Source organism: Ochotona curzoniae, unplaced genomic scaffold, assembly GCF_017591425.1.
Source record: "Ochotona curzoniae isolate NIBS_2020 unplaced genomic scaffold, NIBS_Ocur_1.0 scaffold_4506, whole genome shotgun sequence".
Lineage (NCBI taxonomy): Eukaryota > Metazoa > Chordata > Mammalia > Lagomorpha > Ochotonidae > Ochotona > Ochotona curzoniae.
In genome coordinates this window covers 16,600,451-17,080,000 of record NW_024467119.1, presented here as the reverse complement: position 1 = coordinate 17,080,000, position 479,550 = coordinate 16,600,451, and the positions used below count along the sequence as shown (strand labels likewise).

Genomic DNA, 479,550 nt, shown 5'->3' with positions numbered 1-479,550 from the left:
TACATGAGCCATGATTGTATATCAGTGCTACACAGAGCTATAGCTTAGCACTTTGGAGATACAGAGCAATGCTTATGTTAGCTACTGTAACTCAGAAAGGTCTTGAATCCATGTGAGTTTTCTCAAAAGCAGAGAGGACATTCGAGGCAAACAGAAGAAGGAGCATGAAAGACACCTTCATTGCCCAATTTTTTTCAGCCAGCCTGACTTTAAAGCACATTATCCTCATTAACTGTTGGGCCCCGTGTCAAATCTCTGAGAGCTATTTCTGTGTCTAGTAAATGTGGTTGATTAGATCTCGATGCTAATAAGAACCTTGTGTTAATTTGATGACTTGCCAGTAGACCGTGTACCGAGAAACTGGGTGCGGGGGTGCCATGGGGAGAGCACTGGGCTGCTTTAATCCTAGTGAATGATGCCATTCAGACAGGTATTCCCTGGGATTTATTCAGCCCTTAGGCCTGGGAATGTATTCTCCACAATCCTCGCAGCCAGGTTTTGAGTGGCAAATGTGAGGAAAGAAATTGTCCCCACTGCTCCTCCCCCCGACCGTGACACACAGCTTATGGACACAAATTCTTTCATCCACCACTAGTTAATGTGCACATTCAATGCTCAGGATGAAAACAAGCTAGTCAACATGAAGCAACTCAACTTTTAAAGTGGATGCAAACCCTGAGGATGATGCTAATCAGTATCTACCAAAAAAAAAAAAAAAACACTAAACCCGCTTCAGTTATCTTTAATCTATAACCTTTCAGCCAACACCTGCTAGATACCAGGGGTGTGAATTTTGCCCTCCAGAGCCTGAAATCCAGGAATGTGCCCAAATTGCAATAGGGAGGCAGACAGTGAGTTATGAGTGCTGACACACTGTGTATGAGTCTACTTGGGTAGTGGCTGTCCTGGAAAATAGACTGCTTCTTGAAAAACTCTGCAGAACTACAAATGGCTCAGAACGGCTGAAATAAATGGTGGGTGTCAAGGAGGAGCAGACAATAAAGCTGAAAATATAGAAAGAAATGGGGTTGCAAAAGATCTCTGAAGTACTAAATGAAAGAGCTTGAACTTTATCCTTGAAATCTGTAGGGAGTTATTGGAGGATTTTAAGTTAAGGAAAGGCATGATTAAAAAGATCAATATCACCATAGCGAGGCGAACAGACTGAAGAGAGGCCACACCAGGGGCAGGAGAGGAAGTTAGGAGATTTGCAAGATATCTACAGTTATTGACTGAGTTCAAAATATAACAGTCATGCAAATAAAGAAGAAGAAAAGAGTTTCAAAGAAGGCAAGCCACAAAATCTTCACAATACAATGAGTTACTCAGGATGCCGGCCCAACTTTAGCTTCAAATATCCTTACTATGTGTCAAGGAAAGTCTTGGGGGAGTCCTAGCTAATCTAGAGCAGTTTTCACTGGGGTAGCAAGGTGAAAAAATGTTCAGAAAAAAATTTCTTATTGGTGGTAGGCCATGAAGTCTAGTAAGTACAATAGAAGCTTCTGGAAGATTGGTCCAGCTGATGGATGGAGCAAGTCAAGAGAGAAACGATATTTTGGAACAAGGCATTTGTGTAGAGACAGGTTCTCTGAAAATCTTGAACAGAAATGTAATATGACCAATGTCTGATGTTTGCAGGAAGTATTAAGAGTTTCCCACTTCAGTGCATTCTGTAAGTTCTGCTTGCACAGGGTTCTAGTCTCCGTCCCTGGCTGATGTCATCGTTTTCAGCTTTCACATTCAACCTCCAGCCCCACCCCAGCTCCCCATGCACTCTCCACTTCTCAGCCCACACCCCATCCAAAGTATCAGACACAGCAGCGTGAGTCTTGCATCAGAAAGAAAAAATCCAATCAGATCTGTAAAGTGGGCTGAGGTGTTGGTGCTGTTCATTTTTCCTTTCTTTTTCTGAAAGCAAGGATTCTAGAATGTTGACCAACCAAGTCCAAAAGGCCTTTAATAATCTACATGTATTTTATACTAGCCTTTGGTTAAGCAGGAAATACATCTAAATACTAAATGAGTTCCCAAGAAGTTACTAAGCAGGTGAATGTTGGCTGCCATTTCCAAGGGAATTTTCTAATAAACCTAGCTACTTTTCTCCCCAGATATCATGCTAACATCTCTTTTATGTATCCTGGATTTAAGAAAAAAAACTAAATTATTTGAAATTCAGAGAAAATATAAAATAACCTCATAATGCTAATATTTTCTTTGCCAAGTATTGATGGACTCTTTCCAAGGACAGTGAAAGTTCTACTGAAGCTATGCCCAAACTTTCTGATTTCTAACAGTGCTTGAATGAGACCTTGGTTTGTATTTGCAGAAGTCTAGTTACCTCTGCCTCACTTCAAGTGACTGAATTATTAGTAGAGAACAACTCTCCTGTTTGCTGGAACTATTCCATAGCTGGTGTGACTTTTGTAAATGGATAATCTTACGTCCATGGTAACTTAAGTGTTATCAGGGAAGATCAAAGTCTCTTTGCTTTCCATTGTTAATGATATCCAGGGGAAGAGTCAGGTGCAGGAGGGCTGGGGATGTGGAGGAGAGGGGATTGAAGAGGTTGGGAAGAGAGCTTTTGGAGGGATTCAGAACAGGTGATAAATCACAGATATTTGTTTCTGTTGCTTTGTTTTAGGCAAGCACATATGTTGTATGGTCTATTTTAAATATAACTTTCAAAACATTCTGTTAAAGCCCAATTCTCAAAACTCTGTTCCTTTGCACTTACATATTCCAAATTATGAACTCTTGACCACTCTCCCTCATTTATCACATCATTGCACACCTTCTCCTCCCCCTTTCAGCCCTCCAGATTTACTTCCTTATCTTTAGTTCCTTTACCTCCACCCCTCCTTAGCAAGACACTACTCCACCGTAAGCAGCACTCCCTCATTCACTCCATCCTCCCCTCTGGAAAGTTCACCCTTATCTAACAGACTTTCGGTGATTTCGTAGGAACTTTATTTATCAAACTTTTTTCTATTTTTCATATTTTATTAATTAAAAATTGTACAGGACTTTATGCTTGGTAAATACTTCCAGTGAAAGAATCTCAACTGAATTTGAACTGTGGTAATGCAACAAGGTGGAGAAATCCACCATGGGGAGAGGGTTCAGGGAGGGGCGGGAGGAATCCCAGTGCCTATAACACTGTGTCACATAATGCAATGCAATTAATAATGGAAAAAATTATAGTACATAAGTGTATAATACAAATTACCATCTTTACCATTTTAATTGTATGACTACTGACATTCACATTGTTATATAATCAGTCAACTACCCATGTACAGGTCTTTTTCATTACCTCAAAGAAAAAATTTTACATATTATGCAGTAACTATTTTTTCCCCTCCAGTGCTTAGGAAAATCCATTCTGGTTTGCTTATAAATTTCTCTATTTTATGCAAGCCCAAAATACAATACCTGCCTCCTCTGTATCTGGCTTGTTTTACTCTGCTCTGTATTTTCTTTTGTGTTTTAGTCAGCTTAGACTCCCTGGTACATCATGTCAGTATGTCTTGCCAATGTGCTGACTGCTCTTGCTCTCTTTCAGTTTGTCTTCATAACTACAGCACAACAAAATCTGGATGCTATCCGCCCTCGCCACACCAGCACAGCAGTCTCCATTCAAGACACACCGAGGCAGGTTGACAGCAACATAAATTAGTGATTTTCCAGCTCAAAAAGACACAACTCCACCCAAACGCACCATCTTTCTTTCTTAAGCTGGCCCTTGGCAATCATTTGGAAAGACCTTTATGTTTTTCTCATCACCTTCACTATCATTGCTCAAAAGATAATTTCCTACCCTATTTTAAAGAGAATATCGACGACAGAACAACTGAATTCCCAGTTGTTCTGCTACCCAGTTTCAAACCCACAAGCCTATCTGCATCTGTATCTATGCTTATTTGATGGTGTTTGTCTCCAGCACTGGTCTATCCCCTATAGCCACAGATCCTGACTCCCCAACTTCCTAAGATACTCCACTCTGTGTGACTGCCCTTGAATACTGCAGAGGAGGGGCAGGGGCAGGCATTTGTAACAGCCCTTGTGGTTCCAGGGTCCCACACTGGCATGCTTAGGCTTCAGTCCCAGTTCCACTTAGGAGTCCAACTTCTAGCTAATGTGCACCCTAGAGTCAGAGGAAGATAACTCTTGTGGCTGGGTTCTTGACACCCAAATAGGTGACTTGGATAGAGGTCTTTTTTTTTTTAACAAATAAGGCAATTAAATCAAATGTTTTGAAAATGGGGCTTCCATTGAAACATGCTCCTGGGTGTTGCATCCTAAATGCGACAATGGCTCTCTGCTTATACGACACAGACATCCTGAAGTGTTAAACTCTTTCTTTTTGCAGTTAAATCATTTATAAATATTATCAGAGCTTGTCTTCATATCTTCATTTCTCAATCATGCTCATTCTTCAGTTATTTTTCTGGTTTCTTTAAGCCATCCACCAAAACAGCAACACCAATATTTTCCAATTCAGTGCACATTTTCAGACTTCATAATTCTAGACCATCTGGTTGCGTTTGACATCGGTTATCATCATCAATGCTAGAAAAACTTCCATTACTTTGCAAACAATTTTTCTACTGATTCTCCTCCCCCTCTGGTTTCTCCTACTCAGTGACCTTTGCAAGTTCTTCAAAATGACAATATATGACAATTCTTCCCCCCCTTTTTTCTTACTGTAACTCTATGTGGCTTCAGTTACTGCCCATGTCCTGATAATTCAGTGCAATATTACCAACCCAGACCTGCCCTTGGGTTCCAGATCGTCTATTCAACATCCCAATGTCAGCATCTACCGTAATGCCTCCTAGCTGCTTTATGAAGCATAACATTTCTGAACAAAGTTCCTCACTTCCAGAAAAATGGGACCAACCTTGATTCAGCCGCATATAGTGAAAGACATTTCCATAACATCTCCTTCCCAGTCAAATCATGATCCTTTCCTGCTATACTGACTTCTGGTAGAGAGCTTGAAGCCCTAACTTTCTACTATCTCCACTGCCTCCACTCTAGAACAACTGGGGCCATCTCTATCCTGGTCCAGTGCAATCCCAACCTAGCCTGTCTCACAGGAGCTTTCTCCGTATGTCTTTTTATCACTGGCAAGCTACTTCACAAGCATGGAATGAAGGAATATGTTCTCTCAACCTCTCACAACACCCTACCTCTCCCTAAGACGGCCCATTCCTTCACACCCTTCTTTCACCATGACTTGGATTTTGTCAGCCACTATGTGTCATTCCAGTCTCAGCTTCAATCACTTTCCTAAATAGTCTTCTTTATTATCTCTTAGGTGCTTAAGAACTATGGGTGTTTCTACAACTAAACACATGAGATGACTGATAACTCTCCTGGAATGAGAGCAGGAACCATGGTTTATTTTGCCAATCATTACATTTACAACAACGAATCCAACACTGCCAGGCTTTTAGTAAAAATGCGTTGAGATACAGACTCAAATCAGTATTAGACAATAGTAAAACTACAAAGTCATATAGAGGGAATCAACAGTAATCCTGACAACCTCTTAACAGGAGGTCATATGCACAGAGCAGTGTGGGGGAACCCCAGAGTGGATAATCCATATCTTTCAATAATGTTGTAAATTTTTGTTGATGTTATGTTGTGGCTTTCAATTGATCGACCAGCTCTACTTTCAGACCAAAGATGGTCTCCCCAAGAAATCATTGAATTTATCTGGACAATAAGATGCTGGACTCTATGCTTGGAATATGTATGCAAAGAAAGAATTTTGACTGAATTTGAACTATAATACTGCAACAAGGTGGAGGAATCCACCATGGGGGGGGGGGGTAGGGTATGAAAGGGGTTGGGGGAATCCCAGATCCTATGAAACTGTCTCACATAATGCAACGTAATTAATTTTTAAAAAGTATTAAAACAAAAAAAAATGTGTGAGGTATATGATGGAAAGGTTTAATAATTAAATTTTGCTTCATGACAATGGAGAATTTCATAATGGAGTGTAACAATGAGTATTTATTCTTACATTTGCAGAAGTGTGGAATGATTCTAATTTGAGTTATCTAGTCTCCGCTGGGTAGCTCTTCTTTAAGACATAATTCATACGTGTATCTATTTGTTTTGTATTTTGTGTGAAAGGTTGCTTTATATCAGGGAAAGCGTCTTTTTGGGATTGGCCTATTTCACTGAGCATAATGGATATACTCATTGACGAACTGTATACTGTTTCTTCTCTTTTCTCATTACTCCGTGATAACAGCCTTGGAGTTTCTTGCTTTTATTTACTAAAAAAACATAACAGATTCTTATGAATTGTAAGTGATCCCATGTGCCATATAACACTAGGAAATTGCTTCTTCTAACTTTGATTTGGTTGCTATTCTCCAACTTAACTCTATCCTCCCATCTAGTAATTACTGTTATAAGTTCATATCAGAGATTCTTAATCATGGAATTAAAGGAACTCATAGCTAAGTGTGAATAATTTATACTCTACTTCTGTTTACTTTTTAATAGTCTGAGCCAGGTATATCTCTTCTGATAACCAAGTCACATTCTCAAAAAATTCTATTGGTCATTTCCTCTCATACTATATCCTAGATTTATCTGTTCAAGCTCAAACATAAAGCCTGAATGTGTAGCATTATTCCGTAAGTCCCTTCTTTATTATGTATAGTCTATGCTCCAAAAATTGAGCAATTTTCTAGCCACTTTTTCATTTAAATGAAAACCTTTCTCACTTGGATAACTCTTTTTACTTCCTACCCTTAAATTATATTGCCTTGCTCACAAGGCAGCTGAGCTCGCAGAGCCTGCTAGTCTCAATCTGCTTTTCCTCTCCTTTGAAGGAAAAAGCAATACCAAAATATGGAACAAACAGAAGCAAGAAAATGCAGATATGACAGCAATCTTCGAATTATTTTAAATGAAAAGATATCTTCAATGATAATTTGATGTCAAATATTGATGATCCCGGGATGGTGGTTGGCACAGTGCTCAGGGAGCTGCCTGGGACAATCACACACTATCGCAGGGTGCCTGGGTTTGAGTCCCAGCTTCACTGCTGCTTCTGGAAAACTGCAGATGCCTATGAACACAGCAGGTGATGGCCCAAGTGGATGGCTTCTTATCCCCATGTAGGAGAGACCTGCACTGAATTTTGGGCTTCTGAATTCATCTTAGCCCAACTTTGGCTGTTGCAGTAAATTAGGGAGTGAACCAGCAAACATAATATTCCTCTTCGTGTTTCTGTCTGCTGTCTCTCTTTCAATCTTTCCCACCTTTCATAAGTAAGTAAACTTAAATCAATCCTTTAGATTAAATGGATAAAATTATGATTAGGATTTAAAACGCCAAAATTATATTCAAGGAAATATTAACCCCACAGTTGGCAATAAACAAAACTTCAGACTCAGACTTTTTCAGCTAACTGAAAAAAAAAACACTCAAGGAATCAGTAAATCTCTATTATCTTACATGTTCCATAATTTTCTAGAGTTTTGATTATTTATTTTCTTTGTTCATGTACACTTTCAAGGTGAATTTATAGAAAGAGAGGAAAGACAAGAAAGAGAGATATAATTATCCATTCATTGGTTTTACTCCCCAAACACCCCAACATCCAGGGCTGCAACAAGGCAGAGCCAGGAGGCAGTCTCTCACGTGAGCGGCAGGAACTCGAGTCCTCAGCCCATCAGCTGCTGTCTCTTCAGATATGTTAGGAGGGCACTTCTCAGAAGCACAAGGGAGACAGAATTATAGAACTGCATCTCCAACGTTCAGAAAAAAAAAATTGTAAGAAATAAGACACCGTGGCTTGCTGTTTTGTAATTCCCTGAGTATAGTATTCTCTGAAGCCATATTCACCTGCTATTAGTCTACCACAGTTGCCATAAGAGAACACTGCAATTCATTCATTAACACACTGCCACATCTACTCAAAAGTAATTTCAAAAAACTGAAATCCTCCAGTTGAGCAATAAAGACCAATTCCTTACACCTACTTAAGGAAATGTCTGTAACAGTTCTCCTCTAAGCCACATAAATTTTTCTTCTTTTCTCAATTGCATAAAATACTGTTATTTACCACATGGAAAAAAATAAATCCATCTTCACAGTGAATTTACACTTGTTTCTGCTTCTCTTCAAACTATAGAAACTTTTCTCAGGAGTTACATGGGTTCATCCTATCTCCAATTCTCCATTTTTTCTTGAATTCATTTGGTCAGGCTTTTGCAATTATAACTTAAATCATCTCTGTAAAGATTCAGCATGCTGTTATATCCAAGAGTCAAGTTTTATTTTTAATTTTAGTTGATCTAACTACAGCACATGACAGGAAAAATTAATTCCTTTTTCTAGAAATAATTTCTTTCTCTTTTTAGCTTCCAGGATCATTGCAATAGCAATAGTAACAAGGTACTTAAGAATTGAATAAATAACCACAGAATGAGCAGTGGGTGGATTCACTGTGGGAAAAATGTTGTGGCCTCTGGGATCACTAACGGCGCGACTTTGACATTCAATAATCCTCACGAGATGATCTGAGTATTTATTCAACCTCAGTGTACGAAGTAATGGTAAGTACCTGGTATTTACCAGAGCATTGGTAAATGTCAGTCCATCCCTTGGGTGATGGATTGACAAGCAGCTACCTGAGACAGACTGCAGCCCTCTATAGTTCTTCCTTAAGGGGATTCACCTCTTCTTTCACCAATAGGCCAGCTCTGGAGAATCAGTAAAACGATTTCTTTTTCTATCATAACAGTTGACTTCAACCTTCTGTTTGCAAATTCTTAATATTATTTGGTTGTGTAATATAAACAATATCCTCAAGACCGTCCATCTCTCTTGTTCCTGAAAGCGAGAACAACCAACCATCACCACAAATTTCTGTAAGTGAAGATCTACCAGCTGCTGTTTAACTGCATGGCTCATTCAAGTAATTATAACCATTCTGCCTCTGGTGGCCAAACATCACTACTGAGTCTCTTTTGTAGGATCCTGTCACCTCCATTGACACTGGGAGTTAGTACCATGGTAGCTACTTACATAGAGCACACAGTCATCACCACGGTTTTCAGAGACATTAATGAACCTCTCCCCTGAGAATTCTCTGTTGCCTCAGTACAGGAAGAGTCAAGGAGACATAGCTCATTTCTGTGATTTTTCTAGCATGGCCACTCCTCTGAGTCTTCTGACCTTGTGCTTAAGTATCTGGTAGGACATACACAGCTTCTCTATTTCATTTACTGAACATTGTCGCTGTGTCTGCACTTTGTTATGCTTATGAATCTATAGTTACACAAAGACAAAATCCAAGCATAACTGTTTGTATGTTATACTTTGAGTAATGAGAAAGTACATCTATAGTAACAAAGTTCATCCTGTTCTATGTTAAATTTGTCCTCATCCCCATCCTACACTATACATGTGCTCTCCCTGTTTCTATTGGCCATGCACTACAGCTTGTCAATTAATAGTCCATTTCTTCTAATAGGATAGGTTGTATTTCCAAACTCATCCCTTTCTAAGTTTTGACCCCAATTATTGTCATGCAGAAAATATTTAAGCAGATTGTGAGGAATGCAAATGCCATCTTTAAGACCTCAATGATGGGATCTCACCTCATCCTGCCAGAATTGCTAAAAATCAAATGACACACAGAAACAAATCTATCTACAAAATGGAGCATTATTCAGCTGTGAAAAGTGTAGATTTAGTGTGAGAGTCATTATTGACATTCTAGGGATACTGATCACTAAGAAAATATTCCAGAAGATTTTCAAGGACAGAAAAATGCACATTTATTTCTGCATGATTTAACCAAGAGCTTAAATCACTCCACAAGCATTTATGGAGTTTATGGGAGTATGTGACAGCTACTCCTCCTTAATCCTGGACTGTAGTGGTACATAAATATTTTTAAATCATTTTTAATCTTTTCTTAATTAGTACATATTGTTCACATATGTGGGATAGTGTATTATAATGTGATACAACTTTTAATGATCAATTCAAATTAATTACTATTTCTAATCCTCATACATTGTTTTCTTTATGCTGGAAGCCTGTATACTTTTCTCTAGTTGTTCAGAATCACATAATAGGTTGTTGAAGACTGTAGTTACCTATTATACAATGGAATGTAAGAACCACTCCCCACCTAAGTGAATTTTGTTATCCAACCTTTTGCTATTCCTCTACCTCCGACATTTCCAAGCCTGTAGTTACCTGTATTTTACCCTGTTTCTGCATGATCAGGACTTTGATCTTTCACCTACGAATGAAAACATTCTATGGCTGAACAATGTCCATTGCTGCTATGCACCACTTTTAATCCATTCATCTATCAATGGACTTTTCAGCTGAGTGTATATTTTGACTTTTGTAAATCATTTGCCAATAAATACACCAGCCAGGTACCATTTAGATACGATTTCATTTCCTTTGCACACATATGCAGTATTAGCGTTGCTAGAGGATGTGGTAGTTTTATTTGCAGCTTTTTTAGGGAACTCCTGACTCCTGTATTGTCTGATAATTCCCATTACTAACACCATTGTACAAGAACAGCCCGCTCTCTGCATCCCAGTATTTATTGTTTGCATTTTCTTTTTTATATAGATTTATTCATTTTTATTGGAAAGGCAGATATACAGAGAGGAGGAAATACAAAGAGGAAAATCTTCCATCCATTGATTTACTCCCCAAGTGGCCACAATGGCCAGAGCTGTGCCAATCTAAAGCCAGAAGTGTGGAGCCTCTTCCAGGTCTCCCATACAGGTACAGGTTCCCAAGGTTTTGGGTCATCCTAGACTATTTTACCAGGCCACAAGCAGGGAGCTGGATGGGAAGTGGGGCTGCCAGGATCAGAACCAGTGCCCATATGGGATCCTGATGAGTCCAAAGTGAGGACTTTAGCTCCTAGGCCACTGTTCTGGGCCCTATTGCTTGCCCTTTTTACTGCATGAAAAATGGTTTAAAAAAATAGTGGCTTTGTCTTTCCTCTCATCTGTTTTTGTTTCAACCACAGCACGTCCTCCTCTTGGTAGCCACTGCTTTGTTTGTGCTTTATCTATCACACTGATAAGTCATACTTTCAGTTCTTTGAGTAAATGTTCCAGTACCTTGATATCACTTGTTCTGAGTTTCTGTTGGTAAGTCTGCTCTTGTCTGCAGCTGATGGGTGCGACAGCTTTGGCACACATCAGCAGAAAGTTGCTCCACTTTAATTTTTCAGTCAGTGTAGTGTGTTAGATGAAACAAGTAAAGTATTTATGGGATTCGCTCCGGTTTCTACTGTTAACTGACGGTCTTCTTCAACGAGTGCACCAACAACATTACTTTTCACATTGTAGATTGTTATAGATAGTCTGTCACTGGCAGCTTTACCTGTAACATGATTTTGCCCTGTTTTTAAATTTTCACTTATTCATTTATATTTATACAGAGTGACTGAGAGAAAAGACACAAACAGACACAAAGCAAGCACCCATTTGATGGTGTAATCCCCGAATGCCTTCAGTGGTTGGGGTTGTTTCAGCCAGTTCTCCCACATCATTCACCCAATTAAACCATCTCCTGCTGCATCCGCGGATACACACTGTCATGAACCAGAGCCAGCACTCAAACCCACACACACTAGTGTTAGACGTGAGCTTCTTAACCAGTATCATATTGCTAAGCCAAAAGCTGAGTCCACCCCCTTTAGTAGTCCTTCATTAAAACGGGTTTCCCAATTATAAACTCTTGGTTCCTTTGGAGCATTATCTCCACAAACTTTCTGTAAAGTGATAATGAATTTACTATCCTCACATTTAAGCATCATCATAAACCTGATATATGTTCTTGCTCCAATCCTGTTTTTTGAATAGGACTTCTTTCCAAACTGGTGTCTAATATCTCTGTGCAGCAAGCCAAATACAGTTCAGACATGTAGCAACATGTAGTTATTAAGAGTTTATTTTGCTGCATAATGGTTTGAAATTCATGTGTAGCAATTTTTTCAGAAAATGCATGTTCCGGGCCCAGCGCGGTGGCGCAAGTGGTTAAAGGTCCTCGCCTTGCACGCCCAGGATCCCATATGGGCGCCGGTTCTAATCCCGGCAGCCCCACTTCCCATCCAGCTCCCTGCCTGTGGCCTGGGAAAGCAGTCGAGGACGGCCCAAAGCTTTGGGAACCTGCACCCGCGTGGGAGACCCGGAAGAGGCTCCTGGCTTCGGATCGGCATAGTATCGGCCCGTTGCACTCACTTGGGGAGTGAATCATTGGACGGAAGATCTTCCTCTCTGTCTCTCCTCTCTGTATATCCGCCTTTCCAATAAAAAAAATAATAAAAATAAATCTTTAAAAAAAAAGAAAATGCATGTTCCATGAACATCTTGAAGAACTCCCTTACAGTGCCTCCCCTTATCCTAGAGGGATGTTTTAAGACCCGCTAGAAGAGACTCAAAACAACGGAGGTATCAAACTCTGTGTATATTGTGCTTTTCCCTATACACATATATCCCAGGTAAATTGTAATACCTTGGGCAGCTAACAAAGAAATGTGCATTTAGCACATAGAACTGGAGTTCAAATATACAAAGCACGTGCTGCAGGCCGAATTGAAGATCTAATGTTGGATGGTGCACACAGAGGAAAGAGAGCATGGCAATCAGGAGGCAAAGAGGGCACATGAGTCTGAATTGGGTTTAATGCCATCCCTCTCATGGAAACTGGAGAGATCATGTCACAGCCCTCTGCCCAAGGCACTTAGCCAATGATCTAAAGGCCCAACCACTTGGACCCCTCCCACCCGCATTGGAGACCTCATCGAGTCTCAGGTTCCTGGCTTTTTCCTGTCCCAGCCCCAGCTCTTACAGCCATCTGGGAATGAACCAGTGGGCAAAATATCTCTTACTGTCTCTGCCTCTCTATAACTCTGAGTTTCATATAAATAAAATAGATCTTTAAAACATGTTGTATGAATGTGGGTCCCCTCTCCCTCTTCCAAACTTCTTATTGCACTATTTGCCTAAAAGTAGCACTTTGTGGCTTCTCTTTGGCACAGCTGAACTGCCACCATCACTGGTCTAGAGTTTGCTGCTGTTGTTAAGCAAAGCAAGGGTTATTTAAACACAACACTATGCCACGGTGATAGCATAGTGTAGACACAGCAAACAAATAGAGCATTCACTTGGGATGTAACAGGAGCCTTTCAGATTATGTTACTTAAAATAGTTTGCAATGTAAGGCATAGAACATTTATTTCTGGTAGACTTAGAGTAACTAAAAGGTGAACATTGAAACTGAGATGAGGCATGATGGAATATATAATCCATTGTATATGTGCAATGTGTATACATTTTTAAAAGTTTTTTGTTACTTTTGAATTTCCCCAAAACCTTAGAATGTAGCTTTTCAGAATCATATCCATTTTAAACCTCCAGTACTAATTCAGCAATAAATACTTACTAATTAATTTTCTGCTCTGAATTTCAATTTCCTTATTTTACATAAAAGGACCACTGTTCATGCCTACAGGATAGCTCAATTGGCTAATGTCAGGATCCCATATGGGTGCCAGTCCTTGTCCCAGCTGCACCAATTCCAGTACAGCTCACTGCTTATAACCTGGGAAAGAAGTGGAGGATGGCCCAAAGCCTTGAGTCCCTGTGCTCATGTGGCAGAGCAGGCTTCTAAATTTAGACTACCTCAGCTCTGGTCAATGTAGTCATTTTGGGAGTGAATCAGTGCTTGGATGATACTTTTCTCTGTTCCTCTCTCTGTAAATCTGGATTTCTGATGAAAGTAAACAAATCTTTTAAAAAGAGCATTGTTCAAGTATTTCCGTAATTTTGCTTGTTATTAAAATTGATTTATACCAATTTCTTCATTATCTGTGCTGTTCTGGAAGATGTATAAATTATTAAACCAGTGATGATGTTTAGATGGACTATCAGTGTTCTTCTTCCTATTAATTATCCTTAAATTTATAACCTAGAGAAAATTTGTGAGAATTAAAGGATTTATATGATTCAGACCATTCACCAAATGTCTTAGAAATAAGTATGTAAATTGTGACTAAAACATCTATTAGTGATTGGAACCAAAGGTTCCCTGGAGTGAAGTTGTGCTGTTAAGTAAATTGCCCCTTTGGGAAGTGTTGCCACTGGGCTGTGCCAAGGTGTACCTGCCTCTGCCATTCATGAGGACGTGAGCTCCTTATGTGAAGTTCTTCCAGCTCAGATGCATCAGGTTCCCAGGGACTGACAATGAAGTTTAAACTTGATCCAGGCTGGCATGAGAGTTCTGTGGCCAAACCTTCCTGAGAGGCACTCAGTAAATATTTCTAGGTAAGAAATGTGTTTGGAGGATCTCTAAGAGAAGAGCGTGATATGTAAGGGACGTGGTGTTTCTCAAACTCACATTTCCACAGAGGGTAACTGCCCTGGTTTTAGACAGTCCCATTGCATCTGGGCCCCAGAGGAGGGTTGGCACTGGCTCCTGCAGGCTCAAAAGTTGATTCTGCGTTTCATTTCCCAGCTCTCCACTTAGGTCACATGGGTAACTTGAAAGTGTCAATGGTGGCAATATTTAAGCTGCAGAAATAAGTGAATTCTAAAAATAGGGATTTCATCCCTGAAGAACTGGCTGTTAAATATTTACTGCTGTATGAGAGGGATCTGGATGGCAGAACAGATATGCCCCAGCCCTCCCCTCCTTGACAAAGAGGTAACAAAAAAATACAGTTGAAGAACTGTATTCTGAGGTGTCTGAGAGAGAGCTCATGACCTCATCAAGGGAGAGGCTGAGACCTGGAACAGCAGTCCTAACAGAAGAATAAAGCACTTGACAACAGACTCCCTGGCTCCCTAGCCAGGATTTGTTATTGTAAAGGAAAGAGTAAGTAGGAGAAACTCAGTGGACCCCCATCGCCAAAGATAACAGCAATTCTGGTTATAGCAGGCTTCCACATCATCACAGGGAAAGGGCCCAGGAAGAGGAGTTACCCAGATATGCACAGTTCCTTTGCTTCCAGTAAGGGACACACAGTGTCCAATATCTAACCTTCAGAGCACATAGAGCCATCTTTGGAACAGAGCCACCAGTAGGCTATCCTGCCCAGGGACCACAGGCATCTCTGTCTCTCACCTCTGGGGCCCCAGAAGCATTTCACGACATAGAGCCATCTTTGGAACATAGCCACCAGTAGGCTATCCTGCCCAGGGACCACAAGCATCTCTGTCTCTCACCTCTGGGGCCCCAGAAGCATTTCACGACCAGTACATGAAAGGCTATCACCTCGCCAACCCAAATGAACCCAGGTGTACTACTGTGACACCAGGCACCAAACCACAATGACCCTACTGCTACTGTTTTGGATCCTACCTCTGCCAGGAGAGGGTATGAGAGTGCATCATTCCTTGGCCCATGCCCTGATACAGCTGCTGTTAGTGGTACTTGCTCCTGTGGGTCCTGGAGAGATGTCCCCCCAGCACCATACCCCCTGTACCACTGTGGATAATGTCAATGGCTGTGTTGCCTACAGAGATCAAGGATGTATCCTTTCTTGTCCAAAGTCTTAATGCTGCCACTGCTACCACAGAAAGCCCCCTCCACCAGGTGTGTTCGCTTATGTGGGAACTAGGGACATATCCAAATGGTGCAGTCCCTTGTGTCACCGCTGCACCTGCTGTGTGCCTTAGATCCACTGGTATCCCTCAGTCCATGAGGGCTGAGTATATGTTTCTCACAACTTTACCTCCTGGCATCACAGCTTCCACTATGGAAGTCTGGCCTGCAGCTGATAAAAAGAAATTACTACTCATTCATTCCAAGTCCTAAGGCCACACACAATGCAGGCTATATTTACTGCAAAATCATAGTACTTCCTCCACCTCCTGCAGTCAGGACCACCAAGACACTGACAGTTGCCATTAGCGTAGATTACAGCTAGAGAACGTGTATAGAGGCAACACTTCTGTGCCCACTCACACATCCAAAGCACCCTTACTGTCCAACATCCTACAAACCCTTTACCCACCAAAAAATGCCCTCCTCTGTGAAAGCTAATCCTTAAAACCAGAAAAGGCAGGTGTGCACAAAATAACACAAAGAAGGAAGGAAAATCAAGGAAACATGCCTCTTCTCAAAAGAACACAGTACCTCTCCAGAAACAGAACCCAAATAAAGGAAAGCCCTAAGGAAATTCAAAGAGATTCAATAGAACTTAGCTGGAAAAGTCAACGAAGTAAATGAAGAATTCATGATCTCAAAGAGGAATTCAACAGATATGACAATGAAATGCCAAACAGAAATTTATTGGCTCTGAAGAAATTAAAAAATGAAATAAAAACTCTAATTCAGAGCTTCAATAGCAGACTAGACCCAGCAGAAATATTTATGAACATAAAAGCAGCCATCCAAAATGACCCAGGATTCTAAGAACATGAAGGAGGAGGAGGAAGTGTGGGGCAAGAAGAGAAAGGAGAAGAAATAACAAAGAAATCCTAAGATACTTAAAAGATAATCACTACTTGCATAAATACTTGAATTACAAGGGTTTTTTTTTTATAGAGAAAAGAAAAAATGCAAAGACCTGTTTTAAAAGAAAATAGTCAAAAACGTACCAAGTCTTGAAGAACACCTAGCATATGAAACCTTAAGAAGGCCCTCTCCAAAGCATAAGTAAAAACCATAAAAAGCCCAAGGGAAGGAGGAAATTATAAAAACAGCAAAAGTGACAAATAGAACACAAAGGATGTCTGTTAAATAGCACAGAAACCTTATAGGCCAAAAAGGATTAGAATATTACATTCAAAGTCTTAAAAAAAATTACCAGCCAAACATATTATACCTAGAAAAGCTGTGAGACATGAGAACTAATATAATCATTTCCCAGCTAAGCAAAGATTGAAGGAATTCATCAACAGTTGAGTAACGTTACAGAAATGTTCCTGTATCTGGAAGCAAAATGGTAGTAGCTATGATCATAACATATGAAAGGAGAAAGTTCATTAGTATAGCAAATGCACAAATAAAAAGAGAAAGTACTCAAAAGAAGTCACTACAAAAAATGGTATGGGCCAGGTCGGGGGGCAGTCTGGACTGGTTCTTGCATTCACAGTTCTTGAACCTCAGCAGGGGAGTCACCAGAGTTCCCCTACCAGGCCCATTCCAAGCCCTGCATCTTGTGTTTTCTGGCAGGTCCTGCAGCCCAACGTGGCATGGCCCACCCACAGCCTCAGCTCTCACAGGCAGGTGTTACAGCCTAGTTCAGTACACCCTGTACTGGCTGTCCAGTGTGCCCATGGGTCCTGAGGCATGACCCAGTCCAGACCTGGCCCATACAAATGCTGACAAGAGCTGCAGACTCGCCTGGCCTGCCCGCTCCCAGCCCCAGCTCTCATGCCCTCAAGTGGGAGCTGTGGCCTAGGAGGGGAGTTTCCTAAGTTTCCCTACCAGGCCTGCTCCCAGTCTAAGATCTCACGCATCCTCGCAGGAGTAGAGGCCCTTTTGGCATGGTCTGCCCTCAATCCCCACCCTTGCAATACGCCAGCAGATGCTCCAAGCCCCAGGTCCTGGGAGTGTCTGGAGGATTCCTGTCAAATGAGTTCTGTGATCTAGATTGACTTGGCCTTTCATTGCCCCCAACTCTGCACAAAAGCCTTCTTGTGCTACAGTCCCACAAAAAGAAGCCCACAAGTCACCTACAGAATCTTCCCCCAGACCTGCTTTTCTCATGTTCTGGTGGGACATGCATGTCCAGCTGCAGTCCAGCCTGACATGGTCTACTCATGGGTGGGTACTGTGGAATAGCCCAGCCAAACACGTCCAGATAGATTTTGTGTGCACCAGTGAGCAGTAGTTGACACTATTTAGCCCAGTTGAGATCTCCCATGTGGGTGGGTGCCTTGGCCCAATCCAGACATGCCCTCCAGGCTTCCCCCTCTAAACCACTCCACCTCAGCTCTGTGACCTACCTGAGTGTGCAGTGGCCTCATCCAGAGAAGACCTCCATAAGTCATTCCTTCCCTGCCAAATATGCCCTCTACTGCTCCCACTTCAGCATACCCCAGATTCTCTTCCCTAGGCTAGCTGCAGCCTTCATGCCTAGGGGCCATGGTGGTGTGTCCTGACCCTGAGTTCCCCACATTCTCCACTTTTTTTCTTTTAAAGAACAAGCAGCTATGCTGTCATATGGGTGTAGTTAACACAAATTTGGCATTAAACAGGCCTAGAATGCCTGCCAGCCATTGGTTGTTTTCTCACAGCAGTGTAACACTTGTATAGGTACAAGGCATCTTAGGCAGTTGCTTAAAGCTGGAGAAATATATAATTTATTTATTTTAAAAAACTAACATAAAATATAAAAATAGCTCACCTCGATATAATGAAAGCTATATATAACAAATCCACACACAATATCATGTAAAGCTGGACAAAATAAAGGTGGTTCTCAAAGATATGGAAGAAAGCAAAATGTTCCCTCTTATCCTTTTTATCCGACATAGCACATCTTAGAGTAATGATGAGGCAAGGCTATCAGAGGATGAAGCCTTTAAAACATGGTAATGATAGTTTTCCAGAATGAATATAGCCCGTGAAGCAAATATGCAATTTGGTATTCAAATTGCAAAATAGGAAATCAGATTATCTAAGTTTACATGTAATATGATCTTTGGTAATAAAAATCCTGAAGTCTTCATGAAAAAAACTCATAGAACTAATAAATGAGATCAAATCATGAAAGTAAACATCAACATAGAATAACTGCTAACATTTTATATATTCACCATGAACTTGAAGAAAACTATCCAAATGCAATTCCATTTACCATTTCCAAAAACAAACAAAAACAAGAACTGGAGGCAAATTTCACCTGGAACATTGAAAAAAACAGCGATAAAATTAAACTATAAGGTACAACACCATAGAAGATATGAAAAAAATGGAAAAGACATCCTATGCTCTGGGATTGGAAGAATTAATATTGCGTAAATGCGCATATTTATTTTATTCAAAGCGATTTATACGTTCAGTTACAATTTCCATCAAAATATCAATAATGTCCTTTGCACGAACAGAAAAAAATCACAAAATCCCTGCAGACTCTCACAAAAGACCAGCGCAGCAATCACCCTGAGCAAGGAGTATGAGGCTGGGACGTCCTAAAACTTGACATGACAACGTGCTACTGTGTGGAGTAACCAACGCTCTGGCACTCCAGAAAGTGAGGCTCCAACTGAACTCTGTGTGACCATGCTAGGAAAGCAGCCACCTGCTCGTGAGAAGAGTTCAAGGCTGCCACCATTTGCATTGCTTTAAGATATTCTGCTCACGAGTCCCCATAAGGAACATAGGCCATACAATGCCACAGAAGGCAGAAGAACAAGTTAATATTCATCTACTCAGATTTTTATTTACATCAGAGACAGTGCATGAAAGTTTGGCCTGATCAACACCATGAATTAAAATTAATGTTCCTACTCACAGTTTTTGTTAAACAACAGAACATACTCACTGCCTAGAACAGAGCCGTCATATACCACCGCAGACTGCTAACCTCATTCATCTTGCTGATAATGCTTTTGCTATCGTCGCTTGAAACGACTTAATGTACCTTCCGAGGTTCTATTTAGAAAGGTTTTTGTGCATGTGTGAAGTATATGAATTTGGATGAAACATTGCTCATATGCTTTCTGACTCTTTTTAGTTACAGAAGAGAAATTTGTTATCTATATTCTCTGGTTGCTAGGAAAAAATGTTTCCTCATTTTGCCAGTACTAGTAGCAACAACAGCTGGTGAGTCTGATTTGCATTTAAATGAACAACTCACAGCAATGTCCTTGGAGTCCCAGGATGTTGCAGGAGTAGCTGGAGATATATACGCAGCCCGTATCACCATCACTCACTCTTGAAGGGCTACTGATACACTCACAACTCTTAAAAAATGTTATCTGAAACCCAATATCTGATCTCCAGACCAAGCTATCTTACATTTCCAAACTTTCAACGGATTAACCCCAGATTGCCCAGTACTGGCCTGAGTCATTCTACGGAACACAGGATTTGCCAAAAAAAATCCTTACTCCCTGATCAAGGCAAAAATAATGCTGCCAAGCAATCAAGAATTCAGAGCTGCAAAAAAGTTTGTACCAGTCTTTTAGTACTCTGCTGACAACAATGAGACCGAAGGAGGGCCAGCGTCATCATGCTGTTGCGGGCATCCCATATCTGAGCGCTGCATTGAGCCCTGGCTGCCTGCTGCTGACCTGGCTCTCTGTTCATGTGCCTGGGAAGAGGCATACGCTCCAAGTTCTTGGGACCGTGCTAGCCATGTGGGAGATCCGGACAGACCGCAGGCTCTTGGTTTCAGCCAGGCCACCATTTAGCGGGTGAACCAGCAGGGGGAAGATACTCTCATTTTCTCTCTCAGCTTTCAAATGTACAAACATAATAATGTGTCTTTAACATGGCACTTCCCTATTTATCAGGGGCGAATATTCTCCCCTCTGTGTAAGGTGAGGATGTGGGCATTTGACACGATTGTAAAGAGGTCAATTGGCATGCCCACACTCCAATTAAAGTCCTACACTCAGGGCCAGCTCCTCTTTGGGTCCCACTTCCTGCAGTTCTACACCCTGGAGGCAGGAGTTAATGGCTCCAGGGTTTGTATCTCCACTTCCACATGTGGAAGGTCTTGGATCAGCTTGAGCCTCCTGGTTTGGAACTGACGCAGCAGCAGCTATTGTGGGTAGCAATGAACCAACAAATGAAAGAGTTTCTCACTCCCCATCTCACCCCTCTCCTCCCTACCCTCATTTCTCACTCTGCTTCCCTCTCTCCCTTTATTTAAAATTTTACTTATTTTTATTGGAAGGTCAGATATACAGAGAGGAGGAGAGACAGAGAGGAAGATCTTCTGTCCATTGATTCATTCCCCAAGTGGCCTGCAAGTGCCAGAGCTGAGCCAATCCAAAGCCTAGAGCCAGGAGCCTCTTCCGGGTTTCCCATGCTGGCACAGGGTCCCAAGGTTTTGGGCAGTCCTCAACTGCTTTCCCAGGCCACAATCAGGGAGCTGGATGGGAAGCGGGGTCGTCGGGACTAGAACAGGTGCTCATATGGAATCCTGCCACATTCAAGGTGAGGACTTTAGCCGCCAGGCCACCGTATCTCACCTTTGTAATTCTGTGTATTTGTATGTATATTTATATATTATGTTTATTTTACATTAAGGATTCATTTTTCTGCTGCTAATATGAATGTAGTATTATTTTTATCATACTTTTTAACATTATGTGAAAAAATTATAGTCATACAGCCAGCTTTTTTCTTTTGAACTATCAATTTTTATTACTCTGCAGTTCAGATTTTATCTTACCAATCTAATCATAACCACTGCCTATGAGCATTCATTTCTGCTTGATGTCCTTTAGTATTGAGGAAAATTGTAGTTTACACTTAATAGCAAGTTTTATTTGTGCTAGCCTGAATCTAAAGAGTTTTCTTCCAGATCAAGTGATGCAGCCAGCATCTTCATTATGAACACCTGTCATTATCAGTGGAATCATCAGCTTCTGTAAGATGACATAATCTTGGCCTTCAAGAAGTCTGAATCCATAGAGGTTAGAGTCGGTTCTGTAGAAGACTGCAGCATTCCTTTTGCACTCTCTGTCTAAGCCATAAATGTCAGGAGAAAAAGACAGCACGTGATTTAAGAAACTGGCAGAAGGGAAGTTTCTTGTCCAGTCTCTAAGAAAGAATATAGTTCATCACATTACTAAGTTCAACAGAAGTGTTTCTGAGAAGGTTTTGCTGTAGTGAACTGTTAAAATATATAGAGCATAGAGCCCAGTGCGATAGCCTGGTTGCTAGAACCTTGTCAGGATCCCCTGTGGGCACCGGTGTGTGTCCTGGCTGCTCTACCTCCATCCAGCTTCATGTTTGTGGCTTAGGAGGGCAGTGGAGGATGGCCCAGAGCCTTGGGACCCCACACCGTGGGAGAGACCTAGAGGAAGTTCCAGGATCCAGGTTTCAGATGGGCTCAGCTACGGCCGCTGTGGCCACTCAGGGAGTGAACCAGCACACAGATCTCTCTCTATCTCCTTCTGTATATATGCCTTTCCAATAAAAATAAAATAAGTCTTTAAAAAAAATACACCGCTTTAAAAGAAAGAAACATGGGGCTTGTATGGTTGTTAGACTAATCCTCTACCTCGCAGTGTCAGCATCTCATATGGGTGCCATTTCCTGTCCTGGTTGCTCCACTTCCAATTCAACTCACTTCTTATGGCCTGGAACAGTGGTAGAGGATGGCTCAAGTCCTTGGGCCCTTGCGTGTGGGAGACAAGGGAAGCTCCTGGCTGCTGGCCTCGGATCAGCTAAGCTCTGGCTGTTGCAGGCATTTGGCAGAGTGAACCCTGCCCTGTCTCTCTCACCTCACTCTTTCTCTCTCTCTCTCGCTCTCTCTTTCTCTCTAAATAGATAGATAAATAGATAGATAGATAGATAGTGTGTGTGTTCTTCTGTTTGTAAATCAGCCTTTCAAATGAAAACAAATAAATCTTTGAAAAAGAGAAAGACGCTTTTCTTTCTTTCACCTGCTTTCATCTCATGTTGAAACCTATCCAGCAAGAAGCTGACTCTACCGATCACTCTAACTTGATCATTGCATGTTGCATGCATCTAAGGGAGATCACATTGTGCAATACAAATACATATAATTATTATGTGACAATTACAATTTTAAATACTTATAAGAAGAAAGTTTCCCCCCAAAGCATGTAAATTTTAGAGCATAACAACGTTTAGCAATAGCAGAGCAGGAATCTGTTCTGCATATAATAACCTACCAGGATGCAATGTTTCCAAAAATCGAAAAACTGAAATTTGACTTCCTAAAGATTAGTGGTCAAATTGAATTTTTCTGATTTTTGAAATTATTTCTGTCACGTGACTAGGGATAATGAAAATTAGAGAAAACCTAAGTAAAATCATCCTCCAAATTATGTTTCACAAAAAAAATGTTCAATACATGGGAAATGTCCCATTGACGTATGTGTGTATATGAATGTAAGGATAGGGAAAGGAAAGTTACATAAATTGAACCTGGAGTTTTATTAAACTTGGATCTATTTTATAGTAAAAAAAAAAAAAAGCAATTTTCTATACAATGAGAGAACACAAGTTGCAGATTTTTCACCATCTTGTAGGTATCAAACAGACTATAACTTGTCATTTACAGCAAACAATGTTCAATTGTCATAGGATTCAATATTAAAACACCATACTATTTATAGAAATATGTGTAACACAGACATATTTTATATAAATGCTTATGATTACTGGGGCTAGTACAATGGCATAACAAGCTAATCCTGTGCCTCTGGCACTGGCATTCTGCATGGACATCAATTCATGTGCCAGCTGCTCCACCTCCTGATCAAGCTTGCTCGCTGATAACCTGGGAATGCAGAAAAGGATGGTCCAAGTCCTTTCTCTTCCTCCTTCTTCCTCTCTCTCTCTCTCCCCTCTCCTAACTCCCTCCTCAAAGCACGATTTTTTAAAAAGTCATTCAAGATATATGGTATGAGTGGAAAAAAATTATTTCCATAATTTCCATTTTACCCTTAGACTCCTGCAGCCTTTGCACACGCACTAAGTATGTCCAAAAGTGGATACTCTCTGCTCTTTGACACGCGTGTCTTCTCCAGTTTCTACCTTGGTAGCTGTCCCTGTGCCTTAGCCATTCTCTCACTTCTGCATGAACTTTAACCACCTTGAACAATGCCCTCCCCCGCCCCCCTGCAACACACACACCAGCTACAGACAAACCATCACTGAACCTGCCTTTTGTTTTCCAAGTACGCTCCATCCTCTCTCAACCTGGGACTACCTTTCTCTCAGATTCTCATATTTCCTCCATGGTGCCCCTGCTGTAAGTTACCCCCTATGTAGCTAGAGTATTTTGTGGGGAAAAGAAAGAACAAGTCACACCGCTGAGTAAAGCATGTAGTCATCTTTTGGGTTTTCTGGTCCTCAAACCTGCATCCCCGTGTTTGTCGCATCCCTAATCACAGAGGCAAAGATAGGGAATCAAGGTGCCTATCAGTGGATGACCAAAAGAAATGTGGTATATATGCGCAATGGAATATTACTCAATGGCTTAAGCAGTAAAAAAAGGAAAGCATAACATTTTCGACAAAGTGGATAAAATTGAGGACCATTATGCAATATGAAATGAGGCAGACATGAAAAGACAAAACTTCAAGTGAAAGTTAATATACATAGTATAAAAGCACAGATGCTATGTAAAATTACAGATGTTGTATCATTTTGGACACATATATATGCACTGTACATATTCAATGTATATATATATATGTGCACACATATAACATATTCACTTGTAATTATTTGCTGAATTATCTATTCCCCAATAGATTATTAATTCCAAGAGGCAAGAAAGTGTCTGTATTTGATCACTACAATGAATAACGCATTTGTGCCTCATGGTACACACTTAAAAATACTTGCCAAGGGTTAGCACAGTGGTAGAGTAAGACAACCCTCTGCCTGCAGCACTGCCATCAAAGGTAAGCTCTAGTTTATATCCCGACTGCTCCACATCCAATCCAGCTCCCTGCTTGTGGCCTGTGAAAGCAACAGAGAATGGTCCAAAGCTTTGGGCCCCTGTACCTGCTAGGGAGACCCAAGCAGGTACTCCTGGCTCCTGGCTTTGAATTAGCTCAGCTCTGGCTGTTATGACCATTTGAGGAATGAGCCAACAGATGGAAGACTTTTTCTTTTCTCTCCTCTCCTCTCTGTAAATCTTTCTTTTAAATAAAAATAAATAAAATATTTGCCAACTGAAAAATTCTTTGATGAAATATTTGTAATATTATGTTGTGGATATTATTGTTGAGACTATGTCTAAAAATTCACATATTTTGAGGGAGACATTCAACTAGACAGTTATAACATAATTTAGTGTTAGCTATGTGCAATTCACCTTTATGAAAAATTTGAGGTTGATATGATTGTGCTATTAACTTCATTTAAGAGAAGAGGAAACAGACTCAAGAGAAGCTACACATGAATCTAAAGTTACATGGATCACCAATGGCAGACTTTGAACAGCCTGGGCTCAAGGATGGAAAAAGGACGCACTGCCTTGAAAGAGCTGGGGAAGGTTTCATGGAGAAGTGACATTTGATCTGAATCATAAAGAATTACTCAGAGGTTTCCACACAGCAAAGACATGCCAAGAAGAAGAAAACATTTGCAGATGTGCAAATAGGCAGAGCACGCTTGTGGTAAATAGCGAGTTTAGAGGAGCTGAAATGTTAAGTTAAACCACAGAGAGTACACAGAAAAGAGGCAAGGTAAGTGGGTTGGCACGTAGGTGGGAAAGGCTTGTGGCCAGTCTAATCAGAACAAAAGAAAACCAATGGCGATTATGTCCTAAACAAAGAAATACTACAGATCAATTTTTCTTCTTAAAATGTCAGGTCTAGGGCCCGGCCCGGTGGCGCAAGTGGTTAAGTCCTCGCCTTGCACGCCCGGGATCCCATATGGGCGCCAGGTTCTAATCCCGGCAGCCCCGCTTCCCTTCCAGCTCCCTGCCTGTGGCCTGGGAAAGCAGTCGAGGACGGCCCAAAGCTTTGGGAACCTGCACCCGCGTGGGAGACCCGGAAGAGGCTCCTGGCTTCGGATCGGCATAGCATCGACCCGTTGCGGCTCACTTGGGGAGTGAATCATCGGACGGAAGACCGTCCTCTCTGTCTCTCCTCTCTGTATATCCGCCTTTCCAATAAAAAATAATAAAAATAAATCTTTAAAAAAAAAAAAAAAAAAATGTCAGGTCTATACAAAAGTGCCAAACTAATTGAAATGCATAAATAGTTAAGATTAAAATTAGGAATTCCTCATTAAAAATACATCAACAGTTATCTTCCCCATCTGTTCCTTTCTGCCTCTGAACTCCTCAGTCCTGGACACCTGTGTGCACTTCACCACATGACAGCCACAGTGAGCCAAAGTCAGGGTGAGAAGAATACATACTCAAAATGGCAACCTAATGCGGCATGGCAGTGTCCTGCAGGATGAGGAGGGCATTTATGTGGGTAAGCAGCCGGGCGAGAGTTTTAGGACCTCATTCTATCCACAATGGAAACACGGTTCAGGGCAGTTTATCAAAACCACAGAGCATATTGAATACCACTGAAGAAGGGTACTTGGCATGGGGTGCCAAGGCCTAAGCAGAATGAGGAGGGGGCTTGTGTAGGAAGGGTGCCCTGAAAACGGGAAGAGAAGCCCAAGTAAGGCAAGGAGGGTGTTTGGACATTGAGGAGATCTAGTGCAGGCCATCAGAGCCCCAGCAAGGTGAGAAAGGATTCTATGTGGGATGGGGGCCCAGTGTATATTACAGCCCAGTCAGAGCAAGGGTACCCCAGTGGGTAGATAGGGAGATGATGAACACAGCCACAGCCTAGAATGAGAATGTCAGCCTTCATGGTATGAGCAAGACACCCCTGAGGGGTAAGTGGCAGGAGCAGTGGTGGGAGTGAGCTACACACACAAAGACCGATCCACAAGCGGGGTTTACAAGGGTATTGTGTGTATGATTTTCACTAAGAGAGGATGGTGTTAAAAATATGGAACACTATGCTACTGAATGAAATTAAAGACATCAGGGTAAACTTGGAGCTTTCAAAATAGAGAATATATGAAGATAAATTCAGAATTTGCGTGTGCACCTGTGTGTAGGCACAGGCACTTGTGGATCTGTATCTCCCGGTTCTGTCTACAGAAAGGGTGTGGGACAAGGGCAAAGGTTACAAGCACACCTACTCCCCAGATGTTGGTATCTAAAGCCCTTTATCCATTAGGAACTAAGGCTCCTTTGAGGGAACGGCTTTCTCTCTGCTATGGCAAAAATGTACAAGATGAACTTAGGACATTTATAGTGTCTGAAATCGAAGGCTTGCTCAAAGCATGATGACAAAGTAAACAAGAGCAGCCAAATCAGGGATGATTTGAAGATCAAAATTAATTCCAAGTAACCAATATGATACTTCAAATAAAACAGAAAATCCTGATTACACCATAATGTAAGTCAATTCATAAGCAAACTCCACAGAAAATTCAAACACATTGCTATAGTTTGAATGTGATTTTTTTTCCTCATAGGTAGAAGTAGAAGTTTTAAGAGGTGAGGGCTATGTCACTGGGGACACACTGATATCTGAGGGGTTAATATAGTTCTAGAGGAACCCTTATTCATTTCAATACAGCAGGTCTTTATAACAAGGTCACCCTATACTCTATACTCTTAACCTCCTCTCCATAGGGCAGTTTCTGTTTCCGCATTTTGATATACTTTCTTGCAGTCAAGTGAGTCCTCACCAGCCTCCATGAGTAGGAAGGCAACTGATTCTGGACTTAGAGCCTTCAAAACTGTAAGCCACATAAACACATCCCATCTCGGGTATTTTAAAAGCCACAGAAAACACACCAAGTTATATGCAACCTAGGCTGGGTAATTTCCTCTGGAGAAAACATTCATCAACTACAAAATGAAAAAAAAATGAACTTAGGGCAAACAACCCTAGTTGGAATTACCTTACTCAAGTTATTAAATTGAATATAGGAAATCAGACAAAATGAAATTTTGTCCCATCCGATAAAAGAGAAAGAAAAGAGAGCAGCCCAACTTTTGAGATATTTATGACAAAAATGCATACCCCAAAAATAACAATAATGAAATATTAGAAAAGTTTAAGTAAAGGGATTGTCAACAAAATGAATGACTGGAAATCTTCAAAAAGTCAAGGTCATGGGTTAAGGAAAGACTGAAGAACTGGTCTAGATATAAAGGGAATCCTGAGATGGCAACTCAATAGGAGTTATGGACTGTACCTTTTGGCCGTCATGTCTGTTCTTTAAATGCAGCCCAAGGATGAAATTGTGATGAGTTATCAGTGTTCATTTTGCAGTTTTGCATGAAAGGTTGAGGCTATACCCTTCTTTATAGGAAATACACATTCAGGAATTCAAGGTAATGAGGTGTAATTTAGCCCCTGATTCAAACCTAATTTCAAGGAAATACAAGTCCTTAGTATACTAGTTTCAGCTATCTTAAAGATAGAATTTTTCTTTTAAGTAAAGAAACAATACCAGCTCCTACACCAGCTCAGTTCTCCAGAACTCAACTTGAACTCAAACGCAGTGCAGACAGCCCTTCACTCTCCAAACCCTGATCAACTCACAGCTTCCCTTAGAGACTCACACATAATTATGTACTTACTCACTTAACACCAATTCTTAAGAATTTCTTCTTGATTCTCAGTCTTTCAAGCAGTCATTGATTATATAACCACTGAAAGCATACCAAAAACCACCAGCAATACATTGTAAAATAAAGAGGTACAGTTGAGGATGTTTATTTTATGGAATCATTTTTTAACCATAAAAGGGGAGGGATATAGTCCCTAAGAAAGGAATTATCACAAGTACTGTTACATTCATTTATACAGAGGATAAAAAGAAGGAAACACAGAGAAAGTTCTTCTGCCCCCTCCCTCAAATTTCCACAACTAGGCCATTCAGAAGGCAGGAGCCAGGAGCTCCGTCTGGGCTCCTTGAAGGAGGCAATGACCCAGCCAAGGGAACCACCATGTGCTAGCTCCCAGGGTGGCCACTAACAGGAAGCTGGCACCCAAAACAGAGCCAGAACTCACACCCAGGCTTTCAGATACAGCACGAAGCCGGTGAGCCAGGTGACTCAGCAAACTTACCTGGTTCAGTTGATGAAAAAAAAATGGGAATTGGGCAGATGGAAGGGAAAATCCCTTAACCTATAGAATTGTATAGAAAAACATATTTTTTAAACATGCCTTTCATCCTTAATTCCCAACAGAAGGGCACATTTCAAGTCATCCTCAGTAAAAACTGCTTTGTTGGCATTATTGTGTTGTCCTGATTAGCATTGCCATGGTCAGTTCTCTGGACCTTCCTTTTTTCTTTCTACCCATTTCCTGGCTCTTTCCAGGACCTGTGGTCAGGTACCAGAAGTTGGGGGCAGACAGCTAGCCAGCCTGCCCAAGACTATCCCTAATATCTGCAGCATTTAGTAGGCTCCACTGCATACACTGCACTGGAGGCAACATGGTCTGGCATGAAGAGGTTTTTCAGCTGGATGTGGACTAAATCTCACGTTCCATCAGACCATGTCCATAGGGGAGAGTGAGAAAAGTCTCTTACTGGGTCTCATTTATGCTAGAAGATCTTGTGGAGAATTAAAGGAGTTTCAACCAATTCTGGACCAGAAGTTCTCAAGAAGTAGGAAAAGAGCAGTGACTGGGAACCCTAACACTTTTAGTTGAGGAAACAAGGAAATTAAGGCAAGCCTAGAGTAGTTATGGTGAAGAAGCAGGAGCTATTTGAGTGAGAGGAGGAGTGGCGCTTGTCATTTTGTGGTCATGCCGTGACCTCATCTGTGGCTTGGTCTCCTCACTGCTTATATTCTGTGGTTAAAGCTGAGTTACGATTGCTATCAGATTCAATTTCTCTGGGAGAGGTGAGTGGCATCTCAGAGAAAGATGGAAGCATAAGCACAGGAACTAATTACTAACAATGTGCCACTGAGACACGGAGCCCAAGTAGTGCTCATAATAATATGCTAACTGGTTGTCAATTCTAAGGACTAATCCAACAGCTTTTATATATGCCAAACAGTTTCCATTCTCAAAGTGACACGGTACACCAACTTCTACTATTATTATTTCCTTCCTGTAGATGAGAAACTTATGGCCAAAGGGATTGAAAGGCCAAACATTACCCAGCAAGGAAATAAGGAAGACAGATTAAATCCTTAACATGACAATGGATTCACATTCAATGGCGAAATGTTTACTAAACTTACCCTCAGGAAAGATTATCTTGACACCAAAGGAATAAAACGGCATCCTCCAAAAAGTATGGTAATATCGCTTCCAAACTTTGGCCATTTAGATCAAGCTTCTTTCCTAACCTCATCAACACATGTTCAAAGGGCACAATCTACTATTATGCTTCATAGTTAAAAGAAGGCCCCTCCTGGGGCAGATACACAGTGATGAAAAAGCTGCTGGGAAGGCCTGTATCTGCCACTGGAACTTCTGGATCTGTATCTTGGTTCCACTTCTCACTCCGGCTCCCTGAGAATACCTGTCCTGGCTGGCATTTAGCGACAGCTCAAGTTCTTGGCTCTTTCATGTGCACGGGAGGCCCACATAGAATTCTACATCCCTGACCTTCGCCTGGTCCACAACTACTGTTTCAGCCCTCTAGAAGATTGAACCAGTGATTGGAAGATAATTCTCTGTCTATGTCCCTTGAATAAATGAAAATAAATTAATCTAAAAACTAAAAAATTATGCCTCCCATGATTTTTATTTAGCCTCAACTCAATCCTTTATCTCCTTTTATTCTTCTTTTTAATTTACCATTTCTATTTTCTCACATATATTCCATGTACTTTTTGTGATTTCTAATTTACATATCTGTCTTAGAAGGATTTTTTTACTTACGCTTTTTAAGAAATTATTGCATCCCAGTCTTGCACTAAAAAGTGCTTATTAATGGTCCTTTCTGAAGGATCTTCAAAGAGCTCTGTTTCTTTGCATTTCAATAATACTTTTTTCTTTTAAAGTTTTTATTAATATAAAGAGAATAGATTTTATGTGTTCCCTAGGTACTGTTCTAAGAAGATAGCCACACTGACCCCATACCCTGCTCCCTCAATACTTCTCCCTTCCTCCTCTCCATCAATTTTAACAAAGACGTAATGTATTCTACTCTGTATTCTCAGGCTTAACTCACCACTATCCATAATGCTGAACAAACATAATGTCCAAGAAGTAGGAAGACCGCTGGAGTATGAACACGTACTAAAAGTGACAATCATATTCCTAAGTGACCATTTCATTGCTGCAAACTTTTTGATTCTATATTAGATACTGCATCTCAGAGATCATCTTAAGAACAACCTACAGCAGGCAATTCAGGAAAAAAAATAAAATATGCATAATTATCTCTTTGTTTTAAACTCCAGATATCTGATTAATTCCCACAGAAAATTTTGTGGATTTATATCAATTTCCTGCAGCCAAACCACAAGTGTAGTTGGCCAGAGTATAGGTCAAACTCAGACATTTGAGGTTTTCACTTATATGGATGAGATAGGCAAAGAGAAACAAGAGACTTGCATCAGAGTTTTATTGCTCATCAGGCATGTAAGTGAGTCCTTTACCAAACCTGAGAAGATTTTAAAGACTAGGAGAGTATTTCCTCATTTTTCAGTATCATTATAATACCAAAAGACATGACATGCTTTGAAGTTAATCTGAATTATTTCAATACCTCTATCACCATCTTATGTACAGACAATGGGCAAAGCGGTAAATCAAGTCCCACTCTGTGGCACTTGTGCTATTCTGTGCTATAAAACACTATAAAACACAGTCACCTTGCCTGACTTTACCAATGTCGTGCCACTGAACATAACCCGGGTGTAAGAGTAGGTCTGAATTAGCACATCAGTGAGCAGCATTATTTCACTATATAGTCATAATTAATGCAATAATCTGAAGAACATCAATGATTATGAAAGACTACAATTTGAATTCTTGTTGCTTTGTGTAATTAACATAATTTATGCAGTGTTATAGCAATATGATTTTTTTAAAGCATCAAATAAATTTATTTTAAAATATCACTCTTTTTTAAAATTTTTTCTTTTTTGTTGGAAAGTCAGATATACAGAGAGGAGGAGAGACAGAGAGGAAGATCTTCTGTTCGATGATTCACTCCCCAAGTGAGCGCAATGGCCGATACTATGCCGATCCAAAGCCAGGATCCAGGAACTTCCTCCAGGTCTCCCACAGGGGTGCAGGGTATGAAGTGGTCTCTGTGCCATGTGGCTTTCTTACACTTATCTACGTTATGAAAGAGACATAAACTCATGCAACCCTTCATCTTTATGACACTTAGTCCCATAAGAAACCTTACTATTGGGCCCGGCTGCATGGCCTAGTGGCTAAAGTCCTCGCCTTGAACGCGCCGGGATTCCATATGGGCGCCAGTTCTATTCCCAGCAGCTCCACTTCCCATCCAGCTCCTTGCTTGTGGCCTGGGAAAGCAGTCGAGGACAGCAAAAAGCCTTGGGACCCTGCACCTCACATAGATTATTTTGAACCCTTAGCACAAGCCAGTGAGCTAGACCCTTTCTAGACCTAGAAGATGTAAGAAAACCAATGGTCTTTGAGTTTATAGTTATCTACTATGATGTATCACTACAGAAATTTTTAACTGACAACAATTGTGTGATTCTTTTTTTTTTTTTTATTGTTGTGAAGAATAAGAAGTTAGCAGGGGGAAATCACAATCCCGGACCTCTGGACATACTATAGAGCAGTGGTTATCAAAACAGCCTGGTACTGGCACAAAGACAGAAAGGAAGATCAATGGAATAGAATAGAAGCACCAAAAGGGAACCCACACAGATACAGCCAATTAATCTTTGACAAAAAGACCAATGACAGTCCAAGCAAGTGGGAAGGCCTCTTTAGTAAATGTTGTTGGGACAACTGGCTGATAGCCTGTAGAAACAAAAAGATAGACCCACATCTATCACCATACATTAAGATCCAATCTACATGGATAAAAGACCTAAACCTACATCCAGAAACCTTCAAACTCTTGCAAGAAAATGTAGGAAATACCCTGCAAGACCTAGGAGTAGGTCCCGACTTTCTAAGAAGGACACCAAAAGCAATAGCAGTTGAGAACAGAATAAACAAATGGGACCTCATCAAACTAAGAAGCTTCTGTACAGCAAGGGAAACAATCAACAAAGTAAAAAGCAACCCACAGAGTGGGAAAAGATCTTTGCACACTATATAGGCGATAGGGGGCTAATTTCCAGGATATACAAAGAACTTCAAAACAACCAATATGATTTAATTTTAAATAGCAGCATATTTAAAACCAACTTACAAAGCTCCTAAACTGGGGCAGCAACTTGCTGCCATTCTCTCACACCTACGAGCTGGCCATGGGGCAGGGCAGCCTGTGGAGGGCCTGAGGATGCGTTAGGCTCAGGGGAAGGCTGGGAGCATAGCTGTGGTGGGCATGTGGGCACCTGGGAGCTCACGTCTAGGCAGGTGAAGCAAACTTGGGGATTTCCTCGTATGCTTGGTCCTGGGCAAGAGAAGGGAGGTAGAGAGCCCCAGATCAGCATGCTGCCCTGGTGTGCTCATGGACCAGGCCTGGAGAGCCTCAATCGGCCTGGATCTTGGGCATGTGGAGGGTAAGGCACCTGCCTAGCACATGTCCCAGGAACTTGGGACTTCAGTGGGTAGGCAGAGGTCTGAATCAGCACACCACCCACTGGGCTTCCAAAGGCTGCATTGGAGAACCCATGTGCTCCTGGGCACAAGGATTGTGGACTGATTAGGGAAAGGAGCAAGGGGATATGGGGTAGGGAGGACCATTGTGGGAATAGGTTGTAGGTGAGGAGTAACTCCTGAGGAATTTCCAATGACAAGGCCACTCGACTGCAAGTAAGCGAGAGGACCGAGACCTGGTGGTTTGGAGGGGAGAGGTTGTAAGTCCTCTGTGGGTCAGATCAATACACCAGCCCCCTGAGAGAGCTGAGCTGGGTTTGTTATCATGGAACATTGCTGACCACTGCATGCTACCCCACATGAAGACTAGGGCTGGGATCTGTCTGGCAGGGCTAGATCCCAAAACCTCAGAGTGAGTGTCAGAACAGGGGATGGGTCATATTAGGCTGGGACATGACATTAACCAGCACACAAGAGAACCAGGTCAAGGAGTAGATTCTGTGGGAAATAGGTGGGTTTAACCCTGTGGAAATACAAGTCCTGGGGGTTAGCTCAACAGTTGGGGTGGTGAGGGGCTGAGCTAGGTGTGACAATGAAACATGCCAACACTCATGGGTACAGGGAATGAGAATAGTCTGGGATGATCCAGGCCACAGTACCCACATGTGCATCCTAAAACAGGGTGTTGGGCAGCTGAGCCGTAGTTATGTTCACTAGCTCATAAAAGGCCAAGCTGGAAGGGTAGGCTATGCTGGGTAAGAGCCTAGCACATGCTGGCATGTGTGAGATCTGGGTCTGGGAGTAGCCTGAACAGGGAAACTTGGGAAACTCCCCCAGTGGGTCATAGATCTCACTGGTGAGCACATGGTCCAGGTCTGAGTGTTGGGCAGGCTGAACAAGATAGCTCCATCTGTTGTCAAATGTATGATTTCATTTTGGAAGGGGGTGGACTGGGCAGGGCTGGGTAAACCTTTGCCCACTGGAAAGTGCAGAAACCAAGATGGAGTACAGGTCATGCTTGGCTAGGCTATCATACCTACCAGTTTGCATGAGCCATGCATGTGGGCAAACTGAGCAGGGCCAGATCGCAGTACCCGCCAGCCAAGTCAGGCCAGGCTAAAACATCCAAAGGAAAAGATCAAGACAGGTAAGGAGCTATGTCAAATTGGGTCAGAGCAACCACTGGCACATGTAAGACCTGTGGTTGGGAACAGGCCTAGTTGGGGAGTTAAGGGGACACCTTGGTTGGGTTGTAGTGCCCACAAGTGAGCACAAGAGCTAGAGTAGGGGCTGCAATCTGATCTGGACATGGCTGCAGTATCCCTTGGTATAAGTGTGGAATAAGTCTGGGATGTGCCATACTGGGCTAGACTCCAGCATCCACTGGTGATTGTGAGAACTAGGATGGGTGTAGGATGGGCTGGGCTAGGTCTCTGCCCCTGTTGAGCTACGTGTGTGCTATGTCTGGGTGGAACAGGCTTGGCTGGGCTGTAGTACCCAACAATAAAAAGCAGAATAGATGACGGCTGACCAGGGAAGGTCATTGTTCTTGCTAGGACAGGAGGTGGACTAAGCAGGGCTGGCCCATGGATCCACCAGTGTGCACAAGATCTGGCATTGGGAGAGATTCTGATGGAGGAGCTTGGGCAATTCTTCTGTCGGGCACAGTCCCTGCAGGTGAGCACAAGAACCAAGACAGGGAGCAGCCCAGACCAGTCCAGGTAATGGTACACACTGACATACATTTGACACAGATCTGGGATGAGCCAGGCTGGGCCAATTCATATCACCCACTGGCAAATCTGTGAACCAGAGTGGTGTGTGGATCATGTCGGTTCAGGCCACAAAACCTGCCAGTTCACATTAGGGCCAGGACAGGGGGATGGCTGGGCTTGGCTAGATTGTAGCCTAGTGTAGCCCAGTGACTGTAGCCCCACCAGTATCAACTGGAACTGAGGGTAGGCCAGGCCAGGCTACCTTACCCACTGGCAAATGCTGAAGTGAGGCAGGCTATGCCAGACTGGGCCACAGTCGGCATGGCATTGGCTGTTGCGCTCACTTGAGGAGTGAATCATCGGATGGAAGATCTTTCTATCTCTCCTCCTCTCTGTATATCTGACTTTGTAATAAAAATAAAATAAATCACAAAAAAAAGCAAACGTCGAAACAATGAATGCATCACTTCCCTCTAGCCCTTGACCTTTCACACCCTAATAAACTATGTAAACATCATAAAAAATGAAATTAAAAAAAACTCCTGAAGTGCATCAGTTGAGTCTTGTGAGTGCACACGTTTCATATCCAGCCTTCCTTTCCATTGTGTGTGGTCTTGGGCAGGAAGAGCCATATTTCAAAAAGGAAACCCAAAGGAACCAGTGGTCTCTCCACTCTGACCAGCCAAAAGATAGACCTGGACACACATTTGGCAATTTGCATGCTCTGCCCTGGTATTCTGAACCTTGACTGAATCAAAAAGGTTGCAAGAAATTGTCAGAGATTGTTCATTCACCATTTAGTCACTGAATGAACAACAGTTGCCACTGACTATATATCCCTTTGACATGTATTTAGGGCTAGTTCTCAAGCATCTGATCCTCATGTGCTCCTTTCTTAAATTACATTTTAGTTAAGCTGGGGCATATTTCTATTCACAAGCCATAACTTTAATAGTATGTGTGTGAGCTTCTTAGGAGCAAGGGTGAGAAGGCCTTGTTGTTTTCTGTCTGGCATTGATGAAGACCAGAGGAATGTTTGCTAAGAATAAAAGAAGTGGTTTTCATCATTAGGGTGATATTCCTGATTATATGAAAGTTCCTAATATAATTTACTAAACTTAAGTTTTGAATTTCAGAAATTGAAACAATTGGTTTGCCCCACATCGGGGACCTGGGATGGGTGGGAGGCTGGGTGGGATTTCTCCTTTTATCTCCCCCTTTATGCCAGATACAGAAAAAAGAATGAGAGAATGTCGAAATAATAGTCTTACCCACTTTCCTGTAGCCCTTGAACCTTTGTGCCCTAATTAGCCATGTACAGATTGTCAAAAATAAAGAAACAAAAAAATATATATAAATAATTGGTTTGGTACAATCCTTTTTCCATAGTACAATATTTGTCTGAATCTGTCAGTAAGATGTTCTTATGTGTCAATGCGAGTTAATGATAATAGCAGAGGTGCTTGATGGTTAGCAAATTTTTGCAATGGGATTAGATGTTTGTCATGCCTCCTCTATGTCCTTCCTACCTATCTTCTACCCCAATTAGTGGTGTGGCAATGGTCTTTACACAAATGTAGCCTGATAACTCTTCCAGCTGCAGAACATTCTTTGGTCCTTCCCTACCATCTTGGCAATAGCTTGTGTTGCACGAACAGTTAAAAATCAGAGGATTGTCAACTTGAGGCAAGTCTTCCCTAATGGAGTCTATAAGGCCGTAGGTCATTCTTCCCTTCTATGATCCTTTCAAGAGAGGATTCTGAGTTGCATTTACATGACCTTGAATCCTGGCAACAACAAGTCTCAGTTACCCACAGTGATGACAAGAGAATTTCTAAGAGGAAGAAAATACTTTAACTACCCCTCCCCAACACAAATCCAAAAAGAATACTCAGCATAAAAGGATCACAGTAGATAGAATCATTATCAATATTTCATTCAGAAAGTTTTCCAAAGCTGTTGAGAGGCTGGGGTACGTTCTTACACCCATGAGTACCTGAGCCGCTGGGGCTTGACACCAACATGGCACTCACTGGGCAATTTTCATAACATGCACTTTCTAGGGAAGAAAAATCATTTCAAAAGAGCTCTTCCATCAAGGTTGAGTGAATTGCTGAAAAATGCTTAGTTTTTTTTTTTTTGAAGAAAAAGATAGACAAAACAATTTGGAGTTGTCTGATAAGAATTGCTGAAATGATGTGACGTGTTCTGTTCAACAAACCTCACCTAGAAAATGTGCTGAAGATACACAGCCCATTATCCATAGTCACAAGAGACACACTGCTTTCCCAAGGGGTTGTTGAGTTACTTTAATCTAATCCAGAATGAAGACAGAAAAGGCCTTTCAGTGATCCACTTACATCCCATTCCCTGGCTTAATTGATGATTTCATAAGAATTTGGGGCCCATTCTTTAAAGGTCATTTGAGAATGTGAATTACTCTGGGCTCCATTGGTTGGAGCCAAATGCAATGTGAAATAAGTACATGCTTTATTCCAGAGCAATAAAGAGACTACTGGCTAGTGATCCTTCAATGCTGGATCCCTTTTGTTAGGTCATCTGTTTTTAAACTCAGTTAGGAGGTTTGCTAAAGTGGGGTACTAGCACTGAGAAAGAAAAAGAGAACCACCAACAAAAGAAGACAAGGGACATTAGACTACAGCTAAATCACCATCTAGGGTGATAGAAGGAAAGAAATATCATTCAGCAAAAACTCCAAAAACTAGATCTCAGGCCAATCTTCAAAGAGCACTTTGAAATACAGATGTATTCCTTCTTACCACAATTCGTGCTTCTCTTTATATGAGGAAAGTGTTTCTTTGCTGCAATTGTTCCTGCTTTTATGCTTTCTTCCTTCATTGTGAAGGAGCATACTCTCTAAACAGTAATTTATTCCCTAGAAAATGGATGGAAATGCAGAGGAATTCAGGACCCAGTATCTAAAGCACTGGACAAAAGTTTGATCCAATATTCCAGAAAGAATATCCATCTCAAATATTTAGATTTTCATCGCAACCAACGAATACTAAACAGAGTCTGGTAATATAAAGAGTTTTTGGAATGAGCACTCTACAACAAAAACCAGGTAGCACAATGCACAAGTAAGGCTTTGACAAGGAAATACTTCATTATTACTAAAATTAAATCCTTAGACTTGACAATAATCAATGCAGAAGAAGAAAATTCCTGAACTGTAATACAGTCTCACTGAGAAGAAATAAATTCCTCAGTACTGGGGCCATCATTTCACATGAGTGACAGCTTACTCATTCACATGATTCACACTGCTGTCAGGGTAGACTGTTCTCTTGGCCTGCCTGTGGATTTGTGCGCATACGTGGTCTAGTGAAACACTGAATTCGGACAAATAGGTTGGCCATTGATGAGCATGTGATTTCTCAAGTTACTTAACCCTTGAAAAGTACTTTCATTTTCTCTATAAAATATAAATATGAATAATCTGTCCAAGGGGTTAATTGTATGGATCACTTGCTCCAAATGAAACATGATAAGTGTACCTAAAGCACATAACAATATTTCATACACTTGATCCATTTCTATCTTTTCCCTAAATCCTTTTGTTCTATTCATAGTTATTCGGGGCATGATGAACAAAGGAACTGTACTAATCAACAGTCACTTAGGAAGGATCAGGCAGCAGCGCATTCCAGCTTCAGGCTGAGCAAAATCCCCAGAGCAAAAGGTTGAGCACTATCTCTTCTCCAAGCACATTCTCCACAAGGGGTAAATTTTCAGCAACTTCCTAAAACTAGTATCACTGGCCTTTTAAAAGCTCATGGAACTTTATATTATAAAAAAAAAAAAAGAAAGAAAATGCATGGACTTCCAAAGATAAATTGTACCCTGATTCCTTGATTTCATTTTCCACACACATTTTATTTTTTTTTCTTTACTATTTTGGCATAAAAAGATGAGAAAAAGCAAGGTATATAAACTGGAGAGAGAGTGCAGCTGAGAGAGTTGTTTAACTGGTGTCTGCCTCCCCCCCTTTCTCTGTGAGGGTAATTCAGTCCTGAAATCAGACCCACACTCAGGCTGACACCCCTAAATGCTATAACCAGAACCTCTCTAAAGGCAACATTACATAAAACGAGTGTGGAAATTCTTGCCCCTCAATCCTTGTTTTTACACAAAAGTTGTAAGATGACCCTTTGTGGAAAAGGATGAGAAAATACACAGGAGAAATATTGACAATGGCTGGCTGTCCTGCTCTGATGCAAGCCTTTCAGTCATGACTTAAACTCTCCAAGTATCCTGTTCAGTAGGACAGTTAGCAGATCTTCTCTGACAATTAAGGGATTTTTGTTGAGAATACTCAAGATTTTTGCAGGGTAAGTCATTCAATAGCAATTGAGGAGTTGCTGGGAGCACAACTAAAATGACAGTTTTGCAGTTAGACAGAGGCCACTGCCTGCAGGAACATGCAGAAAGCATGTTGCTCTATTCCTCAGCAAGCTTGAGCAGCCAAGTTCCCACAATGTTTATAGGAAAATAAAGAGTCTCTAACCACAGACTTACGCATGTCTAGCAACAATTTCGTCAAAGTTCTCAAGCCTTCCTGCACGCTGAGAGAACTGTGAATTTAGAACAGACCTGCACAGCAGAGGGTAGCCTGACCAGCGTCTCAGAAACCAAGAAGTCGGGAGTGGCGAAGTCACTCAGCACTTTTAATAGTTTATCTCCACAAATAAAACAAAAGCTATATTTTATAGGTGATTGTGGAAGTCATTTATTCCGATTCTGTCTAATCATCCTTTTCTTTGAGTCTTTTCATCTCATTCCATCTCCTATACAAGAGGATGAGGTAGAGCTGTTATCTTGAGGTTAAACCTGGATTGCAAGCCCTGCATTTCAGGGCTGGTGTCTCTGTTCACACTCTTCCACCCTCTTACTGCTTCACAGATCTGATGTGACAAGCTCAAAACATAGCATTATTATGTTTATACATTAGGCTAAGATATATAAACTAGATCACCCATGAAAAACATAACAAAGCATAAACCCTTAAACACAAAATTGTCTACAGTTTTGAAAGACGGATAGTAGTTGTAGAAATTTAAAACTAACTAAACTGACCAGTAAGAAAGATTGAACAGAAATACCAAGAAACACTTTAAATCTCATAAGAAATAGCAAAGCTAGCTACACTTGAGCAGAGATTTATATATGCAGCTTTTCTGAAGATGGGGTAAATAATTCTAATTCACAAAGCAGGATATAAAATGTAGGGCTCAACAACTGGCTTGTGTGGATGGCCAGATAGTAAGCAATCTAGGTTTTGTGTGCTATATAGTTTCTGGCTATAGCAGCATCTCCATAGCAGAAACTCTTAACTCTGCTAGCATAAGGTTCATGTTTCTAAGTATTACAGATTCTTGAACCTCACACTATCCTAGCCAACTAGAACCTTTGAAGGTGGACCCAGTAACACGGATTTTGACAGTACTCCTTAGAGTGTATACTCTTTCGTGTATAGTCTTAGTAAAAATTTTATGGAACTTTAGAGGCTAGCATTGTGGCAAAGCAGGTTAAGCCATTGTCTCAGAAGCCAATATCCCATGTGACTAACAATGGGATTCCCAGCTGCTCTACTTTCAATCCAGCTCCCTGCTAATGCTCCTGGGGAAGCAGGGGAGGTTGCTTGGACCCCTGCATTTATATGGAGACCTAGAAGAAGCTCACAGCACCTGGCTTCAGCCTGTCTCTGTAAAAGCTGCATTTCAAATAAAATGAAACAAAATTTTTTGAAGTATATATGTACCCTTAACCTGATCAGGATATTTAAAACAGTTTTCACACATCAAGTGTTGTGATGACATCTGGGAAGGCAGCATTATTTTTTTAATGAAATGGGTTAAAAGATATTTAGAGGTCAGATAAGTACAAGTTACATTGTCTTACAGTTATCAAGCATATTTTCCTAAAACTTTCATATATATATTTATATATATTTAATATATAAATAATATTTCTATAAATATATATAAATGCAACAGATTGTAACTCTACCTTACTCTTGACTTCAGCTGAAAACCCCCCGAAACAGTGCTGAAAAGGTGTACATTCGGTCCCTTCAAGAATTCCCTGAAAGCATCACTTCTCTCTCAGAACGCAAAGTACAGTTATGTGTGGTATTTTCAGGCAAAGATCCAACTGATGTGCATTTTTTGCTTTGCAAATAAGAATGAAGGAAAAGTGGCTTAAATTTGGTAAGGATGGCTGAAATAAGAACATTGACAGGAAGAAAGTGGTGGGAAAAAATAAGAGTCTTTTGTAATGATGGCAATACAGGTGGAAGATGCTTGACCTAGTGCCCTTATGGCAGAAAAATTCACTACTTCTCAAATTTTAGAGTATAGTATGAGAGGGAAATGTTTATTATTAGTATCCATTACAGAGGTACATGGATACACACAAACACACACACACATTTTGTTCTAAACTTATTCAAGTGAAAGAAAGCATTGAATCTCCTTTATCTACCATAGTCTCCATTAATGATTTCCAAACAGTTTATCAACACAGGGGTTGAGATACCAGAGTGGATTAAACACTGTGTTAAGCAATGTATCACAAGCAGAAGCTTCTGGCCCTAACCCAGTGAGATACATGGGATAAAACAATTAATAATAAATTACTCTAGACTATTTTTGTACTTAGATTTCATAGAAAATAAAACTTATGATACTGGAACATAATGCTCACTAAATACTTTAATATATTTACATTTGATTCATGAATCTAAGCGTAATTTTGCACCCAATCCTACTTAGTCAAAATGCATTCTATTATGAAAGGTACTATTTCATACCGAGCATATGCTTCTCTCAGTTCCAGTGTTGGGAACATGAATTTGCATGCATTTTGTAGAAACACGAATCTTTAGACTTGCGGAGCAGACAGTGACTTCAGGGTCTAAGTACTCCAACACATACATACAACATTAGTTTGGGATAAAACCATAATGGCCATGCTTTCCATCTGAGAAGCTACCCATAAAGAGGATGGCTAGTACTAAGCAATTGCTACCTGTGTGCAAATTTTTATTTACCATCAGTGTTTTAAAAGAGTTCTTAGAAGAGTTTAGCCATATTTTTGAACTCTGAAATGTCATGAGGAATTCTATATATCTTGGTGTAGAGATTTGTCTAGAGAGCGAATTTATGCCCTTCAGCAGCATCTCGCAGCATCCACAGCAAATGAAAACACCACCCAATAAGCCTGCACTACTTCAAAGCCCATTCTTTTTTCTTCATTCTATGACTGAAACTCTGAATCTTCTTTACCTGTTTTCAGGTAAGATCACATTTTTCCTTGTGTTGGCACAATTTATTTTTGAAGATTTTGCTTAGGCAATTGCTAGAGCTCCTTTCTCCAAAACACAATCTACCATGCGAATAGAAGCAGAGTGAAGATCCTAGCAGAAATGAACACAGCAAAAGTCAACATCAGCTCAGGGATACTTTGTGCCTACTCTACATAACAAGCAAAAGAACAAAACTTGCTCATTAATGGCATGTAACTTCCATGGTACTAAATGCATACAGGTGTCATCCCAGCTGTTATTAGGAAAACACCTTCACTAAATCACCATTCCCCTCAAACCACAAAAGATAATATTAACTCATTTCCCTAGAGAAATGCTCACCTCCTTCATATAAATGACACAACAAAGAGGCATTTTAAAAATACCTTATAAGCCATGTAAATAAGAAGATGTAGAAAATGGAATTTGTGGTGAGACCTACGTGGTAAATTTCACAAAACTATGATCTCTGAACCTTCATTCCAAAGGTGTTTATCTCAGTTGGAGCTATTCTTTCTCCATGAGGTTAAGACAAGTTCACAATGTGATAGCTGTATATGTGGACTTTATTAAGGAAATCCCAAATCTTCTAGTAGTAACTCAGTTTCTACAAGTAGTAAGTAACCAGAGAACCATTTATTCAAAAAATGTCTTTATCACGTATTTTTAATGAAATATCACTTTTTTTCTGTTGTCTAGGTTTCCTTCAAAACATACAGAGCAAGAGTTAAGAGTTATGCTTTTGTTTGTTTATTTTTAAACCACTGAAATTCATCACTTACTGATATATATATATATATATATATACATACACACATGTGTATATCCCAAATAAGGAATATATTCATTCAATAAGTCATCATTTACTGCCAGCTATGTGTTCAGACACTGCACTTGCACAGTAGTGGCACCTAAACATGCAATCGTAATAAGAATAGGCATGGTCCCTTCACCTTAAATATACAGAATAGGTGGTAAATGAGTAGTCTTATCTTGGACAATATTAAGGGACAGGCATCATGGAACAGCATGTTAAGCCACTACTTGGGACATGCACATTGCATTTAGAAGTACAGGTTTGGGTCCTGGTGGTTTTCTACACTTCCAATAAAACCTCCTATTAATTCATCGTGGAAGCAACATATGCTGGATGTCCCAAGTATTTAGTCTCCTGGCACCCATGAAGGAAATGCAGATGGCTTACATATAGAAAATTTCCATCTCTCTCCTTCCCTCCCTTGCCTCTTGTCATTCTGCTGTTCAAATTTTAAAAAAAATCGTTTAAAAAAAATCACAACTTACCTTAAAAAGTATGAATTGTTTAGCAATTACAGCACCTTTTGCATATTTGTTAAGTATCAGACATTATACTAGAAAGCAGAAAATTTTACTTCACAAAAAACCAAATGAAATGGAATTCTGGGTCCCAAATCACAGATCCCAGTAACAAAAATTCAGTTAGAAATCAAAGTCAGCAGAAGCAACATTCTAGAAGAAATGTTATAAGTTTCCCATTCCGTCATTCCTATCCCCCTTCATACGTTTCCCTCTATTCTCTTTGTGCACAGATATAATTCCTGTGTCTTCACAGCGGGAAGCAACGCTACTAGTAACTTGAGCTCTGTATGTTGAGGTTTTATTGAATTTGTATTAATTTATATATATTGAGAGGCAGACATACAGAAAAGGTTCCAATTCCCTGGCTCATACCTCAAATGTCACGATGTCAAGGGCTAGAACAGACCGAAGTTAAAAACCAGAATCTAAATCTCTCCAATGAATGGCAAAAACCCAGATTCTTGAGACATTACCTGCTATCTGCCAGGGCACACATTAGCAGGAAACTAGACACAGAAGCCAACTCACGATTCGAACCCACACACTCAGATGTGGGTCATGGATAGGCCAAGTGCTGCCTTCAATAACAGGACAGATGCCCATACAACATAGGAAATTTTCATCAGTCCTTCTGACTTCCATAATCATCTTGGACAGGGCCCATGAGTAGCCAATGTTTAGTTGTTCCAGCAGTAGACCACAGATGTTTGGGGGCAGTAGGATCTATTCTGTAAAGGTAATAACCTTGAAATACCAATCTTTCTGATTTTACTTTCTTTTTTTTAAAGATTAATTTTTATTATTTTTTTCATTGGAAAGGCGGATATACAGAGAGGAGAGACAGAGAGGAAGATCTTCCATCCGATGATTCACTCCCCAAGTGAGCACAACGGCCGATGCTATGCTGGTCCGAAGCCAGGAGCCTCTTCCAGGTCTCCCACACAGGTGCAGGGTCCCAAAGCCTTTGGCCGTCCTCAACTGCTTTCCCGGGCCACAGGCAGGGAGCTGGAAGGGAAGTGGGGCTGCCGGGATTAGAACCGGCGCCCATATGGGATCCCGGGCGTGCAAGGCGAGGACCTTAACCACTGCGTCACCGCGCCGGGCCCCTGATTTTACTTTCTTTCAGACACTCCCATTTTCCTTTATTTATCAGAAGAATTCAGAAGCATTACAATTTTTCTGCAAGGAAAAGAAAAATGCATCTATATTCATATGTTGATTGTCCGCATTCATTGGTGTGTTTGCTTGTTGCTAAACTGTTTGGTTGGGAATTTTTCTCAGTGTTTCCTCACTTGTCTCTTGAGACTCAGAATAAAATCCCTGTTGGAAATGGGAGAAGGATATTGTGTAACAAAGATTAAAAATCAAAATGTGAAGTTGTTCATCGTTACCACTATTCCTGGAGAAAAGAGAATTGGGTATTATCTAAGAGGGAGAAAAAGGAATCGTAGATTGACAATCTCACAAAAGGGCAGAGGTCCAAGATCAAAACGATCCTAGTGAGTTTTAGATGAAAGAAAAGAAATAACAGAAAAGCTGTACCAGTAGCTGTCATCACTGCTGGGCAGGGACTGGCCTCCACCAGCAGCTGCATCCACCTCAGTGGCAAATTATGCAGTACGTTACCCTTTGTAGCCTCTTGTGACGTTGGCCACAGCATCAGTCCAGGTCACCCCAAAGTACCCCAAAACAGCAGAGGAAGCTTGACCCACCCAGCACAAGGTAGTATTGGTGTGGAATGGAAAGCCTCCCTAAGTTTTGTGAATGGGCTGCAGAGTAGAACAACTCACCCTCATTTCAGCACACTGATACATTTCAGCAAAGCCAAAGGATGACCTGATAAGGAGGTGCTTTCATGGGTTCCAGGACAAATGAAAAATTAGAGACCCTCTAGAAGGCATAATATTCTCATTTGATACAAGGCAATGGATTCTCATACTTGGGAAAGCTAAATACTTTCACAAGATCATAGCAGGGCTAACCCAGCCAATGCCCTCATCATGATGTGCTAAATTGCCTGGACTCATACAGCAGCTACTTTAAAAACAAAAATTCACAGTACATATTTGTAAAAGTTTTTCGAACCAGAAATGCAATTTTGTCACTGTGCAAAGCAGATCATTATCTGCGGAGGTGTGGAGATGGCTGGTTCTAAGGATACTCTGTACCATATTGAGAAAAGACTTTTTTTAAAGACAAAGCTGCAGTTTTTAGCTCCATCCATTATTGCTTTTAATTAGTACGTTTCAATCTCAGATGTGAATTGGAATTATTTTAGTGAGAATTGTGTGTGTTCATATATACTTAAATATTTACAAAACTATCCACGATATTCTTAAAGCAGCGGAATGTGGGACTTGTGACTGTGACCTTATTGCAGTAACCTGGGGGAGATAGTCACAGGGCAGAACGGGGTGGGAAGAAGCAGAGGTGGAGGCAGAAATATCTGTACCTACAAAACAACATCATGGAAAACAAAACAGCATGTTTATCCATCTGTGCTATGACTTTTAATAAATAAAATACTGGCGTAAAATGAAACATTTGCAAACTTCATCTAATTTTCGACTACTGCAGCAAAAGTTGGGAATTGTTTTTACATACAGCATGCACCCACCTCACTGTGGTTCGAATACATATTTCCAGAGAGGAAAACAAATACCATTCACACCATTCCATAAAAAAGCACTAACCGTATCCCATGGTGTCTCCCTTGGAACAAATTCAACAACAGTCTTTCCATGGGTCCTGTATGGAATGGCAACATCACAGGGTCTGTTTTTGCCAAGGAAAGCATCATGGCCTGCCACATACCACCCACAGTAAATGACAATATTTTGATGAGTACGTGCAAAACGTTTTTAAACACTGGTATGTTACATAAAAGAATTCATTTTGCAAACATTATTTGAACATCAACTGCTTTCAACTTAGTGTAAAAATAAAAATAAGCAAACTTCAATTGTTCTTTCTCAGTGTTGATTTTTCTAAGCTCTATTATAAATTCTTCACAAAATTGCTTATGACAAAGGGTTATGCTACCTACTTGAATTTATTTGTAGTCACTTAATGAATGTTGTCTCCTAATTTGTTTCAAAAAGCTTTTGACAGAGATCCTTCCTTTGTCAAACTGAGATGTAATTTTACTTTTTGAGCAACTATGAAATTAACTATGGAGTAACATATTAAATTAGCAGAGATGGTATTTATTAACTTTCTAGATATCTTACACATATCTCACTTTTATTGTATTGTTTAATTCACATGTCGCCTCCAATAGAAAGCCTTATCCTGCCCCCGACTCAGCATAGGAAGACATCAAGAAACATAGTAGATAATTAGCTTTTTCCACATCACATAACAATTGAATCATATTTTAGGGGATCAAATTTGAGTGTGCCACCAAAACCCTCACACCCAACCACTGGAATATTGATTGCAACGTTATGCATGATGGGACTTGCAGATCTACTTCTCATTTAGTTCAATATATGTCTCTTTTATTTTCTTTTACAGAATATGAACACCAAAGCTCAAATCTTTCAAGAAATGTGTCTACATTTCCAAAGCAGGGAGTTAAGAACCAAGTCAAAGCTTGACCTGCTCTGCAGCACACTCCCTACCGCACCACATGCCTATCATCAGGGCCAAGGTATCTGAATGTGCTCTAAGGTTAGCACCTGAAGGCCTCTAGGGGACAGTGCCAAATGACTGACATGTTCATGTTTACCTATTTTTTTTATGTTGTATTTGTTCAGATTCACAATTCCACTATTTCTGGGCACCAATGTGGAATGAGTACTAAAGTGCACCACAGCTACCTACACATTCTGTAGGGAGGAGATGCCATGGGAAGGATCTGCTCTGTAGGAGAAGTAGAACTTCATTTATGTCGGTCAGTAAAAATAGAATCAGTTGAGGTAATACATTGAGGAGGCATTATGCCGGCCAGCCAGATCTTAGTGAGAGAAATAAAGCAAGGGGGGGGGGGTACAGTCCAGAATCATTTCTATTTCTAAATCACAATAGTTAGATAAAATTTTGTTAAGAGTCTGTCAAAGACACACTGTGCAGTTTCCACTCCCATTAATCTCAGCCTTAATACTAACTCCTTGTTATAAGAGCCTCACATTGAGAAAAGCATACGTACTCACAACAAACCATTGTGACAGACATAAGCGTAGTAGGTATATTCCATCCACCTTGAAGTAACAGATTGGTAGTCTGTAGCGGAGATGTTTACAAACAGTACAGTAAGAATAATACCCTGAACTGAAAGAATATAAGAATATGAGAAATGTAAGAGCCGCCTAGCAGCACTGCACTTAAGGAAAGCAAACAGAACTTCTGAGTCCCACCACCACATACTTCTCAAGTGGAGCCCCATGCTGATAAATCATGTAATACACTATTGGTCCACTCCTAGTCTGTGATGTTTTGATGGAAACCATAGAAATCAGAATTGTCATGTGTGTCTACATAATCGAAATGGTATTCCACGTTCCTTTTAGCAAACTCAATGAAAAACATCAATGAAAAGTTCTCATGTTCCTTGGATGAGCCAATATAATAAAACGCAAAGGCAAAGGGCAATGGAAAGCCAGCAACTGGACCACGTTTAGCATTCCTAGAACCTGAAAGTTATAGTGATTCAAGTAAACCAGACTACAAGTAACCATGCCAACTGCATTTCTCAATAGACATTTTAACAATAAAAATATGTAGAGTAGCAGGACCTCAGATGATGCAGTGGGTAGAGGAGTGGATGCAGTGGGTAGAGGAGTAGATGCAGTGGGTAGAGGAGTGGATGCAGTGGGTAGAGGAGTGGATGCAGTGGGTGTAGGAGTGGATGTAGAAGGTAGAGGAGTGAATGCAGTGGGTGTAGGAGTGGATGCAGTGGGTAGAGGAGTGGATGCAGTGGGTAGAGGAGTGGATGCAGTGGGTAGAGGAGTGGATGCAGTGGGTAGAGGAGTGGATGCAGTGGGTAGAGGAGTAGATGCAGTGGGTAGAGGAGTGGATGCAGTGGGTAGAGGAGTGGATGCAGTGGGTGTAGGAGTGGATGTAGAAGGTAGAGGAGTGAATGCAGTGGGTAGAGGAGTGGATGCAGTGGGTAGAGGAGTGAATGCAGTGGGTGTAGGAGTGGATGCAGTGGGTGTAGGAGTGGATGCAGTGGGTAGAGGAGTGGATGCAGTGGGTAGAGGAGTGGATGCAGTGGGTAGAGGAGTGGATGCAGTGGGTAGAGGAGTGGATGCAGTGGGTAGAGGAGTGGATGCAGTGGGTGTAGGAGTGGATGCAGTGGGTGTAGGAGTGGATGCAGTGGGTAGAGGAGTGGATGCAGTGGGTGTAGGAGTGGATGCAGTGGGTGTAGGAGTGGATGCAGTGGGTAGAGGAGTGGATGCAGTGGGTAGAGGAGTGGATGCAGTGGGTAGAGGAGTGGATGCATTGGGTGTAGGAGTGGATGCAGTGGGTGTAGGAGTGGATGCAGTGGGTGTTGGAGTGGATGCAGTGGGTGTAGGAGTGGATGCAGTGGGTAGAGGAGTGGATGCAGTGGGTGTAGGAGTGGATGCAGTGGGTGTAGGAGTGGATGCAGTGGGTGTAGGAGTGGATGCAGTGGGTGTAGGAGTGGATGCAGTGGGTGTAGGAGTGGATGCAGTGGGTAGAGGAGTGGATGCAGTGGGTAGAGGAGTGGATGCAGTGGGTGTAGGAGTGGATGCAGTGGGTAGAGGAGTGGATGCAGTGGGTAGAGGAGTGGATGCAGTGGGTGTAGGAGTGGATGCAGTGGGTGTAGGAGTGGATGCAGTGGGTAGAGGAGTGGATGCAGTGGGTGTAGGAGTGGATGCAGTGGGTGTAGGAGTGGATGCAGTGGGTAGAGGAGTAGATGCAGTGGGTGTAGGAGTGGATGCAGTGGGTGTAGGAGTGGATGCAGTGGGTAGAGGAGTGGATGCAGTGGGTAGAGGAGTGGATGCAGTGGGTAGAGGAGTGGATGCAGTGGGTAGAGGAGTGAATGCAGTGGGTGTAGGAGTGGATGCAGTGGGTGTAGGAGTGGATGCAGCGGGTAGAGGAGTGGATGCAGTGGGTAGAGGAGTGGATGCAGTGGGTGTAGGAGTGGATGCAGTGGGTGTAGGAGTGGATGCAGTGGGTGTAGGAGTAGATGCAGTGGGTGTAGGAGTGGATGCAGTGGGTAGAGGAGTGGATGCAGTGGGTAGAGGAGTGGATGCAGTGGGTGTAGGAGTGGATGCAGTGGGTGTAGGAGTGGATGCAGTGGGTGTAGGAGTGGATGCAGTGGGTGTAGGAGTGGATGCAGTGGGTAGAGGAGTGGATGCAGTGGGTAGAGGAGTGGATGCAGTGGGTGTAGGAGTGGATGCAGTGGGTGTAGGAGTGGATGCAGTGGGTGTAGGAGTGGATGCAGTGGGTGTAGGAGTGGATGCAGTGGGTGTAGGAGTGGATGCAGTGGGTAGAGGAGTGGATGCAGTGGGTGTAGGAGTGGATGCAGTGGGTGTAGGAGTGGATGCAGTGGGTAGAGGAGTAGATGCAGTGGGTGTAGGAGTGGATGCAGTGGGTGTAGGAGTGGATGCAGTGGGTAGAGGAGTGGATGCAGTGGGTAGAGGAGTGGATGCAGTGGGTAGAGGAGTGGATGCAGTGGGTGCAGGAGTGGATGCAGCGGGTAGAGGAGTGGATGCAGTGGGTAGAGGAGTGAATGCAGTGGGTGTAGGAGTGGATGCAGTGGGTGTAGGAGTGGATGCAGCGGGTAGAGGAGTGGATGCAGTGGGTGTAGGAGTGGATGCAGTGGGTAGAGGAGTGGATGCAGTGGGTGTAGGAGTGGATGCAGTGGGTGTAGGAGTGGATGCAGTGGGTGTAGGAGTGGATGCAGCGGGTAGAGGAGTGGATGAAGTGGGTAGAGGAGTGAATGCAGTGGGTGTTGGAGTGGATGCAGTGGGTGTAGGAGTGGATGCAGTGGGTGTAGGAGTGGATGCAGTGGGTGTAGGAGTGGATACAGTGGGTGTAGGAGTGGATGCAGTGGGTGTAGGAGTGGATGTAGAAGGTAGAGGAGTGGATGCAGTGGGTAGAGGAGTGGATGCAGTGGGTAGAGGAGTGGATGCAGTGGGTGTAGGAGTGGATGCAGCGGGTTGAGGAGTGGAGGATACTGCTGGGGATGATCTCTGTGATATAAGCAAAGAAATAACCTGTAATCATGAAGACAGCAGGCTTGGAAATTGTCCTTGAAATTTTAAAGTCTACAGTTAGATGCCCATGTACCATAACAGACTCAGGATAAGGAATCTGAAACTTGTGATTGCTTTTTGAAACAAGTTACAAAGCCAGGAAGCTCTGCTGGTTCCCACCAAGAGAGAGAAAGTTCTGTCATCTGGAGCTAAGTAGCATCCCTCGCTGCCTCTGGCAGTGGCACAAATTTCCCCCTCTTGATAGGAAGTTCCTCACTGACAAGCAGATCTAAAAGCAGGTGCTAAGCAAATAGCACCATTAAGAAACATTCCATTCTTTTTATTTAAATTAAATTATTTCTGAGATAACAATTGACATTTTGGTCAAAAGGCGATCACTTCAGAAAGGATACAGTTCAAGGTTGGCGGGGAGCACTTCTTTGACTTTGTAGAGCACAACTAGCTTCACATCTCCCAATCCTTGCTTTGTTCATGATTTGTTCTCTGGAAAAATGAGCCACTTCAGTTTGCTGCTGCTTTATTTATGTCCCCCAGCAGACAAAGTGTTGTGGCACTGGCACCGGCCTACAAGGAATTGGTGGGAATGGCATGACTCCATTTGTCTTCAGCAGAATAGGAAGTAAATACAATACGCCTTGGCCTCTTTTACTTCCTATCTCAACAGCTCTGATCAGGAGAACGTTTTGCTCATTTTCCTGGCATCATGATGCTCATGTGACACTTTAAAGAGCGTAGTTTAAATTCCTCTAGGTATTTCCCAATATCTGCTGAGTGTGCTGAGACTAAGGGTCAGTGTGGCCACCTCTGTGTCAGAGAAGGAGCAATGACCTCAAGTAAATGAGAGAACACATGAAATCAAGGTAGCACACAAGCGCCCAAGCACCAGGGCAACACCTTTTCAAACAGGGCCTAGAGAGAGAAATCAAAGCAATCTAGTCAAAATATAACAGAGAACATGAAACCTGCTGAGGCTCCTTGAGCTTCCGATGCCTTTGGAAAAAAGCAGCAGAGCACACCTGCTCATGCGCTCCCCATCAGAGGGAACTCTTCTGGCATCTTTATCTACAACAGTAAGTCTCCACTTGGCAATCTGAGCCTCTGCAGGGTTTGCCGAGAGATCACGTGAACTAATGAACAACTGTCACATTCTAACTTCCACTGTTTGGATTATCCCAGTTTCTGTTCCTATTACTTCACGAAACCTGTGATACTGGGCAATTTATTAAATCTTTCCATATCTAATGACCCTTGCCATGAAAGTGGAAGACAATAATTCCATTTCATGATACTGAGCGGACCCTATGAGTTAGCAATGCATGGCGTACAGCACACACTCCTTGGATTTGATCCTGTTACTTCTCATTGCATCAAACATTGTTTTCCCTTTCTCCTTTCTCTGCTCTCTCTCGGTGTACACGAACACATCCACGTAACAGGAACTTCAGAAAGTTTATTGAAAATGGAACTTAAAATTTGTTTTGCTGCAGAAAAGTTTTTAGATTCATGTGTAGATTTTTGTAACACAGATAATGAACCGTTTGAACATTTGTGATATGCATGAATTTTAAATCGTTTGCAGTAAAAATAAAACTATCTTTTAATTGCATTCTTTCAGGAACTTTGTAAATTGTTTTCATGTTATATATCTTCATGTAACTTTTAAATTGGAGGCTCCACAAAGGAAGAAATTATCTAGAACAAAACCTAACACATATCACGCCCCGAGCAAATTAATTACAGTATGATCATTCTGATGTTATGACAAAGTATTTTCTAGGTAACACTAAGATTGGAACTTACAGCGATCAACCTTAGTATCCAGTGACGAATGTGTGCAGTTAGCTCTGATCATATACTTCCAGACCAGAGACCTTCCATGAACAAAGTGGAAGAAAGAGTAAACTTAAGTACTTGATTGTTCAACAAATAATAATCAAGTTCCTAAAGCGCTTTTCTGGCCTCCATGGCAGTTTTTCTTTTTCAGGAGGATTTAGGCTTCTTTGGGGCACTCCGGTGGATACAGGTAGAAAGGGAGGGGGAAGTGCCAACTTCTGAGATGGTACCACCTCTCAGAAGACTCCTAACACTCAGGCACGGTAAGTTACCTGGCCATATTCCTTACCCTTTCTCCACAGACCATCTACTCTCTGAAATCTCTCCCATGCACACCCCTACCTCTCCCATACACACCCCTACCTCTTGGCCTCTCCCATATGCATCCCTACCTCTTGGCTGTATTGCCTTCGAGTTCAGTCAGTGAACACACACAGAGAACAGCCAGCAAATAAGAGATGAGCCAAGGAGACCAAGTGACTGTAATCAGCCCTAAATAAATGGAGATGCTGAATTGTTCAACAGAAGTTAAAATAATCATCTTCCAGAAGCTCAATGAGGTATAAGCAGGCACAGATCACCATCTCAATGAAATTCAGATATTAATACACAAACAAAATTAAACGTTCCTTCAAGCAAGAGAAACTATAAAAAGAAAACAAATCGAAATTTTGAAGTTGAAGAAAACAACTAAATCCAATAATTCAAGAAGAGCTTCTTAAGATCCTCTTAAGAGGAAAGAATCATCAAACTCCGAGGTTGGCCTTTTAAAAACGTCTAGTTAGAAAATAAAATAGACATATTCATGGCAATAAGGCTGGTTTAAGTGAGTGTTTATAGGAGACTGTCCACAGACTTAGCTGTGCATGCAAGGAGACCGTCCCCGAGTCAGACAAGGGTGCTTTCCACCAACTAAGAGGCAGCATAACCACATACTCCGCATGGTGTCCGCAGTGCTGAATATCATCCTCTAGTCATCTCTGAGTGAGCATTCGATACACCCCAGCGGACATCCACATTCGGCTCCATGGAACAGAACACAGGGAATAGTTTGGATGAAATGTCATTTTATTTTACTCCAAGTAGCCTCACTGACCTAAAATTTCTTAATGAAAAAAGTGTTCTTAATGAAAAAAAGAGGTACAGAATGAACAGAACAAACAAGAAATTTGGCCTTTTTGTGAGCCATCCCTTGGGCAAGTCCATTGCAAATGACAGCAGATAACATTTCACAAGACTCAATTTTCCTCTAACATTTAGCCAGATCTGGGTATCTTTTTTAGACATCTCTGAGTTGGATACTTTTTAAATTTTTGTTTCTCTTATTTCATAAGGAAGGAATCTGAAATGTAATGGATTATATTAAAGCATCTTTGTACAATTTTATTAATTAATGAAATTGACTCATATACTCACTGTTATGGCAGTTGATCAAAATTTAATTTGGCTGAAGAAATCACAACATAGAGCAGAAAAAATATAAAAGAATACTAGAAAATGCTATTTGTTTAAGGATATCACACAATTTAATTTAAAAAAATTTAATGTACTTATTTCAGAAGGACAGAAGAAAAACTAACAGAGAGAAGAGAGCAGTCCCATAAGCTGACTCATTTTTCAAATGCCTGCAACAGCCAGAGCTGGGTCCGGTGAAACCCAGCAAGTGGGAGCTCAGCTCAAGTCTCCAACAAAAATAGCAGAGACCCAATTACTTCAGCCATCACATGCATCCTTCCAGGTTCTTCACTGATGAAAAAAATAATAACATCTGGATGTCAAACTCAAGCATTCCAATATGACCTTCTTTAAGCAGATTTATTTATTTGTAAGAGTAAAAAAACCCTACTTTAATACATGCACAGTTTAAACAGATTTTAAAAGATCAACAATAAGCAATAGACCCAATCTACACTTTAGTCCAAATGAATATAATAGATGTCTATAGAACATTTTTTCCCACAGCTGTAAAATACAAATCCTGCTCATCACTGAATGCGGTATTTTCTAAGAGAGAAAATACAGTGGGCCATAAGTCAAATATTAACGATTTCAAAGTAATTGAAACCACATGATGAAAATGTGGAACCACAATCGAATTAAGCTGAAAATGAAAAGAAATTTTAGAAAATAAGAAAATACTTGCAGATTGAACAATGTGCTCCTGAATGAACAGTGAGTCACAGAGAGGTCAAAAGGGAAATTTAAAATGCCACAAAATGAGTTAAAATGATACACATCATATAGAAATTTATGGAATACAGCTAAAGCAGTATTTAGAGGAAATTTTATAGCAATAAGTACCTACTCTAAAAATTGGGAGATTAAACTCCAACACATGATCTGACAGTGTATCTCAAACATCTAGAAAATCAGCAAGTTAACCTAAAATTAGAAGGAAAATAATAAAAACTAGAGAATAAACAAATAAAAATAAAAATATTATACATAAGAGCAGTGAAATGAGAGCTTTAAAAAGGAAGAACAAAAGCAAAGAAAGTTAATCTAACATTTGCCTAACTAACCAAAATATAAAAAATAAAGGAAAAACAACAGCGAGAAAACTCTCATTAATAAAACCACACAAGGAAAAGGAGTTGTTACAACTGATATCACAGGACCATAAAGCATCATTAGAAATTAATAACACCTTCATAACAGCGAATTAGAAAATCTATTAAAAAATGGATAGATTTTTGGGCACATGTAATTTATCAAAATTCAGGCATGAAGACATAGAAAACATGAATAGACCAATCACCATCACTGAGATTGAATTAGAAATGAAGAGCTTCCAGGCATAGAAAGACCAAGCCCAGATGGCTTCACAGCTGAACTGTGCCAAACTTTTAAGAAAAAAAACTAAAGCCAATGCATCTTAAACTACTTGACATAATTGAAAATAAAGGAACTCTTCCAAACTCATTTCTATGAAATGAGCACTAACAGAATTCCAAAACCAGGGAAAGATACACCACCACAACAAAGAGTTCTAGATCAATATTCATTACGAATATACATGAGAAAATCTTCTACAAAATACCAACAACACATCCAGAAGACCATCCACCCAGCACAAATGGTTTATTTCAGGTGTGAGGGAACAGTTTAACATACAAATATCAATATTATGATATATCACATCAAAAATGAAGGACAAAAAGCATATGATTATCTCAATATACGTGGAGAAAGAACTTCATAAAATTAAACACACTTGAATAGTAAATACATTTTAAAATCGAGCAGAGAAGGAAGAACATATTTAAATGTAATTAAAATCATATATGACGAACCCACATCCAGAATCATCTTTAACGGACAAAAGCTGGAAGCATTTCCACTAAGATCCAGAACCAGAAAATGATTTCCACCTTTGTCATCGTTGTTCAATACGCTTCTGGAAGTTTCAGCCAAAAGCCATTAGGCAAGAGGAAGAAGTCAAATGGATACAAATTGGAAAGTAGTAAGCCAAATTATCCCTGTTTATAAATGGCATTATCTTTTTAGAGAATAAAAAGATTTCAATATCAGCCTATTAGATTTCATTAGAGTACTCAGAAAAGTTGCACGTTGTAACACATACAAAATCAATAGCATTCTTACACATCAACAATACTTGAACTTAGAATTTATAAGATCAGGTCCTTTTGCAAAAATGAATTACAAACAAAATGTAAATACGTTAGGATAAATTTAACCAAGGATGTGAAAGATCTCTATAGTGGGGGCCCAGTGCAGTAGCCCGTGGATAAAGTCCTCAGCTTGAATGCACCAGGATCCCATAAGGGTGCCAGTTCTAATCCCAGCTGCCCTGCTTCCCATCCAAGCTCCCTGTTGGTGGCCTGGGAAAGCAGTCAAGAATGGCCCAAAGCCTTGAGACCCTGAACCTGCATGGGAGATCCAGAAGAGGCTCCTGGCTCCTGGCTTCAAGTCAGCTTAGCTCCGGCTGCTGTGGCCACTTGGGGAGTGGATTAACGGACAGAAGGTCTTCCTCTCTGTCTCTCCTCCTCTCTGTATATCTAACTTTCCAAGAAAAATAAAATAAATCTTTAAAAAATCAAAAGAAAGACCTCTATAGTGGAAGTAACAAAAATGAAGGATATAGAAAAAGACATAAAACTGTACAAAAATCTCCCTCATGTCCATGGATTGTAAAAATGGATATAATCAAAATGTCCATACTACCCAAATTATTTACAGATACAATGTTATCCCAATGAAAATACCAAATGTTTCTTCACAAAACCAAAACAAAATCATAAAATTAATATGCAAGGACAGCACAAAATGTCCTGAATAACAAAAGCAATATTAAATAATAAAAAAACAAAACCAGAAACATCACATTTCCATAGCTTTAGACGTTGTACAGGACTGTTCCGGCCAAAATATTCTATCAGGTTCTGGCAGGCAAATTTGGACATATATAGAAAAAAAATGGAAATATAACAAAATCAACTAGATTCCAAGAAATTAATCAATGCATCTGTAACCCAATAATCTTCTATTAAGGAGCTAAAATCATTTACTTGGAGAAAGGACAGTCTCTTCAACAAATGACTTTGGAAATATTAGACTTATTTGAAACAAGAACTGTATGTTACACCCTGTATAAATAGAAACTCATAGAGTATCAATGCTCTATATTTAAGACCCAAAACTATCAAATTAGTAGACCCTGCAATGACATTGACCTAAGCAAAGACTTGCAGGATAAGATACCAACAAGAGCAAAAACAGACAGGTGGGATATGTCAAGCTGAGAAACTTTCACAAAGGAAACGACACACTCAAGAAAGAGAAGAGGCAACCAACAGAACAGGAGAAATGCAATGTTTGCAAGCTGTCCATCTGATCAAGGATTACTATCTAGAATATATTAGGATATTAGGCACACCAGAAATTCAACAATAAAACAAATAACCCAATTAAGGAATGGGCAAAGGATATGAACAGGCATTTTTCAAATGAAGAAATGCAAATGCTTACAAATACATGAAACAACACTCAGAATCACCAGTGATCAGGGAAAGTAAATGAAACTGAAATGAGCTATCAACAAACCTCAGAATGGCTAGTAAAACAAAAAAAAAAAAAAATCAGAAAGTAACAAATGGGGCCCAGCGCAATGGCCAAGCAGTTAAAGCCCTCACCTTGATAGCATCAGGATCCCATTAGGGCGCCACTTCTAATCCCAGAGGCCAGCTTCCCATCCAGCTCCCTGCTTGTGGCCTGGGAAGTAGTTTAGGACTGCCCAAATCCTTGGGACCCTAAACCTGCATGGGAGACCCGAAGAGGTTCCTGGCTTCAGATAGGCGCAGCACCAGCCATTGTGGCCACTAGGGGAGGGAATCATCAGATGGAAGATCTTCCTCTCTGTTTCTGCTCCTCCTCTCTGTACATCTGACTTTGCAATAAAAATAAATAAATAAGCCTTTAAAAAAAACATAACAAATGCTGGTAAGTTTGTGAAGAAAAGTTGCCCTAACACACAGTTAGTGGGAATGCAAACTGACACAACCAATAGAAAACACAGTGTAAAGATCCCCCAGAAAACTCACACCATAGGAACAGTATGACCTAGCTGTCCCACTCCTAGGAATTCCTCCAAAGGAAATCTGCATATGAAAGACCGACCTGCACTCCACCGTTTATAGAAGCTCAATTCGCAATTTAAAAACTCAACCCAGATGTGTGAAATCTGATGACTGCAAAATAAAACAGGGTCTGTATACACGAAGAATATTATTCAGCTATAAAAATAAGCAATCCTTACATTGTGTAAAAAGTAGGTCCAACTAGAGATAAGTATGCTAAAGGAAATTAGCCAGTCTCCAAAACACAAATGTTTTCCCCTAAAAGTTACCAGCAAAGCTCAATGGGTTCCTTCTCAGCTTGGTATAGAAATAAAAAGCCAGGAATTGGTTGCAGAGATAAGTTTCATTTGTAAAGTGAACAAATGCATGTGAAAAGAGAAGGAAGAGGTAAAATCCAGGAGGGATCCAGGAGATAGGGTGCTTCCTGATTTGGGGAACCCTTGGGTTCTTAGGGCCTTCAGACTCCTCAGGGTGGGAACCTTGCAGAGACCTCCCCACTGGTGGTCTCCCACCAGTTACGAACTGGCTGGGCAACACCTGTGTTACCCACTTGAAGGCATTATTTTGCTAGTCACCTGGTAAGGAACAAATAGGTAACAAAAGGTAAGTTTCCCGACAAACAGTGTGTGCAAACATAGTGCAGTGTAGTAGTGGCCCTGGGAGAATGGGCTCACAAAGCTTGCCCCTGGATCTCACAAGAGGTCAGTGGGCTTGGATGGTCTCAATGGGCATTGCAGTTCATATATTTACACTATTAATTTGCATAGATGAATATCATTTGGTCTATAGCTATAAATATATGGTTCATGATGGGCATTGTGGCATAACAGGCAAAGCTACAGCCTGTGATCCCAGCATCCCATATGGACACTGAACGTCCCAGCTTCTCTACTTCCTATCCAATTGCTTGCTAAAGGCCTGGGAAAGTAGCAGCAAAAGGCTCCCAAGCAGGTTCGGGCTTCTGTATCCACATGAGAGACCTGGAAGAAGCTCCTGATTCCTGGCTTCTGTGTGGCCCATCCTTAGCCACTGTGGCCATTTAGGGAACGAACAAGTGGATAGAAGATATCTCTCCCTAATTCCCAATAACCTGCCTTTCCAACAAATAAATCTTTGAAAAATGCATTGCTTCAGGAATTATTCATGCAAATGACAATATAGTCTTCTTTTCCACATCAAACAAAAAACTGAAAAGAACTGAATACTGAAGACTCTTGAATATTGCTAACGCTTTTCTCTTAACTTGCATGTTGGTTGTAAGCGTGATCGGAAGACTTAACAATCATTTTTCTCTATACTGACTTGTATTTCTTGGCTTTCTGTACTATATTTCAATAAAATATTTTAAAAATAAGTAGAAGACACAATAAAATGGAAATTTATCCTGACTCACAAATTGGAAGAATCAATATCATTAAAATGTTCACAGTGTGAGCAGTGTTGCAGCACAGCCTAGCAGGTAAAGCCACTGCCTGTGATAGGAGCATCCCGCACGTGTTCATGTCACAGCTATTCTCTTCCAAACCAGCTCCCTGCTACTCATTCAGTAAAAGTAGAAGGAGGACCAATTGCTTGGTCGCCTTTCATCCAACTGGGAGATCTGAAAGAAGCTCCTGGCTGCTGATTCATCAGCCATACGGGTAGTGAATCAGCAGAAGCAATCTTTCTTTCTCTCTCCCTCTCTTTAATTCTGACTTTCAAGTAAATCAAGAATTTTTTTGATGTTCATAATTCTTAAGGCAATCTAAAGTTGCCCTAGCAAAGTGCCAGTGGCCATCATTTTTTAAGTAGAAACAAAAATTCTAAAATTCCTTTGGATCCACAAAAGCCCCTGAATTACCAAAGAAATTTTAAGTAAGAAAAAAAGTTGGCGGTATAACAGTCCCTAATGTCAAAATGTATTACAATTTTAGACAAAACAGTGTCATAATAGCAAAAAAAAAGCCATATAAATAATAGAACAGAAAAGAACGTACATATAGTCTACTGATTTTTGACAAGGGTGCCAACATTACACAATGGCAAAAGGACAGTTTGTTCATTTTGCTTGAAAGGTTATAAATCATCATTCAAAAGAATGAAACTAGAGTCTTCTCCCACGCCATATACAAAACTTTCAAGGTGGATAATAGTCTTAAATATAAAATTTGTAACTTCAAAACTCTCCAAAGAATATACGGGGAAAATGCTTCTAGGTATTGGCTTGGACAGTACTTTCTTAAATATGACATCAAAATCACAGGTGAAAAATAAAAAATACAGAAGTGTGATTATATCAAGCTATAAACCTTCTCTTTATCAAAGGAAACAATTACCAAAATGAAAAACGTAACGTGCAAAGGCAGAGATTTAGGGATGAATTAGCTGAAAAGAAATGATCCAACATATGTGAAGAAATTCTGCAATGCTTGACACTAAACAATTGTCTGATTGAGGAAGAGTCAAAGGTGCTACATAGGCATTTCTCAAAAAGAAAAAAAAGCATGTAATTGGCTAACAGATACATTAAAATATGCTCGACACCATTAATCACCATAAAACACATATCAAAACACAGCGAGCTTTTACCTCACACCTGTGAGGATGCTTAAAGGACGTGATTGAGAGGATCCCAAACATGACACCTTGGCCAGCTCCTGCTCCAACCTGCAGCCACCATGGAACACTGAAATTCCTTAGTAAATTAAAAATGGAATGCCCACTTGATCCAACAATCTCACTTCTCAGTATATATACAAAGGCATTTGGGACGCAGGAGCTATCTGCATTCCCATGTTTGTTCCAGCCTTAGTTACGATGGCTAAGTCCTTTGGGCAACCTAAGTGTTTGTTGAGAGATGGATGGACAGAGCAAATGCTGTCTCTACAAAGGAGCCTTAAGAAGAAGATCTCACAAAGTCCCTCTCCCACTCAGCAGTTAGAGAGACACCTGTCCTCAGCAAGCACACACAGGCTGTGATTCTTTGTGCAACCTGGCATCTTCTGCTGGTTAGAACCACATAGGTGGGGAACTCCTTCAATCCCTACCTCGGAAGTCACAAAGAGTGGCCCTCTTCTTGACGAGCCTCCGCCATCGAACTAACCTGCTGTCACATGAGGGCGCTTCAGAAAGCTTGCAGAAAATAGAATTAAAAGGTAAATTTATTCTTATTTTTCAAAGTTTGAGATCCACGAATAATTTTTCAGCATGTGCCTTTAGTAGGACCCTCCGAGCATCCTTATATTTCAAGTATGTCTGAATGCCATTTCCTTTCAAAGGGGTGACCACTCAGTCTAGGTGGCTGACTGTAGCCTTGATACGTAACTGAAGATGACACCTGTGTCTTCTCGGCAAACCCACTTTTGTTTAGACACTTAATACATTTCACTAATTTGTAGGAGATAAATATATTTTTTAAATGATGACTTGTGCCACCATGTTTGTATGTGGAAATTCTTTGGTTACACATGACATGAAAAGAAGTTCTGTGTTAGGGTTCTTGAAACACTTATGCAAAATACTCATTATGAGAATCCAATGCTTGGATTTTTAAAAGGTGCTGGCAACAAAATAAACTCACATGTTAATTCCAATATTCAATAACTCTATAAACTGCCCCCTATAAACAATTACAGAGAAAAATCTTGATTAGTAGTTACATTATTGCTTCGGTAATAGCCAGAAATTATTAAATATAAAAATTAATTATACAAATAATAAGAGCAACTTCAAGAATGATCCTAAGGAAAGATTTTGTAGGGAAGATATAATTTCATACAAGCCTTAATCAAAAGGTAGACTAGAAGAGAAGGAATTGGAGAATGAAAGAGTAACTCCAGGACCTGCACACTGGAGTCACAGTGCTGGCCTGGCTACAGATAATGGTGGATAAACTTGAGTAGAGGAAAACGCTATTAAGCAATGCAGTTTCTGATTATTTTATAAATGTTTGTATTTCAAAGACAATTGCTAATCCTAAAAATGAGTGGAAAACATGGTTTGAGGACATGTTTTAAAGCTGTATAACCCTCAAAATGTAAGATCTAGGCGCGTTTCTACTTTGATCAATCCTAAGATGAATATTCACCCTTGATGAAAGTTTAAATGCAAGTGTCTTCCTGCAATAAAGAAACACCAAATAAAGAGCAAGTAAGTCCAGTAATGGGGGAAAAATATCTGAATCTAACATGGACTTCTTTCTCTTTATTTCTTTCCCTCTAGATGGAAAGATCTGTGAAGACAAGGACAACAGTTGTTTTTAGTCACCGTTTCGTTGTTAAGCACAGACCACAGTTCCTGGCAACAGCAAGAACTCAATCAATAAACTCAGAATCAATTCTCTGTACCTTCCCTTTGCCTTATCAGATTGTGGAATCATTTGCAATCTTTGTCTTGTATACGTTAAAACATCAACTAATTCGAAAGATCTCTAAACTTTGAATATCAAACCAGGTTTCTGTCACCTGTTGAATAATTGGTGTACCTTAGAACCCCAGGGTTAGGATTGGGAAATCACAGCTCTACATGGTTCCCCCAGAGGAGCTTGAAAAGTGCTCTGCAAAACACTTCTATTAACTTCAAAATGAAGGTTTAGTTAACCTTGGGAAAGCGATACAGTGGAACAGATGTGCTTTGGAAAAAACAAAATTTGATCAATATTGGCTAGAGAACAAAAGAGACTTGGACCCAGGCGATTCCCACATTAGTTACTGCGTATCAATCACCGGTGACAGCAGCGACCGCTCTGCTGTGGCGGTGGAAGAGCTATACTGATTTCCGTTAGACATGCTTCCTCTAAAATAGATTAATCCTTAGTCATCAGAATCTCATTTGGGTTCAAGCTTAGCAGGCTAATTTTCAGCCTATGGGAATAAAGTCATGGTAATTTTCCAATCATTTAGTGGAAAAGAAACCAGCAAAGATAAAAGAAACATTACAAAGAGCTGCCACTGGTAAACCTTCCCTTCCTCACTGGCCCATTTATCATCATTGGTGTAGGGTTTATTTTATACAAGGTCTCATTTCCTTAATAATTGAGAGTTCTCAGAGTGTGCTGTTTACTATTTAAGAAAACGCCACTAGAACAAAGCTAATGAAACCTTTGTTTTTCATCACAGTCTAGCTCCGGTTGCTATAGCTCCCCATGACGTGAAACAACGGAATTGGATGAGTACAGAGCATTTGGAAACTGTCATCAGAAAGTAATCTTCCAGGGGAGCTGGGTCCTTAAGGCAGATGCCACTGAGGCTTGCCTTTTATTTCTTACATTCAGGGTATGCTTTCCTTCATAACCAATGTGACACCAATGGACATGTGTGTTCTATATGGACATATGCTTTTCAGGGGCATTTTGCCAGATGCTGAACACAAATCATCAATAGATCCTGGTCCTTGCCTTTGAGATTCTCCAGTACACCAGGGAGACATTGATAAATGCTATAAAAAGGAGGTAAGTGCTAGATGTTATGGAAACCCTGTGCCTGGGGAAATTGGAGACAGCTTCCTGCTCAATCACCCTTCGCTGAGTCTTGAAGCCAAAGGAGTTGATAGGATTATGAACTGCCCTCTTAGAAATGTATGACGAGGAGATGTTTTTGGATTTTCTTTTTAATACATTCGCACTTATTCAAGAGAAGCTCCAATGACAAAACAAATTCCTCGATTCTCCTAAAGATCAGGTCTTACGCTGTCATGGTAGAATCATCAAAAATGAAAATAGAAATTTTACAATTAAATAAACAGCAGATATTTGTTTTCCACTATTTTTTTCACTGTGTGTTTCTGTCACTGACTCTAACTCGGGATCCTATTTACTCATTGTTTCCCCTTGGCCTCCTATAATCTATGGGAGTTTCTCAGTTGCTCCCTGTCTTGCTTCTTGTGACCCCCCACAATAGTGCAAAGTCCTCGGCAGGTAGTCCAACCTTTTACTAACATAAAATACTTGAGATTGGGTAGCTTAGAAATCATATGTTTAAAAGACTTATTTTTATTGGAAAGGTAGATTTACAGAGAGGAGGAGACACAGAAAGAGCCACCCCCTGTGCTGGTTCACTCCCCAGGTGGCCACAAAGGTTGGAGCTGCACCAATCTGAAGCCAGGAGCCTGGAGCTACTTCTGGGTCTCCCACACAGATGCAGGATCCCAAGGCTTTGGGCTATCCTCAATTGCTTTCCCAGGCCACAAACAGGGAGGTAGATGGGAAGTTGAATAGCCTGAACTCAAATCACGACCTATATGGGATCCTGGCACATGTAAGGCAAGGATTTAGTCACTGAGCTGCTGCACTGGGCCCACAAACCACATATTTAGGTTCACAATTCCAGAGACTGGGCAGCCCCCAAGTCAAGGCACCTGCAGGTAAATGTTTGGTGAGCTCTTTCTGGGTTTTACGGATGGCTCTATCTAAATGCATGCTTCTGGTAGAAGGAGCCAATGTACTCCCTCAGACCTCTTCCCAAGCGGCTCTAGCCTCATTCACTGTCTGCTGTCCTGATCCACGCACCTCCTAATCTCTTAGGAGGCCCCACCTCTAAACATCACCATGTTAGAAGTCAGATTTCAATCATATGAACTTGGGAGGACTACAAATAGATTATAGCGAGTAATCTGTAAGACATCTCTCTGTTTGGATTTGTCTGAGGTGTACCCAAGAATAAATTGGGATGAAAGGTTTGGGAGAAGATTGTCACAGAAGGGTCTTTCACATTTCATCAAATCACAGGACCCTTGATTGCCTGACAAGTACAGCGAAGTTATTTGTTCCTGTCTTCCCGAGCACTATCCTTTGGAAATATGTCAATATGTACAGCTTCTACTCATGGAGAAAGGGATTAAGCTCCGCCTCCTGAACAGAAGCACAGCTACACAGATTATTTACAATTGTTTAAAATTTGGATTTGTGGGCCCAGCGCGGTGGCGCAAGTGGTTAAAGGTCCTCGCCTTGCATGCCCGGGATCCCATATGGGCGCTGGTTCTAATCCCGGCAGCCCCGCTTCCCTTCCAGCTCCCTGCCTGTGGCCTGGGAAAGCAGTCGAGGATGGCCCAAAGCTTTGGGAACCTACACCCGCGTGGGAGACCCGGAAGAGGCTCCTGGCTTCGGATCGGCATAGTATCGACCCGTTGCGCTCACTTGGGGAGTGAATCATTGGATGGAAGATCTTCCTCTCTGTCTCTCCTCTCTGTATATCCACCTTTCCAATGAAAAAATAATAAAAATAAATCTTTAAAAAAAAATAAAATTTGGATTTGTACATATTTATTTAAAACTTTGAGTTGGGACCAGCGTTGTGCCACCTGCAATACTTACATGCCATATGAGGAATGCCTGAGTGTCTGCTATTCTACTTCCAATCCAGCTTCCTGCTAATGTAATGTTCCTGGGAAAGCATCTGAGGATGGCGCAAGTTGCTGGATTCCGTCAGCCATTTCAGACACTTGGAGGAAGGTCCAGGCTTCTGCTTTGGCAAAGTCCGGCCCTGGGCATCCATCATGACCACTCAGAGAGTGAACCAGCAACAGACAGATTCTCTCTGTGTGGATACGTCATTGTGTCCCTCAAGTACATTTTAAGATACTTGGAGTTTCTAAGCTACTATTCAATGGTATCTTATTTATCCTGTTGCTCAGGTTATTACAACGTTGGCCAGTAGACACTCCTTTCTGGTTACCTCATGGCTGTTGGGACATGTCCCGTAGTTTCATTACATTTGCTTTTTAGATTTCTTTCAAGCAATCCACCAATTCCTAGCTAAATAACCTTAGATAAGGAATATTGGTACTCTAAAACTCCGGGTTTTGTAGGGTTTTTTTCTTTGCTTTGGTTTTTAAATGTTTAAACATTTTATGATAACTTCCATAGGCTCAGGGAATTTATTCCCTTGTTCTTTGAAACTGTAAAATTTCCCAAGATACCCTGCAACATGTACATGCCACCGCTAGAAGCTGGGATTTACCCAAGGCATCCTGACTGCATCTGTTGAAGAATAATATTTAGAAGCCAGGCTCTCTTCGTACTGACTACAGATTGCTTTAACTGTGTGTTTTTACAGGCTGAGACAAAACATAAGGACAAAAAATGGAAAAGTACGGGGGAAAATGGAAGCTATAGGGCAATTGGCCAATCAAAAAACCGACTTAGCAAACGGAAAACCAAAAACAGTTGTGGGGATAAAGAAACATCCAACTGTTGCCACCGAGAACTTGGGAACTGGAAGTACAAGCCTCCCCTCCAATAGGGGTACAAATGGGCTGAAGAGACAATGGGGCCGAGTCTATGGATGCTAGCTCTCTGCTTCCCCGCCACACCATGCAGACCACACAAGACAGGGAGGTCTCTAATCCAGAGAAATTTGGTCAGAATGCTTCTGGAACTGTAAAGGGTAGGATCCGCTGGAGGTATAATATTTGACTGAAAACAGGAAAATTCAGCAGTGTATCTGAAATACTGGTGCAGTTCGACTGCTTCTTTTCATTTGCCTCTGAGAGCACTGTGCCCTGATTAACAAGTCCTCTCCACAGGAGCTGACCAGACCCAGAGGAAAAACTCACGGGCAGGGCTAGCAGGAGTCCCGAGGGACGCAGCTCAGTCTATGCTCCCGTGAAGACCGCAGCCGACTGCACCGATGCTCACACTGGCAGCAGTCCAGGCTTTCCGAAAAGTCAGTGATTCCGAACCTCCTTGCTTTCCTCCTATAAATGACAAACGCCCTGGCTCTGAAAATTTCTCTATACACACACACAGATTTCCTGAAGAGTATAATTCAGTTTTTAAGTTTAAATACAGCTTTATATTAGGTGCATTATTTGTAACTTGGGTGCTTATATTAATCTATTTGTCTATTTTAATATTGGTAAATATTATTTTGTTTCTAATTTGGATTACTATAAGTAATACTGATATGAGCACTACCATGCTGCAGGTGTCTTGGGATACTGGGCCCAGATGTCTCCTGCATATGGAAGTAGGAGAAGTATTCTCAGAATCATTGATTGGACACAACTGCCATAAAACTCAAAGCAAGTTTTACAAATATTTTGAGGAAGGGATCTGTTTATCTTAAGATATAGGACACGAGACTGATAAACTAAGCATATCTACCGTTGCCTGCAGGCCTTTTAAGTCTTTTTGCAGAAAAGCCTGTTCAGATGTCTGTTCATTTTAAAGGTGTGTTTTTCACTATTGGATAGCATGAGTTTATAAGATGTATAATATTAACCTCCTATGAGAAATGTGGTTTGAAAATAAATACTTTTCCCAACCTGGAACAGGCTCTACTCTTGTTGATTATTTCCTTCGCTGTAGAGTAAGTCATTAGTTTAATGTAGTGCCATTCATCTCATCCTTCTCTATGCCCTGAGTTTTTGACGTGATGCCTAAACAAAATACTTTTCCAAGCAACATCAAGAAGTTTGTGCTCTCTTCTAGAAGTTTTTTTAGTTTCCTACATATTTAGGTATTTTTTCCTACTCCCACCAGTGATTCATATGCATTCTTGATATTTGTAAAATGCATTAACAATGCATGCTTCCACGTGTATTCATGACATTGCTTATTACCCTTTTCTTTCTTTTGAACATTCCTTGGAAGGCAAGCTGACTGGTAGTGAATGCACACAGCTTTCTCCGTGAAAGGGTTTGTGTCTTTTTCATTCGTGATGCACAATTTCACTGGGTATCTTTTCTTAGATAAATTGTTCTACAGCTTTATTTATTTTCATTTGTTGAAGGGAGAAAGGGAAGAAGAGGGAGAGTGCAAGAGAATCTTCCACCTACTATTTACTCCTCAAACCTCAAATGTTGTAATAGCCAGGGCTGGGCCAGGCGGAGTCAGAGCCAGCACCTGCTGTCTGCCCTGGATGTCAGCAGCAAGAGGCTGGTTTGGAAGACAAATAGTCAAAACTCAAATCAGGCATTCCAACAGGAGATGTCTTCAGTGGCGATTTAACCGCTGCACCAAACGCCTTCCGCAAGCTTCCTTTCTCCCAGCACTTTGAATGTAACATTCCTGTCTTTCCTGGACTGCACAATGTCTGATCAGAAGCATACTCATCCTGTATTGGAGATTCCTTTGTATATGACGTGGTACTCTTCTCTTGCTGTTTTCAATATTCCCTGCTTGTCTTTGACTTTTGAGAGTTTCAGAATTTACATCAGAGAAGGTTAAATCTATTCTGAACTTCATTGACCTGGATTTATGAATATTTCAGTAGTACTTTCATTGAATAATCTTTCTTTCCGTCCTTTTCCCTGTCTCTTCCTCCTAAATTCTAGAATGCAAATATTTGTTCACATAATGATGTCCAAATAAGTTTTGCCCAACTTTCATCCATGTGACCAAGTATATTCAAAAGATCCATATTCAGGTCTACAAATGCTTCTTTCAGATAACAATGTCTTGCCGAGTCTCTCAATCTTTAATTGATTTGATTATTTCATACCAAGATTGATTTGGTTCTTCTGTTGAATTTCTAAGAGTTTTTTTTTCCTTGATTTCATTTAATTGTTAAAATCTTTTATTTGTTAGAGAAAGAGAGAGACTTTTACTGTTGTTCACCCCCGCAGTTACTCACAAGTGCCAAGGCTGGACCAGGGGCAGTTAGAACCAGGCACCAGGAGCTCAGTCTGAGTCAGCCATTTGAGTGACAAGGACCTGCTACTTGGGAGATCATGTGACCCCGCAGGATGCATCTAAGCTACAAGCAGGAATTGTGAGCTGAGCCAGGATTCAAAACCAGCCATTCCACCATAGGCTGTGGATGTCCCAAAGGATGTCTTTAAAAAGATTTACCTATTTATTTGTACTGGAAAGTCATATTTCTAGAGAGAAGGAAATACAGAAAGATTCTCCGTCCTCCCTGACTGGAGCTAAGCTGATCCAAATCCAGGAGCCAGAACCTTCTTCCTGGTCTCTCACATGAGCACAGGGTCTGGAGGCTTTGGGCAGTCCTCAACTACTTTCCCAGGTCACAGGTAGGGAGCTGGATGGGAACTGGTGCAGCTGGGACATAAACTGGTTCCCATATGGGATTGCAGTGTATGCAAGGCTAGGATTTAGACTAGGCTACTGCACCAGCCTAGTTTCTACATCCTTTTGCAATTCACTGTTTCCTTAAGTTAGTTCTTATGAATTCCTAGATACTGGAAAAGTTTTCCAAGAAAGGTATGAATGGTTCTGGCTTTGCATGGATGCAGTGGCATGCTTTCCATGCACTTTATCGTTGAGCTGTGTTCAATACTAATGATGGCTGAGCGTGCCTCGGGGGCCTAGGTATCAGGACTCTGTGGCAGTCACAGTGGCAGAGGAGCTTGTTTTGGAAACAGCTTGTTTTCACTGTGAGAAATCTTTACTGAAGTGCACCTCCCATTATTGGGTTTCACGCAACACAGAGCATCCACTGTGTCTAGGCTCAAGCACAAGTGTTCAGAGTGGCTGGGCTCCTTGGGCTTGGCATCTGAAAACTTCACTGCAGGACCTTGACCTCAGGCACAGGCTTCCTCGGCAAGGAATACGTGGATGCATTTCTCCTAGAGCCTGTTACTGCAGGGCACACTGCAGCAGCTTAGACTGCGCAGGCTCCAATGCAGCTCTCCAATCCATAGCCCTGCTATGGCTCCAGGGGAGGAGAACTAGAGGCTCAGCTGTGGGAGCAGCAAATGAACTGCAACTGCGGACCTGAAACAAACAGGGTACAGTGATAGCTGGGGAAAAGGGACCATGGAAGGGGGACTTGGGACCCAGCGTGATGGTAACCCAGGCCCTGGGAGGCCAGGCAGAGCAGCAAGTATCCAAGAGGGACAAGACAGTGCTGGGCCTAGAGGGGTGAGAGCTTTGCAGCTGTGACTGTGTCCCCTGAAGAAGAGGGTACTTCAGCAGCTCAGCCCCCTGGGGCTATGTCCAGGCAGGCAGAGTGTTGTGGCTGGTACACCCCGGAGGGTACTGTGGCATGGCTGAGCCAAGGTTCTGATCTCTTGCAGTGTGAAGAACCACATCAGCACATTTCCAGAAACATGGGACACGGGTCAGCAAGACTCTGGCTCCTTGGAGCTGGGGCACCATGTCAGCACCGGCACTGGGGGAAGGAACAGCATGGGACGACAAAGCCCAGGTTGCAAGATGCAGCCTTAACCAGGGCTTGGACGATGAAGGTGACTTTTGCGGTGTTACTAAGGTCTGAGGTATCCAGGCCAAAATCACCGCCCTGGCCATGGTACTAGGGCGTGACTTGCTGGGTCCCTGTGTACAGGGCGCACCTTCAGCGGAGCTTTAGGTTGGGGAATTCGCAGGTAACTAGCCCAAGCGGGGAATGGCATGGCTCTGTAGTTACTTGGCTCTACCAGGAGGGGGAAGCAGCAGCCCTGTTAAGAGACAGGTCTCTGACAGATGGACTTGGTGCCGTGGTGGCCCCAGCATCTGAGATGAATACAAAGAGTACTTTTTCAAGAAGGAAACACTCCAGCAATGGCTTTGATTTTTCAAATAACACAAAGCGGTAGTGGCCTAGGCACAGAAAGGTGGGCTCAGAACCAACTCCTTCTCTGTGTAGAGCCTACTGTGTGGATTCTCTGAATTCTGGCTCAAAGTCTCAGGAGTCCCCAGTAGCAGGTGTCCGCGGTGATGATCGGGGCTTCTGAGGTTTTCCATGTAACTATTCCACAGGGGTGACAGTTTCCTCCTGGTTCTGAGCAGAGCTTGACAAAAGGATGGGGTGGCAGAGGACAGGTCTTCCCCCGCCACACACACACACACACACACACACACACACACACACACACACACACACACACACCCTTGTGTGGCACCCTGGGGTTTGAAGTTCTATAGAATTTCTGATGCTTCTTTGCTGTTTTCCAGTGTTCTCCTTCAGGCTGCTGATCAAATTTCAGATGTTTGGATCTTTTTTTTCACGATGAAGAACATTGTCTAGCCAGCCACTTTGCTGACACCATGTAAAGACTTCTTAAATGCAACACAGAAAGTGCAAATTCTTAAAAAATTTTTAATTACTTGGCTTCACAATGTAAAATGTTGGCTCTTCTAAAGATACTTTTTAAAAATTGAAATGGCCAGCCTCCAACTTGGGAAAATTTCCTAGCAATTCTTTTCCTGGTATACACCAAAAAGACGACAGTACGAATGACCATCAAAACACATGGACAAGCATGGTCCGTGATATTCACAAACTCTCATAAGAGAACTACTCGACCAAATGCCTACCAGAGAAAACTAATGTTTTCTGAAGCAATAACAGAAAGAATTAGTGGTCCAACCAACAACACGTATTGCTTCTTACCTGTAGAACCAAACAAGTGAGAGGAAAAATGAGAACATACTATACGATGCTATTGGCATGAAGTTTCAGGTACAAAAAAGGCCAGTATTGAGGCTCAGTGGGTTGCTGCTTCTGACCCAGCCCCCTGTGGGCCCACCTGGGAAAGCAGCAGAGGATGGCCCAAGCACTTGGCGCTCTGCTGCTCATTTAGGAGACATGGATGCAGTGTGAGGATCGTGGCTTCTCCCCCACTGTTGTGGTCCTTTGGGGAGTGAACCATTGACTGGGCGATCACTCTATCTCTCCCTCTCTCTGGTACTCTGTCTTTCAAATAAATATATTTTTTAAATGTTACAGGGAAAAAAGTAATGTAAGGCAAGAGATGTGGGACAAATGGTTGCTTCTAGATAAAGCAGCTCTTTTACAGAGAAATAGCCAAGAGCACATTTTGGGGTTTTAGTAAGATTCCAGAATTTTGATCTAAATGATAATTCTGTTCAAATTTCATCGAGAATGTTATTTAAATTTAGCACACCCTGTGCTTCTGTTTTAGAGGCCCATTATGAAAATTAAATAATAAATTAGATATGGCTCTCCTTCATGGGAAATACACACTATTTTCTGTAAAAATCTTTAGCTCAAAAGAAGCAAAATTTCATCAGCAGCTTTTGCCTTTGCAAGGAGTATCCAAAAAGAGCTTCTTGAACCAATCCCATCGAATCCCTGACCCCACAGACTGTGGCTCAGCTACTAATGAGCCAAGACAAGGGAATCTTGTAACAGTTGTTCACAAGATGCAGAAGATGACACTTTTCTTAGCTTTCTACAGAACTGATGAGATTAGAGCGGTGGTAGATTTTATTAGAGTTCCTCCTCTAGCTAGAAGAATCCTCCCTCGTTACCTTTGGGCTCGCCTAATGATCCGCTTTTCACAAGTAAAAAACTAGTGGTGGGGATGTGGCCCACATGCGTGCCAAGCTGTCAGGTGACTGTTCTGGTCTGTGCTGCCTCTGCCACACCACAGGCAAGGTCAGGATAGAGGTGGCCCTAGCCATCTAGCTTTTGGACCAGATGACCTGGCCCAGGGCCACGGAGTGTAGCTTAGGAAATTAACATTTATTGTTCAAATCCACTAAAAATTCAAGGGTGTTTGCAATAGGATAATTTGGCCCAAGCTGACTTATAGAAATTGGCACCTAAAACTGCTGTGTCACCAGAACAAAAACTTAAAAATAAATGATGCTGGCTCAGGGGCTACCCAGTGGTGGTAAGGAAACTGTTAATGGATTCTGGAAAAATGGCAATCTCTATTATGTATTGGCAAAACATCTTACATAACTCTTGCTGCATAACTTGGACAACAATGTATTGAACAAGCTGTGGATTAGGCATAGAGAATGGCCGAGTCACCAACCTGTTTCACTTGCTGTATCTGACAAATCATTACAAGAAAGAAACAAATGTCCTCTTTAAAAAGTTACCTAGCACTCAGAAATCAAGTAGAATAGAATTTAGAAGTGTACTGGTTTATTTTTTCTAAATATAGCAGATAAAACTGAGAGGGCATTTGACTCAGCGAAGGCCAATTAGACTTAGCTCAGTGCAGAGACTAAATCGATACATGGGTATAACATCCTTTACAAATAGATTCTAATCAGCTAAGGTGGAGCTGGCAAAACCCCTTCAGTTTGAAGAAATAGAGTACGGATAAGAAACTCTGGGCATGAATTTGTCCCCCACCTCAAGATTTCTGTAGTTAAGTTTACAGGATGAGCCCTGTACTGACACCAATTGAGAATGAGGCCATAGGCTCAGGGGAAAGGTCGAGATAAAATACATTTTAAGAGCCTTGTACTGAGACTTCTGTCCCAATCGGACAGACATGAGAGAGACTGCTCTGAATTAAGATGGCCCCTGACTGCACTACTCTTCCTCAAGCAGGAAGTGGACTGAGAGAGCAGGTTTAGCCCTGAGGAACACACATCTTCCAGAATCGTCTGTAATTCTGCCCAACAATTATATTGGAGAAGGATTTTTTTTTCCAGAGGATAAAGCCAAAATCCACAGAGCAAACACACTTGAAACTTCTTTTCTGGAAACCCAAGAGGGGTCTGACATGGGAGCAGATGTCACCCTCAGTGCGGGGTCTTGAAGCCAGCATCTAGGATGATGTCAGCATCGCACCGAGCGTCCCTCAGATCTCTTTCAGAGGGGGCTATTTAATGCAGTTGCCCTCTGTGCACTGCCTCCCTGGACTCAGGGCATGTGGAAATGGCTGGATCCTTGCTTCTGTCATAGTTGCTTGCTGAGGCAATGACAGCCATCAGACCTGATCTAGTCAAGAATGTGCTCTCCTCCTGATGTCAGTCTTGAGGAAGGAGAGGAGTATAGCCAGGGTCCAGAAGGGAACACATATTGCTGAATAGAACTCTGGACTTGATGCTGCACTTTACGCAGGTCCATTCCCTTCAGATCTCACCCGTTAGATCTCATGCTTATTCATGTGACTCGCTGTGGACGAGGAAATGTGACCAAAAACTTTAACAGGTACCAGTGGTCCCTTACGGTCTGTTTTCCCTCTGCTATGGATTCAGTTAAATATAGAGGAGGCTTTTCACCTACTCCAGGCTTGGAACAAAGACTGCATGGAACAGCACAGCTTCAGCCAGTCCACAATGGGCTTGCTGCCTAAGTCAGAAACGAACTTTGTTGTGTTAAGCCTACGCATTTTTGAAATCCTTGTCACTCCAACATAATTTTACTTGGGCTAACCAGTTTGTCTTTTCCTCCGTATTGGCAGCTTTGCCAAAATTTCTGACTAGTGGAAGGTGTCCTTGACCACTGTCGGTGTGTGTCTTACATATTCTCTGGCACCTTAGCATATTTCTATTCAAATGGATGCTTTAGCTGCTGACCGGGAATGTGAGTCGGTTATCGTGCTGAGAAGAATCGGTGCAGTGCAGTGCTGAGGGAGTAACACCTGCTTTCTCAGATTTTCAGGACATCACTGTATTAGCATCTTTATGTTGAAAATAGACTTGGGGAAGCCCAAGTTAGCAGGTTTTCCCATTAGCCTGATATATGCGTTCCTGAAGGCTGTGTTCCTAGAGAAGTACACAAGATTTTTTTTAGAGAAACCAATATTGATATAAAAAAAAAAATCACCAACATAGTGCCAGTGCTTGCTTTGGACATAGAAAATCGAGGTTACTTTAATAACATCAGCAACACAAAAGGCCTGGATACCAAAAGAAAAGCCAAGACTGTAGAACAGTTTGTTGAGCATATTGGCTCATTTTTCACTAGGACCTCAGGTATAACAGAGTTTTTAAATCGCAGACTATTTATGCGAAAAAGAAGCTGCAACAAGCACCTTGCAATCTAGAAAAATGGAGTGGGATGAACTAGAGTAGTGAAAAAAAGTCTATTTTACAGAATAATTGAAAGAATTTATAGGAGAATTTATAAGACTTATAAAGTTGATATTTACATTTTCCTAATCATAGTATTAAAATGAATTGCTAGGTGTCTCCATCATGGCCTAATTGAGGTTTGTAGTCCTTTCCAAACTTCCTTTATAAAATTGAATATAACAAGTAATCAACTTTACTTCAGGTAAGTGCTCATGGAACACAGGAACTCATCATTGGAGGGAAAGAAACCACACAGGGCATAAAAACCTCAGATGCCAACAAAACAGAAGGGGAGTTAGCTCTGTAAATCTGCCTTTCTGATAAAACTCTTTTAAAAAAGAAAAAATACATATTTTTTTAAATATGGGCTGGTGCAATGGCTCAACATGTTAACCACCCACTGGCAAGCACCAGCATCCTCTATGGATATTGCTCATGTCCCAGCAGCCCCACGTCCCGTCCATCTCCTGCTAATGGTCTGGGGAAGCAGTGGAAGATGGACCAGGCCTTTGGGACCCTGCACCCATGTGGGAGACCCCAAGAAGCTCCTGGCTTTGTATTGCTTCACTTCTAGCCATTGCATCATTTGGGAAGTGAACCTGCTGATGGAAGATCTTTCTCTTCATCTCTTTCTGTAAAAACTACTTTTCAAAAAAAAAACTTTAAAAATTAAAAAAAGGGGAGTGGGCAGGAGGGAATGTGTACTGGCTGCAATGCTTTCCCTCCTGCAGTTAAGAGAATTGCTAGGAGAAATGTCAATGGCAGAACCCCAAGAGATTCCATCCCCAATGACGCTAGACATGAGCAAACTCAGGGGAACCATCGACAGGCCTCACTTAGAGCTCAGTTGGGGCAGTCGCCTGGAATGCACGGGGCGGCTTTGTCTCAGAGAAGGAACTCGCATGCCTCCTTGCCTACACCTTAAGCACGGCCTGTGGCAGTGTTGTCCTCCACTCCCGTGTGCAGACAGCACTTCCGTGGCTGTTAGATGGTACATCTGTCACTCCACTTTGGCTGGCAATGGAAGCTGTGCACCCCACCAGACTTCAGGTCCAGCCTCTGCCAGTAGGATTTAGCACCCCTGTGGAAACTGAGGGGCACCCCCCAACATTCTTTGTGCTGTTCCCACTGACTATAGGGAGATTAAACTATAGCATCCAACTGGAACTACAAAGTACACTATGAAACTGACACCTGACATTACATCTTTAGGGAAAAAAAAAAGGTTGGGCCCAGTGCGGTAGCCTAGTGGCTGAAGTCCACGCCTTGTAGGAGTCGCATATGGGTGGCAGTTCTTGTCCTGCCTGCTGCACTTTACATTCAGCTTCCTGCTTGGTGGCCTGGGAAAGTGGTAGAGGATGGTCCAAAGTCTTAGGATCCTGTACCTGCTTGGAAGACCTGGAAGAAGCCCCTGGCTCCTGGCGGAGGCAAGCCAAGGCACTGCAGCCATAGGAGACTCAACTGTCAGATGGCAGGTCTGTTTTTCACTTTCCCTCTCTTCAGACTTCAAAGTGAACTTTGGAAAATAAAAAATAAAGGCCACATATGACAAACTCATAAGCAAAATCATGTAGGATGAGGAAAAGCTAAATGCACTTGTCTAAAATATGGAACCAGACCAGATGTCCACTCCCACTGTTCTTTTTTTTTAAAGATTTATTTTATTGTTATTGGAAAGGCGGATATACAGAGAGGAGAGACAGAGAGGAAGGTCTTCTGTCCGATGATTCACTCCCCAAGTGAGCGCAACTGCCGATGCTATGCTGGTCCGAAGCCAAGAGCCTCTTCCGGGTCTCCCACATGGGTACAGGGTCCCAAAGCCTTGGGCTGTCCCGACTGCTTTCCCAGGCCACAGGCAGGGAGCTGGAAGGGAAGCGGGGCCGCTGGGGTTAGAACCGGTGCCCATATGGGATCCTGGGCGTGCAAGGCGAGGACCTTAACCACTGCGCCACCGCGCTGGGACCCACTGTTCTTACTCAATACAAAATTAGCAGTTTTGGTCAGAGCAATTAGGCAAGAGAAACAACTAAAAGGTGCACAAATAAGAAAGGATGAATTCACAATATCCCTGTTATAATTGACACGATTTTATAAATAGAACAACCTACACACTCCACCAAAAGACTGTAAGAATTGGCATTTAAATAACGTGAAACTGCAGAATACAAAACCAACACGCATGAATCAGTAGCATTTTAGAGATAAATAAATTTACTGATAAAGAAATTATAACAGCAAGTCAATTAATAATAGCTGCAAAAATATCTTGGAATAAATTTAAATAAGATCTATATAATGAAAATTGCAAACCAACCATGAAAATTTAAAGATATATAAAATGAAAAGATTTTTTAGGCTCATGGATTAGAAAGATTAATATCATTGAAATTTCCATAATATGTGAAAGAATGGCTATCAAAATACAAGAAATTTTTCATAGAACTAGAATAATCCTAAACTTCATATCAAAATATGAAAGCCAAAACCATCATTAATGAGAAAAGAGTAAGGCTGGAGGCACTGCCATATCCGATTTCAAGATATACAACAGAACTAGAGCAAGCAAAACAGTATTTTATTGGCAAGGAAAACCAATTCATCCCGAGCCAATAGATTATGGAAAAGTATCTCAAAAACCACTTTATCCAATCACTGTGCTTGGATAGCTCTGTGCGCTAAATGGAAACCTGAATTCCAAGCCACTGACCCTCACCTTGTGAAAAATCAACTCTATATAACAGACCAAATCTAAGTCCTGAAACTATGAAACTCCTAGAAGAAAACCCTGAGCAATGTGTCAGCAATGTATTTTTGGAAATAATATTGGAATATATGACCAAAATACAGACAACAAAAGCAAAGCTTGACCAATGGGGTCACATAAACAGAAGAAACTTCTGCTCGGCAAACAATAAAACAGAGACTGGTACCAGCATGCCACTCTATCTGTAGGCCATTCAGTAAACAAGCCAGACACAGGGATACAAACGCCACATGCTCTTTATCACATGTGGAAATTTAAAAACAGAAAGCTCATCTGAACATACAGTGGCAATTACTACACTTAGGAAGCATAGTAGGAAGATGGATGGAGTGAAATCCATCAATGGTACCCACACAGAGTCAGACCAAAGCAGCAACTTCCAGTGTTCCATGGCACAGTGGGTGAGAATGCTTCACAGTTACGCATTGTATAAACTGGGAGAGCAGAGCTACAGGTTCCTAATATAAAGAATAGGAAATGTAAAAGCTAATCATTGAATTTGATCAGTTTACAGGAAAGACTCTACAGTCTTTCCTGTTTCCTATATAAGTACTAGTGTTAAGATACTAAACTTACTTTAAAAAATGTTTAATACGGCTCTAATACAAAGCACGGCATGAGGGTTAAGAGGCTGAACTCTGGGGCACACCTGTCTGGTTAAGGCGTCTGTTGTCAGCTGTGTGAGGTTAGAGGCAGGTGGTCAGGAGTGAAGATCTGAAGTGGAGACCTCCGCGCCGGGGGATTGCAGGTGGGTGGGTGAAGTGCACATCCGTGATGGGACGGGGAGAACTGGGTTGAGACTGAGAGGCGCCAGTGTGATTTTATAGTTGCAGTGGGGCTTCAACTGACTAGGGAGAGAGCTCAGGTCAGGAACAGCCTTTCGAGGTCTGTAGAATTAGGGCTTGGGAGTGTGGATTGCTCCTGAGGGAGGGTGAGTATCGGGTGAGGCCTCGTCCCAGGGAAATGCCTACGGAGGAGGGAACCACCTGTGGCCCATCAGCAGCCAAAAACATCTCCAATCCCAAAATACAGAGAAGTTCACTACTGCTGAGCAGTTACTTTGGCCAGGCCACTTAACCTCTCTGTCCCTCAATTTCTTAATAAAATGGGAATGATCATATCTTTGTCTAGACTGTGATAAAAAGCTAATATTTGTAAAGTGTCTGCAACTTTGTCTCCTATAGGTCAGGCCGTACTCATGCTTATTGAAATCCTCTTGGAGAGCACATTTTCAGGAAATACACTGCAGCCAATGGGGGCATTTTAGAATTAACTGCTCAATCCTTTCTGCAAGGGTAGTTGCTTTGAAAATGCTTCCGAGAGTTGGAAAACAGCTCATTTCAAGTAGTTCAGAATTTCTCTACAACATTTGCTTGGAAACAGACTTTTAGCAACCTTGCACACATACATTTATCCTAGAATAAAAGAGTACTTTGAGACTAGAGGATACTTAGGCAAATTATCATACATTTTGAGTTTCTGAAATATGAATTAAAGGAGTGTCAGTGTTTACAAGTGCTGCATAAAATTCCCTTCCATGCATTCTGTTTCCCCATAACAACTTCCTATGAACAAATCCCACAGTTACCTTTTACGTAGAGAACAGAAACGGCAACTCAGAGATTTCTGCTTGACTTGGCTTCAACGTTCACTGCAAAGCTCCTATGCCTTATGCCCTTCTGATAGGTAAGTCATGCACACAGCTGTTTCAAATATCAAACAGTCTGATTGCTTAAGCATGTGCTCAAAGATGGAGTCCGCTGTTCTCTTTCCCACATAGCAGTACATAGCTCAAAACCAGCCTGTCACATCTTCTTATTGGGAGAGTCAAGCTCCTCTTCTCAGATAAGAAATAAGTAAGATACTGAAGGGTTAAACTTAGGGGTTGGTACTAAAACACACCTGGGATGCTAGAATTCCATATAAGCACCAGTTCAAGTCTGCTTTTTTCTTTTTTTAATTTCCTATCTAGCTCCTTGCTAATAGCCTGGGAAAGCAGTGCAAGGTGGCCCAGGTGCCACAAGAATTCCCGAACAAGCTCCTGATTTGTGACTTCAATTTGGTCCAGCTCTGGACATTGCAGTCATTTGGAAAGAGAACCAGCAGATCTAAGATGTAACTCTGCCTTTCAAATAAAAGCCTTTTTAAAATGCTCAATTTAATGTGTGTTCGTAATGAATATGTCAATTTAATGGCAATATGAGGTCTGTGTTTAAAAACATTCTGTATGAAATTGTTTAGCTATGAAGATACACAACAAAGGCATCAAGAATATACTTTTCTCCTCATTGTAGCATTTAATCTCTCACCTTTAAAGAAATTTATCCTTTAAAAGCAGCTTATGGTAATCATTAATCCACTAATTCAGTTACTTGTAGTTCTACCCAGTCAGCAAGAATGAGCCAGCTGAGTAGTTTAATCAATACTTGAAACTGCACAGCTGCTAATGTGTGCGCCCTGTTGATACACCCTGTTGACAATTCTAGCACTAATACCTTAGCGTTTGAAATATACCGACTCACCGAATGTCAAACTAAACAGTACAAAAGCTAGCATTTCAGTTACCAGAGACTGTTTCCCAAACAGCATAAAGTACAGTGCCACTTGCATTTCCGCATCGATGCTTCTTACTACACCGACTTGATTTGAACAGGTACAGGACAGATTCCTGCAGCTCTGGAGAGAAATCTCAAGCCCAGAAGATGCTCCAGAAGATGCCAATCAAGTTCTGATTATCACGAGTGAGCCAAGAGTGAAAACGTAATGCAGACCTGCCTGGTCAGACCCAGCAGAACCTACCCTTTCCTAACATAAAGGCAAAGCCGAGTGAAGAGAAGGCCCTTCGCCCGTCAGCCAGCTGTCTGGACATGATGGTACAGAGATACCGACCTTGATAACATTTGCCACTGAACAAAAAACAGAAGCTGCCAAACCACAGACCATTAAAAGATGCTGAAAGTCATCCCTTCTTCCAAACCCATCAGTGACAGACACAGCATCCTCACACGGTACGGTTTCTTTCTCATTTCTACTCCTTCACATTCTGTTGCCTTTTATATTGTTGAGGGTAATGTTTTCATTTGATTATCTTTTTTTAAAGATTTATTTTTATCAAAAGGTAGATATACAGAGAGGAGGAGAGACAGAAAAGAAGATCTTCCATCTGCTGATTCATTCCCCAAGCAGCCACAATGGCCAGGGCTGCGCCAATCCAAAGCCAGAAGCCCAGAGCCTTTTCCAGGTCTCCCATGCAGGTGCAGGGTCCCAGGGCTTTGGGCCAGGCTTGGCTGCTTTCCCAGGCCGTAAGCAGGGAGCTGGGTGGGAAGCAGGGGCACTGGGATTAGTACTGATGTCTTTATGAGATCCCGGTGAGTGCAAGGCGAGGACCCTGCTGCTAGGCTACTGAGCCTGATCCCTGTTTTTTTTTTAATGTTCTGTTCTATGCTCTGTCATTTCTGAATGTTCATATCAATAGCACAGATTATTATGAGCATGTTAACATTTTGGTAGGGTCAAGAAATGAGCTATTGTGACACACTCAATATAATTACACCTGATCCACTCAAAGGTCAACATCAACTTGAAATCAAGTCTCTTTCCTAACACTCCATCAATAGCTCAAACTTAAGAGCAATATATTTGGAACATTTACTGGTTACACAGTATTTTGTTTTTCATGTAGTTCATGCTTTCTTTCGTTTTGTTTATGGGAAAATTAGCATATACCTTATTCACATATCCCAAATATCTTCCATAAAAATTACCTATTGAAGGAATGAAATAAATTCTTTCCCTTGAAGTCTAACCTCTATTCCACTTTGAATTGACTTCATAACATTTAGGACATCACTTTTTGGTATTGTCTCTCCAAGATTTTCTATGTTCTTATTTTTTAAAAAAATGAGTTGCAGCATTGAGTTTTCTAAGTTTCCATTTTGTCCATTCAGAGAGTATTTTTCATGTGTCCTTCTAAGACCCTTAGATTCCCCCTTTAATTCTGAACGGGTCTTTGGGTCTCATGTACAATTATTAGTGTGGACTTTACTGTTCAGCAGGATTGAATTAACGGTTTTCTATTACCTGGACTATTTGTCCCAGTTAAATCCCTCATATCAAAGTCCATTCTGAGTAATTCCCTAAGAACATGTAGGTGATGAATCAGTTTAAATGTGTATGTTTTTAAACATCTTTTATTCTGATATACACTGGAATGATAGGCTAGTTGGTTCTAGAATCAAGTGTTTTAAGTAATTTTCTTCCAAAACTGTAAAGCTATTTTACCAATATCTTCTAGCATCCAATTGCATAGTTAAAAAGATTGGTACCACTTTCATTCGGATTTCTGTGTAGACAGCATTTTTCTGGGGAGTTTTTGAAATATTCTCTGGTGTTCTCAGATGTTTATTCTTGATTATTTAAAATTGCATAATGCTGTGTGCATATAACATTTTTGATTAATTTTTGTTGGTGGTGATTTGTACATAGGTATGTCCCTTCATTTCTGAGGAATCTGATACTTTATAACACCTTTCCATTTTCCCTCAGCTCTCCCATGACAATCCGATGAGGAGTTTCTGTACAATCCCCATTCAGTGACATCTGAACAAATGATCTCTCAGTCATTCCCTGTTATAAATAACCACCACAGACTGGGTAGTAAGTCTTACAAGTTTATATGGCACACGGCTCTGGAGACAAGAAGTGCAATGTTGAGGGACCAGATCCAGTGCAGGTCTTCGGGATGATAACAGCAGAATGACAAGGAAGTTTGTACAGGTTGGGCAGAGGAAAAAGAGTCACATTCATTCCTCTCATCAGGTACCTACTCCCCAGTGACTACCCCACTCCTATGAAAACCCACATATTCCTAAGGGCAGAGCTGTCACAGCCTCACCACCTCTCTGTTGCAGGGGATGAATTTCAACACAAAATTCGGAAAAGCAAACGAAACGTTACCACCTAGAAGCTCTGCCGGCATTGTTCGGTCTTGGTGACAGCTCTCCCACTTAGAAATGCCTGCATTCACTTTCTGAATCTCACTTCAGAGACAATGTCTTGCAAATATTTTCTCACATCAAACAACTGATTGCTTTAGAAACTGTTCCTCACCCCTTGGCCTCTTATTTCCACAAGGAATTGTTAACTTTTCAACTGAACCTCCACTCACCACAAACATCTATTGGACTGTTTTGTCGACATGCCTTTCTTTCTCACTTGGGAATCATGTCTTACTTTTAATTCTCCAGGAACAACTCTACTTGATGTTTACAAATTAAATCATAAAAACAGAAAATAGTTTAATAAACGACTTGGTAGTTTCAAATCATCCTTCAGAGCAAGAGTAATATTTCTACATTTTGCACTTTAAACAATTCAACTATTTAATCAAAATTTTTGACAAATATAAATGCATTTTACCTCTAAGACACACTGTAGTAGCCTTGCTTGGATACTAAATAACCCAACTCAAAATTGAATGTACAGTTTATCTTTCTTCCTCTCAGTTTCATCATGTTTATTCTTATTCAGTTTTCATATCAGTAATTTTCAGTTTTTCTCATTTTCTGTGTTCTGAGATGCCCAAGGTGCTCCAGGTTGCTGAGATTTTGAATAAGTAAGCATAAGTATGTTCTAATTCTTACCTTTCTGCAGACCTAAGGTGTCCAGCTGCTGTGCCTAAACTTTGAGATGGATGAGTTGGGAGCTCAATAGTGTTTTGTGCTTAATTTTCCAGTACTAGAGGTGAGGTGCATACAACTCTGCATAATACAAAAATACAAGTTGATCCTAATTTCTTGACTCAGTTGCTGTTACACATGGCAATATTTAATTAATCCTTAGTGGATTTGTTGAAGAATTTCTCAAATTCTCTTGTTGCATGTTATGTCCCAAGTTTGGCTTCTGCTCTGTCTTCCAGTTCAGTGCTAAAGTCAAAACCCCATTCCCGGCTCTCCTTCCCCCACTGTTAGCACCGCAGCACCTGTTCAACCCAGATGCTCAAAACCATGGTCAGTGCTACACTGAAGTTTGATTTTAGTCAATGTCTCTGACTCATTTTTTTTTATTTTTTCTGATTTAAAATTTCATTGGCACCAAAGGTTATTTCTCATCCCTTCTACTCTTTACTGCCACACACACACCACCCCGAAAGACCACCATTTTCTGATTTTTGCTTGAAGCCAAAGTGAAGTTTCTGAGAGAATTTGAAATATCACATGAAAGCTGAGGAAAGCCCAGCAAAAGTATATGGAATCTATCTTCAGTGGAAATCCATCCAGGACCTTGTGAAGTTGGGCGGCTGTTTTAAGTGCTCAGGCTTCGCGGCTGGCTGGCTTTGAGAATTTACTCAGCACAGACATCATCATGGGCGCAAGAAAACAAAATTCTGTTCCACCAGCTTGATCAAAGGAAAGTGACAGCTCTCCCTTCTCAATGTGACAATTCCTATTGCTCTGTATTGGAGAGGTTTTTTTTCCTGTTCTGCACCCTTCTTAGACAGCACTTCATTAACATTTGAACATATGCTTCCATCTGATTTGAGTATTTATTTTCTCTTCTTGCCTAAAGTGATTAAAAGCAATCTGAGATCAGGCACTCTGACTTACATGTCTTTGTACTCCTCCTCATGGTAAAGCGTCAAATAAACAGGCAGACATCCAGAAATGCATAAAGTTACTTTATTTTAAGTATACATTTAATTTTGAAAAATATAAATGCTAAAATATCTCATCTTCTTCATCTCTTAATTCCATAAAAGTCACAATAGAAAGCTTCATAAAACTGTAAAATACTATAATGTTATAGGAATTTTAGGTTTTATATTGGAAAATTATTAGTAATATATTGAAATGTTTTCTGTTCTTATCATTTTGTTCCACCATGTTGATCTACTTCATTTAAAATAAAAAGATGCATCATTTCTCCAAAGTTAATAAAGACTTAAGAGAATAAAAATAAGACTATCTGAAAGTGCGTTTTGATTCTGAAAAGTAATGTATATGAATATGTGCCAGCCACGACAATGGCTAAAAAAAGAGGCCACTCTTTATTCTCTTCACATTGTATGGGTGGGACAAAGTTACTTCTGGCTCTAAAAGTTGCGTTTGGGAACTTTAGCCCTGAGTTGCAATATTTACCTAAGAAACAGAATTCAGGATTTTTGGATGTACCCTTAGAGCACAATGAAATGAGCCAAGAAATAGGATATGTCCAAATTGCTGGTCAAATCACAACCTGACTGATGATTACCTTTTACTAAAGTACTTTTATTTCAGGCTGCAATGAAGACTAATGGAATTATCACTTGAAATCCCCTAACGCTCTTCGGCATGTGTCACTGCAGGGCTCCATTCGAGTCCACTCAGCCCCTTTGTGCCAACGGGCTCTACGCTTATGCTACAAAGAGCGGATGTGAAATATCACAGAAAAGAAATAAGAAATTTCCAGTTCCTGAATCAAGATTATTAAGTGGTATGAGAAGGACTGAAGAAAGCTTTGTCCCACCCCCGAACAATGTCAACCTCCATAATACAACTCAAGGGTTTTGTTTTAAGAGAGTCAGCAGTCAATACATTTCAAGTACTTTAACACAGTTAAAAAAAAAAAAACAACTTGGAAGACAATCATTCTCTGTATTAAACATGGATATACAACTCATTAAATATTTCATCTGTGTGTGTTGTTGCATGTGCATAAAATACACAAACTGAATTACAGCAGGTCATAGTTTTCTCCCCACACACTGAGGAGCTGGGAGAGGTTTTTGTTTCACTACTTGTCTAAGTAGCACTCTCCCCAGCCCCAGCACCACCCCACCCTTCACTGGAAGAAGAGGCAACTGTACTTCTGCCTATGGCACACAATAGTTAAGATTCTGAGTAGCTGTTTCACACAGTAGAGATGAGTGATTTTTTTTTTCAAGGAAAACAGTGTTTCCATGCGATCCCTCAAATGCAAAACCAGAGGCACTTATGATCCTTGGGTAAGGCAAACTCGGCCTGGTCATTTCTCTGCTTCCAACAGTGGCTTTCCTCAACTAAACATTCGTTAGCAACTCTGACTGCATCTTGTCTTTACTTCAAGCAACTTGAGCCTTTTGTCCCTGAATTCACACTTAAACAGTCAAAAATGTACTGTGCTGTTTGTGTCCAGTTTACATAGAATCAAAACCACACCCTGATTCTGCCGAGATTATAAGTTCAGTGAAGTTAGGGATGCGTTGGCTGTCTATGGACCTCAGGTCTGGTTTTCTAGTTTGGGAACTGCTTCAATTTCTCTTAAGGAAGTGATTTTTGAAGAACTCGCTGGATTCCAGAATACTGAAGGCTCTGTGAGGAACTGCTCCTTTGAGCAAGGCTGAGGTACGATGCTGTGTGTGTCATGAGCTCCTCGCATCACAGAGCATGGATGGTGGAGGAGATGAGGCTCCTGAGTCTCCTCAAAGGCAGAGATGCTAAGTTGCTGCACGAACTGTCTGATGGGGCAGTCAAATAAATGATTTGTGATCAGAAAAAAATATGTATAACGTAATCTAGGATTTTATAAAAGTAAACATGTCTTTAGTAAGACCATAGATTAGAATGAATTTATGATGCCTGGCTTTTGAGTGTTGTACAGACACTTCTATAAGTAAATAAAAATGGATGGACTTTTCTTATATGGTTTTATATTAGAATAATAAAAATTAGATAATATAGAATAATCATTTTAATAACTCTAAATAAAAAGATGATGCCAAACATTGGCATGTAAGGTTTTTACACAATAACATCCAATTTTCTATTATTATTTCAATGAGAATATTAGGTCGTTTATGTCTTATTTGTATAAAATAAAAAGTTTCAAAATTGGCAAATACTACAAAATAACTAGTGAGGATAATAAAATTCTCATAATCAACACTTCAAGGAAATAGAATTACTATTTCTATACTATAGGATAGAGGGGGATTTAAATAAGTGCATATTGTAAAACCAAAGTAAGTGGTTTTTTTTTTCTGTTTTTAGCTTGTCAAAAGTCCATTACTGTGAAAATATATCACAATTATATGTGCCCAAAATTAAGGATTCAGCATTTAAAAGGTTATTTTAATATATATTCACAGAATACAAGTAACCTATCAAAATATTACATTTAAATATAGTGGAATTTAATTTATAAAGGGTTATTTTTGATATGGTACTCTGAAATACATTTGCATATATATGTATACTAGCATAGTTCAAATGTCAGTCACAAAGACTACTTGCCTTTGCATCCTAAGAATGTATGTGAGCATCCTGTAACACAGTGAAGCCATGCTGTGTGCAGGGCCAGGTAAAGACCCACACTCATCTGTAGATGTGGGACTCGGCTACTTTATTGGTAGGCTACTATTCTCTTAGATTCTTCTTTGTAAATCTGTTGTATCAATGGTGGTGACTGATCTGCGTAACAAAATAGAATCCATCTCATTTGCATAATGATAAATTTCTTGGACCTCTGATGAAATTTTCATGTGTGGCTTGGATTTATGAAAACTGACACAAGAAGGTCAATAACTCGGCCCTTTGCTTACCATTACTTTTTCTTTCTAACGTTTGCACTTATGCGCCCCAGCACACACAGAGCAAATACACAGACATACCAATATTGCAAGGTGAACAAACATCTAACAATACTGTACAGGACACTGACATGGTAATACACTCAGCATCTGTGCCCAGACACAACAATTACTCCCATTACATAAAACTTTCTCTCTTCTCCCTTATTATCCTTCATAGAACAGTTAATTTTTTTAAAGGGAAAAATGAATTCTTCAAAACATGGTGTTTTAAATCAGATCTTGCCTTCTGGCTTACCCTAGAGATTGTGTGTGTGTCTGTGTGTGTGCGTGTGTGTGTGTGTATGTAAAAATCACATTATATATACAATACAATTTTTACAGAAAGCCTGGCAGCTACAAATAAGAGGTAGAACTACTCAAAACTATGTTTCCTGCTGCAGGAAAAATTCATTTTTCTTTACAGTAATTAAAAAAAAGTTTAAAAAATTGACAAAAAATAAGTTGCAGGTTAGGCCCCATAATTTAAACAACAAAATCTAGGAAGAAAAATATTCTTCAATGTACTCAACAGATAAGTTCATTAAAGGGTTAAAAAAAGTTGCATAGGAAAAAGGAACATTCCAGCACTCGCTACAATGATGGCAATGTTTTCTCTATAGGGAGTAAAGTACCTTTAGTGTTTGTATTCTTTTGATAACTCTAGCATTAAGGGTTGACAAGCAAGAGCAAGTTAGAATAGCAGCACTTTTTCCAGTCATGGAGAGTTCTAGAAGCAAGAAGGGGCTCTGTCTGGTGGTCGAGCTTTGTTCTACCAGGCAGAGACAAGCCAGTAAGCGCAGCTCCAAAGCTAAAGTTGCAAGTTCCTTCAATATTCTGATAAAAGGTGTTAGAAAATCCTTAATACTTTCACCTCTGCTAGGTAGAGGAAAGGGGCAGGGTCTGTGCGTGTGACAGGAAAGTCCTGGGCAGAGGACACATCTGGAAGTCCAAGAACAAAAGGGATTCCTCAGACGCTGTCTTTAAAAAAAGGAACAATGCACGACTGTCTTGATTTTACCTATGCGGAAAAAAAAAAAACCCCAAATGCAGAGAGTGCTATATTATTTGGCCAGCGACCAAAAACCACAAAGAAAACAAAATTAAAAAATAAACAGCTGGGTCAAAGAAAAGAAAATCTAGAATGTTAAAAACACAACTGTCAGTTTTAAGAAAGACAAAAAACAGGTTACAATGTAGTTTCTGTTCCCTTGCTCCTCCAGAAAGAATCATTGTCTTCAGGCTCAAGTTCTATTCTAATTTGAGGCACAGCTTTTACTGGAGTTCTAGGAGGACTAGAGAAAAAGAAAAAGAAAAAAAAAAAAAAGAAGGAAAGCAATATTAAGTAAATCATACTTTCTCTTATATCAAATAGTCATGCTTTCTATATGCCAAATGATCTTTGTTTTCTTTTAATTCTTACCCCTTCTTTGTGTTTAAAAATAAACAATTTTTAAAGGGGATGAAGGCACCCCTAAAGAGAATCAAGAAATTCCAGCAAAACTTTGCTAAAATATTGAACCTGAGCCCCAACGCAGTGCATTTGGATGCACATGCCGGATTCCAGTAGCTCCTGGTTTCACAGTCCACCACACAGGCCCCCCAAGACCTGCCTGAGGTTAAAGATTCCTTGCCCTGCTTTTACCATGGCAAGTCAACCTTGCATTGAAATTGAATTGTATTCAATGAAACCTTGGATTCAATTGAAACCTTAAATTGAAATGAATTGAGGGGGTGGTGCACCTGGTTTCAAGGGTTCCTGAACACAAGATAGATGAGGTCACTTATCTCCATTACAGACAATATCTTAATGTTCAGTCATATCCTGAAGGGTTTCCCTTTCCAGGAACCCTAAGCCCAAAGCAAAAACATAACTGCCACCCACACAGGTAGCCCCTAGACTGACTAGAGCACAATTCACCTTCATCAAAATCCCCCAAAGAATTGCTATATCACCAACCAATCCAAGCAAGACCATTATTAGCACTGTGGACCAACCAGTACTTGGACATGAGCTATACCTGCAACCCTAAGCCAAACTTCATAATCTTTACTTCTTACTCCTAAACGTGGGATCGAAGCCATAGGTGCCCACCTCCTAATTTTGCATTCTACAAGTGTCTGCTTTCATTCACCACGCTGATGTCAGTAATGGGTTCGCTGAGCATCCAACAAGCAGACCCAAGTTGGGGGTTCTATGGAAATTTGTACAGCCAATTTTAGGGCTGTTTTATAGCAATCTCATAGAGTAAATAAAACAGCCAAAAATGTTTCCAAAATGAGAAGAACTAACAAATACACAAATATTTCTAGAAATTCAAGGACAAAAAGAGTAACATAATAAAACAGAGATTTTATCTTTTCAACAATTAAGATGACCTGACGTCTTCTATGAGAGGGAAGGAAACTACAGAGGTATCATCAGACTTTCTGTTGATCTTGGATTTTAACTGACTAGAACTGACAGATTCCTTACTTCTAAGAGCAGATAGGTCTCTTAGAATACTCTCTACCAGTTGAAGGTAGAGCAGGTCTTAGTTATTTTGTAATTTATTCAAGAAAAGCCTTGGGGGGGGGGGGTACAGTGGTGCATCAGGCCAATCATCTACTTGCTAGTACTGGCAGTTCCTGTCCTGGTTGCTCCAAGCCCAATCCACCTCCCTGCTTATGGCCTGGGAAGGCAGTGGAGGACAGCCCAAGTCCTTGGGCCCCTGCACCCATTTGGGAGGCCTGGAAGAAGCTCCTAGCTTCCAGCTTCTGATGAGCTCAGCTCTAACCACTGCAGCCATTTGTGGAAGATGGAAGATACCTCATTCTGTCTCTGCATTATTTTTTTCCCTACAAAATTTTCCTTCCAAATAGAAATAAATAAATCTTTAAAAAGGTAAAAATCATGGGGAAGAAAAAAAAAGAGTTCTGGAAGTAAGCTACCACTACCTACACTTCTGTGGGCCCTTTCACTACAAAACAAGAGCAAATTTTGGCCTCTTTACCTTGGCAAACCCAGTGACTGAAGAAAAGGAATTTTATCAGCATGATGTGTGGCGCTCGAGGAATGTTGATGATCTTTCTCCTGGAGAGGAAAAAAAAAAACACACCTAGGTCTTAAATCCTAAGTGGTAGGGCTTTGGTAAAACATAAAATGAGAATGAAAAACTAGATTGTCCCAGAAATGGATTCACCTCTCACCACTGGGAAGAAGAAAGATGTGTTTAGGTCATGTCCGTAAACACTGCATCAAACGGGGATTCTGGGAAGTCCTCTTAAGCCCAGCTCCTAATCCCTGTGATACCTGCACTTTGGGATGCATGCGGGGGAGCCCTGCTGTCTTGTCAGGGGCCAGGCCAGTGGAGCTGTGCGGAGAAGGCTCCGTGTCTTCGGATTATCTAAGGCTTGCCTTGCCTTGCCTTCCCATCTCAGCGTTCACTTTTTTATCTCATGAGGATAAAAAAAAAAAAACATTTCTGAGGGACTTACACTGCAACTCTACTCTCATCAAGATTGTTCTGTCATAGATTGTAAAGCTTAGCCCTCCAGGCTGGGGCCAGACAAGCAGATCCCGAGCTACAACCCCTACTTCAGAGGTTCAGCACAGCCAAGAACTCACTGTGTAGTCTCATGAGACACCAGGAGCCAGAACCCTGCAGATCAGCTGCCCCTAAACTTCCAAATGTCATGAACTGTGTGAGAAACTATATATAGGCTGCTGTCTTGTGGCCATTTGTTACTCAACAATTGACAATTAATGTGTCTTCTCCCCTTTAATTAATGGTCTTGCATTTCAAAGCTCTGGTATTGCTAACTTCTTAGTGATATTGAAGTGGCATGGTCACATAAAAACAAAAGTTTGCCCCAGATATCTTTGGCTATTAACAGTGCAGCCTATGTGTCCATGCATCCTGGACCTAAAAGAATCCACTGTGAATTTCTCCTACTGTGACTCCAGACTAGAGAGCAGTTGGGAAGTAACTGCTGTAGTCCTGGAAAAGTGAAAGATGTTCACTAATGCCACTAAAGAAGTTTCACCTTCCCAAGCTGCCTGTTAACTCAACTACAAAAGTGAAGATGACACGTCACGAGCCATCACTTGGTTGCCACTAGGCAACTATCCCAGAAAGGTTAAGATAGCCACCACAATTTTCAAACAGCACAAGAAGAATAAAAAATTTAGGAAGAAAATGCACGTATCCTCCACATAAAAGGTTGTGCTGGTATTTGAGGATTACAAATATAATTGAAAATAATAATCACACTAATTTTACAATATTAGCAACTGATTCAATGATCTTTGAGAAACTCCAGATACAATTTCTCATTTGAGCCGATTTGGTCATTGGCTGAAACCTAAGGAAAACAAACAGTAACAGACAGTGATGTAGTACTACAAGCAGCAATTCTAATTGCCAGTGAGGACAAAAAAAAATGGATTTAAAAATGGTTACAAGTTTAGCATTTGAAAGAAAAAGAAAAAAATAGGGTGAGGATTTGGGGAACTGAAAATGCTATCAAAAACTATAAAGGTTACAGTAAAGGGAGGAAGAATCAAGAGTGAAGAATGTAAAACTGAAGTCATAAAATAAGTGTAAATCTTCTCTTAGAAATAAAGGGAGATAAATAGAGAGAAAGTTAATGTAGGTGAGAATTCTCAATATTTTCTCTGTAAGTGCAGATCACAGTCCAGCAGGCATGCGAGGGGTTAGCTCTACTCACTGTCGGAAGGTTTGCTCTCACTTAGGAAAGGCTGCTGTTCCATGATGTCCATTGGAATTTTAATACTTGGAACCTTTTCTGAGTATGGGCAGTCAGACTGTGAAAGAAATGCACAGTAGTTTTCAGATTTTATTTACACAGTCCTTACCTCAAGAACTGATCAAATGTACCCTTTTATCCCTTCAAGTGACATCAAGGAGGAAAGCCCTAGAGAGAATAACTTGCAGCTTAAAAACTTCAAATTCTATACCACCTTTCCCTCCCACATTTGTCTTCCACTCTCACGAGTTAATGAAGCTGCATCAATTGACCCGAGAACCATGCTCTGTAAATATGCTACAAGTTAATTGTGAAGTCTCCCATATTCTGGCTTCCCAATCAGCAAATATTTACAGGTTGTTAGTGAGGCAAACAAGATTACTATAAAACACATTAACTCAAAGAAATTTTCTAAATTATAATATGATCCTAACTATTAACTATATATTGATAGTAGGATGCTGGACTTTCTACCATTGTCTTTACCTATAATGTCACAATACACTCAGACTGCAGGATGATGGGCCGGTGCCTGTTGCTGAAGGAGATATCTAGGGGAAATCAGTAGGGTGTGGGAGGGGGGAAGAAGCAGCGAGGGAACGGGAATCCCTGAGCCTATGCAACTGTAGCATAAAAAACTTAAAAAATGAAAACAAAAATTCTCATTTAGTTTATGGTCTTGGTGCGCCTTCAGGAAAATCATGACAGAGACCTTTATATACCTGTGTGTATGTGTGCATATGTGTGTATATATATACCTGCTCTCAAGGAGCCCTCTACATATTTTTGAAAATAAACCTCCCTCCTTTATGCTAATACTCTATCAAATTCTACTCTAAGATTGAAATGTGCATTTTAATTTGAAAATCAGAGAAAACCCAAAGGAAAGCCTGTGATGGGCGGGCAGGCAGAGGATCACCATGAGGGAACAACGGTAAGAACAGGCACACAGCTGCCCCATTAGCTCAGTGCGTCACAGATCTGCACAGGTTCTCTAACTCCCCTTATCAAAAACCCCATTACACTGAAACTCTGGATCAAAAGGATCCAGTTCATCTCTTAACTGCAAATAGCAAGGAGACGATCTTTTGTTGGAAATACATGTATATATACAGTGAACTAAGTCAAAAATAAAAACCACTATTACACCCAAAGCCTCCTACTTACCTTGAGAATTCCTCTTTGAGAAAAAGAGAGTAACGAGCTACAATATCATTTAGGGATCTAGATAATTCAATACGCTGACAACAAAGAAAACATGATGAAGTGCTACTTGTGCCTACCTTTATGAAAATGTCAAGAACACTAAATCTGCTCTCAAGCACTTTCCATAATATCAACACTCATAACCGGTTAGGCTGGCAGTCAACCCTCATCACAGTCTACCAGGCAAGTTCAGAAACAACCCTATGATGCTGACATATAGGTGAGTCACCACTTTCCCCACTTCTGTTGAGAACAGTGGGGGCTGCGGTGGTCCTGGGGCACACGCCACCTGATGGTTAGGTGACCATCAGCAAACTGACCTAAGTGTGGAGCCCCCCAGTCACAGGCTCACCATATAGAATGCCCTGTACAGATGTGCTCTAAATTGCCTGTTGCGATATACTTCATTATTTATTTGTTTATTTGGATTGGAGGTGGGTGCAGAAGAGGAGACAGAAAAACAAATATTGCTCATTATTGTCAAGAAATCCACTGGAAATACAGAACTGAAAGTGATAAATAGCACATTAGCATTATTGAAACAAGACATCATTTGTTGAAAATTATCTAAAGTCTGAAGGAAGATCTCAGGCAACTATTTGACTCAGCTTTTGCTTCAAAAGCAGCAAACTTAAAACATTCCCCCAAATTAATATTTTATCATTTTTTTCTTAGAAAAGAGCATTTCGCAGTATGACTTTATTCCTTCCTGGCTATGTAATTAATTTTAGGTTAGGTGTCCATGCAAATAAGGTATCTATTTTGAAAACTCAAAGCTAAATTCTACTTCGATGATCTTAATGTATCAGACAACTAACTTTCTTTCTGTGTGGTCCAAATATTTGTCTTGAATTTGAATTTTCATTCATTGCATGAGCACAACAATTCTTAATTCTGCATGCTACTTTCTGCCTCAGTTTAAACACATTCTCTCTCTTTCCGTCATCATTGGAAACAGAAAATCTATACACATGCCCTCCCTGGAGATGGATGATGACAGTTATAAAAGCTCCCTCCGATTCTTTTTCTCCTTAGCTAAATGTGCTTCATAAATTTAGTGTTTTTATATTGCATTGACTTATCTGAAATCTAATTCTGCCTGCTGCCTTCCTTGGCTCTACTATTTCCAAGTTCTACAAAAAGAACACAGTCTGACAGTCTTATCATTGGAAATCAGCAGACAGCTCTGGGTTAGAGCTTTACCACTCAGGGCTGCAGAAACAATATCTAGACAAATTAGCACTGCAAACCTTAAATATAAGGACATAATTTTCATATGTCAATCATAGCTCAATAAATTAGAAAACTTTAAAATGATTCAGCATTTCTCAGTCTAAACCTTCTCATGTGTAAAATGGGAACAGATATGTATATTTTAAAGAGATGCTATGACAATTAAGAATAAAATATGTATAATCAAGTTATCAAGTACAGAGTAGACAAGAAAACTTACACTTCTATTTCAAAATGGGAAGGAGACACACCAAATATTCTGTGGCATTATGACAAATCCAGAGTCAATTTTTACAAGGAAAATTACAGTGGACAGGCTGTTCCTAAGCTACTGGACAAAGTGTCTGTGTCCATGTGTGTGTGTGTGTGTGTGTGTGTGCAGGAGTGTGGTCTGATGGAGACAAGCAGATCCCAGGTTGTCTCCTAGCAATGACTGCACAGGCTTACTGCAGCATTGTGTCTTTGTAAAATAGTCCCCTAAAGAAAAACACTGGGCAGTAATTTGATTTCTTAATTTAATCATCCAATTGTGAGAGGACCATCTGGGCTATGACAGTGGCCACAATAATTATATTGAAAGACCCCAAACTCCAGTTCCCTTCCCTTTTTATTGAAGAGTTACAGAAAAGCAGACTCAAATTATATTAGCATAAATATAATGCTGGTGCAATATGACAGCACAGAACTCAGGTCGGGAGCCTAGTCAAACAGATTTATAGGTCATAGGAGGTGTGACCACTGGCATCTATACTCATTAGGTATAAAATAAAGACAACCTTGAGTTATCATCTCAAACACAAACCCTGGATTATAAACAGAAAGCCAGATACATGTTATAGCACTTAAGAAGTCATAATCAATATGCTAACAATTATAGAAGGACTTCAGAAAACTGTAAGAAAAGATAGCAACATGATAAATGGAGGAGAGATGAGTGATTTGTCATAGTGCCAGGTAAACACTTTCTGTAACTCAGTGTTTCTTCCTTAGAGCAATAAAATAACAGTGCATGTTTCACTTCTGTCTTTCTAACTAGCTTTATTGGGAATTCTGCAAAGTTCCTTACATCATCATTATCGCTGTCCAGACTTCCCTTCTTCTTTTTCTTTTTCTTCTCATCCTCCTTCTTTTTCTTGTCCTTTTCTGGAATGACATCATCAAGGAAGCTGAGATCATGCTGGGAGAAGAGGTAGTCCATGCCTTTTCTGACAGCTACAAGGGCCAAGATCTGGAAGGACAAACATAGAAACATATGAAGGAAATCACATTAGATGACTTCATGCCGACATTGTTGCTGTGAAGTCAGCAGGAACCTATTCAGGTAACAGGGGCCTACAAAAGCACATCTCAGCTCCACGGGCACAGAGGGAGTGGGCCCTGACCACTCTTCAGGCCACTCTCAGTGAGAACTCACTTTTCCAGGAGGGGGTTCACTGAACTTCACGATCACACTCAATTAGAATTTTCACAGGAAAAGGTTATTTTGAAATAATTTCCTTCCAGGTCAGATTTAAAAAAAAAAAAATAACTAAAAGTTGAAAGGCAAAAAGAAGCGTCAATTTATAGTTACTCAAAATTAAAACAGTGTATATATTTTTGGATATCGAAAAGATCCGTATAACATAAAACACACTGAAATATCTTTGTAATATGCAGCTGTGTCTGAATACACAAAGCCTAGTTCATTCACTAGTCTACTGCAGTCATTGCTATTAAGCAGTTACTTACTATGGGCTCAGATGCTGGCATAAACCCTGAAGCTGTATTACATCATTTATTTATTATTTTTATGCCGTGTTTGAAAAATTTGAACCTCAGACACATTATGCTATCCACAATTATCAGATCAAATAAAGGAAGAATAAAAGGCTTTCCATGGTCTGACCGCTAAATCTTGGTTCTAGGGGTTGCTGTTGAAGAGCAACTTCTGGAGGCATGTGAGAGGCACCTTTCTTCAACAGTAAAATTGCAAAACAGCAAGTGGCAGGAGGATTGGCTCTTCCTCAAAGACAACAGGTATTTTTATATCATGCTGTGTGTCTATCATGCTCTCTATCGTCAGGAAAAATTAATAACAGCTGCCTTACTGGTGTAACAGGCTTGTTTTATGACCCACTAAAACCTCTGAAAATATAAAAACACTTTAAAAAGTTAAAACATTTGTATTATGATTTAGTGCAAGCAATGAAGTCATATGATTTGGATGGACTACAGACTGGTCCTCTTCTGCCTTCAGTTCTGGTTTTTGCAAACCTAGTAGGTAGGTAGACAATACTATCTAAAATGGAGTAATTTTCTCATATAGGGTGTTTTGCAGTAGTTAATGTAGTTTCAGGGCGAAAGAGAAATATGGACCATTAAAAGTACTGAATGAATCACTGACTTTTGTTTTTTTTTTTACCTTTTTTTGGGATTACACTTAGGAAAAAAGATCATTATACATAAGAAATATAAAGAAGAATAAAATATAATCCTGACTAAGAGTAAGAGGATTTTTATAAAAATGAAATGTGATACACGGATAAAGTGTAGTTTCCAGAGCTGTGGAATACAGACAACAGCCCTGAGGCTGCATTCCTGGATATATTGATATTATCTTGCAAGATACAGATTATGCTCCAAGGTAATTCCAGTAATAAAGCTGATCCAAATGTTGCATTTCTTTTTCCCTTCTCTCCCTGTGATACAGCATAGAATGTTGCTTACCTTACAGAAGACAGTGGGTCCAGCCTTACCCTCAGGCCTAGCCCACTGCCAACCACAAGACCCCCAAGGTTGCGCTTCTCACTACTTTCGTCTTTTGCACTGGACAATTTCTTACAAGTTACTAAACACCTCTCCTGTTGGAACTGAAACATCCTGTGCTCTTACTTAGATTCATTCTGCTGTGTAACGGTATTTTTAAAACACAACTAATGGGCACCAGCATCTGCCACGTGGCAGGCATTCTGCTGTACACTTGATGTTTGTGACTAACACAGCAACAGTCACAAAGCCCTCACCATTTTGCAAATGATCCAATGGCAGCACAAGGTTCCCTGACTCACATGAGTACCGTCTGAATCTGAACTCAGTTCGTCTGAGGCTAAGGTTTATCCTAGACTACCACACCCTGAGCAAACTTAGGTTATGACTGATCAAGTGATGAGCTCAAAGCCAGCAAAACCTGGAGCTACACCAAAGAAAGATGTCTTCCATGTCCTAATAAGCACGTGACCTTGGCTGGAACTTACAGTATGGGTTCCGAAAAAGGGATTCCTACCATGACAGGGAAAATGATAGCAGCAACAGTCGACTTGAGGATCCAGAGCAGGGCCAGACACAACACCTGCAGGAAGGTGAACAGGTGGACTCTGCGCAGGGGCACGTGACGCAGGTAGATAAAGTCAGGCTGATGTTTCAGGGGCATCAAAAGCAGCTTCAGACGATCCATGAACTAGAAAGGAAATGGGGGGGGGGGTCCCGAATGCATTAACTCAAGTGCACACAGTCATACCCACCATTCCTAATTAACTCCTGATCAGCTACCATTTATGAAGTAGAGACGTAGTGTCCTTTTGGGAGGACAAAGTACTTGTCAGAGTGTGGAAGCTTAGTCCAGCACAGTCAAGTCTTCCTGTGTCATTTTTGAACTTTTCAATAATACTTCCCAGGTTAGCTATGAGATGAACTAGCCATCATGGACTGAAAGCAAAGTACTGAACAAATTCTATACGCTCCTCTCCAAGTTGATTATCCAAATGTTGGGAGAGAGCATCCTGTGCATTTTGGCAATGATACCCTGAAGGCAGATGTCTAATTCTTGTCTCTTACTCGGTTTCACCTTACCCCAAAAAGGAGGAGACTGTAATATGCATCATACACATTTCTGAATTATTTCAGAACATGAAGCAAATTCCAAACTTAAAACAACGAATACACTGCCATTTTAATAAACTGCTAATTATTTATCTAGGGCGTAACTCTACTAGTACATTCAGCAATATATTAGCATTTCTTTTCACAGAACAGCTACATTAACGTTACAATGAACTTGAAGGTATAGACAGACTTCCATCAAAGAGAGGCTAGCACACAGTCATACTACATAAAGAGGTATTCAAATGAAGATTGAGCATTTATGTGACAGGTGCTATGCTTCAAAGAACAACTGCTGAGTTGCCATTGATGATGCTGATACATGGAATGATATTTAAGAACCCATCACAGCGGCTCTGTTACACAAAGCTGCTTAGCAGGTAGCTTTCCAATTGAAGAGTTTGTGATAAGACTCTGAAAAAGTAGCACTACTTTCTTTATGGAGGGAAAAGAGAAGAGTAAAGGAGATGCTCTCCGTCTTCTCTGAGGCCATTTCCTACTTAAAGGGTTTTTGTTTTTTCTTCCCTCCCCTCCTCCTCTATAGCTAGTTTGCCTTTTGATGGGGGCACCTAGTTCTATCGATTCGGTTACAAAATTTTCTGGCAAACCAAATGTTGCAAAAAAAAAAAGCCTTAAAAATGGAAGAGTCAAGAGCACATTTAGGAAAAGAGAACCCAATGTTAGGGACAACAGCACTGCAAAATACAGGAAATTCACGTGCTGTCCCAGCAGCATGCTGTCCTCCCCATCCTGGTGATGTGGTTGGTTATTATTCTCCTTTTAATTTAATAAACATAATCTGAGTTCCAACCATCTCAAAGCTTGCTGAATATACAAAACCCAACTTTTGATCTGAACTGAACTCACTAAGGGCAAACAAAAGTGAAAACTATTAGTTTGGTGCCATTTTAGTTTCAAATGTTTATCAGAATAAACAATATTTTTGGTGATAGATAAAAAAAAAACTGCTATTACCAATTTATACTTCTGGAAATTTCAGAGTAACAAGTAACCTCACGTTCACATTCATCTATTCCAGTCCTTGGAGAATCACCTTTTTTGTTTTTGTATTTTGACAAATCATGAACACTTCTTTTCAGTGACCCTAACCAGGGGACATAAAGTCATCTTTTCTCTGGGGGTCTGGCCACTTGCCCAGCTCTATCTGACTCTAAGAGGGAGTTAATCTAAACGCAATAAATGAAAGCAAAGACTATTTTGAAGGGGCTCAAATAAATCCTTAGGATGTTCACAGAACATGCAGTCTTTTCCCATTAAAACATTGCTAAGTGCTAAATGAGGCTGCAATTAAGGAGGTGCCAGAAAGCAGCAGCCGTACTTCCAGCTTCCTGGTGCTGATCAAATTAACTGTCAATGCAAAGACAGAGTGTCTTACAAGGTTTTCCCTAATGATTGTTTTTTTTAAAGGCAGGGTTCAATTTTTGCCAAAGTTATGGAGAGCTGATGTTTTTGACAAAAGTGGAATGTAAATCATAATAGCTTTATTCTTTTATTGCTATGGAACTTTTCCCAGATACTAACAGCCATGTGAAAAGTAAATCAAGAGAGAAAATCCTGTCCTTAATCTGGACTAAGGCAAAGAATAAAGGCTACCTGATGTTATCTGGAGAACGCCCAAAAGGGTTAACTGTCCTTAGCAAGATAAAAAGGGACAGAGACAGAGTGGGGGATGGGTGGGAAGAAGGAAAAGAAAGATTATAGGATTACAGCTCTCTTGCTTTCCAGGTCAAATGACTTCTACCCTCCTGCTTTTGAAAATGGGTAGGCATGAGAACATTTGCTAACACCAACTGACATTGTTGACAGAAGTCAGAAATGGAAAGCAGGTGAATCCTGAGAAAACACAATATGCTTTTTAAGAAGCCAGCAGTTGAGGACTGGTACTTTTCTTTTGAAGATCTACTAATCTGCTACCAGGAAAAACAAAACCACTCCTACTTCGATGGCAGTGGAGACCTTACCTGCACACCATTAAGGGATGCCACCCCCATGTACAGGAACACACCATAGAGGACAGGCATGGGGATAAACTAGGAAGAAAACAGAATGGGATGCAGATTAAAAACGATGACGTCACCGTGTCAATGGAGGCTATAGCTGGAACTAAAGGCTGCAGCCACCACTGATCCTCTAGGCACTGCGCTTTCCACACTCTTTGTGCTAGAAGTACATGAAGGGGCTGGGGAGATTTGTCATTTTCACTTGATGCTTGTCTCATAAAACCAGCAAAAAACACCTTAGCAATAACGGCTTTTGAAATACAAGGAGGGAATTTCCTGTTTTCTTTTCTCCTTAAAAGGTGTGACCCTGCAAACCAGATGCTTTGTGGATGGTGGGGTAGAAGCAGGGGTAGCGGAGGGCTCACCCTTCAGTATCAGGTTCCTTTCACAATTGTTTCTTGACTTTCCTCTTACTAATTTCTGCTGAATGGTCTATTAGTGTGGTATACAAATGCCTCTTTCAATGAAACAGCCATCAAACCACCACCCCATTCTCCTTCTTAGGAACACTAAAAGGACCAACTGCTTGGAGCATCTGGAAGCAATTACTTATCCTTCCGGTTTAACACACATCTTTTAAAACTAAACTTTCACACTCCATGAATGAACCGCAAAAACAGAGTTTACATTCATTAACACAAGGCATGTTAACAATGAGACGTTCTAGTATGATGTGCTAAAGCTTATCTATTTCCTAGCTGTTTAAACCTAAGAATGAGGAAACCAAGGAAATATTCTATAATTCTGTTTTTGTGATTTCTTCTGTTTGGACAACAAAGGTTGTCCATCCTAGATGGTGAAAAAGAGTTCAACCGATTTCAGGATTTTCAAAGTTGAGAAACAAAATCCGCAAGTCAAAGAAGGCCAATTCTACCGAGGCCACTGTCACCTCCACACGCAGGACGGCTTCGGCGACCTGTGCAAAGAGTCAGCGCATGTAGTAAGCGCAGAACAATTTCTATCAGTCTCTTTGAAACTGCCTAAGATGTACAGGTGTATCTGAATCCCTGTGGCTACTGTTCAAGAATGCATAAACTCCAAAATGTGTCACAACTGTCTCCAATTGTTGTCTGTTAGCCCGGGAAATAGTAAGATGCACATGGAATAAATCTACCTGTGTGTATAAAACACCAGCTGCTCATTTTAGAAGAGAATAATAACTTCCATATATTTCATTTTGACTCTGAACTCAAACGAAACAGAACAGCACAGAATGACTGGTCTGGGGTCTGAAAGCCAGCACTGTGCAAAGGGAGCAGGTGTAATACCCAGCTGCCACCACACAGAGGTGAACACACCACGTCCAAGCCACCAGAGAGCTGCCTCAGGCTTTCATCCCACGTGTGCTGGTCTCCTTACAACTCCTCCTTGAAATGCACCAAAGCAACAAGGTAATGAGAAGGACCACTTCACAGTCCTGACTTACTTCATAAACACCTTTCGTGTTCCTCATTACTCATCACTTTCTTCCCTGTCATTTCATTTTCATTGAGGGGCCAAAAAAAAAAAAAAAAGCAGTTGCAAGAGAGGAAAAGAGGCATAGTTCATTCCTGAGACACTAGCTGAACTTCCCTCAGGACTTACTTTTTGATCTGAGTACAGCATTCTTCTAACTTGAAAGACACGCCAAAGGATCCCTTCCAAGCATTCTCCGCACCCTCAGCAGACTTTGGGGTTCTAATGACAAAGAAAAGGGCACCTGTGCTCTGATGCTCAGCGCTACCTGCTATGAATTTATGAGAACAAATATCACTAACTCTATGCTAACACGAACACAAAATGGCTTGGAGTGTTGGTGGGATAACAACTTAAATATGAAGATGTTTATAAAAAGTTATTCATCATCGCAAAAGAAACAGGGCAAAAAGAAATCTATTAAGTTAATGTTGGGTCAACTGCAATGTAATTCAAGTATCTGATTAAACTAGTGAATTTCTTTATCACACTACAAAACTTCAATAAAAGAACCTCCCAAAAACCTCAGTGAAACTTGATAGTTGCTGGTTTGGAGGATTTTGGAAACTGAATTTGGCTCATAATTGAATCAAAGGGCCAATCCTTAACTCATCACAACCGAAACTTCAAAAAAGAATGGAGAGAATGAGTTTTGAATCAGTATTATGACATTAAAAAAGAAAAAGGTAATCGATCTTGCAACCAACTAAGATGAAATCAAAGCAAGAACTAACACATCAGATCATGTTACCAGAAGTTTCAAATCCTAGATAAAGTACTTCTATTGCTGTTCACTATACCTGTCTTTGATATCACAAAGTATTAGAATACTCTCAGAACTTACCATGTAAACAGGGTAAACATAATACTCAGAGGAACTTGTAGTCCAACACAGGAGTGACAGCACTAGAAGAATGGCCTGTGTGTGTGTGTGTGTGTGTGTAATCTAATTAGATCCTAACTAAGAGCATGACTATAGAAACCACAGAGACCCAGCTCTACCTGTAATACAATCCTGAAAAAAATTCTTGTCTTTTCCTTAGCATTCTCATCCAGCAAGTGGCTATGATCAGGACTAGACAGCTCAAACCATCCCACTCAGAGCCTAGGTAATAGCATCTACTCAGTAAAGGATGTGTATGGCACTGATGTACCAATGTCATGGGTACCTTGATGGGCAAGTAGTCTGTAATTTCCAAGCACAACTCTCTTGAGGACCTTAATGGTTGTGCAGAGCATGACAGAAAATACAGGTCATATAGATGGTTGGGAAGCTCAGACGCAAAGCCTGGGCTTGCTCCAATCTCTACTCTATGGCCTTTTCAGCTGAAAGAGTCATCTTCAGGGACATGCCAGTAACTTCTTAGGCTAAACTCTTATGCCTTAAAACTGTAAGCCGAGAAGGAAGCTGTGGATTTGCAATCTGGTCCCTAGTCACTGAACAAGTCAGACTGGGGTCTGAAGAAGCGTTTGGTAAAATGCAACATTTCCATCCAGAAAGTGGATCAAAGAAGCTGGGGAAGACCATCTTGTGAGAAATCAAAGTGTGCCAGTTCTCAGTGGGCAAGGACTGTGCTTTAAAGGCTGCAAGGCCATAGGGCTTACCAAGTCAGCTTTGACACTGGTACTCTTAGAGTCCAAATGCTGGCTTCTGACACTAACACTGAAAGACTCTATGTGACCTGGTAAGTTAGTCACAATTTCTTATCTGCAAAATGTTGATGCTTATTAGCACTTTTTGATGGGGTCACTAGAGGACTAAATTAAAAAAAAAAATCAGAGTGGCACCCTTAAACTAAAGCCAGACTCAGCCAATGGGGTCATTGGTTATCAATCAGCACTAACATCATTTCTCTTTGTTTCCCTGTTGCTTTACAGAATATGTGACATAAGGCAGGAACTCCATCACATTTGCCCAGTACAAATGAAAGGCTGCCCTCCACACTGCAGAATACTAAACAAATTGGAAAGCCACTTTGTGGCCACTCCTCGGGTTAAAGAGAAACTAATCCAAGCAAAGGCAACAGAAGTAGCAGTGAACTTTGCTTGGTATTTATTTCTTTAGGCTTGCCAGGAAAAAAGAAATGAAAAAAGCAGAGGCAAGGAACCGCCTTTCATCTTTTTTTTTTCTGTTCTTGAGTCTCCCCTAATTTCCCTCCACACAGAATGCTATCATAACGGGCAAGGTTTCCGCTGCAAGCAGCACTGAGCCAGCCTGGGAAGCCGGCTGTTCTGGCTTCCCAGCAATGTCGTCCTGGATCAGTGGTGAGACCCAAGGCTTTGAAGCCTGTGTGATGTGGCTGCTGCGGGTCAAGGGGTATCCTCGTGAACTGAAAGCTTGTACACTATCATTCCTCACATTCCGCTACATAAAAGACAAATTTCGACCAGAAGATCAAAACAAGGGTCATAAACTTCATGTTCAAAGTCAGCTTGCGTTAAGTAGGCAACGGGAACAGCTACCTGAACTGATTAATGCCAGAGACAAAATGACTAGGATCATCTGAGACCGTTAAACTTGCAAGGACTATCAGGACTTGGGCAGGGGAAGTGTGCAGTCAACTCGTTTTCAAGAAGTCAAAGTCACGCATTTCTCTAGATTACTTTCATTTGATCTGCCTCTCAAAGGCAGTCCTTTCAGTGAACCCACTCTCAAGCTGACACCTGTTTCTTTTAACACACAGGCATGGCGCACACAGGGGAATGGTTCCTTCCTCCCAGCTAACCCCTGGCACTGCTTTCTGTGTGAATTCTCAGGTTAATGATTGACTGTGAGTTCTACTTAGCCAGTGCTTTAGTTTTAGTTAAGCTGTATCCTTAACCTCTGCTCTTTTCTGTGTTGACTTTTCAAACTTAGCAAATTGCCACACTGAGAAGTTGCAAACAACTTGAAACTCTGACTTCATCAGGAGCTGTGACTCCTGAACAGAGGGCACAGCCTAACTTTTTCAAGTCAGAAATCTCAGTTGCCAAAGCTTGAGTCTTCTTGCTAGTGTTAGTTTTCTACAACATCCTGGAAACATGTTAACAAAATAATTTCACTTGCTTAAGCATCCACGTCTGCTGTTTTGCTGGTTCTAACATTGACTATGTGGGTTAACCCAGTTGCTGGGTGACAGAGGCACAATCATGGGACCTGGCAACTGAAAGAGGATGAGTGGAAACCCATTGTTACCTAGGGGAGGGCAAAGAAAAGCCAGGTCCTGTTCACCAATTATTATCATCTCCCTATCGTCTTCCTTTGTCTTCAAATGTTTTCCTGTGGACACTAAAGTGTGTATAGACCAGGAGCAGAAAACAGTTACTGCAAAGAACAAGTGTGAGTTCAGCTTTAATTTCTCTGTAACCATATTTGGGCACAGGGAGACGAAGCAGAAAGAGATGTTAAAATGGGAGTATTGCATCTCTTCCTAAAAAATAGCAATTTTTATCTATTCTCTGTGTCCCCTTGGAATTATATATGATTATAGAACTGACTGATTCTCCAGAACTCCAGCCAGTTTGTAGTACAACACCTCAACACCTCCCCCAGCCACACACACAGCTATTGAACATACTTGATTTTTGTGGATTAGGATGTTCAACAAATCAACAAATCCAGGGAGCCGACATCATGGAAACCCAGGACAAAGACATAATAATTAATTATTTTACTTATTTATCCAACTGCTTTGTACATAACATATGCTCTAGTCTGAATACACTGAAAGCCCAGTCATCCTACCCACAACGCCTGTTAGAGTTTCACGTGACACAGACTATTTTTTATTGACAATGCATATAAAATCTGTTCATCTGAGAGAAATACATGGGTTTTGAATTTCATTCTCTGCACTTCTATACTGTTTGAATTCTCTAAGAAAGTATGCTATTATTTGGCTAATTAAATGGGCATCTTAACTACTTTAAAATCAGAAATGCTTCACAAGAATTTTCAGAGAAAACTTTGGATGCAGAGTGTTAAGAGCAGTTGTTCATGACTCTTATATCTATAGTCGTGCAGCATTTCCCAAAGCTTATGATACAAACGATCAATCATTGGCTAGCAGTGTTTATATAATTGGAAAAGTGAAATGTCGATCAGCAAGGGCAACTGCAAACTCCAGGCACAGTTATACAGGGGGACTTCAAATTCTCATGGAAAAATAGTAAAAACATGCTTACTCAGGTGACATTTTTTGAAATCTCTTATAATACACCTTTTTTGTTGTTATTAACATTATATTATGTGATACAGTTTTATAGGCACTGGGGATTCCCCCCACCTCTCCCATACCCCTCCCGCCATAGTGGGTTCCTCCACCTTGCTGCATAACCACAGTTCAAGTTCAGTTGAGATTCCTTCATTGCAAGCTTATAATACACCTTTTCCATGAACTTTTAAAGTCTCCCTATGTGCTTGCTTTCACCTCCAACTCCATTTCTACTTCTAAATAGTATTCCCATCTATACAGAGAGCTCTCCCACCATTCAAACCTATGCAGTGACTCCTAACTTCTTAAATCACCTATCTTTCTTCTTCAAGATTTGCTTCTAAAGCTTTCAGATTACAAATTAGCAGTTTTACTCTAACCTCCCTTTGTTGACCCTTAGGCTTACTGGTCCAAATTAAATAGAAACACTAAGATAATTAAGAGCAGAAGAAAAGTTTGAACATGAACACCTGAAATCACTGTGTTTTTCAACAGTATAACGAAACTAGGGAGGTACGATGTCATTGCAAGTAATTGGAGGGAACTGGATGGAAAGATGCATGAAGGCCAAAGAGAACACAAAATCGTATGTGTGTAGAGAAATCATAAGATCGAACTATATGAAACTGCTGTTCTCATTAATCATAAACCTTGAAAATTCATCTGTTCATTTATCTGTTCATTTGGTCATTTATCTGTTCTGCCTGACCTCTGCTTCAGTGTGTTCTAGAACTGGTGAGACTCATGTGAGTATTTGAGAAGGAATTCCACCCTTCACACATCCAGTTATCTGTCACTGTTCAGAGGAGGAAGTAGGGAGTGCTTCTCATATTTACCTTCAAGATGGGAGCCATAAAGACTGACAGGCCAGTGAGGATAAACACCAGTGTTCCAGTCACTCTTTGTTCCCTGAAACCAAACCAAAAGATTACCAGTCTACCCCTTGTTCTCATAAACATGTTCTCATCTTTTCACTGTAACAAAAAGAAGACCATTTGTTGACCAAACCAATGTTTGACTAAAACAGCAAAGGTGTTTATATCATACAATTAATATCTCCAGAAGAACAGCATATCAAATGAAAATAAATATGAAAAGTCATAAAGGCATTGCAATCTGTGATTTAACTCATCAAGAAAAGGGTAAATGCTAAATCATTTTGCTCCTTTTAGAATAAAACTCATTTTGCTTTGGTTCATCAGTCACTGGCCTCCTGAAGCTCTTATTTCCTAAACAACTTGTCCTGTTGTGTAATTAAACTTTCTTACATAGGAGACAGACACTACCTTGTCCCATTTCATCCTTAACAAACAGTTCAGGGAAATTTCATGAGTGCAATATGTCACATCAATTTAATTCCCAGGTCTATTACAACAATAGTATTTTTTGTTTGTGACAAATAGGATTCACATCCAACACCCATCCTGTACCCCTGAAGAAAGAATCCCTGCTGTTATGGCATGGGAATGAGGGTTCTTTGGGCGAAATGCTCCACTCCATGCACTTAGAAGCAGGCTCTGCTATAGAAAGTACTCAACTAAGTATAAAGGTCCTTCACTATCGCCCTTGGTAGCCACGCATATTTCGGGTTAAAACCATTCCCAATGCTTTTAAGGTAATAGAATGAGCTAAAAACAAGAATTCCTTTCCCTTCATCAAATCTTCAAAATTTTTATGCAGACTCAACCGTTTGGAGCCATGATATATGATTATAATAGACTAAGTACTGTAGTGCCAGAATCACCTGCAAGCTGAAGAAAACGAATAACCCACTTGTATTTTTATGCTGCATCATTTAGTCTATTGTTCATCAAGGAAAATTTACATTACCATAATAATTGAACTCAAACAAATTATTGGAAACATTCTTTCTGACGAAAACATAATCCACAATTATAAGGCCAAAGCAGTTGTCATCAGCTCTCTCTCCTCAGAATCTGCCAATTTCCTTGTGATTGACACCTGAATGAGTGCACAATATGTTTTGCTCTAACACACCTCACGCCTAGAAACTTGGGTTGTTCTCCAGGTGCAGAAGTCTCCGTCTCCATTTTCAAGCTGTCGATGTGAGCAATCGAGATGACGGTGGCAGCCACGTACCACGGGAGACCCATGAAGGAGCACACCACCATGAGGACAGCCACCCAAAAGAGATCCAGGTGATACCCAGCTCCTTTCTGCAGGAAGAGAGAACAAAGCCGAACGCTCACATGAGCTAGCCACTCTTTTATGCGCATGGTAAAATAACCAAAAGAAATGGACTCAACTGCTGGATAAAGAACTCTAGGAGAGGGTTACGTTTCCCGATGGATCTTAGATTCTGCACACTCTTCCCCCTAGCAAGAAAACCTCCTCCGGTTGCCACAGGAGATTCCCCCTCGCCTATGGCTCTGAACAATTGTTTCACTTGGATTTAAAGCACAGGTTCAATTCTGACTTACTTATTGTTCATTAACCTCTCTGCATTCAGTTTTGTCAGCAGCATAATGAAAACATTGAAGGTGACTACCTTGGGGCTAGTGAGACTATGCAAAGAATAACAGGTAGAACATCTTGTAGTGACCTGAATGGTAGTCATAGTTACCATATCAATAAACAGTGATAATAGCTGTCTCAACAATAACATGTGATCAACACCATAAAAGCAGGGGCCGCGCTTGACCCAGAAGCTACGCAGCATTTGCAGACCAAAAGTTCAGCAGCAACCTTCAGAAGGTACAGAAACTGTTTATGACCTTTCATAGTATATGTAAGTAACCTTTTAACCACCTCTTTCCTATCATCATTAGTGTGATTAAACCTCATCACAATAGGCTGATATCAAACACAACCCAATGGACACCATAATATTTACTGACGGGAAGTGTAGACAAGGTAACAAAAGACCTGGCTCTTTTACTCATTAAATAAATATTGTTAAATGTGTCCACAGTGTTATTCTCTGGTTCTATTTCTCTGCTCTTATTGATGAAGGAATCAAATGCTTCACACCCCCACGGAGCCTGAGAAAACAGAGCGCTCCATTTGCACAGCATGGAGGCAGCAACGCTCAGTGCCAGAGTGTGATCAACCCAAGGGAAGGGAGGGGTTGCCTGCAAAACCATGATTTATAACAGATCCCCAGTGCCGGCTATCCTCAGCTCCTGTTACAGTTCATCAGAACACCCCTCTCCTCTCACTGAAATGCCAAGTTCCACAACCAGCTTGCACACAGGGCTCTCATTTCATTCCCTGAGACCCGAATGCAGGCGAAGGGAGCCGACAAGAAAAGCATGTTTTCACTTAGTCTGGGGTTGACTGAGAACAAAGATCTAGTTGGGATACAAACAGATTAATATATATACACATACATACACATTTTTAAACAAAACCAGTCCATTTCAGGAATGCTCAAGTCCAAATCCACAGAACAGATAGGGGAAAGAAAAGGATGGGCTGGAGAAGTTGAAATAAATTGCAATAATGAAGTGATTAAACTGATTAATCAGATGATTAAGCTGGGATCACAGGCACTGATTTAACAGTTGCTGACTCCCAACTTAGTGTGAGGTATGGTTTTTGTGTCTGGGGACACTACTGAAAATAAAATAGACAAAAATACCAACCTAAATGGAGTTTCCCATCTACAGAAGGAGGTGAAAAAATCACTACAAGTAATCAAATGGCATACGATCATTAGTAGCAGTAAGCGTTAAGAAAAACTAAGAATCTTTGGGTGAATGACATGATGGGAAACCAAGAGTTTAAATGGAAAGATGACATGATTTGCTTAAGTTCCAAACATTCTGACTTGCGTTAGGAGCAAGTTGGAAGGGTCATGATTACTAGCACCAGATAGGAATCCATTGCCAAAATTCATTCAAGAAACTGTGATGGTGAGAACAAAAGCAGTGGCAGTGCAGATGGCAAGAAGCAGTCACAGTCTGACTTTACAGCAAAGCCAACCTGAGCTGCTCCCTACTGCCTGTGCGAATGTCTTACGATCCTCCTGTAAGTCATCCATGATCTGATTCCATTCACATCTGCAGCTTCATCTCCCACATCTCCCGTCTGAATTCTAAACTACCACCATTTAATCACACGCAATCCTTGTAACGTGTTGCACCATTGAAGCATGTACAGTCCTTGCAATGTGTCTCACTCACTAGTGCCTTTTGTGTCTTAACCCACTTAGCCACTTTTGCTTGGAATAACCTCTCCTCTTCCTGCTCGTCTCCTTTGGATCTATTCTGTCCATCCTTAGGACTTAAGAAGAGTTCACCTTTTCTGGCAGTTTTAGCTGCCTCAGCCTAAGTGAGATAAATGACTCAAATTGTATTCCATCTCTGCCTTTATGTTCTTTGGCATTTTATTTTGCTTCTTCCCCCTTTCCTAGGACTGATCATACTATCTTTAAAATTCATTGTATATTATCTGTTTCTCCTGATTGGCAATTATAAACTCTCAGTGAGCTGTATAAAAAAATGTAAAGCCTTATCAATTGGTAGAAATGACAAATATTTTGGGCTGAAGAAGGGAGAACATCAGTTTCAAGCCCTGTTTAGAGTAAGTCACTCAGGCCCATGTTAAAGATAGCAGTATAGTCATTTATGGCAAGATCCTCAAATCTTGAGACCAAAAAAAAAAAAAAAAGAGAGAGAGATAATAATTTAAGTATGTCCACACTGGTATGATCAACAGGTTGAAGGACAACTGTTGTGGGAAAAAGTTTTTTTCTCTGCCTTTTTACACACACACACACACACTCACACCCCACAGAGTACCTTAAGCCATCTTAGCCCTTCTTGACTTATTCCTACTAAAATAAATCCAAAAGTGAGCAAAGCAGCCTCATACTGCTAACGGGGTAGAATGAAGACTTGAGATAGCCTATATGGGTTACTATGTATAACCACCAGAATAAACACAAATTCTGAAATAAAATGATTTTAACATACAATTACTCTTACTCTTTGCTCCTTGAAATTCTCCCTTCTGAAAGACTTCTCTTTAACCATATTGAGACTTTTCAATGTTCTTAGGAAGAAAGGTAAAGCATCAACGTGAACCACAGGCTGCACCTGGTCTACCTCAAGGTCCTTCTTCAGTCGCAACCCTCACCCGCTGCATCCACACTCATTCCCCCCAGGTTAGTGCCTCCCCACGCCTGAACACACACAGTGATTCCTCTGCCAGCCTGGTACATTCTTCCCACTGAGGTTCACATAGCTGTCACTCATATTTTACATTTCGGTGTAACTGCCACTGTCTCAGTAACATTTGGAGCCTTCTGGACTGGTAGGAACACCCTTCTAACACATTATCAGCTCTGCTTCATTCGTGGTGTTACATTTGCAATGTCACAAGACTTAGAGTTCAAAAAAGTCATCACTTTCATGAATAAAAAACCCAAAAGACATTGCAAATTATGTTAAATACAAAGGTAGGAAGTGAAATTATTTTCTTCTGAAATTGTGTTTTTAATATGAGTCCAGACAGAGTACAGGACATAGGGGTGAATCCATAGGAATAAAAATCGACCAAAGAAAAAGGCGAGCCCAGTAGTCCCAAGTTTACTTCTGATACACTGGCCCATGAAGAGGGCAAACAGACAAGTGTCATGGGACAAACACATACATTTGGAGTCCTCCCACCCCTCATGCTACAGAGAACTGGTTGGTCTGATAGCCAGGATGTACAGCACCTCAGACCATGTGGCTCACTCGAACTGACTCATTCAGTCCACAAACATTAGAACGCTGTCTAAACAGAGATTCAAGAAGTTTACAGAAGATTCTGGAAAGTACAGAGAAGAAGTGTTTCCGTTTAGAGTAAATCCTCGAAATCTCCTGCACTTCCTGCGGAGCTGACATCTAAGCAGGGTTTGGAGCAAAACAAGCCTGCACTGTGAGAACTGGAGAAGAGGTTCCTGGTTTTCATTATCACTCCTCTCACAGGTGTGACAGCAGCCCTGGGGACCAGACAGTCAAAGGCAAAGAAATCATTCAGGATGGCTGAGTCTACCACATGGAAAGGTGGTGGGTCATGAGAGCTGAAAACATTTCAGTCCAACAAAAGGGGTACAATGTATATATCATAGAATATAGAGTGTGGCCAATATGAGGGAACTTTGAAAAGTTTGTAGAAAATTGAATCCGAAGGCAAGTATTTTCTTGCAGAAAATTCTGAAATCATTGCATATGACGGGTCTTCAATAAGTTTATGGAAAATATTATAACAAAAGTTTAAGTGGATTCAAATTTTTTTATCAAAATAAATATTCCTTTTCATTCTCCTTTGCCTACAAACATTTGAAGTATTTGCACTAACAGAAACAATATAAATTATATTAAGTGTGAAGGTTTAAAAACACAGGGCTAGAGAACCAGACTGTGGCATAGCAGATAAAGCCACCACCTACAGCACAGGCTTCTTATATGGGTGCCAGTTCAGTCTAGGATTCCCCCTCCAGCTCTCTGCTAACACCCTGGGAAAGTAGCCAAAAATGGCCCGGATGCTCAAGCCCCTGCCACCAGCCAGGTGGTCCAGATTAAGATCTTGGTTCCTGGCTCCTAGCTTTGACCTGGCCTGGCCTGAGCCTCTTGGCCACCTTGGGAGTGAATCAGCAGATGGAAGAACTCTTGGTCTCTCCCTCTCTCTGACAATATAACTCTTTCTAAATACAGACAAACAGATAAATAGATTGCAAGGGGAAAAAAAAACTAAAAATGTAAGATTGACATATAAGAATGGTCCTTTTTAAAAAATTATTTCTCTTGGGATAAAGCAAGATCAATTACTAATCCACGAATCATTAATGTAGCAATTTAATAATGTTTTAAAATAAAATATTAAATGCATCAAACAGCAATTAATAAAATAATGAATTCATTAATTCAATAAATAAGAAGACTGGAACTAGGGTTATGAAAGTAGAATAAGAAAGATAAAAACAAAGGCAAGGTGAGGTAGGGTTTTGGGACTTACTAAATTAAGAAGAAAAAAATAAGGGTTTTACCACAAAAGATATCACAGAAAGTTGCCACAACCACTTAACACCTATTTTCCAATACCATCCTAAATGATTACTGCTTCGTACACTCAACCTATAACTCCTGAATCTCCTCCTTCTGGACAATCATTTCTGGCTTTACACAGTGTAAAGCTCAGCTTCCGTCAGTGGCTCGAGGAATAATCTGGGAGAGGTCATGACCTTGATCACGCCACCTGCTTTGGGCATTCTGCAAGGACAGGATGGATACGCTAACCAAGATGATGGCTCCCAACAGCCAAGCCGCTGGGTGTTCCTCCATCAATTCAGAGCTGTTCATCAGAGTGGAAAGGTGGGCCAGACAGAGAGAGCCACCTGACACTCAGCCAACACAAATGTCACCTAAAAATCATGCTGCCTTTAATATCCCAGTGTCTGCATCTCTCTTACTGTTTCAGGTTCCGCTTTGGAATCACTCGGTCCTTTACGAGAGAAGACAGAATCTTTATTTTCACATTCCGTAGCTTTCCTTTCTTGAAAAAATGCGAACAGAACTATTTCCATAGTAAAGAGCTTTTGATTCACAGCAGCATGATCAGATTTGTGTGAAAGAATAGCACTTATCCCATAACTATCACTATGAAAAAGAATGGTTCCAAATAAGCCATCCCGAGGTGATGAGAGCTTACTTTGAACACACTGGACTTCTTTCTGCAGAAAAATACTGATGTAAATGGATTTCCTAATGTTTTCCATGAGGAATAAGAGATTAAAAGTTTTTTATGTTTTATCAGCCCTAATGTTATCAGATTTTAATTTTTGAATTTTATCCATGCAGAAGTCAGCAAAAATGAAAAGGCATTTGCTTCCAAAGATACATAAAAATTTGTGCAACCATAGGTTAAAATTAAACTTTGAGTTTTGTCAGAATCATCATGTACTGGTCAATGCCCACATCTACTTTGGTAAACTCAACAGATAAGAAAATCTCTCTCAAGAAAACACAACTAAAAGTTCTCAGTAAAATACAGAAAAATATATTTTCCAAACTATCATAGTTTACCCGCCAGAAAGTAAGAGCAAGAAAAGGACAAAAGTAATGGCATCCAGAGGGAACAAAATGACAGAAGCAAGCCCTGCAGCCTGGGAGAGCCCTGGGGACACTGGCAAGCCTGGGAGCTTAAGGCCCGAATTAGAACAGCCATCTGGACTCCAGGAAAAGAGACCAAGCCTAAGGTTACAGGCCAAGGCGAAGAGAGGGAGGACACCAGCAGAAGTAACCCTAGGATCTTCTCAATGCTACACACTCAGCCAACGAGAAAAATATATATAAACATGGAGATGCCGCAGAAGACATAGCTCTGTCTCCGTCTTAGCCGTGAAGGGACTGAAGATCCCCCATCGACATCCCTAGCTGGATTTGGGGAGGAAGTCACATTACTTCTGTGGTCTTGCATCCAAATTATGGAGTTTAAAATGACCTTGGTCTTGGCCAGCCCTTTCCTAAAACTGAGATGGATAGGTGGACCAAGACAATCCATACCTTATCAAGCTTCTAGATCCAATGCAATGAAAGAGAACTTTTAAAAAAATGTCTACGGCAATTTAAATATTTATAAGATCACTTATAGGTCACACAAGATTATTGACATAAAAATTAGCCTGCTAGAGAAGTTCTGAATTTCAAGTCTTGCCTGAGGTTGCCCTGGCAAAGCCAGACCCAGTGAATTCATGGGCCTTGTAAGGCCTGTGGACCTGGTTTTCCCCATCAGTTTAAAAGGAACAGAACAGAAAAGAACACCACCTCAGGGAAGCAATAACCAAGATCAATATTATGGCAAATGTTCAGTAAAAATATAACATATTTTCCCCCAAAATTGCTGGGAAACACCAATTTCAGATAATTTTCAGCAATGTGATTTTGCCAGTCCCTCATCAAAAGGTGAATTCTTGGCTCACCCACTGAAATGGAGTCTGCCCCTGTAACTAATCCCATGTCACCGCTGAGATGGAGAAGCAAACCCTGTGAGTGGCATGCCTACTTCATTCTTACTTCATGTCTCCACTTCTTCATTCTCACAAGTCAGCTGTCACTTAACCAGTGCAAACAAGGTGACACTAGCATGCTGTGAGAAGCTTAAGCTACATGGAAAAGCCCTGGAGGAGGAGATACTATGGGGAGGGAGGAAAAGAAAAAAGGAGTGACGGATTCCCATATGTGCAGAGTGAATACATTTATAAATAGATTGAGTCATATGAATATACAAAAGTATATATAAATGTACATATTATTTACACACACAAATGCAAAGCATCTATCTTATCTATACTTTCTCTTTTTCTCTTTCTGTCTGTGTGTTTGTGTGTGTGTGTGTAACACAGAAAGATACAAAGACAGACCAAGGGATATCAAGGAGTTAAGCACCAAAGGCCTGGGAGTCCCTGATGCACCTGAGCAAGCAGCCCACCTGGCTCTTGAGATGGTCTCAGCTGCAGCTACCTTCTGTCTACAACTGCTGGAGGAGACCTCAAGCCGGACCTGTCTGCCTGAACCTGAAGCAAGATGAGAGATGATAACAACCTCCTTTTCTATTGTTTCATCGTGGAGCGGTATATTATATATCAGAAGGTAAACACAACAAACAGCTTGATCGTCCTCAACAAATAAGTTATAACGGGAAACAAAGAAACAAATATGGACAAATTGATGAAAAAGTATAGGTTGAACATTTATGGACAGATTTAAGATGATAATGTGTTTATTTGACTCAAATTCTGCTTTAAAAATGCTCCGCATAATTTGAGTCTGTGAAATTTATGACTTTTTTTTAAAGGCCTATTTAAATATTGGAAAGGTAAAGTTACAGAGAAATATAAATCTTTCATCCATTGGGTCACTCACCAAAAGCCACAGTGCCTTGGGCTGAGCCACGTCAGCAGCCTGAAACCTCCTCCACGTCTCCCACATGGTAGGCAAGGGCCCAACACTTGTGCCACCTTTCACTGCTGTCTAAGGTGCATGAGCAGGAAGTTGAGTTGGGAACAGAGTAGCCAAGATTCCAACTGGAGCTCATATGAGATGCCAAATGAATAAACTGTGCTACAACCCTGGCTCTGATTTATGACACTACTATAAATTTAAAATTAACTCTCTGTTATTATATTAAAGAATTTTGTTAACTTCTTTTACACTGATAATGGTAGTGTGGTAACATTTTAAAAAAGAGACTTTATCCTCAGGAAAGCGCATTCTCTATGTAATATGGAATGCGGTCCAGACTTCCTTCAAGACATCACAGAAAAAGAATAACAATAGGGGAGTTGAAGTGTTATATTGCTCAACAGTTGGTAACTGTTAAGGCTCCACAATAAATATCTAGGATTACAGCATTTTCTCTTCTTTGACATAGTCTGAAATTTTCAATAATAAGTGATTTTTCATAGGAATGAGTAAACACAAAGTGTTTTTGGAGTTGGTAAGGCTCTCGCATAATTCCAAAGAAGCAATTTTTTTTTCCCTCTGGAACACTATAAATCAAACACAGATATTGAAATATATACATAGGACTATTATGTCACTTTCCTAAACAGAAGTACTAAATAAATGAGGAACAAAGAAAATGGAATACCGACCAGTCAAGAAAATAAAATTGAGAATCCAACTTTCAAAGACAGTAAATATGTAAAGAAGAATGTATTCAAAATAATAAAAAAAATGAGAGATTGTCAAAGTAAATAAGAAATATTTGGGAAAGAATAACAAAGCAGCTTTAAAAGTAAGAAAGTACAATTACTGAAAGGAAAAATTCAATGACCTGGCTTGTCACTATAATAAAGTTTTAAAAAAGATTGAATCAGCAGTGAGAAAGCTCAGAAAAAATGCAAACTGTATTACGGAGAGCAAAGAATAAAACATATTTTTATAAGAAAAAAATCAACCTGGCAGAAATGAAGCATAATGTAGGAGCATATATGTTTGTTGCAATTCCAGAAGCATGTATTAGCATTTGAATAGGTTAAATGTTTACAAGATTCTATAATTGTTGAGAGATACTAATCTTCATTTCAGGAAAGCCACTAATTCCAATTTATAATAAACAGCCTATGTTTTTATATAAATTGTAGTAAAGCTACAAAATAGAAACAAAAAGGAACATAAAACAACTGAAAGGAAAAGACAAATTTATAAAGTAATGACAATGATACTAAGAGTGTATTTTATGGAAGACAGAATTAATGGAAAATAGCTTTTGTGTGCAAAAGAAAATATCCTCCAATCTAAAACTATATACACAGAGAAATTACCTTTCCCAATGAGGAAGAGACAAAAATATCTTCAGGCTAACAAAAATGAGAGTTATCACCCAAAGATTCTTATGGGAGGAAACTTCAAAAGCCTGATAAGCAAATTCTAAGTAAGGGAAATAAATAAAACATCCCAAAAGGAAAGCTATGAAAAGAGAAAAATTAGTAAATGTGTGAATATTTCTAAAAATACCTAACAAGTCTAATTAATTGGATTTAAAAATCAAGATAGAGATAAATGTGGAAAAATACCAAAATTAAAATATTACATGATCTTTAGCAATATTCAAGGGTAAATTACTTAGAACTTAACCTGGCACACTAAAACAAGTGTATCAAAACTGCTCAAAAATAAATAAATCACCCAACTTCTAGACTAATAGAGAAGAAAAGGAGCGAGCAGAAGAAAGGAAATAAGAAACAAAGCTGAGAGAGTCTAAGAGACAAAAAGAAGGATGATAAAGAAGAAAGTATATAGAGAAACTGAGATAAACAGAAAGCAATAAGTAAAAAACCACCACAAGTCTTCAATATAAATATTGAAATAATCAACTGAAATAGATTGTACACTTTAGTTAAAAGCACAGATTGTAATGAAGTAAGTGAGAACTTTTAAAAAATCTGTGTCGGGAAAAATGTAAGAGGCAAGTGAAAAGGCAAAATCACTATACAAAGCAAAGCACACAAAGTTTAACCCACTAAAAACATAAAATACACATGAGTTTTGATGTACTTAGCAATCAAGATAGGATGTCTGATTGCCATTTCTATTCAATATTGTAGTTCATGTCCTAAGTGACACAAGGAACAAGAACATAAGCAAAGACCATAAGAATGGAAAAGAAGAAATGAAACTGTAAATTATTCATAAACAATATGAAATTACACTAGAAAAAAACATCAAAATAATCTATGGAAGTATATGAAGCTTAACAAGTTTGGTAAGAATATCAGTTACAAGATCAATAGGTGTTACAGATTTTCTCAGAATAAGAACCCAAAACTTGAACAAATACCAACAAATAAAGTTACATATAATTGCAAATGTATGCAAGAGCTTACATGACCCAGCACACAGATCCTGAACAAAGACTAACTAAATAGATAGATATGTCAAATGAAGACTTAATACCAAAACTTCTCCCAAAATTGATGTGGAATGACAAAAGGCCAAAAACAGTAATCAAATATTTTTGAGAAAAATAAGCAGCTAATAAATGATGCAGCCAGCCCAGTGATACTGAAAGCATGCTCAAAACTGCAGGCCCACAGATGTGTTCGTCCTTGATCCAAAATGGATGAAAATGTCAGTGTTATCTTTCAAACTGTAGGAAAACATCACATAAGCAGTTCAGAATTATATTTTCTACTATGAAAAATTAAATCATTAGACAAATGGCTACATGTATAATTGCCATCTACCAGATGTTCTTTTTATTCTACAAAAACTTTAGGAAATTACGTGGAATATCTGTACTTCCAGTAAATAGCATTTAAACTCTTAAAGTTTTAATTTTTTGCAAGACTCAACAATTGAAGCAATTTTCCCCCAAAAAACAGGGCACTGATAATGTGTACACACACATGAATCCATTCCACACTAGATGCCATTTCTGTCATACCCCTAATCTGTAACAACTGGATATTAAGGTAAAACACGATGTCATGGACTTTGCTAACTTTTAGCTTAATGATTTTTAAAATTTTTTGTGGTAGTTTTGCTGACACATAATGTCTCAAGGGCTAATGGGCACTGGTTCATTTCCTGGCTGTTCCACTGCCCATCCAGCTCCCTGCTTGTGGTGTTGGAAAGCAGTCGAGGATGGTCCAGTGTCCTTCGAACCCTGTATTGGCATGGGAGACCCACAAGAAGCCCCTGGCTCGTTGCTTTGGATCATCTCAGCTCTGGCCATTGCTATCATTTGGGGAGTGGACCAGCAAACTGAAGATCTTTCTGTCTCCTTCTCTCTGTAATTTGCCTTTGCAACAAAAATAAATAAATATTTTAAAATTAAACATATATATGGAGTACTATGCTGTTTCTAGACATGTATACGTGTGTAATGTCCAATCATGATAAAAATTATCTCTCTCATCTCAGAAATTTAGCATTTGTTTCTGATGAAGACATCCAGAATCCTTTCTTCAAGTGCTTTGTGAGAGAATTTTCACTAACTAGATTCATCTAATTGTGCAAGGGCACGCCAGATCCTTAAAGTTTTTGAAACCCAAGGATTATAGTAGGCTAACACTGGTTTACTCACTTTGTGTAGTCAATTTTCCTAAGTAACAGCAAACATATAGGAACAAAATCCTGAGCAACAAAAACTAAGATGAGAAGAAAGAATTGTTGTCTTAATCCTGCTTATTAATTGCTCATACAAAAATGCCTTTGAAAAAGTATAAGATGTAAAATATAGAACCAGGAACCCTAAGGCATTCAATGAATGCGTGAAATATGAACTTACAGTTCAGCTGGGAAACAAGGCATAAAATATATCAACAGTTAAACAACAACTTTATGATTAAGACTATCTCAAAGCAACACAGTAACTCCTGAAACCCAGTGTTTTCCTGTTGCACCAGTGATGTGCAAGGCATGTTTATTCTTCAGTTGAAGTCTGTTCCTCTAACACCCTGTCGTAGGTGTGAGCACTCATCACTCATGCTTACATGAGTTGCCTTCTGCTGAAGTTCAGATTATACTCCATGCTGCCTTTCCACATAGCAACACGTGCTAACTTCAGGACAAGTAAATGTACCTTTCATGATCTCAGTATCAGTTCCACAGTGTTTCTCTCAACCACACTCTGCACCATCTCCTAGACATCCATATTGAAGAGGATGTTATTTTCAACACCCTGGACTCAACAATATCCAAACTTCCATATTCTGAAGAACAACATCCCCAGTACATTTCAGGAACTGGTTACTTTGTCTCTCCCAGGTTCTTTCTCCTAAATTCTCCAAATCTAATCATCCCTTCTGTGACCAAAGCTTTTAATCTTCTTCTCCACATGTTATCAACATGGGATTTCACCTTTCTCACCATGATTCATAACTAGCCAGTCTTCCTTACTTAGATGGCTTATCAGAATCTTTCTCATTTCCCCTTTTCCTCTGCCCAACTTGGGTTTCTATCATTCACCACTTCTCCGCATCTCCTGGATTTTTCTCACACCTGTCCTACTGAGCACCATTCTCATTCTTTCCTCTCCTTCTAGATGGCTAATCCCAACGCATTTGGATGGAACCCTCAATGTGAGAAGTCAATGAATACTCATATAATGTAATACAAAGTGCTCAGAACATGGTTAGACTCATGGTAAGCACCACTGAAGTACAGCGCTTGTTAGTCTTATTATTCCTATCTCACTTCACCAAATAGTACTTTTGAAATCCATGAGCTGGGAAAACATTATGTAAAGTAAGAACATTTTAAACAGTTCTATTGAAAGAATTGCCAGGCCACAAAATCATTTTCTGCAGACTCATGGCAAAGTTAATAACCGATTTTTTGTAAAAAGTCTAAAATATGTAAAATTAATTATATTGATGCATACTTATGGTCTACAACATACTAAGACAAATACTGAAGACAAAAAAATGTGAATGTCTATTAACACATATACCCCAGTGCTGTCTAAATAACCTTTAAGAAAAAAAACTTTCAAGCTTTCTGACAGAAAGAAATGATGAATATTTAAGGAAATGGAAATACTAATTACCAATATTTAATCATTACACATTGTGCACACCGCACTCTACAAATAAGACCAATTTAGGCAGTTGTTTGAGCAGAAAAGATCAATAAAAAATCTGAGTTGATTTAAGAGATGAGGTACTCAGGAGGCTTTGTTAAATCTTCAATTGCCATGTCTGCTTTAAGGACACTTAGCACATTAAAATCAGATATATGATGACTGTGGCAAAGTAGAGAACTACATATAATCTCTCTGGTCATGAAGGGAATATAATTTGAAACACCTCAGATTTAACTCTCCTTTCCATTTTGTGTTTCACTGTGGACCTGTGCCAACATCAGATAACCTATGACACCACCAGCTCTTAGGGGACATTAGCAATAGCCCAACTCCTATGTTTTCTTGGTTTATGAATTGATTTTCAAGTACTACAAATAAAGTAGGAGGCATGAATAACCAGTACTATAAACACTGACCTTGAGTTTATGTTCTTTCCTATTTACAATCACAGCTGTGATCTGCTGGTCCATGAAAATCAAAATGGTAACCAGCAGAGCAGGGATGGCGGCAGCAAGGTACACCCACCAGGGGTTTCCTCCAAACGGTGGGACAAACCAACCTCGGTGTGGACTTGTTGGCTGGAAGAAGAGAGAGCATTTTTTGTATCAGTGTCAAATTAGCACATACCAGTTGGGGAAAATGAATGGAGGAGAAAAGGACAAACTAATTTTTGAAAAACCAACATATTGAAAACTCCAAAGGCTAAGAAAGGCTAGGAAAAAATATTCACCAGAATCTTCCCCCAAGATGTTACGTTTAAGTAATGGGAAGGAGAGAAAGGAGATAAGAATGGCATACTGTGTATTGAGGACAATTTCATGTAAAAACTCAAGAGGAAGAAAGTGATTTAAGAGGCAGCAAAATCAAATCCCAAATATTACAGTAAAGAAGTAGTAATAACTTATAAAACCATCATTAACTTTATTCATGACCTTTCTTTAGCAATTCTATTGAAGTTGCTTGTACTATACCTAGATTACAGTGGCTTCATAATGCAATCCATAAAAAGCTACCCGTATTTTTATATGTGAAAAATGAACTAACATAAATGTTACGGTACCTTAATTTAATAATAGAAAATGATCTGGAGAAAGGAGTAATATCTTTAGGGAAAAAAATCACAGAAAATCATTTAAAAATAGTCATTTTCCCATTTCTCAACCTATTTTCTATTAACTGCATCTAATAGATTTGTGTGTATACATACATATATTTACACAGAGAGTGCGAAAGAGAGAGAGAGAGAGAGAGAGATTTTTTTACAGGAAATTTTTTTTTCTGATGCTTTCCCTTTTACCAGGCAAAACAACTTTCAACAAAGCAAAAAGCTAAAACAGAACACTGGATTTTTGTTCTGGCCAAGTCTCACTTTCCTTTGAAGGAAATTGGCTTCTTTCTCTTTGCTCATAACTGTCTCTGACTCTGCCCACATTTTACTCCTTTTACGTGCTTGTGACCTCACAGGTAAGGTGCTTTGTTTTGCTCATTGATGCAATTTAAATCTCCGCATAGAGCCTGACTCAAAGAAAATATTCATTATGTATTAACTTAAATGCATTAATAAATGAACAAACTACAACTTGTCTTTGCTAAAGATAGATAACAAATAGTTTATGGTAACTATACATAAGTATATTCCTTTCCTATTAATCTATTATCAAACTAAAATTGCAACAGGCTTAATATTTCTTAGTATATGTGTGGCCTTACTAGTGGATAGAGTGAACAAAATTTTGGAAAAAGGTGAAGGACTTGCAATAGGAAATTATCTAGGTAAATATTTAGAAATGAATGAGATATGCATGTTATCCACTGTATCTGCATGTACTAATAATTTCATAAAAATAATTCATGTCTATTTTGCATAAGTAAATCAACATTATATTTAAACCCTGTGGCAGGTGGTATATGAGCATGAAAAGACTGAATCGGAAGCCTGGAAGTTCTGAGTTTTAGGATCCTGACATTTCCAATTGTGTAATAATGGGCTTTTTACTCTTATAAGCCTCAAACTCTACTCAATAAAATCTCTATTTGCTGACAATTTAAAGTAACAGTTTCATCAGAAATTGAAGGAGGTATCACCTTGTAGAAACAGATTGTTTATACTTAGCACCTGGCCAAATACGATATGATCTCTCAGTATCATGGAATACACCAGAAAATTATTCCATGAACAAGAGCAATCAGGTGTATAAAATTAAGTTTGAAAGCATTATGAAACTAAAAGGCAGAGTGGTTTCAGTTCTGACATTTAATTTACTGAGTAAATAAGACTAAATGTATACAAGGGACTATAATAAGTTATTGCCTTTGCATAGAAAGAAGTAACTCTACAAAGCAAGTTCAAATGATGACACAATAATTACAGAAAAGAGACAAAAAGGATTCTAAAGGTAACATTCACTTGCCTTGAACTCGCTTGGCACAATTAATTTTGGAGTATCCACACCTACTAGGGCATCTATTACACAGAAGATGAGAATGGACAAGATAATGGCAAAATCGCTGATCAGTTTCCTTGCCTGAAAAATAAGAAAAGAGGTCAGAGCTCATTTAGCACCAAACATACAGATGTTTCTGTGTTTTAACTAAAGGAAATAATTCAGTATTTGTTAGCAGTTTACAGTTTCATAAACAAATTGAAGGAAATTCTTGGTGTATCACCTGGCCAGAATAAATGGATTGCCTAGAATAGGTCCCAGATGTCTATTTGTTGGCAGGTGAGGATAATAAATAGAACGCAAAAAATACAAATAAAATGCAGGAACACTATACAAACACTCATCAAATTCTGCATGAACATGCCTAAATAAGAATAAAATCTAAGCACATAATATAGAAATATGCACAAAGAAAGAATTCTGGTTATTTTCTGGGAGGGAGCACTGTGAGTACCAAGTGAGACAGATCTATAAGCTAATCTGAAAACACTAAAACATAACAATTTCCAGTCTGTCAAGTGAATAACCAAGACCTCTGAGTAAGGACAGGTGATACAGGATGGAAATGTAAGGGCTGCATCAGCTTCATCAAAGAAACTCCTCATCCCAGGTTAGTGCTTCAAGTCTCCAAATGTCGGATATCTCTCCTCTGACATTTCTTACGTGCTGTCTCCACTTTTTGAAAACTCTTCAAATTCCCAAGTGCCTACCTCTTCGGTAGGGTTTTATGGGTTGCAGCATGAAACCCAGTCCTTCCTCATGAGAGGTAGGTGCAGAATAGCCATTCACATGTTCTTGGGAGGAGCACAGGACCATGTGGCCTCCTGTGGATCGCTCCACAATGACTACTAGCACTCACAAGGGTTTACAAGCATTACAAGGGGACACTAACACAAGAGTTTCCCATAAGGTAAGTGTATATAGTAAGACTTAATTTGATCGCTCTGTAAGGATCCACTCATATCCCTAATTCTTTGCAGGGTACTGGATAAAACGAGACAGCCCAGATCAGCATGAAGTTCCTATCAAGTTACGTACAAAGAAAACTGTTCCTATGAATCAGATGTGATCCAGTTCTCTCTGGGGCAGCACTCAGATTTCTGACATGCCAGTTGAGGGAGGAGCAACCAGTGATGAGAAGAGTGGGTGCATAGCTCTCAGAACAGAAGGGAGCAGGAAGGACTACTGCAAATAGCAATTCAACAGAAACTGAAATGAGGAACAGAAATGACCCGAGAGCAGGTAGATGACAAGGCACGAAAGCTCAGCACTTGACTACTCTCAGATGTCCAGACCTTGGATACAAGCTAGCACAAGAAATCAAAATGCCCCCTTTTTTTTATTCTTTTTTTTTTAAGATTTATTTTATTTTTATTGGAAAGGCGGATATACAGAGAGGAGAGACAGAGAGGAAGATCTTCCGTCCCATGATTCACTCCCCAAGTGAGCTCAACGGCCGATACTATGCCAGTCCGAAGCCAGGAGCCTCTTCCAGGTCTCCCACGCGGGTGCAGGTTCCCAAAGCTTTGGGCCATCCTCGACTGCTCTCCCGGGCCACAAGCGGGGAGCTGGAAGGGAAGTGGAGCTGCCGGGATTAGAACCGGCGCCCATATGGGATCCCGGGGGTGCAAGGCGAGGACCTTAACCACTGTGCCACTGCGCCGGGCCCCAAAATGCCCCTTTTGACCAGCAGTTTATTTCCCTATTGGAAAGCTTTCTAGCTTTAGGTTTCCTGAAAAGCAAAGATGTGAAAAGCATTAAATGAGATGAAGAAGGATATCACAAATGATTGAGGGACCCATTCAGTAAGAAGAACTTACAATAATAAAGGTATATGCGCCAAATGTCAGGATACCTTGTTATGTGAAACAAATATTAACAGATGTAAAGGGAGAAACAGACTCCAATACAATAATAATGAGGCCTTAACACTCCACTAACTTCAATGGACAGATCAGTGAGACAGAATCTCAGTAAGGAACAACAGAGCTCACCAGACAATAGAACAAATGGACCTAACTGATTTTTACAGAACCTTTCATCCTACAGAGAATACACATTTTTTCATCAGTGCATGGAAGCTTCTTCAGGATTGATCACATTATTGAGGCACAAAAAAGCCTCACTGGATTTTTTGAAAATAGAAATCATATCATCCATCTTAGACCATCACGGAGACCTGTAAGACAATATACCTGCAGAAAATGTGGGAATACATGGAAATTGACCAACATGCTGCTAACAGAACAGTGGGTTATAGAAGAAATCAAAGAAGAAATTTAAAAAAAATTTTTTAAATAAATGAAGGCATGAACATAACATAATTTTGGAACACATTCAAGCCAAGGCTAAGAGAAATGTTCACGGCAAGTAGTGTCTGTGTCAAAGAACTAGGAACGCATCAGGCAAAGAAGCTAACTGTACATCTGAAGAAGCTAGAAAAACAATAGCAAAATAATGCCAAGATTAATAAAAGAATGAAATAATCAAAATAAGGGAGGAAATAAACCAAACAGAGATCAAAAGAATGCCAACTTTGGGACCGTAAAGTAGAAAGTTAGCACATGTGTCACACCATAATTTCAGAAAAGCAGAAGCAGGGATCAGTTTGGAATGACAATACAGTAGAATGATTAGGTGCTCAACGATTGTAGTCAACCACCTGGGCTAGAATTTCCGCACCTTTACTACCAGTCCAAAAATAGTTGTATTCTCTCACCATCAATGACTCAGATGAATCTCTACACTGCACTGGTTTGATGCAAGGATTAGATAAGGCATGGAGTGCACAATATCATGGCTCATACATTACAAACACTTCTATTCCAAGGTTAACTATTTTTTTTGTAAAGATTTATTTTTATTATTTTTTTAAAGATTTATTTTTATTATTATTTTTTTAAAGATTTATTTTTATTATTATTTTTTTTTTTATGGGAAAGGCGGATATACAGAGAGGAGAGACAGAGAGGAAGATCTTCCATCCCATGATTCACTCCCCAAGTGAGCTCAACGGGTCGATACTATGCCAGTCCGAAGCCAGGAGCCTCTTCCGGGTCTCCCACGCGGGTGCAGGTTCCCAAAGCTTTGGGCCGTCCTCGACTGCTTTCCCAGGCCACAGGCAGGGAGCTGGAAGGGAAGTGGGGCTGCCGGGATTAGAACCGGTGCCCATATGGGATCCCGGGCGTGCAAGGCGAGGACCTTTAACCACTTGCGCCACCGCGCCGGGCCCTCCAAGGTTAACTATCATAAATTCTAGAGGTGCTCTAAATGATAGCACTGTTATTTCATAGTCTAATATTTAAAGGGTCTACTGTCCAAAGCTCATTGAAAGTAACCATCAACTCTAAGAAAGAAGAAATAAAAAACCCACGAATAACATGAAACTGCAACTGAAAAATAATTTTCATTGAAAATATCTAGAATTACCGAGGAGAAAGGCTGTTTCCTAGGGGCTCAAACTTAGGGGACAATTAAAAACCAAACTAATGTTGACTGTTTAGAATGGTCTGGCAAAACATGATGAATGAAGAAGTTTCAGGAACATATTAGGAAGCTAACAACCACATCTGCAGTCCATTAGGTCATAAATAACTGGAGGATCCATAATTGCGCACTTTCATAATACTCACCCTGCAAATCTAACTCGAGAAATAAATTAATCTGTAAATCGCTTGGAGTGGCGATAGTTATTAGAAAGTCAGACAGATTTCCCCTTTCCATAAACAAGCAGGATAAAGGAAACAGAAAACAGTGAGAAACCCCAATCTGCAATTCCTAGCAGAAATTCCCGTAAGACTATCCCGCTGGTCCTAGCAGAAGCAGGCCATTCAGCGGCATCACTATTGGGCACCTGAGAAAGACTGTTCCTTTACCTGGCAGAGGAGGCACTCCTACAAACACAGCAACTTCAACATCTGCATTGTGGAGAGTCGCAGGAGAGAACCTGCTGTGCTTGAAACAGAGCATATATTCTCCTTTAAGGCATGGCAATAACCAAAGCACATTCTTGGTCATACAGCCATACTGGCCATGTTTCGACGTGGGCGGCACCTATACACGTTTCCATTTCCCGGAGCTTATGAACATGTGTACTTGCAACCTGTTTATGTTACTCAGTTTACTGTATCCTCTCCCAAATCCAAGAATTTCCAAGACCTAAGCAGTGTTACCTGTTGGAATCCATTTATCTTCCTGGGGTTGGGGTTGCTGTTGTTCCAAAAATTTTTAAGACTCCCTTTAACTGAGTATTCAAAAATGACTGATCATTCATACTAACCGTGAGACACATAATGTTCATGGCAAAGCACTTAAAAAACGATACATGAAGAAAGGGAAAGCCATCTAGAAATGCTTTTTATACTGGAAAACTTGTTTTTGCACATATGTACATGCGCACACGCAAGGGCACTTCACAAAGTCCACGGAAAATGGAGTTCCCAAGAACCTCTGAGACCCCCACAGGTAGACAGAGTTTTTCACATTTTTTGATTTCTTCCTTTTCTCCCATTTTTCCCTATCTCACTTGTTATTTTTTATAATAGTAAGTATTGTTGACTCCATAGCGTGAAGCCAAATGGATATTACCAAATCTGTTTTTCTAATACTCTACTCTTCAGATGGTTTGTGAGTTCTTTTTTAATGTGCATAACAAATGACACCACAAGGACAATTTTGTATACAGGTAAGAGTCTCCCTAGAGTAAGTCTCCGTCCGGAGAACTATCTCAGCACATAAAGTTATATAAAATTGAAGGCTTTTAGAATACAAAATTACCTTCTAAAATGTTATATAGATTTACCAATTTTCACTCACAATAACTATAGATATTTTTAAAATTTGAATTCATATTCAAAGGGAAAGCAATTTGTTCTCACTGAAGATGTTCAAAGAGTGCAAAATTGCCAGATCTCCTAAAATTGAAATTGCCATAGCTTCAGGGCCCTACTGAACTTTGCGCTCCGTTAGGTACAAATCCTATGTGACCGTATCACCCTCTCGAGATGATAAATCTGTATCCTCAAAAGTATCTAATATACTTTGTAAATCATATATACGAAAAGAAAAGTAAATAAAGGAGTGACAATGGATACTGAATGAATTTTAATTCCTGATTGGCTGTATTTAATAATCCAGCAAGTCGCTGTAATTTTGCCAAGCAAGTGGTTGAAATATACCAGCTACCCTCTTCTGAAAATGTACAATCTAAAAAAAATAACTGGAAATAAGATCTGGCAAGTCTAGCTTCCATCCTGCGTTACTGGCCATAAAATGCCATGTGCATGAGAAATAAATAATTTTTATCTCCAGATTAGGGCAACTTGTCACAATTCCAGAATCACTTCTATGACTGACAACTCCATGTATTTCCAATAAGCATCTCCAGCGTATGTTGAAGCCAAATGTTTGTTCTCTCAATGCCTTTCCCTGCCCCAGCCTGCCTCGCAACTGTTGCCCTAAACTCATTCTCTCCATAGTTTTCTGCAACTTAAAAAATGTTTTTCAAAAACTTTAGAATCTATCCAACTCTTCTTTCTGTCACATCCTAAATCAGTTCACAAAATATCTTTGAGAATACATCTAAGATTCTCTCTTTTCATTAGTACTATTGCTCTTCCTATATTGTCTAGGATTCCCTTCAACTCCTATGGTTTCCTACATTAGCAACCAGATGGTCTCCCTTTTTTCTAGACCTGTCCTCTGTCAGTAGAGCACCCAAAGTAACTATGTTAACATTTACGTCTGACACAGAACAAAGTCAGTCGGCCCTAGAGATGTTCATTTCCTAATTCCAAGAACCAGTGACCCTGCAAGGTCACATGGCAAGAGATAATTCAGGCTGCAGATAGAACTGAAGTTGCTAACCAGCAGATCTTGAGACTGGGAAGAACATCCTAGATGATCTGAGGGACTCAAAGTAAGGGAGACAAACAGCAATGCAGGAGAAAGACTTGGCTGATCTAAATTTCTACTGCTCTAAACCACCGTGTTTGTGGAAATTTAATAAAACAGTCATAGGAAACAAAAAGCTACAAGCAAATAAACAGATAGAAATCGGGCCCAGTGCAGTAGCCTAAAGGCTAAAGTCCTCACATGGCATGTGCCAGGATCCCCTATGGGTGCCAGTTTGTGTCCCGGCAGCCCCGCTTCCCTTCTAGCTCCCTGCTTGTGGCCTAGAAAAGCAGTCGAGGAAAGACCAGAGCCTTAGGATCCTGCACCTGCATGGGTGACCTGGAAGAGGATTCTGGCTCCTAGCTTCAGATCAGTTCAGCTTCAGCCGTTGCGGTCACCTGGGGAGTGAATCGCTGGACAGAAGATCTTCTTTTCTGACTCTCCTCTCTGTATATCTGACTTTCAAATAAAATAAATAAATCTTTAAGCAATTAGATAGGGAGCTACATGCATAGGTATGCGATGGCCTGGTCCTGTGTGGCACTTTTATGCAGGGATAAATGCAGCAAAAGCGGCATAGGCTACTAAAAAGCCAAATTATAATTCTTAAAAAAAAGAATTACTCTATTAATAATCCTGCTTAACCTCATTAAAAAATCACAGCTGGGATTATATATTCTGTATAATATACTCACTTCTATTTCCCCTTCCTTGAAATTGCACAATACAGTTTAGTTACATCAAGAACCACTCCTAGAGGGTGTTTATTATTGAGACATTAATTTCTAAGATATTGAATCCAGTTGAAACATCATAGTCAAGGAAATTGATTTTTCCCAGACCACTTTTGTAGCCAACTCTAAATCTTCTAATTAGGGAAGGCAGTAGGAGTGCTATTTTAGTAGGCTCTTCAGATATTGCTCTATACTAAAATTAAACTTTAATTTGAAGTAGGCAGAATTGACATAGCAGAAGCAGAGGTTGACCAAAGATGCCCAGCAATGGATATATGGAGCTTGGGAGATACACCGTGCGAGCTGCACATGGGAGTTTGGATTCTGAATCTAAGGAAATAAGAATGACCTCCTTGGGCCCTTTTCACATTCAGAAAAAAGAAAAGCAATAATTTCTCTCATCATTTGTTTGAAAAACCTTTCATTTCAACAAATTCGATCTGTTTCTAAAACTCCAAAGACAACATCCTTTCATGTAGGACAATATTATCAATAAAGAAATGCAATCAGCAGGTCATCATTACCAATTCCCTGCCAGATGTTACCGATAAGGATGGCAAGAAGTGCCAAAGCAGTCAGGAGAAGACCTGTTCCCCCCAGGCTTCCAGCCCAAACCTGGAGAGTCAGAGACCTCGAACTCAGCTTGTACAAATATTGTAACTTGTGGGTGTCCAGCCAAGTTAAATGCTAAGCCTTTCTAGGCTCCCATTTCAATGTTGTAGGAATATAAATTATCACAAGCTAAGGGAACACAAATGGAGATAAGTCATTTATGGCAAGGGCTGGTCATTTTTTAAAAGTGTGTTTTTTAAAGGTACTTGGCAATGCTACAGTACAATAATTCCTACATTCATTTATGAAAGAGAAATGGAGATAAACTTTCAATTCACATTATAATGGTCTTTTTATATTAGACCAGTGTTGAGTTCTTTTACTTACTAATTTTTAACTACAAAAAACAAAGGAGATAAAAACTATTTCAGTTCTCCGTATAATTAATTAGATAATATCTTGATTTAAGAAGAACAAAGCAGCATAAGTATTTAAACTACTCAAGCACAGAAGAAATCAAGAAGAATGGCAGAGGAAATTCAAATAACCATATGATATTCTCTCATTCATCGTCAATAGTAAGCCAATAAATCTACTATAAATGCACTGCTCGTGAAAGATGGTACTGTATTAATTATTAAAGAAGTCATAACCACGAAGACAGCAACAGTGACAGGCTAGTTAGCATAAAGGGATAAAAATGAATGTGGTTGCACGAGAACCCCAGAGGACATTCAGTTTTCACTTTGCTAGGATCGCAGCTGCTGCTGAATTAACGGGGGTGAGGGGCTCTGAGCCTCCCTAGCAGTCCTCAAGGGACGGAGCTGTTACAAAGAGACAAGAACAGCAGCAGGCACCCTATGAACTCCCAATAAATATGAATGCGTGACGTGAGTTCTTTCAATGACAGTGGTGCTTGGAAAATACTGAGCAACAGAGGAAAAGCATTTCTTCTATATGAAAAGAATATACCAGACAAATACAGGCTTTTTTGGCAATCATAAAGGACCCAAAAAAACCCATGAGAATTATGAAATTTAGTCCCCTTGGTAGCCAATGTTACAAAGTACTGGAGAAGAAATAAGCATTAGCATTACCAACAGCAACAATTCTAAATTACTGTACTTTGATTCAAAAATAGCACTTAATCAGAATTGAATAAAAGAAAAGTCTGGCTTGAACTTAGGGTTTTAATGCCATTAGGCATCAAGCTGGAGACATTTGGGGAGTAGAGAGGGGAGTGGAATGAACAACGGGGATGGGGCCTACAGCGTGGTGATGGAAGTCCACTGTGGGGAAGGATGGGGAAGGAGACCTAGAGAAGTCCAGCAGGGCTGCAGAGGAGACTAAGGCAACCACTAACGCCTTCTTACATCTCGTTTCAAAAAGGAGCAGCAGTACAAGGAACCCACTGAGGGTATATGAGAAACAAAGAGCCAAGCCACAAAGGAGATGCTATGTCCTAGTCAGGTCAGTCTCATTTGTGATGAAGCTGGAATGGACCCATAGGGGACCAGTCAGAGCAGTGGGAATCCCATAAAGTACATTGCAAGAAAAAAAATGTTGAGACTTGAGAAGCTGTGCGCACATTTTCAAAAGCTAATGTTGGATGTAACGCAAGAGAAATGAACCTGTGAGGTGTTGTTCTCCATGGAGAGAGCTGACCCCGTGGACGGAGGCTGTCAGAAGCCAGATTTGTGTTTCTATCACGGATGCCCGGAGGATCATAAATTCCTGTTCTGAAACAATTCAAGCAGGATGAAGACAACCACTCATCAGAAAGTTGGAGACAGTGCTAGACTAGATTATATTCAAAGTTCTAAGGCCAAAATTCATTAAGACACACTTATCAAAAACACTTTGACCTTCTCCTAGAGTCTTCTTGGATATAACTCAAAGACACCAAAAGAATGTAAGACTCCAGGGAAGACAGTGTTGCCTATTGAGTCAAGCGTAAGAATAAAAGTTGGAAAGAATAATTAGGGAACCATATGCATAAATTAGATCTCTGGGAATGGGATAAGAAACCATTTTTGTCTCGGCACCTGGTTGCCAAAGCTGTTGACCCTTGACCCTTTGAGAATAGAAAAGTAAACTACCGGTGCTTGGGACCAATGGGGATGCCATGTTCAAAGTTACTCCTTATATCCACTGACTGCTGCTAGACTTACAAAAAAAGATATTTATTTACTTTTACCTTCTTTAAAGGAAGAATAACAGAATAAAGTGAGAGGATGAGCATGTGAGAGAAAGAAAGTAAAACAGAAATAATCCATGTTCAATCTCAAAACAACCACAAGAGTCAGGCTGAAGCCAGGTGCCTGGAACACACTGCAGGTCTCCCATGTGATGGCAGGAGCCAAACACTTGAGCAGCTGCATTCCCCTTGGCATAGCTGGGACTCTAATCGGCATTCCAAGATGGAATCAGGCAACTAAAGTGGCAGCTTATCCTGTTGTGTCCACACTAGCACTCCTTTATCACCCTTAAAAGCTCTCTCAAGAGTGCATCATCTTCAGGCTTTGGGCCATCCTCCGCCATAAGCAGGCAGCTAGATGGAAATCAGAGCAGCAAGGACATGAACTGGTGCCCATATGGGATCCCAGCTGTTACAGGTAAAAGTTTAGCCAGCTGAGCCAATGTGCTGGTCCAACTTTCCTATTTTCTACAAGAATAACCATTAAAGGTATCCCCTAACTAAAACACTGATTCTGTTTTCATTACATTTCCTGAAGCTCTCTACTCTTTTTCTTTTCTTTTTTGCATGTTCATATATGGTATCTACTATGTGCCAGGTCCACTCATTTTTATTTTTGCATACCTAACACCTCTTGTTGTTGCAGGTACACATTAACATCACAGTAAGTTTTTGTTCAGCCTTAAGTGAATGTATAAGTACTAATTAAGCAGAGGATGCCGAGTACCAGATGATCAAGAAGGATATTAAAGAACATTCTCTATCATCTTCTATAGTGATGTCACAGCTGTTGACACTACCTGGAATTTGGTATTTTTATTTATTAAGTGGCAATAAAAGCCAGGAAATACAGTTTGAAATAATCTTGACAATTACCCCCATTCACATAATGCTTAAAATGTATTCTAAGGGGGAATGCAAGGAATCCGAGTAGTTTCCTACTTGAGCCATTCTCACACCTACTGCTACTTTCCACTATCACTTTCACTTTGCCATCTCGCATGTGGACTGGGCATTTCTGCTCCATGCTGTGACCATTTGTTGGTATGGTAGTCTGCAAGAACATGTCACTTCAACGCCCTGAGCCAACTGCCACAGAAAATCACAGACTAGGTTGTGATGCTGCTGTTGGAGTTTTGTCACTAAAAGTCACAGCACAAGGTACCAGAATGACACACTCCTCTAAAGAGAACGGGAACACACAAAGAAGAGGATCCGTGTAGCAGTGCTTTCCCACCCATGTCGCACAAAACACCATAGAAGGTGTTCTGACATATACATTAAAACACCAGACAGGCAGGCTGGGAAAGGCCAGACTTTCTTCTCATGCTCATGGCAATCAGCTATGGTGTCTGCAGAAGAAAAACAAGTTGGCCACTAATCCTAGTCTAGGAAAAGGTACTTAAGTCCAGGCTGATGGGAACAAAAGTGTACGTGTCAAACAGAAACTGGCAGAATACACGAGGGCAATGTGACAAATTTAATTAGCTCAAGAAAAGACTTGAAGTGCCATGTGTGATGACTGGATCTTGGTTTGTCATACTAGATCTAGTCACCTGTTCTCTAACCCTCTCGCCTGTGTCCCCTGCTTTCGGAAGAGGGGGTGGTTACAACAGGCTCCCTGGCTGTCCAGTTTCCAGCCAGCTTTGCCGAGTAGCCAGCAGAACTAGCCCTCAGAGGTATAAAGTGAGGTCACACAACTCTTCCTACCTACAACTCCGTGAGGTGGCCTCCGGCAGTCTGTATTTCCTAATCCAAAGTTGTAAGGACATAATACCCTTCTTTCGCCTCCCAAGTTCCAGAAATCACACGTGCCCTATATTCTTCGGGTCTAGGATAATGACTAGCACTTGGATGCTACACTCTTGCCCGTAGTCTTCCCTTTACCTTAGCCTCACTTCTTTAAATAATGCCTGTATTAAACTCCTCAAACCATCTTCATTCTAGTGCATCATTTGCTGCCTTCCTTCTGGGACCCTGACTCATGCACCAAATCTGATTCTAAGACTCAAATCAAGAACTGCTGTGAGGATCAGCAATGTTATTAGTTGAGATAATGAATACAAAGAGACAAAGAAGTTTCATCATGGAGAGGAAGTAAAGCATTGGATTTGCTGCTTTACAAAAGCTGGCAGCAGTTGCAAAAACAAACCTGGTCTGAGGATGGAGATGATTATTTTTTGGAAATTTGCAGGAGGACTAGGGTCTTGTGTACCATCAGCACTGGTTTAATATATAGAATTTATTTCATTCAGGAAGTGGATCCAGAAAGCTTTTTCCAAAATAAAAACACTAGAGCTTAAAAGAATGTTAAGGTCACCTAGCTGGACTCTCTCTCTACAGGTGACAGAAGTAAAAAGTCGGCAGTTGTGTCCCCAAGGCAAACTGCCAGCTGCGAGCAGTGTTAGCACAAGAATACATAGTTGTGGAACTCCTAAAGCAGTGCTCTTTCCACAAAATGGAACATCTATTCCTACTTAACTGGACTACGGCACTGAGCACCCTATCTGTACGCAACCACACCCTCATGAAAAAAACAAGTGCAACACTTTGGCAGTATTTTACACTCTTAACATTTCATGCACAGTGGCTTGGCAGGCTTATCCTCCACTTGCATCCCATAAAGCTGTTGCTTTGTGTCCTGGATTCTCCCTTTCCAATCCAGCTCTCTGCTTAAGGCATAGGAAGGTAGCAGAGGATGGCTCAAGTCGCTGGGCCCCACACCCACTTAGGAAACCCGAAGAAAGCTCTGTTATCTGCTGCTATTTGTGGAGGCAACCAAGGAAGAAAGCCCTTTTCTCCTTCTCTCTGTAAATTTGCCTTTCAAATAAAAATGAAATAAAGATTTTTAGTAATAGTTTAGAAATAAGAATCCAAACATAAATGACCACCATGTAAGCTAGAGAACAGTTTTTATTTGCTTGTTTTACTATGGCTGGTGTCACTCAGTAATATCATTTTGAGCTTGTAGATGCTTGAGTTTGAGTGCTGAACTAAATATAATCAGTTAGCTGGATTATGTCAGCAGCAATAAAGGGTTGTGGGGCTTTGTAGTAGTTAAGCATATACATTTCAGTTATAAAATTGAATATGTAAGCATTTCAATGAATCCATCTCTTTTTCCATGCTTGCAGGAACCATCCTTCTAAATGACAGCTTAAATTAAAATATAATGTGGAAAAATATTTAATTTGGAAATCAGAAAAAAACGGATATTCTTATTCACTTATATATACATCTAAAACTTATTTATTTGACAGTCAGAGTTACAGAGAAAAAGGGAATGGCAGAGATGGATCTTCCATCCACTGGCTCGCTACCCCACTTGGCCACAAACCCAGGGCTGGGTTAGGCTGAAGCCAGGAGTCACAGCTGCATCCAGGTCTCTTACATGAGTGGCAGGGTCCCAGGCATGTATCCTCTACTGCTTTCCTACAAACTCTTTAATAAATGTGGCAGAAAGAATGGGCCTCAATATACAGAACACACATGGAAAATCCAAAGCTAACGTTCACACAGACTTAAGTACTTCAATACAATATTTGTAAAAATCTGTGCATAAAATGAAGTTTTATGCTATACTCTCTTATTTTGAGGCATACTGTAATTTGGACCTTTGAATTAGGGGTGCTCAACCTTTCGTATTCCTATAGCAGCTACACTACTTACAGTCACCTACACCTTCGATGCAGTCTCTTCCAACATTTCAGTAACAGTGTTACAGGAACAGCGGAGAACATTTGTGCAGAGCACAATGGACCCTAACTAGGCAAAGCCATCTTCACCGAGAGAAATAAAGTCGGAGGTATCACACTCTACCTAATTACAAAATCAACTATAAAGTTATACTAATCAACCCCAAGTAGAAAACAGTGATTTTTTTTAAACTTACTACGTGTTGGTTTCTTTACTTAGTAGATTACAAAATAGACTGAAGGTGTGTCATTGTAAAAATTGTAAAAACAAAAAAGTGTAAAAGAAAAGAAATTAAGGAGGAAGGAGGGTGTGAGAGAGAAACAGAGCAGGAAGTATCATTATGTACTTAAAACTGTATATATGAAATACATGAAATTTGTTCCCATTACATAAATATTTTTTCAGGTTATTGAGTAACAAAAAGAAAAGGAAAGGAAACCTGTAACACTGGTCCGAAAGGGACATGTAAATCAACGGAACAGAACAGGGGGGCAGAAAGAACCACGTGCATGCACAGCTGCCGATTCTACCTCCCCTGCGTCTTATAGGGATGTGGCACACGGTGATGGTTTGCAATGTGTAAGTCAGCAAACAAAACCAATCAAAAAAGGAAAAGATGAGCAGAGATTTGAACAAGTAAAGAGCTGAGAAGAACCTCAAAGCCTACCACCCCAGACTCTGTGCTGCACAAAACTCATTCATTGAAGGTGTGTATCAAGTAAGCACTCCCTCCAGGGTTCCAGGTGGGCCACGATGTTGAGCGCGTTCGGGATCAGGCAGTGTATCTGAACAGGTGAATCAGTCAACGCACAGATGATAGTGAGTGGTAAGCAGTCACTGCTTACAAGTGCAGGCTCCACCTAACGCCTCCCTTCTCTCTGTGTGAATGTGTGCTCACACACTACGTTAGAGCAGTGACTGCAGGCTGAATCTGTGCTACTTCATTCTAGGTAGCAGAGAACACAGAATACTTCTCTCCTTCCCTCACCCTTTGGATATTTTTCAGGGGTCTTCCAGCTCTAGAAACTTGCTTACCCATCATTCCCTTTACTTCCAATTTTATAAGAGCCAGTGAGTTAAAAATTTCCTTGATGCAAGTGAGTACACTCATTTTAAGTTTCACTTCAAGGCAGAAAAAGGAATCTTATTAAGGGCATCTCATAAAGCTCTTCCACTTCTTCTACACAGAACCCAAGAGGAGTAACCACAGCTGTATAATGCACATGGAGACTGACAAAAATCAGATATAATAAAGATTACTTAAGAAACACTGACATTTGAAACACTAAATGCTGAGCTGCAAATCAAAGGATTATGTTAGCGTCATGCAACAGTTAAAAAAAAAAACTAAATATCATTAATTACATGTTGCTCTGATCTTTCACTCTCTCAATGAACCACAGTCCTTATCTAACTTCATTCAAGCACATTAATGGGGACAGGAACCCTGCACACCCAGGCCAATGATGTTTCTCTTTACTATGACATTCGCACATATTCTGAACCAGGCGGCAGTTGGGTCATATACCAAGGCTTGTATGACAAGACACGTGCTCAACTAGCAAACAGAAATTGTACATCAAATGTGAAAACTGTCTTTGTTTTTTTTTTTCTTTCAGTACATTTAGGATCATGATAGAATGTATGACAGAAGATTTTTCAATACTGTACTACAGTTATGTCCAGTATGGGCCCACATATACAAAGACTGGAATGAAATTCCAGGTTCACAAAATTATACCAGACAGGTTAAATACAGGCTCTTTTCTCATTATGTAGAATCATATTAACGTTGATACAATGTGAAATACAATGGAATTTATTTAAAGTTCGGGTACTTACTGTAGTTGGAAAATAACGACTGGTCTTGAATTTTTTCAGAGCCATCGAACAGGTGTAGGTGCCCAGGAAGAGGATGAATGACATGAGGGTGACATCAGGAACAAAATTACAATTGTTCCCCACGAGCTGTCCTCCATATTTCAAACACTCCTTCTTCGACAAAAATCCCCAGTCAAAGCTAGCATTGTGGTGCTGGGGAAGAAAAACATGACAAGTTGTTTTTTTTTTTTTCTAGAGAACACTGACCCACCAGAGGTAAATTTCGAGGCTTGATTTGCTACATAAGGATTTTACTGAAAGGTACCAGAAAATAGTCTGAAGCTAACCAGTGGTGGGTGAAACCATGAGGTGCTAACAGACAGAGAAGATAAAGGGAAGCCGGAGAGCAGGGATTGGAAATACAATGAGAGCAACACAGTGCATTAACAATCAAACCTTTGTTCATCAGAAGAAAACCACAAAGTCCCTCTTTCCTGCCACCCTTCCTGGGAGTAAACTGAGACACACCAAGATCCTAACTCTAAAATGTGAGACACTCTAAAACACCTTTGTTGGGAAAAGAAAAAAAAAAAAAAAAAGAACTTATTTTTGTAGTACGCTGTTTCTCACGTCTCCCCATAACAGCACCTGTAGTGACTTCTATGTGGACGACAGTAGGCAAACTTCTTCCTGACGTCTCGCTTTCATGATTCCACTATTCTCTAGAGTGTTGATTTAGGGAGCTAATCTATACAAATGAGGCTGTACCTTGCCTGTTCAATTGCACATCCTCATGAAGCACAGCTTTCCCCTAGGCTCCATATCAGCATCTGAGCCTTCCGGGATGCCTGAATGGGATTCTCAGTGCTAAGGCTGTTTGGCCATAAATGTCCAGGTCTTCACAGACTGCTGTCACACGGTCAGTGCCATGCTTCTCTCACTCTTCCGATTTGTCTCTAATGCCCAGCGTAGTTGGACGTGCACCTATTTCCAGCTTCTCAGGACTGACTGCTGCTAGTTAACAACTGCTTGTTTCTCAGGAGAACTTCCCTTAGCCACATAAGTACAATGTCACCTGAACCATTATACCTTCTTGTAACTAATTATTGAACAACACTACAGAAGGGGAATAAACCTAAGCTAATCTTGAACCCAGCACAATGGCTTAGTGTCTAAATTGTTGCTTTACATGTGCCAATATCCAGTATGGGATTTGGTTCATGTCCCAGCTCCTCTACTTCCCATCTACTTCCCTGCCTGTGGCCTGGGAAAGCAACAGAGGATGGCCCAAACCCCTGGGACCCTGTACCCATATGGGAGACCTGGAAGAAACTCTGGCTCCTGCCTTCGGATCAGTTCAGCTCCAGCCAATGCAGCCACTGGAGGAATGAACCAGTGATGTATCTCCTCTCTGCAAATCTGTCTTTCCAATAAAAACAAAAATAAATAAATCTTTAAAAGAAAACAAACCCAATCTCAAAACAGGAGCAATTTACATGGTACAGCATATGTTTCTGAGCACTCGCTATGATCCTGCTGAAGATAAACTCCACTGAGGCCAATGATTGTGTCACCCCTTCCTGCCCCACAGCACCTCTCTGTGTTTACCCTATACTGCCCATTAATCCCATGCAAGTGACATTCTTGTATCAGAATATGCTTCTTAGAACTCTTCCTTGAATTGTTAGTGAACCAAAAGCTAACAGTCTCTATGCCTAAGAAACTTTTCCTGGAATGTTACAGTTAGAAGAAACTTGGAAATGACTGTATCAGATTTCTCACAGCCCACCTGCACCTCACCTTCAATAGCTTTGAAAGACAGAGGATCACCCACTGCTTGAGAATTAACTGTGGTGAGCAATTTCCTGGCACTCAATCCCAGCTTAGTGAAATTGCTTCTACTGATATTTGAGTCTTCTCACATTCTTATCCTTAAGTCAATGTTTTTTTCTATGCATGCAATTTTTTTGCATCTTGCCACAATTACGACTACTGCCTGATGACAGATTTGAAAATCCTGCCCATTTAAATGAGTATCAATGTGACTGAATGGGAAAGTTTGGATCCGCTTAGAAACACTCAAAATATACACAGCTTTATTTCTGCAATCCATGGCTAACGAGTGTGTCATGTACTACAGAAGAGTTATTTGAAAACACCTTAAATGTAAACGTGAAAAGATAAATGTCCCGTCTTTTACTATTACCTCACACCAAACACATCATCAAGATCTTTGACTATCTAATGAACTCCCTTGATGTGAATGATCTAGTTATAAAAGAGGAATCCCCAGCAAGAAAGATTTTGTTTTCTTAAAGAAAACAAAGATAAAGTGCTTACATAATTCACTAAAAAGTAAGTTGTAGATCTTTGTTTTAAATATTTTTTATATTAGCTTCAACCTGTAAACTACTAAATTGCATAATTGCTCGTCAAACTCCGCTTCTGGAAGATAATGAGTCACCTCATTTTGTTTTTCAGATTTCTACAAGTGGATATTTTTAGCAGAATATGTTTAAAGTTTAGAGGTCATAATGGGTAGCTTATTTCTTTCTTTTAAGTCAGCAAAAATTTACTTCACCACATTAATTACAGTAGAATCCTCCATTATCACAACTTTCTCAAAGATTTAGGTTAAGGTGAAAACTCTGGAGAGGTGTGTGCGATGACATTCTTTTGATAATATCAATCTAAGCCAGCAATGTCTCCTGGTTTCAATTGATTTTTTGTATCATTACACAGAGAATTCATGCTCTAAAGACTATCATTAAGGACTCACGTGCAAAACTTCAGTCAAAAATCTCAGCGTGTTTACAATTTCAAGAGCAGTTTCTTGCTCTTGCAAAACCTAAATTCCAGCTGATAAACACATCCATTTAAATATCACTATAAAGGTATCTAAAGTGTTTGTGTTGTTCACCCAAGCTAATGTCAGTGGAGATTAATATTAAAAGACGTCCACATACTAAGCCAACTCGCCCACAACAACCACTTACGACTCTTGTCCAGCTGCCACACCTCTGGGCTTAGTGTAAGAGACTCTTTCTTTGCCTCACTGCTAATCCTTTCTTTTTCCCCTCGTAGATGATTTCCATCTCACATGATTTTAATACTACTCCCAGTTCAAAAGTCTATACGTATCACTAAATGTTTAACTCAGAAGTTTAGAAACCATACAAACAGGAAAGTGAGTTTAGAAATTCTCTTTACCTATTAGAACTCTCACATAACTTCTCCCTCCCATACAATGCCTGGAACTTTCTTTTACAATTATAATGCAGTCCCCCTCAACATTCAGTATCAACTAGTTTAAAACGCTTAGACAAACAGGGATGTTTAATGCATGTGGAGACTTGGATCTAGGGGACTCAAGTTTGGGGATAACAACTTAGAAACCATTTTCAAAGAGTCAGATCACCAGAGTAACACAATTGAGTAAAACTACAAAGGGATAATGCACTGGGGTGAAAGTGTAAAACATCTAGGCTAACCACAGTGGGAGGAAAAATATTGCAATCAACTACAATAGAGTCATCAGAGTTGAGTGATGAGTAATGAGAAAAGCACAATTCACCAAAAAATAAGTGGGATTGAAAAATTCTAACAGCAATTACAGACTTTTTTTTTTAACCCAAGAAATATATCAGCATAGGAACATACTAACACACAGGAGCACTGGAAGTTCAAGGTGAGTTCTTCTTTTGAGGTGTTTATGGTGGATAAGAAATTACCTAGGAGGGTAGGGTAAAGGGAATGACAGAAAAAGCTGAAGATGGAGACAGCAAGATGGGAGGTACGCACTAGGATGTATCGAGTAGGGATGGAAATGCTAAATAACAAAACTATAGAGCCTAGGGAACAAAGGAACTGCGCATCACTTGAAGAAGAAGAAGGGAAAGAACAAACCAAACAGGATGAGGTGGGGACCACAGAAACCTGAGCTGATGAAGGAAATGTTGCAGACAAGGTATCTGACACATTCAAGAAAAGTATATGTGTTGCCTTCTCTGTAACATTTTCATGGAGAAGACAAAATTGGACTAAAAAACAACATTTTCAATTTAGGGTTGTCAGCTAAAAACAGTTGGTCCAACTGCATTTGAATTTTAAATTAACAGTGCAAAATGTTCAAGTTTATTTATTTGTGTTTATCTGAATGAAGGGGAGAGAGAGAGAAATAGAGTGATAGATAGGCAGAGATCTATCTTCCAGTGGTAAACATGCCAAATGCTTACAATAGCCTGAGCTGGATGAGAGGGAATCCTGGAGCCACAGACCCCACCTAGGTCCCCCACATGGGAGGAAGATTACCCAACATCTGGAGTCATTACCTGGTGCCTCCCAGACTGCACACTAGCAGTAACTGGAGATGATAAAAGAAAGACTTGCTGAATCAAGATAGCGGAATAGGGTAAGGACACGTCTAAATGGATGGAGAAACATTTAACCAGGATGAAGCACAGAGAACACATTCCTGGAAATAGGAGAGGACAGAACAACAGCAGAGGGGTACCTGGAGACTGTCAGACACAGGAAAGCAGTGGACACAATGGTGTGGTGTTGCAGTGACTGATACCCCAGCAGCATTCAGCTAACAGCAATCTCAACTCCACCAGCAGCCAGAACTCTACCAGCAACCAGGTGGGAAGGGACTTTCACTGGGAGCTTGGGAGGTAAACCCAGACAAAGAACTAGGCACTCTATAATTTTATTTGCTAATCAACACTATTTCAATTACACATATAATACATTGAGTAAACAATAATTGCATCTGAAAAATAGAAAACTGTGCCAAAATGAAATAATCATGTACCAGCACCCGACTATACAAATAAACTAATGAAAGTTTTCAAGGAACAATAAAGATGAAAGAAAGAAAGGCAATTTTTGATGTTTCCTTAGAGTAATAAAGTATCTCCACTTGAATTATTAACTAATAACATGAGACAGTTTGGGAAACTGTAGATACAGTATGTATAGAGATGAATAAATCAAAGAGCAAGGCATCAACTTCATCCAACAGAGAGAAAACCAAATTTAAACTAAGCCCTGAAAGGTGGTTTTGGACTCTGAAATTAAAAATGCAGTAGGAAGAATAAGTGACAAAATAGCAACCCTGAAGAGGAATGACAGCAAAGGTAACAGAAGTGGGTGGCTAAGAAAACAAAAATGACAAACTTCAGATGTGCAGTTTTTTTCTGGACTGGCAGAAAACAAGAGGTGAGGTGTTAGAGAAACCACGAGCAAAGATGATATGCAAGGATTCCCTCACTTCTATAATACATTCTTTATTAAAAACCCACTGGGTTTTTAATGGAGTGGCTAACACATCGAGAGGCCCAGATGTGCCGAAGCAAATCTTGTAACAAGGTAGTCAGAAAAACCGGACTGAAAGGAAACAAGACCAGCTTGCAGAGGTTTTTAACCGAGGTCAATCTTACAGAAAGAGATTTTGATCTATTTTTTTTCCTGAGTCTTGTGATGAAGAGAATAATAACCACAGAAATCCTTCACCCATGAAAAATAGGAACATTTGAGACAGGATACAAGGAAGGTTGACAGTCACTGAGGTCTAGTGAGGTGTACGTTGTACTGCTCCCTCTTTTTTAGGGCACATTTGAAATTTTCCAGCAATAGGAGCATGTAACTTTCAAGAAGATTTAAGGACAAAATGGTTTTTACACTTGACTTTCTCAATGAGAGAAAAATCACAAGGATGCTATGCACGGAAGACTAATATGCCATCCACTTCCCAGGAAAATGAATGTTAACTCCTAGATTCAGCCTCAAGGTACATCAAATCAAACTGCTTTTGCTTCTATGTCTGACTGTCAAGCAAAATTTATGTGACTGTAATAGCTCTTAGTGCCATGATTAACAACAATCTCTCTGTAGACATGATATGCATCACTGGGTAATATAATTATGACAAAAAAAAGAAAGGTCCTATGTTACCCTCCTTGAGTGCCAACTAGCAAGATATGTGGCTTTCTGAACACAAATGACAATGAACAATGCACCACAAAAGCCTCAGGGTTAAGTCTCTGATGTGCTGTTTAAGGTTTTTACCCCATGCCAGGTGAATCAGATTTGCAGTGATCCTCTGTCTTACCTTATCATCTGCAACATAAATTTGAGTGGCTTTGAAGTACTCTGAATTATCTTACCTACTTTGTGATTCAGATTATAAGACCTGGCAGGAGACCATCATCCCCCTCCTAACAACCAAAACAAGCATGACGAACTATACAAGCACAGCTTTTAAAAGTCCACCAAGGAGATGAGAATGCAAAAATCCCACATGAGTTCTAGAACATGAAAAGTCCTTCACAGCAGAAAAACAACCCTTGGCTAGCTCAGCTCTAACCAGGAGGGAGGTGGAAGACATCGTTTCTATGGAAAGAAGAAAGGAGAAAACTATCAAGCCTTTGCTACATTTCTCAGAGAGGCATGCTGACTAGGGTAACAGAATCCATAACCACATGCCCCAGTCTTTTTCCCAATGCTCTTTGCCAAGAGCACAGGTAATGCAAGAAGGACTGGGGGTTGGACAGGAGAGCTTAGAAAAATCTTGCCCAATCCTAACACACACAGCCTCCTCAAATGCAAGAAAACCTTGTCTGCAGGTGGGATACAGGGAAACAGACCTGAAAGACAGTGCTCTGAGGCATTCAGAAGTATTTCAAGGCTGTGTTATGTGCTCTTAGAGGGTAGGAACAGTCAAGTTGGCAATGGAGGCTTCCCATGACTGGGAAAGCTGATGCATTCTGATGAGACAAGCCATAAGGGATGCATGTAACTTTTGTAGTGGTAGGAAAGCTCTCTTTATTGTTTGAATCGAGGTACAAGAGTATACAATGGTTACAATTCAATAACAGCAGCACTTAACACGGACCATAGGAGGAGGATGTGTCAGGCACTCTGCTGTGCCCTGCAGCATCCTGGTGTGCTGGCAATAGCACAGGTCTTAAAAGCACCAGTATTCAGACTGTTGTTCTAATCACTAATGGCTACAAATCTGATACAAGACTGGCTGTTCACCTTTAGAGCTTCAGTTTTACTCATTAGGAGGTGAAGATAATTAAACCTGGGAGTTTGAGGTTAATAATTGCAACACATATTAAGGTTTATAATGATGAGAATGCATGTAACATGCCTGGTTCCTAGAAGATGTTTTACAAATGACAGCTAAATTGCAATGATGATTAAGCCTCTATGTTCTCTTTCATAGTCATAGGAGAAGTCAACCAGAACTTCCATTTCTTTTCCATGAATCTTATTGAGACAGCTTATTATAAAACATATCCATTACTGGAATTTCTTCTAAAACCTGCCTAATGACAAGATGGAATATTCACTAGTCTGAGCGTTTTCTTTGATTGGTTGTAAAAAGAATTAAGAAGTAATCCCTTTCTAAATCAGTAAAAATATTAGCTATTTTATTACAAAATAACATGTTTTTCATTAACATGACTTTTTATCATAATAGGAATATGAATTAAGATTTGTTAAAGTCTAAAAGGAAGTGTTTCTCCATAGATTCTAGGCAAATCCTCTTAGGTCACAGACTGAAATGCTACAAGACTGAATCTGAACTCTTTTTTTTTCAGGTGGCTTTATATGTACCTTTTCAGGCAAGCATACAGACTCAAATACAGAAGGAAGGCTTGGGGGAAGTTAGAGGGAATTTTAATAGGAAATAAGTCAAAAAGGGAGGAGAGAGAGGTCAACAGAGCCGTGGAATATGAAAAGAAAGAAATGGGGTCAGGCAAGAGCTGCTCGGTAAAGACACAAAGCAGTGTGTTTGAAAGGGATGTTGTGGGCACTCGCTCCACAATGTCTGCACGAGTGTTCTGGTCTCCCGAGAGATGGGCATTCTGTCAGCGCAAGGTATTAGGGCTCTTGCTCTATAACCGAGAGATTGATATTCTTTGGTAAGACTCCATATCCAGCACAGAAGGCACACAATTGGAAGTCTGAAGCAACACTTTTCCCTTTTCTCCAACACAAAAGTCTCTCTCGGGTATGCGACCTTCCATGCAAAACAGCTCATTTTCAAAGCTCAGTCCCAGTCCCCTGAAGATCCTTGGTTACAAGCCATGGGAAAGGATATCATGTGACAGGACCACAGTCCATTCTAAGTGGCAGAGGAAATGTCCCGCTACAATCAGCCTTAGTGAGGAGAACACAGCTCCATTTGGTTGAGCAGAGGCATTCTTAACCTTGCTAGAAGCACAGCAAGAATACCAGGCTCTCATTTTTCAATATCTATCATTGTCCCCTGGGAAAACATTTCAGGTCACTAATAATGGGCTATAACAGTTACATTCCTAAAAGGGGTTGAAAAGCATATTGGAAGAGTAAATACTGGCTCCAGCTTTTGGTTCTAAAAGCAAAATGGATTTTTTTTTTTTTTATAAAAAGCTGACCAGCATGTAGAAAAGTCCTTATTTTCTGGCCCTCTGCAAATTAAATACAGATTCTACGCCAAAATTGTTGAAAGGCAGGCCACAGCATATTATGATTGTAGCTGTAGACAAACAGAAGTTGAAACATGAAATAAGGATATATGGATTTCAAATAGTAAAACACTTACCATCTCAGTAGGATAAACAGTTGGCAATTCCTCTGGGACTAGCGTTGTATCATTGGCTATTGAGATATTAGCTGCAAAAAAAGAGACAATTTTTAGCTAAAATTCAAAGAGAAAAATTTGAATGTATCATTGGCCATTGAAAGAAACATATCCAAGCATTAAAGATATTTTCCATAACCACATAAGTTCTCAATGATTTTTCTTTATTATAACCATTTTTATCTCCTTTTAAAGTGTCAAAACAGATATGAATGCAATTATTGTGCTTTAATCTGATACAAAACAATAGCAAATGTTTAATGAGATGATATTAAAATGTGTTTCAGGATTCAGAAGAAAAATTTTAAGTTCATATTAACTAAAAGGCACTGCATATATTTTGCCTAACGAAAGACAAAACTGGTACTAATTGAGCTAACAATTGAGTAAACTAATCACTGGGTTCGTGTAGAAATCTCATAAGTTGGTATTTCACTGTGAGTTAACTTATTTGAAAATTTTAGAAATGTGTATTGCATATGACAGAACAGATCTTTGCAAGATGTATGGAAACAAAATATACTAAACAGTAATTAATATATAACAGGGATGAAAATTTAATCTAATTTTAAAGATTAGTCTCATGCGAGTTTTTATCATTTGCACACTGAAATGTATAATTTTTGGAATATTAAATTAATATTCCCCTTAAAACTCTATCATTAGTAATTTTAATAGGTCTGATGGTTAAAGCAAAATATTTATAAATAAGTCAGTGAATAAAACATTTTTCTTTATCATATAAGTCTTCCTTATTATCCAAATTTTAACATATGATAACTCACAAAAATATCTTAATATTTGTAAATGTTATAAACACAGATTTTTCTCTTTATGGATCACACAATTCATTTAATACCCAAATTGCTAATTACTATTTAAGTCCCTCCAAGCTCCTGACCTGTCACTTGAGTTTACATATTTGAGATCCTACTTACAAAAAGCTTTAAGAAGAAATGCCCTGATCTATTTAATAGGTGAAATTTAGAATGTGAGGTGCATAAGGCTAGAATACAAGGAGCAAGTCTGATTCACTGTTCTAGAATCTACCCAGTCTGGTCTGAACTGACAGACTTGAGCATACTTAGTGTCAGTCAAGCAAGCTAGGAAAGAGGGCACTGTAAACAAGGAAAAAAAGGAGGAAGAGAAGGAAAAGAAGGAGGAGAAGAAGAACAACAACAAGTAAAGCCAAAAGAAATGAGATAAGCAAAGCAAACTATAGGAGAGAGAAGATACTCTGCTTGGGTGCCAATTTCATTCATTGGTGGAGCCCATTCTTCAAAGGCTCTGGAGCGGAAATACCATTGACCTAAAGCTGGTTGCTGCAATATGACAGGTACACCTGCACTCTGTATTTCTTCTTATTCTGTTTCATAACAAGTTGTAGAATATATTAGGATAGGCCAAAGGATGCTTGGCCCAAATCATTAAACAAGCATCCATTCTAAAAAGGAAAATGTTGGCAAGTTATCGCAAACAAAATCTAGGTTCTATTACCATTTTGTTCTAAAATGTAACAATTATATTTTTCTTACATTGTTCCACTTGTTCACTTTAAAATATCCTAGAACATATCTCAGTGATACCCAGTTTGTATTGGGTGGACACTGACGCAGGACACATCAGGTTATTTTGCCATGATTATAGAGTCAGTAAAAGTAGAGTTGGCGCCTAAACCTCCACCATTCCTTCTTCTGCCCAACTCTTCTAAAGTCAAGCTCACTCAGAATTTAAGATGGGACAGCACTCGCCAAAGTTAGATGATGAGTCTCAGCTGAGAGTTGAAATTCTTGTTTGAGCTTTTAAAGAAAAGAGAGAGAGAAAGAAGGGGGGTGGTGTGGAAGAGGTTGGGAAAAGAAGGGAAAGAAGAGAAGAAGAGGAAGGGGAAGAGGGAGAGGAAGCAGGAGAAAAGGAGGAGGATGAAGAAGAGGAGGAGAAGGAAGCAGAGGCAGAAGAAGAGGAAGGGGAAGGAGAAGAAAGTGTGTGTGAAATCCCAGTATCATTCAGATAGTGTCTGGGAAGCTGCTCCTGCTATCAAGCCAGCATCCTTAACGTGGATTTTAGGGACTTCCAGTCACAGGAGATGGAAGGCCTTGTGAAACACACTTCTCTCCCTAAAAACAAGAGCTAAGGAGTGAAGAGGAAAAACACTAAAGGTTCCTACTTTGCTAAATGAATGATGGCTATTAAAGACCAGGAGTGAACTAAAATAGGATTCCTATCTGAACTTTCAGAAATTGCTTTCAACTATTGGATACATATCAATTCCATTCATTAAATTCCTTTAATTTTCTCCAGTTTCCCTCTGAGAGAAGCCATAAACATAGATTGGCTTTCAAAATCCCAAAAGACCAATATCTAAAGGTCTGTAAAAAGTACATAATATTTCTCTACTGATTTTAACAAGCAGCTGCTTTAAGAAAGACTTCAAAATAAATATATAATAAATCAATTCCATAAATATATATTGGCAAGAAATAGTCAAATCCATAAATAATGGAATGATCTGGAAGAGCTATGGGTCACCATTTGGATCCAGAAACACACATTGCCAATATTTTGGCAACTAAGAAGGATCTGTTCAAATTGAATCTTTAATCTTCTTAATTAGGATTCTGGAAAGGTCAAATGGAAAAGCACTGTACTCTGTCTTCCCCACTGGCTTAGCACCACAGCTTACAAAGCAAAGAAACCCTTTGCCTCAGGAATCTGGCTAATTGAGATTTAACCAATTATCACTGGAGCAGTCTCTGTCCTACTAGTGATTTCTGGGCGTTTCCACAATATTTCACTTCTGTTCTTCCTTCCTGAGGATTAAATTGTAGCTAATCTTCTGAATGAAGACACTAATGGCCCCAGTCATAGACATCTATAAGCTTGTAACTCTTCCACCTTACGCTAGATTTTCCTCCTTAATGTGTAATGAGAGTCCTGGAGAAGGAACAAAATGGAATCACATGGGACTCTGGATGCCCAAGTTATAAGCAGAAATACAGGAGCAGCCCCCTGTGTGTCTGGTGTCATAGTCAGTCCACCTCCCCAACAGGGACCACCAGTTGCCTGGTTAAAAGTTCTCCCATTGATTCTCCAAAGACCCAGGCCCAGGAGCTATTCAATGGCAGGAATATGCATGAGATCATTCAATGTCATGAGGTCAAGTCTGGGCAACACCCAGCTACTGAGGTCACACATGTCAGCTTTGATGAACCCCCACACTTCAATGTAGAGAGCACCAAGAGGTTCTCTGGCTTGAATTCTAGCTCCATCCTCTTCTGAACATCCTCAAACTTCTTTACCCCACATACTTGAGAAAGTCACTTCACTTCTGCCACCCATCAGTCCCTCATTTGTAACTGCATTTGAAATCATCCATCTCATAAACCTATTATGCAGATGAAATAATAAAGAGTAGACAAAATTGCCAGTCTGGTGTCATATACCAGGTATGATGGAAATAAAGGAAAACAGACCATTAGCTCAAAGACTTGAAGAATGCAGGAGAATGGGAGCTACTTCTCAAGGTTTTGACGGTGCTTCAATACATAGCATTCTGTTATTAAAATACAGGATATGGAGTCCGGCATGGTTCCGTGGTTAGGTGGCATCAGTATCTCATAGCAGGCTGTGACACCTGGCTACTATTTTCTTTATCCAGCTTTCCATTAATGCACCTTGGAAGGCAGCAGAAGATACCCCAAGCACAGGGGGCCCTGATATCCATGTTAGAGGACAGGATGGAGTTCTTGCCCTCTAGCTTCTCGCCTGGCCTAGACCTGCCTCTGTACCCATTGGGGACTGAACCAGCAGATGGGATATTTCTCTGTTTCTTTACCACTTTTTTTTTTTCATATAAGCAAAATGTTTGAGAGAGAGAGTGTTTGTGTATTTGTAGTTTGGGGTGTGTGTGTGTGTGTGTGTGTGTGTGTGTGTGTGTGTGTGTGTGTGGTTTGGTAAAACTCCCTAGTGTAGTACCAGGCATTTGGTTGCTACCCAAGGAAGTTCCTAATCTGATTCTCTATTCATAACAGGGCCTCTTATGGACCCAGTAATGTGAAACGGACTAACCTGATGTGAACCAGCAAAACTTCAAGACTATTCCCCATTATTGTGAAACTATTTCAATTCTATTTAAGCAACACCTTAAGGAAACAGAGTAACTGGAAAAAAGATACAGAATCCTCATTAAATGTACTTCTTGCTCCATGGTTCTGTCAGACATCTGTAGGGGTCCTGGATGACATGAGTGCACTACAATCTCTCGATAAAGCTGAAAATACAGAGTCTTTAAATGTCTAGGCCAATCAATAAAAAGACAAGAAAGCTTTCTGTAGGGATAATAAAGTGAAAACTCTGCAAAAAGCAGCTTTAGAGAAGTTATCTGCCAACATCTCAGCTTTAAGTCTTCAAATGACAAAGTTTTTCGTTACTTTCTCTTGTTATTATCACTTCAGATTTCCTGAGTAATTTCACCAACACTAAGACTTTCACTGTCCTTGGGCAATTTCAAGGCATGACACTTTTCAATGAACAGGCATCCTCCCCGAGTTAACCAGACGCCATGTTGGCAGTTACAAGGCTCACCTATGACAGACAACTGGGTGGATATATTTAATCATGTTTTCACAAAACTTCCCTTCCACACTCATGCATCATTACATTTGGAATGTATTACAGACATTCTCCTGGGGAAACTACTCCAATAGTGTGTTTTATACTTAGATAAGTCTAGGTAAATTTTCAGGTCATGGTGATAACACAAACTCAAGGGTTCTTGTTTTCTGTTTGGTAGAAATATTACATGGGAACTGCTACAACACAGGTTAGAACTGCTAAAGTGGTCCACAAGTACAAGTGATGGCTCCTTCCAAATGTCTATCGTTTTTCTCAGAAGACCACATTACCATAAATGATAAAATATCAACAGAGTTGGCGAAGGATTCTTTTACATGCAAACTTTCATAAGGCTACATCAAGTCACACTTCCTAGTTTTATCATTCATTAGTCTATAATTACACCTCCTTCATAAAAAGGGAAAGACACACAGTCAAATACAATGGCGTGTAATACAACACACTTTGAGGAAGATAAAACAGGATCCTCTTTTATGTGCTAGTGCTTTATAAAAGGGCTTTCTAATTATGAAACATACATTGTTAATAATCCAGGCCCAAAGAAGACACATCTAGCAAACAATTTTATGATTTTTGCAAAGATTTTATTTTTATTGGAAAATCTACTATACAGAGAAAAGGGGAGACAGAGAGGAAGATTTTCTGTCTGTTGATTCACTCCCCAAGCCGCCGCAATGGCCAGAGCTGAGCTGTTCCGAAGCCAGGGGCCAGGAGCCTCTTTTCTGGGTCTCCCATGTGGGTACAAGGTCCCAAGGCTTTGGGCCTCCCTTCACTGCTTTCCCAGGCTACATCCAGGGAGCTGGATGGGAAGTGGGGTTGCTGGGAAACAAACCAGTGCCCATATGGGATCTCAGTGCATGCAAGGCAAAGACTTCAGTTGCTAGGCTACCACACCAGGCCCATAGCATTGCTTTTTAATGTGTACAAGATATTGGAGCACAGTATTCATTAGGATAATAGAATTACTATACAGAAAGGAATAATATAGAAACTCCTCTCCAGTGATAACTATTCTAGATGATTTGGAGGCCTTCTCATGCCATGAAAAAAAATCAAAAAAATGGAAATAGAAGCAATGGCCACTCACAATTGCGTGGCCCAGTGTTACAGTTTCACAGCAAGGAAAGAACATCTTTTACTTAGAGATACTGTAGGCAACAAAGCACTCAATGCCTGAGGACAGATTTATACTGCCCAATCATTTATCTATTATTAAGCATGTTCTCCCTGGAACTTCAATAACTAATCAATAAAATGGCTTCTTTTTGTTAACAATACTATGTGCATCACCTTGGGGGATTTTCATACTTGTACAATTTATCATTTTTAGCAAGGCTTCTTTCTCTTCCAGTTACAAAAGCAACACCTGGTAGAATGCTTACTTTGAGTTTTTCAAAATATTAACGTGCCCTTGAGTGCACAGGGTCACTGAAACCTTTCCACATTAGGCAAATAAACCCAGGACCAGGGTAGAAATTTGCTTGTAATATCTACACAAATGATTTAAAAAGTGTCATTATATTTAAAATATATTTAGTAGAAAAAATAACACCTGCGTGAGTGTATATGTGTGGCTTTGTAATATGCAGCAGAGTTTGTAATAAACGTTACACCAGAGTCTCAACAAATTTTTTGTTGATGATGAAGGAGAAATAAAAGAGATCAGGGTGAATATTTGATGTGAGGGTTAAGATGCAACAGGAGGTGCTTGCATCCCACTTCAGCTTCTAAGCTTGCATCCCAGCTCCTCCCACTGATTCTTGGAGGCAGAAATAAAAAATTTTTAAAGAAAGAAGGCAAAAGAGAGGAGTGAGGGGAAACACAAGGGTATCGTCCATTACCCTGTTGTTTTTTGAATGAATTAAGCTCCTCTGCAAACTTCTAGAACCTTAAAGCCCTTTTCTAAATGACTGCATATAGCACGTAAGATTGCTGTGGGGCATCAATTCAGTGGGGTGATGCTAAACAGTTTAATAGGCATATTCATCCAAGGATCTGGGCCTTGCTGGCCTATGCCGGGTTCCCTGGGAAACCCACAGGGAGCTTGGCAAACTGAGACCCCACTTGCTGGCAAACAGACCCCACTTCGGCCTGATGGCTGACAGTCAGTCTGAGATGGATGTGCATATCCTGTTTTCCTCAGCTTGGTAGGCCGCCACCTTGCAGCGGGGACATGAGGGACCTGATTAGGGACTGCCATGGTCACATCAAGCTTGCAGGATGCTCTCCTCAGAAAGACTGTATCTAAAACTGACCTTTAAGTTGACCGATGGTTTTGGAAGGTGGGATAGACCAATCAGGTTACTGTTACTAAAGCTCTGGGCTGCGTGTTTATCATCCCATATATAAGCTTCACTATTCACTATCAGACCCAATCAATGCCTCAGTCGGCTGACTCCTGGTCATCTCCTTTCTCTGCTGGTCTTTGGGGCCTCTGACGCCTCACCTTGGGATCTTCTAGGAGTTCTGTGGAAAGTAGCCTCACTTCAACTACAACACACTGTACTCCTCTTCTTTTTCTTTCTTCAAGCATAGCTTCAGTGTTTCCAACTAGTCTGTATTAGCACAAAGGTGGCTCACTGCTTTCTTAAGAAGTGGGGCTGTCTTACAGAGGTTAAAAATCCTTCCCTAGGAAAGTTTTGGGGAAAACTGAAGTCTGAATTCCTTTAAGGAATACAACTAAAAGATTTACTGACTAGGTCATCTTTTGTCACATAGCTGAGAAACATACAAAAGAAGAGTTGTTTTTTTTTTTTACTCATTGTCCACAAGCTGCCAAATAATGTGACACACACAATCTCATTTGGTCTTTATAGAGAATAGGCACAATTTGCAACACAAGTTCACAGATGTTGAGACAGAGATAGAGCAATTAGCCTAGATCAAGTACTTGCTATGCATTAGCAGTAGGGCAAAAAATTCAAGCTCAGTTTTCGTGTGTTAGAACACTAGACTTGTGATGAAACAGAGACCAAGTGAACTGTCCTCCACATGACGATCTTTCAACTTTCACCCTCGGTTCTGAATTGGGTTGTCTCCTTTCTTCTATGCCTTGGTGACATCACCACCAAAGCACCAGGAACTGTGACATCTACTGTTGCTCTATAAACCACCATCAGATATCTTCATAAAGTGGAATGGTAATACAAAAACATGTATTTGCCCGCTGGATATCCAACTTTTTGGCTAATTTCCTTTCCTGTGACTTACTATTTGGCTTCTTCTCCTCTTCAGGAATACGAGGTGTGTCACATCAGTCACCAAGCAATAAATGGGGCTCAGTCGAAGGCATGAAAATAATTGCATTATGAAGAAGAAAAGTAGGAAGTGGTGAAATTTTATGGAAGCAAGTGACTACAAGAAAGATCAGGAAGGAGCTTAAGAGGAAGAGTGTCCTTCACAAAGCACACACACAAAAGGATACAATCTACTGTGACCACAAAGAAATAATGCGATCTACTGTGACCACACAAAAGGATACGGTCTACTGTGACCACCAAGAAAGGATGTGATCTACTGTGACCACAAAGAAAGGATGTGATCTACTGTGACCACAAAGAAAGGATGTGATCTACTGTGACCACAAAGAAAGCTTACTTTGTGTTTACAGACTCCTATTCCTACTTCTGTGAAACTGTTTCTTATAGAATCCCAACTTCATCTGTGTGTGCAGTTGCTACTCATCACTACATACTGCCACAGTGTCAGAAAACAAGACATTTGCCAGTTTAAATATTATGCACTCATTGATTGAATTCTTTTACTCAGTGCATGTTGTGATGAAAGACGGGTCTTTTGTTGTTTTTAGAATACTTACTCAATCTGTACATGCATCTGTGTTATTCTCTCACTACCACTTTTCAGTTTGCTAACAACAAGTAATAAACTTATGGTAGTTCTACGTAGTTTTCTGCCAAAAAATATTGAGCTTATAGGGAAGCTTTCAAGGTAGTCAGAAAGTATTAGGGTTATGAGGGAGATACATAATCATTAATCTTACAAGATCTTGTAAAAGCTGAGATTGCCATGAACACGCAGATACCTATTTGACATTTGCCAGATCACAGACAGGTTTTCTCTTTACAGCGTTAGAAACAAACCCTGTTCAAGGACATATCCTTCAGAGGGCTACTCCTCGGAGCCAATCCAGAAGTAAGTGCAGGACCCACAGTCTTGTTGCGTAGAGGCCCACTGCCCAGCAATGTGTAACCAGAGAGAAGGATGATGAAGGCAGCCCTTATACTCTGTCACTCACAGTCTAAGTTTTAACCCTAAATTTCAATGAGTAATTCAGCAGCAATACTGGTAGCAATAAGGTAGCATCTCCTCTCTTATACAATGTTAGGAAATGCACCAAGTCATAGCTCATTTATTTTCTTCTACACAACTCTTTCAGGTAGGTACCTGAAGTCATTAACCTCACTTGGCAGATCAGGAAAAAGAATGTCAACTTCCCTGGGAAAAGAAACTTGCCTCCAAACACACACTTGGCATTAGCCAACCTGGAAAAGGCAGACCTTCAAAACTGTGTCACCATGAGGTTTGGGGATGGTCATGGAAAAAGCTACCACCACTTCTGGCTTGCAATGGCCACCCAAATGTAGTATCAGTTCAACCCTCATCACTCTGTCAAAGCAAAGATCCTGTGTAGAAGAAAAATTACTTTCAATACTTTTTGTAATATTTCTCCATAATTGGAACACTTGAATATTTGCCTTCCTTATTTCATGCTACATTCTCAGCCAACACCGAACTAATGAAGCAATAGGCACAAGTTTCCACCAGCCTCAGGTGGGAATGGGGCTGACAGGATTGGTATCCTTGTTTCCATGCAACAGGTATGCTGCCAAAGCCCTTGTCTGGTTTTATGAACACATCAAACCTTGACACAGCACAGCTGTAACTTTTTTCCTTTATACAATCTTAGTGAATGACTACTCAAACTTGCTTAAGAAATTAGCTTATAGACTTTTCCATAAACATATTTGAGTGTGTGTATAGATACAAATAATTAATTAAAAGGCAAGTTCAAAATCCCACAATTCAATAGGCCCAAGGAGCCAATATTTGAAACATCTCGGCAGGGTAGTTGTAGCAGTATAATTCCCGTTCTCTGAGGAGGAGCTCCGTGCATGGTTATAGCACCTGGGCACATGTTTCATGAATTCTAATTATGACGTCCACCATGTACTCAATGTCTACTCCATCCTAAGTGCTTTCTAAACTAGGAAATTATCAAGTCAGTATACATCTGAACATTAACGGGTCTTTACAACTCCATGTCTTATCTCCCTGGATCTTTGAATTATTGACTCCCTCTCTGTTTCCTTCTTAAGCAGGGCTTTGGGAGTGAGCACGCTTCAGAGACCCTCATCCCACATCGCAGTGCCTGGCTGGGTGTGAGCGCGGGCTCTGCTTCCAATTCCAGTTTCCCACTAATGTGAACCCTACAAGGCAGGTTACGCTGTGGACTCTGGGGATGGAAGAGATCTCTGTTCCTTCTCTTTAGTCTCTTTCTCTGATTTCCACGTCAAATGAAACGAAACAAATTCTTTAAAACTTTAGTCAATTTAAACACGGATTTTATTTTTAGTGTGTGTTAATTTTGTTAAGACCAAACAAACCCCAGTAACCTATATTTTCATCAGCAGTCAACTGACGCAATTTGAGGAAGACTGTGTTCCCCCTTCTCTCAGCCTGAAAAACACAGATTCCTTGCAGCATCTGGCTTTTTAATGCATATGTATTTTTCACCTAGTCTATAATGTTAACATATTTGCTTGTTAAATATTTAACTGTAAATATTAAAGATTTTTTTTCTAGCCCCAGTGCAATGGCCTAGTGGCTAAATCCTCACCATTCTTGTGCCAGGATCCCATACAGGCAACAGTTCACATCCGAGCTACTCCATTTCCCATCCAGCTTCCTGTCTGTAGCCTGAGAAAGCAGTAGAGAAAGCCCCAAACTTTGAGACCCTGCATCCATGTGGGAGACCCAGAAGAAGACTCTGGCTCCCAGCTTTGGGTCAACCTAACTCTGGCCTTGTGGCCATTTGGGGAGTAAGTCAGCAGACAGATCTTTCTGTCTCTCATTCTCTCTATAAATCTGACTTTCCAATCAAATCAAATCAAATAAATCTTTAAAAATTTTATTTTCTAAGGCTATCTAAATAGATAGTACACAAATGTGTCCCACATTTAGGCTAGTTTTATGCCAATCTCATAATATCTCTGTACTTTAGATACTGTAATCATCAGCTGAAAATCATGGATTATGTAAGGAAAGTTAATGGGAAATGGTATTAAGAGTTTACCATCCTATAAAGAAAAAAATCTGAAATTTATATATAGTTTGGTGAGCTTTTTGAAGACTCTGTGTATACGTGGATTTCAAAAAGTTTTTCTACCCCCTCCCACCAAAAAAAAAAAAAAACCAAAAAACAACAAACCTCCTTTAATACTGTTTCCCACAAGCATTTGTAATTATATAAACATTCTATTTTAAGGAACACTGACCCATAGGCAGTTGCATAAGTTTGGATCTCTACTATTAGTGTCATTTAATTGTCTTATGCAAACATCTACCCTTTACTCGACGAACAGTGTAAAGCAATTTTCCTTAAAGCGAATCATTTTTCCAAATTTCTCCAATATTATACATTGATCATGAATTCTTCCAAGAAACCACTATCAAGGCCAGGTTGAACACCTTTCTATTAAAATTCCGATGTTGATCAATATTGGGCAAAGTGAGCATTAAATTAGTGGACATTTATAATCTCATCTCCTACCCTGTTTTTATTTTCATGTTTTTCTGACTTTACAATATAACTCTATGTCTGAACATAACAGTATCTGTTTTGTTTCTGTATCTCCTTTCCTTTCTTTCTTATTGCCATTATCAATATATCTACCTATCTTGTCCCTATCTAATTTTTTCACAGCATGCTTCAAATTCTTCTTGTCCTATATACTTGAAATATTTCATTTGAGGTTTACCTAAATGAGAAAATTCTTCCGGGAATAACAGAGAAATATATGTTCAGAGGCTTAGGTTTTTCCAGTCTTCCTACCTGTTAATATGTGTGCTTGGTGTTTCACATCCACAACAAACATCGATAAGACACATTAATTCTTTGTGAATACTGTAGCTCCAGTATTGAGCTATGTTTCTTCTACAGCTCTTGATATCACTTCCTAATTGAATCATGTTGTTTTTATACCTCAGACTTCAAACACAGAAGGGCAATTGCTCAGAAAACATAAAATAAGACTGTTTCCTCAGTGCTCCAAGAATGTGTTGAAAATCTGTCATCACGAAGCCAAACTCAGCAAGTGCAAACCCCAAGCGTAGCAACCTCACCTGGATCCGGCGGGATGCAGACACAGGAAAAGATGGTGTTGTAGCCCACTTTGAAGTCGGAGTTGATGGGGTAATAATCAGCCAACTTGATCATCTTCTTGAAAGCATCGTAGATAAAGATGAAGCTGATCAGAGATGAGAATCCCTCTTCGGTGAAACGGGTAAAGTATTGAACCAAGAAGCTGGCATCGGTGGCTACCAAGATTAGACACAGGAAGGCTGACCACAGGCCAATCCAAAGGCGAAACTCCAAGTAGTCAAAATCATTGTCCCTGGAAAGAAGAAAGAAAGGTACCTAGATGTCTCCTCGATGAAACGAAAGAATAAGATAAAACTAATCAGTGACTGATAGAAAAGTGCAAGATCATTTTTGCCCACTAGATATGAAACTTTAGCTTATCCACACAGTATTAAGGATTTAGTTCCATGATATTATCACTATATCAAAGAGAAATAAATCCAGAATTTTGAGACAAGCACATCAAATGTAGCTATACCATCTGCAAGTGAACAATTCATTATTTCTTTTATCCAAAAATTACGATTCTGGAATTCACCAAGGTTTAAAAACAACTTGAAAGGATAACATAATCACCAGTGTATGTTCAATTAAAAGTGAAAGTTACTGGTTAACAAAAACACTAAGATCAGTGAATCCTATTTCCTCAAGTCAATGCAGTTTGACAATGGAAACAAACTGATACATGCGGCCACACATGTAAAGGGATAATGTCTCAGAAGAATGATTCTAAGGAATAGATTCAGTTGTAGCAAAAAATAACTCAAGGAACTTAGGAAGATGAAAAGAATCATTCAGAAATGCTGTGGGATGAGTGGTACATTCTGTGTTGAGAAAGACGACTGTTTTCAGATCAGTACAGTCCACATGACCAGGCTGCAGCCAGGTCCTTGCAGTCTCGTGAGTTGCCACCTGCATCCTATGACTCTCTGTTTCCTGTCTGCACGTGTCCCACAGCAGACCTCAAATGGAGCACCTCCACAAAAGGAAACTGAGGTTTCTTTCTATTCCCTTCCTATTTCTTGTATTTCAAGATCCACAGCTTGGAAAAGATAGGTCAAATGGGGAGTATTTTTTTAGTGATTAAAAAAAATGAATAAGCTAACATTTTGGGGCAGCACCATAGTAAAGTAGGATAAGTTTCTGTCTGTTGTGCAGCAAACCATGTGGATACCACTCCAAGCATCACCTGCTCCACTTCACAAGCTCCCTGCTTATGGCATGGGAGGGTAGCAGCGTGGGCACAAGTCCTTAGGCCCCTGCACCCAGGTGCAAGATCCAGAAGAATTTCTTGGATCCCAGCTTTGGATCAGCTAAGCTCTAGTCATTGCAGCCACTTGGGAAGAGAACCAGAGGATGGATGATCTTTCTCTCTGTATCTCCTTTTATCTGTCACTCAATAAAATTTTTAAAGTGAACATTTCTCATAAGAGACAAAGAAATAAAACAAGGATTATACATCTTGATGTCCTGAGCCTTGCTTTTAGAGAACAGGCTCCTGATAACTCCTTAGAATTCACATATTTATTTATTTGTTAGAGATAGAGAGATGCAAAGAGAAAGACAAACATGAGTTTAATCTCCAAATGCCTGTAACAACCAGGGCTGTGCTAGGCTGAAGCTGGGAGCAGGGAACTTACTCCAGGCCTCCGATATAGACAGCAAGGATCCAGCTGCTTTAGCCAGTCCCTGCTATCTCGCAGGGAGTATGGTAACAGGAAGCTTGAACTTGAATGGGGTCAGCACTCAAATGCGGACACTCTGCTTTGATATGTGGCTTTCCGAAGCAGCGTTGTAACCACGACTAAATGCTCACTCCTAAGGATGTATCTTATTATGCTCCCAAGGGCATCATCCGTTCATCCTAATACTAAGTCTGGGCTACCAGTAAGTCTCTATGGGATAAGTTATCTTATCTGTTGTGGTACAATGGATTAAGCAACCGGTTATGACACGGGAAACCCATATCTGAATGCTGGTCTGAGTCCCAGCTGCTCTGGTGCTATGCAGCAAGCCTGTAATGTGCCTGAGAAAGCAGTAGAGGAAGCCATACCTACTAGGGCTTCCGCCACCTGTGTGGGACCCTGAAACCTGTGTGGGAGACCTGGATGGAGTTCTTGGTTCCTGGCTTAGCACTGGCGCAGGCCTGAATGCTGCAATCATTGGAGCACTGAACCAGCAAGTGGAAGATACCTTTCTCAGTCTCTCTTTCTGTCATCGTATATTTCAAAGAAATAAAATAAACATCTAAGAAAAAGAACGCGCACATCTTTGATTATATCCATGTCTGCCCTCCTCAAAACCATTTTCTAAATCACAGCAAAAATTATATTTGAAACTACAAATTAGATGCCTCTGCTTGAAATGTTTCAGGGATTTCCCACTGCTTCTAGAAAAAAAAGAATCTAACTCTACCTCGCACAGTAGCTCCATGAATGAATGCCTATCTCTAGATTGACTTGCCTGAGAAAGTTACTGCATTGGCCTATGATTTAACACATGACATGAGAAGAGGAAACTGAAATTTTTACTTTTAGAATTCTACAGTTGGAAATCCCTTGCATTTAAAATGTTTACTTCTGGGTCCACTTTCCTGGCCTCCAAGATGCCTAGAAAGCTTAACATTCCATTGTAGAATCTTAACATTCAAATCGCTGGGTTTGGAGTAGAGCAGATTGTTCTCTGTAATAGGGATGAGCCTCTTTCTATAGTCAAAGACCTGAGCACAATAAACTGGTCTGGGCAGAGACACCTCTGCATCTGATCGTCCCTGAATTTCAGCTGTCATTCAGGTCTTCCTGGCCCCACAGCAGACAAACTACATTCCAGCTGCAGGACTGGTTCTTCTGGATCTGCAGCCTGCCAGATGGTCCTGCAGAAATTGGACTTGAGCGCCTCCATAATCCTGTGAGTCAAGTCTCCATGATAAATCTCTTTCTACATATGCTTCTGACTGATTCTGTTTCTCTGGAACAACTCTAATGTACACAGCAATTGTGCATTTCATAGATGAAGACACCAAGCCAGTGGAAGTTGACTCATTTATCCAGTCTCAAGGTTTTAATGGCAAAGTTGGACCAGAAATCTCTGGACTCTTGCACTGCTCCTTTTAAAAATTACCCCATGGGATCCCTGCAGTATTTGCATTCGGCTCAAGAGAGGGTGAGTATTACATCTGTGTTCTTTGTTTACTTCTCAGCAAATGACATGAAACGGGACACGCTATCAAAGCACGGAGCATTAACACATCCTCAGATTGTCTAGGATCTCTCTGAAAACAGTTTCACCATTCTTTTCCAGTTTCTTCTACATCTGGAACCCTACTCTTCAATCCTGGACATGTCTTTATAAAGTAAGTGAGGCATAGGAAAAAAAAACCACGTCCTAGGAATCTGAGATAATTTAAATTATAGATTAAATTAGTGTCAAAATAAAAGTGAGGAAATATAGTTAAAATATAGTCTTACCATGTCTGAGCCAACAGAACGTTTTTCTGAAACGTTTTAAGCAATTACCTTGCCTTGCTTCCCTAGCAAGATGGAAATTGAAGTGTTGTGGATTTGGTTGTTAGAGAATCTGTTTTTACACTATGGAATGTAAAGCAAAACCATTAACTAGTTGATAGTTAAGAACACCATCAGTCTGGGTACAGGGAAAAAATTGTATATATAAAACTAAATCTTAAAACCTAAACAATATACCAAAATAGCTACTCTAAAAGATAAAAACTCCCAGAGTAGTCCAAAAGAATAACCCAAAGTAAAATCACTAAAGACAACAACACTTGATTTTAAAAAGTGATATTTATAGCGAAAAGAGGAATAGTCATTATCCATAATGAGGACACTAACTACACAACACACTTTACCTGTTTCTCTTAGTGAACTAAGCTGGGGACATCGGGGCAAGACAAATGTTACACAGGGTCTTTACCTAAGGCCTTTCAGACTCCTTGGTGTGTTGAAGTGTTCAGTGAATGAACAAGAGGAGCATATAATATTCAGCTCATGCCAGTCTTGCAAGGATTACAAAAGCTTTTTCTCATGGAGCATCCAACAGGACCAGGAATTGAGAAAGCACCCTTTGAGATTATTCTGTATCAGGACAAAATATTAGCGCACCTGCTGCACAAGCAAATGACACAGCACTGTGCAGAAAATCATGTACCCCACATGGTCCTCAGGGACGCTCTCTAGCACAACTTGTCAAACAGTTCTCATTGCCTCACAACTGATCTCAAAGAAACCACTTGGAAACTCTGTTACGTTACCAGCTACGATGAAACAGAAGGCAAAGCCGGAAAGGAACTTGCTTAGTGAAAGGAAATAATCTCCATCTCACAACTATTTAAAGCAGACCAGAATGCAAACATTTTCTGTATATTAAGGCTCTGATCACATTTCATCCAATAAATCTTTCTGCAAAGGCTGTGCATGTTTGTTCCTATTTATAGGACATGCTTGTTTAATCTTTCCACAAAGGCTTTCTTGTCTCACACAAGGTTTTCTTAAACATATAAAAACTGTTTGACTCTTTCTATAAACTGACATGAACAAAATTCTTTCCAATGTTTTTTTTTTTTTTCTGAGAATTAACGATGGAGGACGGATTTGTAATAATGGCCTAGAGAGAACTCACAACACTGCTGAAAACGTGGAACTTCAAATTCTCAAGACTCCCGCCGATGTTCTTAACCCTATCTTTTCAAAAAAATGGCTTTAAATCCTCATTTCCTCTTCCATCTTGGGATCATTTTTGATAATACACATAGTTGCAGAGGTTAAATATGGGCCCTTGAAACCATGAAAATTATGTAAATAGTGGAACTTAGAACATCAAAGTCCCATATATAGCAACACAAGAATATAATATGTCTAATCCAGGAAGATAATTCTCTTAGAGGTATCAAGTGCATTAGAAGGAGACCAGAATATCCTATTTGATTTCTAATCTATTTGCCTACTAATGCAACTACATTGATAATTCACCTAATATCAATTCTCTCCTCCTTAAAGTGTTCCATCTATTTTAAAAAGAAAACACTGATATCCTAATTATCATATACACTAGCATTTCTAATGAAAACTTAAAAGATGTGGGACCTGGTATCAGAAAGCAGGAATTCAAGGCTTACACCTAACAAAGATTGAGGCTGTAACATTGGGCAACTCCTTAATCACCTGCCTGCTTTCTCATATATAAAACAAGGTACATCCCTACCTTCCAGGATGGATACAAGAATGAATTAAGCTATTTTGCTAGTAAACCAGTTAACAGCTTGGCAGCTTAGACAATTGAGTACAGTGCTCTGTCAGCATTAGCTATTATTTTGAATCTCAAAAGCTCTTTACATAGGAGTTAGGGTTAGGAGCCAGAGACTGAGTCAAAAGCTTCTATTCTTCATTAATTAACCACGTGACCTTAGATTAAGAAATTTCATTGTTAGTCCATCACTCAAGATCATGGCTAGAAAAAGATGACATTCTCAAATGGGATCCTGAGAACTTAATGGAAGAGAATGTTAGAAATTTTGTGGAAAATGGACTAAAATGGACTTAAAAGATGATACTAAAATTTTGAAATCCATGCACTTTTCTAATAACATGTGTGTCCATGGATTTTTTGAAGACCCCATAGGTATTAATTTCAATTTTTTTTGCACTGAAACAAATTTACCTTTTAATTCTATTTGTCCACAAAATTTTTTTAAAAGATCTACTTTTTTTTTTTAAAAGACAATTCTACGTAGATGGCTAGACAGAGACAGAGGTCTTCCGTCTACTGGGTCACTCCCCAAATGGCCGCAACAGACAGAGCTGAGCCAATCCAAAGTCAGGAGCCAAGGACTTCTTCCAGATCTCCTATGTGGGTGCAGGGACCCAAGAAATTGAGCCATACTCCATTTCATTTCCAGGCCATAAGCAGGGTTCTGGATTGTAAATGGAATAGCTGGGACACAAACCAGTATCCCACCCCAGCTTCTATCCATAAACTTGTTGACGTGTCTTGGTAAATCAGCTGTTTACAAAAGTGTAACAAATAAGTAAGAAAGAGTGCATGGGCCCGGTAGCTTGGCCTAGCGGCTAAGGTCCTCACCTTGAACACACCAGGAATCCATATGGCTGCCTGTTCTAATCCCAGCAGCTCCACTTCCCATCCAGCTCCCTGCTTTGGGCCTAGGAAAGCAGTCGAGGACAGCCCAAAGCTTTGGGACCCTGCACCCGCATGGGAGACCTGGAAGAAGTTCCTGGTTCCCGGCTTCAGATTGGCGTAGCACCAGCCATTGTGGTTACTTGGGGAGTGAATCATCGGATGGAAGATCTTCCTCTCTGTCTCTCTTCCTCTCTGTATATCTAACTTTGTAATAAAAATAAATAAATCTTAAAAAAAAAAAGAAATAGCGCAGAGGAGAGAAAGTCATTATTAACTTGAAATTTGAGAAGGTCAATGAGGAATAGAGCTGCTGGAGTTTGGTGCAACCTATTGCCAGGTAGAGGAAACTGCTGACATGGACTAAAGTCTCATGGGATAGTCACCATCAGACAGCGGGAACAATGAGGAAAACAGCAAGAAGCCTGGGAAAAAAACAGCCAGTTTGTAAACCACTGGGGTCAGCTGAAGGACAGAAAGCAAGACAATGAAAATTGGGGAAGGAGCAAGAAGAAATAGAACATATAGTTTCCCACTGAATCAGATATAAAAGGAGTATTAGTATCTAATTGTAAAAGGACTTTCAACTCCAGCCATTACAGTACTAATTGTTGGATCCACCAAACTGCTATTCTGTGCTCGAGCTAGATGATGAATGTTCTACACCCAACAATTCTAATGTATGATTAGATGTTTCCATACGTACTTGCTGAAATTAAACAGAAGCCTCTCAAAAACGAGGACAGGTCCTGTGCTGCTCAAAATGGTGAGCGGTTGACCAGCAAAAAGGCAAAAGATGGCTCCTGAGACTGCAGTGCCCAGGAAACTCTCCAGCACACCCTGAAAAGAAGGAAAACACAGGTGTTCATCAGTACGTTGTTATGAGTACCTTACCAAACATCACAAGGAGGATGAAGACAGACACCAGCTACTTCACTCTTTTCTATTCCAAGGACTGGATTGCTGCAAAGAACTTCAGTGGTATATGGATGGAAAAAGGTGGCGCCTTTTCACAAAAACATACCAATTAACGCTTCTGTCCAGGAGGCAACTCTGCCAACCTGTCACGTGTTGAAGAAACATGTGGTTTTTCTCCTTGAAACTATCTTCGATGTTTGTTTTAACCTTATTTTACTTTAAAGCAGGCATTCAAAAAGAGCTATATTTTACACACAAAACTCTTTGTTTCTCCTAGAGAAAAGGTTATGAGATGTAGATGGGAGCAACATGACCAAATAGCTGTTTGGCCCTCCAACTCTGCAGTTTTAATAAGCTGCTACTGCACATTCACTGTCCACCGTGAACTCACATGACAGCATTCACTGACTTCGTCTACAAGGAAAACAAAGGCTCAGGGTCATAACAGTTGAGCTTTTGTGGCCACATTTCCTTGTAGCTTCATGTCTGGAAGTCAAAGTTTTGGAACAAGAACAAGGAAATAACACAGCATGAAGCATCATGAACCTACAAAATGTTACTTCCTGAGTCACTTCATTGTGGACTAACACATTTGGAGGTGACGAACTAGCCTGGTTCATACATTTTTTTCCATGATTTCAAACTTCAGTGGGGGAAAAGGCACATGTGTATTTATAAAAAGATCTTTTTGAAAATTCAAAATATTTTTTTTACCAAGGTAAGATTTTTTTATATATTTCAATGATAGAGATCCTTCAGCTATATATAATCTGAGCATTAAAACTTGAAAACGAAAACATTTTCCAGTGAGCATGTGAAGTGATTCTATGGATTCAAAAGCATAATCATAAATAGGTGTAGAGTATGCAGTAAAGCAAAAATTACATAGTATCTGCGTGTACACTAAAAATTATATAGGAAAACACCCCCTTTCATTTAAATAATAAATTACTTGGTCTGAGAAGTATGATTTGCATCTTACTATAAAACACCTCTGACTTGGATAGAGTGAACTTCTGGGGAATATGAGGTACCCTGTCATTTCCGAATCCTGTTCAGCTCATTCACATGTTACTCTCACTAAGACCCTCTTTCTTCTGTCCCAAGAGTTGTCCAGCAACTTTTCGCTCATTTATTTTTACAGGAAACTTCCATGAAAAGATTATGAAGATGTTGGCTTTTAACATCAATTTAAAGTACTTAAAATGTTAAGTTCCATCCCTACAGAAAAAAAGCAATTCCAAGAAACCCTAATTGGAAGAATTCGCTCAAAATATTTTTGCATGGCTTTAGAGCCAGCAGCATTCTGCTTAGGATATTAGCAGTAGCACATCCTGACTTTAATTAACAGTAGAGTTCAATCCAGAAAGAGACAGAAATACTTGGAAGTAGAACTGACTGATACTGGAGTAGGAGTGAACATGAGTAAGAAATAAGGCTTGGCCAATGAAGTAACAAGGGACTTCTGCTGTGGCAAGTAAACCCAACAAATCCAGAACAAATGCTGCTCGCAGGGAGTCAATCCAGGCTTGAAGGCTGGCTCCTGCTGGGAGGGTCTAAGACAGGTTTCCCACTTGTGTGGGCGTAAGTCCCAATGTACGACTGAAGGCGTCATCTCAAGCAGCCAGTTCAGTCTTCCCCTAGGAAGAAATTAGAAAACAAACAAGGCTGGCAGAACCAGGATTTCTTATCTGAATATGGAGACTCAGGGGATTTGTTGTTAGGAATAAAGTCACACAGCTCTGCAGGCCTGTGGTAGATGTGGCTGCCAACCATATCTCCCCATTGGCAAGGATGAAGGGTGCACCTCAGCCTGCCACTCAGTTGGGTACACACATTTTCACTACACGTGTACCATGGGTTTTGTTTAGTTTTGTTCTTGACTTACAGTATGCATAACGTCAGAATCTAGGGGCTTGAAAGTCCTTCTATGTGTCAGGATAGGCCGTGTTCTGTGCATGTGATAGGCAAAGATAACAGAGCCCTGAGAAATGCCTCTTTTGCAGCCCTCCCACAGGAACAGAACACAGCACGGATGGGGTATGAGAGGCCATGAAGGAAGAAAGAAGGGATACACAAGATCCAGCACACTTGACTTGATTTGACATTGCCATTCATCTCTGGGAAGGGACTAACAGGGTCTCCCACTGTTGCCCGGTCACTTTTTCTTCTGTCCTCTGCTACCATCCTTCCACGTGCTGTGCAGGCACTCCATTAATGCTGAAGAAACGGAGGTGGACATGTTTAAACAATGCCCTGGGTTCTGCTTATCAAATCCCAACAGCCTTTGTTGCTCATTCAGCAAAGATAGCAACCAATTTCTTCCAGAAAACAGCTTTGATTTATGAACACCACGTGACTGTTAGAAGCAGATTATTTTTATTTCAGTGCTTAAACCTTTGGAAAGTGCTACAGTTTCTATTCTGTGGCTGACAATTTTGAAATAGAGACAGGTGATTTATTATACACATTTCACTGGAAACTTGCTTAAAATTAGAGACGCTTCCAGCTTTTCTGAAAAAAGAACTATTCTCACTATGTTTTGGCATGTTCCTCTTCATAATAAAGAAAATGTTAAAAAAAAATCTTACACAACAACTTTAACTGTAGGGTTTAAAGCAATGTATTGGATGAACTATCAGAAATGACTTCTGAATTACAAAAATACTTACCAATATAAAAAAGAAAACTAAAGTGTTGTTATAAATATTTTTGGCAGCCATAACTCAGAGACACTTTTGCACCTGATCTCCTAGAACAAACTTCCATGCACGTGGCTGAGTCCTGAGTTGGGGTGGAATCAGGTACCACACAGTGTCACATTTGGAATAGGCTGGTATTTCATTTCACTGCTCATCAGGTGACACACAAACTTGTACAGCCTCTATGGAAATCAGTATGGAGAATACTCAAACAACTGAAAATCAGCACACCATATGACCCAGCAATAGCACTCCTAGGAATATATCCAAAACACCTGCTATACGAGAAACCTACATGCACCCCTATGTTTATAGCAGCACAATCAATAATTGCAAAGAGTTGGAAGGGTGCACTTCTGATCAGGTCACATACCTGAGGTGCTTAAAAATCTGATTGATGAAAGCCCTTTGATAACCATATGTAAATGAACTTATTTATATAGAAGGTGAAGACACTAATGATCTTGGGGCTATAACCCAGACAGAATCCCAATCCTGGAACTGAAATCTGAGCTCCACCACTTAGCATCTGGGTCACTTCCCCAGCCTTTTCCTGTGTCTTCTGCAGCATCAAGGGCTACTTCACAGGATCATTATTTGGATAACATGAAACAATAACTCACATGAGCTAAGAATAAAAGCTTAGCATGAAACAGTGACCCGAGACAATGCTGCTTTCTTAGGCTGTCCTTAGCTACTGTGGCACAGTGGCCCCGTCCGCTTCTCCTTTCCTTTCTTGTATTACTAAACACTGGGGATGGTGAGAGGGGAAATCCCTGAGCCTATGGCACTGCATCATGAGAAATAAAAATGAATAAGAAATTTAATAAAGATGTATACACGTTGGGTATATATATATATATATAAAAAGAAATCTATGATTCTACACACAGTTGTTCGTTTCGTTTTACTGTAGCAGAGTAAAAATCCGTATCTCATACCACTTCTGAGTCTTCCACTTGTAGGAGGGTATGAAATGAAAATCAAGATTGATTTGCTTTATGAAACTACATACCCCCAAAAATGAAGGCAAGTCCCAGAGAAGTAAAATCAAACATAAAAGACATTAGACTATATTTTAAAACAAACAAAAGCCAGCCTTGAACCCTGATTCCTAACACCCCTTTTTGTGTCTTGGAGCTACCTGTGACAAGGGACTTATGGACCGAAATTTCCTGCTACCCTCATGATGCGAAGCAGCACATTCAAGAGCATAAACCCTTGCAAATTAAAACTGTCAGCTGTACACAATGACTTCACTGCAATTTACTATGTCATAGAATACTTAAGAATGACTCCTATTTTATGTCCTTTTTATTAAGGACTTTGCCGTTTGACTCATAAATATAATCCTAGTTGGGAAGACTGGGTGACAATAATATAAGAAAAACAAAAGCTAAAAAGAAAATGAATACAATATCACAGGAGAATACAAGGCTTTTAAATTTTTTTGGACAAACTTCAACCTAGTAATCCTTATAATATTTCAGTGGCATTTAATGAGAAAGTAGGCATGAATATATTCGCTATGTTTCAGGCTTTAATTATTTTGTTTCTAGATTCAAAAAGAAATCATCCCAGCCTGATGTTGATTTACATGAACTGTGTAGAATGCTTAAAAATCAAATTAAATTTCTCTAGATGAGCCTCCGAATCTAAATTTAGCCAAGAAAAATGAGGCAGACTGATGCCCTGGGAAAGAGGCGCACAGATCCAAACCCCCTGCCTGAGTTTTTGTTTGTTTGTTTTCATTATTTTCTTCTTTTTTTTTTTTTTAAATTATCTTATGATACAGTTCCATAGGCTTTGGATTCCCCTTCTCCCTTCCCAGTCCCCTCCCCCCCCCGATTTCTCCTTTAATACTACAGTGTGTAATCCTTCACGCACAGTCCTAGTCCATCATGCTGCTATATAAGTACATCCTGACAGTGTAGGTATGTGAGTGGTGGCACATCCGGCCCACTCCGCTGCTTGAGTTTTGAAAGCAGGCCCATAACCTAGGTTAAGTTACAGCATAGGTGCTGGTGTCTAAATGAAACTGAGTTAAATGAGAATACCTGAGAAACTTAGTAAAGGGGAAAAAAATTATGCTTTATCTCCAACTTGAACAATTCAGGATTAGTCCTCCAAGTTCCCCAGGTGACTGTTGTGGGAGTGGGACAATCAGGCTACCCTCCCCTTCCTTCAAAACAACATTCAGGATCAGCGGCAGAGGTCATTTACCGACGCTGAAAAAGACTGGGTGCACAACCTTCCGTTTTTACTTCACCTGGGTAGTCCCACCTGTAATTGGTGATTTCGGTCCCGAAGGATCAGGGCTGCGCAGCCCTTATTGCCATCAACTCTGCACAAAGTACTGCGCCCCTAGAAGCAGGACTCCTGCCTACAAGGTCCCGCAGGAACTGAAGGAAAGGCAAGACTTGAAAGACAAATGACCTCACTGCTTGAAGAGCAGTAAGAGATCCTTACCAGCAGAGCTTCAACTTGAACTCTAAAAGAACAGCTAGGCAAGACCAGCATGCCTCGGAATGGTTTCGTTTGTTTGAAGAGCTGTGTATATGTATTTAGATCATCGGAAACATCAAGCGCCAGTGTAACCTTACACAAAGATCAATTCCAGATGGATAAAAAATTTTAACGAAAACACAGAAGAACTAAAATATGTGGGTAAATATTTGTCTAATCTTGGGGGTAGGGAAAGCCCCTTTAAATACATCATGAAAGTAGGTAACCATAAAAAATTGAAGCATTTACCACAGAAAAAATTCAAATCTGTACAGCAGAAAAAATCGTAAGTAAGGTTAAAAGATATATTTGGAAATAGATTTTTGTAATGTTTCTTCTACAAAGAGTTCTCATAAGTCAATAAAGAAAGCATCAAACAAAAATACACTAAGCAAGACAATGTAATAAAATTAGGTTGTCAATTAAAACTTAGAAAGGAACTTAATCGCAATAACAACTAAAGAAATATGGATTGAGTATAAATGAGATGTTATTTTTCAACCCACAAAAAGACAATATAGGACTAAACTGTGTCTTTCCAATTTTTTTTCAAAGTGCATGCTTTTGTCCATTGCTGAAAGAAATATAAATTGGAATAACCTTTATAGAGGGTAACTTGAAACAAAACTTAAAAATAAAACAAGAATATCCTACAATCATTCTGTTAGGAGCTTTCCCTACGGAGGCAAGTAATCAGAAAGAACAAAAACATTTAATCCTCATCGTCTTGTTTATAAATGAAAAAAATTTAACATAATGGAAAACCCCCTAATTAGATATTGATTAATAAACTGCAGGCTTTCATCAAGTATATAAATGGATGCAGTCATTAAAATGATGTTAAAACATGAAATAGTGTTATGGAACCATGTGTGTATGTATGATCTCATTTGCATAAAATACTACACATCCCTTTATGTACACATGTGTTGCAAGCTGTAGGAAAAGGTACTTATATAGAAACACTAACACTATCATGTCTAGATTGAGTTTTAAGGCAAAATTACCTTCTACATGATTTTTCTAGATTGTTTAAATTTTCTGTAGAACCTAACTATCATATTCTAATCATCTAGGAAATAGTAGACAAAAGTCTTTGAAATAAAACAAATCATATACAAATTCCAGTCAAATAGATTCATTTCAGAATTGGCACATGAAGTAAAGCAAATTTAAAGTTGAAATTCCCTTTCAGAGGAAAGACCATCCAGTGAACCTTATGGTCTTCAAGCAATGCATAATTGTGACTCTGTCATTAAACATGCTTATTCATTTTTGTTTCCAAAGTAACTAAATTGTATCATTCCAATGGATTATCCCTACTCAACCTTCCAGTGCAGCTTAACATGTCACTTTCCATTTTAGACCTCAAAGAGAAAACTCATTAGTGTCAAAACTGTAATACTCAGGTGACCCTAAACGGCTATATGGTTCCCAAGATACTGTAATTATCACTCCACCTTACTTTGCTGTTATAAATTATATACTAAGGACCATATAAAGAAATGTCTATATTATTGGGGAATATCATATGTGAATAGGAAATGATACATTTCCAACTTAAGCAGATTGATTAAATATTCTCAGCACAGCAGTATGTTAAAATAAAGTATCAAATTTGGAGATGCCAACTATAAATGTGCCTTATTATGAGACAAGTTCCCTTAAAATGTTCTCTGTAAGGCTCTAAAAATATCACAAAATTCGCAGAATTCTAAAAATCTAACTGCATTCTTCTGCTAAAAGGTTTGTGAAAATAGGATTATATTTACTCCAAGAAAAAAAGTTAAATTTACTTTTTTTTCTCTGTCTTCACTCCAGACTGTGCTTAGTCATCACAATCAACAATTTAGATTGAAAATAAAAGTCTTTTCTGTATTCCATAAAGCTAAGAAAAACAATTTTTCAATAACACAACACTTGCCACAAAGCATCACACAGTATGATCAGTAACTTGAACAGAGACCAAGCAATCTACAAACATAATTTAAGGTGATGGATCCATTCAGATAGTACTTTGAATGAAAACATCACGACTGTAATAAATGCTAGTGAAATATATTTATACATTGACATTTGGCAATTGAAATAGAAATATCCAAATGAATAGAGTGGTATACTTGCTAGGCAACCAAGAATATAAATACAATGCAGTGAGTTAGCATGGGAGGACAGTTGTATAAGGGCCATGTTTTCAGGAGGCTGAGGCTGAGAATTTACTTGAAAATATAGTAAGGAGGCTAGAGTGCCTGTATGGCAGCACTTGCTGAAAAGGGCAACAGCATTCACTGCCTCCAGGCTGGGGAGAGCTCGGGCTCCCCTGTTTGGTTGCTGAGCTCTAAGAACAGAAACAGATAGAAGCCAGTGTTGGATCACAGATGAATTTAAAGCTCATTCTTAGAGAAGTATTCACTTGCTCCCAGAAGCTCAAGCTAAACTTGCCCACAGTGCTTCAGGAAATCCATGAGTCTCCATTTGTAAGTCAGAGCAGGCGGGTGGAGACAGTGTGCTCAGCACACTGGAGATTTGTTGGCATTATAATTTCATTATACTTGGGAGCCATTGGAGCCATCATTGCCTCAGTTGCTTTACCTTTTATCATGGTTTCATGGTAAATGAACTACATAGTTCCCGAAGTCACCTGCTTCTAATGATGTTATATCGATATAATATATATATATATACTTCATCTATATATGAAATGTATATACATAAAAATACTTCAATAAGTTTATAGAAATTGGAAATTTGAAATATATTCAAGATCTTGAAAAAGTTCATGTTGTACAAATTGTTCTTCATTTTTTCATGTACTTTATGTTCTTTCATTGTATGCCTGCACATTACTATATAATGTCATTATATTGAGGATATGTCTATATAAGTTCTGAAACAGATGCCTGAATGTGAACTCCTGCCTCCAAGCAGGCAAGACCTCCTCAACAGAGGCTGGCAGAAGAGTCGGCTTACACAACAGCAGGGCCAGGGCTCATCTGTGTTTGCACAATATGTTTTTCCCCAGCACCCGTGTCTATTTACAGCCTGACAGTGATGGGCCTAGGTGAGGCATCTGTGAGCTGACTGCCTTTAAATACAAGGACATCCTTCTCTGTTGACTCACTGAAGCTGCCTGTGCTTTGGAGAATAACAAAGTGCCACATATATGCAGACATGTGCCGTAAAGTGCCACATAGTTCACATTTTCCCAGTGATTTCTGCTTAGCCTTGGTCCAACAGTGTAGAAAGGCTGATGGAGGCAGAGCACGGCACCCCTGAATAAGCTCACCATACTCCACTCCTATCTCTCAGGGAAACAGAAAGATTGCTTTCATCAACACCATAGAGTGTAAATGCCATCAGAATTTAAATTTGGATCTATTTCGGTCACATATCTACAGCCCCTGCACTTAAAATAGTCTCTGACACATAAGGGACACTCCATAACTATTTGCAAAGGAATAAGCCAACCTCTGCCTCAGACCTGAGAAACAGCCTGGCCTTTGGAACCAAGTCCACAAAGCACTGAATTGTCTTAACTGCAAGTCGGTGAGCTGGATCAGATGGGGACTATCTGGGACACCAACCAGTGCCCACATGTCATAGGCAGAGGCTTAACCCTCTATGCCAGAGCAGCAGCCCCACCATGCATACATAGAAACGTTTCAAAGAAAATAAAGTATAAATTAGTATAATTATGGACAAAGGATGGAGATTTACCTAAATAATTAAAAATAATAGATCTAGCATATTACTCACTGATGTGACTTTTGGGTATATAACTGTAGGAAATGAAACCATCATATCAAAGCAATTCCTGCACCCATGTTCACTGCAGCACCCTTCTCAATAGCCAACACACAGAATCATCATATGTATACACCAATCTGATTTTAACACGACACAGATAGATTATAAAATATGCATATAAGCATCAGATAATAGCATGCCCCCTTCAAAATAGAATGAAACCCTGACACCTACAGAACAATAGGTGGCACTGGAGTTTTTGCTAACTGAAACAGACTAGACACAGAAAAACACATCCTATACGTCCTATCTTTTATGCAGAAGTCGAAAGATATTTGAAGCTGGAAGAGTGAATACTGGAGTCTGAGAAGGGAATGAAGGCAGGCTGCACAGGAGGCGCCAAAACACAGCCGGATACAGTAAGAGGTTCTTGTGTCCCTCGGAGCAGTGGGTGGCAGTGACTCTCAATGCATCACAAAACATTTGATGAATTCAAAGAGCTTATGAGCTCTAAACACAGGAGATAATAATTACCCAATCCAGTGTATAGGATCAATATTCTTAAACACCGCAGTATATACCCAAAATGAGCAGATATGACACATCAATCAAAAATAAAAATACGTTTTCTAAGTGAACCATTCCTCAATATACATCCACATGGAAACCAGCATAGCGGACTGACAGCCAACTCTCAGACGTCCTCACAGATCCCTAGCGGTGAGGAAGCCCAAAAGAGTCACATGGAAGAGCCATGACATAGCAAGTTCCTCTCTCCTGTAGTTCCCGATATCCCTGTGCAGGAACCAGACATATGAGCAAAGAAGCTGGTAGGTGACTACAAGTGTGTGAGGGAACCGAGGCTCAGCCACCTGAACCCATCAACCACCAAAACCATTCAAAACATAAGAGTGGTTGCAAGCCTCTGTGTTTGGGGGTGATATCTCATAGAGTGTTTGGGGTTGGTATAAGGAGCGAGGAGATAGAAAGGTACTTACACATAATTGTTAAACATTCTCCCTTTTAACTTGGGTCAACATAGCTGTTACAGTCTCCATCTTATTTTTACACTTTGAAAGAAATGTAGAACATGAATGTATCTGGGTACAGTGGACACAGTTGAAATAAAAGCAGTTCTTTGGAATCATTTATTACTATTTCTTTTTAGAAAGGAGCTGCTTGACAACAGCAACAAATGTCACAGAATTAACCATAGTTTGAAAAGGGACTGAGGGTGGTTTCTTTGGAATGTCAGCTTTATTCACTGCTCTGTGTTTAGCACCTTGTAAGATGTCCATTTTTTTTTAATGACTAGATCAACTACGTGTAGTTTTGTGCATATTTTTTGATTGATTGAAAGAATCTAAAAGATCTTCCCTATCACCAAAAATTCAGTTATTATTAATGCAAAGTAAAGCAAACACCATTCGCAATGTAACTTTTAAAACTGGTTATAATTAATCATACAAATAAGTAAAGTAAGTAAATAAGTAAAGTCAGAGCCCCTACAATCTCAATACAGAAAAGACAGTTCTTGCTTTGCATTAATTAAAATATATTGTGCCAGGAGACATGATAATCCAACACGGAACAAAGCAATTGTTAGGATGAGTTTATGAGGAAGGACACTTCAAAAAGTTCATGGAGCAGTGAGTTAAAAGATAAGTTTAGGGGTCAAAACTGTGGCAGAACTGGTAAAGCCATCACGCGTATCATTAGCATCCCTTACGGGTGTCAGTTCCTGTGCCGGATGCGCCACTTCTGATTCAGCCCTGTTTGTGGCCTATGACAAGCACAAGCAGGTGGACTAAGTGTATGTACCTGTGCCACCCACGTGGGAGACACAGATGAAGCTTCTGGCTCCTGGTTTCAGCCTGGCTTATCAGTGGCTACTGAGACCATTTAGAGAGTGAAGCAGCAGATACAAACCACTCTCTGCCTCTCTCTTCATAACTCCAACTTTCAAAACAAATAATTTTTCAAAAAAGATTATTTGGGTAAGAAATATTTTGGAAATCTGGCGAACTAGGAGGTCTTTTGAAAAAGCTGGCATTGTGGCAAAACAGGTCAAGCTACCATTTGCGATCCCACTCAGGGCACCAGTTCGAATCCTGCCCGTTTGGCTTTCCACCCAGCTTCCTGCTAATGTGCATGGCAGGGTAAATGACAGCCCAAAGGGTTGTAGGTTCGTCCGCCCATGGTAGAGACCAAGATGGAGTCCCTGTCTTCTAGCTTCAGCCTGGCCCAGTCTTTGCTTGGCATTTGTGGCCATATGGGGAGTGAACCAAACAATGTAAAATTTGTTCTCTTTCTCTCTAGCTCTGCATTTCAAATAAATCTTTAGTTAAAAGTTTGTAGGAAATGCACACTCCCAAAAACAGGCATAGATCTCAGGATATTTTGCACCAAGATGACCTTTTCTTTTAATTACATTTCCATGCACTTTTTGAAGTACTCTCATATTTGCTCACGTGTGTGATTGAACTAAGCATGCATTGCCGTAAAGAGTGTAGTCATCAAATTTCAGAGAGCCAGTCTGAACACTCCAGGCAGTATATCTAAACCTTGTGCACTGCACAAAATTAAAGCAGCTGATATGCTTTTGCCCAAATAGAATTGTAGCTCCTCATTTCCTTCCCTTCTTTTCCCCACTTGTGACTCAAGCCAGATTTCATCGAGCTATTTTTGTAATTACTAAAATGCTGGAAATACAGCAGCAGGCCAGAAGCAAGTGAAATGCAGCATCCAGCAAAAGAAACAAAATCACGCTGAGTAACAGAAAGGCCATCTGCTTCCAACTGAGCCAGGGGTGAGGAGGACAATCTGGGCTGCTCTATTTGTGTCCTCCCCCCAAGCCGTACCCACCTGCATGTTGTCAGTGGCATCCCCAAGCAGGCCTCCGAAAGTGATAGCATTCGTGACGGTCGCCAGATAAATAAAGAGAATTGCTGAAAGCGCCTGAATGTTTAAAGCATCATAAAAATCACTGGCAAAAAAGGGTGCTTTCCTCTTGAGGTCCTTAATGAGTCCACCACAGAACCTAGACACGGAAAGAACCAGCATGTGACGAAATGCAATGTGAAGTACTGCCAAACAAATGGAGGGGTAACTCACTAAACCACCGAGAAGCTGTACTTGGCATGCTGGGGTCAATGGCAGCATGCTGTTTACCATTTAAGATGAAGTCAAGAAACGGAGGAGACAAGTTTCTGTCTCTCACTCACTCACCAAACTAGCAGTCCTACCCCTGAAGGATCAGCCAGTTTGTCATTAGATGACACCGAACTGTATAGATTACATATTTTTGCTTAAAATAAAACTGAAATACAACACATTCCAATGCCCAGTGAAAAGTTGAGAACAGGCTTTGAATTCTCTATTCTTTAAGAATAAAGATGAAGGCCTGGGGCCCGGCGCGGTGGCGCAAGTGGTTAAGTCCTCGCCTTGCACGTCCGGGATCCCATATGGGCGCCGGTTCTAATCCCGGCAGCCCCGCTTCCCTTCCAGCTCCCTGCCTGTGGCCTGGGAAAGCAGTCGAGGACGGCCCAAAGCTTTGGGAACCTGCACCCGCGTGGGAGACCCGGAAGAGGCTCCTGGCTTCGGATCGGCATAGTATCGGCCCGTTGCGGCTCACTTGGGGAGTGAATCATCGGATGGAAGATCTTCCTCTCTGTCTCTCCTCTCTGTATATCCGCCTTTCCAATAAAAAATAATAAAAATAAATCTTTAAAAAAAAAAAAAAAAAAAAAGATGAAGGCCTGGCGTGGTAGTTTAGTGGCTAGAGTCCTTGCCCTGCACTCGCCGGGATCCCATATGAGCACCAGTTCTAATCCCATCTGCTCTGCTTTCAATCCAGCTCCCTGCCTGTGGTCTGGGAAAGCAGTTAAGGATGACCCAAAGCCTTGAGACCCTGCACCCGTGTGGGAGACCTGGAAGAGGCTCCTGCCTTTGGATCATCTCAGCTCCAGATGTTGCGGTCACTTGGGGAGTGAATCAAAGGACAGAAGATCTCCCTGTCTGCCTTTCTTTCTCTCTTGTATCTGACTTTCCAATAAAAATTTTAAAATCTTTTTAAAAAGGTGAAATAAATCCTTTCCTCTTAATTTAGGAGAAAAACTTCCCATTCTATTCATACTCAACTGCAGAACCATAAAATAGCCTGTTTTCAAAAATCCTGCCATTTTTTTAGAACTCACAACATCCTAAAATAAAAACCCTACATAAAATTTTGCTTAAGTCAAAATGAAGTACAGAACATAATATTAGAAAAGGAAGATATGTCAGAAAAAAAAAAAAAGATTGAAGAACCTGGGAGCCCTGAATTGCCCACTGCAGGTTAAGGAGACAGATCAGCCACCTGGGAGCTGCTCCTTCCTGTAACTGGTAACTCACTTGAAGGGAAGGTGCAGGAAGAGATGAAATCCTGAAAGGTAGGAGGGGCAGGACTGATGCACCACATAGGCTTTCCTGCCACTCTCTGATTCCCAATGGCTTCTCAGTGTCACCCTCTAGCTGTCCTGGTCTCAGATACTCACACCCAGCAGCCTGTGTGACTACCCCTTCTTGTACCCTTTATCTAACACCTGCTCATCTAAAATGCTGCCCATGTCCACTGGTCCTTCTCTGGCCACCCTTTCTCATGCTGCCATGCCAAAACAGAAGTCCCCGGTTGGGATTTAGTTTGTCACATTAATCCATCTTCTTGTTTATTTATTTGCATACTGGTTGCCTCTCACCTCTATAAAACAAGACCCACAAGGGATGGGCTTATTGTGAAATTTGCTGCTGTGTCCCCTGTATCAGACATGGGTGAGTGAGACTGCAAATACTGCCTGACTGAACAAGTGACAAAACTAGTCAACAAAAATGCTGACAGAAAGATGGAGAGAGATTCAGCTGCAGGGTAAGCCTCATGGCAGAGGGTCAAGGAGGTGCCCGTTACCGTCCAGTTCGCTGCAGTTCCTCACAGTCCGCGTGTCCTCCTCCTCCGTGGCCTCCATCGTGGGGCGTGTCCCCATTCATCTGAACGTTCTCGCCACCTGAGTACATATTCTTTCTAAGCAAGACAACAGAGGGTGTTAGTTTACATGATTCCCTTGCTTCTCAGCTGTGTCATTCACTTGCTAGTGTAGAGATGGAGCAGAGACTCTTTGGGACAACACTGATTTCTCTCTGTTACACTAAATTGCTAGCTTGAGAACCAAGACAAAGGGTTGGATAAACAAACACACTGAATGTACTATTTATCACCTAAGAGGGCAACTGTTCTGCCTAGGGAACAACTGATTTCCAGGAAATGTTTTCTTCCTCAACTATCTCCCCCAATTCCTTAACCTCTAAAGACTGCACACTAAAGTAGGCTGGTTATTCTACATGGCAGCAAGCTCTCAAAGGAGCTCTGTGACACTTTCCAATATCATAACTGAGCTCTCTGACCTGTAATCACTGAAGGACATGAAACACGAAATGCTTCTTTAATAGTGCCAAGGCAACATGAAACCAATGTTTCACCCTGATTCAACTTAGGGTCAGAGATTCAGCTCAATGGGCACCTGACAATACTGAGCATAACCTGGGCCCGCTGCCTTTTCCAAACAGAATTTCCTCTCCGAGGGCATCTCAGCAACCGAATATTCCCAGCCACCCATGAGTTTACCTTTTGTCAGAGGACGGGAGACTCTTGGGAGGTTCTATCCTGATGGCCGGGTCCCACTCTCCAGGTGGCAGGACAATGACTTCATCCAGGAATTCGTCGATGCCAGCAATCAAGTCATGCCTGTCTTTTGCTTTGTAAGCAATGTCGTGGAATACCTAAAGTAGGGTAACAGAGGTGCTGATCCACTAAGTGAATTTCCCACGTAACTCCACTAAGCAAAGCCCACACAATGCACTGAAGTACCCATGTTCTCACATTTCCTACTATTTAGCTGCTTCCAAAATATTTAGTTATTCAGATTACAGGATCTCCCAAAATACAGGTAGGTGTGGGGGGTGGGAAATGAGGAAATGCTTGTGTTCTTTCTGGATGAGTTTTCTCCACCTATCAATTCTGTAAGACAACTCTGCCCTTCATCTCCTCTGGGTATGTGCCTCTCCAGTTGCAGTTGCCATAGAAGCCGGATGAGAATGGTTTAGAAAGACATGCTACAAAGTCATTTTGGGAAGTAAAAACTACTGGGACAAACAATCCCTGACCATTCAATAAGGAAAAAGTTCATGCTGAGTGTTAACACCAGGTTAAGACCCAAACGCTGTAGTTCTGACACACAAATGACACAAACTACTAAAAAAAGGAAAAGCTGAGTGACAGACACCGGCAGCGCAGTAAGCAAGGGGATTTAACTACGTGCTCATCTGCCTCGTTTTTAGGAAGGAAATAGCTTCCTTCCTAAAAAGCCTTCCAAGGGAGCACAGGCTTCATGTCAGCTCTTCAGGATATCCAACGAGAGCGAGCCAGGATGCAACCCTTTGGTTGGCTGTTTCCTTCTTCTAACCAAGCTGATGCTGCGAGAATATTTTACATGTCGTCTAAGACTGTCATGCTCCCTGAGTTCTTTCGTTAACAGAAGGGAAGACGGCTGCTGTCCAACACCCTTAACGCTTCACAAAGATCATCATCCCTCTGTCACAGGAAAACAACTATTCAAAGGAGCCCATCAAGCAGAATCTCATGGTCTAGGGGCTGTGACTGGAAGGAAGGGTCATGCGATGTGCCAGCACCGCCTCTGGCGCGGACACAATCACACCCTACCTTCTTTTGCAATCTCCCATCACAGAGGCTGAGAAGTCAGAAATTCATTTTCCCAGCTAACCCCAAAGATAGAGATGGACAGCTCTAATACATACAATCTAAGAGAAAGGCTCTCCAATTAAGCTTTCAAACATCTGTTAAGCCAGATCCAGCTGATGTCACCTTACCATGGTCTTCCTATCCTAAACAGAGGGTGAGGTGGCTAGAGATGGCTACAGGCAAAGTTGCTTCACAGGGGATAAAAAAAGTCGCAACAAGACCTTGAAGCAAGAGCCTTCATTCTTGATTTGTCATTGAGCATTTATGTCAACCCCAGCAACTGCCCACCTCTAAAATTCCTATTCTACAAGAAAAAAAAAAATAAACCTCACATTGCCTAAGCCTTCCCGATACAACTTAAAAGGAAGTACTTTTTAAAATAAGGAAGCCTTTGACCATCACATAAATTTAAAACGTTATCCTAAAAACTACGAAGGAGAAACAGGGATATGAAGGGGATACCGTTATATTCTTAGAACTGTACCTATGAACTTCACTAAATCTGCTATTTTTTTGCATCAATGACCCATTAACATGAAAAGGGTGCTTAAAAAAAAGGAACTGCCGGTGGTGCAAGGAACACATGTTTCCAAAATGGAGAAAACACCAGAATAGCCATACATCAATGCTTTCAGCCCCTGAGTGGTTGCCATGTAGAATTCTATAGTGAAGGAGACAACACCTCCATTCTCCACATAACATGTGGAAAAGCTGAAAGGTCAAGCAACATAATTTGAAAAGCAAAACATCCAGGTAGCAGTGAACTACAAAAACACAGAGGCAGGAAGCAGCAGTGCCGCGTGCCGATAGTATTTCTCCCACTCTAGAACCAGCTCAGAGTTCATCACATCTAAAAAGCATGTCAGTTAATGTTTCTAAAATGTTAGCAAATTTTAAAATACTCAGAAAAAGAGAAGACAACATGTTTTGTTCTAACACAGAGTTTACAACCTCAGACATTTTGGAAACGGTACACTACAGAGTGTCAGGACATGTGCAACCAATGCCTGAGCCTCCTGTACGAGGGAGCCAGGTAATCACACGGTGCCAATGCAATAGACTGTGACAGCCAACTCACAGCATGGCACCGACACAAGTAGGGCACTCACAGAAGCCCTCCTTCCTGATTCCCTACCTCATCAGACATCAAGGTAGCAATGGCTCTGCCAATCTCGTGGTAGGACTTGGCTTTCCCCTTCGGACCTAAGAGGATGAACAAGAACCTAGTGGAAAATAAAAGGAAGAAAAGCTATTAATACTCATTTCGTTACATTTGGTACACAAACCTGAGACAATTTCATCTGCATTTGTATAAGCATTAGGAGTTGAATTTATCTTTCAAACGTCTTATTTTTAAAATCTTAATATTCTGGGCCCAGCTTGATGGCTCAATTGGCTAGTCCTCCCCTTACAAGCACCAGGATACCATATGGGTGCTGGTTCATGTCCTAGCTGCTCCATTTCCCACCCAGCTTCCTGCTTGTGGCTAGGAAAATAGTAGAGGATGGCTTAAATCCTTGGGGCCCTGTGGCCATGTGGGAGACAAGGAAGAAGCTCCTGGCTCCTGGCTTCTGATTGGCTCAGTTCCTACTCTTGAATAAAAAAAAAAAAAACCTTCCAAAAAAAAAGTTTACTTTTCCTGAGAAGAGACAAAATGCTCTTTGACTTAACTGCACAACACAAATTGTTGTTTAGTGCATTCGGTAGCAAAAGAGATGCACCAAGCAGGAAAGGTTCACTGTATATGCTTGATAAACCACTCCATCTTTCTTTTATAGCTTTTCTTCTCTCTCCATTTCTGTTGACTTTCAGAATCTCTGAGGCAACTCCACCAAGCATAATAACTGCAAAGATTTAGGGCAGCTTTAGATTTCTCTGACTTTCCTTACCCACTATTAGCAGTGGCAAATAAGTCTTCCCACATGTTCAAGAAATGATTCTACTCAAAAGTGATCAAGAATCAGCAAAAATCAAACCCTCTACAAGTGAGCCACACAGAGACAGCCAAAGTTAGGACAGACACGTTTAAAACACAGCATCATCCACTAAGAGTTAAAATTCTCTGATGGGAGTCCTGTTTTTCTTTCTATACGGCTTTTCTTAAGGTGGCCCAAGATACGGCTCCATCACACCAGGCATGAAGCCTGCAATAACTTAGTGTCATCTCTTATCACACTGAAAGGAATCCCTCATGGACCACATGGGCAAACATTGCGAAGAAAGGAACATGATGGGTAAATAAGAAAAAAACACATACATGCTAACACTGGCTAAATCCCCACCTTATTATTGATCATGTCTTTTCTAACAGAGGGGCAATAAAGTATGCACAAATACATACAGTTTTTAAAACACCAGCAAAACATTTTACATTTGTCACTTCATTCAAATTTCCATCAACCCTACATAATAAGGACAAGTGAACTATTTCCACTTAATGGAAGGAAACTGAGGCTGAAGGAAGTAAGGGATGTGTGTAGTTAAATGAAACAGAGCACACCAATAAGCCGCTTACTCTTTTTTCACTATACATTCCTAATTTTATCTGTCTGACTCCTTCAACAGAGAAAAAGTGTGCCACTTGCATGGATCACAATACAGAAAGAGTTACTATACTTAATAAGAGACAGAAATCTTAGGTTAAGATTTCATATCACCAGAAATGATTCAGCACTTCACTTAGCCAAATTATATTACTCACTTGTCTACTTTATACTTCACTTTAGGAAAAAAAAAGTGTTGATAGTAAGAGTTCTAAAAACGCTCTTGAATACATGATCACTTTCTCCCCCTATAAAATTCAAAGTGGATAGGGGAGAATAATCAAGAGTGTAAAAGTATATAAAAGTTTGCATATCCATATTTTATACTAGAATAAACATAAATACACCCAGTACTTATATTTCTTAGAAAGCAGCCCTGAGTATCATGGCCCGCTCTCTTTCCAGAGTTTACACAGTAGAGGAAACAGCAAAAGCAATCCGCAGACACGAGGGTCAGCTCAACCATGAAGGAAACCATGAACTCTCGATGCTGAAGTCCATGAGGCCAGCACATGCCTTCCTGTGCACTTCATTTTCAGCCATATACCCCTTCCTGCATGATGACACAGGGTTCCTGTGTGACAACAAAGTGTGCTTTTCCATAGAGTCTGGTTATTGATTTAAGTGTATCACAAGCTGCCCTCCACAGAATTAATTAATTAATTAACCACTAAGCAAAGCATGGATTCTACTAAGAAACATCGATCTCATGTCCCAGTTCCATCTGCCTGTCTACATAGGACAGCTATCCAGACAGACAGTGAGGGAGCAGGTTTAAGCAAAAGCGGCAGAGGTTATGCCACCACAGAAAGTACTGAATTCCTGCTTCCTTTCACATAGCGCATTTCTTTAAATAATGGATGTCTTTTGTCTTTCCTGGGTTGTTACTACAATCAATTAAATACTGACTGTTCAGTATTGCACATTAGGTTGATTGTTTCCAGAATCATTGTGAACCTTCCTGATTCCACCTAAACATCTCCTTCATGATCATAGTTTATGGCATACACTACGGAAACCTATCTGTCCACCGACATCTGACTTCCTTATTGGGTTGGCTATGTGGCCACAAGGCCGACATACTGTGTTGTTAGTGAGAAAAACATCTGTCATCAATGGTCCTCCAATGAAAATCTTGGCAGATGACAAATAACTGTTTCAAATACAGACAGAGCTATGCAGCCTCCAAAGTAAACACTATGAAATGTGGAAATGCATTCTCCATAAAACAGTTACTCTTTCCTCTTTGTTCAATAATATTAAGGAATGAATAAAAGTACTGGATTAAGGTGTCTATCACATATTCTACAGCAATATGAGAACAATATCAGTAACCTAGACATAAAGATATTATTCCTCTTTCTTTTCTAATGCAATTTTTGTTTGCAAAATATTATATTTTTCCTAAATGGAATAGCACAAGTACCTAATAACAGCAACATGGTGCATGGTGCATTATGAAAAACAGTAAAACCATTGCCTATAACCCATTATCCAATAGGGTGACCAGTTCAAGTACTTGAACTTCCAATCCAGCTGCCTGCTAACATGCCTGGGAATGGGTGGCCATGTGCTTAGGCTCCTGCAACAACATAGGAGAACCAAAGGAAGCTCCTGCCTTGGGCCTGGTCTGACCCTTGCTGCTGCAGCTATTTGGGGAGTGAGCCAGTAGATGGAAGATAGCTCTCCTACATGCTTTCCTGCTGTAAATGTGCCTTTCAACTAAATAAAATTAATCTTTGAAAAAAGGAAAGAAAGAAACAACATGATGACATCAGTTAAAATTTTCACATCCCCCCCCCAGGCAGGAAGAGTTCAGTAAATCCATGTCCTTAAAATGATACACAGAGGGATCTGAGAATCCATAAACATTGGGAAACAGCAGTTCAATTCTGTAAGTTCATCTGCAGGATTGTGGGCCCCAAGATATGTCGAATGTGGACTGCATGACTGAAATAGGGCTGAGACAGAGAAGCAAATTTACCACAGACAACAAATTCAGGAGTGAAAGTTCACTCCACCTGAAACAGATTCTCTCCCCTTTATAACCCTCAAAGAGGCAAAAATAGGTTGCAGTTTTCACGATTGAAACACATTCCATCAAACTCAGTGTTTATAAGACACAGAATATTCCTTTCACGATCTAAGCTGCTTTTTGTCAATGGACAGATGTTATTTTTAACCAGAAGCTTTTTTTTTTCTTTATTAAAAAATTAGGGTAAACATCTCATTGGTGTGGCTAGAAGGCCCTGGCCCATGTTAAAAGCTCAGGGGGAAAAAAAGAGAGAGAGAATTTATGTTACTGAGTTCTTTCAAGTGGCTCACAAGTCCAATAGTCCAGAATTAGAGTTTCTAATAGCACCTAATTGTCTCAAGAGTCTTCAGGGAGCCCATTTTCTACTTTGGTGAGCATTTCCATGTAACTAATTACGCCCGAGGAGGATGCCTCCAGCAAGCTCCACAAAGGCAAGTACCAGATGATCTGTGTCCGGAACCGATGGCCTATATTCACATTCACGGAATAATTATAGCCAGAAACAGAGCATAATATCACAGAAGGGGCTGGCCTTCCTAAACCATTCCATCGATTGAGAAAGGACATGCATCGCCCTCCTTCCTGATCCATCATTGCTATTTCTAGACCAGTCCTTTACTCCTTTTTCTCAAAAACAGTAAATCAAATACCCCATTATTCATATTTAGTGTTTTTGGAAAATGTAGCTAAACTGTAGCATTCACAATAGACTGATGAGAACCACAAATCACCATAACTAACCACATTACATGCAGCTAGCAAACAGCTTTGTGGACAGACAGAACTGAATTTGCAGAACCTCCATCCCGATCCCTTTAACACACTGTTACAATGGTTTTAACATGTAAGTACAAGTGGCTTTTCTAGGCAAGTCATTATTTATAACACAGAACACTTAACTTAAAGCCACACTAGAAGAGTAAACATTCTAGTATTTTAAAGGGCTTCAGCTTACTGAATAAACATGTCTAATAGATGGGCAAATTAAGGTCAGAAAAAGACAAACTCATCTACAGCTTTTATTGCTCCTTGTGGGAGAAATCTAAAATATTTTATTCCAACCCTTTCAAGTTTTCTCCTTTCCTTAGGCTCGCCTAAAATCTGAGCCAGAGTCTGCAGTTCTATTTCTAGCATGCATAGTCAATCTTCCCATTGCCTCCATCCCTCAACTGTAAAATACCAATAAAAATATTTATCCCTGCTCTGGCTCATAAATATGAGTGAGTGGTGGCCTCTGTGAACGGATCTAAGATGACAGCAAAGTGCCTACAAGATACTAGGAAAATCATAAACATATCTTACCAAGCCATCGAAGATCAAAGAACAGCTTGTTTGCTTTCACATGAAGGGCAAGAAGGGTCCCTAAGCATACAGACATCCACCCAGCTGGGGGTCCTGCAGCTGCAAGCAGAAGCTAAGACAGCCACCAAGTAACAGCAAACAGAGAAACACGGGGACTCTACACAAGAAGGGAAGGTGCAAAACAGTAATGCTGCTGATCAGGACAGCCGGAGCAGTAACCCACAGCTTCCCTCCAGCTCAGCAAAAAGAAAAAGCATTGTCACCAAAGGGTCTCACAACACAGACATCCCTGGTCTCCCTGAGGAAGGGCACAGTGGCAGGCATGTCACAGTCCCTGCTGAAATGGGGACTATCACATTCCTTATGGGACTTCCTCTATTGGATTTCACAGGATGCAGCCCTGGTAAATGGCCCCACATTACCCAGCACAGAAAGACTTTAATGAGACTCCCTACTCTGTGATCACAGTTTGCACCAGTTGGGAGGGGAACAAATGGATAAACTACTTCCTGGAAAAATGTTAACATGTGAGGATACGTTGCTCAGATTATTGCCCTGAAATAGTTTTATGATATTATTGAATTACAGTCGCTTGAACTGCTTGAATCCTCTTGTTAACGCAAACGATGCTGTATTTCACCTCTAGAGTAGTCCGGCCCTCCAGGGCTGAAGAAAAAGAGCATGAGCCAGACAAGAGCAGATGATGAGAGGGACAGCAAAATGGTCATGATTTGCTACTCAAAGCAAGTGTGTTATTGTTCAATAAAAAGCCTTTTAAAGTAGTTTTTATTTGTGGCTTACAAAGAAAAAAAAATGGTAATAAAAAATGAAAAGGCAGGAGCAATTTTCTCTAACACCACTTGGCATGTTTTTTTTCCTTTCAAGCCCCAGTACAGTTAGTCCAAAAAGACATAAATAAAGCCGTAGGGGCACTGACCTGGCCTCCGGCCATGAACTGAGTCAGCTGTTTGCCAGGTGATCGTTTTGATAGAACTGCAAGGCTCTGCTAAAATCCTTTTCAATCAAAATGTTAAGATACAGAGAACACAAGTCATGACAACCCCACTCACTGAATAAGCTGTGATCATCTCCATCCCACTGCTAATCATCCAATGACGGACCCAGAGACGATCCCTATTTTAAGACTCTAAGAAATGTAAGTATGATACTAGACTCTTTACCATTACCTATCCTACCATGTCATGATACAGTTAAATAGCAGAAAGTTAAACTTTTAACTGTTATTAAGGGACCGTACTACTGTGATAATTTGAGGGAAAATGGCAGAAGGGGAAAACAGAGAGGAAGGTCAAGGAGGGGCAGGGAAGACCCCTAAACCTTCAAAACTGTATTGAAATAAACATACTGAAATAATAAATTTAGAAAAAGAAATGTAACAATAAGTTTTTTTTTAAAAAAAAAAAACATGCAACCAGGAGCAGTGGCTGATAACCTATGAATTAAGAAGCCTTTGGGAATGTCCTCTTAACCCGGCTCAGAGTGAACCTTGAGCCTTTGGGCACTGTTGGTCAATCTCATGGGCACACTGGGGAGCACGCACGGCCCTTCTGCTCATGTGAGGAAACCTGCGGAAGATAAACAGTTACCTGTCCCTGTCTGCTGGGGCCCACAGTAAATATAACCCCACTCCCACAACGTCCTTTCACATAACGAGCTTCGGTTGTCATCTGACAGTCACAGGTGTCTCTGTGAAGTCTTCTTCCAGGCAGGTCAAGCAACCTCACTCTACAGAGCTGAGCAGCCAAGGGAGACAGGGAGATCCCTTCTGTGCCATGGACCGAGCACAGACTGTGAGCCAGGTACAAACGTGTGACTAGAGACGCATTAACTAGGAAGTACCCAAGATAAAGTGTCCAGTGTAACATTCTTACATAAATGTGTTCACATGTGTATGCATGTGCAAACTCACAGCCAATTTTCTGATACACACAGAGCAAAATGAAAGTAATCATAACTTCTGAGCCTTTGACAATTCAACTCTCACACTGTTTCCTAAGCTATAAAACCTGAGCACTTACAGTTCATACTTCTGAATATTACTGTAAGAACTAAGTAAAACAGGGGCCCAGCGCGGTGGCGCAAGTGGTTAAGGTCCTCGTCTTGCACGCCCGGGATCCCATATGGGCGCCAGTTCTATCCCAGCAGCTCCACTTCCCATCCAGCTCCCTGCCTGTGGCCTGGGAAAGCAGTCGAGGATGGCCCAAAGCTTTGGGACCCTGCACCTGCGTGGGAGACCCGGAAGAGGCTCCTGGCTTCGGATCAGCATAGCATCGGCCGTTGTGCTCACTTAGGGAGCGAATCATCGGATGGAAGATCTTCCTCTCTGTCTCTCCTCTCTATATATCCGCCTTTCCAATAAAAAATAATAAAAATAAATCTTAAAAAAAAAAAGAACTAAGTAAAACAGCCCATAAGAATAGTCTTGGGCACAATCCAATAAATTATTATAATTTCTATTGTTATTACTACACAAGTGTCAAGTAATATTTTTAACGTTTTTTTTTTTTTGAAAGTCATATGTACAGAGAGGAGGAGAGACAGAGAGGAAGATCTTCCATCCGATGATTCGCTCCCCAAGTGAGCGCAATGGCTGGAGCTGAGCCAATCCGAAGCCAGGAGCCACAGGAGCTTCTTCCAGGTCTCCCACACAGGTGCAGGGTCCCAAAACTTTGGGCCGTCCTGGACTGCTGACTGCTTTCCCAGGCCACCCGGCAGGGAGCTGGATGGGGAGCGGGGCTTCTGGGATTAGAACTGGCACCAAATGGAATCCCAGGGCATGCAAGGCGAGGACCTCAAACACTATGCCATCGCACTGGGCCCAATATTTTTAACTTTCAGATTTTTTTCTTAAAATATGAAGAACCTACTTCATATCCATCAGCACAACCGTAACATGGTACTTCACTCCCTCCATCCCTTACCCTTCCTTTTTCCTTCTCTCTTAACTTCATCATAACATATTTCTAATTTACTTTATAGCCACAGACTTAATGTTCCACTAAAGAAATCAATAAGCAAAAACTAGAACCACCACTGTTCACCAATAATCAAATCACAATGTATCAGTTTCATTCCTGTGGGCCAAAGAATTTGATAGCATAAAAGTCGGACTTCATCATCTTTCAAAATTCTGCAGTGTGCTAGCACCAGATGTGTCCATGCAGTGATCTCCATCCTGACAGAAAGATATTTCCCTACGAGCGTGTTGTATGTGCATACAGCAGGTCTACCAGCAGCCTACCTTGTGGGCACAGGGACCTCAGTCAGGGCACCCAGCATGACAGCCTGCTGTAGTCGAACAAAGGCAATGAACGGCGTGTCCAAGAAGTCAACCTCCCCGACAAGCACGTTGGAAGCTTCTGCATCACGTGGCAGTTTTTTCATGAACTTATTTTTCAGCTGTATGGAAAGAATAAGAAAATACAACTTATTTCCAAAGAGGGCTACAATAGGTGACATCTGATGTATGTACAACTTATGGGAAATTTCTTTATGAATAGACACTAGCTTTCTATTCAATCATTCAATTACAATAAATATTTATCTAAACCTTGGATTCAAAAAGTACTGAAGGTACAATTTCATAATTTACATATAAAATAATATGCAGTACAACCATATTCCTTCATTTGTTCATTCATTCAATGGAAACTAATGGGAGGGTGCTATAGGACAACCCCTGATATAACTCATAGGGCACAGAGACGGACAGACCGACTACACACTCTGCTTAGGTCATATTTCCATAGGGGAGATATAAAAGCACGACTTTGTGGTGACAAGTGCTAAGAAGGAAAAAAAATACAGATAAGGGGATTGTTTTAGACAGGGTAGTTGGGGAAGAATTCTGGGGAAAAAAATTCGCTTGCTATGGGAATAAAGGTACAGGTCATGCAAAAGTCCAAGCACAGAAAATTTCTAGGTGATGAGAATGGAATATCCAAAGCCTTGTGACAGGGAGAACCTTGAGATTTGGAATAATACAAACTCAGGTGCTGGGCTGGTTTTGTAGCACAAAGGTTTTGCCACTGCTTGCCATGTGAATATCCCCCTCTATATCAGAGTACTAGAGTCCTGGCTATTCTGTGTGTCACCAGCTTCCTGCCAATACTCCTGAGAAAACAACAGAGGATGGCTCCCTGCTACCCACATAGCAGATGAGGATGGAAATTCTGGCTCCTTGCTCTTGAGTCGAGCGGCCATTTGAGGAGGAATGAGCACACGCGGCTTCTCTCCTTTCTCACTCTTTCTCAGAGGTCTGTCTGTTTCTCTTCTCCTTCTCCCTCTCCTTCTCACTCTTTCCCTTAATTTCCTCCCTTTATTGACACTTTGCCTTTCAAATAAATAAATAAATATTTTTAAAAGAATAACTCAACTGAAGCAGGAGAGTAAATGGTAGCAGATGAAGCTGTATAGGGATGGAACACAAGGTCATAGGGCCTTGACGGCCACAAGAGGAGTTTTAAAGAACTGCTTTGCATTGCTTATTTGAAAGGCAAAGAGAGATGAGGGGGCAAGGGAGAAGGTGATGGAAGAGAAGGGAAAGAAAGGAAAGAGATCTTCCATCTACTGGTTCACTCTCCAGGTGGTTGCAACCAGGGTTGGGCCAAGTTGAAACCAGGAAATCAGCAGTCGATCCAGTATTTCCACATGAGTACTTGAACCATCACCTGCTGTCTCCCGTGGTGAGTATTAGCAGGAAGCTGAGATCAACGGAGCTGGAATATGAAGCAAATATTCCAAAGTGAGATAGGGGCATCTTAACCCACACTTGACCTTTGAAATGTTTAGGAAGGAGTCCTGGTGGAAAGGTGGAAGACATACACTGGGAGATGTCACCAGAGCCAGGGTATTAAAGGCCATGAAACAACAAAATAATCGTTGGTATGAGTGTAGATATCAAAAAGAGAGGGAAATTATGACACTATGGGTCACTTTACCTTTTCTAGGCAAGGGAGAAGAAATCAACAGAGAACACTGAAAAAGAGTAGTAAAAAGGAAGAGAAGATCAGGACCTCACCAACAGTTAATTGAAGAAAGCACTCAGCAAGGCAAGTATACTGGCTGAGCCCCAGACTGCTGAAAGCTCAAAATACGATGAGAAAAGGTGAATGAATGTGCCAAGATGGAGATGGCTGGGGTCTTGAAACTAACCACTGCAGTGAATAATAGGGTACCCAGCAAAGAGTGGTGAGAAAGTAGAAATGGGAAGCAGAGATAATTATTTTGAGAACATGAAGAACAAGGAAGTCATGAAATGAGGATACTGGCAGAGGAGAGCATAAAGCAGGGCATTTCTAGAGATGGGACAGATTACAGTACTTTGCAATGTGAAAGAGAATGATGTATGGAAGACACATAAATGATGCAGGAGAGATAGGGGAGAACTGCAAAAGCAGCTCATGCAACCCTAAACTAGCCAAACAGAAGAAGCCCCCATTGCAGTTGGAGGAATCCAACTTAGATAAGGAAACAGAGAGCTGGAGAGCTCAGGGGTCCTTCCCAGGCAAGGCAGACGCTGATGAGGGTACAAACGAGGGTGATTTGGGAGATCTGGGGTGGTGGATGACAAGAGAGCTTCTGGGCACTCAGATTTTTGCAGTGAAATGCAAGTGAGCTGAAGAGGAGGAGGAATAAGGAGGCATGCAGGGGATTAAGGAGAGACCAGAAGGTTCAAGTGGCTCTCTTGGAGAGTAGAAGTTGCTTGATACACATTGAAAGGTAAGCCCTGCTGTCCTAGGTCTTATTCTTTCATATACCCCAAGGAAAGTTTTTGAAGAATCATGGGGAGATAAATAAAAGAATTCTGCATGATCAGAGAAATCAGAATTCTGATACACGCTTATCACCCAAGATAAATATCCCTCCCCTTAAGTCAAAAGTGGCAGTTGAACTTAATATTTTCTGCCATTGAGTACTGCTGAGATGGGAAGTGGCAGGCATGACCCAATTTCCCCTTTTAATAAAAAGGCTATGCCAACATTTTCTTTTCAACTTCCACTTAAGAATTCTTAGGAAAAGAAGTGACAGGAGAACTAAACCCTAGAACTCCATCACAATCAGGAACACAGACTGTTTGCTTCTCTTAAATTTCACACTCTAATCACTTGGAAGAAGTGGGGAATTCTTCTAAGTTTTTACAAACTAATTTCCCCTATGAAATGCTACCATTTTGAAATTCCTTCTCACAATTCACATAGATGAACAGCTCAGCCTTGGGAAGGCTTCATCAACATCAAGTTGCAACTGCTACTATCATCTAAGGAAGCTGAAGGAATGACTCGTTCTCCATAACTCAGACTGTAGGATATGGCCAAGTGCCCAGACACGGGAAAAGCAACATTGCTAGAATAATCTTCTTCCTGATCCTTCTAGAGCAAGTTGTTGTTATCAACATAGAGCACAAAGCTCAGGCATGATCTGATTTTTACCTGCCCTTCTCATTAGTGGACTTCTTGGTCCAGTCACGCAGGTGGCCGACCATAATACCCTCTGCTCTATGTAGTTAGCTTCCCAAACTCATGATCAAAAAGTATCCGTTCATCACTTGTACCTCTTCTAGACATCCTGCAGAAAGGACTCAGTCATCCTTCAAGGCTTTCTTCCACCCCTGCAAGCTTCCCAGTAAGTCTCAGAGGCTCTCACTTCTGAGTCATACTCTCATCAAGGAGTAAGTATTGTCCCATGAGTAAAACGAGGCCAAGAGCAGCTTACTTCACATGGTGTTGAACACTACCCTGGACACAATTCATCTGTAATAAACGTTATCAATGGAAGCAACAGACTCTGGAGCACCAAAAATTAAGCTATAAAACCATTAAATACCCCTCAAAAGCTGGAGTATGTTATTTATTTTTAAAGGTTTTATTTATTTTTATTGGAAAATCAGATTTACAGAGAGAAGGAGAGACAGAAAGAAAGATCTTCCATCCACTGATTCACTATCCAAGCAGCCACAGTAGTCAGAGCCAAACCAATCCAAACCCAGGAACTTCTTCCAAGTCTCTCATGAGGTACAGGATTCCAAAGCTTTGAGCCATCTTATTCTGCTTTCCCACAAGTTGGCCACAAGTTGGAAGTTGGAACGGAAGTGGAGCAGCCAGGACACAAACCGGTGCCTACATGGGATCCCTACATGTGCAATGTAAGGACTTCAGCCACAAGACTATCACTCCAGGCCCTGCAGTTACTCTTTAGGCTCTAGGTGGACCATAGTAATTTTATCTGGATCTGTCAAAACAACTTATGACAACACATGTAGGATATCCTATGGTTGATTATTTGCTTCTACAGAGTCTCATTTATATTGGGATAACTTTATGGAGATCACCATTGACTATACAGGAGAATTAGGGGCATATTTTTAAGGCCAAAGGAAATAAAGTAAATCCTATATGCTTTAAAGGGAGACAGTTGTGAGGGCAAGTTCCTTGCAATAGCTCAGTCTGTGCTTCTGGACTACTAGTGTTCTGAAAGAGAAATGATACTTACTCTAAGGTAAAACCCGGTGTTATTGGAGGTACTGCCAGAGCTCAGTACTTGGATGGTTCCTTTTGTCTACAAGCACTGCCTGGATGATCTTGCCTTAGCTCCCGCCTTTTCACATCCTCTTAGATGCTGATGATACACATTTATATCTTCAGCCAGGATTGCTTCCTTAAACTCCAGACAGATCCAAACCAAGCTCCCTTGACAGCCCCGGCCCACATGTTTCCCTGCTGGTGTATGCTAATTCTACTCTTGCTTCGACCCACAACTTCACTATCACCTTTAATGCTTGTTCTCCCTAACTCATTATCTGGCAAATTCAAAACCCAACTGTTTCTCACCACCTTCACCCACAGCCTCTTGGTTCCTGTTAGGATGACCCTCCTGGCTGGGTTACTTGTCTCTGTCCTTGATCTCATCTATTCCCTAATGCAGGCAGAGAAGACCAACCCAGTTTATGTCGCCCTTCTTTCCAAAATCTGCATCGGAGCCCAATTCACTGTGTGAAGTTCAGAACCTGGGACAACTCACAGACCCCACACTTCTCACAGCTCCCCGGCCTCATTTCCAATCTTTCCTTCCCATCTTCTTTGTGCCCAACTTTCAGAACTCTGTATCCTCTCTCACACCCTTCAAGCATGCTCACCCAAAACATTCCTATACACCATCCCACTACATGGACCCTCTCTGCCTTCCCCCCTCACTCCCTCTGGGCTAGCATTGTGGTGTAGTGGTTAAAGTCAACACCTGTGATGGCAAAATCCCATATGCATGTCAGTACATGTCTTGGCTGCTCCGTTTTTGATCCTGGCTTCCTGCTAAGATGTCTGGGAAAGCAGCAGAAGATGGCCCAAGTGCTTGTGCCCCTGAACTTACAAGAGACCTGGATAAAGTTCATGGCTCCTGGCTTTAGCCTGACCCAGCCCTACCGATAATGGATGAATCAATGTATAGAAGATCTTTCTTTGTGTATTTCCTTCTCTCTTTCTAACTCTTTCAGACAAATAAAATCTTTTTTTTTAAAAAGTCATCCTCTCATCCGAGAGACCTTCCCTAACCATCCCCACTACAATTTCAACCCATTCTCCAAAAATATACTCCTCTCTCCTCTTCCTGCTTTACTTTTTGCCAACTGAACGTAGCATAGATTTTTTTCTTTTTGAAACTGTCTACATCACTATAGCATGCAAGAGGTGGGAGTATTTATCTGTTTCCAGTGCTGTGTCACTGGGGCCTACAAGAATGCCCAAGGAGAAGTGACTGGTTAGAACACATCGTTATTGTTATTTTAACTCTCCCCACAAGCTTTTCTAATCATCCTCTGTACATCCCAGCCAGGCCACACACAATGACAGAAGGCCCAAATATGGTCAATGTTAGCAAACTCCTTCCTTGATGCGTGATTCACCCAAAGCATGCATGCAGGAGCCTAATACAATTGGAAACATTGATGATTTTAGATATATAAAAATCAATATTTAATCTGATGTCATTCCCACATTTAAAAGACATGTCCACAGCACCAACCATACTAGGAAAGAATGAAGTCAGCAACCAAAATGAAACTAATGAGAGACGTAAGAGAGAGAGAACAGAGAGCGACAGCTACAATTCAGGGCCTGGTGGTGAGGAATGTCCAGGCCATGAGCCCTGTGAGACATGGAAAAATGGCCTAGTCCTGCCAAGGCAAACATAGGCAGGCTTCCTAATTCAATAAATCTATAGCAGGCCAATTTCTAAGTTGATAATTTTGTATGGCCTACAAATAATGCTGCAGATATCCAAATGGTTCTTAGCAGAAAAAAAAAATGTGTCTCCTCTCCTGTTGTAGAGATGACAGAGCCCTAATTTACAGTATAATGGAAACAAAATAAATGAAGAAATAACTCTGCTGAAAGAACAGACAAAAATATGATACAAAACGCACATCTGGAATGGAAGACCATAAAATGCAGCAATTGTACACCTAGGAATACAGTTCAAGCACATTCTCAAAGTTAAAAATCTCTGTAATTTTGATTCATCAAATACCAGTTCACCTCTTTTCTTCCTTTATGTATAAAAGTTGGCTTCGCCAGCCTATAAAACACCAGCTCTGTGAAACTAGATGTAGGGGCTGGTGCAATGGCTCAATTTTAATCCTCCACCTACAAATGTCAAGATCCCATAAGGACACCAGTTTAAGTCCTGGCTACTTCACTTCCCATCCAGCTCCTTACTTATGGCCTGAGAAAGCAGTGGGCGATGGTCCAAAGTTTTGGAACCACTTAAAAGCCACATTTAAAACCGAGGAATGGGTCTGGGTGTGGTAGCCTAGCAGCTAACGCCCTGTCCTTCCATGCACTGGGATCCCATATGGGTGCCAGTTCATGTCCCGGTGGCCTTGCTTCCCATTTAGCTCCCTGCATTGAGCCTGGGAAAGCAGTCAAGGATGACCCAAAGACTTGGGATCCTGCAGCTGCATGGAAGACCAGGAAGAGGCTCTAGGCTCCTGGCTTCAGATCGACTCAGCTGTGGCCACGGTGGCCATTTGGTGAATGAATCAGAAGATCCTTCTCTCTGTCTCTCCTTCTCTCTGTAAAATCTAACTTTCCTAACATAAATAAATAAATATTTTTTAAAAAACAAACCAGACCCAGATGTGCTCTCTTGTATCAATTTATATTCTTTCTTCTGGAGTGGATTCACCAACATTGCTTAGAAATACACTGGAATTTTTCTGTCCCATAAATGTTTACTCTCACAGCTTTTTAACCTTCCTTATTTTATGAGTGGTTTTCTATTAACTCAGTGATCACTGCACAGGCATACCAAGAAATCAGATTATAAATGGAAAAAGAAGAACAAGTGAGCTGATTATTAAAGAGACTGCTAACTTGAATTGACAAGTTCTGTTTGATAATAGAAAACTGTCCACATGTAAGTGATATACATCACATATAGCCATTTGACAAAGTTAATCTTCTGTAATATAATCATGTCTTAGATTCTTCTGCAGTCTTCTATGAATGCAACTTGTACATTTTGGCATTTATATACAGGACTCATCATTATGTAATTGCTAATCTATGTTAATTGGCTAGAACAAAAACTGGTTAATAAATGCCCCCACTCTCCTATCCTCACTTCAGATTTACAGCATTATAAACACTTGGTTACAAGGCCCAGGCTTTGCTCCTATTCGTGAGTCACTAAATATTTCTATTCCATTTTCTTTTTCTCTGCCAATATGAACATGTTAAAATAACCATCTATAATGCAGTATTATATGCAAAAAAAAAAAATCTGTGATTTGTCCTCTGAATCTTACATATTAAAATGGGACCCCGGGGCCTGGTGCAGTAGCCTAGTGGCTAAAGTCCTCACCTTGAACACTCCAGTATCCCTTATGGACACTTCCAATCCAGCTCTCTGCTTATGGCCTGGAAAAGCAGTAGAGGATGGCCCAAAGCCTTGGGACTCTGCACTCATGTGGGAGACCCAGAGGAAGCTCCTGGCTCCTGGCTTTGGATCGGCACAGCTCTGGCCATTGCAGCTGCTTGGGGAGTGAATCAACGGAGAAAAGATCCTCTCTATCTGTCCTCCTCTCTATATCTGACTTTCCAATAAAAATAAAATAAATCTCAAAAAAAAAGGTGACCTTGTTTTTATTCAATATCCTTACAATAAGTGGTATTCAAGAATCATCTGAACTTGAGATTCTGCATCATTATTTTACATAGCTTATATCTATTGCTGCCGCATTTTATACATTCTCTTTTTCTTTCCTTGAGAATGACTTTCTAAAGGTACTTTTCTAAAGTACATTTTCTAATATGTGCTTAAGCTCAGTTCATACTGCTTCATGTGAACACACTAACATCCATCTGTTTTCCTGGACAAAGAACTTATTCCTTAGGTTCTTTCTTTTCTTTGCTTCATTTCAGCTGATTTTCCGTTCTTATTGTGAAGCTCCTGCCCCTAAACACAGCCACATACCCACACACATGCCCACTGCCCTCTGGGGAATGCCAAGCCTTCTTCCTTACCAAACAAAATCATCTAGCAAGATCAAAGTATTTTAGGCTGCCCCAGTGTCATTATCTTCCCTTATACTTGGGTCAAGGTAGGGTCAATTTATCTGCCAGTTTACTCATGATGTCTCAGTTACTCTATTGTACTGGAATAATTATCAATACTGCCAGACTTCATTCTCAAAAGTGCTTCATCTAGAAGCAAAATAATATAGCACCATATATCGGAATTTCATTTAGTTTATCTCCTAGGAAATAAATGCCTAAGAGTGTCCAAGAATGGTCTGTAAATCTTTAAGAAATGAGAAACTCAAAAATATGCATGAGAAGCTAGGTTAATCAGCCTCCTAGTAAATAATTTCTGTTGCCTTGGTATGAATTTATTCATTAATTCTATACGTAAATAACAATATTAACTCTAAGGGAAGGGAAAATGTATCCTCATAGTTTATCAAATTTCTGCACCTTCTCATTCACTTCTTCTACATCTCAGGAAAATAGACAATTCAATGAATTAGAGTCTAATAAATTCAATAAGAAAATTGTTTTCTAATACAAAGGGTACAGTGCCTTGAAGACAAAGCAAGTTGACTGCTTTTCCATGTAGCAACACAACAGAATGAAAAAAAGAAAAAAGAGAGAGGGAAAGACTTGACATTTTCAATTATGCGACTGGCTTGCACACACAGAGTCTATTTCCCAGACTCAACTACACCTCCCTCTCATAACAGGTGTCTCTGAGCCTATAAAACCCAGGTTGCCTGGGTGGGTGGTGTAGGGTTGAAGTTGAGCATTTGGAAAACCACACAAGCACCAGCACCTAGCTTCTACGTAGAATCAATTTTAGATAGAATATTAACATGACCTATCCCAAGTTTAAATGCAGCCAAAAGAAAGAGAAATTTCTTAAGGATGACCGTACTAACAGCATACCAAATTATCTCTATTATGAATATAAAATATATCTAACATTTAATCAGAAATTACCAGGTACACTAGCAGACCAGATCAAATTACTGAAACTTAAGAGAAAAAAAAACAACTTTGAAGAAGAGCTATAAGTTATCAGACACAAACTGAAAAATATTTTTGCATTGATTATAAGATGAAGGACTTCAACAGTATGTATTTATTTATTTTTATTATTTTTTTTATTTATTGTTGCTTACATTATATTATGTAGTACAGTTTTATAGGCGCTGGGGATACCCCCCACCCCTCCCATACCCCTCCCCCCATGGTGGATTCCTCCACCTTGTTGCATAACCATAGTTCAAGTTCAGTTGAGATTCATTGCTTGCAAACACATGCCTAGCATAAAGTTCAGCGTCTTATTGTCCAGATAAGTTCAGTGGCCTCTTGGGGAGACCTTCTATGGTCTGAAGATAGGTCTAACAGAGTAAAGATCCAGTCAGTTAAAAGCCCCAACAAGGCCTCAGTATCATTATACAACATTATGGAATTAATTGACATAGTATTGGGTAAACAATATGTTAAAAATAATGCAAGTTCCATTCTTCGAAACATCTGGTCAACAGTATGTATTTAAAAAACAAAGTAAAATATCTGTCCTGGAATTTAAAATATCTATCATTAAACTTTCAAGTCAACATTATTAGTCATATATAAATATGATAGCAAAATTTGTGGAATGTGCCAAATCAGCTGTATTGGTAAAATTCATGATATTGATTTTGTTTAAATGACAAAAGCAGAAAGATTATTAAAGTCCAGTGATCTAAATATATAAGTCTCAAAACCAATAAAACAACAAATAAAGTCCAAGGAACATAGAAGAAACAAAATAAAAATCAAAGAAGGAATTAATAGAAAACAAATATACAATGCTTATCATAATCCCAGGGATAACTATACAGATGTTACTGTAGTCCATCTGTGCTTATATAAATATCTTGAACTGGGAAAGTATATAACAAAAGTTTATTTCTCATAATTTGGGAGGTTGAGAAGTCCAAGTTCAAGTGACCAGCATCTGGTGAGAGCTATTGTCTTCTTCTAAGCGACAGCTTGAATGCTGCATCCACTGGAGAGAAACAGTTCTGTGTCCTGACATGGGAAATGACAAAGGGCAAACCTTGGCAAGCTCCCACCCCAAGCCCATTTATAAGGGCAGCTGATCCCATTCATGAGGGTATAAGGCTTCACAATTCAATGCTTCCCAAAGGCCACATTCTACAACTGTGGATTAAATGTCAATATTGATTTTGGTGGCCATAAAAATATTCAGATGTAACCAACATGATCACATCAGGAAAAGTCTCACACATATATGAACATACATTTTTTACTTTAATAGGAAAGTTATAGTACAATGAGCTTTTAAGATAAGTAACTATTATGTTGCAAATCTGGAATGCATGTACTATCACCTTGGAAAGGAACCCTTAAAAGAAAAAAAGGAGAATGAAAAATTTAAACTATACATTGATACTTTAAAATTTTTGTAAATATTAAAAGGAAGAAGACATAAGATAACCAGTAAGATGTAAATAAATCAAGTATACTTTTTCTCAGGTTAAAATTTCTCCCAGAAGAGCTAGGATAAGTAAGCAGGACATCAAAAAGGAAGCTTTGTGAAAACAGCAGGCAATTTTGCAGTAGATTTAACCTACCAAGTACAATATGTATTCTATCTTACATATAGGATAACACGCTATATGAATTATATGGCATAGCGTGTACAGTATGTAGCTATGGTTTAGAGCTCTGGGAAACAGGTAAACTGATGATTGTAGACCAGCGCATTGTCTACAGTTACTTTCCACGGTTCAGGAAGGCTAGCTATCCTCATCTCTTACTCTCTCAACCATCTATTTATATACCTAGAAGAAAAGAAGGGCTGATTTGAGAAATCAAAGTTCTAGAGAGCGAGTCTACACTAGCTGTGCCTGGGTAACAGGACAACACTTCTCTCAGAACACCACACTTTGGTCTTTGTTGTAGAGAAGGAAGACTAATGATTTAGATTTAAGTTACAAGGACAAAGAGTAAGAACCTGTTCTGTCTTTAGAACTGTCACGGCTACCAGAACAACCCAAAAGACTGCTTAGGTCACCAAGCTTTTATTGCTTCTCTGTGTATGTATTTCCCATGATGGTCTTCTGGAGTGTTGGGCTGTGCGATGAACCTGGTCTTGCTGAACAAGCACACTCTAGCATCCTATTACTTATTCTTCCTTCTTCACTGCAAACTGCATGGTTATCTAACAAGCAAATGGCAACACTGTTGTGCAAGCCTTACAGGTATTTCCCTTCATTCCAAGACCACATAAGAAAATTTAATTAAAATGTTTCTGTTAGACAAGGGTATGCTTTATTCATCTCTTAAGCTCATGTTTATGAGCAGACTTCCAAGGTTTTATAAAGAAAATTGTCAGAATAATTGCTAGAAACATGTTTTAATGGAAGCTCTTATTGTCCTTTAGGTTATTGTCAAGCTGTGATTCAAAAGAACATTCCCAAGGCTAAATTTAAATACCATAGGCTTAATGTCTGAGAGATCTGGAACTACTGCTTGATAGCTCAGAGCATTGAAAATTTTGACAATCTTTATAATGTTAATGACATGACCTGAGATTTCCAGAATGGGTAAAATATTAACAAAGAGATGTCAAAAAGCTTTCTAGATACAAGATTTTACTTTTTAAATACTCTTCTACTTTCATTTATTCATTACAAAATACACAACTTGCAAGTAAAAACAGTCCCCTGAGGATGAAAATTTGATTTTCTATTTTTTCCTTCCAAATATAGACATCACACCACCATTAATGCAAATGATTCTGCAAAGCAGCACATTTACAAATGGCCACTAAACTAAATATAACACTAACTACAAACCATTAGTTCTGATTTCATAAACAAGAAGACATTTCAAGTAGTGACCTAGTTTAAAAATCAACTTGACAAAATCTCTTATTTTTTATGTCTGACACTTTTTTTTAAAGTCAAAATGCAGTCTCACCACATTTCAGGAGATTATAGAACCTGAGTAAGATCCCAAACCCAGGAAAGCACCCAGCAAGAATTCCAGCCCATGGCTGTCTATCTCCAGAGTCCAAGATTCACCGTGCTGCGCTTACAATTGTTACCCAATCATTTCAAATTCAGAGATCAAGAGGATGAGCTTGACATGACAGCTGTGAGCAAACCTATTCATCTACTTATTAGCTGTGGAAACTTGAGCAACGTACTTCATATCTTCAAGCTATTTCTTTGCCCTGAAATGGGGATTGATAATATACAAACTCCACAGAGTTCAGAAGAGTAAAAGAAGTGATGTCGGAAAGGGTTTAAACACAATGCTGGCCGATCACAGACTGCTTGATCAGTGTGTAACAGCAAGGAATATTATGAAAGCCTAAATCAACACGGCATCAATGGGGACCAAGTGTCAAGAAAAACTGAATAAATAAATAAATAAAAGACAGAACATATAGGATTTGGTGAGTGCCTGGATAGCTGGGGTGAGTCTTAATGCGGACAGGCAAGCACTAAACACCACTAGAACCAGTTTCCTTCAACAGGACTTCAAGCTCCCCAACATCGGAAGCGAATATTCCAGCCATACTGGTGATTAACACATACATCATCAGAAATCTGATGCCACACCAAATAAACTCCTGTCCTGAAGTTTTCTTTTACCTTAACTTCCACAACCGTTGCTAAAAAAGAGCATTGAGTTCTCGCACATTTAACTCCCTCATTTGTAAAGTAAAGGTGATAATAGGAGACTTCAAACAGTTCATGAGAATGGAATTCAAAACATATTTTAAAAACATGCACATAAGGGGTTTTCCAAAAGTTCACACACACACCAAAAAACCTGTGGTAAAAAAAAAAAAAACAACTACATGTGTGTTGAACAAAAATAGTTTTAAACAGCTTTTTTGCATCAAAATAAACTTGTTTTTTAATTCCATTTTCCATGGACTTTTCGCAGTACTTTTCTGGGTCATGTTATGGTTACTATGTAAAAACTCCTAAGGCAGTGGCTGAAATAGCAACACAAATACTCAATAAATGATAATAATATGTGTAATTATGTGAAAGTAATGTTTAATAGAATCTTGGAAATAAAGAGATTGATAAAATAAACTTTCTCCCTTCTAAAGGAATAAATGCAGCTATATTGCCACTACATTTTTTTAACATCCATAATTCCCTGGGTCTAAGGGAGGAATCTCTGTCCCCAGTTTGTATTAGAGAGTTAATGTACATCTGTATCACCTCCCCTCCGGGTATCTCCAGCTAGTGTATCAATGCGAGGGTTTTCACTGGAGAAGGTTACAGAGAGCCACCCCTTGATGAGGCTGTAGAATTAGATCAACCAAAGGCTGAAGGGAGCATGGGTGACTAGTGACAGCTCTTTGATAAGACATATATAATTCCTCACAATAAATTGTACCATTTTGCTTATCTGCATTCCCTCAAAATGACACACTTGTCCTTGAATGACTGCATTTGGCAAGAAAACGAGAAAAACACACAAAACATGAAAAGCCTTATTCCTATTTCTTTTCCCAACTATTGATATCTAAAGGGCAGTATTTGTAAACAACCTTTCTGTCCCCACCCCAAAAACGAAGATTCTAAATATAGGTTTTTTTCTTTCTGTCCCATAGCTACCAGCTACCACTAAGAGAAAAAGGTGGCAGAGAGAACACCCAAATGAATCCAAACAAACAAACAAAAATTAACATTGTGGGGTTAGTCACTTGAAGAGAAAATTATAGTGTATAGGAGAAAGTTTCGTGTACTTTCTCTCCTGCACACATCCCAGTTGGGGTAACTAAAAAAAAAAAAAAAAAAAAAAGACTGCTCTCAAAAACAAAACGAAGCCATGCGAGGTGGGAAGGTGGATGCAGCAGATGTAGTGCAGGCAGCCTAAGGTTCCAAGTCACTGGCTTGGCACACACCTCCGCAGAATGTGATCCTTGTGTAGGAACCCAAAAAAAACACTGCTCGGTTTCCCTCGCCCTCCGCCCCACCTCAATGCACTCCATGATCCCAACAGATCTCTGTCCTGGGACCCATCAGAACCTCAGCTCTTACACCTCCCCACGCCTCATCATACTCAGATTGCCTTGCAACCCCTTTCACAGTGAACCAAAAAGAATGGGCACAGCTCTTGCCAATGTACACAGCAGAGCGGTTCTTAAGCTCAAGTTCCCAGTGGGTAATGTGTATTTATTGTGCATCTTCTCTGGTGAAAGCTCCTACAGTTTTATCACAAGCTCAAATGGATCTTTGACAAGGGAAAAATTTAAGAACTACCCTCATGTACAGATTTAAACCAAGTAAGTGCCCACTACAGGCCAAAGCTCTGAGACGGGGGTTTAGACCTTCTTACAGTCTTCACACTGAAAGACGTTTGTAGCCCAAGGAACATGCAGTTCGGGCTTTCTAAGCACTATGAGACAGAGATGCACAGAGAACCACAGATGGAGGTCACAAGCCAGGGCATGTTCCCCAGATGCGCTGATTTTCAATCACACAGGGCCCAGTCCTAATTCTCTTGAGGCCCAACAGGGCAAAACACTAGAAAAAGGGCAGGTGCCTTCTCTCATACCCACCTTTACTTCTGCTTCTACCATGTCCTTGGGGCATAACACAAATGACAAGAACTACTCATGAAAATCCTTTCTTTAGAAACAGGAAAGGGGTCTCATGTAATACTGCTCACTTAGCACATCCCATCAAATGAGGTGATAAAAATTATCTGATAAAACCAGTAAGACCTAACACTTGAGATTTTGTCTATGTGAGTATTCTCATGTCTTCGCACTTGGGATCTAATAGCAACTTCTTGATGAAGTGTCTATCAGCACGGAGACAGACAAGGCAAGGCACACCATGCACTGGCTTCCAAACAGCTGCTGGCTGCTTCTCTGAGAACCCAAGGCTATCAGCTGGGACACATTTAAACCAGGGCCTTCCAGGGCTGGATATACAAGAGACCATATGGCCCCAGCAGAACACTTCAAACAAGCAGCTGGATAGCTATAATTAAATCTGTAGTAGTCATGCTATTATTTATTTAGCAGATTTTTTTAAATGTACCCTTATCTGAGGTCCCTAAGAACATAGACCAAATTAGAACAATAGAAAATACTGAAGAAACAGGGAAAAAAGACTCAAGCAGAAGAAGAGCAGGTTGCTGACACAAGATGAGGCAATCATAGCAGAGATGCTTCTGTGAGAAGCTCTTCCTCTGCCCCATAAAACACCAAACTGGGCAACCAATAGGTTACAATCACCTGGATACTGAGCCTCAGAGTCCCTTCATGCTATGTGTTGGGGTACACTCAAGTTCAAAGTCCTTTTACATTTGAATTTCTATATACCATTCACTGCATCCATAAGAACAGAAAATCTTCAAAGGACTCAAAAACTACATGCTTCAATTTTTGGCTCAATGACTATTCCTAAAATATGGTCATTCATCAAAAAGTTGTGCTGGTGTCATGGTGTACCCAGTTAAGCCACCACCTGCCACACAGTCATCCTATATGGATGCCATTTCACATCTTGCCTGCTCCACTTCCAATCCAACTCCTGCTAATGGCTCATGAAAAGCAACCAATGACAGGCCCAGTGGCGTGGCCTAGTGGCTTAAGTCCTTGCCTTAAATGTACCAGGATCCCATATGGTCACCGGTTCTAATCCCGATGGCCAACCTGCTTCCCATTCAGCTCCATGCTTATGGCCTGGGAAAGCAGTCAAGGATGGCATGAAACCTTGGGACCCTGCACCCACGTGGGAGACCTGGAGGAAGTTCCTGGCTCCTGACTCCAGATTGGCACAGCACCGGCTGTTGCGCTCACTTGGGGAGTGAATCATCAGACGGAAGATCTTCCTCTCTATCTCTCCTCTCTGTATATCTGACTTTGTAATGAAAATAAAATAAAATTTTTTTTAAAAAAAGCAGCCGATGATGACCCAACTGGGCCCCTACCAGCCAGGTGGGAGATCTGGATGAAGCTGTTAGCTCCTTGTGTGTGCCTGGCCCAGTTCTGGCTGTTGTGACCATCAGGGAGGTGAACCAGCAGATGCAAGATCCCTCTTTATCTCTCCTTCATTCTCTATAACTGACTTTCAGATAAATATCCTCAAATAAAAACACTTGACTCAAGAATTCATTGAGATGTCACCTCTGCTCATTGTCCAGACCCTGGCCAATTTCATTTCTCCTCTTTTCTCATCTAGGAACTTTGTGTAATCCACCAATTTGTCTCACAGTCTATAATGAGATTTTAAACAACAGGGGCTGTTTTTGTTTGTGATCCTGATCCCTAACACAGTATTTAGGGCAAAAGAGGACTTCATAAAAACTTCCTTTAAAAGTCACTAGTTAAAACTCCCTTTTCTGTGTAACTTATCCTTATGCTGAAGTTAAAATTGCCTCCATGAAACTTCCACCTTCTACTGCAATTTTATGTCTGCAGCAAAAGACATTCAATCTGTTCTCTCACTGGAAGGCAACTTTCACACACACACACTTCCTACCCCTCAACCTTCTCACCTCTAAAAGTTCCGGATGAGTTACTTCAATTATACTTCTTGAGCAAATGCCTAGGCATCTCACCATGCAAGTTACCAGCATCACTCCTCTCACCTGTTTTTGGATGCAGTTGAAAAGTCTATATCTGACAACAGTCACAAATGTTGAACCCAACAGAGTGGCGCATTCTTACTCCAGGTTTTACATGCTTTACATAATCCTGGCTAAAAGCCTATGGCTTCAAGCCTGTCAATATCACGATCCGGCTTACCTCTATCACTAAAAATTTAGATCACTAACCTGGTCAGTTTTATGTCATCAGAAAATTGATAAGCATCCGATATGTCTTAAACTGCAAATAACTGTTCCACAGAGCAACACAAGCTAAAAGCTGCCAAAACATTAGAATGGTTGAGTAAAATCACATACCTGGCTAAGAGGCCTCTGATGGTCACAGAGCCCCCAGATTGTCAACGTGCTTACGACAGCATTATTAGGACACCTGATGTCTTATGACAATCAACTGTCCTGCTCCAAAGAGAAGACTGTACGTAAAGGTATCTACATTCTTCCATCTGATATGTGATGGCAGTGTAGACCACAGGCTGGCAGCCTTGCTGTGAAAGGCCAAATGGTAACTATTTCAGGCAACATACAAATTCTGGTAAATATTCTTTTCTCTCGAAGCTGTACTTTGATCCAAAGTTTTCCAGACATTATGTCTTCAATGTTGAAACAACTTACAGAAGAAATTTAAGCAAAAATTCAAATATGCAATTATATGATAATAACTATGGTAGATGTTACGTTATGATGGAAAAGCGTGGCGTTTCTATAAGGTTAGTTTGTAACAGCAAATCCTAGCCTAATCTGAGGACTCACAGCAAAGTATCTAAAAGAGGTGACATTTACAGAGAAACAATGGATGAGTACCAGTTGCTGGATGGATGGGAAGAGCATTTCAGTCAAAGGAAACAGGATGGAGATGATTTTTTACTGACCTGAAAGAAATGAAAGCAATCCATGTGGAGGGAGAAAAGTCAGCGAAAGAGCACACCACCTGTGAAGGCTGGTGAATTTGGTGGGACAAGGTAAAGCTTTAAGACCATGCAAGGGTTCCAGGCTTCATCGCAGAGGCAACTAGCAAGTCACCAGATGGCCGGAAGCAGGGAGTGACACTTCCTGCACACTCCTACAGCTCAAAGCCTACGTCCTCCATCTTCCCACTGCATTTTGTCAGCTTCCTACATTCCCAGGTTGAAAGTCATCATGGTTTGTATGGATGGAAAAGTGTCTCTGAATGTATTACCACAGACTGATTAGAGCCTTGAAACACTCCGGAAAAATAAGAAAAGGAGAAAATACCAGCAGTGTAAGTGTTACCTCTATAGTCCCACAGAAGCTCTGTCATGTGGAATTATCCCATAGTGAGGTCTAGTCCAATAAAAAGCAGAAATTACTTAGTCTCTGCCTTGTTACTTTCTCTTGTACCTCTCCAAATATTAAAATATATGAATACCACCTCAGCTATTGCCTATTCCATTTACTTTTCTTCATGTTTCCTTGGCTATTCTGCTTCATGGTTTTTTGTTTGTTTGCTTGCTTGCTTTTGTTTTTTTCCACAAGGAGACAGTATTATGGACATAAGGAAAAACAAACAGTATTTGTTAAAACACCCATAGGACCTGATACACTTCACACATATGTTACCTCCTCCTATTCTTACAAGAACATGAAAAATAAAGATTTTTTGCCAGATTATTTTGATAGACCAGAGCTATTAAGTACTGTACAAGATCACTCAGATCATAATGTAGAAAGACTTTGAACTGATATCCTTAGAATATAAAACAATATTTTCTACCAAATCAGGAAAAACATTTTTCATTATCCAGAAAACTCTAAACTGTCTCCACATCTTCCATTCATGAGTTAAATCCTTTTCTCACATTGTGTTTTCAAACTGAGTTATTAAAAACTGGGAAAACAAACCAAGAAGGTACAGGTAAAGTTACAGGAAGGCCTGCTAGCCTGGCTTAAACTAAGAGGAACAGAGCACAAATGCACGTTGCCCTTATTATAACTCAATAAGACAGCAATGCTGATGCATCCTAAACTAAGTTACAAAGGCCAGAGGATGGAAGGGAGAAAGCACGTTCCTTAATAAGTTAATAGCTGTGGATCAAGCAAGCATTGCTGTGCATTCCTTACTGTCTGATCAAGCCTTGACCCCAACCCCAGGCAGCTCATCACTGACTCTGTTGTTAGTAGCTGTGAGAACTTGTCCCCAGACCTGATCATTTACTGTGTAGTATCTATAACACCACAATTGACTCCTGTGTTTCAAATATCACTTGACCTCAAGCATTTGATTTAACAAACTGTGGCAGAGAAGGAACAAGTATCTAACAATCATTTATTTCATTTGTATTTTCTCTTGTAATAAAATCTGCAAGTTTTACTGCTTCAAAGCATTGTTCAAATACGGGCTTTTTTAAAAGCACTAGCTGCACTCCACTCATTTTGCTGGGCTTCCTTCAGGGTGTTCCTCTAAGACATGTGCAGATAGCACCCTATTATTCCTCCTTTTAAAGTGTCCCTTATGACACATTTTCCTGGATTTTTTTTTTGTAACATCCTTATACAAAAAGTTGCTCAACGAGAATTCCTCACTCTAAGTTTCACTACAATTTTAACTAGTAGTACAGTTGTTGGTTTTTCCAAGCAAGATCTTCCTTCTAGAAGGCAGTAACTGAGAGTGTCTTCTTGAATAACATAATCCAACAAAACAATAAATTGCTGACCTTATGTTTCCTCTATACAAAGCTTTCATGTATAGACCACTGATGTAGTTTCTGGAATTTCCTAGCCAATTTCTTGTATCTCAAATGAGCTGATAGTGAAAATAGCTTTACTCATAAGTTCCATCAAGAGAAAACAGAAGTTGATTTCTTTCTGGATCAATAGGTTTTTCTGAAACAAGTCATCCTAAAATACAGATGGACTTGAATTTGACTTGTTCTTGCTCTTCATTAGTGTGCTTGGATAATTACCATAATGCTTTCCATGGATCTAAACTATAGGAGAAACATATACATGAAATAGGGTTATAATACAAAGAACTAGCAAGTTCAATACTAAATCCCATTCAATACTAACTGTGCTACCTCAAATTTCATACTATTTTGTTTTACAAAAAAAAAAAAATTAAAAAGGAAGGCACTCATATCTGAAAGAATAACAATGCATGGTTTAGAATTGGAAATCTGTTATACTTTAGAAAACAGTAATACTGTATCAATCTTGAACAGTACATCTCTCTGTATTGACAGCTGGTTTTTCCAATTGGTTATTTCAGATACACTGCATGTTGATTTCAATAAAAAAAACTTCTTTAAATTGTATTAATCATCCAGTTAACTATGCTAATTCCATCTTCATTATCAAAAGATTGTGTAAATGGATTGTAGCAAATCAAAGTGTGAAACATACTTGAAATGTTGGCATTTACATGATTGTCTTAAGGGGAAAGTTTAAAAATGCATGAGATGGGCAAGAATTTGCACTTTAAGCAACTGATATGCTTAATGAAACACTCACTTGAATTAATGATACAATGGAGAAGAAGAAAACAGAGGAGAAAAGAAAAAGATGAGAGAGAAGATGGGGAGAACGAGTTAAAAGGAATAGGGGAATTGGGAGAAAAAGGCTATCTTCAGAGGAAGGATAGGCAGCTTCCCCCCCCACCCCGCCCCAGACCATGTATGATTTGTCATCCCAGAACTCAGGCAGCTGTTTGAATTGCCACTTTGATGCAATGGTGGAACTATGACCTGATGACCTCTGACAAGTTGGACCTATGGGGGGTTTTGGTTCTCTGATTGAGTCCCTACTTCAGCCCATGTTCAACCTAGGTGCTCCCTCTCCCATCCTGGTTCATTATGTGATCATGGCCACCAGTTCCACCATAACTGGGCTCCATCAAACACAGGTGTATAGGGCTGCTTGAACATGGAACCTCAATAAATGTTCCCTTACAAAAGCATGTTCTTTCAGATATTTTAAAGCAGTATAAAGCTACTCACTTATTCAGAAGGCTCCTACCTCATCTCCAGTAGACAAGATACGGCATTAAATAAAAAGGGTAGCAAATGAGTCCATTTAAACTTTAGAGATTAGTGATGCAAATGATAACACATGCCATTAGAAATCCAAGACAAGAATAATCTGGGCCCTCATTATAGCACAGCCGTGAGGTTGCCACCTGAAACACCCACCATCTCATGTGGGCACCAGTTCACATGCTAGCTGCTTTACTTTTGATCCAGCTCTCTGATAACAAGCCTGGAAAATCAGTGGAAAATGGCCCGACTGCATGGGACCCTGCTACACTTGTGGGAGATCTGGATGAAACTCCTAGTTCCTGGCTTCCATCAGGCCCAGCCCTGGCTACTGTGAACCAGCAGCTAAAGCATCTCCCTCTCTCTGTCTCTCCCCTACACCCTCTGTATCTATGAAAAAGAAAGAAACATCAGGAATATTCAAGAGCAGATAGGAGGAAAAAGTATACGTGACAGGTTTTGAATTAAAGGTACGACTTGGAGAATTAAAGGAATTTGAATGCAGTGAAAATATGCAAAGAGTAATTCTGCTGGAAGAACTGGTGGACACAGTTCATTTGATTACAGCACAGAAGCCATGGATTCCCAAAGAGTCAAGTTAGCCATGAACATCTGAGAGATGAGGATGGACAGCTCAGTTAAAACCATCTGGTATTCACCCAGTCTTACTGCAAAACAAAATCAAGAATAAAAAGGCAATAGCGCATTTAAGTATTGGGAACGGCAATGCTAATGGAGATCCACATTATATCTTCAAGTGTATTAAGCACTTTCCTATTCACGAAACAGCTATGCAGAGATGGCAATTCACAGTGAATTACAAAACCTATATTATGAATCAGAAAATTGAAGCTTAACATGGTTATCTGAGTCTCCTAAGCTATTTCTGTAATCTTCCTAATGAAAAAATTTCAATAATAATCACTTTTTCCTCTTACAAGAAAAAAAATAAAGGTTATCATGTTGTGAATCAATCAGTCTTAATGACATAGGGATGAGCATATCCATTGCACAAACGATTACTGCAGAAGCTAAAAGTTCAAGAACCACAGAATATTCCAGTAAAGCGTAAGGGAAGATCCCTTCACTAAGTGGTTGTAACTCTCAATTATCCACCACAGTCTGTAGACAAGTCAACTAGCTAATATAATTTTCCTAATTGAACAAGTGACTCTACAACAAAATTAACATTTAACTGCTATTTATTTAATCAAATTCTGGATGTTTTGTAGCATTATTCCAAAGAATTCTAAAAGTCACAACATTTTTCATTTATTTGAAGAATGAAGTCATTTGCTTATATTGTTAAACTGCAGACATTTATAGTTGATCCCAATATTTTTCCCCATTTCTCATTTAACTTTTAAGACACCCCAAAATTTTCATATTCGGCAGAGCCAGCATTGTGACATGGGGGATTAGGCCACTACCCAAGAGACTAATATCCTATATGGAATACTGCAATACTTCCAATCCAGTTCCCGGCTAATTACCTGGAAAAGCAGCAGAAGGTGGCATAAGTGCTTGGGTCCTGCTGCCCATATTGGTGACCCAGAGAGAGCTCCTACCCCTGGCTCAGACTTGGACCATGGTTGTTGCTGCCATCTGGGGAGAGAACCAGCCGATGGAAGATCTCTCTTTTTGTCTCTCCCTTTCTCTTTGTAACAATGACTTCAAATACATAAATCTTAAAAGGAAAGACAATTTTATTTGGCTTCAACTCTTATATTATTAATAGTCTTTAAAATAAAATGATGCTTGTCAAGTTCCTCATTTCTCTTTGAATGCTGACTATGGCCCATACCATTCATTACCTTTGCCTTTTGCTCAACCCCTGCTGAACAAGACTCCAAGCCAAACATTCAGAATTCATTATATTCATTAAGAACACAGTCTCTAAGACCCGAATTCAGCTTTGCCAGTTAGATGCTAGTTATTTCAGAAAACAAATTTAATTACATAATGTCTCAAGTTGGTAAATATGCAAAGCAGGGTTAACAGCAGTAACTCCAAGGCATTGGTGTAAGAAGGCATGAACTCTATGGTACTCAGCTGAGTGACCTATCCATTGGACATCTGTCAATACTATCAATCAGAGCTGCTGATAAAAATTCCACTAATTTAGAAGTTCAAAACATACCAATGGCTCCTGATGCAATGACCCACTCTCTACTCTCTCCTCTGTACATTCACAGAACAGTGCTTAAGGAGGAATGTTAAGGAGGACTACAGAAGAAATTACTGTTGCCCATTTAACATGGTGGCAGAAAAGCAAGAAGCACTATTGTTTTCAGTTCAGTGCATTCCCAGGGAGTGGAATGAGACCACTGGTAACAACACATGGATAATTCAGGACGCTCTGCAGGGGACTGATTCAGTCAAGAGATTCTGTCAAGGCAAGTCAATCAACCGGCCAGTGGATCGATCAGACAAGTGAGCTGCAAGCAGTGAGAAGCCTTGCTCTTTCTAAACACCAGGGAAATCTTTCTCGCAAGGGGAGGCTTCTTCATTCATCTCCTCTGCAGAGATTCCCTGCTGAGAGGGAAGCAGAAAAGCAGCAGAATCTGCAGCCACATCCCAACAAGTGTAGAGGAGGCCACTGGCCTTTTCATCTAGATAATGAGACTCTTTCACAGTTCCTAGTAAAACCAGAGCCATGAGAATTTTCACTTAACTAACTGTACAGCCTGGCCCTCGGCACACTTTAAATTCCCTCAGGGATAATCAAAGAGAAAGAAGGCAACCCCAAGCCAAGTGGCAAACGTGTGGAATAACATTTCAAACAGAACACTGGTCCAACTCTTCCTGCACTGTTGCTGTCTACTCTAAATGCTGGCCACCACTAAGGGCTATTGAAATGTGGCCATGTGGGATTGCCAGAGAGCTTCCCACAGAGCGTAAATGTACTCCCTCTGAGCTCCAGACAGCATTAACTCCTGCATCCAAGTAACGAGAAACACCCAGGTGGTCAGGCTGACGCCCACCCACTCATTTTCCCTTTTTCACCCTCAGAAAGTAGGTGGTAAGAACTGCAGAATGAATTCCAGTTTATCTCTGTCCACTGTGCTTTAGAAGGAAGCCCCCACAGTGAGCTGGCAGGCAGGAGCCAGGAACTGGAGAGCTCTGCACTTGAACTGAGTCACTAACATTTCGGTGAATGAATCATGAAGGAGAAACTCAGATCTGACTGCAAACAGTATCTTAGCAGTGGAGGAGGATTTATTAAAGTGTCCAAAAATCTAGGACATAACTGGAAGTTAATTGGATTGGCAATACATGGTTACCCAGAAACTGCACTTATAAAAACATCTCCTCCAGAAATACTCAGGAGAGCATGCAGAAAAGCACAGTTAAGAACACTTCTTCAAGGTACTTGCAATTGCAAAGGATTGAAAATAATAAAATATGCATGGAAGTCATTTCAATAAAACATGATTCCTACAGATTAAACAGCATACAAGAAGAAAAAGGCAGTTGTCCCTGTCATCATTCGATTAAACAAATCAAGTATAGACCAATACATACCATTTTTGTTGTACATATAAATGTTAAAGTATTTATGTCTTGGGAAAGTCTGGGCAATACAACATCAAATTGGTCATTGCATCTATTTTAAATTCAAGAATTTTTGTTTCCCATTCTACTTTTTTCTTTGGTTCCATTTCACAGCAATTGTATTTACTTCTGAATCAAACATAATAAATTATTAAAAATACTGTAGATAATAATATGTGACTAGAACAAGAAAGATTTCATGAATATATTTACAACTACTATAAAGTTTTTTAACCATGAACATAACTTTATGTTCATCTTAAAGTATCACCATTTATAACAATTTACCACTTTGACGGAGAACAAAAGTGATTTACAAGGCCTTGGTCAGACACAAATCACCGTAACAGGAGACTCCACCTGCATCAGAGATGACAGCTGACAGCGTTCTGCCAGCAGCGTGTCTGCTCAACTGCCATAAGGGCAGAACGACACATAATGAAAATAGGAAAAACAACACCAAATAGAAACACGTCAGTTGACTATTTAAGATATAGGGGCAGGCACTGTGGCATAGCAGATACAGCCACAGGCACCAGGGACCTATCATACAGGCACCAGCTGAGCCTCAGCTGCTCCATTGCCAATCCTCCTCTCTACTACTGTACTGGAGAAAGCAGCAGAAGATGACGCTGTGCCCATGTGAGATACCCTGAAGAAGCTTCTGGCTCCTGGCCTCAAACATAACTATTGGTAGCTGCAGCCATTTTGACAGTGAACCAACAGATAGAAAATTTCTTTCTTTAACTCTAGCTTTCAAATAAATAAATATTTTTAGAAGAACACATAGGTAATAACCATAATCACTTTAAAAATGTATATATCAAACACATGGATAAAGTGTTCTCAGAATTCCACTACCTCACAGGTACAGGTGAGTATACAGCAAGGGATCAGGTGTTATGTTGCATTAAGCTAAGATGATATCAGGGACACCCGCACCCCAAATCACAAGTTCCAGATACTGATTCTAACGTAGCTGCCTGCAAACGCTCCTGGGAAGCAGCCAGTGATGGCTTAGGTACTTGAGTCCCTGTCACCCATGCAGGAGACTCAGTGGAGTTCCTGGATGCTGGCTTTCATCTACCCAAATCCAGCAATCGTGGCCTTCAGGGGAGTGAACCAGTGGATGCAAGATCTGTCATTATCTCTCTCTTTCACTATCTCTCTGTTCCACCCTCCTCTCCTTCCTAGGTCCCTCTGCCTCTTAAATAAAGATGCTGGTTTGGACAAGCCCTCGAGCAAAGGTGTCCTTGTCACAATATATGAACCAAAAGACATACCTAATATCAGCCAACAGTAAATCAACCATGGACCGTAGGTTAAGATATCATCACTACAAAACTTCAATTTCTCTGCCTTTGGTTGTATATGCTCACTTTCAGTGCATTAAAACAATTTAGCATTAAGTAACTAAGTACTAGTTCAATATAACTAACAACACATAGAAAGTAGCTGAAGGAGGGAACCTCTTCTTACAATACTCAGAGCACACAGAACTTTGTGAGACTAATGGGGTTCTGCTGTCTATAGCCAATACATTGGGAAATGGGTTCCACTGGATTGTTGAGCTCTCAGTTTGAAAACCACTGAGGAGTTCACAGGATGCCTTTTGCAGGAGCAACACAAGGGTCCCCAACACTGTAAATGCCTGCATTCCACTGCAGTGCATCCCCAAGGAGCTTTTCCTGAGTTTTCCTGCCTCAAGGTCCCTGGCTCTTACTCTTTCCTCAGCCTAGAAACCTCTTCCCTCAGATGTGCTCTCTAAAAGCTAGCCTTTCAATATCAAACAGCCTTCCTGCACCTTTCCACGTTACCCTTCACTATGATTTCAAAAGCACACTTTTCACTGGGTATTACTAGCCTATTCAGGGACAGGCATTTGGAGTCGAGAGGCCCTTCTCCCATACAAGTGTCCAGGTCCAAGCTCTGACACTGTTCCCATTTCCAGCTTCCCGCTAATGCACGCCCTTGGAGGCAGAACATGAAGTTCAAGTCAGTTACTGGGATTCTGCTGGGCCTGTGGGAAACATGGATTGGGTTCCTGGTTCCCAGCTTCAGCCTGGCCTAGTCTCACCCACGGCAGGCATCTGGGCAGTGAACCAGCATCTGGTCTTTCTCCTTGGGTCTCTCTGCTTCTCATAAAAACCAAATGAAAATTTTAAAGATTCTTCAATCGGTTTAATCAATTGCTTGTTTGTTTGTTTACTTTCTATCTTTCCCAGAGAAGCTGCACACATCCAGAGGTGTATCTGATTCACTCATCTCTGCAATTCTTTTCCAAGAACATTTTCTAGCACAGAATACAGTTCCTGGATGAACAGAAGCCAACCATATTAGAATATAGATATGAGGTGACTTGGAAGTTCGAATTTATTATAACCTCACATTTTCACAAAACTGTATCACTAAATTTTATGAAAGACTCCTCTTTTTCCTAGGCTTAAACACAGGACAGAGCTTAGTGTACACACAGGTTTGCCTGCTTCATTTTACACCTGAGGTTGATGATTTCATTGGGTGCTGGCTTCTGATGCAAAGAGCTTTCAAAGAAGCTTAATACAAAGGGAAAATTCAACTGTTCTCATTTTAAAACACACAGGCTACTGAAATCAGTATTAGTATCAGTGCCTCTTAAACACTACCAGTAACAAGTCATTCCAAAACTTTAAGAGAATGGGAGAGTGCACTGGGTGTGCAGAAGATGCTACCTAAAGTCTCATTTCTTGTAGAGCGGAAAAAGATGTTGACAAACATGGGCTATATTAATTACTCCAACACAAGCTGGACCCCCTTGGAGAGGGGCCAGCGGGTAATGAGTCCATGGCCAGGCTGGTGGAAAGGGCGTGTCTGAGGCACAAGGAAGTTCCCTGAAACAATGGCAGATGTGAGGCTTCAGCAACCACCGCCTCATAACACCCCTTGCTCCCCCGCTTTCACAGATGTGACTCCACCTGGTGCTCTTCTGACTGGGCCCTGAAAACACACTGAGGACAAGCTAGAAAACATGAGCTCTTTGTAGCCAGTGCATCTATCCTGACGGGGAAGTAACGCTACCCATACTCAGTGTGAACTGCTGTGTTTTGGGGCTGTACCTTGGAAAAGACAAGGAGGTACTTCAGTACTCCTCCATCCCTGGGACTATGAAATAGCTATTCACACTAAGGGAAGTATTATGTGAGCCCTGGAATGGAAATATGCTTTCTAAGCCATGAAAACGATGCCCGGGCTGAACTGGGTTGACTTGCTCCTATGTCACCGATGTGCAAGAAAAGCATAAGGGCCTCTTCATCTCAAAACATTTCCTTCTATACTTTATTTTAAAGCAGTTACGGCTTAGTTCTTTCAAATCTATATATGATTTAATGGTTTTATCCTCTTACTCACAAAATATCCCAATCCAAGTCTAACTCTACAAAAGACCAAGACTTCAAAAATAGCAGTCGACAGTGAACCACAGTTACAGATAAAAAGCAATACACAGTGATAGAGTTGATTACAATACAATTTACAAATTAACCTCAGGCTCAATTGCACTAGAAGACCAATGAAATGATTTTTTAATAAGCTAATTGTACAGTGAGCACCATGGAAGTGAGAACCAGGGAGGCAGTTGCAGGTTCCATAAGCTGGGGATCTGCAAGGTAATTCTACATATACCACACACACTGCAGTCTACAGATTGTAAGTAGGCTGAAGTTGGGTACAAGACCATCAGATATTACTATATTATTGGTAAACCTAAAAAAGAAAGTGAAGTCCTTTTTTAAAACTCATTTTATTGGAAATTCAGATATACAGAGAGGAGGAGAAACAGAGAGGACAATCTTACGACTGCTGATTCACTCCCCAAGTGGACACGACAGCCAGAGCTGCCCCAATCCAAAGCCAGGAATCTAGAGCCTCTTCCGGCTCTCCCACACGGATGCAGGGTCCCAAGGCTTTGGGCCATCCGGGACTGCTTTCCCCTGCCACAAGCAGGGAGCTGGCTGGGAAGTGGGGCTGCCAGACAAGAACCAGCAACACTATGGGATCCTGGTGCGTGCAAACTGAGTACTTTAGTCACTAGGCTACTGTGCTGGGCCTTGAAATTGAACTCCTTTTACAGTCATTGTTCCACTAAGGAAAATACTTCTTTGAAAGCTGAAGTTAAAAGGTTAAAGCAACAAGAAAATGACTCAGTTATTCCAGTCCTAGGAGTATATCCAAAGGAAATGAAATCAGAATAGGAAAGCGATACCTCTACTCCCTTACATGTTCATCACCTGATGATGGGATAAACAACATTTGGTGCATTCACAGCCATAAGAATAAACGATATGATGCCATTTGGAAAAAAAATAAAACTAGAGAAATGGAGACCCATTATGATAAGTGAAATAAAGCCAGATCGAGAAGGATAAATTTCACACATGCATTCTTAAAGTAAATAGAGTAAAAAATTAGGTGAATGCCATAGCATTTGTTAGTTATCCATAAATATTGCTTCAGTAAATCACATCCTATAAATGACAATTTACCCTTTTCTCTGAATTGTGATCATGCATTCCTTACATTATGATATTAATATCTCTGATTTCAGAAAAGTAGTACAACTGTATATAATGTCTATATTTGAAATAATGTGACAATACAATTTTTAAAAGTAAAATAAAGAAAAAGAAAAAAATTGTTCTTATCCTCCCAGCAGATACCATACTCCCTTGAGAGCTGGAACTAAAGCCCCTGCATTTCACGAGCCCCCACGTCACATGTATGCAAACGTTAAAGAACACAAAAGGTATAACAGATGATGAGAAGGCAAGTCAATCTAAGACAATCAAAGGAGGCAACCGGAGAACACTGAAAACAACACTCCATAGCAACAAAACAGAAGAGATTCTTTAAGTAGATGCACAACTAGATGAGTTCCAGATGTACTTTTTAATCTAATTCTCCACAGGTGTTTTTTTGCTTAATAAATATAACATTCATTTTGAAGCGCTGAATCACCTGAGTTTTGGCTATGATCTTGGGGCTGTTCACTATTTCTTCAGCCATTTCTCAATCAGGCAGCTGCTACTGAAAACCTAAGTACTTAGGCTTGGCACACCAGAACGAAAAAGCACAGTCCACAGATTTGTTTCTTCTGTTTCCCCAAAACAGAATCTCATAAAAAAAGCATGCCTTCAAATTCTGTCACCATGTAGCTGTCAGAAAAAGCCATTCAGTCCCTCTTCATAACTCCAAACAGTAAACTCATTTCTTATGCTACTGGGAAGTTATGGAGCTCCAGGAAGTGGCCAGAAACCATCACCACTGTCCAAACTGTATCCAGGCAGAATCATCAGTCAATCAGAAATCCTGGTCTCAGAGGGATGGAAGTTTTCTGAGCCAACTTGGACAAGTATACAGGACAAATCTGACTTCACTGCCAAGATCACTTCCAGGACATTGGCTAATTAATTATAAAAGCTTTTTCAAACAAATTTGAGCCTGGCAATCTTTTTTTTTTTTCCTGCCCAAACAGAATAAAAAGGTTAAAAAAGAAAAGTCTGAGCTTATTGTGTTAAAACAGGTCAACAAAATAAATGGCTGAATTTGCCATAGCTTTAATTTATGTGCTGGTCCCTTTGTAACCTGCAGGCACCCTAAAATGATCCAGGAGCTTTTGTATGCAAGACTACTAAAATGGTTGCTACAGAAATTAGAAACATTGGCTTGAGTTTCTATTCTAATCTCCTCAATTACAAAACTTCTCTTCAAACTCTTTGGAAGGAGTCAAAGAACGGCATTTCTTCCTCTTCCGCAGAGGAAGAACTTACTGGAATAATCATAACGACAATAACAGGTACAGCTATGAGGGACAGTTCCCCTCATACTGACATATTTGCTAACCTTCATTTGAAAATCCAAAGAATAAAATTCTAGAGCTAAATATGGCTGGCTTTATCTGACCCATGAAGTTGGTGACTATACAATTCTAGTGAAAGGCATTTGAAGAGTCTGTTTGTAAGGACTCCAATCACACCAGCTTTGTGGCAAAGGCCACATCCCCAAATCACAATATCTCAGCATGCTTTCTGCTGCTGTAATGAAAATTGTGTGCAAACGGATCTTAAGTCACTGAACTTCTGAATATGTCCAATGTGAAGAGATTCAAGAAAGTAAGACATTTCTTTAACCCAGTATTTACCAACTGTTGAACAGCAAATTCCTTCCTGGAAGAGAGCTGTCCCCAAAAAAAGGCTTCCTCCAACAGTCTGTCAACCATGAACGGAAACTAGCTCAGTGAGTTAAGTCACCATGACACACCTGCAAGCCCTATCAGAGCGGCTGTGTTGGAATTCCAGTTCCACTTCCTCCACTACCTATGAGCTTCTTGCTAATGCACTCCTTGGCAGGCAACAGTGAGGACTCCCTGCTGTTCATGGGGCCAACCTGATGGAGCTAAGCAGAGTAGGGGCTTTGGGCTTTTATCTGGTCCAGCCCTGGCTACTGCAGGCATTTGGATAATAAACCCGAGATTGGAGGTCTCACTCTGTTTCAGTGTCTGTTTCTCTGTATTACAAATAAGTAAAAGTAAGTAAATAAATAACCTTCATACAAGTCTATCAATTAGAGATTCCTCATCTTAACCAATACACTGTCTTATTTAGCATCAAGACATATTTCTAATATCATAAATAATTAGCATTGCTTAGTAATTACAGAATGGAACTGCAATGTGAAAAGAAGCTATCAGGATAATTGTCGTGGCTTGGGATCTTTTCCACTCTGTATGCACCTTCGCACATATGCATTATTTAAATGATCCTCTCCCTGATCATTCCAAGAAGCAAGAAGATGTAAGGAAAGAAAGCAATGCACACTGGCACTTGAAGGAAGAGCAGCTCAAGAATTTCAGGGTTAATCTCAGAATGAAAGGGGAGGAAACTCATTATTCCTAATCAACACAATCAATCTAGCTTCTGAGGAACACAAATAAATAAATGAAAGGAAAGGAATAACACTGGATTTCAGAGGATCTTAAAAGTCATGTAAGGATTTCTGAGCCTAACGTTTGAAGAATCCCACTATAAGCTTTTAATCCAGAATGGACAATGAGGGCTATAATACAAAAAGTATATTTAATTGATAAAAAAAAGTGAGAGAGAGTATCGTTTTAAAGGATTTTCCAGAAATTCAGATCCAACATGATCAAGGTCCCAGAGTAGTAATGGTGAGAAAGAGAAAGGGGAAAGAACCCATGAACCATTACACAGGAAAGAACTCAATGTCATCTTTCCCATACTTCTGAGAATTCATCAAATTCTATAAGCTCCGGTCATCACAAGAGCTACCACTTACGGAAGAATTCCATCAAAACGACTTTGAAAGAACCAAGCTTGGACAAATGGGATCTTCAAAGGGGTAGAGACAAATCCCAAAAGGTAGCGAGGAAGGACAAGATCATGCAAGCGGTATGTAATCAGCAAGCCACGGATGAAGCCAACCAGAGCCATACTGTTGCATCAAAGGACAAAATAAAAAGTGAGAAACTTGGTTTTCCAAGGTGGGTTTTGTATTACTGTTTCTATTCACAAGAAATCAGGTGCCTCTCACCACACCACTGATCAGTTTTGAAATAACTTCCATAGGCCAGGTTTCCATATTTTGTTTTCCTAGCTCTCCCCAGTATGCTGCCTCCCATGTAGCCCGGTGTAAACAGGCCAGGATTTCTATCATTTGAAATACCTGTGACTTTATTTATTTGAAAATGCGGGGTTTCTTTTAAGAGGTATATTTTGAAAATTGTCCATATGCCATGTTATTGAGATATAATCTCCTTCCACAGATATGAAATAAATGTCCTAGTTCGTACAATATTATTTTCAAAAGAAGAAAAATAGAAATTAAAAACTTAGTTGCTCCTTGTTGCAAATAGGTCACTTACTATGTTTTAAGATAAAAATTTATGGCAAGTGAGATGACTCTCATTACTTTTGCCTTATTTAGGCCCTATAATAAGCAATTGCGAGCATGCCATAGCCCTTTAAAGCTACCAAAACATTCTTTTCACAAATTATCTTACTAACCGCCACAGGATTCTGAGATGGCTGTCATTTTATGGCAGGGACAACCGGAGCTCCAGGATTGAAGCTGTCCTGGTGAATGCATTGAAATAGGGAAGAGTCAAGATCTCCAGCTCCTCTCAGTGCAGATCCATTCACACTCTGCCTCATCTTCCTTTGGCCACAGTGCCAGTGCTCACCTGCACATCATACTAAGTGAGGCAAACAGCACTGCTGATCCATTCTCAGCACCTCTGCATGCACGTTCAATCTTTGTCTTCAAAACAGGCAAAAATTCTTTGCTTACCTGGTCCTTTTCTGGTTTGTCAGAGATGTCATTCAGGCTGGAGGAGGTCAGATTCCTATGAGTCATGGCTGGGCTACCTGGAAAATACAAATGAGTGGTACTTAGAGATTCCTTCTCCCAAACACAAAGGCTTGGATTGCCTGCTTCCTACACCTAGGTTGATGACGGTGAAGCATGGTGCTGACACCTGCGCCACATTAGCCAGAGTCCAGGCTGGAATACACACACAGTTCAACGGAAAGTTTGCAAAATTCTCAAATGCTCTGTTTAAGTTTAGTTGCCTGGCTCCATTTTAAGTTACATTAAACTTTAAAAGAAACTTACAAAAGAATAAGCATTAAAGTAAATTTATTCTACTTTTTGCTACGGTCATCAGTGAGGAAAAACCACCTGCCTTCCCTGCTCTGGCTAACATGTTTATCAAGTTTAGCAGGTATTTTACTTAGAATTCACATTTTTTGCCTCAAAGTAGTATTTCACATCAGTTCTGTACAATCCCATTTACCAGACTCAAAAAAGAATGGCTGGTTTTTCTTTTTAAACAAATCTCTTCAAGTCAAAGGATAAATTTATTGCATCAGGAATACCCCCTTGGGAACCAATCTCCCTGGCAACACAGAAGCTATTGGTAAAATTCATTTACATCTATCCCACCATTTCAAGCAGTGCTGTGCAGGAATAGAGGAGACACTTAGAAGAGCTAAGACAATTTTCAAGTCTAGCCTTTGAAATCAACAGAACACTCAACTTTCTGCAGTTGCACAGGCAATTCTCCACTTCCTAAGCAAAAAGGTAACTTTTCAAACCAGGGTGCTTGACCCATCCTCTGACAGTGCTGAGTAGTGCATTCATCATTAATCCTTAGTGACCTGACTCAGGTGGACCTCCAAGGCTAGAGGACAAGGGTTGAAAAGCAGGATTGATGTCTGAACACAGCTGCATGTTTGTGTCCAAATCATTCTTTATATTTCATACTTTAACTCCTTTAGATAGAAACTTCAGCACATACTTTTTTGCCAAAGACTAAGATCTATCCCTGGCAAGTTAATGTCTATATAACAGCAGCTCTTCAAATAATAAAATGGCCTTTAACAACTAGATCAGAAAAAAACCCATGTTTTTCTTGAGTTAGCAAGACAGGGTATTTTTCCACTCTGCTGCATTTCATTGAATAAGCATGGCCTAGATCTCTTAAATCCTCTACCTGGTAGGATGTTTTATTCTAGGAAAATCTGAGCACAGGGCATTATTTAAAAGAAACTAACATCTGAAAAACTGCTTTATGAGCAGAATTAAACCTCTTTGAAAGCCACAATGTCAGCTTTGAACTGTAAGTTAGATTTCAAGTGTTGACTCAGTATAAAAAACACTAGGTACAAACATGATTGTCCCCAAATAACGCTCAGATTAAAAGTAGGAGAGAATGAGTAGATGTAATATTTTCCTTTATATTAAGGACCAAATCGGTTATTTGCAGTAACTGGGTGGAAGTTTTGCCTGAAATGGTGAAAGAAACTCAAATACTAAAATCTGAAAACAAGAAAGCCTAGGAATTCTCATTATAAAACAAGTTAATACCAGCTCCAATACATGAATAATGACTCCTGAAGAAAAAATCAATTGCATATACTTTTTAGTGCCAAATTATTTGAAAGTAGTTCCTTGACAATAGGCTAATCATATTGACTAGCATTAGAAACTCTTCACAAATACTGAAAAGACAGATATCACTCCAATTACTATCTCTGCTGCTATACAAACTTGAACTGGTAGAAGTCAATTAAATAAGAGTTTTATTACAATGATGACCACGGCCGGGGAGAGACATTTTCCAAGAAATCTCCTATACTATCTCATTATGCTCATCCTTCCTGCAGGAGGGTAGAGTATGGCAATCTGCATGAAGAAGGCGGCAAAGGTCCAACGCGAATTTGGGCAGGAAAGAAATCTATTCTGATTCTCATCAATACAAGTAATTAATATTAACAGCTTCACCAAAACTGAACTTGTTCATAAACTGTAGGACCCCTGAAGTAAACATTTCCAAGTAACTGAGCATGTTCATGAGTATTTTTTCAGGCTTTTCCCAGCTTCCTCACTAGAAAACATTTCACATTCATTCCCTACCACTTTTCCCAAGTGTTCAGTAACTGGCTCCCAAACACAGTCCTGCAGCATCTTAACCACCCAGCTGTTTGTCACAGACCCATATGTATGCAACTCACCCCAAATCAACTCAAAATCTCAGGTGTAGGGGTTAGCAATGTGGGCTTCAACAAACCGTCAAAGTTATTCTGAAGTATAACTAACGCTGGAAATCGGTGCATTATATCAACTAGTTACTCTACACTGCGTTCCAGTCAGAGTCTGAGTTGGACATAGAACATATAAGTTGGAACAGCCAAAGGGGTGATTCTGGTATCTTTACCCTCCAAGCTACAGCTCTGAAATCAAGCAAACAATTAAATTAGCATCCTCACTACATTCACCTACAAAAACATCATATTTGGTTTTTCCTTTGAACCTTCACAGACTGAACCAAATTCATAAACATGTGGTACTTAGGATTTATGTGTGCCACTTTAGGTAACCTGGGTTCCTATAACACAACAAGCCCTTCACAATGGCAACTGTGATTATTTTCCACTAGACGTGCAATAAGACACACAGAGTAAACCAGTGTTTTCTAGTTAGAGTTTTAATATAAGAATGAGATGCCTATCAGAAAACATGCCTTGTATGAAGAAGATAAAATATAAGGTGCCCTATGGTATGTCACTTCCTGGGGCAGTGGCAGTTCACTACTCTTGGTAGGCGCTTTCCATCTAAATTCTTGGCCATAAAAATACCTCATGATTGTTCGTAATACAATAAATCTTTCTCTCCTTAAGTTTGATGAAAAAGGAGGAAGAAAAGAGAAGAAGAACCAGCTTCAAATGCGAACTCATAGTTTCCATATCACTGTTTTCCGGCCAAAAGCAAAAAAGAAGCTTTAAAGAAGCACATTTTCAGGCAGTTTCACACAATCCAAAACAATTTCATTTTCAAAGTACCCACTTGGCAGGTACAAACTGTTTCCATAAAAATTAATTAAATTCTGTACTAAATTTGAAAATCATCGTTATTCTTTAGCACACATGTGGCAATGAGCAAAGTCCTTTGCAATTACATCTATTAGATACAATTAAAAGAGGAGAGGAGACAGTATGACACAGGCAGAGGCTGATATGCAAATGTGTACCTAGAGAAAAATGTAAACCTATATATAATAGGAATGTCGACAGACTTCCCTCTGACCTCACATCTCCATGATGAGCCAAGATGGAACTTAGGCATAAGCTAAAGCAAAGATTATGTGGTCCATAAAATGCATTGCATGTCACTCTTAGGAATAGAGACCTTTTTAGCATAAAGAACAGAAGTAATTTACATATTACAGTCATTTAAGCCAGTCAGGGTGTCAGTATAGGTTGCTGTGTTTTCAGTCCTTGAGACCATAAAGCTAACAACACATTTTCAGAATAACGCACGCTAATCTACCCTGTGCCCGACTGACTCATTAGCAATCTCCACTATTACATGTTGGCAAAGAAAACCTACTGTAACTTGTATATATACAAGAGAAAGAGCCAATTGATCTTTTTTATTGGGTACTTTAATTTACGTTATCGTATTTAACTCTCACACCAACAGTGTGAAATTATCATTAGCATTATTATTACCATTTTATGAATAAAAATGAACTTTAAAGTGTTAAGTTCATAATCACACAGCAAATGGTAAGACTGTACTGTATGTAAAAATGAATCTCTTTTTTAAAGGTGTATTAGCTGTATATATTTTTATTGAAACAGTGACAGAGGGAGAGAGGAAGAGAGGGGAAAAGAAAGAATCTTCCTTCTGCTAGGTCACTTTCCAAATGACTCAGCAGCCAGGGCTAGGCCAAGCCAAAAGCAACACCGAGAATCAAGAATGTCATCTGAGATTCACTTCACAAATGGCTGGCAGGGTCCAAAGATCTGGGCCATCATCTATCTGCTGCCTTCCACGAAGCATGGGCAGGAAGTCATATTCAAAGCGGAGTGGCCAGGACATGAAGGTGCTCCAACATTGGGTGCCAGTGTCAGAAGCGGCAGTTTATCCCACTGTGTCACAATTTCAGTCCCCACCTGGATCTCTTAACAGCAACGGCAATGTTGCTGAGAAGGAAACTGGTCTACATGGTGTAAACCCATATATTTCATCATGTCTAATGAAGGGAAAAATGAAACAACCAATCAATGACAAATATTCTCTATTTCCATGCCAACTATGTGCAGAGTCACAAGGCTAAGATATTTAAGGCAGTTATGATCCTGGTTTCCAAATGACTTTTTCTCAAAGATATTGTATGTGTTTCTTTTTTACTTTCATAAAGAATACAGAAAATACTGAATGAAATCACTCTGCCACTGTTATTAAACAGCAGCCCCAAACTACAGCTCGGTAACTAAGAAAAAGGATGCTAAAAGCAGCAGCAATACTATTATAAAAGAATAACGCCGCTTGCTTCTGAACCTCCCAATTCACAGCCATAGTCAAGTGCCTATAAAAATCCATAACAGACACAGGCAAGTATCCATTATTTCCATAGGTTTTCCATATTTCAAGCTTGTTATTTCAACTGCAATGTAGTCAAACAGGAATATAATAAAGCAAGGACAATAAGTAACTTGGGACATTTAGTAAGCTTGACTGAGGATGTGAAGAAGAGATGGCTGAAACTAGGCTTGGAATTTTGTCACATCAGGTTTCTACCTTTGCATGGACACAGGTTATCAAGAGCCGTTTTTTTTTTCTTAAACCAAAAACAGCCACGAAATATGCACTTCATTAAGACCCCAACTCATTCCCATTCCCTACTACCCAACAAAATACAGAATTATTAAAAAAAAAAAAGTACAAACAGCAGGCTAATGAAAGATATAGATACCATCAATCAGAAGCAGCCCTTTGAAAGGATTTCATAACTATGGAAAATTCACTTGGGGTATTTTTATCTGTTTTAATTGTTTTTACTTAGAGGACTTTTTCTTGGTTGCCAGTCACGGTTTAATGTATTGCAAACTCCAGTAGCCCAGAGCCAAGTCCTTTAGTTTGTCTTGTTCAAATCTACAGCCTCAAAGCTTGGCATTATTGGCACTTAATAAATACTTGTGAATGAATAATAGTAACTGGGTATCATTTCACTCTATTTGGAGTTACCACTAGAAACACTACTGCATGAAAGATAGCACTTTCTAAAGGTCTCAGACTTGGAAAACTTAGTGTAAATAAGGAAGAAGTCTGTAGCTGGCCCAGGACTAACAGGATGGACAGGCTCTGCCAAAGCAGCCAAAAGCTTTCAGGCAGCAATGGAAACAGAAGTAAGAATCAATGCAGAGGAAGGAAGAGTCATCCCTTGTAAAGCAAGAATCAAGAAGTGAGGAGGGAGCAGAAATGAGGCATTATGCCAGGACCTTGGCTGCAACAAAGGAGGACCCTGGGATAGAGAAGAGAGGGGAGTGAAATAACCATGTGACTTGGCTTGGAAAGTGGAGCATTCATGCTGGTAAGAAGATGCCATCAAGACACCCAGGTGACCATTAAAGTATATGTATGAGTTTTAGCCAAAACGTAAAGTCACTGCTAACATACAGGACAAAGACAATGGAAAACAACATTGTTACATAGAGAAGTGGATGTGTGCAAAGATCAGATCACAGCATAATAAATTCTGTATCAATGAGGGCCACAGACACTATTCTTTTTATTCTTTTTTAAAAAATTGTTATTTTTCCCTGGTACAGTTTTATAGGTATAGGGATTTCCCCTCTATTTCTCCTTCCTCCTTTTCCATTCTCCATCCCTCTGTTTTCTACCATATTATTACGATAGTACAGTCCTTCAGCAACAGTCACAAGTCCAATATTCGGCTCTATGAGTGTATCAGGACACTATAGGTGACACAAGCGACGGTAGAAAGTCCAGTATCCTTCTGTCCTTTTAGAGATGTGTATGGTATAAATCTTCACTCTGTGGTATGCTAGTTTCCATTATAGAGGTCATTTATCATAATACATGTATATACATGTTTACCTATAGATTGTTCTCTATTACTCTGCTTCTGCAGTGTATATTCCCTTTGATAAACTATCAAACCTCAACTTTCTTGATCTCCCATTCTTGTTTAGTTGCTTACTTTTCTGATTACTCCGAGGGAGTCAATATTAGGTACTAGACATTTCCTTTTTTAAAAAAAGATTTATTTTTTATTGGAAAGACAGATTTACAGAGAGAAGGAGAAACAGAGAGAAATATATTCTGTCCAATGGTTCACTCCCCAAGAGGTTGTAACAGCCAGAAATGAGCCAATCCAAAGCTAGGGACCAGGGGATTCTTCCAGGTTCCTACATGGATGTAGGGTCCCAAGACATTGGGTCATCCTCTACTGCTTCCCAGGCCACTTGCAGGGAACTGGATGGGAAGTGGAGCAACTGGGACATGAACCAGCGCCTATGCAAGAAGAGGATTTAGCCACTGAGCTATCGTGCTAGGCTCTAGGTCTTGGATATTTCATTGTCAAATAGACAAGATTCATTTCTTATCATTCTCTTAAATTTCCACCAACAAACGAAAAATGCTGCACTTCAAGGTAACCCTCGTGCTAATAACAGCACTCTGGTTATTCAATTTTCAGAACGATCTCAAATACACAGTTTAATATGATTTAAAGCATGTCTTGCTCTTTCTTATACACACATTTAAAAAACATATAATCCGGGCCCGGCGCGGTGGCGCAAGTGGTTAAGGTCCTCACCTTGCACGCCCGGGATCCCATATGGGCGCCGGTTCTATCCCGGCAGCCCCGCTTCCCATCCAGCTCCCTGCCTGTGGCCTGGGAAAGCAGTCGAGGACGGCCCAAAGCTTTGGGACCCTGCACCCATGTGGGAGACCCGGAAGAGGCTCCTGGCTTCAGACCGGCATAGTATCGGCCCGTTGCGCTCACTTGGGGAGTGAATCATCGGACGGAAGATCTTCCTCTCTGTCTCTCCTCTCTTATATCCGCCTTTCCAATGAAAAAATAATAAAAATAAATCTTTAAAAAAAAACCATATAATCCCACATACCTAAAAAATTGTATTCTGGAAAATAATAAGCAAATAAAACATATAAACTCTAGTCAGCCAAGGAAGAATTCCAAAACACACAAGCTTGGAAAATCTCCTAAGAAGAAAAATACCTATAAAGCACATCAGAGAAACATGGAACCTTACAATTGCAGTATGTGGGATTCTCTTTCCTGCTCACACACGTATGGCATTCATCTGTACAGCTAGCCATGTAGAAAACACGCAAACAATATAAAATGACAAATAGAAATTATTCCACCCAAAATATGAAGGTGTAAACATATAAAATAGGTGGAAAAAAGAACGGTAACTTCAGCAAGTCTGTGCTCTATAGCAAAATGGTAAATGGGAAAGACCCATCAATGGCAGAATAGGATAAAGTACAAGAGCATTTTGCTGTCTTCATTCCAAATAGGCACTGACCCAAAGTGCTTTTCACTAACCGTCCTCAAGTCAAAGAGGCATTTCTGGAGGTACCTGCAGCCACATCATTCCCAAGACATGCATCAGGATCTGACTTGTTAAGTGTGGCCTACACTCCTGCATCTATATTTAGATAACAGATCCTAGATATTATGAAGCTTCACTTGAAGGATTATCTGATTTGACAAAATGTCCACATCTAAAATATTTTAAGAATGCTTAGTAAACTGGATATGAGTTAGTCAATAGCCGTGTGCTTTTCATGGATATTTTTATTCACACTAATTAATTTCCTTACTATTTACATTAACATTGAAAAGACAGTTAATTAGACTTTAACAGATTTAATATAGTTCACAGATATAATTCTAAGTGTATATTGATATTCATATCCTCCTTTCCCCCAACTCCCACTCTCTCCTCACCTTCCTCTGTCTACATACTTGCTAAAATGATATATTAATTTTTTTTCAAAACAGAAAAGGTTTAAAAGGAAATCAATGCAAAGTGCTGGTAGAGGAAGGGAGCATGGCGAGCAAAGCTGACCATGCTTGTGTCAGCCAGAAGCTGCAGTGTGAAATGCATACAGAAGGAGTCAAAAAAGGGAGGATCCACTCTGCAGAAGCTTCATGATGGGAAACAACAAGTACCCTGGAGGCAAGTGCAATGTGCAGATGGAAAGAGATGGAAACATCCAGAAGCCAGGAGACGAACACCCAGCATTCAAGGCCAGTTCATAGCATGCCTGTTTGCTCAAGAGGCATACAGAAAAAGGGGAAGGATAATTATTGCATATGCTTGTCCCTCAGAGAAATCCTGGAGATTCTAAAATTTGGAAGATTCCAAGGATGCTGCTTCCTGCTCATTCTAAAGGAAATGCTTCTTCTCAAATGGATATGTACAATGGTGGACCCTTAAATGTTTAGTAGATGAAGTCCAAGACTGAAACATACATACATCAGAAAAACTAAACAAACAGGAAAAATCATTCATAAAAAAGTACAATTTAAAAGCCAAAATAGAAATCCTATCAACCCATAGAAAAATTAAAGAAGGTAGTACTACATCTATAAAACATAGGACAGGATGCTGTGAAAAATAGTACAGGATAAAGGTATTAGAATGGACAATTACTTTAACTAGCTATGCTTAAAATAATCATGTGTTTCATATGGTGGTGGTAAAAACAGAAAACTTCTCCACATGAAAGTTGCAAAATAGGGGCCAGTACAGTAGTGTAGCATAGTAATTGTTTGCTTGCTGCGCTGAAATCCCAAATGGGCAATGATTCATGTTCTGGATGCTCCACTTCTGCCCCAGTTCCCTGCATAAGGCCTGGGTGGGTAGCGGAGGATGGCTCAGGTCCTTGGGCCTCTGCGCCTAAAGGAACGAGAGCTGGAAGTTTCTGGGTCCGACTTAGGACCAGCTCAGTTCCACTTGTTACAGTGGATGGCAGACCTTTCTCTGCTGTCTCTCCTCTCTCGATAACTCTGCCTTGCAAATACCTATTTATTTGAGAAAACAAGAGATGTAAAACAATAAAATTTTCCAAAATGCAAGTGGAAATAAGCAGTCAGACAATAAAAGAACATACACGAGGGTCGGTATCTCACCAATCTAGAGCAAGGAAAATGGGGAAGAGAATTTTATCAAGCCGACTATTTCAGAGCCACAATACATGTTTCTTCAGATTACTAGGTCTCCAGGTGAAAATAAATAAAACAAAATCACCAAAAATAAGAAAAAGAAAAACCATCCCTATGTGCTGATAAATCACGGTGAATCTTCTTAACACCAAGAACGAGGGGAAAATGTAAAATTTTCTATCTAGAAAGAGAAAGAGGAATTGCCCACAGAAGTAACAGAAGTCAATGGAATCAGGCTTTCCATCAAGAACTCCATATATCTCAAATAATTATTCTGTTATGGGGGCCAGGGGAGAAATAAAGAAAGAAAATTACCCTCACTCTTCCCCCAAAACCAAGTACGCACACAAAGGCAAAAACCTTGAATGTATTACACCTTTTCTTACCAAGTTACTTGGCAATGCTTTTGCAAAATGAAGAAACCAGCTGAGCAAACGACAGACACACTCTGGCAGTCAGGAGAGCAGTGGCATGAATGCCAGAATACACACTCTGCCACACAGATCCATGAGAATGGGTCTCATGTGGGCGGCTGGAGATGGAAGGGAAGGGAGACCACGGGGAGGGTCAGATATTCAGGGATGTTCAAGGCTCATGAGTATCCTTTAGCTAAGGAAAGAGCTCAAGAATATAGTAACAACAGACCATGGTTTAAACGCAATTTAAAACTCTAGCTGTAAGAAAAACCAGACACACACACACACACACACACACACACACACACACACACACACACACACACACATAGTACTTATAGCTAGCTCATGACACAGTTTTAGAATGAGTTCTATTCATACAGTCATGATCATAGAAATTCTGTTTATGGATTTCCAACATTAGAATCAACTGACAGAGAAAACACAGGATTTATTTATAGACAGAGACGAGAATGTGAATCCAGGCAGTCATGACGTTTCTGAGATAAAAGCACTGATGGCAGTGATCTGGAAGCCTAAGCAGAGAGGAGAGGGGCTGAGAAGGGAGGGTACGGACGCTGCATCCTTTCCTGCAAGGTAAGAGGTTGGAAGATCATGTCAACACTTAGAGGTACAATTAAAGCATGGCTGTTTGCTCAAAGTGCAAAAGTAACCAACAGTGGAACTAAGGATCAAGACGCAAGTGTACTTGCAAAAAAGAGCATACAAATGGAATGCATTTTTCAATCAAGGAATAACACATACTACCTAAACCTGATGAAACAGAAGTAGCAAAATGGGCTGCTTATAATATAGATATGCAGGCAATTACATGGGAATAAAACCAAGATGAGCCTTACAGATCACTGAGAAGAGAAGTGCTGGATACAAGGGCGGCCTGAGAGGGAGAGGAGGCAGAGGTTTATTCTGCATGAGAAGTCCTATCTTACCATCTCATGCCATCTGCACATATACATATACATGTCTACGGTCTCCTGCCAGAATTCTTCATTGAATCCACTTTATTATTTCTAAACACTAAAAATGAAAATGAAATGTTAACTAGTAGTCAATCTTGGGGGAGGGTATAATTAAATCAAATTCTAATACCAACAGAGATCAATTTTTAAACAGTTTCAAATAATCTTTTAAGCAGTTTGTCATGGTCCCAATAAAATAACTATTTATCCTATTTATAAGACTTATAGTAAAACTATTTTTCTGGAAGATGTTCTCTAAATTATCCAAGATTCTGATATATGGCTTTAGTCAGCAAAAACCCTTATACCTAAAGGGGCCAGTAGTGTGGCACAGCACGTAGACCTATCAGGTGTTAAGATGGTATCCATATGCACATGAACTGATGCTTCTCCACTTCCAGTCCAGTTCCCCACTAATGCGTTTGGGAAAAGCAGTGGAAAGATGGCTGAAGTACTTAGGCCCCTAAAATTACATGGAAGGCCCAGATGAAGTTCCTGACTCCTGGCTTCGCCTGATCCAGAGGTTATCTGCAGAGTGAATGGGAATCTTCTCCCCTCTCCTCTCCTCTCCTCTCCTCTCCTCTCCTCTCCTCTCCTCTCCTCTCCTCTCCTCTCCTCTCCTCTCCTCTCCTCTCCTCTCTTCTCCTCTCCTCTCCTCTCCTCTCCTCTCTCTCCCTTCCTCTTACCTTTTCTGTAACTTCGTATTTCAGATAAACAAATCTTTTAAAAAATCTTACACCTGGAAAGCATGAATATATGCAGAAAAGTAAGCCATTTAGCATTGACCTGCATCTTCAAACAAACATATTGGTAGACATATGGAAATTGATTTAGACAGACACAGACATAAAACTTTGATATGACCGCTAAAGAAAAAAACATGACCTGGGGAAATGTCAGACTGGCTTCCTTGCATAGTTACTCCTCAAAGCCCTGTTGCGTGTCCATCAGTTCAGCAGACACACACTGAGATTTCAGTGACTACCAGGTCTCTCCATCTCCACTGCAGTCTCAAGCCAAGAAAGTGCAAGCTCCTCCAAGCCCAAAGGTCCTCTCATCCAAGTGGCTTGAAGACTGTCAGGTTAAAGCGCTGCGCAATTGAGAGAGAACAAAGGCAGGGAACAACTCTTGTGGTCCTGTGCTCATATACTCATGTCCTCCCCCTTGCAGAGGTTTTTATGCCAAAGTCAGACTTAGAGTCAGATGATGTGAGAACACTGAGAATGCCAGAGAGTCCCGAGTTACTCAGGGTGGGGCTCTGACGGGAACTAAGCTGGGGTCAGGACTTCCCTACTGAAAAGCTCATGCCAAACTGACACCTTGCAGTCCTGGTTTGACGCTGGCCTCACAGGGCACATCAAGCTGTCCACCCCTGAGAAGTCCCAAGGGTGAGTCCACCTAACTCTGTGACACACAGGTGTCTGACATTAACAGTCGTGGCCATGACTTTTCTGATGGGGAGTGAGAGTAAGGGTGAAGGCTCACAGCTCTCTGGGGAACCCGTAACAGGTCCACAAAGAGAAAAAGCATCATAACAAGAAATGATCATGGAAGGAAGACAAAATCAGAGGAAGAGAAGATTATAAATTGTGAGCAATATTACCTTTTTAAGATTGTTGAAAGTATCAAATTAAAAAAAATTATAAGGAAGTGCCGCTTTCATATTCCTAATAAATGCCAGTTTTCTCTTTCCCATTGCCCTGCACACACAGACATAAATTCCGTTTGAATCTAAGACCCTTACTTAGAAAACTGAGCTAGGTGGAATCCAATAACCCATCCACCAGTCTACATTTTCCAGGCTAGGGAGAGGAACGCAAAGAACCGTTTCAAGGTGGGCATCGAAATCATCTGGGTTGACCCAAGAATTGAAGAACAGGGCCTAGGTGTCACCGTTACCTATCACATGGAGGGTACCTGGCAGCTATGGACAAACCAACGAGAGCCAGCTTCCAAGAGAAAGAAACCTCAGGGACATTACAGGTCATGAATAACTACTGACTGGAGGAATCTAGTGCACTATGCACCTCACTCACTTCTGCATATAAATAACAGGCATTCAAAGTTCTCAAATGATAATCTAACATTTTTTTTAGGATACTCTGGTCTTGGGTACATTTCAGTACTAGGCCTTCTGTTGTGAAAAACATACATATATCTAAGTTTACTATTAAAGTAGTTTTAAGTATAAATTGGGTGGGAAAAAAGGACAATGGTAATATATTTGAAACACCATAAAGAAAGAGGTGGCGGGGGAGGGAGGGAGGTAGGTTGGCCCAGCATGGTGGCCTAGCGGCGGCTAAAGTCCTCACCTTAAACGTGCTGGGATCCCACATGGCCGCAGGTTCTAATCCCGACAACCCCACTTCCCATCCAGCTCCATGCTTGTGGCCTGGGAAAGGAGCGGAGAATGGCCCAAAGCCTTGGGACCCTGTACCCACATGGGAGAGCTGGAGGAGGTTCCTGGCTCATGGCTTCAGATTGGTACAGCACTAGCAATTGCAGTTACTCGGGGAGTGAATCATTGGACAGAAGATATTTCTGTCTGACTCTCCTCCTCTCTGTATATCTGACTTTTTTTTGTAATAAAAATAAACAAACCTTAAAAAAAAAAGAAAGGGGGGAACTCATGGTCTGTTTGACTGGGCCCAGTTATGCTAGTTAAAGTTTACTTCAGTCAGTGGGCAAAAGTATTTACTAAAAAAGTCATTTTCTGCTGAACTAAGGAAAAGAGAGAATGAGAAAGAAACTCCTCTATAAAGCATACTATGAATCGGCATCACAACTCCCGCTTTAAAATTTCCCCAGTACAGTTATACCAGACTTCTTTCAGTTACATGTTTTCTCTTATTACAGTATGTCTAGTAAATGTAGATACCCCCACAGGATTGGGTAAGTTAGGATAAGTTATCATCATTATGGTTCACAGTACCTCAGCCTTAAAGGATTCCTGGAGAGCATCCAGCCAACTTCTCATGGAAGCAGTTTTTCTCCTATAATGTTAGAAGAGCTAATCTAATGTGTACACATATACAATGGTGACAGGAAACTTGTCACCTCACCAATGCTGCTACAACAAAGCTCTTTCATATAAATGGTTAAAACTAAATATCCCAGTCACATATGCATGGACTAACAGAAAATATATGGTTTGCATTCAGTTTCCCAACCAAAGCACCCATGGGACTTGGCATTCATTTAAATGCATATTAATATCCACTAGTCATTTTAAAAATATTATAAGCCCCATTGGATTCTAAGATTAGCCAATAATTCTCAAAAGTATACTTTATCTTTTACAACTTTTGGGTACAGGAAAGTTAGCCCCCTTAAGTTCTCATTGCTCCCAAGAAGCTGGTCAACAAAGCTGTGTTGTAGGGAAAACCCTGCATCAGACACAAGAGGGAGGGAAGGATGTCTTCACCAATAGGGCTTAACGGCTTGAACCTAGGAAAACTAAAATCTGGATCGGGTCACTGATCCTGCCAGAAAACAATAGACCTGAAAAAAAAATCATATTCACTCCTTACACAAAATCTTTAGAAATGTCAAGCAAATATTTTCGCCACTAAAATGCTCCTGTGTCAGGTCCCTAGCCCTTTCCTCTTTGAAGCAGCAAAGCAGAGCCTATGTTCCTCCACATGGATTTAGGGAAGTTCATGGACCAGTTAAGTCACCTTTTTCTAATTCCTCTAATCACTGCACCTTTGGCTGGGTGTAGGTCTCCTAGAAGTTCTCTAAGTTCTCATTCTCTTCCTTCAGATGCGAATCATCTCTCCAAGAACTTCTCATCCCACTCAGAGTAAGCTCAGTGTATCATAAACACCATTCTTCCCTTAATGACCACAACATTTTCTTGGATGTTCTCTGGAGAGACGGCCGCTGTCTGCCTTATGCTTTGTATATTTCCAGTACCTAGCTGAGCTCTAGACAAAGAACAATACTCAAAATCCATTTACATGAATGAGTAAATGAACAATATGAATGAATGAATACAACACTGTAAAACTCCCACTGTAACCGGACATAATGAAACTGTCACCACAGGAGGGGAAAGGTTTCCTCCAGATGCAGGCTCCGGATAATCACTCTTCCAAAGACAAGTCACAACTATCACGGACACTATTAAAAATAACAGCAGCCACCTCAATGGCTTACGGAACTCCCATTTTCTGGTAGGTTCTAGGCATATCCCGGAAACTCAGACTCAAATCATCTCAAGACAGCCTTTGAAAATTGGCAAAATGATTCAACTTTGAAACAGTTCCTAAAATCCAAGGCACAGTTTAAATGTGGTCTAGAAGAAGGGTCTTTTAAAGCAAGAATTTACTGAGCAGAAGCGCTTCTCATTGTAATTAGATTTATCCTGTTCTTCCTCCTCAAAAAGGATGATGCTGATATTAGTTCTCCATTATATCCACCTAATAAGACTATTTTGATTTGTAACCATGGTTACCACTGGCAGAATGTTTCTGCGTGTACGGTTCTTTCAGCCAAGAGCTAATCATGGCCATCATAGTCTGTGTGCTGAGCCCTGGGGCTGATAAGAATGGGCCTGCGAACAGAGAACCATCTCAGAAAATGATGCATGTGAATGCTGACTTGTTGCTTCTCATTGAGAAGCCTCGGTAATTCCACTTCTGGCTAGCAGACAAGCACAGCATCTGTGACTAAATGTGGGGCTGAGAGTAGCAAAAATGAATAGCAGAGAGAAGAATGAGAAGGAAACCTAGCATCTGCAGCTTACACACTTGAGTTCAAATCCTGGTTCATCCACTTCCTGGGTATCTCAAACAGCCCCCCATCAGAGAGGCGAGTTTATAATTGTATAATGACTTCAGGTCCTTATGGCAAAAACAACAGTGATTTCCTGTCAGTCACGATCATTACCACACAGAGGGAGGATGGTTTGGTTCTGCTGCTCTGTCCTTAGGCTAGGACTCACAAGCAGGAAGACGTTGTCCTTTAGACCACCACTGGCTTGGAGGAAACAAAACTACAAGGCGTACACTGCCTCTCATTGCTCCCCTGGGAAAGAACTAGAACATCTGCTCATATTTCCATGGTCAAAGCAAGTTGTGTGGTCACAGTTAAGCACAAGGGAGCAAATAAGTAGAGTTCGCAAATGGGCCCAGGAAGAGGGATAGCTGGAACGTGTGTAAGTCCCCTGAAAACTGCTCCAGCGCCTTCTCCCAAAACCAGTCAGTGATGCTCAAGTCACAGAACTATTTGCTGGGAGCTGAACTGAAAATATGATGGCTGAACAGTCAGCCATGGCCTGGATGCAACATCTCAGTTCTGGTTAGTCTGATCATGATCAGAGAGCTGTGGCCACGGAATCTACTCCTCAAACTTTATAGTTAACAGCAGCCCCAGAAGAGCAGAGCTTCCCCGGGGTGTCAATGCTCCTGAGTTGAGGGGCTCTGTGAAGGCCGGCTAGGAAACATTCAGACGAATTACTCCTAGAGACAGGCATTTGGCACAGCAGTCAGCTTTCCACAATCACATCAGAATGCCGACATTTAAGACAAGCCCTGCTTCCTGTACATGTGTTCCCTGGAAGGCAGCAGATGATAGTTCAAGAACTTGAGTCTCTTTCACAGATGTGAAAGACACAGGCTGAGTTCTGGGCTGCTGACTGTAGCCTGGTCCAGATTATACCACAGCATACATTTGCAGAGTGAAACAGCACATGGAAGATATGTCTGTCTCTTTCTCCCTTTCAAATAAGCTGAGAATAAAATGACTGGGGATAAAACTACTTTGAAGAGAGAAGCCTCACTATGTTTAAGAATAAAAACCTAGTTTCTTTTCCGTGCTTTCCTGTTACCTCACGTTTTCTCTCACTTTCAGGTTGAATGTTCATTGACTCAGTGAATGACATATCTGTGTGCCACATACTATGGTAAGCCACGGATAATGAACAAATCAAAGCTTCATCCAAAACAGTCCCCATTAACAAATGCGTATGGCTCAATCACAGCTCCCCACACAACCAATAATAAGAAAACCTAGATGAATTTAAGAAATGATTCATCATTCCTTCCACAACGTGTTTTCCCCAACAATCGGCAGCAGATGGGGAGCTACCTGTCGTAGAGGAGGCTTCTCTTAAGCTAATGTACATTACCCAGACCAGTTAAGCAGATGCAACACATATCATTTCCTCTTACTTGCTTTCCACACCAATGTATTGGGGCCAAAATACAAAATGAATCTGTGTGGTCCAACATTTATGGAACATCTACTGCGTATGTAGCATTATGTTGGACATTGGCTACACCAAGATAAATCAGATGTGACTCACATTCTTTAGGTACTCAGCCAACAACTAAGGAAAAACGTATTTCTACTATGTGTAATATTAAATCGGTGGAGGCAGGGAGTTGGCTTATGAGATCCTAAATGAGGGAGAGACCCTACTGTGGGACAGGGGAGGCAGTCCATGAAATGCAAGTGTGCTACAGAAGCATCAGCTTCAAGAATTGCCTGGGGGCAACTGGAAAAGCATGAGAAAGCATAGATGGAAAAGCACTAAATCTAAGCACTTGAAAATCCAAATTACAAAAGCTTGTGATACAAGGATGAGAATGCTAAAAAAGAAAAAAAAAATGATTAGGTACTCAGGCAGAAAAAAGAATTGATCTCACAGACACAGAACTTCAACTTCATCTTAGAAAATCAGGCTGACAGTTCAGACCATCCGAAAAACAACCAAGTTCAGCAAAATCATGCTTCAACACTATAAACAGCTAAATACTAAAATGAAAATAGACGACACAGCTGAATAGTAATCTATAGCCATTTTGAGGTGTATGGAATCCAGTTGAATATAAACCAAATCGAAACATCTATGAAGAAGTCACAGGATGTAGTTAAGAACCTGCATTTTCCTATTAACATATTGTTAATCAATACCATGTCAATTAATGCCATAAGGTTGTAAATAGTTGTTGATCTTATGTCAGGGCTTTAATTGATTGGGATGATACTTTGCTGGCTTTACCTTCAGACCAGAGACGGTCTCACCAAGAAATCGTTAAACCAACTGAGACAATAAGACGCTGGACTTTATGCTTGGTAAATACTTCCAATGAAAGAACCTCAACTGAATTTGAACTGTGGTAACGCAGCAAGGTGGAGAAATCCAACATGGGGAGAGGGTTCAGGGAGGGGTGGGGGGAATCCCAGTGCCCATAACACTGTGTCACATAACGCAATGTAATTCATAAAAAAAGAAAAGAAAATCAGTCTGAGCTTTAGCTTGGAAATGGCAGAGTTGTGGCCAAAGGTCTTTGAATGGACACAGTGATGTGCTCTGAAGCTTAAAGGTCCTTCAGGCACCATGGACGATTTTCAGGCTGAGTAGGAGACAGGGGGCAATACACTGAGTTGGAGGGTGTATCAGGAGCAACAGAACTGAGGTAGGAATTCCCAGAATAACTCTAAACACCATGAATATTCTACTCACCACAGAAGAAAAGCCCTATTTTTTGAAGATTCTGCCAGCAATTATCATCAAAGTAAAATTCTACTGTTTGTTGCCAAGCAGAAATTTCATCATTAACTTTGAAATGGATATCCACAACCAGAACATCGCATTTGCTTCTCCTCCTGTCTCTTGCACTCACAAATGCAGACACAGTAATTCAAGTAGTTAGATCTTCAGTTGTCTCCATTAATTTAATCCAGACACTGTTCTACCAAGAATGCTTTTCCACATATTTACATGAAAGCTTCCATTAGATTTAAATTAAGCTCATCTACCTCAGAAGTTCCTATAAAACCACAGTCCCACTAGGCCTTCCCTTACAAGACAATTCCTCCTCCTCCATCCATAAGATTTTTCTGCCCGCTGCTTTGGCCAGCTTTGCATTGTTCTCAGTCTTGTCAAGAAGAGCACAATCCAACATAAGGGCATCAGATTCCTGGTGTGATTGGGTGACAGTCATTTCGGCTGCCCACAAAGTATTTCTGAATCTCCACCTTCTGAGTACGTGGTAACACAGCCAATCTTGGAAATGGAATGTACACAAGACTCATTGTTGCAAATGAAATCTACATGAAAGTGACATGTATCATTCATTTCTAGCCAGAAGTTGAACAGGCAGCCCATGAGTCACCATCCACAACCTTGCCCAGGGTTACAATGATTGTAGAGGCATGCAATAAGAGCAGGTTTCTGTTAGCCAGGATCCCCCAGGGACAGTGAGCAGAGCTCTGTGAAAACTCACAGTAGACATGTAGCAGCTTGAGTAAGAAACTTTTGTGGTGTTAAGCAACAGAGATGTTTGGGGTTAGCTGTCACTGTAGCAAAACCTGGCCCACCTGGACTGCTAGTTGTCATGAGAACAATAAAGAAAGGGGCCTAGGGAGATATGCACTTGTTACTAGACACAAAATCATCTCCACTTCACTATCACTCATCAGGATCTCCTGGGGGGCTGGGAGAAATCAAAGTCACAGACACAGAATAAACAACCTTTTAAATGGCTCTTATTTCTCTTTAGAAACTTTAAATGATTATCCCCAAACTTTGTTCCATTTCACATTTTAGGTTGTGTTGCTCATTCAATCAATACATACTGATTTACTGCTGTATGTAAGGTGGTCTATCAGAAAAACAACTTAACCATAGCTGTTAAATCATTTGTCTGAGTTCTATTTATATTAGCAATCACAACAAAAAATCTATTCACAAATTCCTTCAAGATAGCAAACCCATTAACATCTTAACATTCTGACAAATTATGTTTTTCAAAATAAAAAAAAAATGAAAACAATAGTATTGTTGGAGCCAGCACTGTAGATCAACATGCTAATCCTCCAGATGCAGCACTGAGATCCCATATGGACACTAATTCTAGTCCAGCTGTTCCACTTTCAATTCAGCTCCCTGTTCACAGACTGGGAAAGTAGCAGAGGTTGGATCAAGTCCTTGGACCCCTCCAATCACATGGAAGACCTTAAAGAGGTTCCTGGCTCCTGGCTTCAGACTGGCTCAGCTCCAGCCATTGTGTCCATTTTGGGAGTGAAGCAGAAAATGGAATCAATTCTCTTCCTCTCTTTCTCTTTCTCTTTCTCTCTCTCTCTCTCTCTCTCTCTCTCTCTCTCTCTCTCTTTCTCTCTCTCTCTCCTTCTTTTCCCTGTAAATCTGCCTTTCAAATAAAAATATCTAAATCTTTACAAAGAATTTTTACAGCTATCTTTAATACATGACTTAGTGGAATATATTGGATTTCTATGCCTGTTTCAATATTCTTTCTACTGAGACTTATGATTGTGGTTGAAACGCATGAAGAAAAGTCTAGAGCTTTCAAATGCTTGGGCAGGGTCTTTGGGATAGCCAGGCTTCCTCAGTGTCCTCCTTGAGATGCAGGGCAAAGGTTAGAAAACTTTGTATTGTCAAAAAGAAAATATTTTTAGGCTTTGTGAGCCATAAGATCTCTGCTACAATGACATCGCATGATGAAAATGGCCACGGACTAAATATAAACTAACAAGAAACACTTCATCCCAATAAGGCTTTATTTAAGAGACTACAGAGCAAACTTGGATTCAGTCTGTTAAAAGGCTGCCTAAATGAATTTTTGACATAAACCCTACCCTTACAAAACTTACAGTTGATCAGGCAATAAAACATGTGCCTATACGTTATGCTACAAAGCAAAATGATGTAAATGCCATGTGCAGGGTTTCAACCATTGCGCTTCCAGAATTCAAGATGAGTAGAGAGTACCATAAGTTGGTAGGGTGCAAGGAGATCGTGGTCCTTAAAGGATGGGCAGAAATTTGACAGACTCTCAAGTACTAGAAATGAGGAGATTTTTGTTTTTCAGAAAAAATGCATAAAAGGAAATATCCAGTAAATACAAATAATGGCACGTAGCTGCTGTAGCATAAATAAAGGGAAACAGAGCCCGGCAGTGTGGCCTAGTGGCTGAAGTCCTCGCTCTGAAGTGCTGGGATCCCATATGGGCGCCGGTTCTAATCCCGGCAGCTCCACTTTCTATCCAGCTCCCTGCTTGTGGCCTGGGAAAGCAGTTGAGGATGGCCCAAAGCCTTGGGACCCTGTACCAGTGTTGGACCCTGGAGGAGGTTCCTGGCTCCTAGCTTCGGATCGGCGTAGCACCTGCCATTGCGGTTGCTTGGGGAGTGAATCATCAGACGGAAGACCTTCCTCTCTGTCTGTCGTCCTCTCTGTATATCTGACTTTGTAATAAAAATAGATAAATCTTTAAAAATAAACAAATAAAGGGAAACAGCAGTGTGAAATGAGCCTTTTTCAACTACAAAATGTTGTAAAATGGGCCTTGAGTGGCAGGACGGAGGGACAGACCTTTTTTTGAGATGTGCAGAGGTGGCCCTGAGTGTTTTCACATGAAGAGTTGATTTACCAGCCAGATATGATAACCTAGCTGGAGATCAACGCCTCAGTCCCATAAGCCTATGGCCAGCCATAAATGGTGACCTCAGATAAGAGACAGAGCAACAACACAGCAAAGGTAACACCAAAAGGGACTGAGTGACTCACTACATGCAGAGCAACACACAGCACAACCCAAGTCGACTTTAACAGCCCAAATCTGAAAGAAAGGAAAACATGGCAAGGTACAGGAAGCTCAGGAAAAATGACAGAGAGCGGACAGACTTCATAATGAGGCGAAGAGTTTGATGAGAAACATACATCACCATTCTGTCAAGTGTAAGTTTGAATCCTCACAAATTCCAAATTCCTCTTATTGGGGGAATGGAAAAAAAAAAACACCGTATTTTATCATTATCAGCAACTTTTCTAAAAGTTTTCCAAGCCTGTATCACTTTCAAGTCCCAAGCACCCTGAAATATCACTAGTTTTTTGTTCTTTGCCCATTTTGATTCCATTTCGAGGTATGCAACTCAACATATAATTAATTCCACTATAAATACAATATTAGATATCAACAAAATACTCTTTTCAGAAACTCAGAATAATTCAGAACTGATTTTTAAAATTTCACTTCATTAGATTCATGTGCATTTTAAGAATGCTGTATGTCATTTTTGCATATCATATCATTTTATAAACTTCCTATGTTATCCAAAATATCTGGGCCCAGTGGTGTGGCCTAGTGGCCAAAGTCCTCGCCTTGAATGCGCCGGGATCCCATATGGGCACTGGTTTCAATCCTGGCAGCTCCACTTCCAATCCAGCTCCCTGATTGTCACCTGGGAAAGCAGTTGAGGAGAACCCAATGCTTTGGGACCCTGCACCCATGTGGGAGACCTGGAGGAGGTTCCTGGCTCCTGGCTTCAGATCAACGCAGCACCGGTCATTGTGGTCACTTGAAGAGTGAATCTTCAGACGGAAGATCTTCCTCTCTATATCTCCTCCTCTCTGTATATCTCACTTTGTAATAAAAACAAAGAAATCTTTTTTAAAAATATCTGAAGGCAGATGTAGCTACTGAAAGATTTTACTGCCCACCATCTTTTCCAAATTGGGATTATTAACAGCTACAGTGGGGAAATTTTTTGGTTGCATTTCAATTTACTATGACTTTTAAAGACCAAAATGGTATGTGGGAAGGGTACAATAAGTGATCCAAATAATATTTACATTCAAGAACAAGCCTGCTCTTGAACCTGAGAAAGAAACAAAAGATGGAAATTGAGATGCTTCTAATCAAGATGGAAACACCTTACATCTACTGGACAATAAAAACAGCTCTAATGTGATCATTTTGCCTCCCCCCCTCAAAAAAAAACCTCGGAAGTTTCTGAGGAAATAAAAAATAAAAATTTATTAAATGCAGAAATGTAAGGGATTTTACACCATGAAAAGGAAACAAAGACTCCTAATGAATGAAATCTTTGAATACGGCCATAACATGTACAGATGAGACCTCTGACCTTAACCAGTATGTTCTGAAGATCCATGGCCTTTTACCAAAGCAGAATCCCATCACCTTCCTGAAAACTCCAAACCTGAGCCATCCTGGCCCCTTTCCCTCCCCAACAGTCAGTTGCCACGTCCTTCAGATTTTATCCCAGGAACAGTTCTGATATTATCCCATCACCTCCTCTTCCATAGTCACAACCCTGGCTCAGCTCCAACTCTTCCACCTCTGCTGCACTGCACCCTGCTCCTAAGTCTCAAGGAACCCCCACCGAGGGCTTTCCCTTTATAAACATCCAGTCATGCTTCCTTCATAAGAATCACTGTTCACAGACCTTCTTCAAAACACACCAATGGCTTTTCCACCCCAGCTCCCGAGTGTCCTTTTCTTGTGCCCACCCTAATTTGCTCATAAATTTACCCTACCTTGCACAAAATCTTCAAGCTTTCCAACAACATGGCTGTCTTTCTATGTTTCTTTCAATGCAGCGCAGTCTTTCACTGTCTCATCCCATTTTTACTATAACCTTCATCTTGGAGCTATGGATTCACCCCTTAAAATACGTTGAAAAATTCCTCTCACTAGGACCTCTCTCACCAGTTCTCTTTCAGTGCCCACCATGTGTTGTTCTAATCAGCATCCTTAGAGTATAGTATTTGCTAGCAATTTATAAACTGCAGAAAAACAGGTCTGCCTCCCTCTCCTGGGTGGCCATCAATCCAAGCCCCTTCCTAATGGACTTCATCCATGAGTCTCTTACCCCATTCCCTCCAACGCACCATGAAACTAGATCAAGAACTCAGAGAACACTTGCTAAGCTGAACTTGTTAAAATGAAATTGCTGGGACTGCCACTTTCCAAATGAAGCTCCAAAACTTTTCAAGGAAATTCTAGAGGCAGAGAAAATTATAACTTTTATTCAGTGCAGTAAGCCTTCTAAAGTTAAAATATTTTTAATTGATTAATTTCAGAAATGCCGTGAAAAGAAACTTTTTTGAAAGCAAAAAAAAAGTTCCACTTATAATTCAGTCTATAAAAGTCTGACATTATTAACTGGACAGCCTGATTTTAGAATGCAAGAACAATGCAGTTTATACAACTGTGGTTTCAAAAATTAAAATAAGTGGGGAAACCCCAGCATTCCTTAATAACATCATCATTAAATACGGGTTAAGTATCTACAAAGCCAAATACTGATGGGACAAAGCACCTTCCCAAGTAGATGGACAACCTAGACAGACACAAAACAAAGCAAAGTGAAGGCAGATGGCAGGAATATGCAGGAGAGGACAGGAAAAACTCCAAAGCTCATTTTCTCCTTTGAAGTTCAGACCTGAGCGCCTGAAGCAAGGAATCTTGCCTGCCAATAACTGCAAAGGGACACAAGTGTTTTCTAAGGGCTCAAATGAGGCTGGCTGTTAGATGTCAACCTGAAGTCACAGATAAGCGCTCAGAGTGAAGAGCAATTCTGGATCTACCCTGATAGCAGGTGCTCCTGCCCTCTAATAATGGCACAGCGTTTAGCTGGGTATTAACTTGTCCTGGAAAGGAGAAGTGAAAGCTTCTCCTTTGTTCTCAGTGGTCTGAGCCAGTTTCAGATCTGCAGATCTATGAGAGGAAATCGGTTTTGGTTTTGTTCCAACTTCTAATTCAATATCTTGGCAGCATTGGAAACGGATAAGAGCTCTCAGTTCACATCTGCCTCAGGTGACAACTAAGATAAGAAGCATACAATGTAAAAATGATGAGAGCTTCCTCGCTAAAAAGTACCTTTAAAGCTAGGGTTTTTTTTTTTTAAGGCAGTGAATTACTTAAAGTTATTCTAGGCCTGAAAATACCTTGCTAAGAATATTGAAAGATGAGCTTAACAGAACCTTGCTACCAATCTCAGTTTTAGCTGACATTTTTGGCAGCTTTTTTTAAACAGGTAATTCTGCGCTGATTATCAGAATATACTGATAGTCAAATTCCTCACCCAAAGTTGTGCAGCTCTGTGGCGAAGTGCTACTTGCAAGTGAACAACTCACACGAGGCTAATGGCTTACTGTGCAGCCAACACAGCAAAGCAAGAGGGCAACAAGGATCATTTTATACTATTTCTACCAGACAATATCTATGTTCTAAGCACCTGCACTGCACTGGGAAAGAAACACAAGCATGACAATGGCTCCTGTTTCAAAGGAACTTTAAGGTGAAATGAAAACACACACACACACCAGAATATCAAAGGACAATAAAACACAACCTATGAGAAGTTCACAATTATGAGATGTAGACAACAGGAGCTATGGAACATTAATATTTAAAACTGTTCTTTATAAAGGAGAAAGAAATTCACTCAGGAATTTATAGAGTAGGTTGGATACACGTAGCTGAAAAAGCATTTCTGGAAGGGCAGAAGGACCAAGGAGGTGTGACTTAACCATACAGAAGACATAAAAAGATAAGCTGATGAGAAAAGCATTCCATTCCAAGAAGAGGTAAAAATGAGTTGGACATGTAGGAAAGACAAGCACGATTTAACACCACCATACATGCCTTACTTATTCAATATGGGTGTATGTAATTTATCACATTAATACAGTAAGCAAGAGATTACACCACATGGCTACTCATTTGGAGAATACAGCACACAAACACTTATAATAAGAGCACACCTGCTTTCTTATAAGATCTGGTCCATGTGTGGTCAGCAGCTGATTTATAAATAATAGTCAGAATTTTATGTCACTGAACATTTTGGTCAATTTCCCTGATACTCTACAAAAACACTTCAATGTCTTAAGGTCTGCCTATAACATAAGTAAAACTTGCAAAGGGTGAAAAGGAACTCTGGAGGAATGTGCTCAGAGAATACTATTTTAATCTCAAGCCTCTGATGAAAGATGGTCCAGCAGCACCAGCTGGACACTGCAGGTCTGGGAAGTGTCACTTGGTGGGTGGGCAGCCAGTGCCAGTCCTCAACTTTACTCCTATACTCTTTCTGCCTTCCAAGCCACTCAGCTTGAATTCAGGACAGCAGATCATCCAGAAAGTTCTTTATTACCAGTCTCTTTGGATAGTAGAAGCAATACAGTCATAATTATGAGTTTTGTTTTCCTTGTGTCTTACCCTTTCAGGCATTCTTGACGATGCCTCCACTCATTAACCACAAGCCCGAGCTTCTTGCCCTCCCAAAGTCCCTCCCTGCCAGCATTGCCCTTGCCCAAGACATTGACTTACTTAGCCATCCTGCGCTGGGAGTGCGGTGCACACGGGGGTCATCGTCCGAGTTGCGGGTTGTTAGGCAGGGCACTGAGCTCTCAAGCGGGCTGCGGGCTTTAGTGTCAGAAGCAGAAGACAGGAGGAGGAGGAGGACACATGAGCAGCCACAGCACAGATGAGGATGGAAGCATTCATTAAGAAGAAAAAAAATACTAAAGCAAATCACACAAGCGAGTTAAAGAAAATCAATGACATATTAAATGACACACATCCCCTCCCATGACCCTACTCCCTTGGATGGAATTAAACTCCTACACAGAATGAAAAGTTTGAAAAAATTACATTCAATCATCAAAGTTCCCCAAATATCAATGGAGGATCCATCCTGCGGTTCTGATACACAAAGCCAGGATTATTCCCAGAAGAAAGATGAGCAGGATGAACGTTCTTCTTAGAATGTAAGCACAAGACCGTTGGACAGTATTAATCATTTTGCACCACATAAAGCACACACAGAGGGACGCTGCGCACAGTGTATGGACCACAGGTAGCAGGTGTCATATGAGCAGGTGGCTTTCTGAAGATCTAACCTACAGATCCTACAGTGGACCTTACACACAAATGCAGGAAACAAAATTTCCTGCTTCTACTTCTGAAACGTCTTCCTGGAGGAATAAGAGCAAGTTGCCAACTTCCTGCTTTTCAGCTCTTCAAAAACATGAAGCTAACAGATGAGTGCCTTAATATAAACCAGATGAAGAATGCATATTACACCTCATTTGGGGGGCTTAATAATTGTGCAGTTAAGCTGAATCTTAGATGACATCAACAAATGATGAATCTGGCTAACTATACATTATGTGTTCTCTAGTATGTTTCACCAGCTGGGCAGCATCAACACCTTCTTCCTGAAGACAGCATCATTTGGCTTATCACATCACTTACTTTACTGTTTTCATTAGACATCGTAACACAAGCCTAAGAAGAAATGGACAGTGTAGTTTCCCTTTAAGGAACAACAATGGGGTCAGAAATACCTGCAGTTTGACTTGAGAAATATTTTTCCTTAATGATAAACACAACAGTAAACAATACTCACAACAATAGATAATAGAAGCACATGGAACCAAAATCAAACAGGAGATAATCTTGTCTCACAAGTTGTGTACATGGCAGGGAAGGCAAACAAGCTTTTAAAAGCTATTAGTGACGTGAGAGGTCAAGTTTTAAATTGAACCATTTATAAATTACTGTAAGTTTACAGCCAAATTGGGCACTCAGCATATTATAAAATCCAGAAACATTTTTGTCAATTTATCTGTCTGCGGTTAAAAGCTGTAAATAAAGCCAGGACTTGTGAGTGGGCCATCTGTGCCAGCACCTGTTTGAGGCAAATCTGATGTCTTCTCTTTGCAATCTGAATTTTTAATTGTTTCCCATAATTGAACGTCTTTGCAAGCTTTTCTTGTACTAAGAAAAATTAAGAAGGGAAATGAACCAGTTGAGATTATTTCAAAATTGCTTTTGTCAAGAGTGAGGCATTTGGAAGTACATGTTATCAAAGCAACCAACTTTCACCTCCTATTTCTTTTGACAACCAATTGACCCATTTAAAGAGCCAATGCTCATGCTGTCTCAGCTAAGTGAAACGGGAGTCCAAATAATCGGCACCCATTTATCCAGACTCATGCAGGGATGCTCTGAACCATTAGATCAATGACAGCTGACATAGGACAACCAAAGTAAACTCAGAGGGTCCTTCACAGCCCTCCAGCTTCTGAGAAAAATGCACACATACAGTGGTCCACTCATAGACTGCAAGAGCGGAGCAGCTGTTCTAGATGCTGATAACTTTCCCCAACAATTGTTCCATCCCTGCAATATGTCTGTGTGTTCTTTGTGGGGAACTAAAACTGGAAACTTCTTTTGCATAGACAGCCTTCACTGATGCTTGCCTTGTCATCCACGGGACAGTAGAATGGGACCTGGCACACTCTAGCAACAAACCTGGCTCCAAAGATAGGCATGGAAATGAACTGCCCGGAGAGACTTGGAACCCACGTTTCAGCAGAGCCTGATTGGAGCCATCTGGCTGCCTACCCTCACGAAAACTGGGAGGCCTGCAGCATTCATTACGTCTATTGGCAAATCCCAACATTTTGATTTACTGGACCCTCTGTGTTCTGTGCAAGAATAGATGCAAAGTCTGTAACCCTTTCATGTTGGTATTTTTTCCTCCTGTTCATAAATTTACTCCAAAGATCAACTTTTGCAGTTGTTCCCAAAGCTATCAGCAAACTTTCTACAATTGTACCACAGTAATGATGTATTATGCAAGTCTATTCCAAATAATGCTTTCAATGCATCTTCTCTATGCTTGAGCTACAAAACAAACAATGTAGCTTTGCTCCTATCTTATATATTCTCTTAAATCACTTCTCTGACTTCAGGCATAAACAAGGTAGAAAGTGGTTTAGATCATTGTGAAATGATGAGGAAATATACGGCTCTATAGTTTCTGAGTGATGGTTTCCAAAATCTACATTGTAGAACAAAGTGTTGTGGGGAGGATTTTTTAAAAATGATTCATGTTCCCCTTGAGAATCAACTTGCCCAAAACCATCCATCCTAAATCTGCTTGTGTGAGAGTGTCTCCACTTGAATACAGCAAATAGCCCAGAGAAATCTCTCAGAAAAATGCTTCCTGAACAAAGCTATTAAGAAGAACACAAATTTCACTCATGTTCAAGTTTTAAGACTCTTTGGGAATTGCAGTGTTGCATGTTTAAACAGTTCCTGAGTGCCCCTTGTGCACTGCACATATAGCCAAGAAATTTAGCCCTATACTGTAACAGCATTCCACCTACAAATATGTGGGACATGTTCCTGGCACATGTCTAGTTGGAAAGCCAATAATGACATTTGATTGATTTCTGTGTTTTGTAGGTATTTTTGCCTGGATAGGGAATGGCCTCTGGAGCATTCCAACATCACAACATAAGGTGATCTGGACTCACCAATAGGTGGAAATAAATTACAACTTCCTCCGTCATTCCCTTTGCAATTGAATTAACATATTGTTGCAGAGCACATTAAGGTATTAGGCTCTTCATTCATTAGGCTAAAGAAGCTATTGTACATTGCTGCAATAAAGGTTTTCATCTGTAAATGGAGATAATTATATATACATAGTATACATACATATATAAATGTCAATATATACGAGCATTAGAAACATCACAGATGAAAATGCCTGGTGTATATAAAGTATCCACAGAACAGGAGATATTGTTGCTAGTAACACCAATCATCATAAAATAATACTTATGGTTCAAAATCCTGAAGGAACTTAGAAAACACTAACTTAGAGCTTCTGGCCTAATTTAAATCCAACCTTAAGATCTGAAATCAGCATGTTGAAGAGAAAAATGCATTCCCATTCAACATTGCTCACAACAACCGAGCTGTGGGATCTGCCGAAGCGTCTGTCACCTGACAACTACATACAGCTAACGTGTTATACTGGCACTGCGAGATACTACGCAACCTTTAAAAATGGAACAACATGGATGAACCCAGTGGTTATTATATGAGTGCCAAAAGCCAGACCCTGAAAGACAAATATCCATGTTCTCACTTGTGTGCTGATTCTATAGCAACTGCACTCATTAGAGCACAGCCCAGGACAGAGGTCATCCAAGGCTAGGCAGGGGAAGGTGCTGGTCAGGAGGACACAGTTCCCATGAGGTGGAGGACGTACAAAGACATTTGAAGTGAGGTTTGTCACCAATTCAGTCACTTCACATTGTATGCATACATCACAGCATCACTCCGTACTTCCCAGCATATACAACCTTAATTGGTCAATACCTCATCAATTCAACTTCAAAGTCAAAATGTGATTTTTAAGAAGTTAGCTTCATAAATCTGGAAAGATCTTTTGCTCTTAGTACCTGGACTGAAGTAGTTTAAGTAGCAACAGCCATGCCTAATTTCTGAAGACCTAACTTAATCCCATTCTTCTTTCAGGAAGACACAAGAAAGAACACGCTGTGCCCCCTCTTTCTCCCTATATCTGCTCTCCTTTCCTTGCCTCACATATCCCAGGGCTGCCCCGCTCCCTTCCTCACTAACCCTCACTCACAAAGACTTGGGCAGGATCCCAGACTTATACCATTTTTCCCTCTGTTCTCAAAGCAGGAAGAGACTGGAAACACAAGGATGGCTCCACAAACGACCCCAAACCTTGGAAGAAGATTTCTCAGATTTCCTATAACTATAAAACCCTTCTGGAGAGAAACAACGAAAAACTTGGCACTCCTCTGCTTTAGGGTAAGACAAACAGACTTAGTTCTTCCACTCTCTCACAGACTCAGCCTGTTTTAAAACATACTTGCAATTAGTAAAATTTAAAAATATGTTTATTTCATGGTTAAAATCATGTTAAAACATATGAGTATATTATTTATTGATGGCTAAGATCTATCATTTCTCAGACATACTGATTGATCTCAATACTCTAAATTCAAAATATTATGAAGTCCATGAGTGACAATTCATTACATATTACTTATTACCTGAAAAGTTGATAATGAAAGGAGTACTATTTTTACAGTAAAGTTCTAACAATGGCTTCCCATTCGAGTGATGAGAGGGAAAAAATTAAGTCACACACACAAAAAAAAACAGCCCAAATAGTATTTTTTTCTAACTTCATTTTTCCCCCCTAATTTTATCTATTTGAAAAGCAGAAACAGAGAAAGCTCTCTGATTCTTGAGTCCTCTCTCCAAATGCCCACAACAGCTAGCTCTGAACCAGGACGAATGAAACACAGTCTCCCAACTACAGAGCAGGGATCCAACTTCTGGAGCCACTCCCCGCCACTCTCCAAGGTACACATAAGTGGGAAACTGGTATCAGGAGTGGGACTCGAACCCAGACACTTCAATACTGCTACTGTAAGTGTGAAAGTCACTAAATTGTCCTCTAAAATAGTTCTGAATAATATCTGTTCCTTATAATGATGCTTGTCAAACACCATCTCAAAGATCTCATTTACTACTGGCTTTGTACATACACTAAAACATTTTTTCTTTAATATATTTCTTTTATGTTTTGATGATGTTTACATAGTTGAAAAGGATTCATACCCATACGGATCACTGATTCAGGCTGCGAAAGTCAAGGAATGGGGTAAAGAGGATGAGATGATATTTTAAAGACATTTTTGTATAGACATAAAACTTATAGAGATTATTCAGTTGCTCAAAATCAGGCCCTCAGTATTCGCTCAGGACTTGAACAAAGTATTTGAAAAAGGTGGTCTCATGTCTTGAAGAAGACGAGAATGAGCTTTTAACTGATCATTGTATTGTACCTCTTAAACCTGAGGCTTCATCGTTAGAAACACAGAGTAGGAGGCAAGGGTCCAGAGTCACAGTTGGGACAGCCACAATCCCACAATCCATATCGGACACACCTCGGTGTCAGCTGCAGCTCCTCCCAAGCTTCCCACCAATAACGTAAATCCTGGAGAAGCAGCAGAAGACTCACGTAACTGGGAGATGTGGCTTGAGTCCCAGGCTCACAGCTTCAACACAGCTCAGCCACAGCCTGGTCCAGCCCCTACTGGAATGGGCTCTGGGAAGCAAGCCAGCAGAGAAGAGGCTTTTTTGCTGTTTGTTTGTATTTTTGTTTTTTTCTCTCATTTACTGTCTATGTCTCAACGGCCCAGGTGCGCGCGCACGCACACACACACACGAAAAAAAGAGCAGGATGGACTAGCAAACATTGAGAAGAAATAACCCCTAGAGAAAAAAAAAAGTATTATAGCTAACTTGAAGATGTGAAGGTTAAAAATCTGGAAGGTCAGTCACCTGGCAGAGGAAAAGAAAGCAAGAATGGTGCGTGGTAGACAAGGTAGAAATATAACAATGACAATAATGGCTACTATCACTTAGGAATACTTCATTCAGGCACTTGCTAGAAACTTCCCATGGACAGGCTTGCTTATGCTAAGTGTGGGAAGAGCTCGATCATTCACTGGGTTCTGGCCAGGACATTCATCTGTTGTGTGAACAAATGGAGAATCAGAGTCCTGAACCAAACAGATGGATGTGTGCTGTTGGATTTTGGAAGGGGCTGACTGCACACCCAAAGGCACTTGGGAAGAAGACTCTCATTTTAAGGTGATATGAGCCAGAGAGATGCAAGATGTGCCCTGGCCTCTCTCAGAATTGCCTCAGCTGGAAGGAAGCTGGGAACAAAGCTAGGGAAACATTCTCCTTGCCCATCAATTCAGGGATCACTTCCGAATTCAAAGGTAGAGAACTGGGAGCCCTTCCCCACAGAACAACGCCGCCAGAGACAGTAGGGCAATCTGAGCTCCGAACTCCAGATAAGTACTTCAGAACTTCTAAAGGCACTAAAAACACAGCCAAACCCAGTCGTGGTACTAGCCAGGTCCAATGTGTGCCAGGGCTTGAGGCAGTTCGGCCTAATAGTCAAATCAAACAGTTCTCATGGACTAATCCCAAATCAGATCCAAAGCAGCAAACTAGCCTAACTATTATCACTCACATTTCTATGAAGCCTGGAATCACTAACAAATAACAACTCTCATTTCTTCCCAGTGATCACTCTGCAGTGATAGCCACCATCAATGGTAACGTAATAGACTGCAGTTTTAAAAGCATATTTAAAGGTATCGGTGCTGATTTCAAAGTAGGATGGGTGAGAGGGCAGGGCAGTGGAATCGTACATGGTTCATACCTAGGAGAGGATTCCAAGCTCAACAGCAGGTGGTGGCATGAATACTAAGGCAGCTCAAGCCCTCGCCCCCCACTCCGACCAAAAAAAAATTTTTTTTTTAATGAGAAATAAAAAACAGAGACCTAAAGATGTAACCCAGACACTCAATCAGAAACAGGCCTTGGTTCCTAAAAATGAAGATGTGGCCCTAAGACATCAGGAGGTCCACGGACGAGGCAACATCAGACTTGGGAGCCAGCCATCCTGCTTGGAGACGTTATCTTCCCCAACTCCCCGTGCCCCAATGCAGTAGCTCTACAAAGGCACAGATTCCCAGTGTGTGTCTGGGATTTCCTGATAACCATCAGGCCAAGGGTAACACCACTGAAGGGGCACTGTATTCTGAAAGAGAGCTGAGGTGAGATGGGGCTTCCATACCCGCTCACTGTCATCAAAAGATGGAGGAATTACATCAGCACCTCATCCATGTGTCACTTCTCAAATTGTGAGCTATAAATTTAAACACACTGTTTATCATTTAATAACATCTACAGATCAATCACTATGTGTCAGTCACTATTCTAAACATTTCATGTATTTCACCTCACTTAATTTCTATTATCTCTAGTTTACAGACATCAAAACTAAACACTGAATTATCTTTCCAAGTTTTTTTTTTAATTAAAAGAGGAACAATTCTGAGCCCAGTGCAGTAGCCTAGTGGCTAAAGTCCTCACCCTGCACACACCGGGCTCCCATATGGATGCCAATTTGTATCCTGGCTGCTCCACTTCCCATCCAGCTCCCTGCTTTTGGCCTGGGAAAGCAGTTGAGGATGGCCCAAAGCCTTGGAACCCTGCACCCATGTGGGAGACCTGAAAGAGGCTCCAGGCTCCTGGCTTTGGATCAGCTCAGCTCTGACCATTGAAGCCCCTTGGGGAGTGAATCAGTGTATAGAAGATCTTCTCCTCCTCTCTGTATATCTTGACTTTCCAAAAAAACAAATAAAAATCTTTTTTAAAGAAAAGGGAACAATTTTTCACTGATAAAAATGAGTTTATGAAGTCAGCTCAGGGAAAAAGGAAAGTCCCAGAATAGGTCTGGACAGACAAAAAGAGCCAGTACCTAGGAAGGGACTTCTATCACGGACAGCAGGAATTTGCCCTCATGTCAGTCTAGAGAGAGAAATGAAGAAGCCAAGAAAAGAGGAGTCAGAGTCCCCAGGTGCACTGAACGCTGAACACGCAAAGTTACCGAACACAAACTTGGAGTGTTCCTAACTTTGGTTCCTAAGTCCAGTGTCATTCGTCTTTTATAAACGTCAGGATTAAATAACATGTTGAAAATCTTAATTTAAACAGCAAATGATATTTTAAAAATCAGACAAATCCCATAAACGAAGAGTGGGGGGCCCGCTTCTCTGCCAAAAGCCACTTAGACATTTATGAAGTCATTCATGCACCATACAAAATTACCAGCTTAAAAATAAGTGCTACAGATTAGTGAAACTTCAGAGTTCTGTCCAATGCAGCACTGCAGGGCCAGATCAAAAGGGGTCCAGAGGCTGGGTGTTTCCAATTCCTGCTGTAAGCCATGATTTTTAACACATTTATCAGTTAACCTTGCCATAAACATCTTTCCAAATGTGTACCGCATGACTACGGATGAAGCATAAACTTTACTTGCATATTCTAATAAAAAGAAACTATATCTTGATTGAAAAATAAAGCAGTGAAGGCCCATAGGCTTAAACATTATTCTTTCCCCAAAAAAGTCTCTCAGATCAAGTTCTTAAATGGGACAACTCAAAATTGATAATTATCAACCTTTTTACCAAAAAAAAAAGTGACAACTTCATATGGCTCAATCAAAAATAACAGAGATAAATAAAAAGCAGGTAAAGAAAAATCCAACACCAGAGGAAACTAAAAACTCACTGATTTCTCCATGCAACATTAATTCTATAGTAATGCCTCAATTATTATAATGAGAAATTGCAGCATTTGCCTAAATTTTAGTAAATGTGAGATAGCCATCAGAACTCATGTGGCCTCAGGCAAGCGGCAATCTCGCAATAATTAACATCTTGGAAACTAGCCTGATTCTTCTCTCACTGATCATAAAGTATCCCGTGTTTCTTTGTAAAAACACTGAACTATGTTGCGTTCCAAACCACACCAGGATCCAGCACATGAGGGTTGCTACATACTGATGCAGGTGGCATGCTGGCAGTGGATTGCTAACACACACTGGAAATCAACCTCCATGAGAAAAAATATAAGTGAAAATGTCAAAGTGAGTGAGTGAGTGAATGAGTGTGTGTGGGGGGGGGGAATTCAGTGATGTAAAAACAGGTAGATCATATAGGTAACAAAATTCTAAAAAATCACAGAAAATTGAATTTAGAAAATAGGCTCACTTTGGTGCAGAAAGAAAGAATTTGAAAACGTGTTTACAATTCTCTGCTGTAAACTGCATTTTGTAGCTAGCTGCTTCTCATAGAACATTTTGTTGATTTTTGACAAAATCTTGCCTCGGTAGCCAGTTTATGAATGCAACTGGCAAGTGAGCTTCATTCTGTCATCCAGGTTGTTGCACAGTCTCATGTATGCTTAAGACCAAGACAAAAGTGAACGAGCGGAGACGATTTCACTCATTTGTCAGTGATGTGGATGACTCATTTTCTATTTTAAAAAAGCATTTACTTTACTTTTACTTTAAAGGCAGAGTGAGAGAGAAAGGAAAGACAGCGTAAAAATGATCTTCCATCTGTTGGGTCACTCCCTAGATGGCCACAATGGCCGGAGCCAAGCCGATTTGAAGCCAGAAGCCAGGAGTCTACCCTGGCTCTCCCACTCAGGTACAGGCCCAAGAAACTGAGCCGTCCTCTAGGGCCTTCCCAGGCCACAGCAGGAGCCATACTGGAAGTGAAGCAGCCGGGACACAAACTGGCATTCAAATGGAGCAGGCACCAAAGGCAGAAGCTTAGTCTACTACTCCACTGCACTGGCCCCACGAATGTCTCCTTCTCTAAACTACACAACAGTTCTCGATGACTAAGAAAAATTTTCTATGTCACACTTCTATGTTACATTTTAGCAGCTATAGAAATTATACAAGGTTTAGCTTACTTTTAAAAGTCTAGAGACAGTCAACAAAACCAATATTTCCACCATTTGCTGATTTCCATTGCGTAATTGCTACTGTCATGGCTGATTTCAAATTACCAATATAAAGTCACTGCATATAAAAGTGGGAAGAGATACATCCAATTTTAAAGCATCTTTACCACAGATATATCAAGTGGACATAACCTGAAAAGCACAGTGAAATAAAAAGAAAGCAATGAATTTCAACCACCATTTTATTTTAATGTAATTATTTAGTTGTATGTTTATGTTATTTTTTTTTTTTCAGCAGTAGCTGTACTTAACAAACTGCTTGCAAAGTCCCTGGCAACAATTGGCTTTGTGAGTAGATAGGATCTGGCTCCATCATACCACTGGGAAATGAAAAATTTCCAACTCTGAAGCATCTCCATAAATTTCAGCTATTTATTACACTGTTGCTACCATAAGTAAAGCTGGCAATGTCACTGAGTCTATTTTCCAGCCTATGACAGATGACTAAGGTGACTTAAGTTTATCTCGCCTTTACACGGGGATGTGAGAATCTAGCTGCAAATATAATAAACAGTCAGATTCCGCTTTGCTGAAGTAGCAATATTATGGTTCCATACTTTTTAAGAAATTAATTCGAAGACATTTGATAGTTAGATACTAAGTACTTAAGACCTTAAGCTATGAAGTTTACACAAGAACACGAAACTTAGGTCAGGTGTTTGGCCTTGTGACTACAACACTGTTTAAGACACCCAAGCCTCATATTGGAGGGCCTGGGTTCAATACTACACTCTGGCTCCTAATTACCTTTATTCTAATGCCAATCCTGGGAAGCAGCAGCAAGGGCTGCAGTGACTGTCACCCACTTGAAGACCTAGATGGAACTGCTGTCCCCTGGTTTCAACCATTGCAGATACCTGGGGGAGTAAAACACGGAAGAGATTGCTCTCTCTCTCTCTCTCTCCCTTCTTTACACACATAAAAGTAAGTAAGGGAAATTTTCAAAAACAGATTCAGAATCCCCTCCCCACAGATCCACACACTGCCATCTGGAAAATTTATAACAACGTCACAAGGACGCACATGAAATTCATTGGTCAGACTCCTTCAAAGCCAGATCTTGCCTCTGGATATTTAAAAAGGAGTTAGGTAACACAGAGGCCAATAATAACATGTTTTAAAAGACCTAATCCTCTTCCACGCTCCAGGGTGTAAGCTGATCAGTTGAAGAGCTGGGAAAGAACTGCCTGCCCTTCCTATCTGTGCTCTGCCCAGAGTATAGCATTTCACTAGCGAAAAGGTGAATGACAGAGGCCATTTCAGCTTTCCTCTGAAACAGAATAAAAGTCTGAATGACCAGCGTTATCAGCTCATGAGTTGTACTTCACATCCAAATACTTCTCCTAAACACAAGCTTTGATCTCCAAGGACCATCTGCTCCTAATTTCCACCCTCCCGGCAGCTCCACGAAAAGCACGTAGACTGTGAAGGAAGAAGGCGTTCTCACTGGTCCTCTGCCCTTTGCAAATACGAGTTTACTTCAAGAAGTTCATGAGAAACAGAATAAAATGATACGTTTATTTTGCTGAAAGAAGTTTGTAGCCATTTTTTCATAATACACATTTTTATGTACTTTTTGAAGACCTTTTTTTATAGTAATACCTGAAAACAGTGCACTTTGTTACTTCTTTATTTTACCATCCCAACTCCATGAGTTTTTTGGATTCCTAATCTTAGAATTTCATTTTATATGAGAAAGATGATATAAGATATAAAACTGTCTTCAGCCTTACAAGTTGGTATTTAAAATATTCGTGGTACTGTTTATAATAAACAGTTCATTCATTAAACAAGTTCTCTGCAGAAACACAATAATTGTTTTATGAAAGCAATAAGCAAGATATTTGCTGTTGGCAGGAGTTCTCCAGTAACAGCAGCCCCAGCCAACTGTAGCAGGAGCTTTCTTGATTAAATTCTCTCTTTTGTAAGTGTGGATTGTCTACCTTGGCCTATACCTGCAATGCCATGATAAACTTACTAACAAAATGTTAAACATGTAACCGATATAAAAGGATTACCATAATAATATGGAAGGGGAATGGTGCGAAGTGTAAACGAGGAGAGAGACAAAGGAAAACGGGGCGGGGGGGGGGGGAGTCCTATACCTACAAAAAATGTATCATGGAAAATAATAGTAACAATTCTTAAAAAGCACTGTTTAATAATTTGTTTATAACCAATTTTACCTTAAAAAACATGCCAGAGAAAGTCTAAGAGAAAGCGTTTCTCCAACCAAGCATTAACTTTAAGTCAGAAGAAAACATTTCCAAAAAAGAATGGCTGAGTCGGGATTCAGTTTATATAGTTCACCTAATCCACTTTTGCCATGACAGCATGTTTTATGTTATTCTGAAAGTGCAGCTAAGGACAATGGCTTAGAATCTCTGTTATCTATTCACTTATTTTAATATTAACAATGATTAAGAGCTGAGTAGGTATCAAAACCTATTTCTAGTACCCCAATGCTTAGGAAATCTTTCCACTAGAACTTCATTTTTCATAGTTCTTGCAAATGACTTCATTCTTGTCCATCTGTACTAAATCATGAAATTTATTTTTTGACACAAAGACAATAATAACGCGAAAGATAAATACTGTAGTAAATGCAATAAAATATGAATAGGATGCAGTGTCATCCTTATTGTTATACAACACAGGGTTAATACTCCACCTTGAGTCATTGTCCCCTATCTATCACTACGATACATTAAAAGAGCAGATGGGATTTTTAAGCAGTAAAAATAATATTGAGTCTTACTTTGATGAAATGATCACTTACAAGCTAGATACCATTTCATACACCAAACATACACATTATGATCTGGGATCATTAGGCATATGTCATTTGTAACTATGACCTCTCAATTCTGGGAAACTAGCACACTAAACACATATTCCCTGATGTGCTCAATATTCTATAAATTGCTGATCCCTCTGAAATCGCTGGTGAAACTGAGCTGTTTCACCAGCGTCGTTACCAAACCACCTCCGTCAATCGGAATAGATACGTGGAAAAAGGAAGGCAATCCAGCACTCGCAGACCACATTAACTGCTCCTTGCAGCAACATGACAAACCTGCCCAACTGGAGGAAAGGCTGTGGCATGTGATCTTATAAAAGAAATGTGAAAAAGAGTTTTAAAAACGACAAGAGATGGAGCCAGCATGGGACAGGTGAAGGAATGCCGCCACCAGCGGCTCTGCATTACCATTATCGGGGTTCGTAAACATCCTACTGGCACTGGAGACCGTCTTCCCGATGTCAGCCAGCGAGCGCAGGTTGGATTTCTTGGTCTGATGCCGATGCTTCCGCAGCAGAGTATAGGTCACCTTGTCCTTCAGGTCAGCCTTCAGCAGGCCTGTCTCTATCTGATGGTCAACAATCATCTCTGATGCAAAAGCAAAGCAAACAAAAACAAAACTCAGCCACAAACCTCCAAGTTGATTCAGCTAACTTTATAGAAAACCTCCCCAATCTTTGTACCAATACATGATTTTCAAGTTCTAACTGCACACTTTCTGGAGGATAAAGAGATGGATACTGGCATGGGGCATTAACAAAAGAGGCAAATATTTCAGTATTAATTGATATTTGGATAAAGAAAATTGTTCAGTTTTTCAGCCAACATCTACAGTAAACTCACATTTTTCCAAATCATACAGTACATCAGCAATTCATACTTTTTCAGCTTAAAAAAGGTTCAAAATTTCCATGTACTCTATCATAACAAATGCCTAATCAGAAACGTATATTACATGTACAAACTAGAAGAGCATTTTACAAAATTTAGTGGGATTACTTATAATTTAAGGCTAGTCTTCCACATTTTCCTATGATATTTTCTTAAAAATAGTACACAATAAAGGAAACAGTACCTTTCCCCATATCAAGCATCTAAACATTAATTGATCCACTAAACGATAACAAACTATAAAAATATACCATAGAGTTTTGTGGGTTTTTTTTTTTTCTTTTTAAATGGAGAGACTGATCCAACTTGGAAAGAAACTAACGTCTTGAACATTAGATCCAACCCATCAACCTATTCCCAACACATTTCCCTTGGCCATTTTAAAGTACAACCTGATGGAAGTTTTCTATGAAACTGTCATAATTTAGTCCTACCACCAAAAAAAAGAATTCGTTTCAATGACCTCTTTTTAAGAAGCACTGTTCTATCTTTAAGACAGAAAGATGGCTGTGTTCCATAGAAAGCATTCCCCGAGTTTCTCTGCTGGAAGACAAGTCCTGAATCTAACAAAAACCAAGAAATCCTGTTTCTTACAGTGACGTGGCATCAACATGACTGGACACATCCTACACTTACAACAGCATGACAGACCAACATCTCAACTTGGAATGGTCTGAGGACAAAACCCCACAGAACTGGGGCAAGATCTGCCCCAAGAGGAAGCCAACTTGCTGTGCGTAATAATGATTTACCCTCCACAGAGATAATCTACGTTTTCTGGTACATGAATATATGCAACACACCCACATTTTCCCCTTGCATCATTGTCTCAGTAAAGAAAAATGAAGAGAACAAAAGCTATTCTTCTCCCAAAGTCTGACAAGAAAATCCAGGGTCACTAGTAAGAGATCAGCATCTCTCAAGGATTCCCACCTCTTTGCAAAGAAGAGCTACAAACGTTCCAGGGACTTTGCTTGGGCATCACTTTACTCCCCAGAAGTACAATTTCCTGGCAAGCATTCACAGGACAGGCCTCATAGCCATAGCCAGAAATCAGGGACTTCCACAACATACAAGTATTCAGAAACCGTACGGGGGTTAAATCCAGCCACATGCCTTACGCAGATAGACTGTGTGTGTTTATTAATTATTTGACAGGTTGAGGCAAAAAGAGAGTGGGAACTGACACTGAACCACTTGTTCGGTAGAGTTTCTGCCACTGAATGTTTTGAGAGTGGCGTTGAGTTCTGAATATTTTTAACTACACACCCCACTCAGTGGAACTGTCACAACTATTACAGGCATCACAATTAGTTCTCCCTGCCACAGTAAAATAAGGACGCATGTGTAGAGCCCAGCCTCTCTTCTTTTCCTTAACTCTTTTTCTGCACGGAACATCAAATTTTACAGAAGAATCATGAAAGCACACAGCCCCAACATATCTGCTACAAGTATTATCAAATTCCTACTCAAATTGCACGTTGTGGATTACAGGGTTCCTTATCTACCCTTCCTGGCAGGGCCTCCCTCAACTCTTACTCTCCCTCAGAATCTCAAACCAATCCATAAGAATGCAGAGCCATCGTGTGTCGCTAATCCTGGAAACCAACAGCTAAAATAGGTTCAAACATCTATGCGGTTTATGCCCTTTATGAAGCTTCCACGAAAATGGCTCACATCATAGGGATTCTCATAAGCATAAACTGTAAGACCTTTCAAAGGAAAGTGGAGGCTGTAACATTTCACAGCTACACTGAACTTAAGCCTTCAGCGTTCAAAATCCCATAGTCCACACCGACAGGGAGAAAATGTGCCAACTCTAGAACTAGACAGCAAAGCCGCAAGGAACCTCAGGCAGCAACAAGTTCATGTCACAGCACAGAAGAGAGAGGCCAGGAGACATAAACTCATCAGACAAAACTCCCAAATGCAGCCAAGACTTCTGACTCAGCTAAGATCTGTCTCCATGTCATAAAATATTTTTTATTCACCTAAAAAGCAAGCTCCAAGCCCTATTGCAGTGATGCAGCAGGCTGATACTCTGTGACGCTAGCATCCCATATGGGCACTGGTTTCTGTCCTGCCTGCTTCAGTTTTAATCCAGCTCCCTGTTTATGGCCTAGGAAAGCGGGGCCCCTGGGAAGTTCTTCGGCCGTGGCACTCATGTTGGAGACCTTTGGGAGAAGCTCTTGTCTCCTAGCTTCAGACTGGTTTAGCTTCAGATCTGTTCAACTCTGCCCAGTGCAGACATTTACAGAGTGAGCCAGAAGACAGAAGATCTTTCTCTCTGCACCTTCTCTCTATATAAAATCTGCCTTTCAAATAAAAACAAATAAATATTGTAAAAAAGGGAGGGTGGGGGGTAAGCTCAGGAGACCAGCACTGTGTTACTGCACCTAAAACCACTGCCTGCAATGCAGGAATCACATATGGGTGTCCACTGGAATTCTGGTTGCTACACTTCTGATTCATCTCTTTGGTAACACATCTGGGAAAAAGAGCAGAAAATGGTCCAACTGCTTGGGCCCCTGAAACTCACAGGTGAGGCCTGGATGGAGATCAAGGCTAGCCTCCTGGCTTCAGCTTGGCCCAACCCTAACTAGTAATGCCATGTGGACAATGAAATAACAGATGGAAGTCTCTCTCGCTTTCTCTTTCTGACCCTGTCTTTCAAATAAATAATTATTTTTTTATGGATAAATTAAGCACTGGACATAGATGTTTGGTTCAGCAGCTAGGCTTCCTGCCTAGCACACCCAAGCCCCACATCAGACTATCTCACTACTAGTGGTAGCAGGTGAAGGTTCAAGCACATAGGTCTACATAGTGCTGCAGTCCCTGTGGGATATCTGGATTACATTTCTTGCTCCAGGACTCAAGCCAGGCTGGGATTCTGACTTCCCAACCGATGGCTTCAACCTTGTGCCTGAATACCTGCTACCCTAGTTGTCTTAACCACTGCTCCAAATACCCACCCCTGGATAATCTTTTAATGAATATTCATTAGTTTTTTGATTGGGGAAAAAGTAAAACGATAGCCATTTCAAACTACAAAAGGTTTAAAAGCAAATCTGGTGACATGAACAGCTCAGAAAAAGCTTCAAATATAATAATGAAACTCTAAAAATAGAGCTACACTCTATTAATCTATTTCTCCTAAAACACCTAAAATTGCTTAGAACTTTTTAAACTTAGGAAGGAAGGAAAATTCTCATGGACAGCACTTCATAGTAAATGATACTTTTTAAGTGCAGAATTGCAGTGATGACTCTAATATTAAAGCTATTAAAATAATCCAAGGAAATAACGTTTTACCCTTTATGATACTTTAAAGGTAAATTTTTCTATTAGCATTCAGAATGGTTTCTTACTTTTAAAAAATGCACATCGAGGTACAGAGAAGAATCTGTATTGAATGGAATTTTCTACGTTTGAGCAGCAGTGCCTGTATAAGCAGTCACTTGCTGCTCACAGCCTCCAGGTAGCCTATGGCATTCACTTGCTGCTACGCTTCAACCTACCAGATGGGAGGACTCTCAGAGGCAGCCTAGTGAAAGGGGGCAGCAGGTGGATGGCAAAGATGGCAGAGGCCACGCTACTAGCTGTTTGATGTCACCACACTTGCTGTTATTTCTTTATCTTCTCATCCATCAAAACAGGGTTGGAGCAGGGGGAGGGGAGGGAGGCAGAGATGCACCTTGTGCTTCAGCAGTGCATAATTCTCAGCTCAGCTCTGATGAGTGTGAGTCACAACAAACCACTTCACTCCATCCTCTGACAGAAAAAGGATTATCTTTAAATAATGACTGCAGCTCCTCAAGTTACTGTCTCATTTTCTGTCATTTAACAGAAAGTAAGGGATTCTTTTTCCTGCATGTTTTGCAATTCTATAGTTTTGATTGTTTCAGAGGATTTAGGAGTATTTCTTTTTAGCCAGTTATACTTTTTAAGATGCCCTTCTCTCCACTTTGGCAGAGCTGGCCTTTCCCCGTCTGCCTGCCTGTCTGTTTTGCTTTATTTGTGATGTGTTGTTTGCCTCTGAACTGTTTTCTCTATTATCAGCTCCAAAGTGACAGCACTGGTCCTCAGCCTACTTGCCCCAGGAACCATGGAGCAAACATATTAGTGAGCAATGATACCTCAAAGTGACCTACTGGTGTCTAATTTTAACATGTAATGACAACTTTTAAAGTAAATGCATGGAGGTTAGACAAAAAGTTCACAGTTGACAATAAAAAGTAATGGACATTAAAGCAAAAATACAAAAATGCCTGATTAATCTTTCTTGCATGGGGAAATGCTAGGACTTCTCTTTAGCCCTCGGCTCCAACATAATATGGAATTCTGTCTTTGGATGCACACAAATGGGCTAAAGACCAGCAAGTCTTCACGGTGCCCTTCGCCATGTTGAAGATCCCCAGGGTAGTCGTACAGAGAATCTCAAGTGCATAACTCAACATTAACATCCGTTATCCGCTTTGATTTTGACCTGCTGGCAAAGCATCGTGTTGTTTAATTCTTTCCAGCTTCATCCTCCATGCATTCTGAAATCTCTTTCCCTGCTCAGGAAGTCACAGAGCATCTGTCTGCCTGACTCAGTGGGTCTGCATTCTGCCTGCCACTAGGTGCCACTAGGACTATACACACGCAAATATGCAACCAGTACATCTGATGATCTCATTCCTTTTCCTAACAACCCTCAAAGATGGACCTTCATCCCGTGTTCATAGAGGGGTGAAGCCAGGGCAGAACAGAGGTCAGCGACTTGCCTTTTCAATGGTCATACATAATAGCAAGGATGGACTTGAAGAAACTTTTCCCAAAGTTAAGTCCAACATTGTTTACATTATACTACTTTGCATCTCAGGGAATTAATACAGTGCCTTATACAAGCAATGTGTATGTTTTAACACAGGGATCAGTAGAGGGATTTTTAAAACGCCAGAATTCCAGGCAGTAAGGATGGTCTATGGTAGACTGGTTTCCTTTGAATGCAGGAACCTGCTAGCACCTGATTTTCTCCTAGGTTGACTACACAGTGTCTATTCATGGGTTTCTTTTCACTGTTTTCCATGACCCATTTTTCAAGTTGTGCATAATTCCTGACTTCTTCTCCAAGTTAGTTCTTAGAGGAAGAATGCAGAAATTACAATTTTCATAGAAAAATTGGATTCATTTTTGTGAACCACTTCCTTGGAAGAAAGCCTCTCTCATAGCTTTTAGCAGATCAAAAGGTCAATAGAACACACCATCCAAAAAAATCATTCCTTCTGTTTCCTTCTCTTTGTAATGGGCTCCACCCACCCTGGGTACCAGTATCCAAAACCCTTCCTTAAAAATCAAATTCCCAACTTCAGCCTCATCTGCCTTGCCAACATGAAAAATTACATATACAGCAGTATTCCTCCCCAACATCTTCTAGCTACCAATCTGGATGTGTATGTCTTGTAACTTTTACAATTTACAAATGGGTCGATTTTTTTCAAACCAATTCTAAGGCATGATACCAATTCCAAGGGTGGCACGCTGTGGATATTCACATGCCCTGATGAATAAATTCATGAAATAATTATATCTGTCCAGTCAGCAAATAGATACATTGGTCCTATTCCCTTCTATAGTTTGACTGCTACCTACTTCAGACAGAAGTGCAGGATTTCTTTACACATTCATCTAACCAGATTTATATATATATATATATATATATACACATATATATAAACCAAATATATATATATAATATGTATATTATATATATAGGGGTCAGCCAAAAACATGCAAAACATGCATTGTGTGTGGCTAATCTTTTCCTCCAAAACAAATGCTACAATTCCTACTTGTCTATCAAAGATTCCATGGACAGACTCAACATGCAATAAATCTCTAGCAGGCTCATCTTTAAGCTGGTAACTTCCCAGGTCTTGTGAATGATAACAGAAATATCCAAATGGCCCTTGGCAGAAACAAGGTCTCTACCCCTGTAAGGAAACCACGGTCTTCAGCACACCTAGAGCTGAAGGCAGCCCAGGCCAGGCTCTTGGAGAAGTGAATACAATTAGTCTAGTTTCGAATGTAATAATGTCTCCAGCGTGTTCAGCATAATGAGTCAAAATGCAATACACATGACATGACCCTGAAACCATGTCAAAGCCGCCCTGACCCACAAGGTTCAGTGACCTGGCAGACAGTGACACCAATGATGCTCAGCATCAATGTGACCCGACTCAGTAAATAACCTGCAAGGTCCTGTTGGTTCCCTGCCGCCACACAACCTTTCTCCTATACCCCGCTACCCCAACAAACCAGGCTGATATTTAAATAGGGTTAAACGGTTTTGTAGATGACAAACCTGAGATCCAGAAAAACTCAGTGCAATGTCAAAAGTCATAAAGTTCTAGCCATCTATTGTTCACACGTCCAGTCTGATATAACCAAGGATGTGTGATTGACATGACACTATTCAGAGTGTTGACCATTGACTGTAAGCTACTAAGCACAGAAAACAAAAGCCAATTTCTGCACGTATAATGTAATTCTAATTGTAATAAAAAAATCATGTAAGAAATGAGAAGGCTGGGTACTAGCAGGTCTTCAGAATGATGTGTAAGACACTCACATCCCACATCAAGTTCCTGGGTTTGATTCCCAGCTATTGCTCATGACTCTAGTCTTCCACCAAGGCAAACTCTGGGAGGCAGCAGTGATGGTTCAAATCACAGGGCTCCTGTACCCATGTGAGACACTTGCATCATATTTTCATGCCCTGGCCTGGAGAGTGGACCAGAGCATGGGGGTGCTCTGTGTGAGTGTGGCAGAAGGGGAGGGGAACATGACCAAATGTGTACAAGTATATAAATGTGAATATCTCTGTCCCTCTCTTTCAAATCAGAAAAAAAATGTAAAATTACAGGAAAAAAAAGAGGAATGGGAAACAAATCTCAAAGGACATATTCTAAAATACTGGTAACGGCTACAAAGCCTAAATGTAACAGGAACTCAGAGATGCGTACTTACCCACCAGCTGCGGGAGAGACGTGGCCTCCCGGTCCAGCATGATGGACCCTTTCTCCATGCATGTCCTCAGCTCAAACAGGCTGTGCAGGGACAATGTGGCCACGTGGGGCTTGCTCCACCTCTCCCCACCCTGCTCCACTTTTTCTTCAAACTTGATCCACCTGTATAGATGAGATTAGTGGCCAGCAATGAAAACTGTTAAAAACACTCTCCCAACAGGAGCAGTCAGAACCCCTCCAGCTCCACCCTGCCTTACTTTCAAATCATCTCCTTTGTGGAACTGTAACCACATTTCACATCACTCATTACATTATCTTCACAAATACACCCAAAGTTATGATACCACCCAACTTGTTCACGCCAGAGAGAAAGAAAGCATATCAGAAAAGGACTCTTGTGTTTATAATCTTCCTGTTTGAGGTCATGAGATCCTTAAGAAAGACAACTTATCGAATATTTTTAACAGGGTGGGGAAAAGATGCATTTCAAAAGTCTCCAAACGGATAGGGCTTATAATGTCTGCAAACCGCCACCATTGTGAGGATTTTGCTTGTGGCTTCACTGGGCAAAGTTATATACGCTGAAAGTTTAAGGGCGAGCCCATGTTCATTTCAAAGATTTAGAAACTATAATGCATTAGTTGCTTCATGAATGATTACATTTCCTTGCTCTGATGCAGGAAGGATACCAGCATACAACTTCAACACAGCTTTGTCAGCTGACAAGGGTTCCCCTGCAATCGACATTCAACTAGAAGCTTTGCTCTTTAAGTCTGTGTCCATAACTATTTGAAAAGACACAGCCCACTGAACAATAGATATATATATACAGAAAATAACACATCCACTACTACCCTTGGCAATGGAACAAATGACCCTCTGTTACAGCTTCTACCTGCTAAGATCTCCAGGTATTGTGACAACAAGCACTACATCTCCCTCTCCCTGGCCCGCCACGCAAAAAGCGAAATGAAAGCTAAACACATAATTCATAGACGACCCTTGTAGACTCCTCCTATCTACAGAGGACAATAAGAAAACATCGCCATTTGGTTGTTCACCATGACCCAAACGAAAACACTCTCTTATTCACTTCAAACCTTCTGAAAAATACTCAGAAGAGATAAGAGAGGGTTAAAATCTGTTTTCCTACATTCTTTGCCCAAAGGTTTAATGATTGAAAACTGTTTTCCTAGAAAAAGCTAACCGCTCACCTAACTCCCTGAAGAGGACAACAAAGGGCAGAGATCAGAGGAGCCCTGTATCAGGTATTATTTATAACCCTCTTAGCATCTCTGGAGGAGGGAGGGCAAAACACATTAGTGCATCCAGAAGGAGAATAGATCAAGAGATCAAGCACAATGTCACAGAAAATTCAGACTTTTAATCAAGCCTGACACTCAAGTGATTCAGAAGCGTTCTGTCAAAGATTCGTCCCATGCCCCTCTTGGAAGGACTGTCACAGCCAGACATCTGCCATGCGCCAACTGTAACTGTATTCCCCACCTCATCTTCGACTCTAAGGCCTTCCTTCATTCCCCGGTACGCCTCCTTGAAAGAAAGTGTCAGAGCAAGTAACAGGCACAGCAGTGAAGATAATATCATCACGTGCTAGAGTACCCTGGCTTAAATATCATCTCTGCTTCCAATTCCATCTCCCTGCTAATGTGCCTGGAAAGCAACAGATAGTGGCACAAGTACCAGGACCCCAACATCTTGTGGTTTTTGTTTTTTGCAGCCAATTGGGGAATGAATCTGCAGATGGAAGATCTGTCTCCTTCTCTATCTCTTTTTCTGTACACAATTTTTACTCTCAAATAAATAAAACTTCATTAAAAAAAAAAAGGTAGTAACACCAAAGTGCCTTTAACACTTCACAACTGGGGCCCGGTGTAGTAGCTTAACGGCTAAAGTCCTCGCCTTGCACTTGCTGGGATCCCATCTGTATACCAGTTCTAATCCCAGTGTCCCACCTCCCATCCACCTCCCGGTTTGTGACCTGGGAAAGCAGGCTGACGGCCCTAAGCCTTGGGACCTTGCACCCATGTGGAAGACCCAGAAGAGACTCTCAGCTCCTGGTTTCAGATAAGTGCAGCTCCAGCCATTGCAGCTGCTTGGGAAGTGAATCAACGGACAGAAGATCTTCCTCTCTGTCTCTCCTCTTCTCTATATATCTGACTTATCAATAAAAATAAATAAAATTTTTAAAAATTAACAAAAACTTCACAACCGGATCTGTTTGGATTCTACAAAATTCGCTGACATATTCCAAAAGAGAATGGTAAACTACTGCTATTCCTCCATGCGCTTGTGCACACATACTCATGAGCCATCAAATCAGTATTTCTTCACTGTGGTGGTTATGAAAAACTGAAGAATAGAAGAAACTGTGAGGAAAAAATGGCAATTCTACATTATCTTCTTTTAGAATTACACAGACATGACCAAAACAACAAAGGGAATAAGATGAACTGGGGTTATTTTTAGAATAATAACTTTGTGCCACATATCACAGTGGTTAACTCTGGCTAGATCGTCTTTCTGTACTTGCTCACAGAAACTTTAATTCTGAGTGCTGGATGAACCACATTTGCATCTGATATGACAACATATTGCCGAAGAGAAGATCGTAGATAACGGAAGATTTCACAGTAAATGAAATCAGGTTAACAGAATTATGTCATCTACCAAAAAATCTGGTGATTACCTGATTTTTACTAGAAGTTTGATTAGCTGAAGGATAGATACCTCATGCACAAAGAAGAGTGACAAGAAGCAAATAGAAATTCTATAAAGGAGAAGTCCCCTTCCAACAGCTATCAAGATTCTGTCTGCAAACACATTCCTTCAAAGAAAGTAAGGTGGCAGCCGGCACAGGATGCAAAGTTCGTCCTTCTCTGCCATTACACTTGCTGTAGTCTAAATGTATGTCTCGTGGCAAAATCTTAACCATTAGCCTGGCAGGTGAGGCCTTTTGGAGGTGATCAATGTCTTCCAAAAGGGGCCGCACTTTGCTAGCTCATGGCTCCTGAGATGCAGACAAAAGATGCCACTTACGAAGATCCAGGTCTCACTAGAGACTGAATCTGCTGGTGCCTTGGTTGTGGCATGCCAGCCTCCACAACTTGGAGAAATAAATTTCCGTTACCTACATCTGTGTCTAACCCAGGCCATGGAATTTTGGTTTAGCAGCATGAACTAAACTTAAATAGGTCCAGTGTTGTGGCACTGCAGTTTAAGCCACTGCCTGTGATGGTGGCATCCCACATTGATACTTGTTCATGTACTGCCAGATCCACTTTTGATTCAATTCCATGCTAACACTCCTGGTAAAGCAGCAGTAGATGAATCAAGTGTTTGGGTCCTATACCCACACAGAAGATCAGAAACACGTTTCTAGCTCATGGCCCAACCCAGGTATGTACAGCCATTTGGGGAATAAACCAGCAGATATAAGATCTCTCTCTCTCTCTCTCAAACTCTCTCACACATACTACACACACACATTTTCTCTCTCTCTCCCTTTTCTTCCCTCCCTCTCTCAATCTGTCTCAATCTCTACATATAATCCTGCCTTTGAAATAAATAAATAAATCTTTAAAAAATAGAAATATGACTTTGAACAAGTTTTAAAAGTACATTTAGAGATTATAAATCCTCACTCTGCTAGATTTATTGAAACAGCATTACTCATCCTTGCAGACTACACCAGCCCTTCAGGTCAAGATTTAGCCATAAAGGAAAGAAAAGTCTCAACCAGCCATTTTCTTAGAATTTATATTCCCAAGGGATAAGTATTATCAAATTAGCAGTTCAGTAACATTGAATGTTGCGATAAGGAGAATTTTGAGGCAATGCCTGCTAAATCCCTCTCAAACCAGGCACTCTGATGTTACTTCTAACATTTGCATTTGTGCATGAAAGAATGGCATTTCTATTTAAACAGAGTGTTTGCAGGTAGTTTCATTCTAGAAAGTACACATGCTATGTGTCTCTTCCTCACATATCAAGGGCAAACTTAAAAAAAGAAAAGCAGAACTCTTACTCAATTCACATGAGAACCCATTAAGGAAAAAGCTAAGGCAAAGGTACCAGAGTTCAGCTCACTCGAGTGCCAATGAATCTGGAGAGGTGCATTAGAGCCACATAATTATGATTCAAAAAAAAAGGCTTTGCAGTACAGTGTTCTAAAAGCCACTATCTACCCTTCACGATAACTATGAATAACTGCATATTTGCAATAACTTTGCTACTTCTCCCTTTGTTTCAATCCTTGACATGTACAGGAAAATTAATTTCAGGAGCTGGTTTCTTAAACCCTTGCCATTACAAAACGTTGTAACCTTGGAGGAGGAGTTTATTAGATGAGGATTATTCACTCACAGCCCTTAGAAGAATAATGATAAAGTTCTTTGCAGTTGAGCACATTCTGAGTGACTGCCAACCAAATACCATTTCACTCTTTTGTTGAAGAAACAGAAGATCCATTGGGAATCACTGAATTTTGCAATTTTCCAATCATATGATTAAACATAATTAAGGAATGACAGGACCTCAAACTTAAAAACACATCAGTTTTACAGTGGAAAATAGATATAACCTTTGCACAAGAATGCAATCCAACTATGTAGAACTATTGCAACTGTAACAGATTTCTTGGTAACTGATAAGTATCTTTTCACACAGAAAAAGAAGACAATGCTTGCTTGTATCAGGGATAAATGTCTAAAATGATTCACAACAGATGTTAAGAACAGTTCAAAAATATTTGCAGTAATCATGAAGGATACTGTATAGAATTACTGAGATATAAATACACATTCATACCATTACAAAGAAAATCAAATTCCCAGATCTTTTCTTTAGAAAAACAGAAATACAGTTGGTCTGAGGCAGAATTTCCCACAATACATCAGTAATGAAAATACAGAGTAAACTGGGAAAAGAGTGGTCTCTCTGATTCCAAAGTGTAAATATCAATGTGGACATTCTAGGGTTATGCCTTTCAAGTGCCAGAAGTAGGCAACCTTCTCTTTGGCTAAGTCACTCACATAAACAATATCAAATCACCCACTTAAAAATTAGCCTGCTGGGGCTAGCATGTTGGCTCAGCTGGATAATCTCTATCTCCAGCTCCAGAATCCCATATGGGTGCCAGTTGTGTCCCAGAGGCTCCACTTCCAATCCAGCTCCCTGTTTGTGGCCTGGAAAAGCAGCAATAGACGATAGCCCAAAGCCCCAAAGCCTGGGGACCCTGCATCCATGTGGGAGACCCAGAGGAAGCACCTGGCTCCTGGCTTTGGATCAGTTCAGCTCTGGCTGTTGAAGCCATTTAGATAATGAACCACCAGACAGAAGATCTTTCTCTTTTCTATCTTCTCTGTAAACCTAACTTTCCAATATAAATAAACAAAGCTTAAAAAAATATATAGTCTGCTATAAGTTTATTGAGTTTTGAGTCCTGTGTGCTATTGCCTTGGCAGATTCAGACCAAATGATTTTGGGGACATTACATGGCTCACAGACTGGACATCCACCACCCACGTTCTGTAGAAGTGAAGGGGTGTCAACCTACTAAACAAAAGCACCAGCAGGTGCTTATCTGGGCTGACTGGAAGCATAATGCCCATAACCTTTCCATTTGCTGACCTGCATTTGTTGCAACTTGTGATGGCAAACCTCTTAATCCAGGTTTGTGGGGACATTCCAAGGCATGACATTAACACACATGCCATCTAACATGGATGAAGTCCAGTGTCGTGTATCTCAAAGTTCACTAAAGGGAAACCTAAGGCAGAAAATCACTCTGGTAGAGGTCACTCAAAGAAATGAAGATCGTGGGCAGGGGAGATGGGTGTCCCCTCCTCCTGACTTTGGGCTGTCATATGGCTGGACCAATTTGTTTCAGGTATCCCATTAGCCAATGCTCACGTACCTGGAAGTTCTTAGCAAGGAACACACGCTTCCTCACCAATTTCAAATAACTTCTTTTTTTAAAAAAAGATTTATTTATTTATTGGAAAGTCAGATATACAGAGAGGAGGAGAGACAGAGAGGGAGATCTTCCATCCAATGATTCACTCCCCAAGTGTACACAACAGGGGGCCGATGCTATGTCGATCCAAAGCTGGGAACCAGGAAGTTCTTCCGGGTCTCCCACGTGGGTGCAGGGTCCCAAAGCTTTGGGCTGTCCTCTACTGCTTCCCAGGCCACAAGCAGGGAGCTGGATGGGAAGTGGAGCCGCCGGGATTAGAACCGGCACCCATATGGGATCCCGGCGTGTTCAAGGTGAGGACTTTAGCTGCTAGGCCATGCTGCCGGGCCCCTCAAATAACTTCTTATTATGACACCTTTGTTACTGAATGTTACTCTAACCATATCAAATCCCTTTTTAAGAGAGTGAAATTCTTTGGGATTCTATGGACCATACACATTTCTCAGGTCTGATAAGTGTGCCATCTATGTAGTTTTCAACTTGTACTCTATTTGGGAAGGTCCATAAAAAAATTCAAAGTTCTATCATTTATAGGAAAAAAAAATAGGGAAAAGATATGGAAAAGAGAATAAAGAAATAAGCTGTGACTTTAAACTCCACATAAAGACTTTTCTATTTCATAGTCTTACATGACCACTGTGCTTTCTGAGACTTCCAAAGTGACATCGCCTCTACTATTCAAATGCAGGCACAGGGCCAACCTGAAGTCCCTGGGGGAAGACTAGAATCCCAGGAAGTCCCAGAATCAGTGTAGGATATGCATGGCCAAACCCAATCATTAGCCAACTGAAAGTACAGAAGCTTAAAAAAGAAAAGCAGAATGCTATTATGTTATGGGGAGTGTAGGCTTCCAGTAGAAACTATGCTAACCCACCTGAGTCTAAGGTTAAGTCTCTACAGAACAAAGCAGTCCACAGTTGGGGTTTTCACAGCAAATTCAAATTTGCAAGGCAGGCAGAAAAAGATGCATGCCACAACTCCATGTATCAAATGAAGGCCTGCTAAGCCCTAAATCTTTTGTTAGTCTCGGAGGCTTCAGATTTTTTAATAGGAAAGAGAAAAAACTGTCTTGTCTGAAAACTGGCCACTATAAATGCAAGTTGTAAATTATCATACGACCGGCACTGTGAGATGTGCTTACGACACCCACTTCCCATTTGAGCGCTGCCTATTCTGTGCTTCTGATCTAACATCCTGCTGATTAGCGCACCTGGGAGGTAGGAGTTGGGTTCCTGCCACACAATGAGAGATCTAGATGGAGTCCAGGCTCTGGGCTTTAGCCTGGTCGAGCCCCAGCTGCCTTGAGCTTTCAGGGGATCAACCAGCAGATAAAAGATCTCTTTGTCTTTCCCTTTATGACTCAGCCTTCCAAATAAGTAAACACATAAATTTATTTAAAAAAACTATCACAAAAACATTTTGCAGCAGACTATGTCATAGGAAGGAAAGATTTCTGAAAATAGGAACACTTCTCCATGGATCATCACCTCCAAACTGCAGAAGAGCAAACTAAGCATCAAGATCTGCTTTCTTTACTAACTTATCTAATCCATACATCTTGAGTATGGTCCGCATTGCAGATACTTCTAGAAACTAGAAATATAATGAGAAAAAAAAAACACAACCCTAAAAAATCCTTGCCCTCAAAGACCTTCGATTCTTTGGCAAAGAGAATAACTTGATATAGAATAAGCTTAGCAGTGGTGAGAGCTAAGGTAAACAACGATGGTGGGGAAGGGACAGGAAATGTCGGGGGACATTTCAATCATCATTAGGACAGCACTGAGAAGGTGATGTTTGATTAAAATCTTGAAGGATGTGAGCAAAGGAGCCACAAAGATAATTGCAGAAGAGCGTGGTAGGAAGAACATCTCAGGGGGAATGGGTGATGTTTGTGACAGAGGCACACTAGCAGCAAGGGGGACTGCAGCAGACTGAACGAGGAGGAGAAATACAGGCAAAGGTTGAAAAGATTGTGATGGTTAGTTCATGAGGGAAGCAGAGCAGAGAGGGAGACCAACCAACTCGGACTCATTTGCAAAAGGCTAGATGACAGATGATGGTGCCTTGAACTATTGTGGAAGTATCAAGTGTGAGATGCATACATATGAGAGTAAAACAGAATTTTCCAACTGACAGGAAGCAAGTGTGGAGAAAGGCATAAGCAAAGGAGGACTCCAAGGTTCTGGCTTAAGTAACTAGAAGAATGGAATTACTTATAGAGACAGGAAGATTCAGAAGAGGAACAGATGCAGACCTTTTTTACAGACTGGTTAATTCTAAGACCCCTATCAGCGTTCCAATTATCTGGTCCCAAATAAATAAAAGTCTAGATACGGGATATACATGCCGATGTCCCAGGTCCCCTCCTGAGCTCTGCCAACGGTGTACTTAGGGTCTGTCTCACTTTGGTCAACCAATGTTTCTAAGAAAGTAGAACCTTCAGGGTAATTGTTTCTAAGTTAGTAAGCTCTAATATATCCACACATTCAACAAATATTATCATGCAACTATTACCAAGAAGACACTGTAAGACAATCTGAAACAAGTAAGATGGTCCTTGTCTTCGGTTGAATTAACGTGATGAAGACAGCAAAGGGTACAGAATACTATCACATTTACAGTTAGTTAGTAGGAACTTGGAGAGTCCTATATAGAAGAAATATAAATATACTATACTTATGTTTATTTAAACATAATACATATTATATAGCTTCAGAATATTGAAGAGTGGAGAATATCTGTGGGTACCACTTCTTCCTGAACAACTTCCACCGACACTCAGTGTACTGCCAACATGCATCCTCCCCAGGATTGTAATCACTTGGGGACCAATTAGGCCACCAGAATTGCACATGTACTCTCAAAAAAAAATAGTCTGTAAGGATGTTAAAGTACACAAGGACATTTTAATCTTTAGGAATTTGAAATTAAATTACTATGGCCATTTCACTCAATGTTGAATTGCCTATACAATGGAGTTATCTCTCTACCCTCTAGGAACAGGGGTCATATAATAGATTGTACTTTTGTGAAAGAAAACACAGAGAATCCCTTCTGAATTCTACCCAGAATCAGAATCCAGTCAGCTCTTCAAGATGCAAGGATGAAATTTTGGACTTGTAAGATATTCATAATGTTTGAGACTGCAACTCAATATGATTCTCATTGGATAATCTAGAAAACTAGAGATTATAAGGACGGTACAACTTGTTTAATGCTAAATATCTGGTGGGAAGCAAAGATTAGACCAACATGTCATTCAATTCAGGCTACAAAACACAATTCATTTTCCATTATAAAGAAGGAAAAGAAAGAATTAAATGGAGGTACCAGTAAAAGTCCTGACTTTGGAATCCTTCTTTTGGAAAATTTTGTTCTGAAAATTTATTTGTTTGAAAGAATGAGTGACAGGGGAAGCAGGAGACACCCAGAGATTGAAGCCTTCCAATTCATAGAGGATTTTTGCTATACACGTAATCAATTCTGAGAGAAAAAGTGAGAAACAGTAACTTTACCAGGGGAAGAGGTCCCAGAAGAACAAAGAAGGAAGAATTTCAAAAGAGAGCATTAACGTTTGTGAAAATGTCCTACCAAAAGCTTTTTAATTAGGAAATGAAACTACCAATTAGCTATCAAATATGAGAGCTTATCAAATGCACCCTCTGTAGGTATCTATTGAAACAGAATTATCTAGCAAATGGGAAGTAAAATACTTTAAAATTAGGCCTTTTTTCTTAATATTTACAAATGCTACAGTAAACTGCATTTTTTTTCCTGAGTATGCTTAAGTTATAGAAGATAAGCAACCTCCAAGGACCCTACTAAATTTGTCAAGAGTGAGTATTTCTGTCGGGACTGAGCTACCTAGAAATTCTTGGTAAGAAATCAAAGCACTTCACCATTTAGCAAATAAATTAATCTATGAAGCTTCTCCAGTATTAAAATAGCAAATGGATGAAGACATTCAATAGTATTTAAAGTTGTGGGAATAATAGTAAATTCACAACATACAAAGCATAAATCTGAGTAATAAAACACAACAATTCTAACTAACTTAGCGATGACATGAATCTAAAATGATAATAATATACACATTTTTTATAAAAAGCTCTTTCGTCAACTCTTAAAAGAGTCTTCATCCAGAAAACAAATGGCTAGTTACTGCTTCCGTATAGTGCATCTGCTCTTAAATCATAAATAATTTTAACAATAGTGTCTTTCCAAGTCTAGAATATCCTATCTAAAACCAAAACAGCACACACAAATTCATTTTCTACCTCTAGCCACAGGAGAAGACTTCTAGCTTTATTTTTTTGTAAACACAATTATTTGGCCTTCCTCATTCTTCCACTTCCCATCCAGCTGCCAGGCCATGGCCTGGGAAAGCAGGAGAGGATGGCCCAACAAGATGCTGCACCAACATGGGAGACAGAAGAACATTCCAGCTCCTGGCTTTGAATCAACTCCACTCCCACACTTATGGCCACTTGAGGAATGAACCAACGGATGGAAGATCTTTGTTTCTACTCTTTTTGTCTTTCCAATAAAATAAATAAATAAATCTTTAAATTAAAATCACTTCGAACTTTCCCACAAGATACAAAGATGTACAATATGAGCTCCTTTCACTCACTTCAAGAACCTCAAACAGGCCTAACGGAAACTATTCATTTCAAAAACATGGGTCTGGGGGTTGGGGTGTGCTCAGAGAGCTAAGGTGCTGGCAAGGAGACCAGCACCCCTTACAGGGTCTGGGTCTGGGTCTGGGTCTGGGTTCATGTACCCTCTTTGCTTCTGATTCAACTTTCTACTAATGCACACCCTAATAAGCAGCAAGTGACAGGTCAAACACTTGGTCGCCTGACCCCATGTGAGAGACCTAGATGGAGTTCCTTGATCCTGACTTTGAACTGGTCCACTCCCAGCTACTGTGTTTCAGGAATGAATCAGTGGATGAAAAATCTCAGCATTTATGTAACTCTCCTGCACTGCCTCTATGTTGTTTTGCCTTTGAAATAAAAGTAAATGATTGGGCCCAGGGCAATAGCATAGTGGCTAAAGTCCTCGCCTTGCATGTGCCAGGATCCCATATGGACGGTGGTTCTGATCCTGGATGCTCCACTTCCCTTCCAACTCCCTGCTTGTGGCCTGGGAAAACAGTCGAGGACAGCCCAAAACCTTGGGAACCTGCACCTTCATGGGAGACCTGGAGGAAGTTCCTGGCTCCTGGTTTCAGATTGGCTCAGCTCTAGCCACTGCGGCCACTTGGGGAGTAAATCATCAGACAGAAGATGTTTCTGTATCTCCTTCTCTCTGTAAAATCTGCCTTTTCAATGTAAATAAATAAATATTTAAAAATAAATGATTCAAACTTTCTAAAAATGCATAAACATAAAACAGTGATTGAATTGAATTCCAGACTACAAAAATACACAAACATTATTTTACTTGTGAAAATGAAAGCATTGATATCATTGAACTAATGATGAGATTAAAAGTTGCGTTGTATCCAATTTTTATATTACATAATTATATGTCACAAAATATTGAGTTGGGAGCATATATTTAAATCAATATGTAAATAAAATCTCTGCTATCATCAGACTGGGAAAATCTGATGCTTGTACAGTACTGAATAACTTACACAACAATTCCATATATGTATGTATCTAAGCAATGTGGCATAATTTTTACATATATTTTATATTTGTATTTTGCATGTTTTACACAGCACACATATATATTATCAGTAGTAGACATTATTGTCCACTCTGATGATAAATCCAAAGTCCTAAAAACCTGAGCATCATAGAGAAAACATAGGGCAGCACAAGAAGGTAAACTGAGGCAAATAAACTCCAAATTCAGATGAACCTTATACTGGCTTTGAACTGGGTATGAAGCAGACGCCAAGGCTTTACTTGAAATAACAGCAACTCCTTGATAAGCATGACTCCTCCTAACAGGCAATGGGGAGGAGTCAGACAGGCATTCACCAGACTCCTCGAGTGGGCAGACATGGAACACACCCCTCCACCACCACCTCTGGGAGTTGAGCCTCTTATCCTCTTGAACTATTCTACCACTGCAGAGCACAGCAAAAATGAGATTTATACCACAGTCCTTTAAAAAGTCCAAATTATAATACCGCTCAATGAAATGCAATGCTCAATAAAGCAACACTCTCACATGACACAAGGGATACCTGGCATCCATGACAATGTAAAAGAAATTTAAGAAACAGACCCATGCATTCTCCATCCCACCCAACACTGAGCTCAGTTGTTCAATGTGCCCCAGCCTGGCTACCTTGTCCTGCACTTGCTGCCCGGGTCACTACTGCTAACACTTCGTCATGCCTCACCTGGCCGTCTCCTTCCATTCCATCTCCTGCCCATCCACGGCCAGCAACTCATCCAGTTCGGTGAAGAGCTGAGGGGGTGCTGGGCTGTCATCCTCCTCCCCCAAGATGAATCGGACGCGTTCTGCGGCAGGAGAGACTGCGGAAGTGAAAATACTGAGGTTAAACATTGGCTGGACAACCCAGAGGAAAGTGTTGCTCCGCGCTCTCCCTCGCTCCTCTGCGTTATTGGGCTTCTCCTCCCCATTTTCAGTGGACATCTTTCTCATAAGCCTCTCTTATCCCCAGTCTAAAGGCAAAAAGTAAAAACAAAAAAAAAATTCAATTAACTAAAAATAAATAAGCAAGCCTTCTCTTGTGTGTCTTAGCTGACGACCACGCTCCAGGACAGCACACTAGGTCTGTGTGGCGTGTGATAAAGAACCTTTAGCCCTAGGATGAGCTGAGGTCCAACCGCATGACTCTCCTTCCCTCCCACTTATGACCTATCCAAAATTATTACAGGGAAATCATCTTGAGCCAATCACTTTTCTATACAGCAGTGGGAGGTGCCACCAAACACCCCAATCTGAGTTCCCCCCTGGAGCCACGCCTCCCACCCAGCCTGACTCTGTCCAATGCCTAAAGCCCACGCCCTCACAGACTGCTCACTGCACATAACTGGCCAACTGCAAAGCTGATGAAGGAATATTTAACAAAATGGGGCCTCTTCTTTACATAATGGCAGGACCCCAAAAGTTTACACTTCAGTGCACTTGAAAAACAAGCCCAAGTAAAATATTGCACACTTGAAGGGAAAAAACACATCTTCCAACACTCTTAAGCACATAATTGAATGCCCTACTAGCTCCTTTTGACCCCATCTGCTGAAAATCATGTAATGAAATTTTAACTAGAATTTCCTCCAGGTCATGGGTTATTTTTCCTTTCTTAAAAGGGAGACAGAGACACACCGACAGGGAGAAGTACTGGAAAATGGATGATCACGTTACAAAACTCAGGCCACTGATTATAATCTATAGTCCCTGACTAAAACTAAGAATGGCACCTATATGTCAATGTCCTTCACACACATATGCATGTGTAGCTAAATTTGAGGAACTATGAGGGCATTTTGAAAAAGTCATGGAAAATGTAAAGAAAAGTTTTTTTTTTTTTATCATAACATCATTTTTCAATCCAGGCATAGTTTTTCATAACACATTTTCCATGAGCTTTTGAAGGTTCCTCATATATGTACACAAACAACTCAATGAACCACAGTCCTTAAGATCTGTAAATAACTTCAGTGTAGGACAGAATATGATTTCATAGATCAAAATTTACTACAAATCCATGAAAAATATTTAACTGGTAATCAAACTAATCATTAAGATCAGATGCATTTTTTACCCCCCCCCCAAAAAAATGAGTAAAATTAAAAGGAAATGATAATGCACAATGTGTCACCTTCCTCTGCTAGTCCCTAAATGGGAAATTTGGGAAAAAATGAAAAATGTTTAAGAAGTATGTGCCAGGGCCAGTGCTTGGTCTGGCATTTAAGACTTCGGTTAAAGTGCCGACAGTCTACAGTGGAGTGTGCAAGCACTCCAGTCTCCTGCTACCAGAGACCCTGGAAGGCAGCAGTGGTGGCTCTGGGAGATTAAAACCCTTCCTGCTTAACTGGAAGACATGGATTGAGTTGCTAGATGTTCTTGTAATAAAATACCACGCAGTCATAAAACACAAGGTTGAGATTGCTGGAGGAGGGAAGTGGGGAGTTGACATGTATACAATATAAAATTAAATGAACAATAAAAATGCAGGCAAAATGTGATTGCACTTTAGCAGAGAAAAAAAATACATATATATATCCATAAAATCCTTCTTGGCATTGAGGCAGCCTTCACTGAGTTCTTCTCTAATTTGCAGGTATTTCAGTAACAACACAGTTCAACTTCAATTAACACTGGATATTAACTATAATGGCATGAAGTAAAAAGGTTGTGGCTAACTCTTTAGTGCACTAATTATTACAGAGCCAACGAATCCAGTCTATCAAGATCATTGATGAATCATGCCACTTCGTTTTAGTCTCAGAGCTGCGTTCCAAACATTAGCTAGTTCACACATAGATACTGTGTGTGGTTGGGTTGTCTTCTTGTCGCCCAATAACAAACCCACATGACATGGGCCAACAGCAGAGGGAATTGATCAACAGAGATGAGAATACAACACAGGAACAAAAACTTGGTGATGTCAGAAGTAGAATTTGTGTCAAAACTTCATGGAACCATGAAGACACTTTGAAAAATTCATAGGAAATAGGAACAAAAGACATGCTTATTTAGATCCCAAAAGAAATCCCCAAATTTAAGTCTATGTATAGTTCTCTTTTCATAACACACATCTTCCATGAACTTTCTGGAAACACTCTCATCTGAAAGACATCACTGCCAGGGAAGGTTCACAGTGCTGCCAGTCACCATTTGAGAGACTCTGGACATGAAGCTCAGCAACAAGAACAAGGAAAGTGGTTGTGATGGGAAGGATAGCAATATCCATCAAGAACGTTTCCCATCGTTATTTCAATATATGTCTATAAGAGATAGAATTATCTTTAAGACTCTATAATACTACTGGCACAATTAAAAATGCCAGTTTATTTTATTATCAGATGTCCAATCAGGGTTTAAACTTAAAATAAAACCAGCTTTTATATTTGTTAATACTACTTGGTGAAAAAAAACTGTAAGGTTCCAGGACTTATGTGTGAAAACATTTTCAATGTCTTTTTCACCCAATAAATGGAAAGGAACATTTTTTAAGGAATCAGGGAAGCCACAAAAAAATTACAAGCAGAATTTGGAAGCTGGACATTCCTTGTAAGGAGTACAATATTCATACTACTACATGTCTGGCCACTGTATTCATAGTAGTTCTAAAACTGACAATCGCAAAACTAATTCATTTTTGATCAAAATTCAGCACTCAATTTCCCCTTAGAAGAACTAGCCTTTAGGAGGGAGAAGTCTAGGTCAAGACAAGCACCTTTTTGAACATTTCTAAAGATGCAATGTAGGCCTGACCCCAACTCTAACAGAGAAGAATAAATGTTTCTCCAGTTTGAATAACATTCTCCTACATAGACAGCACATGGCCCCACTCAGCAAGGGCATAACCCTGTGGTCTGGCATTCCCAACTTAGGAAAGTATAAACCATTATTTATTACACAGCAACTCAACAGTGGCTTCCGTCGAATATGGAACGGGAGGAGTGTCATGAACTCCAAGTCTGGCTTTCTAGCTACCATGCCCAACACTTTGCCTAGAGGGTCTTATTTACTATAAACGGTTCCCCCTAAGCAACAAGTGTCAACATTTCTTGCCGAGCAAAATTCTAAAACTGTGTGTCATAAACCACGACGCTATTCAATAAATTTCCCTCCCCAATTGCCCCCATAAGATTTCCCAGGAATCAGAAGTACATGTCACAGTGATTTGTCTGGTCAATAACAACCTATGGGAGGGGCCTCCTCCTTGGCTACCACATACATTTCTCAACTGCCAATGTCACTCTTAACACGAAGATACCCAGAGTGTGAGCCCCACAGTGAACTGTCAGGAATTCATAGCTTCCTGCAACCTTTGATCATACGGGGGAATGGACTTAACACAAGGACAACATTGCACTGAGATAACTGGACTTGCCTGGGTTTGAATCCCTGTTACTTATAAGCTATGTGACCTGAGACATGCTAATTAACCCTCTGTGTCTCAAGTTCTCCATCTGCCAAAGAGAATGATGGTGATGATGGTAATAGCTGCAACAGGAGACTAAATTAAAGTTCTAAAACTTGCCAGGGCTTAGTGGCAAAACCTGCTTAGCTTCTAACCAGCAAAATCTTCACAGACAAAAGCCTCACAGGGCTTGAGAGCACCTGGCATGGTGAAAATAAATTATATAGCAAAAAATAAGTTATTAAAGTTCTGCTTGTTTGACTGCAGGATACATATAGTCGGCAATGAGAACACAAAAGGGCACCTACACTCTTGAAAATATGACGGAGAGCAAGAGGAAACATAAAAACCCTTTAACTGCAGCTTAACACAAAGGGTGTCAGAAAGTCAACTTATATCACATCGCAATAGATTGCAACTCTAAGCAATTACTAATTTAACCTTACTATAAGTGAGAACCAAAGGAAAAGCGACAGGGAGGGTTGCTGGGAGAAAGAGCAGGCATCAAATTCATCCAATCCCCTTCGTCAGCACAGGAAGTATGTAGATGAAGGTGACATGAATGCTTCTAATTTGCTTTGATTTCTTTTAAGTCCATGTTCTGGTTAGAATATGTTTTAGCTTTTGGAGTCGCTGTAAAATTTGCTGGAGGCTCCTACATCAATGTGGTCATGTCTTACAAGTGCCCTCATTCAAGCTGACAATGTGGTGGTTGGCAGGGGTTGGAGGTGAGAGTTGAGATGGGGGGAACAAGGGCTCCCAAACCTCCACCAGTGATAAGAAGAAAAGCGGAAAAATGGTGGGTGCTGCCCACCCTCACACCCACATCACCACCTTCACTCCTGCTAGGTTTGAGCTTGGCCTTGGAGTTCACCCGGGCAGCCACTATCCCTGAGAGACAGCCCGAGTGATGAAACCTCTGCCAGCCCTGACCACGGAACAGTCCATTCTGAATTCGCTAATAAATTCGCACAGTGGCCCTGGCCCGTGTGTCCTTCTTCCCAGAGCAACTCAGAATCCCCTTGTGACTCACAAACGATTGTGTGCCTGTTTTACAAAAGCCCTGGCCCTTACCCCCAATCAGAGAGATCAGAATGGGGGTCACAGATTACTGGCTTCAACCTGGCCTTAGACCTGGTTGTTGGGGCATTTGGGAACAAAGCAGCAGACACACAAGCTCTCTTCTATTTCTTTTTCTTTGTAAATCTGCCTTTCAAGCAAATCTGAAATAAAACAAGACACTTTAAACAGAAAGAGAAAATGCTTTGAAAGCGGTCCTCATTCTTTTCCACTTGATCCAACTTTAAATCAGCTGCATGTCACTAAATTACAGTAGTCATTCAAGGTTGAATAAGCCTCACTTTAAGTGCTCCTTCTTTTTCCTCTGTTAGGGGGAATTCTCCAATCCCCACACCACACCTAATCTGTGTTTCTATTAGGACATGTAATACCTACACCTGCTTTGTGCTCCATTCACTGCTGTACTTTATATTTGTCATCAGTGAAACACTTTCAATTCACAGTTGGTTGAATCTACAGGTGCAGGAGGAAGAGAGCTGATTCTGTCTACCACATTGTCTTCCGAATCTCTCACTCCTCAAGCCAGACCTCCCACCTCGGACCCCTTACTAAAACGCCTCTCAAAGGCCAGCAATCAACAACTCCACAACAACTCTGGAATGGCCATCCAGTCTCCTTTTCTTTTTTTTTTTTTTTCTCATTACAACATTTAATACTATTTCCCAATGGTTTGCTCTGGAAATACCTTTTGCCTACTTCAGGCGCAGTAAAATGTACATTTTTTAAAAGATGGAAAAAAATAGGTGAAAGAACGAGTGAGAAAAAATCGGATGCTACAAGCTCTGTCCCGGGACTTCAGATGTAATCTCTCACCGCCTGTTTTCCCTAGCTCTTCTTCAGTGCAACTCGGAGAAGAGCCGGGTGCAATGAAATGGCGACCCTGCCGTCTGGCACAGCAACTTCCACTTAGTAATGCAATTGATGAGTAATTATTAGGTTTTAGTTTAGGTAATACACTATTTGTTCAAAGATAACAAAATATTTTCTAAGATGAAGTTCCTGTCCTCAGAAATTTACAGGTTGAAAAATAAAACATAATAGGAAAACCGATCAGTAAAAATGTAATGTGTACACTTTACATAAATAAGTTGAAAAACATGCAATATACAAAATGCTCATTTACAATGGATATATACCTGCACTGCTTTATGCGCTTGCCATCTGCTCACTTATTTTACACAAGCAACGGAAACAGTTTCTGTTGGATGTAAGGACTCTCTCAAGTTTAACAACTAGTAAATGAGACAACTTCACATCAACCTGGTTAGTTTCAATCCTATTTCTTACTTGCCAAACCCCAATGTGTGATCTCCATGTGGTGAGAAATTGCTTTAATTAAAAGACAAACAATGGTCAGCTCGCCATAAGAACATGGACGGTGAACATGATGGATTTCAGAGGGGGCAGAAACCACAGACATAAGAAACATTCTGTACTGTATCCACCAAAACACCATTTGTGAATGAGTCCTGTATTTTCATCCTGTGAAGCATCCCACTGCGGCTACCCTGCAGGCTACCAAAAGAACAGTCTTAACAGAAACAACCGTCATAACGAACAGCTCAGATGCAGCATGACAAGCCACATCAACTCCCTTCAGTGGGTGCTAGGAGGACTTCGGGCTCCTCCACCTCCTTCACAAACTCCGCAATGAGAAAAAGAATAAACCTCTAAAATCTAAGAAAAAATAACTTCCACTTTAAGTTTTTACATGCTACTATCAACTGATGTACTGAACTCTCAAAATATAAGAAATAACTACCGCTTTGCTTTTAGCATGCTACCATCAACTAATTTACATAATCATCCTTTCAAATATTCACTTCTACCTTTCAAAATAAGAGTAACGGTTGCAAGTAGATTCTGTGGTGCTCAAAACTATCACAATCAAATGATCTAACAGCACTCTAAAAATACACATAAAATAAAATAAAAGGTGCTTCCAAGCTCATGTAATACTGAACAGACAGGCTTATGCATTTTTTCATAACACATACTTTCCATGAACTTCTTGAAGCTTCCTTAATATACATAAGTCCCTCAAATTTCATTATTTTTTAAGATTCATTTACTGTTTTAATTGGAAAGTCAGATACACAGAGAGGAGAGACAGAGAGGAAGATCTGCCATCCAACGATTTACTCCCCAAATGGCCGCAATGGCCAGAGCTGTGCCAATCTGAAGCCAGGAGCCAGAAGCCTTTCTCGGGTCTCCCACATGGGTGCAGGAACCCAAGATTTTGGGCTGTTCTCGACCTATTTCCCAGGCCACAAGCAGGGAATTGGGTGAGGCAGCAGGGCTGGCGGAATTAGAACTGGTGCCCAAATGGGATCCCAGCCGATACAAAGCAAGGACTTTAGCCACTAGGCTATCGCACTGGGCCCCATTTTCACATTTTTAAGTACAAGAAATGACAAACGGGGGAGGCACAACTGCCTATCCATTAAGGTGCTACTTAGAAGCCCTGCATCACATACCCAAGCGCGTGAGTCAAGTTCTGGCTTCACTTCCTGCTAGTAGACACGGTCAAAGCAGCAGATGCTGTGCTGGAACTTGGGTCTTTATACCACACGTGGGAGAGTAGGGGGCCTAGATTGAGTTCCTGCTTCCTAGCTTTGCTTGGTACAGCCCTGGCTACTTTAAGAATTTGGGCAGGAAGCCAGGGAATGGGTGAATCAGTATCTCTCTCTCTCCCCCTCCCTCCCTCCCTTTCCCTCCCCTTTACCCCCCTCTCTGCTCATTCCTCTCTGCCCTCTCCTTGTATCTAGTTCTCTGTCTGCCAAAGAAATCAAAGAAATGTTTAAGAGCAGACACGGTGTAGCCTCCACCTGGGATGCTCACATGTCATAGTTCCAACCTCGCTTCTCTAATTCTAACTCAGTTTCTTAGTAATGCGCCCTAGCAGACAACAGAAGAGGCTCACGTACTTTGATCCCTCCTGCTCATGCCAGAGACGAGGCGGAATTCCAAGCTACCCTGGCTTCAGCCTGGCTCGGCTTCAGCAGGCGTCTGGAGAATAAACTAGCAGATTCAAATTCACTCTCGCTCGCTATCCTTCGTCTTCTCCCACTTCCTTCCATTCTGCCTGTCAAATAATAAATAAAACTTGAAAAAGTCCAGAGGGCCAGTGCTGTGGCATAGAGAGTAAAGCCATGCCGTGTGATGTCTGCATCTTTTGTGGGTGCCAGTTCATGTCCTGGCTGTTCCACTTCTGACCTAGCTCCCTCCTAATGAACTGGGAAAAACAGCAGAAGATGGCCCAAGTGCTTGGCACCCTGCCACTCATGCGGGAGACCTGTAAGAAACTTCTGGCTGAGCTCAGCCTGGCCTGCCTCTTGAAACCTTCTTCAGAGTGAACCAAGGATGGAAGATCTCTGTCTCTCCTTCTCTCTGATTTTCCAAATAAATACCTAAATATATTTGAAGAAAATAAATCTCAAGATAGGAGAAATAGTTACGCTAACAAAAACAAGCTTTCATGAACATCCATGTATTCAGAGCATACACACACTGTAGTGACTATTAGTGCTCCACCCCACCTTCCTTTGAGAAGCAGGATCTATACAGCTCTTACACGTCCACTGTGCTAGTCTCACCTCCACAGACTCACTAGCCAGTCACAGGGCCACAGCTCCGTGCCACTGCATTTTGGGAAGACACTATACCCAATCCAAGCCGATCAGAATAAGTGTCAGCCTTTTGCTGGAACTACTAGATAATAAATCTTACTTTAGACCAAGAGGCTAAGATGAGAAAAAAGCTGTGACGTGCAGATGGCCTTGTTGCAAGCCTAAGGGAACAGGCTGCCTGGGAAGAAACATGGAGCAACTCAGCGCCAAGCAAGAGATAGCATGGATCCAGCCATGCTTGAAGGCATCTAATTTTCAATCATATGTGGCGATTCCGTTTTAGCTTAAAGAAAACTACATTGAATTCTAGTTCACTTAAAACCAAAGTGTGCCAATGTACACTTTTATGATTCCATCTTAACTAATGAGTCAATTTTCACACATTGGGTTCATCATCAAATTGATAGACAAAACTTCTTTTTCATGCAGAAATTGAGTTTTAAAGTGATCCATATGAATTATCTAGATTTTGTCCTATTGCTCAACCTATCTTTCCCTCAACCAATCCAGAAAATTACTATTAATTCTCATACTAGCAAGCCCTAGACAGGTAAATTAGATGGTTACTTTTTCTGTTCCAAATTATCTAAGAAACTGAAACAGTCAAATAGCATTCATTAAAATGGATAATTTTAAACATACTTAGGTATCTATGTATTAATAAGCTCCCACTCAAGAAAAGCTGTCAATTACCACAATTATCCTTAATATTCCACAACATTATTATTCAGCTGCACAGAGTCAACAGCATGAAGAACCAGGGGTTCAGAGAAGTAGCAACCATCTCAGGCAGGAGCGCGGTAAGCTCAATTTGAGGTGGCAAAAGGTATTAAGAACCAGAAGTACTCAGGTTTGAAGGAAAACAGCTATGGTTCAATCTTTTCAAGATGAGAAAAAAACTCATTTATCTTGGGTTTATTTTACAAAACATTATCAGAACTCAAATTATACTTGCAAGAAACTCAGAATTTTGAAGATTTATTGATTTGAAAGTCAGAGTTACACAGAGAGGGGCAAGACAGAGATCTTCCGTCAGTTTACTCCCCACAAAGCCACACTGACCAGCGTGATCCACTCAAACCAGAGTCCAGAGTTTCATCTGGGCATCCCACAGAGACTTGGACCATCTTCTACTGCCTTTGCTAGACCACTGGCAGAAAGCAGATCGGAGGCGGAGCAGCTAGGACACGAACTGACTCACATGAGATGCAGCCTTACCCACTACAACATAATGCTGGCCCTTTAGAATTCTTTAAATTTTATATTGCCTACCTTATTCTACTTCCTCCTTCTTAATTTCTACCAACACAGTGGATTAAAAAAAAAAAAAAAAGCTATGACTTCTGCAGTGGTGTTAAAACATGTTTTGTTTGATGCCACTAAGCCATTTACAAAGAGGTGGTCCCAGTAATGATCTACTAGTCACATAAATGTCTATGAAATTCTGGGCTATGCCATGTACACAAAACCATGGATTCACAAACTTTTTGGTATACTAATTCTTTAATTATCCCAACTAATTATAATTATCAGTTACACATATTCTTTTAATACTTCATTTCTATTGAAAAGAGAAGCAAAATTTCAATTAGTTGGGTTTTTAATTCATTACATTATTTAATTTAATTTAATTTAATTTAATTTAATTTAAAACACAGAGACAGATCTCACATCAGCTGGTTCATTCCCCAAATACATTCAACACCAATGGCTGGGCCAAGAGAAAGCCAGTGGTCTAGAACTCAACCAAGCTCTCTCACAAGGGGGCCTAGGACCCAGGTCCTTAAGCTGTTACCTGCTGCCTCCTGGCACTGACAGAAGGCTGGATCAGAGGCAGAAGAGCCAAGCTGGAATTCAGCCACTGTGATGGTGATAAAGATATCCCAAGTCGCAAAACATCTGTGCCATTGCTTGGCTGTTAACATCCTGAATGGTGATGCAATCTAAGTAAGGTAACAATAAAGCCACTTTTGGGGGCAGAGATCAGGACCTCAATTTCCCAAAAGGGACGTCAGTTTCACAAGTCCCCAGTGACACACCACACAAGGAGCCAAGACAACGTAGGAGGATACAGGGAGCAGTTGGATGGGCACATCAAATAAAGGGGATTCAAGTGTCAGGACAGACCAGCATGCTTACATCCTGAACTATATCTTTTGACAGCTACCATCTGCCAGGAATTACCAGGAACAAACATGAAAGTAAGGTCGCAAGAAAAATTCCTACAACCAAATCCATTTACCCATTTTAGCTACGAGGTATCCAAAGTTTTCAGCAGCTGTAGACAATCATTCTGTCTGATGGTTGTTTTGAAATTCCTCTAGTCTTTTGTTCAAATCAAATCATTTTTACCAATATTTAGAAGTGCCCCAATGCTTTGCTTAGTGAATCAATATTTTTTTTTGTCCTGTCTCTCCTTTGTTCCATTTATAACTGAGTTACCTGCACTTGCAATCAAAGGCTTATTGATTTATAAACAATGGATAGAAAAAGCAATAAAAGGATATAATCTACATGTTAATCAATATCACTAAGTGGTGATATTATTGATCATTCTTATTTTCCTGATTGGACTTATGGCAAGTTCTAAAGTTTCCGAAATTAATATCAATCTCATGTTTCTGAAGAAAGCAAACCAATGGAGCACTTCCAGTCGCTAAACTGAGAACAGTCATGTCAAACTACTGCCTAGTTCGTGCTCTCAAGCATATGCATCCACAGTCTCAGTTATCTTTTTTCAATAATTGTCCAACACAAACATAACCCAACAACAATGGCCGCATACATTGCACACAATTGATTAGCTAGTTCTGAACCATCCAAAAGGACCAGCCATTGTTCAGAAAGTTAGTTGAATAAGAAGCCACAAAGGGGGCCCGGCGTGTTAGCCGACCATCTAAAGTCCTTGCCAGGCATGCACCAGAATCACATATAGGCAGCAGTTATTGTCCCGGCAGTCCCACTTCCCATCCAGCTCCCTGCTTGTGGCCTGGGAAAACAGCAGAATATGGCCTAAAGTCCTGCACCTGTGTGGGAAACCCGGAAGAAGCTTCTGGTTCCTGACTTCAGATTGGCTCAGCAGTGGCCATTGCGACCACTTGGAAAGTGAATCACTGGATGGAAGATCTTCCTCTCTGTCTCACCTCCTCTCTGTATATCTGACTTTACAATAAAAATAAATTAAGAAAAAAAAGAAACCACAAAGGCCTAGACATAATCCTTTGAGCATAAAACCTTAGTGGCATGGAAAGATAAGTTGCAGATGAGGAAGTGGCTTTTTACTTTAAATGGTAAAGATTATGATCATCCAGAAACTTTTTCCTGAAAGACCTGGACATTCCATGTGCCCATCCTAGCCCTGTTCCCGCTGAGCTTTCATCCCTTCCTGCCTACTTCCCTCATCTGCACCCTGCCAGAGCTGTCCATGAAGAAGCTTACATGATGAATCACTCTGCTTCACTGTGGACACATCAGCATTTTCTCCAGGTTCCATTCAGACCAATTATCAGCACAATTTATACCCTGAGGTTTCTAAAGTCAGAATGGATTCTCATCAACATTAGGAAATAGTCAAGATTCCCAAAATAAATTCTACTGCTCTGTTCAAGCGCAACTACTTTCTATACAAAGCAGCTAAATTTATAGCTCCAATACAGTGTCACAACCACCATGTTAATGCTGATATTAGATGTCTTTCTGTGTGTTCACACACAAAAAAAGACATTTTCTTTCTTGTAGATTGGCTTGCAAAATATATATAAAGGTACTTCAAACGATTCATGAGAAGGGAACTGAAAGATGTTGCTTTTGAAATCTATGTATACCATAGATCTTCAAAGATTCACGGAAAACCATGTATTATGAAAACTATGCACAGATCTCAAAAACTATTTCCACCAAAATAACCTTATCTTTTAATTTCATTTTGCCACAAACTTTCCAAGGTAACTATATATATATATATATATATATATATATATATATATTTAAAGTAATTTATCTAAGGGCCTGATTTACATGCACATACTTTACAGAATTGATTGGACTTTTAGCCGCGTGATTGATCATATTGACAAAAAAAAATCCACCCATCTTTCCTGGATAGCAATGTTGAAATGTGATTGAAAATATAATCACTTTTGGGCCCAGTGCAGTGGCCTAGTGGCTAAAGTCTTCACCTTGAATGCATTAGGATCCCATATGGGCACCGGTTCTAATCTCAGCAGCTCCACTTCCCATCCAGCTCCCTGCTTGTGGCCTGGGAAATCAATCAAAGACAGCCCAAGCCTTGGGATCCTGCACCTGCATGGGAGACCTGGAGGAAGTTCCTGGCTGCTGGCTTCAGATCGGCACAATACCGGCCGTTGTGGTCACTTGGGGAGTGAATTATCGGACGGAAGATCTTCCTCTCTGTCTCTCCTCCTCGCTGTATATCTGACTTTGCAATAAAAAATAAATTTACAAATTTAAAATATATATAATCACTTTTAAAAGCAGGAACTAGAGATTAGATGCATCAAGGAATTATTACATAGATGTCATTTTTAAGAAAAGGAACGTAAAGAGAAAAAGTGACATTTTTTTCCCACAGACATATCACTACTTTGTGGATTCTGATACAATTCTGAAGGCAACACAGAAATGTCAACCAGATACCACAGCGCTCACAGCTTTTCTTCTTTGCTTTACTTGTTTCAGAGCAGAGGGTCCGACGTCAGCGGACGGACCTCCACCTTTGAAAGTTTAATTATATTCTCAGCAAAGCAGCAGGCAGATAACGGGTCCTCCAATTCTTCCCCTTGGATAGCTATAGTTACACTGTCCTCCAACAACACAGTATTTCATCTGACTGGCACCTCTTTTTTTTTTCTTTTTTAAAAATATATATGTATACACATGCAGCGAACACTGTTTACATATTTCACAACACAGATTTAGAGGCACAGCAGCAGTCACAAGTGTAAAGCAATTACCACGAGCGTGGATTCACTACTGCTGCTCTTTTATTTGTTTTGCCTCTTCACTGTGCAGCCTTCCTTCAGGCAAGGACATAGCAACAAGATCCTCCACAGAGGCTAGTATTGGTCTTGCCAACCATAAGAATAATGAGCCCTCCAAATTCTGTTCATTATAAATGGCCTAGTGTGTTAGGACTGCAATAGCAGCATAAAGCAGACTAAGATACTTTCTTTCTTCAACCCCAGACACCACACTTTGGGAAGCCAACCAGCAACACATATCCATTGATTAGAAAAGACTTCAAAACCTGGCCAGAAACAAAAAGACCATTTACTAAAAACCTCAGTTCAACTATTTGAGCTATGGCAAATGAATGATAAGAATTTAATTAATAGGAACAAGAAAATTCTGATGTCACTTCATGAATACCCTTGCAAGTTACTAACCGAGATTTACTAAATTTACATTCAGTAAACAAAAGAGACAATCAGCTAAGATTTTGCAGCTACCTTTTAGTGTAAAGAAGCATATTGTGTTTTAGAAATAAAGTTCCTTCTAAATTATGTATATGGTAAAACTACACAAAGCCAACAGAAAACAGATTAGAGTGGGCACATGAGCTGGCAAGGGATTTAAATGTCCTATTAACGTATGCTATAAACAATGAGAGTACTCCACAAGGAAATGTCAACAAAAGTCAAGTATTCACCACCTTCAAAATAGCACGTCTTCATTATGAGCATCCTACCCATAATCTTAATCCCTTACAATAGCAGCCTGTGTATACAAACACTTCAAGTCATCTGGAGATACCATTGGTTCCTCAGGAGTGAGGTAAGTAGGTAAGCACCACTTCAAAAGAGATTGATTTGTAACAGCATCCTCTTCAGAAAGAGCTGGCAGAGAAAGTATGTAGTCACTTCTAGGGCTTGTGGTGCTAATGCTTAAGGCATGCACGGTCATTCTTTAATTAGGTACAGAATTTCAAATTAATTAAATGTCAGCCATAAAACTTAGAGTCCCTTTACCCTCGCAGACATCCCATCAGGCACCAGTTTGAGCTCCTTCACAAACATACTTGTCACAGTTGGTATTTAACGGCCTAGCTTCCCACACTGGTGTGTCTGGCTTTCAGATCACCCCCAGCTCCTGACTCCAGCTTCCTGCTAATGTACACCCTGGAAGGCAGTGATGATAGCTCAAGGAACTGAGTTTTTACCCCTCACATGGGACACCCGAATTGAGTTTCTGGCAACCAGTTTCAGCCCTCCAACTATTGTGAATATTAGGACAGTAAACCAATGGATATTCATATTCTTTCTCACACTCTCTCAAAGAAACTTATGTGCCTATTTAGGATATTTTTAAGAAGTACATAAGCTCAAAACTATCTTTCTGAAAATTGCATCCTTAAAATGCCCGAGCAACCTTGTGCAACAGGGATTGGGCAGTCATCTAAAAATATCTCCAAACCTTCTGTCACCACCTTTTGCGGGAGAATCAGAAAAGAGCCACCAGCAAGTGGGGTTCTCGGAATAGAATGATATAAAGAGACATTCAGGAAACTCTCATTAAGGATATGGAAGGCACTCTAAACTTGATGGATACAATAAAATTCACAAAAACGGATCTAAGGTACAAATGCAAAACTCAGCAAATAAAAAAAGTAAATCAGAAGAGACCAAAGGGAAACAGCAAGAGTGAAAGGCTGGTCCCGGCGCAATCGCTCTGTGGCTAAATCCTCACTTTGCATATGCCAGGATCCCATATGGGGCACCAGTTTGTGTCCACGCTGCTCCACTTCCCTTCCAGCTCCCTGCTTGTGGCCTGGAAAAGAGGCAGAGAATGGCCTGAACTCTTGGGAACCTGTACCCACGTGGGAGACACTGAAGAGGATTTGGGCTCCTGGCTTCGAATCAGCATAGCTCCATTCATTGCATCTGCTTGGGGAGAGAATCAATGGACAGAAGATTTTTCTGTATATCCGACTATTCAATAAAAATAAATAAATAAACTCTTAGGTAAATGTATTGAAAGCAACTCAGTTTTAATATGTAGATAAGAGAGTAAAAATTAAAAGATAAAACACTAGGTATAAAGGTTGAATTGTTTATTCAATATAAAAATAAATTTCAGAGTTACTGTTGCCTATGGTGACTGTAAGGGAAAGACTGTTTTCAGTAAGCTTCAGGAAAGACTCAGCTAAGATCCTAAAGACCCTCGACCCTTGCTACTGAGTTGGCAAAGCTCCCCAAGCAAGCCATGAAGCACAGCAGCTGATTTTCTTGTGTTCTGAGAACTAGATCTCCAGCACCCAAAGCAGCATTCACCCCAGAGGCTGGGCTTCTGTTCCCCTTCCACCTCTTCCACCCTTCACCAACTGTACAGGGAACTGATTTTACAGGAAACACAACCTTAAGTCAACAGTAACCACAGGTGGAGAAATGGAAGACCTGGATCTGGTGCTCAGCTCCAGCTCTGTTGGGCAAATCCCCTTTTTCTCCTGAAACTCTGTTTCCCCATCTGCTGGACACACAGCAACAGCAGGAAGGGGTGATGAGATTATGGCAGCGCACGAGCCTGCTGGAATGTCATTTCTGACTTACAAGTATCTATGCAGTCTGAGAAGATGGTACTATAATATTAACCAATCTACTAATGCGCATTCATTCTGCTACTTCCGATCTCCTCTTTGAGAATAGTAACAAATTTGCAAATACAGAATAAAGTGAATCTGACATTCTTGGAAAGGCAACAATTATTCCTTAGCAATATTCTTACGCTTTATTTGCTCTATTATTTAGTTAAAGATGTGCCCTGGGCCGTAACTTGGAAGTATTCATCTGTCAGCTACCATGAAGAGTTGCACAATCAATGGATTTTTTAAGGCAAATTTCTCACCAACTGTAGCCAGTTAAAATAAATCTCAGTGAAAGTGACCTGCGGAAGTAAAGGCATCTAACTCCAGAAAACAAAGTAAGAACCAAGTATTTTAGATAATTAAATCCTGAGACCTCACTGAAAGACCAAAACACTTGAATAAGAAAGATGTCCAAAGATACAAAGAAAAGGAAAGCATGCAGAGCAATTCACAGATTAGAACAGACTCTAGCTTTGCATGTGAATGTCTTAGTGAAATCAATTTCAATTCACAAGTGTGAGGAGCAACTTTGACCCTGAAGTCCCCAGGACCATTTTGGACTCCTTACTGTTGGATATCTGCTTCACCTTTCCCTGTTCTAGTTGCCCACCAGTGGGCTGTAACCTCATGGCGCCTTACCTGAGAACCCTACCTACCAATTTCTCACAGCCTTTCCCCCAGTCCCTGCCCTCCCACCAATACCCCCACAACAATCCTATCCACCAACTGTTCATAGCCGCCTTCCACTTCCCCTTCCTCTTCCACTTTTCTTTCTCTTCTCTTCTCTCCTCTCCTCTCCTCTCCTCTCCTCTCCTCTCCTCTCCTCTCCTCTCCTCTCCCCTTCTCTCTCCTTTTCTCTCTCTCTCCCCCTGCACCTGCTGCAGCTTCCCCACCTGGCTCTCCCCTGTCCTCCTTCATCTTCCCTCACTTCCCTCACATTTTCTTGCAACCACCTCCTGCCACCATGGCAGGATGCATTTCCCTTCTCTCTCCTCCCTACCTCCTCTCCCATTCCTACCCTTCTGGAATAAAGGACCTCCTAAGTAACGTGCAGCATCTGGCATTTTGGGTTACGGCAGCAAACTTAACCTGAAAAAAGGACTTGGCTGTGGAAATTAACTGTGTGCAAGAAATTAATCATGGGTAAAAACTAACAAGTCCTAGTCACCAAAACGGACTGTGCCTCCTCAAGCAACACCTGACTTAAAAAAATACAGAATTAGCAACCAAAGGGATATGCGATGGATGTTAGGCAGAACTAGTTACCTATTAACTGCACTTAACACACACAGTTAACACCGTGATATCCTAAACCACTCTATCCCACCTAGCAGAGGAGATAAGGGGTGTGGTTCTCTAGTACAGCGGGGGGGGGGGGGGGGGGGGGGGGGGGGGGGGGGAGGGAGGGAATGTCACATTAAAACAGCATGTATCAGGCCCAGTGCAACAGCCTCATGGCTAAATCCTCACTTTCCATGATCTGGAACCCTATATTGGCACCAGTTCATATCCCAGCTGCTCCACTCCCCAAGTACCTCCCTACTTGTGGCCTGGGAAAACAGTCAAGTCTTGGGACCCTGGGCCAGCACTGAAGACCAGGAACAAGCTCCTGGATGTTAGCTTTGGATTGGCTTAGCGCTGGCCATTGTGGCCATTTCTGGGGAGGGCACATGGAGCCAGAAGATGGAAGATCTTTGTCTCTTTTTCTCTCTGTGAATCCGCCTTTCGGATTAAAGAAATAATCATCTTTTTTTTAAAGCGTCAATCAGCTGTCTCCCAAATTTCTAAAACAAACTAACCCTAATTTTCCAAAGCAAGGGTGTAAATACTTTTACAATTTATTGATTTACATAAAAATACAACATTCTGAACCTTTGCTGTGTATACCCAAAGAAAAACTGGCCAATGACCAGTTCTTGTAATAGTGTATTCGTCTAATCCTATTTTAAAACACCAGAAGTGCTATGAGAGTTATCCATGGGCTGAGCATGACTTCTTATGGTTAAGATAATCAAATACCAGGTCAGAGGGCCTGCATGCCTTGAGTCCTGACTCCAGCATCCTGCTAATGCAGGCCCAGGAAGGCACTGGGGATGGCTCAAGTAACTGAGTATCTGCCCCCTGTGTGGCAGTTTCCAGCTCCTCACTCACACCCTCTGCTCTGACTGAACTCCAGCCACTAGTGGCATTTGAGGACTGAATTATAAAATGAAAGAAGGGTGGGTGGGTGGCTGTCCTCTCTCCTTCTAACTCCCTCTCCTTTTGGTCTCTCAAATAAATAATATTTCTTTTAAAAAGTAATGTGTGATCTTGGCTAAATGAACTTCTTAAAAAGTTTTTTGAGGGTCCAGCACGATGGCCCAGTGGTAAGTCCTCGGCTTGCATGCACCAGGATCCCATATACGTACCGGTTCTCATCCCAGCTGTTCCACTTCCCATCCAGCTCCCTGCTTGTGGCCAGGGAAAGCAGCCCAGGATGGCTCAAAGCCTTGGGACCTGCTCCCATTTGAGAACCGGAAGGAACTCATGGTTCCTGGCTTTGGATCAGCTCAGTTCTGTCTATTGCAGCCACTTGGGGAATGGACTGGTGAATAGAAGATCCTTCTCTCTCTTTCTCCTCTCTGTAAATCTGCCTTTCCAATAAAAATAAATAAATCAAAAAAAAGTGTTTTTTGGGGGGAATTTCTAGGGCTCATGTTGCGACACAGTGGATTAAGCCATTGTCTACAAAGCTGACATCCCATAGGAGCAGCATTTGGAGTCCTAGCTGCTCCAGCTGCTCCAGCTGCTCCAGCTGCTCCAGCTCTCTGTTAATGCTCCTGGAAAGTGGCAGAGGATGGTCCAGGTGCTCAGCCCCTTACCATCCCCATGGGAGACCCAAATGGAGTTCCAAGTTTAGCCCAGCCTCGACCATTTAACCAATTTGGGAAGTAAACCAGCCAATGGAAGATCTCCTGTCTCACCCTGCCAGTAACTTACCTTCCAAATAAACAAAATGCAGAGCTCCGCAATCATGTATCAAACATAATCAAGGGGATTACACTCGTTCCCTGATCAAATCTCTAGCACTGGTTTAATATAGACTTAGTTCAATCCACAGCCACGCTCTTAGAATGTCTCCCTTTCACTTCCATTTCTACTATGTTTATAAACACAGGGCTCTTTTCAAAAGCCCACATTCCATATCTCAAAAATACATGTGGCCCATGGCTTGAACTCTGAAACTGAGGCATTTTGAAAATCTGAATAAGTAACACCCAGGCTTATTTTTTCCTTTAAAGTACACAAGGAGTACTCTCTTACAGCCTATTTAGCAAGTGCTGTCCAAGAGGCATTAAATCTACACTGCACTCGGGATGGGATCACTATCCCTCTCCTTTTCAAAAAGTCATTCATTGCCTTCCTTTTAATTTGCTTTCTATGATTTTAAATGGTGTTAAGAGCTGTCTAAATTCTTTCCAGAGCTCAAACAACTCAGCCTATAAACTTGTCAGTTTTAACTTTGAGGGATACAGCTCTGTTTCTTAAGAGTCAGATGAAATACATACAAACACAAGAAGAAATTTTTAGAAAATAGATGTCATTGCTTTTTTAAATGATTTTTTCACACTTGTCAAACAACTTTCAAAAAATACAAAAAAAAAAAAGATATTCATCTCAGAGAATAAACTAGCCTCCTAGGTTTACATGCACTTGTGGTTTAGATGTGGGTTATACAAAAGATGAATAAAATCTCTAAAAACACATGTGCATGCATGCACCCGAAACAGCCCAGAAGCTAAATTAAAGAAAATAATTCCATGACAGTTAGCCAAGAAGCACCACAAATTTTATAACTATCTGTCAAGGACCAACACATGCTCCAGTGCATTAGCTGAAGTACCTTTCCATTTTATAGCCCTGTCTGGAGGACCTGAACACACACGGGGCCTGTGTTTCCAAATGGCCTGTACCACCATGGTGACCAGCTACCACTTTGCTTTATGCACTCATTTCCCTAATCTCCACCACAGAGAAATATGTCAAACAGATGTTTAGAGGGAACATCTCTTAGCAACATATTCCATTCCTATTGAAAACATTTGCAGATCTAAATTACAAATGCTTGCAAAGAAAGTGGTTTCCTAAGACCCAGAATGTTCAGCAGGAGGATTTTCTTCTCGACTTCAAGTGAGCAACTCTGTTCAAAAGCAAAACTGCTGCTGAAGAAATAGAAGCCCAGAGGATGACATTCGATCAAAACAATCTGCAAACATTTATTTTGCCACCACAGTTCAGTTGAAACCAGTTCCTACTGAGACACTGACACTGCTATAATGTTGATTCATGCTCTTGTGGCTTCAAAAATTAATAACCATAACTTTTGTTTTTTAAATGGTTTGGAATTGCCGGCAGCATGCTGCCTCCAACTGGCTCTAAACAAAGCAGTTCGTGATTTGACTTGTTCTCAAAGGCAGAAAGGCATTTTTCTCTACAGCTTTGGCTCTTAGCTGCTTCCCATGCAACAAAATGAAGCTAACGATGGTTCCACCATCCTGTATGTCTGGGCTAAAGTTAAAAGGAATATCACAGTCCTGCGCATTGCAGTTAATAAGAAATCAGGAGCCAGTATAGTGGCTCAACGGACTAACCCTCCACCTGCTAGCACCAGCATCACAGTGAGCCAGTTCATGTCTTGACTGCTCCATTTCCCATCAAGCTCCCTACTTATGGCCTGAGAAAGCATCAGAGGATGGCGCAAAGCCTTGGGATCCTGAAACCATGTGGGAGACCTAGAACAAGCTCCTGGCTCCTGGCTACAGATTGGCTCAGCTTTGTCAATTGCAGCTACTAGGGAGTGACCCAGAGGACAAAAGACCTCTCTCCCTCTGTCTCTTTTCTCTCTTTAAATATGCCTTTCAAACAAAAGTAAATAAATTTCAAAAAAAATTCAGACTTTAGGAGGGCTTGGCCACCAAAGAGTTATTTCAAAGTGAAAGTTGTCTGTGCCACGATCATCAAATCTCCCATGCTGCCAATCAATTCTTTGGTCTAACAAGCATGCCCTTCTGAAGTTAAATCAGATGGAATATCTAAGGCCTTCATTCAAACCCCAGAAATCTTTGCAAATCTCTGTGCTTTACCTTCAAGATTTTAAGTCTTTAAAATTCCTCCTGGGTTTTGCACTACAATAATAGCCCTAGATTTGCTCTACTGTAAAATTATTTCTTCCCAAATACCCAAATAAAAGCATTGCTTTGAGTAAATATATCTAGCACTCAACCTCAGGAGCGTGCAGAGGCCAAATTAAGAAGTCAGCCTCCCCAACTCTCATTGAGGAAGGTCCAAGGTCACTGCCAATGAAGAAGGCCCACTCTCTATACCCAGCTTTTCAATGGCTGTCCCTGAATCCAGCATGCATGACTTTTGCCCTGCTTTCAATTGCTTGTCATAATTGTTACATCATAAAGTAATGTAACATAATCCAATATCTCTTATCTATTCTTGTTTTCCCACAAAACCCAATTCAAGCTATAGCCCTTGCACAGTTCAAGACACTTCACTGCCTACTTAACCTAGAAGAGGTGGGAACCTTAGGGAAAATAATTTTGGGCAGGTCAGTTTCACCTAAACATGTGGTATTTGCAGGAGGCTTAGCTTCTATGCTAATGGACAAGGAACAAAGGGAAAAACAAAGAATGCTGCGGGAAAGGGAGGAACTTAGACAAGTCAGCCAAATTTCCAGCCTCTCAAGAGTCAGACAGTCATTGCTTGGCTTGATAATTTTATAAATTCCAAGGAAAATCCAATGTGCTGTTATTTCATGCTTGGTTTATCCAGTCTCCCTCGACTACCATGGAAAAACAAGTGTTAAATATAAATATGTATTGTAGTCCACGGCCCTATCAGGTTATTGATTGATCTGTAATCTTAATCTATACCAGAAAATAAGCACACACACTGCAGTCCTCAGTGTGTTCATCCGCCAAAAAGAAAAACAAAATCCCACATGGAAAGTCTTAATTGTATAAGTTGTGCTTTTATTTGTGCATTCATCTAATAAATTTATTAAACACCTCCTGAGTGAGTGAGTGTGTGTGTGTGTGTGTGTGTGTGTGTTTTCTGACCTTATAAAGTACTGGCAGAAGGATTGCAATAGAACAAAGCTTGATTTTTTTTGCCCAAAGAACTTTGGGAGCCTCCATGGGTAAGCCAGAGAATATACACATAGGAAGAAAAGAGAAAGACCATAAAAGTACAAATGAGCTCCCTCGTGAGTGGTCAATTCCGTTGATAAGGCATTTACAGTGATATCCTAAAGTACCAATAGGGAAGTACTTACAGCTCCTAGCAGGGAGGGGCAAATTCTGGTACCTGTCCAAGCAAGCTTTCTAGGGCTTGGAGGAGGGAAGGCCGTCGGCAGGCCTTTGCACAATGAAGACCTCGCTAAAGGTCACTGGCAGGTACAGACACCTAACCAAGTCAACCGCTCCTTGCATTTCAGCATCTTTGTTTCCTTGGTCACACACGCCTTGAGAATGCTTCTGGTTTCCAGTAGCCCATGGTAATGGTAGGCTTTTCTGCTTCACAGTGTCTCTTTCCCAACTCTTCATTTGATACGGTCCGATCTGAGCACCTTAATCTCACTCACCTACCTAAAAAAAATTAAACTAACTTGTGACAAATCTAGCGATAGCTTTTCCTGCAACCACCCACCAAAAGGTGCTGCCCACACACAGCCGCTTTCCCAGCTACTCTCATTCTATGTTGCTGAACTCTTGGTAATCCATTACACTCCATTATCCTAAAAGGCCTTGCTTCATTGTGCAAAACAAAATCTACAGCAAGTTTTTAGATACCTCAGCAATGTTTTCACAAGCAGTCCTGGTCAGTCACCTGAGGAAATTAAAATCCAGTTTCCCAGGTTCCTGCACCTCAGTAGGCAAAGGAAGGGAGATGCCAGGAATCTATTTTGTTCACAGATGACCTAGGAGAAGTTACAAATTAGGCTAGTTTGGTAAACCCTGAATGGAATCTATGTTTCCAAGCTCCTTACCATTAAAACAGCACTAAGCACATATTTTTCTCTTAAATACTTTAATGAAACTCAGACGATCACTTTAAGTAATTGCCACCCATTTAATGTTTGTTGGAATAGTTTACAACTAATCCACATGCCATTTTCTAAACCCTTCAGGCTTACTTGGCTTTCCTGCTACACATTAAACAGTTTGTTAACAATTAATAAAGAGTGGAGAAAAATCAGAATCCAGAGGTCATTTTCAGAGAGAGAGTGGCCACCAAGAAGCATAGGCTCTAATTAGCAAGCCACATGTGAACTCCTGTGGCATTAACCAGAATCTGACAATATGAACTTTAAAGACAATGCCCTGAATAAGCAATATCACCTAAAGTAAGTTTCCTTCTCATTTTGTTCATTGCCAATCAAAAAAAAAAAAAGAAAAATGTCATTTTTGCAGGTAATAATCAGCAATTGAGAGATAGCATTATTAATATATAAAGAGCAAAATCTAAAATGAGAAAGACAAGTGCTAGCATATGAGATGATTATGATTCCTAGAACCTAGTCCCCATTCTAGGTTCTTTGTACATTTTCCACTTAACAGTACCAAGGGCCTTGATTATCTCTCATTGTGTACATACACGGATGGAGGCATGAAGAAGCTAAATAATTTTAGCCACGTTAAACAACTTAAAAGGGGCAGAGATAGGAACTGAAGACAGGATGCTCTCAGCTGTCCTGGTATACTGACACTCAGAGGACTGGAAGCTTGAATTGTGTTTGAGAAAGATAGAGGGTCCAGGAAGAAACACTGGAAAAAAACTGATGCTCAGACCAAGGTAGGTGCAAACCAATATCCAGTTCTTTATGCAGGGCCTCCATGTGTTAGGCACTGCACTCAGGGCTTTGGGAGCTATTAATACACAGATGAGTAAGACATATTCCGTCCTTGTCTTCATCGCTTGATTCAACTGTCAACCCTTTCACAAAGCCTCCCCTGACTCAGAGCATTGTTACATCATTTTTCACACTGCATTATGATGAAGCTCCATGCATCTGTCTCTAGATTCCCATGAGGTTGTAAGTTCCACGATCTGTGTTGGGAATAGACACTGTGTTTTGGCTCCCTCCCCTCCCTCTCCAGGACCTAGATCCCCAAAGCAGTGTGCCTGGACCCATCACTTTATTACAACAGATGTTTGATCAATGCATGAACAGATGAAACACAGAAAGGACACAGAAGTGAAACCATTTGTGCAGATTCACAATGGGTTAGTGGTAAAGAGGAAAACAGAGCTTGAACATCCCAGCCCTCCAAATCCATTTCTGTTTAATGTACAGCATGGACTATATTACTCTTCTTTTTTCTAATACTAGACAATTCTCAGTATTATAATACATTATAAAACATGCAGAATTTCATTCACATTCTATATTTAGGTTTCAGCTCTCACTTTAATGCAATAAACCCTTGTATGTAGGAACTACTTGCAGCTTCCCTTGTGATGTCAGACTATGCTAACTAAACACACTTGCAATATGATCTTTATAATAAACCTCTGAGATTTCTCAGCCCATAAATAAAAGCTTGGAGAGGTCAAGTCAGTTGCTCAAATACACAAAGTTTAAACGGAGAGCGAATCTGCAACTTAAACCTAGCTCCCAAACCCACACTGTAACAAGTATATTATTTTCACACTCTCAAACATCCAAATCCTAGCTCCACTACCAGTAAGTTCATTATTTAATTCTGCAGAGCCTCGTTTTTATCCCCTGCGTGGTTCGTGACAGAGAATTAACTCCCAGAAGTGATACAAAGATGGAGGAGTGAGACAAAGAATGTTAAGAATCAGCTATGTTGTAGGTATTTAACAAATATGTACTGGTTGACCCAGCACATATTTAAGAATTTACCAGTAATTTGGCACATGTTAATGATTCAGATAATAAAATGCCTAAAAAATGGTGTGCTATAAAAACAACAATGTTGAGATTTACTGCCTAACCAAGGAATTCTAAATTTCCATCAACTTAAATGTACAACTGAAATTAAGACTCCATAGGGAATACAGATAACTATAAATTAACATTTTTATAAGTCAACTTTTACTATCGCTATTTTAAAGTAGAGACCCGGATACAGAGAGCCAACTTACCCGGAGCTGAATCAGCCACTGGGAATCTGGTACCAGAACACTCAAGTCTCAAACTGTCCCTACTTAATCACCACTGCTTTGTTCCAAACTAAGATATGACTCCTTTCCTAAAAGCACTTCCGGGAAGGCTAATTTTTGTAGGTCAATTTGATTCAACTAATGGATTCCCAGAGATAAATAAACATTCCCACAAATAAAACATTATTTGTGCCTGCACCCATGACGGTTGGTACAGGAGATTTACATTTCCACAGGTAGACCGAGTAAAGAAGCTTACCAAGCAATGTGGGTGGCAAACACCCAGCCCATCCAAGGAGTACAAGAGGCAGAGAGAGGCAAGTTTGTTCTGTTGAAGTCAGGACATCTACCTTCTTCTGCAATGAAATAGCTGTTGTCTTGGTTCTTAGGATTTCAGACAAGGACCTCCATCTTTGGCCACTTTTGAGGTAAAAGATGCATTTTGATGTAACTATTTTGAATCTGTGTGTATTTTTTTCATAATACAACTTTTCCTAAGTTGTTTGAAGACACCACATATGCACGCATTTCAAAAACTGTTTGCATCAAAATCAAGGTACCTTTTTATTAGGGCTAGGGTTAGAGTTTCCACATTGTTTGAAGTACCTCAAATGCACCAGCTACAGCCTATAGATTCTGCTTCTCGGGAAAAGTCTAACAACTGCTTGTCTGAAACAGAGCCTCTGCCTAGCAGAGGAAAGTCTCAGAAGGAACAATTTCAGACTCAGGCTCTGCCACATACCAACTCTGTGAATCAAGCCAAACTTTCCTCTTGAGTGGAACAGGAATGAGATCGCTTTCTCAGAGGCTTACTACCGGGATTAAAAGAGACAATGTGTAAGAATAGACCCGGCACAGAGCCAAGACCGTAACAGGCACTTGACAGATGTTGGGGAAACTGAATAGGGGGCTCTGGAGATGCAGCAGAGTGTGCTCTTTTTCTTACAAATACTTAAAAAAAGAAAAGAAAGGGGCAAGCAGAAAGTAGAGACACTGGTCTGGGGCATTCCAGTTTCAGTTCTTTTGAGAAGGAGCAGGTAGTCTCCAAGTCCATCTGCAAGCCTATGACTTTCGTCCTGTTAAACTATTCTTTCTACTAACAGCAACTGAAACAGCAAATCAAAAAGTGACATGAGGTGATCAAGAAGAGATATATCTCAGCCCTGTACTTGGGGAGTTGTTTTCTGGAGGGTGATACATAGGAAAGAAGCCAGGAGACAAAAAATATGTATGAAGAGCAAAGCAACTGTAGCACTCTGATAGAGATGTGTGAGATGCAAATAAGCAGACTACACTGTTGTGACATGAACCTTACAAAGCTGCAAATATCATTAGTACTAAATTTCATTATCAACAACACATGTGCTTGTCTTTATTTATACACATACACTCATTTAATGTGTTCTGCCACCTCTGATTTTACCATTTATTCTTCCTTCTTTGCCCTGCCAAATCTTCAAATTTATATGTTATGTGAATCATCTTCACAAGCAACACAATTCAAGATCATGATCATATTCGAGAGAGACGCAAGCAGGGAGAAACAAGGTCTGATTCAAATCACTTTAGAGAGGGCCTGGTGCAATGACACGGTAGCTAAACTCTCACCTTACATGTGCCATAATCTCATATGTGCACTGATTTGTGCCCAGCTGCTACCCTTCCCCATCCAGCTCCTTACCTGTAGCTTGAGAAAGCAGTAGAGAATGGCCCAAAAAGCCTTGGGACCCTACACCCATGTGGGACACCCGGAAGAAGCTCCTAGCTCATGGCTTCAGCTCAGCTCAACTCCAGCCATTGCAGCCACTTGGAAAACAAACCAGCAGACAAAAGATTTTTTTCTTCTTCTCTCTGTAGATCTGCCCGTCCAATAAAAATAAATAAATCTTGGGCCCAGCATGGTGGCATAGCAGCTAAAGTCCTCACCTTCAACATGCCAGGATCCCATATGGGCGCTGGTTCTAATTCTGGCTGCTCCACTTCCCATCCAGCTCCCTGCTTGTGGCCTGGGAAAGCAGTTGAGGATGGCACGAAACCTTGGGACCCTGCACATGTGTGGGAGACCTGGAGGAAGCTACTGGCTCCTGGCTTCGGATCGGCACAGCACCGGCCATTGCAATCACTTGGGGAGTGAATCATCGGATGAAAGATCTTCCTTTCTGTCTTTCCTCCTCGCTGTATATCTGACTTTGCAATAAAAATTAAAAAAAAAAAATCTTGAAAGAAAAAAAGAACCAAGCCTGTAGATGCTGCCATAAGAAGGAATAAGTAACTGGTGACCTAGGTAGGCCAGGGCTTACTGGCATAACTCATGTGCTTGCTGATTTATATTTTAAAGATAATTTTCATTGATAAGAACTATCCATCACCTTCATTTTCTATGGAACTATACAGTCTATGGCAATGGAGAAAAAGTCACAGAATTTTAAATCTGAAAGGTTTTGAAATATGTTGAAATATTTTAGTAAAAAGAAAATGCAGGCTCAAAGACATGAACGGATTCTTCAGATTCTGTAAGTTACTAGCAGAGCTCAAAGGAAAAGAAAAACAAAATTAATTATTTTCATTGCATAGCTCTTTCTACCACCCTAACATGCTCTATCAATACCCTAGTAGTTTCTGAATTTTTAAATATTTCCTTTTTAAAAGTATATTTTTTAAATGATCACTACTTCCAATGTAGCCAAGACTAAACACAGATTCAAATTCACACATCTGCTACCCATTCCTACAACAATCAATGCCCTCTCTACCCTGAAACTGCAATAAAATAACGTCTGGCTAAGCTGTACCCTCTTCAACAGTAACAAAAGCACCAAACCCCACACAGGTACACCAGAACTGGGAATGCGTCAGACTTCTCCTGGCAAGTACTATTCACTTCCTCAACATCAGTCTCCAAATGCCATATTTCCTACGTTCTAGAAACCAGGAAAGCTGGTCAGCAGTCAGTTGGCTCAAATCACAAATCCTTCCACCTTTCCTGCCTCTTAGGAAGCAAAAATCAATCCCCTAACTCAGTTACATCAACAGTTCATTCAACTCCAAGATAAAATTTTGACAGAATAAATGATGCTCACATGACAAACACTTAGATGACTGAGGTGCTCTGCTTTAAAAACTGTGATGTGAGAAAAACATCACTAATAGAACAGGCTAAACCTCTCTGAAGCGGAAACCAGAGAGGATTTTCACAGAAAAGTTAGAGGAATTTCCAACAAAAATAAACAATCAAACTGAAGATAATGTCAAAGGGTGGAGTAAAATGAAACCGTCCACCCATCTACGAGGCTGGATGGGCAAGGACCAGCTGGTCATCAGAAAGCCCTCGGTGCACACCAGAAACCAACCCAGCCCATACTTGAACTGGAACTATTTCTCGGACACTCTCTAACCTGAAGATGGCCCTAGTATCCAACTGAGCAAACACATCTTGCAAGATGTGAGGCTCCATATAGGAAATCCTCAAATCTCCACTCCTGCATTGTTTATCATGTAACCAAGGAACTCCCACTTTTATCCAAAAATTTAGGTAAGTGCTCTGAAAAGCATGTAAGTCACGTTTCATCAAATCTATATGCTTGATGACCCACAAAATTTTATTTTAAAAGTTGATAAATGCTATTCTTTAACCATTAGTATAAATTATAAGATACCATCAACCTTAAAAGTTGAATCCAGCCCTTCAAAATTAAGTCTCTCACTAGGCTGTGTATCAACTAAGCCTTCTGTGATCTCTGTTCTCTGCCTGCTCCTTCTTTATCCCCCTAAGGGGCTTGTAGACCCCAGTGTGAGATTACCACACCCGTGATTTTCACTACTTAGCAGTAAGGCTGAGTTAAAGGAGCCCTTTGACAACCAGAACAGGGTGCTGAACGCTCAGATGTCTTCTCTGGAATTAAGGCAACTTATGGAGCACTTATTACCAACGTTTGATTATACTGTGAAGAGTACATTTAAAATGATAACAATAATTAAGACTTGCGTGGCAGCTTATAAACACTGACCTCATTTCAGGATCACTGGCCGCAACCAAGACAGGAAATAAAAATGGAAATCAGAAAGCACACAGTACTGTCAGGTGGCAGAAACACAATTAGAATCAAGAACTTCTAACTGCAAATACTATACATTAACTTATTTTTCCAAAACACATTCAGTGTGTATAAATGCTCATATTTAATATTAAACCAGGAAGGGTTTAATCTTCTTCAAAAATGGTCAAAGAGGAGATAGATCTTAATGATGGATATGTATAATGACCTTGCAAAGTAGGCATCTGATGAAACATGGGCAGTTCCAGGGCCCAGGGATAACTGTGGGCTGAGTAAGCAAAAGGAGCACAGAGCATCCGCCTGGAGAAACAAGTGCACACTACAATATTGCTGGTTCCCAGCACACTGTGGGGCAGGGCACAGTTAATACAGACTTCAAGGACTCTGTCCCACGGCCAAGCCTCTAACCGAGTTTTACAAGGGCCTCTTTGTCTTGAGCCCCCTCCCAATACATGGGAAACCTCAGAACCTCTCTTGCCACTGGGTGCAGCTAAGCTGAGCCACTTGGTATTACTGGCTCTTGAGGGTGGCCAACCAGTGGAGCCAAGACATACTTCCAATACTTCTCAGGCCTACAAACAACCTATACTTTGTGAAAGCTTGACTTTTGTCTTCAATAAGAGATTAGGGGATTTTTTTTTCTAATAATACTTTAAAGTTCATAAGACAAAACAGAACAAATCAAACAGAACATAATTTTAAAATGGTGTATTTGTATTTAAAAGACAGAATGTCAAAGAGAGAGACACATACACACAGAGAAATAGACATCTTCCATCTGCTGGTTCACTACCCAAATGGTTGCAATAACCAGGGTTGAGCCAGGCCAAAGCCAGGACCCAGAAACTTTTTCAGGTCTCTCACATGAATGCCAGGGGCCAGCCTCTGCTACTTTCCCAGGCACATTAGCAGGGACTTGGATTGGAAGCAGAGAAGCCTGGGCATGAACCAGTGCCCATGTGGGATGCCAGCATTGCTAGCAGTGCTTGTTGGGCCACAACACCAGCCCCTGCTTTTTGTTTTTAAGCAACCAGTCAATAAAGGAAACAGATACATCTATGAAATGGCAGATCCACAGGATAGTTCTCCCTCTTAACCTGAGAAATTAGGTCTTCAAGAATATGTAGCAAGTGGAAAAACATCTGTGGTGATCAAAATATGCCAAACACATAAGTAAATCATTTTTTTATATAATTATTACTGTGAAGGCAGATCTACAGAGAGAAGGAGAGACAGAGAAAGATCTTCTGTCTACTGGTTCATGGCCCAAGTGGTAGCAGCAGCTAAAGCTAAGCCAATCTGAGGCCAGAAGTCAGGAGACATGAACCAGCATCTATATAGGATCTCATTGCATGAAAGGCAAGGATTTAGCCACCAGGCTATCACGTCAGGCCCAGTAAATAACTTTTTAAAGTAAAAAAAAAAAAATCTTTCTATGTTTAAATATTACAATGTAGTCTGATAAGTCTGAAAATAATTAATTAGCCCCCAACAGAAAATACTCCCAACTCCGGATAAAAATAAAAATAACCTTGGGAAACAGAGTTTGCCCCTTTGCTAGACATGTCTTATCACACAGAAGTGCTGCGTGCTGACTGCTATGATGCTCATAATAGATTTTTAGACTCACATCTCATTGATCACTATACATGAGATAGGCCAGTTTCTAATTATTTCTATTACAAACAACAAGTTAAAATCTTTCAGCATGTACATTTCAATGTATTTAAACCAACAGAGAGGTGAACAGCAGATAACCTGAATGTGAACTCAGGTACAGAGGGAAGACTCTATACCCCATTCTTTATCTCCTGACTTCATTGTCCTGCTAGGCAAAAGAAATACCTCAAGGAGTTAGGTTCCTGGAACCCACTTGTGAGACTTGGCTAGAATTCTCAGCCTCCAGCTAGGGTCCTGCTAACCCCTGTTCTATCAGGCAACTGGGGAGGAAACCAGCAGTGTTTCAATTCTAACTGCCTACATCTCCAGCTACTATCCCAAGAGAAATGAGCTCTGTTCAATACTTCTATTACTGAAAGTGTCATTTCAGCCAATCAACCAGACCAAAAACCTTATGATCTGATGAAGTTTAGCATAAAGCTTCAGGAGATCTAAATGCATGATGTTACCAAAAGGTCAATTAAAAGTCGGGGAAAGCATGAAGTTATAAATAATCTTCATTGCGGAACAAGACAATGTTTGGCAGAGGAAAACGAAAACTAAACCCCTTTTGACTGTGGCTCCTCCTTTTTAAATTAAACGTAACAACGTGTAATATTTAGAGAAATTATAGGCACCATTCAGTTGGTACATGTCACTGAAGAAAACCAACCACTTTTAGAGCAGCAAGTCCTAAAGTCTATATTAAAAGAGGAAACACAATGAAATCAGTTTGATAAGGGGTGAACCGTGTCTTTAATTCCAAATCAGTGACATTTGTATCTTCTGTAATAAACAGCAAACCCTCCCTCACAAGCAGTTTCAGGAAGCCTTACTTAACCTATGTGAGCAATCACTCAGTCTCTGATTCATCTTGTGTTCAGGAATGCTCTCCTAACAGGCAAACTTACAAGTTCTATGCAAAAGAAATATCACTACCCACACAACTGCTATTAAAACAAAAAACCACCTTGAACCTGGTTTGTGTTTCTCAGGGCCAGTTGCAGGCATACATTCTTCCCTCAGCCAGGTCTCAAACCAATTTAAAAACACCCAAACATGAACTTACATCAACCCATGATCTAATGTGATGGGTTTACCAAAGCTTTCCAACACGTCGAATCACATGCCAAGACAAAGCAATGAACAAAGCCAACCTGGGGAGTACAGACAGGTCCCACACCTGGCAGCAGCAGTGGGCTCCACATAACCCTGGTCTGTTCACAGGAAGAAATCTTACTAGCTGGGAAGAACTTGCTTCTTCCCTCTCAAATCCATAGAAACCCTACAACCTGTCCGTTTAATTTTCTGAATATTCCACCTCATTCCAGAAAGACTTGAAGGTGATATGCATGTGGTTTAGGAGACTGGGGTGGGGTCGGGGGAATAGAAGAACTGCTCTCTGGACATCCTTGCCAGGTGAAGTTTTCCCTGGATGCTCTGGGGAAGTGAACAGCCTCACAGTTTTCCCTCGGAACTTCTTGACCATAGACTCCAAAACCTGGTTGTGTAATGATGACCTCACCCTGTACTGGGCTTGTGAAAGCTCACCCTTCCTGCTGAGTCACCACAACAGTGTGGCTCACACACCGAGAGCTTTCAACAGGACTGTTCGGGCTAGGGTACAAGGAGTTCTGTATGCCCTGAAGATTCAAAATACATGAGATGGACAAAGAACTTGCTCCCCCAAATATCAGTACACAAAAGAATTTCCGAACTGGCATGGCAGGCCCACCACTGGCTGATTTAGCGGAATGCCTTTGCTACCAACCCCTCAGGTCTAAGGACTCCTTCAGTCAGCCCAGCGGAAGTGGGGAACTTGACCACTCTACGGTCAAGATATCAAGAGCATCATTCACTGTGTTACACAAAGTCCTCTTGATTTCCTTCTGAATTTTATGCTAATATTGGTACTTCCATCTAAGTAAGTGACTTCCTTCTAAGTCATAGTCCGTGTCCACTGATCAAGTAATCAAGTATCACATTTTTCCCTAGCAGATAGAAACATAAAAGTGAAACACACACACAACCCCCAACATGACTATGAATTCTTAGTGCTTTACATTTGCTCTTTCTTGATTCTATTTAAGTCCCTTCATCCCGCCCTTTCACTTTCTTCACCTTTCACAATTTATTTTATATTCTTCAAGTTCATGTAATAACTATGTCACCTCGAACCTTTTGGAAACAAACTGGAGCACTAATAAGAAAACTTTTAGGGTGCTTCTAGAACTTTTGAAAATTATTGGCTCGGACCCAGCATGGTGGCCTAGCGGCTAAGGCCCTCGCTTTGAACGCACCGGAATCCCATATGGGTGCTGGTTCTAATCCTGGCAGCTCCACTTCCCATCCAGCTCCCTGCTTGTGGCCTGGGAAAGCAGTCAAGAATCGTCCAAAGCCTTGGAACCCTGCACCTGCGTGGGAGACCTGGAGGAAGGTCCTGGCTCCTGACTTTGGATCAGTGCAGCACCAACCATTGTGGTCACCTGGGGAGTGAATCATCAGACAGAAGATCTTCCTCTCTGTCTCTCCTCTTCTCTGTATAACTGACCTTGCAATGAAAAATAAATAATAAATCTTAAAAAAAAGAATTATTGCTCAATTCAATATAAATACTATGCTGTATGGTGGCTTCTGTCAAAACCAGGGAGAAGCATGGTAAATGCTTAGACAGGAAAATCTCAGAAGCCCAAGCAATCCAAGTTTAAGCATGGTTTTAAGTTCACTTTCCTAAAACGCAATGCAGAGAGACTGGGAAAGTGCATTTTCGATCAGAGAAACAGCAGCAGTTCGTGTTTTATTACAGAAACATGAAAATCTGTGGCTATGTTACAGTCACGCCCTCTATTATAACAAAGCTCTATTTATTCCCTAGGCAGTTCTGAGCTTCTATTTTCTGAATGTAAAGAAAAAAGAACCATAGGCAAAACAAACAAAAACACCTTGAATCCCATCTTTACTTACCATCCCTCCTGCTCAGTTTGTTGTAATATAGTTATAAACCCTAAACCAAGAAATTTTTTCACCAGAACAGCAATACATTTTCATCTAACTACATTTGCAACTAAGTGACATCCTGTTATAGTTCATTTCAGGTTTTATAACTAAATCTATTGGTAATAGATTGGATAGGAGATAAAGTTGAAAGTTTGCTATCTTCCTGCAAATCTCTTCCTTCAAAATTGGAGTTCTTTCCAAACCTAATCTATAGATCCCATTTATTCAACTAGATGATGCCTTCTTATAAAAAATGCTCTGTTCTCTTGGTGCAATACTATATGTCATTAAAATTAGAGCTTTGATTCGATCTTATTCAAAATTCCCTTGGGACCCCCCACTTTCACGCAAATTAACACTGATGAACTTTAATCTGATTCTCACTATTTCCTACAACTCAACATACATGACAAATACTCTAAGCTCATCCACCAGCATGCACTAAATAACGGGACCAGTGAAGAGGCTTTCAAATATTGCTTGGGTTTTACATTTTCCCAAAGATTTTCCTCCAAGCAACTACAAGCTTGTGAACCCAAATAAGCCCAAAACTTGAGCTTTGAGAGTTTCTTTCCCACAGAATAGACTGGGTCACCAAATTGGTTTGCATAATATGAAAAATCTAATCTCAATCCCTCTCTGAAGTGACCTCCCTGTTTCCCTTGAAATATTGAAGACCTAGATACCCAGTCATATGTGCTAAACCAATTACAGAAGGGATTTATTTATTAAACATTAATCCCCCCGTCATGCAGAGTACCTAGAAAATCCCCAATACACATTTGCCCTGAAACTTTGCTGGACTCTAATTTTTCTAAATCTTGAAAGGCCTTCCCTTTCACAAATCCAACAGCTCTTCCTCAGGGCTTAGGCCCCTTGCCCTCCATGCTTCAGTTAGCACCGCTAAACTTCTCTCCTCGCATGGCTTCCCTGGGTGTTCTCTGATTTCTCCTAGTCCCTCGTTGTCTACTTGCTGACTACTCCCTTTTTCAGCCTCCACCTCCTTAGCTGGTTACAGCTCTGAGATTCAGACTTCAGCTTTGCACACGTCTCCCTCCGTATGTACCACTACGAAGCACAGACTGCCAGCCGGCACTGCTGTGTGATCAGCTCACATCAATAACTCAAAAAAATAATGATCCCAATTTGATATCCCAAACCATCATCCTGCGCTATGCTACCACTTTGTCATCTCCAACTACGACCCCTGATATCGGAAAGGTCCCGTCTCAAACACTGAGCTCAATTTTCAACTTTTGAGAATCACTGCTGAATCCAATACACATACCATGCTTTTTGGCAGCCTGTATCTAAAGGACTTACGCCACTTTGCTACTATTACCACAAATCAACAATCAATTCATCTCAAGTTATCCCTAGTAAGGAAGTTCCCAATCGAGCCTGCACTTGCCAGATAGGACACGTGGCGTGCTTACTGGCATTTTTAAACCCAAGTCCTCTCACACACATTCCTCCACTCGGAAAAGCAGTCTCACCTCGCTCTGCCAGTTACTGTATCTCTGCTTCTCATTGCCCTGATCAAAATCCAGATCCTTCCCCAGCCAGCCCCATGGCTTCAGCATCACTCCCTTAATCACTCAGTTCTTAGATATTCAATTCAGATCACACCATTTTTTCACTTTTTATATGTTACTTTGCAAGTATTCTCAACTTAAGTTAGATGTACAAGTTATCCTTCTGCTAGATTATAAAGCTCCCTGGAAGCAGAGAATCTCTCTTACATAACAACATTTTAGTCCTTTTCTAAAACTAGAAAAATTTCAGACTACATACAGTATAGTACCAGCAAATATCTGGATGCTAATCTAGTAGTTGCTAATTAATGCAGTTAGTTGGTATAGCTAACCAATGTCACAACTCTATATCCAAATTCTGCAAAAAGCACTACTCATCCATAGCACATTTTAATCGACAGTTAAAAGATTTCCTTTTCTTCAATATAATGTTTTAAATCATCCATTATAGACCTTTGTCCCCTTTATATTAGCTATATTTTATTTCTCATATTTCCCTTTTCAGTTTGTCCACCTGATGGAAGGAAAGGGAAAAATATCTTACCTAATCTAATTACCTAATCCTGGATATGTCTGCATCTGGCTCCCTCACTTGCTTTTGCTCACTGTTACTCCCAGACGCACAGCAAAGCACACTTTCAAGGTCACCCGAGGCTTTGGCTTATGTCCCTAAAACTCTGAGAACCTGCAAAGGAATTCCATCAGGTATCCTAAAAGTTAGAAATCAGCCTTCAATTCACAAAAAAAAGATGCAAAGGTTAAACATATTTTGATGCCAGTAATTAAAAGAAGACAAAAGAGAATTAGAATCAGCTTTCTCTAACTCATATGAGAGAACACAGGGAAAAACCACAGAATGGAAATACTTTTAGTAGATAGGAAACTGAGCTATCCAAGGTGTCTCTGTGAGGAACTGGCATGATAACTCAAGACATCCTTCAAAGAACCCTACTGATTTCCTACCCTGCATCTGCTATGACTGATTCCTTGCTTGCAGGCAAGAACATCAGGAGTAGACTGGACTCTGTCTCTGACGAAAAGCACTTAGGCAACGCGGACCTGCGCTGAAAGATCCCAGATCTCCACTCACAGTTTCAAGTAAGTCACCATATGCGATCGAATCAATTCTGGTAAAAGACAATTCTGCACGCTCCTCCTTCAAAGACATGGTCCCGAGGCTACCAGAACCAAGAGATACTAATATGTAATTAGTTAGGTTTCCAGTCCTTTGGATATGGACAGCTGGTAAACACACTGTGGTGGACAGAAAGTTGAAAGATATCAGAACAAACAGTATGTTAGTTCCTGGGAATCTTCATCAGTGGTGGATGATATGAGGTTATAGTACAAGCTTAACTCATGACAAATAAGATTCTACAAGTCATTTATTCATACTGATTCTTGGCAAAATTAAATTAGGTAATATAAAAAATTGCTTTGTCTTTAATAGGCTTCAAGGCAAAAAAAAATGCAAGGCAAGAAATATTTTATTATTTCTTCTGTGTTGAAAGTGATGACTGGATTACAACCAAATACACAAAATCTTAAATTTTGAGCTTTCATAAAGAAAGCCAAAATAAATATAAATCAATGAGACTTTCTGTCAATGAAGGCATGATACTACACAAGCACATTACTACAAGATGTATTTGGTGAAAGTATACTCCCTACTTAAACTACAAAAGTCATAATGTACATCAAATAAAGACATCACTGCTAAGGACATAAGGATGAAAGGTCAAATGCCACTTGGTATCAGTAATGAAATAAAACTCTATAAAAGAAAGACTGAACAGCACTCAGACACCTATAAAAATACAGAACAATCCTGTTGCTTCTTCCAGAAGAATGGGTAACATCATAATAGACATAGATCACAGTTTATGCCTTTCTTATTCTTTGTCTTTCATGTAAGAAAAGTATGAAATGCTATTTCATTAAGCATTCTAAAAATATATGATTGTGTGATTTTCCCTTTGATTTTAAATTTTATACTTTGAATATCTTCTTTCTTCCCCTTAGATCTTTCTCTTCCTTTCTTTTTCTCCTAGCCTAAGTTGCAGCCTGGCTTCATGTAATGCTTTCTGGCAACTTGCTGTAATATGTGCTGGTGCCTTGCCTGGAAATACCACCACCTATCCTTCTCAGGACAGAGATGTCTAATTAGAGGATTGTAATCAGCCTAGGCAATCTGCCTGCTGAGAGTAAGAGCATGAACTCTAGTGTCAGACAAATCTAGCTCATATCTTGGCTCTACCACCGTTTACTATCAACATGACCTAGAGAAGTCATTGTTACTTAACCCCAACAAGAGCCAACCACATAATAACAATAATAATAATTACCTCAATAGTGCTCATAAAGATTCAAAGAGAGAACAAACTTAGGAATACAGAACACAGTCCATGGCATAATGTAAATTTTGCCTAACAATGAAGTATTAAAATATATGTGTTACAAGTTAGGGTATCACTTCTATCATTTATGTGCAACATTAAACTTTCTCATTTGCAAAATAAAAATAGCAACACTAACCACAGAAGATTGTTATCAAAATGTGCTGGGACAAACAGTAAAAATGCTACTTAATGTAGACTGTACACAAGTGTAACGCGCTGTCATTCCATCCAGCTTCAATTGAAAGTTTTCTCAATTTCAAAACCAATGACACTATGTAAATCTTGGCCTGGCTTTACAGGAAGCTACAGAAATGACTACTGGTGACTCCAATTCAGTTGAGCATTTCTGTATATCATTATAGCACAAGATAAAGCACATGCAAGGAGGAACACACAAGAAAGCTTTAAAGTTCACAGAAAATTCCCATTATCTTCTAATTCCATTTTCCACAGGCTTGTTGAGACACCCAGGTACAAGTCTCCAAAACAAATGATCCTTTGAAAATGCAATGCTGCTGAGTAAGAAAGCTCTGGCTTTTACATCCACTACTTTTCAAAATTTGGTCTTGTGCTCACTTGTGAGATCATCCACGTGGAGTGCTTTTACGAAGCATGTATAGGATATACTCTTCCTGACTTCAGCAGATTCTCTCTCTAAGACCAAGAACCAGATATGTGGCATTTTAATGAAGCTTCCAAATGACTCCGGTGGGCGCTTAGCTTTGTGACTGTCTCCTTCCCTTCCAAGTTGTGTTAGGAAAAACCAAAGCAGCTTAACTAAGCACTTATCGGTATGGGAAAGTGTTTACCAGAAAACAGAAGAAGAGACAGATTGCACTACTAAATTTTAATCCAAGTACAAATTTTGAAATAGAGCAAAGTTCAGAAAAATCAATATTTAACTTTTCCTTAAAGTAGATCTCATTGGCACCTCATATAGTACTATGACAGCTGTGTTACAGTTGGGCATGATCAACACGGCCAGATTTCTCTAATGCTTCTTTATCAACTTGGTTTCTCTTAACACTTGCCCAATTACCTACGCCTGCAAAACAGTAGGATGGAAATCAGCACACTTTTAAGTTCCAATCCTTCATTAAAGGCCAGCCTTCCTTGAACTTGCCAGAAATACCACCACTCATCACTTTAAGGCTATAGACCCTAATAGGATTGCAATTAACTTAAGCAATCTACATTCACACTCCCCAGGTAAGCCTGTGGGTGGCATCCCCACACAAAACACTGCTAGCACCACCCACTCACTCTCCCACCAGTACTTGCAGCCTGAAAGCTACCTGGAGAGAGTCAGCAAAGGTTCACAGAAGAACATTCTATACCATTTTCTTTTTGATATGATTCTGCTATTTGTCTGGAGTCAAGCAAGACATTTAACCGCTTACCGGGTGCTACCCTGTGCTGATTCCTTGATGGCAGTGTTAAGGCTTTTGCCTAACATGGAGCATACATGGAATAGCATTTATACGCCACACTGAGGGATATCGCAGTTCAGTAAGACCCCACGGAGCCTCTCTAGGACATGATGAATTTCTCAGCACACCTAAGATACATCACTGCAAAACACTAATTGAAAAGTTCACGCTGAGAAATATTGCTGTATTGTATGACTAAGCAATGGCCTCATCAGATTCTCCACTGATGGTACCAATCGGATGGCTGCATAGTTGAAAGATATATGTTGGCAGTAGTTAACCAAAGAGACGAAAGCAGCTAATGTCAGAAAAACAGAGACGGCCAGTGAACAGCAGAAAACTGAAACTAAGCAAAATTCAAAGTGCAATAACACAGACACAGATGAGAAAAGAATGGGAGGGGGCGCGGGGAGCACTTGTAGGCACAAAAGAGCTACAAGATCAAGGTACACCCGTGAGTTCATCGTCAGAGTTTAAACGTAAAGGGTCAGAAGATGTAAACACAGAGCTTACTGATTAATCAGGCTCTGCTTGCAGAAGTAGTGTATTGTTTTATCTGATGCTGTTAGCAGTGACAGAGGAAGATAAATAGAACACAGTTTATAAAAACATCAGGTCCCTCAAGGCTAAGATGCACTATAATTCTTTCTTAATTTCAAGGGCTGTAATGTAGAAAAAGAATGAACTATTATCAATGACACAAGTGACACCAAAGGGTTGAAATCACATGAAGGCTTTGACTCAATGTAATAAGAGCCAGTTTTTCAATTAGAGCTATCCACAAATGGATTGGATCACCATGCAAAGCAATGAGCTCTCTGGCCCCAAAATAATAAATTGTGATCGCTCAGAAAAATCACAGCAAAGATGCATGCTTTGTTGAGAGATTAACTGGCCCTTAAATTTCTTTCATACTCAAAATTCTATGAAAAATACTTTTGGTAGGAATAAGTCTTTCTACCATTAAAGGAGCAGTAGTGAAGCTAGTGTTCCAAAATGATCTTAGTCTAAGTTGGAAGTAGAAGCCCTTTATTTCCATTCTGGGAAATATAGCTGATTGAGACTTATTTTTACCTATGACATCACACTACTCCTATCACCACTCCTATTATTCTTATCACTGTGCGTTCATTCCAATAGAAGATCATAAACTTAGAGTTGAGGTGATTTTTAAAAATTTTATTTGATTTCTGGAAACTGGCTGCTGAGAAAATTTTCCGATGATCCTTTACTCTCCCCATTTAGCATAGTGAGGAAGCAAAAGGAGGAGTGATCTGTAGCAAGAAGACTAAAAAAAGCTCACCAGGCAATAGGGCCTGAACGGATGACACCATGGACCAGAGGGTATCGGCTTACATTGAACTCTGCAGGGAAATTCCCGGGGACCTGGAACTCATGCCAAACCAGTGGAAAATTTGGAGAAAAAAAGTAACCAGTTTCCTACCTAATCTGATTTGGTCATCCATTTCTGTAAATAGCAACAAATTTGTAATGGTATAATTCCAAGATCACTCCAGTCTTCAGCAGAGAAAATGGGGAATCATATAACAATCCCGTTGGCTCAAAAGCCACTCCCCTTGACAGCCTAGAATTTCCTTCCCTGGAAATTCGGGTAATGAGGCTATGGACTTGCACACGAGGGAGAACGATGGCCTTTATACCTGATCCTGTCAAGACTGGGCTGACTTCTCCACTTACAAAGGCCAAGATGTTCAAAGCAACTGAGGCAGACCTCTTCCAGCCCTGTTTGACTCTGGGGACAAGAAAAGCTCTCTGTTAGGTAACTGTCAGCATTTAACAAACATTAACTATTGTAGACACTCTGCATCTAAGACTGTTTTCCTATTCCAAAAAAAGAAAGAGATATATATCACCATGAAAGAACACACCAAAATGAAAAATGGGGGTTTTCCCTAGAATGCTTCTTGGAACAATGAAAGAGAAATAAGGACCAAGGAAAGAAGAGAGAGCATGGAAGTAGCATGGAAATCCAAGAAATAGAAAACACCACCAGCTCACTGCCTGTTGTGGTACTGCAGCAGATAAGCAGCCTAGGGTTGTCATACACAATAAAGAATTGTGTGTTTTCATGATAGGAAGGACACTTGGTGGGTATTTTCTTCAAATAATTTAGTTGGCCAATGTTCCAACCGAGTCTATTTGATGTAGTCAGCTTTAAGTATAATAGTCCCTTTTCTTTTGCATATTTGGAAAAGCCAAACACCAAGCACAGAAGTCTCGCTCCTGGTACCCATGCACATGATTCTTCTGCAGCTAGAATCAGCTTTAGGGCTTCCCTTTCTATCTACGCAGCTGCCTTTTCACCTGCCACACTCCATCTTGCACTGGCAGAATGAATCCTTTCCTGGCTTTCCAAAAAAGCCACCTGTAATCTTATCAAAGCCATGGCTACTTTGCTAAGAACACAGGTCATTTTCCCAGTCATTTCTGGTTAAATACCAAATCAGACTTTTTTAGGTTTTATAACAGAGGTCATATAAAAAAAAGCAAACGTTCTTTTTCAGGACCTGTATTATTGAGCAAGAACTAAGGTCGTCATATAAGTGAATGTAAGAAATAAATCACTATATCATTCAGTCACCTCACTGAGAAAATGAAATCTAAACACTGAGATAAAGTCAAATGTCCCTTGTCTGAGTCACCAATGTTATGTATTGCTCAAGTTAATTCAATAGTGCACATTACATTGGTAATAGACTATCTAAAATATTCATACATTCACTTAACATAGCATCACATTCCTTCAAGTGTTTTTGAAAGAGAAGCAATCTGGACAACAAGGAGACATTTTAATACAATCAGACATTTTAATACAATTCAATACACAGCTAACAGCAAAGGGGCATTTCTCCAACACATTACCTTTATATGCAACATCCTCCCATCAGCTAACACTTCACAGATGAAGGGTTTTTTAGTCCATTCAACAAGAGAACTGATCAAATCACATCCCTTCTTTAAGAAATGGAGATTCCATATAGCTATGTAATGCAGATGTGAAAGAGATTTCAGAGATGACCAAGAATCCAGATCCTCGATTGACTAAGGAAATGAACTGGGGCTCAACTCAGTTATCCAAGTTACAGAAAGTCAGGAAGTCACTTATTACAGGTCCAGCACGACATTCCAGGACTCCTGATTCACCACAATGCTCTTTCTTCCTATTGGGCTCCTTCAGAACCAAATTCTAGCACAGTCTTCATGTCTGATCATGCTTCAGCACTTTATTAGACTCAATGTTAGACTCAAACCCTACTTTTCAGCCCTTGTTCAGAGCCTCGCCTTAGGGCTCCAGGCCCACCCGAGGATCATTAGCAAGACACTCAATTCTAACACCGGCTGTGTAGATAGCATTCACTGTGCAACACTACACTAAGGACAGCAGACACCAATGGTAATCAGGCAACAGAATGCAGGTTGGACACTTGGACTCCAGATTCCTGCTCTGCCTGAAATCTTGTAACTTTCACTTACTTGATCAGCTGTTCCAAGCAAGTGTCAAGTTTATGCAAATCTGTTTATTTCTTACCAGTGGCCTCTTTTATGTGGGAAGTTTTGTCCAATATAAAAAGTGGGTAACATGATAATTTTGTAACTACTTATTGCACATACATTTATACACATATATTTTAATCTTTAGTGCAAAGTAATTATCAAAATAAACCTTGACCTCACACCACATATAACACTTAACTTGAAATAGAGTATAGATATAAATGTACACAAAAAACTTTTACAACTTCAGGACTATTTTTGGACATAATACAAAGAACATGCTCCATAAATGAAAACAAATCACGAATCTGGTTTCAACAAAACTTAAAATCCTGCTCTTTGAAAGATTATTTTAAGAAAATTTGAAGATATGCTATGGGCTAGGATAAGAACAAAACTTAACCCTTTTCTTGCTCCACTCATAAGGTCAATTTGAAGTGTATTAAAGATAATGCCTAAAAAAACCAAAATCATAAAATGCCTAGAAATCATAAGGAAAGAGCTCCTTGAAATCAGTCTTGACAATGATTTCTGGATATGACATCAAAATCAAGCCACAAAAGGCAGCAATAAGCAAGGACAACTATACTAAACTAAAAAGCTCTTGCACAATGAAGAAAATATCAACAAGATGAAAAAGCAAACTACACAATAGGAGAAAATAATTGCACACATTTATGTGACAGGAAGTTCAGATTCAAAATATATAAGGAATTCATATAACAGCAAAAGTAGGCACTTTATAAAAGAAGACATTAAAAAGTAGGCAACAGGTATATGAACAAATGGTTGATATCACTAGCCATCAGAGCAATGCAAATTAAAACCACCCCACACTGGTTAGAATGACTATTACCAAAAAAGGACAAAAGATAACAATCATTGTCAAGGATGTAGAGAGAAGGGAACCTTTGTAAACCTTTGTAAACAGGTGATGTGAATGTAAATTATTGACCCTTTAGTAAAAAAAGTTCAGACTCCTAAAAAAATTAAGTATAGACCCATCATAGGATTTTGCAATTTCATTTATACATAGATAGATAGACATACACACAGACACATTGAAGGAAATAAAATCCCTTTCTCAAAACCAAAATACCCACATTCTCATGTTCATTACAGCAAAGTTCACAATATCCAAAACATTAACTACACCAGACACACTCGCACACAGAGGAATATAAAGTCAGCTGTGAAAAAGAATGCAACTCCAGCACTTGCAACAATACAAATGAATCTGGAATGCATTATGCCAAATGAAATAGGTGAGGCAAAAACAGACAAATACTGTATGGTTTCACTTGCACATGAACCCAGAAAGTCAAAGTTGTAGACGCACGATAGAATGGCCGTTACCAAGGTCTGGGTGATGGGTATCATAAAGAGATGTTGGTCAAAGGTACAACCTTTCAGTTCCCAAATGAATAAATTCTGGGGACCTAATGTACAGAGGATGATTGTAGTTAAATGTCCTGAGACTGTATATCATAAATATTGTTACCAAAAATAAAAACATCTGTAACCAGGTGATAGATGTATTCTAACTTAACTGGGGTAATCCTTTTATAGTCTCTCTGCGCATAAAATAATCATGCTACACACCTTAAATGGATATAGCTGCTTTTGTCAATTATACCTCAATGAATTTGGGTGGGGGGTCGATAGAGAAAATATTTGCAAATCACGTGTCTAAGAAAGAACATTGTTAGTTCTACAAACCTAACAGGTAATAAAAATTCTAAAAATACACCAGAACGTGGACAACACACACAGAATTTCAGTAAGAAGGAAATGCAGATGGCAAGCAAGACACATAAAAGGTATTCAGCAGCCATTCAAAAAATACATGTAGAACACAACAGGACTATCACTCTCTACCTTTTAGAACAGCTAAACTAAAAGAGTGATACTACAGAATGTTGGTGAGGATGCGGGCAGAGTGGGCGCTCCTACGTCGCAGGAAGTAAGTAAACATGATCCTACCACTCTGCAAAAATCATTTCTTTCTTAAAAAAACTACGCATGCTCTCACCATATACTCCAGCAATTATACTCCAGGTTTGGCACGAGTGAGCATTTATCCTAGAGAAACACAAGCGAATGCTGACTCAAAGGCCTATATACAAATGTCCACAACAATCTAATAAATAAAACAACCAAACATCTCTTTTTCATACATTAGGTGTGCACTTTTACGGAACTGGTCTCAAGTCATTGTACAGTAAAGGCCTGGCCGCCTCTACGTCTCAACCCACCCCCAAGGAGACAAATAGCTCCAGATTGGAGACAGAAAGAGAAGTCAGGCCAGGGACACAATGTCTGACCACTCTAAATAAGACAAAATTGATGAGCACAAAGGTAAAGGGCTCAAATATCTGCACAATTTACACAAATGTTGCTGTTACCTCTCCTACGTGGTCCTGGTGGTGAGGACTGGGCCATTTTGCTTCCATAGACGTGGGGTGGCTTTGCAGAGCAAAGGGCTTCCTGCACAAATGCATCTCATGATATTTGGAAGGATTGTTAAAAGGAGGAATAGTATTGAATCAAAGTCCTCTCTCATGCCATAGGACTTTGGGGATGCTGGCTCCAAATGACTGCGGTCACCTTCATCATGCTAGTTTTAAATATCAAGTCCAAATGGGGCAAAAGACAACAAAACAAGACAAACAACCCAACCAATAATCCAAACAAAGCCAGGTCAAACTCATCTTGATTTCTACACAGATTTGTTCAGAAAGGGTGTAATGCACTAAGCAACAGTTCACCTGGCAGCCTGCATGATCACACTGTGGCCAGTCACTCGCCAACTCCAGCTGCTGGAAAGCGGATCTGGCACCAGTACACAACCTCCCACTCGGACTCAGGGACACAATGATCTTGACTCTTTGCTCTGGTGCCAGGGTGGCAATGTCCAGCATTCTCTTGGGAATGCCCAGGCACAGGGTGGTGCCCCTGGACAGCCCTGTGCTGGCATGCAGGTCCTGCTGGCTGTGGACTTTACACCACACCATGGGATACATGGTAGTTCCACTCATACCTCAGACGTCAGGCCTGGGAAGGGAAGCTGGGTGATCACTGTTGGGCAGTAGGATAACTCACTGTTCATGGATCATTGTGCTGCTAGGCAGCTCAAAGCATCTCTCCAGGGAGAACATGGTGGTGGCCACTTCCTGTGCCAGGTCCAAGGCTATGTGATATACAATCTTTCTTTTGCTAGAAGCTGTGGGAATTGCTATGAAAGAGGGTAAACCCCAGGCAAGTGTCATCATGTGAATGATCTCATTCCTGACTTCCATCACATTGCAGGTGATATGGCCGGAGGCATCAAGTAACAGTGCAGCCTTGAAAGCCATATACATGGTGGGGTGTTGAAGGTTTCCAATGCAATCCGGGTATTTTCTGATTGGCCTTGGGTTGCCCAGTATCTCAGGATCTTCTATGTAGTTCACTATAGAAGGTGTCAGATCTCTTCTATGTCATCCCACCATTGGAGTACTTCAGGGTCAGAATACTGGGCCTTCTCTAGGCAGGGGAATCCTCCTGACCCATGCCCACTACTCTGTCAAGGTGAGAGGGTGCTCTACAACAAAGAGGAAGATGGCTCCAAGGACATCACCAGTATTGGCCTTGCACATGGTTGGGTTGTGGTCAGTGATGAGGCAACCACATTGTCATCCATGGTATGGACCTGCTGCAAGGTGGGGTGGTCCTATGCTTAGGATGGATGCCATCTCACAGGCCCAAGATGTCTGTGGACAAGGAAACAGTCCAACAAACCACAGTGTGCCCACACCACCAGACCATAAAATAGCATTCATCAATCAGAAACAAACCATTTGCAACACTCTGAGTAGGTCTCAAGCATATCTTGCTGAGTGCAATAAGCTGGCCTTTGAAGCACACACATCTTTTTATTTCATTTATCTTACACAGCATTCGAGAGGTGACAAATTTACAGAGTTGGAACACATATTTGCAATTGGGAGGGTATGGAACAGTGTGAGAAAAGGGAATGGCACTACAGAGACAGCCCAAGGAATTCTGTATCTTGATGTTAACAGTTGTTAAACCAACATATACTCAACAAAAAACTACACAGTCACACATACATTGTACCAACACCATTCTCCTGATTTTGACATCACACCTAATATTCAGTGACAAATCCCACTCTGACGTAATACTAACCCTTACAACTTTCTGTACATCTATATTACCAAAAAAAAAAAAATTTAAGAGAAAAAAAGCTATCCTGTGACTATTTGCACTGCTGTGGGATTTTTCCAGACTTGCCTACCACATTGTGTCTCCATGTGGATAGGTTCCTATTCCTATCTGTATCTGGAGCTCATTTGTTTGATAATGGACTTGGCAATGGTCCCTTCAGGTGGACTTTTTCTTTGCTATTCCATCATTCTGTGTTTTAGGAATGTCTGGAAGCCACACCCTTAATGGTCTGCCAGAGGTAAACTCCCACCCAACTTCAATGAGAAGCAGGACTGCAGAAGAATGGAAAAATCTTCCCATTCTTCTTAAGTTCTCATGTTGGTGGACGAAGGCTACCGCTGTGGTCAATGCAGGTTATTATGCAAGAATAAGGAAGCCACAGCTCAGAATAAGAAGGAAACTTAGTGGATCAGAGGAAAATACTTGCTGGAATGGTAAAAGCCCAAGGTAGCTGTTCATGCCATCTTAGGTCACATTTCCTTAAGGGTGTCACCTGCCAGACAGGGAGGTCTGCCCAGGTAATTTGTTGTATGTTCCCTGCTACAAAATAGCACTGCTCTCATCACATGATCCCATAAATAAGAGCTTTTCTGAGAAAACTCACTACGACTTAAATTTTCGTTAAGGAAAATTTAAAAGTCCAGTTTGAACAAGCTCCAAGTGCACAGGAAACTTTTCAGGAAGAGCTGCAGAAAGAAAAGGACCAATCTTTCCAAGGCACCATGCCAGCTACATCTCCAGGTCAAACGACCCTGTGCTCAAGACAAAATTGTTTTTTGGGAGAAAACACACACACACACACACACACACACACACACACACACACACACACACACGGGTTCTGTTATTTGAATATATCTTTTTGATTCATTTGATTCATTCACCTATTCACCCCGGTGATGCTGAGGGTAACCTGGAAAAAGAGTTGTTGCACTGGCACTGACCACAAGTAAAGCAAGGCACTTTCTGGGCCTACATCATCTGGGGTCACTCCTGCTGCTGCAGTGAAAGAATTTTAAATAATTTTTTTCAATGCAAAAAGGAAGCAAAAAATCCTAAAAGCCAATAAATGAGCTGAGAACATTCCTGCAAAGGCGTCCATGAAAGACAGCAAAGGATCTCATGGCCTCAAAGGCTCCCCAGCAGCTCACTTGGGGTCGGGGAGGTGTTTCATTTTGCACTTATCTCCTCTTGGTATATTATTTGTGCCTGTTTGGGAAAGAAATGCTGTTTTCTGATCATCCAAAACAATTTTTTAAACGAACTACTACTTTGTATGACCTAAGTGGCATAAAAGAGTTTAACAGCTGAAACAAAATTACTTCTACAGTAAACTTAAGCTCACAAGCATGGTGTAAAACACGCAGAGTCAAAGAGCTGACAAATGACAAGGCTGGGCTTTGAGTTCACACCTAGGGCCACCCTCTTCAGAGCTTGATTAGCAGAGCTGCAAACTCCCCCAGAGAGGCTACCTGCATTTGGGAATTCAATTTCTAATTGTCTAAATTCCTCAGGAATGTCCTGCAGGGTGAGCCCCAACCCTCATCAGAGTGTTTTGCTCAGCACTTGGTTTGTTGATAGGGGCCCAACAGCAGGAATTACCATGATCAAAAGTTTCAGGACTAAGCAAACTATCTTACTGTTCTTCTGCATTCCTGCTCCCATTACTTATGGTTTTTACATTCAGGAATTTAAAAGGACTTATATATCAATGGTTACATGGACCCCTACATGGGATAAAGATATGACTCCCTTTCTCTGATGCCCCATTTATAAATCATCAGAGCAGTGCATTGTGCCAGCCATTTATTCGCTGTGTAACTTACGTGAGTTACTCACCTCCCTGCATAGCCTCAACTGTAAAATAGAGTTAACAACTATACTCATATCACAGCGTTGTTAGAGGAGTTTAATGAGCTGTTTCTTACAAAGAATTCAGAACAAAAATCAGCAAACTTACCTGTTCTCACTGTAGCAGTTATTACTATTACAATATTTGTTAGATAACTGATTGGCATAATTTTAAAACTGTCAAGAATAGCTCTGAATTAGCTATTCCAAACTGAACTGCTTTTCACGCAAAGATAAAGTGGTTTATATCAATTCTGACATTCCTATATGCAAAAGTTAGTTCACCCCAGTCAGTTGCTGAGATATTCCCATAAAATGAAAAGCATTCCAACATCTTTCAGATTTTCCTGGGGTTGTAAAAAGTCCTCCGAAACACCATGAAAACTTGGCATATCAAACTCATGTCATTCACATTTATGAGATAGAACTGTGCAAAGTAAAACTTATGCATATGTTGAAGGTGACCCAACTTCCTTTTAAAGAAACCCTGACTCATAGAGATGCTCCAGGTAAGGCGGATGCAGATTAGGACCTCAGCCTGTTGGACAAACAACACCTGACGAGACCCACCAGCAACACACAATGGCAAACACATGCTCATTGGAGCCAGGCAGACCTGCATTAGAATCCTGCCACCGAGCAGGATTCACTGGGGTTTTGTGAGTCAATAACAAGGAACCACACAGTCTCCATCTTCAAAATGGGAATAGTAATGGCATCTGCTTTATTAAGATCTTAGAAGAACCAAGGAAGAGAATTGCACCGTGCTTAGTACTCAGCCATGAATAGGCAGAAGTACGAGGTCAGGCAAACACATTCAAGACCAAGAGAACCTGAGCCTTTCTACCCTTCACCTCCTGCGGGAACCCAGTGTCTTCAGGGGAGACTCTTCTAATTTGGATCCTGGAGACACATGCTGCCAGATAAGGCAGAACCACTATGAGATGACTTGAAATACTTGTATTTCATCACACTCACCTCCCTCAAGGCGGCACAAACTTCAAAGAACATGGGTTCGAGAACTATCTCAAGTTTGAACCTCAATAGCAGGTTCACTCCTTGAGCAAGTATGCAAGCTTGAGGAAGTAATAACAACTCCGCGAGCTTCCATTTCCTTATCATTAAATGAATACAATGATGCCTTTAAAACAGTAGCTGTAATGATTACATGTTTATGAGGGTAAATATAGCATGTAATGTCCCCTGCTCGTGGTCATACACATAATAGACACCCTAAAAATGTTAGCTCCCTTGCAAAGCATGTTTGTGCAATTGCACAGCCATAAAATTTTAAATTCATTACCATCTTTTATTCTTATTGCCTCTTATTTAAAGCTTCATGTAAACCATTCCTTTCAGAATGCACTTCTTGTAAAATAGGTACCTTTCATTCACATTTTTTCCCTTTCTGATAAGAAATATTATCTCTTTTCATTCTGGCTGCCAGGAAGCTCAAAAGTAAATTAAGTTCTAGGAAGAATTTTAGAATTAGTGGTTTTGCATACTGTACACTATTGGGTTTTCATTTCTATTTTCACCCACATTTTATTATTACAAGACACTTTACATCTTTTGTAAAGTAAAAAATTAACTAGCATACTGATTAATTCAGTTCCAGCAGAAAAAAAATCAACCTAAATATTACAAAAATGGCCTAGTCTTAGAGTGTTCGTACACCTCTCCTCTTTCCCTGACCAATTCGTGTCACTTTGACACATGTTTTCCCTTAGAAAGTAGAAATGATTGCTTCCAAAGACCTCTCCGAGCCACTGATGGACACAAGTACACTGTGTAGCCTGTTGAGGGCCACTGAAAAGTCAGGCATTCTTGTTTTCATAAGCAGAGAGGTTGCACACAGACTGTGGTGCAGCACTGAGGACCCCTGCAGGTGAAGAAGGGAGGCGATTGTGTGTGGTGGGGGTAGAGGGGTTGGGAAAACACCAGGCCTTATTCTAGAAAACTCCAGCAGAGCTCCCTGGGTAAGCAGACATAGGATGCAAATGAATTTAAGCACTTCAAATGAACAAGTCCTATTCCAGAAGTATCTCCAATTAATTCTTTAATATATTTCGTGTGTATGTGTGTGTATATATACAGAGAACTTTTCTCCCCCATGATATGGTATCCACCCAACACTGGTTTGATAAAAGGACACTTAACAGTAAGAGTATACCTTTTCCCCCAGCCAGCCTATGAGCTTCACCCATCAATCTCATCACACCCATCGCAGCAACAGGTGATGATGGGTAACAAGTGGACTTATGACATGCAGACCCAACATCTTTCCCTCATCCTCTCTCAGTAACTAAAAGCATCACATGCACTGGTATATCCAGAAGAACTCATTTGTAATGAATGTGATTCAGAGAGAGGTGTTTACTTTTTAAAGTTAAACTTAGCCTGCAACTAAGCCACTCTTTTTTCATTTAATTTTAAAGATGTATTTTAAAGATGTATTTACTTTTAATGGAAAGGCAGAGAGAAAGATCTTCCATCCACTGGTTCACTTCCCAAACAGCCACACTGCCAGAGCTGAGCTGATCTGAAGCCAAGAGCTAGCAGCTTGTTCCGGTCTCCCAAGTGAGTGGCAATGGCACAAGGACTTGGTTCATCATTCTCTGCTTTACCAGACCATAGGTAAGGAGCTAGTTTGTAAGTAAAACAACCAGGATAAAAATTGGCACCCATACAGATGCCAGCACCACAGGTAAACATTTAGCCTGTTGTAGCACTGTTGAGTAAATCTTAGTAATAGAAATGGGGGTGGGGGAGTGCGGCGGAGATAAGTACAATACAATGGCTCAACTGGCTAATTCTCCACTTCTAAGCACCAGCTTCCCATAAGAACACCAGTTGTGTTCCGTGTGCTCTATTTTGCATCCAGGTCACTGCTTCTGGCCTGGGAAAGCAGTGGAAGTTGACACAAGGTCTTGAGACCCAGTACCTGCATGGGAGGCCCAGAAGAAGCTCCTGGTTCCTGGTTTCAAATGGGCTTAGCTCCATCTGTTGTGGCCATTTGGGGAGTAAACCAGTGGATGAAAGATCTTTCTTTCTCTCTTTTTAAATGTAAATCTGCCTTTCCATCAAAAACAAGTACATCTTTAAAAATAATAACAATAAATGATAGGAATGGTCAGTGTTTCCCCATTTTTTGAATGCTATACTTTTTCCAGGAATTCAAATATTCTAGTTATATATTTTAAAAAATCATCTTCCTCATTAACACCTTTGTGCAGGCGCTACCTGCCTAAATAGGAAACAAAAAAGCAAACTGCAGGTATGTTAGAAAGATATGATGAGGTAGGAGCTGGAGTTACAGGTTCAGGTTTCATATCTGCACTGTGCTAACTGAGGAGTGTGATTCAGCTGTTTGATGATAACCAATACCCCCAATTATTTGTGAGCACTCTGAAAGCATATTCTCACTCATTTAAGTCATAGAGCTACCTAATGAAGTAGATATCTTTCTTATTTTATACAGTGCAAGTACTGAGATTTATAAGAATCAAGACATTTTCCCACTGTCTCACAGCTAGTAAGTTAGGTTCTCACATTCCACTGCCCAGGAGGATGGCTATAGCTAACCGCACACTACGTACTCTTCTATTTTTAAAAAGTTAGAAACAAGAACTTCGAATGTTTTTACAGCAGAGAAATGTGTACAGACCCTAGACGTGTTCACTCTGGTTGGACATAAGATACAATATACATGTAGAAACATTAACTGGAACCCTATTAATACATATAATTTTACGTTAGATAATTTTTCTGAAGAATTTTAAATGTTAGTAAATAAAGAACAACAGGATCTGAACTCAAACTATGATTCCAGCCTGTGGCCTTAAAAAGCAACTAAATGATGCTTTTATAAACCATGTTGCATTCTTTTAAAGAAATAAGAGAATAATCAAACTAGTACTGGAATTCTCACAAGATTGTTATGGGTGTCAGATATGCCTTGAAGGGGCCGCCTCTATGTTAAGCCTCAAGTACCACCTAGAGGTCCACTACTCCTGCTCCAGTCTGTGGGTGTTTCCCAACACTGACTCCTTGGTGGGCAAGGACAAGCACAGCAATCTGCCAAAAAGAAGCCACTTCCACATATCCCAAACTCAGGCAAGAAAATAGCAACACAGAAGACAAAGACACTTAAGAGACATCTGTGAAGATGAGTGACTGCCGGAGCAGAAGAGGCCACAGCCCAGCTGATGAGCAATGGGAAAAGCCCGTTCAGAATGTGCCCACGCCTTCCAGAAAGACACAACTGTCACCTCCAATGCTTGGATCTCAAATGCAGTGGAAGCTATTATACTGCTGTGCTCATCCATTTCCAAGGCAACACACTTTCAAAGGAGTTCACTCTAGGATTCGGTTGACTTTAAGACCAATCAAGTGGAAAGCACCTATTCATAGCAGTAATTTTCTAATTTTGAATACACCACACTCTGAAGAAATGAATAATGGAACCCTCCAGGATTTGATTGTACCCCATCAACCACTCTCATTTTGGGTACTGACCTTCCAGTAGCAAAGCTGCTGGAGCTAGAAGACAGTCAGCAAAGAAGGCTAGAGACCTGTCTTAATCTGCTGCTCCAATACAGGACAGCAGCCCTCAGGCTAACTGCTTAGCTTCTGGGAACTCCTGATCTGTATTTCTAAAACGGGAACAACACTGCCTTTACTTGCATCAAAGGTTATGGAGCAATTAGGGCACTATGCATGAAAGCCTCTATATGTTATACAGCGCTACACAAAAACAAAATGTTTTGTACCATACAGTTAATTCTTCTTAGTCAACTCCCTTAATGCCCTTTGAACTATTCACAAAGGGCCTGGGGGAAATTTTCAATGCCATCCAAAATAACTTGGACAGAAAAATGCAACTTAGAGCAAAGAGGGAGGAAAACAAAGTGTGAAAACATGAAAGCTCTCTAAAAACACATGGTTTGCCACAGTCGATGGGGACCTCTTGAGACCCCTTTTGACTTCTTTTTGGGAGGAAAAAAGAGAATATTTTCTGATCATGGACTTCAAAAGTACAGTGAACAAAAATACATTGGTATACTTAGTACATAAAGGTTTCAAAACTCCACTAGCTCAAGAACATTCCTCTTTGGTATCACAAATTTCTCTTCTTGCCCTCACAGTGACAAAATAAGGTAACAAAACCAAGTCATGAACCATCCAAAGTAGATAACCTTCTGTGCTGTGGTGCTATGTGGAAAGCCAGTCTGGGAAGGAATCCTGAAGAAAGTTACACAAGGCTGACACTTAGCATCCTTCTGTCCCTGTCATTCAGTCCTCTCCTTCTTCCTTACATCATGTGAGTCACAGACAGAAAAGGCCTGTCAATGCTCCCGAAACATCCATCTGGAATAATGAGCCTGTCTACTCTTCCATACTTCTGAGCTGTAGACTTGGCATCCTCAATGGACTAATTTAACTGTTATGGTGGAGTAGTTTGTAAAAATAGACAAATATCATAGAGCCACTAGAGAAGGTAAGAATATATCTCTGGTAGCAAAGCCCAAGCTTTTGTTGAGACTCAGTGATTCAGAGCAAATGCTTTACTTATCACAATGTTTTAGTGTAGGAAACAGTATTTGCAGAAAAGGTTATAAAAGCAAGCAGCAGCTGGGAGGAGGGAGTGTAGTTATCAGCAGATAAACAGTGTTGAGAATACATAAGGATTCACTGATAGTTAATGCTCCACTTCAGTTAAAAATCGGTGTTTTACCTGTTGGCCTCATGTGGGCTGGATCAGGGAAAAGCCAGGCTGGGTTGACTGTTCCTTCTGGTGCATGCATAAGTCAGAGTGGGTGTGGGTGGGTTGGGCTTTGCACAGCATCAGCTGGCAGATGCCGGCATGGGGACTAATGCTGTCAAGTTAAACTCCAGAACCACCTGGAGAGTACAAGATCCGGGAGTGGGAGGGCCCAGTAGGGAAATAGTGGGCACCTCCCACTTAAGTTGCCACTCCCACTGGTGAGCATGAGAACCAGGACTGTGACAGGCATTGCTAGACAGAACGGCACCCACCAGCACATGTGTGGGCTGGATAGAGGAGCTGGTTGGGTTGAACCAGGCTTCAATGACCATTGACATGTATGAGAGCTAAACGCGATGTGGGACAGACTGAACCAGTTTGCTGTACATATGGGCAAACACGAGAACAAGGATGGGGGCAGGCATGTGGGGAGTTCTGTGGGTTGCTCTGACCAGGCGGCAGGTCCCACTAATTTTTGCAAGGGCCGAGTGTGTCATGGGCGGGATCAGGCTGGCCTGAAACACCCACTGGTTTATGTAGAAGACAAGACTGGAGACAGAACTGACCCAGAAATTGTAACCACCAGCATTGGCATAGGCTGATTGGGGCAATGAGCTGTGCCAGACCCTGTACTGGCAAGCATACACAAGAATCACGTCTGGGATCACCTCAGATGAAGTTTCTTTGGGGATCCCCCCAACTAAATTGCTGGATTCAGAACCCAACCATGAAGAAAAGTGCAGGTTCCATGCTCTGACTGTAGAGTGCATGCGTCAAACCCGGGCCTCCTCAGTGTCTCAGATGAAGCAGTGCATAGCATATCCAGGTGCAAATGAAGGATATGACAGTCCACTGGAGCCTGCAGAGGACACCTGGTACAATAGAGGATGAAGTACAGAACAAATCAGTCAACTACCCCAGCCACATGTTGGCAGTGAAAATTAGGGCAGAGACTCTAAGGTAGATTATGTCAACCAGTGGATCCTGAAGAGATCTCATCGTGCTTGGAATGGCAAGATTGGCAGCAATTCAGAATTGTTGAACTATTACAACCACTTGAGCAGTGCCCTTGAGGCATGTCCCACATCAGGGACTCTGGGATGGTGAGAGACTGGGTGGGGCTTTTCCCTTTATCTTCCCCCTTCCCCAGCTACAGGGAAAAAAGAGAGAGAGAGAATGTGGAAACAATGGTCTTACCACTTTCCTGTAGCCCTTGACCCTCTGTGTCCTAATCAACTAAGATGAATAAGATAAAATAGTATTTCTAGAATTCAGTACTTTACTTACCGTGTATCTGAAAGGTAGTTATGTCTGTATCCTACATGCCTAATTATATATCTGAAATTGGTGCTTTTCATTTTCACAACTATTAACCAAAGGTAATGGACTGATTGAACTCTTCTCACTGAGGCCTCCCCACACACTGAGGGCCTCAGTGAGACCCTCCAGGCCTCCTCCTAGCTCACTCTTTTGTTACTGGCCCTTCACTTTATTCAGATCTCAACTCACATGTGACTTTCTCAGAGAAGCCTTTTCTGATGCTCCTAACACAAGCATATCTTAACTAGTATCTGATCAGATGGTGCAATGAGCCACACTCCATCATATTACTTCCACAGGTGCATTCAGCAATTTTTTGTCTGAATTATTTGGTTACTGAGGATCAGACTCTTAAGCTCCCTCGTGGCAGAAAGTATCTTGAATCGAATGTATTCACTATGGTAAGTCCAGTTTAGAACCGCAGACCTACTGGTTTTCTAGATGAAGGGATACAGGAGCAAACAAGGCACCTCATCCTGCGTGTGGCTGATCTGACCCTGTGCTTACTGGAAGATATTTCCCAGGAGTCCTCACTAGAGAATAACTTTTTTATAATTTCACTTTTCAACAGGAAGATATCGAAGGGCTATTGCTTTTATACATCAAGGAATCTCAGTGGCTGAGTGAAGAAAACAGAAGCCAATGACTCAAACATACCCTTGAAAAACAACCATAACTAAATTTCAGATGGTTACATTCAAGAAAAGAAAGAAAACTGTCAAAAATTGGGAATGAGTGAATAAATAAATGAGAGATAGATACACTAACAGATCTTAACACAAAATAATCAGGTTGATGGGAAGCCACCTCTGCCCAAACAAAATCTAGCCACACAATGTCCAGTTCATTTTATCAGTTTTGGCTGTTAAAACCTATTTACTTTGTCCAATCATAACTACTTAGAAAACCAATAGTAAAGCAAACCATAGAATGACTTCAGAATCTAAGCTAAGATTCTAGACCAAGTATATGAAGTGTCCCAAAACAGGCAAACAAAGCCTTCTTCCTCACTCTTAGTCAAACCCCTCAAGACTCTGCAGGGTGGTCTGATCCTAGTGACACAAATCGATTTTGATGCAAACAGCATCTTCCAAATCCCATTCACTCTAACAGATGGCTGTCAAAAAGCCTGATCGAACCCTTTTTATCAGGTGAGCATTGCAGTAAGGCTCCTTGACCGCCACATAATATTTGGTAAGTCACTCATCTTTGAGAATATCAAAAGCGGACACTGACCACAGGGCTTTGATGAAGACATTTAAAGTCATGTATCATAGTTGCTTGAGATAGTATCCAGATCACAACTTCTGTTTAGTAATATTTATTGTTATTGTTAGAGACTTTTTATCAATGAATTTCAACTTACATTAAGCACAGATTCATGCCTGTTCTGTGTATATAAAGAGAAAAGTAGGTGAATATACCATACAAGTTAAAAAAAAAAAGCCCTAGAATATCAGAGTAGTAAAACTAACTCACCAACACCAGCAGCAAAATTAAGAAATGCCAGCTCTTCCTCCCTGATGGTAAAATATACATGACATCTTTTTATAATTTAGGGGCAAATAATGCAACTAAAGGAACCAGCATGATAGCCTAGTGGCTCAAGTCCTTACCTTGCGTGCGCTAGGGTTCAATAAAGCTATCAGTTTGTGTAACAGCTGCCCTACTTCCGAGCTCCCTGCTTGTGGCCTGGGAAAGCAGTGGAGGACGGCCCAAAACCTTGGGACCCTGCACCCATGTGGGAGATCCAAAAGAAGTTAGTGACCCCTGGCTTCAGATCGGCTCAGCTCTGGCCGCTGTGCGCACTTGGGGAGTGAATCAGCAGGTGGAAGATGGTCCTCTCTATCTCTCCTCCTCTCTGTATATCTGATTTTGCAATAAAAATAAATAAATATTTTTTAAATAATGCAACTAAAAGATTCACTCACAACCCCATTAGAAAATGTACCTGTTATCTATCTGTATCAGGAACCAATACCCATCTCCGAAGCACCATGAAATCTATTTAAGCTTATATCTCACTAGTCAGAATTAAGTCATATGGTCAACCCTAGCCACCAATGAACCTGAGAAATTGAGCATTTTTCTGATCCATTCTGATCATGGAAAAAAAAAACTGGATTCCTGAGGATAAGAAAGAAGAATGGATATAATTCAGTCTACCAAGTATAATACCTTAAAAAGGAATTCTGTGTTCAATGCGGGTTCAAAAAAGAAAAACAAAAATGACATTCTGTCCCTCTGAGGAGGAGCGCTATTTCTAAAAAAAAAAAAAACTCAGCTTCTTCACTGCCTATGTTGCTCCAATCCTGGAGGGAGCAACAATAAAATATAACCACTCCTCTCCACCCCAGCTCAGCCTGCTGCGAAAAATCATGCCCCTCCAAGTCTCAGCTCAAAATCTGTTTCCTTCATGAGGCCTTCTCTAGCTCCCAACACAGAAGCAGAACATTCTTGTATGTTTTCTGAACACTGGGTGATGGGGCACTGAGTTGTATTTGGCACAGCAGGTTATCATGCATCCTGAGACACCCACAAACCAAACTGAAGCCACGTGGTTCAAGTCCTGCCTCAGCTCCCAGTCCTAGCTTCCGGTCACTGCACATCCTGGCAGAGGGCACTGATGGCTCAAGTAGTAGATTCCCATGGGAAGCCTGGACTGAGCCTCATGCTCCTGGCTTCAGCTGACCCAGCCCAGGCTACCACAGGCTTTGGGGTAGTGATCCAGTAGATGGAAGGTCAGTGTGTGTATGCCTCTCCCTCTCTCTCACACACATAAATATAGGTAAACATATACATATATATGAGTATATTCTAACTACAAGAAAACAAAGAAAATATTTTGCAGTAATTCTGCTATAGCAATGATCACTTTCTTAAATGTATCTGACTTGCCTGTTTTCCCCAGTAGACTGTTCATGTTCGGAAAATTACATCACTGCAGCCTAACTTTGCGAGACTGTCTGAAACTAAGTTCTCCATAAATATTTCTTGGATTGCATCAAAACGGATTAATCTGAGATGAACTGAATAACTCGTTCTGCCCTGAATTTAAGGCTGTATCTCCTTGCTAACTCTGTTTTGGTGGCAAAAAGGGTGCCTGCCCAATACCAAGAAGGATGATGGCAAGCTTACAAGCTTGCAGTCCATGCAAATAGATCATGTCTGAATGAGATCATGCATCAGCTTGGCTTTCTAGCCAAAAAGAGAGAGAGAATCAAAAAAAAAAAAATTAGCTTATTTCCTCTCAGGGGAACCATGGAGAGAGGAGTAAAAGTCACTGTTTACCAAACAGAGGGCTGAGAAAATATTTTCCCATTTAAGGAGAGGACAAATTAGCGAAAGTGATGAAAATAAATAAAAACCTACCACATACTCCGAAAGTTGCACAATTACCTAAAATCAAAACTATAACTGCAAATGTGTTGGCATTTGGCATAGGGTTCAGGATTACGAGGAAGCAAGCCACTCTTTTATGAATACCAAACAGAAATGCCACAAGCAGCTTTTCATTAAACTATGATTGTCACAGTGTATAGGAATGAACTAACATATGGTGTTTTTAAAATAAACTACTAACCACATCCAGTGGTTTCAATTAAAGAATGGTTCACTGCTTACAAAAATTTCCCTGATCCAGCTGCCTTCCAAAAAAGTCCCATTGCCTCACTCCGAATTTCCACTGTCATCAGACTGATTACTCGGGCCAGCCTCAGATTTGATACGCACACTCAGGGTAGCGTCTTCGTACAAGTGTTACCAAAAGAGGGGAGTGAGGAATATCTTAGTCCACATTTCTTTTGTAGTTGTAAAAAGACCTGGAACAGTATCTGACAAGGAACATAAGTTGAATTCCAAAGTGAAGCTAAATGACCTGCTGGAAAGCACAAATATTTCAAAGAAAATTTTGAAAGCTGAGGTATTTTGGTGGTACTTCAGAAAAAATAAACCAGATAATAAGAAATGGACTAGCATGGCTGGAAGACCACAGTTCTGCATACAATGAACATCTTGTAGGAATGATTCTAAATGAGGGAAGGCTAGTTAGAGAATCACTGTGGTCATTCATTAACGTTTTCCTAGAAAACTCCAGGAAAGGCAGGAAGGTGACACGTGAGAAATGACTGCTTGGGCTCTGCCCCGAGGAGGAAGATGCTGGCCTGGTCCCTCTCCCAGTGACGCCTCTGTTTTTCAGTCTGACTGGATGGTCAGACTCCTTCACTTCCCTGATTCTCTGCTTCCTCTTCTTACTTTCCAAAGCTCTCCCATGCCTTTTCCCATTATTCAACGTGACTGGACACAGCACAGAACTTAGTGACTTTCTGTAAGACCAATGGCTTTTTGAAAATAAGCATATTCTCTAGGCTAGTTTTTCTTCCCATACACTGCCCTTGGTTGACTTCTTTTTTGTTTAAATTTGGATACACCTTTTATAAAACTAAAGACTCCCCCCATCCTTCCCACCACCCCTGCCCCATCACTAATGTCAGTACATTCTCTCTATCTGACAAACCTGGAAACCATCTCTAGCACTTCTGTTAGGATGCATCCCACTACATTCACTGCTTCACAAATGTCAGGACAGAGCAGAAAATAACAGAATAAAAGGAGCCTAAAGATTGATTTTACAGAAGTAGAAAGTAGAACAGAGGCAACCAGAGGCTGAAAACAGAAGCGGAAGAGGCAATGAAAAGAGGACAGTCAACAAATGTCAAAATGACATTGGATGGGTCCTGGAGCACTAGCCTAGTGGTTAAATCCTTGTCTTGCAATCAGTGGGATCCCATATGGAAACCAATTTGTGTCCCAGCTGCTCCACTTCCCATTCAGCTCCCTGCTTGTGGCCTGGGAAGAAAGTAGAGGATAGCCCAAGACCTTGGAACCCTGCACCCGTGTGGGAGACCTGGAAGCAGTTCCTGGCTTCTTGCTTCAGATCGGCTCAGCCCTGGTTGGTACAGCCACTTGAAGAGTAAATCAGCGGATAGAAGATCTTTCTCTCTGTCTCTCCTCTGTGTAAATCTGATTTTCCAATAAAAAATAATTCTTCTAAAAAAAACCCAAAATACTGTTGGATGGGAAGAGTGATTTCTAGGGCTCCACAGACAACACAGTGGGTGACTGTAGCTAAATGTATCCGGACTGGATCTTTCATGAGAGCTGGAAAACAGGATATACAATGTTCCTAGCTTAAATAAAAGATAAATGTATGAGGTATGGAAATGTTAACTACCCTGGCTTGATTATTATACAGTATATATATTTACTGATAGAACACATAAACATTTACTGAGTTCATTCAAAATGAAAACAGGGCCCAAAGTAACCAGTCAATGGGTACTGCAAAATGTTGACACGACAATGGAATTTAAAATAAGTTTATTTCGGCATAAAATAATATGAAATTCGTGCAAGTTTTTCTATAACATGCATTTTCATGAACTTTCTGAATCTCCTATGCAGGATTTTTTTTAACTACACCCAAATAAACTTACCTTTCAATCCCATTTTGTACAGACTTTAAAGTATCTTCATACAAAAGACAACTGACATGGGCTTTTTAGTCCTTTTGCGTGTGTTCTGATTATTGCGAAATTCTGCAGTGAATATTTAGAATAGAAATTGCTATTCCCATGTCTTGGCAACAGAAATTACCCTATTTTTTGATCAAAATAACTTCAATTTTAAACAAACAGCCAGCAATGCAGCCCAAATTTATTTATTGTAAATTTGCATCCAGAAGTCATATTCTTCCATTACGCCTACATTATTCCTTTCCAAAGCCTCATAAAGTAAGTAGAATTGATGAAATATAATTGCTTTCTCTTGTGGCCTTTGTGGTAGAGTTTTTTGGTAACCGACAAGTGAAAGTTTTAACTTAAATTGCTGCATCACAATACCATCACCAGAGGCGGCATTTCAAAGTGAGTACCGTGAGCATTCATTTGTTGAGAAAATGGAATTGAGCTTAATTGTCAAACAGCAAAAGCATAAATATTCCAGAGACGTTCCCCTTTCTGAATCAAGAAATCATAATTCCGACAGCGACGTCTGAAGATCAGTGATACAGCAGTTCATCTGTGAAAGCAGCAGGTACCTTCACCTTCGCATCGGCGCACGGGTACTGAGCACACACAGGACCAACTCTTCACATTTTCTTCACAGGGAACACCACACACAGCCTCGCTGACACGTTCAGTAATTAACCCATCTCGCCCTCCTGAGTAACATCTTGCATGTGCTGTCCTCACTCACCACTGTGGAACGGAAACCCTAAATAAATAGCGAATGCAGGAGCAAGCTTATTCCAAGCTAGCAAGCTGTACAATTCTTTGGAGAAATAGCATCTTAAATAGTATTTTTGCATTCCTACAGTGACCTGCATATTTTCACACATTTTAATCGTTTACCCCAGAGAGAAAGCACATGCAGGGTAGCACTTTTTTCTCTGTTTTAAAAACATGGACAATTTCTATTTTTGCTTGTGTGCAAATTAGTTGCTGCAAAATGAAGTTGTAAATCTATAGCATAAGAGAAATTATTTTTTTTTCTTGCCTTCTCTGTTTTTATCTCCTCATTTAAATCACCCCTATTGAAAAGCTCTTTTGTCTCACAGAACACATTTCAATAAGGATTTAGGCTGGAGGAATATAATATCTCCTTTCATCAAGATTGTCGTTAGGCCTAAATAATAAAACAACCCTTCCTCTTCCGTTTATTTTCTTGGATAAGTCAGACTATAGTATTCCACTAAGCAGTTTCTGAACACTTGGTTTGCTCATAAACTCAATGGATATGCAATTGAGGGACACAAAGTAGTATGTGGTAGTGTTCCCATTCTGGAGGTTCTAACTGTACTTAGAGAGATGGCACAGCCTGGAAGGAGAAAGGTCTGTCACTAATGCACAGTGTATTTAATGTGAGAATTCAAAATCTGGAAGGCGTGTCAAAGTTGCTTAAAATGATCTGAATGACCCCTTTCTGAGACAATGCAAACAGAACTATGATCAAACTACTTAAAATACTGACAGTAGCAAATGAGCAAATGATGCTCTACTACAAAGTCAATTTACTTTTAGGTATCTAGGGATCCTGTAATGGGAACCTGCCTTAAGTAATTAAAAGTGTGCTTGTTTTTACAATCAAGGAGAGACAGAAGGAGCTGATACTTTAGCTAACCAGCAACCAGAAATAACTTCCTTCTATCTCAAGGAAGATCCTGAAGACTCAAAACTCAAATAAAAAGTTACTGCCTTGGGAATACAGAGGAAGTCACAAACTAAAGAGAAGCTATGAAGGAAAAACCAACAGGACCAGTGAGGAGCCGCCTACACAGGAAAAAGAACAAAAGAATTGGGTCATGAAGATTTTGATTCTATAGGCTCCCAGGAAAATGGGAAGTTCATATACACAATATCTGTATACAAGTATGATAAAAAGTCAAGTTAAGACTTCTATCCATGGGAAAGTTATTAAAAGAACCTAACATTTTTGCCTCCAGATTGTGGTCATGAAAGAATTCTGGAGAATTTATTTAAAGAATATATCCATGTTTCTTCACCATGACTCAAGTATCCACAATGTACACACATAAAGCCCTGAACTTAAATCTCTGTTACTAATGACCCACGTCCTTTAAGATATATTTCCTACTTCATGAGAGCATTCCTAAACAGAAATAAAATATATATAAAATATATGTATATTATAATTTTTATTGTTTTTTTCATACATTTTAGTTGGTGGTGGGCTCTCCCCTCCCCTCTGTTCTCCTCTCTAGAAATAATGTGCATCCCATCGTGAATTTTCCCAAGTTCATCTTGCTTCCACTGGAGCATCTTCCAGCCGTGGAGGAGAATAACTTTCCACTGTAGGTTAATTCTTATATCCTGGGGCCCTAATATAGGTGCAGTGAGGATGAGGCCTTTATTGCTTATGGGCCACACCAATAACAGTTATATGTGGACACTGACAAATCCAGGTGGTTATAAACAATCCACTTCTTGAGGACAGTTAATTAATGAATTATATCACAAGCTCTTGTTACACTAGGTACAAGAGAGTACGAAGTAACACTGAGTAACACAGAGTAAGATTCACATATGAAATCTCTAGATTTGACACCATGTTGTATTATATTAGAGAAAACATGTGATATCTGACCTTTTGGGATTGGCTCATTTCTCTTAGCATTATGGTCTCTAGTTGGCCCACATTTTGCATCTTACATTTCACACACTGCTTTGGTTTTCCCCCACAATGTACTCCAAGTCACAATCTCTTTTTAGCCTTGAGTACCCCAGCACCTGGAGTAAACTATAACCCTCTAAGGTCTCCTGCATTCATGACATGCTATAAATAACAACCACATCAATTCTTCCATGACACACTAAGGGTACGATTTGTAACATCCCATGGCATGACAAAATGGAATAACTATCGGAATAAAATAGCTGTGGCAATGGGAGACAAGGAGTGTAACAGTGTAGCAGCCACCACTGGAAGGGTACTGAGAGGTGACTTCAAGAGAAGTGTATTTCAGAAATGTTCCTTAAGAGATGCAGAATTAACTAGCCAAAGACAGAAGTATCATGACACAATATGCTTATAAACATCAGCACCACAGAGGAATAAACAACAGCTTTTTGTGCCACACAGAACACTCATTATTGAGCCAATCCAGTACCACCGAAAACACAAGTACACCAAACATCATTCCATTCAGCAAAATGCCTCAAATTCCTGACTTGCTCCGCCCTACAGCCCTTCTTAACCAGGCTGTCTTCATTGAAGACACACCCATCAACAGCCAGATGGAGATGCTTCTCATGACAGAACAACTCACAGGCTTGTGAGAACCTAAAGCTGGGGATTCCAATGGTTGATTCGATTCAAGGGCACACGTGGTGAGCCAGGCCACAGTGGCAGTATTCCACACACAAAAAAAGCAGCACCACCCATATCATCTTTGCTCCTTGAAGGCCTTGTTTCCTTAGTTCCTCCTGAGTTTGAGTTCTTGGCTTCTGGCTTTGGCCTGGCCCTGCACTGGCTGGTGTGGGCATTTGAGGAGCGAAGCAGCAGATAAAAGCTAGTGTTGAGGCTGGGGCTCCAATGTGGCAGTATTGGAAGGTGAGATGTTTAAAAGTGCAACGAAGGTAATGCACACTCAGAAGGGATGATGTTTTTCTGACTGGGAGTAAGTTCTCACTCCCTAGATACCGGATTGGTTACCCCACGTGCAGGTTGCCATAAAGAGCTTTTTTAGCTCACTCTCCTGCTCCCTCTTTCACCATATGATCGCTTCCCACACACTCCCGCTACACAATGCCAGCTGCCATAAGGCCCTCACCAGCAGCCCATGCCAGCACTCTGCTCCTGGACCACCAGAATTCTAAGCTAAATTAACTTCTTTTCTTTTAGCAGTCTTAGGTACTTTGTGAGAGCAATACAAAACAAAGACACATAGTAAGGATTTATGGCAGAAAAAGCTAGAAGAGTTTAATCAGTGACTACTGTTCATAAAGAAATCATCTCTACAAAGTTTTAGCTGGAAACTTTGGCCATTACCAGCACACAAAGGAGGGTTAGAGACAAGTTTAAAGAGATGTCAAGAATAACTCAACATTATCAATGTTAATCAGTATTACTAACCAAATATAGTGCTGATTTGGTATTTAAAGCATTATCACTGAGTTTTAGCTAGTTCTCCTTTTATAGATGAGGAAAATAGAGCACACACAAAAAAGGCTAAACAAATTGCCAAGGTTGCTCTGCTTATGTGATCTAAGATGTAAATTCAAGAAATCTGGCTTGAATACTTGCTCCTAACTGTTCACATAAGCTGTTTTGCCAGCAAAATGGCAGTGTTATGGAAACAGAAGGAGAGACAGTGATGGAAGGGGTCTGCTAGGTTTATTTCTCAGATAGCTAAAATGGTCAGGGTGAACCAAGTGGAAGTCAGGAGCCAGAAGCTTCTTCTGGGTCTTCCACCTAGTGCAGGGGTCAAGCACTTGAGCTATCCTCTGCTGCCATCCCAGGAGCATCAGCAGGAAGCTGGAGTAGAAGTGGAGCAGCCTAAACTCAAACCGGCACTCCATGTGGGATGCCAACATTGCCAAGCAGTAGTTTAAACCATTGTAACACAACACTGGCCCTGAGTTATGGCTTAATATAAAAAGCTTTTGTTCCCAGATCTAAATATAAAGTGCTTCCTCCTACTTTTAAGGGGAAAAAAAAAAAACAAGAGAATGAGACAGACAGTACAGTTCTTTTGTTTTTTAGTTTTGTTACTTTAAAGGAGAGACATACCTACTTTATTTCATGTGCAATCCAAACAGTCCCTTGTCTTCTCACACAGACTGATTTTTGAAATATGCAATAGCACACAGAAAATAAAAGAAATCTTACTTTATCATATCAAAATCAGGTAACAAAAACATCCTAAAAATCAAGGGAAAGTAGAAACATACCAAATACGAGGTCAGGCCAGGGGAGGGCCGGCGGGTGTGCACTGGGAAAAGAGGAAATCAAAAGACAAAACGCCGAGTGTTCTTGGCTGCAGAGGAAAAGCTGCTTTGGTCATTTACCCAGAAGCACAACACAAAAGCAGCTGCCCATTTCTCTGTTTCAGTTTCCTGAATCCAACCAGATCACCAACTGGTACCCATTGTCCCAGGCTCCCAGAACAATGTTCACCAACTCTGGGACACGTCCAGAGAACTAAAAATGAATGCCACAGGAATGAACAAGTGTCCACGTGTACATACCTGACACCACAGCCTTACGGGGGCCAGACTCTCCCATGGACAAGACCCACATTTAAGCCACCATCAGCACCAGCAAGCTCTGATGCATGTGTGAGCCTGCCATGGAGTATGCAACCCTTCAGCTCGAGGCTGATCACAGATTTCCATTGGCAGCTTGAGAGTGTTACACATCTTGAGAATCTCTGCAGCCACCAGGTGGCCTGGCATGCCCCCTGTCAATCCCCCAAAATCCGGGCAAAATGGGAGCCACAGAGGCCACAACCATAGAGGGCAGGAAAACAGGCTGTGCTTCCACAACCTGGGAACCATCTTTCCAGCCACTTTTTGGGCAACCCTCAGAAGATGGCAGCTGCTAACTTCGAGGGTGGGGGGAGGAGCGCATGGTGGAGGAGGTAAAAGGATTATTTTTAAGAAAGGCACAATCTAACTTTTCTCTCTGCCACCCACTCGGCACCACCTCCTCATTCCCTTGACTCTCCTCCTGCTTCTTCCATTTCACTTTGCTTTCCCAGCCTGTCACTCCCTGTGGCTCCATGGCCCACACCCTCACACACGCTTCCTTCCGTGTCCCCAGCCAGGACAGCAGCGCTGATGCTGCGCTGGGAATAGCGGGGCCATGCTCGGAGCTGTTGCTGAGCTCAGGCGCGTGGAAGCTAGTTGGCTCTCCCCTCCCTGCTGCCAGGGCTTAAGGATCAAACAAGCATGTGCTTTTCAGCAACCTTCACTTGACACTGGAATCACAGAGACGAGAAAAAAGCAACTCTGTTATGAGCTAAATGAACCAACTAATTATGTCATCTCCCTGATGTGCCTAAATACTGGAAGAAAAGTGGCTTGTTCTGTCTCATAGACACCATGCATTCTCCAGTTCCATACCTCTAGGATGTGGCCTCCAAATTGGAGCTGCTCAAGTTCTTGGAGGAACTGTGAGCACTCTGAAGTGTGCACCCCAAGCTGAGGGGCGCTGCAGATCAATTTCTTCCATCATCTGTGGGTAACAGGCAACTCTACACATTTGGGAATCTTCCATCCAGATCAAAATAACACTTGGGCAGACATGAAAAACAAGAGGCACTTCCCAGTGTGGGAATAATTAAAACTTAGAAGTAGATATTATATGGCAAAGGGGAGCAATATAAAAGTAATATGCCAAGTAGAAAAACAAGAAAATCAATTGGATTTTCATCTAATATGCAGGAAATATTAGACATATGTACTACATATTATTCCCTATACTGACCCATTCATTCAGTTACTCTTCAACAAACATGCACTGAGCTCATACCATGAACTAGGCATTGTCCTCGATGCCACAGACAATATGATAAACATGACAATCGGGATCCTGGATCTCATACTTATAGTCCAGCATCAGTTCGAGACCAAATTGCATCTTCACAAAAAGCACAAGTTATAGCATACATTAAGAAGGAAACCAGGGGCTGGTGTGATGGCTTATCCAGTTAAAACTCCACCTGCAGCACTACTATCCCACGTGGGTGCTGGTTCAAGTCCCAACTGCTCCACTTCTGATACAGCTCCCTGCCTGCAGACTGGGAAAGCAGTGGAGGATATCTCAAAGCTTTGGTCCCTGCACCCAAGTGGGAGACCCAGAAGACAATCCCAGCTACAGGCTTCAGATCAGTTCAACTCTGGCCACAGCAACCATTTGAGAAGCAGGAGATGGAAGATTTCTCTGTCTCTCCTTCTCTCTGTAAATCTTCCTCTCAAATAAATCTTTTTAAAAAGAGCACAGAACTACTCAGGAGAACCTGCTAAGACAGAGCAAGAAGGAAAGGCCACTCTAGTGACAAAATTTAAACACTGAAACATAAAAGAAGAGAAAAGTTAACAGGGACAGAAAGTGACAACTTCAGGAAGAAGACAAGTGTGTGCAAAAGACCTGAGACAGAAAAGCCCTTGGCACCAAGGACCCAGAACACCAATGTGGCTGGAATAAAGCATGTAAGGACAGAATAGCACCATGCAGCCTATAATGAGATTGAGAGCCACGATGCCCACCTAGAATATGATTCTAGGGCACTAGAAGTTTCCCACAGAGGAACAAGACGATCTGATCACCGTGCTCTGTGTGCAGAGACTGTGTAAGCAGGAGAGGGCAGTTCTGTGTTTCAGAAGTTGGAAGCATCATATGATGCAGCGATGCACATGGGAGAATTGTGTCCACAGGTTTTATCTATAGATGAAAGAAACCCAGATACCCTGGGCACAAGGACAACAGAAACTGTAGATGGCTATTACTGACAGATCTTACTGACAGATCATATATTAAGCACCTATTTCATTGAGTGGATTTTCCCATAAGATTTTTACTATTGATGCCAGAGCCCTGTGGCTTCCCCAAACTCAAGGAACTAAATGCTTCTTGGTAACTAGATGCAATCATTCTGAGTTTTAATCCACACGCAGCAGATAACCAGTAACCAATCTATCTACTTCATATCCTATGAAGCAGAAAATAACATAATCATTTCTAAGAGTAACTGCTTACCAGCTTGGATGACTCATGTTGTATATGTCAAATGCTTGTGACAGAGTCACTTGCTGACCAGCAGGAAAAACTATAAAATGCAAACTCATAAATAATATCCTTGCAATCACTGGACAAATTGGTCCTTAACAACTGTTTCTCTGTGGAATCCCTTGGAAACAGAACATGCAACCTAACACATTATTCCCCCAGGAGGAGAGCTCTGAGAATACAGAGGATGGATGGCCTTGTTTATTGTACCACACTGGACTCACACTAGCCCCAACACGCCACAGAAAGCCCCAGGATGTCAGGGTGATGCTTACTCAGCCTCCTTGTGATCTATTCATTGCTTAGTACCCATCTGAATGTCACTGGCATGGTTTCCCTTGCCTTTCCTGGTACCTTGGCCTTTTTGTCTCAGGAGAGCATCTCTTTCCTTTGTGATATATATAGAGAGAGTGATGGCACAGTCTTGTTGTTAAATTGCAGAATAAGAGACAATTGTACAAGAGAGAAAAAGAGAAATCACACTTGCGCTGTGGTGAGTACCTCTCTGATCCTGACTTAGGTCTTGCCAAAAAACAATCATACATAGAGAGAACCACAGTAACTTTTCTAGAAGGAAATGTTCTTCTCAATACCTGTGACCTTTTTGTACATTTGTTGTGCATACCAAGGAATTTGCTGGAAGCAGACTATGTTGTTCTCCTTGATACATGGAGGATTCCTTCTTTCAGAAAGGTTTTCCCTCAGCATTCCAAGGAAAAAGCACAGAGCTTTAGTGCCTGTCTCTATTCCTCTCTAAGTGTTACATCAGATTGGAAGGTGTAACTGATTTTAGTGGTCCATCTCCAAGTCCTCCTGTAAGCATTTATCCTTAATCTGCTGGTCCATCTGCATTGCCTCTCTCACCACAGCACTTCTCTAGCTAAGCCACCTGCTCAGTTCTAATGGTGAGACTACAAAGGATCATATCCCCTCACTCCCTCGTTCACTCTAAATTCACTTTTCAACGCTCCTGAACTGTTCACTCTAATCTGGCCTGTCAACACCTGCAATGACTGAGCCTGATCTTTGTCTGCACAACCTGTAATGCATTTTATTGCAGGACCCACATTTCTCTAATTGTGGCACAAAAATGAAGAATGTGCAGATCTCTGCCAATGTGCAAAGCTGTTGCTGCATAACTTCCATTGGGGAATCTCCCCCGGTTGGCATGTGGTATTACTGCACATATTCAATTCTCACTCCAGCCACAGAGTTACTCATATGGCTGAGTACTCCCCACTTTAACTGAAACAAGAAGCAATATAAATATGTCCTTAACTCAGAGTTCACCACGTTGCTTGATTCCAAGGTGTTACATGATATCCTGACTTTTCCCTCTTGGTAACACTTAAATCCACTGCATTGTATCTAAGATGTTTAAGGTTTCAAGGCCCATGTCATTCTATGTTCTGCTCTGCTTTACAGGGTGATTCTCCATTATTTTATCAATCACTGACCTTACCCATGCTCAACAAAAAAGTCTCCTACAACTCCACCATTTTAAAAGACATATAGATTCATGTACATATACCCTCATCCTTATATATCAATTCAACCACACCTATTTGTATACTGGAACAACCCCAACTGTTCTCTAAGAGTGACCCAGCTACCGTTGGTTACTGTAGTTAAGAAGTGTGCATCCCATAGTTCACTAACCAAAACGAAGAAAGTACATGCTTCCACCTTGGCAGCTCTCCTCTGATCAACTCAGGATCCTCCTGCAGGAACTCCCAAATCAAGCTGTCAGTGTGAGACAAGGCATCGCCACACACAGCACCCCTTCAAGCAGCCCATTGCCTTAGGGCTGAGTCCCTCCCCATGAGCCTCCAGACTCCAAGAACCTGGGGACAGCTAGGGGAGGCAAATGGGCAGCAGTAGGTCAGTGGCTGGACCCGAGAGAGGACTCACTGAGAGGCTTCAGTATGCTGCTACTGGACTCGTCAGCATTTTCCACATCTGACTTGTCGGAGTAGTTCTCTGAGACCCTCTCCTTTTCCTTCTTCTCCTTGTGTCCGGTCTTTCTCTTGTGGCGTCTCCTTCTCCGGTAGCTCTTCGGCACATGGACCCCAATGTAGATGGTGTGGTGGCCTGAGAGAGATATAGGAATCACAAGTCATTGCGAAGCATATTTTCTGCTGCATGCAAACTGTACACGGAAAAATTTATGGATTCATTATTTCCCTTCTGTATCTGACAACTTCAAAAATGAAAAATAAAACTTCCCCCCAATCTTCAGGTAGCTACCAAGTGAACCTAGTATTTCCCTTCAACCTGCTGGTTAGCACTTGGATATTGCAAGGGTATACTCTAGTTCTTCCAAGATGAACTATTTATATGTAGGAAAATCAGGAATACTGAACTGGAAACCAGGAATCACTGATTTGGTCACCATTTAACTATATGTCCTTGAGTATGTGTCTTTTTTTTTTTTTGAGCATGTAACTTAGCCACTCTGGGCCTCAGTCTCATCACTGAAATAATGAGATGCTTAAACTGAGAAGTCCCTGAAGGACTTTTCAGTTCCAATCTCGCCTTAGTCTACGACTGCATTGACTAGGGTGTTGGAAAGCGAGCTAGCAGAGCCACAAGAATGAAGATGTAACCCCAAGTTCAAAATGTCATTTTGCTGGGGATCAGGTTTTACATTAAAACTTTCTTTTTCCCCAATCAGCACAAGAGAGACTTAAAACTGGGACAAACTGAGAAAAATAAGACATCCTCGGAGAGAAGATTTTAGAAATACTCAAATGTTCACACTAGGAAACAGCTAAAATGAATGTCAGTTACAGCGCCATTCTCGTTTTTTCTTTTTTCGTTTCCAAAAGTTTCTAAAAACTGGTTGTTGCAATGACAAAAATAAACCCAGCACAGCAAAAATTGCCTTGAAGAGAGAAGGGCATGAGGGGAGAAGACTGTGAAGCACTTTCAATCTCTAGATGGAAGGAGCTGCAGAGCTGACAAATGGTATTATTTTTACAAAATCTGATAAGACCAAAAAAAAAAAAAAAAGAAGAACTTGAAAGTTCCACATAAACTTTTTTTTTAATTTGGAAACTTTTACTTTCACTTTATACACAGTATCATTTTGGAATGTGGGAGCCTTCATTTCAAAAGCATAAAAAGTGAACACTTTTTATCTGAACTGCAAGTCCAGTTAGGTGAGCTCACCCATGAGCTTCCTTCCCCGTCTCAGGAATTATTCTGTGGTGACAGCTTTACAGTGGCACAGACAATATCACCCGCCCACACGCGCTTACATATGCAGACAGCATGTGTATCTACAGAGTGCTGTTGCTGCTTTCCACAGTCACTCATCCAACAGATCTAAAAACAACACTATAATTCACACGGGTGTTTCCTTAAACCAGCAGGGTGACAAGAAGGGAAAACTTTTAAAAAAAGAAACACTTGCTGCTTCAAGAAAAATTCCAACACAAGAAACAGAGAACCCGAAGTGAATGGACCAGTGTTCAACAGAAAACACCTATGATTGGAATGAAGGAGGAGGCATCTTTAGAAAAAAACCAGAATCCACCCATCCAACATGCCCACACACACTGAAGCACACAACCACTGGCTACTGAAATGCCCAGTGAAACGCCTTCCCCCCACAGAATGGCTGCGACGAGAAATGTATCATGCCTAACTATTTGCAAGCAGATTGTTCTCATGGGAAAGTTTTATTATACTAGGAAGTAGGAAATGTCTCAAAAACAATGTGAATTAAGAAACAGTGTCAATTGTTTCCTGTGCTCCAGTTACTAAAGGAGTCCAGCTTTATCCCAATCTCCAGCCATGCCAGTAAAGCCAAGCCAACCAAAGTCTTCAGGGAATTCAGCCCTAAAATGTTGGTTGCCTTCACTCACAAACTGTAAAACACCACCTCCCCACTTAAAAAGTCAAAAGACTGGAAAAGCTCTTAAAAACCTATCACATTACATTTTTTTTTTTTTACATCTTACTAAATAATGACAACTAAGCAAAAACAGCAATTCAGCTACATTAGCCACACTGATGTTAAACAGAAAAAAAAAGTTTTAATGCATTTACCTAAATATTGCATGCTCAACCAAACCATTTAAAAGACAGTCCATGTGTGGCCAGACCGGACGTTAAGGTAAGATTTATAGTTAACAAATGTTGTCAACCTACCCGGAGTCAGGATTGTTGTGAGATCAACCCTGGCTGGCTGAAATCAAACTTGAGTGGCCATCATCAGAAAAACTGTACCATCTTGTTCACATCCTGATTCCAGGTAGCTCCCTGTGGCCAGCTTGGCTTGTCCCTGCAACCTGCTCTCCTCTGTTCACTGCACAGGCGAGGAAGCTCTCTGAGGTGATGCTGCACTAGGTGGGGCTCTGGGGCCCAGACCCTGGACAGAAAATGGCATCCTCCCAGGCCACCCCCAACTTCAGACATTTTTTAATCACTCTATTGAGGTATAATTTACAAACCATAAAGCTACTCAACACAAGGGTCCAATTCAATGACTTCAGTGCATTGATAGAATACTGCAACCATCCCTGTAACCCAGCTTTACAACATTTCTACCAATCCAAAATGATCCCTCACATCCATCTGCAGTCACTCTCTGTTCCCAATCCTATCCCCACAACCTCTCCTTGGCATTTTTGTCCTCTCAGCAATGGCCTTAGGGAGCTATAATTCCCTGGAACTTCCGTGGTCATGAACTTCCAGTGTAGATCTCTACAACCTGGTAAAATTGAACAATCCCCAAGCAAGGAAAAGGTATCTCTCCAAGAAGTGCCAAAAGAGATCATGGCAAGCAAATGAGCAATTCAAAACTGAAAGCAGCCTCCTCCTCCCACACATTGCTGGTAACTGGATGTTCCCTTTCTGTCTCATGTTCAGGCAGAGGACAAGGTTAAGTCGACCCTATGGAGTTCAGTGATACCTTAGGAGCTCAGCAACAGGCCCTGCTGCTCCTTCAACTACTTCTCAGCCTTCCTCCATGTCAGCATTTTTGCCTAGGTGGGTGGGAGTGAGACAGAGAAGCTTTCTCAAAGCCATGAGCAAATCCTGAATAAGCTGCAATGTGCCAAGAAACAAAAATACCCAAAGAAAGCTGGACTGGCCAAGGAGCATCCTGATACTACCTCCACAAGCCTGGTAGCAGCCTTGCTGCTGTACATCCGCTGCTGCTACTGCAGAATTCACAGGTGGATCTCAGTATTTACTGAACTGCAATGGCTACACCTGTCTCAGGGATATGCCAGGACAACAGATGGCTATTTTAAGATTGTAACTCACATAAGGACCGCAATCTTAGAGGGAAGCCACAAGGTTGAGGGTGTAACATCATTTTACATGGAAAATGAAAAGCAGAAACCAAACAATCTCCCCACCCAACAAGTCGATAAAAACAGTAAGATACTCAAAGACCTAGGGACAGTTACCTGTTTCTATTAAGGGAATTCTTAGGTTTGCGGGAAAACGTTATCTGGTTGAGATTTCAGAAAAAAAAAAAAAAAACTGCTCCCACCAACAATGTAAAAAAAGAAAGGATAGAAAGATTTTAAATAGTCACAATTCAGAGGGAAAAGTTGATTATCTTAAATGTCATTAAACTGAGGTTTACATTCTTGCTACTCAGAACTAAAATGAAAATAAAGCTACTGGAATCTATGGCTGAGTTTAGATATCCAATCAAAGGGCATTCAAGCCTTGATTTTCAGTGGCCTCAGTATCATATGTCTGAATAAGTATTCTGCATGCCTTTCTCTGACAGATGGTACCAATCCCCAACAAAAGATAAATGTCTTGGGGATATGACACAATCCATGCTGCAACCAGGGCTACTGAGCAGAAAATGGCTTTTCTGAGTACCTCCCTGAGGAGGAATCTCCATGGGATACCTGTTTCTTCCTAAGCACACTTGTTCCACCGCAGCTGCAAGCAAAAGCAACTGTGGAGCCATCATACCCAGGTCTCTCGATGCCTGAGCTGGCTACATGCACACCTCTGATGAGGGTTATAAAGTTTTCAGCCAAGGACCCCTACATTTAGTAACTCCCACCACTCAGGTGAGATTGGTTTCCACAGATAGACTCTTCACCACCAAGGATGACAGAGCTCCTAAGAACTCAATCCTTCAAGTCATAAAAGTTTTAAAACAGCTGAATTTTAACTTCAGTGGATGATTGGATAGTTAATGACAGAGGTCTTTATGCAAGATGGATCTGTTAGCTCCTTCTGAAGAAACGTTGCTGTGTTCACTCCACGTGCAGATGATTACCAATCATTTAACCAGTCTTAAGAGGGTGCTGGGCACTGCTGGGTGTTTCAGATCCATCACCTCATGCGGTCTTGCTCTTATTCCCATTGAGCCGGAAATGAAAGCCAGGTTTGGATAAGTCAAGGATGTTGTTATCAGCTCACTCAGTGTCCTCTCCACAAAATTCCAAAAATAAAGCTACCTCTGGGGTCAGCATCCAGAACAGTTGAGTGTTTTTTGCTGTTTTGAGAGTGTGTCTGGCAATACATACCTCATTGATACTATAAACTTTATAACCGATCATATTTCCTTCCTTATGTTAACTGCTAGAAAGTAACAAACCTGGGACCAACACGCATTTCAAACACTCACCACATTCTTCCAGCATTCCAACTGTTAGCCTCCCTTCATGGAGTCTTTTTGGGATATGACAGGATAAAGTTTTTCTTAACTGAGATGTCATTTTCTGCTCTAACACATCACCAAAGGACAGGGAAAATCTTTGCTGAGAAATCTACCTTTCCCCACCTCCAACGACCCCATCCTCTCACCCTGGCCTTGTATATGCATCTCTAAGTAAACACTAAAAGGTGTCCTGAATTTGGGTTTTATCCATATTATTACTCATCCTATAATTATCTAAATTTCTGTTCTATCCAGTGTAAAGCAAAAACTCATTAATATGTGGCACTTTATGCCATTCTTTCAGAACTACTCAGCAATATTCCCAAAATATAAGTTAAATACTGCCTTCCCTGGCTTATCTGAAAGAATCTGCTCTTATGCCAAGATGCCTACCTAACACACGTTGTACTTTCTGCCAAGAAGGATGTTGGGGAGGCAAAGCAAAAGAGTTTTTTTATTATTATTATTATTACAGAAAGAAAAATGTAGAAGAGGAGGCAGAGTCCCTGGATGAGTGACAGAGATTACAAAAAGATGCTGCAAAGACTCTGTTAGGCCCTAAAAATCCTCGATAAAGTTTTCAGGCAAACAGAGGACTCTTGCACTTACCAACTCCCACCACTCAGGTGACAGTGGTTTGCACAGGTCTCCACTTCACCACTACAGATGACTGACTTAGTGCTCCAAAGAATTCAATCCCTCGAGTCATAAAAGGAAACTCAAAACCACAATATCTAGTCCAGACACCAAGGACATTGTGTTGGAGGCTTTAGCTAATGAGAAACAGACTACAATATGTAATCATAAAGAATTTAACAAAGGTAATACAAATAATGTGATAGTTTAGTATTCATAAATCTGTGGTAGTGTCCATGAGCAACTCTAATAAGATATAATCAACAGAACTCTCTGGGATGTAAATCATAGCACATGGAAAGAAAATTCCTAAATAGGTATGGTCTGATTTTGTAGTGGCAAGGGGATAAGCAGCCTTTTATGAAATGTTCTCATATGAGTTAGACACAAAATACACACCACTGCTCAGCATAAAGCATGAGTTCTATTTCACTATTTTGAATAAGGGCAACTTTTTCCACCGAAAAAAATACATGTTTATTAATAGACAATTACATACTGCAGATACTATTTATACATAAATAATTTTGAATCCTGGTGAGCAATTTTTATATCATATATTTACTTGAAGAGATTTGTCTTGTCTGCTGCTCCACCACATAGATTTCTGCCAACAGCAGGGTTGGGCCAGAGCCCAAGCTGGGAGCCAAACCTCAATCTATGGCTCTCAAGGGGGTGAGGAGGCAAGGATGCAATCACGTGATCCAACAACACCATCTCCCAGGGTGCACAACAGCTGGAATCAGGTGCTTGGATACTGGTCGCAGGAATCATTACTGGTGCCCTAACCACCAGGCGAAGTGCCTATTTAATGAGTAATTCATTTTAAGAGGAGTGCTACCAATTACTTAGGATCAGGCATGCTAAGAAATAATAAAAGTGAGGGGGGAGGAAAAAGGTAAGTACTTCTCTATGCATTGAATTATGCTGGAATTTGGTGCACTGGAGTCCTCCCAGAAATCCTCAGGGCAACATGAGGTTCTCCAGTGAAGAATGATAACACTAGCCCTGTTATCCAGTGTTTACTAAGCACAACAGAAGCAATGAGCAAGACTGAACAGGGGATACCATGCAACTATCTACATTCATCCTGACACCCCCAAGGCCCCCAAAGAGCTGCTAAATGTTAAAGTGCAGTACACGCACAGTCAGACAAAATCCACCTGTGAGCCAAACAACAGAGATCTGCCAGTTTCCATTATTTCTCTTGGGGTCACCATTTGCACAACTCAGTGGGAAGTAGGCTGGGAAGATACAAAACAATGGCTAATCCAACAGTCATTGATAACTGGATTTGCAATGACATCCAGAGAGAAAGCTTAGGGAGACACATAAATACACACATTCATCCTCTCATTCCAATCACATTGTCCACCCTGGACGCTATTATGGCTCCTCTCCTCTCTTTGCAGTGGTCTAAGCCCTGGCTGGTCAAGAGGAAGAGAAGTCTTTGGCTGTTATAGATAAATAGTCCACAATATAGTAAATGTACTCCTGGCTCACCCAGTATAAAATATAATAGTGGTTCACATGATTCCCTCCCCTCACATACTGCACATGAGTTGAATGAGACCTGGATAATGCCAGAGGACAAGAACCACACAAAGTGCCATGCGAAATGTTTATGAATTAAGCTCAATCCCAGAACCTTCATGATCAGGGTTTTCCATACATATTCAGGGAAAAGAAAAATTCCACATGCTGGCACTACAGCACCCAATCATAGTGTTGGAATTGAAGCCACCCTAGCAATCACCTGGTTCATCTCTTTCCTTAGCCAGTGAACCAACTAAACTTCAATGGCATGATAATGATGTACAATGATTCTTAGAGCTCCGGTCACAGAACCTCAGAGACTCCCGCTCTTCCTACATGTCTTCCTACAATCTCGCAGTACTTCTGAAGTCCTAAATGTTGGCACTTGCAAAGTCTAGTCCATTCCTTTGCTCACTCTTACTCTCTCTTCTTAGACAATGGCATACACAATCAACATTTTAAAGACTAAGCCACATGTCCTGGATACTCAGATGTCTATGCCCAGCCCTGTCATTTTTTCTTAGCTCCAGCTTGTCTGGTCAACTTTTTGATTCATAGATCTACTCAGTATCTCAAAAGTGCTTCAAATTCAATATATCCAAACAGGCCGAATTTCTCATCTTTTAACTACCTCTCCTTACCTGACAATATGCATGTGATCTACCAAACTTCTCACAGCAAAAACGCAATCCATCACAGAAGTTCATTCCATCTCTATCCATGCCTTTTGTTTGCATTCTAGAACTCAAAGTCATTTCAGTTGAATCATGGCAATTGTTTCTCCATTTTAATTTTTGCACTTCTATCCAGCAGGCAATGGAAAGTTTTTTTCAATATTTTACATGGAAAAAGAGATAGAAAGAGAACGCATACATCGTAATTCACTCCGACAAATACTCACAATGGTAAGAAATAGGCAGGACTAGAACCAAAAACTCAAAACGCATCCTAGATCTCCCACACAGGTGCTAGAAATCCAACTACTTGAGCCATCACCAATGCTTCCCATGGGGTTGCAAAAGCAGGAAGCTAGAAACGATAACCAAGTCAGGAACCAAATCAAAGAACTCCAACATGGGACAGAGTCATCCAAACTGCTGAACTAAATGCCTGCCCACAAACCTTTTCTTTTTTAAAGATTTTTTTTATTGGAAGGTCAGATTTACAGAGAGGAGAAACAGAAGAAGTTCTTCCATTCATTGATTCACTCCCCAAGCTTTTGCAACAGCTGGAGCTGTGCCAATCTGAAGCCAAGAACCCAGAGCCTCTTCCAGGTCTCCCACATGGGTTCTGGGTCCCAAGGCTTTGGGCCGTCCTCGACTGCTTTGCCAGACCACAGGCAGGGAGCTGGATGGGAAGCTGGGCCACCAGGACACAAACCAACACCCATATGAGATCCCGGCGCATGCAAGGCTGCAAGGCTACCACACCAGGCCCCGCAAACCTTTTTTTAAAGTACATTTTGCCTTATCTTATCAGGTCCCTGCTGAAAATCCTTCCACAATGACTTTCTCTCTTGCACTTAATAAAGCTTTAAATCTTTAGCATAGCATAAAAGGTAATCAGTTATCTCAGTCTTATCCACCTGAGGCTACTCTCCCATGTTCAACTATATTTGTTTTATTTCTGTTTGTTAAGTGAGCCTACCTCTTTCCAACCCCTGGATCTGCACTTGTGCCTGCCTGGCATGCATCCCTCATTCATCTAACTCTTGTTCACCCTTTAGGTTTTAAATTTAAGCTAGTCTTTGGGCGATAAAGTTCCTGGTCTCCCAACTAAACTCACTTGCACACATGGTGCAATCCCTAAGTTATCATACCAACCACTCTTGCATCCTTAAATAATAGCTGGCTTGTCTGCCTACACCTTAACACATTCCTGATTGGAATCTGTCTCCAGATTCAGCAATATATGTGAGCCTGGAAAAGTAACATACTAGAGCTTATATGCATAACTCTCCTAACCATTTTTGACAGGTTTAAAGAAACCATTGTTTATCCATCATACTAAAGCTACTGAGCAGAGTTAGCAGAGGTACTCAGCAACTGATCTGCTGATTACCAGATACCAGTATTAGCTTTAGTCTGTAAGTGCTCTGAAGTCACAGCAACCACTGTTCAAACAGTGCTGATCAAGAAGATGAATTAGAGCTGATTTAATCCAAGGGCAATAACATTTCAATGCAAAGGGTTTATGCTGGGATTTCAACAGTTTTACTCATGTTCCTATCAAAAGCAGGAGATGGAGTGATACCAAAGATATTTGTTTAACCCAGAAAACAGACTCACAAAAAAATAATTTGTCAAAGGCTTATAGCAATAGTAAACTATTTTTCAGGTATCACCCTAGAAGCCTTAGAGCATCTCAAATAACTGGCTAAGCAGCAGGTGTAAACTAGCATGCAGAAGTCATCACCACAAGAAGATTTATTTCATGTTGCCCAGAACAGCAAGAGCAGAACCAAAACTAGAACCAGGTCCTGAGATTCCTGGCCTACCTTCTTGTTCTGTAAACCACCGCGCATACTGCACACTGCATACAAGCAAGCCAAAGGGCCCATCCTAGCAGCTAAAGTCCTCGCCTCACACGTGCCGATCCCATGTGGGTGCCAGTTCATGTCCAGCGGCCATGCTTTTCATACAGCTCCCTGTTTGTGACCTGGGAAGGCAGTTGAGGACCCTAAAGCCTTGGGACCCTGCACCCACATGGGAGATCCAGAAGCAGCTCCAAGCTCCTGACTTCAGATCAGCACAGCTCCAGCTGTTGCAGCCACTTGGGGAGTAAATCAACAGATGAAAGCTCTTCCTCTCTGTCCTCCTCTCTGTATATCTGACTTTCCAATTAAAAAAATAATTAACCTTAAAAAAAAAAAAGGAAACAAAAACCTCAACAATCAGATACTAATCTAATTTACCAAATTCATGTACTACGAAATTCAATTATAGGCTTTTCTGTGACATCAAAGACATTTTCTTTAGTTTCCAGTAGAGCCAGAATTTCTTGTTGAAAATTTAATAATCAACTGGGGACCTAGGCAGTGATTTAACCAATCTATAAATATGTAATTCCAGTCCCCTAAAACTGATACGTCGGCCAATCTTGCTAATATTTAAAACCTGTCTTTATTCCCAAAAGTTTGGGTCTGGTAGAAAGTTATTGGGCATTCCATTAGGAAAATAGCAAAACAGTATCTCTTGAGGCCAAAGCAGGGTCCTTCCCACTACTAAGCAACAGAGTATAACAAGACACGTGTTAGATATTACATTCAAGATGGCTGCCTTCTAACTCTGATTCTATGGAAAGGTAATTACAATTAACCAGATGCAAAAGCATTTCAGCTACTGAGAAGAAAGAATTATTTATGTCAGCTCTACTGCTGATTCAAAGGATGTCACTCACCACCCTCACTGCCTTCACCTTTCTTCCCACCCGGCAATCAGCAGCTGCATGGCTACTATGTTGGGAACCTCTCCCGAACCCCTGCCAGCAGGCTCTCACCTTAGTTCTCTATAATGTCCACCAAAAACGTCACATAAAATAAAACAAAATAGATCTCACCAGCAACCTCAGCCCAGCAACAAGTCAGACCCAACTGATCTGTATTCTATTCTTACTCTACTCACCCTCATCATACCTGCTCTTCAATTCCCCCAATGAGTCGGACTCTTGTGATGATAAAAATGGAGAAATATGTAGGCCAGGCTAGAATCCATGGCATTATTTCTATATTGTTGCATAATGTCACTTATCATATACTAAAGGATATAATAGCTTCCAATATAGCTGGGAGTCAAATTATGCTAGTCTGTGCTGCAGAAGATGCGCAATTGCATATACATAGAGTACACCTGAAAGCACTTTAGATGTCTCCTCTTTGGTGGGAAGTTATTTCCTCTTGAATCTATTTTCTAGAAAAAGCAACACTGCAGACTTTACTAGACAACGTGTAAGCATCTGTATTTTACCCTGCATGCAACTACAGTAAGTATGCGCCTTCTTGGAAAAGAATGTCACTTAACAAATTAGAGGCAATGTGTATCAGTCCATTTGTGAAAACTGAATCTCACACCAGAGCTTAGACAAAAGCAGAACAAATCCAAAGAGAAGCACACCACAGGCCAGGAGGTTCCATCTGACCACTGTGGTTTGACCTTTCCAATAGCCGAAGCAGAAGAAATACACAGTCTGGAAGACCAAAGACAGAAGGTGGGAGAGATGGACTAAGCAAAGAAAAGACATTCGAGTCAATCAGAATTATTAAGATGATGACAATGAGTCAGAATTACTGATGAGGCAACATCTACCAAAAAAGAAAAAAGCCGAGTAGTGTGGCCCATCACACTCCTATTACTGATGCCAGGTACAGCAGCTACAACATTCTTAATGATTATCAAAAGAGGTCTGTTGTGAATTATATTATTGTATTGGTCCCATTTCCAGAGAGAGATACCCAAAATCTAAGCTCCAGTCACATATATACTGAGTCAGTGATAACACGTGTTTTGAACTCTAAATCTCAAATGAAGTCTTAACAATACATAAAGAAAGCCGACCATGGGCACTCCCTAAAAGTAAGCAGGAAGCAATATAACTTATGGTATGAACTGAAACAGGCTTCTAAAAAGAAACTCCTCTACAGACAAAACTGCTGCAAGTGTAATATCTCAGAATTTCTGAATCCTTGTAAAACACAAACCCAGGTACCAAGTTCAACTGTTATTGCTTACTGCCATGATGGAATGACAACTTCTAGGACAAAAAGCGGTTGCAAGAGCTTCGTTCATAGTACAACACGAGGGAGATGTCTGAGCCCCATTTCCAGCCCCTTGGAGCTCTCATGGCACTTCGTTCAACGAAAAGAGTCTTCATCTGAATAGTGAACTGCACTGTGCCACAGGAGGTATGTGGCAGCTCCAGAGCAAGGCACAGTGGGCCCTGGGACCTCTGGTAGTCATTCAGCTAAGGCCCTGAAGTTGAGTAAGAAGCAGGGAGCTGGGAACTGTCTATGAGGCCTCAACCTGCACTGGGAAAGCCAAGTTGCTATGCAAATTTCACCCTTTGAACGCCTGAGTAGTGCTTTAAAGCCTTCCAGTGTGTGGAGACATTGTTTCTGGGAAGGCTTTTCTTTTAGCAGTGTTTGTTCAGGGCTTCCCCTGTACAGTTTCTGGGTAATGCAGTGAACAGCATGGAAGAGGTCAGCATAATGCAACCCGACACTCACGCCCAGTGCTCAGAATAGCCCCAGCCCCACGAGCCCCTCCCTTCCCATCCCATAGCTCAGCCTTCACTCCTTCTCCGCAGCTCATTTTTTTTTAACCATTGTAACTATTAACAAATATCTACGAGGTCCCACTTCATTTTTATTGTAATAGTAGCTCTTCTAATACATATGAATAGCTCATCATGATAGCCTCTATGGAGAAACAGGTTGACAGCATTCAGATTTCAGATCACACATGTAGAGGCCTTGACCTCTGAAATGAGGGTTGCTGTGGTAGCCTCTCTCTTGTCTGAAATGTTAGCCTCTCTCTTCTAATGAAGAAGAAGAATCTAAACGGACAAGGAAGAGGTATTGTAGGTGTTTCCTTTGCTTATCAATAAAGATACACAGGCAATATAAATATGCCCATGACCTTGGTAAAAATTAAATAGGATAATTTCAAGGATAAGATACCATAGATACCTTATCAGCTCATTTGACCAAGGGTACACAGAGAATCAATTTTCTAACTAAAAATAATTTGAGCAAAGATCTAACAGGATTACATAAAGTAATCCTACATAGGCTATAATTTACTCATTCTTGCCATAAAAGTTCAGTGAAAGTATAAGTAACGACATTTACTCTAATTACCCAACCAGATCTTATCCTAATTTTTTTTAATTTTTGCTTCCCTAAAAACAATCTTTCTGTAAATTCCATGCATTTTTAACAAGATTCTCTCTTTTCATTTCCATCAAGAACATGGAATTTCTAGTAGGATTCTTCTGGTTGCATGGATGGGAGCACATGTCCCATGGCAGTCCGTTTCGAATGGAAGAACCGCTTGCCGTGGTGACACAGCATCACTTTCAGAGTGTACTGAGCAAGCTTCAGAAGCAAAGACCCGTCTCAACCCCCATTGTCTCGCTTGACTTGATGTTTCCTGAGTCTCTGGCTGGACTTGGCGTTCAGCAGAGGCCCCTCCTAATGAAGTCAGCTGCCAAGGTCTGCTGGGGAGTTACCTAGCCTTGCAGAGCCAAGGCCTTATCTCAAAGGATAAGGTGGAGTTTGCTCTTTTCCCCTATTGCGAAATCTGAGAATATTAAGTAATCTGTTTATATCAGACAGATCCAAAATCCTGGCTGAGATTTTCAAAAAGAAAAAAAAATCCATAGGATTTCCTTCTGCTTGGAAAAACCTACCTGGGATTCTCTTCCTATCTCAATCTTAGTGCAGAGCACACAACGTGCCTACTTCCCCAGTCCATGTTTAGAACAAAAACCAAGCAGTTGCTCCTCACAGCCAACCACTCTGGGTCACTCTGGTAACAACAATGTCATCCAGCAGGGTTCTGGGGAAGTGCCTGGGCAGGAATGGGAGTCTTTTAGTGTGGAAACAAACAGGAATGTCTAAAAGGCTGAAATGTTTAAATAAGTTTATCCATGGTAACTACTCATTGCCCAAAACACTAATTTTACAAAATCACACATTAGGCCAAGGTTAAAAAAAAAAAAAGGAGAGCCGGACAAACATCTATTAATTTTAGGATGAGAATTGGCACTTGGTCTCCTTGTTAAAGCATACAGCTCCCAGCTGCTCACACCTGGGGCACATTAATGCAAGTGAGGTTGTGGGTCTTTAAATATATACCATACAGATAAATCCATTATTGAATCTGAAATGACTCCACTTCTGACTCACTCTTCTTAGTGGGTTTTGCAGCTGATGGTTTTCTATGGAGTTTTTAGAACGTGGATTAAGTGTCATGCCTCCCACTGAAAGCAAAGTTGAACAAGGTGAACCGAAGGCGTGGCTTGAAAGCTCTGCCCACCTCCTCTTTGCAGAGTCACAGTGTTAGAAGGAAAAAGGAGAATGCAGTTGCTCCCCCACTTTTAGAACTGTAAGAAGCATTTTTACAGCAAGAACATTTCAAAATAACTAGAGTTCCTGGACCTTGGTCGTCGTTATCTTTGCTTTTTTGGAAGCACATCAGATTTGTGCAATATTTTAAGTCCACTTTTGCCAAATGTCCTCTACTATGGTTTAATCGTGTTTATCCCCAAAGCTAGAGAAATAACTTCTTGAGTAAAAGGAAGCACAATTGATGCAGCAATTATAAAGTTTTTTGTTCAGTTTTGTGTCCTTTTAATTCCTAATCCTAAAAACTGGAACATTTACTTCTGCTATAAATGTACCAGAAACTTGGCTACTTCAGAATAGAGAGAACACCTTTTCCTGTGCAACTGACGCTATGACGTGACATGAGTCCTTTAGGAAAAACACTCAGAATGTGTACACTTGTAAGAGGGCTTAACACCAACAGATCCACTTCTTCATCCTCAACCACTGGAACCACGGATGTGCCATCACACCCATGTCCATTCCACCTTCTTTACCCTATCCCCTAGGATTACCACAAAAATGGAAGTCTCCTAACCCACCAGAAGACACCAGGTGAGAAAAGCAGAGGGTCCATGGAAAGGACCCTGAAAGGACTGGACTAGTCTCCAACTGCAGTTTCAAAAACACATGAGTCTCTCCACCAAACACAGTATCATAAACAACTAGGCTATCAGTGGGACGGCTAAGCACGCTTCTAAAGAAAGGTAGTCAAGCTCGGGCTCTGATCACCATGAAACAAGGGCACTAAAACAGAGTTTGTGTCAAGTGTGCAAAATGCACAAGGCAAGGTTGATCACCACAAAGCCAACAGAATTCCTGAACTTTACAGACAGTTCTCCCAAACTTTGGCTCTCTTTTGGGTTCTCTCTCCTCAGTCTATTCACTTATAATGCAATCTTAATTTTGTGCTTGAAAATCAATGAACATATCTCAGAAAGTACACTGCTCAACCACAGCCTTAAGAGTCCATGTATACTCGCCTACTGCAATGTGGTGCTGTCAAACCTACAAACCTTACCAACTCAAGAGGAAATTTACATCTCCTGTGAACTTAACCAGAACATTATTCTCAAAGGAAAACACACAAACACACATGACAGTATATCTCATTTCTAAGCTTTTTCTACTTTAATTGTCCTAGAACTATAGGATATTTTTACATTCACCTGCTATAACTCTAATATTTTTCTCTTTGACAGTGGGACAGTGACAGAGTCACTATGAAGATCTAACACCATGGGTTGCCAAAATCTTGAGACAAAAGTTTAACTATTCCGCTCTTACTAACTTGACTTTTTCCCACAGTCATGTTGCAAAAATGCAAGGCACCCATAAAACAATACTAAAGAAAATACCATAGTTTCCGTTTTCCTAAGAAACTTAGGCATCAGGTTCTTATTACTCAGTCTCAACAGCATAAATGCGGGAAGCGGGGGCAGGGCTTTTTGTAGAGCAGAAGCAACAACTCAAGACACACACACACAACAGCACAACAGTAACACTGTTCCAGGTGACATGGGAATATCACCTGTGTGGGAGCAGGGGTGCTATCTCCAGAGCACAACACCTACCTCTTCCTGCCTGTCCCCCACCCTCTTCTGGTCCACGTTCTTGGCAGGGGTTGAATGCTACCCAATGGTGCCAGTCAGGCTTGTCCAAAGCAGAGTTGAATTGTCTCTCAGATGACTTACAAAGTGGCATGATCACAATGGTTCAAGTGTCACCTAATGTCGAACACCAGTACAACTCTGTCGCAGAAAATTTAATTAGGCATATCTATAACAACTGGTGTATCTGTGATGCCTTCATAAAATTACTGCAGTAGATTTCACTTAAACCCTGCCTTCTCACCAGCAAACACATAGCATTATTCCCATGCTGTGGACAGGTCAAGACACAAGGAAATTACAGTGAAAACAAAGTGTATCCGTTAAAAGTAACTCTCCTTCAGTTTTTATCAGACACTAGGGAATAAGAGCAAAAAAAAAAAAAACTACAGGCTCTGCTCGTCCATCCTTCCTGAAAATCACCCTTGACAGCCACTCTCAACAGCCACAGCTTAACCCCATTTTTCCTGCATTTTTGCTGTATTATCCTCTTTGTCTAACAGTCATTCCACCACTCAGCAAGCTGCAAGCAGGAATACAAGGTGCTGCCAAACAAATTCATATTAACATAGCAACTTCTCTGAAGTAGTCAGTGCAAAGTTATTTAACATTTATCCAGTGAAATGTTTATTTTTCATGGAGAGGCACAACACAGGCACTAGCTTTAAAATAAGATGTGTGTTTTTCAAGTCAACCAAGATTCCTTTAGTTCAGATTCTGGGAGTCCAATGAAGTTCTTAAAATCACTATATTAAAGCACAATGTGGAAAAACTTCATAGAAAAGCCTTGGCTTTTTTCTTTTACTTGAAACAATCCAACACATGAAATGCACAGATGCCATTATCTATAAAGACCTATGCAGACGAAGATTTACTTGCCCAGTCCCAGAAAGCTCACCTTCTACTTCTTCTTCATCACACACATGCTTGAGGAAGGAAGCCCCTCTGTCCAGAACAGCTTCATCCTCCATCCTATAGTAATAAAAAAGAAAAAAAGAATGCTCAGACTTCTCCTGGAGCGAGCTACCTGAAGCAGCCCAGCTCCTGGGCAGGTCCACTTGCAGGCTGGTGCTCATGGTAACCAGACAGGCACTCTTCCTCCACTGGTGCCACTCCTTCACGCAGCTCTTCTGCTCTGCTGCCCAAAACTACGCCGGTTGCACATAGCTTCAGTCTTAACCTTGCCAGGACACCCACATCCACAACGAACAGGTGAGAGAAAAGAACCCCAATCCTGCAGCCTGGCTGTTGGCCACTCGTCTCTTTGAGGTTTGCAAAAAAAAAAATCACCAAGAAATAAAAAAGGATGAAATGCCCCAAAAAATAATAAACCAAGAAACGAAGTTTGATGCGTCTGGAGTGCTCGTGATGATCGTTTGTGGAAATCCAGCTTCAGTGCTTAGCTCTTTAAACACCCACTGCATCCAATGTATACCCTCTCACACACACATGCACGCCCACCCACACGCGGAGAGCGACAGGGAGTTAGGCTAATGCACAGTGAGAGCCTAGCTTGCAGCCAGCCTCTTAATACCAGCACAGCCCAGTATTCTCTGTTGAGTGGCAAGCTTTGAGTCACATGTTGGCCTTACGGAAATCTGACATCTGAGGATTATCCAGCAACCCAGGCTTCACTAATAGGCACATATACATGCCACCCATTCATTCACCTTCCACATTCTTAGCCCACGTCTCTTTCTATGGGTATTTTCCCTGTTAACTCTTCCCTGAAGGGCACCAAGTTCTTCATTTTGTAACAACATTATGCTGTCCTACTGTCTCCTTACATAATAGGATCTACTCTGCAATTTCACATGCTAAATAAGATCTCACACTCCCATCCAAGGAGTGAGAGCAGTTCGGCAGCCTCCCGACATGCTTCTGGTTTAGAAAATGAGTGGAGGGTTATTTCTATACTCTGTGGCTCCTTTCCCTTGTGTGCACTTTGATACAAGGAATTCTATGAACTCTATTTTTAGTGAAAGCAGCAAGAAATTCTGAATTGCTCAAATGCTGTTTGTGTCGTACCAGGCTAGCAGCAAACGACTTTCTCTGGGGACAGCTGCTCCGTGTCATACTGTACATGAGTCCTGCCAGAGGGTCAAATGTTCACTCTGTGATCTATTCATCTCGTGACAGGCTCGAGCACTGAACAACGTAGGTCGGCTTGCCATTATGCCTGTTTAACCTATTCTGGTGCTTCAGAGATCTGTTGCGGTCTATATGAATGGTACTGATTTTCATCTTAGTTTAGGAACATATCTATAAGCAATCATCTTAGCATTAAAAAAAGCAGAAATGGGCTATCAGAAATTGAGTTAGACCACCGTAGTTGTATCACTCAGAGCAAACATTTTTAAATTTCATGTGCCTCAGTTTTTCCACATGTGAAAGGAAATAATGTCGACCACACACTGACTGACTCAATACTAACCTGGCATTGAGTGTTTTGTGATTCAAAATAGGTGATAAATATATCTAAAAGCACTCGGTTCAATACAGGACTCTGCACTTACTACACAAAGCTTCCTCTCTTTCTTCTTTGCCCTGACAATTGCTGGTAGAAAAATACAAGTAAGACACACAATCCTTGTAGGATTTTTAATTTCAGGGACATGACCCATAGATACAATGCTCATCCATACATCTAAGCATGTCCTTTTTTGCACTACAAATATAAAACTAACAGCCCAGTAAGCAAGCTACCTCCTTTGGAAAGGATATGGGTTGATTCTACAGGGGGTACCGGGCAGAGCCAAACCAACCTTAGCCCACAGCCATATGCAGGAGGCAGGCTGGAGTGTGGGTCATCCCTGGCTAGGATATTACACTTACAGGTTTCTGTGAGCCAGGGCTAGGAGCAGACTGAGCAGGACCAGGTTGCGGCACCAACCAGCAAGAGTTGGGACTGGGAACAGACTAGGACAGGTCAGGCTACAGCATCTGATGGCAAAGGCAAAGATGGGCAATAGGCTATGCCAAGCTGGGTCAGAGCAACCACTGGCACACATGAGATCTGTGGCTGGAAACAGGCCTGCCAGAGCTAAGTGAACACCCTTGGTGGGTTATGGGTCCCACTGGTGAGCGTGAGTGTCAGAGTGGGGGATGTGATCAGGTCTGGACATGGCTGCAGTGTCCCTCAGCATGGGTGTGAATGGGGTCTGAGATGTGCCAGACTGAGCTAAACTCCAGTGCCCACTGCTGCTTGTAAGAACCAGAGTGGGTGTAGGACGGGCTTGGGCAGGTCTTGGCTCCCATTGAACCACATGAGAGCTGTGCCTGGGCATGGAATAGGTGCAGCTGGGCTGTAGGCCCCAACAGTAAGAACCAGAATGGGTTTGGGTTGATTGGGCAAGGCCACTGTTTCTGCCAGGACAGAAGGTGTACTAAGTGAGTCTGGACCAAGAACCCACCAGTGTGTGCAAAATCTGCCACTGGGAAGAGAACTGACTGAGGAGCTTGGGGAACTTCTCTGTTGGGACACATCCCATGCAGGTAAGTTCGGGAATCAAGGCAGAGACCAGCCCAGACAAAGCCAGGTTTTAGCACCCACTGGCATATGTATGGGTCAGGTCTGAGGGCAGGCCAGGCTGGGCCAGTTCATAGCACCTACTGGCATATCCAAGAACTAGGACAGGGTACAAGACAGGCCGGGTCAGGGCATAACACCAGCCAATTCACATTAGGGATTGAGGGCTGGCTGGGCTGAGCTAAGCTGCAGCACCCACCAGCAAATGACGAAATGAGGCTGGCCATGCCAGACTGGGCTGCACCACTCATCAGTACGGGTAAGACCCAGGGGTGGTGGTACAAGCCTGGTAGGGGGGCTGCAGAGGACTCTCTTGCTGGGCCACTGCTCCCACTGGTGAGAGTGAGAACCAGGATCGGGGCAGACCAGGCCGGACAAGCTCACAATACCTGTTGGCCTGCATGTGAGTTGGGTTAGGGGGAGAGTCAGAATGGGCTAACCAACTACACTTATTGGTACAAGCATAAGCCAGAGTAGGGTACAGGATGGTTAGGGTTTACTACAGCATCAGCTGGCAAGTGCTAAGACTGGGGGCAAATACTGTCAAGCCACACTGCAGAACCACCTGGAGAATGCAAGATCCAGGACCAGTAAGGAAAATGCGGGCACTTCTCTGATGGGTTATAACTGTCACTGGTGAGCATGAGAACCAGGGCTTCGGGCAGGCCTGGCTAGAAAGGTAATGACACCAGCCAGCATAAGCGTGGGCTAGATAGTAGGATCATTTGGGCTGAGCTAGGTTCCAATTCCCATCAGCATGTATAACAGCTGAATGGGGTGTGGAATAGGCTGGACCAGTCTGCTGCACACACTGGCAAGCACAAGAACCAGGGCCGGGGGCAGGCCTAGCAGAGGTTTCTAGTGGTTGCTCTGACTAGGCCGCAGCCCCACTGGTGTACATGAGGGCCAAGTGTGCCATGGTTAGGATCTGACTGGGATGCAGCATTCATTGGTTTGTGTAGGAGACTGGGCTAGAGATAAAGCTGCCCCAGCAATTTCAGCTACCAGTGTGTTCATTGGCTTATGTGGGTGACAGGCAGAGCCAGATCACCAACTGGTTAGCACACACAAGAGTCAGGTCTCAGATCACCTCTGATCAACCTCAGTTTGGAGTCTCTCCTAACTGAACCACTGGACTCAGAACTCCAACAACGGGGAGAATTGCAGGATTAGTGGCCTGGGCATGGACTGCATGTGTCAGAGCTGGACCTCCTCAGTGGCTAAGACAGAGCAGTGAACAGCATACCCAGATGCACATGGACAATGCACATTTGAGCCTGCAGAGGACATCTGGTACCACAACAGAGGAAGAAAATTGATCAACTACCCCAGCCAAGCACTGGCAACAAACATCTGGATGAATGAAGGCTCTGAGCTGGACTATGTCAGCCAATGGACCTAGGAGGGATTTCATCGTCCTTGGAGAGGTGAGATCAATGGCATTTTAGAACTATTGAACTACCAAAACCACTTGAGCAGGACCCTTGGAGTACACCCCACAGTACGGACCCTGGAATGACACCGGGTGGTCCATTGCCCATCCCCAGGTACTAAGGCGGTTGAGAGGCTGGGTGCAGCTTCTCTCCTTATCTCCCCACTTCCCTCAGATACAGGAAGAAGAAAAAAGAAAAAATGTGGAAATAGTGGTCTCACCCAATTTCCCCTAACACTCGACCTTTCCCTCCCTAATCAACTAAGTAAACATCATCAAAAATAAAATCTAATAAAACTAAATGCAAACTTCATATGGATGAGCCATCAGGATTACAGAGGAAATGAAAATGTCTTGAAGACATGAGAAGCCATCTACAAACCACTCTGAGTCTCAAGTTCCCAGAAGATTTGATCACACAGCATAGCCACTGCTTCAGCAAATATTTATTTAGTGCTCCTGTGTTTTTGGTATCCTTCAAAGGGATGGGATTACATCTCTGAATAAGACAAATTTACTGAAAAACTAATCATCAGTAGGTAAGCATGTAATCTCAGCACCCAGTGCTCTGCAGAACATTCAGTGAGGCAGGAAGCTGTGAGGCAGAGGGTGGATCCTGGAGGGCTTCTGAAGGCAGTGACACCTGAGCAGACAAGACAGTGAGCAGCAACTGGCCACACAAAGATGGGGCGCAATGTGTTCCAAGCACAAGAAACAGCAAGAGCAAAGGCTCTGAGATGGGAACATGTTTCCCAGATTCCAGGAAAGGAAAGCAGATCAGGTCAGCCATGAGAGATGACACTGAAGAAGAATGTCCCCATGCAAAGCATGATAGATTCCCAATGACGGGGTGAGGGCCACCAACAAGTTCTCAAGGGAAGAGCGGCTTCATTTGTCTTACCTATTCACAGGTGACTCTAGCTGCCACATGGAAAATGATAGTCAAGGTGCAAGGAAAATTAGCAAGTATTATATAAGCCCAGGGCAGACTGTGGGGAAAATAACTAGAAGTAATCAAGAGCTCCCTTTAAAGATGTTAAGGCTGAGGTGTGTGTGTGTGTGTGTGTGCACAAAGATCTCTCAGGTGCAATTACATGACTGAGTCTGGAAGTGAAGAGCTCAGAGACATGGATTCAAACTGGGAATCAACAACAAATTGGGAGAAAAACTGCTGGGGATCATCCAGTCTCCGCAGGGAAAAAAAACACACACCCAGAGTAGCGGACCTCAGATCAAGAACAGAGGCTTGACAAACAGAAAGGGTCAGCAACAAGGTAAGAGGAAACCCAGGTAAGAATGACGTCAAGGAGGTCACAAGAAAAGGCCAGGCTTGCTACTTGGAGGCTGGGGAAGATGGGGACAGGAAGAAGAGCTGACAATATGCAAATCATTGACACTCTCCCTTAACACAGTGAGCAACACCTTCCATTCACTCACTCAGGAGACATTTACTGAGTGCATACCATCTGTAAGGAGCTCTTCAAAGCACAAGAGATGCAGCAATGAGCAAGGCCAAGGACGAGTCCACTCAAGCCCATCTGCCTTCGCAGAGACTTCACTGGGCCACAGAGGAGAGTTGGACCAAAGGGCAAAGATCCATTGATTAGATAGCACTTGCAGACACAGATGAGGGTAACAGTATAATAGGGACATTTCCTTCAAAGATTTGAGAAGCACAATAATATCCTGGAGCACCATAAAACTCTGTTAAATGGAACCAGGAGACCCGTAGTTCACACGAACAGCCAATGGATCCATTACAACCTCATGGAGAGCATCTCTTTACACCAACAGTAGTCAAGCTGGCTCTGAAGCCTCTTGTTGTGTCTTTAGACACCTCAATAATTGTTTAGCTCTTGTTCCTACACCCTTCCCACACAGCAACCCAAGGGGAGGTAAAAGCAGAAGACAAGTAACAAGAGGGAGGATGCTAGAAAAGGGACTGCCCAGAGCCTGTGTCCCAGGATGGGAAACCTGGTAGCCTGCCTGAGACACTGTCCCTGTGGCCCACCTCAGTTGGAGTCAGAATAAAGGTAGGTTCAACCCTGGACACCAGGATGCATGTTTCACATGGCGTCCAACGCTAAGCAGATCTGGCAAACTAGTCTTGGTTCTCTGCAAAGGACGTGCAGGAAAGCAGTCACTTCTGGGTAGGAGAGTGAAAGGCAGTGAGAGGTGCAAACAGAAAACAAAGCCCAAAGCCTGCGCAGCCACAGCAAACTTCCCCAGCACAGCCCTCACGCCTCCTCTGCAGGCAGTCTGGCCTGGTGTACCTTGGCTTTGGCATCAACCACTGGGATCTGACAGCTTTCCCCACCCCCTATTGACAACACAAATGTCCATTATAGAGGCCTGTGTCCCTTCACCCTGAGTCCCCTCAGCAGTTGCTCGCTATTATTAGTAAGACAGACAGAGATATCTTCTAAAATGACCATCTGACCCAACTGGTTTCCCTCCCCGCTAGTAGGAAGAAATTAACTCCTGTGGTCCTTCATCCAAATCCACAGTCCCAACCTTGCTCTCCTACATCCCACTTTTTGCTGAAAACAAAGCAAGAAAAACACAGACTGCTCTACAGCAACCTGCATGGTTCGCATCAGCAGCACAAGGCAAAGTTCAGGACAGACTGGGAAGCCTCTCCCAGCATCCCAGGGACAAGCGTCATAGCAGTCAACGTAAGCTCCACCAGCACCCATTCTGCCCTCCTGCAACAGGGGGCTTTGGCAGTAGAAGGCACACAAGTCTACACCTAACACAGGTCTGATCTCCTTCCCCGTGAGCCAGGGACACTGACATGATTTCATTAGAACACATGTCAGTTCTGCCAAGCAGCCCAGCTTTCACCAGCCAGTCCTAATAGTGGAGCAGGCCTGGGGAAGCTGACTTCAGCCTGGCACGAGAAACATTTGGGCCAAACCGTCAGCCACTGGACCTCAAGCGCCCATCGACATTCCACCCTTCTGCATTCCCACCCTCGGGCCCATGCCAACTGCCAACGTGCTCACCAGCCAGTCCCCACGGCGCAAGCAGCTGCCACTCAGCCAGTCAGCACGTGGCAGACCGCCAGCACACAGGCGTCCCAGGGCTGCTAAAGGTTGAAGGTCTTCGGCCGTGCTAGCCTTTACACTTGCCTCACTTGCCCTCCTACCTCCCTTGTGCCTTGCCTCCTAGGATACCAGAGCACTGGTCTCTATGGTAACAGCCTCTAGTTTCAGGTTAGAACCTGACACAGCGCAGGCCCCCTCATAGCCCAATGTTTTTGTAGCAGGATGCATTTAGCAAAAAGGCTGCAGCTAAAGGTGGAGACACCAGGATGGCGTCTGTGACATCCCAGTGAGCGCAGCCCTAATTTTCCAGCAGAGCAGAACAGACCCTCCAATTCTGGCTTGCCGGGTGCTGCCTGGAAGATCCCCTCCAGGGCTTGTCACTTCTAATCCAGAGCCAGCCCATGCTCCTCCACACTGTCCTCTCTACTGAGCTACACCCTACGGGGATCAAATTAATAGCAAAGCTGTTGGCTGCTTCCAAAAAAACACCAGGCATGGTCCCCAAGGGAGCAACAAGGCTCCGATTTGTAACACATCTCTACCACAGTCTGACATCACTGCTTCTTTCCATGCACACAGCTAATAGTTTCTTAGGTAACCTGGCATTTCTCCCCATCCCACCTGATCCTGTTGGGCTTGGGCTATTTATCACATCCAGAGATCCCAGTCTTCTCTCTCTTTACAACCACTTCCCTGTACACAACAGATGTTTAAACAGTTCTTTTACACACATGCCCTCAAACACGCTCCAGCATGACACATGCAGGGACAAACGCTAGGAAGCAAGAGGTTCTATTGTTATTATTAGCCAGGGCTGCCATGAAAACTGTATTTACAGTGACTCTCAGGACATTGACCTGAGGACTAAGAGGTGTTAATCTTGATCAGGCCTTGACCTGAGGAATAAGAAGTGTTAATCTCCAGTCTCAGAGCTCCAAGCAAGGCTGGCCCTGGAAGCTTGTCTGGTCTGGGATCCAACAGGAGGCAAAATTCAGCACAGCACAGATCTCCCTCTAGAGCTGCACAGGACACCCGGACGATGAAAGTGACACCCAGGCATACATTCGGCTTCTGTGCCCTTTCAACCCATTTCCAAAAAGTAGGGAAACATTTTCATAACAAACCAAGTACTGTCTTCTTTCAAACAGTGTGAAACCTCACAGCATTTTACATGTGCTTTTGCTGTTTTGTAAAACATGCTGCCCACATGTTCAAATGTACACAGAAAGAGCAAGCCACAGTCCTCACAGCCACAGGCGACGGCAGGCACAAGCTCGGTGGCCGCAAGGTGCACTGCCATCTTTTGGCAACATGTGTTCACTACAGGGGACCAGAGAATGAGCGTGAGGAAGAGCCTGCGCTGCCTCCCACAGGCACCCAGGCTGTCACAGGGCCCGCAAGGGCCTTTGAACCCCTCAGGAAGTAGGAAGAACATGGTGGCTGGCTTCGCTGGGGAAAAGAGACACTTTGCTGGGGGGAAAAAGAGACACTGGACCACAAAACTGACAAGCATGACAAATGGTAGAGGTGACTCCAGGAGATCCTAGAACACAAAGCTAAGCAAATCCCATTCCCAGAGTTCAGGAGCTCCCTAATCAGCTTGGAAATTTACACAGGTCCCAGGCTAGCAGGAAGGATCCCCACAAGAAATAAAAGTGAGGACTGGATAGAAGGTGCAAATGCAACCCCCAGCGGAATCCAGCCAGACACCATACTGGATTTATGAACTGCATTACAAAGGCATTTGCACTTCCGGGCACGTTATCCCAGGGAAATGAAAACGGAGGTTCCCACAAAAACCTGTACATGACTGTTTACAGGACTGGCTTTCTTTAGAGCAGCCACAAACTGGAATTAATCCAGGAGTCTTTCAACAAGTGAACATTCAAACAACTATCCAGGCCACAGAATGCTGCTCAGCAATTCAAAGCAATGGACTACTGATGCTCAACAAGCCAAACGGAGCTCCAGGGAATGATGCTAAAAAAAAAAAAAGAAAAAAAGCTAATCCTGCAGGTTACATTCCTGGTATTTTTGAAACCCCAATATTTTGAAGGATGAATTAGTAAATGCCAAGAGTCAAAGGTGGGAGTAGCAGTGTCTGTGGTCACCAAAGTCAAAGGAAAGAATCCTTGTGCTATTGGTTCAGTCCAATGGCTTATTGATTTGTGGTGATGGATACATGAATCTAAATGAATGATAAAACTGTAAAGAATTTAACACATGACAAAGAGACAAGAAAATGAGTATAAGTGAAACTGAGGAAATCTGAAAAAAAAAAAAAAGCTCAGTGAATTCTTGGCACTATATTTGTTCCTTAAGCTGGGAATATTGGGGAAAACTGGCAAAGTGAGGGTGATTTTTTCCCATACACAACTGATTCCTCGGTATTTTTCCTCAAACATGTACTTGAGTCTGTAACAATCTGAAAAAAACCTCACTGGCCAAGGAGAATCAAGATGGCGGAATAGGGTAAGGACACGTTTAAACGGACGCAAAAGCATTTAATCAGGATGAAGCAGAGAGGACATATTTCAGGAAATAGGAAAGGACAGAACAACGGCAGAGGGGTACCTGGGGACTGACAGACACAAGAAAGCAGAGGGCACAGCAGTGTGGTGTTGCAGTGACTGATACCCAGCAGCATTCAGCTAACAGCAATCTGAACTCCACCAGCAGCCAGGTGGGAAGGGACTTTCACTGGGAGCTTGGGAGGTGAACCCAAAGAACTGTTCATCCTGCTGGTCCGTTTGATTTGACCAGGAGCAGAGACAGAGCAGCAGATCTCAGACGGGCAGTGCAAGAACACGGTGGATTTTATAGCCCAGTCAGCCCCCTAGAGCTAAATTGGGTGCCATTTTGCGTAAGGATGAAAAGGCAAGGAAAAGGACTGAGATGCTGAGCTGGGGATGAGCTCATTTCTGACTCAGTGACGTGCATCGACGTGGCATTCTATGGGTTCCACCCGGGGCAGGACTGGGTAGCCCTCGGATCTGACAGCCAGCAGATCAAGAACTGTAATGGTGGTGCATCAGGCGCCATTTTGTACACTGTAGCAATAGCTTTGGGACTGCAGGAGACAACAGTGAACTGCGCATGTGTTGAGCTCACGAGAACTCGCTGAGATCACTGGATTGCACTGGTCCCTCAGGAAAATAATACCAACTGTGGCATCGTACCGGTTAAAACAGGTCCGTGTGGCACCCAGACCTAATGTCCAACAGGTTCCAACAAGATCAGCGCCACCAACAACCTAATTATATAGGATACCTGGTGTCTCTCTAATCCTGGGACCTGCTCCATCCGGAAGTGGGAGAAAGGTTGCAGAGACAGCAGTGCAGCATCAGCACGGTATCACAGGAGGAGGAGAGTGTTGAGTCAGGAGCGTGGAGACCACGGTGGAAATCTGACAAAAGAACCCAGACCTGGAACTCACTGGAGGTTGTGGCACTAAGCGGCTGCAAGCGAAAAGTTGTGTACCAACTGCAATAAGTAAAATCGCGTTGTAGACCTGTGGGTGACACAGCATAGAAACCTGCCCCGAGAAGAAGACTGCTAACCAGAAGTACAATGATCAAGAGCAAAAGAAGAGACAGAGGAACAATGAATATTACTGAAAATGCCCCTGCAAAGGAGCAAAACCCTATGCCAACCTCAGAGTTAACTGAGGAAGACATTGAGAAAATGGGGGACACAGAATCCATAAGACTCATTTTAAAGCTTCTGATCAACAATGAGAAGCACATACAAGAGTTCAAAGAATTTAAGGAAGCAATGTATCAAATCAAGGCTGATATATCAGAAATTAAGAACACAGTAGAGCAAATTAAAAGCACAGAGGAGAGTCTCCAAAATAGAATGAAGCAAGCAGAACAAAGAATCTCAGAATTGGAAGATATCTCCTGTCATCAGGGGGAAGCAAACAAAAAGCTGGAAGCAGAGCTGGATCAGGCCAAAAAAAGTATTCAAGCATTTAAAGACACCATTAAGAGGCCAAATATAAGAATTATGGGAGTCCCAGAAGGTGCAGAAAGAGAAGCTGAGTTTGCAAATGTATTTAATGAAATAATAAAGGAAAATTTCCCTAATCTGGAGAAAAAATTGGGAAACAAGGTCCAGGAGGGGCACAGAACTCCCAACAGGCTTGATCAAAAGAGATCTTCATGATGACGCATGATTATCAAGCTCTCTTCAATTGAACATAAGTTGACATATAAAGGAATGCCAATTAAACTCACAGGAGATCTCTCACAGGAAACTCTACAGGCAAGAAGAGAATGGAGTGACATATTCCAGATTCTAAAAGAAAATAATGTCGGCCTAGGATAACATATCCAGCTAAGCTTTCTTTTGTCTTTGAAAATGAAATAAAATTCTTCCACAGTAAAGAAAAGTTAAAAGAATTTGCCTCTTTCAAACCTGCCCTACAAATGATACTTCAAGATGTTCTCTTAACAGAGAAGAGGAATAGCACCAAACAAAACCAAAGGCAAACAGGAAGAACATCCTAGTAAAAAGACAACAGAACTAAACCAATGAACAACCCATTCCTAAAAGGACCAGACCAAAGTACCATCCAAACATATTAAACTCTGAATGTAAATGGCTTAAGCTCAATCAAACATCATAGATTAGTAGACTGGATTAAAAAACAAAACCCGTCTGTTTATTGTCTGGAGGAGACACACTTCAAAGATCAGCGGGAACTGTATCACATGGGTTTTGTTGTTTTCTGTTGGTTTCATCTCTTCAAAACACTTTCTTCTGATTAAATCATTCAACGACTCGTAGACCATGCAGTGGCATCATTTTCTTCAAGAAGGTTCTTGATTTTCATTTCTTCAGCTACACATTAGTCATTTAATGGCATGTTATTTAACTTCTTGGTGTTGTTAATTTCTTTTTTCTCCCTGATGTTGATTTTGTTTTGTGACTCTTCATTTAAGGGAAGGTATAGTAGTTGTATAACGGAGATTGTCATATCTAGTAACATGTTATTTAACTTCATGACATTGTAAATTTCTATTTTTCTTTCTATTGTTGATTTTGTATTATGACTTTTCATTTGAGGGGATGTACAGTAGCTGTGAAATGGAGACTAACATATCCAGATGTGAGGATGCAGTGTGGTACGCATTTCTGCTTCCAGACAAAGATGGACTTACAATGAAACTGTTTACTATATCTTGACAGTACAATTCTGGACTCTCTGCCATTGTCCATGCCCACAATGATGGACATATAACTGTATGAAGAACTATATGTTAGTAATGATATAGAGGAACTAGGGGGGTGGGAGGGAATTGGAGAGGGGATAAAGGAATATGGAACTGTATCATAAAATGAAAACAATAAAATGTAAAAAAAAAAAAAGTTAAAAAAAAAAACCTCACTGGCCAAAAAAAATCTCAGCTGTGAATCTCTTATTAAAATATTCACAAGAAAATTTATTTTCCCTGGTGATCAGGTGAGCCAGCTAACCTCTGCACACACACGCAGAACCAAGTAGGGTTTCAAGGCACATCCCATAGCAGAGCATCAGGCAGTGCATCTCAGGAACCTGAATTAACTCCTCACTTCAGCATCCTCTAAAACAAGCCCACCATACTCCAGAAGCTGGTTTAGGGTACTAAATTAGCTCCTTGAAAAAATAAACTATTACCTGCCGTAAAATCTAACTCTGAAGGTCATTTAACCCAGGGAATATAACAAGTGATTAAGAGTCCGACAGACACAGAAGCCATCATTGAGCAAATGAGGGAGAGTTTCAACCAGGGAGACCAGAAACCAAGCATGCCTCAAGCCACCAGGATCAAGCACCTTGTCTACATCAGGGCAAAGTGTCCAACTCTTGCCTCAGTCTTCAGGAGGCTGTCTGAACTCCCAAGGGCTGAAGCAGGTTCTGCCACCAAGGACAAGGAAAGAACTGGCTGGATGATGGACACAGGGGCCCTGCACGCCCACGGGAAGGGATAGATGCATGCAGACTCCGCAGAGAAGGTCACAGTAGGTGCTGGGAGTAGGCTGCTCCCTGCTCAGGGCTTTCAGGGGCACCCACTGTTGCACTTCTGAGCCTCCTCATGTGCTTCCAGACTTCCCCCAATTTCTGCTGCAGAGCAGAATTCCAATGCAGAACACAACACTCCAGCTGCACGCTCTCTGTCCTGCAGGTTTTCTCTGAAGCTTTGCTGTTGGGGACAGGAACGGGACACCCTTTTCAACTCTCTTTCTGCTTACAGCTGCCTGTTTTCAAGGGCTCTTGCATGAAAATCCCAAGAGACAGGGGTCAGGCAAGGTGAAACGGTTCAAACTGCTCCCTGTGAGAGGTCAGACCAGTGGAGGATGGCAGGAGCTCTTCCCCTCTCTCCCCACTAGCACTACCCACTCTTCAGCCAGGAGCCAAACCCTAACTTGTAGTAAAGAAAGAGCAGAGAGAGGAAGGGAGGGCCCCATGGGCAAAAATCAATGGCTAAAATCTGACCCTGCAGCATAGGCGAAGAAATGCTCTGACGTGTTCAGGTATGGAGGGAGTGGAGGCGGCTAGATTGCCATCTGCCCTCCCACAGTCCCCCTAACCCAGCCCTTTAAAAACACAACCCAGTGTCCACTCCCTTTTGAAGGCCTTTCAATTGTTTTTTTATGATACAGTGCATGAAACCCAAACTGCGCAACATGGAATTGTTTTCTTCTTCCTTTAGTTCAACTACTTGAAAAGTCAAGAGATAGAGACAGGGTGAGAAATCTCCCATCCACTGAGTCAATCTCCAAATGTCAGCAACAAGCAGGGCTGTAGCCAGGCCAGCAGCCCAAAACTCTGTCTAGGTGTCCCCACGCAGGCAGCAGGAACTCGAGCACATGGGCCATGGCCGGTGCCCCCCAGAAGGCATTAGCGGGAAGCTGGGTAGCAAGTGGAGCAGATGAGATTTCAACCAGCATTCAGATATGGCAATGCGGGCATCCCAAGCAGCAGTTATCATTTATCACCTACACTCACATTTTTCTTTACCTTTCGGTCCTGCTGGCCAAAGGTTAACCATCCCTTCCAAGTCTCCCCAAGTCAAGATCTTAGTCCTTAATTTTGCTAAACAGCAAGTTCTAGGTGCCAGCCACTGTTGTAATCACTTAACAAATATCATTAATCCACTCACCTGCCACAACAGTCCAAGGAGGAATTACTGTTTGATCATCATCGCAGAGGCACAGGGAGATTAAGTAACTTGCCTGAACAATCACACAGCTAACAGCTGTCAAAGTCCAAATCCAAAGCCAGGCAGTTTGGTTCCAAAGCCTGTGCTCTATGCACTGAACTCCTGCTGCCCCCTCCAGCTGAGAAGACAGATCCAAACTCTCCCAGACACTGGCCTCAAACATGAGACGGATCTTGGATGAAAGGACAGACTCGTCAGAAGACACCAAGAGCCGACAGATCCTTCATGCTCAGGAAATGTCTCCTTTTCAAACCTGTTTTGAAAATGCCCAAACTTGCAGACATAACTGTGGCAGACTCTGGCATATCATGTGGTAATGAGTGACTTGATGAGCTTCTAAACTCTCCATGGAAGGAAGGCAACCAGGATACCTGAGATACCAGGATACCTGAGATGCTACAGGGGGTGGACCTGACCCAACGTGGTCTAAGTTCACCACCTGGGTCCTAGGTCCAGTATTGTGCTGCAGTGGGTTAAGCAACCACCTGCACTGCCAGAATCCCATATGGCATTGGCTCAAATACTGGATGCTCCATTTCCATCATAGCTCCCTGCTGATGTGCCTGGAAAAGCAGCCCAAGATAGAGCAAGTACTTGGGTTCCTGCCACCCACATAGAAGACCCAGATGGCGTTACAGGCCCCTAGCTTCAGCCTGGTCTGACCATTGTCACTACTGGGGAGTAAACCAACAAACAGAAGATCTCATTCCCTCCTTTTCTGTCTCCTTCCCTTTCTCTGCAACTCTGACTTTTAAATAAATGACATAAATTTTACATATCTAAAAAAATATATATGCACAAACTACAACATGGAATGACCCCAAACAGCTGCTAGCAAAGAGCTGTTAGAGTCACAGTTTAGAATCATAGGACCACTACCTTAAAGCCAAATCAAGAAGCATGCCTTACCATATGACCTGTTCCATTTGCTTTTTTTTTTTTTTCATTTTAAAAAACTTTTCACCTTATCAACTCTATGGATGTAGTTCATGATCACATGAAGTGGAAAGACACAACATCCCCGTGTGTACTCAGCTACCAGAATGTCTTTCCACAATGCTGGTCAAAGTTTACCCTTCCTTTTTCCCCAAGGCATCTCTCAGTGTACATTTGTGACTACATTTCTCAGAGTTGAATTTATCTCCCTATTTATTTACTCAACTTGAGCATCTCCTAGGATGAGGCACTTCTCCAGCCAGCTGGGACAAACCCACAGTGGGAAATAAACAATACATGAAATACAAATGTTAATGGTATAAAATGTCGAAAGGTGACAGATGCAAAAATGTAAGCAAGGAAGAGAAAGCCTCCCTCAATGACAGCTGAGGTACGGACATGAGCCTTGCAGACATGTGAGGGACATGCAGACGCAAAGGCCTTGTGGCAGGAAGGAGCATGGGTGATTGCCATCAATGCCAGCGGCTAGAGCACAGTGTGTGAGGACAGGACAGGGGCACAGCACACATCACAGCAGGACAAGTTGAAGGAGAAGAAGGCTCCTGCAAGGCCTTTGGCATCAACCCTAAACAACCAGAGGGCTCCAGGAAGAGTGGCATCTGCTCAAACCCACGGTCCTCTTGACTATTTACATCTCTGTCATGACTGAAACATGCCTGTTAGGGTACTTCCTGGAACACACTCTGAAAACCTTGCCAGGCCACAGCTGGAAGAGCATGGGTCTGCCAGTTCAGCATCCTCCCGCATCAGGACAGAAGCTGACCAATTCCCTCAGCAGAGCCAACCAGCCCTTGGCAGACGGCATCCCTGCTGTGTGATACCTCTACCATGACTTCAGCCCAGGGCTTCTGGCCTCATGACAAAGGCCAATCGGCATTAACTTGTTCAAATGATCTTGATCAACTTCTGCCAAACCAGCCACAGAGTTCATGACTCACACAGTCACCGCCTATATCATTGCCTACCTGAGTTTGCCCCAGGGATGCCAACGTATAGCGTTAGAAGATGCCAAAGCAGAGTGATGAATATCTGAGTATAAGGAAAATGACATAGAATTGATTTGTTACCATGCTTACCACCCTGGATTCAAATCTTTCCTTTTAAATAATAAAGGAATATGCTAAAATGTTGGCTTTGTTATTTATTTGAAAGACAGGAAAGACAGAGCCCCCATTTGCTAATTTATTCCCAAATGCTTAAAATGTCCAGGGATGACCTGGAACAAAGCCAGGTCTCCCACTGTGGAAGCAATTACTGGAGCCATCAACACACCCTTTCAGGTTCTGCACTGGCAGGAAGCATGAGACAGAAGCGCCAGGCATCAAACCCTAAGAACTCATACAGGCTGTGCGCATCTTAACTAGTACAAGAGGACATCAACAGGACGTTACTAGCAAACGCACTGTGTAGGTAGAGATCCTATTTCTAACATATCAACTGTTTGAAAAGCAATCTTCAAGACCAAGAAGCTTGAATGTTAACTGGGTAATAGATGCAGCTAAGGAATTACAACTAATCTCATTAACAGTAATATTGTTTATACATTAATTATATACAACCCAAATGCATTAATGTCTTTGGCACTGTTTCTTAAATATCTTTGCATCTTCAATGTTAATGAATAAAATGCTATGAACTCAGAATTTCTTGGAAATTCATTAACAAGAAAAAGGGGGCGGAGCCGAGAAGGGGGTAGCCAATATCTTAAGGCAAGGCAGTGAATCACTGCACCTGAACAACAAGCACAAGGGGATTCACTGTATTATTTGTTTTCTGTTCACTTTTAAAATTTTCCAAAATAAAATTGATTTTAAAATCCGGGCCCGGAGCGGTGGCGCAAGTGGTTAAGTCCTCGCCTAGCACGCCCGGGATCCCATATGGGCGCCGGTTCTAATCCCGGCAGCCCCGCTTCCCTTCCAGCTCCCTGTTTGTGGCCTGGGAAAGCAGTCGAGGACGGCCCAAACCTTTGGGAACCTGTACCCACGTGGGAGACCCGGAAGAGGCTCCTGGCTTCGGATCGGTATAGTATCGGCCCGTTGCGCTCACTTGGGGAGTGAATCATCGGACGGAAGATCTTCCTCTCTGTCTCTCCTCTCTGTATATCCGCCTTTCCAATGAAAAAATAATAAAAATAAATCTTTAAAAAAAAAAAAAATCCTATCCATACACATTTCACTCATCTTTTACGCCCAATGCATTCCAGAAAACATATGAAAAAACAAAGGTCATAATTAATCTATTTCCATGTTCTAACATGTCTTTGCTCCCAAAGGAATTAAAAACTGTAAAATCCGTAACCTTGTCTCCCATTATAGACACAGTAAATAAATAAGTAAATAAGAATGCCTTTCAAGCAATACACCATCTTTTTATCTTTTCTTTCATGCCTTAATAAAGAGGACCTCATTCCACAAATTCCTGACAAATTCAGGCAGGGACAACACTTTTCATCTTAGCCAAGATGAAACATGGTTTAGGAGGTCCACGTTTCATAGTGTGAACATCAGCATTTTTATTTTTTCCCCTCATTTGTATAAAATTACATGGCGAAATGCAACCAAGCATTCAAATATTTGCAGCAACAAACACTGAGGCAGAAATAAACCTGGTGACGCCATCCAAACCGAGCTGCATGCTGGTGTGCAGTGCCCACTCCCTTCACTGCAGATGGCCCCCACATCCAAGCTGATGTACAAAAGCAAAAACAAAAGTAGACTAGGAGAGGTGATGGTTATGGATTCTTTTTTTTTTTAATTTATTTTCTTTTCATTGGAAAGGCGGATATACAGAGAGGAGAGACAGAGAGGAAGGTCTTCTGTCCAATGATTCACTCCCCAAGTGAGTGCAACGGCCGATGCTATGCCAGGAGCCTCTTCTGGGTCTCCCACGTGGGTGGCAGGTTCCCAAAGCTCTGGGCCGTCCTGGACTGCTTTCCCAGGCCACAGGCGGGGAGCTGGATGGGAAGCGGGGCTGCCGGGGATAGAACCGGCGCCCATATGGGATCCCGGGCGTGCAAGGCAAGGACCTTAACCACTGCGCCACCGCGCCGGGCCCAATGGTTATGGATTCTTAAACGTCAAAGTGCAGCTGAGCCTATGAAAACCAGGCTCTCACACGAATCCATAATGTCATGGGATAGGACATTGAGCTTCCATGAGATCCCAGAACAAAAATTATCAAAGGAAAACAGTGCATTCCCCTCCATGGCTGAGCCCTGGTAGGTACCAGGATAAAGAGGGGAATAAAAGGCACTCCTGGTGACACCACAATCCTTTTTTGACAAACCCAGCACACATATTTACCCAAAAATTACATTGGTTAGTTTCCAAAGCCAACTCACAAAGTTCTATTTATTGCAAATGTTGCCAAATTATGGTAATAATAGCTAATATAAAAAGTGTTTCATATGAATTATTTAAAGCTCACAACTAGCCCACAGAGTGTCATTATTATCCCTATCTTACTAATAATGAAAGCTGAGACTTCAATGTATAAGCAAGTTGACAAAATTACACAGCTGCCAAGTGACAGAGCCCCACAGAGGTTATCAGCAAACAGTATCACAATCACTAATTATATAGTGCTAATAATACTGTTTTAGGTACATTATTGGTGAGATAGATTTGTGTGAGTTTGAATAAAACTAGAATCCTAATCATCATTTTAATAGTGCTTCCTATGGGAAAAAATACATTTTGAGTTTCAAACAGCTAACTATATCTATGTAGATTAGTAGATTATGTAGATATGCATATTTACTTACATATGGTGACAGTATTACAAAATAAAGAAGCAGAAAGGCATTTAGTTAGTAAAGTCATCAAACAACTGAAACTAGAGGATAAATATCAGTGTCACGTCTAAGATTCACAAACAAAAATGGGATTATTGCTAGTTCAGAAAAAAACCACAATAGAGAACTAACATGAAAATACTAACTTTTTGTATTTACTCTTCTCTTTCTTGCTAAAATCAATTATGTGGGTAAACAGACAACAAAGAACAAAGAATATCATTTGGTTCCTGAGGATGCATTCGGAGTCACAGCATCTCCACTCTGGAGCTCTGGGACCTGCTGGTGAACTAGAACCAAACTGAATCAGTTCCCCAAGCTACTCCTCTTAAAGGAAGAATAAGCTCTTCATTAAGTACCAAAACATCCCTTTGCCAAGAAGTGTCTGAGCTGAAGGCAAGATGCTTTCCGAACTCCAATCCTTTTAACTTTCACAGTCCTCCAACTCACTCCTTGCAGCCAAGCTTCTAAGGAAGAAGAGACCAAACAGGGCAAGTCAGACAGCCACTGCTGCACTGCAGCCTTGAGACCTCAGAGTCTGTTCTGTGAGTGACCCCCCCCACCCCCCACCCCTGGCTTCATAAACCAAAAGGCCACCCAGGAAGGGCCAGCCAGGAACCATCATGAAAGCAATGGTCCATTTCTGAGAGGTTCCCACGTGCGTCAGAGTCATCTTTGTGTAGAACGTTGTTTGAAAGCCAAGGACACACACAGTGACTTCAAATTGGAGTTAAGATAGGCTCATTTTGATGCAAAGCATGTTTAAAATCAACTCACAGTTTTTACATCATACACATTTTCTATGAAATTTTTAAAAGATCCTTCATAACAAACTACTCACTGCACTATGGAAATCCTTTTTTTTAGTAGCCAACTCATTTATTGCTTCATTGTACTACAGTGATTTGCACTGTTTTGTCACTAGGGTGATGGCCCATTCTTTGGTAGAAACATCTTATTATTCAATCTCAGCATGGATTAGAACATTAAAAAAAAAAGACCCTTTGATGTTTAGGCAAATCTAAAATGGTTATTTCTGGTCTAATGCTAATGGTTTCAACCTAGTCCTACACAAACACTTCCTTTCAAGAAACATAGTAAAGGGTGTTTACAAAATAAATATAATTCAAGTTATTAATCCTCTGTCAATTTTCTCAAAAGAAAAAAATGGTTTAGCAACACCTACAAGGCCCACTTGTGGGAAAGCTCTGAGATCATACAGCTGCATGATAAGTTTTTGGCACTGAGCTGGCAGGCAGCACCTGCAACTACTGTTGCTGTGCAGCTGAGTCTTCAATGTGTCCCAGACAGGCACAAGTTCACGAAGGTCACACTGTAAGCAGCTGGCAGAAAGGGAAGCAAGAGCCCAGCTCTGTCTGACCCCATGCTCCTGGGCCTTGCTGCTTTCTCAGCTGGGAAGATAAGGGACAGACCATTCTTCCCCAGCCCTTCCTAAGCTTACGTATCACAAGGTAGAATCCAGGAATAAAGGGCAGGGAAGATTCTCTCTTCTAAAGGGTATGCAAAGGGCAAACATATCAAGGAGAGCAATCACCCAGCATGTACCTCTTGATATACCAGAGGTCAAATTTCTCAACTTGTTGATACTATCCAGAGGCCTGGCTGGGAATGTGGCTGAGGACTGGAAAGAAGCCAACAGGGTATTTTTGAAAGGTGGTCACCCTGGGAAACAGGTCTGCTTGTGTAATATTTAAGGCAAAAAAAAGCCAATTTTAAAAAAATCAGAACAGAGGAAACTTTAAAGTAGATGAGACAGAGGGATGAAAGCAAGAAAATAAAGGAGAGATGTTTGCTAAAATTTTTTTTCATCACGAACACATCTTTGGTAAGAATCCATTTTCTGAAATCCATGATCACCTTAAGCCTTGGTAGAACAACAAAAATTCCTCTTGCTGCACAAAACAGCAGGACATCATAGAACACTAAATAAACGTCAGTCATAACAGTTGTGTGCCCCTTGACTACTGTTCCTCTGACTATTTGTCCTGTGACATCACAACAACCCACAAGCACAATAGTTACTACCATCTCCGATTCCAAAGGAAGAAATCCAGTCTCAGAGCCAGGCTGTGACTGGCCCCAGTGTACAGGGCTTAAGAAGGAAATGACAGAAACCAACACTCAGACCTCCCTGACTCTGAAACCCATACTCTCCTTTGCTTGATGTGAAAGGACTTGCCAGTGGTTCATCTACTGCTACGCCATCACATCTCAGCCTTTTAGCTAAGGTCAAGTGCAGCATCCACTGTTGTGCCTTCCACATCAGGACCTAGGAAGAAGGGCAATACGGATTGAATGCAGGAATTCATGGAGGAGGAGGCCCACAGGGTCACTGGATCAGCTCACCTTCTCCACGGAGACACATCAACGGTTCTGCACATGGGGAAATTGACAGCAAGCTGTTGATGAGTTTAAATGGGTGCTATTATGACAATAAGATGTTTTGAAAGCAGAACCATCTGCACCTTGGACAGGATAGGAATACAAAGTTCTTAATCAACCCAAAAAACATTCAAAAGCAAATTAATTAAATCAGACAAAACAAGCCCATCTGTGATGTTTTAGTCCACCCTGTACTACCAACAAGACTGAGCAGAGGACAGAAGGACACCCTAAATGACTTCCAGAGTTTCGTGACACCACTACAAAAGTCTGGAGCGTGACTTTCAAATAACTTGGAGCCTCACACAATTCATGTGTTTCTCAGCACATGTGATAGGCAAGACAATGACAATGAGTCCATGTCAGAGATCTGACAGTGCAAAGCAATAAGCACACAAACAAAGCACAGAGGGAGCATAATCCTGACCCAAAAGCTGGGTACACACTGTGTTCCACGTGTAAAGCTGCTGCTGTTCTACCGGGTCTCCTGGTGGCTCTTAGCCTCTCTTAGGAACAAGCTGCAAGTGAACAGAGATGGGGCAAGGCCAGGAATGGTCAGAGCCTCAGGCTAGTGATCTCCAGCCACAAGATGTCTGCACTGTTGACCTGCTTTGCTGCACAAATATTATGATGTACAAAGCATTCAAGAACATCAGTAAACAAATCTAGCATTTCACCAACTTCTTTAACTAGGAATCACTAACAGCCTAAAAAATCCACATGTACCTGTAAGTGCATCAATGACCAATCCCCTCTGCCTTCCTCCCTTTCAACATGGCTATTATCTTTCTAACAGCTGTGGACCAGCGTCATCCCAGGATGATGATGACACATTTTCTGAAGTGTTGTCCACAGGCTTGTGTAAACCAAACTGAAAGGCCACAGCTGGGGGCATGACTACACCTTCAGTAAACAGCTGAGGTCCAATCACAAGACCCTGAACGGCTGGGATGTTTGGGAGCCACATCAAGAAGCATGATGGAAGTGTAAGACCAACAGCCACAGAGACACTGCTCATGGGTGGGGGGCACCTGCAGGGGGTCATGTCTTAGCTGGGCTGCTGCAACAGAGCACCACTCACCAGGTGGCTTAAACAACATGGATTTCTCCCACTTGTAGAGACTGAGAAGGCCAAGATCAAGGTGATGGCTGATTCCGTTTCTGGGAAAAGCCCTCTAACAGCTTGCAGATGCTCACCTTCTCATATAGGTCTGTGCTCTCTCCTTCTGCAGCACTAACCCCATTCACAGGTGCTGACTCTTCCAGAGCTAATGCTTTCTCTGAAGTTATACTCCCAAACACCACCACGCTGTGGGGGAAGGGTGGATATCAGGGCTTCAAACATATGCATCTGAGGGGACATAAACACTCCACACTACGACAGACTTTGCTCTTCCTTTTGTGTCTCAGTATATTATCAATACAAAGTGAGGCACGAGATCACAACTTTATTAAGAGCCATGGGTGTGCAATGAAAACTCAGGACCCCCACAGTAAGATGGTCCTAGATGATGGCCTGCCAGCCCACCGACCTGAAAGCAGAAACCTCCTGTGGCTCCAGTCTACAACGCAGAGCTCTCCTACCGATGCTGTTCAAGCTCCTTGAACTGCTTTCAGATGCCAACACTAGGTGAGACAAAATTCAGACTAACTAGCGATGAGAATAAAGAAAGGTACAAAAACAAATAAATCATCAACAGAGTGCACAAAGGATATCACAGAATTCTCAGATGTCACCAAATCTCATACTTAGTTCTCTCATTTTTAGAGACTTTCCCTCAAGTTGACTCCATTGTACCTATCCCACTTCAATCCCCTCACTGTTCTGCTCCTAGTACCCAGTTCAGGCACTCCCACATGCATGCACACACACACACAAACATATACACACAGGCAGTGTCATTTCCCTTTTGAGGTATCAATAATCACTTCATTCACCCAATCTCAATCTCAGCCTTTCACTTTTTTTTTGCTAGATTTTTTAATTTTATGGTACAATTCCATAGGGTCTGGGATTCCCCCCACACACAATTCCCACACCCCCCTCAAAACTGGTTTTCAACATCTTATTACAATAGTATAGTCCTTCATAAGGAGTCATGGTTCCATCAGTCTTTCACGCAGCATGGTTCTCCAGGGCCAACGAGGCTCTGTCCCACGACCCCAACAATGGTTTTGGTGACACTGCTCACTCTTCCACTCATGTCTGATGAACTTCCCCAGTGGCAGGTGTGCACTGGGCCTCCCTCTCTACTCCATGCAAAGCTTGCACACCTTCCACCCAGCCACAGAGGACAAGGATCTTCCTGATTGTTCCCCCAGCCAGACACATTCTGCAAAGAACCATCCCTGATTCTCAGGATTCGAGCCAGGATGGTGACTAAATTAATACTAACTCAGAATCTAACCAAGTGAGAAATGTAAGTTCAGCATTTAAGCCATAATGGGCAAACATCAAAAGGTTCCAAGCAAAAAAGTAATAACAATGAAGATACAGATCCCAAGATTTCAGGAGGAAATCAGATGTTTTTGGAATTCGACCTAAAGTTATTATTTCAGGTAGAACACAGAAAGCTGCAATGACTCCTTTGAGGACAGACACGCTTGTACTAGCAAAGACTGTAAGGTTCCTTGTTCTAAGGAAGTCATCTGTGTGGTCTCCATAAATACTAATGACACCCCCTAACACTGAATTAGCTTCCTTGGTAATATTGCATTGTAGTCATCACATCCCTGAATTTGGTTGTAGATCTTACATCCTTGACTTAGATGTCTCCCAACAACTTCCTGTTTTCTTTGTGTTTTTGTATCTGCTTCTTCAGTTACAAGAGACAAAACTCATTTTTTAACAACCTCAGACCTGAAAACTTTATGTAAGTCTGAGAAGATCCATATAGCATTTATAAGCAGTCCACATGAAAAAAAAATCAGATAAATTTAAGCGATACTATCACCAATGTATGTTTATTCCCAACTTAGGAAGGACATATCTTTTAAATTGTCAAATGCTCCTTTTCAGCAACACATATTTGTGAAATTTGCCTGCCCAAATAGGACAGAGCTCCAACTCTTCAGACTCATGCCCACATTTGTCAGAATGCTGTGCATCTTTGCTGAAACTTGGGAACATACCACAGTAAGGTCACCTCCGAAAACTAGCACATTCTCAATAATGGACATAAATATGTTGCTAGCATTCTTGCATTGCAGGGATCTGTGTTGTGGCACAATGGGTTAAGCCACTGCCTATGACACCGGCATGCCATAGGATTGTCAGTTAGAATGCGAGCAGCTCCACCTCTGTTAGTGGGACCTAGAAAAGCAGCAGAAGACAACCCAAGTGTTTGGGCCTCTGCCATCCATGTTGAAGACCCAGATCGAGTCCCAGGCTTGTAGCTACTCCCTGGCACTGTTCTAGCCACTGTAGTTATTGGAAAGTGAACCAGTGGTTCAAAGATAGATCTCCATTTCTCTTCCTTCCTGTATCAGAGTAACTATATTTTTCAAATAAGTAAATCATTTTTAAAATAAGAAATTTGCACTAGAGACTCAAAATAATCTCAGGAATGGCATATGCTATCATCCACCATTTAGGTGTTTGAATTTTGCAAATTATTTGGAGATTCAGAGATGATACATCAAAGCTTTAGCAACGACAGATCTAAATTTACAAGGATATAGAAAAGCAGGAGAATCACTATGTCTTTATATTGTAAAAATTAAATAAAGAATTGATCTTTTTAAAAAATCACCACATCTATAGGATTAAGCAAAACCCCAAATCTATAGGATTAAGCAGAGGCAAAGGGGGAAAGTAATTATAAAAAGATAAACTCTTCCGTGAAGGTGTTGTGGCACAAGTATATGATACTGTCCCCCTGGCATACCAAGGCATTATTTAAAAGCAAACTCAAAACATGGATGTGCAAATGAATAAACGTTCCTGAGATAAATTAGAAAGACACTCTGAGTTTTCTTTATCATAGTTTGGTTTGAAGTTTGTTCAGACTTTTCCAACAATTCTCTAGAAATCTGAATTTCAAACAGTACTACCCTGCCACTTTGCATCTTTCTCACTGCAACAGCAGACCTCCACACCAACCCACTGGATAGCTTTTTATTGCATCCCTGTTGTGCAGCAGTCCACACAAGCCCAGGAGCAGCACAGATGAACAAAATACTGCCACTTCATTGAGGAGACTGCAACTCGTTGAGATAGAAAGTCACAGAAACAGACAATTTTGCAAACCAAACTCAAACATTCCTCAGGACATTTTTGGAGTTATAAGAGATATTCCTTTGGATCTTCTTGTCTACAAACTGTTCTCCTTGGCTAACTTCTGTATGCTTTTATTTGGCTTAGAGATGGGAAGCAAAAGGAGGGATAGAGAAAAACAGATATGTCACACTTAGTATGTTCTTTGGTGTGAAGCAACCCATAAGAAAATTTTTTCCCAAGAAATTACTATGGTGGTATCAATTTTAACACATAAAAAGATGTTTTGAGATATTCATAGGAAACTTAAACTAAAAGATGAGTTGATTTTGGTGCAAAAAAATTCTTTTTAAATTAATGCCCAGTTCCTCCTCACAAAAGTGCCCTGTACAATACTTTGACAACCAACTAAACTTATTCAAAGAGGACCTTACCCTCAACCTCTTTGGTACCTGTCATTTTGACTACAGTCATTTACTAAATATGTTTACATTATTTCCTCTTATGATCAAACTATGCAAATGGCGTGACTTCCCCTTAAATCAGATAGTGGCTATTCAACAGTCAAAAACACAGGTAATGCCAACCACACCTCTATAGCACACTATGGGTTCCAGTCCAGGAGCATTCCCATCTCCCAGGGACAGTGACATTCCCTAGCATATCCACAGCACTCCGACCAGCACCTACATGAACTCAGGCTGACAGCCAGGTGAGTTCAGATGTGCACCAGGCAGGGTCAGGTCTACACCCAGAAGTGCTCCCACGAACACCAGGGGGGCGCCACACATTGGTGGATACAACGAGCACTACCACCAAGTGCTCCTACTGCTTGCAAAGAAGGCTTCAAAGGACAAGAGGTGACAGTGAGAAGTCAAAAAAGAACAGTGCAATAAATTTGCTGGAACTAGAAGTTATTATGTTAAAACAAAATAAGCCAGACACAGAAAGATAAACACTGGATATTATCTCTCACACGTAGAAGTTTCAAACAATTGAATCGAACTCAGACTAGCCAATGCTACAGATGGGAGCAAGCAGTGGGAAGACTCATACAGGGCATGGAATAACAAGCACACACACACACAAAAAAAAACAGCCATGTAGGACCAAGAGATACTGGCATTCTACAGCATGCTGGGGTTGCTACAGTTCATGACAATTTACCAGACACTGCATAAAGAACTAAAAGACAGGGACCAACAACGCTATGGTACTGTGGTGCCTGTATTCCACATGGGCACTGGCTGGAGTCCAGGGTGCTCCACTTCTAATCCAGCTCCCTGCTAATGAGCCTGGGAAAGCAGCAAAATATTGCCCAAGCCCTTGTGTCCCCGCACCCATAAGCAGAGCCAGAGGAAAATCCAGGCTAAACGCACCTGGATTCAGCATGATGAACCAACAAATGGAAAATCTCTCTCTTCCCTCTACTCTCTATAACTCTGCCTTCCAAATAAACAAAAAATAAATCCTAAAAAATAAAAAGAGCTAGAGACAAAAATTGGTAGGCTCCAACATAAAGAAAGCAAAAAACTGTCTGACTTCTCAAATAAAAATAAAGAACAAAATATCCAAAATGTATTACATAGAATTTCCTGGATCCACGCTTTATGACACATCTTTATCATGTGAAATTATGTGATCAAAGTATCATATACAGAAGAAGGAAGCAAAAGGGAGAAATGGAAGGTTCTGACTGCCCCAGCACGTGTGAACTTGACGTACCCTCTCAAGCTCTTGAACCTGTTCTTGCAACATCCTTACTGTTTTCTGTTTGCACAATATATTTGAGCTGTCTCCTCCCACAGTGTTAGAATTCCGGTGGGCAAAGGCTATGCTTTTTTCCGCCAAGATGCTAAATGAATGCAAAAAAGTAACTGGTGACCATTTACGTAACACATGAACTTCAACTGCACAAACAGTCTAACCGAGCCTCCCGACTGGCGTTTGAGACTGTGTACTGAGGAAGAAATGCCTACCTGATTCAAGTAACTTTATTCTGATCACACAGAATACATATCAGAGGAAAGAAAGCTTGATATGGACTCTGAACCATCTTAGCACTGCATAAGCAGCATCCCACCAATCTGAATAGCAGAATGTTGTGGGTAAAACATAATATAAGGTTGAATCAACTAAATACGAACCAATTTTAAGTATGAAAACTCAAGGAAAAAACTGTGAGATATTCATCTCAGAACAAATCTTTGGTCTGAGATGAATTGAGGGGAACAGATTCCTGTGAAAGTCAACTGAACACCAGCTAGGGTGCTCACTGGATAATAGATAATAGCCAAGGAAACAGACACAGACACCCCAGAACATTACTGAGACTGATATGCTTTCAACACCATCAGAAGCTGGAAGGAAACATAAAAGAGTCAGATAATTATGAATCACTGGAGAAAAAAATAATGAATTAATAAAACTATGAGATTTGACTTTCACACATTATAACACAATAGTTTTAATACAATAAACTGTGTGACATAATCTTATATTTCTAGTTTTATTTTTTAATTCTTGAAATATAGTTAGCTAAGGAGTCTTCAGAAAGTTCATGGAAAATGAACCCATCATGGATTTCTGTGTTTTAACTTATTTCAAAGGCAAAATGTCAGAAAGAGACTATTTCATCAATGGCTGCAACTGCTGGATGTGGGCCAAGGCAAAGTCATGAGCCTAAAACTCCATCCAGATCTCCCAAGGACTGGCTGGGGCCCAAGAACTTGGCAGTCTCCTTCTGCTTTCCCAACACATTAACAGGAAGCTGGATAAGAATTGGAGCAGCCAAGACTCAAATCAGGATTGGTTTTGAAATCCAGCATTCCAGGCAGAATGCAATCCCCATGCATGGATTCCAAATATTTCCTTACACCAAAATAAGCATGTATTAATTTAATTTTTCCATGAATTTTTTTCAAGTTCCCTCATGTGTCTAGACATCTACAAAATAACAGTGTTAGATAATTTTCATTTCTCGATGGAGGAAAGCCTTCCAAAGATTACTTGATTACTTTAAGTCAAATGTAAATGAAACTAATAGAAAAAAAAAATTAAGAAGCAGGATCCAAGTGGTAATTTTTCTACATATAATAGGCTTCATGTGGTTTGTCAAAGAATTACACGGCTTGCAAGCCACGAGGTCCTTCTCAGAGTGATGAAGTCACAAAGAGTGCATCTCCTCCACTCAGAGCTTCCTTCAACTCCTGCAAGGAGAGGGCCATCTCAGCCAATGACTTTCAGTCAGATTTCCCATGAACAGAAGAAAGTACAATACCCACTCAACAATAAAAAAGGATCTATAAGTTTAAAATCAGCAACGATGTGTATCTAGAGACATACTTTTCTGCGAGGATACAGAATGATATCCATAAACTTATTGTCATGCACAACCACGACTTTTTTAATATTTGTAATGCTCAATTCATAAACTTGGACATATTCTAATGAACAGATTCATATGTCTAGAAATACTGAGTTACATGGAACATTTCCTTAAAATTTCAGACTAGTATCAATAAGATCAACTATCAATTCTCATTTATGCAAGGAACTGCAGTGTCTAAAATACCACCAAAACTCCATATCTTCTTAGCTATTCCTTAGCCCTGGTTACTTACCTAGCTTGTTAGCAGTCACCCTCCAGAAGTAATGGTATAAAAGTCTGCAAACAGAAGCTTAAATCACTGTGCCACAACACTGCCCCAAAGTTTTTCTTATAATTTCATTTTCCAGAAACTATGTGACATGCCCTTGCATCTATTTAAACAAAAAAATTGTCATTTTCATGGTAGTTATAAACTTATGTGGTCACCACTACTCAGATTAGATTAAAATACAAATTTTTCAGGTAAGGTCACATTCCTTCAAGAAACAGCATTACAGAAGCGTCTACTACTTCCCACACAAGCTCTACCAGATGTTAGATAAGCAGTTATCCACAATATACCATCAGAAGACCCTCTACCTAAAAAGAACTCAAATTACAAATGCATCGTGGAGGCTGCCTTATCCTTGTGAGCATACCTTCTTCCAATTCGATCCTATAAAAGCCCTGTGACTTATGGTAGATGAGATGGACTTGACCACTCTCCAGATTCAATGTTCTGTAGATAAATAGCCGTGTTCTCTGGTTTGGATGACAGCACTGCACTTTCTGATCTTCCTGCTAACACAAAGGCATTAATTGGTATTTTTTAAGTGTGTCATTCTGGAACTGGATAGGTTTTATGGCCTTTCCAATCAAATTTTAGAGTGTGCATAGCTGGAAATGAATACTCTGGTTTGTTCTTTGGAGGTCACTCTCTACGGTTTATGGACACTAGCCCACAATAGCTTTGTATATGTCACTATTTTTTTTTTTGCAGCATCATGAATATGTCATGCTCTGCCTTTAAAGGTGTGGGCCTTGTGGACTATGCACAAAAAAATAGCATTTGTCAGAATCACGCCCACAGTGTTCTCCATCACCTGGTCAGCTGCTCAGAGCAGAAACAAATGTGATGCTCTCGGATGCAGGTCCTCTCTGTTTTGAAGTATGAGAACCTGGGGGAGGGACAGCGGTGAGCATTTGCCACAGGGACGTCACCCTGAATCTCTCCAGAGAGCTCATCAGCAGACACCCTGACGCTGGCAGCACAAACAAGCCACGAATTAGTCTGGCTCACGGCGTATTGTCTGGCAGGACACAGTCACCACTCACGCTGTGAGTTTTGCCACGCATGACATCTCTTTGGACCCCTTTGAAGTGGGTTGACTCAAGTGCTCACTTAGCCACCTTCCTTTATACTTTAGCTAGACCCTCTTGCAGTCTTCATTGTTCACCACACCAACCATAAATACATCCCCCTCAAGTGCCTGATTGCTCAATATCCCGTCAGGCCTCTATATGCAGTCACCATGTACTAGTCCTCAGATTACAACATTTAGTGGGAGCTAGAAAATCCATGCTTGAAAGGTTCATATCTCTCATTTATAAAGTTGTTTTCAAAATATGACTTTTATTTTGTCCCTGTAAAGTATTCCTCATGGATCCAATAGACTATCATAAATTGTAACTTTGTCACATAAGAGACTTATCCTAATTACAATGGATAAACTTCCAAGTACTTAATTTTTTATTTTCTACAAAAACATGAGCTAGTATTACAGAATGATGAGCAGGCAAAGTGAAATGAAAAAGTAAAATTTATGTGGAAGCAACGAGAAAGGAAAGTTTTTAAGTGTTGGACATCCTTGGTTACTCTTCTCATGACTCTGCGATTGGAAACTGGGATAGCATTTTAAAAATTGGTCACCTTGGAAAGCAAAAACACCTCTAAAAATAAAAATTAACATTTCCAGACTCTGCCATAATGGTTTCCTGGTAAACAGAAAGATAGGCCTGCTATTCTACCTCCACTGGGGGTTGTGGCAATTAATTATTCAACATTTGGAGAGTGCTCTGAAGAAGCTAAGTGCTAAAAAATCGCCATCACTTTTCAGCAAACCGCACTAAGAGTGGACTCACCAGGTTTATTGTTAGAAACGGAACCATTAGTCTACGTGCGTATTTTCTTATTCCATGCCATTCAGACCATTAGAGCAAAGAGCCAATACCATACAGGCTGTTTCTTTCCCTCTGCTCAACTATGGAGCATCGTGTGGGCGAAAACCTCATCCATGATTTTTCATAGAAAATGTAAATTCTAATAATGCTGCAACATACAGAATCTATTTAGGTGGATTTCCTCTTCCAGTTTTTATTGGAGTTATACTTACTATGCATTTCACTGGTAAAACCTGACAAGTAATTAAGACGTAGTTTAATGTACTTCTACTTCAGCACCTATTGTTTAAGCTAACATTCATGTGTTTGTGACCACAGTGCGCGCACATGTTGAGATGACCAATCTAAGAATGACTAACCTTTATGCTGTAAGTGGAGGCAATACAGGATTTTATTTAAATAAAAATGTACTTGGAATGGATAACTTCTCCTCCTTATAATATATTCTGGTTTGCATTTATTCATGTTAATAATAAATAGCCCAAGTTTGAAAAACACTTTTTCAACCAAAGTATAACAATGAACTCACTCACAAACCAACTACATGCACGCTACCAGACATAGATACCCATATACAAAACTACCACCACCAATACTACAACAGGGGGCATCATGTGTTTTTAAGTACAGTCATAGGCAGAACCTTCTGCAAAGCCATCACCCAATAACTGTGGCTTGCCTGGCATTAAATATATGAGAGTAAAAATCATTGTCACCTATGTAGATTTTGAAGACAATTTTGTCCAAAAGATGGCCTTTTCTACTTTACTTTTCCAAGATCATGAAAGATTATCTATACAGATGGCATACTTTCACATGTGTGAGAATCCAAAGCTATACTGGAATTACGTTTTTGGAAATGGAGTTGCTTCTCATTAAATCAAGCTCTTTTTCTCTAAAAAGAGCATCTATGTATTCAATCTCCAAAATGCACAGTTTCAAAACTCATCTTTGCTTTCAGGAAGGGCTTGTGCAATAACTTTCTGTCATTCATCATGTTTAAACATCAATATATTCTAACATATCTATTTGCCAACTCTGTCTTTTATGCATGTTTACTGCTCCCCAGGACCATTCCTCCTGAAGTGAGGGAATGAAATATTGTGTTAGGTGTTTCTTACCTTAGGAAAACAAAAACCACCAGTTGTTGAAATGCTAAACCTCCATCAGTCCCTGGCTCACGTAACTAAAACTCTGCAGGCCTGCATAGGAGGCACTTCAGACTGCTCAACTCAGAAAAAGGTTAACGACAAAGGCGAAAACTAGTTCAAAATGTCTCATGGACTCAGTTTGATGTTTATTACATATTCCATATAACCCTGACCTTCTACAGTTAATTACATAAAAAGTACAGAGGTAGAGTATCATCCATGGTTCACTTGTAGTGTTCTGAATTATTTAAAAGAAACTGTGAATAAGTACAAGCAGAATAAAAATCAGAGAGGATAATTATTAAGTCACAGAAGGCTTGTTTTCCAATGCTGGTGAGCAGGTAGGAAAGGCACAATCTTCCGTAAATTAGCACAGCCAGTTGTATTCCACTGCCAGGTATGGATTCGAAAGTTAGGTCCACATACCAAAAAGAGAGCTGCATCCCCACATTTACTGCAGCATTCATGGGAGCGAAGCTATGGAACCAACCGAGATGCACACAGACACATAAACGGATCAAAAATGTGATATATATACAATATGAATATTCCTCAAGTATTTTTTTAAAAAGAAAATAAAAGAAATCCAGGAACTGGCATTCTGACACAATGCTTCAGCCACCATCTATAACACCCACATGGGCTCAAAAGTCTCCACTGCTCCACTTTTCATTGAACTGCTGCCACGGTTCTGGTAAAGCATCATCACCAACGTGGGAGACCCAGATGGAGATCTAGGCCTCTGGCTTTCACACCAGCCACTGGGACCATTTGAAGATTGCACCAGCAGACAGAAGATCTCTTTCTTTCTCTCTCTGTCTCTTTCCTCTTTCCCCCTCTCTCTGCAATTCTACCCTTTCAAATAAATCAATAAATCTTATTTTTTTTAAAAAAAGAATGCCAATTGTGCTAACATGGATGGAACTGGAGGATATTATATTAAGTGAAATAAGTCAAACATAAAAAGACAAATAGCACATGTTCCCGTATGTTGAGGCTAAAGAAGTCGATTTCATAAAGAGCAAGGTGGTGATTATTAGAGAACAGGAATGGTAGAAGAGAGGGGAACTAAGCAGAGGTTGGGCACCCATTAGCAAAATATAGTTAAATAGGAGGAATAAGTTCTATGGCCCCACACGGTGACTATAGTTCACAACCACTTATTATATACTGAATGAAGCACTGGAATAGAGGTGCTCAAAGATTCTTAAAACAAACAAACGATAATTACTCAGATTTAATCATTCTACACCATATGCATATTTAGAACTATCACATTGTGCTCCATAACTATGTGCAACTACTATACTAAAAAATAAGTTAGATATTTTTCCAAAGGATGTATCATATTACTTCCTTCACCATTCTGCTAACTTTATTAGGATGTGTCAAAAATTATATGTTGATTCCAACAGAATAAGCATACATACTTGATGTATTAAAGAAGCATTTTGAGATATCTATATATATATAGATATATAGATATATATATTAACTATGTCTGCTTTAATGTTAACAGTCCAATCAGTACCTGAAAAAAGAAATAGAGGGAGTGGGTAAATAAGTGATTTCAAATAAATCCATTTAAATATGAATGATATAAAAACTGTCCAGAGGAATTAGCCATGCATCAAGTGAATACTGAATGAACTGACAGAGACTAAACCTTTATGAGAACATTACTTGGAATGAAAAGCAAATTCCTAAAATACTCCAGGTGATCTTCTCTATATTTCAGGAATTGAAATACTAAAACAATGAAAAGAATGATTTAGAATTGTTTTAAGAAATGAAGTTATGTGGGACCAACATTATGGCATAACAAGCAAAGTCACTGCCTGAAATGTTGACATACCACATGATGCCAGTCTGTGCCAAAGTTCCTCTACTTCCAATCCACTCTCTACTGATAACTTGGGAAAAGCAATGGAAGCTGATCAAATGCTTGGGCCCCTGCCACCCATGTGGGAACCTTGAAGATCCTAGCTCATAGCTTCAGTCCGGCCCAGTCCTGGCTGTTGCAACCATCTGGGAAGTGAAATAGAAGTTCTCTCATTTGTTCTCTCTCACACCATCCCTCCCTGTCTGTCTCTTCCTTTTTCTCTGTAACTAACTTACAAACAAATAAATACATTTTTTTAAAGATGAAGGCATTTCATTGATTGTACGTTGTGATACTCAGATCTAGAACTAGAAAAATCTGTTAGACAATGATCAAACTATGAAGACCTTACTAGCTGGATAACATCACCTGGCCATGAATTCCTTTCACTAAACCACTGCCCAACTCAACATCAGCAAATGAACTGACTTCCTGTGATGCGTAAGTTGTTCTCTATGTTACTTCAAGGGAGGCCAAGAACCAAGACATACACCTGTAGACACACACCTACACAAGCAGTAAAAGCTTCATTCCCCTCTACGTCTAACTTCAATTTTTGTGATCAGGAATTGCTGCATGTGCATCTTTCTGATGAAAATTAAAAACAAAAATCATTGTTGTTTTGTGTACAACAGAGAGTACACAAAAGCATTTATGACTAATGTATTTTCAGATATTTTCCTCTTGCAAACAATTAACAAGAGCATTAGCTTTCAAACTCATACTTGCTATTCCTTTTCCTTATAATGTGGCTCTCCTAACATGCTAACACCTAAACAGCACTTACCGTGCACTACGCACTTTTTAAACATTCAGTATACATTCACTCACCTAAACTCTGAAGGTGACAGGAGGTAGATGTGGGTGAAGACATGAGCCCACAGGGTCACCTAGGCTCCAGGACGCCAGGCATTCTGATGCTGCACTAAGCTCCCAGAACCTCCTCTTCAAAACTACAGTATCTTCCTAGTTGGTGGGAATGCTGACTGATGACGTCCAGCCCAGTGCTGCTCCAGAAGACAAACAAGTGACCCAAGGTAACTTCTCTACCCAAGTCCGAACACTCCGTTTGCCTTCACAAGCCCTCGTCCTCCGACCATCACCACCAAGTTCTCCCAGGCTCGGCCAGTTGTGCTCCTCAACCATCCTGCCATGGCTTTCTGTGGTGCCTCTTCATTGATAGCCAACCCTACTTGAGAATGTCACATTCCTGCCAGTGATGCATTCACTTCTCCATTCCTCTGCTTAGCTTTTACATTATAAAGAGGATATCTTAGCTGTGTCTGAATAAATGAAGGCACAATAATAAGGGAACACTTAGTGAAGCATTTATAGCTCCACATGTCCCCAGCCCTGAAATGTCTAAATTATATAATGAAGACCAAAAACAAAAGGGAAAATTATATCCAATATGTTGTTAAGACAGGAGATAAGTGCATGTAATTCATTTTGCAATGATGTACATCCAATGATTATTTTAAGACAATTCCAGTTTGGAGGGTTTAATTAGGTAAGCTTCAGCAACCAGAAAATTCAGCTGAAGTGAATACTTCCTCCCCTGAGGACATTAGACAAACAAACCACTTTTGCCATGTAAGGAGACTAGGTCACAACTGCACAGAATCAAACCAGTATATCCCCTTATTTTTTAATAGCTTTATTTATTTGAAGACAGAGTTAGAGAGGAAAAAAGAAAGAATCTTCCATCTACCAATTCACTTCTCATATTGTCACAATGGCCAGAGCTGGGTCCATCCAAAGCCAGAAGCCAAGAGCTTCTTCTAGAACTCCCACGTGGGTATGGGTCCAGATGCCTAAAGACTTGGGCCATCTTCTGCTTTCTCAGAATCATTAGCAGGGAACAGTATCTGAAGTGGAACAGCAGGGAGGATGTGAGCTGATGGCCATGTGGGATGCAGGTATGGCAGGCAGCAGCTTAACCTGTTTTGCCGGAGCACCAGCCCTGATTTCCCCTGCTTGATTCTGCAGCCTCTGCTTAGCACCTGCTACCTAGCTTTTCCTTACATTATCCCACCCCTAACCCCTACATCAGCAGGGATCCCTTAAATCACCTTAGAAGTGAGTCTCTCACCTTCCCTACAGAACTTGGATGTTATGCTGCCAGCTTTGGACAAAAGCAGTGACCTTCTGGAAGCAAGGACCATGTGCTTTAACCTGTTTGTTTGTTTGTTTGTTTGTTCTGCTGCTCTGGTTTTTGTATAAAGCCTGCAGTGTTGTCCAAGCCCATGTGATGGAGTCTCTGCTCCACAGAAGCAGAGAGCTGTAGGCCAGACAGGAGTTAACAGCACTGGCACTCCCAGGTTCTCAGGTTTGTGAACACAGGATCTACATCTAAGAAGGCTATACAACCCAATGACCTGCTAACTTGCACAAAATCAAACTTTTATGTGAGAAAACGAACTATTTCAGAGTAGTGAGATTATCCCAGATGAGCCCAGAACCAAAGAGCACCGGTTCCAGTTCAGAAATCATATCCAATCTCACTCAATAAGCAGCAAGGTGTGGACTTCATTCATAGAAGTTTTACAAGGTCTCAGGGCTCATTTTACAACCTCAAGGGTAACAATGCAGGTACACTAGTGGCTTCCGGTCAAAGTCAAGAGCTGAGATAAGACTTGGGGGACTGGAGGAGGGGGGAGAAGGTGGGGGTGGTAGGAACTTAAAATGTACAGGAAATGCCATGTGGGGTCCAACCCACAGCCCTCCAGGGAAACATTCAGGGCCCTCTGACAGTAATATTAAACAACAGGAAAGGATAACCCAAAACGAGAAGTGATTTAAACCCAGTCCTGTGAAAAGGCAGTAACCCTAATTTCTGGGTGAAGAGAGAAAAATCACCCAAAAGATCAGGTCATTTTACTAAAATGTCCAACTGCTTTTGTAAACAGCATGACTACTTACTCCACTTCAAGTTCTTTCCTCACCTCCTCCTGCTGAATGAAGAAGCCAATTTCTGCTGCTTGTGGTGCAAAGGCTGTTCACATAAACACACCAACTTTTTAATATATAATAAGCCTACTTTTCCCCAATATGAGTGGAGCGCCCAGTTGCGGTTTTCTTGGGTTTGGAGGAAATGTTACCGATCTTGTAGACTTTGGTGAGGTCACTTTGCAAAGAATTAGACTTGTTCATTAGAATGCTTACTGTTTAAGACCAGCCACATTCAGCTTTCTTTCTGCTCTCTTAAGGAAATTCCTTAGTTCAGTAATACACAATGTGTTGCTCTAAATCATTCCCAATCGTATCTGTCTTGAGTCGCAAGAGCAAGCCTGTGAGCAGACATTTCAGGTAAGACTGCATAGGGTTCAGAAAAATGGGTGAATACAGACACACAACATTCACAAACACCCCCCCACACACACAAAGAGATAACAGCAGAACTCAAACTGGTGTTCAAATGTAATGTTTATCAATATACTAAAGCATAGTGAAGCATGTTGCTATTCACTGGAAATATTCACATACTCAGGCACCTCAAAGCACTTATGAGAAAATGGAATTGAAAAGTAAGCTTACATTGATAAAAAAAAAAAATTGAGATCCATGTATAGTGTTTTCATACCGTGAATTTTACATGAATTTCTCTAAGACCCATTCTACATGTGGCTGGCACATGGCATAAAGTGGGGCTTCTGCCTACAACACGAGCAGCCATTATGGGTCCCAGTTTAAATCCTGGCTGCTTTACTTCCCATTCAGCATCCTGCTTATTGCAGGAAGAAGATGAGGATGATTCAGCTCCTTGGGCCAACCCACGGGAGACCAAGAAGAAGCTGTCAGCTCATGGCGCCAGATGTGCTCAGTTCCAGCCACTGTGGCCATTTGGGGAACCAGTGGATGGGCAACAGCCATTTCTTTCTTTCTTTTTCTCTCTCTCTCTTTCTCTCTCTGCCACTCCTCTCTGTAACTCTTTCAAAACAAAATAAAATAAATCTTAAAAAAAAATACCCACCCTACAATAAATCAAATGTCTACACCAAAATATCTCAGTACATTACATATTCACATACACAAAACGAGAAGTTTCATGAAAATATGCATTCTCTTTCAATTCCATTTTTCTATGAGTATCTTGAAGTACTCATATACTGCATGACAAACACTGCACCTAAAACCAGGAAATACATAGCACAACCATATTCTCTTATTTTTACAATATTATCACGGTGCCAAATACCTGTAACCATAAAGGAATTCTACTCTTTCCCAACTGTATTTGCATTAGATCATCCAAATATTTTATGGGAACAACATCTGGATATAAAATTCAGTTCAATGTTATCAATATGATAAATATAAAAGTTATATGGGTGCAAGTTTGATGATGTAGTAGTTAAGTACCACTTGAAATAGCCACAGCCCATGCTGAAGTGCCTGGCTCATATCTTGGCTCCTCCACTTCTGACTTCTGACTAAGCTTCCTGCTAATGCATATCTTGGGATGCAACAGATGATTCAAGTATCCTGCCACACACACAGAAGACTGAGTTAAAATTCTGGGTTCCAGTCATCATCCTGGCCCAGCCCTGGCTGTTACAGGCATTTAGGGAGTAAAGTAACAAATGGAACAGCAGTATCTCTCTCTCTCTCTCTCTCTCTCTCTCTGTAGGTGGGTGGGTGTCGCGCCCACGTTTCTTATCGTCCGGCGATAAGAGGCAGACGCGAGTGAAGTCTTCTGCGGTAATCTTTATTGCTTGCACAAAGATGAGGAGGGAAAAGGCTCAGATCCCGGCAGGCTGTCTGCTCTTATGTGCTGACTGGCCCCGCCTCCGCCGATGATAGGTCGGCGTCATGATTACGCAGGGTCCTGGGCGACTGGATTCGTCAGTCCCAGTGTTCATGCGCCGGCCACGCCTCAGCTCACTGGGCATGTGCTAGGCGCCTGCGCAGTACCACGAAAGCTACGTCACCAGGAACCAAGGTGTGGCTTTTCCGGCCGGCGCCATTTTGGGTACGGCATGTAGCCAGTACATACAGATGCGGCTGGCAACAGGTGGGTGTGTGTCTCTCCCTCTTCCCCCACCCTTGCTCTCACTGTATGTTTCAAGTAAACAAAACTTTAAAACTTACTGGAATGAGATAAACAGAAAGTTCTTGAGATGTCAATAAATGAATGAATGACTCTTCCTCTCTGCTTACCACAGGAACGGCTTTTCCAACACCAGGTATGTCTAGTTCGTATTTGTATGCTCAGTGATTGTACATAGATAGTCAGTGACTGACAAATACATACCATTAGTTACTAATAAATAAATGCACATCCTTTTGCAAAGCAGGCAAAAAAAAACATGATTCTTTATAAAACTTTTAAACAAATGTTTTGTTAGAGGAAAGTTTTTTAGATGAAAGCTGAGTGAAGGGTATGAAAAACTATCTTTTTTTGTGACTTCTTATACACTAAGAACTATTTCCAAAAACAATTAAGTGTTAATAATTAGCTTTTAATCTCAAATAGTAAGTACAACTGTGTCCAACTCAGGGAATAGAACAGTCATACCAGAATAGGTTAAGTGATTTTCCCAAGGAGCTGTAATAAACCACAAAGCCTAATGACAAAGTTTCATCCCAAGAGCTACTAGACTCTAAGCTGAATTACAGTAGCTTCACAAGAAATATTTGAAAGGCCTAACATCAATGATGTCAGTCCTTGTGCTGGTGGGAGATCTTCAGACAAAATGTAGTATAGACAAAGCTGAGGGAGTCTGCCCAGATTTTAAAATGTCCACATACCATGCCATCAAGTATGTACTGTCTACTTTGCAATCTGTTGACCCATGAGGTCTGCAAAGAGAGATGACAAAGAGTGAAGAGGCCCGTGGTGGATGAGGGCAACATAGCACGTGTGAAACAACTAATGCAGTGCAATGCAGACAAGAGCAAGATCAATTGGAGTGCAGGATCCACTGCCTAATGTTTGGCAGCAAAACTACATGAGGGCTTGAATCATATTTTCTTCTGCTGTTTTTGGATGGGTGTTTTTGTTTCATTTCTTAATGCATTTTTTTCAAGGGAAAATAGCTGATCTCATTTATCTAAATCTTTTGGGACATTTCCTACCTGCCTTCTCTCTTTTCCCTGGCAAAGAAGCTCAACTTGTCAAAGTGCAAACGTGTGAGCAGTGTTTCTGTGTAACCCGCTAATGCTCAGCGGTTTTCCCAAGGCAATTGTGATCAGTACCCTAGCAAACTGCCTACCAGGAGGCCCCCAGAGCTGCCAACATCAAGAGCGCTCATCTTGCATTCCTCCGGACATGGTCTCCAGTGGGCAAGGAAATAAAGGAATTCGCGAAGCAGCTCAAGTGCAATGCCTCACCACAGCTGTGGCCACGCGAAACTTGAAGGGAGAGCTTTGGGAATGCAGCCATCATTGCCCAAGGTCATGTGAAGCTCCAGCCTAACTTAGAGTCTCTCTAAATCTTGACCCAGAGCAAACAGGCCTCCTCAAATAAGACTTTGAAGACCTCAGTCATGATGGTTCTAGGGAAGAGGTACAAAACTTCAACTGCGACACAGGCAGCAGGAATAGTCCATTTGGGCCAACGTGAGTCTAGCTGCCATGATCCTATGCTTTGATTAGCTATCCTCCCCTAAATCCAAAGCATCATCCCAGGTGCCAGGGAGACCAAGTACGCAAAAGCCTTGCTTCCAACATTTAATACAGCGGGAACCAGATACGCCAGGATGCATTCGTCCTACAGCATCCCAGTTTAACTTCGTAAAGAAAACAGTCACCCAAGAGGTAAGTACACGTTTGAAAAACAAAAGCACAGGTTTAAGAAGGCTTGTCATCATTATCCTCTGTATTTATTCCATTTTTCTACAGCATTCTGTCTGTAACAAAACAAGGCTGTCTGCTACGCAAGATGATTCCATTTTCCACAAAGTCACTCTGAATCAGGCACATCTGGGTCAAACTCAGCGAGTGATGTGAGTACTCCCTCAAAGATGAATGTTCTTATGGAATGAGCATCGACGTGTGCTATAATGAAGTACTGACTGTGAGCACCAATAAACAGTCAAGCTTAAATGACAGCAAGCCCACCAAGTGTAAACTCTTAGGGGAAGGGAAGCTCAAACACAAGAAGAAAAGGGAAGATTATCTGCCTTTGGGTTTTCAAATCTAATTTGACTCCCACATAAGGATTCAAACTCATTTTGCTGCAAGTCTAATTTTTCAAAGGGTAATACCTACATCATTGTTTAAAGGAGAATCATGCAATTTTCTAAAACATAAAAAATCATACATTTTAACTATTAAACTAAAAATAAAAATAACACATCACTAGACTATTTTTTAGATAAGGAAAAAATTACAGCAAGATTAAGAGCTCAGAGCCAGATCTTTCAAAGAGTGAAGAATTGTGGTTTGACATACACATAGTAAAGTGTGTGCAGCAAGTTTACTTGGATATCATAATCAACATTTCTGAGAAATGTCTTTTCCGCACTAAGCTGAAGAGGCTCTGTTTAAGCTCCAGTTTTTATTATTAACAATTCATTTTTGCATGAAATATGGTTTCCAAGGTACACTAGAGAAAGCGCTACAATATTTTAAATCTGGAAATTTGTTGGCCAGCATTCTAATAATAGAAGCTGAAGATATCCAGCATGGAAGACTTTGGGGGATGGCTCACAGAGTGAGGATCGCTATAAGCAATTTCAAGGGTTTTCCAAGTCCCGAGTGCATGGCTCGGGCGATGAGTTTAATACAAACTATACTGAGAAATGGGTTATCTCCAGCTGCTGCCATCAGACTCAGTTTTTCAACCCTATTTTTGACAAACGCTGTTTCCAACTTACTTGCACAGGGGGAAAAATTGTAAAACACAGAGCCGCTCAAAGAAACAGATTAAGAAGGATGCTTAAACATGTTGCTGCTTCATTCAGCCAACAAACATTTCCTAATATGCCAGGAACTGTTCTCCATGCTGGCGTAACCCAACTCAAGCATAAGGAATGTTGTACAATATAACAATAAGGGGAACTAATATCTACACAGGACCATTTCCAGTTCTGAACAAAGTTTCACAAAGCTCACCTAATCTCCTCTGTAAATTGGGCTTTACAAGCATTTTAATAACAAAAATACATATAGATAAGTGAGTTTCTGAATTCCCAAAACCAGGTTTTGATGTATTCACAAACCTTTATCGCTTTAATTAAGGCACCCTTTTAGGTGGCAAAAATCTTAGAATTGGTACTGTTTACACCGCTATTCAAAATAAGTCCTCAGATCCAACAGGCAGTAAGAGATCTGGGTTTTCAATTCTTATCATCCAAATGCAAATTTCCATTGGTCACTGGTTGACACAATGCCACAAACCACTTTCCAATTTTTTGTAATTCTTATTTATTTATTTGCATTTTATATGAAAGGAAAAGAGACAGGGAAGACTCTCCTGTATAACCAGTCTTCCTATTTTACCTTTAGTGCACATGTTTTTGTTTGTTTACCTGAAAGGCAAGAAAAAAACAGAAACTTTCCATCCACTGGTTCATCTCCCAGATGTCTGCAACTGCCGGGATTCAGCCAGATAGCAGTCAACTGCCAGGAACTCCCTTTTGGACTCCCGCTTGGGTAACAAGGGCCAAAAGTGCCTCCTGGCAGGAAGCTGGATCAAGAAGCAGAGCCAAGACTCCAAGCCAGTCACTCCAATATGGGATATGTGACACAAAATGGTATCTTACCCACTGCACCAGGTGCCATCCCCGGATGCTTTTACATTAAGCACCAATGACAGGTTCTGCAGTTTTGAGTGTTGTGTTAGTCAGTTTGGAGGGAGATGGGGTTTCATCATTTTCCAAGAACAGAGTTCCAAAGATCCACACAGTGGTGCTCATTAATGCAAAATGTTTTCTAATCCCTTTACCCACTTACATTATTTACTAGATGGAAGCACTAATGTATGAGTTTGCTGGATTGTATAAGTTTTGTAAACAAATAAATTAACTCCTCAGGTATGGAAATATCTCCTCTTACTTGGAAAATATCATATTAGACAAAAACTTAATGAATGAAAGCACTTCACAGAAGACAATAGTCAATGAACATATGGAGGAGTACAAAAAGCACTCTGAAAAATGTGCAAATTAAAACCATGATGGGATACAACATCAGAATGGCTAAGTCACTGAAGACCGTGTAATACCAGCTGTTTGAATGGATGCTGAGTAGACGAAACTCGCCTGCAACACTAGTAGTAGTTGCAAATTAGCAGCAAATTTTAAGGAATGCACAATCTACTAAAACTGAACTAACAACTCGACACACAACCCAATCCTCAAACACTTAGGAAAACACACATATGAGAAAGTTCCCTAGACAGGCTATTCACAATGGCCTAAAAATGGATACAACCCAAATGTTCATCAAGAATGAAATGGACATGGGCCAGAATTACAGCTCGGCAGGTTAAGCCAATGTTTGCAACACAAGCATTACACACAGAACAACTGGATTTCCAGCTGTTGTTCCACTTCTCATCTAGCTTCCTGCTAATAAGCCTGGCACGGCAGAGAAAGACACCTCAAGTACTTGGGTCCCTACCACCCATATGGGAGACCCCAGTGGAGTTTTTGGCTTCTTGCTTCAGCCTGACCAGCCCTAATCATTAAAGTCATCTGAAGAATAAACCAGCAGGTAAAATTGTTCACTCACACTGTCTCTCTCTTTACACACACATACACATACATACACACACATTTGTCCCTCTATCTTTCAAATAAATAGATCTTTTAAAAAAATGGAAAGAAGGGGCCTGGCATGATGGCTCAGTGTCTAAATCCTCACCTTGCAAGTATCAGGATCCATTATATAGGCACTGGTTCATGCCTGGACACTTAGTATTGCACCCAATTCCCTGCTTGTGGCCTGGGAAAGCAGTAGAGAATGGCCCAAAGCCTTGTGCCCCTGCACCCAAAAGAAGTTCCAGGCTCCTGGCTTCAGATCAGCTCAGCTTCGGCCACAGGTTCACTTGGGCAATGAACCAGCAGACAAGAGATCTTTCTGGCTGTCTCTCCTTCTCTCTGTGTATCTGATCTGCCTTTCTAACAAAAATAAACAAACCTTTTTTAAAAAATGAGAAGAAGATACTATTGCGTTCTCATAAAAAGAGAACACTCCAAAATAATAAAAATAAACAAACTTGTGTGTTGCTCCCAACAAGAATGAATCTCATAAACTCACAAATCCAAAGCTGAACAAAAGAAATCACCTCCAAGAACACATTCCATGTGATTCACTGGCAGAAAGTTCAGGTCTAGGTCACAGCAACCAGTAGTCCCAGAAGTCAAGAGCAGGTACTTTGGGGCAGGTCCTAACTTGCACGGGAGAGGAGGCTTCCTCTGGATGCTAGGACCTGATGCTGAGTACATGGATGTGTTCATTTAGGTAAGGTACTGAGTTGTTTATCAATTATTAAGGCATGCGATTTCTGAACACATGATGAAATGGGAAGGAGGGTGGGCAGTAAAGAGGAGAAGCAAAGAGAGAGGGAGGGAGACGGAGGCATGTGGTGATGCCTCAGAATCAACACCAAAGTTGTCCCTAACCAGAGTGCTTCAAGTCCTGACGTCTGTGTGCGGTGGCGTGTGCCTCCTCCTTTACCTCTAAGCTGTCCTCCATGTGTCTAGCAATATTACACTTGCATCTGCATACTTGTAATTTATTCCTTGCCATAGGATTCAAAATTTTAACTTCCATTACATTAAAGCTACATGTGTATTAAATATAAATAAGACTCTTCTCTTAGTGAGATGAATCCTCTTTACTTACCTTTTTAAACCTCTATTTTGCCTTCTCAGAAGCATTTCTAATTTTGTGTTTTACTATTAATTTTTAAGCCTCTCCAAAAGTACACTAGAAGCTTTTGATTTATTCATTTAAAAGACAGAGTTACGGAGAAAGGAGAGACAGAGAGGTCTTCCATCTGTTTGTTCACTCCCCAAATGGCCATGATGACCAGGGATGGGCCCCATCAGGGCCTAAAACTCCATTCAGGTCCCCCGGCTCTCGTCTGGGTGGCAGAGACCCAAACACCTGGGTTGTCCTCCACTGTTTTTCCTAGGAGTATCAACAGGGAGCTGGACCAGAAGTGGAGCAGCTGGGACTCACACCAGTACTCAGAAGAAATGCTGGCATCACAGGCAGTCACTTAACCTGCTGTGTCACAATACCAGCTCCGATACTAGAAATTTGGTCAAAATTCCTTAAGGTTTTGAACATGAAAATGCAAATTAAACTGCGAATATCCTTCTTCTTCACAATTATCCACCAAATAATTGTGAAAAAAAATCCAAAAATATCAACTGATTGTTTACACGGGTTCTTCACAAAGTCCATGGAAAATGCATGAATTTAAAGCTTTTGTGCCAAAACGAACCTAATTTTTTTTTTGAGTTTTACTTTTCTATGGGCCTTGTGTGATCCCTTTCCATTTTTCTTGGTGTCCTCGTCACCCATAACTTCAACCAGTGCTCACTCTGCACACAAAACAAAAGCCGGCACTCAAGACTGAAGCTGAAATTGACACACTCCAACTGAAACACGTCCACTGGTGAAATCACTGCCTGGCCTTCTGGAACCTGAAACAAATGGAGGTAGTGGACACTGGCCGTGAGTGGAATTACCAGCTTCGAGCAGCATACACTTCCCTCCTGCTGCAACTAAAGCAGCATGCCTCAACCAAACTCCTCCATAAACATGCAACACCAGTCAAAGGACACCACGGTCAGTCCTACCTTGACCACTAACTGTCCAGCAAGGTTAGGAAGAGCAGACAAGTAGTTTACTTCATCCTTTCCTCATCTTGTCAACGAGCAGAATGACCCCTTATCCCTACTGGGTGTTCAAGGAAGAACAAGCTGATGCTCACTACAAATGCAATTTCCTCATGGCAACTTCTCCCACCGTGTTTCTTTGCATGCAATTCAAAGGCGAGAGAGATGCTATCGTTAAGGAAAGTAATTATAAATATCATGAAGAAGATTGAAAGAAAATGCTTTTTCCTCTCTTGCTACAGCAGGTAGATAAAGCAGCCTCATTTGTTTCAGCTCTCTGCATCCTGAGGGTGAGCATCTGAAATGCACTGCACTGCTGAGAGCAGAGAAATGCCATCAAATCAATGACACAAACTCATGGCAGCAGTAGTAAATAAGGCTTCAGAGAAGACAAGTCAGCCACCTCCACAAACGGCTGGTGTGTGTGTGTGTGACTAAATGTACACATTAGGCAGAAGAGCGGAGTAAAAGGCAATCCATCTTCACTGCTGGGAAAATCTCTCCAGCCATGCACCACGGAGGATTAAAAAAGCCCATCCCCAGTTGATTTTCCGCTTTTGACACAGATAGGTAAAGCATTTAAATATCAGGAGAAAAGCAAAACATAGCAGCATGACTTCTTCCCAAGCTTACACGAAGCACTGGTTTTCCTTCCCTACTAAATTCCCTGCATTATGTAAAGGCAGTGAGACCTAGTCGTGTAAAGTCTTCCTGACTTTCTGCACGCTCCATGTCTGCCTGAAAATACACTCATATCATCAACCACAGGCTGCCCTCAGCAGCAGCCACTGGCACATGGGTGCCGCTCCTAACGCGTGTGTCAGCAGCAGCAGCCACTGGCGCATGGGTGCCGCACCTAATGCTTGTGTTGTCCCATCGAAGCACACACCCTGATTCTTTCCATCTAGCAGTCAAGGAAAAACTATGTAGAAACTTGAATCGTTATTAGATTTCCCTGTTCTCAGGCTGTTCTTTCCATTTCCAATCTTATTATCCATCAACTCCAGTCTCGGATTTCATTCATTTTCTTTTAAATTAACACAGAGAAACACCAAGAAGCCAGCAGAGGATGCACCTCACCACACTTCAGCAGCAGTGAACTCTCTGAGACAAGTCTCCCCTCCCTCCAGCAGTCCTCGTGGACGACAGCGCCCTCAGAGGCAACTAGGCAAAGCAGATGCTCTGCACAATGCAACCTCCTTCCTAACTGCTGAGTTTTCCTTTCAAATCAACTGAAGATGCAGCTACGGCCAGACTATCTCTCTTGATATCAGACTGAGGGCCTCGGAATGAACTTGCCAGAGCTCAATGAAAGAAAAAAAAAATAACAATTACCACTGGGGTGGACTGGATGCTATCCCAAGGGTTACTTGGTCTCTAACACAATTTCCTTCCAAATACAATTGCCTGTGTTCTGTTCACACGCTATTTTGGTAAACGCAAGCTGTCTTCTAATAATTTTTAGAGCTGAAATCATAACACTAACATCCAAACACCCAAAGTGCTTTCATACTGCCAACATGAACTAAGAGATCCACCCGTCCAAAGTGAGAACACATCCTGGTGATCTGATTGGCTGAGGCCACTCGCGTAGGTGTCTGAGTCCCCAGAAGTGACACCAAGACAGCAGATGACATGAAAAATTCATTTGGGAAAACACGAAGTACAAGATGTTGCGGATTTCTTCATTTTTCTGCTTTGTCAAACAGGAGTAGAACTCTGAAAACGTCCTACCTTTTCCCTCCTGGACCCATTACTGGAAACGCGAATGCCCTACACCCCAACGGTACCCACTGTGCCTCCCCGCAGATTCCAGCATTTCTGTGCCATTCTACTCGGACACCTTGGGATACAGCTAAAATAATTCATTTGTATGGTCTCATACAGGGAAATAACCCTCTTACTACTTCCAACTTTAAAATGAAAGTAAAAGTTTGTGCTCACTCAGAAAGCCTATAGAAAAATACACTTCTCCTGAATGAAGTTATACCAGTAACCTCATTCTAAGTACTCTAATGGCCATGAAAATGATTTCAGTGCTAATGGAAGAGACACAGGAGGAGAGTTCTTAACAGTTCCAGGAGACACGATGTTGCTGCTAAGAAGCTACAGAAAACAGTTCTAACTGTCCTGAAGGGTGTATTCAGATCAGAGGGAAATCCATAAACCCTAACCAGCAAGGTGCACTGTAAGTCCTGTAAGATTCCCAGTGACAAACACAAAGTGAAAAAAAAAAAAGGCCAGGGAGGACAACACAGCGTCTCCCAGGAAAGGAGCTGCCCTAGGCTTTGCCACAGTGCCAGTGTAGTGCAGCCCACTGCTGACTCTGAAGTGGGTTGGGAGGAGAAGCCGACGGGTGGCCAGGCTGAAGGTGCAGGCTGCCGGAAGCTCACCCTGCAAGGACAGGGCCTTGGGAATGCATGCAGAGTGGGAGACACACCGTTCTCCCAGGAATGTTTGCAAAGGAGCGCAACAAAAATGGGGCTGCTACCTCCGCTGCCTTTCATGTCAAGTTCAGGGGCTGTTTCCTTTTGTTCTTTGAGAACTTTCCTTTGTGGCACTGGCTGCATTAGGCTCCTGTGGTTCCCCTCTGCTGCCGTCCTTTGGGGACTGTGATGAGCACACTGGCAAAGGTTGAGCAAAACGCACTTAAGAAAGCAGCAGCCACCTCCCATTGCCAAGACGCACATGCTGCCCAGTACTTGAGGCACAACTCCGTTGTCCCTGGCCAAGTTAACCTCTGCGTCCCCTTCCCAGGTCCACTGCAAATCAGAGCAAGTGAGTAAGAGTGAGTGAGTGAGTGTCTTCCACTTGCAAAGCAGCTGCCTGACTCAACCCCACATTCATCATGCCAGGGGAAGATGTGAGGGCTTTGTCCCAGAGCGGCCAGCGCAATGGGGGCTGCGGCCTCAAGGCAGCCCCAAAGACCCCGGACTCCCGCTCCTAGGACAGTTGGGTGGAGATCTGTGCCCCTCAGACAGGTGCCAGGCACACTGCGACCCCTGCTCCCGCCCTTAAGGCTGCAAAGAACACACGTGCCACCAAGAGGGAGCCCGCCCGGCCCTCCTCGTCCGTCCGTCCGCTAGCTCCACAGTGGTGCCCACAGGGAGCTTGGCCGGCAGGGCAGGCACAGGACCATCCAGCCTCCGCCTGGGAACACTGAGGCCAAAAAAAAAAGTACTTTCCGCCGCGGCAGCAGCCTCCCAACCACCCAGCCCTGGGGATGCCCGGCCCGTGACTGACCTCTCTTCCCTCCTGGAGCGCGCCGAAGCCGCCCGCGCGCCCTCCGGGACCGGCCCCGGGGGCCCCCCGCGTTCACCGCCACCCGGCCACGGGGCCGCGGATACGGCCGACCCTCCCCAGCCGCCTCCCCGGCCGGCCGCTCACCTCCTGGGGTCCGGCTTCCGTCGCTCCTCCAGCTTGGCGGCTGAGTGTGGGGCTGCAGCGGCCGCTGCCGCCGCCGCCTTTGCTGCCACCCTGGCCGCGGCCGCCGTCACCCGAGCGCTGCCCGGCGCGCCGCCGCCGGGGTTGGAGGCTGGGGGAGCCCGCGGGAGTCGAGGAGGCGCGGGCCTGGGGCGCGGCGGGGCCCCGAGCCTCAGGAAGTTGTGAGCCACGCAACCGAGCCGGGCGCGAGCCACCCGCGCCCACAAGTAGTCACAACTTTGGCGCCCCGGGGGTGGCTGCTGCGCGCTCGCTCCGGGTCAGGGAGCAGCGGGGGTGGGAGGGTCCCTCGGAGCAGGCACCCCGCTGAAGCCTGAAGGGCCTGGGAGGAAAGGGGAGAAGGCGACGCGGGGCTTGGGGAGGCAGGGGCGGGCGGCGCGGGCAGATGTCTACACGGCCGGCGTGGTGCGCGGCGAGCGGCTGTGCTGGAAGCACCGGCGGCGGCCCGTCTACTCGGACTCCCGGAGCTCCCGCAGATTTATGGGGACCTCCGGCGCGACCGCCCGCAACCTACGCCCCTCGCTGGCGAGCCGGGACACGTGGGGCACGGGCAAGGCGGCCGCGCGGCGGAGGCTGTGCGGCGAGCGAGCGCCGCGATCCATATTTAAAGCGGCGAGTGGCCTCGGCCGGCCCCCTGCCCTGCCCTCGCCCGCCTTGCGCGGCCGCCCGGCCGGCCCCCGCCGCCGCTCCGGGCCCCGCCGCTCGGCGTCAGCCGCCGCCGGGGCTTGGGCTGCGCACAGGGGAGGGGCCTGGGCAGCCCGCCTCCGCCGGGGGCTCTGGCTCGGGAGTGCTGCGCGCCCGGCCGGAGCTGGCCGGAGACCCGGCTGGGCTTGGGGCACCCCGCTGGCGCCCCGGGGTTCCCTGGGGCGCTCGTCTCTCACGCCCTGAGCGGGCTGGCAGGTCCAGCTTTATTGTCCTGGTCACAAGTGTTCCCTGTTTTCAGTGCAGCCCTCAAGTTGCGAGTGTTTTCTCCAGCGTTTCATTGTGGACGCTGCTTTGTAAAACTTGAGGTGCCCAGATGGAAAGAGTGCTGACCACACACAGGGCGAAGTCATCAGACGTCCCCAGCAAAGGCAAACCTGTCCTCAGTTTATGTCAGTGATGGCTTCTGACTTCTTGGGGACTTAACGAAACACCCCTAAGCCATCCAAAAGGGTCTCTTGAGTTTGCAAGGAAATTGGTTGTATTTACTTTCTTCCTGAGTCTAATTAAGGAGGGTTAAGTACCTTTGCCAAGTAAACAGTATATCAATGAGCCAGCACCATCATGATCAGTTAAGTAAACCATTAAGGCAAGAATAGGCAGTCAGCCCACACACGCTCTGATGTTCTCGTCCTGTTGACGGTGCCGCTTTGTGGAATTGAGCGTGGGTAATTATGCCTTTCCTCCTGCATACTGTCATGCTACGTGCAGGAAGAGTCCCTGGCCGAAATGTATCCGCCACAGTAACCACCAAAGCACAGAAGGCCCAGGAGACGCGCACACTCACTGCCCTTGCAGCCAAGCCCGCCTTCAGTACAAAGCTCCAGCTCACAAGAACTGCAGGTGAAGTGGGCGCGGACGGCAACCATCCGTGGACAGAGGCTTTGCTTTTCAGAATGTCAGACTGAAGGGGATCCAGGAGTGTTGCAAAGTACATACACTGTGTCTAAGGACTGAACGTTGAAGCTCCCCGGTGACTGTTTGGAAGGTGCTTGGAAAGGCCCCAAGCTGCCCGTGTCTGAGATTCCAAATGTCATGCGTCTTGCTGTTGTCACACCTGGTTCATGCATATGTCGGCACATTCTGTCTCCTGCAGTGACATGCGGGACTCAGACGTCAGGACACACCAGAAATATAGCTAGAAAGGTTTGCCTGAGCATCTCTAGTCTGTCTGCAGGTTTGAGATGAACACTGACATGCACTCACTGAACACAGTTAGAATGGATTGCAACCCCAGAGGAAGCTCACAGACCAAAGAAGTCACTTTTGCATTAAAAAAAAAAAAACTTAGTCACTGCTGTTCAGCAGTTTTTCACACTGTGGATTGTGTATTTCAACATAGCTGGCAATTTCTCATTATAAGCGGGAGCCAGCCATGAATAGTCAGCTTTGGGGAGTGCTTGAGAAAGGAAAAGTTCAAGAAACACATTTTCCAGGCATTCTGCTGCAAATACGTCAACATGTCCCTCCAGGAGCCAAGTAGGTAATGCTGGGAAGCATTTTGCTACCAAGAGCAATGAAATTTTACCTTGCAAGGGGTACAAAGTTAGTTGGCGGAAAGAGCAGACTGCATTAGGCAAAGAAGGAGAACCTGCAAGGGTGACATTTGCTGAATGTCTTAGATTCATGAGCAAAAGACTTGCCTTTGGCAAAGCACCAGCAACCCGTTATCACTCTCATTGCTTGCTGTTTGCTGTCCCACAATTAAAAGAGCCCGGTCCACTTCCTTTGCTATTGATTATTGTCCCGTAATTGAGATGCAGATGTCTTTCCATGGAAAGGTCATTGATTAACTTGGCTTGTTAACTCTGCATGTGGTCACATTTGCTATTGGTTTTCCGGGAGAGAACAATGAATCCTGAGATTTTTTTTTTTAACCACATAGCCTGAAACGTGTGTTAAATTCCATAATTCTCATGGACTCAAAGAAAGATTTATTTGTTCTTGCTATCCTCAAGTTCACACAGTTCAGTGACAAGCATGACCAGAAAAACTGACGGGATTAGAAAAACAGTGTAGATAATATTCACTGATAAGGATCTGTTTTGTTTTTAATCAATAATTCTCTGGGATAAATGAGCTTCTAGAACACTCGCTCACTATTTAGCTTGTTTTAAAAAGGGAAAAAAAAACCACCTATTCTCAGTCTTATCCAAGGTCCTTCAGGGCACCTAAATCAGAGAAAGAAACTTTGCTTCGCTGACAAGCGCCATCTAGTGGCAGCAAGTGATGAGACCTGACTCCAACAAGACAGAACCTGAGAAGTTTTTGAATACAGAGTCCAACCACCCTGAACGCGCCCGATCTGGTCTGAATAGAGTCCAGACATTTCTGGTATCATCAAAATCCGTGTCACTCTTCAATTTGTCAGCATTGATTTATTATTTATTTATTTAACTTGAAAGGCAGAACGAGACGGACACAGCTTCCACCTGCTGATTTATTCCTCCCAAACACCCTCTGCTGAGGTTGGGCCAAAGCGAAGGGAGCCTAGAACTCAGTCTGAACCTCCAAGCAGGTACCTCCTGTCACTCAGAAAGTGCACTGGTGGAAAGCTGGCATTGGAAGTGGAGCACCACTTGAGCGACGGCTCCAGGACATTCTTCCCAGCATCAGGGTCCTGGAAGTGCCACCCAGGGATCACTCCAAGTCCCTCAGCAATTGTGATCCTCCCTTCCCACCCTGGAGCACTCCAACCTAATCTGCCCACATAGATCTGTAATCCCCTCACCTTTGCAATAAACTTTAAAAAGTAAATAAAACGCAGTTTTACACCAAAAAGGAGGAGGAGAAGCAGAAAGAGAAGAGGCGCAGAAGAGGAAGGACAAAAGAAGAGGAGGAGAAGAGAAAGAGGAAGAGAGGAAGGAGAAGAAAGAGTGGAAGCAGAATGGTGGCTGGAACCCCAACAGTCCAATGGTATGAATGCTCCCAAGCCACTCAAGCACCAAGCCACGGAGCACTACCCTTCTAGAACAAGAAGGCTCCATGTAGTCAAACTATGCAACCGAAAGGCAGGTAGGGTACAGATCTGACCCGCACAAGTGATTGCTACCATAGTATTTTCACAACCTTTCTGTGGCTTTTAATGTGTCCAAAAGACTTCTGCAGCAAAGTCTCCTTGCTACATGAAATAAGAAGAGTGATTTCCTGTCACCAGATATTCTCTGAAAACCACTTTGTCCAAAAGATAGCAGCACACAAGAAAGTGATTGTCACATATAATTATTATTATTGTCTCATTGGGGGAAAAGGTGAAAATAAAGTTGGATACCTGTCCTGGAGTTGGGAAAGTTGACACCGTATATACACAGAGGGATGGTTATTGATATATGATATTTTCTTACCATAAACTTCAAGGAATGTTCGGAAAGGCTTCGCAGCATTAAGGCTTTTGTAAATATGCAGTGCATTAATGAAAGCCTGATAAACATCTTATGGTACAGAGTTTAGAATTTTATGTCTGTTGCTAATATTTGGTTAAACAATATTGCAGGCATCAGCAATGGAGGAGACCCATGCATGAACTCCAAGTTCAGATCACATATATTATGATTTTCCCTGTGGCTGGGGTTTGAATCCAGCCATTTGGTTGGGCAGTCACCCAAGAAACCTCACCTGGGGCGACCTCACACTTGACTCTGTCAGTGCAGGGTCAGTTTCAGTCTGTCACCTGCACCAGCCAACACACACATTGGTAGACGCAGCTGCCTTGTCAGTTCTGCCCCCAGCCCTACCCCTCATGCAAACTGACCGGTACTATGGACCAGCCCGCCCGTCCACCATAGACCCAGTGCTCAACATACTAATAGGTGCCATGGCCTAGTCAGAGTGACCCCTAACAGCCCCCGCCAGGCCCATCCCCAGCCCCAATTTTTACATGTGCTGGCATGTGCTATGGCCAAGCCCAGGCTGTCCTGCATCCCTTCTGGTTCTCATGCACAACCATGGGTGTTACAGCTCAGCTCAGCCCAAACTGCCCCCAGACCCAGCCAGCACACATGAGGACTACTGAACCACAAATCCTATGCTCCTAATCCCAAAATAAATCAGTCTGGTTTTAGGTAAGAGAGTAGAGAATTTTATCAGGATTCTCTGCCGTGTGTGTATGTGTCTGTGTGTTCACACCAGCCACTTTCCAGACAGAGAAAGGTACTTGTCCTTTTGCATCCTGCTGACGTTCACCTCCTTTGGGGAGAAGTGAGCCCAGATGGCTGACTAGTCTTTGGTTGTTCACCCCATGATGTCTGCATGCTGAGCCATGTGGATCCAGTGTTCCACTGCTTGAACACAGGTTTCATTCCAGACTGACTAAACAGTGGAACAGACTGGGCCCTAAGAAATCATGGTCCACTGATCTGCTCTCCTAGCCAGGCACGTCCTATCAACCACAACACTTAGATCTTGGGTAACTAACAAATCAGTTGAGTTGCAAGGTCACATCTGCCAACTGGATGTCCCTGCAGAAAATACTGCAAGATGGAAATCCAAATATTAAAAGTTGGCTCCCCTTTCTTCCCTTTCTCTCCCTTTGGGGAGAGAACATTCTGCACAAGTTTTCCCATATGGCTTTCCAGTTTTCCTCTGTTGGCCACAGGATATTCAGTTCTACATGGGACATGGAGTGGCACGGGTCAACAATGCAGGCTACAAACACTATAAACCCACCTGCTTCACGCAGAAGACCCTTACAGGGGATGGGCTCCTACTAGCACAGTCCCTGTCCATACTTAAGAACTAAACGGTCAAGGTCATTTCCATGATCTTAAAATTCTACATGCCGGGAAATGGTGAGTACAACAGTATGAAGAGCCATCCTAGGGTACAGCCCCAGTTTACTGTTATCTATCATAGAAACACTCTTGCTCTAAAAGAAGTAAAATAGAAGTATGTGACAGAGCTAACAGAGAGGAGAGATGAAAGGAGACTTCTTGGGAATGGTGCTGTTTTAGCATGGATCTGCACAGCAAGATACATAAATATGCTGTTTGACAGGACAAACAGAACTTAACTTAGTAACTTACATGGGGTGAGATACATTCTTGGCACACAGGAAATAACTGATTACATCCACTGATGTGATCTGATCACTTAGCCAGAAAATATTTCTGTTTATACAAATTTTAAGCTCCACAAACTCTAGAAGACAGTATCCTTCTCACACAGTAACTTCTAGGCTATATCTCTGCATTTATTTACATGTGCATAAAACATCGAGTAGAACTAGACAAACTTTCATTGAATCTTGCATACTTTTTAAATTATAACCGCATGCAAGGCCAGTACATTGGCTCAACCAACTAATCCTCCACCTCCAAGTGCTGGCATCCCATATAGGTGCTGGTTTGTGTCCCAGCTATCACTTCCCATCCATCTCCCTGCTTATGGCCTGGAATAAGCACTGGAGGATGGGCCAAAACCTTGGGAATCTGCACCTATCTGGGAGACCCAGAAGTCCCCGGTTCCTGCTTTCAGATCCCTCAGCTCCAGCCACTAAAACCACTTGGGGAGTGAGCCAGCAGATGGAAGATCTTTCTCTCTGACACCTCTCTCTCTCTCTCTCTCTCATATGTGTGTGTGTATACATATACCTACATATGGTTTTCCAATAAAATAAATAATTTTTTAAATTTATTAGGCCCCTAAACCAACTTGCATGAGCAGGTGTGGGTGCTATGGATTGCTCAGGGAAGGGATGTATGGGAGGGACAAACCACTGAGGGAGTAATTTACAAGTAAGAAATGACTTCTGGGAGGCTTCCACACACTGGACCACTGTACTCTCAGGTAAACGAGGGAACTGAGACCGAGTGGTTCGGAGGGGGGAACTGGAGGACTTGTATGGGTCAGCTCAATGCACTCACCCATGTGGGAGATCTGGGCTGGGCTAGCTGGCATCAACTACTGGCACACTCAAACCTAGGGTGGAGTGGTGTGCCTGGTGGGGCTAATTATAGTGCCCACCAATGAGTATTGTGCTGGAGAGTAAGTCATGCTAGGCTGGGTCATGATAGTAACTGCTACATGAGATAATTGGGTCTGGGGGCAGATTCTGTAGGGGATTTATGGGCTCACCCAGTGGGGTTGCAATACCTGCTGGTTTGTAACAAAGCTTGGAGCGGTAATGAGTACGACTAAGAAACTCACCAATAGCCACGGGAACTGAGGTTAGGAGCAGGCTAGGCTGGCATCCAACAACTGGTGTGGGACAGGTAAGGGGTGGGTTGGGCCTGAGCATCAACCAGCACACACAAGGACTGAGATTGCGGGGTAGACTATTCCAGGTAGAAGCCTAGCACCCACTGGCACATGTGACATCTGGGTCTAGGAGTGCAGCTGATGAGGGAACTTGGGGAACTCCCCTACTAGGCTTCTACTGATGAGCCCAAAGTCAGGACTGGGTATAGGATAGGTGGGGCAAGACTTTTACGTGTTGGAAGGAGTGTGGGCTGGCTTGGTGGGGTGGACCAGGCATGCCATCAGTGGCATTGCAGGAACCAGGACAGGAGGTGGACCATGCCAGACTAGCCCATTGCATTGGCCAGTTTGCATGAGAGCAGAAATGGTGCAAGCTTGGCTTGGCAAGGCTGCAGTATTTTATGACAAGCGCTAAAACAGGGGACAGAAGCAACCACTGGCATATACACAATCTGTGGCTAGGAGTGGGCCTTGTCAGAGAGGTTAAGGGTAACCCTCTGCAGGGCTGTAGCTCTCACTGATGAGCATGAGAACTGTCACTGGAGGTGGACCAGGCTGAACATAACTGTAGCATCCCTCAGCATGTGTGTGGGCTGGATCTGAGGGTGTACCAGATTGGGCTAGGCTTAAGCACACACAGGTTCTCATGAGAGCCAGAGGGGGTATGGGACAGGCTGGGTTAGGTCACAGCACCTACAGATCCACATGAGAACTAGATCTGGGGATGGGTTAGGTAGGGTTGAGCTGTAGCTGGAATGAGTGTGAACCAGTTGAACAAGGCCACAGTACCCACCTAAAACTGCCAGGATTGGAGTGGGTTAAGTCAACTGGGTTAAGCACCCACTGGTACATGTAAGATCTGCCACTGGGGGCTGGTCTGATAGCAGGACTTGGTAAACTCCCTTTTTGGGTACAGCCCCCATTGGTGAGCATAAGAGCCAAGACTAGGAGCAGTCCAGACCAGACCAGGGTACAGTATCCATCAGCATTATCTGTGAGTCAGATGTGGGGAAAAGCTGGGCTGGGCTGGGCCAGTTCATATCACCCAATGGCAGATGTAAGAACCAAGATGGGGTGCAGTCCAGGCCAGGTTGGGCCACAACACCCATCAGTTCATATTAGGGGATGGCCAGACTGGGTTAGGCTACAGCACCTAGAAACATAAGGTGGGACAGGGGGTAATCTGGGAAGAACCAAGCTGATGCAGAACCTACCAGAAAATGCCAAGGTAAAGGCAGGTCATGCCAGACTGGGCCACAGCACATGCAAGACCCTGGGCTAGGGGCGAACCTTGTGAGAGGCTGCAAGTGTTCCCCTGCTGAGTCACTGCTCTTAATGGTGAGCATGAGAGCTGAAACTGGGGCCAGATCCACTTGGGTATGGTCTGCTTGTAAGCTGGGCTTGGGGGAGGGCTAGACTAGGGTAGGCCACTGCAACTGCTGGTGTATGCAAGAGCCAGGATAAGCACAGGCCACAGGTATTGCTTTGCTGCAATACCTACTGACAAGTGCCAGGACTTGTTGCAAGTCACATCACACTGGATAGCAATACCCCCTGGAAATTGCAAGATCTGGAGCTAGGAGTGTGCCTCGTCGGAAAACTTTTGGCACTTCTCTGCTGGGCTGCAGCTCCCACTGGAGAGCATGAGAGCTAGGGCTGGGGGCAGGCCAGGTTGGACAAATCAGTAGTAATCATTTGCATACATGTGGTCTGGGTCATAGAATAGGGTGGGAAGAGCTTTTATATATGTCCATAGGTTTATATCAGAGCAAGATGGGATGCAGGATGGACTGGACTAGTTGGTTACACATACTGGCACATGCAGGAACTCGGGCTGGGAACAGGTCTGGTGGGAGTTATTAACTGTTGCCCCAACTAGTATACACAGTATACTAGTATAGTTCCTGCTGGTGTGCATAAAGGCCAGGTTTGTGGCCGCCACACCTGTTCATCTACATAGGATATGGGGCTGCAGACAGAACTGACCAGGCATCTACAATCACCATTCTATGAGTTGAATGATGTGGGTCACACACCAAACCAGATCCCATGGCTGGCACAAACAAGACTCAGGTCTGAAGTCACCCCAGGTGAGATTTCTTGAGGTGCAGGTGGGTGGGGGTTGAGGGCAACTGGACTATCAGACTCAAAACTCTGGCCACAGGGAAAATCATACGATTTGTGGTATGACCTTGTGATGCATGTATCAGAACTGGGCCTCTTCAATTACTGATGGCTATACAGTGCACAGCATGCCTACGTACATAAAAGGGACATGATGACCAGCTAGCCTGGCCTGCAGAGGATGCCGTAACAAGGACACGTGAGAAGAGAGCAGAAGAGGCTGGACAATTTTCCAGGTTAAGCTTTGCCACCAACTGGATGCACAAGGGTGGATTTGTAAGCCAATGGATGTTCATAGGATTTCTCAACCTTGGAGCAATGAGACCTACAACATGTCAACATGTCAGAACTATCAAAACTACTCAAGCAATACCCTTGGAACATTCCTCTCTACCTCAGGGTTTCTAAGACAACATCAAGAGGACACACCCCACCCCTAGGTACTGACGTAGTTTGGTAGCTAAAAGCAACACCCTCCTTTTCCCTCCCTGCTATGCTAGAGACAAAAGAAAAGGGAAAAAAAAGAAAATTGGAAACATTTGTCCCACTCACCTTCCCCCATGCCTTGACCCTCTCTACCCTAATCGGTGGTCCTCATGGGTACATATCCTTGTTAACTATGTAAACAGCATTAAATATAAAGTAAAATTGAAAAAAAAAATTTACCTTGTGCATGGACTGTTTATTTTGAAATTTAAATTTGAATTCAAATTACACAAATGACCCCAATTACCTGCCTGGAGTTACTACTTCTTGTAAATAAGTATATGATTTTTTAACAGAAACCCACATGACAGTGAGATGGCCATCCTGTGAACCACAGGCAGCAGTTCCTCAGATACCAGGGACAGGACTGGCTATCTGAGCCCCCTCAAAGCTGCTTACTGCCCACCTGGGCTCCATTCAAATCCACATCACGGGGACGAGAAGATATTCACAGAGCTATTGTTTCTTGTACCTTGGCCAAAAAAAAAACAAAGTAGAAAATTCTAAAATAACATTTTGTCCTATATTACATTATATCTTGTTTAGAATGGGTTAGTATTCAAACACGGAAAAATGTTGCTTTTCCCATTGCATAGCAATAGAGTTTCACGATTTAAAAAAATATGAAATTGAAAAAACAGGCGAATGGCAATGAAAAATATTATTCAGAGAAGACTGCTAAGATTTTAATGTGTTTTCTTCACACAGTTTATGTTTCTTACTTTCAGTTAGCGAATTGCATTTTAAAAACAGTGAAGTCAAGATGGCTCATTATGAGTGAGAACTCTCAGCATACATACAGCACGAGCTTTAGGAGATGTGACCGCAGTAGATGAAGGGGTGGATTACGTTCCATCTTTTGAACCCCAGATGAAAGGTGTCATGCTCCAATCTCAGCACAGTTCAGAATTACCCTTCTGTTGATTAAAATCCAGATGCAGCGATCTTAGACAGTTTCTGCTGTCAGTGAAAATATTAATAATTCAACTGAAGTAATAGTAATAGTTAAAAACAACAGTAGCTCACATCCATACATGTTACCATGTTCCAGGGTCTATTCCACACAGGATCTTCACCAGAACCCAGTAGTACTGCTTTCATTCTGGTTTTGTTGTTGTTGTTTTTATTTGTTTGTTTTGTTTTCAGAAGAAGCTATATGGTTCTCAGAATTGCCTTTCATAGATGATCAACTCTTTCTGATTTCTTCAAAATTTGAACATGTTTGGTGTTAAGGCTGGTCTTTCTGTGTGAATTTAACTATCTGATTCAGGTGACTTAGTTAATTATTGGGAAATCCACAAAATATGACATGCAAATTATACCTACTTGCCTAATTTCCCTGGAATCTGACAAAGCATGTATACACTGGTGTAAGTGCCTGCATACATTTCTGAGAACGTAGTTATCCAAAAACAAAATGTTGGTGTTTAAGAACACTATCCATTGATTTTATTTTGTGCTTTAACATGGCAATCTTTTATCAGAGCTACTTAAATTATACCTTCACTGGTGCTTTCTTCTACTGAATCACACGCACAAAGGCATTCAAAAATTCATGAAAATGGAATTTAAAAAATAAGCTGCCTTTCGTTGTCAAAGATTTTGAAAATTATTCACATAAGAGATCTTCCAAAAGTGAATGAAAATGTATATTGTGAGAAAAATGATGTATGGATTTCAAAATATTTTGCAACAAAATAAATTTGTCTTTGAACTTGCTTTCACATGAATTTGGTGAAATTTCCACAATAATTCAATAGTTCTGATAAATCAAAGCTTTTACTTATACCGTGACTTCTTTGCTATTTTCTTTTTTCATGTTAAAATCAGCGGGCAAGGAAATATTTTTCTTGAAGTTCTGGTGGAGGTGTTGGCGGTAGTACTACCATTATTACTATCTTGGCATCAATTTTGTAGCAGCAAAATTCACTCCTAAGTTAAGTGTTTGAGACTTCCATCTGTCTACCCAAAAAAACACTATGGCTCACCCAAAATTCCAAAGCTACTGACAAAGCATGCCAGCATGTTTGCTTTTATTCACCAATTCTTACCCAACCCTCTCAAGTTTGCACCAGAGTGCCTAAGTAACTTTGATCCAAACCAAAGTCATCCCAACTCACGCCTTGGTACTCAGATTTCTCCATAGCTTTCAAGATGCCTTGGAAACCATAGCTTGACATGCTAGTCCAGAAAAGAAATCAAAGCAAACTCTGAAGAAGACAGAAGAAGAGGCCAACAGAATAAAGCAGGAGGCTGCTAGACAGGTTCCTCCACCCTAGCCAGTGGCCCACAAATTCTATTACTGCTTCTTTGATTAAATTAAAATCCAAAAGTATTGAGTGCTTATTTAACGCTTTGTCCATCCTGGCAAGAGGAACAGACATTCCATTTAGAGAAACAACGATTCCAAAGCTTCTGCTGACACTGCAGGGAATATCTGGAATCAAGAGTAGAGGCAGCAAGTAGATGCGGGCGATTTTCCAGAGAACATCGGGTGTAGTGGTGCTAGCCTACCTGAGTTCACCATCTTACTTAAGCAGACACTACCAGACAAGGGAAACGGAAACCATCTAGTATAAAACAAAATGAATTTAAGACGGCAAATATTAATGCTGCATACAGTCGACTAGTAATATTTACTTTTGTCAAGAACTCCCTAATGCTCATGGAAAGCTTACCCAATAGGAGAGAACATATCCTCATTGTACAATGTCAAGGGACTAACCTGGGGTCATAAAAGCACTCAAGTCGTGCAGCCAGTGTTCTGAAAGAGGCCTATGTCCTTGCACACCATGCTTCTGCAGTGTCCCAAAGGATGACACATGGAAAGCTGAGATTACTGAGTCCTCTCTCCATGAGAAAGCCAGCTTGAGGTCTTTATCTACCTACTATCTCCTTCCCCACAACCAATCAAGCCTGCATGCAAAGCCAGGTTAATCTTCCTAGAGCACAGTAACCACCACAAAGAAACATTCAGTGCTTCTCCACCAACTAATGAAATTCAACTGAAATAAAATTCAATGATTTAACTTGGAGTTAGTGACACCTTCAACTACCTCTATCTACTACTAATCCCAAATACAGTTGAAATTCCACTCAAGGAGATTTCTCGCCATTTCCTTTTTTAAAAAAATTTCGTTTTATGACACACTTTCATAGACTCTAGGATTAACCCAACCCTTTCAAAGAGCCCTCCCCCCTTATTGTATTCCTCCATATTGTTACAGTAGCACAGTTCATATCCAGTCATGATTCCTTCATTGCGGGCATGGACCACGCGGAGCATGCATCGAATGGTGCAGATCCCAGCCCTTTGCTCACTTCGCTTGTTTGATCACAGATGCCCTTATTTCCACCTACCAGAAGCCTTACTGTTGAACACCAATTCAAATGGCCTTTAATTCATGTTATCTTCTCTGATTGGAACAGCCCTGAAGACTTCTTTCTCCCCTGTGCTGGTAGCATTGAGACTGTGCCACTAACAGATCTCTTTGCTTCACCTCCATGCATTGAAGCTTCTGATGCATGCTCCCCATTTCCAACACCAGACTGGAGACTCCATGAAAGTAAGAAAAAAAAAAGCATGTATTTTTTAAAGATTTATTTTTTATTTTTATTATTTTTTTTATTGGAAAGGTGGATATACAGAGAGGAGAGACAGAGAGGAAGATCTTCCATCCGATGATTCACTCCCCAAGTGAGCGCCATGGCCGATACTATGCCGATCCGAAGCCAGGAGCCTCTTCCGGGTCTCCCACGCGGGTGCAGGTTCCCAAAGCTTTGGGCCGTCCTCGACTGCTTTCCCGGGCCACAGGCAGGGAGCTGGAAGGGAAGTGGGGCTGCCGGGATTAGAACCGGCGCCCATATGGGATCCCGGGCATGCAAGGCGAGGACCTTTAACCACTTGCGCCACCGCGCCGGGCCCAAAAGCATGTATTTTTACATTTTTTTTTTTTTTTGCTCCTAGAACAGTCTCACCCACAGAGATCAGTACATGAATTTTCATGAATACATGACATTAGATTTATAATGACCTTGATAAGTACAGTAACAGTCCCTTTGAAAAGTCAGATTGAGCCCAAAAAGAAGTTGTTTTTATTTTTTGTGGCAACTAAGGTAAAACACCTTTTGTGTTCTCTCATGTGTTGGAGTAAGACACAGATGAGTTTCCATGTCAACCTGGACTTCAAAACAATTTTCTCCTCCTTTTTAAACCGCTTTTCATTTTTTATATTAAAATATATTTATGAAAGGACTATTATACACAAGATGCTACAAAATACTGAAGAAACAAGACCACGATCTCCAGAAAGTTTAAATTCTAGCTGGAAAGAGAGGCTATTCACAAGTGAAAAACGTAGAAAGTAATAAGATTAGTTCTATGATAGAATCACTTCCATGATAGGAATTGATAGGACAATAAAAGAGAGAGCAATGAGACAGAAGGTTGGAGATCAATTGGAGAGGGAATGGATAAGGGGGAACAGTTGACGTTCAATGAGCTGCCAGTCATGCTGAGGGCACTTGAGAAAACAGCAAGTTCAAAGACACCTAGGCTTGAAGAAAAAAATGGAACGTGGTGAAGATGAAGCACCAAGAGCAAGAGAGCAGAGCTGAGATGAGGCTTACAGAGGAAGGCACCAGTCAGTTCCAAGAAGGACTTAGGACCTTAGCCAAGAGAAACCCAACATACTGAAGAATTATAAATGAGAATGTCATACAATCAAGGGTTCCGCTTGTAAAGTCCAGTCTTAAAATAGGATGGATTGGCCAGGAATGATGCTTTTCTTTAGGCAATATCATGGTTTGAATATCTGTCCCCTCCAAAACTTATGTTGAAATACAATTGTCAGGCCCGGCGGCGTGGCCTAGAGGCGCCTTGAAAGCCCGGGGATCCCATATGGGCACCGGTTCTAATCCCGGCGGCCCCACTTCCCATCAAGCTCCCTGCTTTGTGGGAAAGCAGTCAAGGATAGCCCAAAGCTTTGGTTCCTGACTTAGGATCAGCGCAAGCACCGGCCGTTGTGCTCACTTGGGGAGTGAATCATCGGACAGAAGATCCTCTCTGTCTCTCCTCTCTGTATATCTGACTTTGTAATAAAAATAAAAAATCTTAAAAGAAAAAAGAAATACAGTTGTCATTGTAACAGTAGTGAGAAGAGAGGACACGAGGGCTCTACCCTCATAGGGTGGGATGGGTGCTATCCCTAAAGGACAAGTTAAGGGGCAAGAACTGTGATGCAGCGAGATAAACCACTACTTGCAGTATCTACATCCCATATCAGAGTGCTGCTTTGAGTTCCAGCTACCCAGCTTCTGATCCAGCTTCCTGATCATGCCTCTGAGAAAGCAGCAAAGGACAACCCAAGTAGCTGGTTCCTGCCATCCACAGGAGACACAGAAGCAGGGTTCATGGTTTCTCGCTTCACCCTGATTCAGCTCTGGCTGTTGCAGTCATGTGGGGATTAAACCAACACAGACATCCCTACCTCTCGTCTCTGTCACTCTTCCCTTCAAAGAGATAAATCTTTTTAAAGTGGGGTCTGAGGTCACCTTTTACTCTCCTTTCCCTCTCACTTACTGCCAGATAATGACACAATAGGGAAGCCTTAGGCAGATTCTTCCATCTTAATCTTGCATTTCCAAGACTCCAGAACTGTGAACCAGAAGTTTCAATTCAGACATTCTATTGGAGCAGAACCACACTGGCTAATGATGCGGCTGAGCACTAAAGATGAAGACAAGTGGATAAATGTGAGAGAGATTTGGGAGGTTGAAATAAATGCACCTGCTGACAGGATAGATGGAAGACTTGGAAGAACAATCAGAATCAAGTAGCTCCTTAGCTTTGACTAGGAAATGCTGCCACTTTTTAAGGTGAAGTCACTTGTCAGAGACCATGTTTGCCAATGACAAAAACCAAAAATCACTCTTATGATTTTGGAGAAAGACAAAAAGAAACTTTTCCTCAACATATGCAGTCTGAGATGCCTTTAAGATATTCTGCTCCAATAAACAACCAACATCACAAAACCATTATTATTTCACTATTAGCATAGCACTTGCAATTTCTCAAATGCGTGATCTTTTGTTCTTTGGCTGCGTAGCTAACCGTAGCTCCCACATGCATCTCAGCAACACATCCCTTTTCCACAGCCTCCTCTCCTGTGTGGCTTCGTCCCTGCACTTCAAGATGAAGCATCTAATTCTTCTCTCCTTTCAGATGGCTAAGCCTGGAGCTGCTTTAACCACGAGCACAGTGGAAGTGAGGCTATTTGGCATAGACGATGTGGCTACCAGCTGTGTGCCAGCTCAGGCAGGTTTGGGGTGCTACCTACAGATCTGGTTGTCCTTCAGCTGCCATGTCTAGTTGCAAGCCAAGCCATTTGAAGCAGCCTCCCAGAGAAGCCACCTACCTGCGAGCAGTGTTGGAGGCAGCTCTAGTCCCCATCTCTTCGCAGTGCAGAGTGATTCTAACCCCCAGCCCTCAAACCTTTGCAGCTAGAATTCTAATCAATAGAAGCAAAACAAGCCATCTTGCCATATCCTGTCCTAACTCACAGTATCCGTGGATGTAATAAAATGATTACTGTTGTAAACTAATAAAAACATTGTGATAGTTCATTAAGCAGCGATAATTCCCAGATCTTCTGGTTAATCAAACACTGAGATAATAAATACATTTAAGCCATAATCCAACAAATTCACTGCCTGTACTACATTGAGTAGGAGCATGCAAGTCCCTAAAATGGTTTTTAAACTAACCATCCCTTCACTGACTTCAATGAGAGCTGAGTAACTGTATTAATGGCAACTATAATAAAGACAAGGAATCAGAAGCTCAGACATAAATCTGACACTGAATTCTTCTCCACTGAAATTGATAGTAAAATATATTCAAATTTGATAAAAGCTAGAGTCAAAGGAAGCCACAGTTTAAAGCCCTGGCTTCAAATCGTGTTTCCGTAAGCAGTTTTCTTGCAGATATCTGTAAGTTCACATAGGCGGAGCCACAAATAGAAGAGACTGCTTATGGATAAATTCCTATATATGACAGATGGTTAGGGAATTAGAACACACAGTTGTTTTTCTTTCTTTTTTTCAAAAACAATCCTGTATATTCTTTTTTTTAAAAAAAAGGTTTATTGGGCCCGGCGCGGTGGCGCAAGTGGCTAAGTCCTCGCCTAGCACGCCCGGGATCCCATATGGGCGCCGGTTCTAATCCCGGCAGCCCCGCTTCCCTTCCAGCTCCCTGCCTGTGGCCTGGGAAAGCAGTCGAGGACGGCCCAAAGCTTTGGGACCCTGCACCCGCGTGGGAGACCTGGAAGAGGCTCCTGGCTTCGGATCGGCATAGTATCGGCCCGTTGCGCTCACTTGGGGAGTGAATCATCGGACGGAAGATCTTCCTCTCTGTCTCTCCTCTCTGTATATCCGCCTTTCCAATGAAAAAATAATAAAAATAAATCTTTAAAAAAAAATTAAAAAAAAGGTTTATTTATTTTATTGGAAAGGGAGATGTACAGAAAGGAGGAGAGACGGACAGGAAGATCTTCTGTCCGATGATTCACTCCCCAAGAGGCCACAATGGCCGGTGCTGTGCCAATCCAAAGCCAAAAGCCAGGAATTTCCCGCAGGGTCTCCCACACAGGTGCAGGAACCCAAGGCTTTGGGCCGTCCTCGACTGCTTTCCCAGGTCACAAGCAGGGAACTGGATGGGAAGTGGAGCTGCCGGGGTTAGAACCAGGGCCCATATGGGATCCCGGCGCGTTGAAGGAGAGGACCTTAACCATTGTGCTATCATGCCAGGCCCAATCCTGTATATTCTTTTTTTTTAAAGATTTATTTTTATTATTTTTTTATTGGAAAGGCGGATATACAGAGAGGAGAGACAGAGAGGAAGATCTTCCATCCAATGATTCACTCCCTAAGTGAGCACAACGGCCGATGCTATGCCGATCCGAAGCCAGGAGCCTCTTCCGGGTCTCCCACGCAGGTGCAGGGTCCCAAAGCTTTGGGCCATCCTCGACTGCCTTCCCGGGCCACAAGCAGGGAGCTGGAAGGGAAGTGGGGCTGCCAGGATAGAACCGGCGCCCATATGGGATCCTGGGCGTGCAAGGCGAGGACCTTACCCACTTGTGCCACCGCGCCGGGCCCAATCCTGTATATTCTTTTTTTTTTTTTTTAAGATTTATTTTTATTATTTTTTTCATTGGAAAGGCGGATATACAGAGAGGAGAGACAGAGAGGAAGATCTTCTGTCCGATGATTCACTCCCCAAGTGAGCGCAACGGGCCGATCCTATGCTGATCCGAAGCCAGGAGCCTCTTCTGGGTCTCCCACGCGGGTGCAGGGTCCCAAAGCTTTTGGGCCGTCTTTGACTGCTTTCCCGGGCCACAGGCAGGGAGCTGGAAGGGAAGCGGGGCTGCCGGGATAGAACCGGCACCCATATGGGATCCCGGGCATGCAAGGCGAGGACCTTACCCACTTGTGCCACCGCGCCGGGCCCAATCCTGTATATTCTTAACATTCAATCTTTCTCTTTACTTTTCTTATAAGAATATAAAACAAAAGATGGCCTTTCAAAATACTACCTTGATTTGAAATCTTAAATTTAAATGCTAAATTTGGAAAATAATTGTTTTCCTAAGAGTTGGAATCTGCTATAGTAAGAGCGAATCAAGTTCATTTGTTTTGCCTCTATTACAATTAGAAATAATCAACAAGTGCACCCTCCTTCACATGTGACAACTGTTAACAACAAATAGTATCCTCAAGGGAACGGTTACTGCCGCCACCTGCCGCGTGGTCCTAACAGTGCTTCTATCCGGTACCATTTTACCATTCCGTGAACCCATAAGCTGTATTACCCTTGCGGATCCATAATCAAAATAAAATGTATTGTCTTTTTTGGACAAAGTGAGCTGAGTTCAAGTGCCTCTCTTTTTGGAAAAATTACATACTCTTAACACCAACTTCAACATTTTTTTTTCTGATGAGTTTGAACTCAGAGTAAATGTCAATAAGAAATGTGATAAGAAATAAGCTTAAGGGCTCGGTGCAATAGCCTAGTGGCTAAATCCTCACCTTGCACATGCTGGGATCCTATAAAGGTGTAAGTTCATGTCCCAGCTGCTCCACTTTCCATCCAGCTTCCTGCTTGTGGCCTGGGAAAGCAGCAGAGGATGGTCCAAAGCCTTGGGATCCTGTATCCGTCTGGGAGAGCCGGAAGAAGCTCCTGGCCCCTGGCTTCAGATTGGCTCAGCTCCAACCACTGCAGCCATTTGGTGAGTGAACCAACAGACAGAAGATCTTTTTCTCTCCTTCTCTGTAAAATCTGACTTTCCAATAAAAAACAAATACATCTTTTAAAAGCAATAATAATAAATTTAAGCCAGGGGCCATCAAGCTTTCCGAGTCAGACAGATTTGGCTTCGCCACAGTCTTTACCCATCACTAGTGCTGTTGTAAGAAAGCAGCTGTATCCAATATGCAAATTACTGGGCATGTGCTTGGGCCACACTTCCCAGCCACGATTTAAACTAAAGGCAGATGGTATCAATGCATTGGATACACTTAGGAAAATGTATGTACCTGCCAGTCTCCTTAGTAAAGTTTTACACCTGTTCCTTTGTTGTCTTGTGTGCTACTCCATGCCTCCTCACTCGTTGCAGCAGATAATTACTGTGTTACATCAATGCCTGGTGTGCTGCAAAAACTGTTCTGGGACACTACAGCAGAAACAGACAGACCCAAAAGACTCTTTCATTTTGAAGAGAGGTGCAGAAATTTAGAGGTTCAGTCCATTTAGCTTCACAGTCTTTATTGAAATAAAAACATGACTGACACAGAGTACATGTTTCCAAAGGCAACAGCATCACCCAAAGCAGACACGCTCAGTTCAGTTCTGATGAAGGTTAAGTGCAGACCCTAACCATTGTCATGAAAAAGAGAGAGATGGTAGGAAGTCCAGCATCCCATTGTCAAGACGTATTTTGGGGAGAGGGATGGGAAATCCCAGTGCCTATTAAACTGTGTCATAAAACAAAAATAAAAAAGATATATTTAACAGTTTCTTTGGAAGCCCATCTTTAATTCAGAAGTAAAAATCCATATTGCAATTTATCTTCACTTCTACGAACGCTAGTCTCCATTATACAGTTCCTGTAGACGAATATATGTATATGCATGTTTACAAATAGGCAGATGATAGGTAGGTAGGTAGATAGATAGATAGATCTTGGATTTTGTATGAAGGTTGCCTTGTATCAGAGAGAACATATGATATTTCTCTTTTTGGTACTGGTTTCTTTATTACACTGAGCATAATGGTCTCTAACTACAGTGTCAGAATTTACTTAAATAGCACAATGGACTTGTGACTGTTGTTAAAAGACTACATATTTTAATAATATAGGGGAAATCAGTGGTAAGGGGAAGGGCAGGAGGTGGGGGTAGAGGGCAGAAGGGAAATCCCGCATATATGTATATGGTATATATGGAACTATACCATAAAAATTTTTTAAGTGAGAAGAAAAAAAAAAAAGACAGTGTGAGATGGGCATTGTGGCAAGCAGGATCAGCCGCTACCTGGGAAGCACAGATTCCATCTTGGAGTGCCTGGCCCCTGTTTCTGATCCAGCTCCCTGCTGAAGCACCTGGGAAGGCCACAGATAATGACCCAGTACTAGGGCACCAGTCATCCCCGCGAACATCCAGATCTGACTCCTGGCTGCAGCCTGGCCCTGCCCTGGCTGTTGTGTGGAGGGTGAACCAGAAGGAAGACAGTGCTCTCATTTTCCCTCCCTCTTTCTGTCTCTCCCAGTCCTGCGCTTGCCCTCTGATTCTGCCTTGCAAGTAGATGAAACTAACTAAATGTTAGTAAAGAAATAAAAGTGAAAATAGGTAAAATATTAACTTTATATTTAATAGCCTGTCTTCTCATTTGGCCAAACCATCTGTTGTACAACCTGAAACTTTTTACCTTCCTTCCAGTTTATGTTACTAATCACTTTCCAGAACTTCATTTCCTTTGTGCCTATTTGACTCCAATTCCTAGCTCTCTGGATCCTTAGACTTGGCAAAAGATTAAATTATTCTTGATGAAACAACCTTAGTACAATTTTAGAGTCCTGTTTTACTGAAAAACAGGAATCCAAAGAAGTGTATCCCAAAAATAAAATCTAGAGCCATAAAGGAAGCGAAAACTTAGTGGCATTTCAATACCAAACCAATATGCTTGGTAGGTCTTGAATTGCCTTGTTCTTACATAATACAATTCTGATCACTTCTGGTAACTTAAAAAAAAAACACATTTTTTCTCTTGATGTCTCCTAGTTTTATCATCTCTATTCAAAATCAAGCATGAAGGGGAAAATACTTGCTTTCATGGCAATAATCTTTCATTCTGGCCACCAAGTCCACTTTCCCCTGTACCCTAAGCTCATTAGTGCTTCACGCCCCACTTTCATGAACTATGATTCCTTTCAGAAGATAAGGACCAGGAATTTCAAGGGATCAGGGCTAGGTCAAGAGGGACGGAACTCAGGTGTCCTACCCTTAGCCCTGAATGGAAGCCACTACAACCTTAGAACTGTTTGATTAACAGCTGTACCCATGTCTGAGAGTAGATTAGCAACTGAGCATGAAACTGACAATACTTGAGTCAGATGGCAAGCAACTGTCATTGTCCTTGGAAGAGGATCTACCTGTTAAGAGCACATTTTGTAGCAAGAGTATAACAGAAATAGCAGGAACTTGGGAGTCAGATCCACATGGATTTGAAGAGTATTTCTACTACTTGAAATTATTCTCTGGATAACTTTTATTATTTTGATAGTGGTAGCAATGTTGATGCTGGTGATGGTAGGGTTAGAACTACTAGTTCAATAACCATGTAAATATACAAGTTCTATGTAGAATATAGAAGCAGATTAACTTAACTAACTCTCTCAGTTCAGGGAACATGATGAATGCTTCAATCTCTATTCTGTCTTCAGCTGGTGAGCAAGAATATTACCTCTTCAAAGTGATGTTGATTTGCATTAAAGCCATGGTTTGGCATGAAAGCAAACACTGAAATAGTTTTCATTCTTAAATTCATCTCCTTACTTCCTATGGAATTACAAACCTCATTGCAATCATATACTACATTAGGAGACTGGCGAGGGATGTGGTCAAAATTAGAGAGACGGGGGTCTGATCCATTTCTATACCTTCTTACTAGTTCCTTAAACTCTAAAAACATGATTTATGTGAGAGTATACATTGTCCCTTTGCTTTGTATCATGCTTTCTTTTTTCATCTCTTAAAAAGTCTTGACAACATTATCCTAGCACATGATGTTAGACCATAGCCTATAATTATCTTTTATCACCTGCCATGCTCCTACGCTGTTTTGTAGCATTCCTTCAACAACTGACAGTTTATTTTGTGTCAAACAGCATGCCAAGTAGTGGGGATAAATGACAGTGAATGGGGTATGCTACAGTCCTTATCTTCATGCAGCTTACTGAAGAGTTCCTAAGAAAGATAAATACTAAATTATTCCACAGGCAATTCATCGATTACAAATAAGTTGAGACAAGAGCCTCTGGTGAAAGAGGAGAGGTAGAGACATGCACTGTGCAAGTCTGGTGAGCCATCAACTCTAGGCCTCATGGGATGGTAACTTGGAGGCCACTTTGCTATCTCCGCATTTCCTACCACTGACATCACCCTCTCAGGAAAACACCACAAGGGGATGCAGATGACGCAGCCTGGGTGGGGCGAGAAATGTTCTTGTAGAGTAAGTTGATGAAATAATATTGCCACATGACAACTTTTCCCACTCCAGAGCACAGTGCTTGCCTTTAGGGAAATCACACAAATTGTTTATTTAATTCACGGTGGGAGGCCTATTTTGTTCGTGGAGAAGAGCTCAGTGTAATGTCTCCATCAGAACCCCATGGCTCACACACTTGTCATCTTCCAAGGGAGAGAGTCAAGTTGGAAACAGTGGCAGTCCGTTGTTCTTCTGGCCTAAAGTGAATACATTCCCCTCAGGCCCAGAAATCCAATCAACATGACACAAATGCGGTATCTTTGCAATTTTACCCATTCTTAAGACTTGTATTTTTCTAGAAGATAAATATTTATTGCTGAAGGTACCCATTTCTCCAAAAATTTTCCCCAAATTTTATCATTCATTTTTATCCTACATAGCCAGTAGAGAAAAAGAGTGTGTGTCCATAAAGAAAAATTGGTGCAAATCTCTCTTCATTAAAAAGGTATTTTTGATTCCTCATGTGCAAGAAAAATAAATATTTCTCACCCACAACGGATATTTTCAACCAGATACTCTTTACCTACTAGGCTGTCATGTTTTTGCTTTCAATCATGTCCTCCTTTTTTTTAAAATCTCCTGTCTTTGTCACCATGCCTCACCATTGCATGATACGGCCGCCCCAACTCCATGCTATTACCATCCCCTGTCCCCTGACCACATCCCTCCTCCTTCTGGCTTCCTTCCTCATTATTTAAGCTAGTTCCTGATTTTTCTAAGCTGAGTTTTCCTGTGCTCCCCATTAAATTGTTACAGAAAAAAAACTCCACATGCAAACTATTGCATGAGTAGTGAAAGAATTAAAATTGTATTAATCACTCAAAAATCACATTGAACAATAAGTGCATTTATAATGGCCGTGGTCTTGCAAAGACAAAAGGCCTAGGGGTTAAGATTTACCTGGACATAGACATAACATGAAACAGCAAGGAACGTGTCCATTTCCTTCCAAGCACAAATCATCAACAAGGAAGAGAGACTGTTGGTTTGTAGCTGAGACTGAGTTTCTAGAAGCAAACTACTTGGGTTTAGTTGTGGCACATTCATTTACTATCAGCATGCCCCTCAGTCAATGTTGCCTAACTCCTCCGAGGCTTCGGTTCCACATTAGCAGAAAGGTGAAAATATATGAACTTAGACACGCGCAACATTTGTAAACAACTGTACAGTGTGATCATTCCACACTTCTAACAGATTATCTTAGAACTCCATGAGCCCTGATATTATAGAAACATCAAACCAAATGCCCTGGAAACCTGGACCCATATTTTTGCATAAGCTTGACAATCATCTTTCAGCAAGACAGAATTCTTCAGAAATATCTACCCAGGTCAATAAAAAAGAGAAATTATCATGAAGAGGTACTCTGCACAATTCTTGAAGTTTTAACATAAGGAAAACGGAAAACATTTAAATACTGGTTTAATATCATATGGCCTACTCTTGTGTATTTACATCAAGAGCAAGCACCAAGTAGCAGATGAAGATGTAAGGCTGATCTCATGGTCATTACATAGATGCGCACATTCACACATATTTAGACACACACAAACTACGTACTCGTAAGAAATTACTCCAAAATATTCACGAAAGATGCAATAAAAGATGCCCATTTTTCATGTGAAGGCATGTGAAATTCAAAAGTGTGGATTATGAAAATACATGTGGCAAGTTTTTTCACTTGAAAGTAAACTTATATTTTAATTTTGCACAAAATTTTTCTTATTCTGTACAAGACTTTTTCTCACATTTTCTTCTATGATTAAAATAGTTCTTCCTTTTTTAAAAATTTTTATTTATTTGACAGTCAGACAGAGGCAAACTGCCAGCCAAAAGGAGCTCCCACATACTGGTTTGCTCCTGAAATGCCTAAAATAGCCTAGGCATGGGTTGGGCCTAAGTTGGGAGCTGGAAACTAAGTCCAGGGCTTACACACGGAACCCAACTACCTGAGCCATCCTTGCCATTTCCCCAGATCTGAACTGACAGAAAGCTGAAGTCAGGAGCTAGCCAAGAATGGAACCTGGGCCTTCCAACACGGGAAGCCATGTCATAACTGGCAGATCAACTTCCAGAACAAATGCTTATTTTTTTTTAACAAACCACATGCTTTTGTTTGCTTGTTTGTTTTTAATAAACCACATATGATGACCTGTGAAATCCAGACAGCTGTTTCATGAAAACACTGGAGCTTGAAGGCACCCTGGGTGAAAGTAACAGATCACGTCACCTCAGCACTCAGTTCACATCATATTCCCTTTGTGTCCTCGCAATCTGAAAATCACACAAAAGCTAATTCATCTCCTACGGGCCTACCCACACTTGACCCACACTCTCCCCCTACCCTCATCCAGAGCACACACACCATGGGAGGCAAAGAAAGATGCACTTTAGATCTAATGCAGAATCAAAATCTCTGTGGATAGAAAAAGTTCTGGAAAGCGCCAAACCCCGCCCCCTCAGGGCAGCCAGTGGTTACAAAGTGAGGAAGGGAAGTAGATTTCCTTTACAGAAGCTGAGGGTGGCCACCTGAGAAACCAGCAATTGGATTTGGGCATATTCAGCATTCAAAATTCCGAGCTGGCCTTTGAGAAACATTCCAGCTTCTACGCGTGAGGCTTTGGGTAAGTGGCAGCAGGCATCAGTGGTGTGGATTAATCTGTTTATTTAGCTAATAAAGCTAAACTTTTTTTTTTCAGGCACAGTAGTTGGTTTCTTTGCCAATGTAAGCAGAAAATTGGATTCATTGTGTTGAGACATGCCCATTCATTCAGGTCACTGTTTTACATTCACAAATCTGTTTATCATATTTAATATCTATGCAGATGCTGTGTGGCTACATGTTCACATTACTCCTTTCTTAAAAAAAGAGAAAGACAGACACACACTGAGTCAAGGATGTGTCTGCTCGACATTCTGATTTGTTTAATTGGGTCTTTTCCCATAAACCTAGGTTGGTGTTTACAGTTACTTTCTCTTATAAACACCATAGTCACCAAAAAGAAATTTCTCATGAAATCCATGTTTCATCCTTTCATAGTCTGAAAGCCGGGTTTGAATTCTAGAAGTGCGGCTGTACACGAGCTGAGTGGCCGTTTCCCTGAGTGGCCGTTTCCCTGAGATCTGGCCCCTTGGTCGGTTTAAGTTCCTCCTCCCACGGTTGCCTTCACTATCCTTCACTGTCAGCGCCACCGGCAGGTGAGACACTTCATCACATCTGGCTTCCCCAGCCTCCTCCGCTGGGGATTCACACAGCACAGCACCCAAGCAGCAAGCACAAAAGACACACTAAGATCCATACAATCCAAAGATTAGATCTTTGCATAATCAAGTATCAGTTGAAACTTATGTGCTGAGTTAATGTAATTAGAATGCCACATTTCATTTTAGATTTTCTTATTTCAGAGCTTTGAATTTGTACAATACGTTCTGTAAAGTACACAACAAGCACAAAATACAATGTCAACAAAATGCCGAAACATTTTTTTCTTTCTGTATACAAAAGATGTAAATACGTAAAATCCAGATAATGCCATTAAAAGTAAGCATTCTAATGTTAATTTGACTTACATTATATGAAAAGGTATTTTCAAATTACAAGTTTGATCTTGTTATAGGCACAATAATACATATTATAGTAGTATGTGCTATTTTCCAGCATACTCAGATGCACACAGGGTCATGACTGCCAGAAGAGGACATCTAGTGCCTCATTGAAGGGTGGAGGGTGGGAACAGGTTGGACAACTCTCCTGGCCAAGCTTTGCAGCATGTTCCTGGTCTGTGGATGTAATAAGGTGTTGGTCTGCCAACAGGCCTTAGAAAGATTTTCTCAGTCCTAGTGCAACAAGGCTGATGATACCCCAAAACTATCAAAACCACTCAAGTAACACCCTCGGAACACTCTCCCCTATATTAGAGGCTTTAGGGTGTCATCAAATGACCATCTCCATCCCCAGGTCAAGATGTAGTTTGACAAGGAGTGCCCCCTCCTTCCTTTATCCTGTGAACACAGAAGGAAAAAAAAATTGAAACATTTGCCCCACCCACCTTCCTACATATCTCAACCCTTCCCACCCTAATGAGAGGCCCACATAGGCATACATCCCTTCATAGGATGTAAACAATTTTAAAAGCAAAGTTTAAAAAAGTTCTTAATGTGTTACTTTCATATGAGCAAAAGTGGTAATACTGTTCTGATATTCTTGGTTTCTAAATAGCATAGGTTTATTATCAATGTTACTAAATTCAAGTTCTCATCCTTGTCTAATTGTTTATACGATTACTCCAACTTTCTTTTTCTTTAATACACACACAATTGCTTGAATCAAGAATTCTTACAGATACCAGCTGAACTTCACAACTCTGATTTGCAGACCTTTCATAATTACAGGTTGGGGATGCATATTTACAGCTACAGATAAGGAATAGATAATTAAACAATCTCTGAGCCATGCAGTCATGATCATGCTATTTAGACAAATGCTGGGTAGGAATAGACTCCTTTGTCAAACATGATGCCTTTTCTTTATGACATTCCCTTCTAAATCTCAACCTTGAATAACTAATAAAAATGATTATAAATCACTTTGCAAAACTCAAACTGGTAGGCATGAGCTGAATAAATACAATTCATTAAAGTTGTTAAGTATTCATAGCAGAAAAGAAATGTTGCCTCACCATTGCTAAAATGAAACCACAACCTCATTGGTAGGACACAAAAAATCCGCAGGGGAAGCCCAGTGGCAGCCAAGATGGTCTCATTCTGAAGCTCAGATCTGGCCAAACACGCTACCATCTCCTGGTCCAGTAGCTCTCTATCAACTGCCTACGAATCACAATGTGCGCTTGTGTCGACATCAGCCAACTTCTTTCACAGTGTAAGTTTACTATCTTTAAACTGATGGGTTTGATCACATCAGAGCCAGTTATGTTTAAAACCCTATGATTTTCACTTGTAAAATTTATGAGCATAGAGTAGCCAAAAAGGATTATGTCACCCTAAAAACAAGCCATGTGAATGTAAGGGGGCCACAAAACTGTAACTAGGGAAGACCCACCTAACTGATGACATCTTTGCTCAGGCTACACATAAAAAAAAAAAAAAACCCTCAGTGACTCCACCAGACTTTGGGTCAGTGGCAAGAAGCCAGGTTGAGGTTGACCAAAATCTCCAACCGATCATGAGCAGTATGAGAAGTAAGGAAATCTCCCTCACTTCCCACCACACCAGCTTCACTGCCAACACTCCATGGAATCACATGCCACAGAGGCGACCTGTTGAGACAGCACAGCATTGTTCCCACAAGTCTGAAACTGAATCTCCACGGATAACAGCAAAGAAACATAATAAGGAAGGACAAGCAAAGCACCTGTGTGTTAGTGTGGTGAAGAGCCAGCAGAGATCATGTACTCTCTTGTCAATCCTGTACTGACTACTCTATAAAGAACGATGACAGGCAATGGTGATGAACATGTCCATTACCAAGAAATGAGAAATGCTTCTAATACCTGTAATACCAAATGGACTTGAACAACAAAACCTAAGGCCCGGGCCATGATATATCAGGTTAAACCTCTCTGCCCCCTGTAGCACTGGTGGCCCATGTTGGTGACAGTTCAAGTCTCAGCTACTCCACTTCTGATCCAGCTCTCTGATAATGGCTGGGAAAGCAGCAGGGAATGGCTCAATGGCTTGAGACCCTGAACCCACACAAGAGACACAGAAGAAAAGTCCTGGCTCCTGGTTCCATTGCAGCCATTTGGGGAGTGAGCCAGCAGATGAAAGATCTCTCGCAGAATTTCCCCTCGCTCTGTAACTCTGCCTTTCAACTAAAAATTAAATTAAATCTTTAAGAAAAATAAAAACAAAATTCATTTCTATTTGTTCAGATTTATACTTTGAGAGTGCTGCAGTTAATCAGATAATTCTGAGTCATACAAAAAAGAACAATAGAGCAGAAATATGCAGGGACTACAAAAATATCATGGAAATTGAAATTCCAAAACAATTGTATTTCAGTGTGAAAATTTCAAAATCCATGCATGCAAAGACATTTTAGAAAGTTCATGGAAAATGCACATTATTGGGCCAGCATTGCATTCTAGCAGGTTAAGCTGCCATTTGCAACACCAGCATCACCTTAGAACACTAGTTCTAGTCATGGTTACTCTTCTTCCAATCCAGCTCCCTGCTATGAGCCTAGGAAAGCTGCAGAAGATGGTCCAGATACTTGAGCCCCTGCCAAACACATCGGAGACCTGGATGGGTTTCCTGTCTTTTGGCTTCAACCTGGCCCAGACCCATTTGGGTTGTGGCCATCTGGAGAGTAAAGCACAGAATGGAAGCTCTCTCTCTCTTTCTCTCTCTCTCCATCTCTCCCACTCTTTCTCTTTGTCTTCTTTCAAATAAACACATACATCTTTAACAAAGAAGAAACCACACATTAATTAAAAACATTTTTTTCATAAACTTTTTTTGGACAAAAATAAACTTAGCTTCTAATTCCATTTTTCATGAACTTTCTAAAATTCCCTCATACAAAAGAAATATTTTCATAAGAAGGATTGTCCACTGTATCTCCCATTGCCATGCTTTTGGAAACCCTTAGAGATAAGACCAAAAGTGTTTCTTCTTTATTTGGTTCTTTAATAATTAAACATTCTTTTGACAGTCCAACATGGATACACTTTAAATTCCATTCAACAGAACTGAATGCTATTCTCAGATGAAAGAATTTCCTTAAGTCCAACAAAACTATTTTCTATTTATTTTCTATTTTTCAAAACTACAGAATTCAAACTGTTTAACATATAACAACATTATGCACCAGCATTGAAAGGGCACATAAGAAGTTACCTGGGTTAGGATGTGTCACTCTTCACACATTCAAGTGCATGTAAATCTACGCACTATTCAACACACACACATAATAATAAGAGCAAAAGTCACAATACAGAAATATCCATAACCTTATGAAATGCTGATTGTCTTACCCTACTATTTTCAAATGTTTAGTGTGACCCACCAAATGAATTTTATGATTCACTAGATGAGTTATAACCTATGGTTTAAAAATGCATGCCACCTTGTAGCAGTTGGCAAATGATAATGAATTGTGGATTAAGCTCAATTTTTTTCCTAAAATTATTTATTAGACTTTCCTATAATATAGGTCATCAAATTTTCCTTCACAGACACAAAAAGTAATCATTACTTAAAATTGCTCTTTCTTAAGTTGGCTGCTTTTTCCCAATTTATTCCTAAATTATTATATGCATCATTATGACTTTATCCTCCCCAATCATCCCTACTGCATTTCATTTAGCATTTCTATTTACCTTGAAATATTAAAACTTATTTCATTTATTGCTTTCTATCTTCCTTCTGATCTGGTCCAATCTAGTTTATTCATAGTTTATTTTTCATAGTTTATTTTTCAAATCAATCAACCCTACTCATTAGCTAACTTAGAATTCTTTGCTGTTTGTACCCTGGAGGACCAGGGGCTTCTGTATATTTCTCTTACAGTACTCTCTTTTGCACAAGCGTCTTCTCTCTTTCCCCTAAAATGTATTGTGGATTTCACCAGTGATGTCCAGTGTAACATATAGCACATAACTCATTTTGCCTGCTCCAGCTCTCACCTTTCTCATAAAAGAAAGACTACACTCTGTGTCTGGGACCAACATCTTTTCCCCCGTCACGGCATGCCCATGAGGCAGCCTTCCCAGGGCAGAGTCAACATTCCTCCGTCCAGAGCCAGCCACTGGTCCTTCGTGCACTTTGAAGACCATAATGGGCTCAAGTTCATTTCCAGGGAGACAGGACGGTTGCTATCAAGTTCAAAGAGGCAAGTGCAAACCAATGGAAGTGACCTCAGGCTGTTTCTAAGCTCCAACTTGATACCAACATAGTCATTAGGACTCATCTCTCTAAAAGGAACACCTCAGTCATATTCTTGTCCAGCTCCAAAGCTCTGTCAGATTGTGGTACTTTTGAGGCAACATCATTGAGTATATGACGTCTCATTCACCATGCTGCTTATCACATCTTTGACCTTTTCATTCTCAAAAACATATAAGCAGCCAGACACTTAGGATGCCACATCCCATATCAGAGTACCTAGTTTTAGTACCACTCTGCTTCCAATCCAGCTTCCTGGGAGGCAACCAATATTGATTCAAGTGCATGGGTCCATGCCAATCACACACGAGTTCTGGATGGAGTTCCTGCTCCACGCTTCAGTCTGATCAAGCCCCAGGTGCTGCGGGCATTGTTGGACTTGTGAGGAGTGACTCAAGGATGAGAGATTCTCTCTTCTCTCCCTCGTTTCTCCAGTTCTCTCTTACTCACTGTCTCCCGCTCCCTTCCTTTAAAGTAAAAACAAATAAGTATTTCTTTAAAGATTTATTTTATTTTTATTGCAAAGTCAGATCTATAGAGAGGAGGAGAGACAGAGAGTGTCCAAGTGACTGCAACAGCCAGTGCTGCACTGATCTGAAGCCAGGAGCCAGGAACCAGGAGCTCTTCTGGGTCTCCCATGCAGGTGCAGGTTCTCAAGGCTTTGGGCCATCCTTGACTGCTTTCCCAGGCCACAAGCAGGGAGCTGGATGGGAAGTGGGAAGTGGAGCTGCTGGGATTAGAACCGGCGCCCACATGGGATCATGGCACATTCAAGGCGAGGACTTTAGCCAGTAGGCCATGCCACCGGGCCCCATAAATAAGTATTTTTAAAGTCTCAGAATGTAGAGGGAAAGGAGGAACCAGAGCAAAGAGCAGGTGGCATAAGTCATTAAGTATGTAAAGCAAAAAGAAAAAATGAATACTTCTTCATATATCATCCTGAGTCATGAGGAAAGGCAGGCAGGCCAGGAGGACCAGAGACATTCACAGATCACAGCCACTGTTGGCCAGTGCTGCGAAGAAGCAGGACTAGTCAGCAAACAGAACTGGCTCCTGGTCCTGGGGTGCAGCACGTGAAACTGCTCTTGCGACAGCATTCCATGTTGAAACACAAGTTTGAGTGTTGTTTGCTCTACCTCCGATCCTTAGCTATCTTCTAATGTGCCTTGGAAAGTAACAGAAGATGGTCCAAGTGCCTGGGTCCTTGCCACCCATGTGGGAGACCTGGATGGAGCTCCAGGCTCCCCGCTTCCATCTGGCCCAGCCCCAAGTAGCCATTAGGAGAATGAACCCAAAAATGAAAGATCTGGCATTCTCTTTCTCTCTCTTTACTTCCTCTGACTTTTAAATAAAGCTTTAGAAATGTTTTTAATTTAACTTGACTTACTTTAAATGTAAGTGGCCACATGTACCTAGTGGCTACTGAACCGGATAATGAAGAGTATCCCCAACTCCTCACAATTAAGAATGAAATAAGTTCCTGCAAGAACAATTTAAGAGGGGCTGACACAATGGCTCAATTGGCTAATCCTCTGTCTGCGAATACTGGCATTCCATATTGGCACTAGTTCAATATGAACTGACTGCTCCACTTCCCTTCCAGCTTCCTGCTTATGGCCCATGAAAGCACTGGAGGATGGCCCACGTCCTTGGTGCTCTGCAACCTGCATGGGAGACCTACAAGAAACTCCTGCCTCCTGGTTTCAGATCAGCTCAACTCTAGTCATTACGACTATTTAGGGAGTGAGCTAGTGGATGGAAGATCTTTTTCTATGTCTCTTCTCCTCTCTATAAATCTGCCTTCCCAATAAAAACAAATAAATTAAAAATAAATAAAAAGAATGATTTGAGGCTCAGGCTTTCAAACAAGAGATCCCGTTTAGCATTCCTGATCACACTACAATCCCTCTGTCATCATCGCTAGATTCCTGCACATTTATTAGCGGAGAGAAGCAAAGCACAAAAAAAAAAGAGGGAGGATCCCGGTGGAGAGGGAAGGGGAGACCCAAGCCAGAAGGGCGCCCAGTGCACTCAGCAGCTTCAAGGGCAAGGCACACTGCCCAGGTGGATTCAGGGCCCAGCCCCGCCACACTTACCAGCTCTTCTCCCATTTAGATCTCAGTGCACTTATTTTAAGAATTTCTAAGTTGGATGCCATTGATGGGATAAGGCAAGGGATTTCATTTGTTAAGTCATCTTTTCTGCTTGTCATGCTAAATGGCAGAACCTTGATAGCATTTTGCAAATTGAATTTACCTACCCATTTAGGTAACCCACTTAACTGAACTTTCATTTGCCATTTGCTGACTAAAAGGAAATAAATAAATAAAAAGCCTCTTTGTGTTTTCTGGCACAGTTCTCTGCCTGCACACAAGGGGACTGGGGTGTTTACAGGCTGCTATTTTTGGCTGAACTTAAACCTGGGATCCTAGAGGAAAGCAACTGGCAAACCATCCCCTGCCACATCCTACCATATGACTCGGTTCCTGCGACAACTCAGTTGCTACCTCACCCCTCCGTTCTCAGCCAAACCTGAGTTTGATTTCTCTGTTGCTGGACACTCCCCATTACTCTGTGCAACATAACAAAAAACTCAGTGCTTGGGCACTCCCAGAGCCAACACTTAGTTTTGTAACAATATCCCATAATTTGTTATTCAGTAAAAAAAAAAAAAATCAACAAGTATTGAAGCATAAAAATGGTTTCATGTGGCAAATATACTAATATAAGATGTTAAACAGTAGAAGAAGCAGGGTGGGGACATATGGAAACTCTTTGCAATGCTTCACAATTGTTTTGGAAATTTAAAACTATGGTGAAATAAGAAGCTGCCAGTCGGAGTCTGGGCCAATCCAGTTTTCTGTTAGTGCATGCTGGGGGCAGCATGATGGCTCAAGCGCTTGGGCCCCTGCTAACCACATGGGAGACCCATCTGGGGGTTCCTGGCTCCTGGCTTTGGCTTGGCACAGCCCTGGTTTTTGTGGTCACTTGGAAGGTGACCCCAGGAATGAAAGATCTTTCCTTATTTCTACCACTCTGCTTTTCAAACAGTTTTTAAAAACAAGCATTTTTAAATGACTTTGTGAATATGAATTGTGAATATTAGAAAGTTTTTGCAAACAGGTATATTAATTACATAATAGGAATTCACACTTAATTGAGAAACAAGTTAAACCAGATGGTTAATTGGATTTAAGGGCTCCATTTGACATATCAAATAATAACCATCATTGAAAGTAGGCCAGTAAATCTCTGGCCCCACTGGCCCTTTCCTAAGTGATTAGAAAAGCCATTAGAGAGCAGTGAATGGCTTCCAAACTGATCATCAAAATTGACAAAAGTAGTTCCAAGTTAAGCCTCAGCAGCTAAAATGAAAATCGCTGTCCCCTAGTCCCCGAGGCTGAGAAACGCAGTGCCTGACATGTCGCTGGCCCTCAAGAAACATCCGTTGAAGAACTAACAAGTTCACCCATAAGTGAGAAGGTACAGAGCTTCACGCTCACACCTGACAGGGGTTTAGTGCTCCCCTTCCCCGCTCCAGTTTGATCCAATCAGAAAGGAATTTAGTGCTCTCACACCCAGCACTTTGAACATACACCTTTATGACTTCCTGCTCCCTGCTAGAGAACTTTGTCTCATTTCTATGACCCTTTACCACCAGTGCCCCCAGACTGTACCAGAAAAGAACCTAGAAAAAGACTTAAAAGTTTGGGGGAAATTGTCAGTTTTCCTACCACATTTTTCTCAGTATCTAATTTATTTTCAGGCCTTATAGCAACAATGAAGAGCACCTCATGAAAACAGCCCAGGAGAGATTTCTGCCATCCTGATTAAAATCACTGAGTTCACTGTATGTCTTGTTTCAAACACTTGCTTTAGTGTCAGGTTCAAGGGTCTGATCTCTTTAGCTCTACTTAGAAAATTAGCTCCTTTAGACTGTTTGAGGACACAGACTTCTTTAAGATTTATCCAAGATTTGCATCACAGGGTCCCAGGAGCTGAGAAAGAAAATTCCATGGCAAACAGACTTGTGGACATAGCAGATAGAGACTTCCCTTGTCAGAACTGTCTCTGAAATGACACATTTGATGTTCTGTCTCGTGATCTTGTGAGTCCCGTGGCACTTCTGCCTAGAAAGCAGAGGTGGCGAAGACAAGAGCATCAGGCATGGTGGAACTGATGGCCTCTTGAGTCCTTTCTAGTCCTCACCTCAGGTTCTGTGACTCCCTGAAACTCCTCCCCACATTCTGGAAGAAGTTTTCAATCAAGTCACTTTCTCCAGCTACTGTGGTCAAAATGGGACATGGAAGGGAAAACTGGATCCCTCCCAAAACAGGCCAAGGGCTTTCTTGAGAACAGTCCAGTCCCTACAGACTCATCACTTCTAGAAAGGTCCCCCATCCTTCCCCAGAACAGCCAGGCCTGACCAGTATGTTACCAGGCACAGGAGTTCAGCCAAAACAAACCCAGGGCCTGAAAATTTGGAAAACAGCATTTTTGCTTCTCACTACAACACAGATGGCTGCAGTACCACTGCAAGTCCCCAACACAGAAACAGTCTATCTAAAAAGTCATGAGATCTGCCTGGATATAACTCTGTATTCTGAAATGTGCTGTTAACTTGGTTCCCTGACCAACAAACTTCTAGAGTGATTCAGTCAGGCCCCACTTGTTTCCTATTTCTTCTTTCTCCTATTCCACTCACCAGAGAGCACTGGCTGAAAACCCCATGTCCTTAGTTCATCCAGGGCAGAGGGCAGCGAAGACGGAAGGAAAAGCATCACTGTGGTGTGTGGTTTGGTTGCCCACAGTTGACTTTGGAACCTGTCCCTTTGGTGGAGTGTTTTACTCACTGAGTGCCATGAACCACCACCTCGGGTCAGAGTTGGAGGAAAGACAGAAATGAGCAGGATGAGAACAGGCCAGGAGAAGCAGAGGGAGAAGAGACAGCACAACCACAATGGGGGATAAAGACGTTTAATAACAGACACTGAAGAGAGAAGAGGGAGACTTGTTAACAAATCCATCCAACTCCTAGGCCCCAGTGCAGTTCCTTAAAGAAAGAAAAAAAAGTGACCTTTGTGGAACAACTGAAAGGAGCTGAATTCATGCTATGGTATTTCCAAATACTGGGTTCTTCCCGTAGAGTCTGCAGGAAGATGCTGCAAGGGGTCCAATGCCAAGGTTGGTGGATTCCCTATAGGAGTCTGTGGCCTCTGCTAGGTCATTAGCAACATCACTGGACACTTTCTGCTCCGAAGTCAAGAGGCAGCTAGCGCCGTGGAGAGGTGCGAGTGCCATAGGGATGTAGCATTGCCCCACAGGTCTCAGAAAGCTAGTGGATCCCCAAGAAGATCTCTTTCTTCTTTTAAGCCTAAATGCTTCCCATTCTCTATGTGTTTCATGCTAGTGCTGAAAGATTTCTTGGTTTTAGTCAGAGGAGGCTACTCACGAGGCACACTTACAAATAGCAAACTCACTGAAAGTTCTATGCACACACTACATATTGCAAAGAATTCTTCAGAATTAGGTCCAATTATAAAATCAGTGGGTACTATAGTTTTTAAGAACTAGAAGAAGCTCCTAGCTTCTTGCTTCAGACCAGCTCCAATTTCTCTCTTTCTCTCTCTCTCTCTTTTTCTCTCTCTCTTTCTCCCCTCTTCTGCCTTTTGGTAACTGAGTGGCTACATCCTTGCCTTGCATGCACCAGGATCCCATATGGGCACTGCTTTGTACCCCAGCTGCTCTGCTCCCCATCCAGCTCCCTGCTTGTGGCCTGGCATAGCAATGGAGGCCAGCCAAAGGCCTTGGAACACTGTACCCATGTAGGAAACCCAGAAGCTCCTGGTTCCTTGCTTCAGATTGGCTCAGCTCTAGCCATTGCTGCCACTTGGGGAATGAGCCAAGAGATGAAAGATCTTTTCTCTTTATTGCTCCTTCTGTCTGTAAAATCAGACTTTCCAATAAAATAAATAAATAAACATTTAAGAAAAATAAATGAACAAATAAAAAGAAAGCAGAGACCTGGAAGCCAGGATTTTCTTCTTCCTTGTTCACTCTCCTATCATTTTTCAGTGATTGAAACACAGTTTGAGGAGTGAATACTTTCAGTTCTCATCAACTCAGTTTCCAGTGCTGTATATATTCAGGTGAACTCATTCAGTGTTCTAATATTAAGCATAAAATGTCCCAGGCACTATTCTAAGCACTAGACATACGAGAGAGCAAGGCAGGATGACTCCTGACCTCTTGAAATTTACCCGAAAGTTCTAAAATGTGGTTATTTATGGTAACATGGTTGAAGGAATGAAAATATTTGAGTTGAAACCTGGGTGAAACGAGATGGCAAGAAAGGCGAAGGTGTGATGAAAACACAGTCCAAGAAAGCAAAAATTCTGTCTTGGGAAAAATCTTAAAATGTTTCAGGCACAGCAGCTGAAGTCTCCAAACATGACAGAGTCACTCCAGAGATCTCATAAACAAAGTGGCATGACTATCTCAGCTACGGGATTTATAAAGAGGGAGGAACAAGTGGAAGTGTAGGGCAGGCATTTGGCATACTGGTTCAAATGCCAATGCAGATGTCCCCTCCCATATCAGAGTGCTTGACCTCATGTCCTAGCTCTGCTCTCAACTCCAGCTTCCTGCTAATGCAGACTCTTGGAGACAGCAGGTGATGGCTCAAGTACTTGGTTTCCTCTAACACAGGGAAGAACTGGACGGAGTTCCCATTCCTAACTTCACCCTGACCCAATTCTAGGTGTTTCTGGCAGGTGTTTAGGAACTAAATCAGCACATAAAAGTTCTCTCTTTCTCTATGTCTCTCTTTTTAAGATAAGTAAATGTTTCCCTTTTCTTAAAGGAAAAGAGCCATTGTAAATAATCCAGGTTAAAGGTAATTAGTGATGTCTTGAACTGTAGTGATTAGAATGGAAGTTGTGAAAAGTAGTCATATTAGGGCCCAGCGCAGTGGTGCAGTGGTTAAGGTCCTCGCCTTGCATGCCTGGGATCCCATATGGGCGCTGGTTCTAATCCCAGCAGCCCCGCTTCCCTTCCAGCTCCCTGCCTGTGGCCCAGGAAAGCAGTCGAGGATGGCCCAAAGCTTTGGGGACCTGCACCCGCGTGGGAGACCCGGAAGAGGCTCCTGGCTTCGGACTGGCATAGTATCGGCCCGTTGCGCTCACTTGGGGAGTGAATCATTGGACAGAAGATCTTCCTCTCTCTCTCCTCTCTGTATATCCGCCTTTCCAATAAAAAAATAATAAAAATAAATCTTTAAAAAAAAAGAAAAGTAGTCATATTTAAGCTATTATGTTGAAAGTTAAGCCAAAAAATTGGCAAGCTGTGGGGAATTGAGAAAGAGAAAACTCAAGATTGATTCTGGGTTTTGGATCTGAACAACTAATGACATTTAAATGGTGCCATTTAAAGAGATGAATGAAAGGTGGATGTAGTGTAGCGAAAAATCAAAACAATATATCTGTTTGTGATGTCTATTAGGAATCAGGTGGAAATCTAGTACAACTGAGTATTTAAGGCTGAACATCAAAGAGAAGTATAAGAGACATAAATTTGAAATTAAAATTTGAAAATCTTATGTTACTGGGCACCACCATGATGTATCAAAACAAACCATCCTAAAGTAGTTTGACTAGAAAACCCAAGCAAAGCGAGAGATTGGGAAGAGGAATCTCAAGATTTTCAACTATACCAAAAAGCAACTTATTACGTACTTGGCCGGAGTGAGCTACACAGTTCTAGAACGAATCCCCTTCCTGGGGATGGGAACATCTGGAAAGATGCAAGGCACACAGGCATGATTTGCCTGTATCTGTTAGAGAAGCCCATAGCACTGGGACCCTTTCACATAAACATCTTACTTTCTAGGCTTCCAGAAGACCTACGTTGGTCCACCAGAACCTCACCACGGTTCTAGAATAACCATCGGTAGCACGTGACTCACCGCCTCTAGAAGCAGGGCAAGCCAGGTGTTATGAGCTGATGAAGAGCAGCAGTCGTAAGTAGTAAGCTACGTTAGTAGCAGGTCATTTTGCCCACTGAAAACTATAAATGTGCACACACAAAAGGTAGTTTAGCTTGGTGACTTATCACCACCACTGCCCTCTTCACCACATGGTGGCTTGTGGTTAAACAAAGACCAGTATTGATCCATTTTTCACTGGTATCCATTTCTCTGGCCTTCCAAACATTCTACAAGGCCCCTTCCCTCTTACGAAACAAAAGAGTCAGTCCTACGGCCAGAAAAGCGTGAATCACTGTGACAAAGGTGGGAAGGATACATTCAGTCCAGAAAAGATACGGTGCTTGGGTAATCTGTGAACCCTGAGATTAGCTTATTCAAGAGAACTTTGCTCACTGACTGTACAGCTCCTTGTAGATAATGTGAATTGAGTACATCAATTTCTCAAACTGGAAAGGCTTGGTGTGTCCTTGGCTATGCCTTTCTTTTCTTATGAGTGGCAGTTCTTTCCCATAACCCCCCACTGAGCAAGCTGCAGGAGAGTACCACTAACTACGACCATCATCTGATGTGATTGCCATTTGTGATTTCGACTGCTTTCTTGGACAAGCTTTTGGGCTACCCTGAACACTAAATTAACATTAAGGAAGGAATCGATTAGTGAGGCAGAAAGAGAATAGAGTGTTAATATTTTAATAAGAGTAATAGCACTGGCCTTCAGAGTTCACTTATTGACCCTTCAAACTTCATTTCATTCAGAGTGGTGGATAAACATACCCTCCATTAATCAGTCTAATACCTGGTTTGTCATTCCAAGGACACCCTATCGTAATGCACGAAGTCTATCTTTTGTTAAGCTGCTGTGGCACTGATAAATATAGAAATGAATTTGGCAAATACATTCATAGAGCTTTATACTGAAAAATCTAACAAGATCTTTTTATTAGGGTCCAATATCAACAAAAGAGAAAATGTCCAACTCATTTCCTCTCTGTGTTAGGAGCCACCTTCGTCAGCTAAAGCACAGTGTTAGTATGTCATAAAGCTATTCTGCAAATGAAAGTTTCTATTAAAGTAGTCCTTTGCTTTGCAGCTTGTGAGCAAAAACCAACAGTAAATGGGAAAGTCCTTCCCAGCATTAATACAACAGACTCCAACTGCAGCTCCTTGATTCCTGCCCACTTCATGTTTTCTAAACAACTAACTCTGCTTCCATCTGCTCCAACTGGCAGGTAAACTATCAGCTCTGCATCCAGAGAACTCAAGCACACCTTGTCATGGAAGGTCAGTGACAGACATATGTATGTGTGCCTGACAGTTCTCTAAATATGTTGGCCTCTGGGTCATCAAGGGCCTCAGATCCCAGAAACCAATGACATGAGGATAATGCTGAATGAAGAAGCATTAAAAGAGAATTTGTAATGAAAACCTGAACTTGCGTGCTCCCAGAAGCCTTGGGCCAGGCCAGGTTCTAAGCTACCTGTCCAAAAAGGTCAAGACAGGGACTAGCATTGTGGTGTCACAAGTAACACTGCTGCCAGCATCCCATACAGGAGCCAATTAATGACCCTCACTGCTGCACTTTCAATCCCGCTCCCTGCTAATGATCTGCGAAAGCAATGGAGGACAGCCCAAGGGCTTGGACCCCTGCATCCCATTTAGGAGCTCCTCATTCCTGGCTTTGGCCTGGCCCAGCCCAGCCCTGGCTTTTGCAGCTACCTGGAAGTGAACCAGTGGATGGATGAAAGATCTTTCCTCTCTCTCTCTTTCTCTCTCCCCCCCCTTCCTTCCTTTATTCCACTTCTCCCCCTCCCTCTTATCTCCCTTCCTCCCTTTCTAACTCTGTCATTCAAATACATAAACAAATCTTTAAGATGGGATATAAATCAGGCCAGTAACTGGGAAAAGAAGATGCAAAATCATACAGCTCCCCTAATTTCGTCTCCGCAGCACTGCACTCCTCTAAAAGCGGCAAGCAAACTTAATCAATCCGATATGCAACATCTCTCCTGAGTCCTAACCATCAAGTGCTTTCAAGGACGCATATGGGACTGGGAACAGGAGCTCTGTTCACCTCTGGGCATTTGTAAAAGATGGACAGGATTTAAATGCTGTGAGAAAACACAGGATTCCAAACATGCGCAATATAAAAGAGGTGAGAAAATGCTGGTCAAAGGGCACCATTTCAATTAGATGGGAGGAATAAGTTCAAGAGATCTATTATGTAACATGTGATTATAGTTAAGCACAAAGATTTTAAGTGTTCTTAGCATAAAAAAGTGATCAAATATTGAGGTAATACATATGTTAATTAGATTTGCCCATTTCACAATATATATGTATTTCAAAGTATCACATTGTACATGATTGATATAATTTTTAATCTGCCAAAGAAATGTTTAACAAATTGGAGCAAAAAAAAATACCATGTGACTTTAGCTAAGACCTGAAGCATGTTAAAGAGCTAGCTAGGCCGTGTATTGAATGGAGCAGATGGGTTACTGCTTGAGATGCCGCCATCCATATCAAAATGCTGGGGTGTGAATCCCAGCAACTCAGCTTCCAGTTTAGATTCCTGTTAATAGATAACCTGGGAGGCAGCTGGTTATGGCTCAGGTTTTTGGGTCCCTGCCACCCTTGTGGGAGATTCAGATGGAGTCTCAGGAGCTTAGTTTAAGCATTGGCCCACCTAGTTGATGTGGGTCTTTGAGGAATAAATTAGCCGATAGCAGTGCTCTTTCTCTCTCTCTCTTTTCCCTTCCCTACTTCCCTCATTGTGTGTCTCTTTGCCTTTAAGAAAAATAAGATACTTTTTAAAAAAAATTTTAAACATCAACATTATCCCGCCATAGTTATGTAAGCTATGGGAGATTGGGAAAGGATTCAGAGCAACTATAAATCCTGATCAGCAATGACCATGGTCTGTGTCACAGGCTGGCCCCTTTGGGAGGAGCCTCATCTTTCTAGTTCATGTATTGCAGAAGACCCAACCTCCACTGCACCACAAGGGAGATAAAACTTGCTAGCATTTCCAAGATCCTGCCTAAAATTCAGCCCTAAATTCTCTAAGCATCACACATTTCTGATCGGGGAATGAGTCCTGAAAGTCCACAGTAACATATCCACCCTAGGAGACAACGCATCCCTGAAGATGTGATGAAGGAACAGGGAATAGAAAAGGAACTGCCAAAGCTCCAGCAGCGTTGTTGGGGCCCTCTGCTCCAGCAACAGGAGAGGAAATCCCTAGCCGTTGTGAATTCCACTCAAGTAATACTCTCTGTAGCATTTTGTGGCATTGAAAGCTGGGAATGCAAGTCAAGAGAATTGGGTTTTAGAGGGTGTTTTATTTTTATGTCAAGAAGCTAGAGACAGAGAGACTAGGGAGAACACTCCTATCCATTAGTTCACTCCCCACATGCCTGCAATGACTGGCTAGGTCAAAGTCAGGAGTCAGGAGCTCAATCCATGCCTCTCCTATGAGTTATAGGAGTGGCCGGGACCCCAGTCAGGGACCACATTGCTGGTGAGCTGGAATGGAAAAGCTGCAATGAGAATCTGGAGCCAGGAATTGGAGTCAGGCATTCCAAAATGGAGCATGGGTCTCCCAACCACTAGGCCAAACATCAATTCCCGGAGTCTGGTTTTTCTGGAACAAAATTTGGACCAGATTTATGTCCCAAAAGGGATACAGAAACAGTACATGCTCCTTTCTCCTTCACCAAGCAACTTTCTCCTTTTAGGAAACAGGGCACACACAACTATTCCAGGGATTACAATCAGGATTCAGGTCATAATACAGCCTAATATGGACCCTGCATGGATGGCAGAATAGGCCAGACCAGAAGGAGAGGTTCTGAGGACAAGAACCAACCAAGTCTGTCATGCCATGGAGAACACACCCATCTCCAGCGTCTGGGGCCACACTCAGCTTTCAACATCCTTGGAGCCTTAGGCTCTATCTAAAAAATTCAAAAGCACTCCGCACTTTATTCCATAACATACTCACATTAGCTTTCACATAAAAGCTTTTCACATTAAAAAAAAATGATTGAAATGAGAATTCTGCTCATCTGTTTTCAGGTAAAATCAACTTTCAAGGATGCTTCATGTCTAGGTCTCACAGTTCCCCGCACTCATTGGCACACACCCCATACATGCATATTTAGGCTGCTGTTTTAGAGTCAAGAATACAGTGAAGCCCAGGCAATCTGGTAGACATTTGCCGCAAAAGTTCCCGAGGGAAATCAAAGCTTGTGGCAAAAAAGGCAGAACAAGTTATCCGGCGGCTGCCAAGAGGACAATATTTGAAGAAGAGAATTTCAGTGCTTGGAAGTTCCTCCAGGTACTCGCATTCTGCGTAGTCCCTCCCCTTTCATCTGAGTGTCCCAGTAACCTGGCCAAAGCACTACTGTGCCCGTTCCAAGACAAAGCCTAGAAAAGGTCTGGCCGCCGCTCCTCTGCACTTTGAGGGAAAGTCACCACAGCACAAGAAAATGGCCGAGCCGAGCCCTCTTTGCAGTGCGGACGCATGCACAGGCCACGTGGAGGAGAAACTGGGAGCCCTGCCAGTGGAGCTGCCCTTGGCTGACTGCCCCAGGTGAGTAGCAACTCGCCAGCCATGTGAGCGTGCCACCTTGGAAGTTAACACCACACGGGACACAATCATGCTGTTCTTGCTGAGTCACGGCCAAATTAAAGAATCATAAGCAAATAAATGATTGTTGTTTAAACCAGAGTTTCGGGAAGAATAGCTAACTGAAACCCACAGTGAAGTGTGGACACACAGAGCTATTCAGGAAACAGGAGTTCAGGCAAGACCTTGAGAAGAAGTCTCCAGGTTTCCCATGCTGCTAAGCTCAGGCTTCTAAAATTCTCCTGGAGAGGTTCAAGGACGGGGCCTGAAGGTTGCTCCATGCTACCATTCATTTCCAAATCACACTGAAAATAGGCCAACTCTCCAAGAAACCTCACCCTAGTACACGTGGAAATTCACCATGTGTATGTGCATGAAGCGGTGTGCAGTGCTCATCTTCAGCCTTGTCCATTACCCGACAGAGTGACAGACAGATGTGGCAACTTATCCCACAGAAGCCCTGCTTTCTGAATTACTTGTGGTCAGTCAGCTCTAGCTGCAAGGCAACACTGCCAAAGGGAGGACTATTGAGAAAATGCCAACAAAGCACAGAGCTAGTAAAACCACTTGGGCAAGATGTGATGGCTTTCTCTTCTTGCCTGTTTGCTGCATTTGCAAAAGAAGTGACAGTTTGGTGGAAATCTGCAAGACCTTTCTGTCTCCCTGAGTCCAGTTGGAAGGGAACCTACTCCTTGCATTTGCTGTTGAAGCATTTAAGGAAAAGCATTACAAATTGTCAAGGAGGTGGCACACAGCTGAACCTGCCAAAACCAATAGGAAGCTGAGCCACACATGCCACTGAAATTTGCACGGATATAGACAGGCTGTGGGCAAATGCAAAGAACACACTTAAAAGTAAGTTTGGGGCCCGGCGCGGTGGCGCAAGTGGTTAAAGGTCCTCGCCTTGCACGCCCGGGATCCCATATGGGCGCCGGTTCTAATCCCGGCAGCCCCGCTTCCCTTCCAGCTCCCTGCCTGTGGCCTGGGAAAGCAGTCGAGGACAGCCCAAAGCTTTGGGAACCTGCACCCGTGTGGGAGACCCTGAAGAGGCTCCTGGCTTCGGACCGGCATAGTATCGGCCTGTTGCGCTCACTTGGGGAGTGAATCATCGGACGGAAGATCTTCCTCTCTGTCTCTCCTCTCTGTATATCCGCCTTTCCAATGAAAAAATAATAAAAATAAATCTTTAAAAAAAAAAAAAAAAGTAAGTTTGCAGCTTCCTGTGAGCCAAAACTCACCGTCAGCTGATACACATTGTGGAGTCCCCGTTGACAAGAGTCTGAAGAAAGGGCGGGTTAATTACCGCTTACATTTCTGCAGTGCTTTTCATCCCAACAGATCCCAAACAAGGAAAACAAGCTGCAGCTTCCCTCCGTGTCTAAAGGAAGAACCCTGGGGAATTTCAAAGCAGTCCTAAACATTAGCACTGATTACAAAGAAATTCACTTTTTTCAAGTGTCAGGACATAATTATTATTTTTTTTTAAACTTGAACAGTATCCACACTGCTCCTGGGAGCTCACGAAGAAGCTAGCATCTCAAAAGGCCTATCGTCTCTCTGCAACAAAGACCAAAGCGGCGGTGCCAGGAGATTTAAAGACATTTTGGGTGAAGAGATAAAAATAATAATAACAATTAACAATGGCACAGGAAGCTCCATCTGGCGTGTCTGATAACACAGTGGGAGATGGATACAGATGGGGAAAGGTGGGTGTCGCAGGGTAGAGCATGTCCCGATCTAACAGGCTTAGGGCTCCATGCTATTCACGTTGGCCCAAGCCAGAGCCAGCGTGTATCTTGAGTGTCCAAGCTGGCTCTAGATCATGGCATTATTCTTCCTGGTAACAAGACAAGGAGGACAATACATTTTACCAGTGTTCGAGAGCCTATATTAATACAGCTTTCAGTCTGTAAAAACCTCAGATTCTATCTTATCTTTAACCCAAGTAGCTTGCACCATACTTCCACACAGCAATTCCAGGCACAATGCTGCTTATTCTGAGCTTCTCATGCTGACTGGCAGCCAATTAGAACCTTGAGATGTTGGCAGGTGTTGGGATGAAAAGACATCATAAGCTCAATTACAGCACAGCCAAGGGATTTTTCTGAAGTCACTCTGTTCCCAGTCATTGCACACTTTACGGATGAGTCGTTTCTTCCCCCTGGAAGGCTGCTGAGCAAGGGGGGGAGCCTCCTGTTACAAAGAACCCAGCCACTGCAGAGGGTCAGAGAACATGCAACTCAGAAAAGACAAAGGGAACGGGGCAAGCACACCATCCTCCCACAGTCTGTGAAACCCAAATGCACCTTTCTTTGACTCGGATTTTCCAAAAAAGGTATTGATTTCACAAATCTTCACAGTGGACCTACTATTTGCATAGTCTTAGAGGCAGTGGAGGACATAAAACCGTAAGATGGAGGTTTTCTTTTAAGAAGCTGTGAGATTAAGATCGATATGTGCCAGAACAAACAATGCAAGAAAAGAGATGCCTTGAAGCATATCACCAAGTGCTCAGAGCATATTAAAAATAGTAGGTGCCAGGGCCCGGCGCGGTGGCGCAAGTGGTTAAGGTCCTCGCCTTGCACGCCCGGGATCCCATATGGGCGCCGGTTCTAATCCCGGCAGCCCCCACTTCCCTTCCAGCTCCCTGCCTGTGGCCCGGGAAAGCAGTCGAGGACGGCCCAAAAGCTTTGGGACCCTGCACCCGCGTGGGAGACCCAGAAGAGGCTCCTGGCTTTGGATCGGCGTAGTATCGGCCATGGCGCTCAATTGGGGAGTGAATCATCGGACGGATGATCTTCCTCTCTGTCTCTCCTCTCTGTACATCCGCCTTTCCAATGAAAAAAATAATAAAAATAAATCTTTAAAAAAAAAAATAGTAGGTGCCATGCACTGGAAAGGATGGGAGTACCCTGGGGGCCAGTGCAGTGGCCTAGAGGCTAAAGTCCTCACCTTGTGCATGCTGGGATCCCATATGGGTACCAGTTCTAATCCTGCTGGCCCTGCTTCCCATCCTGCTTCCTGCTTGTGGCCTTAGAAAGCGGTCAAGGATGGCCCAAGGCCTTGGGACCCTGCATCCATGTGGGAGACCTGGAGGAGGATCTGGGCTCCTGACCTTGGATCAGCACAGCGCTGGCTGTTGTGGTCACTTGGGGAATGAATCATTGGACAGGGGATCTTCCTCTCTCCTTCTCTCTGTGTATCCGCTGTTCCAATAAAAATAGATAAATCTTTAAAAAATGGGGGTACCCTGAAAAGTTAAGAGATCCAGGGGCCTCTGAAGAGCAGGTCCCTAGAGATGGATCGGATCAGTGTAAGGTCAAACAAGAGGAGATATCCTAAGTTGAAAATTGGAATAGGAGGTACTTGAATACAGACACTAGCGTAGGAATACATTGGTAAAAACCTGTTTTGGAAATTGGGAGTAATTCCATTTGACTGAAGAGATGTGGTTCTTTGCAATCAAATGTTGAGTTTGATTATCTAATTGCATGTCATTATCAATGATATTCAATTAGATAATTGATTTCAATTAGATAGTTGAATTCACAAACATTTTGAATTGTGTATCTTATCAGTAAATATTTCTAAGCATTTACGCACAATGTGTGTGGGTTTGTATGCACTGTGTATATATGCACGTATGGATTTATGTGTGTGCATATTTATGCGTGTGTGTTTATAGACATGTACCTATACAACAGGAAAAGTCAAAGTGTGTGCAAAATGAAACTGAGAGATAATTCATAATTTTCATGAACTTCTTGAAGCTCCCTTGTATTTGTATATATATAATACACATATAATCAACTAAGGTATGCTTTATATGTATTTGAAAAGATAAATACTATTTGAAACAGCCTATGAAAATACTTTGTTGTCTCTAAAAAAATCAATACTTTAATAAGAGTAATAGTATCTTCATGTAACACTTGGTGACAAAGTGACTCAAAAGTTTAGCTCATTTGTTCTATTTCTACAGGTGATTTTCATGGCTGACATTGATGGGGGAGATATATGAGTAGAGTTTTTCTTCACTTTTTAAATAAAAAATATGTCCCTGGCAGCATTCTATACTGTACTAAGCATCAAATGTGTTTAAAAGTTGTTAAAACATGTGTAACTCTTTGATTACCCTTTCTGGAGCTAGAGACATCTGGACCAGGAAGCTAGTGACACTTCAATTCCGGAACCTCACCTGCACGAGCTTCCCCCGGGAATGCAGTCACGTGGTCTTTCACTTCCATGAAGGTTGCAAAGACAGGATCATGGCGAGACACTCTGACCTTCCCTCTCTGGCTTCCTTCAGTTATACTTCAAAGAAGGGATTCAAACAGGGGAAAGTTGAGGTGGGAATATATCTAGTAGGGGCTTCATAGCATATATCCATATGCTTCCTGGGCTCTTACTGGTGTAGTTAGGTCTTCCCCCACTCACTCCAGGAGCATGTGCCCCAGGAACGCTCTGACCCACTGTCTGACTCATTGTTCACATGACAAGAGGGTGCAGAAACGGGTTGTTTCACATGTTTCCTGAAGATCTGTTGAAATTAAGGAACCAGAAGTTTACCTATGAAAAGTTCTTCCCATCATCAGATACGTAAAATTCAGTCTACGGCCATACCACCCTGAACGCACCCGATCTCGTCTGATCTCGGAAGATACATAGAATCCTAACGGGGAAGTGATTGAGACACCACTTGGTACAGTGGTATAGTTCAGGTCCCACCTCCTTTGCTGAGTCCAGCTTTCTGATAAGGCTCTCTTTAGGAGGCAACAGATGATAGGTCAGGCACTTGGGCCCCTTCCTCTCACACTGGGGATTCGACTGAGTTCCTGGCTCCTGGTTTCAGCCTGGCCCAGCTCTATTATAGGCATTTGGAGAGTGAACCAATAGATGCAATCTCCCTCTTCCTCTCTGTCTTTTTCTCTATCTTTTCTTTTCAAGCAAAATGAAAACAAATAAATAAAAATTTTAAGAAACATTTTTTCAACCCCATCATTTAAAACAATTATAAGCCAACACTATGCCACAGCAGGTTAAGCCACAGCTTAAGATACCAGCGTACTGTAGCAGAGTGCCAGTTGCAGTCCTGGCTGCTCCTCTTCTGATTCCACTCCCAGCTAAGGTACATGATGACACAGCAGCAGGTGGCCGGAGGACCAGGAGCCCTGCTAGCCATGTGGCAGGCCTGGATGGAGTTTCTGACTCCTGGCTTCAGCCTGGCCCAGCCCTGGCTGTTGTGGCTATTTCACGAGTAAACCAGTGGATGCAAGACGGATCTCTGGTTCTCTCTCTCTCCCTCTGTCTCTCTGTCTCTCTCTCTCATGCTCCACCTTTCAAATAAGTAAGTACTCTTTAAAAAGAACTAGGGTTCTCACTGGAAATTCTAACCTATCATTCTTCTCAATTTCAAACAAGTCATAAATTTTTAGTTTTGTTTTTTACTGTAATCACAAGAAACAGAATTTATCTCCCTGTTTGCTGCAAACAGGTAGTAATGCCTTAATGGAGGAGTGCTAACCCACGTTTCATGTATCCCAGTTTCTCAGTATGCTTCTTCATGTATCACCTTTGTCTTCTGATATCTGGAAATTCTGGGTAACATAGCACATAAAACTGCCACAAGAAAGTAAACCCGATCCCTACACACTACTACCAAGTGAAATGGATAACATAGGATAGTTGCACCACGTAATTATAACTTGCTACATTATAATAGCAACCTTAAAATATATTCGTATGCTCTCAGATGAATTAATATTGTTAGCTCATGAGTGTTTGAAGTCAGTCTATCCCCAGTGTTAGGAAACTGCTTCAGTTACCTAGACAAATGTTACACTGCTGGGAGGCAAGCAGCCAAGGCTCTAGGCATTCTAGGCATGGTTAATGTCAAATTTGTGTTAACTCTACTGGTATGCCAGCACAGTCGCCTATTCTACTGCATTAAAAAAAGAAGAAGAAGAAGAAGATGTTTGGGGAAGGCAGGGAACACTGGGCCAGGACATGCCTCCCTGGCCCCTAAGTGCATATTATCCCGAGATGTGCTGGAATGGGAGCAGTTAAGTCCATGTTTGACAGGAGACTTTCATGGACCAGGTCACTGCACTCACATGCAGGTGAGGGAGTGACACAGAGTGAGGGGGTAGACAGAGGGTATCTGGGTCAGGCCAAGGCACCTGCCCACACAGAATACCTGGACTGGGCTAGAAAGCATCTCCCACTGCCCTTTGGTGTACACAAAAGCTGGGGCCGCAAGGCATATCTTGCTGGGTTAAACCACAGTGCCTTCCCATGAGTATCAGAGCAAGGGGTCTGATGTCAGGCTGGGTCACAGCACCCACCAGAACACAAGAGAGCCAGATCTGGGGGCAGATTAGGTAGCGGACCTATGGGCTCATCTCTGTGACACTACAGTACCCACCAGTTTCTGTTGAGATCTGGGCGTGGTAACGTGTCAAGCCTGGCTGGACCACAGAACGGATCTACGGGAACCCAACTGACACTTGGAGGAGCCAGACCTGAGAAGAGGCCAGACTCAGTAATGTTGCAGCATCTGCAAGCACACGGGACTGAGGGCAGACCATGCAAACCTGGGCCGCAGTATCTGCCAGTATGCGTGAGATGGGCTGATAAGGGAACATAGAGTACTTCCCTGCTAGGCTGTGGCTCCTGCTGGGAAGCACAATAGCTGGAGTTGTGTGTGTGTGTGTGTGTGTGTGTGTGTGTGTGTGTGTGAGAGAGAGAGAGAGAGAGAGAGAAAGAGAAACAGAAAGAGAGAACCAGACCAACCAAGGCTACAGCACTCATCGGTATTTGTGTGAGCTAAATCTGGGGCCAGGCTGGGTTTGCCAAGCCACCGCACTTGCTGGCATGCATGAAAGCCAGGACAGGAAGACCATGCCCAGCTGGGTTAGGATGCAATACCTACCAGTGACAGCTGAGACCACTGACAGGCTATGCCAGGCTGAGTCAAAGCATGCACCAGTATGCAGAAGGTTCAGGGCTGGTAATGGGCCTGGCAGAGGAGCACTGGGCTAGGGGAGCACTCTTGATAGATTAGAGCTCCCACCAGTGAGTGTGAGAACCAGATCTAGGGGCAGACTGGACTGGGCAAAGCTGCAGCAAACACTAGCATAGCAAAATTCCAAGACAGGGTACAGGCTAGGCTGGGTTGAACCACAACACTTGCTAAGCTGGACTACTACTGCCACCAACAAGAGCTGGGACTGTGAGCAGACTGGGCTGAAGCAGGCTGTAGATCTGCTGATGAATGCCAGGGCGGGGGGCAAGCCATCCCAGACTGGGCTACAGCATCCACGGCACATGCAAGACTCACGACTAGAAGCAGGCTTGTTAGGGGGAACATCAGGAACTTCTTGGAGGGGGTATGGGACAGTTTCCACCAGTAAGCTTGTGAGCTGGAACTAAGGGTGGGCTTGTCTGGGAGTAGGATAGGCTAGGCTAGCCTGCCACACAAGATCCAGGATGGGTGTGTGGACTGGCCAGACTAGGTTGCAGAGCCCACCAACAAGTGCCAGGATTGGGGACAAGTCATGTGAGGCTGGACCACAGTACTCCTTGGCACACACAAGATCTGGGACTGGGAGTGGGCCTGGTAGGAAAAACATGGGTACTCCTCTACTAGGCTGCAGCTCCCACTTCTGAGCACAAGAGCCAGGGCTATTGGCAGACTGGGCCGGGCAAGAGCAGCACTAATCAACATGTGTGTCGACTGGGTCTGGGCACGAGTCAGACTAAGCATCATTGATGTACACAAGGGCCAGATGGGATGAGGGACAGAGTGGGTTAGGCTGTAGCATATTCCAGGGCATGCAAAAACCGGGGCTAGGGGTAGGTTTGGTGGGGGTACCTGGGGATCACTCTCAACTAGGCTGGACATCCAATAGTATGCATGAGGACAGAGTCTATGGTGGAGTGGCTGGGCCAGGCCACAGCACCTGTCAGTTCACAAGAGAGATGGGACTGGGGGCAGAACTGACCAGCCAGCTGCATCCACCAGTGTGTCAGTTGGTTGGTGCAGGTGATAGACTGAAACCGACCCTGCACTGACTGGCACACACAGGAGTCAAGTGTGAGGTCACCCCAGAGGAAGTTTCTTGAGGAACTCCTCAACTAGAGGGCTGGACTCAAACCCACCCACCTTCTTTCATGCCTTGATCCTCCCCATCCTGATTGGAGACCCACATGGGTGTGTACCACTCTCAACCACGTAAACAAAGTTAAAAATAAAAATCTTTTAAATATAATATAAAAAATGTTAGCCTTGCATGACAAAATACAAACATCTTGCACGATAAAAATAATCCTCTTGTATAAAGCAATGTAAAAAAGTTTTTCCACACTTGACAACAATCCTCAAAACGTATGTGACATTCCTAATAGGACACTATTTTCAGTTAAAAAAAAAAAGAATTTGTAGGCAGGCATCTGATGCAGTGAGTAGGTCAGTCCTTGGGCCACTGCATCTCGTACCAAGTGCAAAGTCTGAGTCCTACCACACTGTTCTGTTCTACCTTCCTGCTGACACGCAGGGAGGGAGCAGGTGACAGCTTGAGTACTTGGCCCCCTATCACTAACATGGGGAACGCTGGCAGAGTTCCAGGCTGTTAGCCGCAGCCGAGCCAGCCCAGCCTCTCTGCCTTTTGAATAACAAGAAAATAAGTAAAATAAAAACAAATGATGGTTTGCAAAGTGTTGGCGCTTGGACTAAATTAACAGCTGGGTATTTTACTGTTGTCCTTTTGTAATTGTCCTTACTATGCTCTGATTTCTTTTCTGAAATCTCTTTGAGCTATTTACTCATACATGAACCACATAAACCGTATAATCACTTAATCCATGGTCAGTAACCATAACCTGAAATGACATTGTCACTATCCCCCAGTACTCTAAAACTCCACCCATCACTTTAAGTGATCTCTAGTTCCATGAGTGACTCATGATCATCTCCCATATCAATCTGAAAGGGAGTTTCTGTATCATTTGTACAGGAAGCTCTTTAAAGCTTTACTTATTTTGCTTCTTAATTGATAGATATGTATCAGTATTTGTGCAGCACAGAAGTTAAGAATAAAAAGCTCTGCTCCCTTCTTTCTTATCCCAACAGATTATCTCTCACATCCCTCAGACCATCCACCCTAATTCAGAGATTCCTGGCCTAACATAAAAGATGTAAATTTATCTTAGAAAAATCAGAACGTTTCTTTAAGCAGGGCTAAGACACTAGGGCAGTATTTTGGGGGGAAAAAATAAGTTCACCAGTGCAATTCAAAATAGATTCAACACTGGGTTTTGGAGGGGAAAAAAATGGAGGAGACCATTGCAATATCATAAAAAAATATATACCATATAAATAAAAATGAGAAGTGTGGAAGTAAGAATGAGAAAAAAAGGAACAATTGGGATTTAAAAAAAAAAGAGGAAGAAAAAGCAAATTTTTGATTAGGAAGGATTTTGGAGATTGACAATGTACTCCTTTAAGGTTTATGAGCTTGAGTGGGACATTTGATTAACTGGCCATGTCCTGAGGTTACACTGTATACCAAATCAGCAGACTGCATGTTGGGCCCCTGGGAAGGAGAGTGCTAAAGTACCACAGCTACTTGAAGAAACACACCAGGAAAACTGAAGCACCACACAAAAACATATGGGATTCGGTGGCCCAATTAGAGTCCCAGTGAGCCAACAGTGGCCTCAGCTCTAAGAGTTCAATGACTGCCAGAAGGAAGTAGCAACAGATGCTCAAAGTGTAAACATCTCAAATTTGTCCCAATTGACACTTTCAATCATGAGAACTCAGTTGGAATATCCACCGATTATATCAAATTTTAGATGCAGAGACTGATTTGACTCCCTAAGCAAATTCAAAGAGTGAACCAAATCATTCTCCCGCTGACAGACCAGGGCAGTGCCTAAGACAGGGCTCACTGTGGGCTGAGCGGGGGAGAATGGAGCAGCCGTTGGTCTTGTGGTTAAGACAGCACTGTCTCATGGCGCTGCCTTGTGGGGGTCTCTGGCTCACAATTCTGGCTCTGCGGGTGATAGACTGATAGGAGACCCGGATTGTCTTCCACTTCAGCTCCAAGCCCCAACCCAACGCCAGCCCACCCTCAGCATTGTGGCCACTGCGGAGTAACCCATCTGTCTCAAACAAGGAGTAAAAAGAAAAATAGAATGTGGAAGAATGCAATCTCAAAATGCCCATATTATTAAATCACTGGTCCATAACATTTAGTCTTTTCTACTTTTGCTCATTTGTTTTCAAATTAGCATAATACTCAGAATTAAATGTTAAATGATAAAAGCTTTACTGTGTTCTATAATTGCTCAGCTTCCCATATCTTTCTATAATCATATTTTAATAGTTTAGTTATTAACCAAAACTGTAATTATTTAATATATCTTTTATTTTTGGTTTATACTATAAAAATTATGAAGACTTATACATTTCATATCACCTTCAACCTACTCATCCTTGTGTCAATTTGACTGAATTAAAGACATCTAGACACCTGGGAAAAGTGTACTGTGGGTGTGTCCAGAAGAAATACTGAATTAGGTGGGATAGACCGACTCTCAGCATAGGCAGACAGCATCAATCTGAAGGCCCAAAAAGAATGAACAGGGAAGGGCTTGGCACAGTAGCCTAGCAGCTAAAGTCCTCACCATATACAGAGGTATATCTGACTTTGCAATAAAAATAAATAAATCTTTAAAAAGCCCTTCCCTTGCAAGTGCCAGGATCCCATTTGGGCACCAGTTTAATTCAAGCAGCCCCACTTCCCAGCCAGCTCCCTGCTCTTGGCCTGGGAAAGCAGTCAAGAACGACCCAAAGCCTTGGGACCCTGCACTCATGTGGGAGACCTGGAGGAGCTCTTGGCTTCAAGTTGGCTCAGCTCCAGCTGTTGTGGCCACGTGGGAGTGAACCATTGGACAGAAGACCTTCCTCTCTGTCTCTCCACTTCTCTGTATATCTGCCTTTCCAATAAAAATGAATGAATCTTTAAAAACATTACCAAAAGCCAGAAAGAGAGGAGGGCATTAGCTTGTCAAAGTAAAAGCATCAATAAAACTACAAGAACCTGAAAGATACAGCTTTGGGGCAGGGACATGTGGAAGCCGACCAGCTGCTAGAAGCAATTAGCTGATTCTAGAAAGTACAGAAGGACGCAAGGATTCCGAAGCAGGTTGTAGGTCAAGGCCAAGGACACCCCGAGAAGTGAGGAAGATGAAGGAGCAACCTTGCTGTTAAGTGCTTGGGAAAGTATTTGAATCTTAGCTCTTCCATTTAGTCACTCAGATTTGCAGCAAATTACTGAATTTGTTAGTGCCTTAATTTCCCCAGCTGTAAAATCCACATAATAACGGGTTTTTATTGAGCACTTAGCCTAGTATCCAACACATTAAGCACCCAAAATCAATTACTGTCATATTCTTGTGACTGAGCGTATGCTTTGGTTGGTGACTGGGATCAGCTGGAGAGTTTTCTCTTTAACAGCTGTGCACCTGTTGGCGTTGTGATCAGCACACTGTGACAACAGGAGATGAGCCCGGAGGTTCCTTGATGTGCAGAGGGCTCATGGAGGCAATGACCCTGAGATAAACAGGGTATGTTTCTTCAGGAGGGTTGCGTATGCTGGACCCCTGAAGATCAGTCAGCTGTGGGAGTTGAAGAGGGAAGCTTCCAATTTAGCTGGATGGATGCAGAATTCAATTAGAGAAGGAATAGAGGAGAAAGAGCAGGCCAGGGGACAGGAGAGAGTTTGGATTGAATACTGAAACACTGAATTTCAGACTCCTAGAGACAGCTAAGTGGACGCAGCTGGGAGCATGGAGCTCCAAGGAGAGGTTTGGTCTGCCCAGAAAGCTCAGGATTAACTCAAAACATATTTTTTGAGCCATGCCTTTCTTCCAGGGATGGTGTGGGTAATATAGAACCAGACCAAAAGGTAGAAGTTAATCATGTAGGTTTAATCAGTCAGGGCTCCGAAGAGCGAAGTGTGGTTAGAGCTTAGAAAGATGCATTATGAAGAGATGGGACTAACCTACATAAATAAAATCCAACATTCTGTCCTTTGTAAGAAGCTGGGTGCAGCCCATTGGCATCCAATAGTCATACAGAAAAAAAAAAAAAAGCAGGGCTGTAAGCACCATACACCATAGAGATACAATGCCATGGAGACAGACTAGGGAGTGGTCACATGTGGTTGGAAGCGTTGAGGAAAACGTTTCAGAATGATGGGGCATTCGAGAACCTGGTGCAATGGCTTAGTGGTTAAATCATTGCCTGGCATCTGCTGAGATCCCTTATGGACGTTGGTTCAGTTCATATACCAGCTGTTCCACTTCCCATCCAGCTCCGTGCTTGTGGCCTGGGAAGGCAGCAGAGGATAACCCAAGACCTTAGGACCTTGTACCCATTTGGGAAACCTGGAGGAAGGCTCCTGGCTTCAGATCAGCTCAGCTCTGACCTTAGCAAGGAGTGAACAATATATCTCCTTCTCTCTGTACATCTACCTTTCCAGTAGAAAATAAAATAAAATAAATGTTTAAACAAAAAAGAAAAGGCATTGAGATGATTCTTAATGGATCGATAAAAAGAGAAAATATTTATTATCTGAATGTAAGAGTAACAATGTTGATTGTAGCAGGTTTATAAACAAAACAGAATCTTTTATTTTGGGTATATAGATGAATTAGCTAATAGATTTGAACTAACACTGCAAGTATAGCCTGTTATTCCTTTTGTTAGCCAAATAGCGTATTGTGAACATACCTTCACATCTTTCGAAGCTTTGATATCCAATGGTTTTGTGGTATTCCATGCTATGCTTGTTATCATATTATGTACATTAATGTATTATGGTTAAATATTAGATTATTATTTTTTATTCTTCTGGGTCATACTATAAAGATATCTTTAGCAGCGATATATAGATATTAGATAGATAGATAGATAGATAGATAGGTAGATAGATAGATAGATAGAAAGAAAGAAAGAACAAAAATACTCCAGAAAAGAATTTAATCAAACCATTGGCAAATGAGTGAAGAGCTATTGAAGGTATGCAAAAAATTCAACTAGCATTCATATCACAAGTATGATTCTTGGGCAGCTGCAACCCAGAGTTGAGCTATGGTTTCAAGAACTCAACAAAAATGAACAATTTTTAGAGAACATTATGTGAGAATCAATTACAGAAAGGAATTTGCAATATCAAGTTTTATGTACCTTATTATTTATTATTGTGAGCTATATATCTTTTCTGTAAGTAACCATTACAATAATCGTGAGTATGCAAAATATATGCACTTTTGTGAGCTGCGTGTTAAACATGTACCAGGATACTACAGCTTATATAATTATTTCCCATTAAATTAATAAGTACTATGTACTCACTGAGTAACTATTCAAGACCCAGGAACATTTTCTTTCTTAGGGAATTGTGTGCCTTTCCTGGTGCTTCCAATTGTTTCTTTTCTTCTTGTAGAATTTGTATTATAACAATTCTGTGTTTTTATTCCCAAAAAAACCATCGTAACAGGACCAGGAAAAAACTTTAAGATATATATTATTGGAAATATATATTAGCAAAACCTGTATACATGGACCTCAAAAAAATTTTGCACTAATATAAACATCTTTAAATTTCATTTTTCCATGAACTCTTTAAAATACCTTATAATACTCGATATTTGACAGGATGTGGGGAGAAATAACTTGTTACAGAGCCCTGTGGCATCTCACTGCAATTCAGACTCGTTACATTAGCAGCTCTCACGGGATGCTGAGATTCTTTTCCAGTCTTCCACATCCCAAGTTTTCTCCATTCTTCAGTTTTGTCCCTTGCTTTTTTCTAGACCGAGTCTTCAACAACGCTCCACAGAAACAATGTGTGGAGGTAAATCCCTGAGCCCTTTTGCACCTTCGAGAGTCTCCATTCTATCATGTTTGTATTGACTGCTGGCTATGGAAGTCTAGGTTTGAGTTCACGTTCTCTTAAAACTGGGGGCTCCTTTAACTGTAAGTGAGGTTCTAAGAAATCCAAGGACATGTGGAGTCTTTCCTTTCTGGAACTCTTCTCTCTCTCAGCATACTGCAATGTAACAGTTATGTACTTCGTTCTGTGTCTTTTCCATTCGTTTTGTGAAGCATGCAACATGCCCAACACCGTGAGGCTGGCTGCCCCTTCCAATCTCCTCCCTTCCATTTCCCACTTACTTGGTTCTTGCTTTTACCATCTAGAGATCTCTGTTTCCCTCAGGTTCTGTCCTTTCACACTCATACATCCCCCTTGTTTCTGTGTCTACTGTAGGGAAATACAGTCCTGATCGCTCTCTGGACATTATTTTGTTTCATCATTTGAAGTCCTCTGTACCACCTCCCTCCTTTCCTCTGGATTTATGCTGTTTGTTTCAACTTTTTACAAAGAGAACTATCTCTGTAATTCTTTACTGTTCCTTAATCTCCTGCTCATATTGACAGGAGGCACACCCCTGCTTAAAATAATTGGAAGCATATCAATAATTAATAATTAAGTACATTATTTCTATTAATAGATTCCAGTTTGTGGTGTGAAAGCCAGGAGATGCCCAGGGGGCGGTATGTGGAGGTGTCTGAGAGTTAAGTTCTTTCAGAAGCTACTGGGGATGGGCACCTACTGCTTGTGTTGCCAAGTTTCTCTTAGGCCCTATTTCTGAAATCCACTCTTTTGTCTTCCTGGAATCTGTGCGTCTGAAAACGTTACAACAATCTGTGAGGACAAATTGAATTTCTCTAATTCTATGTGCTCTCCTGAAAGCACTGGATGACAGAATTCTGTCATGTAACTGTATCCGTCATCTCGATTTCATCCACTTTCTTATTCCAGAATTTCATTGAAATCTTCCTGGTGTCCAACAGTTTTTCCAACCATTCACTCAGCAAATGACTGAAGCTGTCTGATCATTTTCTTTTCAATTTTCTTTAAAGCATCAACAAGGAAACCAAGCTTTAAATAACAACTGGGCCAAAAGAGACCAGACAGAAAAACCAGCAGAGAATCGGGGCTAACCTGACGGCATTTGGTTGCCCCAGGCATAAACGCCAAGACCACGACTCACTTCTCTTCAGTAAGTTAAAGTTCCAGAGGACTGCAGCTCCACAAAACAGTGAGGCATCATTACCTGGGCGGATCAAGGAACCTTGGGCCACGAACATGACTATAGTAATTCCATGCTTGTATTTGCTGATCATGACAATTTTATATTCCTTTAAATAAGCCTTTTATATACAAACAACCCACAATAAAAGAAATTGAGAAAAAGAACCATGCAAAAGGCAGAGAGTAAATGCACCTACTGTAATAAAAGAGTTTAAAAACTTGGAATGTTACCAAAGATAAAAAGCTGACTTACCATGCTTACGGACCCATAAAAGACAAGCTTTCGAATGTCTGCAGGAAAGAGGAGTACCGTGCTCAACAGAACCACACAGGAGAGTTTCACACCCCTGCACGTCCTCTGCATCGCATTATCAGCTCTTAGCACACCAGTTCCTTCCTGTCCGCTCTTCCAATCCTACCTTACCCGTCCTTCTGAAACAAACCAAACCCAAATTAGACTCTCAAGCTCATATTTTTCCTCCAAGGTCCTACACACACCACTGTGTGGTACGCATAAAAAGTAACAGTATCTTTTAACCAAAGAAGTCACCTGGATTTATGAAATAATATCTTTCACATGCTAAAAGCAAATGTCTGACAAGTAGAATTATACATCTGAAAGGCATTCAAGAGGAAAGAAAAAATAAAAACATACCCAGACCATCAAAAACAAAGACACTTTGGGATTGGTGCTATGGCACGGCAGGTGAAGCCACTGGTTGCGATGCCGGCATCCCAGATGGGCGCCGAATGCTCTTCTGCTAATGTAACTCCCTGCTGCTGGGCCTGGGATAGCAGTGCAAAATGGCACAAACACTTCAGCCACTGCACTCATTTGGGACATTCAGATGGAGCTCCTGATTCCTGGCTTCAGCCTGGCCAAGCCTTGCTCCTTCAGCCATTTGGGGTACAAATAAGCAAATGTAAGACTCTTTCTTCCCACCTCCCTGCAACTTTGCCTTTCAAATAAATAAATAAAACTTAAGAGAGAGAGAGACACTCCAGGCCCAGCATGCTGGCTCAATTGGCTAATTCTCTCTTGTTAGCCCCGTATGGGCACTGGTGTGTGTCCCACTGCTCCACCTCCCATCCAGCTCCCTGCTCACAGCCAGAGAAAGCAGTAGAGAATGACCCAAAGCCATGGAATTTCCACCACCATGGAAGACCCAGAAGGAGCTCCTGGCTCCTGGCTTCGGGTTAACTCAGCTGTCTGAGGAGTGAACTAGCAGATGGAAAATCTTTCTGTCTTTTCTTCTCTCTGTAAATCTACCTTTCCAATAAAAATATATAAATCTTTAAAAAAAAAAAGACAGAAAATATATTTTTTAAAATTCTTGGGGCCTGGCAGCTAAAGTCCTCACCTTGAATGTGCCAGGATCCCATACGGGCACCATTTCTAATCCTGGCAGCCCCACTTCCCGTCCAGCTCCCTGCTTGTAGCCTGGGAAAGCAGTCGAGGACAGCCCAAGGCCTTGGGACTCTACCCACGCAGGAGGCCTGGGGGAGGTTCCTGGCTCCTGGCTTCGGATCGACTCAGCTCCAGGTGTTACGGTCACTTGGGGAGTGAATCATCAGACAGAAGATCTTCCTCTCTTTCTGTCCTCCTCTCTGTATATCTGACTTTCCAACAAAAATAAATAAAATCTTAAAAAAAATTTTTTTTAATGCAGTTTCAAAAACTTGCTGACAACTCTTGTAATGAAACAGCATCCTTCACCATGGAAATGAGAGGCTGTCTAACCTTTGATTT

The 479,550-nt window shown here is 41.3% G+C and overlaps 1 protein-coding gene across 1 annotated transcript; it reads right to left on the bottom strand.

Moving 5' to 3' along the window:
• Window positions 1–87,971: 87,971 nt before the first annotated feature.
• Window positions 87,972–419,798, bottom strand: SLC4A4 (solute carrier family 4 member 4). The gene is made up of 27 exons (XM_040966902.1): window positions 419,734–419,798; window positions 370,278–370,351; window positions 353,764–353,943; window positions 282,583–282,718; window positions 270,222–270,382; window positions 262,725–262,904; window positions 249,602–249,697; window positions 223,885–223,961; window positions 191,086–191,243; window positions 183,079–183,166; window positions 180,810–180,964; window positions 180,096–180,209; window positions 178,019–178,193; window positions 165,988–166,121; window positions 159,113–159,384; window positions 147,080–147,150; window positions 138,505–138,696; window positions 123,559–123,672; window positions 121,564–121,725; window positions 108,107–108,285; window positions 106,945–107,017; window positions 100,422–100,490; window positions 97,844–98,017; window positions 95,648–95,809; window positions 92,104–92,200; window positions 90,387–90,466; window positions 87,972–88,688 (listed from the first exon to the last, which is right to left on the bottom strand). The coding sequence occupies exons 2-26, from the start codon at window positions 370,348–370,350 to the stop codon at window positions 90,423–90,425; spliced, it is 3,336 nt and encodes a 1,111-aa protein (XP_040822836.1). The 5' UTR covers window position 370,351; window positions 419,734–419,798; the 3' UTR covers window positions 87,972–88,688; window positions 90,387–90,422.
• Between the last annotated feature and the right edge of the window lie 59,752 nt (window positions 419,799–479,550).

Excerpts from the sequence above, each read along its gene's own strand:
- SLC4A4 (XM_040966902.1), bottom strand. The coding sequence starts at position 370,350 with ATGGAGGATGAAGCTGTTCTGGACAGAGGGGCTTCCTTCCTCAAGCAT. Across the intron at positions 249,698-262,724 it reads GTTTACGAACCCCGATAATG|CCCGCAGCCCGCTTGAGAGC; the intron begins GTAATGCAGAGC and ends CTGACACTAAAG. Across the intron at positions 180,965-183,078 it reads CTACCTTGATGTCTGATGAG|GTATTCCACGACATTGCTTA; the intron begins GTAGGGAATCAG and ends ACCCTACTTTAG.